Raw genomic sequence first — 514812 nt, 5'->3', positions numbered from 1 at the left:
TTTTTTTTTTTTTTTTTTCAACTTCATAAAACAGAGTGTGTATATATGTATATATGATCACTCAAACAATTAGCACTAACCATCATCAAAAGAAAAGTCAGCTCATACTTCTTCATTAGCTACTAGCCATTGAAAGTTGAAACCAGCATTACATAAATAGAAGTGAATCTGACTTGCATACACAGAAATTTCAATTAAGTCAAATTAAGAAATTAAGCTAGAGAGATTAGGAGTTCAGGTCCATCTCCACTGCGAAGAAAGCGGCACTAGAAACGACTTTTTAACCGACTTTTGAGGCTTTTTCTTGTCTATCTCATCCACTAACAAACATCATTTGTGGCATTGATACCTCCAGGTCATCACATCAAACGTATACTCAATCCACAGCACACAGCTTAAAAGGTTGAAACATAAGATGAGGATTCAAATAGAAAGTACAAGTGAATAATTATGGTGGAGATGGTAGGTTACTACTATTTCAGCACAGCACTTCATAGAATAATAGTCCATGATGTGAGATTAAAAGAGTTACAAGACCAAAAGGAACGGTTCAATAGTAAAGCAGCTTAATTTCTCCACCATCCCCACTTCTCGTTCTTTTTCACCTGCCTCCATTACAAAGGTGCAAGCATAATTTGACACAACTAAGCTCAAATATGAAGGCGACTCGACAGAGTTGCAAGGACACTAAAATATGAAATAATGAACTACATATTCCAATTCAAAAGTGCTAGAGAGAATTAGTAGTAACTAAATATTTTATTTATCAACATTATATTCATCAAAAGAACTGCAGTGCTGAGAGAATTATCGACTTGGAATTCCAAAATAAGACATTTTCAGCAGTTCATTTCAGCTGTAAATACTAAAAAACACCAAATCTCTCTTCAGCAGCGATATGATGCTAAGCTGATAGCACATCAACTGGGAAAGGGAATCACTAAAAAAATATGCAGATTCTAACAACATATGAGAAACCGGGACCATCTGGTTATTTTGATTTTCTATCAAGATAGAGTTCTTTTGTTGAAAGTTTCCACTGTCAAGTTGGCTGTGAAAGCTGGGATAGAATTCATCTTATGAATAAATATATCAACCTGTAAAAGTCAGGCTATGGATTAGTACAATTCACCAGCAACACAGGCAAGCAATTTTTCAAGTAACTTGAGAAACAAACACACAAAAAGCATAATTCAGGAGAAATTAAGTTAAGCAATCAGCCAAGTAAAAGAGTGACCGATAGCAAGTTAATTCTCTCACTGAAAGTTAATTAAAAAAATAATGCAGATGTTTGGCATTCTTGTAGCTCTTTATCTGGGTTTTTCTACCGTCTCTCTCTATGTCATTAGAAATTGTCCATTTATACCACATTACAAAACTTGGATTAAAGATCAAGGACAAACTTGTCCTTTTGTGGCCTTGATTTTCTATTGTACCTATATGACATTATTAGAGGTAACAATCAGATTTTGACCAAGAAGAGGCTTAAACCACAAAAATACTCCGAACTATAAGAATTGTTGCAAAATCACCCCAAAATGGCCTTTATACCCCGGGCACCCTCATTTGGAAACTTGGATATATTAGCACCCTAATTTTAAAATCAGACCATGAAAAGGACTAAAATGATATTTAATATGGGACCAACAGCTTGACCTTGTGTTAGTTTAACCCGAGAGAGCCAAAACTCATTGTTTTGCTTCACCCATAATTCTTTCAAAGCTAAAATCATAACCATAGTTAAGGGCACAAAAATACTCCGAACTATAAGAATTGTTGCAAAATCACCCCAAAATGGCCTTTATACCCCGGGCACCCTCATTTGGAAACTTGGATATATTAGCACCCTAATTTTAAAATCAGACCATGAAAAGGACTAAAATGATATTTAATATGGGACCAACAGCTTGACCTTGTGTTAGTTTAACCCGAGAGAGCCAAAACTCATTGTTTTGCTTCACCCATAATTCTTTCAAAGCTAAAATCATAACCATAGTTAAGGGCAGTGTTGTTTATAAAAGAAATTTCCCCAGATGCCCTTCGTCGAGAGAGCGATTCATAGTGGAGAGGCAGGTTTCAGTGCAGGTATAGACTTGAGATTGTCTCGCACTGGCTTTGCCCTTGTTAAGGATTAGTTTTAAATAGAACTCTATTAGGAGTTAGATTCCTAATAGGTTTATAGTATCTTGTATGTGTATATATATGTGTCCCTATTGATGAATCAAATATAGAAAAAATATTTTCCCACATTAAATCTACATGGTATCAGAGCCTTTGGCTCGTTAGCATTTTTTTTTTTTCTTCCGGTTTCTACGTTGACGTTTTTGGCGACGGGCGACAACTCAGATTCGCGCCTGTCAGTCTACGTCTCCTACCTAGGCGTTTGCTTTTGTCTCACCGCCACCCAAGGGAGGAAGAGTGACCTCCGATCGGCGTCTCCACCAAATCCGGTGACCTGAAGACCGGCGAGTGTGTTTCACGCGCCGCCGAAAGAATCGGACGTCATCTCACGCGCCGGCGAGTGGAGGCGCGTCCGACAGTTTCCGGTGACCGGATTTCGTCTCCCAGGATCGACTCGACGTCCTGATTCTTTTCCAGTGGTTAGTTTTCGGTTCCGGCAGCATCTGGTAGGCGCTTTCTTTGTTTTTTTTGCTACTGCTGTTTGGATGGTACAGGCTCAGGTTGAGTGGAGAGAACCGGATCTTCTGTTGAAACGGCAGGTGGAGGAAGTGAGTCAAGAGGTCCTGGTCTCCTGGAATAAACCTGTTCAAAACGAGGGCGTGTAGACGTTGGTGCAGGAGCAGGAATAGGAGCAGCAGACACTGGAGTAGGAGCAGGAGCAAGGTCAGGAATATGAGCAGTAGCAGGAGAGTTATGAACTTGCCGGATAGCATAGATTAAAAGGTCATCATCCTCCCCCTCACTCTTATATATAGAAGAAGGAAAAAATGGAGTATTCTCAAAAAATGTGACATCTGCAGAAATAAGATAACGGTCAAGATCAGGAGAGAAACAACGATACCCTTTTTGATGCCGAGAATACCCAAGGAAAACACAACGAAGGGACTTTGGATCTAATTTGGAAACCTGTGGACGAACATCACGAACAAAACAAGTACAACCAAAAATACGAGGTTTAATGGGGAATAGAAGTTTAGAAGGAAACAAGATATTATAAGGAATTGCACCATTAAGCACAGAAGAAGGCATGCGATTAATAAAAAAACATGCAGTAGAGACAGCATCAGCCCAAAAATGTTTAGGGACCTTCATTTGGAATAAAAGTGCCCTAGCAACCTCAAGAAGATGTCGATTCTTTCTTTCTGCAACCCCATTTTGAGGAGTATCAACACAAGATGTTTGATGGAGAATACCATTTTGTGACATATAAGATTGGAAGGAACTAGATAGGTATTCTTTAGCATTATCACTGTGCAATATGCGAACAAAAGTATTAAATTGAGTTTTAATTTCAGCACAAAAAGAACAGAAAATAGAGAATATCTCAGAACGAGTTTTCATTAAAAATAACCAAGTAACACGAGAATAATCATTTACAAAAGTTACAAAATACCGAAAGCCAGTTTTAGAAATAACAGGACATGGACCCCAAACATCAGAATGAACTAACTCAAAAGGGGATGAAACCCGTTTATTGACTCGAGGAACTAAAGGTAAACGATGATGTTTGGCAAATTGACAAGATTCACATTCTAAACTTGATAAAGACTGAAACTGCGGACACAACTTCTTTAAAGTAGACAATGACGGATGACCCAAACGACAATGAACCTCAAGAGGAGATAGAGCACCAGCACAAGCCAGAGATAATGAAACGTGTTCATCCAGAAGATAAAGGCCACCAGACTCACGTCCTCTACCAATAATCCGCTTCGTCAAAAGATCCTGAAACACACAATATGTAGGATAAAATTTGACACAACAATTCAGCATACGAGTAATTTTGCTAACAGATAATAGATTAAACGAAAAACGAGGCAAACAAAAAACAGAAGACAATGGAAGAGATGGAATGGGATTGGCGGTGCCAATACACTTGACAGGAGATGTGGACCCATCAGCTAAAGTAACATGACGATTAAATTGTTTAGGTTCTTTTAATGAGGATAAGAGACTAGGGTTACCTGTCATGTGATCGGTGCAACCAGAATCAATGATCCACTCTGATGATGTAGACATAAGACAGGAAGGAGGAGTACCTGAGTTGGCAGCAGCAGCAATTGAGGAGTCAGTAGACTTAGAGGAAAGGTATCTAGAGAGCTCAGCATACTCCGCAGCAGAAATTGTTACATTGTTGTCAGAAGAAGTAACTGCATAATCTTGATGTGCCATATTTACCCTTGGTGGCTTATTTATTAGTTTCTTGCAATACCGTTTAGTGTGACCAGGTTCATGACAATAATGGCAGATAAGAATGTTTGTCTCCCGAGTGATTGGTCCATTACTGCGGTTATTTCCTCCTCTTCCTCTATGTCCTGGCTGTCTAGCTACCTGATTACAACTCACAAGGGCACTATTATCAGAGGGGGAAGGTGTATGAGAACCTTCAGTACGTAGCAATCTAGCAAAAGTCTCCTGAAGAGAGGTAACATCACTGCCTAAAAGAACTTGTGATTTGGCATTTTCAAATACTGGAGCAAGACCTGCAAGAAAACTCATCACAGCCATTTGTTCTCGCTGCGTCTGTTGAACCTTAACATCAGGACTAAAAGGCATTAAAACATTAAGTTCCTCGTAAATCTTCTTAAATTCCATGAAGTAAGTTGTAAGGGGCTTATCTTGCTGGTCGGCCCGATAAAATCCCTTGCAGACTTCATACATACGAGACAGATTACCTTTTCCCGAGTACAAAAATTCAAGATAATCCATTAATTCTTTAACAAACTCACAATGATTAATTAACCCATCCACTCCCCAGTCAGACCTTGACCTTCCCATTGCTCTTCGAAAAGGTAAACGCAAGTGTACCTACCCTATTTCCTCTTTTGTTAATTATGATCATCTTTCTTCTTCATCTCGTTGTTTTGTAAGTAACTTAGACTCTGTCTCTATTCCTAAAACTGTTGTCCAAGCTTTGTCCCATCCTGGTTGGTGTGCAGCAATGAAAGAGGAGATGGCTGCCTTAGATACTAATGGTACTTGGGATCTTGTGCCTCTCCCGGCAGGTAAGAAAGCTATTGGTTGTAAGTGGGTTTTCACCGTTAAAGTGAATCATGATGGGACTGTTGCTCGTCTCAAGGCTCGATTGGTTGCAAAGGGCTATTCTCAGATCTATGGCCTGGATTATTCTGATACTTTTTCTCCTGTTGCCAAATTGTCTTTTGTTCGTTTATTTATTTCATTAGCAGCTACTTTTGACTGGCCTTTACATCAGCTGGACGTTAAGAATGCCTTTCTTCATGGGGATCTTCAGGAGGAAGTTTACATGGAGCAACCACCAGGCTTTGTTGCTCAGGGGGAGTCGGGTAAAGTGTGTAAACTTCGAAAATCTCTTTATGGCCTAAAACAGAGTCCTCGAGCTTGGTTTGGTAGATTTTGCAATGTGGTACATCAATTTGGCATGCAGAAGAGTACTTCTGATCATTCTGTATTTTTCAGAAGTACTAAGACTGGTTTGATTCTACTTGTGGTTTATGTTGATGACATTGTTATTACAGGGAGTGATTCAGCCGGCATTACATCACTCAAGTCATTTCTCCAGACCCAGTTCCAGACAAAAGACTTAGGATTGTTGAAGTATTTTTTGGGTATTGAAGTATCTAGGTGTAAGAGAGGCATCTTCTTATCTCAAAGGAAGTATGTCCTTGACTTACTGAAGGAAACTGGAAAATTGGGTGCCAAGCCATGCAGTGCTCCAATGACTCCAAATTTGCAACTTTCAATTGGTGGTGAGTTATTTGATGATCCTGAGATGTATAGAAGGTTAGTGGGCAAATTGAATTATCTTACCGTAACACGTCCAGATATTGCTTACTCTGTGAGCGTCTTGAGCCAGTTTATGTCTTCTCCTACTGTTATCCATTGGGAAGCTTTGGGACAAATTTTGTGCTACTTGAAAGGTAATCCAGGTCGTGGCCTGCTTTACAGTAATCATAGGCATTTGAACATTGAATGTTTTTCAGATGCGGATTGGGCAGGTTCGAAGGTTGATAGAAGATCAACTTCAGGATATTGTGTCTTTGTAGGTGGAAACTTGATATCATGGAGGAGCAAGAAACAAAATGTAGTCTCACGATCGAGTGCTGAATCAGAATATCGAGCTATGGCACAATCTGCTTGTGAATTAATTTGGATTCGTCAGTTGTTAGAGGAAATTGGCTTCAAGTCATCCTTGCCTGCAAAGTTATGGTGTGATAATCAAGCTGCTCTTCACATTGCGTCAAATCCAGTATTCCATGAACGAACAAAACATATCGAGATTGATTGTCATTTCATTCGTGAAAAGATACAACAGGGTGTTATCTCTACAGCACATGTTAAAACAAGTGAACAGTTAGGAGATATCTTTACCAAAGCTCTAAATAGACCTCGGGTGGACTATCTTTGTAACAAGTTGGGCATGATTAACATCTATGCTCCAACTTGAGGGGGAGTGTTAAGGATTAGTTGTAAATAGAACTCTATTAGGAGTTAGATTCCTAATAGGTTTATAGTATCTTGTATGTGTATATATATGTGTCCCTATTGATGAATCAAATATAGAAAAAATATTTTCCCACATTAAATCTACAGCCCTCAACAAAGGCTAGTCCTTTCATCCTCTAACGGTAATCAGTTTGCTATTTTTTTATTTTATATTGTTTTTATTTGATTCAAATTAATTTTTGATTTGCTTTAGTTATTTTAGATTTTGGAGTCGCATGGACAAAAGCTTGAGCTTGAGCTTCTTGAAATTGCAAAAGATGAGATGTAGATTTCTCGCTAATAACACATAATGATTTTAATATAATTATTCTTAATTTTTTTGTATGATAACTGAGACTCCATAAGAGGCAGATGAGTTTATAATTGGGCTTCCTAAGTCTTCAAATAGAAAAGAAATCCCTCAATCCAACAAAGTTTGTAGTGTTGCTGGAAGACTTGCTGTTCGAGAGCGATAGAGAGAAAGGGAGTGATTTCATGATCTGGGCAAAGCCAAAAGGAAAGAACGATCATTGAAGATATTGATCTATTTGGGTTAAATCAAATTTGAAGCAAAACTGTGAGTTTTGGTTTCCTTGAGTTAAACTAACCCAAGGTCAAGTTATGGGTCCCACATTAAATATCATTTAGGTCTTTTTCATGGTTTGATTTTATAACAAGGGTGCTAATATATCTAAGTTTGAAAATGGGGATGCCCGAGGTACAAAGATATTTTAGGGTGATTTTGCAACAAGTGATATAGTTCAGAGAATTTTTGCAGTTTAAATCCCAAGAAGAGGACAAACATTAAAGGACAAAACCAATAACTTCCCAAACATCAAATTGTATCTGTGACTTTGGTTTTGAACCAAAGTAATTTAAAGTTAAGTTAATTTTTTTCATGAGGAAGGGTTTTTTTTCCCCAAACAAGGAAGAATCATATTAATGAGATGAGTTGAACAAGCATCAGAGAACAAAAAAGGTTCCTGAAGGATTTTCTTGCCTTTGATTTTCAAATGAAATCTGTAAAAAGAAAGCAGGGAATTTTTCACTTTCATCCACAAGGCCCAAAACAAGATCTCTGCTATTGTTGATTTCACCTAACACATTGAACTGCCTTTCTTTTTGTTGACTGGTTCCTGGATCGAACTGCCAGCTCAGCTTATTAACTGGCAATCCTGTCCCAACTAATAATTTTTTATAATTCAGGAAGGATATATGTGCAGTGCAGTGTCTCTATGGTTCTAACTCCACACACACACACATAGTAGAAAAGTCTCCATACCTGACGAGATATCTCAAGCTGAGATGTGTAAGCATTTGCCTGTTACAATTGAAAAAATAGTTTAAACTTCTTAGCATGCCATGGTGATTTCATATGCTTTCTATTTTCTGTTACAGTCAAAATATTTCACTATCTTACCAAAATGTTTGTATTTCCTGATTCATATTCAAATTCAAGCTTCTCATCATCACTCTGAGCATAGATAGATTGAAGGGTAAAACGGGTTACTGGGATCCCATTAGAACGATGGTGTTCATCCATTACAATCTGTAAAATGTGATCAAGGCAAAAGAATAAACAATTTTATACTCCATTATAACAACCTTGTTATGAATGAAAAGCATTAGAACTCATGCTTCTAACAATTACTTATGCATGTTAACACGCACTGAACAATGAAGAGAATTTCCATTAGTTCAATGCAGAGTATAAAGGCCAAACCCATTTCAATATCAGTAGCCTAAAACAAGTGTAAAGAAACGACATTACAAGCACTACAAAACGTAGATATATACCTTGTAACCAAACAGTTCGCAACAAGCCCTCCTAAAAACTGAAATTCTATCAGCAAAAACAGTCTTGTATCTGTTCATTGGATAAACTGAATGATTTAGTAGTATAATATTTATTAAAAAAACAATCACAGTTGAAAAATGCAACTGTTGCAATATTTTGATCAACGCCTTTCTTTGCATAAACAATCACCTTTCTTCACGCTTTTCAAGCGTTGCAATTTGTTCTTTTAGTTGAGTGATCTTCCCAGATATATAGGAGTCCACCAGCTTTCCAGCATCACCTGGACAAATGATACAATTAGAAAAGTGTTGAAGTCGGTATACCACTGAAAGTTAAGCTACAGAAACTTTAAAGCAACAAAATAATAACATAGAATTTGATTAGAAATTTTATTTTCATTAAGAAGCCTATACAGAGCCTGGAAGCAAAATGGTAAACTATATGGCTGCATCCTGCATCCCAACAACATATATGGTATGCAATTTTCAAAACTTGCAGTGAACTGATAAAGCAGAACAATAAAAGAAGAAATATAGTGCTTGGTGCACGCAAAAGATGTCAAGAGCAGGATAAATAGAGAAGCTCCACTGTATCAACTATACCTACTTGATTCGTTTTGGCCGTGAGACCTCTAATCGGAAAAGCTAAACTCCCCTCTCAAACATTCATATGATTTTTAGAGGGTATGAAGCCCATCAAACAGATAGATGTTAGAATTTCACTAAATATGAACTATTAGCTTAAATATGACCTGTTTAATGTTTATATATGGATAATACGATTCTGCATATGCTGTAAAGAGCCCTTAAAAATCTTAAACAGTAAACAGCAACAGCAAAATATTGAACATTACACCTAAATCATGCAAGTGTTAGAAAATTATTAGCAGCAATTCATTAAGCTTAACAGAAGAAGCCATTGGTCAAAGTTATCAGCAGGTGTGGTCAGGCATGATACTGAAGGAGCCTCCATTGAGATCCTTTTTTAACACAGATTCATTCATAGAAGTCACTTAGCAAGGGTTAAAGACAGAAGCATCAGAATTGAAGCCTCGGTAACACAGGCTTTTGTAGTACTATAACTTTTACAAGCCAACAGCTTACGGGTAAATAATAGATTTCGCCACAAAAGCAATAGAGAATGAAAAATATTGAACAGAGAGCCAAACTTGAGGGCAAAATAAATAAATTAGAAAAAAAAGAATTACAGCATGCCGGATACCTGACTGGCTCTTTAATTCTTCAACAGCCTGTAACTTCTCCTTTGTCTTCTGCAATTCAGTACGTAAAGCCTCTATAGTTTGTTTAGCATCATTGTCAACAGCAAGGGTATTCACCATCCTTAATACTTTTGTATTTGCAGCAGAATAGTCACCATGGCCTAGCTGTGAAGGAAAACAACAGTGATGTGAAGGACACAGTAACCTTAACAAATATTTTCTTGCCCCATCGAATCTCAATAACATAAAAAGTAGAAAGAGAACAATAAAAACATTAAAACAAGATGTTCACGTTTTCAAATGATACAACAGAAAAACCAACAGAACTTTTTGTCACTTAACCTGATTTTCATCTTTCTGATGCCCATAAACAAACCACATGAAATTAGCAATAATTTGAAATTATAAAGAGGTGAAGGTGGGGAAAGAGAGAGATTACACGTGACTAAAAGTATCATCTTTGATGGCAACGACTCATTTTACAAGAGTGCTAAATCCCCCCATGGGCACTCAAAAAATTACTCAATTATGTAGATGGAGTAATTTTTTCAAACAAGAGGAAAAATACATCCAGACAGAGTAACTATCAGAATAATGACCCTGACGCCACCACTCGAACTACCATCAGTTGGAAGGTAGACCCATAAGCTGGGTAGCTTACAGAAATATGGAAGCAGAAATAAAACCTTAGTTGAAGTTCAGGACCCATTCAGTTAGGCATTTGATTCACCGAACACAAAAGTCAACCATCAGCCCTCATGCAGTACAGAATCCTAATACAGCCTTAAACAAATTTCAGGCAGTATTACTAGGGGTTGTCGCTCAACAATTACTCTGGCAAGGATTCCTTGAGCATCAAACAGAGGGCAAGGATCAACTTCACCAATTACATAAAGCATCCTTAATCTAGTAAGCCATCCGAGTCCAAAACCTATCCTGTGTGGCTCCAAGTACAAAGTCCAAACCACAAAAAGTAAACCAAAAGCATTATTTATTTTTAAAAAAAAAAATTATTAGAGAACTATCTAGAAAAGAGAAGAAATTATAAATCAAACTGCATCCTAAAAATTAGCCAATACCAATAATTGTCCAAAATTAAGAGGAAGAAGCAATTCAAACAATATTAGTTTTTATACCATTCTTTTCAAGCTTCTTTTGGCACACGTAAATGATGCTTAACGTTATTAACAAGTTTAAAAGAAAAAACACAGACATCCAAACAACTGCTCATTCAAAGCAGAAACAAAGGGGGTCCTCTCATGTTTGTTATATTAAAGATATGTAAAATTAAAATTGCTTAAGAGATTGAGAAAGAAACTAATGGAAGATTTTCCTAACTGAACACGTCATCACTCATCAGTAATGACCACCCTCAGCAAAAAGAAACCACACTTCTTTGGTACCCTTTCGTACTGAAAAAGGGGATGGATGTCAAAGATTTCAGAACAGCTAGGACACATTCAAATTGATATCAGTGTATGTACAAAACAATGTGACAAAGCAAGTTCATCTATAGGAAAACTTTGCCAGAAAAATTAGACAATCCCCATGCTTCTTAATCTCAAATGAAACCACCCCCCCCCCCCCCCCAAAAAAAAAAAAAAAAAAAACATCCTTTTTCTCCCCATCAGAATTTCTACAGAACTTTGTAAGTAATTTAGGAGATAAGTACTTAACGAGCACAGTAGTAATTTTACAGAAACCAAGCATTTAAGTGCCAATGCCAAATTGCCAATCACCAAAATGATAAAACATATAGGGATGGCCAGTGCGAATTACCTTTCTCACAAATTCACAATGGTTTATCAATCGATATAATATGTTTAAGTATGTCAACATAAAAAAGAAAATTCAGTGTCAAACTACTTGAAGAAAAGCTAACTTATTCTTCAGCCACTTAATTGTTTGTAAGAGTTTATAACTGCCAACAAACAGTGAACTGCATAGAGAGGGATTGAAAGAAAAGGCTCATGAAGGAGATGGTCATGTAGAACCACTATGCTGTGAATTCAATGCCGAAGGTCAGAAGCCAGTGATTCTCAGAGTATCAGTAAACATACCTTGGACTCTAATAGAGAAATCTCTGAACGAAGCCGATCACTCTCCCGTTCCATTGACTTAATTCTTTTGGCTTCATTGTTCAGCCTGTCATTGAGCAGCTTTATTTCATCAAATTGATGATTATTCACTTCTTTTTGTTGTTGTAAATTACTCTGCAATTCTTTAATTAAACAATCCTTCTTTGCAAGAGATGATTCAAGCTCCTGCAAATAAAAAACAAAGTACAAATGACTGCCAGGAAAGATCAGAACACTTTTCAAGAGAAGAGAAAAAGAGGGAAGGGGGGAAAAAGGACCTGAAGCAGAGTTCCAGTGGCTGCTCCATCCCCTGCTTGTTCATTCTTTGACCTCCTCACTTCATTAACAATACTTTTCAACCTGTCTCGCTCTTCAGTAACAGCAGAAAGCTGCAATTCATCATCCATATTTGTAAAGAAAATATATACAAATTCTTGGAAATCAATATTAAGTAAAAAATATCATCATCTTAAATAGTTAAACAACAATGGAACAATGTTCCTCTACATTTATCACCCTGTATGAATGTAAACACCAGAGGGCTAACACAGAAAGCCCTTCTACAACACATAAAAAGCAAGAGGTGGAAAAAGAAAACAAAAATCACTATGCCAAGCATCAGAATGGTAATCTCAAAATCATAAAGAGTTAATATTTTAAAAAATAAGACTATCCAACTCCATGTACAGCTATAAAATGAAGAATCAGATTATCAGAACGAAGAGAAAATGGGAAAGCAGCTGCTAACACTTTTCCCCACAACTTCATCTCTCACGCTTACATTGATAATAGGTTGGACGAAAGTAGAAAGAGGCACAAAACATTAAGTACTAAGAAATGCCTCAGGGGAGGGGAAAGAAAAAACAAAGGATGAAGCACAAAAGTAATACAGAAGAAACAATCAGAGTTTAGTTCTCCAACTAACTCGAGTAACAAACTTGATATTCCTCTTAACACCATAGGAAAGATTAAGCCTTCTTAATCTTTGAACCAGATGCAGCTTCTGGTTGATAACAACTCCCCTAAAGGAGCTACTATTGCTCAAAAGTACTACAGAGAATAAAAGGAAACCCACTAAATTGGTAATATCTCCAATTTACAGATGACGCAGTAAAGTCAAATCAAAATCTATCAAAAGTAAGAAAATTGAGATTCCCTAAATATTGAAACTGACTAAACCAACACTTACCATCATTTCTATCCTATTGAGCTCCAGTTTCAAGCTTTCTGCCTTCTCCTTGGACAATGCCACCTCAGTTTCAGCAATTTGTTTGCCAAGTTGGGCAGCGTCCAGAGCCACCTCCATTTGTTTCAAACGTCCATTTGCCTCACCTACCTTCATCATGTTATCAATTACTTCTCTGCATTGAACAGAAATCTCAATGTTGGAGAAGAACTAAAATGAGTAAAGAAAATTAATCATTCAAGCTTTTCCTGTAAACTTAAGCAATTTTTAACTTCCCAATAATAGAGAAATTGATGTGTAGCTTTGAGAGCTTATACCATATGTTATTCAAAGAAAAAAGCATATTCCACCAAAAAGCATCTAGCTTTACCAAGAATAACTGGCACTAGAAAATTTCAACCTTTGTCATTGAATTTATCAGTTAATTTCAGAGTGGTCACTAAGTTTCAATTTCTAGCAATTAAATCAGTTTGCTTCATTTTGTTTCAATTAGACTACTATTGCCAAATTTTTATAGAGTTTAATAAAGCTTGTTTTTTTTTGGTTGACTAACTAAGAAAAGTAGATGTCTATTTTTAATTGTAAAGCTAGATTAGAAAATCTTTACTTGATTACAAGGGAAAAAATCTAGCATTATACTAAAATATAAAAATGGTGACCTCATCAAAACAGCCTTTTAATGATGAAGCCATGCTAGTATCAACTTAAGGTTAGCCACATACTTCTGTAAAGCAGCAAACTTAACAGGTATATCATCACAACATGACACATCAGGGATGTCTTTAATCATCAACTTCCAAGAAGACAACTCATCCTCCAACTTCATCATATTTAGCTCAAATTCCTTCAATTTGGATAACTCTGACTCTGCCCTCTCTCTGCGGGCTTTCTCTTCCAATAATTTCTCCTTCAATAGCTCAATGTTTTCACAAGATGATTTCAATTTTCTTGCTTCTCTCACTTCAGCCTCCTGATCATATGTCAAAGTAAACATATCATATAACTATAAGAGATCCGATTTCATGTAATAACACAAAAGTTCGAAAAATAATGAACATAAAGGATGTGAAATAAATCAACAACCAAAATTAGAACTGGTTGGTTGCCCAACAGATATTGATATTCAAGATCCCACCAGAATGCAACATCCCATGCATCTTGCAATATGATTTATAATTTCATGTATAACTCCTATTATAATAATTTACTAGAAAAACATACCCTGAGGCCCCTAAATTTATCAAGTTTTGGCTATTAACCCCATCGAAAACTATTTGTCCATATTGAGCCCTCAAACTGTTATTTCCAATGATGTTGAGGGTTGATTTCACACCTGTCATAAGCGGCTCAATTAGCCGTTAAATTTTTGCTGTATCAGAATATAAAAACTATTAGTAATTAGTTGGGTTTTACCTTAGAATTTGGTGTTCTTTTTTTCTTTAAATATTTTCATCGACAGCAATTGAAGTCAAGGATTCCTATTTTCACCAACAACATTTGAAGGAGGGAGAAAGAGATGCAGATTACTGTTAACAACTAAAGCAAAGGCATATTACTGTTTAAGAGATTGGTCCAAAGAGAATGGTTCAGCCCATCTTCATCTCCAGCACCAAGTATCACCAACTAACATGATATATCACGAACAAAAGCTTGTCCACCAAATGGCTGTAGTCGAGCAGCTGACTCATATCTTCGCTGCCAACCAAATCTTCTGTCTTTGCCTCTCTTTAACACTCCACCTTTCCATTCTTTCACTATCCTTCTAGAAGTTTCCTCTAACCCTCTGCCTAAAATCATTTCCTATTTTCCTCTATTTTCATGTCTATTGATTGTATAATCCAACTTGATCATCGGATTAATGATCCAGAAAGCGTTGTGGTTGCTGGATCTGTTCTGCTAATTACTCAAATTTTTTAGGCAAGCCAAGGTTTTGTGTGGAGCATCTGTTTGTTAGAGTGTGTTATAGGAAGAAATGGATGGGGCAGTTGTTGCTGTCTATAGTAGCGGCATAGGCAGTGAAAATGGGAATGGGTTGTGCTTAATTGGAATGTTAATGTTATTTAAGTTTTATGAAGAAATAGGGGCTAAGGTTTTACCTGAGAAGAGGATTTGTAAATTGACGAGTGAGAATTTCTAGGCTTATCATGATACTATTTAAGGGTTTTGCCACTGTGGCCAGTGTTTAGTGTTAGGGTTTTTTGGGACTGAAAATGATTTAATTATTAAGTTAATATTGAAGAAGAAAAGGAAAAAGAATTAGATTGTGAGATTTTTTATTATTTGTAGCTTTTGACGTTAGGTTTCTGTTTTTCAAGTGTTTTAAGTAATAATTGCCCTTTTCAGATTTATGAAATTATATTTACTTTAGATGAGTTAAGTTAATTTAAAAAGAAAAGTAATTTAGCTTTTTTTTGTTTTTTAGGTTTCAATGTGAAAATTCTCTTTGCTCAATGTCATTTGTTCAAGTACATATCTTTTCATTTCTTCACACAACATAACCATGCATGTTATACATGTTGTTTAACAGCTGTTAAATCAGTCCTCAATGTTACTGAAATTAATAGTTCAAGGGTCAATGTAGACAAATAGTTCTCAGGGGCTTAATAGCCAAAACTTGATGGTCAAAGGCTTCAAGATATGTTATTTCTATTTTAACCCATATGCCAATTATGCATCCAACATTGGCCCTTTAGAGATTGATATATACCGAAATCCAATGTCAAAGAGCTTTTTTGTGGTGTGCTTAAAGACATTACTGTAGACAATTTGCAAAGCGCATTCTCTTATCATTGCAACCCAGGCCTTATTTCATACTTCACGCACTACAGACTTTTCCAAGTATATGCCAAAAAAGCTGATTGTAGTTTTATCAACTGCCAAAGGTACTATGAGGCAGAAATTTAAACATTCAGCAGTCAACCATAGCATACATATAAGAGGGCATAAGTTGTAGCAGATAAGTAAATGTGCAACTGGAAGCTAAACTTTACTATTGAAAAGTTAAAGAGAAAATTATTAGCATCAAATAGCATTGCTTCACTGTGAATAAATATCAGAAACAATTTTTCATATCATAGTGTTCATCAAGCTCCCAAATGAATAACCTTTTTAAAAACCAGATCAAACCATAATATTTCAATTAAGTTACATTTAGTTTCTCTAGTTAAATCCTTCTGTTTGGTCTAAACTACAAACAGCAATATCTAGTTTAGTTTGAAAACTTCTTGAAACTTCTCCAGAATCAGACTATGCATTACCTTAGTGCAAAGTCAACAAAGTGCCAAAAATTCACTAAATCATACAAGAACAGTAGAGGACAACAACAGCAAGACAGCTCTAGTCTGTACCTTTTGTAATCCGAGTGTGCACATGTAACATTATGTATATAAATTAAAGGACAAAAAGTATTAGACAAGAGAAGTAACAAATGGAAGTAAAAACTTACATAGTTCCTGAGTTCTTCCTGTAGATGTTTAACCAAAATATTGTTGTCAGTAGAAGAACTTTCTTGAATTGTGAAACTTGATAATTTCTTCTCTAGTTCACTCTTCTGGTGCAAGCACTGGATGAAAAATCAGAAGCATTTAATGAGAAACCGATTAAGTCTTCATTTCTGTCATAAGCAAAATATTACAGATTCATGATTTGCACCAAGCAAGTTCCAGTACCAACTAGAAATAGCCATTAATGTTAAAGCTTCACAAGCACATGTGAACTCATCCATGTTTGAAATATAAACTTATTTACCAATACTGCTTCAAGAGGACAATTGAAAAAACAGGGGGAAAGGAATCAAAGCTTTAAAACAAAAAATACATGTATAAAAAGCACCTCACTCATTTGCAACTTCAGATTTTCCAGCTGCTCCTTTAGCAGCTCTGATTCTTCTTCAGCACTTTTAGCTCTGGATTCCATTCTTTCAAGCTACATAGAATAGATACAAATCCACTAGCTAACAAACATGGAGGCTTACACATGAATTATTGTAAAGAATGCACGAGTTCAGCTTACATCTGCAGTTATCCTGGCAATAGAAAACTTTGAATCTCTTTGTAGCTGTGCCAGCTCATTATTGAAGCGCTTTTTCTCCCTTTCTATGCTTTCAGAAAGGTGGGCAAGTTTCCCCTCCAAAAGACTTGCTTTCTCTTCTGCAGAAGCTGCTGAGGATTCAGCTTTTTTTCGAAGGTTCTTCTCATTTTCCAGCTTCACCTAAGAATAAATGGAAGCACAAGAAAGTCAAATTGCTAAACATATTACAGCATAGCAAAAAGAAAACAAATACCCAGGTAAAAGAAAGAAAACATATTATCCATTTCTTTAGCAATAGCTCTACCTCAAGTTTATTACATGATTCTAATTGTTTCTTAAACCTCTCCTGAGAATCATCTATCTCCTTTAAAAGTTGTTGCTGCAGTGCCTGTTCGCGTCCTTTGGCAGCAGCAAGTTCTTGTTCAGCATATAAGAATTGATCTAGAAATTTTTTCCTCTCAGCTTCTGCAAGGATTAGGAATAATTTGAGCAATACAGATATCAGCTAATACTAATAGCACTTATTATAATAAATTCAAAAGCAATCACGTGTGCAAGCCAAAAATGCCATGACCGGATTCAACAGTAATAACCATGAACTTATATCACTCAAGTTACCACTAGTGGTCACAGGATTGCAAAAATGATAACACATAAGTATGAAATAATACATACCATTCCTAAAAGCTAAATAATAATTAGATTCGTCTTACCATGGTTACCGTAAAACGAACAATGGAAATCTCTGAGACATAATTAAAGTGACAAATTCAAATTTTTAAATGACGATTATGAAAATAGAATTTTAGCTCACATGTACTTTTGCTGTCTGTCTCTAAATTCATTTGGCGTTCAAGGTGAGGGGAAAAATATCAAAATATTTGCTCTCAATATTGGAATTTTAGGGGAACATAAAACAATTTAAAATCAACAAAATCAACAAAAAGAGATATTTACATCAAACCTAAGCCAAAAGCATAAAAAAAAATATATACTGAAATTTTGTAGACAAGCAGATGTTGAACCCAGGACAAATTTTAAGATATAACTCAGGACTATCATCTTCTTGTAACCCACCAGATTTGCAGAAGTTCTCATTTAAAGTCTCCAATTTGGACTGATAATCACGAACTTGTTTCTCTGCATTGCTCAAGGCATCCAGAAAATCTGCTTTAACCTACAATTATGTTTAATAAGATGAAAAGTTCTCTCTCATAAATAACATAGAAAAGTAAATGAATAGATTCATGCATTAAGGTTTACAAGAACAACAAGAGTGCCATGGTACCAATAAAATCATGTATTGGAACTGGAAACCAGAAAAATCAATCTACTCCAATGCAATTCTTATATGGACACCATTAACGCTATTACAAAAGCTACAAGATGTTAGCCATGGTGTCCATCCCTACAGAAAATCCTGATTTCCAGTTCACTGCAGTCCCAAAGCTGTGGATCAGAACTTCAAATATCCAGCAATCAGGAAGCAAGAGGATGCTCAAAATTAAGTTCCAAAGGTTTCCCTAAACTAAGGCTCGGAAGGATGCTCTACACTACGTTCACATAAGAGTAAAGAAACAATCAAGGTGTCTATCTATACACACACAAAAAAAAGAATCATAGCAAGTATAAAGCACAACCTTCTTCGTTTTATGGTCCTTAAAAATTAAATGGGTTTTATATAGCAATGGTCAAGGTTTAAATTGGAATTGAATTAGAGAAAAAAGAGGTTGATTGGGATGACATTGGATCATTCAAACTCTAAACATTAACAAGAGGCCAAACTAATGATTCCTATTTCAAACCTCAATCTCAAAGTATCTTCAGAGCCTTATACTGATTATAATTTACCACTTATCCTTTTTTACCTCTAATTGATAAATGACAAAACCTTTAACGAGAGAAAACCCCAAAAATCCTCGTGTAGCAGGTGAAACTTAATTTAATGGCCAGTCCTTGAAATCCTAGTTAGTTTTACCAACATCAGAATATTCCTTCTGAATTATCTGTCTCCAATTACCCTAATGTATCAACCTTTTTAGTCATTTCAAGTAATATGTAAAAAAGATACATGAAGAGCTAAATGTAGCAATGTAAATTCAAATTTGTCCAATTCAAAAACATAAAGCGCAAAGCGTACCATTTGGCGACATTGATAGGTGCAGAGCATGTGATCGGACGGTTGAGGTTCGTGAGAGGACTCTGGTTGCTGGACCACAACAGGAGGGTCTTCGTAAATGACAAGTCGCCGATCAGAACCAACCGGTGAGCTTTCGATGGCTTTGCCATCATCTCTAGGTCTCTTTGGTGGTGGAGTTCTTAGAATCATCCTTTCTCTCTAGAAATTGCTAGGGTTTCAGTTGCTCTTTGAAAACAGCTCTATCTCTCTCACTATTTGATGGTGGGGCAAGTCAATTGGATTTAATTTGAAAGCAGAGGCGCCATTTCTGGAAACGACTTGATCGATTTAGAAATGGAATAAAAGCTCTAAACTTGTTTAAAAATATGTAAAACGTTTTGACGTTTTGGGACGATAGAGTCTTTAAACCTCTATTCGATATAAATGAATTGAAATGATAGAATTCATTTATAGATTAATTTTTCATGTTTGAAATAAATTTAAAATTTATTTATGTTTGTTTTATAAAATATCTTTAAATATAATAATTTAAAAAAAATTAAAAGATGGATAATTTTATTATAAAATTTTGGATCGTTTAAATTTATAGAATTCATTTATAAATTTCACTTTTTTTCATAAAAAGAATAAATTTAGATAATTGAATTCATATGGTTTAATTTTTCATTTTCTTTCATATCAAATACAAAAATTTAAATAAATGATTAATGGAGCTGCTTAGAGGCATTTGGAGTTTGTGTTGTGGATGATTAAAATTTGCTGAATGATCAACCTCGCAAATACATTTTACTAATGAGCTACCCTCATTCGGATTATTGTATTTTTTTCATTATTTTATATTTAATTAGTGTTTTAATAAATTCCAAATTGAAAGAACAGCGAAGAATTAGGCAGTAAAGTTGGCTTAAAAGGGCAATGACTGTAAAAAATGGGATTCGTAGACAAGGATCAAGTTGTCTACTGTAAAAAATTGGGAGCAAAATAACTTTTTTCAAAATGGTAATTTTTTTGGTATTGTAAAAATTAATGATAATTACGTAGAACCTAGCGCGTCTGCCTTGTATTATACACACATCGGTAGAGTTCAAAGGTGGGAAAGGGAATCAAGATTCAATTTATAATTTACCCTGTAGGTGTTTTTTTTGTACACTTATTTCTCTTCTTCCTCTAAAACTTTACTTATTTTTTGTATAAACTTATTCTTAAGAAAATGAATATATGTTTTTTTAATTTTATGACAATTAAGGATTTAATGACTTGAAAAATGGTTAAGCACGCGGTAGCAACGGATCTGGAAAAAATATACGGAACAGATTTGTTGATTCAGGCATGTGTGCATAGGATAAATATTAAACATACTTTATCCCTAGTATAGATATTGCAAAATTAGAGATTTAAACTGTGACATTTTTTTTTTCTATAAGCTTATTTGATGTAAATGGTTTTCACAAAATTGTTATAGAGACATGTATTAGCTAATTTCATCATTTTAAATTATAGATAACTATTATTTAGTATAAGGATACATTAAAAAAAGAATCAAGTAAAATCTCTTACTTCTTCTTTATTATTATCATTTTTAATTTTTCTCCATCAAAACACAGAATTAAGCGATGTAAATATAGAGGAGAGATGCTTATTGTCTCTTATGACAATCCATTTTTTATTTTTCTCATTTTTTGCAGATTGGTGAAAGTGAATACCGCAATAATAGAGGAGAACAGAGAGAAAAGAGAAAACACATCAGAAATTTCTAGCTTTTAATTCAAATAGGGATATTTTATTTTTTTAGTACAAACTAATAGCAAAAATCCTAAAAAATGAACGTATTGAATAAAGGATTAGATGATGATAAAATTCAGATATGTAATTATATATTTTGAAAAAAAAGTAAGGATTAGATACTATATTTGACCGTTATATTCAGAACTAATAGAAAAATTTCCTTAAATTAAAGCCATTACAATCTTTGTATCCAAAAAAAATCTATCAACTTTGTCTGACTAATAAGTCTAAGTTTAAGTATATTTATTGAGTTTGCTTAATAAATTCATCGAGCTCAATTTCAAATATTTCAAAGGCTTTTTTTTTTAAATCATAAATTATATATAAGTTGAGCTCGAGTTTGAGATTAACTTTTTTAACCTCAAACTCAAGCTCTTCACTATATTTTTATTGAGCTGAGCTTAGCTCAACATGACTCGATTCATTTGGATTTAGATTAGTAGATTAAAAAATAGAATTATCTTTTTGATGAAAAAATTGGAGGGTAAATAAGTACTCTCAAAGCAAACAAAAACAACTTGCCTATAATTAATAAAATGCTAATAATAAATTAGTGCATGTGATGTGAGTATGTCATTACATTCCCCCTAGCCAAATTCCTTGAGTTGCCAAATATTATGGAACAACGAGATCTAAATACATGGGCATAATTGTCCTTTCATAGTACCAAAATTATGGACAAAGACAAACAGTAATGTGAAAGTAAAACAAGATGAGAGACTTAAATTAATCAAATAATTTAAGACAAAGAATATATAATTAGAAAGTTTAAATTAAATCTTGGAGACAAGGCAGAGGAGATGTAGGGAATCCGGGGCACTGTTTAGGTTCACAATTAAAAAATATTAAAAATTTTGAAAAATTAAAAATATGTAAAGACAATAATACCCCTCAACTTTCCTTTGGTGTTCACCAAGAGTCAAGTCTATCCTGCCTTGACATACAAAAACCAGAATATATATGTATTTATCAGACACATTAAATATTAATTAAAAAAAAAAGAAAAAGAAAAAGACCACAGAAAAGAGACTGTGTAAGAGAGGAACAGAAAAGAGAAGCCAAAGCCTAGTCGTGTCGGCTTCGACCGAACATTGACGACTTATGCACTTTCTATATATGTAAAGAGAGAGAGAGAGAGAGAGAAATATATTACTACTGTTTTTATGTGTGTTTCGATCCAGTTGATATTTATCTGTTGAAGCCCTAACCATTGTAGCTGTTGCTGTTTTTGGATCGCACTGATTCGGAGAGTTGAAGAACAGGTAGGTCTATTTCGTTGTTGTTGTTGCTGCTGCTGCTCTTGTTTATGATTGATGAGATTATGAAGAAAAATGAGTGTTCATATGATCGTTAATGAGGGAAAGGAGTAATTTTTTGTTTTTGGTTAAATCAGATCCCTAAGTTGTTTTTAGCATTTTTATATTTGGTTTTTGCATGCTTTTTAGCAATCAAGATAGTAAATTAGTGTGTTTTTGCTATATGGGTATTTTGAATCATGTTGGTTTTAGTGCGTGATCATCGATTTATTTGGTTTATTTGATTGAAATTAGTGATTTGATTTTTGTTTTAAGTTCGTCCTTATGTAGGAGCTGAAATGCTTGTAAAAAGTAAAGAAAAGACGGATTTTGCGCTCGAAAAAGTGTTAAGGGCAATTTGAACTCGTGAAAGGTCCTTGCTTTTCTTGTAAAATTGGGAGTTAAAGGTTTACAATATATATATATAAAAAAAAAGCTGACTGTTTTAGCAGCATTTAAGGCAAAAAGCTGAGAGCTCTTCACTACTGACAGTGGTGAGCAATTAAGGAGTTTTGATTATATAATAGCAGGAACAACCTGTATAAGCATTAAGTATAGTAAATGCATTATGCATTTATCATTAACGGGTTTGCTCTGGTTTGGTGGAAAAATTGATTGCAATTGTCATTAACGTGGTTAATTTAACATTTAACTACAGCGTCAACTTAGTGTTAGTTTTGTGGGATCAATGATTGCAAGTTTATTATGCTGTTAACTTAACTACAAATTTCTTGTTTCAATAGATCGATTTTGCTGCTCTTTGGGGAATTTGTGTGGTTTTGCTATGGCATACACAAGTGCCAATCATATGCCTGTTGGAAATCTTCACACAGGTTTGAGCTTATTGCATTTTTTTCCTCATGTTCTGAGTAATCGTGTCGTTTGTGACAAAATGGCAAAAAGATGTGAGAGGAAGGCCGTATATGTGCTAATTTATAATTGACAAAGTAATTTACTGTTAAAATTGGTGTGTTAATTTCAGTATGGAATTCAGAGTTTGCAGTGGTCGTTGATGCATTGATGTTGAAGTCAAGTAAATATATGCATTTTTTCTCCAGCTTCCTTGAATCAAGTAAATTCAGTTAGTCATTTGCAATAATTAGGAGGTTGACGTATGACACTAGGTTAAAGCTCCCTAATGCTGTTGTTTGATCTTTGTTTATGTTTGTATGTGTTTTTATGTATATGATTGAGGTTTATTACATTTGTTAGAAAAATTAGTGTTTTGGTTGGAGAACTTTTATGGCAGACCAACATTTGAAAGGACTTTTAATTGGCCTTTTGAGGCATTTTACGGTTTTTGGGAATGGGAATCTTTCTTGTAAAAGGAATGCTGCTTCTGATCAACACACAAAAAACTTTTATATTATCTTCTGTTTTGAGGATCTTTACTGCTTCATCAGTTCAGCATATACTTTTCATGAAACTTTGGAGAATTTCTGGTAGATGTATGGTTGCATAACTACCAACTAAGAATGTACTTTCAGATCATCTCTGGCAACAATGATGTTTTACAGTTGCACCAAAGCAACTTAAAATCATTGTGAATTTTGGGGAATTTTGCATGGTTTTGCTGTCGTTCTACTTTGATGTAAATTAGCATATGAGTGTGACTACGGATAGTAAATTTTTGCAGTGCATAATAGATAAGAATTCCAATGAAATCAGCAGACTTTTTTAACAACAGATTTCTAATGATTATTTACTTGCATCTATGAAAGTGCTCTCATGCTTACCTGTTTGATCTTATATGTTTTTGCTTCTATTTACGGAATTGTTAACTTTTCAACATTCTTGGATTCAGTTCTGATATCGTTTTTTGAATATGTAAGGCCATGTCCTTTTCTTTCCCTCCTATATGCACTTTTTTTCTCATTTTATGAAATAAAATTCTGTTTTTAATAGGGGGATGCAATGATGCTTTGTATAAAGAACTATGGCATGCTTGTGCTGGACCTCTTGTCAACCTTCCTCGTGAAGGGGAGCGAGTTTATTATTTTCCACAAGGTCACATGGAGCAGGTATTTTGAATTTAGCAGAGATTGGAGTATGATACCTTTATTGCTTTCCTCAATGTCTTAGATATGCCTTGAGGTTTTGTTGGAATTATTTTGTCTACATGTTATTTTGCATTGTCCTTTTCTGTTGCCTTACAGATTTTTTTTTTCATCTTCTTTATATATAGCTTGAAGCTTCAATGCATCAAGGATTGGAGCAGCATATGCCCTCATTCAATCTTCCATCTAAAATTCTTTGTAAAGTGGTCAATGTTCAGCGTAGGGTGGGTTGCATTATGATAATTGCAATCTTTGCTTCGGTCTTTTGATGCAGCTTAATCTTTCTTCTTTGTTACACCTGATATTTGGCAATCTTTTGCAGTTCCAATTATTTTCATTTTTCTTTGTTTATTGCAGGCTGAACCTGAAACAGATGAAGTTTATGCTCAAGTTACACTCCTTCCTGATCCAGATGTAAGCTCTATATATTCCAAATTTAAGAAATAAGTAATTTCTGTTGAAAATGATTTTACATCTGTTTTTTGTTCGAATTTTTGATAATTAGTAGTAAGAATAAAAAGTTTCAGTTGATGCAAGGTCTTCAAATGCATTTCATTTTTATTTTCTGCTGCATTGATCTTATTTTTATTCCTCCTTAAACCAGCAAAATGAGGTTACTAGCCCTGATCCTCCACTCCCAGAACCCGAAAGATGCACAGTTCATTCATTTTGTAAGACGCTTACTGCTTCTGACACAAGCACTCATGGTGGTTTCTCTGTTCTACGAAGGCATGCAGATGATTGTCTGCCTCCTCTGGTTTGGACCTTGGCATTAAATTAACTATGCCCTTCTAATTTTGCAGAGTAAAGTTATTTGTTTTCCTGTTGACATGCTTTTTTCTTTTTTGTGTAGGATATGTCCCAACAGCCACCTTGGCAGGAACTGGTTGCTTCTGATTTGCATGGCAATGAATGGCATTTCCGACACATTTTTCGGGGTTAGCAAATGTTTCTCTCTCTTGTTTTTCCCCCTTAAAAAAATGATTCTAGATGGCTATTGCTGAAGATAGCATGCGGTTGCTTTTATTACACTGCATGTATTTGTATATTACTCTTTTTCTCTAGTGTTATTCTTCTACAGTTCATGCCAACCTAAAAATTTGTCTCATGTCATTCCATGCTCATTGATGTTGGATATTTGAACTAAATAAACTTTCAGAAAACAAAGTGCATATGAAGTTATTTGGTAGCTTATGGTTGGTGCCTACTATATTACTTAGGAATCACAATCACTGCATGTATATGGGCGTGTATTTTATGATTTGCAATCCCACATTCTTGAGCCTCTCGATGGTGAGATATCATAACTACAGTAGTAACCACTCGTGATGGAATTAGGTCATGACCTGTTCATGGATCAGATAGAAGCTCCCCATCCCCTATACTTTTTTTCCCTCTCCAATATTGTATATGGCTTTAGACAATTGCCTCTCATATTCCAGTATCATTCGACGATAATAGCAGTTTTTTGCAATTAGTTTTGAAAGCAATGTGAAGAGGTTTATATGGCTGAAAGAAATAATGTTTCGTGTATCCTTTGATACGTGTGGTAAAACTTGCAAGATGATAACATTGTCTTAATTGTTGGGACATTGATCAAAACATCAATTGCAGGTCAACCTAGACGCCACTTGCTCACAACTGGGTGGAGTGTCTTTGTTAGTTCAAAAAAGTTAGTGGCAGGCGATGCATTCATCTTCTTGAGGCAAGTGATCATACATTATTATTTTTTGTTGGAGTTAATGTTGTTAAAAGCATACCTAGGCCTGAGGCTCACCCAGGCGTAGTGTCTGTGTCTCAACTACATTGAAGTGGATCCAATCTGACCAGGGGCGCCTAGGCTGGCCTGGCCCTGATGCGCAAGCTTGGTCTTAGGCATGCCTCTATTATTTTTTTCTCCCTTACTGTCCTAACTAATTTGTGGAATGATTTTCCTAAATCTACAGTTCTTAGTTGATCTTGATTGTTGATTAGATTTAAGAAGTATAAATCATTTAAGATTTGATGCACTAATTTAATTTCAAATTACTCGACTTAAACAATTACTTTTGTTGCATTTTTTTTTTTTTTAAATTGATGACATTAAGTAGTATTTTTGTTTTTCTTGTCGTTATATTTATGTCAAAAATTCTTGTTTTCAGAATTTCTAACAAAGTTCTGACTTTTGTTTGTGATGCTTAAACAGTGATTGCTAAAATATAAAGGGGTTTGATTTGCCAATTATTTGATATTTGTTTATTTTGTATATTATTGAATTCCATATTTTTAGATGATGTGTAATTAGTATCTATTTGATATCTTATTATTTAACTACAATATATATATATATATATATATGCCTTGTGTCCGCTAGGCGACGACATGGCTTTGTACCTGCCATAGTGTGCATTGGGTATTTGCAACACTAGTTGCAGTGACTTTCTTGCTAAACATTGTAAAACTTTGTTGATTGATTGATGTACCTCGTAAAGGGGAGAAAATGGGGAGCTTCGTGTTGGAGTAAGGAGGCTTATGAGACAACAGACAAATATGCCATCTTCTGTCATCTCTAGCCAAAGCATGCATCTTGGTGTTCTTGCCACTGCTTCTCATGCTATTGCAACTGGAACCCTTTTTTCTGTCTTCTACAAGCCAAGGTTTTGTGCTCTTTATTATATTTCTTGTATGATGCTATTCCTTTATTTGTTTGTTGTACGTTTAGTATTAGTTAGTTAAATTTGCTAAATAAGCATTTCATTTCAGAACCAGCCGGTCTGAGTTCATTGTAAGCGTCAACAAGTATCTTGAAGCTCGAAACCACAAACTCTCTGTTGGGATGAGGTTTAAGATGAGATTTGAGGGTGAGGAAGTTCCTGAAAGAAGGTATCATCTGGTTCCGGATTGTCTTTGGCAATAGATGTCAATGACATTATTTTGAATTGTCAGTTTCTATTGATTTGCAGGTTTAGTGGCACTATTGTTGGTGTTGGAGATAATATATCATCTGGATGGGTTGATTCTGAGTGGAGATCCTTAAAGGTTGACAAATTTTCTTGCTTGTATTTCTGCATTTGTTGTATTGTTTATGTTATCTGAATGTTTAGACATCATCTTCATTTCCTATTCCCAAGAATAATTATTTTCATATTTTACTTTCAACTTCATCTTGGTCTTTGTTTTGATTAGACATGTTATCCTTCCTGTTTTCAAGTTATACTATTATATCTGTGCTTCTCTTCACTTGTGGCTTTTATTTTATTCTCTGCCAGGTTCAATGGGATGAACCTTCCTCAATCTTGCGTCCAGATAGAGTATCACCATGGGAGTTGGAGCCACTTATTGCAACTACTCCTTCAAACTCTCAACCTGTCCAAAGGAACAAGCGGGCACGACCATCTGTTCTACCTTCACCAACATCAGATCTACCTGCATTTGGTATGGCTGCTTTCCCTTTAGTATTTCCTCATTCCTTTGGTTTGTGTTGGTTTTTAATGATAAACCTGATGGTATCTCTGTGCCGTAGGTATGTGGAAACCCCCAGCTGAATCTTCTGGTTTTTCATATGGGGACTCTCAATGTGGACGAGATCTTCATACATCAAATAATTTCAGTACTGTTACAAGGGCCAACTCTATTGGCTTTAGTGGCAATTCTCCACACACTGGTTTTTCCCCCAACTCAATGTATTGGCCTAAAAGGGTGGAAAGTGTTACATATTCTTTTGCCCCAGCTGTTAACAAAGATTCTGGAGAAAGAAGACAAGGCACTGGAAACGGTTATAGGCTCTTCGGGATTCAACTTATTGACAACTCCAATGCCGAAGAAACTTCACCATTGGTTGCTGCATCTGGAATGGTAGGGGATGATCGCCCTGTTGTATCTTTGGATGCTGAATCTGATCAGCATTCTGAGCCATCAAATGTTTGTCGATCTGAAATCCCTTCAGTAAGTTGTGAGCCTGAGAAATCATGCCTGAGATCTCCTCAGGAGTTGCAAAGCAGGCAAATCAGAAGCTGCACGAAGGTAATGTGAATATTTTATAAGAATTTTCAATCTCTCCTATGGTCCGTTTAGTTCTTCCATTCTCTCTCTCTCTCTCTCTCTCTTTCTGTGCAAATGCAGTTAAATGCTTTGACAATTTTTCTTAAAATTATGCCAGATCTGAATGCTTGATGGTCTATGCATCTTTCTAGGTTCACATGCAAGGAATTGCTGTTGGTAGAGCTGTTGATTTGACGCGGTTTGAATGCTATGAGGACTTGCTGAGGAAACTGGAGGATATGTTTGATATTGAAGGTGAGCTCAGTGGATCCACAAAGAAATGGCAAGTTGTCTACACTGACGATGAAGATGACATGATGATGGTTGGGGATGATCCATGGCAGTAAGTTACTTTGACTGTTCTAATGCATTGTTCTGGAAAATTTAAGCTATTTTATGTGCTTTATTTTATTGATAACTTTTATCTTTTGACTGCAGTGAATTCTGCAGCATGGTTAGGAAAATTTTCATCTATACGACAGAGGAAGTCAAGAGATTATCACCCAAGATTAAATTTCCAGTCAATGAAGAGGGTAAAGCAGCCAAAGCTGATGTTGATACTGATGGAGCAGTTACCATGGAGGACCAATCTTCTATTGTTGGGCCTGGGTGCTAATAATCCCAAGCTATGTTAATGAATGGTTGTTAAGAGATAAGAAAAGGGAATGGAGAAGCAGTAAAAAGGAAAAAAAGAATAGAGCATTTGGTCAATGTCTTGTTTATAGTGATGTACATGGAATAACCAGTGACACTTCCAGACATGCAGCACTAAATTACTGGTGAGGTGGTCGGCAGCTGTTTGCGGAACACGTCCTTTATGGAAAGTGAGACTTTTCATCTTTTTGAAAATAGGTTTTGGGGTTTTACTTTGTATTATTTTGCCAAGGGAATCTTATATTGCTTGCTTGTTTGGATACAAGTAAGCTGAAAAGTTTGTCCTTTCCACCTCTTCTGCCCAGCAAATGAAGAATGAAGATGTGATCTCTCTCTCTCTCTCTCTTTCTTTTTTCCTGTTTTGAATGTTTTATTTTTTTATTTTCACATTGGCGCGATATTGCGTTTTGTATATAAATTATATATAGCTTTCTTATCACTTGCTTTCCAGTGCATGCTTATCTTTATCATTCTCGAGAAGATGCTATATTGGATTGGCCTTTCAAATATTTTCTACCACAAGAATTTTCTGCAGTATAATGATTGCTGAATGGTGCCAGGTTTTTTTGTTCACACAGGAACATCAAGTTCTTACAATTTGAGGAACTTACTCCATCAAGAACATCCAGTTTCTCTGTTATGTCAAATCATGCTAGATACCGTTTTCTTGCCTCAACTAAAGGACAAAAAACTGTTATACTATATTTTGTAAATGTGATTGTGTTCAAACTGCCTGTTTGATAATATATATATATATATATATATATATATTTATATATATATATTATCATTTGTCAGTGTTTAGATGTCTAAAGTTCGTAAACTATAGTAGTTCAATGCCCAATCTTTCTGTTTCTTTTAACCGGTAGAAAAGTAGGACTAGTTGTGGTGCTTCATTCAACTTATTTTTTATTTTTTAAGGGTGAATTATTATTTAATTTGTTTCTATTTTCAAAAATTAATTTAATGATACTTCAATTACAGACCTGAGCTTGTTTATAGGTACGTTAGCTCATTGCAAAGCTGTAAACATGATAAAAATGCAGCCTAAAATAGGAAAGAGAAATGTAACGGCTCTAATCCAGCTCTGCACTTCCTCTCTTTTAAAAAGGTAGGCTGCGCAACTAGGTGGGCAACGGTCACAAGGTTTGAAAATTCTGAAACTAGAAAGTTGAATGCTTACAAAAGGATTGTGGAACGCTCCAATGGTAGTTTGAATACTTACGTTTAGTTATTTTAATGCAGTTTATATGTTAGCTACCATTCCCAACATTAACAATCCTCTACTCATACCAAGAAATGATAAAAGCAGTGAAGAAGCTCAAGAAATTCTGGCCAAGAAAGAAGAGAAGAAAGAGGACCTATCATCAAGAACCCTATTATCAACCTCCTCCACCACCATATCACTGTTGCTGCTCTCATTCCACCGCCCCAGTTCAACCCTCAGCTCCACCACTACCACCATGGCTAGACTTTGACCAGACCACCCAGGAGAACATTTCTGCACCTGGGGCGCATCACCTTCCACCAGATCTGGTCTACCAAAGTCAATCCCAGTTTCCATCTCAAGAAATCGTTGTGGAAACGAATCCCATTTGTCCTACATTGCCTGTTGAGACACCATTAACTTATCAACAGTATATAGTTCCGAATCCTGTTTATGGTGTACCAGTTGTGGGGACACCAAGAAAAGAGAGGTCAGCTGGGTTCTTTGGATGTATTATTAGCTTTGGGGTCAATCTAGTTCGTTGCTTATTTCCTTGTTTTCTAATTCGAGAAGTAAACTGATATATAGTAGAATAACAGTGACAGCAAAACAGTAAAGACTTGCTATATAGTATATTTTATTTTTCATTCTTATTTCTTGTTAGTTTGTTATTGTTGACTAGTAGAGTTTAGAAAAAGCTAATACAGTAATGTTGAGTCCCAGGAGTTTTCTGGAGTTCCGATAAGCTTGGAGTGTTTATTGATGTGATTACCCAGCAGAATTGGAAATGGATGCAGAATTGGAAATGGATACTTGTATTGTTCTTTCCCTTGGATGGAATAAAGGGTTAAAAATAATGTTCAGTGATCAGTTGAATTTGGTTTCAAGCAGCCAAAAGCTAATTTTTACCTGGCATATATATATCCCAAGAATTTTCATTTTAAGAATATTATCAATTTAACAGAGACTAAATAATTTTATAAATACATTTAAAGCTAGCTATTCTTGAACATTGCCACGACCGAACAATGGTAAATTTATCGTCACTAACAAAACTCAAATTCAGAAGAGACAAAAAAACCTGAGTTTTGAATTAGTATGGTATATATCCTCTAGATAAATAACACTAGCTGATAACTACCTATGAACTTCACGTACAAAATTGCTTAAGCACCTGTCAAAATTCTTATAATAACCCACAACAAAAAGGAAAAAGAAAGAATAGTAAAAGAACAGGCAAAATAATTACTTGAACATATAGCACACGTATTGAGCTCTGTCCAATAGATAACACGAATATAGGGGGTTAATGACAAAGGTATGCCAAGAACAGTTCCAGATTCGTAGTCCTCTCTTTCTGCTAGAGAACTGCGATACATACCTCTAATATCATGTTCCCCCTTCCTAGATGACAGACATAAATTGGAGCAAGATGCCTTGAAGGAGCTCATGGAGTGTTTGTAAATGTTGTAGAGCCAATAATTGTATTCTTCAGCCCATATGTATCTCCCCTTTGAAAAAAGTGGTTTTCCATATGCATTCACTTGCAGTTGCAGATATATCAACTAGGAGGTCTTCTTTCATGTTGCTGAATTTTCTCTCAGCATCATAAACAAATACAATTCTGCAGATAACCTGATTATTTCTCCCAGCATCAAAGAGGAACTTGAGCTTAACTACAAGTATAAGGATGCTGCAAATACTATGTCTCTCTTGATTTTGGAAACAGCCTCTTCGAATTTGGCCTCTAGTGCTGTTTCACCGACTGATTTTGCTGCTTGTATAAGCTGCTGAAGAACTTCCTCCAATCTCCTAATTGCTCTGATCAAGCTCCCTTCAAAAACCTGTGTAATTTCCATGATTTCATAGAACTTGGATCCTCTTGCCCAAGCATATACAGCCTCCATAATATCAGGCCGAAATGAACTCACAAAATTCTCCACATCAATTTGGACCTGCCAAAATAATACAAGTGTTATAACAAGAAGCAAAGGATGTCAATCAATAATTTGGACAGACTGCAAATCCATTAATTTATGATAAAGAAGGATATTTATCATATTTAAATTTAATGCCAAAGCCATAAATACGTTTGAGACATTCACACCTGTGCATGGTCATATAATCACCCAATTTTTGAGAGGGAAGTGGGAAGTGGAATGGGACGTATGACAGTCTATACAAAAAACAAAAGACCCTTAAATGCTATTTTTACACTTTATTCACTCCAAGTAAAGTGCACTTCAGGTGAAACTTTGAATGAATACAAATAATACACTGTTTGACGCAGTGAACAAATGGAACAATCCACCTTCCAAATAGAGGTTGCCAAAATGGAATCATCTGTCATTTTTTCTTTCTTTCTTTCCTTTGTATTCATCAATTTTTTGGTTTTGGTAACAGAGTAGGACTGCTGCTCTCACAAACAAAGGCATACAGATAAGCTTTACCATCAGGATATACAGCTTCTTCAGCTCACCAGTGAGTTCTGCTGAAGATGATAGGCAAGATGGTTTCTGATTCAATTGACCAGGATGATTCAACAAACCATGGCCATTGAGCTGCTCTGACTAGACATAAGATAGCAGCAGTTCTAAAAGTTGGGTTTTAATTAGGTTTATCTCAGCAAAATCAAGGTTTTACTGGACATTAATTATTTCTAGGCATGCCATTCTCAGCAGTTCCATATTGTTTGCCTCTTCCCAATTCCTTCAGTAATCCAAGAGAATCTGGATCTTATGCCAAAGTGAGCTGGATTGCCAATAATTAATATGCTCTTCTACCGTTTTAAGTTCAACTACATGCGCCATTGAAATTTCTAAAACCTTGAAGAATCATAACCAACATTTGTTGGTTATCACACTGGAAGAATTTTAACCAACATTTTGTCCCCATTATGTTATCTGTCCAGTTTCAAGTTCCAAATCCATGTTTGAAAACGTACTTTATCTTGTTCATGATTACCCATAGTTTAAACTGCAACATGAAAAAACAAAAAAGAGAAAATGGAATACTAGGGGTGTATTTATTTGTAGAAAACTGGAGTAGTTTTCTAGAAAAGTTTTCCAAGAAAATTGGAAAATAGAGTTTTCCAATAATTTAACTAAGATTTGAAAAACAGTTTTAAGTTGTTTTTCATAAAAAAAGACATGTTTTCTAACTATTTTCCATTTTTAAAAAATGACATTTTCATAATTAAGATTATAATATCTATAAATAATTTTTTCTATAAAATATTTTTATTGAAAAAATAAAAATTATTCAAATAACATAAAAAAATTACATTATTTTTTAATATGTAATTAATCTTATTATTACAAATATAGTATATCCTTTATTTTAAAAAATTTTACAAAATCATAAAAATTGATATTATTATTATAAATAATCAATAATAAAAACTCAAAACTTTAAAATAAAAAATTTCTAAATTTATTTTTTATTTATTTTAATTATGAAAATAAATAATGTTTGTGAAGTTTTTAAATTAAAATATGAATTTTTATTGTTACCAAGTGAACACATATTTTATTTTCTAAGAAAACTGTTTTCTTAAAAAACAGAAAACTGTTTTCTGCGAGTAAACATGCCTAAGTTGCATATGTACCTTGCAATCCAGCTGAAGTTTGGCAACTCTTCGGGCTGTATCTTGCAGTTGTGTAAAGAGCAAGTCAAGTTCTTCCCTAGGTTTTGCAGCATCCTGGAGCTTCTCTTGCCACACAAAACATGATAGAAGAGATACCATCTCCTCCACTTTTATGTCCTTTAGAACACCATTGAACATAAGCTCTGTCAGAGTCAACTCATCTGCACTACTAATTTCACAAGCAACTTTCCCTTTCAACTCCACTACATCATCACTTGTAACATACCTGCAATTGAATTGGAATAAGAATTATAGTTACTGAACAGTCAAATGCATGTTCATGAAGGAAGAAGAGTTTTCCAGAATCTAAACCAGGAGTGTAAACTATCCAAATTTTCATGTTAACAAACACAGCCAAAGAAAGACAAAGATAAAAAGGTTAACAAAATTTAGACTGCTGAACCCTTCTTTTGTTACAAGAAATTGTTGTATCTAGTATAAATTTAATGACTCCTAGATTGCAGTAAGCATGCTATGATGAATTTTGATATGACAACATGAGGTGTAAGCCTTCATCTCTTCCAGACAAGGCACAAGACTCAAGCCGTGAGATCAATTTCTACAGGAAACAGATACAGGCCCAACTCCTAATTCACAGTATATATCTTCATAGCATGAGAGGGAAACTAAATTTACAGTTTGTTGGAATCCTCCATTTAATTGTAAATTTGAAGCCTCTTTCATAACGAAATTGACAATCTCACCAAACCATGAAACTTAGTTATTTCTTATGTGCTTATCATGACCATTTACTGAGTCCCATCTTCTTTCAATGTATAATGAAGATGAGGCAATTTTCTACAAGTTCACTTGCATATATGTTTTAGCATGTAAATAAGAAATCCTTCAAAATAATCCAAAAAGAAGAGGACAGAATTAACAAAGATATAGAAGATCTCCCTCCCTGCCCACCCGCCAACCCCTGCAGCCACCACCCACAAACATGCAAAGAGAGAGAGAGAGAGAGAGAGAGAGAGAGAGAGAGAGAGAGAGAGAGAGCACGAATAAAGTTTGAGTACCCTAGTCTCCGGAGAACTCGTTTCCTAGCTCTAAGTTCATCTTTGAAAGCCAAAGCAGTGGTAGAACGCATTGTTTTCTTGATTGACTTAATCTTGGCTGTTAATTCTTGCTTCTTATGTAAAACCTTGAGTTTTTGCTCAATAAGGGGAGATTTTGCAATTTCATGCTTTTCAAACAGGTGCTCTAAAGCCTCTATCCGACGGACTGCCTTCTTGTATGACTTACTTTGAATCTGAAGAATGACAAAATTACAGGACTACTGTTTAGTGGGGAAGTGCAAATGAAAGAAAGCAAATAACATGTAGAAACAAAGGAGCATTACCTTCATGTCTCCTTCAGGATCTAGCAGCAGACCGGTAGGATTTCTAGACAGAAATTCCAAAACCTGCTTTAAAGTGTTCTCTCTAACTTCCAATGGCAAAAGATCCTTTGACATGTACAAGCGAGCACTGCTCAAACTAGTAATCTGTCCCAAATACATGGTAATTACTTATCTTTGCTATGATGTCATAAATAAATTCAAAACATCACAAAACTTTTTCTCAGAAAATACTATTTGCCAAGCAGACTATTAGTAAAATCACTGGAGCAAAGGGAAATGTGAATACAGTAAGTCCAGATCCAATAGAATTGAGACTAGCATTTTAGTTTATTTTACAATGCAGGATGCTCTAATGACTTACCTTTCATGAGATTACCAAGTAAAATATTTGAGTACGGCAGTCTTTGAGCTCAAATAACAAATCAGCCTTAAATACCTTTTTAAATTACTAAGAAAAATAAACAGACTAAAGCTGGTAAAAGAAAAGTGACAGCAACTTTCAATTGAGAAAGCATACAAGACAGTTACCACACATATAACAAACAGCACAAACTAGAAATTTTGACCGGCATGTCTACTTAAAAAATATTATCTGTCTTATCGTCAAACTAATAATATGTACAAGGCAATGAGTTAATACTAACCCAAACTTTGTGACTTTTTCCAATTATACCCTGTTTTAAAAATTCAAATGACTATAGATAACACTCTATTGGTACAAAATCCAAAAAAGACCATTTTCCATAGGAACCTAAAATCTCAACGCTACTAGTTTTCAGTCAGACGACATGAAATATCAATTTGTTTAACTTAGTTTCTATGTTTCATCATGCAACTGAAGCATGCCAAAAGGAACTTCAACACAACATATATAGATATTGTAAACAAAAAGGATCTTACCTCAGATATAGGAATAGAAACAACCAGAGGCTCTCCAGGCTCTTTCAGCGGGACAATCTTCATGCCTTTTTTGGCAACTCCATCTTTGCTCACAACACATCTGGTAAGGATATCTACTGTGTAGTTTGAATCTTCAGGTTTTCTATTTGCATCATCTGGATCAAGCATTGATTATAAGTAACAAATAAACTTAAATTTTGAAGGCGCCAAAGAATAAAAAAACTATTAAGAGAACCTTACCATCAGAAAAGCTTTTGACCCTGTCAAAACTGATTATAACACCCCATGTTCCATGGTCTTTGATGGAGAAAGACGGAGAATCTTCATCAATAGTACATTGGAGAGACACAATTCTGCCGGGCTGCAGAAAGGGTAAGCAGTATTTTGGAGAAAACACAATATCGCGGACATCCTTCTTCAAACTTCTGTATTGCTGAATGAGGTCATAATAATTCCTTAGACTGTCCTCTTCTTCAATTATCATTGAGTCCCTCTCTTCTTCAAGGACTTTGACTTGCTTCTGCAAAAATAACAATTACCATTAACTTATAAGTTCAACTTTTGGTCCTAAAAGTAGCATTGAAAACAACCCAGAGATAAAGCAATAGAAGAGTCTAAAATATCAAGCAGAGATGCAGTTGCTCATAACAGTAATTGCAAGAGTAGATTAACATTCACCATCTTGTTGTCACTTAAAAAAAAGAAAAGGATATCTATACGAAACATGATTTTATGTTTTATTTGTAGTGTACTGACACTACATACAGTTTATAAAGTGAGCTTATAGGTCCTCTCCATGTATTTCTGGTTTAAGTAAATTTCTCCAATACTTGATTTTGGTACTTTAATCTCTATACTATTCATAAAAGCTCTCATAGTAAGTCCCTAGTATGTCCTAGACTTCCTCATCAAATTAACAAATGTGGCAGCCATGCTGCGAGGCACTTTTTAGATTTATTTCATCAGATTATCTCAACACATGCACGCGCAGGGACTCTTTTCAATTAATTATGTTGGCCTTAAAAATGGCCAACTGCATGTAACAGCACAGGGATACTAACATCAAGGGATGTTACTCTGCTGCACAGGACAGGTTTCTGACATTATTGGCCATCATGCATCAATCACTATCACTCAAAAATTACAAGATAAAAAACATTGTGTACTAACAAGCTAAGTTTCCTAACTTCCGGCATCTACAAAATCAACTGACCTCAAGATCAGGAATAGCACGATCAGCTTGGAATTGATAGAATGAATTACGAAGCAAATTTTCAGGATCCCCGTCTTCACTACGCATTTGATTTAAAAGCATGTTGTAGCTTAAATGGAAGGCACTGCAGATGTGGTAAATATCAGTAAAAGCTTCTGAGACAATAAAAAACTATTACCCACAACATATTACCAAAGATGAATCAATGAAACCAAGTCTATTGCATCTGTCTATTATTCCATTTGTTTAGGACTTTTAATATGCTTTTCATTTCTATCCATGTTAAGATCTGAGTTCAGGCCATGGCACTATTCAACTACAGCCACATGTATGACCTGGGATCCTGTTAACATCATTCAGGCAATTCCTGACGAGCTTAATCAACAATATTTGGGTTAATTTTTAGAGAATTATGAATCCCCTAACCTTGATAACATAAAACCAGTACAGAGGTTAGACTTAGAAAGGCTGAACTATCAATGCCAACCTTCAGACCGAGATAAATAATTAACAGTGGATAAATGATGAATGAAAAAGAAACAGAATTTCGTAATAGAGAACTAACAAATTGTATCCAACGTAATTTACACCGGAGATGACATGAAAATTCAAACTACCTGTTCAAACTGTCGGCACTTCCTTTAAGCATCATTTTAGCAGTAGAAGGCTCAAGCTTCTCATCCACCATAAGGATGCATACTCCACGCTCATCAATTCCTCGACGACCAGCACGGCCACTCATCTGTATGTACTCTCCACTAGAAATCCATCTGAACTTGTCCCCATCAAATTTACGGACATTGGTAAAAACTACAGTTTTTGCGGGCATGTTTAAACCTATGCTGAATGTCTCTGTAGCAAACAGACACTAAAGGAGAATGTTTCAATCATCATAGTACTACGATACATTAAAAGGCAACGAAAAAGTAGTTGAACATAGATAAAAATAAATTAAATAAACCAGAAAAAAAATGGATAGCAGAAACATGTTACCCAACAAAAGGGCAAGTTCCTTCATCAGCATCATTATTCAAAAATGAATCTTAATATAGCTTAACCAAAAAAAATGAAGTGAGAGAGAAGCAATGAGAAGATTGTTATATGACCTTACACATCTTGAGACAAAATAAAGAAGATAATGACCTTATCATCTCAAGACAAAATAAAAACAGCATTGGATGTCAAGTAGCCCATGCGTCAGCTAAGCAACCAAAGCAAAGACATGAAGTGATCGACAGTCTTACTTTATAGTGAAAAAATTGAACAAATTTCAAGCAGATCATCAAATAAAAGAATTTGCTGATTTCATTCCATTAAACAATGCAAATTAGTCCAAGCAAATGGAATCTTAGAAAATATGCACAACTACAATAAAAAAATATTAAACCTTGATCAGCCCTTCTTGAAACAAAATCTCGATCACTTCTTTCAAAATGGGAAGCAAGCCAGAATGGTGCACACCTATTCCCCGCTTTAAGAGGGGTAACATATTTGAAACCTGCAAATGGCAATATAAGACAAGGACTAGTCACTATAAACAAGAACACCAGCAAATCAATATATTTGACACTGGAGAAAAAAACATATGGAGAAGAAGAGAAGGCCTATAATTTTTTCGTGAAGCTAAAATCACACTATAAACATTAGACCAAGCACCCAACGCTGTAGCAGGCCAGAGGCTACCATATATCAAATCCACAAGAGAGAGAAAGAGAGATTGATTCTAATTGTTTATCAAACTGCAAAATAAAAAAACACTTTTGTCCTTGTGATAGAAATGGACTATACATAGTTCCTGAAAGATCAAATATCAGAAATAAATCCAGGACTTCCTACTGAGAATCAAAGATTTGCAACTAGCTCCTTAACATGATTGCGATGGCTCCTTTAGGTTAAACATTTGCCATTATACTTTTTTTATTTTGCTATAACACAAATGCAATAATGAAAAAGTGCACTTAATAGATGTATAAGTCCTGTTGTATGTGAGAAAAGAAAAGGACAATCACATGAATTTTTTTATTTAGGGCTTAATAGCAAAAAAGTTGAAGGCAAGCTAACCAAACGAAGTCTAACACTCCGTTTCGTATAAATGAGTTCAAAATGTGGAATTCATTTGTAAATGAACTTGTCTTGTTTGGAATAAATTCAAAATTCATTTGTTTTCATTTCCCAAAATATCTTTAGCATAATAATTTTAAAAGACTAGGAGAATGGATAGTTTTGTAATAAAGCTTTGGATTGTTTAAGTTTGTGGAATTCATTTGGAAACTCCACCTTTCTGGATAGAATTTGGTTTAGTTATATTCAAATCCATAGAATTGATTCGAATTTATATCTTCAATTTTTTTTCATACCAAACACAAATTAGTTTTGTAAATGGATTCCACAATTTTATAGAATTCATTTATTCCAAACAAGGGGTAAATTTTTGCTCCAATATGGAACCAGAATTATCTAATAACAGCAACAAAAACAAAGTAAGAAACCAGAATGCATATGAAGGAGCTGATCATGTTATTCTAATTTGTTGGATTCAGACAGCTCAGTTTCTTAATTTTATGCATGTCAAGTAAAACCCAAGCTACCTGCATATAAAAAATATAAACTAATGAATGTGCTAAAATAAGAGAACATCAATGACAAAGAGGAAACTCATACAACAGCTCATCAGAACAAATATTTAGCAAGAGTATTTATTCACAAGTTAAAAGAACACTAAGTCTCAACACTAAAAGCTTAATGACACTCTGAAGGGAAGATGACTTGCCTGAGGTAGTTTCTTGTCATCATCGGAAAGCATGTCCATGGCACTCCAAAAAATTGTTTCTATATTCACTTTCTCATCATCCTCATTTAGATCCATTTTTGCCATCTATAAAATCAAACAGAAAAGCCAAAACCAACGATTTATTATGGAAAGAAAATAAATGAAAGTCTCCACTTTCTCTTTTTTGTGTATAAGGATGGTGATCAATGTAAATAAGAGCCATTTGAGTCCTACTGATATTCTCAATACCATATAGAATTATGCTGTGGAGGCAACAAGGAAACAAGAACTGCTAATACATAATAAACTAACATACATGAACCAAAAACTCAAGGGATCACTAATACCCCTTTCGTTACTTAAATTATGCCCCGAGGTAACAACAATCACACTCAAAAGTCAAAAAATATTATAGACCAGAAGCATTCAACCAAACTCCAGAAGAAGAAGAAGAAAATGTAAAATATAGGGGAACATACCTGCAAGGCAAGAAACTCGCACTCTCTTTTGCTAAAGCTGAAAAGGATGACAGGATCATACTGTCTCTGAATGATCATCTTCACCATCTTAAAGATGTCACTTTCTTCACCAAGTTTACCCACCACTAAACCCTTTTGCCACTTCCCATTTTCCCTTTTCTTCTCACCTTCACTCTTGGGAACCAGTGCATTCAGTGCTTTCTGAAAGCTATCCTCTCGAAATTTTCCCTTCTCATCAACCGCTAGGTATAAGCCATCACCTCCAGCAGGAAATATATAATGCTGAAGGGGCGTTGGCCGATAATCAGTATATACAATGTGACATGGTTGTTGGTGAACCTGGATGACACATGTGGTCAAGCAACCATATCTTTCTCCATTAACAAATTAATTAGTTTGAGTGACTCCAATGGTTCATTGGGCCAAAAGTTGCACAAAGATGATCTAAACTCATATAGTTATCATTGATGACACCAACATCTTAAAGAATCAAGCAGGTGATGCGTAATGAATATCTTAGAAATATAACCGTAAAAAAGAAGGTCTTCAATTGAGATTCTATCTGTGCTGGTCTCAACTGTGTTGTGCATGCATACCTATAAGTCCAAACTCTGAGGGGAAAAAGAGAGAAGGAAAAGGGACAGAGGAAAATAGTAATCTCCCTTAATATGGGTCAAAGTCGGCCCTCAAATTAAGTTATCAAAATTGTTGATTTAATTGATTTCTTGCTACAGGTCAAGGATGTCTGAATGATGCACTAATATACATCTTTAGATATAAAAATTCCATTATTTTCTTTTCTGTTTATGTTATCTTTTGCTATGTGATAACTTCCTCTCCCTCCCCACCCCCCCCCCCCACCCCCCAAGATTTTGTGCACTTTCAATAGCATCAAGAACGAGTCTCTTACTTAAGCTGTATAAGAAGTTGGCTTCTTTACATGGGGAACAAGGAAAAATAATCATTGATGTCAGTCCTGTCAAATACAGTTTGAACTGACTAGCAAGAACTGAGCAGCCACAAAGGGATTGTTTAGCTAGAAACATATCACATATGAACTTTAGGTTAGGCACAAACAAGCGAGTAATGTATATGATATGTGATCCTCAATCATGTCATGATTCTTTTGGTCTATTCTAGATATTCTTTTTGCTCTGATTCCCTAAGGATGTCCATTGTTGCATGCCCAGACATGATGAAATTTTCATCAAAAGCAACAAGACTAAATGAACACAGAATAATGCAAGAGTGCAAAACAAGCATGCTTAGTTGCCTTTTCAATTTGAAAGCTCGAAAGAAACTTGAAATAAAACCAAATCACCTTTGCCACCCAATCAGCAAATTCTTTTGCATTAGGCACGGTTGCAGAAAGAAAAACAAAACGTGAATTCTTTGGGGCCATAACGATGCTTTCTTCCCATACCACTCCTCTTTCTCGATCGCGCATATAATGTACTTCGTCAAAAATGACCCAAGCAACTTCACGAGTAATTTCAGATCCTCTATACTGCATACTACGCCAGATTTCTGTGGTCATCACCTAAAATAAAACTCTCTCTTAGATGCTCATGCACAAGTATGTATGTGGGTGTGTATATATATATAAGAAAAAGGAAACTGACATCAAGCAGCACCCACCAAACAAGAAGCATTAGGCTCAATTGTGACATCTCCTGTCATCAAACCTACATCTGAAAACTCTTCTTTGAACTCCCTATACTTTTGATTGCTGAGTGCCTTAATGGGTGAAGTGTATATAACACGTTGCTGATTTCTCAGAGACATAGCAATGGCATACGAAGCCACAACTGTTTTTCCAGCTGATGTGTGTGCTGAGACCTAAGGAAAAAAACAAGCCAGACTGATAAGCGACAAAACAACATAAACCTTTATCATGACAAAAGTGGTTGTCGTCCAATAGAGCATTTAAAAATTAAATACAAATTTTACTATTCAAGAATCAAGGAATACCCCAAACAATCTTTTGTTAACATTACTCATGGGTTTTTGTCCAAAACCAAAGGAAAAACAAAACTTTCAAAAAGCCAAATATATGCACACATCATAAATTAGCTTTACATGGCACAAGAAAAAGCCCAATGCATAGTTCACAGTTACTGGCTACAATTTAAGAAGAGTGCCTATACTAAAATGCACATCACGAAAAGAAGAAAGTAAAAATATTGCCTAAATTTAATCAAGAAAATTACCATAACAGACTCCCCATTATCAAGACACTTAATAGCTTCAGACTGAAAAGGGTCAAGAGTAAATGGGAATTCTTTTGCAGGCTTCGAGTCCTTTCGCAGTGAAGAATCTGGACGAGGATGCAGTCCATAACCCTCCGGATATGACACATCATGAATACAGGTCACTGACTCTTTGGTAATTACAGAGCCATTCTCTCTCTGCTGTTTAAGTGGAGGCAGAGGCTCCTCAGATGGGTCTTCAACTGATTTTCTCTTCACCGAGGCCATTAATCCTTAAATTCCCAAACAAGTAAATATTAAACTTCAGAAAGAGATTATCTTAGATAAAGTACTGAAATTTGGACACTGAAATAGAAGCAGAAAGCAGAAAAACAAAAAATAACAAATTTCCGTTTTAGTTTCTTGTTTCTTAGCTACTAAAACGAAGTATAACTTCAAATACTTAGGGTTTTGCAGAAAGATATAAAGCCACTGAATTGAACTAAAAATTGGAAAAACCATAATAAGTTTATCTAGGGTTACTCCTTTTCTATACAAAATTAAGAAAAGAAACATTGAGACCTCAAAAACAAAGCTTCATAGAGAAAAAAAAAATGAACGAGTACCTTTGTCAGTCCGGCGTTGGTATATGCTCTGGCGGCAAAGGTGAAGAGAGTTGGAGAAAGAAGAAGAGGAACGTAAAAAATTTTGGAACTGCAGTAAATTTATACCTCTTCTAAACGCAGTGTCGTTACACTTACTTTTTTGGAAGTGATGCGGTATTGGTTAAACGGCAAGTTTCTCTTCTCCGTTCGGTTAACGACCGGGCGTGTCTTTAACTGTTTTATAAAGGAACCGATTTCAAAACTGTAATTTTGAAAAATTAGTGGTTTGATTCGATTTATAAAATCTAAAAAACTGAATTAATAGTTCGATTTACAATTTTAATTAGGTTAAAACCGATCAAAATGTTAAATAAACATGTATATAGTAAATTAAATTTTAATTTTATAGAATGTCCAAGTGATAAAAGATGTCCCTAGAAATTATATTAATGCACATTATGTACAAATTTTACATGAGTTAAATTACGGTCTTTGATAATTAATTTAGTAATAAATACAGAAAATAATTAACATTAATAAATTGCTTAATCAATGACCTATTGAATAATTAACACATAAAAATAATTAAATAATTGCCGAGACAAAAAAAAAAGCATGCAAATTAATTTTTTTTATATACTCTCTCTGTTTCAAAATATAAATTATTTTAAAATGATTATTTTATCCCATAATACAAATATAAGTCGTTTTGAGTATTTTAAGGAAATATAAATGATATTTTTTCAATGTTACTCCTATTTATATAAGGTATAATAAATTAATAATTATTTCCACCATTGGTTTTGTTATCTTTAAAGTCTCAAATAACCTTTGGTTTTGTTATAATTTAGGATAATTAATTGATTCCTTAATTCCCGTATAAAAATCTTAAACGATTTATATTTTAGAACAAAGAGAATATATAGAATATACAAATTGTTCAATTATTAAATTGAACCAAACATCACTCATACATTTGGTTCATTTGAATATCTTTTATGGTTTAATTCGATTTAGTTTGGATATCAACCAACCCAAACCACACACAATAATTTTTTCTTCTCCTTTATATATAATTGTGATATCCCGACTGCGAGACACATAAACGAATCGAATCATATATCAAAAAGGGAAAACTAATCAATAGAGGCGCTTTTTGATGAAATGGCTTGAAGAGTTGGAAGAACTCCAAAATTAAGCACGCTCGCTTAACGAAAATTCTAAAATGGGTGACCACTTGAGAAGATGGTTGGAGTCCGGCATGACAGTTCAACCTTGTCCACCAGGAAAATACCAAATAGTAGGAGTTTTAGTATTTGATACTTCATTTAAATAAATAAAGCAACTAAGTATTGAGTTTCAAAAACTATGTTTATTTATTAAGGTAATAAATTTTAGAATTTCATAGCATTTTTATGTATTTTGGCCTATTAACGATTAATGATTCATCTTAGTTTCCCATTTTCCTTAAAATTCCTTAATCCTTCGATTAATTGCCTATTTAATCAAAGGTCCAAATATTAAAGAATTTCTTCACATTAATAGAAAATTTAAACTTTTCATAGAAAAATCTTAATAAGTAAAATGCCTAGAGATATTAATTCCTTCACGTAATTAAATCTTTTAGTTAAACCTTTTTAAATATTATAATTCCTTATTATATTTGTGACTAAATATTCACAAATTTATCTCTGAATTATGAATATTTAATATATCCTTAATTTCACTAAGAATATATTTATTGTTTCCCATTATAAATAAATAAATTATTAATTATTAATATATAAAATAAGCTATAAAATATATAGACAAATTTACATACTCAACTTTTAATTTGCATATATATGACTTATCCTAAATTTCAATGTTACATTACATTAGAATTATCATTGGATGTATTTATTTATATATTTTCTGAGATTATTGTAATAAAACTTATCACTATATAAGGAATAAAAATTATTGTTATAAAACTTATCCAAATCCTTGTTATAAATTTGTATTATTATCAAATAAAAGAAATAAAGAAAAAAAAAAAGATTGTTATAAGCAAAAAAACAAGTCAAATAAGCATGAAACACTACCATCTTTGGGTGTGAAAAGCCCGTATACCTGTATGTAGCGTTAGGCATAGGAAAGGATCGAGCGCTTCGTTAATGGCAGAATACTTATCTTTGTTTAATTTGTCACTTTCAGCTTGTATATATAAATAAGGTTGGAGGTTTATTTATTTATAAGTTTAAACTGTCCCTCAAAACTATACTAACCAAGTGCCTAGCTATGTCGATCAAAGCAAACCCTAGTTCGTTGTTGTTCTTGCCAATATTGTCACTACTTTTCCTTTCTTCTGCACTTCCTTCTCTCGGTTATGGGCGTCGCCAGCAACAATGCCGGAGGGACAGAGAAACCAGAAGCAGAGAACTGGAAGAACAACGAGACATCCCTTACTATTTCAGCGCAGAAAGATTCGAGTATCTACAGAAGACACAAGAAGGTAATATTAGAGCTCTTGAGAAGTTCTCTTCTGAGCATCTACGTGGTATAGAAAACTATCGTTTGTTAACGTTGGAGGCAAATCCTAGCACTTTCGTTGTCCCACAACATAATAATGCAAAATCCATTGTTGTTGTCCTAAGGGGTGAGTTTAAGTTCTTCTCTAATGCAAGAATTATGAATTGTTTACGCCATAACATATAATTACTCTCTTAATTAATACAAATTAAGAGTTCATCTCCTTACAGGTAAAGCGACTATAACCTATGTGCTAGGAGAGAAAAGACAGTCATACAACTTGGAGAAAGGTGATGTTATCGAGATTCCTGCTGGGGCAGTTATATACTTGATTAACCCTGATAAAAATGAAAAACTGAATATGATAATACTTACCCAACCTGTCACTTCTCCTGGAAATCTCGCAGTAAGTTATTGCTCCTTTGTTCCTTAAATTTGATAGTTTTTGACTTTTCATAAAAATCGAGCATTAATTTAGGGTAAATTGAGCATTTTCTTACTTGTTGTGAAAAACCAAAAAAACAGAGACAGTAACTTTTTTTTTTTCTCTCAAGATTCAGTTTTCTGGGTAATACAATCTTATAATAGTAACACTTTTTACATATCCTGCAGAATTATTTTGTTGCAGGAGGTGTGTCATTTTATGAAGTCTTCAGCAATGATGTTCTTGAAGCTGCTCTCAACGTAAGGCCTTTTCTCAAGATTTTTATAATGTTTTTCATTTTCCTTTTGAATATTAATTCGGTTTATCCATTATCTTGTTTATGATGTATATACAGATTACGAGAGAAAAGCTAGACCAGCTATTTGCAGAGCAGAGACAAGGCGTTATTCTAAAGGCTCCTCAAGAACAACTTATGGCATTGAACTCAAATATTTCAGCAACAAAGCAGAAAGGCCAAAAATCTGCAGGTCCTTTTAATATTTTGGATCAACTACCTTTATACTATAATCAATTTGGTCACTTCCTTCAAGCCTCACTGAAGGGCGAAGACATATCTGTTTCTTATGCCGAAATCAAGAGTGTAAGACAAATAACTATTACTTTGGAAATATTGATTTCAGTTTTTAATTCTTGTAAGGTTTTATCCATACAATTGAATTTTTAAAGAAAAATTGCAGGGAGCGTTAATGGTTCCATTCTATAATTCAAAGGCTACAGCGATTATTTTTGTTGTGGAAGGAGATGGGTACTTTGAAATGGTTTCTCCATGTGTATCAAGTCAAGCAATGGAAGGAAAAGGAGAAGAAACAGAAGGGAATGAACCATACCAACAGATAAACTCAAACGTGTCTGCTGGTGATGTCATTGTATTACCGGCAGGTTCTCCATTCGCAATTCTTGCTTCAGGAAACCAGAATCTGATTGCAGCAAGCTTCACAGTCAATGACAAGCATAACCAGAGAAACTTCCTCGCCGGCGGTTAGGGATCTTTTCTTCAATCTTTGCATGAAGCTTAAACAGGAACATTTAGTTCGCAATTAACCAAATAATCTAATATATATATTCTTGTTTTGCAGCTGGCAATGTAATGACCCAGCTTGACAGAGAAGCTATTAAGCTGTGTTTCACCGGTTCAGCAGAATCGATAGAGAGTTTATTTAGAAACCAACAGGAAGCGCACTTTGTGTCTATGCAGAGGCTTTGAAGAGAAGAGGAGAGAGACCACTTCATCGTCTCTTCAGATTTTCCCTGGTTTCTTTTAGTTATGTTACCTTATGGAGTGCTACATGCACCTGTGGAGATTAATATCTCCATTGTGGATAAATAATTTGTCCTTTTGTCTTTATAATAAAATTAATTTATAAATAATTAGATCAACCATTAATCAATGATAATCAATAATCAATCAATTAATTTCTCACCAACAAGTCGTTGGTCGAGATGATTGTTGACTTCAAACTCCGTAAGAGTGAAAATACAAATTCAATCTTCGGAAATAAGCAAATCTCGACATTTGTTTGACTTTACTATCATCATATGTTTTTCCTCTTCATACACAATCTTATCAGTTATAAAACTGCCAATGTTTTCTTTCCTTCCTTCAGCTTCAACGCTAAATGAGATCGCTCTTCATACACAATCTTATCAGTTATAAAACTGCCAATGTTTTCTTTCCTTCCTTCAGCTTCAACGCTAAATGAGATCGATCCAACAACAATCAAGACCAAAACTAGCAACTTCATGATCAAACTGCATGACAAATTGTATATATTATTCATAAATTTATATGGAAATATAATTCATAAAAAAGAAGAAGCAGATAAATTTCAGGCAAAGAAAATAAGAAATACTACGAAATTAATTTCATCGAGTATACGTGCAACTAATGATAGAATTGAAGAAATTATAGTACGAAATTGAAAAAAGAAATTATAATTTCCTTGTTAAAATTAAAAAAGAAGGCCAAAATTCAGGAAAGTCTTTTGCAATTAAGCACAAAATTTAATATATTTCAAATTAAATTCAACATATACATGATTTGTGAATGATATCTAATGACAAAAAAGAAAAAAAGGAAAAGCAGAATTACCTCTTCATGATAATTAATTTCTGTATGAGTGAATGGTTTTGCCTACTTGATGTCTGGTACTTAAACCACTTGGAGTAGCATCAAAAGACTTGTTAATTAGTCCAAGTCAATGGAGGCTTGACATGTTTTGATAGTGACAGTAAATTGAATCCATGACATTACTTTAGTTTGGACTGTGAACAAAGTTTTGAATCTGGATCTATTGTCAAGTCATATATTTATTTACCACTAGGCTATGTTTCGGTGTGCGTTTGGATTCAGATTATAGAGGATATGTAACCCAATTATTTGACTGAATACTAGCCAATCATTTAACTAATCATTAAGATAATCATGTGTATTAATAAATTAACTTAGTTTATAGATAATTTGTATTGATTTCTAGGGTTAGGCCTAAATTTTTTAAAATTTAATTAGGTCGAACTTCAACAATGCATACGTTAATTGCATAATCTCTGTTTTTCAGTTGGACAAAAGAAAACATTTTGGATTAATCTAGTGTTATTTTGTGAGGAAGATTTCTTCGAAATGAAAGGGCTATTTCTGAGAACTATTCATGCATCATATATACGTCAATAGACCTTATCAGAGCCAAGCCTGAGTTTGAAGAATGACGAGTTCACAACTGAGGACCTACTAAACTTTTGCAATTTTCTTCAAATTAAAATATGAAAGCTCTAGTTATGAATCGAAACATATATGATCATGAACATCCATTTTATGTTGTGGGGTCCCTCCTACATGTGGGACCCGCACAAGTTTGAAAAGAAAAAAAAAATATAATAACACGTTTTTTTTTGTTTTGGCGGTCAAAGAGAGACCGCCTAACAAACAAAGAAAAAGTCAAGGTTGTTGAACATGTTGGCTCAAGGGTCAAATCTCGGATTTTGATGATTAATACAAAACAAATAAATTTAAATTATGCTATTTGTGCTAATTTTATTTTATGCAGAATTTCTTTGGAAAGAATATCATACAAGGCAAATCCTACTTTGAGTGATAAGATTTCGAAGACCTAGTAGCTAAGTATTTAGGGAAACTTTGTAGGATAGAGAGAAAGTCCATATATGAGCACAAAAATCTTTTTCTCTCTCAAAAATATTTTTCGGAAAAATTAGTTTTCTTCAAAATAATTTATTTTCGAAAATATTCCTTCAAATCGAAAAGATTTATTTTTCCTAAAAACTAAAGAGATTTTCTTCTCTAATGTTTTTGGTAATAAAATTATTTACTTTTTCGGAAATATATTTTGAAAGATCTAAGGTGTTTCAAAGTTATTCGCTTACCTTAAAATGAAGGAAAATCTCTTTCGGTTTTGGTAAATGCATCTTTCCGCAAAATAATTTTTCTCCAAAATAAATGCTGTCACAGATCTTTTCTAAAGGGAAGTGAAAATCGGATTTTATTCTCTTACCAAAAAGGGGTAAAACAATTTTTGGTAACAAAGATTTTAACATCTTCAAAAATAAGTAAAGAAGATATTCTTATCTCTTTCCAAAAGGTGACAGCTCTTTTGTTTCCTATATAAAGGAACATTCACGCCTTAAACATTTGGTGAAGTAAGAGTATTTGTTTTAAGAGCTCTCTCTCATTGAACGAATCCTTATCTCTCAAAACTTACTCTACCCCCATTTTCTTTTCATCTCTATTCTTAACGTTTTCAATATTTAAAGTGAAAAGAATTTTTACAATTTCTTTTGAAAAATAATTCTGTGTTCTAATCGATCTTCTAATCTGATAAAATTGTTTTTCCTGTGCTTATATAGGCGTTTCTTTCTGTCTATTTAGAATCTGTATTCTATAGTAGACAGACTCTTTATTTGTGAAACTTTTGAGTGTAATAGCTTAGGTTAGAAGCTATTGAGATAGAGGTTATCAAGCGACCTTCTCCATGTGTGGGATAGTAATGTCTTGAATCGAGTTTTCTGTACTCTACAAAAAACAGAAAGGGTTGAGGTTAACTAGAACCTTTGGAAAATCTAGTGGGACAAAAGGGTAGATCTAGGTTTTTGATCTATTGCCTTGTACTGTTGGTTTGTCTCTTACCCTTTAAAAGAGATAACTTAGTGGAGGATCTCAAGATGCGTCTTGGGGAGTGGATGTAGGCGAGTTAGTGCCGAACCACTATAACTCTCGGTGTTAATCTCTTTATTTCTGGAGTTTGGTTGATACTGTCTCTTTTACACTCTTGTTTAATTTTAGAAACGCTGAAATTGTTAATAATTCAGATGTTCTAAAACAGCAATAAGTTTCATCTATCCTGAACATTAGAACTCTGGTATTCTAATATAGTGAATATACAATGTTCTAACTGTTATTCTATTTCCAATATAATTCACTGGTTGGGTTTCTATTTTGTTTTCTAAACTTTATGAGGATGTTCTAATCTTGATAGCTCTCCATCGTAAAGTTGTTCTAATTTTTCATTAAAGCTCTGTGAAGAAGTTCTAAACTTAATAACTATCTTTCACTTTGCTTTATATATGGTTTTGCAAACTTTATGAGGAAGTTCTAAGTTCAATAACTTTCCTTCATAAAGAAGCTCTGATATTGTACAAGTCAGTGTGAAGCTGTTCTAATCAATAGCTGCACTTTGCACAGACTTTCTACATCTGAAATTAGAACATTGTGAGGAGATTCTAAATTCATATTCTACTCTCACAAAGTTCTGTGTGTGTTTTTCCGCTGTGCTTAGAATTCTAATTTCTGTTTAGAATTTCTAAAATTTATTTCAGTTTTTAGAAAACTCAATTCACCCCCCTCTTGGGTTGTGCCATATATATTCGGGACCCACAGAACAACCATTATTGAATAATGTGCAAATTGCACCGAGATTATAGGCAAAGATGCGTTCAATTTTTCCTATAAATTGAGGTGTTTTGCTTCAGTTTTATATAAGAAGAAGTAAAGAGAGCTCACAGATTAATAAATCTGTTGGAGAGAATATATTTTAGGAAGAGGGTCCTAAAATTGGGAAAGAGAGAAAATAGTGAGGATTGTAATTTTTGGGGTGTTTTTGGGAAACACTTTGTGTGCCACTATTTTTTGTAATCTCTTTTGTACCTACTATTTTTAGTAGAAGAATTATTCGGAGCTTTTTGTCCCATGGACGTAGCCCATAACAGTTGAAGGGTGAACCACGTAAATCTCGGTGTTCTTATTTTTCATCTGGCATTTATGATAATTATTTAATTTTTTTATCGTGGTTATTATTTCTGGTGGATTCGATCGTCAATATCCAATATTTAATTATTGGAGGTATATGTGGTAATAGTAATTTTATTTTATTTTTACCACCGGTATTTTTTCGCGGGCCCCACTCGGGATCAGTTAGAATCCCAACAACTGGTATCAGAGCCTTTGGTTGGTAAATTCTGTCAAAGTTACTATTCACGTGAATAGTGAATTTCGTGAATAGTGAAATTTTGTCAGATTCAGAATTCAACATGGCTAACGACGGGGCAATGATCAAATTGACGGATTCAAATTATTCAATGTGGAAATCCAGAATGGAAGACTACCTCAATTGCAAAGATCTGTACGATCCAATTGAAGGTGACAGTGCAAAGCCGGAAGATATGAAAGAAAGGCAGTGGGAGAAATTAAAAAAGCAAACATTGGGTACAATACACCAATGGATAGATGCTAGCCTGTACAACCATGTGAGAAATGAAAAAGATCCCCAAGTTCTCTGGAAGAAATTGGAGAATATGTACGAGGCTACAAATGCTCAAGGAAAAGTTTTCATGATGCGTAAAGTCATGAACTTGAAGCTGTCAGAGGGACGATCAATTACACAACACCTGAACGATTTTGAAGGACTCGTAACTGAGTTAGCAGTTAGCGGTATGTCCTTAGAAGATGAGATGCAAGCGTGCCTACTGTTGGGATCTCTACCGGATAGCTGGGATACTCTTGTGGTATCATTGAGTAACTCAGCTCCAAATGGTGTGGTAACGATGTCTATGGTAAAGAATAGACTACTTAATGAAGAACTACGAAGAAGAGATGTTGCCAGTACCAGTTCACAAGCCCTTGTCACAGAGAATAGGGGCCGGAGCAAGAGTAGAAGTCCAAGGCATGTAAAGTCAGGTGGTAGATCCAAGTCCAAAGAGATGAGAAAATGTTACCATTGCGGTAAGGAGGGTCATCTCAAAAGAAATTGTCGTTTACTCAAATAGGATAATGCAGACCGAAGACAAGAGAATGACAGGAATACATCTGCTACAGTCTCAGGAGAAGATGGTGAGGTGACTTTAGTCACTCATGATGCAGATTGTTGTCATGTTGGAGATGCAGATACCGAGTGGATAGTAGACTCCGGTGCTTCATACCACTGTGTTCCAAAAAGAGAATATTTTTTCACTTATAAAGCAGGAGACTTTGGCACTATTAAAATGGGAAATAATAGTGTCTCGCAAGTAGTGGGAATCGGTGATATCTGCATAAAGACAAGGGTCGGGTGCACATTAACACTTAAAAATGTGCGACATATTCCTGATCTTCGGTTGAACCTGTTGTCTGTGAGTGTACTGGACAAGGAAGGCTATCACCATCATACAGGTGGCGGTAATTGGAAACTCACCAAAGGATCTTTGGTGGTGGCGAGAGGAAAATTATGTTGCTCGCTGTATAAGACGCACACAATAATTTGTGCGGGTCAACTAAATACAGTTGAAGATGATGCTTCACCAAATTTGTGGCATAGGCGGCTGGCGCACGTTAGTGAGAAAGGGTTGCATATGTTGGCTAAGAAGTCCCTCATACCATTAGCCAAAGGTAAAATAAACCCTTGTGATTATTGTTTGTTTGGGAAGCAACATCGGGTCTCTTTTTTAAAAAGCTCTAGAAGGAGAGACAACAAGTTGGAGTTGGTACACTCTGATGTATGTGGTCCCATGGAGGTAGAATCACTTGGAGGGAGTAGGTATTTTCTTACCTTCATTGATGATTTCTCACGGAAAACATGGATATATTTGTTGTGCACAAAAGATCAAGTATTCAAGCACTTTCAGCAATTCCATGTTATGGTGGAAAGGGAGACTGGAGTGGCCTTAAAGTGTTTGCACACGGATAATGGTGGTGAATATATCTCTAAGGAGTTTAGAGATTATTGTAGTCAGCACGGTATCAGGCATGAAAAGACAGTTCCTGGTACGCCTCAACACAACGGCGTTGCTGAACGGATGAATCACACCATTATTGAGAGAGTCAGATCCATGCTCAAAATGGCCAATTTACCTAAGCCATTTTGGGGAGAAGCTGTCAATACTGCTGTCTACCTAATCAACCGACTACCTTCAGCACCATTGGATTTTGATATCCCGGAGAAGGTCTGGACAGGTAGAAATATTTCATACTCTCACCTGAGGGTATTTGGCTGTAAGGCATTCATGCATGTTCCGAAGGAGCAGAGATCAAAACTTAATGACAAGTCAGTTCCTTGCACTTTTGTTGGTTATGAAGATGAAGAGTTTGGCTATAGGTTGTGGGACCTAGTGAAAAAGAAAGTTGTCCGGAGCTGAGACGTAGTATTCCACGAGAATGAGATCGTGGCAGATACAACTTGTGAAGAATCCACAAGTGATGGTGTTGTTGATATTACACCAGGAAGCATTCCTACAGAAGATGCCACAGGAGGAGGAACGCCAGAATCAGAACAAGAAGAAGAAGAAGAGCCAGTCGTAGGGGATCAAGAGACAATTGTAGATGATAATAGTGATGCAGAGGGTGTTGAGCAGGGGGAGCCAGAGAACCCCATTACACCAGAAGGAGTTGAACCTCAGTTAAGAAGGTCAACCAGAGAACGCCAACCATCTACAAGGTAGCCTAGTTCTGATTACATTTTAATCTCTGATGAGGGGGAGCCAGAGAGCTTCCGAGATGTGCAATCTTGTAAAGATAGAGATTGCTGGAGAAAGGCCAAGCAAGAAGAGATGAATTCTTTAAAAAAGAATGACACGTATGAGCTGGTGAAACTTCCAAAAGGGAAGAGAACACTCAAGAACAAATGGGTGTACAAACTGAAGAAAGATGATGGCAACCTAGTGAGATACAAAGCTCGATTGGTCGTCAAAGGCTTTACTCAAAAGAAAGGTATTGACTTTGATGAGATTTTTTCACCAGTTGTGAAAATGAGTTCTATTCGAGTTGTACTAGGTCTAGTAGCCAATTTGAATCTTGAGTTGGAGCAGCTTGATGTAAAGACCGCATTCTTGCATGGGGATCTAGAGGAAGAAATCTATATGGAACAACCAGAAGGTTTCAAGGTCAAGGGAAAAGAGGACATGGTTTGTCGCTTGAAGAAGAGCTTGTACGGGTTGAAACAAGCACAGCGACAATGGTATAAAATGTTTGATTCTTTCATGGTGAATCAAGGCTACAAAAGGACAGATGCAGATCCTTGTGTATATGTTCAAAAATTCTCTGATGGTAAATTTATCATCCTTTTCTTATATGTTGATGATATGCTAATTCTTGGACCAGATGCACATATGATTAGCAAGTTAAAGAGTGATTTGTCAAAAGCATTTGACATGAAGGATTTGGGATCGGCAAGGCGAATTCTCGGAATGGAGATTATTCGAGACAGAAAGTCCTGCAGGTTATGGTTATCGCAGGAAAAATATATTGAACGAGTTCTAGAGAGGTTCAATATGAAGAATGCTAAACCAGTTAGCACTCCGCTTGCTGCTCACTTCAAGTTGAGTAAGAAATCCTACTCATCAACAAAGAAAGAAAAAGGAGATATGTCAAATGTTCCATATTCTTCAGCGGTCGGAAGTTTAATGTACGCAATGGTGTGTACGAGACCAGATGTCGCTCATGCAGTTGGCGTTGTGAGCCGATTTCTGTCAAATCCCCAGAAGACACATTGGGAAGCAGTAAAGTGGATCTTCAGATACCTGAGAGGAACTTCAAAGTTATGTTTAATTTTTGGAGGTGAAAAGGCTGCACTTGTTGGTTACACAGATGCAGATATGGCCGATGATCTTGATGAAAGAAAATCTACATCAGGATACCTATTTACATTCTCAGGGGAAGCTATTTCATGGCAGTCAAGATTACAGAAATGTGTTTCATTATCAACAACTGAAGCAGAGTATGTTGCAGCAACGGAAGCAGGAAAGGAAATGTTTTGGTTAAAACGATTCTTTCAAGAATTGGGTGTGCAGCAGGAAGAATATATAGTTTATTGTGATAGTCAAAGTGCATTAGACTTGAGCAAAAATACTATGTATCATGCACGGACGAAGCACATTGATGTAAGATATCATTGGCTCAGACTTGCCATTGAAGAGAAGCAGTTTCAGTTGCGAAAGATCCACATAGACAGAAATGCTGCAGATATATTAACAAAGGTCATTCCGAAGGAGAAATTCGAGCTATGTGTCAAAGCAGCAGGGATGGAGAGTCCCACCATGTAGTCGGGAGGGGGAGAATTGCTGTGGAGTCCCTCCTACATATGGAACCCGCACAAGTTTGAAAAGAAAAAAAATATATAATAACACATTTTTTTTGTTTTGGCAGTCAAAGAGAGACTGCCTAACAAACAAAGAAAAAGTCAAGGTTGTTGAACAACCATTATTGAATAATGTGCAAATTGCACCGAGATTATAGGCAAAGATGCGTTCAATTTTTCCTATAAATTGAGGTGTTTTGCTTCAGTTTTATATAAGAAGAAGTAGAGAGAGCTCACAGATTAATAAATCTGTTGGAGAGAATATATTTTAGGAAGAGGGTCTTAAAATTGGGAAAGAGAGAAAATAGTGAGGATTGTAATTTTTGGGGTGTTTTTGGGAAACACTTTGTGTGCCACTATTTTTTGTAATCTCTTTTGTACCTACTATTTTTAGTAGAAGAATTATTCGGAGTTTTTTGTCCCGTGGACGTAGCCCATAACAGTTGAAGGGTGAACCACGTAAATTTCGGTGTTCTTATTTTTCATCTGGCATTTACGATAATTATTTAATTTTTTTATCATGGTTATTATTTCTGGTGGATTCGATCGTCAATATCCAATATTTAATTATTGGAGGTCTATGTGGTAATAGTAATTTTATTTTATTTTTACCACCAGTATTTTTCCGCGGGCCCCACTCGGGACCAGTTAGAATCCCAACATTTTAAGCATATAATTTAATTTAAGACAAAAGAATAAATTTATCCTTAATACTTTATGCTATTAGAAGCCTTTTGAAGCAGAATTGAGTTTGTTGTGTTGAACATGTGTATCGAGAGGTAAATTTTAGTGCCGATTTTCTCTCTAAGCTAGTTAGAAAATACCCCCTGGGCACTCATGTTTTATTATATCTCCTCCAGAGATGGCTTGTTGGCTCACCTATAATGTTAGTGGTGTAGCCTATCCTGAATTATGCTTGTAAGCTCTTAAGCTTTTACTCTCCATCAATCATATAATTTCAAACTCATAAATATGAGTTTGGAATTATATGATTAAGTTAAAAATGCACTGGTGTGCATATTTACCTAAATTCATTTACATAAATAAATAATTATATATATATATATATATATTATCGCTAGTTAATAAGAGAATTTTGGTTAAAATAATTTGAAAGATTTAAAATGACAATGATTTTTTTCAACAAATTACATGAAAAATAACAAAAAAACATGACAAATCTCTTATTATGTATATAGTAACTAAAAGTAGAAGACAAGCTCTCCGCATAGGAAATTACTTACCTAGACTGGGTTCATAACCACGCTTATAGACCAAATCAATCACAATGAAAATTTTTTAAGAAGTGTTCCGATTTTATCATTTTTTCCGGTGTATGATCAAAAATACTCTCATTTCAATAAGAAACTTTATTCTGAGGTCATGGATTTAGTCTCAGTAAAATTTTTCCTTCTACATAATCAACCATGTCTATCAGGAGGACTAAACCTTTTAGGAACAGCAACACCATTTTTGAACTGGGGAGGATATATGCTATAGTTTCCCTTATAAGCAATTGAGTCGGTCTTTAGATTGCCAATTTTCTCTTTCCTTCCTTCTTTTGAAGCAAACTCTTTAGCTTCAGATTCAACAGTAAATGAGACTGAACCAACAACAATCAGGACTAAGACCACAAACTTCATGATCATCAAGCTGCACAACAATATTTAAAATTCACATAACTCTGAATTATTAATAAAAAGGGACTAAAAAACATTTTAATCTCTTTGTAGTTTAGAATATTCTATGATTTCAGAAATCAATTAAATAATTCTTTATTTTGTTGTTAAATTAAATTTTCATAATCTTTCACACTTTACTCCATGTACAATAATTATCTTTAAGAGTATTTCTAATATTTCACAACCACTTAACATAAAAATTAACCGTTAGACTTATAATATAACAGAATTAAAGTGCAATAACTAAAATTGTGTAATTTTGAAAACCGGAGTCTTTACTTGTGTATTCGATAAAAACATAGGGAGTATTCAGTAAATACTCCATAGTAATGCACTCTAAATTAGAATCCACATAAATTTATAAAGAATAGAAAAAGAACATAAAATTACCTGTTCATGATGAATTGTATTGCTTTGTTTCCAAGCAAATTGATGCTAATGAAGTATGATAATTCTATTTAAAGAAGTCCAGGTCAATCCCAATACAGGAGCTCTTCTTTCACTCTCAGTCTTTGATCCCATAAAACACTTCACTTTTGCACGACTATTGAATCAAAGAGAACTCACTGATTGACTAGCTTGTGCTGAAAGCGCTACGTCAGAGGGTGGGTCAGGTCACTTTTCACTATCAACTGCTATAAAAATACAACTTCTACATATGTCAATATTTAGGGAAATACAACCATTTTTCTTTCTTTTCTGCAATAAAGGCACTGGCATTGTGCGTCTTCCAATCCTTTTATTTTCCATTCGGTTAGATATATATAAACATCCACGCACAAGATTTACTTATTCATTTTCCTGTTATTTTTTAAAAATTTTAATTTATAAATTATATAAAATTTTAGTAAATACATGAATAAAATCTTTATAGTTTTATATTTAAAATTCAGCTTTTACTACCATAGAGAATAGATAAATTCACTATTGATACAAAAATGCTTTAAAATGACACATGTTGATGTGCATCTACTTCAACAAGTTACAGTGACCTGCTTTTCTTTTTTTTTCTTTTTTTTTTTTACAATTTTTAAGATCATATTAATATTCGTGATGTTAAATTATGTAAAACAAAATCAATTATACAATGTATAAAACATTTAAAATATAAAAGGTTTTATGTGAAAATTTTAATGATAAGTGAATTAGAATCTCACCGATAAATAAAAAATATAAAAGACAAATTTATGTGAAAATATTAAAATATTAAAATAAATAAAATATTAAAATATTATGATAAGTGAAAATATTAAAATAAATGATGATATTTTTATAATAAGATAAATAAAAAAATATAATTAGTTAACAGAATTTTAAATAATTTATTTTGGATATATGAACTTGATATTAGAAAATTATTTATTTTAAAATATTTATTTTTTGTAATTTTTTTGGAAAGTATATTTTTAGATTCATACAACTAAATAATTGTGTTATTTTAATAATAAAATAATTGAATATTAGATACAGAATAAATAGCTTACTTCATAACCTATTCTATAAGTTACAAGTTACTTAATTTTAAATCTGATGATTTATATTTAATGTTTTAAATCTAATGGAAAGAAGAGTTTTGTATCTCTAGCGAAACATTAAATTCTTATTGTAATTTTATATTAAAATTCATTTAAATTTATAATATCTATTTCAAATTTAGATTCATAGTGTATTTAAATTATTATAAAAAGGTATCAATTATTTCTATTATGTTAAATTTAGATATAAAAGATTAAATCAATATTTATTAAATTTCAAAAGAAAATTTTCATCTATTTATATTTAAATATAAGGGTTAATTATTTTTATTAATAAAAAAGTTTTAATATAAAATTATAAATTAAAAACTTATAAAAGTAATTTAATAATAATAATCATCAAATAATATATAAAACCCGTGCGTGAACGCGGAATTACTACTAGTTATATATAAAATTGACGGATGTAATATGACAAATTAGTTTTATATTGAAGGACTTGCTAATAAAAAGGTGAATAATAATTCAAAGGACAAAGAAATATATTTAGCCTATAATTATTACTACATTTTGCTTATGCATAATCAACTGACTCCGCCGGGAGGGGATTTACTTCCGACGGCACCACCGTAATTTTTTATTGCAAGAGCGACAGGTCTCTTCTGCAGCAAGTTTCCGTCTTTTCTGAAATTTATCATCATATGTTTTTCCACAATTTTGCTTCTTCTCCAATTGCTAATTTTTACATTCCTTCCTTCAGCTTCAACACTAAATGAGACTATTGATCCAACAACAATCATCACTAAGACTACCAACTTCATTCCCAAACTGCATATATATACCAATAAATAAATAAAGTGTGTATATATATATATATATATTGGAGACATTAATTAATTATATTTTCGTATAGTGGGAAATAAAATGCAATTATGTAAAAAAAAAAAAAATAGAATTCATTTTTTTTTTCAATATAATTACCTCCAATCTCATTTTTAGTGAAATTGATTGTCTTAAAAACAAATATTGATTTAATGAACCAAATTCCACCATCATAAATTAAATATTCAAAATTTTACATTTAATTAACTTGCTATATTACCTATTCCAAAGCTTTTTTTTTGTTTGAGGGGAAAGCAAATGCATTAAAAACAACCAGAAGAAAAGTAAAATTACCTGTTCATGATAATTTCTGTATGAGTGAATGGTTTTGCCTAATTGGTTCCAACTTGATGTGGGAAGGCAGGTGATGGAGCCTGGCATTTAAACCACTTGGAGTAACATCAAAAGACTTGTTAGTCCAAGTCAACAGAGTAGGACCTTTGTGAATAAATCAAACTAAAATTTCATTAAGAGGAAATTCTATATAAATAGGATATCAGATCGATATGTTTCTATTTTTTTATAAGAAATCTAATAATAAATCATTTATATAAAGAATAAAAAACACAATATTGATTTAAAATATCTAATCGAGTTGACAGAATATAATATTTATGCCATAGACGATCGCTCGCTCCACTTGGTGCTATTCATGGCCATTGTTCAACTCCATGATCCTTCTATAAGTCTGATCTTATTACCTTCAAATTTCTTCCTTCTGTTAAAGAGGAAATCTGCACTTCTTTCTGTATAATTATCAAAATAATGAAACACGCTAGACAAAATCAATATAATAGTGATGATAATAACTCAAAACTAGATTTAAAAACAAAATCTCAAGATATAAGCAACAATAAATCTCAACATTTGAGCGACAATAAATCAAATCTGTAAACAAAGAAAAAAAAGAAAAAAAAGAGTAACCACGACTGACAGCTTGCCCGTGAGTTTTTAGGTGTTGAAAGAAAGAGAGGAAGTAAGAGTTTGCCTAGAAGACCAAAATTATTGAGTAGGACCTATTTTAGCTTGCAATTTTTCTTGGCAAATTAAAATCTGAAAGCTCTAGTTATGAATTGGAACACATATGATTTTCAATTTTAAGCATAAAAGTCACCGCACGTGCTCACATTTAATAGTGAAACTGTTATTTTAACGACCAAGAGTTAAGAAAAGTATTTATAAAGAAACAAAATTATTGGGAAGTCTGAAGTCATATCAAAAGAGACGTGATATAAAATCACAGAGCCTCAATTCCAAGCACGAATTAAAAGATAGGGCACAGAGATAGAGGCGGTATGTATATCTGTAAATGTTTAAATTAACTGTATTTTATCTATCTGTATACATTTTTAATCTATTTGAGTACTCACGTACTAAAATAGAGTTTAATAATAAATGTATATACGATATGATAATAGATTTAGATTCGAATTTCCTCTTTCCGGATACTCAAAAAAAAAAAATTATAAAATTTATTTTTAAACTATATGATTTAGCTTAATTAGACGAACTTTATAAATTTTAATTTTTTAAAAATATTTCAGAATTTGTTTGAATTAAATGTGACATTATTATTTAGTCAGTTACTATTTTTATCTTGAATCAAAAACAATATCAGTATCATGAACAAGTTATTAATCTAAGTAATAAGCGTTCTGAGAAATAAACTTCCGGAAAAGATTAGAGTTTAAAGTCAATTAATACGTTGCAGTTTTAAAAAACAAAAAAGAAAAGAATTAGTTGTAGCATTTCACTATAAGAAAAACAAAATAGTAGCAAAAATATATTGCTGCTAAACAGGTCCGGTTACTTATAATTAGATCAGATTGGGTTGAGTCAATAATAAGAACAGTCATATTAACGATATTACTATCAATTTTATTTAATTTCAACTCTATCAATATCCAAACAATTAATAATTAATACTCTAGCTATATTATTACAGTAATCTTTCCATATTCCTATCTATTACTTAACAATCAACCATGGCCGCCGGGACAACTTTCTCTACCGGGAACATGGGTACAAGGACTTGGTCCACCACCCGGACGCTCTCCTTTTTGCTTCACTACTATATGCATCTTCTTGAATCTAAAATTTATATTGATAATTTTCTCTAATTCAGTTATCGGAAATTTTCTCATTTTTTCTATTTTCGGGATCAATTTGGAGAGAGTATGAGATTGATCCAGCTATAATCAAGATTACAAATCGCAGCTTCATCATCAACCTGTTTAATACATGCGAGCATGGGTGAGTGAGTTTCAAATATTATGAAGGAGAAAAAAAAAATAATTTGGTGTTAATTAAGATAAATAATAATAATAATAATAATACCTCTCCTCCAGCATTTTTTGTGGATATTGATGAATGTTTTGCCTTTGCCTTTACAGGTAGCTTGCGAGCATACCAAGATTAGTATATATAGAGTTCGGCTATAACGAATAAAGAAAAGTCATTGTGGCCAAATATATAAAAATATTTCAGAAGTTTATGCGTTCAAGCGAATGACATATTAAATTTTACAGGTATCTATTGTATTCTTTAAATCATAAATTTATAAAATTATTCTATGGAAAGTTTATTTTGTAAAATTAAATCGATTAAATATTTATAAAAAAGTTAAAAAAGTATTGTAATTATTATTTTAAAAATTGTACTAACCACACATAATATTACATAATATTTGTGTTCGGCAACAATTTTTCAAATAACTTTTAACTTTTGATCTGTCAAAACACTAAACGCTACTTAAAAAAAATGTTCGGTAATATAGCGTTTGAACTAGTTTTTAGAGATTAAAGTACCGTTTTGTGAAAAATTAATTCATATAACATTTAAATTTTAGCATTTTATGAAAAACTACTAAAAATAGTTAATAACTAAACGTTGCTAAAATAATTAATAATTATCAAAATAATTAATTTTGCAGAACAAATCAAACATCAATATTTTAGATATAAAAAACAGTAACTCTAAAAACTATTGTTAGGTGAACAATCCACGTCTCGTTGGTCCAAGTCAAACCTCCAAATATCCACACTTTACATATACATGTATCTATGTATGTATGTATGTATGTTTTTTTTTTTTTTTTTATTCCAAATTTTACCAAATAAAGCGCCGAAAAGGCTGATTCTAGTTACACAAGGAGTGCTTGATTTGATTACTTATTTTTAATTTTTAAAACTCAAATCAAAGACAATTTATTTTAAAATATTAAGAAGTTCAATGAAAAATTATTTTATATTTGGCAATTATTTGCAAAATAATTGTATTTATTTCAAATAATTGTGACGTGATGAAGTTTTCCCAAATCAAAAGATTTCTCTTCCCCCATACTCAAACATATTATATATTTTAAATAAAAATAATTATTAAATAAAGCATAAAACATTCTTATTTCATTAATATTTAGGAAATTTATAAATTTTTTCGCGAAATAAATCTCAAAAAATTTGAATACAAGCTTCCCTATCTTCTTCTTCATCTCTCGACTACATAATCAACCATGTCGGTCGGGACTAGAGATACTACCGGAGGAACCAGAACTAGGAGGCACAGGTCCCCTTGGCTTCAAACCAAGTAGCAAGGTTTCATCTTTTTTCAATTTTACCATGATGCGTTTTTTTCCCTCTTCATATACCATTCTGCTAGTGCCCCAATAGCTAATTTTTTCTTTTCTTCCTTGAGCTTCAAGGCAGAATGAGATTGATCCAACAACAATCAAGACGAGGATTACCAGCTTCATGCTCAAACTGCACAACAAATTGTATAACTTCAATTAAATAGGGAAATAGAACAAAATTATGTCAAACATAACAGCAAAATAAAGCAGATAAATTTGTAGCAAAGAAAAAAAGAATTACCTCTTCATGATAATTTCTGTATCTATGTTGATGCTTTTGCCTTGGTGGTTTTAAAATAACTTGATGAAGGTAGAGGTAATGAAGTCTAGTACTTAAATACTTGGAGTGACATATTTTTAGTTAATAAAACTTTCAAAACACACCTCCAATCTCATTTTTAGTGAAATTGATTGTCTTAAAAATGTAAATCAGACAATCAAATATTGATTTAATGAACCAAATTCAACCATCATAAATTAAATATTCAAAATTTTACATTTAATTCACTTGCTATATTACCTATTCCAAAGCTTTTTTTTGAGGGGAAAGTAAATGCATTAAAAACAACCAGAAGAAAAGTAAAATTACCTGTTCATGATAATTTCTGTATGAGTGAATGGTTTTGCCTAATTGGTTCCAACTTGATGTGGGAAGGCAGGTGATGAAGCCTGGTATTTAAAACACTTGGAGTAACATCAAAAGACTTGTTAGTCCAAGTCAATAGAGTAGGACCTTTGAGAATAAATCAAATTTAAATTTCATTAATAGGGAATTACATACAAATATGACGTAAAGATTAATATGTTTCTATATTTTTTATAATAAGTTTAAGAATAAATCACTTATACAAAGAATAAAAAAATACAATATTGATTTAAAGTATCTAATCGAATTGACAAAGTATAATATTTATATCTAAGCGATCGCTCGAACAGTGATAGTGTATTACGAAGCTGTTTGGATCGTTTTTCTCGATTAGTGATGGTGTATTACGAAGCTGATCGAGTCAATCCTCTTATTGATTAGTGATGGTGTATTGCGAAGCTGATCAGAACAATTTCAATGACCAAATGGTGATGGTTTCTTGAAGCCGATAAAGTCTCACCAAACAGTGATGTGTATTACGAAGCTGTATGCTATTAGAAGCCTTTTGCAGCAGAATTGAGTTTGTTGCGTTGAATATGTGTATCGAGAGGTAAATTTTAGTGCCGATTTTCTCTCTAAGCTAGTTAGAAAATACCCCTTGGACACTCATGGTTTATAATATCCCCTCCGCGGATGGCTTGTTGGCTCACCTATAATGTTAGTGGTGTAGCCTATCCTAAATTATGCTTGTAAGCTCTTAAGCTTTTACTCTCCATCAATCATATAATTTCAAACTCATATATATGAGTTTGGAATTATATGATTAAGTTAAAAATGCACTGGTCTGCATATTTACCTAAATTCATTTACATAAATAAATAATTATATATATATATATATATTATCGCTAGTTATAATAAGAGAATTTTGGTTAAAACAATTTGAAGGATTTAAAATGACAATGATTTTTTTCAACAAATTACATGAAAATAACAGAAAAACATGACAAATCTCTCATTATGTATACAGTAACTAAAAGTGGAAGACAAGCTCTCCGCGTAAGAAATTACTTTGCCTAGACCAAGTTTATAGCCATACTTATAGACCGAACCAATCACAATAAGAATTTTTTAAAAAATATTCCCAATTTATGGTTAGAAATACCCTCATTTTAATAAGAAACTTTATTTTGGATTCATAGACCCGATCTAGGTAAAATTTTCCCTTCTATATAATCAACCATTTCCATCACGACGACTACCCCTTTTTGGAACCGCAGTTTGGTCATGGACCTGAGTAAGTGAGTGGCTGTTTAGATTGCCAATTTTCTCTTTCCTTCCTTCTTTTGAAGCAAACTCTTTAGCTTCAAATGCAACAGTAAATGAGACTGAACCAACAACAATCAGGACTAAGACCACAAACTTCATGATCATCAAGCTGCACAACAATATTTAAAATTCATATAACACTGAATTATTAATAAAAAGGGACTAAAAAACATTTTTTTAATCCCTTTGTAGTTTAGAATATTCTATGTTCTCATAAATCAATTAAATAATTCTTTATTTTGTTGTTAAATTAAATTTTCATAATCTTTCACAATTTAGTCCATGTACAATAATTATCTTTAAGAGTATTTTTAATATTTCACAACTACTTAACAGAAAAATTAACCGTTAGACCTATAATATAACAAATTTATAATGCAATAACTAAATTGTGTAATTTTGAAAACCGGAGTCTTTACTTATGTATTCGATAAAAACATAGGGAGAATTCAGTAAATACTCCATAGTAATGCACTCTAAATTAGAACCCACATAAATTTATAAAGAACAGAAAAAGAACATAAAATTACCTGTTCATGATGAATTGTATTGCTTTGGTTCCAAGCAAATTGATGCTAATGAAGTATGATAATTCTATTTAAAGAAGTCCAGGTCAATCCCAATACAGGAGCTCTTCTTTCACTCTCAGTCTTTGATCCCAAAAAACACTTCACTTTTGCACGACTATTGAATCAAAAGACTTGTTTAAGTGCAAGTCAATCCCATTAGAGATTTTATGTGTACGCATAATACTTTGACATAGACAACCTCCGTAGACTTGGACATAGAGTCCTGCAGGGGGAGTTGTACATTTATGATAAAATTTATGCGACCTGTCACTTCTCCTGGAAATCTCACAGTGGGTTGTTACACACCTGTTCGATTAAATTTGACAATTTTTGGCTTTTTAGAAGAATTGAGTATTAATTAAAAGGTAAATTAATTAATTACTCTTATTTTTTTTGCCTAAAATTATTTAATTATATGAAATCGATCCAACAACAATCAAGACCAAAACTAGCAACTTCATGAACAAAATGCATAACAAATTGTATCTATTATTCATAAATTTATCTAGAAATATAATAAATAAAAAAAGAAACAGCAGATAAATTTCAGGTGAAGAAAATAAGAAATACATCTTCATGATAATTTCTGTACATGTGTTAAGTTGATGGTTTCAAAACAAATTGGTACTTCAACCACTTGGAGTAGCATCAAAAGACTTGTTAGTCAAAGTCAACCCTCCAAATATAACGTCAATAAACCTAATCAGAGCCAAGCCTGAGTTTGAAAATGACAAATTCACACAGTAGGGCCTATTTTAGCTTGCAATTTTCTTGGCAAGCTAAAACAAATGAAGTCAAACAAACAAAACAAAAATTTGACAATTAGGCTATTCTCAAAAAAAAAAAAAAAAAATGATAATTAGGCTTCGGAGACCATGTTTTTTTTTTCATCATTTGCCTCTCAATGCTGAATTATTTTTTAATTAATTAATAGATATAGAAATAATAATAATTATTTTTTTGAATTATTTTTCTTATCTGTATTTACATATGTTCTTTCAGTATGAAAAATAATAGGCTCTGATTTAACTGTCTTAAGAAGCGGAGTTAAGGTATCAACTCCTGGGGCTTTCCAAGGCTTCATATCAAATAAAGCCTCTTTCACTTCAGCTAACTCAACTGGCTTACACAAATCTTCCAAAGCAACCTCTGTAACTCGAGGAAAAGCACCTCTGATAGGAAAGGCAGGGGCTGTAGAAACCTCCTCCTTATATAACTTCTCATAGAACTATAAAGCCATACTCCGAAGAGAACTCACTGATTGACTAGCTTGTGCTGAAAGCGCTACGTCAGAGGGTGGGTCAGGTCACTTTTCACTATCAACCGCTGTAAAAATACAATTTCTATATATGTCACTATTTAGGGAAATACAACCATTCTTCTTTCTTTTCTGCAGTAAAGGCGCTCGCATTGTACGTCTTCCAATCCTTTTATTTTCCATTCGGTTAGAAATATATAAACATCCACGCACAAGATTTACTTATGCATTTTCCGGTTATTTGTTAAAAATTTTAATTTATCAATTTACAAATAAATTATATAAAATTTTAGTAAATACATGAATAAAATCTTTATAGTTTTATATTTAAAATTCAGCTTTTACTACCATGGAAAATAGATAAATTCACTATTGATATAAAAATCCTTTAAAATGACACATGTTGATGTGCATCTACTTCAACAAGTTACAGTGACCTGCTTTTCTTTTCTTTTTTTTTTTTTTTACAATTTTTAATATCATATCAATAATTGTGATGTTAAATTATGTAAAACAAAATCAATTATACAATGTATAAAACATTTAAACTATAAAACGTTTTATGTGAAAATTTTAATGATAAGTGAATTAGAATCTCAAAATTTATAAATTAAATAATATATAATAATAATGACTATGGACATAAATAATATAAAATTTCATTTAAGAGATGTTAAAAATATATTAAGTACAAAATTTGTTAATTGTCATAAGTTATATTTTTCATGACTTGACTAACTAATTTGAGATTTCAAATAGCTGGGATATTTATTGGCATGTGAAAATAAATTATCTAAAAATTTGATTATACGCACTAGAAAAATCAATTTAGTATGAGAAAAAAAAAGGAGATTTTAATTCAAATATTTAAATTATATAATTTAACTTTCTTAATTTTTTTAAGAAAAGGATTTTATTAAAAGATAATGAAACGTCATATGTATTTAATATAGTTTTAGTTGTATAAATAAATGATAATATTTTAATAATAAGATAAATAAAAAAATATAATTACTTAACAGAATTTTAAATAATTTATTTTGGATATATGAACTTGATATTAGAAAATTATTTAGTTAAAAATATTTATTTTTTATAATTTTTTTGGAAAGTATATTTAGCCTCTAATTATTACTACATTTTGCTTCTGCATAATCAACCGATTCCGCCGGGATTTGATATACTAACGACGGCAGCACCGTTATGTTTTTATTGCAAGAGCGGCAGGTCTCTTCTGCAGCAAGTTTCCGTCTTTTCTGAAATTTATCATCATATGTTTTTCCACAATTTTGCTTCTTCTCCAATTGCTAATTTTTACATTCCTTCGTTCAGCTTCAACACTAAATGAGACTATTGATCCAACAACAATCATCACTAAGACTACCAACTGTTGAGAGATTAGTTCCGTGGTCCAAGTAAATAATGTAGTTGAAGACATATTCAAATTGTAATTAACGTGATTTGTGTAGATATTTGATTCTTCTGTTTATAGTTTCCCTTAGTTATAGGACAGCAGGTTATTTGTATTTTGATTATAAATAGTTAGCAGTTTGTATCTTAAAACACACAGAAAAATATTCTCATCTTCTTTATTCAACTGTTTCTACATGGTATCAGAGCTAAAACCATGACTGATATTTCAAATCAAATTTCTTCCCAACCCACGAATGCCCAGCATTCTTTTTCAGTTAAATTAAAATCCACAAATTACCTTGCATGGAAAACACAATTCCAACCCCTCTTAAACTATCACAATATGAATCACCTCATTGATGGCTCTTCCCCACCTCCTAAAACAATTAAATCTACAACAGAACCAATAACTGATATTCCCAACCCTTTATATGTTACATGGTTCAAACAGGACCAGCTTCTTCATTCTTGGCTTCATTCTTCCCTATCTGAAGATGTTTTCTCTCAAGTTATTGGGCTAACTTCCTCCCATGCTGTTTGGCAAGCGCTAGCATAGGCTTTCGGTTCCATCTCTCAGAATCGTCAACTCCAAATTCATATTGAACTCCAGGAGTTCAAGAAAAATGATCTGTCCATTTCTGCTTATCTTCAACGAGCAAAAGCACTCAAAGATGAGTTGCAAGCAGCCGGCCGACCTCTCTCTGCTGCCGAATTCAATGCCATCATCTATAGAAATATTGGTATTGAATATCATAATATCATCACTGCTTTGAATGTTAGACCCGATCCAGTTTCATTCCATGAGCTCCATGGTGAACTTACTGCTCATGAAATTCTTCTCAAAAGTTGCCATGATCCACCACAAGCCAATATGGTTTCTCGGCAATCCACCAATAATCCTATTCCACCACTTCTTCCCACACCCAATTCTCATGGACAACGAAATTCAACTTCAAAATCCAAAGGCCCATGCCAAATTTGTGGATACCGAAACCATACTGCAGATAAATGTCGCCGTCGCTACCAACGCTCATTCCAAACTCAAAATCATCCTCGTTACTCTGTCCCTGTGGCAAATTATTCTTATAATTGTCCACCACCATCACCCTCTTATCCATCACCATATCCCACACCTGCATATTTTCCTCCCCCTCCACCATTGGCAAATTATTCATCTGCTTCACTTCCACAAAATTATTGGCACCCTGATACTGCAGCCAATTATCATGTTACTCCTGACATTCAATCCTTGAGTACTGCCACCGAATATAGGGGTAATGACAATCTCCATGTTGGAAATGGCGTAGGTCTACCAATTTCTCATACTGGTACAGTCACTATTCCCTCGCCTACTGGGCCTCTTTTGTTAAAAAATACCCTTTGTGTTCCTAAAATCATCAAAAATCTTTTGTCTGTTCAGAAATTTACCACTGACAACAATTGTTTTTTTGAATTCTGGCCTCATTGTTTTTTTGTTAAGGATCAGGTCACCCGGAGGATTCTTCTGCAGGGTCCAAGTGAAGATGGTATCTATACCATCAAATCACCACCAAAATCCGCCTTCACAGCAACTGTCCCATCCTTTTCAGATTGGCATTCAGCCTTGGGTCATCCTCATCGTCGGACTGTGTCCAAAATAATAAAAGATTTCAATTTACCTTGTTCAAGCTTTCATTTTAATCCATGTTCTGCTTGCAATTTAGGAAAATTATCTAGACTCTCCTTAGCTTCTGTAGAACACAAGAGCACGGGTCCCTTTCAAATTATTCACTCCGATGTCTGGGGCCCTGCTCCTATTGTCTCTAGTTTAGGCCATAAGTATGTTTTATTGTTCATTGACGACTTTACCAGATTCACTTGGCTTTATTTGTTAAAAAATAAAAGTGACGTTTATGCAATGTTTCGTCAATTTGAATCTTTTATTGAACGTCAATTTCAATCAAAAATTTTGGCTTTTCATTCTGATTGGGGCGGAGAGTACCAAAAATTAAATAAATATTTCCAACAAACTGGCATAATTCACAGGATAGCATGTCCATACACCCATGAGCAAAATGGCACCGCAGAAAGAAAAATTCGTCATGTCATAGACACCACTCTTACATTTCTTTCTCATGCTAAACTCCCTTTAAGATATTGGAATTATGCAGCTGAACATAGTGTTAATTCTATTAATATTATGCCATCACCAGTTCTTCAAAACAAAAGTCCTTTTCTTTGTTTATATAAATCCCCACCCAATTATCTTGCTCAACACCCTTTTGGATGCACAATATATCCATTTCTTAGACCATACTCTCACCACAAATTTTCTTTTCGGTCAATTCCTTGTATCTATTTAGGAACCAGTCCGTCCCATTATGCTCATCGTTGTCTTGACCCTTCCTCCAAACGTGTCTATTTAGCTCGTCATGTAAAGTTTGATGTCTCTAGGTTTCTTGGGTCTACTCTATCATCAAATGAGAGTCCTTCTAGTCCTCCTACACCGTGGTTGTCAATTTCAAACCAGATACCTCATCACTTGGATCCTCCGGATGACTCCTTAGGTATGCTCTCATCTAATACACTACCTTCTACAGCATCCCAACCTTCAACAAACAGTGAATCCACCCATGACTCATTATCTATACCAGCACACAACAATATTTTGCCATCACCTGCTTCTTTAAACAACCAAATTGTTCCTTATAACCCTCAATCAGCAATTGATCTTGTTGTTGATCTCTCCTCTCACTTCCCACCACAACCACCTCTTCGCACTCATCCAATGCAATTGCGTGATTCAACAAGGCAGAAACGTCAAGCTTTAATTTCTACTGTTAAACTGGATTATTTGACACATGAGCCTAAAACTTATCTTTAAGCTCAACCGCATCTCCAATGGCGGCAGGCCATGGAAAGTGAAATTAATGCTCTCCTACAAAACAAAACATGGCAGCTAGTTCCTTGTCCCCCTAATACAAACATTATTGGTAACAAATGGTTGTTTCGAATAAAACGGAAAGCCAATGGAGATATTGAGCGCTACAAGGCACGACTGGTTGCCAAGGGGTTCTCTCAACAACCTGGTGTAGATTACAATGAGACCTTCAGTCCAGTGGTTAAGGCCACAACAATTCAAACTGTGTTGTCTCTTGCTACTGTTTCCAAATGGCAGGTTCGGCAACTGGATATATCCAATGCATTCTTGCATGGATATCTTGAAGAAGACATATATATGGCTCAACCATCTGGATTTCTTGATTCCGCTCATCCTGATTATGTGTGCAAGCTCCAGAAATCTTTGTATGGCCTCCGGCAGGCCCCGCGAGCGTGGTTTCAAAGATTGAGCAATTTTCTGCTTCAGCTTGGTTTTCACGCTTCCAAAGCTGATACTTCCTTATTCATTTATAAAGAGGGTAATATATATTGCTTTATCTTAATTTATGTGGATGATATTTTGCTCACATGCTCAGACTCTAGCAAGCTCAACACTTTTCTTCAGTCCTTACAACAAGCTTTTCCTGTTAAGGACCTTGGCAGTCTACATTATTTTTTGGGTATTGAAGTTCTTCCAACACCAGATGGTATTGTTTTATCCCAACAGAAATATATTCGGGATCTATTACATCAATTTAATATGTCTGATAGCAAGCCTACTCTTACTCCCATGGCTACCAATGTTCAGTTATCGAAACATAGTGGAGAATTCATGCTTGACGGTGAATCTTATAGACATTTGGTTGGTTCCTTGCAATATATTACACTCACCAGGCCTGATGTATCATTTACAGTGAACAAACTTGCCCAGTTCATGCACCAACCAACCCAGGAGCATTGGGTTGCTGCCAAACGCTTACTGCGTTATTTACAGGGGACCGCCACTATGGGTCTTTATTTTTCCAGAACCTCTCCAATTAATTTATAGTGTTTTTCAGACAGTGATTGGGCCGGCTGCTCTGATGATCGTAAATCGACATCTGGTTATGCCATTTATTTGGGAACCAATTTAATTTCATGGTCATCTAAGAAACAATCTACTGTTTCACGGTCCTCCACCGAAAGTGAGTATCGTTCTATTGCGCATGCTACTTCTGAAGTTATGTGGTTGTTATCTTTACTATCTGAACTTGGATATAATGTTTCACCAGCTACATTATGGTGTGATAACATTGGTGCAATTTACTTGACATCTAATCCTGTCTTCCATGCTCGAACCAAACATATCGAGCTTGACTTTCATTTTGTTAGGGAGCAGGTGCAGCAAAAACGTGTTCAAGTCAAGTTTATTTCAGGAAGGGACCAGCTTGCTGATATAATGACCAAACCTTTGGGGTCTCGGTTATTTTTGAAACATCGGGACAAGCTTCGACTTGTGCCCTTATCGTCTTCAGCTTGAGGGGGGCTGTTGAGAGATTAGTTCCGTGGTCCAAGTAAATGATGTAGTTGAAGACATATTCAAATTGTAATTAACGTGATTTGTGTAGATATTTGATTCTTCTGTTTATAGTTTCCCTTAGTTATAGGACAGCAGGTTATTTGTATTTTGATTATAAATAGTTAGCAGTTTGTATCTTAAAACACAGAAAAATATTCTCATCTTCTTTATTCAACTGTTTCTACACCAACTTCATTCCCAAACTGCATATATGCCAATACCAATAAATAAATAAATAAAGTGTATACATATATATATATATATATATATATATATATATATATATATATATATATATATATATATATATTAGAGACGTTAATTAATTATATTATTCATATATTTAAGTGGGAAATAAAATGCAATTATGTAAAAAAAAAAATAGAATTCTTTTTTTTTTTTCAATTTATTTACCTCCAATCTCATTTTTAGTGAAATTGATTGTCTTAAAAATGTAGATCAGACAATAAAATATTAATTTAATGAACCAAATTCCACAATCATAAATTAAATATTCAAAATTTTACATTTAATTCACTTGCAATATTACCAATTCCAAAGCTTTTCTTTGAGGGGAAAGCAAATGCATTAAAAACAACCAGAAGAAAAGTAAAATTACCTGTTCATGATAATTTCTGTATGAGTGAATGGTTTTGCCTAATTGGTTCCAACCTGATGTGGGAAGGCAGGTGATGAAGCCTCGTACTTAAACCACTCGGAGTAACATCAAAAGACTTGTTAGTCCAAGTCAACAGAGTAGGAACTTTGAGAATAAATCAAACTAAAATTTCGAGGAAAACTGTATATAAATATGAAATTGATCAATATGTTTCTATATTTTTATATAGAAAGTCTAATAATAAACTACTTATACAAAGAAAAAAAACACAATATTGATTTAAAATATCTAATCGAGTTGACAGAGTATAATATTTATATCATAGGCGATCGCTCGCTCCACTTGGTGCTATTCATGGCCACTGTTCGACTTCATGATCCTTCTATAAATCCGATCTGATTACCTTCAAATTTCTTTTCTCCATTAAAGAGGATATCTGCACTTCTTTCTGTATAATTATCCAAATAACGAAATATGCTAGATAAAATCACTATAATAGTGATAAAATAACTCAAAACTATATCTGAAAACAAAATCTCAAAATATGAGCAACAGTAAATCTCAATATTTTGGGGACAATAAATCAAATCTGTAAAGAGATTTGAAAATTATTTGCAAAAAACAAAGAAAAAAAAAAGAAAAAGAGTAACCACCAGTGAGAGCTCACCGGTGACTGTCCGTGAAAGAAAAGAAGAGAGTTTTAAGGTTTTAAAAGAAAGAGAGGGAGAAAGAGTTTGCCTAGAAGACCAAAATTACTGAGTAGGACCTATTTTAGCTTGCAATTTTTCTTGGCAAATTGAAATCTGAAAGCTCTAGTTATGAATTGGAACATATATGATTTTCCATTTTGAGCATAAAAGTCACTGCACGTGCTCACATTTAATAGTGAAATTGTTATTTTAAGGACTAAGAGTTAAGAAAAGTATTTATCAAGAAACAAAATTATTGGAAAGTCATATCAAAAGAGACGTGATATAAAATCACAGAGGCTCAATTCCAAGCACAAATTAAAAGATAGGGCACAAAGATAGGGGCGATATGGATATCTGTAAATATTTAAATTTTATTTAAATTTTATCGATCTGTATTTATTTTTAATCTATTTGAGTCTCACACACCAAGATATAATCTTATAGTAAATATATATACGACATGATAATAAATCTAAATTCGAATTTCTGCTCCTCAAATAATAATAATAATAAAAACCGTTTGAGTACTCGGTTTGTAATTTCTCAGCTTCTAGGTATCTTTTGTTTTCTCCAAATTGCAGGTTCTATTGATACCAGCCCTTGTTTAGTGTTAATGGAAATAAATTATAAAATTTATTTATAAACTATATGATTTAGCTTAATTAGACGAACTTTGTAAAATTTAATTTTTAAAAAATATTTCAGAATTTGTTCGAATTAAATGTGGCCTTATTATTGCCTAGCAACTCTATGTAAACATCCTAAATAAAATCACGGTTTCATTTAGTTTAGCTGATTCATGTAGCTAATAACTGATTTACGTAAATTAAATATTCAAAATTTTACATTTAATTCACTTGCTATATTACCTATTCCACAGCTTTTTTTTTTTTTAATTTTTTTTTTAGGGGAAAGCAAATGCATTAAAAGTAAAATTACCTGTTCATAATAATTTCTGAATGAGTGAATGGTTTTGCCTAATTGGTTCCAACTTGATGCGGGAAGGCAGGTGACGAAGCCTGGTACCTAAACCACTTGGAGTAACATCAAAAGACTTGTTAGTCTAAGTCATCAGAGTAGGACCTTTGAGAATAAATTAAACTACAATTTTGTTAAAAGGGAACCTTATATAAATATGAGATACAAATCATGTTTCTGTATTTTTAAATAGGAAGTCTAATAATAAACCGTTTATATAAAAAATAAAAAAACACAATATTGATTTAAAGTTTTGAATCGAGTTGACAGAGTATCATATTTATCTTATAAGCGATCGCTCGCTCCACTCGTTGCTATTCATAGCCACCGTTCGATTCTATGGTCTTTTTATATGTCCTATCTGATTATCTTCAAAATTTTATTTTCTGTTAGAAAGGAGATCTGCACTTATTTCTGCATAATTATCAAAATAATGAAAGACGCTAGACAAAATCACCATAATGGTGATAACAATAACTCAGAACTAGATCTGAAAATAAAATCTCAAGATATGAGCAACAATAAATCTCAATATTTGGACGATAATAAATCAAACAGAAAAAGAAAAAAAGAGAAACCATCGGTGAGAGCTCACCGCTATCGGCCCGTGGAAGGGAAGAAAATAGCTTTTAGCTTTAGGTAGAAAGAGAGGAGAAAGAGTTTGCCTAGAAGAACAAAATTACTGAGTAGGACCTATTTTAGCTTGCAATTTTTCTTGGCAAATTAAAATCTGAAAGCTCTAGCTGTGAATTGGAACATATATGATTTTCCATTTTAAGCATAAAAGTCACTGCATGTGTTCGCATTTAATAATGAAATTGTTATTTTAATTGGAAAGTCATTTCAAAAGAGACGTGATATGAAATCACAGAGCCTCAATTCCAAGAACGAATTAAACGATAGATTGAAGCCGCACAAATATCTGTAAATGTTTAAATTAATTATAGCTGAATTTTATTCAAATTTTATGGATCTCTATCCATTTTTAATTTATTTGAGCAATTATTCAACGAGACATAATTTTTTAATAATAAATACATATACGATATCACGATAGATTTATATTTAAATTTGCATTCCCTAAATACTTAAAAAAAAAAAATGTTTGACTACTCGGTTAGTAATTTCTTAGCTTCTAGATATCTTTTGTTTTCTCCAAATTGCAGGTTGTATTGATACCAGCCCTTGTTTGGTGTTAATGGAAATAAATTATAAAATTTATTTATAAACTATATGATTTAGCTTAATTAGACGAACTTTGTAAAATTTTATTTTTTAAAAATATTTCAGAATTTGTTCGAATTAAATGTGGCTTTATTATTTAGTCAGTTACTATTTTTATCTTGAGTCGAAAACAATATTAGTATCATCAACAATTTGTTGATTTAAGTAGTAAGCGAGAAATATAGTTTCTAAAAAGGTTAGAGTCTAAAGCCAATTAATACGTCTCAGTTTTAAAAAAACAAAAAAGAAAAGAATTAATTGTAGCATTCACTATATGAAAAACTAGCAACAACAATCAAGACCAAAACTAGCAACTTCATGATCAAACTGCATAACGAATTGTATATATTATTCATAAATTTATATGGAAATATAATACATAAAAAAGAAGAAGCAGATAAATTTCAGGCAAAGAAAATAAGAAATACTACGAAATTAATTTCATCGAGTATACGTGCAACTAATGATAGAATTGAAGAAATTATAGTACGAAATTGAAAAAAGAAATTATAATTTCCTTGTTAAAATTAAAAAAGAAGGCCATAATTCAGGAAAGTCTTTTGCAATTAAGCACAAAATTTAATATATTTCAAATTAAATTCAACATATACATGATTTGTGAATGATAGCTAATGACAAAAAAGAAAAAAGGAAAAGCAGAATTACCTCTTCATGATAATTAATTTCTGTATGAGTGAATGGTTTTGCCTACTTGATGTCTGGTACTTAAACCACTTGGAGTAGCATCAAAAGACTTGTTAATTAGTCCAAGTCAAGCCTCCAAATACGGAGGCTTTACCTATTTTGACAATGACTGTAAATTGAATCCATGACATTCTTCAGTTTGGATTGGAAATGGAGATTTAAATTTGGATATATTGTCAAATCGTATATGTACTTATCACTAGGCTATGTTTCGATATGCGTTTGGATCTAAGTTATAGGGGATATGTAACCTAATTATTTGATTCAATATTAGCCAATCGTTTAATTAATCATTAAGATAATCATGTGTGTTAATAAATTAACTTGGTTTATAGATAATTTGTATTGATTTCTAGGGTTAGGCCTAAATTTTTTTAAATTTAATTAGGTCAAATTTCAACAATGCATATGTTAATTGCATAATCTCTGTTTTTCAATTGGACAAAAGAAAACATTTTGAATTAATCTAGTGTTTTTTTGTGAGGAAGATTTCTTCGAAATGAAAGGATTATTTCTGAGAACTATTCATGCATCATATATGCGTCAATAGACCTTATCAGAGTCAAGCCTGAGTTCGAAGAATGCACTGGTGTGCATATTTACCTAAATTCATTTATATAAATAAATAAATAAATAAATATATATATATATATATATATATATATATATATATATATATATATATATATATATATATATATATATATATATATAGTATCGCTAGTTAATAAGAGAATTTTGGTTAAAACAATTTGAAGGATTTAAAATGACAATATTTTTTTAAACAAATTACATGAAAAATAACAGAAAAACATGAAAAATCTCTTATTATGTATACAGTAACTAAAAGTGGAAGACAAGCTCTCCGCATAGAAATTACTTTGCTTAGACCAAGTTTATAGCTACGCTTATAGACCGAACTAATCACAATAAGAATTCTTTAAAAAGTATTCCCGGTGTATGATCAGAAATACCCTCGTTTCAATAAGAAACTTTATTCTGGGTCCATGGATTCGATCCAGGTAAAATTTTTCCCTCTCTACATAATCAACCATGTCCACCACGACGACTAAACCTTTTTGGAACAGCAATTTGGGCACGGAGCCAATATATGCTGTAGTTTCCCTTATAAGTAAGTGAGTTGGTCTTTAGATTGCCAATTTTCTCTTTCCTTCCTTCTTTTGAAGCAAACTCTTTAGCTTCAAATGCAACAGTAAATGAGACTGAACCAACAACAATCAGGACTAAGACCACAAACTTCATGATCATCAAGCTGCACAACAATATTTAAAATTCATATAACACTGAATTATTAATAAAAAGGGACTAAAAAACATTTTTAGAATATTCGATGTTCTCATAAATCAATTAAATAATTCTTTATTTTGTTGTTAAATTAAATTTTCATAATCTTTCACAATTCAGTCCATGTACAATAATTATCTTTAAGAGCATTTTTAATATTTCACAACCAGTTAACAGAAAATTAAGCTTTGGACCTATAATATAACAGAATTATAATGCAATAACTAAATTGTGTAATTTTGAAAACCAGAGTCTTTACTTATGTATTCGATAAAAACATAGGGAGAATTCAGTAAATACTCCATAGTAATGCACTCTAAATTAGAACCCACATAAATTTATAAAGAACAGAAAAAGAACATAAAATTACCTGTTCATGATGAATTGTATTGCTTTGGTTCCAAGCAAATTGATGCTAATGAAGTATGATAATTCTATTTAAAGAAGTCCAGGTCAATCCCAATACAGGAGCTCTTCTTTCACTCTCAGTCTTTGATCCCAAAAAAACACTTCAGTTTTGGACTAATATTGAATCAAAAGACTTGTTTATGTCCAAGGCAATCCCACTAGATATCTTATCTGTACGCATAATACTTGGACATAGACAACCTCCGTATACTTGGCCATAGATTCCTGCAGGGGCAGTTGTACACTTGATTAACCCTGATAAAAACGAAAAGCTGCATATGATAAAATTTATGCAACCTGTCACTTCTCCTGGAAATCTCGCGGTAGGTTATTGATCATCCGTTCGGTTAAATTTGACAATTTTTGACTTTTTAGAAGAATTGAAAATTAATTAAAAGGTAAATTAGTCAATTACTCTTATTTTTTTCGCCTAAAATTATTTAATTATGTGAGATCGATCCAACAACAATCAAGATCAAAACTAGTAACTTTCTGATCAAACTGCATAACAAATTGTATGTATTATTCATAAATTTATCTAGAAATATAATAAATAAAAAAGAAACAGCAGATAAATTTCAGGTAAAGAAAATAAGAAATACATCTTCATGATAATTTCTGTACATGTGTTAAGTTGATGATTTCAAAACAAATTGGTACTTAAACCACTTGGAGTAGCATCAAAAGACTTGTTAGTCAAAGTCAACCCTCCAAATATAAGGTCAATAAACCTTATCAGAGCCAAGCCTGAGTTTGAAAAATGACAACTTCACACAGTAGGACCTATTTTAGCTTGCAATTTTCTTGGCAAATTAAAATCTGAAAGCTCTAGTTATGAATTGGAACATATATGATCTTCCATTTTAAGCATAAAAGTCACTGCATGTGCTCACATTTGATAGTGAAATTGTTATTTTAAGGACTAAGAGTTAAGAAAAGTATTTATCAAGAAACAAAATTATTGGAAAGTCATATCAAAAGAGACGTGATATAAAATCACAGAGCCTCAATTCCAAGCACGAATTAAAAGATAGGGCACAGAGATAGAGACGGTATGTATATATGTAAATATTTAAATTAACTGTATTTTATCCATCTTTATACATTTTTAATCTATTTGAGTACTTACACACTAAAATAGAGTTTAATAATAAATGTATATACAACATGATAATAGATTCAGATTCGAATTCTTCCTTTTCAGAATTTGTTTGATTTAAATGTGGCCTTCTTATTTAGTCAATTACTAATCTTATCTTGAGTCAAAACAATATCAGTATCATGAACAAGTTATTAATCTAAGTAGTAAGCGTTCTGAGAAATAAACTTCCGAAAAAGGTTAGAGTTTAAAGTCAATTAATACGTTGCAGTTTTAAGAAACAAAAAAAAAAAAAAAAAAAGAATTAGTTGTAGCATTTCACTATAAGAAAAACAAAATAGTAGCAAAAATATATTGGCCGTCAGTTAGTTATAATTAGATCGGATTGGGTTGAGTCAATAATAAGAACAGTCGTATTAATGATATTACTATCAATTTTATTTAATTTCAACTCTATCAATATCCAAACAATTAATAATTAATACTCTACATATATTATTACATTAATCTTTCCATATTCCTATCTATTACTTAACAATCAACCATGGCCGCCGGGACAACTTTCTCTACCGGGAACATGGGTACAAGGACTTGGTCCACCACCCGGACGCTCTCCTTTTGGCTTCACTACTATATGCATCTTCTTGAATCTAAAATTTGTATCCACAATTTCCTCTGATTCAGTTGTCAGAATAATTTTCTCAATTTTTCTGTTTTCGGGATCAATTTGGAGAGAGTATGAGATTGATCCAGCTATAATCAAGATTACAAATAGCAACTTCATCATCAACCTGTTTAATACATGCGAGTATGGGTGAGTGAGCTTCAAATATTATGAAGGAGGAAGAAAAAATAATTTGGTGTTAATTAAGATAAAAAAAAAAAAAAAAAAGATAATACCTCTCCACCAGCATTTTTTGTGGATATCGGTGAATGTTTTGCCTTTGCCAGTATAGGTAGCTTGCGAGCATACCAAGATTAGTATATATAGAGTTAGGCTATAACGACTGAAGAAAAGTCATTGTGGCCAAATATATAAAAATATTTCAGAAGTTTATGCGATCAAGCGAATGACATATTAAATTTTACAGGTATCTATTGTATTCTTTAAATCATAAATTTATAAAATTATTCTATCGAAAATTTATTTTGTAAAATTAAATCGATTAAATATTTATAAAAAAGTTAAAAATTATTGTAATTATTATTTTAAAAATTGTACTACCCACACATAATATCACATAATGTTTGTGTTCGGCAATAACTTTTTAAATAACTTTTAAATTTTGATCGGTCAAAACACTAAACGCTACTTAAAAAAAATGTTCGGTAATATAGCTTTTGAACTAGTTTTTAGAAATTAAGGTACCGTTTTGTGAAAAGTTAATTCATATAACATTTAACTTTTTATGAAAAACTACTAAAAACAGCTAATAACTAAACGTTGCTAAAACAATTAACAATTGTCAAAATAATTAATTTTGTGGAACAAATCAAACATCAATATTTTAGACATAAAAAACAGTAACTCTAAAAATTATTGTTCGGTGAACAATCCACATCTCGTTGGTCCAAGTCAACCCTCCAAATATCCACACTTGACAGATACATGTATCTATGTATGTATGTATGTATTTTTTTTTTCCAAATTTTACCAAAGAAAGCGCCGAAAAGGCTGATTCTAAGGAGTGTTTGATTTGATTACTTATTTTTAATTTTTAAAACTCAAATCAAAGACAATTTATTTTAAAATATTAAGAAGTTCAATAAAAAATTATTTTATATTTGGCAATTATTTGCAAAATAATTGTATATATTTCAAATAATTGTGACGTGATGAAGTTTTCCCAAACAAAAAGATTTCTCTTCCCCCATACTCAAACATATTATATATGTTAAATAAAAAATATTATTAAATAAAGCATAAAACGTTCTTATTTTATTAATATTTAGGAAATTTATAAATTTTTTGAGAAATAAATCTCAAAAAATTTGAATACAAGCTTCCCTATCTTCTTCTTCTTCTCTCGACGACATAATCAACCATGTCGGTCGGGACTAGAGATACTACCGTTGGCACTAGAGATAGTAAGGGAAACTTGAGAACCAGAAGGCAGAGTTCCTTTAGGCTTCAAACGAAGTAGCAAGGTTTCATCTTTTTTCAACTTTACCATGATGTGTTTTTTTCCCTCTTCATGTACCATTTTGCTAGTGCCCCAATAGCTAATTTTTTCTTTTCTTCCTTGAGCTTCAACGCAGAATGAGATTGATCCAATGACAATCAAGACTAGGATTAGCAGCTTCATGCTCAAACTGCACAACAAATTGTATAACTTCAATTAATTAGGGAAATAGAACAAAATTATGTCAAACATAACAGCAAAATAAAGCAGATAAATTTGTAGCAAAGAAAATAAGAATTGCCTCTTCATGATAATTTCTGTATCTATGTTGATGCTTTTGTCTTGGTGGTTTTAAAATAACTTGATGAAGGTAGAGGTAATGAAGTCTAGTACTTAAATACTTGGAGTTACATCTTTTTAGTTAATAAAACTTTCAAAACACACCTCCAATCTCATTTTTAGTGAAATTGATTGTCTTAAAAATGTAGATCAGACAATCAAATATTGATTTAATGAACCAAATTCCACCATCATAAATTAAATATTCAAAATTTAACATTTAATTCACTTGCTATATTACCTATTCCAAAGCTTTTTTTTTTGAGGGGAAAGCAAATGCATTAAAAACAACCAGAAGAAAAGTAAAATTACCTGTTCATGATAATTTCTGTATGAGTGAATGGTTTTGCCTAATTGGTTCCAACTTGATGTGGGAAGGCAGGTGATGCAGCCTGGTATTTAAAACAGTTGGAGTAACATCAAAAGACTTGTTAGTCCAAGTCAATAGAGTAGGACCTTTGAGAATAAATCAAACTAAAATTTCATTAATAGGGAATTGTATACAAATATGACATAAAGATTAATATGTTTTTATATTTTTGTATAATAAGTCTAATAATAAATCATTTATACAAAGAATAAAAAAATATAATATTGATTTAAAGTATCTAATCGAATTGACAAAGTATAATATTTATGTCTAAGCGATCGCTCGCTCCACTTGGTGTTATTCGTGGCCACTATTCGATTCCATGGTCCTTCTAAAAGTCCGATCTCACTTCTTTCTGTATAATTATCCAAATAACGAAAAACGCTAGACAAAATCACATAATGGTGATAATAATAACTGAGAACTAGATTTGAAAACAAAATCTCAAGATATGAGCAATAATAAATTTCAATATTTGGGTGACAATAAATCAAATTTGTATATAGAGAATTATTTGTAAAAAACAAATAAAAAGAGTAACCACTAGCGAGAGCTCACGGGTAAGCGCCTGTGGAAAAATAGAACAGAGTTATTAAGTTTTGAAAGAAAGAGACGGAGAAAAATTTGCCTAAAAGACTAAAATTACTGAGTAGGACCTATTTTAGCTTGCAATTTTTCTTGGCAAATTAAAATCTAAAATCTCTAGTTATGAATTGGAACATTTATGATTTTCCATTTTAAGCATAAAAGTCATTGCATGTGCTTACATTTAATAGTGAAATTGTTATTTTAAGGACTAAGAGTTAAGAAAAGTATTTATCAAGAAACAAAATTATTGGAAATCATATCAGAAGAGACGTGATATAAAATCACATAGCCTCAATTCCAAGCACAAATTACGAGATAGGGCACAGACATAGAAGCGGTATGGATATCTGTAAATATTTAAATTAATTGTATCTGAATTTTATTTAAATTTTATATATCTGTATCCATTTTTAATCTATTTGGATACTCACACACCAAGATATAATCTAATAATAAATGCATATATAACAAGATAACATATTCAGATTCGAATTCCCTCTCTCCTGATACTCAAAAAAACAAGTATGTTTGAGTACTTGGTTAATAATTTCTTAGCTTCCAGTGTCTTTTGTTTTCTCCAAATTGCAGGTTCTATTGATACCAGCCCTTGTTTGGTGTTAATGGAAATAAATTATAAAATTTATTTATGAACTATATGATTTAGCTTAATTAGACGAACTTTGTAAAATTAAAGTTTTTAAAAATATTTTAGAATTTATTTGAATTAAATGTGGACTTATTATTTAGTCAATTACTATTCTTATCTTGAGTCAAAAATAATATCAGTATCATCAACAACTTGTTGATCTAAGTAATAAGCGATCTGAGAAATAAATTTTTTAAGAAGGTTAGAGTCTATAGTCAATTAATACGTTGCAGTTTTAAAAAACAAAGAAAGAAAAGAATTAGTTGTAGCATTTCACTATAAGAAAAACAAAATGGCCGTCAGTTAGTTATAATTAGATCGGATTGGGTTGAGTCAGTAATAAGAATAGTCATATTAATGATATTACTATCAATTTTATTTAATTTCAACTCTATCAATATATAAAAAATTAATATTTGATACTCTAGCTATATTATCACATCAATCTTTCCTTATTCCTATATATTACTTAACAATCAACCATGGCCGCCGGGACCACTTTCGCTACCGGCAACATAGGTATAAGGACTTGTTTTTTCTTTGAAATTATGGATATAAGGACTTAGTCCACCATCGGGGCAACTTTCCCTACCGGGAACAGGGGTATAAGGACTTGGTCCACCACCGGAACGCTCTCCTTCTTGCTTCGCTACTATATGCATCTTTTTGAATGGTCCACCACCGGAACGCTCTCCTTCTTGCTTCGCTACTATATGCATCTTTTTGAATCTAAAATTTCTATTGACAATTTTCTCTGATTCAGTTATCGGAATGATTTTCTCATTTTTTCTATTTTCGGGATCAATTTGAAGAGAGTATGAGATTGATCCGGCTATAATCAAGATTACAAATAGCAACTTCATCATCAACCTGTTTAATACACGCGAGCATGGGTGAGTGAGTTTCAAATATTATGAAGGAGAAAAAAAAAATAATTTGGTGTTAATTAAGATAAAATCAAAAATAAAAAAAAGATAATACCTCTCCACCAGCATTTTTTGTGGATATTGTTGAATGTTTTGCCTTTGCCGGTATAGGTAGCTTGCGAGCATACCAAGATTAGTATATATAAATTTAGGCTATAATGTATAAAGAAAAGTCATTGTGGCCAAATATATAAAAATATTTCAGAAATTTATGCGTTAAAGCGAATGATATATTAAATTTTACAGATATCTATTTTATTCTTCAAATCATAAATTTATAAAAAATTATTCTATCGAAAACTTTATTTTTAAAATTAAATTGATTAAATATTCATGAAAAAATTAAAAAAATATTATAATTATTATTTTAAAAATTATACTAACCACACGTAATGTTTGTGTTCGGCAGTAACTTTTCAAGTAGTTTTTAGCATTTTAGCTGGTCACGCTACTTAAAAAAATGTTTGGTAACATAGCATTTGGACTAACTTTTAGAGGTTAAAATAACATTTTGTGAAAAGTTAACTCATGCAATATTTAACTTTTAAAGTTTCATGAAAAGCTACTAAAACAGCTAACAATTTTTAACGGTTCGGACCAATGCTGGTTCCGATTCCCACCGATTCGGGTTCCAATTCCAATTCTCACCGGTTCGAAACTAACGGTTTTGGTTCCGAAAATTAGATTTAGCCACCCCTAAACCCACGTCTTGTTGGTCCAAGTCAACCCTCCAAATATCCACACTTTATGTATTTTTTTTTTTTTTTACAAATTTGACCAAAGAAAGCGCGGAAAAGGCTGCGTAAAGAGTGTTCGATTTGATTACTTATTTTTAATTTTTAAAACTCAAATCAAAGACAATTTATTTTAAAATATTAAGAAGTTCAATGAATTTAAATTAAGGACAGTTTATAAATTACGACCGAGATTTCATATAGAGCATCTTGCCTCAATGATAAACTAATAATAAATATATAAATATATAAGTGGATCTTATAAATTTTGTATTTTTTTTTCTCTTTTCGACATTTACTTCTTTTAAATTTCAAAAATTATATTTATATATTTATCTTGTAGCTATTTTTAAAAGTGGGTTCTGCGATTATTTATATATTATTGGCTTGCAACTCTATCTAAACATCCTACTTGAAATTATGGTTTCATTTAGTTCAGCTGATTAATGTAGTTAATAACTGATTTGTATAAAATAGGTAGATTATAAGTGTTTGATAAGCTTTTCAATCAGCTATCAACTGCTATTCATTCCACCAATTATGTTTTAGAAATTTTTCTTATCATTTAATATCTTATTTTGCATTTATATTATATTTAAACTTCATTAAACTCACAAAAATAATTACTAGTAAAATTATTTTTTTCAAATTAATATCTTTTAATCATTTTACTTGTAGTTGTTTTAAAAAATAATAATTTTCTATTAAATATAATTTTAAAAAGTTTAATATGATTTATATAATACATTCAAATAAAAAATACATTCACCTTAAAAAATTAAAAAATATGTGTTATAGAAAAGCAATTACATTAAAAAAATAAAAATATATAAAAGCAATTACATGAAAAAATAAAAATTTTGACAAAGTAAATAATAAATAAAACAAATTTCATACCCTTTTCTTATCTATGCATAGTAAATAGGGTGTCTTGCTAATGCTATATATGTCTCCCTATAAATTGTATTCTCCTTTTTCTTTTTTATGGAACCATCTGATATTCAAAGTCTATTGAGCCGACTTCTCAGTATTTGTGCAAGGGATAATCATAAAGGACGTAAAATGGTCCCTATCAAATTTTAAAGGTGCTACATACCTTGTGTTCAACGATTAATAAAATTTTATCAAACACCTTTATCACTAATGAGCTATCAGCCACCAGTTACCATCTAGTATTAACAACTAATGCAAATGAACCCTTAATGCTTTTTGTGATAAACTCCTATGCTTTTATAATTCTAAACTAATTCTTCGAATATAATTTATTTATTTAGTAGTGTGGTTAAGAATTTGAATCATTTACATACTAATAAATTGTCAATTAAAATCCAAATTTGTGATTAATAGGAATTTACAAAACCAAAATTATCACCCGGTGAAAACAGTTGGTCATGTTAGGAATCAGCTCTGATACCAGTTGTTAGGCATCAGCTTTGATACCACTCGTTGGGCCCTTTCGACCAATTAAGAGAAAATTAACGCAGCGAAAAATAGAAATGGGACACACAGAAATTTACGTGGTTCACTCTCAACTGTTTTAAGGCTACATCCACGGGACAAACTCCTAATCATTCTTCCACTATTAAAAATAGTATGGTCACACAAAGAAAGTAATACAAAAAATAGTGGCAACAAAGTGTTTCCCAAAAACACTCCATAATATTTCCTCACTATTTTTCTCTCCCCTAGTTTTAGGAAACCCTTCCTAAAACTAGAAAAACCCGCTTGCTACATTTTCTCTCTTCTTTCTTCTGTGTGTATTTTAACTGAGGCAAATCCTCTCCTATAAATAGGAGAGGTAATGTGAGAAACGTGTGTAAGTTACACACAGCTCTCCACTTAGATAATAGTTGGTTGCCAACCTTCTGCCAACTATTTGACTTTACAAATAACACGTTTTTTCCCTTTCTTTTTTTTCTTTTCAAATTTATTGTGGGTCCCACTTGAGTGGGCACCGCACAACAGGTCAAGGATTAGCCATCTGTGAATTTTGGACAGGTCCTGCAGAGAGTTTTACATAAATCTTTATTTTTCAAAAAAAAAAAAAAAGAAACATTTTGATTTAATCTACAGTTTTTATGTGACGTGATGAAGTTTTCCCAAACAAAAAGATTTCTCTTCCCCTATACTCAAACATATTATATATTTTAAACAAAAATAATTATTAAATAAAGCATAAAACATTCTTATTTCATTAATATTTAGGAAATTTATAATTTTTTTTGAGAAATAAATCTCAAAAAATTTGAATACAAGCTTCCCTATCTTCTTCTTCTTCTTCTTCTTCTTGTTCTCTCGAATACATAATCAACCATGTCCGCCGGGTATAGAGATACTAACGGAGGCACCAGATTTAGCACGCACAAGTCTCTTTGGCCTCAAACCAAGTAGCAAGTTTTCATCTTTTTTCAACTTTACCATGATGTGTTTTTTTCCCTCTTCATATAGCATTCTGCTAGTGCCCCAATAGCTAATTTTTTCTTTTCTTCCTTGAGCTTCAACGCAGAATGAGATTGATCCAACAACAATCAAGACTAGGATTACCAGCTTCATGTTCAAACTGCACAACAAATTGTATAACTTCAATTAATTAGGGAAATAGAACAAAATTATGTCAAACATAACAGCAAAATAAAGCAGATAAATTTGCAGCAAAGAAAATAAGAATTACCTCTTCATGATAATTTCTGTATCTATGTTGATGCTTTTGCCTTGATGTTTTGAAAATAACCTGATGAAGGTAGAGATAACGAAGTCTAGTACTTAAATACTTGGAGTGACATCTTTTTTTCAAAATGCATTTTCAAGGAAAGTAATTACTTAGTACTTAAAAACATCTTTTCTTTGCTTAATTAGTCCAAGTCAATCCTGAAGGCTAAATTAAAATAATCATTTTTGCAATCTTCCACTAATTTCTGTATCAATGTAAATTTTCTCCAGTCGCCACAATAATGCTCAATCAACTAAATTAAAATATAGATCGTATTGACTCTGGGTAATTGACTTCCTATTAGATATAATAACAAATTTGATAGTTTTCCAACTGCTAATTTGTTCTTTCCTTCCTTCAGCTTCAACACTAAATATGATTAATCCAACAACAATCATCACCAACACTACCAACTTCATTCTCAAACTGCACAACAATGAACAGTTAAGACTGTATCTATATATTGTCAGAAAAATAATTTACCCTGATGTGAATTGCGAGGAAATGAAACCTAGCACTTAAAAAGACTTGGGAGTAGAGTAGAGCCATGGAGGTTAAAATAATTTAGTCTGAAAAATTAATACATTTTGCTTTATCAGTCGATGGTACGAAGGACAATCCAACTTTTGGCATGCTTCCACTAATTTCTGAGTGGATATCTGAGTTGGAATGTCACCAATGTAAAATTTTTTCCACAATGACGGGAAATTTTCTCCATAAGTGTAGATTTAACTTTAATATCATCATATGTTTTTTTTACTCAAATTACACGGCAATAACGGAAAATTATGATAAAATCAAAGTCCTTCGAATATTTGCTCCAACTACAATTAAACCATTGAACTCACTTAAAGAAGAAAGAGTATTGAACTATTCATCCCAATACTTATTTATTAACATATGACAAATCAAATATAGTAATTAAGAACGAAAGTTGGAAGTATATTAGTATTATCATTATTACTACCGATGGTTTAGCATGAATGAAAAGGTCTAAATCAACTTTGTTATATAAATGATAAACACTAAGTCTGATTTGAAAAACAAATTCTACCATCTCTGGAGTAATTTGTTAATTAAAAGAGTTATTAGATGCATGTTATACGGTATATTCTCTCCTTTTATGGGTTGCTTTGCTTGTTATAGCATGCATAATATTTTTCTCCTTTTTTCTGACCATTAATTCACAATTTCACATTATGAAAATTACTACATTATCAGATAATCTAAGTTTCTTACTATGTTTTTCCATGTCGTTTGTAGTCTTATAGCCAAAAAATTTTTTAAAAACTAAATTAGCAAAAAAATGTGACTTGGGTATGCGGGTATCGAACACCATGCCGCCTCTCGCTTTGTAAGCTGAGAACGCTCTACCATTTGAGCTACATCCCCTCTGATAATTATTCAATGGAGCATGAATTATTACTATAACTTTGTAATTTACCCTATTTCTGACCTAAAATGATAATAATAATAATAATAATAATTATAATTTGAAAGCGTGTCATTTTGAAACAAAAGTTTAACAGAGCATTTATCCTTTTTCTTTTTTGAATATTTTTATCCTTATTTTTTAAACAGTGAAAAAATTTGTGATTTTCATCCTGCAAGTTCATTCATCAATTGCCTGGTACTGTTATACTTGCTAATGCTATAATTTATAGCTACTGGACAACTTTTTATTTGTACATAGAATAGTAAGAAAAAAAAATTTTTGATTTAAGAAAAGATGACATAATTACCTTCCCATGCATGATCTATGGATGTGCTACTTAATTTCCTTCAGCTTTTAAGGAAAGTTTTTTTTTTTTTTTTATGTTAATTAGACCTCAAAAGAGATTCATGCTTGCAATTTTACAATTTTTTTTTTTAAATTTAATATTAAGTCAAAAACTAATTATTTTGTAAAAAAATTGTTTTAACTTTATTATCTTTTTCAACGAATGTTTAGAAATACTCCCGTTCCTAAAGGAAAAAAAAATTATTTTCATTAATCTAGTTCGAACAGAATGCGGCATAGACTAGGCATAGATAAATTAACAACTGATACAGTGATCAGATTATTATTAATTGTACACAAGCCAAACACGTCCTTCAAACACTACTTAGTCAACCATGGATACAGTGACCAGAACCTCCAGGAATGTGTGTACATGGGCTTGCACCTGACGGAGGTACTCTACCTCTTGGCATTCTCTCTTCAACCATATTTTCTGAACTGAAAACCATTTTTTTGTTTTTATACTCTGCAAGTGTTGCATGAAGATTCCCAAATTTCCCTTTCCTTCCATCTTCAAGATCCTTCCCTGCAACTGCAACCTCCAGAGAAAGTGTAATTGATCCAACAACTACGATAAACATCACCAACAGTAGCAACTTCTTCATCAAACTGCACAAACAATATTAAATGACAAGATGGCCTGTATAAGAAAATAAAACCAAAAATTGAAAATGTTAAAAATAGAAGAATTACCTCTCCATGATCATGAAAAATATTGATATTGCTGCTTGCTTTCTTGCTTCCCACAAAGCTTATGAAGATTATACTGAAATATTCACATTATATAGGCATCAATATATAATTTTTTTTATTATTTTTTAGAAAGATCAATAGATTTTTACTGTTGAATAAACAATTTCGAGGAAGCTGCCATTGCCATAAGCACTGTTTTCACTTTTTCATTAGTCAATCCAGCAATGACCTCCACAATTATTGTCATTATTACTATATGACAAATATAGTGGCGGTGCTAAAAATAAAACTTAGAAGGCAAAAATTATTTTTCAAAAATTTAGGGGACCAAATAAAACAAACATTGTTTTTACGTAAATTTAAAAAAAAAAAAAAATGGATTTTTTTAATCATTAGGCACAAATATGAAAATACATTTTCTGAAAAATATGAAATACTCGAAATATATTTTAATCATTTTAAAAATATATTTAGTTTCAATGTGTGAAAGTTGATAAAAAAAATATCCTTTTTTGTTCGTATAAAAAAATTGTATACTCTACAATTTTTAAATACATGAATTTTTCATATATTGTACTTGAATACAGATTAATGATTAATCTAAATTAATAGTATCATATTAAAATTATTATTAGAAAAAAAACTTTATTGCTGAATCAAAGTCTTTCTATTAAATCTGAAAACTAAATTTAAATCTATTCAAATATAATTAAAACCTGCATAGAGTTTGTGTGGATTTGATTTGATTTGATTTAAACCAAATTCACCAAAGAATTACCCATGCCCATCAATTCTACTGCGACTGGATAAAGATGAAGACTTTGAGTACATTTAATCATCGGCACATCCTTCTTTGAACCAGCAAGCAGGTTTCTGTATATTCTCCAATTTGTTATCATATGGTTTCCCTCCATATCTTCATTGGCAAAGTTTCTAGTTCTTCCAGAATGTTCATCTTTTATAGGTGCCTGATTCCCAAATTTCTCTTTCTTTCCCTTTTGCCAAACAAATTGTTCAGCTTCAACTTGAAGAGAAAATGATGAGATCAATCCAATACCAATAAACATCACTATGACTAGCAACTTCATTATCAATTAAGAGAACTTCATCTTTTCTTTCCTTTTCTTTTGTGCTCTTCTTTTCTAAAGAAGAAGAAGACGAAGAAACATCAAGAACAAGTATTCAACTCTTGCTTCAAGAACTGTACAAGCCACTTAACATTAAAACAAAAAGGAAGGGGAGGATATGAAGTCTAATGCTTTTGTTACCTTGCCATTGCTGGTTGCTATTAGTTCAACTTCAAATTATATCTGAGTTTTCTTCTCAGCCCTCCATAAATTCCTTGTTTGGTGACCTCAATTTCTCATAACAAGCTAACCCAACACATGGTAAACTATATTTGGTACATTGTAATAGAATCTAATGCAAACAACACTTTTGATTACGGCTCCATATGTTTCCATAAAATAACTTGCAGGAAAATAACTTGCTGAAAATAATTTTTCAAATAACTTATTTACCGTTGTTTGGTTGTAATATTGAAAATTAGTTAAAAATATTTCCCTAAGCAATATTTTGGTTGTAATATTTTCCGTTGTTTGGCTGTAATATTTTCCTAAGTACCCCAAATAACAGAAAATTATAGAAAATATTTTCCTGCAAATTATTTTACGGAAACAAACGGAGCCTACATTACATTATATTTTATATGTCCATTATCTAGTACCAAACAAGCTATTGCTCATTTTCACATGAAGCAGAATGTAGGAGTTTGATCAACTGGCAGCAAAAATCATACCACGGATATCATTCTTATGTCTGCACGTAGTTTAGATATGATTCGTAGATATCTAAAAATACTTCATCGAAAGCACAGGGTTGGTGCCCACAAAAACATGGGATATAACATTACAATATGACCTAGAAATAGGGAACTAATGCATTCGACAAAGACAATTGCATGCCATATTGACGATCAGAAGAATCTTACCAGTGGTAATTTTGTTTAAAAAATTTTAAAGAAAAATCCATATTGCTTGAACACATCAAACTTCAACGGAAGTTTCGAGGGCATATCACAAATATTAGACTCACCACAATAGCTTTTGGAGCTCTATTCTTCTTATCTCCATATAAGATTTCTGCCACGAAGCAGAACATTTCCTACTGGGAACTTGATTTCCAAAATACACTTATTATCAGCAGCTGCAAATACGTCAAAGCAACAATTTACTATTAGAGCGCTACAACTTGCAGATTCTTTTTAAAAAGAAGACTTGAGTAAGCTTTCAGTATACAAATATGATGACTTATTCCAATAATGCACCAATCAGTACTATGCTTAATTTCATGAAAGAAACTAAAACATCTTTGATTGTGAAACAAGGTGCCTCAGCTCCATGTGATGAAAATACTTTATAATATCAGCAATATCTAATTATGTCAAGAAAGGCTTCAAAATATTTTACCTCCATAAATTCCCAGCAAGAGTTCTTCCATGTATTGCTAATATTGCTGCACAGCTTCAAGCTGCAATCTTGATCCCCCAAACCAACCTGTGATAGAGATGAGAAACTAAAGAATTGCAGATTTTGCTGAAACTCCTGACTTTAGATATTTTTACCCATCTCTTACATGATTATCAATTAGCAATCGTTACAGAATTTTTGGATTATCCATAAAATGAAGAGGAGAATGCCCAATTGTTCTTCGATGGCGTCTTCAGAGTAAGATAATATCATTTGATTTCAATCATCTGAAATGAGAATGAATAGCAAAGCCAGATTGCTAATTTGCAGCCCATCAACTACTTGAATCATCAATAGCAATATCTCAACTCTTTATCCATTGATAAATCTGATTTAAGGTGAAAAATTACAATATCACCTCAATATCAAATTTCCCACAGTAGTCAATACGAAGAACACAGGGTGTTGCAAAATTAACTTTTCACAGCAAAGATAATAGGGGAAAAAAAAAAAAGAAAATATGGGAAAAATATGCATACACATTTGTTTGATAATCAGATCAATAAAGATCATAAATTTAAATTCAACAAATTTTCAAGAATAGTGACCGCAATCCACCATTACAATTCAAAACCAAAAATTGAAAAATAAGAAACAATCAAAATACCACCTCTGTACAACCCCATCAAAATTTTATCCTAAAAAAGGAAACTGACAATTGAAAATACAATATATATATATATATATATATATATATATATATATATATATATATATATATATAAGATAAAACCTTTGACCAAGTGGCTAAGCATGCACAGGACCTGGAGTCACCAATTTATTGCATGAGCGGCAGCTCTCTTCTGCAGAAAGTTTCCGTCTTTTCTGAAATTTATCATCATATGTTTTTCCACAATTTTGCTTCTTCTCCAATTGCTAATTTTTACTTTCCTTCCTTCAGCTTCAACTCTAAATGAGACTATTGATCCAACAACAATCATCACTAAGACTACCAACTTCATTCCCAAACTGCATATATATATATATATATATATATATATATATATATATATATATATATATATATATATATATATATATATATATTAGAGACGTTAATTAATTATATTATTCATATATTTAAGTGCGAAATAAAATGCAATTATGTAAAAAAAAAAAAAACAATAGAATTCATTTTTTTTTTTCAATTTAATTACCTCCAATCTCATTTTTAGTGAAATTGATTGTCTTAAAAATGTAGATCAGACAATCAAATATTGATTTAATGAACCAAATTCCACCATCATAAATTAAATATTCAAAATTTTACATTTAATTCACTTGCTATATTACCTATTCCAAAGCTTTTTTTTGTTTGAGGGGAAAGCAAATGCATTAAAAACAACCAGAAGAAAAGTAAAATTACCTGTTCATGATAATTTCTGTATGAGAGAATGGTTTTGCCTAATTGGTTCTAAATTGATGTGGGAAGGCAGGTGATGAAGCCTGGTACTTAAACCACTTGGAGTAACATCAAAAGACTTGTTAGTCCAAGTCAATAGAGTAGGACCTTTGAGAATAAATCAAATTAAAATTTCATTAATAGGGAATTGTATACAAATATGAGTGTAATGATCAATATGTTTTTATATTTTTGTATAAAAAATCTAATAATAAACTATTTATACAAAAAATAAAAAAAAATACAATATTGATTTAAAGTATCTAATCGAATTGACAGAGTATCATATTTATGTCTAGGCGATCGCTCGCTCCACTTAGTGCTATTCATGGCCACTACTCGATTCGATGGTCCTTTACAAGTCCAATCTCATTTCTTTCTGTATAATTATCTAAATAATAAAAAACGCTAGACAAAATCACATAATGGTGATAACAATAACTTAGAACTAGATCTAAAAATAAAATCTCAAGATATGAGCAATAATAAATTTCAATATTTGAATGACAATAAATCAAGTTTGTATATTATTTGTAAAAAACAAACAAAAAAAGGAAAAAAAGTAACCACTAGCAAGAGCTCACCGGTAAGCGCCCGCGGAAAAATAGAACAGAGTTTTTAAGTTTTGAAAGAAAGAGACGGAGAAAAAATTTGCCTAAAAGACTAAAATTACTGAGTAGGACCTATTTTAGCTTGTAATTTTTCTTGGCAAATTAAAATCTAAAATCTCTAGTTATGAATTGGAACATATATGATTTTCCATTTTAAGCATAAAAGTCACTGCATTTGCTTACAATAGTGAAATTGTTATTTTAAGGACTAAGAGTTAAGAAAAGTATTTATCAAGAAACAAAATTATTGGAAAGTCATATCAAAAGAGACGTGATATGATATAAAATCACAGAGCCTCAATTCCAAGCACGAATTACGAGATAGGGCACAGAGATGGAAGCGATATGGATATTGTAAATGTTTAAATTAATTGTACCTGAATTTTATTTAAATTTTATCTATCTGTATCCATTTTTAATTTATTTGGATACTCACACACCAAGATATAATCTAATAATAAATGCATATATAACAAGATAATAGATTCAGATTCGAATTCTCTCTCTCCAGATACTCAAAAAAAATAAGTATGTTTGAGTACTTGGTTAATAATTTCTTAGCTTCCAGTATCTTTTGTTTTCTCCAAATTGCAGGTTCTATTGATACCAGCCCTTGTTTGGTGTTAATGGAAATAATTATAAAATTTATTTATGAACTATATGATTTAGCTTAATTAGATGAACTTTGTAAAATTTAAGTTTTAAAAAATATTTCAGAATTTATTTGAATTAAATGTGGACTTATTATTTAGTCAATTACTATTCTTATCTTGAGTCAATATCATGAGTCGAAAATAATATAAGTATCATCAACAACTTGTTGATCTAAGTAATAAGCCATATGAGAAATAAATTTTTTAAGAAGGTTAGAGTCTATAGTCAATTAATAGGTTGCAGTTTTAAAAAACAAAAAAAAGAAAAGAATTAGTTGTCACTATAAGAAAAACAAAATAGTAGCAAAAATATATTGCTACTAAACAGGTCCGGTTAGTTATAATTAGATCGGATTGGGTTGAGTCAGTAATAAGAATAGTCATATTAATGATATTACTATCAATTTTATTTAATTTCAACTCTATCAATATATAAAAAATTAATAATTAATACTCTAGCTATATTATTACATTAATCTTTCCATATTCCTATCTATTACTTAAAAATCAACCATGGCCGCCGGGACAACTTTCCCTACGGGCAACCTGGGTAGCAGGACTTGTTTTTTCTTCGAAATTATGGGTATAAGGACTTAGTCCACCATCGGGGCAACTTTCCCTACGGGGAATATGGGTATAAGGACTTGGTCCACCACCGGAATGCTCTCCTTCTTGCTTCACTACTATATGCATCTTCTTGAATCTAAAATTTCTATTGACAATTTTCTCTGATTCAGTTATCGGAATAATTTTCTCATTTTTTCTATTTTCGGGATCAATTTGAAGAGAGTATGAGATTGATCCAGCTATAATCAAGATTACAAATAGCAACTTCATCATCAACCTGTTTAATACACGCGAGCACGGGTGAGTGAGTTTCAAATATTAGGAAGGAGAAAAAAAAATAATTTGGTGTTAATTAAGATAAAAAAAAATAATAAAAAGATAATACCTCTCCACCAGCATTTTTTGTGGATATTGTTGAATGTTTTGCCTTTGCCGGTATAGGTAGCTTGCGAGCATACCAAGATTAGTATATATAGAGTTAGGCTATAACGACTAAAGAAAAGTCATTCTGGCCAAATATATAAAAATATTTCAGAAGTTTATGCGTTGAAGCGAATCACATATTAAATTTTACAGGTATCTATTGTATTCTTCAAATCATAAATTTATAAAAAATTATTCTATCGAAAACTTTATTTGTAAAATTAAATTGATTAAATATTTATGAAAAAATTAAAAAAAAATATTATAATTATTATTCAAAAATTATACTAACCACGCCTAATGTTTGTGTTTGGTAACAACTTTTCAAGTAATTTTTAGTATTTTTGGCTGGTCAAAACACTAAACACTACTTAAAAAAATGTTCGGTAACATAGCTTTTTAACTAATTTTTAGAGGTTAAAATAATATTTTATGAAAAGTTAACTCATATAACATTTAACTTCTAACGTTTCATGAAAAACTACTAAAACAGCTAACAACTCTACTAGCTAACAACTTTTAACGGTTCGGACCGATTCTAGTTCCGATTTTCACTGGTTCGGATTTCAATTCCGATTCTCACCGGTTCGAAATCGGCGATTCTGGTTCCGAAAATCAGATTTTGGCTATCCCTGAACCCACGCCTTGTTGGTCCAAGTCAACCCTCCAAATATCCATACTTTATTAATTTTTTTTTTTTTTTACAAATTTGACCAAAGAAAGCGCGTAAAAGGCTACGTAAAGAGTGTTTGATTTGATTACATATTTTTAATTTTTAAAACTCAAATCAAAGACAATTTATTTTAAAATATTAAGAAGTTCAATGAATTTAAATTAAGGACAGTTTATATATTACGACCGAGATTTCATATAGAGCATCTTGCCTCAATGATAAACTAATAATAAATATCTAAATATATAAGTGGATCTTATAAATTTTGTATTTTTTTTTTCTCTTTTCGACATTTACTTCTTTTAAATTTCAAAAATTATATTTATATATTTATCTTGTAGCTATTTTAAAAGTGGGTTCTGCGATTATTTATATATTATTGGCTTGCAACTCTATCTAAACATCCTACTTTAAATTATGGTTTCATTTAATTCAGCTGATTAATGAAGCTAATAACTAATTTGTATAAAATAGGTAGATTATAAGTGTTTGATAAGCTTTTCAATCAGCTATCTAATTGCTATTCATTCCATCAGTATGTTTTAGAAATTTTTCTTATCATTTAATATCTTATTTTGCATTTATATTATATTTGAACTTCATTAAACTCACAAAAATAATTACTAATAAAATTATTTTTTTCAAATTAATATCTTTTAATCATTTTACTTGTAGTTGTTTTAAAAAATAATAATTTTCTATTAAATATAATTTTAAAATGTTTAATATGATTTATATAATACATTCAAATAAAAAATACATTCACCTTAAAAAATTAAAAAAAAATATGTGTTATAGAAAAGCAATTACATGAAAAAATAAAAATTTTGACAAAGTAAATAATAAATAAAACAAATTTCGTACCTTTTTCTTATCTATGCATAGTAAATAGGGTGTCTTACTAATGCTATATATGTCTCCCTATAAATTGTATTCTCCTTTTTCTTTTTTATGGGAACCATCTGATATTCAAAGTCTACTGAGCCGACTTCTCTGTATTTGTGCTAGGGATACTCATGAAGGACATAAAATGGTCCCTATCAAATTTTAAAGGTGCTACATACCTTGTGTTCAACGATTACTAAAATTTTATCAAACACCTTTATCACTAATGAGCCATCAGCCACCAGTTACCATCTAGTATTAACAACTAATGCAAATGAACCCTTAATGCTTATTGTGATAAACTCCTATGCTTTTATAATTCTAAACTAATTCTTCGAATATAATTTATTTATTTAGTAGTGTAGTTAAGAATTTGAATCATTTACATACTGATAAATTGTCAATTAAAATCCAAATTTGTGATTAACAGGAAATTACAAAACCAAAATTATCACCCGGTGAAAACAGTTGGTCAAGGATTAGACAACTGTGAATTTTGGACAGGTCCTGCAGAGAGTTTAACATAAATATTTATTTTTCAAAAAAAAAAAAAAAAAAGAAGAAACATTTTGATTTAATCCACTGTTACTATGTGATGTGATGAAGTTTTCCCAAACAAAAAGATTTCTCTTCCCCTATACTCAAACGTATTATATATTTTAAATAAAAATAATTATTAAATAAAGCATAAAACATTCTTATTTCGTTAATATTTAGGAAATTTATAATTTTTTTTTTAGAAATAAATCTCAAAAAATTTGAATACAAGCTTCCCTATCTTCTTCTTCTTCTCTCGACTACATAATCAACCACTTCCGGCGGGTCTAGAGATACTAGGGGAGGATTGAGAACTAGAATACACGAGTCCCATTAGCTTCAAACCAAGTCGCAAGTTTTCATCTTTTTTCAACTTTACCATGATGTGTTTTTTTCCCTCTTCATATACCATTTTGCGAGTGCCCCAATATCTAATTTTTTCTTTTCTTCCTTGAGCTTCAACGCTGAATGAGATTGATCCAACAACGATCAAGACTAGGATTAGCAGTTTCATGCTCAAACTGCACAACAAATTGTATAACTTCAATTAATTAGGGAAATAGAACAAAATTATGTCAAACATAACAGCAAAATAAAGCCGATAAATTTGTAGCAAAAAAAAAAAAGAATTACCTCTTCATGATAATTTCTGTATCTATGTTGATGATTTTGCCCTGGTGGTTCGAAAATAACTTGATGAAGGTAGAGGTAATGAAGTCTAGTACTTAAATACTTGGAGTCACATCTTTTCTTCAAAATGCATTTTCAAGGAAAGCAATTACTTAGTACTTAAAAACATCTTTTCTTTGCTTAATTAGTCCAAGTCAATCCTGCAAAGGCCAATCATTTTTGCAATCTTCCACTAATTTCTGTATCAATGTAAATTTTCTCCAATCTCCACAATAATGCTCAATCAACTAAATTAAAATATAGATCGTATTGACTCTGGGTAATTGACTTCCTATTAGATATAATAACAAATTTGATAGTCCTCCAACTGCTAATTTGTTCTTTCCTTCCTTCAGCTTCAACACTAAATATGATTAATCCAACAACAATCATTACCAACACTACCAACTTCATTCTCAAACTGCACAACAATGAACAGTTAAGACTGTATCTATATATTGTCAGAAAAATAATTTACCCTGATGTGAATTGCGAGGAAATGAAACCTAGCACTTAAAAAGACTTGGAGAAGAGTAAAGCCATAGATGTTAAAATAATTTAGTCTGAAAAATTAATATATTTTGCTTTATCAGTCGATGGTACGAAGGACAATCCAACTTTTGGCATGCTTCCACTAATTTCTGAGTGTATATCTGAGTTGGAATGTCACCAATGTAAAATTTTTTTCCACAGTGACGGAAAATTTTCTCCATAAGTGTAGATTTAACTTTAATATCATCATATGTTTTTTTTACTCAAATTACACGGCAATAACGGAAAATTATGACAAAATCAAAGTCCTTCGAATATTTGCTCCATCTACAATTAAACCATTGAACTCACTTAAAGAAGAAAGAGTGTTGAACAATTCATTCTAATACTTATTTATTAACATATGACAAATCAAATATAGTAATTAAGACTGAAAATTGGAAGTATATTAGTATTATCATTATTACTACTGATGGTTTAGCACGAATGAAAAGGTCTAAATCAACTTTGTTATATATATGATAAACACTAAGTCTGATTTGAAAAACAAATTCTACCATCTCTGGAGTAATTTGTTAATTAAAAGAATTATTAGATGCATGTTATACGGTATTTTCTCTACTTTTGTGGGTTGCTTTGCTTGTTATAGCATGCATAATATTTTTCTACTTTTTTCTGACCATTAATTCACAATTTCACATTATGAAAATGAGTACATTATCAGATAATCTAAGTTTCTTACTATGTTTTTCCATGTGGTTTGTAGTCTTATAGCCAAAAAATTTTTTAAAAACTAAATTAGGAAAAAAATGTGACTTGGAGATGCGGGGTATCGAACCCCGTGCTTTTCGCATGCAAAGCGAGCGCTCTACCGTTTGAGCTACATCACCTCTGATTGATTGTTCAATGGAGTATAAATTACTAATAGACTTTGTATTTAACCCAGTTTCTGACCTAAAATGATAATAATAAAAAATTATAATTTGAAAAACGTGTCATTTTGAAACAGTTTCTGACCTAAAATGATAATAATAAAAAATTATAATTTGAAAAACGTGTCATTTTGAAACAAAAGTTTAACAGAGCATTTATCCTTTTTCTTTTTTGAATATTTTTATCCTTATTTTTTAAACAGTGAACAAATTTGTGATTTTCATCCTGCAAGTTCATTCATCAATTGCCTAGTACTCTTATACTTGTTAATGCTATAATTTATAGCTACTGGACAACTTTTTATTTGTACATAGAATAGTAACAAAAAAAAATTTTTGATTTAAGAAAAGATGACTTAATTACCTTCCCATGCATGATCTATGGATGTGCTACTTAATTTGCCTTCAGCTTTTAAGGAAAGTTTTTTTTTTTTAATGTTAATTAGACTTCAAAAGAGATTCATGCTTGCAATTTTACAATTTTTTTAAAAAAAATTTAATATTAAGTTGAAAACTAATTATTGTGTGAAAAAATTGTTTTAACTTTATTATCTTTTTCAATGAACGTTTAGAAATACTCTCGTTTCGAAAAGAAAAAAAATTTATTTTCATTAATCTAATTCGAACATAATGCGCCCTCGACCGGGTATAGATAATTCAACACCTGATACAGTGACCAGATTATTATTAATTGTAAACAAGCCAAACACGTCCTTCAAACACTACCTAATCAACCATGGATACAGTGACCAGAACCTCTAGCAATGTGTGTACATGGGCTTCCACCTGATGGAGGTACTATACCTCTTGGCATTCTCTCTTCAACCATCTTTTCTGAGCTAAAAACCATTTTTTTGTTTTTATACTCTGCAAGTGTTGCATGAAGATTCCCAAATTTCCCTTTCCTTCCATCTTCAAGATCCTTCCCTGCAACTGCAACCTCCAGAGAAAGTGTAATTGATCCAACAACTACGATAAACATCACCAACAGTAGCAACTTCTTCATCAAACTGCACAAACAATATTAAATGACAGGATGGTCTACATAAGAAAATAAAATCAAAAATTGAAAATGTTAAAAATAGAAGAATTACCTCTCCATGATCATGAAAAATATTGATATTGCTGCTTGCTTTCTTGCTTCCCACAAAGCTTATGAAGATTATACTGAAATATTCACATTATATAGGCATCAATATATAATTTTTTTTATTATTTTTTAGAAAGATCAATAGATTTTTACTGTTGAATAAACAATTTCGAGGAAGCTGCCATTGCCATAAGCAATGTTTCGCTTTTTCATTAGTCAATCCAGCAATGACCTCCACAATTATTGTCATTATTACTATATGACAAATATAGTGGCGGTGCTAAAAATAAAACTTAGAAGGCAAAAATTATTTTTCAAAAATTTAAGGGACCAAATAAAACAAATATTGTTTTTACGTAAATTTAAAAAAAAAAAAAATTGGATTTTTTTAATCATTAAGCACAAATATGAAAATACATTTTCTGAAAAATATGAAATACTCGAAATATATTTTAATCATTTTAAAAATATATTTAGTTTCAATATGTGAAAATTGATCAAAAAATATCCTTGTCTGTTTATATAAAAAAATTGGTTACTCTAAAATTTTTAAAACATGAATTTTTCATATATTATACTTGAATACAGATTAATGATTAATCTAGATTAATAGTATAATATTAAAATTATTATTAGAAATTTTATTGCTGAATCAAACTCTTTCTATTAAATCCAAAAACCAAATTTATCTATTCAAGTATAATTAAAACCTGCATGGAGTTTGTATCGATTTGATTCAATTCGATTTAAACCAAATTCACCGAATAATTAGCCATGCCCATCAAATCTACTGCGACTGGAAAAAGATGAAGACTTTGAGTACATTTAATCATCGGGACATCCTTCTTTGAACCAGCAAGCAGGTTTCTGTATATTCTCCAATTTGTTATCACATGGTTTCCCTCCATATCTTCATTGGCAAAGTTTCTAGTTCTTCCAGAATGTTCATCTTTTATAGGTGCCCGATTCCCAAATTTCTCTTTCTTTCCCTTTTGCCAAACAAATTGTTCAGCTTCAACTTGAAGAGAAAGTGATGAGATCAATCCAATACCAATAAACATCACCATGACTAGCAACTTCATCATCAAATTAAGAGAACTTCATCTTTTCTTTCCTTTTCTTTTTGGCTCTTCTTTTCTAAAGAAGAAGAAGAAGAAGGATCATCAAGAACAAGTATTCAACTCTTGCTTCAACAACTGTACAAGCCACTTAACATTAAAACAAAAAGGAAGGAGAGGATATGAAGTCTGATACTTTTGTTACCTTGCCATTGCTGGTTGCTATTAGTTCAACTTCAAATTATATCTGAGTTTTCTTCTCAGTCCTCCATAAATTCCTTGTTTGGTGACCTCAATTTCTCAGAACAAGCTAACCCAACACGTGCTAAACTATATTTGGTACATTGTAATAGAATCTAATGCAAACAACACTTTTGATTACGGATCCATGTGTTTCTATAAAATAACCTGCAGGAAAATCACTTTCAAATAACTTATTTACCGTTCTTTGGTTGTAATATTGAAAATTAGTTAAAAACATTTCTCTAAGCAATATTTTAGTCGTAATATTTTTAGTTGTTTGGTTGTAATATTTTTCTAAGCATCCCAAACAACGGAAAATTATGATAATTTTCCTGCAAGTTATTTTACGGAAACAAATAGAGCCTACATTACATTATATTTTATATGTCCATTATCGAGTACCAAACAAGCTATTGCTCATTTTCACATGAAGCAGAATATAGGAGTTTGATCAACTGGCAGCAAAAATCATACCATTGATATCATTCTTATGTCTGCACGTAGTTTAGATATGATTCGTAGATATCTCAAAATACTTCATCGAAAGCACGGGGTTGGTGTCCACAAAACATGGGATATAACATTACAAATATGACCAAGAAATAGGGAACTAATGCATTCGACACAGACAATTGCATGCCATATTGACGATCAGAAGAATCTTACCAGTAGTAATTTTGTTTAAAAAATTTTAAAGAAAAATCCATATTGCTTGAACACATCAAACTTCAACGGAAGTTTCGAGGGCATATCACAAATATTAGACTCACCACAATGGCTTTTGGAGCTCTATTCTTCTTATCTCTGTATAAGATTTCTGCCACGAAGCAGAACATTTCCTACTGGGAACTTGATTTCCAAAATACACTTATTATCAGCAGCTGCAAATACGTCAAAGCAACAATTTAGTATTAGAGCGCTAAAACTTGCAGATTCTGTTTAAAAAGAAGACTTGAGTAAGCTAAATCATATAAAATTTATTTATGAACTATATGATTTAGCTTAATTAGACGAACTTTGTAAAATTTAAGTTTTTAAAAATATTTCAGAATTTATTTGAATTAAATGTGGACTTATTATTTAGTCAATTACTATTCTTATCTTGAGTCAAAAATAATATCAGTATCATCAACAACTTGTTGATCTAAGTAATAAGCAATATGAGAAATAAATTTTTTAAGAAGGTTAGAGTCTATAGTCAATTAATACGTTGCAGTTTTAAAAAACAAAGAAAGAAAAGAATTAGTTGTAGCATTTCACTATGAGAAAAACAAAATAGTAGAAAAAATATATTGGCCGTCAAGTTAGTTATAATTAGATCGGATTGGGTTGAGTCAGTAATAAGAATAGTTATATTAATGATATTACTATCAATTTTATTTAATTTCAACTCTATCAATACATAAAAAATTAATAATTAATAGTCTAGCGATATTATTACATTAATCTTTCCATATTCCTATCTATTACTTAACAATCAACCATGGCCGCCGGGACAACTTTCCCTACGGGCAACCTGGGTAGCAGGACTTGTTTTTTCTTCGAAATTATGGGTATAAGGACTTAGTCCACCATCGGGGCAACTTTCCCTACCGGGAACATGGGTATAAGGACTTGGTCCACCACCGGAACGCTCTCCTTTTTGCTTCACTACTATATGCATCTTTTTGAATCTAAAATTTCTATTGAGCTCTAATTCAGTTATCGGAATAATTTTCTCATTTTTTCTATTTTCGGGATCAATTTGAAGAGAGTATGAGATTGATCCAGCTATAATCAAGATTATAAATAGTAGCTTCATCATCAACCTGTTTAATACATGCGAGCAGGGGTGAGTGAATTTCAAATATTACGAAGGAGAAAAAAAAATAATTTGTTGTTAATTAAGATAAAAAAAAAAATAATAAAAAGATAATACCTCTCCACCAGCAATTTTTGTGGATATTGGTGAATGTTTTGCCTTTGCCAGTATGGGTAGCTTGCGAGCATACCCAGATTAGTATATATAGAGTTAGGCTATAACGAATAAAGAAAAGTCATTGCGGCCAAATATATAAAAATATTTCAGAAGTTTACGCGTTGAAGCGAATCACATATTAAATTTTACAGGTATCTATTGTATTCTTCAAATCATAAATTTATATAAAATTATTCTATCGAAAACTTTATTGTTAAAATTAAATCGATTAAATATTTATGAAAAAACTAAAAAATATTATAATTATTATTTCAAAAATTATATTAACCACGCGTAATGTTTGTGTTCGGTAACAACTTTTCAAGTAATTTTTAATATTTTTGGCTGGTCAAAACAATAAACACTACTTAAAAAAATGTTCGGTAACATAGCTTTTTAACTAATTTTTAGAAGTTAAAATAATATTTTGTGAAAAGTTAACTCATATAACATTTAACTTCTAACGTTTCATGAAAAGCTACTAAAACAGCTAACAACTCTACTAGCTAACAACTTTTAACGGTTCGGACCGATTCTAGTTCCGATTTTCACCAGTTCGGATTTCGATTCCGATTCTCACCGGTTCAAAATCGACGATTCTGATTCCGAAAACCAGATTTTGGCTACCTCTAAACCCACGTCTTGTTGGTCCAAGTCAACCCTCCAAATATCCATACTTTATGTTTTTTTTTTTTTTTTTTTACAAATTTGACCAAAGAAAGCGCGGAAAAGGCTACGTAAAGAGTGTTTGATTTGATTACTTATTTTTAATTTTTAAAACTCAAATCAAAGACAATTTATTTTAAAATATTAAGAAGTTCAATGAATTTAAATTAAGGACAGTTTATATATTAGGACCGAGATTTCATATAGAGCATCTTGCCTCAATGATAAACTAATAATAAATATATAAATATATAAGTGGATCTTATAAATTTTGTATTTTTTTTTTCTCTTTTGGACATTTACTTCTTTTAAATTTCAAAAATTATATTTATATATTTATCTTGTAGCTATTTTTTAAAAGTGGGTTCTGCGATTATTTATATATTATTGGCTTGCAACTCTATCTAAACATCCTACTTGAAATTATGGTTTCATTTAGCTCAGCCGATTAATGTAGCTAATAGCTGATTTGTATAAAATAGGTAGATTATAAGTGTTTGATAAACTTTTCAATCAGCTATCAACTGCTATTCATTCCATCAGTTATGTTTTAGTTAGGTTTTAGAAATTTTTCTTATCATTTAATATCTTATTTTGCATTTATATTATATTTGAACTTCATTAAACTCACAAAAATAATTACTAATAAAATTATTTTTTTTAAATTAATATCTTTTAATCATTTTACTTGTAGTTGTTTTAAAAAATAATAATTTTCTATTAAATATAATTTTAAAAAATTTAATATGATTTATATAATACATTCAAATAAAAAATACATTCACCTTAAAAATTTTAAAAAAATATGTGTTATAGAAAAGCAATTACATGAAAAAAATAAAAATATATAAAAGCAATTACATGAAAAAATAAAAATTTTGACAAAGTAAATAATAAATAAAACAAATTTCATACCCTTTTCCTATCTATGCATAGTAAATAGGGTGTCTTGCTAATGCTATATATGTCTCCCTATAAATTGTAATCTCCTTTTTCTTTTTTATGGGAACCATCGGATATTCGAAGTCTATTGAGTCGACTTCTTTGTATTTGTGCCAGGGATACCTATGAAGGACGTAAAATGGTCCCTATCAAATTTTAAAGGTGCTATATACCTTGTGTTCAACAATTACTAAAATTTTATCAAACACCTTTATTTGTAATGAGCCATCAGCCACCCGTTATTATCTAGTATTAACAACTAAAGCAAATGAATCCTTAATGCTTATTGAGATAAACTCCTATGCTTTTATAATTCTAAACTAATTGTTCGAATATAATTTATTTATTTAGTAGTGTAGTTAAGAATTTGAATCATTTACATACTGATAAAATGTCAATTAAAATCCAAATTTGTGATTAACAGGAAATTACAAAACCATAATTATCACCCGGTGAAAACAGTTGGTCAAGGATTACCAACTGTGAATTTTGGACAGGTCCTGCAGAGAGTTTTACATAAATCTTTATTTTTCAAAAAAAAAAAAAAAAAAAAGAAGAAACATTTTGATTTAATCTACTGTTATTATGTGACGTGATGAAGTTTTCCCAAACAAAAAGATTTCTCTTCCCCTATACTCAAACATATTATATATTTTAAATAAAAATAATTATTAAATAAAGCATAAAACATTCTTATTTCATTAATATTTAGGAAATTTATAAATTTATTTGAGAAATAAATCTCAAAAAATTTGAATACAAGCTTCCCTATCATCATCATTTTCTTCTTCTTCTCTCGACTACATAATCAACCATGTCCGCCGGGTCTAGAGACACTAGGGGAGGGTCGAGAACGAGAAGGCAGAAGTCCCATTAGCTTCAAACCAAGTAGCAAGGTTTCATCTTTTTTCAACTTTACCATGATGTGTTTTTTTCCCTCTTCATGTACCATTTTGCTAGTGCCCCAATAGCTAATTTTTTCTTTTCTTCCTTGAGCTTCAACGCAGAATGAGATTGATCCAACAACAATCAAGACTAGGATTACCAGCTTCATGCTCAAACTGCACAACAAATTGTATAACTTCAATTCATTAGGGAAATAGAACAAAATTATGTCAAACATAACAGCAAAATAAAGCAGATAAATTTGCAGCAAAGAAAATAAGAAATACCTCTTCATGATAATTTCTGTATCTATGTTGATGCTTTTGCCTTGGTGGTTTTAAAATAACTTGATGAAGGTAGAGGTGATGAAGTCTAGTGCTTAAATACTTGGAGTGACATCTTTTCTTCAAAATGCATTTTCAAGGAAAGTAACTACTTAGTACTAAAAAACATTTTTTCTTTGCTTGATTAGTCTAAGTCAATCCTGAAGGCCAATCATTTTTGCAATCTTCCACTAATTCCTGTATCAATGTAAATTTCCTCCAGTCTCCACAATAATGCTCAATCAACTAAATTAAAATATAGATCGTATTGACTCTGGGTGATTGACTTCCTATTACATATAATAACAAATTTGATAGTCCTCCAACTGCTAATTTGTTCTTTCCTTCCTTCAGCTTCAACACTAAATATGATTAATCCAACAACAATCATCACCAACACTAGCAACTTCATTCTCAAACTGCACAACAATGAACAGTTAAGACTGTATCTATATATTGTCAGAAAAATAATTTACCCTGATGTGAATTGCGAGGAAATGAAACCTAGCACTTAAAAAGACTTGGAGAAGAGTAAAGCCATAGATGTTAAAATAATTTAGTCTGAAAAATTAATATATTTTGCTTTATCAGTCGATGGTACGAAGGACAATCCAAATTTTGGCATGCTTCCACTAATTTCTGAGTGTATATCTGAGTTGGAATATTGTCACCAATGTAAAATTTTTTCCACAATGACGGAAAATTTTCTCCATAAGTGTAGATTTAACTTTAATATCATCATATGTATGTTTTTTTACTCAAATTACACGGCAATAACGAAAAATTATGTCAAAATCAAAGTCCTTCGAATATTTGATCCTAATACTTAAAAATAAAAAGTGTTGTACTATTCATCCTAATACTTGTTTATTAACATATGACAAATCAAATATAGTAATTAAGACCGAAAGTTGGAAGTATGTTAGTATTATCATTATTACTACCGATGGTTTAGCATGAATGAAAAGGTCTAAATCAACTTTGTTATATAAATGATAAACACTAAGTCTGATTTGAAAAACAAATTCTACCATCTCTGGAGTAATTTGTTAATTAAAAGAGTTATTAGATGCATGTTATACGGTATATTCTCTCCTTTTATGGGTTGCTTTGCTTGTTATAGCATGCATAATATTTTTCTCCTTTTTTCTGACCATTAATTCACAATTTCACATTATGAAAATTAGTACATTATCAGATAATCTAAGTTTCTTACTATGTTTTTCCATGTCGTTTGTAGTCTTATAGCCAAAAAATTTTTTAAAAACTAAATTAGCAAAAAAATGTGACTTAGAGATGCAGGTAATCCAAAAAATTTTTTAAAAACTAAACTAAATTGTTCAGCTTCAACTTGAAGAGAAAATGATCAGATCAATCCAATACCAATAACATCACTATGACTAGCAACTTCATCATCAAATTAAGAGAACTTCATCTTTTCTTTCCTTTTCTTTTTTGCTCTTCTTTTCTAAAGAAGAAGAAGAAGAAGAAGAAACATCAAGAACAAGTATTCAACTCTTGCTTCAAGAACTGTACAAGCCACTTAACATTAAAACAAAAAGGAAGGAGAGGATATGAAGTCTAATACTTTTGTTTACCTTGCCATTGCTGGTTGCTATTAGTTCAACTTCAAATTATATCTGAGTTTTCTTCTCAGTCCTCCATAAATTCCTTGTTTGGTGTCCTCTCAATTTCTCGGAACAAGCTAACCCAACACATGCTAAACTATATTTGGTACATTGTAATAGAATCTAATGCAAACAACACTTTTGATTATGGCTCCATATGTTTCCATAAAATAACTTGCTGAAAATAATTTTTCAAATAACTTATTTACCGTTGTTTAGTTGTACTATTGAAAATTAGTTAAAAATATTTTCCCAAGCAATATTTTGGTTGCAATATTTTCTGTTGTTTGGTTGTAATATTTTCCTAAGCACCCCAAATAACAGAAAATTGTGGAAAATATTTTCCTGCAAGTTATTTTACAGAAACAAACGGAGCCTACATTACATTATATCCTATATGTCCATTATCGAGTACCAAACAAGCTATTGCTCATTTTCACATGAAGCACAATGCAGAAGTTTGATCAACTGGCAGCAAAAATCATACCATGGATATCACTCTTATGTCTGCACGTAGTTTAGATATGATTCAGTAGATATCTCAAAATACTTCATCGAAAGCATGGGGTTGGTGCCCACAAAAACATGGGATATAACATTACAAATATGACCAAGAAATAGGGAACTAATGCATTCGACACAGACAATTGCATGCCATATTGACGATCAGAAGAATCTTACCAGTAGTAATTTTGTTTAAAAAATTGTAAAGAAAAACCCATATTGCTTAAACACATCAAACTTCAACGGAAGTTTCGAGGGCATATCACAAATATTAGACTCACCACAATAGCTTTTGGAGCTCTATTCTTCTTATCTCTGTATAAGATTTCTGCCACGAAGCAGAACATTTCCTACTGGGAACTGGATTTCCAAAATACACTTATTATCAGCAGCTGCAAATACGTCAAAGCAACAATTTACTATTAGAGCGCTAAAACTTGCAGATTCTTTTTAAAAAGAAGACTTGAGTAAGCTTTCAGTATACAAATATGATGACTTATTCCAATAATGCACCAATCAGTACTATGCTTAATTTCATGAAAGAAACTAAAACATCTTTGATTGTGAAACAAGGTGCCTCAGCTCCATGTGATGAAAATACTTTATAATATCAGCAATATCTAATTATGTCAAGAAAGGCTTCAAAATATTTTACCTCCATAAATTCCCAGCAAGAGTTCTTCCATGTATTGCTAATATTGCTGCACAGCTTCAAGCTGCAATCTTGATCCCCCAAACCAACCTGTGATAGAGATGAGAAACTAAAGAATTGCAGATTTTGCTGAAACTCCTGACTTTAGATATTTTTCACCCATCTCTTACATGATTATCAATTAGCAATCGTTACAGAATTTTTGGATTATCCATAAAATGAAGAGGAGAATCCCCAATTGTTCTTCGATGGCGTCTTCAGAGTAAGATAATATCATTTGATTTCAATCATCTGAAATGAGAATGAATAGCAAAGCCAGATTGCTAATTTGCAACCCATCAACTACTTGAATCATCAATAGCAATATCTCAACTCTTTATCCATTGATAAATCTGATTTAAGGTGAAAATTTACAATATCACCTCAATATCAAATTTCCCACAGTAGTCAATACGAAGAACACAGAGTGTTACAAAATTAACTTTTCACAGCAAAGATAATAGGGGAAAAAAAAAAAAAAAGAAAATATGGGAAAAATATGCATACACATTTGTTTGATAATCAGATCAATAAAGATCATAAAGAATTTAAATTCAACAAATTTTCAAGAATAGTGACCACAATCCACCATTACAATTCAAAACCAAAAATTGAAAATAAGAAACAATCAAAATACCACCTCTGTACAACCCCATCAAAATTTTATCCTAAAAAAGGAAACTGACAATTGAAAATACAAAATATATATATAAAAAAAAGATAAAACCTTTGACCAAGTGGCTAAGCATGCACAGGACCTGGAGTCACCAACTCCGTGCTACTCGGCGGATTATACGATGGCGGCGGAGCTCCAGTTATAGCCGGCGCGACTGGCGGAGGCGGAGACAACAATAATATCGGTTCTGGCGCTGGGGGCGGCGGAGGAATAATGAGATTAGAATCAGGCGGAGGAGGAGAACTAAATTGCGGTGGGCTTGGATTGCTTGGTTGGTTAGGTCCAGAATCCGGCGGACTTGGTTGGTTAGTTCCAGAATCCGGCGGACTAGGCGGATTTCCAGCTGGCACAGCGTTAGGACTAGACGGCGATGGGTTAAGAGAAGGATTTGGATTAGGGAAAGTAAAGGGCGGCGAAGAATGGCAAGAATCGCCAGAACAGTGATGAGCTTTTTTGAGACCATGGCGTAAAAGCCCAAATCCCAAAGTAAGACCAAGAACAACAAGAACTGTCACAATGAAAATAAATATCTTTGTTGCTTTCCCTACATAACACATTTTCTTTTCTACAGTTTTCTGTCTGAGCTATTTTGTACTAAAAGGTCTCAACTTCAGTTTCAACTGACCAAAATCTGAAATGGGTCTGGTACAAATGGGTGGCTTTGGAATATTTTCAAGGAAGAAGACGATAGTTGGTAAGAGAAGTAATAGTAGTAGAGTAGTAGAGGTAGTACATTTGGTGGGGATGGGAGCTTTTTGTTGTCTGTATATGAAATAGTTAGTATGATCACGTGAAGGCCAACTGAGAAAAGGAAATATACAAAAAAAGTTGTACTAAATGCTGTCTTCTGTTTGCTCTGTTCTGCTAAATTAATATTATTAGAAGGTTATTCTATGTTTTGATGGAGTGTTTGATGCCAGTATAATGGGTATTTGATTTGCCACTTTTATGTTCGAAACAAATAAGAATTGAAAGTTCCAGAAATGGAGGTGCCTTCCCATGGCCATGAGACACTAAAATTGAGTAGCCAATGTGAAAGCTTTTGAATTGTCATGAATTATACAATTGAGATATTGTCATTTGTTTTATTTTGTTTGTTTGTTTTTCTTAAAAACAATTTGATATTGACAGTATCATATTTCATTTTCAGTAACCATAGTTTTCATTCATGATTTATTTTGCTTTTGTATAATTATGAAATTTTTACATTATGTTTTCCACTTAAAAATCTAGGAATTTGAAAGTGACCATGGAAAAATAATACTCTTCCATTGAAAAAAAATATTCTAGTTTCTATTTTTACACAGATCAAGAAATATAATTAAAGGACAATTTTATTTATATAACTTTTATATTATGTCTATCTTAAATAACACATGAGTAATTGTTATATTAGAATAATAATTAAAAATTAAATAAGGGTTATTGAAAATAAATTAAAATTTAGTAAGCGTATAGTAAATAATTTAAGAATTAATTATAATATAAAAAAAATGGATTATATTTTGAAACAAATAAAAAGGAAAAATGATCTATCTACGATAATAATTATAATTATTATTATTGTTATTATTGTTTTGTCAAATTCAAAATAAAGAATCAAACAAAAAAAAATTTTTTTGCTCAAATTAATGATTGAATTTGATTTTATTTATTATACTAAATCATAACCGGTCCTTTCTAACTTTTGTGCAATTGAGCATAAATTGTCAAATAGAAAGCTGAGGTGGAAAAGTGAAAAAAAAAAAAAAAAAAAATTCCCATGTGCTCTAGACCTTTGTCCCTCTTCCCAATCAATATATTATCCCTTCCTCCCATTGATGATAATTAGGCCAATCAATCTGAGTAGAACAAGAACAACTCCAGCAGAGACTTGTCATAGGAAAGTGAAATTCTCTTGGGCCAAGCCTGGCTCAAAGGATTGGTCATGAACAATATTTAAGATATTTGGGCCTGGCCCAGATTTTATTATTTTCTTATTTTATTTAAAAAATTGTTTAGATTTAAGTTTAATATAAAAATAAAACTAAAATAGATTCTCATTTCCTTTTTTCCTCCTTACAACTTCCTGAAATCCAAGCTGCCACCAGGTAAGGAAATTTGAAAAGTAATTCATAGATGAATTAGCATATTGTCAAAGGTTAATCACAAGTATTGACTATTTAGCTAAGAGAGGTAATTTTCCAAATTAATAGCAAGTTGGAAGGTAAAATGGCAGGAAACACATTTTGATTTGATTTTTCTAAAAAAAATAAAAATAAACAGAAATTAATATATCTTGCATGAAATATACATTACAGTAGTCATTAATTAATAGAAACACAGCCAATTTGAACCTAACTTGCAAGAAAATACAAAATAAGAGCATACTTTTGTACCCTATTTTTCACAAGAACAGAAAAAACACAAACCTAATTTTTTCTGTTCATTCCTTACGAAGGAACAAAAACCAATCAAGAATCATACGTAGCAAAAACCAACAATCTCAGTTGCAATTCAAGAACTGAAGTAAAAGAAAAATTTTTTTAAAGAAAAGGAAGTTAAATTAGCAACAAATAGGGCAGTGTATCAATCCATTCTCATTACACTCACCACATTTAACCATCTTCTTTTGCTCCACGTCCAAGACTTTGCAACTTCCGTTACACTCCATGCACATTACAAACCTAACTCCTCCACACCCTTCACATTCTCCGGCAAGTCGTTTAGGAATCCCATGAAATAAAGTCTCTAATTTCCCTTCCTCATCTAACTTCACCACTTGATCAGCACCACCAATCAATCTTCCTTTAACAAACACAAGTGGAACTTTCACTTCTTTTTTACCCATTAGCCCTCTTAGCTCCTCCTTAAAACCCGAATCCATTGAAATATCTCTCTCAACAAGATGAATATGATGTGATTCAATAATTGACCTTACAATGTTACAATCCTCAAAAGTTTTTCTAATTCCTCGCAGTGTAGTTGTGTAAATCACAACTGCATTGTCCCCTCCAGGCGGGCATTTTTTCTCAAAAGTATTAAGAATGGACTCCAATTCTTTGACATTCTTTAAAGTTAGAGATTTTGGTGTTTGACAAATGATTCTTTTAATTTGCCCTTCTTCTTCAGTTAACTCTTTTTCATATAATGCAACAAGTTCTGGATCAAATAAAGGGCTAAAACTTCTCCTCCTAGAAGTAACCTCAGAATTATCAATACTTGGACTCTCTTTTACTGGATAACTCAATTTTAGGACTGCCTTACTTGATTTAAGTGTAGAATTGTTAGATTTAAAAACTGGTCTTGGACTAAAATCTGAAATTTTCCTTACCTTATTTTCTTTCCCACCAAATGTCTTGGCTTTTCTTGGCGACCCAATCTGATTCAAGAACTTCAATGGACTTCTGGCCTCCATATCAGCAAACCCACGAAGCAAAACCCTAGTTTTAGGGCTTTTCTTGGAATGGTTGGAAATGGGTATTCCTCCTCCTTCTTCAAGATCTTCCATGAGTTCCCAAGTATTTATGACCTCTGGTTCTTCTTTAACCGGTGACCTCTGCTGCATTTTCTTGCTCTCTGTCACTATTTCTTTAATGGGTTCTTCTTCTTCTTCTTGATGTTGTTGTTGCCGTTTTTCGTTGCTCTCAAGTTTTAGCGCACCGTAGGTAGTGGAAGTAAGAGAGACCACGTGGTTAACACATTTTCCGCCTCCGCCGCCATTGTTGACGATGATGTTATCTTCTTTAAGTTCTTTCCTAAAATGTTTGGAAGAAACACAGCCCATTAGATTGACTGATTTGTGGGGTTTGCTTACTCTGTTTCTTTCCCCTGTTTCTCTCTCTCCTGCAGTTTTTTGGATGGGCTTATAGTTTTCAAGAGAGAAAGGTGGAAGTGTGGGAGTGGGGAGTTTGTGGATTTTTTTTTTTTTTTTTTGAACGTTTAACCGTTACCCTGTCTACAACGGGCCCCAACGGTCGAATTTTTCGAACATGTTTTGCTGTTTTGTAGTAAAGCCCTTGGGAATTTAAGTTATTTGTTAAAGTTCACCCCACTTTCTTTCCTATATTTTATATTTGGCCCCGCCTTTTCTATATAGCTTGTACTTTGCACCCTACTGGTTTGATATTTTTACATGGTTGCTTCATTCTTTCTTTATTAGGTAAAAGGTACGTATAATCCTCATAAATAAAAAAAAGTGATGTGTCTATATATATACACTGCAAAATTATTAATTTATGTATTTTGACATGTAATAAATTAGTGATTTATGATAATTCAGTATGAATAACATAATATTTTTCAAATAAAATAAAATGTTTATTATACTATTGTTGTATAATGGCTCATTTAAAAAATAAAATGTAAATATTATAATAATAAATAAGAAAAATAAAGGCTTAATTATTTGTGAAAATTTCTAACCTATCGTGATTTTCCAATTTTAGGATAATCTTTTATTTTTAATAAAAAAAATACAAAATTTAATAAAATAAGTCAATTTAAATTGAAATTTTTAATATAAATTATTTTTTTAAAAATGAAAATTGAAACTTAATATAGCATCAACTTTAACTATAAATTCTCCCCTTATTATCTCTTTTTGCATAAACACTTATAAAATGAAAATAGGATATGTAGAATATGATTTTTCAAGATTACTCCCTTAGTCCTTAACTCTTGACTGGTAGCAAATCAAGAAGAAGAAAGAAGGGATCCTAATAACGGCTCATGAAATTCTTATTTTTTACTACTATCCTAAACATTTAACGACTTGTCGGTTAAAATTATATTCTCATAAATATAACGACACAACAACGGTACGTAAGCTACGTGTTGTTCAATCGATGAGAAAAATGAACAATGTAATGTCGTTTCAAAATAAAAAGGAGAATGGTTATGTTCTTTTTCATCTTCTCTGGTCTTCATGAACATCTTTTATGGCAGTTGGCACCAGTTATATAATTCATTAGAGAGCAGAAATCATTCATACCTGGATCATCATGTCGAAAATACATTACGATCCAAATTTCTAAAATTCAATGAGAACCAACAAGGATATCTATAATTCCAACGAAATGGAGATTGAAGAAGACATGCGCATGTCCAAGGAACATGCAAAAGATGCTCCTAGTTACAGCTGGTAGCAGCCATTCCTCTGAATAGTTTTACACTAAGATTTAACTTTCTGGAAGATGAGCAATCTTGGGCCAATCCTCGGCTGTGTTATTATTGCATCTTCTTGGTAGCTGGGGACATCAGATGATAAACAGACATTGTAATGCAGTGAGGTTGCTCATCACTCTGGTAAAGAAATTAAACTACGACGCCTCTCGATATTGAGACTTTACAGAGTGGCAACTTGCAAGATGTATTCATACATAAAAACTTACATAATTCCTTCTTCCGAGTATTTTTAATGTAGAAGCAAAATGCAGTACAAGAAAAAATAGTCAACAATTACGAATAATCAGAAAAGGAAAATACTGAGTGATATAAAATAAATTCATTTTGCAACTATTGAGAGTTAATTAACTCAATTAGTACATTTACAGTGCTCGAATTTGCTGAACAACATATTTAAACAACACAAATCAAGATGATTCCAATGAGAAATAAAGATCATAACAGATAAAACATATTACACTCAACAGAGAGCATAAAAAGATTAATCAGAAAGGAGGTCGAATGTATTCGCTTTTCTTTTAAATCAAGCTTTGTTTTATTTATCATCAAAACGCAACTGACTATGGAGAAAAGAAAATCCAAAAACATGATATGTAATTACAGATAACCCTTCATTTTTACATATATTACAATATGCTTACATCACAAGAAGAAAATAACCTCAAACTATTCATGGCTCGTGCAAAAACCTCTGCAGGCATCTAAAACCAAGATATTCAGCACAAAACCTCTCCATCTCTTCACCACCTCTCTCCTTACATATCTCTTCCTCCATCTTTGCCACCATCTCATCCCAATCCCCCATAAACCTGCCACCACCACACCAATCATTGCCATCATTTCCGCATATCCCATCCACAATCTCCTGCAGCCCCACAATCCTATGGCTTACTTTCCTCCTTGCCTCTCTCAATGTTGGATCAATCCCAGGCACAGAGTCCAGCCTTAGAAGCAAACCCATCAAGGCCTCATTAATTCTAAGCTTCTCTCTTTCATCACTCCTGATGGCATCCACTGTCTCCTGCCGTTGGATTTTATGCTCAAGTTGATCAGCTTCAGAATTTACAGATGATATCTTTTTGTAGAGGGTGCGGATTATATGGGCCCTGTAGGCAGCCTGGATCTTGGCAGCAGCATCTGGTTGAGGGGGATGGTCAATTATGGTTACAAGAGGATCTTTGGAAGGGGAATTAATGGGGATTTCCTTGGTTTCCGTGGGGATAGTATGGTCATTATGAAAAGAGTAGCTTACTGTGGTGGTGGTGGAAAAGAATCTGAACTTGCAAGAAGGCTTCATGCCTGTTGAGATAGCAAGGGACAGGATGTGAAAATGTGAAATAAGAAATTGTTGGGTTTTGCAGTGATTGGTATCTGAAGAGATAAGTAAAATGTTAAACAAGATATTAATGGAGACTTCTAACAAAACAACTTAATACTTAAAATCAAAGTTTCATCCTTGGTTTTAATATTCGCATTTCCTCATCAAAATCTCCTCCTTCAATGCATTTTCCACAGTGTTAATTCTTTTCAAATCCAAGCAGTAAAAGGTAGAATTTTTTTCATACCTCAATTTTAAAATAGTAGCCAGTCTTTTAATAAGGTGATGTTGACATTGGACACTTGAGAATTCTCGAGATTGAGGTGATAATGCAAACTATGAACCAAAATAGTCACATATCTCTCAAACTCAGAATTAATTTATGGTTTGATCATTGCATGCTTCTGATCAATGGAAAGGTAAAACTGCTTGAAATTTACAGATTCTCAAGGAAGCTAAGTTGTAGCAATGAATAACTAACAGTATCTAGAAAGAAAATGGCTTCACATTCTAGAAAGAAATACTACACCTGGTTGATTGCTACTCTTTGTGCATTTTGAGAACAATCAAGATCTGCTGAAGCATCAATCCTGCCACCTCTCTGCAAAATGAATTGGATCCAAACTTTTAACCTTGAAACATAAAGGCAAAGACAGAATAAAATAGGATGTAGATTAACTTACAAAGCTGAAAGATAAAAATTATATAGAACAAAGTAACAAACCAATAATCCTTTCTCTTTCAGTTTATGTGAGCTCTACCATTATGATTAGACACGTTTAGAATCCTAAGGAAATGAGCAACTTTTCTTTTTCTTTTTCTTTTTCTTTTATAAGGCATATGAGTTTTAAGTGAAGGGGAAAGAAACAAAGAATAGTTGTTGAAGAAAAATGATTATTAGCAAACCACTTTTAACACTTGTTTGTGTCCTAAATGTTGGACATAAAGGAAAGAGAAAAGCAATGACACAGAGCTTAGCATAAAGAATGAATAAGTCGAAATTGTCCACTAAATCAGAAACTTTTGTGTGTTTCACTTTGTCTGGACATAACTTCCTGCTTCCTTTTCACCTTCGCTGATCTGATACTGACTACCATCAGAGCAATTTACCACATAAAATTTACTAAGATTGGTAGATATTTGATGCAGTCATTACTCTTAGACTGACTCACTGCAGTTCATATTTTACAATATTATTTTCCAATAAAAACCTAAGCATGCAAATCATTAGAAGCTTGAATAATAATTCTACTGCTAAAAAAGATCACTTCAATTAATAACTTAAAGGGAAACTCATACAAGTAAATTCTTCTGTATCAAGTTCTGGTCATGGATAATATACACCAGAATTAGGCGACGTGAAGTACTTTGAAGCTCATCCTAGTTTCAGGGGATGCCTAAAATCTTTACCTCCTTAAAAAGATCCAAAGAAGGAACCTTCCAAGAGAAAATTTTGATAATATCCAGTTCTGGGGAACTTTTTAGAACTCCATAATTGTCCTAAAGCTTAAATCAGCACAAATTGAGTACCAAGAAAAGCAAATTATGGACCAATTCCGTGAAATTACCAAATCAAACATCAGAAGAAAAACAGAGATCTAAAATCTGATCATTGGTTAACAAGAAAGAAACAGTACTCATTGGGTAAGTGCTGTAGAAATTGTCAACAAAGACTCAATGTTTTTTTTTAAGTTTTCAATATGCAAATTGTTACATATCTATGACAATTTGATAAAATTGAACGTAGTTTAAACTCAAAAATCAGATGGATAACAAAGAAAGGCATGAGATTTCTCACTTGCTAGTAGACAAAAACCATTAAGCAAACGAAACAACAGCTAAGTTGTCTTCTTCGTTGTTTGCTCTTTCAGTTTGAGCTCTCACCCTCTTCTTCTAACACCACACCACTGTTTCTATATCAATCAACGTCTGTCTCTCTCTCTCTCTCGAATCTACACCTGTAATAGTATAATGTATTTATCTTTTTAAAGCAGCTTTTTTATTTTTTTATTTTTCCTCTTCATAACTGTTTATTTTAAAAAAATGATAATGGGCTGGCCCACAAGCCCGGAAGGTTACCCTGAGAATTTGGTTCCAAGTCGCGGCACAAACCACATTTTTAATTTATATCAATTTATATTTAATTACTAAAGTTCAATTTAATCTCATTTTGAAGTAATGATTTCCTCCTGTTTCTTAAGCTTTCTTTCTAATTTCTTTGTTGCAAATGTTACTACATATGATAGTAAATCCTAGTAAATGTTCCATAATACTTCATTACAAAAAGCGTCAGTAAAATGTTTCTTCTTCTTAAAGGTCCAGATTTGGTAAATTGCTGTGACACCTACGTCAGGATTCAGGAGACCTTCCGGAAAATCAAGCTTCCTTTCTTGCTGATGTAGTGTGGCTATAAACTCCAAGTATCGCAAAACAAACGCATTATGACCCAAAACAATTTCTTTAAGATGCACCACGATGCTTATGAGGAGAGATCTTTTGCTCTTCCCTGATTTTTTTAGTGCTTGTCCCTTAGAAGGCTACAGAAAAAGAGCCCCATTGATGTGTTTCCAGCATGAAACTTGCAACATTTTCTTGTTCCAGCAGTCTTTTCATTAACATCAGTAAATTATGGCGTTTCAAGAGAATGTTTTCAGATCCTGAACTTTCTTTCTCAAATCTTAACTTTTAAACATTCCATAATAAATTTGAGTTGCAATCTTGCTATGGACTTACCCGTAACTCCCAGTACCAATAGTATCAGGACTATCGGGCTTCCAACGATCCTGTTCAGTAATTTCTTTAGCATAACTGATCTCATGACTCAATTTCAAGCTCTCATCAAGAGACTTTGTATCACTATATCCTCTGCTTGAATGGCTTCTTCTGCTAAACGAATGATCCATTGGCTTTCTTTTTAGATGAGATTTTCCTATTTCAGTTTCCTCCTCACTATGAGATTTCTCTTTCAAACTCTTAGCAGTTGTCCCTGCATCATCTGGAATTTCTAATTCAACTTGCCTTGAGCGTCTCCTTTTATGACTACCATGTCTTTTCTTGTCTAACCACTCATCATCAGAATCAGTATCACAAGTCCTGTGCTTATCATCCCAATAATCATCAGTGAACTTTGAGAAATTGCTCTGGTGTCTTGATGAGCTTTCCCTTGTGTTATGATGATGTCTGCGTTTCTCTCTATTTCTGTGGGACAAATCTTCTGTAGAATCAGTACCAAGAAGTAGTTCTCCAAGATCATCTGGCGACTGTACTTTGCTCTGGTGCCTTGAGCTTTTCCTGCTGAGACTTTGGTGTTTTTCTCTCTCTCTTTCTCTATCTGATTTATATTCATCTACTCGTTGAGATTCATCCTTCCTGTCGCTATTGACATCCTGCAATGCCTCTTTTTCTGTGTATTCTGAGCTTTTGGTGTGAGCATGGTGTGATCGTCTTTTTCTGCTCCCATCAGACAGTTCACTGGAATCGGCCTCATGGATCCTATAATTTCTCTTATCACCAGACCAATCAGTGGGGTGTTCTGATGTTTTACCATGGTCTTTAGACATTTTTCTCATACCACTGTGATGCTTATCTCGTTTTCTGCCTCTATTAAAGTCCCTGTCTGACCAACCTCCATCAGAATTAGAATCATAGCTTCGGCGCTCATGATAATAATGATCCTCTTTGCATGATTTTTCATTAAAGATTCTATTTGGTTTCTGACCATCATCTGTGTGCCAGTGCCGGTGGGTGCCTTCTTGAATATCATCTTCATCATCACTAGTCTTACCAGAACAAGGAAGCAAGTGATCTATGTCTCTGGATCTAGACCTTGCACGAAGCCTGAACAAAAAATTAGAAACTCTGAGCCAAGAAAAAAGAATGATAATAGAAGAAAAGATATGCTTAACCATTTGCATGTTTGTGCATGGATACATGTGCCTTTAAAGGCTAAACAGGAAAAGTGAGGAAGAAAGCAAAATGAAACTACTTTTCTGCATATAATCAACAATGCAGAGTATGGAAAACCTTGAGTTTTCATCAACACATTATATGACTCTAAAAGCACAAATGGGTCTCGAACCACAAAAATAAAACCCTTGCAATATATTTTTAACATAAAAGGAATGTATAAAATGCAAACTTAACAAATATATATCAAAAAAAAAAAAAAAAAAAAAAAGAGAAGCTTGAACTGAAATCTTAGGAACGCAATTGTACAATCTTGGAATCAATATCTTGTAAAAATACATAGGGAACAACCACCATAGTTTTCAACTAAAAAGGTGCGTAGATATAGAAGCCTAGAACACAATAGAATGAAATGATAGAAAGATAAGGATTACTAAACTAGATTTCAGGAATATGAGCCATATTTTGATCCATTGCGAGAAGTAAGAGTATACCTGTCTGTATTAGGTGGCATTTTACTGCTAGACATCCTCATCTGCTCAAATTTTTCTTGCTCCATCTTTTTCTCATATGTAGATTCATATGAGTAACCAAATAAAGCAACCATCTTTTTCACCCAATATCTAGGTGGTGGTTTATCCCAGTCAGCCCATTCATAGTCCCCACCTGGATTACGGAAACAGTGGATAAAATTGCAAGCTGTTCCACGAGAGCATGTCTGATAAGATGAAAACAAACCTGTTAATACAAGTGAACCAAAAAAAAGCATAAGAATTGTACTTATACTTTGGTTTTTACCTAAAATGAAAGACCTTATATAATCAAACTAAGAGAATTACAGAGGAAACCCCAAATGCAGTAAAGAAGTATGGCTTGGTAAAAGCAGAAAAAACATAAGTTAGCACACTGAACTGTACCTTGAGTCTTGACTTCATATATTCCCCACATATGGCAACCTTCCATCTCGTCACATTGACAAATTCGCATTTTACCTATCAAGAATCATGGAACCAATGCAATAATCTCAAAATATACAAATCTCTTCATAAACTATTGTGAAGTTCAACATGAACAATCCTTAGTTTCCAACATATCTGCTTAGTAGTATATTTTTGCCAATTAAAACCCCAAAAGCACTAGTTAGATTTTGAATGATATTTAGTACCTGTTTGCCAGCAAAGTAGCGACCATTGAGAGAATGATAAGCAAGTACAGCTGAATCCAGCGATTTATATTGCACATAAACATTCCCACGCAAGTGGAACGAACTATTTTTACAAACCTGCCATGGATATCAAATTTATTATTCCAAGAGAGAAGAAGTAGATGAGAGAGAAAGGAAGTGGAAAAAACCTTCAGACCTAAACCCAGTAACCATCAGTTCCTGTTAAAGATTCCTTTTCTTTTAAAAACAAAGGTTCTTGGGGGAAGGGGGAAGATGATGTGGAAAAAGAGGAGGGGGGGGATTAACTGTTAATGGTTTGAGATGAGAGAAGGGTAGAGAGCGAGAGATATCAGCTATATATCTCCTCTTGAAAGGTGAAATGTTATCTTCCTTCTCATTTGGCCCATATTTGTCCATTTTGTCAATCCACAAACTTGAAAAAACTTGTTGTTTAAATAAGTAAACCAAAAAGACAAGTTTTCGAATGGTAAAGGAAAGAAGATTCATGTATGTGTGACAAACATGTTATATAAATAATAGCCTAGTAAATAGAACAAAATGCAATATGCAAACCTTGAAATTCACGATTTCTCCAAACTTCAAGAACTCTGTATGCACATCCTCATAAAATTCTTCATAACAGCGGTCAACCTCTTCGTCCGTGTACTGGAAAGAAAAAGAAGAAAACGAAATCAAAAGCAATTTTTCTGTTGCATACAAATGCAAATGTACTACAACAGAACCAAATGATGAATCTCGCAACCATAGAACTTCAAGAAGCATAACAGAGAAGCAAATCCTGTACAAAATAAAAACAACTGCTAAATAAAAAAATATATTTCAAGATTGATCAGAAAGAAGCCAAGATAAGTAAATGCAAGGCACAAGATGACTTCTTCCCAAGCCATTAGACTAACAAAATTATGAAAGCCCAAATTATTGTTAAATGACGACCATCAGTTTGATATATCATCCCAAGTTTAAAAATTTAGGAAGAATTTCCACTTTTGCTGTCTTTATTATATACCATGGAGTAACATGTATTCTGTTCAAATTATTTAAGTAACAAATGTAAAACATATGTAAGCTCTTTCAGCTTTCCATTTCTCTTGACACATTCTAAAATCTGTAAAAATTTCAACTGCATAAACATACAAATACATTTTGCTGCCTCCAATCGGAATCCTTGAAGAGTAATGACTGTCATCAGGAACACGGCTCCATTGTCTCATCTATGCCCAACAAACTACTAATGGTTAAGGAGTCAAAACTCATGGAGAAATCAACATCCTAATTCAATTAACAAATGATTCCTAATCCAGAAATATCTCGAATGTGAATCTAAACCAGAAAATTTGCCACCAAAAAACTACAAACATGCTAATGAAAAGAAAGTCAAGATAGATAAAATTATATCAATTGCGACACATCATTAAAGCACATGTGGCACATTTCAAATCCATTGGAAGATACAAAAGAGGAGAATAGGAAAGGAAATATAACCACAAAGAAGTAATATATAAGACAAGGTTTAAAGAATTAAAAAAACAATTAATAGAAATCTTCAGTGATAACCACTCCCGTTTCTGGCAAGCAGGATACAGAGTAGCAAAAATCTTTTCTTCAACCAACTAATGCAAAAACCATGGACCTCCATCGAAGTAAATCTTGTGAGGAACCTCCAACTTAACTTAAGTCAAGCACAACAACAAAAAGCTTAAAGTAGGAAAAGAAAAAGGTAAAAATTAAGAAGAAAAAGTATGTGATCCAGGATTAAAATGAATGCATGCCATCGCATAAACTGCCAAGACAACAAAGATGCAGAAGTTCCAAACAATGCTGAAACTAATATTAAGCATAAGATTTTACCAACTGTAAATCTTAAAAAAAGGAGGAAATGCAACTGAAGGAAATATGAAAGTCATTTATTGTTTTGAGGAAGGATTTGGCTACAGAACAGATTTAAGTACATTTTTAAGTTGGTTAAAAACTTTTTGAGGGTATGCATTAGAATATTGAAGACATCATGTAATATCAGCAGAAAGCTCTTTCTCATTAAAAAGCGACATCAAGAACATAAAAAGTCATCTATGAAGCCTGTTATGAATCAATAATGCATGCCAACCTTTCAACTCACCTTAGTTTATGAAATCCTCAAGTTTATTGATAGAATAGTTTTTTGACAAGAAATGACTGCTGGTGAAGTAATGTAATTGAATTCCAGATGTACTAAGCTTTTGTTAAAATTTAAATTTCTTTCTTACATGTGTAAGATTGTTTAAGATAACCCAATTTTTCTCAGCAGGCAGAAAATATAATTAGTGACTGATCTCAACAAGTAATAAACAAAAAAGAAAAAGACTAGTTTCTCATGATACTCCAACATTTCAGAAGTTTGCAAGATTTGAGATCAGGATACAAGACACATGAAGGCAGCATTTAACAGACCTCGAGCCCTTCATCTTGTTCCAAAGGAAGGCCAGGACCATTATACATGTTCTTCATTAGTAATGTACATGCCTTATCAGGATAAAAATGAACTCTGCTGCAGCGCTGGCCAAACCGACATGCACCAGTCTTTAAATGGAAGGGGCAATGAGCTTTATCCTGCCAAATACAGCTCAGAGAGTAGAATTAATACTCCTTAAGAATACTGAAGGGGGCTGCATGTTAATTCATAGAGACTAAGAAACAGTAACATGGATCAAGGCTACAGTGATAAATTAACCACCTGCTCAGTTCCAAAATTAGGTACTTGTTGAGCAACATTATCAAGCATCTGTTCAGCTGAAGCTATTGATGCATTTTGGTACTCAGCAAAAGCTTCAGATTGCGGAGGAAGTGGATTTGATGTAGGTCTATCAGAATTCTGCAAAGCAAATCAATACTTTCTGCAAATAAAATTTCTTCTAACCAAAAAAAAAAGAGAGGAAAACAAAGCTGAAAGTAGAAACTATTAAATTCTAATCTACAGAGAGAAGTTGTTTCACCTCATTTGTACACTGTTGATCTGCTTTCTTCTTTGGAACCTTCACCTTTTTCTTCCGAACAATTATCTCATTTCCTTGCCAGATAATTTCTGCAGGCCCCTCTTCTACATATTCCCAATCATCATCCTCATCAAACTGGTTCTCCTTCTCAATCTGCCACATAAATGCATTTAAGTGGAAAGTATACATCATTATAACAACATATTTCAATTCCGTTTCTTTTCTCACTTTTGATGGGTCTCCAACACAAAAGGTTATATTGCATAGCACAGAGAGTGAGCATATCACATCAGAACCAAGGAGAGAACTATTTTTTCCATCTTTGCAAAACTTTCCAAGCAATTAAGCATACGCTCAACCAAAATATATCAAATCCAGTGTTTAATTCATAAGGGTAAAATACTGTGTAGAAAGATCATGCAATATAGATTCTAATGTCCCTAGGATAACAACTCTAATCTATTCAGTTCCCCCACAATCATCCCTAGTTTTATCAGTAATGCGTGTGCATAGCAAGTGAACAATTTGGCACACCCAAATGAATTCTATTGACATTTTCTCTCTGAAACACATTCTCTCAGCAGTCAACAAATATTATCAACTGATACATCACAAGCTTAAAGGTCATGCACATATTTATTCCCCAGGATGGAACAGTATTTTCTTTGCTGATATGATATACTTCTGCTGCTCGCTATTTTTAAGGTAAACTCGCAAGTACAAACAGACAAAGCCATTATATTTTATCACAACTGCAACCAATTCCACATTTTAAATGTATAAGTTCAAACCAACAGTCTAAATATAATATACTTCAGCAGAAAGTTGAAATGAGTTCTCAATACCAACCTTTGTCCCATGAATTCTCTCATCAACCAAACAGAAACAGAAATACAATGCAAAAACATGTTTCTCCTTCCCTTGCCTTTCCCAACAAAAAAAAATAATGCAACCCTAACAACAGCAATTAATTCAACCATTCAAAACTAATCAATTTAACTCTTGAGGCATTGAAATCAAAATTTTCAATGACATTCTTTCACCTTACTTCGTATCTACTTAAAAAGACAGAAAACAAAGAGATTAAAAAAAATTAGAAAAGAAACAAATAAATATTCCATCCCGGCAGCCAAACAAATGCCAAAATCACAACAGACAATACAATTATTAAAAATTCTCGTAAAAAAAAAAAATTATAAAATTCACATGAAAATTTAAAAAAAAAAAAAATCACCCATTATACCTGCAATCTCTTAGCTCTTTCCTCTACTTCCAAAGCTTTCCTTCTTTCCTCTTCTTCTTCTTCTTCTTGTTCTTCTTTCCTCTTTCTTTCCATATCTTCTAACCACTTTCTCTCTCGCTCCTCAAATTCCTTTCTCTCTTTCTCCATCCTTTGCCTCTCCTCTTCTTCCATCTCCATAGCTCTCCTCTGCTCCTCCGGATCGTTTAATTTCCTCTCCTCCTCTTCTCTCCTCTTCTCGGCCAGCTCTCTCCTTAATTGCTTCCTCTTTATCTTCTTTCTCTCCCTCCTCTTATCCTTCCTGTCCATCACCGCCGACTTCTGTTCTACTTTAACAATCGGATCCTCCATTAATCTACTTGGATTTTTCTCTGTTCTAGCCAGGGTTCATTGCGTCTGTGATTAATCTAGTTCATGTGTTTGCAGAGTGTACGAAAGATTTCTTCTCGAATTTTCAGGTGGTATTTTTTTTTTTTTTTGTTGATTTATTTCAACAACAGAACGACGTCGTTCTATTTGGGCAACTCCTAGTCCTTAAAATGACACGTCGTTCATGTTAGACGGGGTTTTTGTAGCTCGTGCCGTCCGTGAACGACAAGTAGGGGTGTGTATGGTATGGTTTGGGGCAGTTCGAAGGCATTTTCACACCAAAACCTTTTTGTTTTTCAAAATTTATAATCCAAATTGTTTTTTCATAATAACTAAATTAAAGTAATTTATTTAACTTGATTTTTGATCCGATTTAATTTAACGGTTTGCGTTGAACAACGGACATCTCTAATTATAAGATTTAAATGTTATCCATCTAAATGCCACTTTAACATCACTTCGATATAAACAGAAAAGCGAGTGTAAAAGAGGAAACTTTCCTCTCCAAACGAAAGGAAACTATTGTTTTTTTTTAAATAAGAAAAAAGAAAAAAGAAAAAATTGAAAGAGGATAAGGAAAAGCTTTCCAAGTTAGCAAAAAGGCATTGAATAAGTTTTAATTTGTATGATACGATAAATTTCTGGGAATTATTACATAATATGTTTTAAAAATCATATGTAATTCATTTTCATTTGAAAGACAAAATCTTTATATTTGAATTGACTACCATTTTAGATTTAGGTTTTACAAAATTAGTAAATAATTGATTTTATAAATAAATAAAATTTTAATTTATATATAAATTCAATAAAATTTTGTAAATTTATTTACACTAAATGATCTCTTATAAATTGTACTGTACTATATCATATTGATCTGAATTATTAAAATTTATAATTTATGGTTCTTCTTTGTCAATATATCATATTGATCTGAATTATTAAAATTTATAATTTATGGTTCTTCTTTGTCAATTTATCAAGTGGAACTCCTCAGAATGAATTTTAGAATTTGTTCTGCAAAATTAACTGTTTTTGATAATTGTTGGCTTTAGTATATAAGTATTTAACTGTTTGAATAATTTTTTATAAAATGTTAAAAATTAAATATTTTATGAATTAGCTTTTTATAAAATATTATTATAATTTTTATAAATTAATTAAAATAATATTATATTATCAAACATTATAAAAAATAATATTTAATATTTAAACCGATTAAAATCCTAAAAAGCTATTAAAAAATTATTGTGAAATACGACGGAAGTTCAAATACAGCCGCCCAAATAGACTGAGCCACTCGAACGAAGACCGGAGGCTTGGACTAGAAGTCTAAAGCTGTTGTACGTCACTTCTTGCGTAAATTTGAGGCGTTACAAAGGTTGCAGAATTAGGACAAAAATAAATTATACACTAAAACACTGTAAATATTTCTTTAGGCTAAATACATAATTTAACCCTGAAATTTTAAAAAGCACATAGTATGACAAGTTGACCTTTAAAATCGACTTTGTAACACCATCGACTTCTTTTTTTATAATAATTTCACATCTCGTCACGTTAAAAACGATTTAAGGTTTTTAGTTTTTATATGTAAAATGTTGATTTTGAAATGATAAAATTCATATTTTTTAATTATTTAATAAATGTTTAATTAATCTAATTTTATAAATTGAAATATTTAATATGTTAATTGAAGTATTTAATAAATTTAATTTTATAAATTAAAGTGTTCAATATGTTAAAAAAAAAAAAATGAGGGTGCTATAAATTTTTTTTGTAAAAAGTATATATATATTCAACCTATTTGTTTAGTTGTCAAAATTTTGATGACTGATTGATGTAATATGACATAATACAAGAAGAATGACAAAAATAGAACTAAGGAATTCTTTGTATGCAAATAAATGGTGCATGGGAAATCGGAAGTGAGGAATTTCTTTATAAAAGGGAGTGAGCAAGAATAACAAATAATTAGGAGAGAACAACAAGAAAAGGCCAAAGAAAGATGGGAGAAGACTTGAAAGTTTTTAGGACATGGTCAAGTTCATTTGCTTTAAGAGCAGTTTGGGCATTAAAACTCAAAGGGATTGAATATGAAACAGTATATGAAGATCTATCTAACAAGAGCCCTTTACTTCTGCAATATAATCCTGTTTACAAGAAAGTTCCTGTGCTTCTGCACAATGGAAAACCATTGTGTGAATCACTTGTCATTCTTGAATACATAGATGAGACTTGGAAACAGAATCCATTGTTGCCTGAAGATCCTCTTGAGCGAGCCAGAGCTCGCTTTTGGGCTAAGTTTGGTGATGATAAGGTATTATTAATGGCCTCTTGTCTTTGTCTCTGTTTTTCCTTAGACACTAAGGTACAAAATATTGTTATGTACTTATTATATATAAAAATATATATACACACACTTAGGTTTTTCTTGACTGCTGCAGGTCTTTCAGTCAATAGTTTATGGGATATTCTTGAAGCAAGGGAAGGAGCAAGAAGAAGCAATACCTCTAGCTATAGAGAACTTGAAGCATTTGGAAAAGGAGCTGAGAGGAAAGAAATTCTTTGGAGGAGAGAAAATTGGACTATTGGATCTTGCATTGGGGTGGCTTGCTCACCATAATGGTGTATTTGAGGAGATACTTGGTTTTAAACTCATAGACCAACAAAAATTTCCACTACTAGTACAGTGGATACAAGAATTTGCAAATGCCCCAGTCATTCAAGAAAACTGGCCACCTAGAGATAAACTGGTAGCCAAATTTGAGGCAATTAGAAAGTCTTCCCTTGCAAAATAATTTGGTAGTCAAATTTGAGGCTATCAGGAAAATTTTTTTAATATAAAATAATCGTTTGGTTCGTTTTATAAACAGTTTATTGTAACTTCAACTTACTAATACAACAATAATGAAATAAGCTTATTTATCGGATTTGAACTTGATGGAATATAAATATTCATTATGGACTTGACAAACATTTATATAAAGGATCGGATATATTATAAAGTAATTTAACCCCCTAAATTTATGATTAAATAGTTTAATGGGACTAAATATTTAGAATTAATTAATATAAATACCAAATGAAAGGGATGCAATTGTAATTATAAAAAATTAAATAATTATTTACTCTAGAAATAAAGAAATGGCATATATGTACAAAACAAAAAATGACATTCGAACTAATACCGGAGGTTTGGAATTTAGTTTGCTACGTCACTTCTTGCGTACATTCTCAAATTTATAATAGCTAATAAAACAGTATAGTGATTAAAATATATATGAATTATTAAAATAGTTAATATATTTATTTATTTTTATATAAGTGTCTTATTTATTTATTTTAATAACATATAAGATAAATTATACTAGAAAGAAGCGCAAATAACTGTTTATTTAGAAGAAATGCAAATAATTGTTGATCTCTCAAAAATGCTTATAATTATAATTTCACATTTTTTATTTAATAAATACATTAATTAATTTATAAAGTATTTGAATTAACCTTTGAAAAGAAAGTATTTGAATTTAATTTATTAATCTATTAAATCGTCGGTTCAAAAAAAATATATTTTTTTTGCTATTAATTGACACGATATAGTAATTCAATTGTAAATATGAGAGACTAATTAATATGTAATGTTATATTAAATATAAATAATCAAATAATTAAATGTTATAAGACGTTTAATTTCTAAAATAATATTTTTTTATAAAACAATTAAATAATTTAACGAAATTAAAATTAATTAGTGTATTTACCTGAAACAACTCGAATTTTTATTTTCAAAGATTTTCCAATTAAATTTAATAAACCGACAGCTTGGAAATTTATTTTAATATTTTAATGTGAACTCTGTGGGAAACCGAACCAAAAATCGATTGAAAAACCCGTAAACCAATTGGAAACCGAAGATTTGGGCCGAACCGAACCGAATCGAACCGGTTGGACCCAAACCATCTAGAATTTTCTTTTTTTTCCTCTATTTCTAGCACACACCTCACTCCCCTCCCCCGTTTTTTTTTCTGCGCTTCTTGACCACCAGCGACACCACCTCCGATCACCACTCCTCCTCCACCTCCTCTTTTCTTCTTCTTCTTCTTTTTCTTCTTCTTCCTTTCTTTCTTTTCTTTCCTTTCCTTTTCTTTTCCTTTCTTTCTTTCTTCTTCCCTACTGTTGTGCTGCGCCTGCAAGTTGGAGCAGATCGACCACCGCACGCTACTGCTGTAGCTCACTGCTGCAAGTCGCACCTTCACAGAGCAGCTCCACGTCGCGCCAGCAAGCCCAGATCGCGACTGCTGCTCCTCTGTCGCGCCTACAGCAGCGCCACAGCCCTGTCAAGGCGCTACTGCCACTGCCGCCGCTCCAGCGCGCCGATCGGTCACCTCCGCCGACGCCACAGCAGCCCTACTGCTGCTCCAGCGCACCTCCGGCCACTAGCCTCCACCTGCTCTTCATTCCGGCAGTAAGATATTGGGTATAATTTAATGTTAGAAATATTAGTTTAATTTTTTCATGATAGTTAGTCTAAATTTAGTCATTTTAGTTAGCTTAATTTTCATACTTTTAGTTGATTAATTTAATTTTAGTAATATTAGCTAATGAATTAAATTCATTATTTGTAGTTAATTAATTTAGTTAAATTGACTTAGCAATTATGAATGGTTAATTGAGTTATAAAGTAAGTGTTGATTAATTAAAATTACTTGGTTAATTAAAGAATTTAGTTTTAGTAATAAATAAATTGTAGGAAATTATGGTTTATGGAATTAAAGAAGAATTTATGAATTAATGTTGATATGGATAATGTGGAGGACGGGATTAAGTTACTTGATTGATTGCCCGATGGATGGGCTGTGTGGTTTGGAAATATTTGATATTGTTGATATTTTTAACAGGTGGATAGTCTAATTTTTAGGGGAGATGCTGCCGAAATTTCGGTAGAAAATAAAGTAAATTTCAGTGGAAATTAAAATAAATTTTGGTAGGAAATAAAATAGATTTCAGAAGAAAATAAATAAAATAGAGTTAGATAGAGAAATAAAAATTTATTACAGAAAAGAAATTAAAATCGAGATTAAATTACGTAGAAAAATTTAGAATATAAAATAAAATTCTAAGAGTGGTAAAGAAATATTTTATCTGATATAGTTACTTTTGTTGTGTCATTCTTAAATTTCTTAGATCGCTCGGGTCCATCTAGTGCTCCTCCAGGACAGAATCAAAGCTAGAACTTCGCTCTCCATCACAGTGAGTAATAATAAATAATGCATATCAACACTGCATTTGCATAACATTACATTTTTATATATTTACATATTGTATTTTCTCATATATATTATGTTATGATCACTATAATTATACTTATGCATCATTGTGCATTTGGATGAAATTGGTGTATTATGATAAATGAATTGTTTGATTATTTGTGCTGTGTATATATTGTGCTCTGTTTGTGTGGAGTTGGGATGAAGTGGGTCACCATGGGTTTGTGAGGACGGTCGATAAATATGGATCCTGATGAACTGATGAAAGTGGACCGTCGGCCGGGTAAATGGGAGATCGGCGTCCCCGTGTGCACCTGATGAACTGATGAAATGATGTTGATGATATGGAAAAGAAAAGAGAGAATGTAAAAATAAAATATTGAGAGGACTGGTCAAGTGAGGATTAGACCGGTCGGCCAGATATGGGGGATTGGCTCCCCGGGTGCACATGTTTGAGAGGATGGGCTGTTTGAGAGGACGGCTCGTCGGGGATTTAGGTGACGCCACTGACTAATTTCCACGTGATGTGATTATTTGAAGGTGATATTGTTGTGGGTGCTGATATGATGACATATGAGTGACTGTTGTGTGTTCATTCAGTATACTAGGGTGCATTTTGCTTGCCTGTATGTGGTGTGTATTATTTATTATTATTCACTGAGTTGCAAAACTCACTCCCTTCTCTCCAAACCTCCCAGGTACTAGGAAGCAGCTGATTCGATTGAAGCTCTGCAATCTTCTCCGCAGAGTTATAAATGTAAACTTTATATTTTTGTTATTTAATTTTGGTTGTATAAGTTACTCTATTATCAGATTATTATTGAACTCCGCAGTTATAGGGTTATGTATTTAAATTGGGCCTTATTGTTAGCACTACGCTATAAATTAATTATTGTGTAATTAACTGTAGGTAAAATAGTAAGCCCTTATTGTGATTATGAGTTATTGTGAATAGGCCCTGGTTAAATTTTATGTATTATTTGATATTGGGCCAGATGTTTAAAAATTTTATAAAACTTATATCTTAAGTCATATGGGCTTACTGTTTTGTTGAAATTAGGAGAATCATGTAGACAGATTGAATAATTTAGGCTTACTACGGGCCTCGGGGGCCTTAAGCTTACCTAGGCCCTAGTGCCGGTCCGGCCCACGGAAACGGGTCGTGACAAAGGTGGTATCAGAGCAAAAGTTCATAAGTCTAGATGTAACTGCGGAGTAATTCCTGTCATGTCTTGACATTGTCTTCCTTGCTTTCCCCTTCAGCGTTATTCGCAGTTAGGTTAAAGTCAAGTTGTTTAGTATAATTAAATTTGTATCCTTGTTCTTTAGAGATGTGATTTGGTTACTGATGCTAAGGGGATGATATATATATATATATATAAAAAAAAAATCCCTCTATGGAATAAATATTATTCATATATAAATTAAGTATGTAAGAAGATAAGTTATATATGATTAATAAGTTGAAGTCAAATACTGTAAGTGTGCTATTTTTATTTAATATGTGTTGAATGTGGAATACATATTTAAGAATGCATGAATGTGTGTATAGGTGTGCTTGCGGAACTGAGAATGAGTTGCTAATTATTTAACAAGAGAACTAAATGATTCGGATTCGAGGACATCAGAATCTATTTAATTAGAGTATTGAATGAGTATATGAATTTGATGAAATTTACATGATGTTGGTTAGTGGAATTTCTTATATTTATTGAGATAAATATTTTCTGGATGGAATGGATATACATGATTTTTATAAGGTCTGAATGTTGAAGGATTTGGTGCGATTTGGTATAATAATTGGTGATGAGTATTTTTCATAAAGAATAATATTGGTGGAATTATTAGATGAAGTGAGTTTTATTTATGAGTAATTACTGCTTGGTGGGACAAAGTGTATTGTAGCATTCATCAGCTATTTCGTTTCAAGTGTATGAATGTAGGGAATAATATAAATTATTGTGGTTATAAGAAAAGTAAATTGTGATTCTTAGTAAAAGATAAACTACTTTAATCATGATGTACTTAGTGGTGGATATTGTGTGGATTGTGGCATCTTATGGTTTAATATGGTACAAGTAAGAATTAAATCTAATGGTATTTAGCCTTTTGATATTTAAAATAATTGTTGCACACTCGATGGTATGTGAATTACAAACAATGATTTTTGTTTAATGGGAGATTCTATGATCTGAGAAGGAGTTAATGACTCCATAAGGGAATTAAGGTACTTATGTTATGTAAATAGTGGGCTATGATGATTAAGTGTATTGATGAATGACATCGGACATGGAGAGATAATTGTCCAATTATTGAATTGATATAATACTAATGAAATATATAAGTAAGGATGGATCTAGTCCTGTTATTGTTGGGATATTAAGAAAAGAATCAATTACAAAAACGTGAAGGGCATAAATTAATATGATTTAAATGAGGATAGTCAGTAATTAGAGGTTTAATAAATTAAGGATTATGGGTAACAAGATTTGATAAAACTAGAAATAGTGATACCTCAGCAGCTTTAAGATAAAGACTTCTATACTTTGGGAATTCATGAGTGTATTAGACGGGACATAAGTAAGACCCTAGTATATGTAGGATGTTTAATAAGTCAGACTAAGTTTATGGATCTAGTATAATAAAATGAAAGTAAAATATAATAGAGGAAACTAGTGGACTTGGGATTGGAACGCCATTATGTTGGGTGATAATTATATTAGAAAATGATAATTAGAATATAATTTGAAGGAGAATAATATTTGTGTAATTGTAAAGTTTCTTGTTGTATTGATGAAAAAAAAAAAAAATAATAATAAAATAAAATAAATAGAGATAAGGTGGATATTAAGAATTTAAATGATCATAAATAGTAATTTTATGCTGTAAATAAATTTAAAATTTATAAAAATTTAGAAAGTTAACAGATGTTTTAGAATAAGTAGTTAAGACTATGTAGTTAAACAAAAAAGGAGCGAAATATAATTAAAGATAGAATAATGGAACATGTATACTATTGAAGGTAGGAAAAATGGCTTTGAGGTTTAAAATAATTATCACTGTTGATGATAATTCTAATAGGATATTAAATAAATAATTGATAATGTTATAACCAAACTTTTGAGTTGAGTTAATCGGGTCTTTGCGAGGTGAGTTTCGAGAATTTAGTGGTTCATAAATAGTAAATTTAAATCTAGAAAGAGATCAAAGGTAGGAAGTTATTGAATGTCTTATGTTAAACAAATAGATAAATGATTCGAGGATTGTAATCCCGATGACAAAAGAATTTAGTACTTATATTCAGAAAGAAAGATAGACTTTCTATTGGAGAGAAAGAGAGAAGAGAATTTTGACTACTGTAATTTGATAGCATCTAGTTGGAATAATAGTTGATAAAGGATCACGGGACTTAGCTTGAGATGACAACGAATGTAAATAAATTTAATTTCTTGACGTAAAGCAATTAAAATAAGGAATTTCTATTAATTAGTGCAACTTTTGCAAGTTGCTTGTTTTATTAGATAAAGAAGGGAAGTTATATTTATGTCCTTGGTAGAACATGAAGGTAATTAGAGTATTTTCATTCATTAGTAAGCAAGCTGAGTTTTAATTTACCATTTGCATGGAACAGTGAAACTTGGTATAAGAAGGAAAAGGTGAATTTGGGATAGTTTTAACAAATTAATGAAGAGAATACATGTTAGTGTTTGAAGACTAAGGATATAAACTAGAGGATTATTGGATGTGATGACAGGATGGTCTAAGACTACATCTTGATTATATTGGAGTGCCAACTCATGTGTGTCGATCAGATCACTAATCAATTCAAATTGCTCATGGGACTATTGAGGTACCAATTAGAGCGAAAATTATTGATACATAATGTAGAGTCAATGTAAACCTACTCTGAATTCCTTAGCAATTGGTAGCAATTATGATTGAATGAATAGAATTGTGTTATAAATGGTAGTTTGCGACATATCTAATGGTTTAAGGAAATATTTAATTAGTTAGGTGCATTTGAGGACTGGTACATTGAAACTCAGATGTTGAGAAATTCAATGAGCTATTAACCCTGTTTGGAGTAAAGAATATAGAGAGAACATAATTAAGGTTGAAAATCTTCCTAGATCGTATTAGGTATAAATTTTACAATTTTTGGAGGTGATAGACATTATGATAGACTTGGAGAAAAGGAATAACCCTATGATATTATTATCTGAATATTCTTTAAGAATTCATGGGATTAAGAATAAATATAAAACAATGGACATAGTGTAATCAGGAATTAGATTATAGGTTTAATATCCTTAATCTCATACTTAGCTAGAGCAAAGGCACTACTTGTTTAGGATTTCTGGATACGTAGACCTAGGTAAATTGGATATAAATTACGGTTTGGAGAATTTTACATCTTGATTAAGCTTGTAAAAAAAAAAAAAAATGTAGACTGGATTTCATGATGGAATGGAGTATAATAGAACTGTGTTTGCGAATTTTAGAAAATAAATTAAGAATTATCCGGCATGGCAACAACTAATTTGGCTAGTTGCATAAGTTGTTGTCATAATTAGTTAAGAAATGGTATGATATGATAATTCGGGAAGAAGGATAGAGAGGTTAATAACTAAAATAGAGACTTGATTGTGAATTGAAATTTTCTCTATATAGTCGATGTATTATTTGTTTTTATGAGAATTCTCATTAGTAGGAATTGAGAATAAATTATATATCTTTTGTTGGAAAATAGTTTAGTTGATAAATATGTGATTAGATTGGGATAGAAGTCAGTATATCCTATCAGTTGATAGCACTTAGCTAGAGAAATGTCATGATTTTGTTTGAAATAAGCTTGTAGTAATGCCATGAATTTGTTCTCTTTAATTGGAAAGGATTGAATGGTATTTAATGGTAGAATTGATAATAATAATAAGGATTCTAAATTGGAATAGTAATAAATTTGATTGAATATGTGGATTCTTATATCAGTAAGATTACATAATGGGTTGGTGTATGAGTTTCTTATGGAGTGATGATCATTGCCTATGATAGCTAGTGAGAGAATAAATGACGATACATCAATGTAAGGACACATGATATAGAGCTAATGAGATCAATAACCCTTACTTGAGCAGATGTTATTAGTGAATAAAATTCTTACGTGTAAAGGTAAATATTAGTGTCGAATCTGTGCTTTAAGTTATGAATATTTGACTTGAGGTGACAACTTGTAGACATAGTATGATTCACGTTTAAATTAACTTTAGGGATGGATTTATCTTATAATCATCTTACCCTCTCTATAAATTAGATTTTCTTCCCAGTTCTGTTCATTGGTTTGTCTTAATTATTAAATTTAAGAAAAATTAGATTCACCACTCTGACTAACGAACTTGCAACTTTATGTGAGAAGCATAACCACCATTGTCGTAAACAATTATTGTATCCTAGTTTCTTGTTATTTTCAAAATTCGAGGACGAATTTTTTTAAGGGGGGAAGACTGAAACAACTCGAATTTTTATTTTCAAAGATTTTCCAATTAAATTTAATAAACCGACAGCTTGGAAATTTATTTTAATATTTTAATGTGAACTCTGTGGGAAACCGAACCAAAAATCGATTGAAAAACCCGTAAACCAATTGGAAACCGAAGATTTGGGCCGAACCGAACCGAATCGAACCGGTTGGACCCAAACCATCTAGAATTTTCTTTTTTTTCCTCTATTTCTAGCACACACCTCACTCCCCTCCCCCGTTTTTTTTTCTGCGCTTCTTGACCACCAGCGACACCACCTCCGATCACCACTCCTCCTCCACCTCCTCTTTTCTTCTTCTTCTTCTTTTTCTTCTTCTTCCTTTCTTTCTTTTCTTTCCTTTCCTTTTCTTTTCCTTTCTTTCTTTCTTCTTCCCTACTGTTGTGCTGCGCCTGCAAGTTGGAGCAGATCGACCACCGCACGCTACTGCTGTAGCTCACTGCTGCAAGTCGCACCTTCACAGAGCAGCTCCACGTCGCGCCAGCAAGCCCAGATCGCGACTGCTGCTCCTCTGTCGCGCCTACAGCAGCGCCACAGCCCTGTCAAGGCGCTACTGCCACTGCCGCCGCTCCAGCGCGCCGATCGGTCACCTCCGCCGACGCCACAGCAGCCCTACTGCTGCTCCAGCGCACCTCCGGCCACTAGCCTCCACCTGCTCTTCATTCCGGCAGTAAGATATTGGGTATAATTTAATGTTAGAAATATTAGTTTAATTTTTTCATGATAGTTAGTCTAAATTTAGTCATTTTAGTTAGCTTAATTTTCATACTTTTAGTTGATTAATTTAATTTTAGTAATATTAGCTAATGAATTAAATTCATTATTTGTAGTTAATTAATTTAGTTAAATTGACTTAGCAATTATGAATGGTTAATTGAGTTATAAAGTAAGTGTTGATTAATTAAAATTACTTGGTTAATTAAAGAATTTAGTTTTAGTAATAAATAAATTGTAGGAAATTATGGTTTATGGAATTAAAGAAGAATTTATGAATTAATGTTGATATGGATAATGTGGAGGACGGGATTAAGTTACTTGATTGATTGCCCGATGGATGGGCTGTGTGGTTTGGAAATATTTGATATTGTTGATATTTTTAACAGGTGGATAGTCTAATTTTTAGGGGAGATGCTGCCGAAATTTCGGTAGAAAATAAAGTAAATTTCAGTGGAAATTAAAATAAATTTTGGTAGGAAATAAAATAGATTTCAGAAGAAAATAAATAAAATAGAGTTAGATAGAGAAATAAAAATTTATTACAGAAAAGAAATTAAAATCGAGATTAAATTACGTAGAAAAATTTAGAATATAAAATAAAATTCTAAGAGTGGTAAAGAAATATTTTATCTGATATAGTTACTTTTGTTGTGTCATTCTTAAATTTCTTAGATCGCTCGGGTCCATCTAGTGCTCCTCCAGGACAGAATCAAAGCTAGAACTTCGCTCTCCATCACAGTGAGTAATAATAAATAATGCATATCAACACTGCATTTGCATAACATTACATTTTTATATATTTACATATTGTATTTTCTCATATATATTATGTTATGATCACTATAATTATACTTATGCATCATTGTGCATTTGGATGAAATTGGTGTATTATGATAAATGAATTGTTTGATTATTTGTGCTGTGTATATATTGTGCTCTGTTTGTGTGGAGTTGGGATGAAGTGGGTCACCATGGGTTTGTGAGGACGGTCGATAAATATGGATCCTGATGAACTGATGAAAGTGGACCGTCGGCCGGGTAAATGGGAGATCGGCGTCCCCGTGTGCACCTGATGAACTGATGAAATGATGTTGATGATATGGAAAAGAAAAGAGAGAATGTAAAAATAAAATATTGAGAGGACTGGTCAAGTGAGGATTAGACCGGTCGGCCAGATATGGGGGATTGGCTCCCCGGGTGCACATGTTTGAGAGGATGGGCTGTTTGAGAGGACGGCTCGTCGGGGATTTAGGTGACGCCACTGACTAATTTCCACGTGATGTGATTATTTGAAGGTGATATTGTTGTGGGTGCTGATATGATGACATATGAGTGACTGTTGTGTGTTCATTCAGTATACTAGGGTGCATTTTGCTTGCCTGTATGTGGTGTGTATTATTTATTATTATTCACTGAGTTGCAAAACTCACTCCCTTCTCTCCAAACCTCCCAGGTACTAGGAAGCAGCTGATTCGATTGAAGCTCTGCAATCTTCTCCGCAGAGTTATAAATGTAAACTTTATATTTTTGTTATTTAATTTTGGTTGTATAAGTTACTCTATTATCAGATTATTATTGAACTCCGCAGTTATAGGGTTATGTATTTAAATTGGGCCTTATTGTTAGCACTACGCTATAAATTAATTATTGTGTAATTAACTGTAGGTAAAATAGTAAGCCCTTATTGTGATTATGAGTTATTGTGAATAGGCCCTGGTTAAATTTTATGTATTATTTGATATTGGGCCAGATGTTTAAAAATTTTATAAAACTTATATCTTAAGTCATATGGGCTTACTGTTTTGTTGAAATTAGGAGAATCATGTAGACAGATTGAATAATTTAGGCTTACTACGGGCCTCGGGGGCCTTAAGCTTACCTAGGCCCTAGTGCCGGTCCGGCCCACGGAAACGGGTCGTGACATTACCAAACAAAAAAGGAAGTTGTAAATATAATATAAATTTAAGGGAATAAGTAATTATTTTTTCCATAAACAATTTAGAGCATAAATATCAATTTGAATATAATAAATTAATAATCTTCATTGCCGGAAACAAATGGATAATAAAAAACCTCCACCTAAAATGAAAGAAAAAAAAAAAAAAGGTGGGCCCGTTGATCAATCTCGACGACTGATAGATATAATATTGATCCGTTAATATGAAAAAGAAAAAGGACGAGTGATAGAAATTGAAACTGAGAAATTTCTTTATAAAAGGGAGTGAATAACAACAGTTGGGGAGATCAAAACGAGGAAAAGAATGGGAGAAGAATTGAAAGTTTTTAGGACATGGTCAAGTCCATTTGCTTTAAGAGTAGTTTGGGCATTAAAACTCAAAGGGATCGAGTATGAAACGGTATATGAAGATCTATCTAACAAAAGCCCTTTACTTCTGCAATATAATCCTGTTTACAAGAAAGTTCCTGTGCTTCTGCACAATGGAAAACCTTTGTGTGAATCACTTGTCATTCTTGAATATATAGATGAGACTTGGAAGCAGAATCCATTGTTGCCGGAAGATCCTCTTGAGCGAGCCAGAGCTCGCTTTTGGGCTAAGTTCTGTGATGATAAGGTATTATTTATTGCTTTGTTTCTTGTTTTCTTCTTTCTGAGATTATTGTGGATATGTTTCGAAACGATGCATCTGAATTACTGAGCATCAAATGGAGGTCAATATAATCATACATTTCTTGGTAATATAATCATCATTAGATGTTCATGTTTCAATAATAGTGTAATAGATTCCACACTTCACACTGGTGTAGGTTTGTGTTAAGTCTCAATTTGAGAAGGACAGAGGAAGAGCTGGGAAAAGAGGAAGAAAGGGAGGCTATTAGATCTTTTGATCGTGATTTAGGTTAGAGTTTTGGGGAAAAGGTGTTTGGAGCGATAATAAATTAGGGTAAATGAGTTTTTTCATTGACTTTTCCACTATGCCAGTGTACGTGGAAAATATCGGTGCACGTGAGTGAACACATATGCATTTGTGGATTTTACTTAGTTCTATTAGATATTTTTATTGTTCATATCATTAGGAGATACATGTAAGCGGACACATATGCATTTGTGGGTTCCACTTAATTCTATTAGACATTTCAGTTGTTAATATCATCAGGAGACACTAAATTGAAAAAAAGAAAATGTAAGTTTGGACAGTTAATAGTCATAATTTTCCGTTTAAACACCAAACTAGAAAAAAAATGATAAACTCAAGCACCAAAATTAATATATCTCTAAATTTAAATTATTGTTGATGGCAGGTTGCACAAACAATATTTAATGGGGTCTTCTTGAAGGAAGGCAAGGAACAAGAAGAAGCAATACCACTAGCTATAGAGAACTTGAAGCATTTGGAGAAGGAGCTAAGAGGCAAAAAATTCTTTGGAGGAGATAAAATAGGGCTAGTGGATCTTGCATTAGGGTGGCTTGCTCACTATAATGGTGTATTTGAGGAGATACTTGGTTTTAAACTCATAGACCAAGAAAATTTCCCACTATTGGTGAAGTGGATACAAGAATTTGCAAATGCCCCAGTCATTCAAGATAACTGGCCATCTAGAGACAAATTGGTAGCCAAATTTCTGGCCACTAGGGAGAATTCCCTTGCAAAGCAGAAATCTTGATGAGACAATCCCTAAAAGAACCAGGAAAAAAAAAATCAATAATTCAACAAGACAAACTTGTTCCATTTGATGGTGATGTCTTCCTTTTTTTTTTTTTTTTTTTGTTATTAAAATACAACTTTTCTTTTTCTCCCTTGAAATTGATAGCCATTGAAAGTGTCAATGCTAATTTCAACAACTCACTTGTCTTTACTATAATATTCTTAAATAAATTTCTTAGAAAATGTTTCTGAATCTATTGTTCTTAGTCCAAAGATTTGTCTGCAATAATGGAATATTAAAAAATTAAATAATATAAAAAAGCATTAAATAAAAGAACTATTTCTATTTATAGTTAAATAGTAAAAATTTAATCTAAGAAAATTGTAATTATATATAGCCTATCAAGTCTCAACCCATTTCAACTAATAAACTTAAAATAAAAAGACAATGATCTATTCCATATTATCTGCATATTAATTAAAGAAATATCTAATAGATTACTAATAATATATTGATTACAGTAATAAGCAGTCTCAATTTCCGTAATTTCCTAAAGACTGTAAAACTGAGAATACATTTTCGTAAATTTCGTAAAACTGTAAGACTGAGAATACATATTCGATTTTTTCAGGAAACACACTATATTTATTATACGGTTAAAAATGGATTATTAAAAAAATCCAATAAATTGATCAAACAAATATCTTTTCACCTATATTAAATTTATTTGCATCTTTAATTGTGTTCTCCACGACATGAAGTTCTTTGAAACAGACAGAGAAAATTGGAATACTTTCTAGGTTATCATTATTGTATTAGAAAATTGGAATACTACATTTATTTATTAGAAAATTTTACTTTTAAAAACGATATATTTAGACATTACAGAGAGAGACTTCAATTATATCTTTTTGAACCTAGGAGATAAGTGCGCCTTGAGTGGATTCTTCATCACGACGATGACCTCCGTCTTCTCCGATAGATCAATATCATTTCCATCCACAGCTTTCCACTCAAACTTCCATACCAAATTAGCCACAAAATACTCCAAATGAAACAACCCTAAGCTATATCCAGGGCATATTCTCCTCCCTGCTCCGAATGGCATCATCTTAATTTCCCTGCTTCCTTTTATATCAAACGCTTCATCACCATTAAACCTCTCTGGCTTAAATTCCATAGGGTCCTCCCACACCTTTGGGTCCAATCCTATATCTGCTACCATGAAATTTATAATCCCATTTTTAGGCACTAAATAGTTGCCTAAAACTACATCGTCACTCACTGCATGTGGCAGCAACATATGTGATGGTGGGTGCCTCCTCAGTCCTTCTAAAATTACAGCTTTCAAATACTTCATTTTATGTAAATCTTCTTCCTTTATATGTTCTTCCTCTTCATTTCCAACCACCATTTTCATTTCCATAAAAAGTTTCTCTTGAATATGTGGGTATTTTACCAAATTTGCCATGATCCATTGCAAGGCTGTCGAAGTAGATTCAGTCCCTCCATTAAAGAACTCATCGCACAAAGTAACTATTTCCTCTTCATTTAGCTTTCTTTTCATATCAGGAAGTTCTATATCCAACAACGTATCAACATAGGATAACATAAATTCATTATTTTCTTTGCTCAATCCCAATTCTTTCACTTTCTTTCTTGCTCTTACTAATGGAGTAAATGCGTCTTGTAAGTTCTTTCTAAGCTGCAATAACTCTGACCAGCGTTTGCGAAACACAATTTTGGATAATCTTGGCGATAAAATGTTAAGTATATTGAATCTTGCACTGCGGCTATTCAAAAAAATGGAGTGATGAAATCTTTCAATTTCTTCTATTTTTGTCTGGTCGAGCTTTTCACCAAAACACATAACGAACAACAAGCAAAAAATGATATGTCGAAAATTAATACTATTATTACCCTTTGATTGTGATTCCAATCTTTCTATGAGGATTTGCAGCGCCCATTTTCGAGCTTCAGAGTAGGATTTCACTACAGAAGGATGGAGCATTTCTGAAACGAGGTTACGCCGGAGAAGACGCCATGTCGGGCCGTAAAAGGCCATGCCGATGTTATGTTGATTGCAACTAATGATTCTGTAAGTATTGGTAGGGGGTGGGCGGCTCGCAAAACTAACACCATTTTGAATTAACGCTTGGTGGGCAAGGCGTCCGTCAGCAACATAGAAGTGGAGTTTAGTACCAATTGGGAGTGCCACCATAGAGCCAAACTTGGCATGGAAGGAGCGGATAGTGGACTCGAACTCCCAGAATGAAGTTTTCTTGAGCCATAAAATACTACCGACGAAACTAAGAGGCCGTGGAGGGAGGCTGATGGTGGAGTTCTTGGAAATAAAGAAAAGGTTAAGGAAAGGTTTGAGCAAGGCAGCTATGGAGAGGGAGATAACTATGACAAACCAAATCTCCATCTTGATCATGGAAGAATGTGGAGTGTGGAATTGTAAGTGACATTAAGCTATTAATAGCTATATCACCAACATCTAGAATCCCCAATGATGCACAGAGACTGTACAAAATCTACAGTACAGGTAAAGATATATCAGAAGTGACAGGGTTATATAAGCTTTCTTCCTCGGTTACCTTTTGGGTGTAGATCAGGTCTCTTTGATTATAATTCAATATAATATAGGTAGGACCTACCATACAGAGAGTGTTCAAGTGATAAGACACTTTACTGTCGTTTCTCAATTAATTTTCCAGGAAAATTATGAAGAAGTTGGGATGTGTCCTCGTCAAGTTCACAAACAGCCAACTCAATCCAGAGTATTCAAAGGAAGACGGGACGCTTGAACTAAAAGTGATGTGCGTCACTTCCCCCAGAAGAAAACAGTAAGGGTTGCCATAATAAATGCTATATATATAGTAAAGTCTTTACCATTAAACGAAGAACTAGATAACAATTCAATAATAAATGCAATAACGAACAAAACAATAAAGTTATATTAAATATAAAAAATTAAATAATCAAATATTATAAGATATTTAATTTCTCAAATGATGTTTTTAAATAGAATGACTAAATAATTTAATACAATCAAATTTTTGGAATTAATACCAAGTAAAAGGGACACAATTGTAATTATAATAAAACTTGATCGAGAGATTAAATGCCCCAATTTTATAATACCAAGAAAGCTATTATAATTAAAGGAGGAACAAGAAATGTTTTAACTTTCAAATTCATATATAAGAAGGTTTTTGACAAAGTCTACCATGGACATGGTAAACAAGAATTGGACAAGTCAAAGCAGGCATTATTGATAGAGTTGCCAATGATGCGTTCTGGCCATGCTTTATAATGCTCATAATGTCACCTAAAAGATACAAGAAAGAAAAGACATTGCTTTTGTTATATTTCAGAAATCAGAAATTAGTGAGGCAAAATAATGATAGCAAAAATGGAGTTTGCTTTATCAAACTTGGGCATTGTGATCTGTTCTATTTACTTCGGATGGGTGTTGGGTCGTTGGGGGAGCAGTTCACTGTGGGAGAGTTCTGGAATGATGTGTTTTGGATTAATAATAGTATGGATTATACAATCATTTGGAAAGCTAAACACAGTTCAACCCAACTCCAACCATTACATTGTTTCTGCCCATCAAAGTAGTTGCATTCAAGATACTACTGCCATTGTTCAAGAAGGGAAGCAAATCCAGCTCCAAAGAACACTTACTCATCAACATTCGATTCAAACTCATACATTAGCCCTCAATCAACAGGTGAGTAGAATTAGTTCTCTGCATGTCTCAGAAGTAAAATTAATTACTGACAATCTTATGTTTATTGACAGAAAACAACCAAGTCAAGGAGACCTACCATTAGACATTGGCAAAAGGGAGACCATTTGGGGCGCGGATCATTTGGATTGGTGTATGAAGGATTTTCAGCTGAAGGGTTCTTCTTTGCAGTGAAAGAAATAAAGTTTTCTAGCGAATATTCACGTACCAAAGTAGAAGAAGAAATTGCTTTACTGAGTCAATTCAATCATCAAAACATAGTCCAATATTACGGTACTCAAAAAGTTGACTCCGTCCTCTATATTTTTCTTGAACTTTTAAGTAAAGGCTCGCTGGACAAGCTCTATAAGAAATTCCCACTTCAAGATTCTCAAGTTTCAGCTTACACGAGACAGATTTTACATGGGCTGAACTATCTCCATGAGCAAAATGTGATACATAGAGATATAAAATGCGCGAATATATTAATTAACGGTAATGGATCTGTTAAGCTTGCAGATTTTGGATTGGCAAGAGTGATTGAATCTGGTGATCTTGTTAAGTCATTTAAAGGAACTCCATGTTGGATGGCTCCTGAAGTTGTTAATCCAAAAAGGGTAGGTGGGTATGGAGTTAAAGCTGATATATGGAGTCTGGGTTGTACTGTGTTAGAGATGTTAACCAGAGAGATGCCATATTCTGATATGGTTGCTCAGCCTTATTTTGATCCTATGAATTTGATTCTGATGATCGGAGAAGGAGCTTTGCTGCCTACTATTCCTAATTATCTCTCTGCAGATTCAAGAGACTTTATTCAACAATGTTTAAAAGTAAATCCTGAAGATCGTCCTACAGCTTGTCAGCTATTGGATCATCCATTTGTAAAGGAGGTTTAAAAACATTTTAGGTTTTATTTTGGTTAATTATTGTTTATAGATTTCCATATTGATTAAACTGCAAATAATAATTGTATTTAGTTTTTTTCTTTGAAAGAAATTGTATTTTAGTCTTATTGATATTCCATAATGGGTGAAAAAAAAAACAAACAATCATTGCTTCAACAAGCGAAAAATGTGAAATTTTCAGTATTAACGTTGTATCGGGCAATAATTTTTTAAGTAACTTTTAGCGTTTTGACTAATCGTTATTAAAATAGTTAACAACTATCAAAACAACTAATTTTATCAAACAAATCTTAAGAATGAGAAGTAAAATATCAATGAGACTAAAAAACTCGAAATGCATAAATGAATTAATAATATAAACATGAATAGAGAATAATTAATAATTTTTGTAAACACCTGAATTATAATATCGATTTGAGAAATTTATTTATTTATTTATTTATTTTGTAAAACTCAGAAAATTAAACTCTAGAACCTATCAATTCGACCATCTAATGGCATGTTGTCTGCACTTGTAACCTTATCATAATAAAGACAACACTAGCAAATAATGCTTTGTCCTACCAGCCAAAACTGATGTCTGTGCTGATATAATTTGTAATATATTTTAAAAAATGTAATTATATATCTAAAAGAAAATTCTACTTAATTGTTCAAAAAATAAATACATCAATGAAAAGGTAACCAAATTTTAACATATCTGATGACATTTGTGTGGCTAAAATGCACTTAAGACACTTTTATTTAATTTCAGTACAGTATGAATTCATGTCAACACGGTGTCTTTTCTGGCTCAATTTTCAAAATTAGACGGCAAATTTAAAAAATATACATAATTTTCTGTTAATTTACCTGGTCAATTTGGTATTTCTTTATATTTTTTGCTTTACAATATAAAAGATTGGGTCACTAGCCCTATTGCATTTTCAACTCTTGGCTTGGTCAATATTAGGTAGACATTTTAACTAAAAAAAATAAAGCTGTTAGAGAGTTCAATGTCTAGAAATTTCATCCACTGGACAACATGTAGGTGAATTATTATGTAATTGTTATAATTTAGAGATATTTCATAAGTTAAGACTTTTCATTTTCAAAAATAAATTATAATCTCTCTATTTTATAGTTGTCTAACTAAAATGACCATTTTGTTAATTTTTCTGTATTTTACTCTTAATAAATTTCAAAATCTATTTTGCATACTATTAGTTAAAATTTTCAAATCCATAAATAAGAATTCATTAAAAATAACAAGGTTTACTACATTTCTTTCAGAAAGAAAAAAAAAATAATAACAAGACTACATATTACTATTAGGTCTAATTTATAAATTTCAGTAAATTATAAGGACTGAATAGTAATCCACCCATTAAATTATAGTCAATTATGATCTAACGGCGATTTCATTCAGCATTTTAAGAAGGATTTGTTACTGGTTTAGTTTATTTGTGAAGAAACAAAAAGCTGTATCAATCTTTCAATTTGCATTTACTGGGTATTACTTGTGATCCTCTGTTAATATTACTGGATGGCAGAAGATTATGAATCCAAATCTGTAAGAGTTTTCATCAAAGTATCTAGCGGTAGTACCCATGTAATGCGAGCAAGTTCTAAAGACAAGCTCGAGGTCCTCCAATGGCGAATCCTAGAAATTACCAACATTCCAGTTGATCAACAAAGATTTATTTATCGAGGGAAGACATTAAATCCAAAGCAAACACTTGCAGATGCTTCAGTTCAGCAAGATTCTATCCTCCACTTAGTTAGTAGCCATACTGCCCAAGCAATCAGAGCCATAAGCAAAAATCTTGATGGAGTAATCGAAAAAATACACAGCATGTCTAGAGGAGAACCAGTCTATTTTGCTCATGACATGCAGTACTATTTAGAAATTCTCTTTTCCGACTTAATCTTTGGGTTATATCCACGTTTTGTTTTCCATATGAATATTCTTTATTCTCTTGTGGAGGCTTTGGTCAAGCTTTACGAATCACCATTTACAGGTAATAAAGATTTTGCTGAGAGTTCAATCTTGGTTTTGTTGCTATTTATGAGCAAAGAATGGCGGAAAAGTGTCACACATAAATATTCATGTGTAGTATCATTTCTGTGTTTTTCGTTTAGCAAGGATTTTCCTGAGAACCGGATATATTTTGATTGTCAAAATACTCTCAAGGGGTTGTTAGAGGATAATCATTGTCTAAACTTGTTCAAAACTAGGACTGAAACAGTCAGAGAAATTTTTCCTGTTGTTAAGGAGTTAGCAGATAAATTATGCAAGGATATGGTTTCGAGCATTGAAGCAATCACAAACATAAGGCCCTTAGTTGCTGAGGTTCTTCAAGATTTCAAAATATTTTCGCGTATTTTGCATGATTCAATTCAAGAACAAGTAGAACATTGTCCTATTTCTTTGCCTATGGTTGCAGTTCCTTGTGTTTATGTGGAAGAAATTGAATCATTCCATGATATATGTGTTCAGTTGCTGACAAATATAGACAAATGTCTTTTTAACATGGAAAACTTTTTACCTCTGGGGGGAAAAGATTCATATGAAAATTTTTGCTGCTATCTTGACATTCTGAAGGAATTAAATCGGATTTCCAAACTTTATGAGGGTCTTGAAGAACAATTTTGGAATCTATTAGATCGCAGAAAGATTTCATTGCGTGCATTAATAGTTTTACGTGCTACTCAAACGGAAGATTTTCTGTGGCTTCTTGATCACAAGGATGGGATTGACTATTATTACAGGATGTGTTTGACCACCACCATTACGCCCAAGGTAATACTACTACTATTCCACCTACTTTCACAATATAAATAACAATAAAGAGCTGCGTTTTAATTATTTGAACTGTTTATGTATTGCAGATAACCATTATAGAGAGACCTGAAATCAAACATTGGCAGTGATCAGTATATTAAGGATTTGCAAATGAAGGATTCTTTTTTGCTGCCAAGGAAATTAAGTTTGCAAGTGAAGGCTCTCTCATAATAATTCAAAAGGAGATAGATTTACTCAGTAAATTCAATCATGAGAACATTGTTCAATATTACGGTACACAAAAAGGGGACTCAGGTCTATATATTTTTCTTGAGCTTTTAAGTAAAGGCTCTCTTGAGAATCTATACAAAGAGTATACACTTCAAGACTCTCAAGTCTCAGCATTCACCAAACAAATTTTACAGGGTTTGAAGTATCTCCATGACCATAATGTGATCCACAGGGATATTAAATGCGCAAATATTTTAGTTGATGCAAATGGAAGAGTGAAACTTGCAGATTTTGGAGTAGCTAAAGTGATTGAATCTACAATAAGGTCCAGTTGGGGAACTCCATGGTGGATGGCCCCTGAGGTCATAAATTCAAGAATAGGGTATGGGATTAAAGCTGATATATGGAGTCTTGGCTGTACAGTTCTTGAAATGTTAACTCGTCGTCGGCCATATCCTAATTTGGAGTATCAACAAGCAATGTTTAGTATTGCAAAGGGTGAATTGCCTCATATTCCTGATTCTCTCACTCCTAATTCAAGATATTTTATCCTACAATGTCTACAAGTTGATCCAAAACTACGTCCCACGGCAGCTCAACTGTTAGATCATCCATTTTTAGAGTAGTAAAGTAATTTAGGTCATCTATTTATTATCGCAATAAATTATTGTAATTCAACTAATATAGTTATTTATTTTTTCTTTTAAAATTCTTATATATTTAATTGAAATAGTAGGGTAGCGCCAATCTTAAATTATCAAAACTCAAACTTATCTAAAATATATTTTTTTACTAATAATGGATATTACTAAATTCGAATAACCATAACAGGTATCTAATAATCTATACAGGTACTTTATCTATATATGTTACGGATAATAATTTCACTGTTTATATCTATTCTATAACTATTTTTGTCCTCTCTAAATATATCGGAGTGGAGCGGTACCATAAAATACGATCACCGCTTCCATCGTATTGAAGAGTATGTTTGGTCTCTGTAAAGGAAAGTTTCCACCCAAAAAACGAACGAAAGAAATAATAGTTGGCCCAACAGGGAAATATTTTTTCCCTCAAGAAGGAAATGATTTTGTCCGATAGGGAAAACTTTTACTCTGTCACTAAAAAGTTCTCCGTCCACTCTTAGGCCCACAGCCCAAAAGCGGCCGAAGCCCTGAATAACCGTTGAAAACTTTGTTAATGTTATTAAAACAAAACAAAAAAACGAAAGGCCTGCAAACAACTTCGTTTTGTTCGTAATATTCATCTCCGGCGGCGAATGACGATGACGGCGGCGTCGTTCGGTGCGAGCTCTGCCGGGAAGACAGTAATGGTAACCGGAGTAAGCAAAGGCCTAGGTAGAGCCCTAGCTCTAGAACTAGCAAAAAGAGGCCACACGGTTATTGGCTGTTCTCGTGCTCAAGATAAGCTTAATTCCCTCCAATCTGAACTCACCTCTGATCGTAACGACCACCATCTCCTTCTCAACGTCGACGTGGTAATTTCCCTTTCACTCTTTTTCCAGTTTTTATTATTTTTTTTAATGTTTTGGTCTTTCTTTGATTAATATGAGTTTTTTTAATTGCTTAAATTCTTCAATTGTAGAGGTCCAATAGTAGCGTTGAAGAGCTTGCAAAAGCTGTAATGGAAAAGAAGGGAGTTCCTGATATCATAGGTATTGATATATATATATATATATATTCTGTCTAATGACAGCAGAAAAAAGAAAGGCCAAACCTTTAAAAATAAAAGATCATGCCCTAAATTAGTTTTAAATTGATTTGGGTATTATTGAAAATTCAGACAAAGGTTTGGGCCTTTTGGGTTACTTCAAAACGCCAAATCTAATCAATTTACCCCTAAATTATTCTCAAGTTGGTTTTGTGTAGAATTGAAAATTGACATACAGGTCTGAGCTTTTTAGCTTTCAATATGGAAGTTTCTTCAAATTTTTTTTTTTTTTAAATTTTAATGTGGTGTTTTGTGGGCAGTGAATAACGCGGGTACTATTAACAGAAACAACAAGCTATGGGAAGTTCCAGTAGAAGAGTTTGACACTGTAATTGATACTAATGTGAAAGGGGTAGCAAATGTATTGCGTCATTTCATCCCCCTAATGTTACCCAATAAACGAGGAATTATTGTTAACATGTCTTCTGGATGGGGAAGATCCGGTGCAGCACTGGTAAAGTAAATTTTTCGAGAATTGATTTTGTTTCATTATGTTTTCCAATAGTTCCTTTTAATTGTCTATTGTTTGTTTTTATATCCTCATCAGGAATAACCATAGTACTAGTGGGACAGGATTAGTATGAAAATATGCTTGTAAATTTCAATAGATTTTATGTGACATAATGCCGAACAGATTGTATGGTATATTTTCAAATGCTAGAATTTAGTAAAAGAGATAACAATAAGAACAACGGAAAGGTGCAAATGAAATAGAAAGCGAAAGTTGGAATTTGTTTCTTTAAATGAATGGTAGATAATGCCTTTGTAATAGGAATTTTTGGTAAATATTTATTCTCTCTTGACATCGGATTGCTACATTTGTTCAGTGTACTTTCTGGGATTTTCTTTTTTTTTTTTTTTTTTAAAAGGTTGCCCCTTATTGTGCATCAAAATGGGCTATTGAGGGTTTGACTCGGTCGGTCGCAAAGGAGTTGCCGGATGGAATGGCAGTTATTGCACTTAATCCGGGAGTGATACACACTGAAATGCTCCAGTCGTGCTTTGGCACTTCAGCTTCTCTGTACCAGGCACCAGATGCATGGTATTTAGTTTTACTTATAATTAGATTGTTTTTTTGCTTCATGTATATACTTCCAGTAAGTTACACATATTTAACTTAAGAGATTTTATATTTTACGGAAATACGAAAAATTCTTTACTAAAAGCATCGTTGTGCACCTTTTGGGTGTAGTATACTTCTGTTATGTGTATATGAAATGATTTCAGTGTGCATAAAGTTTTTGAGACCTGTGCTTATCGTGTTTAGTTATAGATGCATGCTAATAGGTTCATGCATATACGTGTGTTTCATGGACTATGAGTTGAACTTGCTTGTTACTAGTGGCAAACATCCTACAGACCTTTTTGATTCTCACTTGCTCTGTTCATGACTCATCAGGGCCTCAAAGGCAGCTACAATGATACTCAATCTAACAGGAGCTGATAATGGTGCATCTCTCACAGTGTGATCAAAGTTTCTGAAGCCATCTCCAGCAATACTCAAACAGAGGCAGATGATAGCACACACTTCAACCAGAGTTTCTAATCAGCACTCACTCAGTTGTTTACTGCATTGGTACTACACCTTTCAAACGAGAATTCATCTCATATCAATATTGAAATTTGATTATGATGAAATTCCTTAGTTTTTACAGAAACTAGTCTTATTGTAGCTGTTAGTCTGTAAGTTCTCATCACTGACTGTATTCACCAAGAGAAATCTCTTGGTTGTGAAATCAACTAGACTGATGAGAAGTTTAGATATATCCATGAGTTCAAATGTCGCTTGAACAAAGAAATACAGTTCCTTGCACTGTGCAAATCCTGATGCTACAAGCATATTCTCTAATGTATTTCAAGGTAGTTGAATATCTTTAACAACCTTTTGAATTATAATTGAGACAATGGATCATGTGAATCCCATGTCTTGCATTGATTGTTCTCTAGAAATTACAAATATTTCAGTATTCAACCTGTGTGCCATGAAAAAGTATGTTGCTAACGTAAAAAGGAAACTTTGGAGCTTTTTATTGCACTATAAACCACAAATTCTTACAATTGAATTTGTATTTCGTATGGTGTAAACTGTGTTTGCGTATAAATGACAGTAGAGTGACTATGTTGACCTTTTCATTTCAATTGCTTCCTTGAGCTTTCTCCCAAGTGCATATGCTAGGGGAGGAGGGACAGCATTGCCTATCTGCCTGTGCTTGTGTTGAATGTTTCCTGCAAACTTATAGCTGTCTGTGAACCCCTACATGCACCGAAAAAGAAGAAAGAGGAGTAAGTAAATTACTCAGAGAAGTTTGTAAAACTTGTTAATAAAGAAAAATATAGCACAAACTTACTTGGGATCGAGCACATTCACGGACTGTGAGTATTCTGTCCTGCTCTGGATGAAAGCACATCCCAACCTTTCCCATTGGTTGAGGGTCAGTTACAGAAGTAGGGAAGTTTCCTTCCCAGCCCAACCTTCCAAACAATCCTTTCCATTGATTGTTCCTCTTAGCTGTGTTTGGCAAACACCATGGAACTAAATCAATCACTTGACCTGTGGACAGTTTAACCTGCAGGACAAGAAATTTCAAAACCGTTATGTTGGCAAATACTTGTTAAATAGCTTTTAATCAAAATGTGAAACGCTGTTTTTGAAACGCTGTTTTTTATAGTTTTTGGTAACATAACATTTGGTAACATAGTAAAAAGAGATTAATTAATGTAGTGTTTTATAAAAAACTAACTCATGTAATGTAACGACTAAAAGCTGCTAAAACAGTTAGCAGGTCTTGAAATAGCTAATTTTACCAAATAGACCAAGTAGACACAAAAGTAGTGTAGTTAGGAGCAAGAAAGATGAAGAAATTCTAAACTACATGATCCTAACCAATTTTTTTATGGCAGAAAACTTTATTAAGGAATTAAACACCTTCGAGTTCAATCAGAACAAATGAAAAGAAAAATAAATACCTTCACATCTGGCAGGTCATGCCAATCAGAACCTGGGCGCTTTGGAATTGTTTTACATCGAATAAGATTGAGCTCATTCATTTCTTTTGAAATATGATCAGTTAAGACCTGCAGATTTCCTCTAATCATCTTTTGAAACCAAGAGACAGCTTCATTCTTGTACTGAAACAAAGGTGAAAGAAATAAGCTATCGAGTCAGAGAATCTAGGTAATGTAATGGATTTTATGAAAGAAAATCCCACCTCCATGGTTGTCACAGAGGCCCCATTCTCTACGGATGGGAGGTCCCCAATTGTATCCCTAACAGTAATTGCTCGGAAAGGGGCACCGCTTGCAGTGCTTTTCACAGCAGCATATTGAGACTTCCCAGATAATGTAACCTTAAGCTCAGGGCCAGCAAACACATGCATTGGCTCAGGCCATTCAGGGAGTATTTCCTCTGGAGAAGCAGCCCAGATGAATGCACGTTTTCGAGATTGAGAAACACCATAGGCTCCAGCTTCCAGAACTCCAAACCTCACCTACGGTAATTAACATAGATATATGATAAAAGAAAGTGCTTGAAAAACTGAAGGACTTATTTTTTAGAATAAATGGGAAAACTTGTGTCTACCTGATAACCCATCTCAAGGAGTGAAGCTAGAGTCAATCGAAATGTTTCCCCTTTGTTAAATGATACAAAGTTCCTTACATTTTCCAGAAGGAAGAACTTTGGACGGAAGTAATCAGCAAAAGACAAGAAGGCTAAGATCATCTCACATTGGACCTTACTCCAAGTGCTTTGATTGTACCGATTCATTCCAGAAAATCCCTGTAGGTTAAAAGAAAAAGAGAGAAAATACAGTTCTTAGGTGATAGCTGGATATTCAAATTTGTCTTAGGTTTAGATGTCATGATCGTAGCTGCAAGAAGTTTTCTTCACCTGGCAAGGCGGCCCTCCATTAATAAAATCAACTTCTCCAGGTCGAGGCAGGCTATTAATCTCCGTCTTATCAAATTTTTCTGCCAACTCAGAAGCTTCAGGAGTACATATACAGTCGTCTAAATCTCCACAGGCAGACATGATAGCCCTGCATGTTAATCCAAGAATTGGCATTGTTATGAAAATTGAGAGAACATAAAATCCACATTATATAAAAAGCAAGCATCCACCTTAGGATCACATTGCAGTTATTAACGAACACTGATGCATCTGGATGATTAGACTTGAAAGCTGCTCCTGCAGGTTCTTCATATTCAATTGCCCATTTTGTCATTGATACTCCTACAAGCATTTAATAGGAGAAGTCAGTTATGGATGACATAACAAACTCAAGTTAGATTTAGTGTCTCATAAGTGCAGGAATTCTGAAAAGGGATACCTGCTCTCTCTAAGCCATCAGATAAGCCACCACAACCAGCAAAGATATCTAGGGTCGCTAAGCGATTTTCAGACAATGCTACAGATTTTTTTTCTATGTCATCAAGATCAGTTTCTCCTTCTTTACACTTCCCTTTTTTCTTTCCGCACAGGGAATCATCAATCTTCCTTCCTTTCGAGGAGTTAAGTTTTATGTGAAACGGCAACTGATCATAAAAGGAATGAGGATCGTAAAAAATACTATCGAATTACAAACAAGGTGATTTTATATATATCAAACAATAAGGAAAAGAAATCACCTGCGTGATAGACCCTTTATCCGGATCATAAATATGTTCGCAGAAGAATATATGCTCATAGATAGCAGGGTAGTCCAGAGATGGAAGATCATGCTTCTTTCTAACTTCGCACTTGCCTTGTATTGCCACAATGGGAAATGTCAATATGCATTCACTGTAATACACCTGAAAAATTAATTACAGAATACTCTCAGACAAAAGAAAAAATTGTTAAGACAAATTCTAAAATATATATGCATTCCTTACTTCTCGAATATCAGAGAGATATGCTTTCTCCAATGAGATGTCTTCTGGCCTAAAATATCTCCTGATTTTAATCTGAATAGACTCTGGGGAGGCTTGTTTTAATGCTTTATTCACTTGAATGTTCAGCAATTGGCATACAACATAAGGTCTCAACCCCACATTTCTCCCACTCTTAAAAGTTTCATGCTCCATACCATCCACTGCAAAACTATGAGGAGCTAGATAGACAAAATCATGGATGTAATACTCAGTTCCTTTGTATACAAAACTATTGCTTTGCAAGTTCAACTTAAAGCTTTCCTTTTCTATTTGCATTTCTTTCATTATACAAGGATCACAAGATCCATTCCCTAGACCCATCTTATCTTTTGGTAGACAAAAGAAAGCCCCTCTCTCAGGCACATATAGGCTTTTACAGTAGAATTCCATTGGCAGTCCTTTACTTTTTCGATCCTCTGCTCTTTCTCTTTCAATTTTATTCTTAAGTATACTATTCTTCCGATGCTGATAACCCCAAGGAACCAACTGAATGTCAACAACCACTTTCTGTTTAACATTAACCAGTTCAAATTCAGTGCAATCATTTGTAAAGAATAGCTCCCTTTCATTTGCAGTGTTACCAAGGACGGTTTGAAATCCGTACAGTAACAGTCTTGCATGAGCCATCTTTCTCGTATCTGAGTTTTCAAACATGTACTCTACATAGTATATGGGAAGAAGCTGATCAGTTTTTGCTGTTTTCAACTGTACAAAATCACCAACACCAACCTTTTCTCCATGAACTAAGGCCTGCCAGTAAAGAGCCTTGTCAGCACATGTTTTGCCCACTAACTGTCCTTGCCATCTTATATCCTGGTTAAAATACTCCAATGATTTTGGTTTTGCATTTGATTGAGAGTTTTCAAATTCCTTTCCAACTTGCATTTTCTCCTCTTCTGGCGCTTCAGAATCTTCCTCTTCACTTTCTTCTTCTCCATCCATAACTTCTTCATCCTCTTTTTTTCCAAGATAGTCTGTCTCTTTTAAATCTTCAGCAGAGTAACTTGAGTAATAGTTTCTCCAAATATAATTTATCAGTTTTGTTCTTGTAGCTGCCATTGCTTTCCGTTTTGACATGATAATCCCCACAGCTTCTCTTGGATTCAAATTCTGTCCTTTCTGTAGTACCCTTTCCTTGTTTACCTTCAACTTTGTATGACGCCTTTCCATCATTTTACCACGCAGAACAGTGACAAAAGGACACTTCTGGATGGTTTTTTTAGGGTACTCTGCAAATAATTGCAGTATTATCTGTCCATGGACCAGCATATATCGTTCTACTTCTTCTGTCTTAGAAGAAATGAAAGAATGATGCTCCTTGTTAAATTTAGAGACTTTTTGTATAGCATCCGCAAACGAAAGTCGCGATACTCGACTCTCTTCCTGCAACAGAGCGATTATGCTAATTGCAAGTCTTGCAGTTTTAACAACCCGTTCAAGCCATGGAGCATACTGCTTTGACGGCTTTCCAAGCCTGTACCTGAAGAAACAAGAAGAATTGTCAAATCGAGATTCGAATCAAGAACCGAAATATTTATTTTCAGAATCGAGAATCAAATGGAGTTGTAACCTTCAATACAACATTTCAAAATCAATCAACAATAAGGCACATACATTTATGGATATATTTCCTATTAATTTTATCAAAAAATACTAAGAATGTAGTTGCAAATCATGTATTTATATAAATTTCAATTCCAAATCCTGTACTAAACATAAAATGAAAGTGACCCTAATGACTTATGCAGTTTCCAAGTTCAAAATATCAAGCTATCAAGTTAAAATTTTAAAAAGCCCTTCATATTCATCATCATCTTCATCTTCTAACACGACCACATCCTCTTACTCTTCTTCCTCTACGTTCATTTTCCCCTTGTTCTGTTGGGCATGAGAATCCACTCATGAATTATATGGATTCGAACTACGAATCATAAGATTCATGTTCAATTCCGATTCACCAATAAGATTCGTATCATTGGGTATGAACATCAACTTGAACCGTAAGATTCGAATTGCAAATCTTAAGATTCTAATACCACTAGAAAATAATATGCATTGATTTCATATTTCTGCTTTTCAATTTTCATAATTAGAAATATTTTAAATGTAACTTCTTTCGAATTGACTAAAAAATTATATTAACTTGTCATCAACTAACTTGAGATTACCAATTTAAAACCAGGTAAGATTCTCCAAAATTTCAGAAACCAGCAAAAAAAAAAAAAAAAAAAAAAAAATCGTTGAAAATCAATGAAATATAAAAGAAAGAAACAAACTAATGAGATCAAAGAAAACGGAAAAAAAAAAAAAAAATGACACTGTACATACCAGGACACATCTGTTCGAATTGATATGAAAATCATAGAAGATCCATACTCAATCTTCCATTCTTTAATTTCACTTAAATATATTGGAAGTCCGATTGCATTCTGCCCTTCATTAGAAGCTGACGAGGACTGGTTCGAGTTAACATCAAAACGATATTCATTTCCATCTTCAACCTGAGTAATATTACCCGACCCAAATATCGTCACATCAATATCAGCACAAGGCCTCAAAGGTAGGAGCTCCAAAGAAATCAACCGAGCTTCTGCATTGTAAAGCGTCCAATTGTGAAGCACATATTCAGGAAGTTCATTAATTCCATCATTGTAAATGGCAAGAAACTCATCAGTTTCTTCAACAGAGGTCTTGTAATATGTAGGAAAAGGATAATCATTTGCAATCTCAGCCTCATTGATCTTGATATAGAAATTTGATGAAGGAACTGAAGATCGATGTTTATTCGGCTTCATTGACATCCAGAGCTCTTCTTCTTGTAGCAAGCGGGCCAGTTTCATATCCTCATCTTCCTCAACCCCACCTGATGTAATGGTTTCTAGAGACAAGAAACTCTCAGATTTCTTCTTCTCTTCCTTAAGGGTCACAAGCACAGGTAAGCCAGTGAACATATGATCATTCTTCTGTGATTTTGCATCCAGATTTACAAGTTGATTATGAATAAAGTTACCCTGTGAGATTATGAAATCCTGGATGGACATGCCTTGAGGAAAGTTCTTACTACTTCGCATTACACGAACAACTCCTGAAATCAGTTCATCAACACTTAAGTTAGGGTTTCCACCATGTCTCCTTGATAATTTCCTGTATACCTCCACACACGCCCGAGCCTTTTCAAAAAAAAGATTATACAGCTTTTTGTATTTTTTTGAAGGCTTGATACAATTATAATGTGCTAAATCAGTTGAGACCCAAATGATAGGTGACCCTTCTTCGTAGCCAGAAATGGCCCATGATTTAATCCTTCCAAAGCTATTGCATATACACCCTTTTTCTTTTTCCCTGCCAGAACTTTCTTCCATGGGCAAAATGACACCTGAAATGAACAAGTCTTTTCTTTCCAACATCTCAATTGTCCTTGGAATTCCATCAGCATCATGGAAAGTAAAATCTTTCAGTCTTCTGTTTGCTTGACGATCATCCATCTCAGATGTCAAACGAAAGGCCTGAGTCTCATCTTCCACCTTCTCCTCTACTTTAGTTTCCAAGACTGAAGATTCATCTGAGGAGTCTACTGAATTTTCCTTAAAGTCTGAGCAAGCAGCTGCCCTCCTTGTCATTTTCCTCAAACCAGACTCATTTTCCCTATTCTCAGAACTACTTCTCTTCTTTTCAGATTTTCGACCACCTCTGGGTTTTTTTTCCACCCCTAAAATAATTGATCCAATCAGTTAGCAAGACAAAAAAGAACACAGAAATTACAAAGATAAATGTGATAGTACGTTCCCATAAATGACTCCAAAAGAAGATAAAATAACAAGATAGAAAGAAAGATATTCACCAAGAATCCAAGTTACAGGGAACATGGTAGAGGAAAGCCAATGGATATTAAAGATCACAGTGGGCAGGAAGCTAGGACGATAAATGATCTCAAATTTATGACGTACTAAAGAAGGATAAAAAAAACCAGAACCTTTAAAATCTATAGAATGTAAGGTGAATATCTTTCACCAGAAAACTATAGAATATATAGAATCTATAGCCATGGTACGTTCCCCTAAATGTAAGGTGAAAAAAAAAAGGTAATGACTTCAAATAAAGCCTCTGCAGGCAACAAGAAATCTGTAAAAAAAATGAAGTTTAATGCCTTGGAGAAACATTTAACAGAAAACAAATTAACGAAATTAATGGTAAACCATGTTGTTAAAACAATAAATGAGAATCTTACAACGAATGCTAGATGCATTATTAATTAAACAGAGTTTCAACCCGCTTGCATAAATTAATGGTCTTGAAGCACATATTATGCACCCAAAGCAATAAGTTGAGCTGTCTGTGAATGACTGGTCGAGTTTACTTCTAGATTGAAGATACTGATAGGCAAGTCATTAGGCAAATACATACGACTTGTCGCACTACTGTGACAGTTCGATGTAAGTAAACAAATAAATAAATCACCGAGAAATGTAGCTTGAACTTGAGCATTGTCACAGTCTTTTATTTAACTTAACCCTAGAAAAGAGGGTGAATTAATTTCTGACTTGAACGAAAAGATTTTAAGCACAAACCAAGTACCAACCCTATAAAAATGATATTGCTAAGAAAAAATATAGTTTAATTGCCTTATAGAAACATTTAACAGAAAATAAATTAACGGAATTAACGGTCAATAAATAAATGAGAATCTTGCAACAAATACTAGACTTACCAACTAAACGGATTTTCAACGGTTTGCATTAATTAATGGTCTTGAAGCACATATTATGCGCTGAAGAATACCTATAGTTAAAAAGATAAACCCTATACTTATAATACGATAACCGCAGTCATCTAATTGTTGAATCAATTGAAACCTGTAATAATTCCTATTAGTAGAAGAAAGAAAAGAGGCTAGGGGTTATAGTCGACGTTGATTCATCATCTTTAATTTAACGTATCTAATGAAACTTTGGTTTATTCGGCTCTATTGATTTATGTAATTGGAAGTAACCAATTAGGTTTACAACGAAATCTAAAAATCGGTCACTGATCCAATTTGAGTACCTCTACAGGATAGACCTCAACAGAAAACTGAAGAGTAACGGGTCAATGGATTGTGAATAAACAGCCGAGTTTACTTCTAGATTGAAGATAGTTAATGGGCAAGTCAGTAGGCAAATATATACGAATTGCCTCACTACTCTGACAGTTTGAAGTAAGTAAACAAATAAATAAATCACCAACAAAAGTAGCATGAGCTTGAGCATTGTGGCGGTCTTTTATTTAACCTAGCTCTAGAAAATGTTGTGAATTAATTTCTGACTGTAACGAAAATATTTTATGCGCAAACCAAGTACCAAACCTATAAGAATGATATTACTATGAAGAACAAGAAAATTAACCTGTAAAAATGACAGTGCTAAGAAGAACAAGAAAATCAAGTACGAGCTCTTCTAAAATTTTCATCGCTTCATCTTTAAGAAAACACAATTCTTAACTCAAAAAGAGCAAGGAAAAATCCTGAATTTTCATTTCCAATTAAATTCAGAACTTGAACCGCTTATATTCTGCATGTATGTGACGAGATTTATTCAATGCAAAGACTTGACTTCTTATTAAGTAAAAGAATCATTTCAAAGAAAGAAAGAAAAAAAAGCACAAATCGCTACTGTTATTATATAAGGTCTCTTCCATATGGAGGAGATGTAGCAGTGAAAAGATTCGAGAGGGTTGATAGTAATGCTATATACATTGATTGAACACTTCTTGATCTTGAAAAAGAGAGCAAATTTCTCAATCCATATGTATAGATTTTACACTTTCTTTACCGTTTAGCGAGAAAAAAAGATCATAAAAACAGATATAATCACCTGATTTCTTGTTGTTTTCTTCATTTAGGTCCTCATTCTCATTCAAATTTTTCATTGAACCCGTTTCTGCTTTATGCTTACACAGAGTGTAACAAAATGAAACTAATTTCCGCAACAATGGCAAGAAAGAGAACAAGAAAATCCCTAAAAGAATCTGTTATAGAGAAATAAAAACGGTTACCCAAATGGTTCTTGTTTTTTCTGGGCCTATGTAGAGCACTTTACTGCTACTGCATATTTATAAAGGAACAAATGGCGGGAAGAGTCTTTTTCCTTTTTGCTGATTTGGTAAGTAATTTGAATAAAAACTCTAATTTAGGTAATCTAGGTAGAAAGTTGGATTTTGGCAAGCTTTTTCTGTAGCCATATTTAATTTCTGATATGTATTCTAACAAATTGTGTTAGAAAATGGCAATAAGAATTTTTCTCAAAAAGGTAACTTAAATTATATTAGAATTACGCTTGTACCCTTTCATTTATCCATACAGCTATATCCACCTACAACCGGTTAGTTAAGCATGACCACGGTTCTCGATTGGGTCTAAAAGAAGTTGGGATTGAAACTGAACCATTTTTGAACGGTTTTAAAATCACCGGTTTCAATTCGATTCGGTTTAAAATCAGAATTAGATAACTTGTTTTCGAGTTTTTTAAACTTTTTTAGTTTTCTAATTAAATAAAAAAATTAATAACAAGAAATATAGTATTAAAAAAAAGACTAAAAGAGTAAATAAATAATTTATTTGAGAGTTTTAAAAAATAAATCTTATACGAATATTGTATAACTTGTATGTAAAAAATATATATCATAAAGTGTAAAGGAATTAAATTAAAAATATTTAAATGATGAGCAATTCTTTGATTTTTTTTTTTCCACTTACAATTTACAAGATATATTTATATTGACCAATTAATTAGTTAATAGTGAATCCTCGTATTTTGAACTATTGAGCAAAATTTAGATTTTAGAGTCATTATTATTTAAAAGATTTTATTTGAATATCATCAAATACGAGTACGAATACGAAAGCATGAGTATAAAAAAATAATAATAGAGTTCAATTTCCATTAATTAATTAATTTGTCCTAAAATAAGGTACCAAATTTTATTTTTCTATAGGATTATGTCCTGATTTGGCATCTGTATTGCTGAGTTGTCAGACATGCATGTAAATGGTTAGTAGAGTTGTATTCAATTATTGAAGAAATAATATTTCTCTCTCTCCTTTTCTACTTTCTCTCTCCAGATTCTTTATCTCTTCTTCTCTTTATGTTCTCACAAACCCTAGAAGAGAGAAATTTAACTTTTTACTGTCTACATTATTTTTTCAAGTCAGAATTTTTTAGCATCAATTAGTGATTCAAAAAGAAAAAATTAAAGGGCTTTTATTTACTGATAGAGTTCAATTTTTATTAATCAATTGATTTATGTTTCATTTACTGTAAAACCCGAAATTTTAGTTTACTGTTTTAAAATGTAATATTCATATTAATATGGTGCCATGCCTTTCACCAAATTAAAGGATTCTTCTAAAGTTCAGAATCTACTCCTGTTCGAAGCTAAGAGGAGGGAACACAATAAACATCATCATCCAGATTGTGATAAAAATAAAGAAAAAACCAAACAATGCTAATGAAGCTTGGATGGCTTTCTTTTTTTTTTCCCCAATTGTAAGAAAAAAACCCATTATAAGAATTTGTTTTTCATTTTTTAAAAGCAAAATTTGTTTTTCTACAAAAGAAAAACAAGACATCTTTTCATCAATCTAGAGGGATATGCAGCTTTCTGCTATAGAAGTCCAGGCTAATTATACAAACACAGTAAATACTCAAAGAAGGTATCTAATTTCACTGACCAAGTTTATTCATACATAAACTTCCTCATCACAAAAGACATTTCAATCACATCGAAGCCAAACAAACAAACAATTATGTTATCTACCAAAGCAAAATCCTCCATAACACGAGTACATGAGTTAAAAGTAGAGTGGACACAGGCATAGGAATTGGAAATCGAAAATCCTAGCTCATGTAAATGACAATAAACCTCTAAAAAATCATTCTACTAACACAGAGCAGATCCCAACATAATAAATTAACAAACCGATCACTACTCCACTGATAAGATTCCAACAGAAAACTTGCAAAACATACCAAACTCATAACCCATCAAGAATATATAAGCCAAACCATTAATACTCTAATAAACACCATAAAGCTATTAACTTTGATAACAGAAAAATATAACTGAGTTTAATCAACTAGCTATAATATAACCATTAAATTATCCAAACAACAAAACTAAGCAATGGGTCTATTGAGAGAAAAATCTCTAAATAAACACCGCTCAACAAAAATCCATTAACATTTTTAGTCCTCAAATAGCAAAATCCATAATTCAAAACACTTTCGAAAATAACAGACGCATAAAAAAAAGGATAACCTCGACTTCAACGGTAACTCTTCTGGAACCTGGCGCGAGCACCACGACCACCGAACTTCTTTGGCTCGCATCGTCTGGGATCAGCTACAAGCAAAGTCCTATCATACCTGACCAAAATATCTTTTATTTCCTTCTTGCTCTGCTCGTCGACGTACTTCTGATAGAAGGCGACAAGAGCTTTAGCGATACTTTGACGGATAGCATAGATCTGCGAGGTGTGACCACCACCTTTGACGCGAATGCGCATGTCGACGCCAGCAAAACGGTGTCGTCCAAGAAGAAGGATAGGCTCATATGCCTTGAAACGGAGGATCTCAGGCTCCACTAGCTCGATTGGGCATCCATTGATCTTGATTAGGCCTCTTCCACGCTTGCAGTAGGTGACAGCCACAGCGGTCTTCTTGCGTCCAAAGCACTGGACTGACTCGATTGGAGCCGCTGCCATTGTTAGGGTTTGAGAGTGGAACAAAGGACAGCTAGTTATAATGTAAGACGGAAAAAAGAGGGATAGCGTATTTTATACAGCGGCTATTAGGGTTTTGGCTTGTAGAAACGATGCGTTTTGCTGGTAAAATATAGATAATTAGAAAAAGGCCTCTGAAATAGAATAAAACAAGTTGGGCCCGTTTCAAATGGTAAGGTGTTGGGCTTAACATAAGGCCAGAGAGGAACAGATCTCCTTCTATTTAGCAAATTTCCAGGGAAGTGAAATCGTATTATAGCAGCTCTGCTTTCATTCATGTTTTTATTCTATGTTGTTATATCTAGCAAACTCAAATGCAAAGATTTATTCTTCTCATAAAGCATCCTCTCTCTCTCTCTCTCTCTCTCTCTCTCTCTCTCTCTATCTTTCTAATTCTATTTAAACATTTGTTTCTCACTGAAGCGACTTATGTAAGAAACACACATCTCACAGTTTAATGTTGAAGGAATTTGTGCATTTATTTCAGCGTTCTTTTTTTTTTTCCCCGTATAACAAGGAGGTTTATAATCCTTTGAGCTATAGAATATAAAGGTTTTTAGCTTTCCCAGCAAAGTGTTCTTCCCGATGTTCGAACTTGTGTTCTCACCCTTTATGGAGATTGAGATCGCTAACCACATCTAGTTCCTTTAATTGTTACATTTTCTTTCAAAAAAAAACTTGTCAGTGAGTCTGTTATTTTGAAATTATATACTTCGCATTTTTGAAGCATTTATGTTTCATTTACTGTAAAACCCAAAATTAGTTTACTGTTTTAAAATGTAATATTCTTATTAATATGGTGCCATGACTTTTGCAGTCCCAGGTTTCATCACTGCACATTACCTTTCCCTCAGAGAAGGGGCGGCACAAACTGAAGGAAAAAGGATTCTTGCAGAGGATTGAAATGCATTACCATTGGAAAAATCATAATTATTTTTTTGTAAAGCAGTAGCTGTTTTCTTAATGATGTTTACATTATAACATATCATACTCTGACGATTCCTAGTTCAGCTCTCATGCCGAGTATTTTCACATACTTCTTTAGAGAAAATGAGTATTTTAAGATAAAAGTTTTCTTGTACACATTATATAATTTTCAGTATGCTTTTGTACAATTGGATTCCATCCATATCCTGTCATCAAATTTCTCCACCCTCAAGATTAACTCGAGGCCATAGCTCGATCGCCATATGTATTTTACCACTCATGCTTGTTAGTTTTGTTGCGATCTTTTCCCTTCTTTGGGAATTAAGGTACAGGGTTAAACTATCAATATAATATACTGTCAAAAGTTTATTATGACTGAAAAAACTCATACTTTGGAAATCATTCAAGCAATCAATCTGTGGGTCTTCTAATCTTCTTGCCATAGTTGTTACAGACATCAATAAGTTTTTAATTTTATGGTGTCTGTATGATTAATGACTTGCAGGTACATCTTGTAATGGAACTAATCCGTGATTCTGGTCCCTTCAAGGAGTTCTATATTTATAGTTGTAAAATCCAAATCCATGATTATAGTTATATAATCCCTAGTTTCAAGAATCTGTACATAGATACAACAACATTTGTTGCCAGAACTTATTGAGAATACAAAATGATAATATGAAGAAAAGTTTCATCATCTCTTTCCCATAGTTTTGTTGGTACCTGTTTTCCCAATTTCTTTGTTTTCCAATTTAAACAAGGAAAACAAGTACTACAAAGTTTTAATTTTCAATCAAGGGATTTCTATCTAACCCTAGGTTGAAGCAGCAGGGAGAATTTACTCGTGTTGCCTATTAACAAAATTGAACAAAAATAATTTCACCAAATTAAAGGATTCTTCTTACATTCAGAATTTACTCCAGTTCCAAGCTACGAGGAGGGAACACAATAAGCATCATAATCCAGATTATGATAAAAAAAAAAAAAAAAAAAAAAAGAGCCAAAAATGCTAATGAAGCTCGAATGGCTTTCTTTTTTTTTTTTTTCAATTGTAAGAAAAAACCCATTAAAAAAAATTTATTCTTGCCATTTCATGTTTTAGAATCAAAACCCAGCAAACCGTATATAAACCAAACCATTAATACTCTAAACACCATAAAGCTATTAACTTTGATCAGACAAAAGCATAACTGAGTTTAATCAACTAGCTATAATATAACCATTAAATTATCCAAACAACAAAACTAGGCAATGGGTGTACTAAGAGAAAAACAACAAAAATCCATCACATTTTTAGTCCTCAAATAGCAAAATCCATAATTCAAAACACTTTGGAAAATAACAGAAACATAAAAAAGCATAATACCGAATTCAACGGTAACTCTTCTGGAACCTGGCGCGAGCACCACGACCACCGAACTTCTTTGGCTCGCATCGCCTGGGATCAGCTACAAGCAAAGTCCTATCATACCTGACCAAAATATCTTTGATTTCCTTCTTGCTCTGCTCGTCAACGTACTTCTGATAGAAGGCGACAAGAGCTTTAGCGATACTTTGACGGATAGCATAGATCTGCGAGGTGTGACCACCACCTTTGACGCGAATGCGCATGTCGACACCGGCAAAACGATGTCGTCCAAGAAGAAGGATTGGCTCGTAAGCCTTGAAACGGAGGATCTCAGGCTCCACTAGTTCGATTGGGCATCCATTGATCTTGATTAGGCCTCTTCCACGCTTGCAGTAGGTGACAGCCACAGCAGTCTTCTTGCGCCCAAAGCACTGGACTGACTCAATTGGAGCCGCTGCCATTTTTAGGGTTTGAGAGTGGAACACAGACGGAGAAAGGAGGGATATTGTGTTTTATATAGCGGGGCAGTAGGGCTTTTGGCTGGTGGAAACGATGCGTTTTGCTAGTAAAAATACAGAAACTACAAAAAGACTTCTGAAATAGAACAAAATGTACACTTGCCTCCTTATTTTGTCTATATAAGTGAATTGCATTGATTTTTTTTTTTTTTTCCTTCTTGATAATTTCAATTTGTTTAAAATAATTAATCATTTATTAATTATTTTATTAAAATTTTCAATATTTCGATGATAAATTTAAACCGTTGATTATTACATTTAACCTGTTAATCCAATCATCAAATTTATTAAATATAATTATTAATTAGTTATTAAAAAACCAATATTCTTCAAAAAAAGAAAAAACCAAATAATCCCTGAAATTAGATTAAAATTTTGATTTAAACAAAGAAAACTGAAGTTAAAAAACAATAATTATAGGCACAAAAATTAGAAAGGAAAAAAATCTGGCACCATTACTTGCTAGTTGGGACGTGGCATGATAAAGCGACATTCTTTTTGTATATTGTAATTTCTTTTTGTTCTTTGTTTGTTGAGAAGCATTGAGAGAGCAATCAAATCAAATTGGGAGCTGACTGTGTGTGGCCATGGCAGCAGTAGTGAGCTACTGCAAGCCTTCGCCCTTTCTCGGCCAATTCTCATCTTACTCTGTTAGTCCCTTTTGTCTTTTTCATCATTTCTTGTATGCTTATATGCACTGATCTTTCGTGTCTTCGAACTGCTATGAATTAGTGTTTTGGTTTTTTTTTTTCTGAAAATTTTATGCCAAAAAGATTAACCTTTGCTATGGGTATTTGTTTATTTTTGTGAATGCTCCATTCTTTTGCATAGAGTTCAAGCTAAATGAAACTAAATGAAGTGAGTGAATTGTTCATGATTGTACTGTGCAAGAAAACTCATCTCAAATTGCTGTTATTTGAGGTCTGTTTTCTTCATGATTATATATTTCCCTGATGATATTATCATGGAGTAAGTATTATTTTGCTTCATTTGGAAATTCAACCGAAGTAGTTTTCTCTACCGCAAGTCTTTTTCGGAATATTCGGCAAAAATCCCTGAAATGTGAGTGTGATTCCCCGTTCTTGCTCTATTAAGGCCCTTACACCTTTATAAGAATAAGATTATCCAGTTCTTTCCATTCAAGCAACACCCACCAAGATTGAATTTTAGCAGGGAATTTTTTCAGTACTGATACCATGAATTTGTGAGAGATGTTCTATTACATGGCATACCTTTTTTGGATATTTGTTTATGCATTCTAAGTGTGATGACGGTAACGAGCTATTGCTAATAATGAGATGAGGAAAGTTCTTGAATTGTTGGAACCGACTAAATTTGTTGTCTTGGAGCACCTATAACAATGAGGATTGGTTAAGAGCTATCTCATGTATGATAGACATGAAGGCGTGGTTTAATTTTATTCCTTTTAACTTGCATAGTTAAGCTGCTTCTTCATTTACTCATTTTTGTGATATCAGTCCAATGGTTTACTTCATTTATTTTCTGGTACAAAATACTCTAATTGATTGATTGCACATAATTCCGGTCTCACATGAGTTGTAACCCTTAAGCAAATGTAATTGCCTTAAGCGGTACTGCATACTGTACTTCAGAGTCCTTTAGATGGTGTGATGAACTTATTTTATATATATATATATATATATATATATATAGAGAGAGAGAGAGAGAGAGAGAGAGAGATATCAACTTGTCTTGTAAATGTTGACTTTGTTCTACATATTTGAAATAATAAAGTCTATGTCAATTAATCAGAACTGTATCACTTTTGTTTCATACTATCTTACTCATTTAACTTTTATGTATGCTCACAAATGCATGGTCCTGTTTGATTGACCTTATTCTTTGGTTATCATAACTGTAGGGAAAATCATCATCCAGACCAAGAGTCAGTAATTTTGTGCAGGAACACAAAATTACTGCACTATTTTGGGGATCAAAGAAGTCACAAGAGCCAAAAGTATCAGACTTTTCACTTGAGGATTTCACTCTAACAGGGTCAGGCTCAGAGGTGTTTGCATTTGATGGTTCCACAGTAACTATGAATGTTTTGTCTCTTTTTCTCTGTGTTCAATAGCTGATTCCAGAATAGTGATTTTAAATTCAGGAAGGTTCAGGGAACCAAGTGATACCCAAAAAGATATCAGTTTCAGTGATTTCTTCTATTTCTGAGGTCTCACCAGATGAATGGGATGCCTGTAATCTGGACGCTACAGGCCCTGAAAAACTCAATCCATTTCTTACCCATGGTTTTCTTTCAAGCTTGGAAGAGTCACGTTGTGCTGTGAAGGTTAACATTTTGCTACATGTGAACTTCTTGAAGATTGTGACAATTAATTATTGGTTTACATATCATTTGAACATGCACATTAAAAATTATAGATTGGTGCTGATATTAAGAAAAAAGAATTGACAATCTTACTTGAGATAACTGGTTCTCTCATTTTTGAGTAAATCTAAAGGGCTATATGTGAATTTATTTTACAAATTTTCTCTCTGAGAGTGAACCACTTCAACTCCTCAAAGGATTGTTCATTGCTAGAGGATATTTGGCAATATATGATTTGTTAGATTGGTGGTATTGATCTCTGTGAATGCTAAAAACCAGCTTGAAATTACACTTATGTCCTAAATTTTCACTTTCACTGACTCCAGGAAACTGGATGGATGCCTAGCCACATTGTTGCAAAGGATGATTGTGAAAATGTTGTAGGCGTTGTTCCACTCTATCTTAAGAGGTTCAGTATCCACTATGTTCATAAAGCAAAGTCTCATATAGAATCTTCTAGAATTCCTTCAGAGCTTCCACTGAATCTTTTTATTGCTTAGGTGTTATCTCATGTGTATTGTTTTGGATGTACAGCCATTCATATGGTGAATTTGTTTTTGATCATTCATGGGCTGATGCCTACTATGGTTTTGGATCAAGATATTATCCAAAGTTCCAATGCTGTGTACCTTTCACTCCGGTAACTGGTCCAAGAATATTAGTCCGCAATACGTCATTTAGAGATCAAGTTTTTGACATTATAGTTTCTTCCCTAAAGGATCTGACGGTGAAGGTATTGAGAAAACCATATTATAGCATCTCTGTTTTCATTCATGTTTTTATTCTATGTTGTTATAACTAGCAAATCCAAATGCAAATATTTCTATGTCTCATGAATCACTCTCTCTCTCTCTCTCTCTCTCATTCTATTTTAACATTTGTTTCTCACTTAAGTGATTTATGTGAGAAATACACATTTAATAGTTTAATGTTGAAGGAATTTGTGCATTGATTTCAGAGTTTTTGTAATTGTTACATTTTCTTTCAAAGGAACTTGTCAGTTAGTCTGTTATGTTCAGATTACACTTTTGAAGAATTTATATTTCATGTTTTTTAAGAACCCAAAAATTAGTTCTCTTTTAAAATGTAATATTCTTATTAATATAGTGCCATGCATCGCAGTCCCAGGTTTCATCGCTGCACATTACCTTTCCCTCAGAAAAGGAGTGGCACAAACTGAAGGAAAAAGGATTCTTGCAGAGGATCGCAATGCAGTACCATTGGAAAAATCGTAATTATAAAAAGTTAGTGAAACAGTAGCTGTTTTCTTAGTGATGTTTACATTAAAATATATCACACTCTGTTCTTTCCTAGTTCAACTCTTATGCTGACTATTTTCACATACTTCTTTAGGGTGAATGATTATTTTCAGATTTGCTTAAAAGTTTTCTTGTACATATTACATAATTTTCAGTGTGCTTTTGTACAGTTGGTTCCCATCCATATCCCGTCATCAAATTTCTCCACCCTCAAAACTAATTTGACTTTTCCTGAAATTTTGTATCACCTTGGTACTAAATTAGATCAAGCCTGGGATCTTTCTGAAAGTGTGAAGATCTAGGATTACAATTATGAAGAGTTTATTAATTTTGAGATTATCATTAGCGAGTTCCTTAAAGATGTTACTTTGTGTTCCTCTCCACAGCATATTTTTAGGCCCTTACATTTTATCATGTGTAATTCATTCATTTTCTTCTGTCAAACGTGTTAGCATAAAATTTTGACAAACATTTCCATTTGGCAATGCAGTTTTGATGAGTTCTTGATGGATATGAAGCAAAGTAAAAGGAAAAATATTCGTCAAGAACGCAAAAAGGTGCATTTCGTCTTCTTCTTTATGCTACCCACTCCCTGCATGAGTTTTGAATTGGGACGTGCAACAACCCCTTGGAATACCTTTCACTTGGTCTCAAGAGCAATGGATCTTAATCTTTTGTAAATTGGGTTATTGGTAGTAGTAAACACACAGAAGGATATGCATATGTCGATTATTGCTAAAAACTCTTTGTTTTTTATTTCTCCTTAAAGAAAAATGGCATTATGGTGACATATTTATTGTTCAGTGAATCAACATAGTTTAGTGTCGGTTACGATTGCCTGATAAGGAAAAATATCTTGGTCACAATCATTCGTTGTCATATCAAGAGGAGGGATGCAACTCATTTTTTAATCAAAGAAAAGGTGTGTTAATCATAGAAAGGTTTAGGAAATCACATAATATAATTTTAAAATATTGCATAAATTAACATGTAAGAGCCACTGTAAGGAACCTCATTGCGAAGAGAATTTGTCTATAAAATAAATGGGCTGGCTTGAATTAGGAGTATACAAGCCTATGGCGTTTCACATTTTTTGCTGGTTTCAAAACCGAATCTTGATTCTGAAAGCTGCTAATATTGATTGGCATTATCCTCACAATATCTTGATATATCCTCAAGTAACATTTAGGATCTTCCCAATAACCATGCAAAATGAGACTGACCAGATGCTTGTGATGAATATGAATTGGCACATAATGACTTGCTAAGGAAAGGGGGAAGGGTTGGGGGGAGAAGGTAATATGATCTAAGCTACTTTGGATATAATTAAAATACTATTAATTAGAATACAATAATAATATATTATTATATTAAAATATTGAATTGTATAATAAAATTAATATCAATATATGAATATAATAAAATATATTATTATCTTAAATTACAATTATATATATATATATATATATATATATATATATATATATATATTAGTATCGTTGAATACAATCTTTTTCCATTTATAAATAAATTTGGGCCCCCTCTCGCTCAAGTTATGTATGTTCCTCAAGTTATTTAAATTTCTAAGTGCTTCCATAATGAGTTAGCGTCTATTTTCATGCAAGTCAACATTTTCTGGGTCAACTTTCTAAAATGCAGATTGCAACACAAAATTTGACCATGAAACGGCTTCGGGGTTATGAAATAAAGGTAACTTTTTTTTTTTTCAAATAAAGGTACTTGATTGTCTATATTTGTAAATTTCACATTCATCATTAATTTTGTTGTATAATTCTTTAATCGGATCGCAATTTATGCTAATAATTGAGTTTCACTTGTCATTGTTCAACTCCATTTGACCTTGTGAACTTGCATTACAAGTTTACTGGTGGTAGGGTGCTTTTGTCTTGTTATTACTGAAATTTCATCTTGTGAGATCGTCAATATTTTACCAAAGGTTTCTTTAAAATATACCGAATTAGTATAGCTTTTGCGGATCTTGGTTTCAGAGTTTATTGATGTGTAGCAATGGTATCAGATGAATGCAAATATGGGAATAAGTTTGCGATTAAATCTGGAAGCATACATCTGTAGTGTTTGCTCGTGTAGTCAACATGTTTTACATTTGAAAAAAGAAGGGACTGCCAACCAAAAGTAGGGTTAATAAGAAGGGGCATGTAGGGGTATTGATGCTCAGAGAAAAGAAAGCTATTGCTTTTGTATGCCTAAGTCTGGTTACAAAAGGAATCTAGATCACGAAAAAAGAAGCTTTATATGCCTTAATGTATATGAATGAAAAACAAACTGTGATTTCAAGAACCTAAAGTTTTTTTCAATCTTCGAAGTTCTCTGGTATCGTGACCAGAGGTTTGTCAATCTTGTTATTAGCCTTTGGGAATTAATTTTGGAGAGTTTTTGTCAGCATATACTCCAAATGCTAGAAAAAGGACACCAAATGTGCACTTATTTTACACACATTGTTTTTTCTAAAAAAAAAAAAATACCATTTTAAAACACCATGTGACCAGTGGTGAGAGAAACATGTGCATTTAATGATAATGATTTGACCACTAATCAGCCATCTTTAGGTGTGTTTTCGAATTGCTATCAAAACAATCAATATTTTAATTTGTGTTGTCATCACATAAGGCCATAGCTTGATTGCATCATATGTATTTTACCACTCATGCTTCTTAGTTTTATTGCAGTCTTTTCCCTTGTTTGGGAATTGAAGTACAGGGTTAAACTATCAATATAATATTCTGTCAAAAGTTTATTACGAGTCTTCTCAAAAAAAGAAAAAGGTTTATGATGACTGAAAAAACTCATACGTTGGGAGTAATTCAAGCAATCAATTTGTGGGTCTTCTACTCTTCTTGCCATAGTTGTTATAGACATCAATTGGTGCTTGATTTCTGCATTGACATTTGCAGGCTAAAAGTCACTTGTGTTCTGATGTTAATTCATTTTCTTTTGACTACCATGTTTGGCAGGCTAGACATTGGGATACCTTCTATGACTTCTACAGGAACACCACTGATAACAAGTTTGGTCCATAGCGTTACGCTCCTTTTACCCGCTTTCAAACAAAATTTATGTACTTATATATTTGCTAGAATTCAGCTTGTCAGATTTAGTTGAATTAAATGAGATGCTTCAAAATCCACATTTTTTATGTTTAGTTTGATTTTTCCGTAGGTGGGGCACTCCTTATCTAACAAAAGATTTCTTCCACACCATGGGATCAAAGATGGGAGATCAGGTATTACTTGTTGTTGCTGAAGAAGGGGATGAACTCGTTGCAGGAGCTCTCAATCTTATTGGTGGGGATACTCTATATGGGCGTCTATGGGGATGTCAGCCGAGAGCCTATTATCCTAGTTTGCATTTTGAAGCATGCTATTACCAGGTTCATATCTTATTACTTGAAGTTTTCTGTTTTTACGTTTCTCTTACTATAGGTAAAGAAATAGCGGAAAAAGATTCCCAGTCATTGAGTCCCAAGTATGATGTTTCATTGTGAATCCATACCATGGCATTGACATGAATATAAAATTTTGAAGTCATCAATGTATGAAAATGAACAAATGATCATTTATCCAATACCTATTCTTCATATATAGGCCATAGAAGCAGCCATTGAACTTAATCTGAGCACAGTTGAAGCAGGAGCTCAGGGTGAACATAAAATTCAGCGCGGTTATCTGCCTGTGACAACCTATAGTTGCCATTACCTAGTTGACGAAGCTTTCAGGAAAGCTATAGGGGAATTTCTCGTGCGAGAAGCATCTCAGGTAATTGCATCTTCAAAAATCTTCCCTTTCTTGTTTTTGTATATTATATATTCTCATTATTCATTGAACCATAATGAAAGCTTAAATAGCACCAAATTGACAATGCTCCTTTTATTACCAATGCGTTGGTAATTTTGTCTTGATTTTAGTTTTATTGTGTTTGTCTAATTAATGACTTCTTCCTTGCAGGTACATCTTGTAATGAAACTAATACGTGAATCTGCTCCCTTCAAGGAGAGTATAATGAATGATTAGTCAGTCTTTATGATAATTCTGTATTTATCCTTTCATTCAAATCCATAATTATAGTTAAAAAATCTTAGTTTCAAGAATCTGTACATAGATACAACAACATCTATTGCCAATCCTTATTTAGCATTCAAAATGACGGTATAAAGAAAAGTTTCATCATCTCTCTCCCATTTAGTTTTTTGTTGGTATTTTTCCCAATTTTTTTGTTTTCCAACATGAAAAATAAGTACAAAGTTTTAATTTTGAATTAAGGGGTTTCAAACTAGAAATTTGAAAGACACATCTGGTAGGTTGAAGCTGCAGAGAATTCTCTCCTGTTCCCTAATTAAAAAAATGGAACAAAAATGGGAGAGTCCAAATTAAACAATCTTCTAAAATTAAATTTATTATATCTGAAAATTACTATGCATATCTAGTCACTGCAACACCATAATTACAGAAGGTGAATAAACTTGGTTAACATTTCTGTAACTTGTGGAAAAAGATATGGGTTCTGTATGTGCAATTACATTCACTGAATGAAAAAAACATGTATATAAATATATGACTTCAACAAAATGCTAAAAGCAAACTTAGGTCTCATCATTCTGATTGTAAACGCATAAAATGAGAATCATCAAGCTCTGCTCCAACCAATTTTGAGAGATAAACCGAAGGAGAAAAAAAATACTTTTTCTAATAAGATTCAGTACAACAAATACAACTGTCATTTGTATTTTGGAGCATCTGATATTGGAAGGGAAAAAAAGAGAGATGGCCTCGACCAGCCTGACAACAAAATGGAATTATGGACTAAAAAATTTAATGAACATGATACACCTGAAAATCAAGCACTTGTAACTGCATTATATATCTACAAAACCTATTAACCTTCCTACAAAAGCTACCATAACATGATGTGAGCTTGAGAAATGCTCCCATCTGGAGTGGAAGCAAACCACCCAGCCAACAAGATTTGCACGAATGATCAATTGGTATCGTCAAACCTCTTATCTAATATCTATAGGATGAGCCGGATGGAGGTGGTGCTGGTGGCATCCGAGTTGGTGTACGGCGACTGTTGTTTGTGGTTGAATTTGCATCACCGTTTTGAGGAGGATCACTGTAACGTCGACTGTGCGATCTGTACGGGTCAGCACGTCCATTAGCTGCAGCATCAAATGCTGTCCTCCAATCATCTCCCGATGAAGACCCATTTGTTCTTGGGCTACTCTCTGTACAAAATTTAGTATTTAATACTGGATAATCTCAGTCAGTAACACAAAATGTATAAAAGGTATTCTCATTAGGATTAGAAGCAGATTATGCTCAACCATGCTTGTTTTGAATTTTAGCAATTGGGAATTACTCGTAAATGTTTTAGGAGTGTCAGCAGTTTATAATCAATCGAGTTTGTCTGAGCTATCATACATCAAACTGCTAATTATTAAAAAGTCAGAAGTCCTTTTTTGAAAAGGAACTAAAGAACTGAGGTCCAAGTGAAATCAGTTGTGCATTTAAGACATGCACTATGATATAAGTATAAACATTAGGAAGACCAGCTTCATGAAGTTGCTTCCAAAGAAGAAACTATGTCTGTTCCAATTTCCAAAACAAAAGGAAACCTGCACAGGCAAGACAAATTGTGCATGCACAACATACCAAAGAAAAAGGTAAATCGGCATGTCAGTATCTGCCATTACCTGCTCCAACACCATCACTGGACCAGCCAGAAGCAGCTGCTGCTCGATTGTCATGGATGCTAAGTTGCCTTACAAGTTTTGAAAGAACAGAGGACTGCTTTTGATAACGCTCTCTCTTACGCTTTACATTCTGGTCCTCCTGAAGCAGCTCTTCAATCCTTGCAGTGCTTTGGGCACTACCACCGCCAAAGGATAAGAATGAAGTAAAGACCTTTAGTAACAATAATTCAGCCACGATGAAAAAGGGAAAAAATATATATACAAAACAAGAATTTTGTCAGTGTACGTTATTCTTTACATTTTTCGAGAACATGCATATGGAATTTCATCAGGCATTGCAATGTCTTAAGCCAATAAAAGGATGGGTTCATTGTTTGCATTTATCAATCAGTACAAGAAGATATCGCAGATCCACAAGTTACAAGAGAAAACTACCAACCTAATGGAACTGTAAAGCTGATTAAGCATGTCTTCCCGGGCCTTCTCTACTTGGCAAAGAACAACCGCCTGTTGAACCAGAAAGTTGATAAAATGTTAGAGAAACTATTGAAAAACCAAGCTAAATACCAACGAGGCTATTAATATTGGGAAGAGAAATACTTTTGGGACATTGGCAGCCAGGCTGTTAAGAACAGCTTCGACATAACCGCGTACTTCTTGAGACATCCACCGGAGCTCTTCTTCAGGGTCCGCTGGTCTTCTAGTCGTTGTCATTGTATCCTACAAATTTGCACCAGTCTTCTAGTCACTAAGAGAAAGCAGGAAGTATGAAATCCCAATACAGACACATAACATGCATTTATCTCTGTCGTGTTCTTTTACAAAAAAAAAAAAAATGAACAGAAAACAATGTGCACCAAGAAACTCACAAGTGAACCATCAGAATGACTTTGACGCATGGGAAGACCAGAGTCGCCAGGAACTTGACCTCCTTTAGCCTGGATGACACTTCTTAGCTTGTTTACCCACTCAACCTTGTCAGCAATAGTCTCAGCTTTTAACACAACAGTGCTGTGAGCTGTAAGACGGGAAAAAAATATTTTAAATAAAAGATAATCAATTGGCTCAAGCATAGTGAGAATGGAAAAGCAGTACAATATATATAACATAGCGAAAGAAAGCCAAAGATAAACACTAATACCTTTCAAGACAGTCTTATATGGAACTCTACAGGTTATCTTAAAAACAAGACCAGCTCCTTTTTCAGAACTTGGTCCATTTGCCTTCTTCTCCTTAGAACTTTTTGATGAGGTTTCTTCATCCTCAGAAAGTTCCTCAATATTGCATTCCTGATTGTGTAAGTCCATAGATTGGCATGAGCATTAATTCAAACAGTCACTGTAGAAATAATGGGTTAACAGCAACAACCTAGCAAATTTATCATCTTCTCCCATTATACAACTTCCAGCTAAGAGTGTAAACCATTTGCTTGTTTTCGAACGGACTTTCTATTTCATTTTTATAAAAGAAAGTATCTATAGTTAAAAGTTTAAGTTAGTTCATTCAATTTAAATATCAAAGAGTTCATTTTTTCAGGTTTAGTACTCGTCATTTCCGACAAAGTTCATCTCCTCCAACTCAAAACGACCCAAACTGAATGGATCCTAGTGGCTAAAAACAGAATGCATAGGCCATTCCTTGAAACATTTACGTTTCACTATTTCTCCTATTTGAAATCCTCTCAAACTAGCATCCAGTCTACTCAAATATTCCAACTATTTGTAGCATATGCATTGCATCATAAAATAACCTGGCCATTCCTTAAAACATTTACATATCATTATTTCTCCTATTTGAAATCCTCTCAAACTAGCATCCAGTCTACTCAAATATTCCAACTATTTGTCGCATGTGCATTGCATCATCATAAAATAACTTGCCCCAAAACACGTGCAAGTAAATCCTTAACCATCAGAAATTAAATACCTACACTTCAAAATTTGAAGAGCAGCACTTCTAATATACAAAATAAATCTGAAATTATAGAAAATTTATGATTAACATATTTACAAGTTTACAAATATTTCTGCAGATACCATGTTTACCATACAAGTTTCAAACAATCTATTACACTACCGTGGAGAAAATTCCCAACCATAGCCAACTTTAATCATAAATGGCATAACGAGCCTTGTTGGGCAAACAAATCCATATAAGCAGTTACCAAATATGAACCAGTCCAAATTTCATTTATTATAGTCGATATGGACTTATTTATTTATTCATTTTCTTATCAATTAAAACTTCTCTCTGTCCTATTGAAGTTCTTACCTCCAAATTAATGACACCTCGGAAATGTCTTTCTTCCTGCTTTCTGGTGTAACCAAGCTGCAATACAAGTTAAATAGTATAAAGATATGCAAATCAGGATACAGGTTCTACTATCATCAACAAAAGAACATTAATGCAAACAAGCATATTAAGAGGCCAATAAAGAAGGCAGTAAATTTAGCTTTCTCATAAACATTTTCAGAGTCACGGCAACAATAGCAATCAGCAAAATTTGAAAACTACTTTATTTATGATAAGGTACTGATATTATATAATATAATGAATTTGGGATGTCCATATTTTGCTTTTCCATCTTCAATTTCAAGTGCCAAATTTATTTTAAGCAAAGTAGCAAGCCATTGACATCTTCGATAATCCTACATAAAAAGAATGTAAAGGCAGTGTATGTGCCAACATGAATAGAGCACTACAAGAGCCAGAAAAAGTAAAGGCAACATCCTGATTGTTAAAGAATAATTTCAAGAGTACCAGATTGAAAAAGAAAACTTTCATGCACTTCTCATTTTATGTAGGTCAAATTCCTGTATATATACTAACCTTGCCACTTTTTTCATTCAATACAAACCAACGTTTACTCCAACCATTTGTTTTTCCACTTTTCTTCAATAAATATCCTGAAAAAACATAAGGTAATCTATGAGAAGCAGTCATATTTAATAGCTTAATCATTGTTCAAAGTACACTCATAAAGCAATTTTAGATTTTGAGAGGGAAATGAAAAATAGTTGAATAAAGGTGCTTCCACAAGGGCTCTAGTCATACAGTGCCAATCTACAGAATTGAATGCATCAAATGTTGCAGATGCAGCATATCAATTAACAATACGTACCAAAAGAAAAAGGACACCAGATAGGAAAAGAAGAAAAACAGCTCTCCTAACTTCTACTGAAAAGCGGTAATTAAAAGGAAGAAAGAAAAAGAAAGGACCAACTTGTTAATATACTCTACCCAGCTTTTTGTTCCATATTTTTGTCCACATTTAAACATGGGATGTAGCACTAGATTTGAGCACGGTAACAAACTGTCCTCAAGAAGTGTGGTAGAAGAAAGAAAACATTGGCACATTGCATTAGGAACACCATTTGCTGTGTGTGTCACATTTTGCAAGCCCAAGGTGAGAGTGGAGGGAAAATGCACATGCATTTCATAAGATATGTATACGTTTCAAAGGTTTATATTTTAGCAATAATGCCAAAATGGACAACCAAATGCACCAATACCAAGATACTTCATATCAATAGAAATCCAGAAGCCACAGATGGTATCGACAACTTTGCAAATGCATATGCCTATAGCACAAGAAAAAAAAAATTGAAATATACTCATTACAACAACAACTAAGCCTTAATACCAAACTAGTTGAAATATACTCATTAATCAGAAAAAAAAAAAAAGGAAAAAAAGGAAAGAAAGAAAAGAAAATTCAAGCAAGCAAATTACATTTACATGTGTTTGTGCACCAGTGTCTGATCATATGAACTATGTCATACAATATATGTATTCAAATAGAACGTAGTTTCAATATTATTTGGAAGCTGATATTCAGAAAGCTTGAGCACAAACCTGCTGTTATCTCACCGCCAGGCCCTGCTGTTTTCAAGGCTGATCCCTCTTGTGAATCTTTCTCAGATTTATTATCCTTCATTGATTTCAAGCTTCCTCCAGACTGCTGGGATCCTGTTTGAGGACTAGTTGCCTAGGAGAAAATGGCAATTAGTTAATAAATAACACAGATAAAGTACTATATACTTTGAACTCAAGTAACAGATAAAGTTTAGAGAAATTAATAAATCCACACCCTATTTAGTATGGATTGCTCTGCTTCATTTGCCTTCTTAGAGGATTTGTTCTTTATCTCTTCCTCACGACGCTGCCTATCCATTCTGGGGATCAAAGATGAAACTATCAAACAGGCAACATAGAAATCTATACAAAGCTGATAAATCACAAGCTGCACCACAATTAAAAACCAATAGAGAATTTCAGCATACAAACTGAATAAGCAGTTACATAAAACCTACATTAACCTACTCATACTTAAGGTGGAAATACAGGCATCGGAAGCCCTTCAATTTCCATTGTAATATTCTTCTCAAACAATTATATAAACCAGCATAGTCTACAGACAAAAAAGAAAGACGCTTAGCATTTGATGGAGCAAAATGTATACTTGAGGCAGCATATCATGTTAAATAAAATTTATTCCAATAAATGTTTTAGGAATCATTAACTGATGATGAAATTAACTCTTATCTTTTCATTTCAAGAATACATTCTTTAGTTGCGACATAACCACAAAAAAAAAAAAAAAAAAAGAAGAAGAAGAAATTTAGATAGCTTTTCATCAATCCCTTGGTGGATCACCTGCTTTAGAAAGAGATACATAATCCATAACATAAACTACAATAAGTTCATAATAAAGGACCTGCCTATGGTAAATAGAACAAAATAGAGTAATGTAATGGAAATAACAGCAAAACACTACAAAAGGGACTAAACAACAAAAAGCTTGATCTCTAAGGTGAATGGTCAAGAGTAAAAGCACATACATCGTATTAAAAAAAAAAGGAAAGAGTTCCAGTGTTTATCAACATGTAAATATGGAACATACCGCCTTTGCACCAATCGGATGAAATGTTGAGGTGGCACAAATGCACGCTCCATATCCACCAGGGCGACTACCATTTTCTTAGAATCATTCTTAAAGCCATCAAGAGCAGTACTTGCAATTGCCACAATCTGATTGAAAAATTGACAACTGAAATTAATAATCATAGAACAAGAAATTCCCTAAAGGAAGCATATAAAATTACACTGAGTGCAGTAATACCTCTCTCTTAAAGGGAGCATATCTTCCAAGACCAGGAGTGGCATTTGCTGCAGCAGATACTATATCCACCAGTACACGATGTACCTATTTTAATGGACATCCAACTTCGGCTTAAACAATAGTTATAATAGTAGGAAAAACAACATATAGATCCATGGATTTCATGTTCATATTTAGATTTGCTGCAAAACGCTGTGTGCACAATAGAACAAATCCACTCATCAATGTTTCAATTGTCTTTCCTATTGCAGAAAGGGAACACTGGGGAAATAGCAAAAAAAAAAGGGAGGAAGTCTATGATAAAAATAATGAAAGTGAAGTGAACAGTCTTGCATACCTATAAAATGAATTTATTTTATGAAGCAACGAAAAATAGATATCAAATATTTGACTGTTTTGAGTAGGGATATGACTTCAACTAGATTTCACATGGCAAGACATGGTCATCCTGCAGACCATAGCATGTAAAAGTAAATCACATCTATAATGAATCCACTAGATATGCATTTATGCAAAATGATTTACAGCTGTTGCACATTGACATGGGCATTAGAAGACTGCTAACAAATGCCATTTAGACAAGTTCACAACACAAGATTGTACATGCCTGAGTAAGCACAACGATATCATATTGGCTTAACAATTCCCCATTTTTTACAGAATTTTATAAAACATCTTGCTTCTTTAATCTAAAAGAGTTGAAGAAGCTATAAAAAAATTAAACTATATAACCTCACAGCACACATAGAATCATACCTCTTCTACACATAGACGTGCAGGCTCCTTTGCCAGCTCCAGAACACCTTTTATTAAGGACCTTAACCCTTTCTCCGGGGATATAAGATAAGGTTGATAACCATCTGCTTCTAGGACAATCTGATGTTACAAAATGAACCACTATAAAAACACCTATAAATATTATAATTAAACGAATCCAGAATCTAACTAAAAGAGAAAGCATACCCTTTTCACATTATTCATGTCAAAATGCCTATCTAAAGGAAGCTGCTTGATCCTGTTTGGAAAATTTCCCTCAAAACTCGCTACAACTTTCCATCCATTACCCTGCAATGCATTCAAAAACCATAATAATGTCATAACAAAATATCCTGTCAAGCCTAATAGAGAGTCAAAAGCAGTCAATTGTCAAATTGGACCAAACGAGAACTAAACGAGAGCCTACGAATACATGCACAAGGGATAATTGTTGGTTCATAATAGAATAAATTGTCACCGCAACTTTAAAGGTTCAATTGCAAATTCGTTGTAAGTACACAGGCCTGTAGGATCATTTGGCCAACTTCAACCTTTCAGAGAACTTTTTTCTCATTAAACATAGTATACTTTTCTTATACATACAGAAGTCCCTCTTGCAGACATAAGAAAATAACGACACATATGCAGTTTTTAATAGAAATTACTTACTTCACCACCTGCAAGGTGCTGAAGGAATTTGTCCTCAAATTCACGGCAGAGCTCCAAAGCCAAAGCTCTTGTGCCTTCAGAACTACTAACCATTTGTGCACCGAGCCTCACTAGTTCATCCTGAATGATTTGAGACTTCCCCTGAAGCCTGCAATTTGTTAATGAATGATAACATTAGAAGTGGACAGGCACAAAGATTGATGATATAGTTCAATCCCTAACTGAATCTAGCAATTATCTTTTGATACATGATATTCTAATCTTTTCTGTATAGAAAAGAAAGTGTAATAATAAGAAATTATTGGCCACACAAAAATAACTGCAGCAGGGAAATTAGTGATAGAACTTCAACCATTTGTTCAATAAATAAATAATTTATTTAAGAAAAGTTATAGTAGCAGAAGAAAAAGTACCCAGAGAGAAGATTTGGAAGCCTGAGTTTCATACGACTACGAATCTGACCAGCAAGAGCTTCCACCAATGCTACTCTCCCAAGCTTGCCTTGGGGGGCCCCAGTCAATATAGATTTTAGACTTTCACTCTCTGCACGCCAAGCTGTTTCTAAAGAATTTTCAGCTGAAGCACTTCCTGATTGTGCTGAAGCAATGGAAACAGATTGACCAATCAATGCAACCCATGGAATATCAGAAGTTTTTGGAGGACCCTGATTCATGAGGAGTGCCTGAACGGCAGCAAGAGCTTTTGACTCTGTAGCTGCTTGATCAATTTTACTAATAACACCAATTGTTCTTGTACCTAAAACAAAACAGAAATCAAAATTAATATATTACTGTATATATATATATATATAGAAATAAATCTAAAAAGAAAAAAAATTCAAACCCTGAAAATATAAAGAAAATAATATTCTAGTTTTTTTCAGTAAACACATAAGCACTAAGCTGAATAATTAACCCACTCTCTGCGTCATATTCCTTAGCAATTCTAAGAGCTCTGGATGATGAAATTTCTGGTGCCTGAACAGCAGGTACTACAACTACTAAAATAGCATCATTGTGTTCAGCATATTCACTGATCTGAGACAATAAACAAATTAAACTATTAGAAGAGATTCCATAAAGACTTGCATCAGAAAGAAACAAGGAAATGAAATAGAGGGTGAGGGAAAAAAGAAAAAGGGGGAGAGAGAGAGAGAGGTTCAAATAAAGCATGTTAAAAACTGAAATATACACTTTAATGATTACTAAATTGAACATGGCATCTTTAGAGAGAGAGAGAGAGAGAGAGAGAGAGAGAGAGAGAGAGAGAGAGTGTGTGTGTGTGTGTGTGTGTGTATATTGCAAAAAAATGTGGCGGTGAAAATTATACATTCAGCTATACTCACCAGTGAATCATCCATGATTCTTTGATCCAATCCTGGCAAGTCTGTCAATTTCAATGGCGGAGCTGAAATTCAAGAAATATATTAATTATACTAAAAAATAATCAGAATGCACATATATATTTTTGCATGTAGTGTACACATATTTCTGCCTAGAAATGTAATTCATCCTACATTGTGGTTAGTTTTTGGCATGTTTTGGGACAAGAAACTCTATCTACACACCATTTTGGAAAAAAAAAAAAAGAAACAAAAAATCAAAAAATAATTCCACAACAGGTGTCAGTATCCTCATTCAAACTTCACAAGGCATTGAGGCCTAAAGTCTATCATTATTGCTAATTTCATGGATGGTGAGATATTAGTTCTGTGCCTTTTCTCCGTATTATGAAACAAGAAACAGCATTCAAGTCACCACTTCTATCACTGACACAAGCTAGGTGTAAATAGAATAGAAATGCATAATGAAAAGAATGGTACTACTACCGACAACCATGAGACCAGTGGACCAGTAGTATATGGTACTAACTAGATGCAAATCCACTATAATTGGTAATTATATAATTTATCACAAGAATTGTTGTATCCAATTTGCACCATACCATTTATTTTTGCTTCTTTTTCTTTTTTTTTTTTCCTTTTTTTCTTACATTAAAGAATAGGCCTTGATAATAAACAGTAAATAAGACAAGAGCCAACCTGTGCTAGTGCGAAGTTTCAGATATATTTCATCACGACTCCTGCCTGAGGAACCCTTGCTTAGCCTATCCTGTAGAGAATGCCGAAGAGCACCTGTGATGTGCCAATTTAAAAGGCCAACCACCATCAGAGGCATTACAAGACCAATTTTACAGAGACATTTATAAAGTTGCATGCATGCAAAAATGCTTTTAGCATACATTAATCATGCAACATAAGGCTCCTCTAAGGCAACAACATCAAATTATACATTTGAAGGTAATCTGGTAAGAAGCCTTACTTGCAGAAACCTGCTGGGATTTATTATCAATTTGTAAAACGATAGACTTGTTGTTTAATGAACTATCTCTACTCAAATCAATGGTTATTGGAGCCCGAGTTGCACCATTTTCACCAGTTGGCTGCCATATAAAAAATAAATAGTCAGGATAAGTCCAGAAAGAAAATCAAAATTTCAACAAGCAAAATCATAATTAACTTACTAAAACAGGGTGTCCAATAAGACTATTGAAGACAGCAGATTTACCAGCACCCTGCTCAAGATGTCCACAAAAAGATATGTGTTAAATGCCTTGCAGCATAAAAATCACAATAACCACAAAACATGCCCTTTAAGAAAGGAAGCAAAAAAAGAGAAAGCTTTACATTTCACAAGTTCCATATGGTAGAAATCTCTTTCTTTTTTTTTTTTTGTTTGGCTTCTTTCCATCATGTCACTTTCCTCATTTACAGTATGAACACAATCCACAAGAAAAAGCCTATCTCAATTACATATTTTTTTAATTAGTGGAATTTACTTACAAAACAAACATATCCCATTGTTCATCTCTAAGATTCTTATAACTCAGAGAAAGCATATATTTCTCGCATTATGAGGGTATTTCATCAAATTATGTGCAACTAAATACATCAACATAAAGAGGACAGTATCCACATACAACCATCAACTGCAGCAATGCACTTCTAATCGAATCTTCTCCAATATCAGACAACAAATATACCATTGCAGAAATACATATCCTCATTTCAGCTCATGTTTTCTTCAAAACTTAGCCACTAGAGAACTAAAATGACTAAAAATTCAATGCAGGTAGTAGCTGACATCTTGAAAAATCAAAACTGATTGTATCCAAAAACACATTCTGTATAACTAGTGTGCGTTTTTCATTTCTGTTAGCAACTGAAAAGCATCAAGCCTTTTGATCCTCATTTGAAACCCAAGCGTCCTCCCGCTCTCACAAATACATATACATTCAGCTCACTTACTCTTCCGGCATTTCTCCATATTCCTAATATTATCCAAGCCCTCACATTTCGGAATTATAGGTAGATGCATTATTCACCAATTCCATCCACAATTCAAAAACATATTAGATCCAAAGATCTAGCACCCTATCCATAAAACACATATTCATATTACAATAGATGAAGAACTTACGACATTGCCGAGGGCAACGACATTGAGGAATGTGGAGGATCGTTTGGAAGAAGAAGACGTCGTCGTTTCATCAACATCTTCGTCGGCAAGCACCGCAGATGCTTGTCTCATAGATTCCGACAGCTGCTGCAATTCTTCGATTGCTTCCATATTTCCGATATGTATTTATATACCAATAGTCTATCAATCTGTGTATTGATTTCACAGATTTGAAACAAGCACTCACAAATTTCCTATATGGAAATGGAGATCGAATTCAAGAGACATAGAAGAACAGAAACCCTAAGATTGGATCTGAAAGATGGTGATTCTAATCAACAAAAAATGGCAGAAATATAAGTAATTATGACGCACCCAAATGTATTTGAAAAGGATGCTTTCTGTTGGCTTTTTTGGTTTGGTTTGTGAAGGAATGATAAGAGGGGAGTTAAGAAGTTGGGACCTCTTTTTTAAACCAACTCGAAATTCAGGTTTTAAATTTTTTTTTTTTTTTTTTCACTCATTCAAAAAATAAAATTTGAACTTTTGCAATAGTCTCATATCTTTCCTTTTCATTTCTTGTGTCTATTAAAGAAATTGAAAAAAAATTTATTTATAGGTTTTGAAGAAAATTAATGTTACATATACTTCAAAAATACTAAAAAATTATGTTGTTGATTCATTGTGATTAAAGAATAATTATATGATTAAATGAGATAAATTGCATTCCCGGCAAACTTTACATAATCATTAAAACGCTTTATCTGAATATAACCATTGGTCCAAACATGAAAATAGTTATATGGATAAAAAAATATTTTAAACAACACAGTATGGTGTTGAAATTAACTTTTTCTAAAATATAATAACTTCGATTTATTACCAATGAATATATTTCAAAGAATAAAAAGTTACCAAAAGACAATGGTTATGCGAACTACTGTTAGAAAAAAAGGTCAAATGGACAAGAAAATCTGAATATTTTCAAAAAAATTATAATTACATTCAAATCAGTCATCATCAAATCTAATTATATAATAATTTTTCATGGATCTCTTATCAATTTCAAAAGATGACTCTGTAATTTGGATCCAATGAGTATAATTACTGTAAATATTTTTAAATCTTAGGATAAAGTAGCTTATTTTGAAATATTTAAATACAATTATAATTTTTTATTTTATTTTTTGTGTAATTGACCGTTGCATATAAAAGACAACATGAAGATTTCATTCAAATAATTTTTTATATATTATAAATGTACACTGAACAGTGTTATAAAGAATTTACATTTTCAAAAACATCATTATAATCACAAATGATAATAGAAGCCCATTAAAGGACAGTCTGTAATGGAGGAGCTTGGATTTAAATTCAAGATTTCATCCCTGCACTTGAAAGGCGGTCGCCACTAGACTATGTCCAGATGATACGAAAGGAAAGAACCTGCGGGGCTTTGATGCTCCGTTTAAAAGATTCACCACTAAGCTAGAGCTAATTTCATAAATAAAGTATATAAACATCCTGGTTGTCTGAAAGATTCTAGAATAAAATCCTCCATAGAAGATCTTGCAAAGAGACTCCAGAGAGTTTTGCTGATTAGAACACTATGAGATGGTATGGTTGATCAAGAAAGGTCACTCCTTTTTGCATATGTTGAAGCCCAATCTTGACAAAGGCTGTAGATCTCATCGATGGGTTTGTTCCTTCAGCAAGAGAAAAACTTTGGTAAATCAATGTTGTATTAACTTGAGTTTAATCAATGTTTCAGCATAGTAAAAAGTTGAAAAAACATAAAATAAAATAAAAAATCGTTGAATATATAACTTCACCCTTAAATTTTATTATTATAATTTTATGACACCCTAAACTTTTACTTTGATCTATCAAATATGTTAACTTATAAAACTACACCTATTAAACACTTTAATTTTCAAAATTATTTTATTGAACATTTCAACTTGCAAAATTAGATCAATTAAACTCATTAAAAATTAAAATTTATGAAAATTTTATTCTAAAAGTCATGCTAGCTACATATCAAGTTGATATTTTGCAAGATAAAAATTAAAAACCCTAAAAATTATTGATATTATTATCAAAATTTACAAGTTGAAGTACAGTACATGTCATCAGTTAAGTTTCGAGTGCTATAAAAATTCAAAAGGTGAATTTACTTATTCAACCTAAAGAGAAGAGATAGATAGGAACAAGGATCATCACCATAGAGGGACAAAAAACTTTATCACATCTAGGGCCTAGAGGGCTTGAGGTGGGGATGAGAATGACTTCTGTCCTGCTCTTTTGTTCTTGGTATCTGAATCTTAACCCCACCATTAATTATGTAGAGCTTTATCATTTATAGTGCTACATTATATCCTTATTTGGTTTAACATATATTATTTTTGAGCATTGAAGAGAATTCGAACTTTAATCTATTGTCAGGTCGGATATGCATTAAGTAATTATTTTTTTAATTAAAAATACATTTAATTAAGAAAAATATTTATCTAAACTAGATCCATGGCCTACTGAATGAACCAAACAAATGAAATTAAGGATTTTTTTGAAAAGGAATACGAAGAAGACTATTGTAATATGCAAATGAAACTGTAAAAAATTACTATATAGTCCATGTAGTTTGGTGAAGCTTATTACTTCATCCTTGTGTTTTCAGAAATAAATGAATAAGTTATTCTAAGTATGGTCCTTCCATCCGTTAACGGCAAAATGTAGTTTCACATCCATCTATTTTTTTTAAAACAAAGAGACAAAATAGTTAGTTTCGTTAAATCACAGGAACTAAACGGTAATTTCCCCGTGCAAAATTATACAAAATGGAAGTTTTTCTCTTTATTTGTTTTTATTTAATGTTAGAATCTTAAAACATCAAGTAAAAAATAAATATGCTATAAATTTACATTAAGTTTTATATCTAATTTTCAAAATAAAATAGTAAATTTAAAAAAAATTAAAAAATTAATAACCAATATAACGTCAGATATCATCTCATGAGAATTGTTACGTAAACAGAATATAAAAATATCAAACGCTCATGTGTAAGGGTGGCCCACTTTTAGCCAACTTTACATAAAACATATAAAATGTTAACATGACGTGTTCATTTTATAAAGTCATCAAACATATAGTCAACGTGTCTCATCATACCAATGTAGCATCATTTCATATGCAATGCAAGTGAGGGCAACTCAGCTAAAAAGTGAGACGGTAGACACTTTGACCAAAACGTAAAAGTAATTTGGTGCAGGAAGTCTAATGTTTATATACACAAATGAAAATGTCTTTTCAAAAACCACATTATAAGTATCCTATATAGAATTTTGCATAGAAGGTTGAGATCCTCTTTTAATACAGCCACTTCAATGCCGTACATCTAAAAGAACACTGGTAATGGCACAAGAAAAATAATTTTGCTTCCTTACTTGTGGGGATTGATATGGGGGTAGAGTCCCAAAATGTGCTCTGGCATGAAATCATGCCGCGTCAGGATTCCGGCAACCGGAGGCCTCTGCAAGAGGGAAAATGAAATTGAAGTTGCATTAGTGTCTAAGAAAACTACTAGCAACAGAAGAATATAAATAAACTGAGTGAATCTTACCCCGGGTGTCTTTGGCACCACACACAAGTGTCTGAGGCCGAGCTCCCGGAAGAGAACAGCAGCTTTAGCTAGAGACATTGTTTCAACAACAGTATATGGAGATGTATTAGTAATGGGATGGAGATCAACATACATCTCCATCTCCTCTTCTGTGATATCTAAATCCTCCAATTTCACACCCTTGCCCGAACCTGCTTTCGCAAAATCGTGGGCTCTAAACGATTTCCTAATGCCTGATCCAGTCATTTCCCTCTGCTTGGTAAATTTCTTCCCTTTAAGCAACACAAGTAGATGAGACCTAAGAACTAGCCCACACAGCTCCGGAGCTTGGGTGTACGGTGGCTCATCAATCACAGGGAATCCATTGTGGCCTGTTTTTTTCAAAGCATATAAAATGTTCTCAACCTTTTCTACCCCAGAAAATGTAACTAACATGCCAGATACAACATCACTTGCGACCAAGTGCCTCATGTATGGTTCTGCATGAGCTTCCATATAAGGTAATCCTTTCATTTTCAAAATTTGATCATAAACACCTTTGTTTATGGCATCAGCTACAGTTTTGGAAATAAGGAGAACTAGCATCATCAGTGGAAGCATCAACAGATTATTAGTAAGTTCAAGAAGTATGACACAGAGAGAAACTGTCATCCTCATTGTGCCTCCAAGGAAGGAGGCAGCTCCAAGGAGTGAAAAGAGACCCACATCAAGATCAGAGACAGGACTGAGCAACTTTCCGACAATGCGACCGTAAGAGGCCCCAGCAAGAATGACAGGGATGAAAAGTCCAGAGGGAACAGCAATGCCATAAGTAATGATGCCAAGGCAGTAAATAGCAGCAAAGAAAACCAGGAGGGTGGAGAACTGAAATCTCTTTTCACTACCAGGGGTTAATAGATTTCGTATAGCATCGTCATTTGTGTTGAAAAAGAGGGAAGCAAGGTCATTGTAGTGGTTTTCTGGACACTGGAAGTTCTTGTAATTTCCAGTGCGACCTCCAGTTGGGCATCGTTCCGCCAGGTTAGGAGGACAAGGAATACACGGTGCAAGCCATGGCAAGCCGTAAGAGCAACATGAGGTCAGAAGGGAAACAATGACAACAAGCATGATCTTGAATAAAGGACCCTTCCTGTAAGGCATTCAAACAATCAGCAATCAAAATTTGAGCAAATTTGCAAATTCGGACATTTATTGGCACTTTAAAGTTATTTAGGAGGCTAAATGAGTGAATAAGGATAAGTTTTTATCTAAGGAAATTTTAGCATTAAAAGAGAAAATATGAGCACTTGAGCATTTTCCTAATAAGATTGGACTACAAATGTTGGGAAGCCAAGAAATTAGAGGGAGTCTGCCACTAGCTTTATTTTCAATGTAAGAAGAAGTAACCAGTATATATATAAGAGATAGACAATAAATCTTGTTATAAGTGACATGACAATCTATGTCTTCCTCATTCTGAACCAATTACGTTTGTTGTTGGTTGAATTTATTTAATGCATGAGTAGACTCGATCGGCAAATTATTGACCAATGCGCTATAAAGTAGTCCCATAAGTGTTCTGTTAAGTATTGAACCTATGGTCCTGAATTTCATATGACTCTTCAGTAGAAACATAGTGACAAATGTAAATTGCAAAACACTCTTCCAAAAGAATAAAATTTTCCAGACATACTCATTGATGATGCTGTAAGTTCGAAGGACCTTGTCAACAAAATAATTGTAGAGACTTCCAAGAACACCCCCTATTACTCCAAGGAATATAACCGCCAGAAGATCTGGTGTGGTGTAGATTGCTTTTCCTGAATTTACATCAAACATGATGAGACCACCTTTCCCAAATAGCCCACATTTGCCAGTCCTGCAAAATTCTATGAAGCCTCTCAACACCACTGCTACTACAGCTGTGGTAAAGAAAGTTCTCCAGAGAAGAGCACTCCTCCACCTGAATATGAGAAAACAACATGACCTCAGGTTAGAACAGGAGAGAAATCTCAAAGCATCGAAACAACCTTAAAGTTTTTAACCGTGAGTGAAGAAATGAATTCACAATGTCATCAATGTCACTTGCCAAAACAAAACAGATTAATAAATTCACAATGTACACTTTGCATTCTGAACAAGTTAGTATCTGCTTTTGAAACAAACAAAATCGACCACTGACGCAACTTAGCAACATAGCTAGAAATTGTTGCATTAAACAAGTCCAGACTTCTTTAGCATACCAATCAAAATAAAAACTGAAGATGCTTAACTTTTAACATGAAATCCCAAACTGCAGCGAAAAACCAGATACAATTTTGCAAGGAAGCCCATTTCACTTGCTAGAATTTTGGTTTCTTATTATTCTAGTTTACTAATAAATGTAGCCTTTATGCAATTCTCAAACTCATAGTAAAACAACAAAAGCAATTTTAATAGTTTGAACAAGTAGACATAAGAAATTACAGAAGTTGTTGCACTAATTCAAGGACAGATATAGAAGGGAGAATGCGAGGAGACGACAAACACAAGAGATACCATGAGGCAGCCTCTTCAAGGGCAAAGAGAACCCCACCAACAGGAGCACGGAAGGCAGCTGCCACACCAGCAGCAGCACCACAAGTAACCAAATCCCGCCGATCCCGGTCATTTTTGAAATATCTCAGCCATCTCCAAGTCAAATGGTATTTTCGAGAACCACCCTGGCCAAGTAAGGAGGCAATGCAAGCACCAGTGTGTACCATAGGTCCCTCCTTACCAACAACAAATCCCGCAGCAACTCCAAAAATGGATCCAAAAATCTGAGAAATAAGAGATGTAAAATTAACACAGATTTTATTTTTGAAACAAGCGACATTTGTTAATAGGAAAACAAGAAGCCATTAACTTCTAAGAAGTTTGAGCAACTCATCAAAACATCAAACTTTTATGTAAACCTATATCTTGACCTCTCCAACTCAGATCAATAATCATTAAATTATCAGAATCTTTTAAACATAGGAGGGAAGAAAAGTATCAATGAAAAGCAAGCTATCCAAGCAAATAAATAAAAGTAGATACAACTATGACAAAAGAAAGTACATCATTTCACTGGTTGACAAGAAAATGCTCAGCAAGAATAACGCTAATTCTCAACTTAAGAGAGCAGGGAAATTGTTCTCACTTTATAGTGCTTACTTATGTTTCTGATGGACAAGGACAATCAGAGAAACAATGAATAATAGGATTATTATCTCTTGTTTCACCTTTCCACAAGCCAGGATATTACATCCAACTTTTAAGCTATGTTTAAAAAACCAACAAACAGTGCATTTCAACTGGCATCAGGTTCTAGGAGATACCAGTGTGAACTTGGCAATAGCAATATTTATTTCATGACTGAGCCAACACCAACATCCTTTGTTAACTATCATGACCAAACTAATATTTTTACATGTCTCAAAAATAATATTCAAGCTAGCATAATATTAAAGAACACAAAATATTACATTATAATGACATCTAGCAGTGCAAAAGATTGTAATGTTTCCCATTTAAAGTAATTTACTCAAAATCTGCAAATTTCATATGTAACTAGTGGTTGGCTTTATTAGCAGGCAAACCAGTGAATTATCTTGCAATCATCAATGCAGATTCATCATTTATATCATCCAGAAGAGAGAGAGAGACAAAAGTTTGAGAGCAAAAGAGAGATAGAGGTAATTCCCACAATCTCATTGGCCTCTAAAACTAAATTAAGAGCTTTAAGTTCCACAACCTCCAAGAAAAGGAGTAGCTATCATGAACTGCTCAAGGTTCCAAGGAGTTTCAGGTTCTTGATCGATAGTAAATGTTCTCAGCAAAGGATGTGTGTGGATTCTGAGGAAAAAGGGAGGAGGGAGGGAGAGAGAGAGGTACCTTTATGAAAAGTGTACTTGGGGCCAATATAGAAGGAGCATCTACACCATTCAGGTATGCTTTAACCTCCGGAATGCCAGATCCAGCTGCTGCAGGAGCAACATAAGCACAGAGAGCTGCAGCAGCAATTGCCAGAATCAGGTTGCTACCAGCATATGCCGCAAATCCTTGATAATACCTGCACTGAAATACAAATCCTTTTGTAGTCACTCCAAAGAATTATGATAATTGACAAAGCACGAAATTTGTTTCGTGGAGGAATAGAACCAAGAAAGCTTATTGGAATGTGAATTGAAGTACAACAATAATTCAATGCGCAAAAAGGGCCAAATTCAAGCACGAAACTTTAACTTTCTTCGGGTAATATAAATAAAGATTATGTTGACTAGAAAAATCAAATATTAAGAAGAGACTGCGCGCTATTTCTAAAACTACCAGAATAAGATTCTCCCAGCACTCATATTCCTTGAAAGAAAGGGGAAAAAACAATGGCAACAAAGATGCTCATGGAACAGAAGACCAATACTTTAAGGCATATAAAATGTGAGGCAAACACAATCACATAAGAATAAAACATTAAGCAAGCCAGATCCATGAGACATTGGATAACTAGTATGGTGTTTTTAAGACTTCCAACTACACAAGGATAAATTATCACAGAAGCACAAGCACAATTATATCTGCTCGGGTTCAAATAAATTTGCAGTTGATATTATGCCGAGCACATACATTGTTTAAGTGCACTTTTTCAAGAGCTTTACAATTCCTTAAGAAAATACATGAAAACATGACTAAATCAAGAAACTAAGATTGGAGAAATGAGGTAACAGTTTACATACTTGTCCTGAAGCATGAGACTGTTAGTCCACAGAAGTTTGAAACCAGCAATGTTCTCAACAGCAAGGTTATTGAAAAGGCCAACAAGTGCTGTACCTAACCCAATGAGAAGGGCAAGTGTCCACTTGAGGAAAATGTACTGAAATATCTCAATCTTCTTTCTAGACCTCCAGTCTTGTTTAATAAGTTCATTCTCAAAAATCCTGAAAAAACGCATGGAAAAAAGTGAGGCAGAATGAATTAACCATCAACGCTCATTTCCTACAACAAAAGCAACATAAGAGGAAAACTTGGTAAAAATCTGATATTAGCATAAAATCTATGTAAATTAAATTACTCAAATATTGAAATTATTTTTTCAATAACTCATTACATTAAGATTATTATTTCTGAAGCTCTTAACGCATCTGTGTTTGCAGCAAAAACTATATGTTTGAGTGATGATTTATAATGACCTCATCGCATCTGGATAACTACCAAACAACTAATTTACTTTTCAATATTTAAAAACTCAGCATCTCAAGACATGTATCAAAAAAAAAAAATGAAAAAAAATCTAACTTGCTCCAATGCGGTCTTATTTCCTAAATCCAGATCAATTAGATTTTAAAATCTTGAATCTTGCATTATATATCCAGCAAAATTAACTTATGAAAATGAGCTATATGCCTATATAATAATACAAAGAACGATGTAACTCAAAGATTTCACTTATTCATGTCATTTACTTTTAGAAACCCGTGTCTGTGTATGTGAGTGATAATTCAAGATTGCTCAACAAACAAAGAATTCATTTTCAAACCCAGAAAAGCCAATGGGCTTAAATTCAAGAAATCAATGGAAAACAACAGTAAAGCAAATTATTCCAAACAAAAGAACAAAAACCAAAGGTGGAAAAATTAAGAAAAACAGTAATAATAAAGATAGAAAAGTACTCATAATCAAGACTCTCAATAGGACAAACATTGGCACCAACAATGGCAATTTGTGAAGTAGTATTCTTTCTGTTCCTGAGAAGTGGCTCTCTCATTGAATTGAATTCTTTATCTTCTTCCATTCCTGCAAATGATCCTTCTACTTCTATGTCATATCCCTCTCTTGTATGATCCATCTCCACCTCCCTCTCTCTTTCTCTCTCTCTCTCTCTCTCTCTTTGCTTCCAAAATCTTCTCTTTCTTTGTCTATAATCTATCCATTTATACCAAGGAAGACCCTTTACCTATTTTCTTGCATGGTAATCTAAAACTTAATCTTAATTTACTCCAGAAATTGTGTGAAATGTTTGTGCCGGTAAAGTTAAAAAAGAAAAATATTAGTTTTCTTTCTTTTTCTTGCATTTTATAAGCATTCTTTGTTTAGAAAAGTAATACTACTAATTTTATTTTTTTAGAATTATTTATTTTTAAGCAATGGTGTTCTGGAGTTTTGGTGTTTTGTTATACTTCTACACCATTGATTAACAAAACGACAATTCTTTTCTTGTTAATTAAGGGTCACTGCCTAAATTGTTAGAGGTTGGAAGAAACGTGCCCGTGAGCTGCCAAAAATGATATCTATCTATTAAAATTATTTTTATATAATTATAATATTGTAATTAAATTAATTTTTTTGAATTTTAAAATTTCAATTGTGGCTAAAAATAAAATTTATTTTGTATTTTTGTTTGGAAAAAGAATATAATTTAATTTTATAAAATATTTTTAATTTGGTAATTTTTTAAGAATGTAAATAAAACTATATCTACATTTGTTCTAGATATGTTTTTGGATGGCTCTATCTGTGCCCTGTTTTATATTTACTTTTTTCATTGATTTTTTAGAAGCTCCTGACGTGTTTATTTGTGACCACATAATACACTAGGCCATTAAAAAATGATTAATGATGAATAATTATGACAAAAAATTCATCGTTCATAAGAAATAGGCCACTATATTTTCACACAGATTAAAAAATATAATTAAAAAATAATTTTATTTATATAATTTTTTTATTATATCTATCTTAAATAACACATAAGTATTAAAATAATAATTAAATTAATGAAAATTATTGAAAATAAAATAAAATTTAATAAGTAATAGTATACAATTTAAAAATTAACTATAATGAAAAAAATGGACTATATTTGAAATAAACTAAAAGAAAAAAAAATTATCTTTCTTGACGGAGAGCAGTGTCCGAACCAAAAAAAATAATTAAGGGAGGCAATAAAAAAAATTTTAAAATTTAAAGAGAGCAATATAAAAAATCACAATTTTATAAATAAAAAGTAAAATTTTCTATTTTTTATAAAGTAAATTTAAAAAAAAAAGATAAAATTAGGTGGGCTACCCCTAGTTCCGTCACTCACGTTGTCTTTGCTTTTCAAAATTAAATACCACTATACAATAAAAAAAAAATTAAAAACATATAAAACGTGCATTCATATGGTGATTTCATATGCCTAATACAGACAAACTTCGTCAATAATAGACTTGTAATAAAAAATAATAATTAGAAAACTTTAATTAGCTGGCAGTAAGCACGTAAATGACTAAAATCTCCTTTACTTTCAAAAGTCATACGAACGTGCCTAGTGTTCCCAATCCAAAGACACAACCCTCCCTGGTTAGGTGCAGCTGAAGGTTGACTTGTCCAGCCAGTCAGTCTTCAAGTTGTTAAGCAACATATGATATGGCTCAGTGATTAAATTTACTGTGGTTATTAGTTGAAATAAATCTATATATTGGTTTTTATTTATAGCAGTATTTTTTATTAAGGAACGAAAATAATTATGAAAAATATATAGGATATGTATCTTTTTTTCTTTGTTTGTGAAAAAGAAAAAATATTGATTCAAGTTCGAGTTCTCTCGACCATAGCTGTTTTCACTAATTTAGTGAGCCAAATGAAGGATTACTCTTGCATAGTTCATATCCTTTAAAAACCTCCAATGAATTAAAAAGAAAAAAAATATTTTACTTATTTTCCATTTGATTCCATATATTTTTAATCTCTTTGATTTAGAGATAAAATAATAGAGAAAAGATAGATTTTCACTATTTTTTATTAAATTACATAAATACCCTAAATTAATTAATAAACTTTAACTTTTTCTTAAATACATCATAATTTAAACGAGGACATAATTATTAATTTTCAATAATGATATTTTTTCATCTAAAATTTTGACCTTTCCATATAAAAGAAAATAAATTTACTTTATTTCCTTCATTGTGTCCAAACACAATAGTAGAAAATAACTAAGAAAATAAAGTTGACAATTCTTCGTTATTTTCCTTCTTCCCATATTTTTCTTCCTCTTATTTCCAAACAAAGGATTAGTTATAGTATTAAATTTTGTAAAATTTAATTTTCTATAATGAAATTAATATTTTCACTTACATCAAATACGAAAACATTAATTGAAATCAAATTTGTGAATTTGATTAATAGTTATGTAAAATATTTTCTAAATAAATAAATTTAGTTTAGTAAAATCATCTTAATTATTTTTAATTAATGTTAAAAAAATTATTTATTTTTTTAAAGAAAAAATAAATGCTTTTTAGAACTAAAAGGTATTATAGTAAAATATAGTCTGAAATCTTTTTAAATTTTATAAAATTTAATATAAATTAAATATTATCATTTGCTAATGAATTCTATGTATAGTTTAAATTCTTTCATATAAAAAAAAACTGAAAATGAGTTTAGGGATTACACTAATTAATTTTGAGGATAATGCAATGGGAAGTGTAATACAAAGGTAAAAAAATATTTTTTCATAAATTATATATTTTAAGAAATTAATGCGATAAAATAATTATTTAAAAATAAATTATTTATAATGCTAAGGTTGTGTTCAACATCAACTTTTTAAGTAGATTTTGACACGCTATTTTTTACAGTGTTCGATGAAATAATTTTGAACTAGTTTTTAGAGATCAACGTAATATTTTACGAAAAGTTAACTAATGTAACGTTTATCTTTTAGCGTTTTATGAAAAGTTGTTGTTAACTAAACGCTATTAAAACTTATAACAGCTATCAAAACAATTAATTTTACCGAATAAACCATAAAATTACTTATGGTTAAGATGTAAAATTTTGCAGCCAACAATATATTATATACACACTACAGCTAGCACAAATCTAAAGCTCATTAGCCCATCCTTTGTCTTTATGCAATCTGGAAAATTTCTTCAGTCACATTATTAATTGCCTGCAACCAACACAAGAGGTGGTAGATTCACTGAACAAACAGATAGACAAGTGAGATTCCAAATCGAGATCGAAATCAACTTTTCAAATATCAGCGAGTCATTTTCTTTTTTTTTTTTTTTCCTTTTCTTTTCCCTTGATTTTTAACCATTCGACGTTAAAATTCATTAACCTAATTAATTCAAATTTGCACTGAATCAACCGGTGAAAAGTCAAAATTCTCTTTTCTAAATATTTAAAAGGATTCCATATTAATGAATTCTATACTCATTTGTATCATTTTATTTTTTTCCTCTCTTTTATAACTGGTTCTAATTTCGGTCTAATTCCAACCGAATTAGTTTTGTTTAGAAACCAAACATCAGAAGTAAAATTAAAAAAGAAAAAAGAAAACCTAAAAATACATGTAGAGTTGGTTCAATACTTTGTTTCATAAATATATATGTATAAAAGGATTCATCAATCTCTTTCGCGCGTGATACACATGATTTCTTCTTCTTCTTGACTTTTTTATTTTTTATAAGAAAATATTCATTAATCGCCAAGAGCAAGGTGACTGTGAAAATTGAAAATGACATTTTTTTAATTCGTTGTGAAATTGAGTAAAAATATAAATTCAATCAGAAAATAAACTTTACTTAAAACAGTAAAAAATATTTACGCTTTACGTCGCTTCGGGAAATTTACACCTCTCAAGTCTCAGTTGGAAAAAAATAAAAAAAAAAAAAACAAAAAAAAAAAAGGAAAAACATACCGTTACGTGAGCAGACCGGCCAAAAGCCTGTGATTACAGTAACAGTGAGCTCGGGGCCACAAGCGCATAGGACACGCGGAGGTATATAACTGGTTATAAAATAAGTAGTCCAATAAATGGTTTCCAACCAACTTAAGACAAGTTCTATAATAAATAGCAATTAATAGCTAAAATTCAACTAACAAAATTTTAATTTAATAAACAATAATTCAACTGATAATGATAGCTGCTTCACAATAATTTCCCTTTCAATATTATTATTATTTACATACTTTTAAATAAAAATTGATTTTTATAATAGAAGTAGTTTTTTAATAGTACTATCATCATACATTTAAGACCAACATGATAAAAAGGCTTTAAACTTATGCACTTCAGAATTCCAAAGGAAAAAAAAAAAAATCCAAACAAATACTATATGAGAAGGGGCCCATTCTCGTTCGACTAGGCTTGTATTTGGATTTTGGTTCGAGGCCTAAATAGGGAAATCCAAACGGCCCAAATAAGCCCACATCATGAGCACGAGCACGTCACGTGACCAAAAGGCGCGTAACCCGTGGACTGGAGAGTGGAGACCGTTTGTCATTCAAACTTCAAAGTGCAAACAAACCAAGAACACAGCAAAACGACAAAACCACCGAGACACAGTCACGCCGCAAGTGTTTCCCGTTTCCTCGTTCTGTTTCTGCCTTTTCGAATTTAAAATTATTATTATTTAATTACGAAAATATCCTTTATCATGTCTTTGGTCTGCATTTCTTTATTTCCTTCTTTCCATCTGTTCTCATGAAAATAGATGCTTTACTATACATTTTGAACTTAGCATTTTAATTTAAAATTATTTGAATCTCATTACATAATTTATTTTTATTTTTATTTTTAAATTTATTTGGACGTTAAATTTTTTTTGTAAACACTAGGAATCATTACTTTAGTTCTAGAACTTGAAAATAATATAATATTAATTCACAATTATAAATTAAAGATTATTAATAGTTATATTTTAATAATCTAAAATATTAAACTAAATAAATTTTTTACATTTTATTTACTAAAATTACAAATATTATAATAAAGTATTAAAAAAACATATTGAAGCAAATCTCAAGTGTTTTCTTTTGATTATTTATTATAATATTATTTTTAAGTTTAAAATAATTCCAGGCTAAAAATGTTTCCCCGGAACTTTGATTCTCCGCGTCCAAATCTTTAATTCCTTTTTTGTTCCTGCCCTGTTTCTCTGAGTCTCCCTGTAAAACGCCGTGTCGTTTTCAATCACAATCTCCACCAACACCACTTCCAATAATTCCAGTTCAAATTTGTCTCTCTCTGTCTCTCACACTCTCTCTCGTGGTTGGGGACGTGATTCCATATATTTGATCCTGCATTAATGTCTCTTGTGGTCGGTGACGTGATTCCATATTTGATCCTGTACTAATGTCGATCCTATCTATTTCTCTATTCTCTATCTCCGCCACTGATACAATCAAATCCTTACTCTTGGGTTTCACAAAATATAACTGAGTGATCTTATTCCATTTGATCCCAAAGATCTAATTTCTTGATTTCAATTCAATTCTTTATTTGATTTCTTTTCACCTCACTCTTTGTACTCAGGCTCTTCAAATATTAGGTTTTGTGTACTTTTCACGACTTTTGAATTCGAGTTTTGGTGGTGGGTATCTCTCAGTTTTTGTCACTGGTATCAATTTCACAAAAAACAATTAAATCTTTTTGGTGATTACTATACATGGGCCTTTTGAGTTTGTATCTGAAGGCTCCAAATTTTTTTGCATGAGTGAAAGGGCATTCTTTAGTCATTCAAATTAGAGCCTCTGGAGATTTTCTCCACCAAAAGAAATGGCAAGGCATAGAGGAGACAAGGAAGATGGACCAGATAGGCATATGGGTTTACTAAAATTGGTGCAAATATTATCATTTTTGGTTGTTTTTGTTGCTGGTATTATTATGGGCTTGGCTACAAGTTCTCATATCAACCAAATGTTTACTTCGCAAGCTAGGCTATTTTTCACCAGCAACATAGCTGCAACAAAAATCTCTGGCAATAACTGCACAATTGTGAGACCTTGCAAGAGGGTTGATTGTTTCAGTATGGAGACATTTCTTCATCCTAAGAACTTGACTCATAGGATGAAAGATGAGGAGCTTTTTTGGAGAGCTTCTTTGGTTCCAATCAAGGAAGAGTATCCCTTTGATAGAGTGCCTAAAGTGGCTTTCATGTTTCTGACTAGAGGGCCTTTGCCTATGTTGCCATTGTGGGAGAGGTTCTTTAGAGGCCATGAGAATTATTTCTCTATCTATTTACATACCCCTCGGAATTATGTGCTCAACGTTTCAATGGATTCTCCATTCTACAGAAGGCAGATTCCAAGCAAGGTATGAACTGTAACTTGTGGTTTTATTGTTTGGTTTATGTTTATTTTTGTTGATGCTAATAATACCGAGTTATATGCTGTTTCCTTGCTATTGGTAACAGGTACAAATGAAATGTTATGGTTTGTGTTGTATATTTCGTTCTTTCTTGATTGAGTTGGGTTAGTTTCATGCTTATGTTGCTAGCAATTGTATGAGTTATGGTTAAAGTAAACATCAATAAGCGAAGAATTATGTATGCAGTGAACTAGAACTTGAGTGGATTAGTAAAAAATTGTTTCGGAGAGAACTTGACGGGAGAAGTTGCTCGATTGATTGGGAGATCATCAATTGATATCATTTTAAAGCTAAGATTCTAAACTAACTGGACTGATATATTCTTTGATGGGACGGAGCATTTATAAGTTCTTATGCTAAACTTTAAGAATCTTCTTTATCTGTTTTCTCCTTCGAAAACTTTTTATAATTGCTGTTTGATGGGAGAAAGAATTGGTATTGAATCTCGTAGCCATCAATCAAAATTGTGTACAACCAGACTTACAGATATGTAAATGGATTATTTATCATCTCTCTCTGTGTCGGTACATATATGATATAAATGTGCATGTGCATGTGACCATGTATATGTATTTTTTCATCTATGGTACTGTTTATGTAAACAATTTGTTGAAGTTTTACAAATTATCTTTATCTGGAAGCAAACTTCTCCATGGGGTGTACTACTTAACATGAACACATATATTGTCCAACATGAGGAAAAGGAACAGATGTCTTAATTCAGACAAGTATATAGTACCAAGATTTACTCTCATGGCTCCATCGATGTACCGATGGTCATGAAACAAACTTTTTTGGAAAATATCTTTGTTTGCAACCAATTGGCACATTTCAAATTTGGCCATTTAAAGGGTAGAGCATGACATCATCCAAACTAATTGAAGATAAATTATGCAACTCCCAGCAACACTGAGCAATGGATTCATTGGAGTTAGATGAAGTCTTCCAATGACCACTCTCAAATGAATCAAATTTACTCCTTTAAATGTGCAAACCCGTGAATTTTAGAATCCAATTTTATGGTGGTATCAAATGTGAGTCTGGCTGCATTTGTAATTATTAATTGATCTTTAAATTTATATTGATAATAAGAGAGTTATAAGAAATATTGTCTATTATGTCTGGAATGTCATGGTTACTGGTAATATTTTTAGTTGGAACCCCTGTAGTGAATGAAACTACTTGTTTGTCATAGTCTCATAGAATATTCCACTACGAGTGGGAAGGGCTCCAATTGTTGCCGTTTTAGCTTTCTGTTGTGTGTTAAAAAGCATTTTTTTCCCTTCGATTGGGCAAAAGCTTTCCCCTGCAACTTTTTCTTGAAACTAGATGACTGTTGTAAGTGAAATGGTATCTTAGTTAATTGTATTTGGTATTTAATAATATTTTTTGATTCTCCCTTGTCTAGAATGTTGAATGGGGAACAGTAAAACTGGTTGATGCTGAGAAGCGCCTTCTAGCCAATGCCCTGCTGGACTTCTCAAATGAGCGGTTTGTTCTTCTCTCCGAGAGTTGCATTCCGATCTACAATTTCCCAACTGTCTACAAGTATCTTATTGGTTCTGAACATAGCTTTGTTGAGTCATATGATGAACCGACCCGCTATGGACGTGGCCGCTACAACCGTAACATGTTTCCTGATATTCAACTCTATCAGTGGAGGAAGGGTTCTCAATGGTTTGAGATCCAACGAGCTCTGGCTGTTTATGTTCTTGCAGACACCAAGTACTATTCTATCTTCAAGAAATATTGCAAGCCTGCCTGTTATCCTGATGAGCATTATATTCCAACTTATCTGAACATGTTTCATGGGCCACTTAATTCGAATCGCACTGTGACATGGGTTGATTGGTCGGTGGGGGGTCCGCATCCAGCAACATACTGGGGAATTAATGTTACAGAAAGTTTTATACAGTCTATTCGGAATAACGAGACACAGTGTTCATATAATTCAGAAATGACATCTGTTTGTTACCTCTTCGCCCGAAAGTTTCATCCAAGTGCACTGGAGCCCTTGCTCAACCTTACCTCAACGGTAATGGAATTTTGATTTTGATTTTCTTTTCTTGGTAGAGGTACAATATCAATCATATAGTGCTACTAGACATTCAAAGGGTTGCTGTCGTAGCCCTTCAAAAAGAGATTTTTTTTTTCTGGCACAATTGTACAGTTAGTGTTTTATAGGCCATTGAGTCATTGATGATTGAGGGTATTGCTATTTGTTGAACAAATTTTGAGAGAGGCAACAAGTTGGAAACTTTGCCCTGAGATCATTTTGATTTATGTTCTGGTAGTTTTGGTATGAGGAAAGTTTTGCAGATGTATTAGTTAATAGTTCCCCATTGCTTTCTAGAACATACCGTGTTAATAACAAGTCTTACAACCTTGTAAAGCTGTGATAATGTTTTTCAGGGTAATTTTGAGTCCTGTTCTCAAAAGCAATTTTAAAAAAAATGAGCATAGAAATTAGTTACGTGTGTATATATATATATATATACACTTAGTAGAATAAAATAATTTAGCCTATTCAGCTTGATAAGATAAAACTGATTTTGCCATTTAATGTTTTGGAGTTTTAAGGATTTTACAATCTGAGTAGGGTTATTGATTGTTGAAGCTCAAACATAAAATCATTAATTAAATATAAAATGGAGATGAAATGTAATTACATTTTTTAATGGTGGTTCAATTTGAGTTACGATTTTGCACTCATTCTTCAGTGTGGAATATTTCACCACATGGGCTAAAATGCGAATGAAGAGCAAAATATGACTTGAAGGATACATCACTGTCTCAACAGTCAAATGACAAATAGTACAGTTTGTTTCATTTCTTCAATTAAAGCCAAATCAAAGCTAACAACTTCAAATCGCAATATAACCATATAAATCGTGTTCCCACAATCCTGCATTTCCTCCAAAAACTAGGAATTATTTCACAAAGAAAGAAAAATCACCTGTTGAAATACACACTAAAATATCTAACTGAAGGTGGCAGTACAAACATCTACAAGTTTACAAAGAATTGCACATAGGAGCTCCAACATTCAGCAACTGTCCCAAAGATATATATTTTTTCCATTAAAATTCATATTTCCAATGAAAAATATCATGTGGCAAATTACAAAAATTAATTTATCTATTGCATAGGATGGATGCATAAATGTGTCAGAAATAAAAAATCAGCACATGAAAAGGCCAAACATTCTATTTGATCATTTTGTTCGAAAGTATCAAACAGCTGCCCGCAGGTGACTTTCTTGCCGTTCAAGGGGTCCTGATGAATGTTGCTCCGACATTTCTGGGGGACTATTTGGTTGATATCCCATATCAAACTAAAACATAGATGAAAGATACAAGTCAGGAAATAGTGCTAATTAACCATTATCTAATATAGAAAAAATAAAAAGAACAAAAGGGACTTTACCCTTGAAATACATATCAATATTCATCAATACCCTGCCATATAAGCCCAAAATCCCCCCATTCAAAGAAAACAAAGGGAAAATAAATTGAAAATCAAAGTTTTTTAAAAAAAGGGGGAAAGAAAAGAGGATCATCTAAAATTTGTAGGAAACCTATTAAGCATCTATATTCCTTCTGAATGCAACTCAGGTCGTCCTAACTTACTAAATTCTTAATAAGGTTCCCAAGCAAATTATACACAGTAAAACAACTTCAGAGTTCAGATACATGCATACTACCCCAAAGACTTAAATATATGCATAATTACCAAAAAAAAAAAAAAAAACTAAGACAAGACAGATCTGAAAAAATGGTTAGTAGACTAAAAAAGAAAATTGCTTCTAAGGTTTTAATGGTCTACCTTGCATGCATTTTTCTCCCATGTCAGAACATATTAATTTCATAGTTTGTCTAATGTTTCCCATCTATCTTAAAAACTCAATGCCATAACCTATCATCTACTAACAATTTCTATATGATGCAAAACCCTACGAGATTCAAAGCCAAGCTACAAAATGAACGTTCTCATTTTTTATATATCATTACAGAATAATCTATTTTTGGAGATATCTTCTAAAGGTTAGTGTATTGCTATGTCTCAAATATTTCTTAATATGAAATTGCCTTGAATTTTGCTAGGTTCCAAATGCTACCTGTCTTGAAATTTGCCTGGATTCGGATGGTTGATGTCCGGCCATATATGTAGTTCCTGATGACTGCTCTCCTCTCATTTGAGAGGACCATGATTGCTGGTGTCCTCCCATCTGATATGACCTAGATGGCTGGTGTCCTCCTGTCTGAGAAGACCATGATGGCTGGTGCTCTCCTGTCCGAGAGGACCATGATGGCTGGTGCTCTCCCGTCCGAGGGGACCATGATGGCTGGTGTTCTCCCGTCCGAGAGGACCATGAGGGCTGGTGCCCTGCCATTTGATAAGGTCTCAATGGCTGCTGTCCTGCAATATCATTAGAGGCTAATGGCTGCTGTCCTGCAATTTGATAAGGTCTTGATGACTCTGGTCCTGCAATATTATGGGAGGCAAATTGATGCTGCTCTCTCATCTGGGAAGGTAATTGTGGCTGATGTCCTCCTCTTTCGGAAGACCATGATGCTGGCTGTCCCATTTGAGGAGACTGTGATAACTGCTGCCCTGGAATTTGATGAGACCCTGATGGCTGCTGTCCTGCAGTTTGATAAGGTCTTGATGGCTCTGGTCCTGCAATATTATTGGAGGCAAATGGCTGCTGCTCTCTCATCTGAGAAGGTAATTGTGGCTGATGTCCTCCTCTTTCAGAAGACCATGATGATGGCTGTCTTGTTTGTAGAGACTGTGATAACTGCTGCCCTGGAATTTCACGAGGCCATGATGGCTGCTGTCCTGCCATTTGATGAGGCCATGATGGTTGCTGTCCTGTCACTTGAGGTGGTCCTGATGGCACTTGGCCTGTCATTTGCTGGTAACTATATGGCTGTTGTCTTGCCCCTTGAGGTTGACCTGACACAGCTTGTCCAGGAGATGAAAATGGCCCTGCTGGCTGCTCTCTAGCAATTTGGGGAGATCCCCAAGGCATTCGAGGTTGCCTTTGTGCACGAGGGGGTCCTGAAGTGTTCTTCCATCTATTTTCATCAAAAACTCCCTCAATTACTTCACTCTGTCCAGCATTTGTAAATACCTCAATTACAAATTCCTTTAAAGCAGGAGGAACACCAACACCATATCTCATCATTTGCTCCAGTATATCCTTGCACTTGTCATATGCAGATGCGCTGCAGAGCCCTCTGACCACAACATCATAAACAGAGGGGTCTGGTTTTGGATCTCTGTCACTCATTGTTCTCAAAATTTCAGCACTCTCCACTGCCTTACCATTCTTAATCAACTCTCCAAACACCCTTATCCCATAACTTGCCACCACCCACAAATTTTCCTGCACCATTTTTTGTAACAACCTTAGAGCATCGTCAATCCTCTCAGCCTTGAGATATGCATCAATCAACGTTCTATAACTTGTGACATCTGGGGACAAGGACCTGGACGACAATTCTTTGAAGTACTCCTCTGCCTTTGACAACATCTCCTTCTCACAGAACCGCATTATAATGTTATTATACCCTGCAACATCCATTTGAAAAGGTTTTGATCCAGGTTTTGTCCCTGCCTTCTTAAACATAACAATTGCCTCATCAAACTTCCCTTCCTTAAAACACTCATTCACCATGATATTAAAAGTTTCAGAATTTACACCTTGGCCAGTTGGCGGGGTATGGTTATCCAACATTTGTTCAAACAAAGCCATAGCTGTCTCTTTTTTTCCATACCTAACCAGAACCTCCAAAAGGGCATTTCCAGTTGGAACTGGAATCTTCAATTTCTTATCCAGAAACGTCTTATAATTCTCCATAGCCTCCTTATCCTTCCCTTGCTTAAACCACCAGTCCATAAATGTTGCATTAATAGTTGCATCATACCACTGGCACCTCTCAGTTAACTCACTAAAAAACTCATTTGCCTTCTCCAAATTCCCCAAATCTAAAAACCCTTTAATCACATTATTATAAACCAAAGAATCTGCCCCGTGCCCTTTATTCAACATTTCTCTCAACAAATCCACTGCTTCCTCAATTCTACCAGCATCAATCAACCCTTTAGTCAAATGCTTATACGTAACTGAAGAAGGACCAAACGGAGCAGTAGCAATTATATGCCTATAAATTTCAAGCGCAGTATCCACTCTCCCTTCATCGCAGTGCGCGTTAATCAAATTATTATACGAAACGACATTAGGAACAATATCATGCTGTTCAAAAAAATACTTAAACAACGCAATTGCATCATTATACCGTTTTGCCCGATACATAGCAGCGATGATCGCATTACAGGTGAAGACAGTAGGGCGAGTTCTGGTGTAAACGGCGTTACGAGCGAGAAGAGATGCATTATCGAGATCGAAGGCACGGATTAGGGATTGCACTCGATTGTGGAGATTAAGGCGTGGGCCCACTAAAGCGCTGGTGGAATCTGGGAGACGAGGCGCGTTAGGGTCCCGAGGCGGAGGGTAAGGATTGCGTTGAAGCGCATGCAGTGGAGGTTCGATGCGGAGGCGGCGCTTACGTCTTCTGCGTTCCGCTGCTGCTTCCTCGGCTGAAGAGAAGGCGAAGGTGCGAGATGAGGGGAGGAGAGGGGATGAGAAAATAGAGTTTGAGTTAGAGGTTTGGGAGGTGGTATTAGTTGGAGAGACTGTGAGGTGGTAGAGGGCTCTAATTAGAGGTTGATAGGTGGTGGTAGCGGCAGAGGAGCGGCGAAGAAGGCGGTAGACAGACATCTTTGGATCGTGTGAGAAGGTAGAGAAAGGAGAAGCAGAGCGACAGAAAGCTTAAACCCTAGAGAGGATTTAAGGGAAGTGGAACTGGGAATAAGTTCAGTTTAATATGCGAAATTCTGTAAACGACTTGTCGTGGGTTTTCAAAGTGGATATATTTGGTTTTATGCTTGGTCATGGAAGCGCCAGTGATGTGCTTCAACCTTCACTTTGGACTTCCAATAAACTGAACCATATATAAACGACAAATTTTAGATTAATAAAACAGTCACTTTGAATGCCAATAATATTAATCAAACGATCAAAAGACGTCCGGCGATTTCTTGCATTTGACCTCGTGGTAGTTTGTTTTATGGTCCTATACATTTGAAACGACGAGTAATCTATTTTAGAGAAAGAAGTAAACTTCACCATAAGAAAAAAAAAAAAAGATCAATTACATTTTCAACATCAAAATATATTTACAGCATTCAAAAGTAATATCAACAATTAAAAAAAAATTACAAAAGAAAACTATTCATACATTAGGAATGTCTACCATTTTCAGTTTAATATGCGAAACGATATCTCGCTGGTTGTAGTTTAACATATCATTACGGCCGTGTCAAATCGGTCCTTCATGAAACGAATATTTACTGTTCTGTGAACGACTTGTCGTGGGTTTTCGAAGTGGATATATTTGATTTTGTGCTTGGTCATGGAAGTGCTAATGATGTGCTTCAACCTTCACTTTGGACTTCCAAGAAACTGAACTATATATAAATGACAAATTGTAGGTTAATCAAATAGTCACTTTGGTTGCTAATGTTATTAATCAAACGATCAAAAGGCATCCGGTGATTTCTTGCATTTGGCATCGTGGTAGTTTATTTTATGGTCCTATACATTTGAAACGACAAGTAGTCTATTTTCGAGAAAGAAGTAAACTTCACCACAAGAAAAAAAAAGAAGATCAATTTACATTTTCAACATCAAAATATATTTACACCATTCAAAAGTAATATCAACAATTAAAAAAAAATTACAAAAGAAAACTATTCATACATTAGAAATGTTTGCCATTTTCAGTTTAATATGCGAAACGACATCTCGCTGACTACAATTTAGCATATCATTACAGCCGTGTCAAATCGGTCCTTCATGAAACGAATATTTACTGTTTTATGAACGATTTGTCGTGGGTTTTCAAAGTGGATATATTTGGTTTGTGCTTGGTCATGGAAGTGCTAATGATGTGCTTCAACCTTCACTTTGGACTTCCAAGAAACTGAACGATATATAAATGACAAATTGTAGGTTAATCAAACAGTCACTTTGGATGCTAATGTTATTAATCAAACGATCAAAAGGCATCCGATGATTTCTTGCATTTGGTCTCGTGGTAGTTTATTTTATGGTCCTATACATTTGAAACGACAAGTAGTTTATTTTCGAGAAAGAAGTAAACTTCACCACAAGAAAAAAAAAAGATCAATTTACATTTTCAACATCAAAATATATTTACACCATTCAAAAGTAATATCAACAATTAAAAAAAGATTACAAAAGAAAACTATTCGTACATTAGGAATGTCTGCCATTTTCATTTTAATATGCAAAACGACATCTCGCTGGCTGCAATTTAGCATATCATTACGGCCGTGTCAAATCGGTCCTTTATGAAACGAATATTTACTGTTCTATGAACGACTTGTCATGGGTTTTCGAAGTGGATATATTTGGTTTTGTGCTTGGTCATGGAAGTGCTAATGATGTGCTTCAACCTTCACTTTGGACTTCCAAGAAACTGAACGATATATAAACAACAAATTATAGGTTAATCAAACAGTCACTTTGGATGCTAATGTTATTAATCAAACGATCAAAAGACATTCGGTGATTTCTTGCATTTGGCCTCGTGGTATTTTATTTTATAGTCCTATACATTTGAAACGACAAGTAATCTATTTTAGAGAAAGAAGTAAATTTCACCACAAGGAAAAAAAAAAAAAAAAAGATCAATTTACATTTTCAACATCAAAATGTATTTACACCATTCAAAAGAAATATCAACAATTAAAAAAAAAATTACAAAAGAAAACTATTCATACATTAGGAATGTCTGCCATTTCCCTACTGATGAACATGTCTCAACCTGTTTTGAGATATTTTCGCCACCTAAAAACTGTATTGATGGTGTGTATAAATATGTGTTGCTGTCAATGAATTTGACCACCAACTTCCATCTGATGCCCAGTTGAAGGCCTTGATGAAAAAATAATAACAATAAATTCAATTACTAGTTTGGTTTGCTGGTGGTTGAAATGGATCAATCCAACATTTGTCTTCCTTTACAGCATTCTTCCATCTCTTCCGGAATATCTGCATTTCTTCAGAGGACTGTCTTCGTACCTGTATAACCATCACTCAGTTAATAACAATAATTCAATAAACAAGTTACAAGTAAGTCCAAATGAGCTGATATGGTCCAATGCAGAGACTGTAAATAGTGGGTTCTATTCTACAGTTTGTACCAAACAAGAACATAGCTTATTTGTAGAAGAAAATAAGAATAATCAAACCAACATACCTCAACTCTTTTATCAGCTATGTGGCTCTGCAGAGGTCCCTGCAATACCGATGAGATGAACATTTATTATTTATTGATAAAGAATAGTCTAACACAATGCTCGTGTGTGTGTGTGTGTATACATGTATGTATGTATGCGTGTATTGTTGAGTAACTTAAGTTCGAGTTCTTCTCACTGGAAATATGAATTTGCATATCGGAATGAGAATTTGACTGCACAAATGAGCCAATAACATACTGAGATGAACAGACCAAAAATTTTCTAATGTTTTGATATTCAATAAGAATGTGAAAGAATTTGACTTGGTTGACAAAAAAACTTTTAGCTAAGCCATAGCACAGTTATGCAATTGTTTCTGCTGCCAATTCAATACAAGGACTGACCTCAGTTCCATTGAAGACACCAAGAGTTGAAAGACCCATATGAACTATGTACTGGGAATCAACCACACCAACATTTTTCGTTCGATCACCCTACAAAAAGATAGAGTATTACATGTATGGTTAAGGGAATTATAAAAGGAAATTGACAGGATGTGGAAGTTCACCTGTGCACAATAACCAAGCTGCAAATCCAGGCCCCATGCATGGATCAAGTCATTCTGTACAGGTGAAAGATCTTTAGATAAAGATTATTGCGAATGCAGACATTATGTGTAGATGATAGTGCAAATAGGCTCTATTTACCAAGTAAGTGAGATATTTGATTCATTATAAATTATATAGTCGAGCACCAAACTACAAGAAATGTAAGTTTAACAGGAAAAGGAAGTTTTCCAAATCATTATTTAACAGAATGCTGCCATGTAGCAGTAATCACACATTAGTATCACATTGTGGTTGAGTTTCTAATATAATATAGGTGGCTAAGTACTGATTAATGATCTTGAAAATGCTCAAATGCGAGTACCACCCATCGGATTCCAATGTCAAAAACTTTGGTCAGACACAAACTATACCTGGATCATGTACCAAACACATCGCCAGGCTGCCCTTGAGAAGACAGGTGCCATCATTTCCACCCAACTGCATTGTAAGGCTTTACTTTCAGTAATACAAACCTTCTCTTTTCAAACTAATAAAATAGAAATGCTATACAATAATTTCATAATCAAAATTACAATACAGTGTTGGTCAGCATTACCCTATGCAAGGAGGAGAAGTGCTGTTGTCATAACACCTTCCACTGCCTTTAAATTTATACATCCTTCTGTTAAAAAGTAATAACTAGTCAAACTCAAATATAACTTAGTCCAAAAGTTTTTCTTTATTCAGAAAAGATAAATCTGTAAGGGTGCATAATTAATTTGCAGAATAAATAAATAAAAATCACAAGCACATGTGCAGAAAAAATATACCATCTTTATGTTAAAAAAAAAAAAAAAAAAAAAAAAAAAGAACTTTCTCACTAAAAGCACAATTGGGTCCATGCTTTTCTGTATCTAAGACAAATTTGAACCAGACCAATTATCGTGCCTCAGTTACTTTATGAAAAGTTTTTATTAAAATACTCACATATAAAGTTTTGATTGAAAATTCACATTTTTTAATGGGCAGTATTTTAAATTTAAAATGGTCTACGCAAGCACAAGTTTCATGAACTCTCCATTTTGCACAAAAAAGAAGAGTTATTGTCCTTAACTCTCTCAGAAGGAAACCTAAATTATATATTGAGGTGGAAAATAACAAATGTGAAGAAGAAAAGAAGAAGAAGTTCAAGTTTAGCAATAATTCACAGAATGTGAAACTCGGATAATACTGAAAACCAGCCACCATAAACATAATTAGGCGTAATTGAAATTTTGTTAAACTCTTGTACTTTTTAACTCATCAGTTGTGAAAGCATGAAGGTCCTAGAAGCAAACAAGTAACAAATAAAACATATCAAAAATCCAAGCAAATAAAGAGGCCAAAACAATTTAATTAAAATAGTCACATCCCCTTCAATTGCAAAATTCATTTACAATATCTTTCGTCTAGAGAAGAAAATATTGTTAGTGAAATTGATGACGTCTCCAAAGCTTGTAGAATTTCAAACAGTAAATCACACTGACCTGTGGACCCTTGATTTTGGTTGACGTGCAGTAATTGGATGATACACCGCCGACTTGGCAGGATCAAGGGCTGGTTGTGATATTTCTAGTCCCTCGTCCTTGACGATAGACAGATATCTGGCAAGGAGTTATTGGGCTACATGAAGTAGTACTACAAACATTGAAAAGCAGTACTATTTCAGAATCGCAAAACATGCATACCGTCTTGGATTAAAATTCTCAACTCCAATGTCTTCATCCCAAAGAAATATATAAGTATACTCGGCAACTATATCTGGGTGCAGGAACCGTTTTGCAAACCACCTAGCCAATCAAAGAAATGTTCCTTTGATATTAGGATAAAATTAACATAAGCTTGTACAAACCACAAGAACATTACAACTGTGCAAATCTTGATCTGTGCCCCTTGAACACAGAAAAACATAAATGTGCTGGTACTGTGAAAACCAAGAATCTAACAATAATCATTTTTGGTTGGTCAAACTTACCATTTTGTTTGATTCACTGCAGATACATGAATAGCATGGTCACTCCATGGCAGCTCCCGCCATCCATCCACATTTCCATCATAATGGAAAAGCATCACAACAAAATCACTCAAAGGAAACTGCAAGACAATAATAAATTTCAGACACAATTATAGTGACAAAATTCTGTTAAAAAAATATAATTGGAAAATTTTCAAAGCCTAAAAGTTGGCAAGGATTGACTACCACCTTCTTAACAATTTGGTCCACTACTTGTTTTTGCTTAATTCCAACTGCAAGAGCTAATAAGCTTTTTGAAGGCTTTGGCTTGTTCTAGCACCCAGAGAGAACTGTATAAGGGTTAAGAGAGAGAATTTCAAGCAAGAAACTATAAATGTCCTAGAAGCTATACATGGATCATCTAGCAGGAAAAAAGCAAATACATAGTCCTTCAGTAATAAGGACCCAATTCAAGTGCCATAAAATCATATGAAATCAAAAGATTATCTCATGCAATTCAAGTTCCTTATATCATGGGTTATGTACCATGATGACACCTATACTCACATCTTCCACAGAATTGTTCCATAGGGACCGCATTTCGAAGTCCGACGTTTTTCTGACAATTCCTTGGGGCAATGACTCGCTTCCAGAAGGCCTGCAATGATCCTAAGCAGAATAAATTGGAGATCAGAAACAAAAATATACATGAATTTACTGACCGTGCTCCAATGTATTTTTCACATTAAATTTTTAGTAAAAGAGCAAACCTTGCATTTATTAGATTTTATATTCTGCATTGGCTCAATAACTTGCCATCCTTTTAAGCCCTGCACGAATAATTTCCAGCACAAAATCATTATAGAATAGTTGTTGGTGGTCTACAACTAAGGCTACATCAGTTGCTGCCAAGTGCTAAGAGTTTGCATTTTGGTTGCTCTTTATACAAAATGGGAAAAAATTCAAGGTGTTTCAAATTTCTACAAGATCAAGTTCTTTAAACCTTAGGAATGGAATTACAATTTCAAAGCTCTATTTTTTATTTGAATACTCTACAATTTCATTTCATTTATAGTTCAACTTTACAATCAATAACATCAGTACACAGTTTCTGACAAAAACAAAGGTCTGAAATCTGAAATAAAAACTAAAAATTTCAGGAATAAAACTACTACCACAATTTTCTTTTATTTTAGTAACATAAGCAAATTAAGATTCTCTTACATGAACAAAAAATTGTCATGTCAAGCCAAAAGATCCAAGTCCACCAAAAAAACAACATCTATAACATCCAGTTCAGCAAAAGCGAATTTCAAAACTAAGGGATCGAAAAAACCAGATACATACTTCTTTATATTCCTTTCCAAAGAATGAACTGCTAATGAAGTAAACAGTGCAAATTAAGGAAGCCAAACAGAAGAGAGTCCAAAGGCATGATCTGCTCTTAGGATCCGATGGTGCAGAAACCTGAAAATTTATAATCACGTGTTATTTGCACAGCAAGGAGATCGAAATGTGAATGGCCACAAAGGAAACATAAGCAGGGGGGAAATGCAAAGATAAGCAAAAAAATGTCCAAAAATTACAAGGACTCTTCTACATGCAATTAATGCATTTGATATCATATCCTAGGGAAACAGGAAAATCTATCAATATAGACACTCAAAATAATATCTTATGGATTTTACTGTGTCGTCCGGATATCAAACCGCAACCCAGAACGCATTCAGCAAGCTATTAACTATTGAGGACCCATATGAATAAATCCACAAATGAACCAAAAAGTCGCAATCTTTGGAGATGACTACTTTATCAACTCGAGATTCAAGCATTTAGAAACTCCAAAAGTTACATTGCAAAAGCACTGCCCACTAACTTGAAACTGTCAAAAACTTATGAGTTATAGAAATTTATTTTCATTAAAATATATGAATTAGTATTTTTTTTATATAAATTTAAGCCATAAACCCCTCAACGCCACAAATTAATGAAAATTCAGCAAAATATTCATTTTAAAAAAAAAAAAAGAGAAAATCCAATAAATGACCTTAAAAGAATCCAAAAACTGACAAAATATAAGCACTTACAGAAGTGGCGAAAGAAATGCAGGAAGGATTTTAAAAATAATTAATTCCTTTGGTTTCTGCTCTCTCTCTCTCCCTCTTGCTGGTGGAGACAACAGACTCGCACTTTTCGAAACCAAAAACAAACAGAAACTCAAAGAGCCAATTTTTTCGAATTACTTCAGTTTTCCTCTGTTTTCTAATCAGCCAAACAGAAGAACAGAGAAATGATGTTTCAGTCTGAGAAAAGGTAAAATAAAATTCCTTCTTCCTTTGTTATCCCCATAATTATGATAAAGCAAAGTTAAAACAACCATCATTAATCACTCTACAACGATAAGAAACAAAAAAAAAAAAAAAAAAAGGACAGGAGCAGCTAATCAAGTTCATAAACAATAAAGCACAATCCTTTAAGAAAAATTCAAAAGCAAAAAGAAAAACTCAAACATACCCACAAACCAACCAACCCATATACAATAAAGAGAAAGAGAAAGAGAAAGAGCTTACACAACTGAAAGACTTCATCTTGCAGAGATAATGGAAATGGAGATGAAAAGTAAAAGAAATAAAGTATGCATTCATCAACTAACAACATAAAAGGCCAAAAGGAAGAGGAAAGGGCAAAAGGACATTTTTTATTTTTTTAAGAGTTAAATCAACTTAAGACAGAAGCCTTGTGTGTTTGGATAAAGCAAAGAATCGTAAGTGTATAAGAGAAAGTTGATGAGAGAAAGCAAAGCTATAAAGGTCAAAGAAAAGGAGAGAATGTCAAAAGAGAAAAAAGGAAGGGAACCTCATGGGTTGGTCCCTAAACGGTGACGTTATAGCAAAGGAATAGCCAAACAAATGAACCCAAAAGTTCAAAAAACAAAATTATGAGATAAACTATAAATTTGGTCTTTTTTTAAAAAAAAAGGAATAAAAATTTGGTTAGTTAACTAGTGGTTTAATGTTCTATAAAATGAATATTCTCTAAAAATTATATTTTTTATTAATTTAATTGAATTCTCAATTATAAAATTAAATATTTTCAAATTCCCATAATCAAAATTTTATTATTTAAATTTTGAATTTCACCATTAAAATCTCTCGAGTAAAAAAAAAAAAAAGTGGTGATTCTGATACATTATTGATGGAACTTTTTTAAAAAAGATATGAATAGATAAGATCAATATTCAATTATAAAAAAATGTGAAAATATACGTATAAATTAACAAAAACTTTACTAGTATTATATATTCTATAAGAAAATAATTCTTGAAAAATTAATTATAATATTAAATGAATAAAATTCGAAATCATTTTATACTTTTGAAGACAATTCTAATTTATTTTGGCTATTAAACTTCTCTACAAATAAAAAAAGCAATTTTTTTGGAAAGTAAAAATTATTGATACAAAGGAGTAAATATACAAATAAATAATCTATAAATGAATGAATAAATTTTATTAGAATTCTATATATTCTTTTATTCCATAAAAAAAGCAATAGTTTAACTTTCACATATATTAATAAAATATAGTTAAAAATTTATTAAGATTCTATAATAATCAGTTGTATTTATAATTTTTTTAAGTTAAAATAATATTTTCTTTTATATGTAAAGGAGAAAATCAATGGGACTATACTTATTTTTTTATTATTAAATACGTTTAATTATTTTAAAAATAATTTAAAATAAGTGGGAAACACGCGAGAGAATGATTGGCGGGAGTAGAAAGTACTGAGAACTCGCTTTCCTTTTGATACAGGTGGCTTTTAGTGGTCCCACTAGAAACATGACCTGAAAGCCCCATTTCTTTTGTTGATTCTCATTTAAAATAATTAAAAACGTTTGTTAATATTTGGGAAGAGTATAAATGAAGAATTTTGTTAGTTGTCAAGTCTCTATAGAAGAGAATATTATATTGGCATTTATAGTTGTATACAGCTTAATTAAATATTATGGAGTATTAAATAAGCTAACCTAAATAATCATATTAATAATTACTAATATAGGTAATTATTATTTTTTTTGGTATTATTATAGTTATTTGATAGTATAAGGTTAGCTGGTGCTTTTGTAAATAATAAAATTAATAATTCCAAAATTTTATACTTATTCATGAATGAATTTTATAATATTTATGAAATTAATTAATTTGATGAATAATGCACTTGCAAATTTGATGCACGCAGATGTTTATTCATGTGTAAAATCTATTAATCCTAAAAGAAATTTTCACTCATTCATTTTATCATGGAAATTGAGTTTATACATTCAATTTTTTAAATTATATTTATTATATGATCTGAAATAGTTATAATTCAGTTAGTTATACGAGGAATGGAAAATCATAGTATTTTTTTGAACTTCGTGCTGTGTAAACCATATTCGACAACAACTTTTTTAAGTAAAATGCTAAATGCTACTTTTTATGATGTTCATTAATATAGTATTTGAACTATTTTTTGGAGGTTAAGACAACGTTTTATAAAATGTTCAAATCACCTCAGTTTCATTAAATTGAATTAAAAAATTATTTAAAAATACGAGTCAATTACAAATTAAAAATTGAAATTAAATTATACAAATGGCTATTGACAGGCAACTGAATCAAATATCCTACACATACAAGCAAGCACGATCAGGGCACAACTTTTATCATGGCCATTGTTCATTTGTTTTATTTAATTTAGGGTTTGCAATAGGTCGGTTTTGATTGATAAAATAAAAAATTAATTATATTTTTTAAATTGAAATTGAAACCAAATTATATACAGTATTAAACTAAATCGACTGAATTTGGTATAATTTTTAGACAATTTTACTTTATTTTTCTAAGAATAATTCAAAAATTATTATTTTGTTCTTTACACGTTTATATAGATATGTACCGGTAAATACTGATTAAATCGAAATAGATAAGAGAGATCATATAATATATATGTGACTGACAAAAGTTAAAAGGATTTATAATTATAAATTATCAAACTGGTCAAAATTTTTTTTTTCTGGAGTAAAAAATTGTTTCTAATTTTTCTATGTTTTTGTAGTATTGCCATTAAAAAAAAAAATATCGGACCATAAAAATTGATAAAAAAAGTTAAGATTTATTAGCATTTGAGACATTTGAAAAAAAATGATTAACTTTTATTAATCTAAATTTATATATCTTGAAAATTAATAAGAAATTATGCATCAAACCGAATTGAGAATTGATTATCTCAAATAAAATAAATGAATATTGGAAAAAACGAGGCAAAAACTTCGGAAGCTACTCTTATCAGAGCCAGGTTTCGATCCTGGGACCTGTGGGTTATGGGCCCACCACGCTTCCGCTGCGCCACTCTGATTGTTGATTTATTTTACAAACAATTATATTGATATAGATTGATCAGTGAGACTTTCCATTTACCTCGTGCTGGTTGTTCGTTGTTATCCGATTATTATCTTTAACGCGCGAATTAAACGCATAATTCTGAAGAAACAGTAAACGGCGTCGTTCTAATTTTAAACAGTATTTGGAAACTAGTAAAGCGTACGATAACAAAAGGTGCGCAATGGTCTCCTTCACCACCCTGCGCAAATTAGGGCAGGTCTCGTCAAAATTTCCCAGTAGTTTACCATTACACCAATGGATCCTTGATTGATCGGTACTTTTCTCTTCCTCTTTCTTATATTTTCCCTCTTTATATATTATATTTTATGAATTGGGCGTCTATAAATTTTGATTGATATAACGAAGGGAGCGAAAGAAATTTTTTTTTTTTGATTTACATTTCATCAGAATTTTTCCGTTTGAATTATAAAAATGTGGGGGAAATTTAATGTATACTTCTTTGATTAAGCATTGAATCGGTTGATTTTTTCACGATGATTCTTGTTGAGTTTGATTTTTATGTCAGAGATTGAATCGTTAGCTTCTGAACTGATATGAGTTCTGCTATTTGAATGGCTGAGTTGCAATGTGCTTACTTTTCACGTCCTTGAAAATCATTTATTTGCGAGAAACTTAGGCCTTGTGTAGTTGTGGAAAACAAGGTTTGTTCCCCAGAAAATTATACCAAGAAAATTTAGAAACGGAGTATGTAGTGAAAATTTTCCAAATGCAAAATTAGAAATCAGATTTCGTATTTTTGCAAATTTATGCTGGCTTTTACATTTCCCTCCAACTAAAGAGTTCTTTTGCCAATTGGAAGACATGGTAAAATAGCTTAATGATAATTGCTATAGTATTTTCTATTTGAAATGTTATTATAGATTGAGACCATAGGATTATTTTATATTTACTTTTGAATAATTTTTTGTTTTTAATGAAATAATAATTATTTAATATAAAACTGTGAATTACAATCTTACAAAGCGAACATGGAATAGAAAATTGAATAAATAAACATGTTTTCCGGTTATCATTTTGGAGTATAGAGAATCAGGAAACTGAAAAATGGAGAACAAAACTGGAAAATGCAATCAGGTTTTCCACAACTAATCAAGCCCTTAAATATTCTGGTAGAAGAAGAAAAATTGTCAGAAGAGTTGAATAATTCTAGTTGCATAAATTAGGTTCCTTCAATTACATGCCACTGTCCTTTTATTTTTCACTTTCTTTTCCAAGGATGTGGCGAGAGAATTCAGATGCATCAAATGCAATTGAGAACTATGACATGGCAAAAGAATCCCAGCCCGTAGGAAGACCAACTGAATTTTACAATATTAATGAAAACTGAGAGGAAAAGTAACCCACATTATATAATCACTCAGTAAGTGCATTCAATTTGTTATTTAGTGAATGCTTTCTGTTCATGCATTCCTCCCAAAACGGTGAAAGGACAAAAACTCATTTTGCTTTCAGGACCATAAGTTCCAATTTGACCTCAAGCGTCTACAATCAGTGAACATGAAAATTCTGAAATCAGAAAATCCAAGATGTAATTGGTAGAATAGCATTGTTGTTTATTAGTTGTTATTTATGGGCTTCTTGGTTGAACAAGGTCACATTTGACTCGTCATGTTGGATATTGTGAAACATGTATTTATCTAAACTTCAGAAAGTAATGTAGTGGATTTTACTGTCTAGTTGTTTTATCATTCACAAAAGTATGATCATGCAATATTAGTTGAAATGGGTTATAATAGTAACATTGATATTGTTAGCTGCTGAAGATGAGATTATTCTAACAACCTTATTCGTTGCTATTACAAGCATCGTTATGAATTTACCTTTTTTTGCTAGCAGCATTAATATGCATACTTAGAGAAATATGTCATTCTACAGTGCATTTACTTCACTGAAGGAATTGAAATAGGTTGCTTATTTTGTTTGCTTATTTTGTTGGTGTATTGTACACAGGGTTTTGAGCCGACCTTTTACTTGTATTAATGAGGTACATGATGTCTGAAGAGGCTGGACATATGCTCATGGTTTATGATGAACCGTCAGACCAGCGATCTCTGTCTTTGGATGATACAAGTAGCACAGAGGAATCACCTGATGAAACCAGACTTTCACTGGAAACTACTAATGATGCAATTCCATACATTGGGCAGAGATTTGCTACTCATGATGCAGCTTATGAATTCTATACAGAATTTGCCAGGCGATGTGGGTTCTCAATCCGCCGTCACCGCACAGAAGGAAAAGATGGGGTTGGGAAAGGACTCACTAGACGTTATTTTGTCTGCCATCGTGCTGGTAACACCCCTGCAAAAACCTCAAATGAAAGTAAACCTCAAAGGAATAGAAAATCCTCCCGATGTGGTTGTCAAGCATATATGAGGATAAGCAAGACCACGGAGTTAGGGACACCAGAATGGCGTGTCACAGGTTTTGCAAACCACCACAATCATGAACTCCTAGAACCAAATCAAGTCCGTTTTCTTCCTGCATATCGAACCATATCAGATACAGATAAAAGCAGAATCCTCATGTTTGCCAAAACGGGAATTTCAGTTCAGCAAATGATGAGGCTTATGGAGCTTGAAAAATGTGTGGAGCCTGGATATTTACCATTTACAGAGAAGGATGTGAGGAATCTACTCCAGTCCTTCAGGAAATTAGATCCAGAAGATGAGAGCATAGACTTATTAAGAATGTGCAGAAACATAAAAGAGAAGGACCCCAACTTTAAATTTGAATACACACTTGACTCGAACAATAGGTTAGAGAACATAGCTTGGTCATACACGTCATCCATCCAGTCATATGAGATCTTTGGTGATGCAGTGGTATTTGATACAACACATCGCTTGACAGCATTTGACATGCCCCTTGGGATATGGGTTGGAGTGAATAATTATGGTATGCCATGTTTCTTTGGTTGCGTGCTCTTACGAGAGGAAAATTTGAGGTCATTATCATGGGCACTGAAGGTAATAGAATGAGAAGTAATCTCCCTTTACATTTTATATTGCACATACTGATCTTTATGTTTATTTGCTCCAATTTGTTGACCATATCCTTCCATCTAGGGGAAAAAAAAAAAAAAAAAAAAAAAAAAAAGAAAAGAAAGGGAGAGAGGAAGGGAACTGTAGATTCTGAAACTGATTAATAGAAATTAATAGGATAATATGCAGGAGATGGTTAACGTGGTGGATCAGAAATAATGGCTAGTGAGATGTTTATACTACAAAATATGCTGTCTATGTTGTATAGATGTGGAATAGTTTGGGGATTCTCTATAACTTATGTTCAAACTTAGGAATGTTGTGAGTGGGGATGAACAACCAGTTGCAATGTTTGTTCTATTTGTTATGTTTGCTTTGACCCTAAGCCTCTGGTTTGTGTTCTGCAACAAGTCTGGCGTTGCTGTCATTTGACTTTTTGGATTACACCATATCTTTAATTAAACTGTGAATGGTGGCTTCATAATTGATGATGATCATTGGATACATGCAATCACATGTGCACATATTCTGTCACACTCACCTATAACTCGCTTCTGAAATTTACTGCGATGTTTTCTTGTTATGTTGTTTATATGACAGGCATTCCTAGGCTTCATGAATGGGAAGGCTCCACAAACAATTTTAACTGACCAGAATATGTGCCTCAAAGAAGCAATAGCTATGGAGATGCCAACAACGAAACATGCACTTTGCATATGGATGATTGTGGCGAAGTTTCCATCCTGGTTTAATGCTGTTTTGGGAGAACGTTATAATGAGTGGAAGGCAGATTTTCATCGACTCTACAACCTGGAGTCAATTGAGGATTTTGAACTGGGTTGGAGGGACATGGTTAATTCTTTTGGGCTGCACAATAACAGACACATAGCCAACTTGTATGCCTTGCGCATGCTTTGGGCATTACCATACTTGAGAAGCCATTTCTTTGCAGGAATGACAGCAGCAGGTTATTCAAAGTCAATCAATGCTTTCATCCAACGGTTTCTGAGCGCACAAACACGGCTTGCACATTTTGTGGAACAAGTAAGCCTCTTGCTATTCATATGGAATCACTGGGAGTTGGATTGAATTTCCCATCTAGTTTAAAATGCCAAAATTTTACCTCAATCCTATAGTCATGACTTCAAAGCCGTTGGTTTATATAGTTTTTGCCACATAACACTATGGGGTTGTGATTTGTTTATAGACAACCTGATGAAATGTATCTGTGAACTATGAAAAGGTAAATTATTGTCAATGATGTGATAAGATCAAGCTTACAAAGGCAATGACCACAAGCTCAGGTTCCTTGGTTTTGACTTCAAATTTGTATAGAACTGTTGTTTTTCTTTCTATAAGCTAGATGTGATTATGTCATGGTTTATGTAAATTGTAAAAAGCAGTGTGTTACCAATCTGGCGTGGGGTTGGGTTGTGGTGCCACCCCAATTTGTGGCCAATTAAGAAATGTCACAATTTCTTGTAACCAAGCCTAACTATCAAGATTTTTGGGTTTGCTTGAACCCACTCAAGATTCCATTCTCTCCTGAATAATCTAGGAAAGCATGAAATTTTTGCTTGATTGATGGGTTTCAACCTGTAAGCAAGTACAGATTTGCATGTCCTCTTTGAGCACATTCCAAATCAAAATAACTGTCTTTGTTTTTTTAACTGTTCACGTTGTAGTTTCAATTGTGAATCCATGCTTATCTGTATCTTTTTTCCTTATTTCCTGATGGGGATAATGATTTAGAGGTACCAGGTGGTTGAGAAAGTAGTCTACGTTTTTTCCACCTTTCATTATTTTGGTGCTGATAGAATTTATTTTTGGAAAAACTTTTTTATATTTTTGATTTCGCATTGCATAAGCAGGTTGCTGTCGCTGTGGATTTTAGAGATCAAGCTGCTGAACAGCAAATAATGCAGCAGAATCTCCAAAATATATGCCTAAAGACTGGGGCACCGATGGAATCACATGCTCTCTCAGTCCTTACACCGTATGCCTTCTCTAAGCTCCAAGAACAACTTGTTTTGGCAGCCCATTATGCATCATTCCAAATGGAAGATGGCTTTCTAGTGAGACACCACACGAAGCTTGATGGAGGCCGAAAAGTATATTGGGTTCCTAGGGAGGGCATCATTAGTTGCAGCTGCCATCAGTTTGAGTTCTCTGGAATTCTATGTCGGCATGCTCTTCGAGTTCTCTCCACAGGAAATTGTTTTCAGATTCCAGAAAGATATCTCCCTATCCGTTGGCGGCGGATTAGCACATCTCCTGCCAAGCTTCCTCACACTTCTCCAAATGATCATGGAGAGAGAATGCAGTTATTGCAGAATATGGTATCAACTCTAGTAAATGAAGCTGCAAAGTCAAAAGAAAGGCTGGAGATTGCCACCGAGCAAGTTTCCATCCTTTTGTCGCGCATCAAAGAGCAACCAGTTCCATCGCATGGGATGAGAGATATCACATCCATTCATAGAAATTTCTAGCCCAAAGAAAATATCTTGATCAGTTAGAATTCTCTGTATTTGTAAAGCGATCAGTAGATGAATTATACTATTTTGTGGGTTGAAATTCTGCATGAAAGTTTTTGTAGCTCTTGTTCATGCAATCATATGATCATACATGGTGTTGTATTTTCCCTGACAGCATTTTCACGCCTGTTCTTATCGGAGTTCATGAGAAATTGCTGTAGTGTACAAATACGTTTATATAGAAAAAGAAAAGATTATGTTGCCTGCAAATCCTTATGCTCTTGCTTTCTTGTTTAAACCAAAATATGATCTTTTTACAGGGTTCGGAAAATGGCACACCAATTTAAATAACATATTTGAAGGCCCGTATATTAACATATATGAGATTTTCATTTTCTTCATGCTTTATTGTATTAGAATTATTAGAAAAAAAAAAAAAAAAGGATGAATCCTCTTTTCCATGTAATTTGAAAAAAAAAAAAGAAAAAGAAAAAGAAAAAGAAAAAGAAAACTCGTGAAACGGAAGAAATCTTAAAAAGCATAAACGACTGTCGTCTTATTGCATTGCTAGAAAATGAAATGCTGTCGTTTATGAACTGTTTATAGCAAAAACTAGCGGCTGAAGTTTCTCTATCTGCCTCCACGGTTCCACCTGCGGGAGCTACTACTTGTCTACTTCCAGAGGGAAGACCGGTACGAACTAAAATCGGTGCGTTTTAACAAATTTCTCAATTTCATCAATTTTCACCCAACTGAATTGGATTCTTTATGACTCTCAACTCGGCTTATTTGCCGTCCTTTTGATCTGGGTACTCTTTATTTATGTATTTCTTCATATACTCGTGAAAAATATGTGAGCATAGCGCTTTATACATGTTCATGGGTGTATTTATTTATATCCATATTGGTATTTTTGGGTTCGATGAGTAATCCGTTTTCTTCCATTGCTTGAGGAATTTCTCTATGCAGATCATCTTAATTTTATTTTATTTTTACCTTCTAGTTTGTTTTATCCAATTTCAGTAATATGCTAATCTTTTAAGTCTAATAATATGGTAATTTAGGATTTGCTAAGGTGAAACTGCTTATGGTCTGAGTATTTTATTCTTATCTTTTTTCTAGGAGAATTTGATTCTGATTGCTTAGTATCTATTAATATTAACCCTTTTTTCAGGGTTGGATTCTTGCAGCAAAATGCATCCACCTTTGACATTGCATAGGCACCCAATGTGTGCTGAGGTGAGTTTGCCTTGTGCCTTTTGTTTCTTATTATGATTCATTTTCCACAAACTACTTGGTGCCAATAGGAAAATCTATTTTATCAGATGGTTTTGGTATTGGATTTATCAGTTATAACTTTGTAGATTTGTTGGCATGGGTTCAGCGATGGTGGTGATAAGTGGAACAAATTGTTGTTAGATTACAGATGACAACTTTGTTCGATGAAGGACATTTTTGGGGAGGAAAAGTGAATTCTCTTTTGACAAATGAATTCTGAAGGAGAAAAATAAAAATTCCATAAACTTGGGTTTGATAGACACCAGTGCATTCACCCCTGCTATGTGCTTGTAAAGTTAGGTTGAGTTTTTATTTGGGATACTATCTCATCTATGCCAAAAGCATGGATATTATCTCTTCATTTTTTTTTTATCTGGTTGCCACTGTAAGACATGGATCGAATGCCACTTTTAAATCAAACCTTATGCATGAGATGTTCAAACGCTATCCTTAAAATCAATTTGTATTTTACAGTATTTGGTCCTAAAGGATTTGTCAGCCTGAGCTTGAACTGGCAGGCGTAAAGTTGTAGTATATTATGGAGATCTTAACCCTCCTAAGTTATTGATGCTTTATCAAGAGAAGAGAAGTCAAATATAACTTATGCTATTTATTTTTGCTATATTTAGATTTGGAAGTACTTTGATGTTCAAAGCTTTCATTTTGTAAATCAAGCAGCATGAATATTTTGCAGATTATTGAACAGTTCCAGAAGTGTCATTTGGACCATCCTATAGGAAAATTCTTTGGTGAATGCACAGACCTTAAAATAAAGCTTGATCGGTGTTTTCGCGAGGAAGTGAGTTATTGTTCTGCTTGTCTCCTTTTTTTACTTTAAAATATATATATATTCAGAAATTGAAATTAGATTTTGAACTTTTTCCTCAGAAAGCTGTGAAGCGGAAGGCAAATTTTGAACAGAGTAAGAAACTTAGAGAAAGGCTTCAAGCATTAAGGAGAGAAGCTGCTGAGGGAAGTCCAGAGGAGAAGAATTTTGTGTGAACTCTACGAATGAAGTGGTTAACAGGTCAAAATTCTTGCTGGATTATAAATTTAGACTCTATATCATTTTGTAAAATTGAGAGGGATTAGGTCATTGCATATTTGCATATCATGTAAGATGCTTTATCTGTCCATTTTTTTCTAGGTTGGAAAAATAATCAGATTAGTCCAGTAGAAAGCTTCTTAAAATGTCATAAATTTCAACTAATCTATTTGTACGATTGCAAGTAGTCATTATTAATTGAGTTATAAATTTCATTTGCATTGGTTCCTTCTGAATAAAGTAATCTGTTTGTACCGACTCGTAGAATAAGCTGCGCTTTAAAACTCTATAAGGATTTTGTACAAAGCTTTGCTATATCTCTATGGTTTTCTGTATGAGGCAGATTTGGACAACGCTAAACTTTTGTTCACTTAAACTGGAAAAAACTGATGAATAACATCAGCCAGAGAAACCGCTTCTTCAGGGCTCTGGCCAGTCTTCCAAACCTTGAATTTCAAAGATACTGGACAAATATCACTCCATTCTTTAAGCAAACTCATTGAGCAATGGTCCTTTTTGATACCATGTGGACTTACAATGTGCCATATACGAGAATCTAGATCTTCTGGTGTTTGCTTGCTTAATGCAACGCTCTTATCTTCCTCCTCATCATCACTTAACTGAATTACCTCTATGGCTGGTGCAATTTGTTTGTTCTTCATCTCTTCATTCTCAATGTCCGCTGGTTTAACTTTCTTTTCTCCAGAACTAGAATTACCAGGCTGATGTTGTGTTTCTGGAAGAACAACCTGGGATTTGCCTTGTTGAATAGAAGAAAAAACAAAATATTTCAGCACACTAGAATTTATTAAGGCCTAAAGATACAAGAACTTCTAAGTTTTGATATTAGAATCTAGAAACATTTCTTTTTCATGTTCATCTCCCTATCATATTACTAATCATGAAGCATATGGAAGGGAAAGAAAAAAAAAATTAAAACTCTGGTTCACTGTAACTGACCTGTAAAATCTGCTCCATCATTCGAGCTGGAAGAGATCCCATTGTCTCGTGAAATTTTTGTAGAGGGCCTCGACAACTCTCTGATTTCTGATTTTGGTGAGGTATTGTTTTCCTTCTCATCCTTCCTGTTCAAGTCCTTGTCAGCAGGTTCAATTTCTGCTTCATCTGCAATTATTTCTGGAACCTCGTCTGACAACCGTGCTTGTTCTGATGGTGTCTGAAGCAGCTTCAACCTTTCCATGTACTCAGAAAACGTACCCAAGAATGAAGTTAAGGGTAACATCACTTATCATTTTCTATGAGATTGGTCACAAAAATTTGATGTATAAGCATATGTGGCGTGACACCACAGAAAGAAACAAGAAATCTCTAAGATAAGTTTGATGTTACAAAGAATCCATGGCACACAAATATGAAATAAGACTCACCAGTTGATAAGAAAATAGCATCATCATTTCCATTAAAGATTTTTGGGCTTTCAGGTTTTTGCGAATTTATGATAATTTTGTCTCAATGAGTTCTAGATGGAGTAAATGGCAGAACAAGGTAATGATAAAAAAGTTTTTGAGTTGCTTGGAAAAGCTTCCCACATCTGATAATGTGTACAGACATGCATTGTTGACATTTTAATTTTATTGAACCATTCAAATGCTCTCAGAAAAGGTTACCAAGTTCAATTTGTGTGATATAATACAATATCAAAGGATATTCTCTTCTCCATCCCTTCTCATTTGCCTGATCAATACATTTTTGCAATCGAGCCAGCTCTTTCACAATCCACTTGGGTATAGCGGATTTTGGAAAGGAAAGCAAAGTCAGAAGGAGATAAACATGCAGTCAGCACACAACAAAACAAATAAGAGATTAAAGAAGGATTTAAAATTGTAAGGAAACAGAGAGTCTAAAATAACATGAGCTGGTCCATTAACCCTGATTCCAGGTGGAAAAGAAGGAAGAGGAAGAAAGATCAGAAACTAAAATTCTCGAAATCCCACAAGAAAAGATCTTAAAAAAAAAAAATAATTTAAGCAAAATTGTCCACGAAAGGAGATTTTTTTTTTTTTTTTTTGTGTGAAACATTGAAAAATCTTTGGAAGCATATTGTCAGTCTAAATTGACATTAAGCAGAAAAAGTATTACAGGTCAAGTATATAATTTCAAAGCTCACAATAAAGTATCTGAGTGAGACCACCTCTTTTGCTTGTTGAATGCAGTTTCAAGTCACTTTTCTTCACCATAATTTTCTTTTTTGGGTGTTTTATTGCATATATCCAGTCTCTCATGAGATGAGTGGTCCCTTTTACTATTCAACTCCTATTTCTCTAGATGATTAAGGGGGTACATACATGTTTTGTTATAACCTCATGGAGACTTGTGGCCTTTTCCTTGAAATCCACCTGTCAGTTAGAGGGAAAAAATCATGCAACAGTTATGTCTACATGTTAACAGTTAATCTAAAAAGTAATTGACAAATTGGCTTAAATTGGTTTATAGTTTTGGAAAATTTTCAAGCTGTTAAAAAGTGTATACTTGTGACACCAAGTTCATAATCAAGAAACACTCACAACAGTAGGTCTCCCTAGTCTACCATGTTCCACCCTTTGTCGCAAATCCTCACATTCTTCCTGAAAAATAAAACAACACAAATCAGTAAATGATCACATTGGAGAGTTCTTTGCATCAATCAGCTAAACTGCTTCTTTATCTTCATAATACTATATAGCTTAAAGGGTTAAGTAACCATTCAAATATGAAATGTTATTGTTACCTTAGAGAAGTTATCTTCTGATAGCTTACAAGTGGGTATGTCTTTTGGCATATTGGAAACCTGTAGGAGAATATCTGAATTCGCTTCGTCTCCTGAAGTTCTCTTTATGCCTGTAATTATTAATGATAATTATAGGTAAAAGTGGCTCCAGTTTACAACATCAAGATTGTTGGAAAAAATGTACCACTCAGATTGTACATATAACTTGATTCAGATGACACCCACATTGCATGTACACAACACAAACAGATCGTAGATATGCAACAAGAAACAAGTGAGGTGAAGAAAAATGTCAGAGCTTGAGTTGACATGGAGAAATCTTGATTATTTGGAACTTACTGATTTCTACCATTAATAGTTACTCCCTCTCTTCTTTTTATATAAGAAAAGTTTCCATGTTAAGTGTTTTTTTTTTATATAGGAAATTTTGCCTAATTTGATAACTTTGGAAACCATGCTAATGTGAAAATATATTTTACCATTGTTTTAATCTTTTGTGAGATTCTCAGGATAATGCTAGATAAAAGTATAAATGAGCATTTAATATGAATAAATTTTGGAGAATAGATTTTTTTCATCAATTTCCATTGTACAAAAAAAATGTGCTCGCATAGGTTATATAAGCATTGATTAAAATGAAGTTTGAATAGAAAAAGGTCACAAAATTTTCAAGTTGACCACATTAAAAGGAATTTTTACGGATTTCGCTGAATATTTAAAAAATTGCGCAATATTTAAAGTATATTTTCAATAATCAAAGGCAGTTGTAAGGTTAATTGAACATAGATTTTCATATTTTTCCCAAATAAAGGACAAAAAATGAATTTCTCTCCACAGGTCAGTGCATGAACTCCAGTTTTTGCAACTATTTTTATTCCCTTTGTTCCAACAAAGCATTTAAGACCTCGTTGAAGATCGAAACATAACTTAAGGTATATATTGATATTAGAGGAGGAATAAATGATATATTAGGGGTAAATTAGGAAAAAAATGACAAAAAAAAGTTGATTAAACTACTTTCTTAATCTTAATGAAAAATTAGTTGTTTTTATATAAAAAGAACGGAGGGAGTATAATCTATGCATTTTCATTTATACAGCTTAACTCTTGCATTGGGAAATTCTGATGCAAGTGCAATTTTTGACCCACAAGGAAGAAGACAATAAAAAAGGTTTGTGAATTGTCCCCAGGACTGCCTTATTATAGGAAACCTTTTGCAAATATGGATCAGTAGTATAGCTATCAGTGAGAGAATTACCTGTCACTCTCAGAAGCTGATGATAATTTTTCTGTGAATAGTCAAATGGATCAGATCTTATTCTCACGAAACTTCCTATTACCTTAGCATTAAATGTCTCAGGTTGCTTTGACAGCTCCTCCACCAAACTTCTATTCAAGTAGAGATGCCTGATGTTTTCAGTGATGATAGATGCAAAATAGCCTTGCTGCACATCTGGCACTGCTTCTTTGGCCTGAGACTTTCTACCTCTGCTTGAGTTTCGCTGCCTTTTACATGCTATTGAGATATTCTCATCCTTATCTTTTGAACCATATCCATACTCATCTTCTGATTGCTCAAAATTCTCAGCAAAATGGGGTGTCAAAAGGCTATGTATACTATTCCTATTAACTGATTGCCTTCCTAGAAGAGATTTCAACCATACATCACGTATAATTTTCTTCTTTTTCTCTGGGTGAAAAAGCTTGTGTTCAATGCAGTATCTTTCTATGATGCTAGTAACATCATATTGTGATAATTGTTGGGTTGTGTCTTTACCAATGGAAGCAAGGAAGTCAAAGAGGAGTTTTGATCCCCATCCATTGAACTCGTTTTTTGTTGACTTCACCTTTCTTTTTGTTGTATAAGTATTTCCCTCGTTTCTTTTCACCTTATTCACTGCTTTATGTCCTTTTCTATTGTTCAAATCATTAATATCAAATATATTTTCATCTTCAAATTCGCTAACATCTTCTTCCCCTTCAGAAATATCATCTGAATCATATAAGTTTCCAGCATTTCTACCACTATTAAACAAATTGTTTGCATAACGGACATGTGCTGAAGTTAAGTCTTCTTTTTGTTTAACTTTTTCCCAGTAATACCTGAACATGAATTCATATGTATCTTGATCATTGAAGTCCATCTTCACCTACAGATTAACAAGCATACAGCCAATGAGAAACCAATGAATTAGAAAGCTTAAAGTGTGGATGGCTCAAGGGACTAAGGATTAAGGAATTGCTTCTGTAACTGAACTTATTACTTACAAATACTGCCTAATGATACAAGAAAAAGATAATCTAACGATCACACCTTTATATCAATTTGACTATGCCAATTGATTCCAATATTTTCAATTACATTGTTTATTTACTTCTTTAATCACAAGAACATTCAGCAGCAATGGATTCCTAAACAAAATGCAAACATGCTTAGAACAGCTACCAGAATTTTTACACGACTAGCAACTCTAGCATAGCATCTAATTGGACAATTTTTTAAGCAGGAATGGTAGAAAACTTAATTAGGAGTAATCGTACCTCATCAGAATCAGAATTCTTTATTCCTTCTATAAATCTTGCAAGTGTTAAGCAGTGAATACAGAATCCTCGTTTCATTCTAACTGCAACAAACTCAGCTTCGCAGAGGCAGCGTCCACATACAGCTTTTGGACAGCAAAAGCAGTGAAATTTTGGAGTATTCTTGCAAATGAAGCAAAAATGCCACTCTGAAATGTAAAAGTAATTATCTTATGGGCTTGGAAAAATGATAAAATATAAATGGTGAAATCAACAAGAGAAAGTTTAGAAGTTTAGAATAGACAATGAATGACTAGAACACTCTTTAAGACAGTAAAATACTAGGATATTACTAGAAGACTTGGCATTCTGGTTTGTTGGGTAAAATATTTTTTTTATGGTCTTTGATCTGTTTCATCTTAGATAGGAAAATTTCATTGAAAATGATTGAATACAGTAAAGCAATTATAGATTAAAGTTAGCAACTTACTGCAGGTCCAGGGATCTTCACTCTCCAAGAAGGAATCATCATTTTCCACACATTGGGGATGAAATGCTTTAACACAATCCCTGAACGCAGAAGGTTATAAATACATAATAATATGTTTATGTTAAAGCTTATCCACATTTTTCCATGTTCTGCACCAAATGTGAACTATCATCTCATACATCAAATTTCACAGAATTTAAGAGGATTACTACAAAGGACATAATTTAAAATAGCAGGATTACATGGTCAGAGCTTTCGTGTAGCATCTTGAAGACTTGAACTAATAGAGAACTATAGAGATTCACCAATGGCAAATCTTAAGAAGCCAACACATAAAATAACTTTCACAATCATCAATTAGATTTCAAGCCAAAGCTACCAACAGTTTATGCAATTTCTAGTCTTCAACCTCAAAGATGTATCACAGCTTCATAGGCACAGTGAGCAGAAGAGCAGTGGATATTCACGTGCAATTCACGTGCGTCATAAAGTAATAATAGAAATGACAAAGGAAACAACTTGGCAACCCAAAACCAGAACAGCCCAAAATAGGAAACTGTGCAAAGATAGGAAAAGCCCTTCTTGGCCCTCAAGCAAAACAGAGATCCCAAGTTGTTAGACTTACACATTAAGTAGGGTCGTGGACCCTTGAAAGTTGAAAGGAAAAATAGACTTACTTGTAGTCGCAAACCCTCATAAAACCTCCATCTTTGCAAACAAAACACCATTCCTCAGCAATCTCTTCCTTATTTATCTTCTTCTTCCTACCCATGTTCACCTAAGCTCTCTCCAAACCCACAATGCTACTCTGTCAAATATCAGAAGACGAGTTAAGCCTAGTTTGCTTACTTAGCAAAACCCCATTTAAGAACAAAAATAGCAGCTTGATGGCCTCATCCTAAGATTATCCAAGAACCCATTTGAGAAAAATGCAACAAAAGATACTTTGAACTCTCAGAAAGTATTTTTTTTCGTGTGTGTTCTCTTCAAAAAAAAAAAAAAAAAAAAAAAAAAAAACTTAGAGATTGAACTTAGAACATCAACTACCACGCTGTAGAGAAAATTTTTGGGGGTGAAACGCTCAAAGTACTAAGCTATTGAGAGACTGAAAAATCCACTGACGATAAAAGAAGAACCTATGAGGAAACAAGAGCTAACAAGCAACATTGGCGTTTTTCGTTTTCCTATGATAAAGAAGATAATAGAAGCTGTTGATAGCATTTAGAATACCAGAGAAGTTAAAAAGACAAAAGAAAATGGTGATTTATATAGTAGCAAGAAATAAACACGCCAACTGGATGATTCTTATTAGGAAATTATTACAAAGAAAATGAAATGAAAATGCGAATAGAAAAATTAATTTGAGTCTTATTTACTGGAATTGGCAAAAACTAAAGACTGTCATTGGAAGCAATAATTCCTTTTTCCTTCTCTGAATTTTGCAAAGCTGGCCAGAAGGTTTACACTTTACACATTATTAATTATTATTATTATTATCATTAAGAACGTGTTTTGTATGTATAATATAATAAATTTAAATTTAAATATATGGTGAATTGTAAGAAAAAGAAGATTTTTTTCTCGATTTTATCAATTATTTGATGGAGCATTTATTAGTTCTAGCCTTAGTATTTTTTTTTATTTGTGTTGTAATTATGAGAAATCTTTTGTTTATTATTTACTTATAACGAAATGAAAGTAAATGGAATTTATTTAATTTTTTTATTTTGAACTACACACTATTGCTTGATTCTATTTTGCTATTCTTGTGATATTAATCAAGGCCTTCTATTGATTCATTACAAAATTTTGAAAATTTTTGTCTTTTAATTTAAAATTAAATATCCATTTGGCTCTAAATAATCTTTGTACCTCATTCTTAAGAAAAAACCATGATATTGAAGGACACATCGTAACTTATATAAGTTAGTAATTTGGATTTGTGATAATTGTAAAGTACTTATGCTTTTACAAATTTAACCCTCAACCTAATTTAGAAAAGAAAAATTGGAAGAAATGAAAGTATTGGCAGTACTATGAAAAAGAAGAGCCCATCTCAGTAGGTGATGGATAACTTTTTCATGAATTACTTCTATGGAAATCAATAATGTCTTGGATGGTAAAAATTTCCATTGACACAGTGAACTATTAAAATCTGACCTTACATTTAATCTTAGCATAACAGTAACAGATAAAAAATAATAATTTCCTGCTGCCTGGACAGCAACCATCAATGTGGCAGTTCCTAATTAATGTTGCCTATTGAAAGAAATAAATTGTATGGCTCTTAATAATAAGGAAACATAAAAATGGTTAAACCTGCCTATAAAGGAAAGGATGAATCAATAATGCACAAGCAGAAGCCAAAAAAAAAAAAAAAAGACGCCAAGCTACAAGGTAAAGCAGACAGGTAAGTTCTTATTTCTAATCTACCCTGTAAAGAACTATGTTAGAAATTTCCTGACAAAAAATAGAAATGGAGACTCCACTGAACAGAAATGCTTATGGTTTTATTCTACCAATAATCAAGACATGAACATTTCCCCTCCTTAAAATGATGAAATCTGCTTCCATCTCTCACTATAATCTCCCTCTCAAAAACTCTGGATATCATCTTGGTGACCTCATGACAATCTCTACAAACTCTTAAATTTTTTACAATTCGAATGCAATCTCCAGCTCCTGTTACTAAAAACCCAAAAGCAATTGCCAATCTCTCACTGTGCACCTTAATTGCATTTTCTTTTTCTTCCTCCCCAATGTCATGTAAAACTGATGATAAATTACGAACATAGCCGGCTTCAGCTACACGAGTTTCAATTATATTGAGCATTTTGTATATCTCTATTGAACGCTCATGTTCTTTGTCGCCTGCAATGAATCGATGGACTCTTCCCTGGGCTTCAATCAAGCTCCAACCTGGAACTTTACTAGTGTTCCTTTCAGCCATCAGCCTTCGAACTCTTACTACCTGATCCCATTTTCTAGACTTGGCATAAATACTGGATAATTGTACATAATGTCCATCATATGTTGGATCCAATTCTATCAATTTATTCCCAATATTTTCACCCAATTCTACTAATCCATGAATCCTACAGGCGCAGAGAAGTGTTGCCCACAATACTGGGTCTGGTGAAACAACATTCTTCTCAATCATTTCAATAGCCTCGGAGACTAAACCTGCTCGACCCAAGAGATCAACCATACAGCCATAATGCTCCATCTCTGGTTCAATGCCATAATTTTCTGTCATCATCTTGAAATAATGTTTGCCCTCCCTTACCAAACCTGCTCGACTACAAGCATTCAAAACACCAATGAAGGTTATATTCACTGGACGTAGTCCTTCATTTAAGAACCTCTCAAAGAGTGCAAGAGCTTCCTTTCCAAGGCCATGTGATGCCATCCCGCAAATCATAACATTCCATGTTGAAATATCTCGTTGGGGCATTTTGTCAAAGAAAAGCCTACACTTTTCAATGCACCCACACTTTGCATACATGTCAAGGAGAGCTGTCCCAAGAGCAACTGTCATTGGAATATCCAAATAATCTATAATAGAATGCACCAACCGACCGTGTTCAACCAAACCCAACTGCGCAGATGCTGAGAGCATCATCACCAATGTAGCCTCATTTGGAATAAACCCACTTTCTCTCATCCTTCGAAAACAGTCTAAACATTCTTCAAGCTCCCCATTATGCAGATAAGCCATAATCATTGTATTCCACGAGACAACATCTCTTTCAGGCATTTCATCAAACAACTTCTCCACAACACCAACTTGTCCATCTCTTGCAAATCCAGCCAAAATAACATTCCAAGTAACAACATCACACTTATTTGGACTCTCATCAAAAACCCTTTTTGAACTCTCAATATGACAACAAGCAGAATACAGGTGAATCAGAGCATTCCTAATATAAACATCCTCACAAAACCCAAACTTCACCACATGATCATGAACCTGAGCCCCTTCATTTAAACCAAAACCCTTTGCACAAGCTTGCAAAAGAAAAGTGAAACTATAATTATTGGGTATTACACAACTTCTCAACATAGATGAGTAAAAAACAACAGCGTTAAGTGGCGATTCAGTCTTTGTAAAGCACCGGATCATGTTATTGGAAGCGAAAACAGTTGGAGATGAGAGTGTTTGATAAATTGAAAGAGAATAGTCAAATGGGGTTGATGGAGTGAGAGCGAGAAAGGTGAGGAGATGACCCATGAGAGATGAATTGGAAGCGAGACCGGAGATGATGATGCGGGCATGGGCTTGCTTGGTGTGAGAGACTGATGGGCAATAATTGGACTGAAAAAAAGAGAAAATAGATCGAAATGTAGCAATTGAGAATTGAGGATTTGAAATTTTCGTCGAGAAGGAAAGAAGAGGTTCAGGTTTATTAGTGAACATAGAAGACGAGTTTGAAATGGGAATTTAGATTTTGAAAGTTCGTTAAGGAAACCTTCCAATAAGGCAGCCATAGTCCTTTCTAGAAGGCCACTCCAATGTGTCATTAATCAATGGTAAATAACTATTTAGTCCTTTAAGTTTGATCATAATTACAACCTTATCTCTGTTATTCTCTTAGTTAATTAAAACTATTTAGCCCTCTGAAGAGCCTTAACTGTGATAGAGCCTTGAATCGGATCAGACAGTTTTTGATAATGAGATTCAGATACTAATAGTTTACACAAAAAAAACTATTTAGCACTCCGTCTAAAATGCACTTATTAGACGAGAAAACTAATTAGTGGAACAAGACTAAATTTCGAGGATTAGTCATACCATTCCTGCAACTTTTAATCAAGTAAGTCCTGAATAGCTTTTAAAGGGAGCTTCACAACATTTCATTACTTTACTGCACATGCTTCACTATTTTGCAAATGTCTTGATTTGAGAAGGATTACGAAATCCGATTGAGGTGATTCTTGTTTAGCATTTTGTGCATAATTTCCTTTAAAGCTATTGTATTCAATTGATTTAAAATGTTCTGGAAAGTTAAGAAATATTACTGCGACTTTCTTGAAGACCTTAACGCCTAATCACCATCTTCGGATCATGAATTTGGCACAAGTAGTCTGCTACCACATTGTCATAAACAAATATAGGGCTACACTTTATCATAAAAGTAAATGATATTTTGATATCATGCTATCCATCTATGTATACGTATGAGTTTGTCATTAACAAGAGAAAATGACAGCTTAAAAGGGAAATGTTCCTTTGTGAAAACTGGCACTAAACTCATGTCCATATCCAAATCCAGAGAATGAAGATGATCTTGAAGGATGAACATTATATCGTTTGTAGTGAAAATCTCTACCAGGCAAGGCTAGAGACAGCCACTGCATTACATTTTGAGAATAATTATAAGAATCATGGCTTAGATATTAATTGAAGTATAATGTAAATAAAGAATAGTTATCGAGGGAATACCTAACAAAAGACTTGACATGTAGCGCCAATGATTCCGACATCTGCGCCAATTTTTCTTTGCAATTGGAATCTTCTCTTGACTTTCCTGTGGCATTAGTTAATTGTCAGTTTCTGCACAGAGATTTTGATTTGGATCCAAATTCTGATCAAGAAATTCTGGACTGTCATTATTTCCCAAAGAAAAACAACAGTACTCACGTCGAAAAAAGGATTTGAACCCTTTTTTTGTTTAATGGATATTTAGGGGCGCGAGATAACTCTCTCTAAGGAGCTTGGCAAAATAGCCCCGTAACTTCGGGAGAAGGGGTGCCTCCTCACAAAGGGGTTGCAGTGATCAGGCCCGGCCGACTGTTTACCAAAAACACAGGTCTCCGCAAAGTTGTAAGATCATGTATGGGGGCTAATGCCTGCCCAGTGCCATTTTTCCCTCCGCCTGGGGTTGTCTTGCGATACCTTCTACAGCTTGGCCAGCGGAAATGTGGGAAACTTTATGAGAATTTGGAGATTCAATAGAAGAAAAATACAATTTAGCGTAGGGTAATTATCAAGAATCTATCTAGATTCTAGACTGATTAGAAATGTCAAATTGTGACCTTGAAATGTCAAGTTAAACAAATATTAGAAAATACAATAATAAAGCTCTCTCGGCATCTTCCAAGAGAGAATCCAAAATATTGCCAAATTGCAGTGAAAATTTTTAGTTGAAAAAAGTTTTTAGAGATATCATGTGAGCCTGTTTCATGTAAATTGTCAAAAAGAACAGAGTTCATACTCTGCTCGTGTATATATGACTGCAATTTGATTGATACTCCGATAACTGATAAGAAATTCAAAAGATAGGAAAAAAGAAAAAGCAAGAAAAACCAAGAGGATGAGATCAAATACCACTTAGGTGTTGCATAATTGTAGGTTGGACCCAGCATCAACTTTAAACTGCACAATTCTGAAATACATTTGTCGAATTTTATTAGATAATCATTATAGAAGAAGAAGAGCTGATAATAAAAATAAAAAAGCAAAGCAAAAGCTGACCTTCAGATGCACCTGTTATCCTAGGAGTAACCCATATTCTGATTCTTCCTTGAAACTTTAAAGATGAACTCATTGAGAGGCCACAAGCAGTAATTGATGGATTCTTACATGTTATCGATAGATTTTCCTTTTTTTGATTTAATTCTGAGAACTCTAAGGAAGATCGAGCATGAACAAAAATGCTTGAAAAGTTGCTTCATGATAAATCTGAATCCAAAAATTCAGAAGTTAATAGTAAAAAGTTCCTAGAAGGAGACATATAGGGAAATGCCTAGATTGTAAAATTCCTGAAATATCAAATTAAATTGAAGGTAAACTCTATGAGTTTATAGAAAAATAGTTGGAAAAACATAATCTTGTCATATCTACTGCAGAACTTGATTTTCTCTTGACACAACCTTGTCAAATTAAACATAACCTTGTCATAATAATAAATTGCCAAACAATTAAAATAAGTTATTGAATTGACTTACAAGACTGAAGCTCGAAAAAGGAAGTTGATGGAGGACACTGGCTTCCATATATTGCAGTTCAATATATAAAGCTAACGAACTGAATGAATCCTGGCCCCATGAAAAGGCTGCCGAAGTTGTATAGCAACGCATTCAAATCCAAGATTAATAACTTGATGAATCTGGCTTCTTAAATACAGAAAAGTTAAAAGATGTAGATTGAAGGGATTAGACATACTTGAATAAAAATCTGATGAATTTTTTGAATCAAGTTTTTTTGATGCAGGACAGTTGAAGAGATGTTCTGGCCTTATTAGGTGTCTAAATTGGTATCAGAGATGCCCTTTGAGGATGCAAAGCTACTTCCCGTAACTAAGGTCAGGGATGTGAGTTCTATCCACATAATGAGGTTTGTTATGCCCAACCAATTGAATCCATCTCCCGTTGATGTTAATATATGGGATGTGAGCAATCTTGGGCCAGTCAGCTCCCGATACTTTGTTGCTGCATCTTTCTGACAAATTATAACATTTATCCAATACTAGATATTGCAATCCGGTCAGATTTGCCATCCACTCCGGTAAAGACACCAAATTAGGACAACTTTCAATGATGAGTTTGCTAAGGGTAGTAACACATTGAAGCCCCTTTGGAAGGGATGACAATTTCGCCATATTTTTAAATTGAACCTCTTGTAGGCTTCTAAGGCACTGCCATTGCATACCTCTCACATTTGTTGGGAAATTACGCAAAATTTCCTATAAAACCAGATTAGTGCGAATGCCAAATAAAAGCGGAATAATAACACACACAAATTTGATAACGGAGTTCGGCCAATTCTGCCTACGTCTCCGGAGCTGCTGCAGATCTTTTACTAACAAGGAGAAAAATTATACAAAGTGTTACAACACTGATAACCCACAACTCATAAATTCACTTAAGGAAATTACTCTCAATTTTCTCTCACCAAAGCTTTTCTCTCTGAACTCGCTAATGGATTTCTCTCTAAACGAGTTGATATCAAATACTTATGGAAGTGCTCTATTTATAGATGTAGAATTTGGTGGTTGGCCAACCATCGCCTTAATTTTCTTTGGTGGTTGGCCAATCATCGCCTTAATTTTCTTTGGTTGTTGGCCAACCATGCGTGCCATGCTTGCCAACTTTGACTAACAATCTCCCACTTGAAGACTGATTTCAATCTGTCTTCACAATTTGATCAATACAGCAGCTTTTCGTTTTGTTACTTTAGCAGGCCAACTGAAGCAGAACACAACTTCAGCTTATCGATAGTCACTGTCTTTGTTAACATATCTGCCGGATTCTTACTTCCTTGGATCTTCTCCAGTATTAACACATCATCTTCTAATAGAGATCTGATGAAGTGATAACGAAGTCCAATATGCTTGGTTCTGGAATGAAATGCTGAATTCTTTGCCAAGTGTATTGCACTTTGACTATCACTATACAAAACATTCTTTTTCTGTTTGAATCCCAACTCAGTTAACAAACCTTGAAGCCATATCATCTCTTTGCTGGCTTCTGTCACTGCGACATATTCAGCTTCTGTTGTGGATAGAGCTACAATCTTCTGTACCTGTGACATCCAACAAACAGCTGTAGTACCAACAGTGAAAATATAACCTGTGGTGCTTCTTCGGTGATCAATGTCGCCTCCATAGTCTGCATCTACATAACCTTGTACTTTTAGTTCTCCTTTACCAAAGTACAAACACTTTTCAGTAGTGCCTCGTAGATACCTAAAAATCCACTTTACAGCTTCCCAATGAGCTTTCCCTGGATTTGACATATACCTGCTAACAACTCCCACTGCATGGCCAATATCTGGTCTCGTACAGACCATTGCATACATCAAACTTCCTATGGCTGAAGCATAAGGAATTTTGGCCATGTCTTTTCTCTCTTCTTCTGTCTGAGGGGACTGGTCCTTGGATAGGCGAAAATGGCTAGCCAAGGGTGTGCTGACCGGCTTAGCTTCGTTCATGTTGAATCTTTGCAATACACGATTGATGTACTCCGCCTGAGATAACTGCAACACCTGTTTTTGCTTATCTCTCGTGATTTGCATTCCAAGAATCTTTTTCGCTGGACCCAAGTCCTTCATGTCAAATTCTTTTGACAATTGCTTCTTCAAGTTTTTGATTTCGTTTATATCTGGTCCTGCTACTAACATATCATCAACATAAAGTAACAGAATGATATAACTAGTCTTAAACCTTTTGAAATAGCAACAGTGGTCGGCATTGCACTTCTGGAAGCCTTCATTGTGCATGAAACTGTCGAACTTTTTGTACCACTGTCTTGGAGCTTGTTTCAGTCCATACAAGCTCTTCTTGAGTTTGCACACCATATTCTCTTTTCCTTTTTCTGAGAATCCTTCCGGCTGGCACATGTATATCTCCTTATCCAAGTCTCCGTGAAGAAACGCCGTCTTTACGTCCAACTGCTCAAGGTAGAGCCCTTCACTAGCAACAATACTCAACACAGACCTGATAGTATTGAGTTTTACAACTGGTGCAAATATGTCGGTGTAGTCAACTCCTTCCTTCTGCTGGAACCCTTTGACTACCAGTCGAGCTTTGTATCTCTTGGAACCATCATGTTCCTCTTTCACTCGATACACCCATTTGTTGTGAAGTGCCTTCTTTCCCACGGGTAACTCAGCTAGTTCCCATGTTTGATTGGAGATTAAAGACTTCATTTCGTCTTTCATGGCAAGCTCCCACTTGCTGGCATCTACCGTTTGACATGCTTCCTCAAAGCATTCAGGTTCTCCTCCATCTGTTAATAACAAATAATTCATATATTTTCTGTTAGGCTTTGGAGGACGTTCAGACCTTCTTAAAGCTTTTGGAGGAGAAGTTTGTGGTGTGTCAGTTGATTCCTCTGATTGAGTATCTTCAACTAACTCATTTGGCAGACTTTCTGGGATATCATCCACTTCTACAAACACTGGCCCACTCTGCTCTGAGTCGCTGGCAACTGTGTCATGTCTGTTCTTGTACATCATTCTTTCATTAAAGACTACATCTCTGCTGCGAATCACTTTCTTGTTTTCTTCATCCCAGAGGCGGTATCCAAACTCATCACCGCCATAGCCGATGAAAATGCATTTCTTAGATTTGGGATCAAGCTTATTCCTACCATGATCACCTATATGCACATATGCTACACAACCGAAAACTCTTAGGTGTGAGAGTTTTACTTCTTTTCCACTCCATACCTCTTCTGGTATTTTGTGCTCCAATGGTACCGATGGACCTCGGTTGATCAAGTAAGCTGCTGTGTTGACTGCTTCTGCCCAGAACTGCTTTGGTAAGCCTGATTGTACACGTAAGCTTCTGGCTCTTTCTGTCAACGTTCGATTCATACGCTCAGCTACACCATTGTGTTGAGGCGTGCCTGGCACGGTTCTCTCCATCTTAATTCCATGCTCATAGCAGAACTTCTTGAATCTGGTGTCTTCATATTCACCACCATTGTCGGTTCTGAGCTTTTTGATTTTCAGTCCTGTCTCATTTTCAACCATAGCTTTCCAAATTTTGAAAGCATCAAATACTTCTGATTTATATTTTAGAAAGTAAACCCAAACTTTCCGAGAGTGATCATCAATAAAAGTCACAAAGTAGTGTTTCCCACCAATGGATGAGACAGTAGTTGGTCCCCACACATCGGAGTGAACAAGCTCAAGTTTCTCCTTCTTTGGGGTTCTTCTATTTGTCTGAAAGCTGACTCTTTTCTGCTTTCCAAATATGCAGTCTTCACACATGTCAATTTCAATTGACTGAAGACCTGGTAGTTTTCCTTGTGAGTGTAGAACCTTCATTCCTTTCATACTCATATGGCCAAGCCTCTGATGCCATATATTGGGAGTTTCACTGTTTGCTGCAACAGCAATGGAATAGCTTGCTCCTCCTGTGCTGTAAAGTGTACCACTCTTCTTGCCACGAGCAACCATCATTGCACCCTTTGTAATCTTCCAATTATCGCCGTGGAAGGTTATTGTGTAGCCGTCGCTGGCCAACTGACCTACTGAGATTAAGTTCTTTCTCAGGTCAGGAATATGTCTGACATCCTTCAACTCCCATGTAGACCCGTTCAACTTAATCTTCACAACTCCTTTACCAACAATATTACATGGTTGGTCATTACCAAGGTATACTTTTCCAAAGTTTCCGGGGGTATACCTTTCAAGGAGTTCTTTTTGTGAAGTTGCATGGAATGACGCACCGGAGTCTAAAACCCAAGATTCCTGCTTGCTTTCCAAAGAGCATATAAGTGCATCATCTTCTCCTGAGGTGGATGCAACATTTGCCTCTAACTTCCCCTCCTGGTGCTTAGGTGCATTCTTGCACTGATTTTTGTAGTGACCAGTTTTTCCACAATTCCAACATGCAATGGTCTTTGTGCTATTGAAATTGCTAGGATTCCTGGATTTGGACCTCCTGTCCTTTGACTTGCCTCGGTAGTTCGATCTACCGCGTCCATTCCCTCTGGTTGAATTTCTTCCTCTTGATTCTGTATGCAAGACTGAAGAAGTTGAAGGTTCACCTGACTCTCTCCGTCGGATCTCTTCACTAAGAACTAGGTCACGAACATCATCAAATTTTAACTTCTTGCTTCCGGACGAGCTACTCACAGCTGTGACAGTAGCATTCCAACTTTCTGGTAGGGAAGACAAAAGTATCAATGCTCGTACCTCTTCATCAAATTCAATTTCAACTGAACTCAATTGGGTTGTCACTGTATTGAGTTCATTGAGATGTTGGGCCACCGATGCGTTTTCCGTCATTCGTAGATTGAATAACCGCCTCATCAAGTGAACTTTATTTGCGGCCGATGGCTTTTCGTACATATTGGAAAGAGCCGCCATAAGACCCGCGGTGGTCTTTTCTTTTGCTATGTTGAAGGCAACATTACGGGAGAGGGTTAAACGAATAACGCCGAGTGCTTGTCTGTCTAGAAGATTCCAATCTTCTTCCTTCATAGCCTCTGGCTTCGTTCCTGAGAGAGGTTGGAAAAGACCTTTTTGATACAGATAATCCTCTATCTGCATTTTCCAAAAGCCAAAATCTGCACCGTCGAATTTTTCAATTTTCGACTTTCCTTCATCTGCAGCCATTGCTCCCACTCGAGTCTAACTCCGCCTTGATTGTGAGTATACGAGAATAGTAACCGTACACTTGAATAGTACTATACGTGAATAGTAACCGTATACGTGAATAGTAACCGTATACGTGAATAGTACTATACGTGAATAGTGCTGGGCTGAATAGTCACGGGTTCAGCAACAGTAACGCCAACAGTACTGTTCACCACTAACTTTGCGTTACTGTTTTACTATTCACCACTAAGTCGATTCTGCAACGACTTTCCGAGCGGACAACACCAATAGACTCCTCGTAATTTTCTCGTCGTCGTGATATATTTATTTTTGAAATATATCCACGAATCCAGTACTGCTATCTAACCGGCTGGACCTGCCGAAACCTTCGGCTCTGATACCAGTTGTTGGGAAATTACGCAAAATTTCCTATAAAACCAGATTAGTGCGAATGCCAAATAAAAGCGGAATAATAACACACACAAATTTGATAACGGAGTTCGGCCAATTCTGCCTACGTCTCCGGAGCTGCTGCAGATCTTTTACTAACAAGGAGAAAAATTATACAAAGTGTTACAACACTGATAACCCACAACTCATAAATTCACTTAAGGAAATTACTCTCAATTTTCTCTCACCAAAGCTTTTCTCTCTGAACTCGCTAATGGATTTCTCTCTAAACGAGTTGATATCAAATACTTATGGAAGTGCTCTATTTATAGATGTAGAATTTGGTGGTTGGCCAACCATCGCCTTAATTTTCTTTGGTGGTTGGCCAATCATCGCCTTAATTTTCTTTGGTTGTTGGCCAACCATGCGTGCCATGCTTGCCAACTTTGACTAACAACATTCTCATCATCTGAAAAATCTAGCTCTTCACAATCCCGTATCATGAGATTCTTAAGGGAGGTCAGATATTTTATGGCACGGGGTACAGTTGTTATAGTTGGGCAATCAAAAATTTCTAGCTGTTGGAGGGAAGTGAAGTTTTGCATCAACTCCTCATCTAGAAATTTTAAATCCTCTACTTTCTCAAGGGTCAAAGTTTTCAATTGAGAGAGAGCAGGGGTAATTGAGGAAGGAGAAGAGGATCTTGATTGTATCTTCATCTTCAATATGTCGTCCAATGACTTTATGCTGGTACTTTTCAGTAACAATGACTCGACAGATGGAATTAATGGCATTGAAGTTAGGTTTGTGCAGGACACGATACCCAAATAACTAAGACAGTGGAATTTGAGCAACGGAAACCTCCACCATCCCTTGAGATTAGGGCAATTTTCGAGCCAGAGTTTCTCTAGGGAAGGAAAGAATAATGCAGATCCTGACATTTCAATGCCACTCTCTATGTACTCCAAATCTGTGAAATTCTTTATCGATAAGCGTTTAAGAAAGGGAAATTGATCTAACGGTGGGAAACGTTGGCAGTGTTTGCAGCCATTAATTTGAAGTTCCACCAAATTAGAAAGGTTAGAAATCCAGCTGGGAAACTTCACTTTTCCACACCCGGACACGATCAACCATTTCAGATTTTGGTGAGGCCACAACTCTTCCAATGATATTTCTTTATTATCATCGTTTAGATCACTATCACTATTAATATCATAGGGAGCTTCCGATTTCCATTCTAATTGCAAGGTTTGAAGGTGCTGCTTCTCTTTCAATTTCACCGCCTCAAATTCAGATGCTGCATTTTTTACATATTGCAGATTAATGATTGCCAGACTTTCTCTCAAGCTGTTCAAATTACGCAGTTCATCAAGTCCACCACTTTCCTTGGAGACACCATTATCCTTTGCCAGTACAAACAATGGCAAATTCTGAAGAGAAGTCAGCTGACCAAGACCACATGGCATATGAGTCAAACTAAAACATCCTTCAATGTAGAGTTGCCTGAGGTTTACCAACTTTTTCATATGCTTAGGCAACTGTTTAAACCTTTTACACCCTACTAGTGCTAGTGTTTGTAGATTCTGGAGCCTTGTTATGGAATTAGGAAGGATCTCAATGCGTTTATTGTTAGAAAGATTGAGATACTTTAGATGCTTTAATCTGTCAATGGAAGGTGGCACTCTCTCCATCGCCAGATTAGGCAAATTCAACACCCTTATTCGTCTTACATTAGAAAATATCATATCCAATTGTCTTTCTTTAATTTCATTTGTCATTGATTTATTGAATGCCAGAAATGATCGCGCCTTCTTTGCAACAGGTAAGACACGTGGCAATTGTCTCCATGACAGAGCTTCAGAATCAATGGATAAATGCATACTTCTTTCCTTCACTTTAACACACTCTGCATCTGATCGTAGAAGATTGATCTCCTCTCCAGCTACCACAGCAGCAAGATCAGACATCAAATCATGCATTTTAAATGTAAATATATTACCCAGTGGATCTTCTAGTACTTCCTGAAAGAACGACCTCCATAAAAGATCCTTAAAATATTGTAAACCTATATCTTCAAGATTTTGTTTTGAATCTGATACTCTAATATACCCTAAGCGATTCACCAAGAATCTCAAGTCAATTCTACAGGCTTTTGGAAATAAACTACAGTAAGCAAAGCAACATTTTAAATGTGAGGGCAGATGGTTATAACTCAACATGAGAGTTGGTAAGATACTAGCATCTTCTTTATCTATATTTGCAAGTTCTCTATCTTTGAAGGATTGCCACTCAGATATTGTATCTTTAAAATACAATAGCCGTCCTATTGCTCTTATAGCCAAAGGAACTCCAACACACTTGGCCACAATCTCCTTTCCGACTAGCTCATGTTCTTCGCTCTCCACTTTCCCTTGTTTGGAGGCCATTTGTACGAACAAAGACCATGATTCCACATTACTTAGACCTTGTAATTCATATATAGAATCTGATCTAATCCTCTCTGCAACAATTTTAAGACGTGTAGTTACTATTATTTTACTTCCCCTTGCACCTCCAATTAACAAATCCTTCAAGCGAAACCATTTTTCATAGTCCTCATTCCATACATCATCTAAGACAAGCAAGTATTTTTTACCATTAATATGTTCGTGGAGGAGATTTTTCAAGGTATTCATTTCACAATTTTCTGCAGGTTTTGCACCAGTGATAGATTCTAAAATCTTTTCAACTACTGTTTTCACGTCAAAATTATCATAAATGCAAATCCATAACTTTAGTCCAAAATGTGATTTCACTATCTCATCATTGAATACGAGTTGAGCAAGTGTTGTCTTCCCCAAACCTCCAATGCCAACTACAGAAACAATCGACGCATTTGCCTTACAATTGGAAGACAAAAGAAATTGTATAATTGTCTTCTTTTCATCTTCTCTCCCAATGACTACTTCAGGTAAAGAAGAGTGAGTTTGGTCTCTATCTTGATAATTAGACATTACATCCCTCTTCTCAGAACGTTCATGATTTAAGTAAAACTTCCTATTTTCAGCAATCCCATCTAATTCACATCTAATTTCCTTAATCTTATGAGCCATTTTAATACTATGAATAAATTGGTTTGAGCTCGAAAAGAACAAACGTACCTCCTTGACCAATTTATTGCCAGTCATCACCTTCTTTTCCAATTCCCTTATGGAGAACTCATCCAGTAAATCATCCGCATCATAAAATGCTTCTTTGAGTGAATCAATCCAAACTTTGACTTGATGACTCTGTGAGTACTGCTCCTCTGCATCAAGCAGAACAGCTTGGACAGTTGAAACTGTCTTCTTGAGTTTGTCAAGCTCATCTTTAACGCCCCACCACAGCTTAGCCTCTCTAAGGGCTGGGGAAACCAGATTTGAAATAACCCCTCCCACAACGTTGGAGAGGTATGCGTCTGCCATTTCTTCTGAGGAGAGTGAAAATTACAGGGAAGTAATTGAAAATCTAGAAGTCAAGGTTTTGAAAGTGTTTAAGGTACAAAGAGAAGAGAAGGAACATGTTTATATGAAGCAGTGTTGTGGGGGGGAGTGGAAAAATGCGTCAATTAGTCTTCGGCCAAATGCAAAATTTGACCCCTTAATTTACGTAAAAAGAACTTGTGGCCTCTTATAGTTTGCCGATAGACATACGTCAACAGAACTATCATTATGCGTGAGTTACATTTGCCTTGAGCTGGCAAAAAAGTTTACATGACAATTCTATCTTTTTTTTCTTTAATAAATATATATTTAACATAAAAAAAATGAATTATGTAATTCAAGAGAGCCTAAGCAAAAAATAAAATTAGATCCAGTCTTCTTCCTCATGGAATATCAACATCTGAAAAATAAAAATGGCACCTAAAAGAAAAATATAAACACAATCTGGCGACTACTCCACTGAAATCCTTCATCCTTCTCGAGTTAAGTTATACTCGCGACTACTCCACTGAAATCCTTCATCCTTCTCGAGTGAAGTTATACTCTCATGCTTGCAATCCGTTTATTTTGTAGAAAATTTCAATCCCCTGTTTTTTCTTTTGGTGCTTGTGTTTTGGAGACAAATTCGATAAGAAACAAATTGAAAAAATAGATCATGCCATGATTTTGAATAATTCCAACCTCAAGAGGATAAAGAGATTGAGATTGATAGAGCAAAAACAGAGATTGAGATTGATAGAGCAAATGATTTGTTTTCTTTCTTCTTCACTCTTTCTCCCTAAACTGTTTATGACTTACTTCTTACTACTGGATAAAGAGAAAAATACAGAAAATAAAAAAAATTAAAAAAAAAAAGAAAGCAAAACAAAACTCAAAAGAAAGAAAGAAATCTTCTCATAGAGAGAGAGTAAAATAATTTTATGGGTTTTCTTCTTCACTTGAGATTAAATTAAATTGTCCCATCGTATATAAATTTTTGAGTTTCGGAGGAATGAGATTTTAACTTTAATATATTGTCCGGTTGTATATCTCGGTGTGTTATGACACTTATTATTTTATTATTGTCGTGAAAATTGTCAGACTAGGAAATTGGGTTTGATTGATGTACAAAGCATACATTTATAATGGACTTACAAGCTATTTTATAGTGTTTCACGTACAAAAATAGCTTAAAAATCAAATTGAAATAAGCAAAGTAGTAGTTTAATTATTATGACTTTTTTCATGTAAAACACCGATATCCGGATCCTATTATTAGAAACTAACTAAATTCATCGCGGAATTTAGTCACAATTAAAGTTCTTTGCCTCTCCCTGAAGGTGCAATAAAATTCAAAAATCAAACTGAGTTATTAAAATGAAAAACTGAAATAAACAAAATTGAATTGGTCCAAAGGATTTTTGGTTAATAGGATTCTCACGTCATGTCACTAAGCTCTAATTTTATCATTGTATAGTATCAATGCAAACCCTTTTGTCTAAACAAATGAGAACTTTTTACAGGTTTTGTTAAGTATTAAAAAAAAATTGTGTTTGACCAAGAAAAATTAAATTAAATTTGCAAAAAATTACTATTTGTTAAATGTCATCCAATCAGTAAGTAAGTAAGTAGTCAAAATAAATTGGGTCTTGACCGAGAAAATTAAATGCAATTTCTATAAAATTACTATTTGCAAAATGGCCTTGGAATCAGTCCACTCATGTCCTGTGTTGGTCTAGCTAGCTATTTCCATGTCTGAATCAGGCCTTTGAATCCTTGGTTAGAGAATTCTGTTCTCAATCATTTCATGGTCTTAGAGACTAAACCAACTTGACCCAATAGATCAACCACATGGCATACTGCTTCATATCCAGCTCAAGGCTTTGAGTGAAAGCCACAATGAATTATCATCAACTCAAGGAAATGCATTCGCCAAACATTGCTTGACTACAGGCATCCAAAACCCCATTAAAGGACAGTCGCTGGATGGAATCCTTCACTTAAGAAGCTTTTAGAAAGTGAAAGAGCATGCATGTGAGGCCAAACCACAAATCTCAAACAATTCCATATTGAAACATCTCTTCCATTCATTTTGGCAAACTAGATTACTGTTAAATGTCCTAAACTTTGCATTCATCACAAACATTTATGTCATTGTAACAATTGTTGAATCTACAATAAGAAATGAATCAAGCAACCAAGTTCAAGCAAACTTGAATAGACATGTAGAAAATTGTCAAACGCGGCCTCATTTTGGGAAAAAGAAAAAAAAAAAATATCTCACTCCCTCATGCCACTTTGAAGCTTTCTAAGCCTTGTACAAGCTTCTATATACATGCTCGTATGACATACCTCACAATGTTTTTTAATCCAAATATATTTCTCACACACATTTCATCAAACATCTTCTCCACAACACCAACTTGTCCATTATTTGCAAAACCCACCAACATAAATTCCAAGTAACAACATCAGTGTTGTATGGACTCTCATCAAACATATGTTCTTTTGCTCTCAGCAATATATATCAAGAAAATATATATACATAAAAAAAAAATTAAGACACTACTCATAAAGATGCACGCCACACCACCAATTCGTTGTTGCCTCCACCACATGCATATGAACTTAACCCCTCCATTTGGGGCTAGGCCGGGCTCTGAAAAATCAAGGGCATAATACAGGTTCTCAACACAAATGAGTAGACAAGAATCTATTCAATTCAAGAGGCGACTCATTCTCCATAAAGCACCAAATCAAGTTCTTGAAGTATTCATTTCCTGAACCTGCCATGTGATTCAATTACACTACCTAATCAATGGCAACAAAAATGGCATTTGAAGTCTGTTATAACATAGTGGAGGTGGGTGAAATATTTATAATTACATGCTAAAAATGTAGGAGAACTACAAGTTTCAACCAAAACATAGTTATACATTACTTTAGAAAGGACAAAAGACATTACATGTTCTTATGGATGCATATGAATTAGCGTACATTGATAAAGAAAAAACATGCAAGGATTAACAAAATACTACATCTTAATTCTTGGCATGAAAGCATCACTCAATGGTTCGCCTAGAAGGTTGGCTATCGAATAATGGACACATGACAATCTTTTTGTTCAAAGAGCCCCAATCCAATGAATCATCAATCCAAATGGTTTTCAAACTTGGAAGACCGACAAGTGTTAATGTCTTCAAACTTGGAAGTGTACCAACATTTGTTCTATTGTTCGCTGCTTCCATAGTAATCTCTTCAATTTCATGACAAGCTTCAATCTCCAAATGTTGCAGTTCACAGAATTGCTCAATTAAGTTGCAAGATAAAATCCTCTTCAATTTTGAACATTTGAAGAAAACCAAAGTATTCAATCTCACTAGGCTTCTAGAAGGCACCGGACCCTCCCAAATATTCTCCAACTTGGGGGCATTGCTTAAGTACAGTTTCTCCAAGCACTCAAAAAGATTTGTTCTTCCACCATTGTAGTCTATAAGAGTTTTCATCTCAGTGCAACTTTCAATCAAACAACTTTTTATTTTGGCCAGGTTGTCAATGCCAAAATCTGATAACTTCACCTCCCCTTTATGTCCAATTAGCTCGAATGCATCTGCTTCAGCAAGTACCTCTGGCACTTCAAGGTTGCCTGCACCACTTGCATATTTCAAGACCTTGCAGATTTTGCGTCCAAAATAATCAAGAATTTTGTACCTGGTTGAATGGTACTGGCCAATAGAAAATGAAAGATGAGTCAAATTTGTCAAGACACTTGCATTCTTAACTATGTCTCTCACAACAGGTTTCCACCACGGATTTTCCGGATATATGTCGATAATCAACTCTTCCAATGAAGAAAGTTTTGAAATGGCAGCATGTTTTATTTCAATCTTCTTCCATTTTCCATCTCTTTTTATACTGGCAGAATTTTTTTTTTCTGGCTTCATCAATTCCACATCTATTTTGGACAATGACATACGCAAACAACGCAGCTTGCCCAAATATTCTATTTCATCTGGTAGAGTATTAATCATAGTGTTCCGAATATCAACAACTTCAAGAAGCTTAAGTACCTTTATTTTACTTGGAAGCTCCAATAACTTTCTGCAAGAATTTAAATAAAGAGCTCTAAGATGTACCAAATAAGAAAATGATGATGGCAATTTGGTAATATTGGTGCCCTGTAAGTCTAGAACTCGAAGACTTTGCATATATTCGAAGAATAGAGCAGGGATCACTGCCAAATCAACATTTCTTTGTAGGAAGAGAGTCGATAATTTGCTACAATCTGTACTTTCTGGTAGAGTGCACAATTTATTATCCATCAGAGAAATTCTTACTTTTTGTTTCCATTCTTCACTTTCAGGGGCCTTTTGGATGCCTTTGCCAGCTTCCACCAACCATTTTGAATCTTCATTTTCTGATGAGATTTTAAAGGCCATTTTGCGTAATACTTTGTTCATCCTGACATGCTTTACCTTCTCACTGTATTCTAACAATGATGCATCCATAAGATCATGCAATATCTCTTGCCCTTTTTGCAGCGCAGTGAATTGCTCTACGTCTTGAGTGAAACCTTCAGCTCTCCAACACTCTAGCATATAATTTATATATATTTCACAACCTTCACTAAATAATGCGCCATAGAGAAAACAAATCTTTTCATCTTCATCTAATTCTTCATAGCAGAATCTTAGTAAATCAAACAAATCATCCATGCCATCACATTTGACATTAGGCCATATTCGCAATTTGTTCAATCCAGCCTCCCACAAAAGGATCTCATCTTTCCTCCTAAAAGCTCTTGCCACTTTATCAATCAAAAGTGGCAAGTTATCACACTCCTTAATGACTTGGAGAGCTAACGGTTTAAAATCTGAATTCAACTTCCGACCCAACCTTTCCTCAAAAAGATTCCAAGCATCATCATCTGAGAGTCGAGGTACATTGATGATATGATCAACACACATCTCACGACAAATGCCACGATGTCTAGATGCAATGACAACTTTGCTATCCTCCTTATCATAAATGCCAACATCATCGAGATCGAATGCACCCCAAACATCATCTAAAAGAAGTAGATATCTAGTGGATTCCAACTTTTCTGATATTATTGAAGCAATTTTCTTAGTTTCAGTAAACCCTTCTAAATTCACTTCTAGTTCTTGTGCTATTTGACATTGAATCTTTTCTTGTAGCTTATTTTTATCCCCTTCATCGCTTAAGGTTACAAAGAAGACTATATCGAACAATTTAGATACTTTTTCATTTTCAGTTAGATTCTGCATGATTGCTGTTTTGCCAACACCTACCTTTCCCCAAAGTCCAATTCTTCTTACATCCTTCGTGCTTAAAAAGTTCAATATCTCTACAAAAACATCGTATAGTATTGATTTGTCTTCTATTTTTGGTGCCTTCGCTTTAATGATAGGTCTCGTCGATCTCTCAACCATAAAATCCGTAGCAAAAAAGCTCCCTTCTGACCAACAACTTTGCAGTTCAATGCATTTTTCTACGATGCGTTTGCTAAGATCTGAACGATGAAGAAAACGCGCCAAACTAAACTGAAGTTTCTTTTCTTCTTCATATTCAGTTAAGAGGGCTTGCACATCTTTTTCAAGTTTCTTGACCATCCCAATCCACAAATTGCATTCTTCAGTAGTTTGCTTTGTCCTGTCTCTATTTTTTTTGGCTAATAAATCAACCTTCCTTGCATAGAGCTTTTTTGCTTCATCCTTTAGTTTTTCAGAATTTTTATCTAGCCTTCTCTCATAGTCTCTTACTTGATCAATAGAAGCAACTGCATTTCTCACATCTTTGTACACTTCAACTGCTCCTGCAGAAGCTGCTGCAGAAACTACCTCGGCCATGTCTGTTCTGTATTATACGGCAAAAATAAATGTTAAAACTACAAATATATAAGTGAAAAAATAAATCTATATCTATATCTATATCTATACTATATATAAAAGCGGGAATGAGAGGAAATAATGAAATTTCCGATAATACCCTTAATGAAATTTTAAATATTCTAAAATAACCTTATTGATGACCAATTAAATTTTATTTTAAATATTATACTTAATAGATAATTAACGTTAACTATATATTAATAAATATATTTTATTTTTAATTATTTTAATGTTATATAATAAAGCTATACATGAAAATTAAAAATTATTTTATGTACTATATATGTTTTTAATTTTATTCAATTTAGAATTTAAATTAAATGTTAGAGCTAAATACATATTACATACTTCATATATTTATTATATACATTATTTTCCTCTCTTTAACTTAATAGATAATAAAATAAATTTATACTCTATAATCTACGTACGTATGGGAATAGAGGAGGGAATTATGAGATTTCCTTAAGTAGCTTTAGTTTATTTGAAATTCCTAATATATCATTTTAATTAATTTTTTATGCATTTTAATCAGAGAAAATAAGACTATTTATCCTTTTGAAGATCCTTTTTAGTTGCATTTTTTTAATGTCTTTTAATCGAAAAATAGATTCCATTTATACTTTTAAATATCTTTTAGTTAGATTTTTTATGCATTTTAATTCGAGAAAATATGTATATGTGTATATAATTTTTATTATTTGATCTTGTAATATTATTGTTCAATGATTTTTATAATTAATAGTTTTTTATGTTTTGAATCATATATTCTCATGTTATATTATTTTTTATGAGATAAATCGAAAACCTCAATTCAACTATTGAAAATGAAATTTAAATTCTATTAGTTTATTATATTCTGAATTTTTTAAAATATCATTAAACCCTTTAGTATTAGACTATATTAGTTAATTACAATAAAATTAAAATAAAAAATTTTTAATATATTATTTCTCTTTATTTTTTTTAGAAATGATGGTGTACACTTATTTGAATCATTTCTATATTATTGTATTTTAAAATTTTTTAAATTTAACAAAGGCAACGGAAGTATGAAATTATAATATTTGACTAATATAAAAAAAAAAAGAGTCTTTCTTTTTTAGTATAATGAAATCTTTTTGAAAAAATAGGCTATAAATATTTGAATTTGCTATCATTTTTACTTTCAACTTTTTTAAATTAAAAATGAAACAAAGAAAAAAATTCAATAGCTCTATTTTTATTCAATATTTTATTCTTTTATTTTTGAAATTTATAGAATTTTTTTTAATTTTTTTATGATTTTAACTGATATATTTTTTTTAATTTTTTTATATATAACTCTGTAATTTTTGAATTTAATTTCATTTATATCTTCTTTAAACTTGATAAAGTACATTTCATTACCAATATTGTTGTTTATAACTTTACATATTGATTCTCATGTGGGGTTAAGAACTTTAAGCAATTTATTTTTGGATTCTATGCAAAGAATTGGTCCAAAATATTACATGCTATTGATAAAATTTCAGTTTAACTTCATCTGACGAAAATAATTGATGTGAAGATCAAAGTCACATAATATATTATGGCTATGCAAAGTAAGTCTTGATTTATTAGATTAATGTTATAACATCACCAAATTATAGAATATTTTGCAGTATGGTAAATGCAAATTTATAGTGATTTTATATAGTTAATTAACAATAAAATTGTATATATTTTTTTACTGAAGGAAGAAACAGAAACATCATTTTTTTGTCAATTAGATACTGCAGTACAAGACATGTTATAAAATTTCATTATATATATAAAGTGCAACATTAATTAATCATTATATTTATTTTAACCTAAATAAGAATTTATACTCTAATATTATATAAATAACAAAATTAAACGAGTATATAACGAGTAAAATCACGTAAAAGAACTAGTATTACTAAATATCCCTTTCTAATAATTGTACCTCTGAGTTTGTGTTCACAGTCTGCTCTATCACTTCAATTGCTAGCCTATAACAATTATAGATCGTGCTTTTTGCCCTGTTGGTGCCATATTTGAGTTGATCTGGGAAAGAACCACAAGGAAACTGTCAAAAGAAATAAAGAACTGAAGAAAACGGGAAAACCATGATTGTCAGCAATAACAATAATCTAGTAAACAGAAGATTGAACACACTGTGAAATGTCAAATTCAAGCTGAATCCAGAGATTATGATAAAAAAATCAAATTTGAAAGAACCAGAATGAGATAATATTTGAACATTTTGGTCAATCTATAGAGTTTACATACACGAGTTCACAAGTTTTAGAATTTATTGTTTTAATACCTGTTAACACTTTACAGCTTCAGCTTCTGTCTTGTAACTTTTATCCAAACCTTCAGAAAACACTAATAAAAGCTATAAGAACAAAAGTATGTAGATATGTTAGCAGAAGATAGAGATTAAAATTATCTATTTCAAAACTGGTAATATTATCCTTGTTGTCTGATGGTATATGAGCAGGATGATCGTTGATATTATTTCCCTTAGCTTGCTGTCCTATTGCTACAGTGGTCATAACCATCAAAGATGTAAACTTTTCAAGTGCTCAAAGTGCATCTAAGGCAAAGACTTGCCAGAATTCGATAAATTTCTACAACAGATTCTAACTAAGTTATTATTTCAAAATACTTCAACTAAAATCATATATAACTTTATTGTTCATAATTTGTTAATTTTCAATGAATAAAAAAACCCGTACACAAAAACACGAAATTGCTGTTCTGTATGCAAAAAACCTGGAAAAAAATTAAAAATGTTGAAAAAGTAATGCAGATCCAGGTAAAAGGCTGGCCATATTGATTTCAAGAGTGACACTGTCACTTGTTGATAAATCAAATTTGAAAAAGTGCTATTTAAGAACTGATGAATCAAGTTAGTAAAGTTAATATTTTTTTTCATATCAATGGTCTTCTTTTTTATTTTCATTATTATTACCAAATATTAATAAAAGTGCAGAAATTGGCATAACAGAACAAAAGTTTACAAAAGAAAAAAAGAAACAAAAAAAAAAGGAAAAGAAAAGGAAGATATAGCCAAATAAAAATTACAGACTAAAAAAGAAACTATCAGTTACCTGGAAGATCTGCGCGCAAAGCCAAAAGATGAAATCGGTGGATTATAGAGAGATCAGATTGTGTGTGAAGCCCGTGGATTTGAGAGAATTTAGCGAGATGAGGTTGTGTTTTTGGCCATGTTTGTAGCCCAGTGAATTGTCAAACGTTCTTGGAGTTGGTGGGAAGAAGCCGGTGGAGAGGGTGAAGGAGTGAAACGTCCACGTCTTTAAAACACCTTAGAACAATTACCCTCTCACGGCTCAAGATTACCAGAATAGCTAATAGCTGCTACAGTCGTTAATCTTTTTTTTAACTAAATTTTAGAAATTAAAGTTCGTTTAACTTTTTAACTTTTTTATGAAAAGCTATTATTAATTATTATTAGTATTAATAATTACTATTTTATTGTTTGAATTTAGATTTAGATTTTTATTGTTTATATAAAATAAAAATAAGAAAAAATAATTTCTTATTTGCACCCATTGTCCCTGAATTGTAGCCTTAATCACATTGTAATGTAAAGATTCTTAAATTATTATTTGTGTAATAGTGAAATCCCTTTGGCCAAATTAACGAAACCGGAGTGTCATATAATGAAATTTCGATAACCAGAGTCTCACATGGATGACATATGTCTTTATTTATATTAAAATTTTTTATAAGTCAGCATCTTCTTCTCCCTTTCCTCCCAATAATGCAACCACCATCTTCTTCTCCCAAATTTTGATCTCAGAACATAAAAATTTGTCAAAAAGTGGCCGTTGATGCCAATACTTTGAGGACGGATATATTGTTACGAGAGCCAGGAAGCACTCTGATGTGATAAATTAATCCGTAGAGGATATCTGCTCTTCTGCTTGGTCTTATGTTCTACCATTTTTATTTTTTCTTTTTTTCTTTTTATTTGTATTTTTATTGTCTTTTCTTGGAAAAAAATGTGGGCAAGTGTGGAGGCTCCATCTTTAGAAATACTGACACGTTGTCTGCTTTTCGAATAAAAGAAAATGGTATTTTGGAATAAACTTTTAGCACAAATGGAGAATAAGTATTTCTTTATTTTTTACTTTTGGAATAAAAAATGACCACTGGAGTCTCCGCGGCCTTCTGGAAAATATCTGTTTGCTTTCGAATAAAAGAACCTAATCTGGACAGATGTTTCGAATCTGCTTTAAGACTTTAAAAATCAAATGGGCTTCCTGTTAATTAATTAAAAGTATATTATGTAATAGTAGCCGTGCTACGTCCAATTATTATATTAAATAACACAAACTTTTCTCTCGTCAATAATTTTAAATTTTAAATTTTTATATGTAAATATTAATTATTATAAATTTTAAATTAATAATATTTACCATTTTTAACTATTCTTTAAATATTTAATCAATTTAATTTTATAAATTAAAGTGTTTAATAGAATAATTTTACAAATTAAAGAATTTAGTAGCTACAATATTATAAGTAAAAATTTTAAATAAATTAAAGTAAAAAGTTAAAAGAAAATAAATGAAAATATAATCTGAATTGTTTATAATTAACACGAACTATAATGATAAAATTAATCATTTTGACTATAATGTCACTGTTACTTATCCATTACATTATATATACACACATATATATATTTATATTTTTTTTTGAGCTCCAAAAAGTATTCCAAAACAGAAATATATAATTCTAACTTTTTTTTTTTCGTTTCTCAATACTATTTTCCTTCAAGTCAATTAAATTATACAATATAAAATTTTTATTTATATTTATCATATCTTTATGCAATAAAATTATATTATATACATGATATCTTATTATCGTTTTAACGTAACATTTTTAATTAAGAAAATTAAAATCATACAACTCAAATGTTTGACTTAAAATTTCTCTCATTTTATAATATTTAATTACATAAATAAAAATTATATAAATCAAACCATATTAATAGATAATCATATTGATTAAATTAAATAATTAAAATAGATAATTATATTAAATCTGATTTTTTAGATAATCAATGTTAATTAAATTAATTAGAGTAGATAAACATATTAATATGATTCTTTTTAGATTAATTGGTAACCTAACATTCCACATTATATATATATATATATACACTATAGGTTAACTTCAATGTCTCTCTTTCTCTGCCTAATTAATATTTTATACTCTTTGGTAATTGCGTAAGTTCTTTGTTCTTTCTTCTGAGATACATTACTTGCGAATCGTTGATCTTGTTTTCAATTCCATTATATACCAAAATTAATTACATCTAATTCTCTCTCTCTCTCTCTTTCTTTCTTGTATCAAAATCTGTAAGAAGAGCTGAGCTAGCGTAGTGTAGTCTCCACTATAACCTTATTTAGGGCAGCAGACCGCTTTGACTTTCTGATCTAATAAAAATCTTTCGAACAGGCAAACAGAACAAATCAATAATAAAAAATAATAAAAAAATTCAACCGATACAAGATCGTCTCTTACTCAAAGTTGTGTGTTTGTCAGTTGTCAATTTGAAACGCTGGCTACTCCTTGGTGGACGGGTCAAGTTGGCCTTCCAGGCCTAGACCCAGCTTCGCTTTCCCCTTCTTTCATCAAAGCCAACCGTGAAACCGCCACTAATGAAACCAGTAATAGAAGCAGTGATAGTGGCGATAGAGACGCTGGCGATGAGCTCAAAGAAGGTGCGGGTAACCGAAGACTTAGAGGCCGTCCTCCTGGATCCAAAAAGAAACCAAACCTACCAATTTTTGTTCCCACGGACAGTCCTAATGCTCTTCGTAGCCATATATTGGAAGTTGCTGCCGGAGCTGATGTAGCTGAAAGTTTAGCCCAGTTTTCCCGGCGCCGTCAATGCGGCCTTTGTGTGCTTAGCGTTAGTGGATCAGTAGTCAACGTAACCCTAAGACAGCCAGCAACACGCGTTGGTGTAGCCACTCGTCGTGGTAGGTTTGAGATTTTGTCCTTAGCTGGAGCAATTTTGCCTCCCCCTGCTCCACGTAGCTCCAGTGGATTCACGGTGTACTTAGCTGGCCGAAAGGGAAAGGTTGTGGGAGGAAGTGTGATGGGTCCACTTATTGCAGCTGGACCTGTTATTGTAATTGCAGCAACATTTACTAATGCTGCTTATGAAAGATTGCCATTAGAGGATGACGAGGAACTTGGCAGTGGCAGTAGCTGTGCACAAGTACAGTTACAAGGCGGCGCTAAATATTCATCACTTCCTATTAGAAGTTATCTAGCCAAGGCGGTAACCGGAACTTTGCCGAAAGATGAACCACTTTCGGATTTTCTTTTCGCTAGCAGTGAAGGTTAGTCCTTCGCTTTCTTCAATCGGAAATATTATACTTGCTTACAAAATTTAAGTCAATCCCTATTACACTACAGAATTTTGAGGGCCGCGTAGATGACAGCTTCTGAATGGATAAAATTTATCAGGACCTAGTCTATGGGTCACCCACCAATAAAATTAATCACAATAATTAATTTTAAAAATCTTTTCTCATTTTGGATTATACTTGTATTAGGTATGGTTTGCACCGAACTAATAAAAATAAAAATTTTTAAAAGTTATTCTCATTTTATTTTTTATGGGAAATATCATTATTTTAATAAAATTTTTCTATTTTTATTAATTTGGTCTATCGACGAGCCAGGGCTAAATTTAACTAAGTAATTTTTTTAAATAAATGGTAAAAATATTCATATTTCCAAAAAAAAAAAAAACAAGTATTTTTCGTTAGTCTCTTCTATAAATGCGAATGCAATAATCTTAACTCATGTTCTAAATATAATAACAACAGAACGCGAACGTCACAACCTTAACTTTTCTTTTTTGGTTTGGTTTATTAAGTTTTTATTGTTTAAATAATGTAGTTAAGAAAAGAAAAGTCTCAGCATCATTATCAACGGAGGGAGATATGTTCGAAACAATGACTTCTTTGAAAGGTAATCATACTCTACGAATCTTACATATTATGCACTAAGTTCCTTATTTATTTATTTATTTTATCAACTTTAAAGTTGATAAAATAAATTAAAGTTGAATTTCATAAACTTTAATTTATAGAAATGTCATAAAACTATGAAATTTTAAATTAAATTCATAATAAATTTTGAAGAATTCATTTACTGCATATTAGAGAGAAGGCAAATGTACAGGTGGAGCGCAAACTAGAGGTGTAAATGAGCCGGCTCGCGAGCTATTCGAACTCGGTTCAAAAAAATTCAACTTAAATCGAACCCCAGTCTAATGATATTTGGGTCAAAAACTCATCGAGCTTTTATATATAATATTTATTTTAGACTTATTCAATTTTCGAGTCTCGAGCTAAGCCCGAGCTCAAAATTTTTCCCATTGAACTTGAGCTTCAAGTCGAGTTTGAATTTTCATTGAGCGAGTTCAAATTTAAAATTTTCAAGTTCATTGAACTTCGAGCCGAGTTAAATTCTATTGAATTAAGGTTCGAGCCTACTAGTTTCGAATTTGGCTCGTCTCGTTTACAGGCATAGTGCGGACAAAAATATACAAGAGGGCTTAAACAATTTATGCTTTTCATCTTTCTTTTCACATTTTGTGATGGAAGCTTAAACAATTAATATCGTTAGCACAAGGAAGGCATCAAAATATAGCTCATTGATAGAGGGAGATAAGATGGACACAATGACCTTTGAAGGTAGTTACGTTCCTCATCCTGCATATTGTAAATTTAAAATATATACGCTTTTCATTTCATATCTCTCTAATGATGTTTAGACTCCGCAAATAAACTTTGAACTTTGACCCTTGGTTTGGAAAATAGAGGAAAGAAAATATTGGTGGAAAAAAATGATACAGGAAAATATTGAGAAATTGCTAAATTTTTTTTCTATAGTTATTTTTCATTTTTGTGTTTGGATACAATGAAATAAAGGAATATATTTATTTTCTTTTGTTTGCAAAGAGCAACATTTTAGAGGAAAGAAAATGTTATTATTAAAAATTTACAATTATGTTCTCGTTTAAATGATAAAATATTTAGGAAAGAGTTAAAGTTTATTAATTAATTTGAAATATTTAAATAATTTAATAAAAATGAGTGAAATTTCCACTGCTATACATTATTTTCTCTCCAAATACAAGATGTTCAAAATGCAAATTAAGTGAAATATGTTATGAAATTAGTCAATGTCTGGATGTCTATATTCCTAAATAGCGATAGTGTAGGGATCTATATTCCTAATTAGTCTAGAAATATATACACATATATATGTAGCTTCTCATTAATAAGAATTACGTGCTTATATTTTTTATTTATATTCTCTATACTTCTATTCCTATTTTTTCGATTATTACTTCAATATTTTCCTCGTCTTTTCTAAAAATTCCCATCTAAACAAAGGGTGAAGGATAGCTTGGTTATTGGAAAGGAATAGTTAGATGTTCAAACCAATTAAAGAAATTATCAATGAATTCTTTCAGCTATCATGGCTTTTTTTTTTTTTTTTTAACACATCCAAATCAAATTAATCAAAAAAAAAAAAAAAATGCTGGATTTCTTTTTTTTTTTTTAATTAATTTTTATATTTTATTACCAATATTAAAAGTTTAACTGAATGCAAACCAAATAGCCGGTGATAAGTGCGTATATAACTAATAATAAATGCATATATGGTCTGATAATATTTAAATATATTCAGGTTTGAATGGCCTTCCTCGATATATCCCGTCCCTTCCTCGATATATCCCGTCCAGGGGGGAAGATAGATCAAAAATAACGACCTCCTCTCAATTTCAAGGTAATTTTGTTCCTTATCCTGCATATAATTTTATTTTATTCTTTTCATGCATTTTGGAGGAGAAATTTGCTATTGCTTAATGGTTAACCTTGAACTGACTTCAGTTTACACAGAGGAATTTATCAAACAAATCAACAATGGGGATCCGCAAATTTAGCCAAGGATTTGTTCAGTTTGATTCAGTTTTGAACCCACACCCGATCAATATGTGTCGGTTTGATTCAATTTTTTCAATTTGATCCGAAGTTATATGTTCAAAATTTTATAAGTCAGTTGTTTCAGTTTATTCATAAAAAATTGAATTCCAAATTTTTAGCTAATGAAATCAATTCAATAGAAATGAACCCTAATAGCATCAGTTCAGTTCAATTTTTCTATTAAAATCGTAGTTTGTTCAACCATTCAGAGTAATTTAAGAGTGTTTTCCCTTCTTCTTTATCGTTATCTTTTTCGTACAGCAATTGGAATTTTTACGCTCTCGTGTTATTTCATCTAACCTATCTCTAATTCAAAATCATCTTTTTTCAACAATATTTTACTTGGATTGAAATAAGAGTACATTGTAAGTTGTAACTAAACAATATGTTATTTATAATCATCTGTTTCTGGGTTCTACTTGCTACAGGATTTCTTGGACTTACACTGAGTGAAATGGGAGTTGGATTAAAGTTCCAAGACGAGAACGCTGAATCTTCAATTACAGCCCCAAAACTTGAAAAGCTGGAAGCAGAAAGTTGCATAACTTATCGGGATAGTATTCAAGAAGTGCCAACTACAGTGCCTGATTTTGAGATGGCGGTGGACGAAAAAATAAGGTCCAGAGATTCATCGTCTTGGGAATTGTTCTGTGAAAATGTTGGAGAAGTTGCTTATTCTTCAAGTCTTCAACCATTAGCAGTTGAATTAGTTAACAAGTGCTGTGACAATGCACATGCCATCAGGATAATGGCAGCCGCTTTGAAAGATGTGTCTGATGTTGATATATGGAGAACAGCGCTTGAAATGTTAGGATTGGGATTGCAGTCTACATCAAATAAAGAAAGTAAAGAAAATGTAATGGTTAATGTGGTGAAATTTAGCTACCAGCGTCTACAAGATGATAAAACAAGAAAGTGTTTGAGAAATTGTGCTTTTCTCTGCAATAATGAATTGATTGCAATAGAATTGCTGGTACAAAGTTGCCTAATGGATGGCCTAATTGTTTCATATGATGAAGGCAAGAAAATGTTAATAACTTTTATAAATTTAAATCTGTTGGAGAGCTTAGAGGATGAAGATTATGTGAAGATGCAGAAGAAAATTTGCTGTATATTGCTAGAGCATATAATTCCTCTGGAGATAGGTCAATCGTTTCTTGGTCAAGGTAGTATGGGATTGACTAAGCCACCAAAGGTCGAGGAATGGGTAAAGTCTAAAGAGATTTATTTGATGGATAATCAATTGTTTGAATTGCCATTGAATCCGGTTTGCCCTAAACTTGAAGCATTATTTCTTGGAAGAAACAACAAACTAAGAATGATATCTCCTTCATTTTTTGATCATATGCCAGCACTACAAGTTCTGAACTTATCTAGAACTTCTATAAAATCTTTGCCCGAGTCTCTTTTCACATTGGTCAACCTTAGGAGGCTGTTCTTAAGCCACTGTGATTTTATCATGAATTTATCGCCTAAAGTTGGAGAACTTAAGCAACTTGAGGTTCTTGATCTTTCAGGAACAGAGATTATGTGTTTGCCTATGGAGGTTGGACTATTAACAAAACTCACATGTCTAGAAGTGTCATTTTTTGAACCTTCTAGTCAAAAGAGATCAGATAAAATAATTCCTTATGAGGTTATACCATCTTTATCTCAATTACAGGAATTAAATTTTGATGTGAGTTCCGAAGACAGGCGATGGAATGCATGTGCAGAAGCAGTTGTTGCTGAAATTTCTAAACTACAAAATTTAAATATGCTCAAATTGTATTTTCCTGGAGTGAAACTCTTGAGCTATTTAAATTGTGTAGATGACGTGGAAATGGCATCTCCATTGCTATCACATTTCAGATTCATTGTTGGTCAATTTGTGGAGCGTGTAATATGTCGAGTTCCCCGCGATACTGAATTTGAGCTAGAACGATATGATAAGTACTTAAAGTATGTAAATGGTGAAGGAATTCCTGAAGATATTAAAAGGGTGCTTAGACATGCAAATGCATTCTTCTTGGACCGACACTCGACTATCAGTAAATTATCTGATTTTGGGTATGCAAATATGAGGAAATTAAAATGTTGTGTAGCAGGGCAATGCAACGAGCTTCAAGCAATTATAGATGGGAATCAAATTGAAAATGAGTCATCTAGTGATGCCATTGTTGGTTTTGAATCACTAGAATATCTGCATATATACTACATGAAGAATTTAAGGAGCATATGTGAAGGGCCAGTGAATAATCACAGCTTCTGTATGTTGAAGTACTTGACTTTGTGCACATGTCCCGAGCTTACCACCATCTTCACCCCAGAATTTCTTGTAAGTTTCTCCAACTTGGAAGAGCTGACAATTCATGATTGCCCCAAAATAACAAGCTTAGTGAGTTGCTGTAGTTTTGAGGACAAGATCAGTTGCATAATCCTTCCAGCCTTGAAAAGGATATCACTTCATTTCTTACCAAAATTGACTAGCATCTCAAATGGTTTGGCTATTTCTCCAGAACTGGAGTTAATGAGCTTTCAATATTGCCTAAATCTCAAGAGACTACCAATTAGCAAAGATTTCAATAAGAATCTCAGAAAGATTAAAGGAGAGTCCATCTGGTGGCGAGGATTGGAATGGAAAAGTACTCTACAAGAATCTTGGGATGATGTTTTTGTTCCAATTGATTAATGTTTTTAATTACTGCAAACTTGCAAGCTTGTCGTCTGTTAGGCATATATATATACATGGGTAGAGACAGATTTTGCATATTGATCCTCATTTTGTAAGTTTAAGCTTATGACAATTTCTCCATTATCGTGTAGTTTTCTCTAAATTTCTCCATTATCTAGTATCTGATCGAGTTGACAGAGCATAATATTTGTGCCAAAGTATCTAATCAAATTGACAGACTATAATATTTGTGCAATAGGCAATTGCTTGCTCCACTTGGTGGCTATTCATCAATAGCCACTGTTTAACTCTATAGTCTTTCTACAAGTCCGATCTAAATACCTTCAAATTTCTCCTTTTATTAGAGAGGGAGATCTATACTTTTTTCTATGTAACCTTTGTAGCTTTGCTATTAGCCAATGCAGTACATCAAATCAAGAAAATTTAGGAAGTCTAATGGTTAATGTGTTGAAATTTAGCTATGAGCACCTACAGGATGATCAAACGAAATTTTTTGAGAAATTGTGATTTTCTTTGCAGAATGGATCGATCACCATAGAATTGTTGACAGAAAGTCGCCTGATGGATGGCTTAATTGTTTCACCTGATGAAGGCAAGAAGATGTTAGAAAATATTATAAATATCAATCTGTTGGAGAGTTTAGAGGATGAAGAATTTGTCGAGATGAAGAAAAAAGTTTGTTTCATATTGCTAGAGCATATCATTCCATTGGAGGAAGGTCGACTGTTTCTTGGTAAAGGTAGTATGGGATTGACAAAGCCACCGAAGGTCGAGATTCCATTTGAGTCCAGTTTGCCCCAAACTTGAAGCATTGTTTCTTGGAAGAAACTACAAATTAAGAATGAGATCTTCTTCGTTTTTTGATCATATGCCAGCTCTACAAGTTCTAAACTTATTCAGAACTTCTATCAAATCTTTGCCCGAGTCTGTTTTCAAATTGGTCAACCTTAGGAGGCTGTTCTTAAACCATTGTGATTTTATCACTGACTTTACCACCTAAAGTTGGAGAATTTTAAGCAACTTGAGGTTCTTGATCTTGCAGGAACAGAGATTATGTGTTTGCCTGTGGAGGTTGGACCATTAACAAAACTCACATGTCTAGAAGTGTCATTTTCTGAACCTATGAGTTAAAAGAGATCAGGTAAAATAATTCCTGATGAGGTCGAACGATTAATACATTTTGGTCAAACATACATTTGAGTTCATGCATTGATAAGCCAAAAAAAAAAAAAAAAAAAAAAATTATGGATTTAATGTAGTGGGGCCACGGCATATCGTTGTTGAGCCATCATTAATGTTTATTATATCAAAAAATTAGGCAATCATAGCTAGTTTATTGTTACTAATTTAATATTATAATTTTGTTTATTACTCCATCTGTTCGGATAGAAAAAATTTTCTTTTTGGGCATTTTATTTATACAGAGAAAATTTTCTAATATAGTAATTTTGGAACTAATGCCAAAGTAAAAAGTCTAACATGCTCTTGTTTTGGTTTATAGATTAAACATTGACGTCGGAGTATTTCAAGAAAATAACAGACATTATTGTAGTTGACATTTAATATTCAAAAATTGACCGAACCGTACATTAAGAAAATGTGAGATTCAAGCACATTATGCGCACAGATTAAATTTTATCAAAAAGTTTATTCTAAACATTTAAACGTGTATATATAGTGAAATTTACTCACAACTCTAATAAATCTTGAATGGAGGAAAATTTCCCTCCAAACGGTAGTGCTTAAATGAAAATAGTTGTGCCCATTTATATTTGCTCTGATGAACTCCTTAAATGGCTTAAGAGAGAGATATAGAACCTCTAATTTCATCACTTAAATAAAAATAATTGTGCTCATTTTTTGCATTATACCAAATTCTATAAATTATCTTAGTAGATATGAATAAACTGTCTGTAACTTTGGGAATAGTGCGAGCATTTTACTCATCCTTTTCAGTTTCAGAACACAATAACAAACAAACTGTATTTTTCATATCTTCAGTGATTTTTTCCTTTTTCAAGCCTCTTTTGAAACTTTACTTAGTGGTGGTGTGGTTTTAGATTCTACAAAAAGAGGTTGTTCAGTGGATGGCAAGGAGATCAAGTCTAAGGTTGATCGTTGAGTATGGACACATCTTCTAAAGTTGCAAGCAAGTTTTGAGGGATTATATTCAAATTAAAAGGAAGGAACATGTTCATGGTGTTTGTAGATTAAATTTTAGAGTTATGAATTCATCCATATTTAAATGAATTTAACTTTGAAAATTTTGACTCCAAATTTCATTTTTTTACACGTAAATTTTAGAGAAGCAAAATAAAGAATTTGAGGCTGAAAATTTTAGCTCTAATTTTCAACTCTCAGGTCAAATTTTTCAATCCAAATTGGGTATTGAAATTTTAGTATGTAATTATAATTAAACAGTCCGTGTTTTTTTATTATTGAAAGTCTAAACAAATAAAACGTATTTTTTAATAATAGATCTTCTCTTTCATTATTTGTCATATTTTATTGAAAATTAAGAACAATTTTAATATCGTTTCCAGGAATAAATTAAGAAACAATTTATAAAAAGATCACGCGCGTGATTCTCCAGCAATTTTGACTTTCGCAAAACGGGAGGGAATAATATTGTTTATTGCCGACAACATCTGACTCTGAGGCCCTGTAAGGCGTAAGCTGTAGAGAAATTTCAAATATCATTGGCAGACGCATTTTTGTATTACACATCTACTAAATAAGAAATGTAGAGCGAGTATTTCTCCCAACAAAAACAAACCGAAAGGAAAAAGTTTTCCTGTTTTCGTTTTATCCATTTTCAGAACTCAATGGAGAACAAAGAAGGTATGCGTGTTCTTTCCTTAGATTTTTCATTGTCATTTTAACTTCTTTTTATTATTCTTTATCCATATGTTGTGGGATTTTATTGCAATTTCATTCGATTTAAAGTTATAGGCTAGTAGAATTTGAATCTTTAAATACCTAGTACATCATAAAATAGACATTTGTCACTAAGTTATTAGTTTAATTGGCAATTTAAGATCATAGTTTGCAGTTTATTTGAACTTTAACTGGCTTTCTATGTTCTAATAAGACTTCAGAGAATGCTTTTGCCGAACTATTTGATTAAAGATTGATAATTTAGTTTTTTGGATTGTGATGATGTTGTCAATATTGATGGAAAATGATCCTTTGATCATAAAAAAACAAGCAGATAAGATCTTGCGAAGTACAGTGTTTGACAATAGTATTTTGCTATTATTTATCTTGCACGATGATAATAACTAAACAATATGTCTATGCAAATAAGAGATTTTTTCCCATTGACTGCATAATTTTCTGTCGTCCAATTTGCTTAGACACTGTTATACTAGAATGCATCTTTTACTTTAAAATTTAACAACATATCTCTATACACCTGGGGAAATTTCTTGTCTATACCCGGTATATGAGTGGTCCTCTTACACAAAACCAATTCAAAAAAGGTTTTTTTTAAAAATGTTATGGTTTTGTTCCTTTTTTTTTCTTCAATGTTATGGTTTTGTTCCTTTTTTTTTCTTCTAATGTATGATAAAAAACTGATTTGGTGTATAGATGGATCCATCCATATACCGGATGTAAGTAAGTCTTTCACTATATATAGAAGATTAGAGGATTTTTTTTGTTATCATCATTATTGAAGAAGTCACATGAATTTATTAACTTATGGAATGATTATTTGATTTATTTAGCAATGTGTATGATATGCTTTATGTGTTCTTATTCATTATTGATTCACATATCTATTATTTTCTAAAGGCGAACAGAAAATCAGGTGGAAATTTGATTCACCACCTCCAAGAGGTACTATAAAGAAACAGTTGCCTAGTCGTAAGTACCTACCCTTCTAACCCTTGCATAAACTGTATTTATAAATTTATCTAGTGGTTATTTTTTTAGGTAGATCCTATAATTACTTATCCATTATTGGCTTGTTATTCCATCTAAATATCTCCATGGAAATATTTCCCACCATGATAAGAAATATTTCTCTCAAGGTCGCTACTTTTTATGTCTTTTATAAAAAATAAATGCGGTCTGATCTGATTGTTTAAACCCTTACAAATGTCGAATAACTTATCCCACTCAAGATTTTTCAAATAGTAACGTTTTCTTTATGATCATCTCTTCCAAATATTTGAGTATTATCTGCATATGAAATTTTTAAATCGTTGGAGTTATTTCATCTAACCTATCTCTAATTTAAATAATCTTTTTTTCCAATCTTGTAACCAAACAATATGTTATTTTTGTAATAATCTGTTCTGGGTTCTATTTGCTTACAGATCTCCATGAAAAAATAAAGGAAATAACGGCTGCTATGGATTTTATAATAAAGTTCCAAGACGACAATGCACAACCTTCCATTGCAGTCCCAAAAGTTGTTAAACAGCATCAGGGAGAAGATAATGACATTTCAGATTTTGAAAGTATTGAAGAACTGACAACTACAATGCCTGATTTTGAGATGATTGACATTTTAGATTTCGGAAGTTCAGAAGAACTGATAACTCCAATGAATAGCTTTCTTGGGCTTGAGATGGCAGAAAAAGCCTTGCAGACTCAAATTTCAAGCAAAGGAATACCACAAAGAGTAGAGCCAGAAATTCCGCAGTTTCAGGAGCAAGAAATTGGAATTAGTCCTGGTCTGAAGAAAGTCATAGAAAGCATTGGATTTTCAAATGTGGGAAAAATTGGGATATTTGGAGGAGCAAGGGTTGGAAAAACAACTTTCGTAAAAGCCTTAGAATATTTGATTGCATTCAAGAAAATGTTTGAATGCATTGTTTGGGTTACAGTTCCAAAGGATTGGAGTCTGAAAAATGTCCAACTGCAAATTTCAAGACAACTACCCTCCAACGATATTATTGATGATAAGCATATTAATTCACGGAGTCTGTTTAGAATGTTGGAGCATATTAAGTTTTTGTTGATTCTGGATGATGTTAACGAGTTTATTGATCTGTCAATAATTGGAATTCCCAAGCCAACCCCTGAAAATGGAAGCAAAATAGTTTTGACAACTAGATCAGAAATAATATGCAATATAATGGCAGTAGACTTGAAAATAAGGTTGCAAGATTTATCATCTTGGGAATTGTTCTGTGAGGATGTTGGAGAAGTTGTTTATTCTCCATGTCTTCAACCATTAGCAAATGAAGTAGTTGATTTGTGTTGTGACAATGCAGATGCCATCAGGATAATGGCAGCCGCTTTGAAAGATGTCTCTGATGTTGATATATGGAGAAAAGCGCTTGAAACATTGGGATTGACAATGCAGCCTACATCAAATCAAGAAAATTTAGGAATTCTAATGGTTAATGTGTTGAAATTTAGCTATGAGCGTCTACAGGATGATAAAACAAGAAAAGTTTTGAGAAATTGTGCTTTCCTTTGCAAGAATGGATTGATTGCTGTGGGACTGTTGATAGAAAGTTGCCTAATGGATGGCTTAATTGTTTCACCTGATGAAGGTAAGAAGATGTTAGAAGATTTTATAAATATCAATCTGTTGGAGAGTTTAGAGGATGAAGAATTTGTCAGGATGAAGAAAAAAGTTTGTGTCATATTGCTAGAGCATATAATTCCATTGGAGGAAGGACGATTGTTTCTTGGTAAAGGTAGTATGGGATTGACTAAGCCACCAATGGTCGAGGAATGGGAGAAGTCCAAAGAGATTCTTTTGATGGATAATCAATTATCCGAATTGCCTTTGAGTCCATTTTGCCCCAAACTTGAAGCATTATTTCTTGGAAGAAACTACAGATTAAGAATGATATCTCCTTCATTTTTTGATCATATGCCAGCTCTACAAGTTCTAAACTTATCTAGAACTTCTATAAAATCTTTGCCCGAGTCTCTTTTCACATTGATCAACCTTAGGAGGCTGTTCTTAAACCACTGTGATTTTATCATGAATTTATCGCCTAAAGTTGGAGAACTTAAGCAACTTGAGGTTCTTGATCTTTCAGGAACAGAGATTATGTGTTTGCCTATGGAGGTTGGACTATTAACAAAACTCACATGTCTAGAAGTGTCATTTTTTGAACCTTCTAGTCAAAAGAGATCAGATAAAATAATTCCTTATGAGGTTATACCATCTTTATCTCAATTACAGGAATTAAATTTTGATGTGAGTTCCGAAGACAGGCGATGGAATGCATGTGCAGAAGCTGTTGTTGCTGAAATTTCTAAACTACAAAATTTAAATATGCTCAAATTGTATTTTCCTAGAGTGAAACTCTTGAGCTATTTGAATTGTGTAGATGACGTGGAAATGACATCTCCATTACTATCACATTTCAGATTCATTGTTGGTCAATTTGTGGAGCGTGTAATATGTCGAGTTCCCCGCGATACTGAATTTGAGCTAGAACGATATGATAAGTACTTAAAGTATGTAAATGGTGAAGGCATTCCTGAAGATATTAAAAGGGTGCTTAGACATGCAAATGCATTCTTCTTGGACCGACACTCGACTATCAGTAAATTATCTGATTTTGGGTATGCAAATATGAGGAAATTAAAATGTTGTGTAGCAGGGCAATGCAATGAGCTTCAAGCAATTATAGATGGGAATCAAATTGAAAATGAGTCATCTAGTGATGCCATTGTTGGTTTTGAATCACTAGAATATCTGCATATATACTACATGAAGAATTTAAGGAGCATATGTGAAGGGCCAGTGAATAATCACAGCTTCTGTATGTTGAAGTACTTCACTTTGCGCACATGTCCCGAGCTCACCACCATCTTCACGCCAGAATTTCCTGTAAGTTTCTCCAACTTGGAAGAGCTGACAATTCATGATTGCCCCAAAATAACAAGCTTAGTGAGTTGCTGTAGTTTTGAGGACAAGATCAGTTGCGTAATCCTTCCAGCCTTGAAAAGGATATCACTTCATTTCTTACCAAAATTGACTAGCATCTCAAATGGTTTGGCTATTTCTCCAGAACTGGAGTTAATGAGCTTTCGCTATTGCCTAAATCTCAAGAGACTACCAATTAGCAAAGATTTCAATAAGAATCTGAGAAAGATTACAGGAGAGTCCGGCTGGTGGCGAGGATTGGAATGGGAAAGTACTCCTTGGGATGATGTTTTTGTTGCAATTGATTAATGTAATTTATTACTGCAAACTTGTAATCTTGGTGTCGGTTAGGCATATATATTCATGACTGTTACATTGTGTTGTGAACTAATCTTCAAGCATACAAAAATTAGAGACAGAGATTTTGCATATTGATGGTCAATTTGTAAGTTTAAGCTTATGACACAATTTCTCCTAATTATCCCGTAGTTATCTCTAAATATGCTAATAGTTATAGTTTAATCACTTCATTTAAATCTTAACATCCTGCTTGAATCTTCCAAACCCTAATTATCCGTAACTTGTAAGACCTATATCTTCTCGTTTGATCTTTCATAAGGAAACCTTATTCATATCTGTTGCAAGAGCAAGCAGTTTCTGTTATTCCTTGTCTAGTTTTTCGCAGTTGTTCTTCAAGTTCTTTTAACAGCAAGCGTCTACGTTTAATACTTACCTTCCCTAGCGGACGACTCCTTTTTTTTTATTTTTAACAATTGGGCTTAAGTATTAATCTTAGAATATGAAACAATAGTTAACAAAATTAAAATTTTTTATCGTGGGAAATTAAAAAAAATCTATCGTATCGAGAAGTGATGATGTATTGTATATAATTTTTTTATACATATCAAAATTTTTATGTAACTTTCTTCTCAATCATTTCAACAGCCGCAGAGACTAAACCTGCTCGACCCAAGAGATCAACCATACAGCCATAATGCTCCATCTCTGTCTCAATGCATTAATTTTCTGTCATCATCTTGAAATAATGTTTGCCTTTCTTTACCAAACATGCTCGACTACAAGCATTCAAAACACCAATGAAGGTTATATTCGCTGGCCGTAGTCCTTCAGTTAAGAACCTCTCAAAGAGTGCAAGAGCTTTCTTTCGAAGGCCATGTGATGCCATACCACAAATCATAACATTCCATGTTGAAACATCTCTTTGGGGCATTTTTGTCAAACAAAAGCCTACACTTTTCAATGCATCCACAATTTGCATACATGTCAAGATAAGAAATAAAAAACCATGAAGGCTATCTGAGATGATATTACATTTATATTTAACTATTAGTGCAGTCGCAGTTTCTTACAGGGATAGTGGCTCTCCAAACTCGGGCATCTGTCAATCTTCCTTTTTAATGACTGCGATGCACCATTGCAAATGCTTTTTAAACTTGGGAGATCAGCAAGAACTAGTGTTTGCAGAATTGGAACCGGTGCGCCAATGCAAATGCTTTCTAATCTTGGCAAATCAATAAGAATTAGTGTCTCCAGTTGGGGAAGAACACAAGATGCCAACCTACTGTTCTCACATTCCATAATTATCTCTTCAATTTCATGACAAGATTCAATTTCCAAGTGTTGAAGTTTAGAGAGTTGTTGCATCAGGTCGTAGGAGAATATCTTCTTCAACTTTGAGCATCTGAACAAAATAAGAGTAGTTAGTTGGGTGAGGCTTCCGGTGGGAATAGGACCCTCCCAAATCGTCTTCAAGTTCGGAAGATTGCTTACACACATTTTCTCCAAACATTCTAACACAGGTTCGCTTATTTCATTGCCGTTGATGACGGTTATCATTTCATTGCAGCTTTCAATCAAACAACTCCTCAGATTGTTGAAATTGTTAATGCCAAATTCTGATAGGGTCAGAGCTTCCTTGTGCCCAATTAACTCAAATATATTGACTTCAGCAACTAGTTCTGGTATCATGAAATCCATTCCTTCATCAACTGCATACTTCAAGCACCTGCAGTTTTCATATTCAAGATAATCCAAAACCTTATATTGGGTTGGATGATAGCTAGCAATGGAACATGACATATGAGTTAATTTGGTCAAGGCATCCACTTCTATAGCTATAGTTTTTACAATCTCATTCCACCAACGGTTTTCTGGATCCACCTCAATAAGTAATTTTTCCAACAATGAAAGTTTTGAAATGACATTGAGAGAACGCTTCACCTTTCCTAGTTCTCCTTCAATTTTTGACAATGATATGCATAAGCACCTTAGGCGACGCAAACATGCAAATTCAACAGGCAAGCAATTAATCCTAGTGCCTCGAATATCAAGGACCTCAAGATCTTCAAGCGCCTTTATTTTAGATGGGAGCTCCGTTAAATTTCTGCAAGAATTTAAATAAAGGGCTTTGAGACATGTGAGGTAAGAGATTGAAGATGGCAATGTATTGATTCCAGTGCCATGTAAGTCTAGAACTCGTAGATGTGGCATAGATCCAAAGAATAGATGAGGTATTATAGTCAGATGATAATTTCTCTGCAGTAGAAGTGTTGAGAGATTGCTGCAATTTGGCCTTTCTGGTAAAGAGAGCAATTTATTATCCCTCAATGAGATCCATTTTTTCTGTTCCCATTCTTCCCTACTTGGAGGCACGTGTAACTCTTTGCGAACTTTCACCAAACATTGTGTATCCTCACTCTCTAATGAGATTTTGAGGGCCATTTTCCGAATAATTTTGTTCATCCATACACATTTCGTCTTCTTGTTGCTCTCTAGCAAAGACACATTAATAAGGTGATGCAATATCTCTTCCCCTCTGTCATGTGCAGTAAACAATTCCATATCTTGAGTGAAACCTTCAGCTTTCCAACATTCTAGCAAATAATCTTTATAAATTTTGCAATCTTCAGGATGTAATGCACTATACAGAAAGCAAACCTTTTTGTCTTCATCATCCAACCCTTCATAACAAAATGCCAACACATTAAGCACTTCTTCCATGCTTTCATCTCTAACTTCAGGATATATAATCAATTTTTTCAACCCAACCTCCCACAAGAGAATGTCCTCTTTATCTCTAAAAGCTCTTGCCACTTTGTCAATTAAAATCGGTAAGTTAGCACACTCGCGAATAATCTGCCGAGCTAATGGTTGGAAAGCTGAATGAATTTTGTGACCGTAGCTTTCTTGAAAGAGTTTCAATGCATCATCATCTGATAGTCGCTCCACAGCGAATAAGTCATTCACAAGCATGTAACGACAAATGCCAGTGTCTCTGGATGCCAACACTATCTTGCTGTCTTTTCCATTATCACAAATGCCAATTCTATCAAGATCAAATCTGCCACAAACATCATCCAAAAGAAGCAAATACCTGTTGCCTTGCAGCTTTTCAGATACCCTTAAAGCAATTGTCCTAGTGTCAGAAATGCCTTCTATATCCAATCCTAGCTGTTGTGCAATTTCAGATTGCAGTTGTTCTTCATTCCCTTCCTCTGTTGCAGTTACAAAAATGACTTCATCAAACATCCCAGAAATCTGTTCATTTTCTTCCAGATTTTGCATAATTGCTGTTTTCCCAACTCCCATCATCCCCCAAAGACCAATTCTTCTTACATTAACATCTCCCAAGGACTGCAGCACCAGTTTGAAAATTCTGTAAAGAGATGGCTTGTTGTCTATTTTCGGAGTCTTATTTCTAACAACAAGCCTTAGTGATCTCTCAACCAAAACTTCAGCTGGAACAGCTGCTGAGAAACTTTGCAGTTTATCATACGTCTCCACCATTGATTTGCTAAGTTCTACACGCTGGAGAAAATGAAACCAATTAGAGTGACACCCCTTTTCAACATCATATTTACCTTTTATGGTTTGCACCTGTTTTTCAATTTTGTTAACATTACGAATCCATATTTTGCATTGTTTAGTTGGCTGCCTTGTCTTATCACTCTGTATTCTGTCCTGTAGAGCATCCCTCTTCAAACATAAACTTTCTGCTTCTGTTTTCAATTTCTCATAGTTATGATCCAGAATTTTCCCATGGTTTCTTAGTTGAAAAATAGAACAAATTGCGCCTATCACTTCTTTGGTTATTGCTATGGCAGAAGCCACAATGGCTAATGGATCAGCCATCCTGCATTTGCAAAAGAGGGAAAAAGGGAAAAAAAAAGAAGTAAAACAATGATAATGTAAATAGAAATTATTTTCATTGCATTTTTCAATGTTTAGATTGTCTAAGGATATTCATAAATGAAAAAGATTTAGTTTGCCAACAGGAAACTAAGGCTCCTTTAACTGTGGAAACAAGACTTGTTTTCCAGAATACAACTCCACAAAAACAGGAAACATAATTTGATGTTTGCTGGAGGTAAATTTCCGAATAGAAAACTGGAGGTTAATTTCCTTTCTTTTCTCGGTTAATTTCCTTTCTTTTCTCAAAAACCACTATGTAATTGAAAACTATCCAAATTAGCTTCCCATGCTTTCTACATATCTTGAATCTTGATAGACTTTCCCAAAGTGGAAAAAAAAGGTGCTCCATCAGTGAGAAAATTGGACATTAGCCATTTCTCGAAAAATTGACTTCTTACTCCTCGGCGCCTATTAGCATTGTGTTTGGCTGTGTTTGACAGCAATGTTATACAACTTTTCCAAACCTTGGTTTAACATTAGAAAACTATTACCCTAGCTTATTTCTTAGCACAAATATAACCCAACTTTTTGTTTTTGAGATCAAAGTATAAACCAAACCTTAGTATTCATTTAGATTATTCCAACATTTTCAATTGTAACTGAAACTGCATTGTAATCTTGTTCTTACAAACTATATTTAAGTATAATGTCTATCTTCTGTCTATTCTTGTACATGCTGATCTTCTTGAAAATGAAAAAGAAAATTGTAGAAAAGGAAAAAAATTCCTAAATCTTTTTGAGCTATAAAAAATTAACCAAATAGAAGGAGATGACTGCTGATCTTACCTAAGAGTCTCTGTTCAGTTCTGCTTTGGATTTCAATTTTCAATCATCACACTAGAAGAATTAACCAAATGAAAAGCGTCAACTAAAAGAAAGAATCAGTACTGAAAAAGGCAGTTTCTAAATAGAATACATAAACAAAACGAAGAAAAGCCTATAAGGGAACCAGAATACAGCTTCAAAACAAGGTGGAAGCAGGCGTGCTGATCGGGATTTCAAATTCCGATCAACCGTCACCACCGTCTAAGATGAACTGATTTTTGGTCAAACGTTGAACTTTTTCATTCAGTGAGTGATTCACAGGCCCTACCGAATTAGAAACAAGCAATTGGTCTCTGCTAGTGTTTCTTTAACGAATAAATTATAATATTACTTCGAGAATAGTTGTAAATTGTTCATTATGAATCTTAATCTGGTCAAATTATGTAAAAGGTCATTAATGAAAATAATATTTTTTTTTAAGAATAATTAATTAAAATATGATGCGTGCAGGTGCAGACGTTGATATCTATCGAAATTAACGTAAATATTATTTTCAATTCATCAATAATACATGCCCTTAATCACAAAGAAAGTGGTCTACTTTATTACCCTTCATTTCTGTGTCTCCCCTGCTTCTCCAACCACACCCACCATTTTTAACCTCCAAACCGTTTACCCGCTCACTAAATGTTGACCTGAATCCTCGGCAAATACAGGCAGTAACAATCAAGAAAGAATATGCTGTTATTTAACCTTCCTTCCTAATTGAACCATCATTACACGAGTTTCGTTGTTTTGCTTCAGATGGATGTTGCAAATTCACATGAATCCTCCTCTGCAACATCTGGATATGTTTATGACGTGTTCTTGAGTTATAGAGGCGAAGACACAAGAAATTTCGTCCATTATCTAGTCTCCAGTTTGGAGCAGTTAGGAATTCGAACATTTAGAGATGAAGTTGTTACGAGAGGGGAAGATATACTGATTGCAACACTAAAAGCGATAGAGGAGTCTAAAATAGCAATAGTAGTGTTGTCTAATGATTATGCCTCCTCAAGATTCTGCCTTGATGAACTTGCTTTTATTATGGAACGTACGAAGAGTGTTGGGCTTATTGTTCTTCCTGTTTTCTATGATGTGGATCCATCACAAGTCAGGAAACAGACTGATAGTTTTAAAGAGGCATTTTCTAGACATGAAAAGTTCTTCAAAGAGGATATGAAAAGGGTGCAGCGCTGGCGGTCGGCTCTTAGCCTGATCGCAAATTTGTCTGGATTCTGTTTGGATAACAGGTAAGTGTATGCAATTAAGTGTTACCATGTAGAGACTTAGATATGCTTTTCGGAATACAGTTCTTGTTTTAGTAATGCTCTTAAAGAAAAGCATAACTGCTTACATTATTAAGAAACTAACTTTATGCGTGTTCTCAATGAGGCCTTGGTTGGTTGCTACTGTCACATCCTTCTGAAGTTGCGGGGAGTGAGGATCTCGGATTTGAGTCTGTCACTGTTCACCAAAAATGGTGCGACTGATGGAAGCGGAAGGGCCAGTGAGCTAGCCCTGTCGTTTGGCCTTGGTTGCCCCTTTAGTAGATAGGAGTCATGGTGATGATTGTATATTCAACCCAGTGAGCATAAAGAGTTGGAAAACTAATTTGGAAACCAGAGTGTTTGACATACTATTTGGGGAAAAGTTCAGATTTTTCTTGAAGTCTTGGTTTTTTTTATATAATGGGTAATAGGTCTATTTCTTTTTGCATTTGTGCTATTTCCTGAAGTACTTCTCTTGAAGAGCCCTAAGTTCAGTTTTTTTGGTTCATAAAGACTCAAAATTTTAATTGCTAAAGCATACATTAAAGTTTAAGTACATTGTTTAGTTTTGAGAACTTACACTTGATTATGCCTGCATCTTCCACACACAAAAATTAGCGGCTTACCATTTGCTGCTTCTCTTTCTGTTCAATGTTCACTCTGTTTTTGTTTGCATTAGTAAATTCCAATCCATGAGATTTATTTGCTTTGATGATTTATTGAACTTAATGATTCAGTTGTTCTTAATTAATATGTAGGTCTGAAGCAAAATGTATTCAACAAATTGTTAATCATGTTGAGAACAGATTCAAGCGCACAAGATTATATCTACCCTCTTATTTAGTTGGAATTGATTCTCGTGTAAAGGAAATTAACTTGTGGTTACAAGAAGGATCAGATGATGTTGCTATTGCGGCAATTTGCGGGATTGGTGGAGTTGGGAAGACAACCATTGCCAAGGCTGTTTTTAACCTAAACTATTACAGATTTGACGGTTCTTGTTTTCTTTCAGATGTAAGAAAAACCTCAAAGCAACCTAATGGTCTGGTTAAATTGCAGAGACAACTTCTTTCAGAGATCTTGAAGGTGGATATAAGCACAATAAGAAAGATACACAATTTACACGAAGGAATTATAAAGATAAAAGAGGTTACACAGATGAGAAGAATTCTCATTGTCCTTGATGACATTGAATGGAAGGAGCATTTAGAGGCATTTATTGGAGATCGAAGTTGGCTTTTTCCAGCAAGTAGAGTCATTATAACAACTAGATATCAACATGCTCCAAGTTCTGTTGAGCCTTGTAAGAAATTTGAAGTTCCGGTACTTAGCGAGAATGAATCACTTCAGCTTTTCAGTTTGCATGCTTTTAGACAAACATATCCTATGGTTGACTATATAGAGCATGCTAAGAGGGTAGTAAATCATTGCGGGGGGCTTCCATTAGCTTTGGAAGTCTGGGGTTCTTCGTTATTCGGCCGATCTATATATATGTGGGAATGCTTTTTAAAAAAACGGGAAGCCATTAATGATCCTAAAGTTCATGAGATTCTCAGAATAAGCTATGACTCATTGAATGATCATGACAAAGATTTATTCCTTGACATATGTTGTTTCTTTGTTGGAATGGACAAAGACTATGTATCTGCCATACTGGAAGGATGTGGTTACTGTAGCATAATTGGATTTCAGAATCTTATTGATAGATTTCTACTAATAATTGATGAAGAAAACAAATTGATGATGAATCAATTGGTAAGAGATATGGGAAGAGAAATTGTCCGTCAAGAATCAACTTTTGACCTTGGGATTCGTAGCAGATTATGGCGTTATGAGGATTCATTGACTGTAATGAGAATCTATAATGTGAGTAACATGCTTCTCATGTATATATATATTTCTGCCAGTTTACCCTATGCCATCCTTTTATTTTTACATTTTCTTACGTCTATGGCTATATATATATTTCTGCAAGTTTATAGCATCCTTTTCTTTTTAGACACATGTTTATTGTTTCCAAGGCAGGGAACTGCAGCTATTAGAGGCCTCGTCCTCAACAAACAAGAAGCAAACCAAGCTTCAACAAATGAAGTGGAAATCAACACCAAGGCATTTGCAAAAATGAGTAATCTAAAACTGCTCCACCTAAATAATGCAAACCTTCAAGGAGGGTATAATGATTTTCCTAAAAGTTTAGCATGGTTGTGCTGGCATGGGTCACCTTTGAATTTCATACCAAATAATTTCTCCCTCGAGGATCTCGTTGTACTTGACATGCGCTGGAGTAGTCTAATACAATGTTGGAAAGGAATTCTGGTGCGATACTAGTATCTACCTCTCATGCATATATTACACACCATGATTTATACAGATAGACTAACTACAATTTTTTTTCCAAACAGGTTCTTGCGAAGTTGAAATTCATTGATCTCAGTCATTCGCACTGCCTTGTTAAAACCCCTGACTTTAGAGGACTCCCTTGTCTTGAAAGATTGAAGCTTAAAGATTGCGTAAACCTGATTGAGGTTGATGAATCCATTGGATACCTTGCGAAGCTTGTTTCATTAAATTTAAAAGACTGCAAAAACCTCAAGAAGCTTCCAGAAAAAATCGTCATGGTGAATTCCTTGAAGATGATTAATCTATCAGGTTGCTGGACACTTGATGAGCTGCCAAATGGGTTGGGGAAAATGGCGTCATTAATAGTAATTGATGCTCGTGGATATCTTATGCAGGGTGGTATGGGATTGACTAAGCCGCCAAAGGTGGAGGAGTGGGAGAGGTCAAAGGAAGTTCTCTTGATTGATAATGAATTATCTAACTTACCTACAGGTATGAGGTGCCCCATTCTTCAAGCACTGTTCCTTCAAAGAAACTATAAACTAAGAATGATACCTCCTTTATTTTTTGATTGTATGCCTGTTCTACAAGTCCTGAACTTATCTAGAACTGGTATCAAGTCTTTGCCCGAGTCTCTTTTTAGGTTGATCCACCTCAGAAGACTTTTTCTAAACCATTGTGAGTATCTCTTGGCATTGCCACCTCAAATTGGAGAACTCAAGCATCTTGAGGTACTTGATGTTGAAGGGACAGAGATGATGGAATTGCCCAAGGAGATAGAAAAATTAACAAATCTCACATGCTTGGAAGTGTCTTTTAGTGAACCTATCAGTCATAGCGTGCCAGAGCAGTCGAGTTTGATTCCCCTTGGGGTTATATCAGCTCCATCGAAGTTAGAAGAGTTGAATATTGATGTGAGCCCAGATGATGAGCGGTGGAATGCATGTGTGAGAGCTGTTGTTTCTGGAATATGTAGATTAACCACATTAAGTTCTCTTAAAATCTATTTACCACAGGTGCAACTTTTGAGCCACTTCATATCGGATGGCAAACAGATGATGTCATCGCTGTCACATTTCAGATTTTCAGTCGGTCATCATGGCAAGCGCTTCATATCTCGGATCCCATGTTGTGTTGAGTTTGAACTGAAACAACATGATAGATGCTTGAAATACATAAATGGTGAAGATAAAGTTTTACCTTTTGATATTATTGAGGTACTTAGACATGCAACTGCATTTTTTTTGGACCGCCATGCAAATGTCAAAACATTATCTGAATTTGGTTATGAAAATATGAAGCAACTTAAATGCTGTGTCGTGGGGGAATGCAATGAGATTCAAGCAATCATAGATGAAGATCAAAAGGAAACCTACCAATACAGCGATACGATTGTTGGCCTTGTATCTCTGGAATATTTGTACATATGTTATATGAAGAATTTAAGGAGCATTTGGAAGGGGCCAATGAAGAATGGTGGCTTATTTTCTTTGAAATCATTGACCTTGCGGGTATGTGCGCAATTGACAACAATTTTTACTCCGGCATTGCTCGAAACTCTTCCTAGGCTTGAAGAGCTTATAGTTGATGGTTGCCCTAAATTAACAAGCTTAGCAAGTAGTTGTGATTATAATAAGGATTCTTTTCTCCCTCGTTTGAAGAGGTTGTCACTTCATTTTTTACCTGAATTAGATAGCATCTTTGCAGGATTGCTTGCAGATCTCCCCAACCTTGAGGAGCTTACAGTTGATGGTTGCCCCAAAATCACAAAGTTAGCAAGTTGCAATGGTTCCAAGGATGGGACCACTTCCAACTTCCCATCCTTGAGGAAGATATCACTTCATTTCTTACCTCAGTTATCTAGCATTTCAGATGGTTTACCCATTTCACCAGTACTAGAATGGATGAGTTTATACTATTGCCCAAATCTTAAGAGTCTCCCAATTAACAAAGCCTTCAATCAAACTCTGAAGACAATTAAGGGGGAGCTAAGTTGGTGGCAGGCATTGAATTGGGAAAGTGATAAGCAGGATTCTTGGGGTGACATTTTTGTTCCGGTTGATTGATTAATGTGATCAAAATGTACAACCTATCCGGAGGTCATCTTCCTTTCTATGTTTGTACCATAAGCTGATACATGTCCACGGTTGTTGTTGTTTTTTTTTTTTTTTTTTTTTTTTTTTTTTATATTAACTTTTTTTTTAATGAATGATCCAAATTAATTTAATACATCTATAGTTTGATTTGGTTAAGAGTTTAAATATTTGATGAGGAGTATCAAAGTTAAATTTGGAACTTGGTTAATTTTCTTAAAGGGTGTCTTAATTGATGATCAATTTCGGAAGTTACCCAAATCGTAAAGTGATAATGATGATCAGAAAGAAATCATCCAAGTAGTTGCAGAGAAAATTCAAGGTATAAAAGCTAATTTGATTTTATTTAAGAATTTCTAAAATATTTTAATTGTTCAACAAAGAAGAAATAATCCTAAAATCTTTAATAAACTCTATGTATTATTAGTTATTTTTGAACTCAATTCAATTACGTATAGACCAACATTGATTAATAAAATAAAGCATTCCAAATGAGAAACTCTATTTGAAAGAGTTAAACACAATAATAAATTTTATTATGAACAACGAAAATCAAATGTAACTTTATAAATTGGAATCAAACTAAGCTATATCAAATTACTCGTAAATCAATTTAATTCAATATAGTAAATAAATTAAACACAACAAACCTTGTAAATATTCTCAATGATACATTGAAAATAAAACAAGTTGTTTAAGAATAAAATTAATTGACGTTTTGACTTGAATTGTTTCCTTGAACCTTGATCTCCAATTTAATCGCTTAAAGTCTTTCAGAGAGAAAATGGCATAGAGAATGTTGTAAGGAATAGAGTGACAATTGAATTGTGTAGAAGTTCTTACAAATATTATTTTATTTTAATCTTTCTTCGGTTTAAGTATATACAATGATATAATTGGTAAATAGAATCATATCTTAGTTTTTGGTGTAATGGTTGAAATTAAGCTGGGCTAGACCACAAACATTTCCAAACATTGAGGTTTAAAGTAAAAAATATTAATTCAATGTTCTTATAACGGATTTAAATGTTAACCAATATTGAAAAAGTTGACTGTATATATAAAATAATTATCAGTTGCATGGATCAGCTAAACCAAACATAAAAAAGTAATTATTGATGTACTAGAGATCTATAGTTTTAGAGTTTAGAGCATGTTCCATCTCAAAAAAAAAAAAAAAAAAAAAAAAGTTTCGATTAGACAAACTTACTAGTATACAATTCCACCTTAAAAAGAACAAAAAGAAAAAAAAGCAAATAGCATCAACAACAAAGTGTATTGAGTCAGGCTTAACGATTTCTGATTTGTTGGTTGTTTGGGTTATGATAATCATAAAGTAACTTAGCAAATTCATTCCCATCCTTTTCTAGTTCATTAGCTTTCTCCAACAACTTGGCCATTTTTCTACTAAGTTTAGCTCTTGACAAAACCCAAGATTGTTGTGTGTATTTATACTTGTGAAAAAGATTTCTTGCTTCTCCGTCAATCTTCCAAACCTTATTATTCCAGTTCTTGACAATCGACGGCGATATTATCCTCCGTCTATGGATAATATGTTCGATATCACTCCTTAAGCGGAGGAGGAAATCCACTTTCCAATATAATTCTGCATAGTTGTCGTCAAGACTCCTTGAGTTCTGAACTTTCTTGTGGAAATAAGCATATGCGTCTTTCGAAAAATTATAAAATAGAGATATAACACCAACTGCTGCTGATATAATTCCAGTGATCACAACCATGGTTTGAACCTAAAACACAAATTCAAAATTATGAAAAATGAAAATAAAAATCAAAGCAATAATAATATATTCCCTCCGTACCATTTTGTTTGCATAGTTTGCCCTTTTTTACTCTTAACTCGTTAAGATATTAATAAAAGTTCTTCATTAAATGAGCTCAGCTCAAGCTCGGCTCATTTATTAAAAAAACTCAATAGCTCTGCTCGAACTCAACTTGATAAGCTTATTGAACGAGTTCGAGCGAGCTTTTATCAAGCTAAGCCTCAAGTAGCTCAGAAACGACTTGTGTCGTTTACAGCCTTATTGAGAAGTAATACTGTATATACATATATATCAAATAACGTAAATTAGACTCATACCTAGAGCATAGTTTAGTATCATAATAATTCAAGTAAATAAGTAAAAAGAAGAGATAGATGTGCATTACCTTAATATAGAACCTCCAAATTAGTAGCCTCCACTCTACACCATGTGACCATTTATATAGGTGGAAATTAGAGGAGTAAACATAATAAATTCCACATCACATAAACAAAAAAGAAAAGGAAAAGAGAAAGAAATTCCAAAGGAAGAAGAAGAAGAAGAAGAAGAAGAAGAAGAAGAAGAAGAAGAAGAAGAAGAAGAAGTTGGACTTGGACTTTGCAATTAAAAGAATTAATATTGAGGTGTAAAATTTTAACAACCAAATGTATATAAAGACCCAAAAAACCACTTTATAGTCAACATAGAATCATAAAAAATTCTAGGGTTCTATAAATTTGATGAGCTAATTAACATATCATAATTACATAATTATATATATATATATATATATATATATATTGACAGCTAAACCTTAAAAAATTAAGAAGCTTCTTCTCAATTTGTGGGATTATGAATGCATATAGGATATTTTTTTAACAAGAAAACTATTGAATGAATCAAAGATTACATAAACACGGTGAATATATATATATGTTAGATGATACATAACTATCGACTCCTTGTAGTCATTTTATATGTTAAGATAATCTATATGTCGTCTATTAATTAATTTAGTAATATAGTCTATGTTATATAGTCTATGGTCTTCTTTTGTGAAATATTTCAAAAAAGAAAAATCCCATCTATTTCTCCAATTGAATGAGAAGAAAAAATGTATATGCTACCGTTCAATTATATATCATTATAAAAATGCAAGATTGTGACACATTTGTTTTTTTTAATGTCAAAGAGTAATCTAAAAATTTTGGAGGTAAGGGAAAGTGAAAAGTTTTGAAGGAGGATTCGTTATGATTTTGAAACTTGTACCATATGGAAATACCCACTTCGTTAAGAATAAAATTGCCCTTAAAATATATCCATGGATAGGTTTTCAAAGTGTGTTTTCAATAAAGCATTTTCCTCATATATAGTTTGAAAAATATAGTAGTTGCCGTTAGAAGAAAGGCTTAAACCTTTGACCTTATAGTTAATAGCTACACATTCTAACCAACTGACCTGTTCCCACTTATTTCCAAAAGATTTCAATATATCTGTATATAATCAGTTCAGTTTATAAGAAGGGTCAGTTACTCCTATCCTGCTAGCTTGTAAGAAGGGTCAAATTCAATTTATTTATTAATTATGCTTAACTCATTAAACATGTCATTTTATTTGATCAGCTCATCTAACATATGGATTGACTGGAGCTAATACATAGTAGTTTATTAGAAAATGACACAAAACAAATTATTACGCTTATTAGAAAATGACATAAAAAAATTTATTACGCTAGAAGGAGGGCTTGAACCTCCGACCTTGTGGTTAACAGCCACACGCTCTAACCAACTGAGCTATTCCAGCTGATTGGTAATATTTGTATTTTGACAAATATATATCACTTATTCTTTTGGATTTAAAAATTAAGCTTTATGGCTGGTTTAATTGCGAGATTAGATTTTAGGAGTTGGGAATTTAGTTTTGGAATTAAATTTGTATTGGCCATAGAAATGAATAGAATGAAACATAAGAAATTTCTTAGCTTTTGAATTTCTTGATTGTCTTTTTCATTTTTGTTATTCTTTCTTTTTCATCAGTTTTTCATTAATTTATTAATTTCTCAATCATTTCTTTAATTAATATTTTCAAAAACCTCATAAATTAATTAATAGATGATGCAGGTGCAGCTTATCACCGCAAATGCTTCCAAACACTACAGGTTATATTCTTCTATCTAATTACATCTCATCTTCTTGGAGTGAGACTCGACCAATCCAATCTCTAGCAGGCTGTGGAAATGTTGGAATTTTCCATTGAATGTAGATTTTGTTCTTCCTTTAATAGAAAAAAACTAAATTTATATTATACTTTTTTTACATAATATTTAAAATAAACAGTAAAATTTTATAAAATAAAAATATTTCCTTTTTATTGGTTTACATACGTGTTTTTAAACTCATACAGATTAATATTCAAGTAAAATCCTCTTAAAAAAACACGTTTGAAAATGATGCTTGCTCATATAGAATACAAAATGCTGTTACAAATATTATGTTTAATCTCAACTTTTATCTGCAAACCGAAATAGAATGCAATCAAAGGAAGAGAACACCAGATCACTAGTATAAAGAGGAGGCATAAAAAGCTTTACAAGTTTGTTCAATTAATTACAAATCTTTCTGCTCTAACTAAAACAGTTCTTCCTCGTAATCCATGCGATACATCGAGAGTGCTTGTAGCAGCCTGACACGAGTAATACCAACAATAAAAGTGAGACTACCGGTCTACATTGTCCGTGGGAGTACATCCATTCTCAACAACTATGTCAGATACATTCGAGTGAATCATGCAGTATCCATGAAATTCTAATCAGCTCCAATCCTCTTCTTCATTATTCCCCGATAGAATTAAGGCTCACAGGTCAGTCTGATACATAATGTAGTAGAGAACACTAGAGAAAAGCAAATTAAAGGAACATAAGCAGCTCACTGACCTATCTCAGCTACCCATCATCTGATAGCATCAATCTAGCAAGCAGGGTAAAAGAAAAAAGAGCATGATAACAGAGACATCAGGTTCCAAGAACATTGATCCAATGAAATCCTGGACACCAAAATGTTAGACTTAACAATAGAATACAAGTAGAAAGGAAATAAAATTATTTTTCTTGCGTTGATCCAGTGCAATCCAGGGTTTTATTACTCAAGTTTACAAGTCCAGCCAAGCTAGCAAATATGCTAATATCTTGATCCCCAATCAGAGGAAAATGAGAGATGTAGGAAAATTTAGAAATCTGACTAACGGTATTTTTTGTGGTGGCTCAAGCCATAAAATGACCTCTGCCAGATTTTTACAAGCAAAGCTCTGGCTCACAGATTCAAGCTGAGCCCAAATTAAGCTTATCATGAACAGATAAAAAGTGAGATGAGCTTGATCATTCTAGAACTCCACTAGGCTCAATTATGTTCAGCCCTACACAGCCGCACCATAAGGGTAGCCCGTGCAGCAGCAACCTATTTAAAAATAGGGTCAACAACTAGTTCACTGAAAGCAAATTGATCACATTATTTATCCCACATGTTCTCATGCTCCTCCTGTGGCAATACACTCTGCACTTATAAAGTCTTATGTAAGCCAAAATGTTCATAGATGAAAATGACAGATAGTGTATCAATCTATGTTCTACATAAATTCAGAGCATAAGTCGATGCGAACTAACCTTTGCAGAATGCATTCATTTTGGCAAGGATGAAGCCCGGTGTTCCACAAACTTCCAAGAAGGGCGCACAGAATTTGGCAAAGGTAACCCAAACTCGAAGATATCCTTGATCCATTTGACCCGGTTTACCAGTTCCTCCAAGTCCAAAAGTTTAGCGTCTATGGTGTCAGAGCACATGGAGTTCAAGGAAATGCTTCCATCAGTTTTCATCTTCTTTGGTGGACCACTGTCATAGTGGCTGTTTTTCCCTTCAATATCCCCTGCAACTTCAGTTGATGCATCTCCAATTTGTAAAGTTGAAACACTATCTGAGCAACTAGTTTTGCCACTACCACTATTTCTTAAGTCCTTGATTTCTAGCGTTTGTGTCTCCATGTATACAGCAGGGTCTTTTGCCTCTTGCTCTGATACATCAGGAGGTTGCAAATGACTAGCTGATGTATGAGAAGAAAGTGCAGTATTAAGGTCCTTTTCCCCTTCATCAACAGAATTAGCTGTCAAGTTTTTAAAGGCTGCTGCAAACAGAATGATTTCCACATCAAAGCAAGTCTTTTTGTTGAAACCAAGACAGAGAAAACAAAAAGAAACAGTAGTAACCAAGTCTAGTAACCTCCATTGCCAACCCACCCAAATCAAGAATAAGCAATGGATTTAAAACCTGTTAAGACTTAATCAAACCACAGCTGTATTTAATTACTGAAAAGGCAAGTCCAGAATACTATCTGAGCCTACCAACTCCCATTTGTTCAAAACACAGTATTTATTATGGTATGAGTAGGGCTATTAATAGTTCTACAATATTCCAGGTTGCCAACAGGTTGCTAGATTCATCAAAGTGATAATACATTATGCTCAAATCGTCATCATGTGACAATCAAACAACAGAGACTCATCATCAAGAGAAGAGGAAATACAACGGATATATTTTCTTAAACAATTTACTGACAGAAGTGTATGTCTGCGTCCTTCTTACCTTGATTCACAGGTTTGACTAACCGAGCACAGGGGTTGCAGTCTTCACTCCCCTGACCAGGATAACATCAAAAGCAAATTAGTTGACAACAGAAAAAAGGAATTGCCACAGGAAACTAAAGCATATAATGGCATGTGGAATGAAAATTCTACAAATAACAAATACAAACTCCGTTAGGACAAATATAGAAGAATGGTGGATAAAGTATAATGTCAATGGTGCATCAAAATTCTGATCAAGTGCTATGATTGTGAATGAGACACAAGTACCAGCAATACCAAAATTAAAGTTAAAAAACACCAGATAACTAAGCAGAAATTACAAGGCATAAAATGAAAGGGTTAATTAATATCCATTTAGAATATACGGAACAAACCCCCCCCCCCCCCCCCCCCCCAAAACCCAGAAAGAAAAAAAAAAAACTGAACTCACAGCAGACCAGGATGACAGCAACACTCATTATCTACTAAGCCTGTGCATAAATGACAAAAGAAGCCTAAGATAAATAAAGAAAACTTCAAACTTCAAATACCAACCTAAAACTCATTTAAGTTACAGTTCAAGAATTAACAACTAAGGACAATATTATGGTTATGTAAGAATAATGCAGCAAAAACTCAATTTCACGCTGGATGAAAAATGAATGAAATGGAAGACAATGAATTAAGACACACCCCCACCTCCCCCCCCCCCCCCCCCCCAAAAAAAAAAAAAAAAAAGAAAAGAAAAAAGAAAAAAAAAAAAGAGAAGAAGAAAAACAAAAGAAAGAAGAAACAAAATGACTCATCAAGGCCAGTTATAACATATATTAATTCACAAAAAAATTACCAAATATGATTGAAATGAACAACTAAGGATAGATATAAACATGAAAACTGCAGTGGTTCAAGTGAGGCACCATAGGTTTAGGCACTGTCCAACCATGCTCTGGAGTCCAATCCAAGGAAGGACGCAAGTCTTTGCAGGAGGCATCATAAGATAACCCTTCACCAGCAGGAGGTGGAAACAACTTAATCTGTAAACATCAACATTTAAAACAGGAGGGGGAAGTAAGCAAAATTCACAATGGATAATTTATTATCAGAATACACACAATGTTGAAAGCAATAGCAAAACATCAAAGGAATACAGTAGAAGTGTTATCTTGTTTGAGATACATTTAAGTAGATCCTTTGCGCTTGAATTGCTTCCCATATTGCAAGTTTCTTTAGGGCATTATGACAGTTGGCCCTTACCCTTGAAGCACCATCAACGATGCCATGTTGATGGCGAAATGATTAAATAAATTGAAAAAAAATGTTACCCATCACAATATGGTGAATACCCCAGTTGGCCAAAGATGGCTAGTAATCAGCAATTATGAGAGTCTCATAGCATCATGTGATTGCATTAACTGAATGTCCTATTTTTACATTAATTGAGACAGGCCAAGAAAAAGAAATAAGTCCTTGAAGAGCTTTTATGTAGGCCGTTATAATACAGAATGACCACTTGGATAAATTCTTATCACAAAAAAGAGAAACAATAAAATAAATAAATAACCTACTTGAAATATTCTAGGGAGAGAGAATGAGAGAAATAGAGAGGGAAAATCCTATAGAGACCTTTCATTTAACTTAAAAGCGTAGGAGTGACTTTCACTGAATCCCCAAAGGCTAATTCAATCACAGCTAAATTTGAAGAAGAAGAAGAAAAAGGCAAACATCCAATTTCTACAATGAGGCAAACAAAGAAATTGGAAAAACAAGGGGGAAAGAGTGAAATAAGGAATGAATATGACATTCAGCTCAAAAGGTGGCATAAAAACAAAGCAAACTACAAAGTAACTCTCTTAAGTACAGTTACTTGACTCACAAATGCAACTTGTACTGCTTCATTATTGTGCTTCCTAAACCATATTCTAACAATCCTTTCCGTAATCCAACATGTGAGATTCTCGGGCTCATACCCTTTAGGAGCGCAATAAGTTGAAGGGCTCTAACAACTAACCTAAGTATTAAAAAAAAAAAAAAAAAAAAAAAATTTCTTTTGCCTGACAATTAATGAAATGTATAATAAAAATAAATAACTTTCAATCTTTAGTGAAATCCAAATGGATCTATCACCAACAAGTGCCAAGCACAAAACTGAACTGGATTGAAAACACTTCAGAAAGGTTAAGCAATCAAGCTAAATGCACAATGAAAATTCAAAATTTATAAATATTAATTAATTAAAACGAGAGATCAACTGCATTGAGATAAATGGATAGGAAACCAAGTACATGAGCTCCCCTTGAATAAAAAAACATTTCTTATTGAGTGTAAGACAAAAGCAACCACATTACATAATAACAGCAAGGGAACTTGAAAATACATGCTTCTAAGATCAGTTGGCCGAAGCAAAAAAGTTCGTAATCAAACAAAGAGAAAAAATTAGCATATTACCCGAAACTTCTCATTCCCTATCTTTTCACTTATCCTGCCAGACCAATAACAATCATCAGACCACCAATCAACTAAATCTCCCACCTTCCAGGCATCATTCACAATGACTACCACGTCTGAGCTAGCAGTGATATCAGGTAACTGGCTTTCACGATAAACAGGAGGAAAGCTAGGGCGCAACACCAATTTTGCACCCTTAGATTTACCAGTCTTTCGGTAAAGGTGTGTCCATTCTACCTCTGGACACAAGAATGAATTAAAAAGAAGTATAAATATATGAAGGACAAAGTTACATAAATACTGAACTACAACAATTTATCCAATGAACATTTGTCTAATATTAAGATCCAAAATTTTGATATCTCTAGACCATACCATTAAATGTAGACATGTAAAAGTTTTGGCAATAATTACCTCTGCATGGCAGTTTCAACATGATTTAGATAAGCATAAGTACAACTATGTGCAAGCATGCATTAGCTTGACAGAAAGTATTATTAATTTCTAGGCTATTAAAATGAGCAAACTGGAGCAGGGCAAGACATGATATTAATACATTGAAATGGCAGGAGTTAACCGGTATAGGGATAACTTACTTTCATCAGGAAAGTCAAAGTATTCCAAGGCATACCTCACATCACGCTTTTTCCAGCTAACCTCCTTAATCTGACAGAAAATGTAAATTAGTTGGAGTCAAATCAAAACATATCATTAAATCATTGCTACACCAAGTGAAATATAGGAAAAAAAATTCCATGTAGCCAACCCTAACTACTACAGGGTCAAAGCTTAGTTGGATTGAGTTAACATCTAATTGCTTAACTTGTATGGAACTAAAGTTTAATTGAAGCATCTTCGATAATTCATAACCAGGAATGTTGGAGACTATGTTGGAAAACTGAAGTAACATCTAAATTTACATTCTCAAATGTAAAATCCCCTGATTTGCTCATTATTCGCCCACCAACTCAAACCCAGGATTCAACTGTTCGAACTGGCCAAAGTTCCTAAATGAACCAGGAGTTCCAATTATCCTAAATGGTGAAACAGAAGCAGAACCTCGAAATGGGGTTTGATTGTGGTAGGCTCTTCGATACTCATCGGTTTAAGTGTTAAGGCCGATTTTTGAAATTTTTGAATATCTTTTTCTTCACCAAAACCAGAAGCTGAAGGTTTCCAACTGGGTACCATACTGGTTCCAGATACCTTTGAACCAGAACCAGAACCATTCCCAACCTACATGGTTCTGGCCAATTGAACTGGAACCTTGGCCGGTCCACCTTCACTCAATATTCTTCAAGTATGACCTCATTTTCTTCCTAATAACCTCTCTCCACTACACTTGCTCACCCTATTTACAGACAGAAACACTCTGGAGCTCCAAAACTAAAACACCAACTTAAACATAAAAGTCATCAGAGCCAAAAACCTATCTCTGGCTGCAGTAACCTCTATGGTGTTCTTACGCAACTAGCAGATGGAACAAAACAAAAAATTAAAAAAAAAAAAATGAAAGGACCTTTAGCTTATCCCTTGCATAACAAGGAAATTCTGTGTCCTATAGAAGTCGCAAATGAAGCAATAATACCATTGCACTAAGTTCATTTTTTATTTTGGTTGTACATACTTGAACTCAAACGTAATGAGCGACAATTTATCTATCAAGTGTTTAATTATGATGAATACCTTACAACGAAACCATGCACCACGAAAACCTGGATCAAAAGTTCTTGCCTCTGCAATTTGGCCCACTTTGAAAGGAATTTTCTTACCATCCATGATGCTCAATCAATGCAAATAGCTGCTTACAAGTCTAAAAGAGAGTCAAAAGGCAGAATAAATGCATTTAGACCAAAATTAGGAATAGCTATTCCACGGGAATAACTGCTAGTTTCTATCCTGATTTCATTCTAATCCATGAACCATAGGATGCCTAATTTGTCAATCAAAAAAAAGGACAATTCACAATTTTTGCAAAAGCAAATTTTAATTTTAAGTACACAATTAAAATCTTAAGAACAAATAAAAAATTATCAAATTAAGCATTTGTTACTGAAATGCCAATTCCAGAATAAAATTTTGAGATTCAATAATAAAGGAGTAAACTTCAATTTTTCAATTCCAATTGATAAAACGAATAACCAACAGCAACGCAAGCTACTCACCGCAAGTAAGACATTTGTTACTGAAATGCCAATTCCAGAATAACAATTTGAGATTCAATAATAAAGGAGTAAACTTCAATTTTTCAATTCCAATTGATAAAACGAATAACCAACACCAACGCAAACTACTCACCACAAGTAAGACAAAGGATATGAACCCATTGTAGCAATTTGAATAACTCACACCAATCAAGAAAAAGGATTGGAATTACACATAATCTCTATTTTTGTTCAATTAAAATCGTATTTACATTCTCCGTTTGTTATCTTTGATTATTCTTCATTTAAAGCTTATAAATTAAATATTATCCATGAAACTGCTTAATTATATGAACCCTAGAAAGGAAACCAAAAAAATTAAAACCCATCAAAACAAAGAGCTCATACCTTGAGGAATTAGTAAGTTGCAGAGGGAAATGGCCGAAGTGAGGAAGGCCTCGCTATGGAGAGGGAATCCCCGTTGTGATGGATTCAATTTCAGAGTTTGTTTTAAAGTGATTTAGTTCAAAACGGCGTAGTTTTAAATTCGAACTACCCCTTTTGGAATAAATAATTTTGTAAAAATTCACAGAAATAATAGTAAAACAAATACACCAATTTTTCTTTTTTACGGCAACAAGACGGTATGTTCAGCCGAATTAGCCGAATTAGCTTTTGCGATAGTTATTGGCTATTAGCATTTTTTTCCATGAAAAGTTAAATATTTTATGAGTTAATTTTTTATAAATGCTATTTTTTAATCTCTAAAATTTAATACAAATCTTATGTTACTATAGAAAATCGCGTTTAGTAAAAATGCTAAAAATTACTTAAATAATTATTGCCGAACACGGCCTAAATTTCATTTGTCATTATTCCTCGCTCTAAAAATGGTATTATAATTTTTATGATTAATAGCCTATTTGGAATAAATTAATTTCATAAAATTTTATAGAATTTATTTGAAAATTTAAAATTTTGTATTTGGAATAAAAAAAATACAGTTTTGAATTCTACTAATTGGGTGTGCCTTACTCAAATTCGACTAAAATTGATGGAATTTTCAAATGAATTCTAAAAATAAACCATTGAAATTTTAATTGACAAAATTACCCTCCCTCTACTATAAACTCAATTGTTTATTAATTATTATATCAAGGGTATTATAAGAAGTAAAGACAATGAATTTTCATTTAAGAATTTATTTCAAATATAATTTTGTAGAATTCAATTGAATTCTTTATTTTAAATTATAATATACTAAATATGAGAAATTCATTTATAAATGCATTCTACTTATAATTCATTTACAAATGAATTTTATATTAATAATGCATTTGTTCCCAACATAGTGTAAGGGCTTTTGGGCAAATTTACTCATAATTATAATGAGTATAATTATAATTATTGTACATTATATAATAGGAGATAGTCTTTATTTTTTTTACTAACTAAATTTTTGAAATCTCGTATGACTCCAACTTGATTCCTCTAACTCTCTATATATAATAACATTGACACATTTAACTAAAATTGCATGCAATATCTCACCTAAATGTTATCTCTTAATTATAAAAATTAATAAAAGGACAATCTAGTCAATTAATTTTATGAAAAATTCAAAAAGTGTCAAAATTAATAAGAGCAGTAATGCTTTTCTAATAACAACGCATTAATTTATTATAAATTACTACCACCATTCACAAATATAAGTCATTTTAAGATAGTGCTTTATTCCATAAATATAAGTAGCTTTGAAAATATTAAAGGGTAGTTACTGATATTTTTTTTAATTTTACTCTTATTTATATTAAATGCAATAATTATCTCTATAATTTCCTAAAAGATGATTTAGTCAAATCAGTGAATATATATATAAAATCCTGAAGCAAAAAAAAAAAGTTTTAAAAAGCTGATTTGGCACATCCCTCTTTCAGCTTTTCATTTTTCCTTTTTTTTTACAAATTTTCTATATTTTTAATTAATTAATTTCATTTATTTTTCCCATAAACATTTTTTGTAAATTTCTAAAATTTCGTCCGATTAAAATTTTTGAATGTGTTTTTCTTATCAATATCAGTAGATTTTTTTTTTTTTTTTTTGAACCTATATCTACATAGTTATAAAACACAATTTTTGGCTTCCTCTTGAGAGATCGTGTTCAAGGAATGGAAAAAAAAAAAAAAAAAAAAATCAGCAGCATATGCTATTATTTTTAGTCTGGCGGATGGCTAAACCAGGAAGTATAGTAGAGCAAGGTGCAGATGAAGATCAATTAACTTCTGATGGTACCACAAATTAATAGAGGAGATGTTTACACCATTGGTCTCAGAAAAACCATAAAAAATATGATAAAAGATTATTTTTCAAGCCAGATTTTGCGAAATTGCTTATGAAAGAAAATTTATGTTTTGAAAATCATGTTCCATTTATTCTACCAGAACCCTTACTTACAGAATATTGATGATACCAAACATGATGGTGAAGGGCTATGATGCTAAAAATGAAACTGAGGTAGAACCATGTGGAAGGAACTCAGGTTGACCAGTTGAATGGAAGTTGTTTAGAGAAGTCTGAGAACATGGACTGAACGAATGGCTCTTTTGGCAGCAAAAACTAACAAAAAATGGATTGCAATAGAAAAGTTCTTAGAAATTTGTTATTTATATACTTTCGACAGATCTTTAAGACAAATGAATTTTTTTCGGAGAGCATTGAAAATTTTTTTCATGGAAACAACTCAAAGAAAAATTAGAAAAAGTGTCAATTCTTCCTGAATTTGAGGATCAAGCGGTTTGGAAATTCAGCAAAAGAGATACACTTTCTGTTAAAAATTTATATTGCTTATTAAAAGAAAAGGAACTTCAATTTAATTTTAAACATCTTTGGTTATTTTTAATACCTCCTAAAGTGACCTGCTTTGTTTAGAAAGCTTATTTAAAGAAAATTCCTACTACAATAAACCTGTTTAGGCCAAATATTATTCATGAAATGGATGAATGTATTTGTCCTTTTTGTGAGAGTGAAAGATGTTGAAAATATAGATCATGTATTTGTTAACTTGCTCTTTTGTTACAAAGATATGGGATGGTCTTTTGAATTGGTGGCATGTTGTATCTGTTCTTCCAAAAATGGTGGTAGACTTGGGTTGGCAATGGAGTTAAATTATCCAATTTAAAGGCTTTCATGAAGCTTGGAATGTGATTTGTTACATAGCTTTATGGACGATTTGGTTGACTCATAATAGATTGATTTTTTCAAACGAGAGACATCCACCACATCATATTGTTAACATGATAAAATTCAGAACTTTTGAGTTGATCAAAGCAAAGTATCCCTCTAGATCTCTTAATTTTCGTAATTAGTGCTTGTTCCCTTTATTAGCTTGTATCAACATATTGAATTCTAGTAGAAGGACTGCTTGTAGAATCGGACATATTGCTTGGGAAAATCCGCCAATAGACTCGATTAAATTCAATATGATGGTGCAGCAAGAGGCAAACCGGGCCCTGCAGGCATAGGGGGAGTTTTGCAAAACTCTCAGAGGATGGTACTTCGGATCTTTTTTAAGTCTGTTGACATTTTAGATTCCAATGACGCTGAATTGTTAGCCATTTTTAATGCAATTCAGATTTTTTGGAAATCAGATTACAAATTAAAAAGCTTGGTGATTGAGTAATATTCAAGAAATGTTTTGTGTTAGATTCTTCAAAAGCATAAACGCCCATGGAAGTGGTAGAAAAATTTTAATAAGTTTGATTCAACCATTGCTCAGTTGAGTCATATTGAGTTCAAACATATTAATAGAAATAGCAATCATTTTGAAGATTGCTTAGCAAAAAAAAGTGTTGAGGCCAAGGTACCATTTTTGGTTTGGATACAACAAGTAAGAGTTGTATTGTTTTGATATTTACAGATTTTTTTGTAGCTTATTTTTTCTTATCTCAAAAGGAGATATATACGTCTATTTTGTACTCTTATCTGAAGTTTTTGGTAATCAAGTTTTTTTCTCTTTATTTCGTCTTTAATATAGAAAAGTTGAAAATAAAAATAATAACAAATATGCCTAAATAGTCATTTTTTCATTAATTCAAACTTTTATAGCCTATTTTTTTCAAAAAGATTTATTAGATTTAAAAAGGAAAAATTTTCGTATTTGTTATATTAGTCAAATACTATAATTTCATACTTTTATTGCTTTTGTTAAATTAGAATTATAAAAAATTTTAAATACAATAATGTGTAAATAATTCAAATACGAGTAAATCAAAGAAAAAATTATATTGAAAAATTTTATTTTAATTTCATTGTATTTAACTAATAGACTCTAATAGTAATTAATTATTTAACCATATTTTAAAAATTTCAGAACATAATAAATTAGAAGAATTTAAGCTTTATTTTTAATACTTAAATTAAGATTTTCGGTTTACTTCCTGAAAAGCAATATCACATGAGAATTTATAATTAAGAACATCAAAAGCTATTAATTATAAAAATCACTGAACAATAATACTGCAACATAAAATAGAGAATATAAATATATATATTTCTCGAATTAAAAGATATTCAAAAGGATAAAAGAAATCTATTTTCTCAACTTAAAAGGCATAAAAAAATATAACTAAAAGAATTTTCAAAAGAATAAGTGAACCTATTTTCTCTAATTAGAATGCATTAAAAATATAGCTAAAAGGATATATTAAAAATATTAAAAAAAATTAAAGTTTCATCGAGCAATAAAAAATATTAAATTTTTTTAAAATAATAATAATATGATATATATATATATATATATATATATATATATATATATATATATATATATATATATATATAATTCTGAAAGAATAAATATTTTGTAAATGATTACGTGGCGCTCTCCTTTCTCAAAATTCTATTTTTCTTGTTTTTAGAAATTTTTCTCTTTTTCTCTCTTTGGACGAGCATAATCTATATTGACTTGTTTTTTTTTTTGAAAAGTTTAAAAATGGACAGAAGGGTTACATGGTATAACAGATTTAGAACATAAAAGATATGACAGTGTATTTTAAAAAATGCAAGAGTAAAGTAATTAATTTTGACAAAATATAGGGATATAATTATAGTTTTTCCATAATATAATTGAAGAAAAGAAAATTTTATGTGCATGCCATTGCTTGAGTTCTTATTTTAAATCAGAAAATTATAAAATTAGTTTATAAACTTTTTTTTTATTTTCTAGTAGAATAAAACCTTCGGGTTTTTCTTTTATTTCCAAAGATTTTATTTTGAAATTTCTAATTTTCCTAGGAGGAAGTTTTACTATGATTCCTCTTACTTGTAATGTTTGAAACAAGGATTTCTAACGTATAAATTTTATTCATAAAATCGCGTATTGGTAAGTCTTATCTTATAATAATTAAATTTCAAACTAAAAAATTCAGTCTCTAGTTTCCATGAAAAAAAATGTTAAATAGGAAAATTGAAATTAATATTTTTGGAAGTTCAAATGTTTGATCATTACAAAGGAAATTGCCATTGCCCCTAAATACAATACAACTCCAATTAGAGGAAGGTCAAAAAAATACCTTCCTTAACTTTCTTTTCCACAATAAAAAGGAAAAAAGAATACACTGCCTACTTTCTTCTTTGATTTTATTTTTTCATCTGTACATCAAAAATCAGTCTGTCTATACATTTTCTTCAAACTGATCTAACAGTAATCCAATCATCTGATGCGCCAAAATCATTCTCTATTCTCTTCCTTTCTTCACAATACCTCATCGAAAATGGATTTCTGCCTCGAAAATCATCTTCATTAGGAATTTCTGATTCATCATAATAAAAATCCTCAAAAATCCCAATGTCAAAAACGCTAACCGGTGACCTGACAAATTCCCTCTGAGATTTCCCAGAAATGAAAGGATGGTCAAGAAGTTGTTCTGCTGTCCACCTTTTATCAGGATTTCTTTCCAAGCATTTCTCCAAGAAATCCAATCCCTCATCAGAAAAATATGCAGGAAGCTGAGGCTTTTCATCACTGTAAGCAATTTTTAAAACTGCAGCCATTGGATTCAAAAGCTGAGCAGACCAAGGAGCCATACCACTAACCATTTCAATAACAGTACAACCTAATGACCAAATATCCGAAGCAAAATCTAACCTTTCTTTTCTAAGTACTTCAGGAGCCATCCACAATGGAGTTCCACCGATATCCTGTAATAAATTTCCATTCTTTTCCAAGTTATTTACTCTTTTTGCACATCCGAAATCGGCTAATTTAACATTTCCTGACGAGTCTATCAGCACATTCTTGCACTTAATATCACAATGCACTATATTTTGCTCATGAATGTACTTTAACCCATGAAGAATCTCTTTTGTGTACAAACGAACAATTCCTTCATCTAATTTCCTTCCGTAAGTCTCTGCAACATCTGATACACTTCCTTTAGACATATATTCCATGAATATACTTATTCTATTCTCATCTTTTGAAATGTTCTTCCCTAAATACTGAACAATATAAGGCGAATTCAAATTTTCAAGAAAGAAAGCCTCATTTTCTAGAGACTTAAGATTGTTACTAGAATGTGCAGATTTTACAACAAAGATTTCTTCAGTTGCTTTGTTCATTGCCAAATGAACATTACCTTGTGATCCAAAACCAATTGCTTTGCCTTTCACCCATCCCCTGGGTTGGGAAGAGGAGACCTGTTGAAATCTTGTAGCCATTTTCGTCTCTTCTTTCGATTATAAGGAAAAAGGAAACAACAATCTTCTTTTTCAATCTTGAATTGGGCACGTGGACCCAACTCAAAATATGATTCTGATAATCCTCTTCTGTGCATACAATTATCAAACTTCTCCAGTGTAAAAAAATAATAATGAGAGAAGAGGAATTACCAGATACAATACACAGAAAGAAAACAAGTATGCGTATGCATAAAAAATAAATATAACTGTAAAGAAAATCAAGAAAATGTATAATTGATTAAAAAGAGAAGAAGAAAATGGAAGAAGATGTAAAGAGCGGTTTCCCAGGGAAACCGCTCTTTACAAAGGAAGAATCTTTGTTGAAGAAACCTTAAACAATCTTGTGATGCATTCACCAAATCTCTTTTAAAGAAGAAAATAAAGAAATATGCATAACAGGAAATGGATTTTATAAGGTAGTTTCTATTTTCTTGTCCTTGGATAAAGAATGGTTCGGGGGAAAGGGAAATATAACGATTGGCTCTCCTAGTCTTGTGGAACTATGTTGTCTGAGATTTTGGATCAAAATATTCTTTATTACCTAGAAAGGAAAATTTTGTTTGCAAATAATATATTTGATCTTGTAGTTAATACATAAATTTTTTTTTCAGGTCTCACATGATTCTTCCCATCTTTCCCTAAATATAAAAACTGGAAACAGAATATATATATATATATATATAACTGCTATTTTTATTTTTTAAAATGAGCAACAGGCTTTTCATATCTAATAACTGCATGCATTATTATATGATTCTGATTTTGCAACCACCTTTCTTTTCTCGGAGGAAATTATCAAATAACAAGTTTCCTGTCAGGCAAAAACTTTCTTCTCTCAGGAAAAAGTTATCTTATTTCCAATGTTTCAAATTGTAGTCTTAAAATCAAAATAGTACATAACAAAAGCACCTATTCTTAATTTTCATATGTTTGAATGATACACCCCCCACCTATATACGAATACCATTGGAAGAATGATATGATACAACAATTAATTATAACCCAACTTCTTACAAGTATAATCAAATAAAGACTGAAGAAGACCTATAGATGATTCCCCTTCTGGCAACCTAAGGAAGCGAGCAACTTTGTCGTATCCAGCATGGTGTGGAAACAGATTATCTTCCTTCACTTCAAATTTCATTTCCTCTCTGTCGAGTTTTGGCCTTGATAGAGCCCACTGCATTGCCCAAATTGCCAATGGACGCATGTAACATATCGATCTATACTGGCCTTCGGTGTTCCAAGCTTCCGGAGTTTGAAAAGAATAACTATGAAGAGAACAACGTGATAGTTAGCTTGTGCATATGTGCACTAGTGCGTTGCACACGCACGCATATTTCATGTATGCAGGGGGCGGAACTAAAACTTTTGGATTGGAGGGGCCAAAAGTAAATGTGAGAATGAAGAACTTGCACATTTTAAAGGTTAAATGAAAATGAGAAACTAGGCTCTTGGGTGGCCATAAATAATGATAATAATGAAAACAATTAAAAATTCCAAGAATCAATAAGGAAATGTTAGATTTGAAGGAGTAAGGGATTACGTTACCAGAAGAAATTTTCAAATTTTCAAATTTGCAAAATTTTGATTTTCTTTTTCCTTTTGTTTTGTTTTGTTTTTTGTTTTTTTTTTTTTTTTTTTTTTGGGAGGGAGGGAGGGAGGGGTTTGGTACAAGCAACATGCCTGTGTCTTTCAAGAATGTTATACACCTATCAAATTACCAAAAAGTGTTTTACCCGAATCCTCGTTCAGACCAAGCAGCTTCATAGATTCCACTTGCAGTATGAAAGGCTGTATCAATCATATTTTCCTGAATCATTGTTGCAGCAACAGCATATGTGACTCCAGACCATATCTCTCTTGATTGTAACGATGAAAGGTCAACTTTCCCATCAGGTAGCATTCCATTTACTGCTCCTAATTTCCCATCTTTCACCTTTAAGACATTATGATCATAAACCTTTTGTAGTGCGCTTCTTGCTTTGTCTTTGTCAACTAATGGGAAAAGTCCACATGCTCGTGCATACCTAAAACATAATAAATTCATTAAATTTAATCCATCAGCCCGTGCTATCAAAAACATGAAATACTGTGTAATATTCATGCTTTTGAAAGAACATTCAGAATTCTTTCTGCTTCTAAAAGCAAGAAATATACTTCAATAATGCTAACCAATAAATTTTAGATTCTAATAACACCACATCCTAGGTGATAAGTTAAAACAAAAATTAAGGAAGTTGCATAAACTGAAACAGACCATTGTCCAGCCAATTGATCAGCCTGAATAGATGAACTGTTGCTGCTGCCACTATTGTCATAATTGAAGTAAGAACCATTCCATAATTTCTCATACACAACTTTTGCTTTCAGAAACCTAGCCCAAAAATAATCCTCTGAACCCTTGTCACCAACTTCTCGTGCCAAGGCTGATGCAGCTTGCAAAGCTGCTGCCCATAGCCCACCACTATATGCGCTCAAACCAGATACAGACCATGTATCATATGTCTGATCAGGAAAGCCGTCATTTTCAATCATCCCATCACCATCCCTGTCAAACTGATCCATAAAAGCCATTGCAAGATAAACTGAGGGCCAAACAGCTTCGGCAAATTTCTTGTCACCAGTGGCAACCACATCTCTATAAACTTGGAGAACAAATTTTGGATTCAAGTCTTTCCATCGATCAGTATTGTACAGGTTATATGCATTCACTTCAAACCAAGGATCATGAATTCCGATATCATGAGGAACTGCTCCAAGAACTTTTCTCCGGACCCATTGTCCATCATGTAAAAGTTGCATTTTACTGGGATCATGCATCATCACTGCTGCTGCAAAATCTCTTTGCACACTAAGTTCAAGTTTGGGAAATAACATAACCAAAGCAAAAGAGGAATAGAAATGAACGTCATAGGTGTTCCACATGTGATATTCAATCCCTTCAAGATAAAGGAATTGACCAATGTTTTCTTCTCCTTCTTGAAGCAAATTAGTCCCAAAAGCAGAGTTCGATGCAACAGGAGCATGAATTTGCTCAAGTTTTGAAGTCACTCTTCCAAGAATGTCGGTAGAAATATCATTCTGATGATTAATACCAATAACGCTCTTCAAACCTACCCCCGAGCTATCAAGGGAAAACTTCCTTCCCCCAGTACTTACTAAGTTATGGAATGGAGGTGATCCATCTGCAAAAAATAGCAAACAACTAACGAATTTGCAAAATTGTATGATTAAAATTGAAAATTAACACAAATTCATTCATTCTAAAAAATGAGCCAATATGCCAAGAATAAGAAGAGGCTAAAATTCCACATACCCGTCCAGATTGTACCCCCTGAGTTAAGATAATACAGCTCGTTAAATAGAGTGATAGGATACCTGCAAAGAACCTTCAAAGAATTTCAGAATCTGGATTTATGTGCAATAAAAAAAGTATAAATCCAAGATCACCATTCAGGAAGCCTTTTGTCTTCAAGAATTGGCCCTTGCCAGGCTTCTATTTGGGATTCCCAACTGCCATTATCTATGTTTCAAGGAAAATGAAAAGGTAAAAATTGAAACCATGTAGTTATCATATTAAGATATGAAAAATAGTTGCTAAAAGCATATACGACTGCAATTGTTATCCATAGTACCACCAACGTTCCAGGCCCATTTATACACTTTCATAAAGGGAAAGGGGGCTCCGTGGGATATTACCTAGAATAGCATCATGTGCAATTTTTGCAGCAGCATCCCCATGAGTACCATAGAATCTTGTGTAACGCCTGTTGATGGAAACTTTCAGCATATAGATATCTTTCAACCAGCCATAAGGTTCAGGCGAACATTTTGCAACCTACCTGTTATAAGTCCTTCCACCCACAAAGTATACTTCGGGGCAGTCCCATGCCAATGAAAATGTAACAGTGCGTACAGCATCTGGTGGAACTATCGCTGAAGCTGCAATGGCGGCCCCAATAGATGATCCCAGTTCTGAAGGAACTGATGTTCCAGAAGACTTAAGGTTGTCAAAGGATCCGTGCTATTAAGATACACGTGCACATATTAAGTTCAATAGAGAATGAAAAGAGGAACTGTGTACAATACAAAGGGCACTTGTAGCAGTATTTCCATGTGCAAGCATAACCACAGGTAAACCCAAGAAGAAAGTATATTTTTAGAAACATAAAATTTGGAAAAAAGGTAAAAAGACGAAGAAACTTTTTCCAGACACTTTAATATTCTACCTCCAACCTAAAAGTACGAATAAAAGATAACAGGAAAAATAAGACATAATAGCGGCCGGCCCTTCATAGCTTAAGGTAGACAATCCTTTTGTGGGTAATTCAATAATGAGAAATGTATTCCTCATAATTATCAATCTATGCTATCACAATTTTCTTCTCTTCCTTAATTAGTAAGAACAGAAAACTAAGGCCTGCCACACTTGAGCTAATGTCCAAGGTCCACAACTTGCAGTATATGATAAATAAATATAATCATAGCAGATCTTTCCTCATTCAAAATAGATTATGGGGCAAAAGAACTACGGTGGGCAAGTCAAATCATAACAAGTAGGTGGAAAAACTCAAGTATCTTAGACAGCTCATTAGTTTTAAACTGTGATTAAGCATGCTCAATATCTATTTTATACTTGGGTCTTAGTTTATGCAGTATTAATCATACTTCCTACCTTACTACAATTTCCTTTATCATATACTATCTAAGAGAAGCAAATGAACATCACTAATTATGTTAAATTTGCTGAAACCAGTACTCTGAGCGGTTACAAAATGAACTAGGATATGTTCAGTGAAAAATTCAAAAAATGCAGCCAAGGGATACAAAATTTAAAATATGAAAAGAATTAGAGCCACCTCTTTTATTTCATCCCACATGTCCTTTGCTGTAATTCCTTGGGAATGCCCAGAAATCACAAAGCGTGGGCATTTTGAGACATGAACTCCATTGATCTCCTGTGCAGCAATAGCAAAAGTCACAGGGGGCAACCCACTCGCTGTCCTGTAATAATAAATACAAGATTTGAATCTAGAATACTAGAACACATGAAGCAATCTAACAAAACCTAGAATTATCTTCAATGCCAGAAATTGGGCCTACTTGTGATGTAGAAGGACACTATGCACACCATCCTCCATCCTAGCATGATAAATAATCTTGTCGATTAGTATAAAAACCATAAGCATCACCAAGCAGATACATTTGTATAAGTAAAAGAAAAAGTGAAGTATGAGTTACAAAACTTCTCTCACATTGTTGTGGAATTGAAGTGCTGACCGGAAAATTCGGAATCCCCTCCAACAGAATTCTGAATACACATAGAAGGCAGTGAGTTTGGGTGAGGTTTGATAGCTTTTAAAATAGAAATCTATGTAAAAATACACTGTCACTTGGCATTTATGGCTGAGCTAAACATATAAAGAGGTATGGACCAGCAGAGAAACCACATTAAGAATTTGGAAGCGAATAATGCAATGTAAAAATGACTTACTGCCCACGTGAAAAGCAAGGAGACATCTGCAGCAGCCTTTCCAGAATTATAGAGCTGGAAAAAAAATTAATTGACACTAATCAGCAAGTAACCTGCATTAGATATCTAATGATCAAACTTCTTAGAGACTCATTCCTACCGTAAAAGTGAAAACTGAGACAGGGAAGCTACTTTCTTTATAATTGTGAGGAATAACAGGTGAAATTTGACGACAAACAATTCTAAGTTCTGGATCAGGTTCGCCTGCATACAAAGAATTGAGGAACCAGATACGAGAAAAAGAATTATCCACGATGATTTTATGCACTAGATAATGTAGATTACCGTCATATATGGTCCATGCCCTTGGATACAAAGCATGATATGTAGAATTATCCCCCATCAGGTTCCAGTCCCAAGATTCAATTCCAGAAACTGCAGGTTCTCTGAGTATGCAAATGACATTCAATAAGTTAATTCTTAACTGGCTTTCTTTCTCTACTTGTTTTCCTATCAAGTCTAAAAGTTCACCTCAACTAAGACTCACATTGAAAAAGGAGCAGTTTAAATGTATTAATCATTAATTTAACTGGAAAAGAATAAGGTCACTTACTTGACACTCTCTGGCTTCCTTGGGCACAGAACACTAGAGTACTTTTCACCAGTTGAGCGTGAAACAAAAACCTGCATGAAATATTTAAAGAATTTTTAATCCCTTTGCAGACACCGATGGAAATTCAAATCATTTTCATTCACAAATTCTTTGTAATCTCTCACAAAGGCTATGATAATTGCTTAAACCAACTCTAAAGCAACTGCTGATAACCAATTCCAGCATTACAAAACAAGAATTTTCAATCACTATAATGAAAATAATCCATAAATGTACATATTTCGTCTGATTATTGAATTTTACTCCGACAAGAATTGAGCACTCCATCAATTGCCTTATTCCTTTTCCAATAGAGTAACAAAATTTAACAAACAACATAGACAACTAATCATCAATAAAATTTAATTAATGGCATATACAGCTAATCATTAGAGTTTAGGCATCTAAACATTGAATATATTTCCAATAAATGTCTGAAAAATCAATAAGTGATCAACCTTACATTAACCCAGTACTGACTGACAAACAACAGAACTAGCAAGAATTAGAGGAGATGGAACTAATGGTAATTCTTGCGGAAAAGGAAAAAAAAAATTGAGGACTACTGAAATATCATAACTTCCAGGTAATGATGATGAGATAGTCTTGAAGCAAAAATCAAGTGACAAGATCAATGATTAGAAATCTATAGAGAAAGGAAAGGAAGTTGGGAAACTCAATCTTAATCAGAACTCTTTTCTAAGTTCAAGGACAAAGAATAAACATGCCATCCCACAATCTTCATCATAATTAGAGCTCGTAGTTATTAGATATATAAAGTAGATGGACAGCCATGTAGTCTAAACAGTTTGCAAATAAGTAAAAACAGAAAAAATAAAAGGTCTATGAGTACTCAGCATCCATTAACATACAGACATGACTGCTGTTTTTGGAGACAGCTACAAACAATCAAGCATGCAAAAAAAACATTTATTCACGGCCATTTACTTTTCATAGGTTCGAGAACACAGGACCATAACCATGTTTCTGCGAGCAAGTCTTGCCACTAAAAGATCCAACATCTGACATGCATCAATTTCACAAGATGCACAAATTATATAAATTTGAAGAAAGCGCTCTAAGGCTAGTCATGAAACTACATGGATCACCAATCTTTTGGCTGGGAACATGTGTGCAAAACTTACAGAAAATTGATTTGCTAAAACAGGTTTTTCTTCACATATTCTAGGGAACAGCTGCCAGCGCTGAAATTCACCTTTATAACTTCTTCCAATGCTTCCAGAGCTGTAAAGTATCAAAATTTCATATGACAAAGAAAAAGAGTGTTTTAGAGGGGAAGTCATAAAAAATCAATGTTAATTTGCAATGAAACAAATAACACATATATTTTGGGGTACATCTGAAATACCAAGTTGTCAAATGCCGACCTAATTTCAATGTAACTTGAATAGTTAATATTACCTTCACATCTTTTAGTATGAAAACTTGCAATCAATGCTACATGGGCTACAATGCAATATTTGCATCGTAAATACATACAAATGATTGGATGTATAACTTAATACAGTTTAGTTGATTATAAATTCATTGATTTAAATATAAGCTAATAATTAGGTGTACACCTTTCTAGATTACAGTTTTCTGAAGAAAGCAAACAGTGAGCCTAGAGTAATGACAAATATTGATTTTCTGAGAAATGCAATGCAACAAATATGAAATGCAAGTTTTTTAATGAACCAAAAAGATGAAGACCCACCCAATAGCACCAAGCGGAACTCCTTGAGTAGATGTTAGAAAGCGCTTAGCAAATGGATCGATAATACCTCCCTACAATAGCCAAAACAGAACATGAAAATCAGACTGACCTATACATTTATTAACATAACTAAAACATCAAGGTAAAATTCATCATTTAAGATAAAAGAACTCACCCTTCCTTTGGCAGCTTCTTCTCGGAGAAACTGCCACAACCGAATACCTACAGGAGCCTGCCAAAACCAAAAAAACAAAAATCATGTCATGGACTTACATAACTAAGAGAAGCAAAAATTTGTCACCTGAAAACCTTTCCAACACTAGAGTATTAACATGGATATCATAATTCTCAGAAGTATGAAAAAATCAACAAGGTATGCAGGTACACTTCGCAACAATATCAGGTCTTGATACGTGAAAGAAAAGAGAAAAAAACACAGCCATCTTACTGTAATCTGACACAAGTTGGCATATGTCATGATTCTCACTTCCCCATAAAAATATTAAAACTTGTGATGAACATTCACTTGTTCATCTTCATTTGCATCATTTCATACATTGTGCATAACCTTTCACTCCACATGACACAAGACAATCATTATACATAATAAGGAAATATAGTCATTGAAGGATTTAAAAAATAAAAAATAAAAGGATATGTACATACCAGTTGAAATTTCTCTTGAAAACGTAAATTAAATTGTGAAAGGGCAATTTCCTCAGCATTTAATTTCCGCTGCCAGGTCAATGATGCAGGTTTCCCAGGATCAACCTTAATCAAAAAATAAAAATGAAATTAGATACGAGACAAGTATTTGAAGCTTTGGTTATGAAGGAAATGCCAATTAAAGTTACTCAGCTATGAATCAAAAAGATGCAATTTCATGTTCACAATAACAAAAGTGATAATGAAATGAATCTCCTCCATCAAGGTTTCTTTCTCATTTCATGACACATGGAGAGATGCAATCACTGAATCCAAACTGTGGAAAGAACATGACATGCCACGATTTCTTTTTCATTTCTGACAGTTCTCCATACTACATACCCCAGAAACCATCACCTTTTCAACACACTAATAAAATAATATTTATCATCAACAACTGAGGCAACATGAACAATCAACATGATGCTGAGATTGTGGCCACAGAAATGGCAGCTTAGCTTGGTGTCAAGCTAGGAAAGGCCTATCATACATGACATACACATGTCAATTTTTGTCCTGCACTTTTGAATTTGTTTGCGCTCCATTACATAGAGTACCAAGGGATCAATTAAATCACCATAAAAAAACAGCAGGAAAAAAAAAAGCAAATAAACCTTTTTAAACCAAACATTTACTGTTTAAATTAAAAATACCCCAACCAAGCAGAAAAGGGTCTGAATTAATGCTAAAACAGAACAAAGTATCATACCTTATCCACCAAAGAATCAGAAGGTTCTCTGTCCTCCTGATTGAAACCATTCTCCAGTAACTCTCCCTCAAACATCTGTCCAGCAACAAACAAAAAAATAAGGAAGTCAAATTACACCAACTACGAAATCAACTTTCTCGACGCTTATATGGCAATGGCCTTTCTGTAGTAACTACCAAAAAAACTATTTTCAGCAAGTTACTAGCACTAACCACTGTCCTTTTTGATTCCGTTCATATGACAAACAAAAAAGACGTTATTAATTGAATTCCAATTCCATAGACCCTAATCCACCAAAACTAAACCAAACACTAAAAAGAACAACAATAACAAGATTTCTATGCTGACTTTCAAGTTCAAACAAAAATAGACTTAAATCAATCTAAAACTCCAAATATAGGCACATATATACCAAAACACATGATCATCAAAAGTTAAGGTAACTACCAGAATTATGAAAAAAGACATAACATTGCTAAATTTACAACATAAAACAGATACAGTAAAAATAAGCATAAGAAACTGAAATGCATGGAAACTAACCTGAAATAGAAAATCTATGAAAAGAAACTGGGAATGGGTTTTGCAGAGTAATCTGGAATCCTAAATCTTGATCACCCAAGAAGGTTAATTGTGAGTGGAAGATGTGAAAATGTGAATCTTTCAAATGGTCCAATCAGTTGGCAGTTTTGAACTTTGAACAGGTAGTAACTTCTCTTATTTGTCTGAACCAATTGCGACAATTCGTGCTTAATCATTGTTGGTCCTGCTCTTTATGTATTTTTTCGTTTTTGCAGGAAAATGAAAATCCCTGGTTTTTGGAGTTTTCTCGTTAGCGACCATCTCAATAGTCAACAGTCAATAGTCATTCCGGCATTTTTTTGTTTTTTCATTTTTAGCAAAAAGTAAAAATAAATAAATAAAAGATTGTAAAATTTGTGTTGATTTTTATTTTTTTACAATATTGAAAATTAAGAGATTAAATATAAATATTTTTTTATATAAATCACAGGTATCCGAATTTCGAAGTTCAATCACAGCTAAGACTATTCGTCCCTCCAATATATTTAATGAAAATTAAATCTGAAAGTTCTCTTCTCAAATGTTTAACTCACATTGCCAATTGAACCAGAACCTGTACGTTAAATATAAATACTTTATATATATAATTACCATGTATAATATTTTTCCTAATCACTTATTGTTAGACATCAAAACTATTTTATTATAAGAATCAAACAAAAGAGAAAACAAATCGCACCAATAACATTTACGTGATTTACCCATTCATATAAATTATGATTTGGGACATGTCATCAACTAAAATAAAAATAATAATAATCCAATTGCAAGTATATAATTAAGTTGCCAATTATATTAATATTGATTATGGTATGGACTAAGTCATTACGACTATAAGAGATTAAGTTTTCATTAACTTTTACACTTAATTGAATTATTTTAATTTAAATTCATATCTAATTAAAAATAATAATAAAATAGAAATGTTAAATATAATCCTTTGCCATATAAGAAATACTATTTAGGATTTTTTTTACTATACAAAATAATTTTAATATTTGAAAATAAAAAATTGTAATCTAATGTAGTTAGCTCATTAAAGTTTTTTTTTTTTTTTTCTGAATCGAAATAAAATATTATAGTAGAGAGAGAAATAGGTATAAAGGATAAAGAAAAACTAGTTAAACGAAGACGTTGGGCCTCCTAATGAACAAATTAAGTTTATTAATCATTTTTATTAAAAAAAAAAAAAAAAAAAAGCTCGTTAATCATTTGATTTCATATTTACCAATTACAATTTTTGCAAGGAATTAAGAAAACATATATATATATTAGAGACAATTTCATAAAACATAAATTGAGTTGATGTTGACCAAATCAACCAAGGTGGGACAAGATATACAACAACAATAAAAGCTAGCAGAAACGCATTTACACGTATGATGCGAGTTTATAGTGACACTCTTAGTGATTTGAATTTTAGTTACCATCCTCTACTTAACATTCAAATTGAAAACCCATACCCACACCTTCTTGCTAGATTTTTATAGTACATGATGGGAGCAAGAGCATAAACCAAAGAAAGACAAAACAAATAGTCAAAAACCAGATTGTCTTAGACAAAATGAATAAAATAAATAGTAACAAATGGTTGAATTTTGGTGAAAATATTTTTATTAGATAAAACAATAAATCCAAATTCGTTAGGTGCATGTCAATTCTTAGAATCGCTTGATGAGAAAACTCATTCTTGATACATGTAAATTGATCTGAAAATATCTCTAGTTATAAGTATTAAAAATATTAATGCACGTTCTTAGGGATTGTGTGAATGCAACGATGTTTGGGCTTCTCTCCAAGAGAGCAACAATTGGGCTTGTCTAAAGAGCTCTGGCTTTGAAGGACCAAGGAGTTTGAAAGAGGAGAGGATAGGCCAGACTCAAACTTAATAGTCTACATGAAGAGGGTGAGCAGCACCTCCCCTAAACCATAACTTTTTATCCATAACCATCTTCCCTTAAACCATAACTGTCTCATCCACAAGCATCTTGCTTGTATCCACCACAACAAAGTTCATCAATACCACTCCCAATCACAAACACATTTACATATTTTTCTACCTCTTTAATACTCCATCGTATAAGAACATGTTGTAGTGATTTACAAGTATCCAACTCAAATAATAAATCTTGATGTTTTCAAAAATCATTAAGGTTCATGACATGCCTCGCCACGGAGCATATATATTTGAGCCCTGATTGGTTTTATTACAACTCGAAAGCTATTCTCTTCCTTGTAGAAAAGAATTCCATTTGGGAACATTTGAGAGATAACCTACACTAACCAGAAGGGTTAAGGCAAAGAATCATGCAGTTGCTTCCTTCAGATATGCAATGAGATCTGCACGATCCTGTGGCTTCTTCAACCCCGGGAAGACCATCTTAGTACCAGGAATATACTGCAAAAAGAAGTTTTGAAAAGGATATGCAGCTGAGAATGAGATTATGCTTTAATAGTCATATTCAAAGACAAGGAAAAGGAACATTAAGTAAACAAGTTCAACATGCATCTGCCTGTACTTGCACACGATCCATAACAAATCTAATACTACGATACTATGTTAGGTTCTCCCAAGGGATTGAATGAATGAATGTCTTAAATAGAAAAGCTTATCAAAAGATACAAATCTGAAGTTTCACGACTATCACATTTGCTTCTTAAATGAAGTGCAAAATGCAAATCAAGAAAATATCCACTGCTACTCAACAAAGGAAAAAGAAAAAATTCATAGCAACCAACTGATGAATATACTGCCCAATACAACCACAACCACCAAAGCCTTAGTCCCAAACTAGTTGGGAATATACTACCCAATAAAGTGTTAATTAATAATTACAAAGCTATTCAAGCAATCCGCGATCAACTGTCACCCACAAAGTTCAACATGGGATCAATAGAACAACTACTTCAGCATAAGAAAATTCAGTAAAGCCTTTGTATTTTCACTAAGCAAATGTGGAGAAGATATTTTGCCAATATTTCTCATTCAAACCAAATCATCAACATTATTAAAATTTAATACATATGAAGCTTGAAAGTATAACACATTCATCATTAACATAAGACTGAATTGCTAAGCTTTTTCATTTAATGAAATGCATGTCCACAACATCAATCATTTCTTCATACTATGCTATTTAAAGAAAACAAACAAATAGATCTGTTCTGAGTTGATTATCTAAATATATTAAATATCAAACAAGACACAAATTAAATGATTGAAGTATAAAAGAACATGAAACAGCTCAACTTGTACCTTCTTTGGGTTAAGCAAATAGTCATACAATGTATTCTCGCTCCAAATCACAGCCATGTTTTTGTTAGCTGCAGAATAGGAATATCCAGCAGTTGTACCAGATTGTCTCCCAAAAAGCCCATTCAAATTAGGTCCTGCAGATCAAAAAACCAGAAAATCTCATTCATTGTCAGATAAAGATCTAGGCATATTAAAGCATCAAATGAGATCCAAATATATATATATACACTCACCTTGTTTATGGCCGGCGCCTTTTTCGACGGTATGGCACTGGGCGCACTTCGTCTTGAAGATCTTCTCTCCGGCTTTAGGATTGCCCGGCGGTGCTTCCTCGAATGTCGCCATTTTGAGCTCTCTACAAACAAAATAAAAATCAAAGGGAGGAAGGGATTTCTAGGGTTTCAATTAGACACTGCAAAAATATTGCGGAATGGGAAAGTGAAGTTTTAAGAAGGAGGGGATTTCTGGAGCTAGCTCGATAGTACACGAACAGCGTGGAATCAGGCTGTGGCCGCCACGCATCTTATTTAAATGACAGGACTACCCTTGCTTCTGCAGTTTAATTACTATGTCGTCCTAAGTGGTTATTCTAGACCTGTATTTTCATTTGTGGAAATTCTCAATTCCATAGGTCTATTCGACTCTATTGGATTCACAATAAAATAATATCGATTTATTTAAAAATAAGTGGAGTCTCAATTTTAAAAATACTTTATAATCATATTTATTTTTCAAAAATTGTAGGGAAAACATGATATTAAGTAATAATCTTGTTATATAAAAAGAAAAATAAATAAATATTTTCATTGTCAATTGTTGATCTACATTTCCCAATTTCAAATATATACAAAAAAAAAAAAAAAAAAGGCATTTTGATTTATGATTATATTAACACGAATACTTCCCTACCCAATAATAATTTTACATAATGGACTGCTTTTAAAAATTATTAAAAGTTAAAACAATTATATCTCAATATGAAAATTCAAATTTTTGCTATATATAAAAGTTCCCTTTCCCAATATCCAAAAACAAATAACCATATTCTTATCATCAAATTTTCAACTCATACAATTAATATCATGATAGCTAATTTTAGCATAATAGACCATATTGTTCTCTTTACAGGAAAAATAGCGATAGACAACATTACCAACGAGATGTCTATCACTAATGTGAAGCAGTAAAATCAGCTCGACTCGTCTACAATCGTATAATAAGTTTGGATTTGTCTGCAATCGTATTATCTTCTTATTATGTACTTAGTGAATAGTAATTTTATTTTATGGTTTAAAATAGTAATTTTTTTAAAATTTTGCTTTCCTTGTTCTTGAACAATTTCCTTGGTTCTTGAACTTTTTACAACTTATGTACTTAGTGAATAGTAATTTTATTTATGTACTTAAGTGAATAGTAATTTTATTTTTGCATTTTAAAATAATAATTTTTTTCAATTTTGCCCTTTTAGTTCTTGAACTTTTTATAGCCCTCTTAACTTTATTTGCCGGCTCCATCACTGATCATATGTCTTTGATTATTTGGAATTTTGGGGTAGGCGGAGAATACTTCATTTAAATTTTTTTTCATGTATCAAAATTGCGAAAATGAAGGAAATGTCCATACAAACAACCTTGAAGGTAAGAGTGCTTTTACAGGTCTAAGTAACTACAAATGAATATTCGAATATGCTCACAGACTACTTAAAAGAAGCCAAAACAGAAAGATAAAGTTAAATAGAATGCAAATCTGCTGGCGAGAAGGAGCTGAGGAATAGATAGAGACACAACCATAACTTCCAAAAGAAGGATACAGCAAAGCAGTGACATTTGATTAGTTGTTCAATAAAATTGTGCTAAAACTTCCTGTTCTTTTTCCTTCACCAAAAGATTTCAATTGACCTCCAACATAGTTTCATTCAGAACACATTTTACATCTGATGATCTACAGTTACTGAAACACTAGTCTGAGGGAATATAATTTACACTTTTCCTCAACTTCCTTTCGAGCTCCAAAAATTTAGACTATCTCGAAGGAAATTATGTCCACTAACATGTAAATTGACGCTTGTTCCTTCTGCACATACTACTTCCGCTGTTCAATAGGACTATAATTAGTAAAAACCCGCTGAACACAGTTATCATCCGTGAAAACGAATAAACTGAGGATGCATTTCAATTCCACAACCTGATATCTGACATGATAGTCTGTTTCAATCAAAAGATACATATTCTTACAGCCTGAAACTCAGCCATCAAGGTTCATGCAACATGAACACTCTTTTCAATAGTCAAACCAATGGCAATGGAGTACAATGCCTATTTGATTGTCGATAATGAATCAAAACTTTGTTCCAAGACTCCTTATAAGATCACTTCTAATAAGAAACTAATTCACTTCAAGAAATTAAAACATTTCGTTCCCTTTAATTGATTCACATAAACATGTCATAAAATACAAATCTAATAGCCTCACTATGCTGTAGCTTCAACATAAACAACTTGCAAAGACCACCTCACCAAATTTGATAAGCCTAACACCAGTAAATTATGTTGAAAATTACAGTAGCAAGATCAGAAAAATAATCATTATTCAATACTTTGGTCATGCCATGCAATATATGAATGCGTGACAAGATTCATCAACATTTGTAGGCAAATGCAGCAAACATCATAGTTTCCATAGGCCACAGCAAGACATCATAATAGAAAATCCAAAATTTATGATTTAAAAATCTCATCACAATAGATAAATCAGTAGACAGTATGACTATAAAAAAAAAAAAAAATCAAAAGTTCATGAAATGCCTCATGAAAAGGGTTTACAACAGAAAAATTTTCCTCTACTCATCTTTGAGCTTTAATTCAGCTTATTTGAAGAAGTGAATAGTCTTCTCTTCCTTTGGAAAAATAAATGGCTTAGGACAATCAATTAATGTCACAAATCAATGGCTAAATAACCATACTAAATCAAGCAGTTGCTTCCTTCAAATAGGCAATGAGGTCTGCACGATCCTGTGGCTTCTTCAATCCAGGGAAGACCATCTTAGTTCCAGGAATGTACTGCATCAAAAAAAGTTCAAAAATTTAAATCAGATAAAAAAATGCTAAAATAATTATAGTATTATACTTGGGAAAGAGACTAAACACTCAATTCATCTTTAACAGTGCATAATTATGGGCACAAACAATATACACACTTCAAATGGTATACTAGCAGAATAATGCCATATTTAATTACAATCATATGCTTGTTTCTTATATATCCATTCAGGTCTACATGAGTTGCAAAAAAGTTGAAACACTGAAATACTTGTAATGATTAAGTGCTAAAAAAGAAATTACCATAATCAACAAATTTAGCCAGAACCCATAAAACAAAGACATTCACTAATTAAACAATTATATAACACAATAAATCCTAGACAGCCAAATTTCATAAAAGAAGCAAGCAACCGAAAAGACCCCCCATAATTAGCAACTAATAGACATATTCTATATTTCTCTCCTCCTATCGCAGATGTCATCTAATCAAAATCAACAATTTGAATCAATACTAAATTAATTTCTTCTTATGATCTAATATTTACAAGGAAACAATATAAGGTGATGATTGTATACCTTCTTAGGATTAAGCAAGTAATCATATAAAGTATTCTCTCCCCAGATCACAGCCATGTTCTTATTAGCTGCAGAGTAGGAATACCCAGCTGTCGTACCAGATTGCCTACCGAAAAGGCCATTCAAATTGGGTCCTAAAGGTTAAAAAAGAAACATCAGATCCATTAGCAGAAAAATATAGAAAAATCCCTCTTTGCATGATCCAAAACAAATTAACATCGGATCTCAAATAGAAATATAATAAACCTTGCTTGTGACCGGCGCCCTTCTCGACGGTGTGGCACTGCGCGCACTTAGTCTTGAAGATTTTCTCTCCGGCTTTTACATCGCCTGGTGGTGCCTGCTCGAAAGTTGCCATTTCTTTCTTCTGCTGTCTAGAAATAAAAGATCACAGAGAAAATATAATTTTGTTGATTGATCCTAGGGTTTTTTACCAGAACAGACAGGATCGGAAGACGGAACCAGAATTTATGAGAGAAAGGAACGTTAGGGCTAGCGGCACATGATATGATGAAATGACAGCGTTACCCTTATTTTTTTATTCAATTACTCCCTCGTGCATTTTTGTTTATACTTTATAAACAAAATTTTTGTTTAATTGTGTTTAAACCCTTATATTAATATTAAATAATTCATACTTCATCGATCTAAAAATTATAGTGAGAGTTTTCTTTGAGTATTTTAAAATAATAAATTTATTTATATTTTTAAATATTTTTTTTACATTTTCACAATATCTTTATATAATTATTCGCACACAATTAATATTAGTTGAATTTATTAAATAGTAAAAAAATATTAAGATAATTCTGAAATTTGGACATACTAACTATTCTTCTTTATTTCGGAAAAAGTTTCTTATTTTGGAAAACTCAATCACCCATTAATATACAATATTTAGGATCTTCAATAATATATATGAAAAAATAAAAATAAGAATTTGTATGGAAGTATTGACAGTATAAATAATTTTTTAAAAAAAATAAGATAATCGAAATTGTTAGGTTAGCTACATATGGTAACAACAATGACTTTATTTATTTTAATATTTTGAATTACAAATAATAATATATTTATTTGATAAAAATGTGCATTAAATTAAAATTGAATAAAAATACAAAAAAATATCTTGTTGTACAAAAATATATAAATACAAATAAAAACAAATAAAAGGAAAATCAATTAGTTCATAAAAAAAAATTATAGAATAAAGAATGCGCGCACAGAAGCACTGCCCTGTTGTTGGTGGCATAATAGTCATTTTGCATATTTATATACAAAAACTAAAAAAAGCAATGCGTAATGGTGTGGTCGCATGGAGGCCATTGGTTGCTTGTTTCTTGAACTTTTCTTCATTTTCCTGCTGTTGGCGAGCGGCTGAGATTGATGACACGTGGCTAAATGTTAGCTGGCAAGAGAACAAAAGTCACGTTCCCCTAAATCATAATCACAAAAAAGTTTTGCCGTATGTTGACTGACAATGTTATTTTCCAAAACGAGGAAGATTCTTATTTCAGGGTAAAGTATTTGAAATTTCCTAAAATTAGACTAAAATTATATTCTACATTCAATATTTGGAAAAATTACTGTAAAATTGGTTTATGTATTAGTAAAGTTTTAGAAAGTTCTAATATAAATTATAAAGATTTATAACTAAGTCCATTATAGCAAATCAAGAAATATAATAATGATAAGTACATATATGACTCGGTCTCTCCTATACTCACAAAAAAAAAAAAAAAAAAAAAAAAAAAAAAAACTAGAATTTAATATAAGTAAATTAAATTTTTATATCATCAAACTTCAAATGACAACTTCTAATTAGGAGTGAGCAAACTTTGGAAAAAATAAAATCCAACTAAATTATTTTGAATTTTTGATTTGGATTTTTAATTTGATTATTTAATTTTTCTGACTTCTATTTTCAATTATTCCAGAACATTTATGTTACTCAGTCAAACCAAACCGATCAGTTTAGTTTGATTTTCAAAATATATCTCGATTTAATTCAGTTTCAAAAAAATGATCTCGTTTATAAATCTTGAAAATGAGAGTGAGAGTTGAACCTTGAAAGGGCATTCCGCATATATAACATTAATTAGCAGTACTCGCATATTAAAGACCATTGAATCAATGACAAAGCTTGGTCATATAATTAAATTGCTGCCAAGAAAAATTCAATATAAACAAGGACTAAATTCTATAACATCACCATACGCATTTCTCTACCTAATCATAATATATAGGCATTCATTATAACAAGGGTGCAAATGAACAATTAGTAATAAAATTGATTACAGGAAAGAAAAAGGAGGGGACAAAAAGGAAAGAAAACAGATAAATTCATTAACCAAAAGCACCATGACCATATCTAAAAATTAGAAAACAAACCAAGAATAAAATTCTTATTGAAACTAACCCTTTACAATCAGTTGTTCTTTACCACAAAATTGATATTCACCAAGAGTACTCAGTTTCTTGCCCACTTTCAGTATCCTTGTGCTTGCCTTGGCGGACGCATAGGCCAACCAAGAAGAGGGGGTGATCCTGGTGGGGTTGCATCTCGACTTGGAGAGAAGAGGCTCAGTTCCACAAATTGCCCTGTTGAAGCCCCATCCCTGTCATAAGTTCGGAAAGAAATCGATCCACGCTTTGTTGAGGCATCAGAGTTTCTCCCAGGGCTTACTCTGCTGCTTTCTTCAAGATGGCTTTGGTTAGCAATGAGAGAAATGGTGTCATTGTGCTCGTCAAATAATCTTCTCCTCGCCTCCAAGTCCTGAAGATTGGCCAAGGCCAAAGAATCCGCTACTGGGCAGTACACAAGCATGCAAATACACACACTAGCACAACATAAAAGGGCAAGAAAGGCTGAGAAAGCAAGAGCTTCAAACAGAAAATGCTCTGGTTTAGATAAAACAGATAGTCCAAGTAAAAGAACCCTTAGTGGGAGAAAACTTGAAACGGAGAATATTAATGTGTAGACTCTCTTCTGCAAACCCTTATTGATTACCAATTTCAAAATCCGCCTTCCAAGCCAAAACAAGTACACAGTTAGTATGGTGGCAAAAAGCCCTAGGAGGATGGTATTTAGTAAAGGGTAAGTGCAGAGGGCAATAACATCAGGAGCATTTTCTATCTTAGGAGTGGCTGTGCTTGTGAAATAATGGGGCAATTTTCGCAAGGATCCTTTATTCTTGCGCAATTGTGGTCCAATTAGAATGATGAAGAGCTGAAGAGCAAAAATGGGAAGGCAATAGAGAAGGACATATCCAGCAGTTTTTCTGTTCCATTTTCGACTTAGGATTCCTGATTCCATCTTCTGTAAGGGAGCACGAAGGAGAAACACTAGGGTGAGAAATAAACAAGGTTCTGCAAATCCCAGATTTGAAACAATGTAGCCTTTGCAAACCGTTTCCTGCCATTTCAAGTCTAGGGCATTCAATACTCTTCCTTCACGCCTCAACAAACTTAACCGTATAATCTCACCAAAACCCCACCAGATCACAAACAAAATAAATGTGATTCGGATAATCCAAGGACCGCTAAAATAAGTGAGTTGAACAAAGTCTTGATTACGAACGCGAGAACGGAAGTAAAGTGAGTAAGCAATGCAAAACAAACCAAGAAGAATCAAGATGGCTACTAGGCAAATTGTCACCGCACCGAATGCATCGGCAGCAAATCTCGTCAGGGGCATTACCCGAAGCACAAATGCCACGCATGCTCTCTGCCAGCATGGATACAAGGAATCCTCCTCTGGTTGTGTAAGCGCTTCCTTCCCAGGATTAATTTTTAATCACAATAATCTCCAAGATAATAATGGAATATAGCTTGTCCAGGCTGAACTAACCAAAAACAGTTACTCTTGAGTAAATTCAGCTTCCGGTTTAAAACAACAAGGATGGCAACGTCATGAAAGATGCCACGCGTCAACTGGTCCAAATCCAACTCTATTGTGCCCACTTCAAGAATTTTGTAATCTCGTTCAAGCAAGTTATCAGGTCACTTACCTGTAATGTCAAAATAAGGAAACTAGTCAACAAAGAGCAAATAATTAATAATGTTTTCAGAATGTTGAAGCAAGGGTTTTTTTTTTTTTTTTTTTTTTTTTGACATATACATATACACTAGGATGAATAATTGAATATACAAATGAAAAATCTTTAGTCAAGTAAACACAGGCAACAATTCTGAGAACTTGTTTCATGAGATGACACAGGAAACTTTTCATCTTCATGAGTACCAAATCTAATTTTTGCTTGCCTCCAAGATGATATTTGAGAAACACAAATTTTCACATGAAATACAAGCCACATTAACACATGAAGCTACAACTACTACTACAAAGCACCAAATTTCAATAATTAAATGACCCACTTGATAGCCACAACATCACATTGAAATATGTAAGAATATTGCTCCTCTATATAACTAGAATAATACACCTCCACTCGCCCGTCAAAAAAAAAAAAAAACATATAACTGAAAAAATAATGCACTTTTATACATGTAGTCTGACTTCTTGATGAGAATTCCCCAAGAGGCTACCTTTACTATGATTAAGAAAGGAATTGAAAGCCCAACAAATTCAAAAATTCAAGCTTCTTTTTCTTATATTACGAAAATAATATATAATATGCATGTGTATGTGTGTGCATATATATATATATATATATATATATATATGCACACACATACACATGCATATTATATATTATATATATATATATAATATATATATATATATATATGGAAGTAAAAAAAAAGAAATGGAAACCATTATGTATTTATCAAAAATGTCAAGGAAACTGTCAACCTGTGAGCATGAAAGGTTAGTGGGTTAGGTTGCCAAAAGATAAAGTTGGTTAGAGGCATAACGCATAAAGTTTCTCTACACACAGTACATTCCTTATATGCCATGTGTAACACAATGCAGCTGATGTCTTCAACCAAAGTAGCAAAATAGCATCAGAGAAGTACAACGTAATATTTAAAACAGCCAAAAAAAATGAAAAATTGAATAATAGCATCACACTTTCCATGACATGCAAAAGCTGCCAAAATTAATAAATACTTTCAAAATTGAGACACATAATAGGCTGCAATTACTACCATGTAAAAACAAGTTAGTAACCTGCCATCATATAGAACATAACTCATAGACGACCGAATATTTACTTATAAAAAAACACAAACAAACTATAGAACAATAAAACCGCCAATAAATTCTCTCGATCAATTACGTCACCGGTAGAACAAGTGTACACCTCAAACAGCAGCCACATACTAAAAAACAATTAACAAATATTTAATGGTCAATTATTACTACATCGTTAATGGTTAGATAATCATAAGCATACCAAGTTACAAGAACAAAAAGATTTTAAAAAAATTATAGCAAATCTCATTATTGAAAAGTAGTTACCATTTGGGAAACCAGACAACTAACTCATATCTTTCAGTTTTAAGAAACATGAACAATAAATCCGAAAAAAAAGCATTTGCAAGGCGCATGCTAAGCTTTTTATCTTTTTTTCCTTCTTCTCTATTCAATTTTCAATAAATATAAAAAAGAGAATCCTTTTTTTATTATAGCAAATCACATTATTGAGAAGTAGTTACCATTTGGGAAACCAGAGAGCTAATAATATATTTTAGTTTTTAAGTAACATGAACAATAAATCCTAAAAAATAAGCATCCACAAGGCGAATGCTAAGCTTTTTATTTTTTATTTTCCTTCTTCTCTAATCAAATTTCAATAAATAAAAGAAGGAATCCTTTTTCAATTTAATTAATTCTACTTATCCTCCCTCTCTTAGCAACCAAAGACACAAATTAAAAAGTAAACAAATGCACATATTACTCTCTCGTGTTCTTCAACATTCTAAATCTACGCATTCTGACTAACACATTGGACATATACAAATAAGTATAAACCCAAACATAATTATATTCACTAAAACTGCAAGGTTAAATAAAACATAGCATCAAACAACAAAAACGCAGAAAGATAAATTAAAGAAAAATCTCGAAAAATAAAATTTAAATCGCCAACACATGAACATGCTCTAAAACATCACAACAACAATAATATTCAGCAAAGAAGAAGAAATAAAAACCATATGTAAAGCCACATCACAAAATAGCATGCAAAAACCCTAACATCAAATAATTCATAGAGAAAAAGAGAACCAAATGAGCAAAAAGTAGATCAATATAAAGCTTACAGAGCAGAGAATCTTGATCCGGAGACGTTTGACCGAGAATCCAAGAATCGTAAACCGAGATCGAAAAACCCTAACTTCAACAAAGAGAAACGAGAGGGGGAGAGGGAGAGAGAGAAAGAAGAATGTGAGAGAGAAACAGAGGGAGAGAGATGGAGAGGGGGAGAGAACGTAGTTAGGGGAATAGGTGAGTGGGACTTTGTTGGTGACAGGCTGTCTCCAGCTGTGTCGTCCGAAGCAATAGGTTCTGATTAGAGACTTCGCTCGGGTTTACTCCGAATCTACGTGGCTGTACCTTGGCGGCGTTTTCTGCGAGTTTTTTCTTTTTTCTAAAATAGTAGTCATTTTAATTTTGACACGAATATTAAAAACAAAAATTTAAATGAATTAATTTGTTTATTAATTTATAATTTTACCTATTACTAGAAAAACAATTACAAATTTTTAGACTTTCTGACTTACAACTAAAATAAAAATAATTAATTAATTAATTTTGAATTTTTAAATTAATAATGTCAATATTTTGGAATAAAGAGAGTAGTATTATTCAATATCTACAAAAAATAAAATAAAGAGTGAGCTTGATTGGTTTGGCGGTTAAGGAAACCTGAGATTAAGATTAGCGACCCAAAACTGAAAATGAAATGGAGTTTTGAGTCTTTCTGATTAGGCTTTGTTTTCCTCATTTTTGATACCGTACAATAAATTAAGGAAAATATTTTTTATAATTTTTTTTTATTTTTTTGAGCATCCAAAGAAAATAGATTAACAAAAAATATTTTGTGTTCAAAGAAAAATTAAGTTATGTTTTAAAAAATGACTTATAATCTTCAAGAGAGAAAAAGTAAAAATATTTTCCAAACCGAGAAATTTATTATAATTTTATAAATCTATATTTTTTAATTTATTAATTGTCAGTAGTCACTCCAAGTATCACGCTCAACTCCAACCATTAGAGGAATTATTTTTCTTTGGATCAAATCAATTTCATCCCATATTGAATTGGCAAGATCCGCACGGTTTTATCCCGCAGGTGAAATGGAAAACTTCACAATAAGTCACCCAACGTAGGATTTTTGTTAAGCAGCACGCTTAACCCTAAAGTTCTTCCAATTCTCCAAGTCATTCCACCAAAAAGCGCCTCTGATGATTAGTTTCTCCTTTTTAATATATGATCTGATTCATTCATATATTCTGCATTCCACTACCAATAGTTAGTCTATCATCCTAAAAGCTAACTAAGAATTTTGCTCTACATATCCTCTTAGGATCACTTTGCCGGTTCAGGATGTCATAAGTTCACCAATTTTCATATGGTTCGAGTCCTCGAATCATACATTTATAGAGGGATATGGCTCTGATACCAAAATAAATATGTCGCATCTTATCCCATTTTAAGACGTGACATATCGCTCGTAATATATTTATTAAGCACTTAGTCTATATAAAAACTCAATAAACATACTACAACGGACTTAATTTTTTATATTGAAAATGCATGTATAGTAATAATTTCAAACACTATTGAGACATTTTAGATATCATAAGACTCAATTTTATAAAAATATCGAACTAAATAAATTTCTTTTTTTAGAAGATATAACATTTCACTGTTTAAAATGTTTTAACTAAAACTCTAATATAAATTATTCATTTTTCTCTTTAAAAAATGAAATTCTTCAAATTTAATTTATTAACATATTCCATGGCATATATTAAAAAATTGAACTATTTATACAATAAATTTGAGAACAACATTTGGATAAATACTCCATTGTTGTAATTTCATTCTACCCCTAATAAAATTGTTCAAATAATTCAAAGAAAAAATATAAAAATAATAAATATTTGAAGTTTGATTTATAATAATAATAATGAGAAGCTTAAATGAGTAAAAAAGAAAATGATAAAATTCTTTCTTTTGCATGATTACGTATAATTCACTGACAACTTCATTCTCTCTAAATATTATCAATATATAAAAAATAAATAATAATAATATATAACCCAAAGCTTTGTTTGTCAATTATTAAAAGGAGCCAATCACAAACGTACAACAAGCAATGTGTAGAATATGAGAAGTGAACTCTGTTGTGAGCTGTGACAGCCCAACAACCATCTCTGCATAAGCCCACTTAGATTTTGTTTTGGTTCTAGAGAGACCAATAAAATAAGATATTCCTTCGTAATAAGTTCACAAGGTACGTTTAAATTTCACCCTCTAATTTTATAAAATCGAATAATTATAAATTTTTGGAAATAAAATTACTATCACTAAAAAAGTTACTTCGATAAATTTGAAAATAATTATTTTTAATTGAATTAATAAAATAAATTTATTATATCAATAAAAAAAATTTATTCTTTATTTTCAATTATTTTTATTTTTTTAATTTAACCATTAATGTTTCATAACATAACATTATAACATTTATAATTAGTGTTTAAAATTTTGAAGAGAGAACCTTATTCTCTTTTTAACTTCCTTCAGCGTTTGATGAAAGCCTTTCTTTTCATATTTGGCGAGCTAATTAAAAATTATTAAAATAACTATTTTTATCGAATATAATTATTAAAATAACTATTTTTACTGCATATAAATTCGGCTTATAGTGCCGGTTTTAGGCACCAAATGATTACCTAAAACCATCATCAGAAAAATCTGCCGGTGTGGTTGCCTCCTCAGTTCTAAAATAGCTTCAAATGCTTCAATTTATGCAAATCCTCTTCTTTTTTCTCATCTTCCCTTTCATTTCCAACTCCCATTTCCATAAATTCCCTCTCAAATATAAGAAATGTCATTTTAAAATTCAAGGTCAAATTTAAATAAACAGAAGACAACAGATACCAAGAGAGAAATAAGATCAGACATTCTTTAACTTTTTCATCTTGGAAGGCGGCCATCTGCCCTTCTTTCTCAATATCCTCTTGCGAACAAGTCTCTTTCTACGAAGCCTAATCTTCTTGGCCATTTTCATCTTCAGCTTCTGCTCCTCCCTCTCCTTAAGCTTTGACTCTAATGGAAGTTCTTCAATCTCTTTGCTTTCTTTAGGAGCCGTTCCATCAATGTCTAGAGAGGAGGCAGCTTTCACAATGATTGCATCTCTTTTGCAGCTGCAGAGGTTTGGATTCTCAAATCCAACTCTTTTCAAAGATTTGGGGCCCAAATCTATGGGTTTGAACTGCAACCTTGGAACTGAAAACAAATGCTAAATTCGACCCATTAAGTGTTCGATGAAATGCCCAATCGAACATTAAAAATGAGAAATGCAAAGATTTAGAGAGACTCGCACCTTGAATAGCAGGAAAAGACGAAGACGAAGACAAAAAAGGGGAGAGAGAGGTAACAGGATTAGACAAGAGCAGCAGAGACATTTTCTTTGTCTTTCTATCTTTCGTTAACACTTTCTTTCCTCTCAAATTGGCTATCAATCAACCGAAGGAAACTACAAAAATAAGCGAAAACCAACAGGTCACTAACGCTTGTCGAACAGCCTAGAAATAAAGAATTGGTTTCCTAAATGTGAATTATCTGCGCTAACACTACAAGTATGCATGCAACATAGCATCAAAAAACAAAATACAGAAAGATAAATTAAAAAACAAAAAGCTCAACAAGAAAAAAACTACCATAAGCAAAGCCCTAAAATCGAAGAATTAGGAGGGAAAAATAACCCAAATGAGTAGTTGAGTAAAAAGCTTACAGAGCAGAGAATCTTGTTCCGGAGAATCCAAGAAATCGTAAAATGAGATCGAAAAACCCTAACTTCAACACACAGAGAAGAGAGGTGGAGAGAAGAATGCGATAAACGGAGCAGGATGGGTGAGAAGGACTTAATGTGATAAGCTTGTCTCCATGCTATATTAAACAATTAAAAAATATATATCCAATGAATTTTGACATAGAGACCAGCCTTTTTTTTTTACTGGATAAATATTCCATGGTTGCAATTTCCTTTTCTTTCTTTCTTTATTTATTTATTTTATTTATTGTGAGAATGCAATTTCTTTTTATCCCTCATGAAATTGCTCAAATAATTCAAAGAAAAATGTAAAATACCAAAAAGCTTTTAATTCACGGTAAATTACTATTCACTCCATTTTGTTTGGTTATAATTATAATTTTCTCCTTTCTTTGATAAACACACTAATTAGTCGTACAAATATAACTTTATTAAGTATAGTATTTTGTTAAAAAGTGTCATTTAAACCGTTAGGTGATAGAGTAAATAATAATTTAATAATAAATATAAATGATTAAATAACAACGTTATATTTCCTTTCAGAAAAAAATATGTTATATTTATTTATTTAATATTAAAGATTAACTAATTGAAAATTAAATATATTCTTTCATTTTCAAAATATAAGTTATTTAATATAGAGATCGATAAAGCAATTAATTCTCCTAAATTTTAATAAAATTAAAGATAATTTAATTAAATTATCTTTTATTTCAAAATATGTGGTAACTCGTAAGGTAATTATTATATCTAATATAACATGGGTGACATTGAAAAAAATATTATTTATTATTTTTTAAAATACTTAAAGCCATTAATATTTTGGAACTGATTATAATGTATTTAATATCTAAAATGATACTTTTAAAGTTTAACATAATTAAAAAAAAGTACTCTCTCTTCCTTCTCTCCATCTTTCTCTAAAAATCTAAAACCTCTCTTCTTTTTTTCCACGGGTGGCCATCGGTGAACTCTCGCCGATGGTCACCCCTTTCTTTTTTTTGTTTGATTTTTTACGAATAATCATCAGATTTGTTTACAGATCTGAGTTATTGTCGTCCATATATTGAGATTTATTGTTATCAATATATTGAGATTGTGTCCTTATATTTAGTTATGAGTTATTGTTATCATCATTATGGTAATTTTGTCTAGCATTTTTTATTATTTGGATAGTCATGCAGAAACAAGTGTAGATTTTTTCTCCAACAAAATGAATAAATTTGAAGGTAATCAGATCGAACTTGTTGAAAGACTATGTAGTCGAACAATGGTCATGAATAGCCATCAAGTAGAGCAAACGATCACCTATAGCACAATATATTATGCTCTGTCAACTCGATCATATATTTCAAGATTGTGTTTTTTTATTCTTTGTATAAGTGGTTTATTATTGGGCTTTCTATACAAAAATATATATAAAAATATTGATTTGTATCTCATATCTGTATACAGTTTTCAATTAATAAAATTCTAATTTGATTTTTCTCAAAAAAAAAAAAAAAAGAAAAAGTTTAACATAACTAAATCTCAAGAATTAATTCATTTATTTACTAAATAGTAAAAGGTTCATTAATTTACTAAATAGTAAAAGGGTTAAAATTAGGGTGGTGTTATTTGCAGAGCAGTAATTGTTAACACCAGAACAATAACAATTTATATAGATAATATAATATCATTTGACAAAATTACCCCTTAATGAATTTATCTCTTCTCTCCTTTTTTCTCTCCACAGGAACATTAATTCTTTTTTTTTAAAAGAAAAAAAATGAAAGAAATAACTAAACAATCTAAATAAATGAATGCTTTCGATTCAATTGCTATACTTAGTTCTCACACAAAATTCTTGCTTTAGCAAATTTATTTGATAAAAAAAAAAAACACAATTGACAAGTTAAAAATGAATTTATGAAAAATTTGCGGTAATGCAATATTTCAATTGCTTTATAGAAGAGAAATATTTCTCAAATATTGATCCAAATTTATTTATGAAAAGATAAAAAAAAAAAAGAAAAGACAAAGCCGAGCATTGAATTTATTTTAGATTGTTTAGTTCTTTCTTTCCATTTTTTTTTTTTTATCTTTTTAAAAACTAAATTAAATGTTCCTGTGGAGATTAAAAAGGAGGAAAAAATAGATAAATTCATTAAATCGCAATTTTGTAAGTGATATTGTACGAAATGTTATTGTTTAGGCATTGATAATTAGTGCTCTGGAAATAATACCACCCTAATTATAATCATGAACAAATTCGAAGGACTGAATAATTATTTACCTTGCAATTAATTACAATTGCTAATTCCTAAATACAGTCTAATTAAACATCTTCTTGAAAAAATGGCGTAATTAAGCGAAACTTCTTGAGAAATGAAATGAAACCAAACAAAACCCACATGACATGAGACCCGTTACGAATGGGATTTTCTCATTTGGATTGGATTTTTGTGGGATTTGAGTTCTAATTCAAAGAATGATCATGCGACCCAGTTACAAAAGCCCATGTTTTGTTACTGTCACAATCAGACAGTATCTTAAGTGGGCCCAATAGGTCCCATTTTATGCCACGTGGCAAACCAATACTCTCCACTCTCGCACTGTTTAGGAAATTCTCCCTCACTGTGTCATTTCCTTGCTTCACTGCTACTCTTCTGTGCTCTTCACTCTTCATCTTGCTTTTCTTTCTTTCTTTCTCTAATCACTACATAACTTAAAAGGAACATTCTTTTTGTTTCTCTTTCTCTGATCCTTGAAAAGTTTTTTTTCACTTTTTTTTTTAAAATTGTCTTTGTTAAAAGGGAAAAAAAACAGGATGGGAAAAGCCGGTTAAAAAAGGAAAATGCCAACACCTACCTGTTTTAATATAGACCCAAAAAGTTCTCTTGGTTAATCGCATTTCTAGGAATTTCCCAGATCCGGATTTCCCTCTTTTCGCTCTCTGTATCTGTCTTTCGTTTGTTTCAAGATTACATTGGTCGTTGCAATCACAAAAAGGTAATAAATTTCTGTTTTTGTTTAGTTTTTGAATTGGTTTGAGTCGCTGACCAACTTTTCTTTCTCTTTTTTTTTTTTTTTTTTTTGTTGGTTTCTGGCCTTTAGCAGAAATTTTCTTTTCCAACAGAAAAAATTTGCTTCCCGAGAAACACTGAATTGCTTATTCTATTCTGTCTGAATATATTCAGAGAGTTGTTAACTTGGTGATTTGGTTTTTCTTCTTTTTCAATTTATTTACCTTTTCTTCATTTGATTTATCTTACTAATTGGGGATCTGGCTTCTTGTTCGTTTAAGCAAATTAGCACATTTTGTTTTTTTGTACAATTGGATTGTGGGAGTGAGGGCTTTGGCCGTGTTGTTTTGATCTGGGGATCTGAGTTCTTATAAATGATCACACTGCCAGATTTTACCTTTCTTGCTGACTTGTGATTGATTTTCTTGGTTGGATCAGGGTGCTTTTTTAATATAAACTTTTATATCAAGAATTGGAAGTTTGAAGTTTTGCATTGATTGATTGGAGACAAAATGGGGGACAATAGAGATGGGTAACAATACTCTGATGATGTTTTTTGGGGTTTAATGCTGGTAAGAAGTGAAGACAATAACAGCAGTCAGTGAGCTAAAAATCAAAGAACTGTGGACCAGGGTGACCAAAAAAAGAAAAGAGCTGTGGAGTAAAATTATGGGTTGCATTTGCTCGAAAGCAACTCGAGCAAATGTAGCACAAAACAATGCCACAAGGAAAGAACCAAAATCTAGCAAACGTCCAGTCTCTTCTTTTAGAAGAGATGAAGCTTTGGTAGAGGCTGATGGGAATGGCAACGATGCCACAGCAAGTTTGATATCAAAGCAACCTAGAAATAACAATGGAGGATCTAACTCCATATCATCTGATGAGGAGGATAAGAAAAAATCTGCTAAGGCCAACACTCAAAAGGTAACGAGGATATTGACTTTGGGCCATGGGGAAAGAGGAGCTCAGGTTGTTGCTGGTTGGCCTACTTGGCTGGCTGCCGTTGCTGGTGAAGCCATCAATGGATGGGTGCCTCGAAGGGCAGAGTCATTTGAGAAGTTAGATAAGGTCAGTTCGCTATATATATCTTTGATAGCTCATGCATATGGTTTTGCTTTCCTTTTTTTTTTAATCCAATGTTAATGGTAGTTGATTGCATAAGGTTAATAATTTGGTTTTTGATGCTGAAAACGAAACATTGCTTCTCAGAATGAATGTTTAGTTAGTTATTATAATAGATTGTGTGCAAGACTTCTCAAATTTTGTTTAAGGCCTCATTCCGGTGATTTCTTTGTCGCAGGTTATTTGCTTCTTAGCTCTATGTTGAGGTTCTTTTTTTTTTTTTCAGCTTAGGTTGACAGCAGATTATTGGTTCATAGAGAATACCTGTCATAATGAATGTATATGTCATGAGGTTCCCAGTGAGTAATGCTTTTGGGTTGGCATTTATAATGGAATCAAACTGATTTGTTAAGTGATTGGATACTTCAGTTATGTGTTGGAGCTGGGACACTTATTTCTTCTGGAAACAAAATTTCTTTATCAATTTATCTGCCCTTAAGTACTTGAATATTCTTTTTAATTGAAATTCTTTATTTTTTTCTCATGTCCATTGGAAAATGTATTCTTCACAACTGAACCATGTAAACATTAGAAATAAGTGCTTTAATTAAATATAGAAAAGGTAAACAAGAAATGGAAAATTCAACTGATTTCAGTTGTACAACCATGCATGACTTCCATGGAGTCCAGTTTCTAATTTGGTTTTTTAAACTGAGAGATTCACTGCAATTTGATGTTAATTTACCTGAGATATTAAGGCGTGATTTTTGGAGAACCTTTTGGCTTGAACTTTCCTGAAAATGATGCAGGTTGGGCAAGGAACTTACAGCAGTGTGTACAAAGCCCGTGATCTTGAGACAAATAAAATAGTTGCATTGAAGAAGGTCCGGTTCGCTAACATGGATCCAGAAAGTGTACGGTTCATGGCAAGAGAAATCATTATTTTGCGTAGGCTTGATCACCCAAATGTCATGAAACTTGAAGGAATAATTACTTCGAAGATGTCAGGTAGTTTATACCTGATATTTGAATACATGGAGCATGATCTTGCAGGGCTTTTGGCAACCCCAGGTGTTAAGTTTACTGAAGCACAGGTGCTTGCTCTTTCTCTGTTGACTTTAAGTTTGAGATATTGTGTTTTTCAACAAACTTTGAAAGGCTTTTTTCCCTAAAGCTATTGCTAAGCTAGAATGAAATAATCTAGGGAGAAACAGCATTTATAATTGTGTAAATATTTCTTATTATTTTTGAAAAATATTAAGTTCTTAGGTGAGCTAGAACAGAATTAATTTACAAGTTGGATAAGCTAATGTAATAGATTGAACATAATCTTTGCTTTATATTTGAACCATAAACCAAAGGGATCTCTTATATGATCAAATAGTTTGTAAATCTCATAAGAATGAATAAATTCATAGTAATGCAAGGATAGAATGGACAGTGGATATATGCATTTTTAGGAAGATGGAAGCAGCACCCATCAAGGAAATGTTGAGAGAAGGAAGATTGAGATAGTTTGGAGTTTGGACATGTGTACTGTAGATTAGAAAATTCACCAGTACGAAGGGTAACAAATTTGATAAGAAAGTGAGGGTGGATCAGGTGTAATATAGAGGGACGTGGTGAATAGCTTATATCTTTTTAAAGAGGTAGCTGTAAACTGGTCACAATACTGGCAGCTGAAAACTGGTTAGAATACAGAAAAGGGTCAACTTTAACTAGTTTGCGATTAAACTTTATTTCAGTTAATTTTGTATGAAAGGAAAGAAAAAAAAAAAGTAAGGAGGAAACTTTTATTTTTGTTCAGCTCCTAAGATTCTAAACATCAAAGTTCGTACTTGAATTATAATGTAATCTGCACAAATGTGCATTATTGTGTATGGTCTCTGTTCCCACACCATAAACAGGGAAAATAATAATTCTTTCATAATAGCTGGGTTGGCAGGGTGCACTAGCTACATGGAAGCAATAAAGCTACACTTATTACAAAAATGAGGGTACTGACTTCAGATTACTCCATAACTATTTTATGCAATAGGTCTTTCTCAATGTTGCCCAAAAAGAAGTAAAACTTGGATATCTGATCTATCCCATTCTATTATTGCTATTCAAATATTTTTAAGTCGGATTTGATGCTTTTAATTCTACAGATAAAATGTTATATGCAACAACTTCTTCATGGACTTGAACATTGCCATAGTCGTGGAGTTTTGCACAGAGACATTAAAGGGTCAAATCTTTTGGTTGACCAAAATAACAATCTCAAAATTGGTGATTTTGGACTGGCAACCTTCTTCCAATCCCCTCAGAAGCAGCCTCTGACAAGTCGTGTAGTAACATTATGGTACAGGCCCCCTGAACTTTTGCTTGGTGCCACTAATTATGGAGTTACTGTGGATCTCTGGAGCACTGGTTGCATTCTCGCAGAATTGTTTGCTGGGAAGCCTATCATGCCTGGAAGAACTGAGGTAAGTTTTAGTTCTCCTGGTAAGAAGAAACTGGGAGTATTGAATTTAATGATAAATATATATGAGCGTCTTTCTATACAAAAATGACTTATGTGCTAAGAATTACTATAGCTATAAGATTCTTTTAGGGGTTTTATTTTAGTATTTTACTTTTTCTAACTTTTCAAAATATTTTAACAATATTTAATTGTTTTTTTTTAAATAAGCACAATTCTGAGATTGAGAGTGATTTATAAATTGTGATTTGCATTTTAAAGATTTTCACTATAGAATTTGAAAATTAACTTGAAAATGGTAATTGTTTTAACAGACAATTGTTATTTTGTCTCAAATTGAAGACACATTGCTAAAAATTATGTAATTCTTATTAATTATTATACACTTATGATAAGTTAATTCGTAAAGTTATTGCTCCCATGTTTTGGTTTGGACTTATACCAAAACATGGGATTATGCCTCTCACAATTTGAATTTTACCTACATAATCAATTTCCACGAACCATTGTTTTTCCTTTCAAAAAAAAATTATTGGCTGCTCATCAGTAAGATTAGTTTAATTTAATGTTTTAGAAAGTCTGACCATAATTTCCATTCTTGGATGCTGACATAAAAAGGTTACGGATAAGAAATAAATTATATCATTTTATTAGGTAACAGAAATAAATGAAAATACACTATATATATATATATATATATATATATATATATATATATATATATTTATTTATTTATTTATTTATTTATTTTTTGAGGCCTGAGGGAATACTACACATAAATTTATATTTATAAATATTAGATAACATATGGATTTGGATTTGTGTTTCTAAATAATTCTAAAATATAATTACAATGTCAAATTTAAATGATCTTTCAATTCAAATTTTTATTTGTCAAAAAACCAAGTGTAAAACAATTTAAAAAATTATTTCATTAAGTATTCTGAAATTTTTAACTATAATTATTTCAAAAACCTTAGTATGTTTATCGTATAAAAAATTTGTAAAAGTATAATATCTTGCTAATACTGCAACAATGTGTAGGTGCTTTTGCTTGTGAAACGCCATATGGCATGATCTGCACATGTTTAGATACAAGTTAACAAGTTCCTCAAAATTTTTTGTGCCTCAATTATCCACAAATTTTCTTGTATTCACAAGCAACAAGTTGGCATATATATTGGCAGAGTTGATTTGAGTGGGTGTTTTCAATTACATTATTTTGATATGGTGCCAAAGTCATCCTTACCAATAATTTGTAGGTGGAACAACTGCATAAAATCTTCAAACTTTGTGGGTCACCATCGGTAGAGTATTGGAAGAGATCAAAACTACCACATGCAACCATTTTTAAACCTCAACAACCATATAAACGTTGTGTTTCTGAGACATTCAAGGAATTTCCTTCATCGGCTTTGGCCCTTCTGGATGTCCTCCTTGCAGTAGAACCTGAGGACCGTGGAACAGCTAGTTCAGCACTCAGTAGTGAGGTAAATCTGAGTCTTCTTTTTGTGAATTTACATCAAGTTTTTGAAGTCAAATGTAACCTCAATTGCACCATCTTTTTTTCTTTTGGGTTCTGGATTCTGGAGGCAATGATTATTGAGTATGGACTATCTTGTTTTCGTTTTTGTCGCCACTGGGTTGGAAAATAGTATCAATCAATTTACCACACTTAAACCTGTTTTAGAACATATCGTCATTCATCATGAATTTCACTTTAATGTTTACTTTGGAGTTCAAAATATGCACTTCAATAATTTGCTAAATGCAAATATGAATTCTACCTTCTTAATTTCATAAGGTTTTATATTAGTCTAAATTATGCTTGTGATTGGATAAATGGGCTGAATTTTCAAAACATAGTTATTCTGAAACAACATGCATCATGGGTTCCATTTTTATATCCTTCAGTTTTCACTGCTTTGCTTTTTTAATTATTGTAATATATTCTTAGTGATTCTAATGCTGCTGCGGACCTTCTTTATGATTCTTAAAATGTTGATTCTGATCTCATTTTAATTAGGTTTTCTTTTCCTTCTCCAGTTCTTTACAACAAAACCTCTTCCTTGTGACCCATCAAGTTTGCCCAAGTACCCACCGACCAAGGAGTTTGATGTAAAGCTTCGGGATCAGGATAGTAAAAGGTAAGAAGTTACCTGATTTATCATTATTTCTTTCTCCATGCCTCTTCTTTCGATAAGATATGGAAATGGTTTGTAATGAACTATAAAACCAATTAAATCTACTTCTTTTCTTTGTACTGCGGAAAGAAAGAGCATTTCTTGATTGTATAGTTTGGGTAAACCACATTTGTGTTACAGATTAATCTAGGTTTATAACCAGATAATTTCTCATACCTATGCAAACTTAGTTCATCTTAGGTTAGAAAGAAAAAGGAAATTGAATTGGATAGAAGCCTCAAATTGGGGAAAAAAATGTAAAAGGTACTAGGAGAAGTTGTGATGGACCTACACGCTAAGGGAGAATCCTTTGTTTGGTCCTGATTACTTTTATGCCATGAGATGGAGTTTTATTTTTCCCACAATTTATTTATGATCTCTGTTTATCATCTGGTAATTAGGCGTAAAGGAGGTGGAGGGAAAGGACGTGGACATGAATCAACTAGTAAGAGTTCCAGAGGATCTAAAGCTGTGCCGGCACCAGATGCAAATGCAGAGTTGCCAGCATCCATCCAGGTAATTTGAGAGACCTTAAACATTCATGATTATTTCTCTCTCTCTCTCTCTCTCTTTTTTTTATTTTTTTTTATTTTTAAATTTTCAGAAAGAATTTGTTTTCTAGATCATTATTTATCCTTATTTTCATACCTAATGCAGAAGCGACAAGGACAGTCTAACGCCAAAAGTGTCAGCGAACAGTACAAACCCAACGATGGCATTGAGCCTTCTGAAGGAACAGCAAAAAATGCAAGCCCCTATTCAGGGCAGTCAGCACATCCTATGAACTTTGCAGCATCACGTGGTATAAATGTTAATGATAACGAGGTTCTTAGGGCTCCTGGCCCATTTGCTTCTCCTAAGAAGCCTGGAGAACTCAGAACTCAGAGATCTTTCGTAAATCGGGGAGCAGCACAGTTGTCCAGATTTTCAAATTCTGTTGCTGTTAGAGGCCGTTCACAATTGGATAATGGCAGTGCAACGACAGTGACACGACACTGGCCAGAGGATTCCTCCCATCATTTTCATCCTCGATATAACCATCTGGATGATTCCACCCACCATTTATTGAACAGACCAAAGTTCTCAAATAAGGAGGTTCAGCCAGCTGGTTTAGAGACTGCAGCGGTAAAGACTTACTGAAACAGAACCTGTTTACCTAAATCTTATTTTCTTGTTCTAGGGATTGTTTCCTGTTTCATTCAGTTGAAGTTGATAAAAAGAGGCGACCATGGCCTCTGACTATGAAGCACCAACCTTGAAGTTGCAAATCTATATCCATTTTGGGCAATTTTCGGATAAGTCATGACACATGCATGCATGCACGCTTGTCATGTGCCTTTTTTTTTTTTTTTTTTTTTTAAGGGCAGTCTTGTCAGCGAGTCCATGCCTGGACTTATGTATTTTGATATTTTAGAGCTATGTACTAACAACTTTCATTTTCTTAACACCTCAGGCTTTCTATCAGAAGAAAGGCCGTATGCACTACTCTGGACCATTGATGAATGCAGGAAGCAACATTGAGGAGATGCTCAAAGAGCATGAGAAACAAATACAGGAAGCTGTTCGCAAAGCACGCTCGGACAAGATCAAGACCAACAAAGCCAATAATGAAAATGGACAAACAGAATCACTACTATACCATGGGAAAAATGGCAGGTGACTCTGGAGCTGCAACTTATGCTTGTTTCATATTCATATTGAAGCCTGAGAAATATCACCACCATGGGAGGAGCTGTTGGGATCACACCATCAGATAGTTACCTGTTGACTGCTATCAGAATGAGGTTCAAATCATAAATGCACTGTAGATAATTCAGAAATGTGATTAGTTGAAAAGCCAATAGAATCCATCTTCACAAAGATAGGGTAAGATGGAGTTTCATATGATACAAGACCAATTAATTGACTGCCAAAGAGAAAATCTCTCTTTGCTTCTGGGAATTATTCAGTTATTCCAAGTTATACTCTGTACAGCAGAATTCTGTATTTTATTTTTCTTCCTCCAATCAATTTTCTCTAAGTCAATGTAAACAATGGTGCAACAATCCTATATCTCCACTTCACCCAAACCAATTATATAAGGCAGCGACTTACTCCAAATCCACCATTGCAGCTTATATACTGTTTCTCTTAGCTTGGTATGTGCAATGATTTTTTTTTTTTTTTTAATTTAGGTACATAACCAGCAGCTGAGAAGGATAGTGCGAGAGAGATTTTAAATATTACATGGTGGATTATAATTTTTTATTGATTAATAGGTAATTGAGTCAGACGTAGTTGGAGTGAGTGGACTTTAAATAGCGGACCTTCAAATAACGGTAAAAAAAAAAAAAAACTATTTAAATGACGAAGCAATCAACTATTTATTTATCTATTACTGGCATTGATTGTTGAATTTTGAAACAGAAAACAATCCTTTATTTAAAAAGTTGTTTCATTAACATAATGATGATTTTGGATTGCTTTAAATAATTACACATTCATTAATCATTATGATCCTTTATAAGCCAGAAGCCGCATTATCCAACATGTGATACTAAATACCAACTCAAAATAAAGAGTGGAAGAAAATAAAAATCCAACTGTCTTATCTCTTTTATGTTTTAAAAGCAAACTAAGCTATGTGCACATCATTTTCAGCAACTTAACCACAAACAAAACTTGAAAGTGTGGACAAAAAGGTGAGAGACATGTCAACTTCTCTAAACCCATGTAAGATTAGCCATGAAACAAAAAATTAAAAGCAATTCAAACTTCATGAGCAAACAAATTATATAGTCTACAACACTCCACCAAACTTGCAGATCTACCAACCTTAGTTTTTGCTTCCTCCAAAAACTTAGAAGCTATCTAGTCTTCATCAAGTACCCAATATTTTCCTTCCCTTCATGTCTAAGCATCAAAATGCTATCATACATTACCTTCAACTCTCTACATCTCAACTCACTCCTTCTTTTCTTCTTCCAACTTAAAAAAACCCACCAAAATATAACCTTCAAAACTCCAACCCCAATCTCCATCATTTCCATTCTTTCAAACCCAAGAAGAGCAAAATAGAAAAGAAAATTTTAAAAAAGGGATCTTTTCTTGAACCAGAAAAACATGAGTAGGCCTAAAACCCACCAAATCCCAAACCTTAAGCTTCTCCTTTTCGGCATTTTTCTTGCTTTCTTGTTACTTTTTCTGTTAAGATCGAACATATCATCCTCTTCCTCGAATTCTGATGGAAGCCCATCTCCCATTTTAAGCACCATTCAATCAAAAACCTCAAATCCTGAAGAACCAAATCCAAGAAACTGCTCTCCAACTTGCACCAAGATCCCAAGATCTTTAGCTCAAGCTCTAATTCATTACAGTGCCTCAACTATTACACCACAACAAACAGTAAAAGAAATTTCAGTAACAGCAAAAATTCTAGAAAAGAAATCACCCTGCAATTTCTTGATTTTTGGTCTTGGCCATGATAGTCTAATGTGGAGTACGCTTAACTATGGTGGAAGAACTATCTTTCTCGAAGAAGATGAATCTTGGATTTCACAAATTAAGAGAAGGTTCCCTATGTTAGAGTCATATCATGTGACTTATGACAGTAAAGTGAATCAAGCTGATAATTTAATAGAAGTAGGGAAAGGACCAGAATGCATAGCAGTAGGTGACCCTAAATATTCAATGTGTCAGCTTGCTTTAAAAGGGTTACCAAGTGAAGTTTATGAAATAAAATGGGATTTAATAATGGTTGATGCACCTACAGGGTATTATGAAGAGGCACCAGGAAGAATGACTGCTATATATACAGCAGGTATGATGGCCAGGAATAAAGAAGAAGGAGAGACTGAAGTTTTTGTGCATGATGTCAATAGAGAAGTTGAAGATAAATTTTCTAAGGCATTTCTTTGTGAAGGGTATATGAAGAAACAAGAAGGGAGGTTAAGGCATTTCACTATTCCTAGTCACAGGGATGGCTTGGAAAGGCTCTTTTGTCCAGAATAGGTTTTATTATATTTTTCTGTTGTTTCTTATTATGATTTTTTTCTTCCCATTATTATTGCATTTCTTTCTCTGCTTGCCAATTTTTGTCCATCTTTTAGAGAAAACTTTGATCTCATTTTGGCTCCGGTGGCCTGGGGGGGTGAGTTGATGCTATGGACTATGTTCTTGAGTATTACCGTTACTCTGATCAACAAATATTTGAAGTTTCAACCATAACTTGTATCAACCCAAAAGAAATTCAAAAAATTTCAATCGATTGATGGATTTTCGATAATTTTTCAGTAGCTATGGAATGTAACTGTGTTTGTTTTTTTTTTTTCATCAGAAATTATTTGAGAGACTATTAGCCAAACTTTGCCCTTATATTACGTTCGTATAATCAGTATTACATTTATTCGAATGGAATTTAACCAATATATTTGCACTATAGGAATTATACTAAGATGTATTTGATATTATATTTGCACTATAAGAATTATAGAAAGATGTATGTGATATTATGTTACATTTCATTACTGCTTACCGTTAACGCAAGTGAAGTTAATTTCAGTGAGCTGTAATAAACTTATAAACTTCAAATGAATAACAAAAAAAAAAAAATGCAAGCTTTGAAAAAATTAACCAGTATCAATAATGTAATCATTTTGTTTTATAATTAATCCCCTTTGGTGGGAAAAACTTTCATTTGATAGGTGAACTAACTGTAGAAGATTGAAGATTGACAAATACTACTAAGCTGCATATTAACATCACAGATAATAATTTAAAAATTCAAGATTATATTTCCTGTTTATGCATTTTTTAGAATTTTCAGGTAATAGAAAAGTCCATAGAACGTATCATGTGTACCCACATGATACAGAATAGAGAACTTCCATAGTATAAGAAGGGAGCTCCCTCTCACTACTCACAAAGAACCACATTAAATTTTCAATATACTGAAAATAATAATAATAATAATAATAATGGACAAAGTACCTAATTGTCACAGACACCACATAGCTGTGCTGTTACAATTTAAGGTGCTAATTTTATCCATCTGATATGATTAAAAGCTTATCCCTAATTATGTATATCACATAACTTCTATAAAACTACAAGAAACAAATAAATTTAGCAACTGAAAATAAAATCATTGCAAACAAACTGTAATAAATAACTCATGATCAATAACCATCTGCAAGTGCAGCTAGATACAAATTTACTGTAACACTATCCAAAGGAAATGGAAAATAAGAAAAGGTGAGATGGAAGGGTGCAATTCTGTAAAGAGGAAACTAATGACACATTGCGAAATTCCCAAAACATCTTATCCAGTTAATCAAAAAACCTAAATAATACAATGACAAAATTAAAGATCTTATAAAGTTCAATATTAAGGACACTGCAAATTCTTGGCTAGTGAAACATGCTTCCATTGCTAATAGAACATGCTACCTTTCAAACTCGTGACATCCCAGCAACAAATTCCTCGAAGAAAATCTTTTTGTCTCAACAATTACACCTTTTCCCCACGCAATCCATTTTTGATTGGTTTTATCAGCGACTACCTATTAATGAAAGAGGATGAGGTCCACTATTCAGAATACAAAGGAAGATGTAACAATAACAATAATAAATAAATAAATAAATAAAGGCACATAACAAGCTATCAAATTAACATCAAAGTCTTGTTCCTAGGAAGACAATTTCAAATATTTGCAAGTGCATAAGTTTCCTAACCTGGTCAAGAAGATGGCTGTTGGATTGCCAGGAGATGGAGGATTCTGGTTCAGCAGTGAGACAAGCGAACCAGCTTTAGCAAGAGCATCAGGGTCAGCAGCAGACAATATTTCCACCTCTTCAAGACCAATTTGTCTCTTTATCAAGTCCAAGTTCTCCTTAAGGACCTCAATCTCTCCAAACGGCAGCTTCAGGTCCAAAGCCTGAGAACCAATTGCGATAGCCTCATCTTTCTTGAACCTCAAGAAAGGCATACAAAGTTTTTGGGTTTGTTTAAAATTTGTGGCCTGACCAACGGAGCTATTCTTTAGTGCATCCATAATCTCCCCATCTGGGGCAACAGTTCGATTCTTGTGGTCAAATTTGCTTTGAAGTATCCTCAAGCATTCTGCTTTCCATCCATCAAATTGCTCATTCACATATATTAAACCTGTTAGCTTGTCTTCAGTTAGCGTTGCAACTGGAGCTCCCTTTTTATTGCCTTTCTTTGAACCTAAGAGTTGTTTTTGAAGCAGCTTCCTCATTAAAACAATGGAGTCCTGCAAGTACTTGTTGGCGGCCTTCAGAGTCAGATCAGGAGAACCAGCCATAGGCCAGCCTGCCTTCACCACAAATCCATCCTTCTTCAAAAGCTCCCTCCAAACATATTCTGCATAGTGTGGACAGATTGGAGTAATAAGCCGTGTCTGCACATCCATAAAACGCCATACCAAGTCACGGTTCATGCCCCCACTACCACAAGAGAACCTATACTCATCTCTAGCAGCTTGCAAATCATAGAACCCACTTTTCAAAGCTTCCCTAAACATGTAGCCCCTGTAATTTTGCTCAGTCATTCTTACAGCAATATTTATCTCATTTTCAAACACTCTATCAGCATAGGTAGATGGAGGACCAATTCTCAGAGATGATTCTGCAGCAAGAACCTCTTCCATCCATGCAATCTCCTTAGTGAGGCGAAGGATAGCAGCATTTGCAGTTTCAAATACAAAGTTTGCATCATCAACACCATCCCCAGCATCAGCTAGAGAGAATCGTGTTGCATCAGCAGAGAATTCCTCAATAGCCTGGCGAACTGTCCTGAAATTTCCAGTAGACTTGCTCATCTTCTCAGAATTGAGCATCATGTGCCCATTGCACCTGAATCCACGAGGCCAGTGGTGCTTGGCCATGATTGCTGTATGGTTATAAATGCAGAATGTCAAATGATTCTGAATGAGGTCCTTACCTGAGACTCGAAGATCAAATGGATACCAATACTCAAACTCTTGCTTCATCTTATCAAGTATAGATGAAGGTATATCAGATGATTTGGGGTGTGGACCACCACAGATGATAAAATCCCAAACCTCATCAGTCATTTGCTCAGGCTTCACAGAATGAGGCTTGTTGGTACCATACATGTCATCATTATGAAGGAGGTGGGCAACAGTGTAATAGGCCATGTAAATAGTAGAGTCAGACAAGGATTCAACGAGGAACTCTTTATCCCATGGAATGCGAGTCCCAAGCCCAAAAGATCGAGAACAAGCCCACTGGTTTAGCCAGCTCAATGTGTGCTCAAAGCCATGTCGTGTCTCATCAGAGTAGAGATTCATATTGGAAAAGCATTCTTCAGCCAATTTCTTCCATTCTTCTTCCCCATATGTGATGTACCATTGATCAGTAAGTGCCACAACACATTCGTCACCAGACCTCGATACAACTCGCTTCTCAGGCTCACTATACATAATTGCCTCACCAGTCTCAATAAGCTTGGCCCTAATTAATGGCTTTGCTTCCTGGACTTTTCTCCCTGCAAATTCACCAACAAGCATTGTCCCATCCGTGAATCCTCTCAGGTATGTCAACCTCTTTGCTTCAGCAAGTTTATCCTTCTCATTTTGGCTCTTAATTTTCAAATCCAGGCAAACTTTTTCAGCAGCCTTATCTCCGAAGTCTGGAATATTAATGATTGGTACAATCTCAAAGGGCAGTACCCATTCATCTTTCACACCATACTTAGCCCTGAATGCTGGTTTTGCTTTCAAATCATGCAATGCCATATAATCATCAGGGGCATCACTAGGCACACTGGTCACAATCCCAGTGCCTTTGTCTGTCAGAATTGTCAACATGGGAAGAGCATATATGACCTCGTTGAAAGAAAGAGGAGACTTCAACCGAAGACCAATTAGATCATAACCAGTTAGCTCAAGCAAGCAACTTGGTTTCTGAGGAAATCTTGAGACGTTTTGATAGGCAAGATTAAGAGCTGCTCTCTCTGTGAGGATGAGCACATCTGTTTCATTAATTTCAAAAGCTCCATATTTTCCATCAGGCAAGACCCATGCATTTGTTTGTCCATACATCGTCTCGGGTCTCAGTGTAGCCGCAGCTAGAAACACTTTTTTCCCTTCCAAAGGCCCCAGCTTGACAGTGAAAGGCGGCAGCACCTCCATCTTGATAAGAGTGTATTCTTGGGGCTGCACTCCTTCACCACTTGCCCTGTCGTGATCTGCACATGGCTGGCCATCCAAGGGAGAGTAAATTGTGAAACGCACATCTTTGACAATCTTACCCATAGATTTTAGTTTCCTCATTTGCCACTGCACAAAAGAATCAAAGTATGGGTTTATATCTGTTGTCACAAATGAACGTCTCCAGTCGCAACCCAAGCCAAAAGCCTTAAGATCTTCCATGGCTAATGGAGGGAAGAACCTCAACCACTCGTATGGATCCTGAAACTTTGATATCTCACTATCAGAGAGCCCAAAACTGCGCATAATTTCCCATTGGAACATTTGTCCCCCTGATTTTGAAGCAGCCTTGGACTTTTTGCCCTTGAACTTGTCTACCGGCAAGCTTCCAAGTGCATCATCAGGCTCTGTTTGGGTTTCTACTTGCTCCTCCTCTTCAATGGCAAAATTAGGGGGGTTACCAAACCGTTCAATTTCTCGACGCAGTTTATCTGCCGAGGCCTTAATTGGCATACCAGTACAATGGAAAGCAAATGGCAACAGCACATTAGCTCCCCTTAATCTATGATAGGCAGCAGCAAATTCAAGCTTAGACAGTGAGAATGCATGGCCAAGATGCAAAAACCCGTTCATATACGGAAATGGAAAGTTTCCAAAGAACTTTTCATCCGCTTCAGGAGGCCTTTCACCAGGTTCAGCCCTGAAAACATCTTTGTCTTCCCACCACCCTCGAACCTTCTGCTCAATCTCCAAGAGGCGGTCCCTCCTTGCAAAGCTTTTTGCACCTTCTGAAGCCATTTCACAAAATTGATGGGCACTGGCAGTGCAAAAAACAAAAGCTGTGTGTAAATTCCCAAGACTGAGATATCAACCCGAGAAAGAATTCTATGTATGTATATATATATATATATATATATATATATATATATATATATATATATATATATATATATATATATATATTCAAAGGAAACGAGATGGACAAAAAAAGAAAAATCAATAACATAACACCTCTGTTATATGGACGCTGAAATACAAGAATTAAGCATGAACTCACTCTCTGTCAAACCTTTTGATCAAAAAATGCTAAAAAGCAGATAAAGAACTTATTTTGATCAAACCCAATGTCAAGCAAATAAAATTGCTTATAAAAAAGAATAATTTGATAAGTAATGTTACCTCTGATTCAAGACAGATCGGCGAAGAGCATGTCGTGGGAAAACTTGCAAATTGTGCTTGAACAAATTAAAAGCCAGCGAGCAAGAAAGAGAGATTTAAGGGCGATTTTGGGTGAAGAAGAGAATGTACCTGTTGCGGCTTTGAAACGCGTTTAACTCTTGAAGTTGCTGTGTAAGAGAATAACTACGAACAGAATCTAGGGTAAACTAGAGCAACTGAGGATTTATCAAAGGTTTGTTTTAATCGGTCCACGTGTCGGGATAAGGAGGGTAGAGATTGAGAGAGTTGGGGACTTATATAGTGTTCGCAGTTGCAGTGGAAAAGTTAGCTCATGGAGGCCTGGACTGAGGCGGAGACCTGTCTGTGACTTCGTGGACATGCACGAAGCTCGCATAAAAAGCCCACCTTCAAAATTAAATAATCAAAAAATACTTTATATTTTTAATTCTACCAATTACTACTAATTATTAATTATTTTTTCAAAAAAAAAAAAAACCAATATTTGGTGGGCATAGCTTTTCTTGACAACTGAGAAACAATATTTCCCTCTGCCCTTTACAATTTTCTACTGTCTCTATCTCTCTCTCTCTCTCTCTCTCGTTTTCCCTTTCTTTCACGCAGAGAAACCTCAAGAAAATTTTCCACTTCGATCCAATCATGAGCAACGAATAGTAAATCTCCTTTTTTGTTTTATTTCTTTACACAGAAGCAACCCCTTGATGATTTTTCTCTTTTTATTCACATTATTGCTTACCATTTTTTTTTTTTTGGGTTTTCTTGTTTTGCTAGTGATTATCTCTTTAAGCTTTTGTTAATCGGTGACTCTTCAGTCGGAAAATCGTGTCTGCTTCTCAGATTTGCTGTGAGCTTGACTTTACTTTGAACTTTTTTCTGTTTTAATTTGATTTGTCAATTTTGTAAATTAAAATACTTGTGTATGATGTATTTGATGTTATTGTTAGTGGGTTAGAAGTTATTTAAGAAGATTAGTGCAAAAATGAGTTAAAGTTTTGGTTTTTCCTATGGTGATTAGTGTTTTAATTGAAGTTCATTTTCTGTTTCTGTTAATTTTCTCAGGATGATTCTTATGTGGACAGCTATATCAGTACCATCGGTGTTGATTTTGTGAGTATATGTGTATGCTTGTATGTTTGTTATCTATCTCTATACATATAATTTTCAAGAAGCTTATGAAATTGTAATGATTTTGTAGAAAATCAGAACTGTTGAGCTGGATGGCAAGACAATCAAGCTGCAGATTGTGAGTAACTGAGCTTTATCTTGAAATATGTTTTAACAGTTGTTCTTTGTAGTATAATTGTTTAAGTGGTACTAAGTGGATGCACAAAAAATCTAGGATTAAGATAGGTTTGGGTCTCTATAAAATCCTCGCTGGCCAACACAATTGAGCTGGTAGACATGCGTGCATTTAGAAAGATTCACAAATGGGTGTTTTTTCCTTTCATTTTTTTATTTTAAAATACTTCACTTCATATTTTGCTAGTTTTCTGCTTTTATTTCTTTCTGTGAATGTTGCCTGATCTTTGTTAACTTAAGTTAGCACATTTTCTTTTCTGGATAAAGATTGGAAGGAAGAAATATGCTGTATTTCATAAATGTTTCATCTCTATTCCACTTCAAATAATGTCTTCACTTTCTTTTGCTTTTCAGTGGGATACTGCTGGGCAGGAGCGTTTCCGGACTATTACAAGTAGTTACTACCGAGGCGCGCATGGGATAATAGTTAGAAATTCTGGCTCCCTCTTTTTCCAGGATTAGAAAATTTTATATTGTGACGTATCTTTGGGTCAATGCATTTATGCATATTGGCATATCAGATTGTGAAAGATGCTAGGTTCCTTGCATATCACAGTTTGCAAATATTGCTATGCTGATATAATATGTAATTGCTACTTCTCATAGAAATGTTGCTGTACTATTCCATACACAACAACGCTGACCAATATCCCCATGTTTCGCTTCCCTTCTTTCAGCCTAACATCAATGGCTTCTGCATATTTATCTGACAAAATGGCCCTGCTATTTTTTCACTTTATAAGTGGATGGCTTAGTGTTAGATTACTTGGTCATCAATTTCCTATTATCTTTCTACTTCTTTTATACTATGTGAACTTACTAATTAGTTGAGTTTGAGTTTCTTACTGTTCGTGCTTGTTTTTTAAGTATCAACATGTGAGTATGCTGTCGCATTTCATAGATTACAAATGTACATTTTGGATTCCAGCTTCCATGTTTCTTATTGCTTTTCCTGCAGATTTACTGAATTCTTAATGGAGTTTGTTGTTAATTATTTGGGACTATAATGCTTTGCTGAATCTTATTTGTGTTCTACTCTACATTTATACTGTTTCAGTTCTTTACATCCTGTATGAAATCGTTTTCAAGGCTCTTAGTTTAGCAGTTTTTATGGCAATTGTGACAGATAGTTTATGATGTTACTGAAATGGAGAGCTTCAATAATGTCAAGCAGTGGTTGAATGAGATTGATAGATATGCAAATGATAGTGTGTGCAAGCTTTTAGTTGGAAATAAATGTGATCTAGTTGAGAACAAGGTTGTGGACACACAGACTGCAAAGGTATAGTTGGTTATGTTTTCTGCCTTAAACGAAATCCTTCTTCCAGATTTTCTTCTCACCAATGGGTAAAGTTTGTGTTGAATCTACTAACTTGTCCAGTAATTCATGCTGCTATTTACTTGCAGATTCTAATAGGAATTAATATTCTATGCTTTTAATCTATCTAACGATTCTTAATGGATGCTTGCATAGTTGGTATATATTATGACTAATAACTAATGCCCGTTTATATGAGTACTTACATAAACAAAAAGCTTTTGCCTATGGTTAATTTTAGTAAGACAGCTAAAAGTTTGTTGAAACACATTTTATCAAAATTTGATGTTTTTTCTATTAAAAGTTGTATCCATATCAATTGTCTTCGTGCTTTCAAGTTTTGTAATGAAAAAAAAAAACTCGTATTTGAATTAGGTTGTTCTGTAGTTTCAACATTCTCAATGCAGTGACCTTTCAGGTCAATTAAGTGAATAGCTGGTCTTACTATGGTCGTGATAACAGATGACAAGAATGAATTAATAACAGTGAATTTGATTAATTTTAATTGTTTATTAGTTTAAGTTCATTTTGCTTTTCTGCACCCAAATGAAATGCAGGCATTCGCAGATGAGCTTGGCATTCCTTTCCTAGAGACAAGTGCTAAAGATTCAATTAATGTGGAGCAGGCTTTCTTAACCATGGCAGGCGAAATTAAGAAAAAGTAAAACTACTAATGAACTTTTCCTTCTACTCCACTTCTATATGCCCAGACTTCTTTATTATTTGTGAATCCCAATTGTTTTTTAGAGATTATTATTTATTATTCTAATACTTAGTTGCTATCACCATTACCTGCTTTATATTTATCGATTTTCTCTATTTGTTATCTATGCCATAAAAGAACTGGACCAAAATCATTATTTTCTGGACCAGTAACGTTATAGCAATTGTACATTGCAAATATGATTTGTGTTAACACTAAGAAAGTTGAATTCTCATATTGTTGAAATGGAGAGATCTCATGTTGATTGGTGTACTTTCACTTTTATGAATTTTGCACACTACAGAATAAATCTATTCCATTAGGAATGCTCATCTTTTCTATTTCAAAATTTTATGCAGAATGGGAAACCAGCCAACTGCAAACAAGTCAACAGGATCTGTTCAAGTGAAAGGGCAGCCTATCCAGCAGAAGAGCAACTGTTGTGGGTAGCCGTTCATGTGTACTTTTAATTTCTTGCTACTGAGATGTTAGACATAAATATACTGTTGACCTTGCTATCCTAGGTATCTTTCAAATGCTGTCATATATTCTGCGCTTGAATTTGTCTGAAAATCAGATTCTACACTTCTTCTATTTTATATTTCTCGAGAAAAAATGCTGAGTGCTTGGTTGTTACCCTTGTCAATAGGGTATCTACAAGCCCAAAATGTTTTAATGTTGCAGTCAGCAATATTTCATTTCCTGGCATCTGAAATTTTGATGATACATTATCAGTTCATGCCATTAGTTTTTGAAAAGTAGAAAGGCAGGCAGTATTATAGAACTGAAAAATATGGTTGATAGTGAAATTTTGGATGAACATCCTCTTATTTGCCCTTCATTGGTTAAATTCTACGAGGTGTTTCAGATTTTCCAAAGACAATTCTATAAGAAACAGGGAAATGGATCCATTTTTACACATTGTCTTTGAAATTTTTGTCTTAATTTTTCTTCTGTATGTGTTGGGGTATCAAGAAACTTGTTTCATTATGGGTCAAAGCATTCATTTTGGGTGCTTCAAACAATGACCTCTCTTGCATTATTTTTGTCTCCTATGGATGTGATGAGTATGTGATCCCATCGGGCATGGTCTCAGATTTCAAAGAGCATATAAAGGGGCCCTCATATCTAATAATTTGGCTTGATAACATCGCAACCCAAGCTAGCTTTTTGACTACTGGATGGCAAAGACACCACAATTTTTTCATTTTTAAAAAAAAAAAAAAAAAAAAAAAAAAAAAAGAAAAGAAAATCATATCTCGTGCTTGAGATTAGGTCGTAAATTAGGTTTTTTTTTTTTTTTTTTTTTTTTTTTTTGTTGTATATACATTTTGGATTAGATCATCAAATAAATGTGCAATCATGGTTTGCAAAATACTTTAAAAAATAATTAATTTTTCTAAAACATAATTTGCTAAGCTCTAAATATTGCACACAATTTGTCAAAAGTCAATCATAGCAGCAAATATGCACTTAACTTAATGTTCTCTCCTCATAGCTCATGTAATAAATAATCAACAGCAACGAAAAAGTTCTCATAGACACTAATAAGAAATACAACATTCTATAGAAAAATGACAATTTTAGGTTTGTGGCAATTTCCAATAATTCATAATTTAATAACCCAAAACCCCCTTATGCAGAAATAAGGTTTGGAAGGAAAGGAAGAAATCCTGGCAAAATTGTCTACAAACAACTCTCAAGAAAAAAGCTGTGGCATATCTCATGCAAAACAATAAACAATCCGACAACACAAATCGAACATGAAAATAATAACCCCACAAAGGGGGCAAGGGAAAGAGAATAGAGAAGGGTATCTTGATGTAAATACAATCCTTATGACGAAGAGCAGCAAGGCCTCTTAACGTTTGCCTCAGATCCTCCAACAACAATTGTTTTACCTTCTTTGATATTGGCAGGTGCTTGTTCTTCTGATGAAAGTGACTTCTTACTAATTATTCGGTAAATCTCTGAGAGGATTGTCTGGAATGCCTTCTCGACATTTGTTGCTTCTAGAGCAGAAGTTTCAATGAATGAAAGTCCTTCCCTCTCTGCATAACCTTGAGCATCCTCAGTGGCCACAGCTCGGAGATGTTTCAGATCAGTCTTGTTTCCAATTAGCATTATCACAATATTGGCATCTGCATGGTCCCTCAGTTCCTTCAGCCAGCGACTAACATTTTCAAATGTTGTTGGTTTTGTAACATCATACACTAGAAGAGCTCCAAGGGCACCTCTATAGTAGGCACTGGTTATTGCTCTGTATCGCTCCTGGCCAGCTGTGTCCCATATTTGGGCTTTGACAGTCCTTCCCTCAACCTATGCAGAATGCAAACTCTTTAGCAATACAACAAGAAGATGAATTTACAAGTAACAAATGTTGAAAACTTTATTTATGAATTATGCGGGATCAATCTTGAAAATTAGTCCCAAAAAAATCAGTAATATTGAGAGGAAACCAATTTACAAACATGAGATCAAGAACAAATTCATGCCAAAAATATGAGTGGCATTTTCTTTGGAAAAAAAATGATCCACCAAACAAGTAAAAGGGGGAGGATCCCACTGCTATAGACATCGATACATGAAGCAATACATGCCTTTTACCAAGTAAAAGCCATGGAGTCTTCATTGAAAAGAATTAAGAGTTCTGGGACAAGCAGCAACTCTTTCAAAATTTCAAACAGAATGGTAGAGATTTAGATCCTGCAACCTCAAGAAATGAGTCCTCATGGGCCATAACACAAATCAGGCAGACCAAAAAATGTACTTCCAAATATAGAATTTTCTGATGACCTGATAAAAATAAATACTGACCAAATTATTTCAATTGCAAACAAAATATGTTAAATAAACTAATCATGAAGATACCTAGTAAACTCATTTATGACTAAAAGGAGAATAAGTAAGGATTTAAAACAATTTATTGATGCAATTAAATTCTAATTGGGAATTTGTTTCTCTCGTGTCAGCCCTAACAGGTCCCACACCAACCACAGTTCATTCTTTAAATTCCATAAAGTTAAGTAATTACGAGACCATATAGATATTTTGTTGAAAATATCACTGCCATGCTCTCAGCCTACACATGCAGGAGTAAAGAAAAAGACTAAGAACTTAATTGTGATTTTCTTAGCCAATCCCTTGCGTTTCTCACAGTATTCAGTGCATATACATACATCACACTTTTATTCTTCTAATTTCATTGTCAAAATCTCATTAAAGAATCTCAAAAATCACAATCTAGACCATCCAGCTTTACTCACACATTTCCAACATCAATCAGAAGTTTTCATCATATGTACCCTTATTTTAATCTTGAAGGGATTTCTCTATTTAATAGTCCATCTTTATGCCATAACCTGCACTAAAATCGCCTACTGCGTTCTTAAGTTATCTACAGTTGATTTCCATGTATTTCACATCCATCAATCCAACAGTAGGCAAATTCCGTTTTAAAACTAATTTTAAATGATTGTTTTCAAATTCTTTCTACCATCAAGTATCTTTAGATGGCGGCTCGCAATATTACATTGACATGGTCTAGTTTCCATGCAAGCAGAAATCCAAAATCTTCTTTTTCAAAATTTTACATATGTATACATTTCTCTTTGCACAAAATGTCCAAATAAACTATTTTTAGTAAATTTCTTTTTCCCAAATAAAGTATCTTCATTTGCATCAACTAAATATTACTAAATTCCAATTTGCAAAAGCTAGTGCCATTCAAATTGGCATCAAAGATCAAAACTTTATTGAAAATTTATTAACAAAGCCTGCTAAAGACAATTAAACAAATAGATCTAATACATATTACATAAAACTATAAAAGAGATGGCTAAAATTCAAATTCAAGATCAAAATTCAAGTACTTGGAAATGATAAACCCAAATAAAGTAAACAAATTTGCACAAACCAAAACAGAGTCAGATCGAATAACGAAAAAAAAAAATCAAAATAGAATCTAGAGAGAGAAAGTACTTGAAGAGTACGGGTGGCGAATTCAACGCCAATGGTGGATTTGGATTCCAAACAGAACTCATTACGAGTAAATCGGGAAAGAAGATTTGATTTTCCTACACCAGAATCGCCAATTAGTACAACCTTGAACAGATAATCGTATTCCTCGTCTGGTCTCCTCGCCATTGCCTTTTTTTATTACTATTATTGGTTTCTTTAATCTGAATAGTAAAAGGCAGAATATCTCTTGCTTACACTGTCTCCTAGACAATCGGTCTCTTTAAGAAAGGAAAGGAAATTGAAAAGAAGAAGAAGAAAGACAGTGTTTGTTTTATCAGCATGTGCACTGCACGTGTATAGACTCCTTTTTTTTTTTTTTTTTTTTTTGAGAAAACTCCTTTATTGATTATTACCCATAAATCTATCTATCTATATTTTTATATCTATCTATACTTATATTTACTTACTTGTACTTATATATGTTTATACTTATACTTACTATATATATATATATATATATAAGTGGGAATGAAGAGGAGTAATGGGATTACTGTATCACCCTTAATGAAATTTGAAATGTTCTAAAATACCCTTAATTATGGCCAATTAAATTGCAATTGATTAATTAATTGGATATAATTTATTTTTAATTTTATTTTTTAATAAATATATACGATAATAGGACATTTTCAAATTTTTATATTTTATTTTTTAAATTTATTATTTATTTGATTTCATTTTGATTATAATTTAAAGTATTTTATTTAGGGGAGATAAAAATAAAAATATATATTTTTATTAATACTCTCTTTTTCTTTATATTTGTATGATTTGATTGGATATATCTTTTAAAAAATAAATTTTCAAATAGAATAAATTTTTAAATATAAAATTTTGAAATTATATTGCATATAAATATTCTGTTATTTAATATTTTGTAGTTCTTTCTATGGAAAAAATAATAAATAATAAAGTGGTGCATACGAGAATATTTAATTAATTTTTTTCTTCACTTTCTTTTTCTTATAGATGATCATTTAAGATAAAAAATAATTATCTAATATTTTTATTTTTTATTATATAAAAGAATATGTGATAGTTTTCTTTTATAATACTCTTAGAAATAATTAGAGTTTGGCAATAAAAGTAAAAAAAAAAAATCTTATGCAATAATAAGAATAATAAATATTTAATTGACCTAATAGTTTATGTGAAATTTGATAGTTCTTGTAATCTTCTCTTGAATATATTTGTATGAAATATATATATACACGTTTAAACTATTTATCTCATATTGGATAATTAAGAATAGAGAGAGAAATGGAATAATAAATAGTAAGTGGAAAGAAATTATATAATATACTTTATCAATTTTGCACTTAGTTGGAGTTATTCAATATGTTAAAAAATATTATTATTAGATTAATTAATTAAATATTATATTAATTAATGGTCTAAGATTTCTCTAAAAAAAGAGAACCTATATCCCTTTGCAATTTTGAGGATGTTTTCTAATTTTAAGGATATTAAAACAACGGATAAAACTGATTTAGGTTGGCTTTTAGTTTGCATGAATAAACTGAATTTTTTATTCGATTTTTTTTTTTAGTGAATGCTTAAATTGACCAACCTAAAAGTGCATGTAAAATTGATTGAACTAATTAAATTTTGAATTATATTTAATTTGATACTATTTTCATTTTGAAAATTCACTTTAATTTTTATTTAATTCGGTGTGGTTTTAAATTAAGATGATCGTGTATGCCCACTACCTAATTAGTTTTAAAAGTTATTCCTCATTTTTATTAAGTAAAACCACTTGATTTAAAGATTGTGAAGCAAAATTTCTTTACAATATCATATATAATGACTTTCTTATTTGGTCAAACATGTAAAAAATTGCAATTATTCATAAGTTCTTTGAAAAATTAACGATTTTATTTGAATGTCTAAATAAATCTTATATAATTTTTATATTTAGTATAAGTGAAAATTCACTGGAGTTCAGATTTTTTATTTATTTATTAAATTTAGTATATTTGAATTATTTTTTTTAAATTGATAAATTTTATAAATAATTTTTAAACTTAAAGGGTATACAAATTATTAAAATCAATAACTTTAAATATAAATTACCTTTCCTCAAAAAAAAATATAAATTATCTAACCTCAATTAGATTTTAACTTGATTATATTTTATTTCATTATATTATTATATAAATTATTAATAATAATTTAATAATTTATTTTATTATTATTATTTATTATTTATTATTTTTATTTATTATTATTGTAATTTATCTTCAACATTATTATTTTAAATGAATATGTGTAAATATGAGGCATTTGAAATTTTTTAATTTATTTTTAATAAATATATCTAAATAATTAATATTTTAATTTAAAAAGGATATGGTTAAATTTTTTTAATTTCAAATTGCACTCTAATTTAATTGGCCAAAAAATAAGATAAAAAATTATTATTTTAAACATATCGAATTTGATGAATTATATTGATATCTTATTCAATTCAAATCCTATTCTTCCTATTAAGATACGTAATTTTGTTAATAAATCTTTTAAATGATTTTATGATTTTGATTGGATGAAAAAATAAAAATAAAAACTATTATTATTTATAAATATGTAATTTGATTTATTATATTAGTTTCTTATTCTATTGTTAAAGTATATTTATTTACTAAAATAGATTATAGTGAAAGTTATTAACAAATTATGTAAGTTAATTATAAAATGTAAAATAAAAGTTATATGGTGATTTTTATAAATCAAATCGATAGTTAAAGAAAAAAATAAAAGTAACTAGCGCGTAATAAAACCTATTTAAATTAGTATGTTGAATAAAATATAAATGATATATTTTTTATTCAAATTGCTATTTTAAAGTGAGAAATAAACATATCAATTATTTAAATGAGATATTATAGTTCAAGACATATATTTAAAAAAATTACTATATATATACACACCACTATATTTATTGTAATCTAAATAAGAATTTATATTTTAATTATATAAATAAAAAAATTTAAATGAGTATTAAAAATCAGCATATAATTACGAATATAGCTAACGTACATCGTACGTCATAAAAAGAACTAGTAATAGTATAAAATAGCATATATCAATATATCACCATCATAATTTTGATATTTATTTCAAAGACTTAAGTTCAAATTTTTTTTTTTTAAAAAAAAATTTACTATTTAGTCCATGAATTTTGATTGGAATTAATATCATTTCTTTAATGCTTACGGTAGGATCATTTATTTATCCCTTAGGTTTAACTCAACCAAATTACTTAATTATTATTCTGTCAAAAAATATACTTTTTACTAAATAACTAAATAATAATCTAATAATAAATACGAGTAACATTATATTTAAAAAAATACAAACTAATTATGTATCCATGCTATGTATGGATTATGTAATTTTTTTTAATGTTTAGAAGAATTTTTAAAAAATTTTTGTGTTTTATATTTCTGTTGCTTTAATTTAAACTATTTTCTTGTATTTAGATTTAATGTTGAAAAATAAAATTCTGTTTTATATATTTCTATTTTTTCAAATATAAGTATGGTTTTAATTTTTAATCACTTTATTATGAAATTTAGACTTTTAAAATAATAAATTTGAAATATTTTTTAAAGGATGTATTATTCTAGAATGGGGTTTAATTTATATTTATTATTTTAGAGATTTCTCATGTAATAAATTGAAAATTTTATTGGCATAAGGCATTATTGTAATTAAATGGCTTATAAAAAGATAAATTGTAAAGTAGCTAATAATTTGTTTGTTTATGTATAAACAATATGTTATATAGAGTTGGGATTAGGAATGGAAGCGGAACGGGTATTTAAAGGTACTCCGTCTGATTATTACAGATTTGGGTCGTTGTAAATATTTAAAACAGGTATAGATAGTAAAATTACTGCCCATGACAGATTCATATAGATTACGGATTTCATTCAATAAATATTTGTTATGGGTTACCCGTTAGGTTAAACGGATAGTCTTACGAGTATCCGCAGATACCCTACCCATTTATCTATAATAATAATATATTTATCATATAAATATTGGTTCCGAGGTTTGAACCTTTGATCTTTTTTTTTTTAAAAAAAAAAAACAAGAATATTTAAATGGTGGTCGTGTATTTGGATGAATTTTTAGTTTATATGTTGCTACTAGTTTAATAAATTTTTATCCATATGTGGATGTTTCTTGTAATAACCTTAACTTTCTTTTTTTTTTTTTTTTTATTTAAGATTCTACGAGTTTTAATATTTTCACTTATGATTCTACAAGTTTTACTTAAAATTTTAATGTTAATGATTACTAGTTTAAGTTTTTTTTTTTTTTTTAAAAAAAACTACTGGTTTAAATCTTTAATTTAAATGATGTTTAAACGGATTCGTGTTTAGGTTATTAAAATTTTGTAAGTACCTTATCTGATTTAAACGAGTTTTATACGGATATGGATAATAAAATAATTAATGGGTTCATACACAAATAATTAAACAGATATATAAACGAATTTTTAACGATATGGTTAATATAATTGTAAACGTATATGAATATAGATAGTTTAAAATTCGCGGTATCGGCATGCTTCCATTCCTAGTTGGGATTTGGAGTAAAATTTTGTTTTAATTACTTGGTGTTTTGACATTTAACTTATGGTTTTATTAGGTCATTTCAACTTTTATTTTTTAAAAATACCTCCTATTTTGTTGATATTTAATATAATTGATATGCTCATTTTAAAATATTTAAAATATTTATCATTATAATAAATTATTATAATTAAATTATATTTTAGTTCCATTAATTAACCTAGTTTCTACTTTGTTTAATAAAATAATTTTAATTTTATTAATAATGAAATTTTAAAAAATATTTTTCTTGCGAAATTAGTACCTTAAGAATTATTCCCCTGGCCGAACATTACAAAAAAAATTTATGGATCAATATGTTCTCTCAGAAAAATAAATTTAATTTAACTATAACATAAATTAAAAAAAATATAAATATTGCTTATTTAGCCTTACAATATAATAATAATAATAATAATAATAACAGCATATAATAAAGATCATATTAAATTAGTATGAAATAGAAAGCGGAAAAGATTACTTCCTTTAAAAGAAAAAAGAAGCACACCAAAATTTAGTAGCAAGTGCATATATGAACAGATGATAAATTCGAATTCTCTGGCTCGATACTAAAAAAAAAAGGAGAAAAAAAAAAAAAAAGAGAGAAAAAAAAAAAAAAAAGCTGAGCAAACGTGCCCTTGCTATAAAGTAGAAATGCTTGATGGTGGCAAATAATGTGGGCCTGTAAATGAACCTATAGCCCACAGTTTCTACGGTTTCCAGTCTGTTTTATTTTCTTCCCTTCTTATAAATTGTAATATAAAATTTATAGATTTACTTATATAATTTCATAAAAATTTTATTGAATTATACTTCAAAATTTTAGAACATTTAAATTGCATATCATTTTCAATTTTTAACATACTATTTGAAATAAAATAACAAGAAATTCGTTAAAAATTTAATTTTTAATTATATTTTTATGTTTAGATTAATTGCATAATTCATTTTAAATAAATGCAGTTTGCTAGTAATTGATATTAATATTTCACTAATTTTTTTTAGTTTGTAATTTTCTTAAATTTAGGATTATTTTCAAATTTTATAAATTTTACTGAAATCTGTTTAAATCTATTTATTCTCATGATGCCTTTTTTTTTGCCTTCCTTATAAATAACAAGTATTAATGTGTGATTCAATTAAAACCATCTGTGTGGATTGTTAATGGTAATAAAATGAACCATTGCTATTTTTAATATTTTTAATTTTTTATTGTCTATTTTAAGAAAATTTTAAATTAGAATTGCTATGGAAACATATAATAATAATAATAATAATAATAATTGAATTTTATTGTATTGGACAGCATGAGAAAACTAATCATCATCAAGTACAATCATAGATCTATATAAGATCAAGTTGTGCTTGATGTGTCTGATTCTCTCGACTGCAGCAACTATTAAAGCAGGGGCAACTTTTGTTTCTTCATAGGTAGTGAATTCTTGTATAAATTCTATAAACCATTTTCTAAAATTGTATTTAAACTACTTTTTAAACAGTTTTTAGCATTTTAACTAAACGTTATTTCGGAACTATAACGTTTAAACTAGCTTTTAAAAGTAAATGTAACATTTTATAAAAAATAACCTATGTAACGTATAACTTTTAACGTTTTATGAAAGCTATTGAAACAGTTAACCGCTGAACTCACCATATTCAGTTTACATTAGTAATTGAATTGACAGAAAACTCACATATCGTCTCGTTTTATCTTGCTCAGGTCACCCCTCAAAATCAAGGTCTAACATTTGGACATCCTTTAATGATAAGAGTGCTAAGAGAAAGTCAAGCTGCTCCAATCAATCCTGAACTCAAAAAAAAAATGTGACTCAACATATTATGCTTCTCTTTGTCTTTCTTCAATCAACCCTTCCTTCAACGGCAAGATTGAAGCTATTTCTGCATTAGAAATGGCAATAAACGCGATAATCCAATTAACATATTTGGCGATTCTTGGTATCGGAAAATTAGCAGAGACATTTGAGCTTGGCGATTAAAAGGAAAATTACGATAATAGTTCATTATAAATTTACTTTAATTTTTTTTTTATATAAAGATCACTTCCTCCATTTATTTTTTTTTCCAGTAAAATGGATTCCATTTTAAACAAATACTTAAATTATATAATAATATTTAATTTTCACAACTGTGGTACATTCGTAGGAAATTTTTATTATCATCCAAATTTGAGAATTTTAAATTTTTTATAACTATTTTTATGAAATTCTAATTTTTTATAGAAAAATAATTTTTTATAGGGAAGCTAAATTTCAGTAACTAAATAGAAAATTAATTTTTTGTAAAAAAAAGTTCAATTTCAGTAACCAAACGGCTAACAAAAATATGTTAATAATTTTAATTTAAAAAATTTATATTGAATATAATAATCATTACTATTTTATAATAATTTTATAATTTAGAAACAATACATAAATTATTTAGTGCCTGAAATTTAAGTTAACTAGTTAACTTTTGATTTCATTTGCTTTCCATTTTATTTTTATCAAGGACCAATAGAGCAATTAAACCCAATTTAAAAAAAAAAAACCAAAATGTTAATATTTTTATTTAAAAAACAAAACTGCAATTTTTTTCAAAAGAAAACTCGGACCTTATTCCGGTCCACAAAATTAATTCTATGTATCGGGCTGATCCGAATTGAAACCCTAGGTACTATTTTGATCCAAGGAATATTTTTCAATACCCGTTTTGCCCTCGGTTACTCTACAAAACCCTAGTTCACTTTACTTCATCTTTCTCTTCCTCAAACGCTTCCTCGCCTCTCTCACAGTGTTGTCTCTTGCGCTTGCGGAAGAACGCTCCTACTCTAAAGTAAGTTGTCTCTTAATATGTGTTTTTTCTTTTTAGTTTTCATTTTTTGTATGCATATTCATGTGATCAAAGCAAGAGCAGTAACCAATTCATTTTTTTTTTTCAGTTGAAGTAAAAATTTTGAATTTAATTGCTGTTTTTTTTATTTCAGATCTGAAATTGGAGCTATTCGTTTTTCCGTTAAGCCATGGCCTTGGTGAGTTTGATTGTCATATTCTGTTCCATTCAATTGTTTATGGAACTCTATAAGCATCCGTTAACTGAAAACTCTTTTGGTTTTCTGATTTTTATGTTTGTGGGTTTTTGCTTTATAGAATCTATTGATATGTTGGGTCTACTTTTATCTTAATTTCAAATCTGCTATTTTGTAGGTATTGCATTCAGGAAAGACAAACAAAAATGCTTTCAAGACACTGATTGCTGCTGAGTATTCTGGTGTTAATGTTAAATTAGTGGAGAATTTTGAGATGGGTGTCTCTAACAAGACTCCTGAATTCCTCAAGATGAACCCCATTGGCAAGGTATAATTCTATAATAAAAAATCTGTGTTTTTGGTCTGCCGATTTTTAAATATGATTTGGTTTTATTTAATTCTTTTAGATTCCTGTTCTGGAGACACCTGATGGTCCTTTATTTGAGAGCAATGCTATTGCCCGTTATGGTATGCAAATAGTTTAGTTACTGATTTCATTTTCTTTACTTCCTTTCTTTGCGATTTTATTCACCTGTTGAGTCTTTTGTTTGTTGCTGTAGTTACCCGTTTGAAGGCTAATAATCCTCTACTTGGTTCATCCACATATGAATATGTAAGATTTGTTCCTCCTGTTACTAGCAATTGGTATAAATATATCTTTTATCAGTTATATTTTTTTCCCCAAAATAAGAGTAATAAATTATCTGTATTATGTACATGTATCATCTTTATTCACTTATTTTTATGCTTGGATGTTTAGGCACTAATTGAGCAATGGATTGATTTTGCATCGCTAGAGATTGATGCCAATATTCTGGGTTGGTTAGTACCTAGATTTGGAAGAAGCCCATATCTTCCTCCTGTAAGTGGCCTCTATTCATTTAGTCATAAGTACTTATCTTGTGTTCTGAGTATCCCTCTATTTTTTCAGTTTTATCTATGTATACATATCATCAATGCTATCTGCTTTTCAGTTTAACAAAATCTATTTCTGGATTATATAAATTATCAAATCTATATGGCATTTGTTTAGTTACTTCTTATGGTCAATTCTAATTATCATACATAATGTCTTGGGATTGCATTAAATCATCAGGACAAAAACCACATGTTTAGAATTTAGATGCATGGAAACATATATGCATTTTATAGTTTGAATGAAGAATATTTTCATTTCAGTGTGACATTTGAATTTTTTTGTTATATGGGAATATAGATGGGTGGGAAGTGTTTTTTTTTTTATAACCATTACTCATTTAGTTATTCTTGCATTACTCCAGTAGTTCTTAATTCTGTTCTAATCACTCTTATATTTAAGTTCTGTGTTTTGATCATCATGCAATGGGCATCTCATTTATGGGTCTTTCTGTATGAAGGCTGAGGAGCATGTAATTTCTACACTGAAGAGAGCTCTCAATGCTCTAAACACTCATCTTGCCTCTAACACCTACTTGGTTGGGCATTCTGTGACATTGGCTGACATTATCATGACAATGAATCTCTATAGTGGATTCACTCGCCTCCTGACTAAGAGCTTTACCTCAGAGTTCCCACATGTTGAGAGATACTTTTGGACCTTGGTTAATCAACCAAATTTCAAAAAGATATTGGGTGAAGTGAAGCAAACTGAATCACTTCCTCCTGTTGCATCTAAGAAGCCTGCCCAGCCAAAAGAATCTGCTAAATCAAAGGCCAAGGATGAACCGAAGAAAGAAGCCAAAAAGGAAAAGGAGCCACCGAAGCCTACACCTGCTGCTGAGGAAGAGGAAGAGGCACCAAAACCCAAACCAAAGAATCCTCTTGATTTACTGCCTCCAAGTAAGATGATACTGGATGAGTGGAAGAGGCTCTACTCGAACACCAAGACCAACTTCCGTGAGGTTGCAATTAAAGGTATTTCCTAACTTCTTTCAACCTTTTTTTTTGGTGAAATTGAAGGGAACCTTGATACAGATCGATAGAAATTCATTTTTGAAATCTATTTCCTCGGTGGTGCCAGACTCTTGTAGACTTTGTAGTCTTTAAACTACAATAACAGTTTGCATCATCTTTTGAATTAGGGTTAGGTTGTCTCTATAATTATACATACAATTATTCTTGGGTTGCCATCTTGTAGGCTTCTGGGACATGTATGATCCCGAAGGATACTCACTGTGGTTCTGTGAGTACAAGTACAATGATGAGAATACAGTGTCATTTGTCACTTTGAACAAGGTCGGTGGATTCCTTCAGAGGATGGATTTGGCTCGCAAGTATGCATTTGGGAAGATGCTAGTAATTGGCGCAAACCCTCCATACAAGGTTAAGGGGCTGTGGCTTTTCCGGGGATCAGAAATTCCTCAATTTGTTATTGATGAGTGCTATGACATGGAGCTATATGACTGGAAGAAGGTTGACATCTCAGATGAAGAGCAAAAGGAGCGCGTCAACCAGATGATTGAAGATTTTGAGCCTTTTGAGGGAGAGCCTCTTTTGGATGCCAAGTGCTTTAAGTGAAACAACTATTTAATCTTTTAATTTAAGTTTTTCTCTGCGTCTTAATTTTGTTTTCCTTGTTAGTGAGTTTGTATCTCTCGTTTCAGACAAATTAAAGTCTAGCTTTTTGTGATTTTAGTTACATTTGATTACATAGTGCAACTTTGTTTTGCATTCTTGCTTCTGAATTGCACATTTTGGATTACATATTATACCAGTGATTATGTTATTAGCAGTGTTTGGTGTCATCTGAATTGCAAAGTCTGATAAAGATTGACGTTTTTAATATTTTAAAATTCAAAAATAGTATTCTCTAAGGGTGTAGCTGCCGATTTGCAAGCTGTTTGAGCTCAGTTTGAGAAAAGTTTTAAAAAGCTCAGCTCAAATTAAGCTTGCCTGGCTTATTGATTTTTTTCAAGCAATATTTATTTTAAACTTAGAGCTTAAATTAAATTTGAGCCTATGTCAAGTTAAATTCTATTGAGCATATATGTGAAAGAAACTCTACGCAGATGAGCATCTGCGTTCTTGAAAAGACATACTGATACCCTCTTCTTGTATGCTCTTCTCTATCTAGAGTTTAGAATCGTTGAATGACTGGAGGATCTAAATCAAAACATGGTGATATTAATGTACATTTATATGGACATCTATTGTTTGGTATGTTAGATCCACGATATGGGCAACCTGGTGGATGCTCCAATTCAGATTCTTTCCTCCTGTTCTGCTTCCATTGATTAGATTCTTGTCTCCTATTAATTCTTCCTTTTGCTGGATTACGTGAGGGTTTGATTCTCGCTTCAGTTGGGTTGGTGCTGTTCGTATCGGGTAATTATCGTAGCAACAGCAGCAGCAGCAGGTCTCATGGTTTAATGCACCAGGAATAATAAATTCTAAAGGTTATATTATCAAATTTCAAATAGATTCTCCTTTAAAAGCTTAATACAAAATGCGTATACAGAGTAGTTAATACTATTTGATAGATTGTTAGGTGTCAATAATCAAGACGTATGGCTTCAGTTACAACATTTTTTACTTCATCCTCCGGTAATATTTAATACCTTGATAAAACATTAATAGTGAAAGAATTATTAAAATAAATAAAATTAAAATTCCGACCTGCCGGATTCGAACCAGCGACCTAAGGATATGCTGTTGGATAGACCCTACTACAGTCCTCCGCTCTACCAACTGAGCTAAGGTCGGTTTTGTTACCTCTACCAGCAAATTGTAAAATGTAATTGTTATTTTAGATTTTGGCGTTTGTGTACTTAAGCTTATAAACTACTTAAATAGAAAATACACAATACATGAATTATTTAAAAAATATAAATTCATAAGATATTTTCTTTTTGACGATTTTGATTATATTTAAGCTTATACTTATCAGATTATAAAATAACCTTAATTTTTGAAATTATATAATCAAAAAATTTGAATGAAAGTAATTATAAAACAATAAAGTAAAAACTACTTTGAAGGAAAAAAAAAAATGAAGTGAAATAAAAGTAAGCCTCCAAATTGAAAATAAGAACAACATTGGGGGCAACGCACAAAAACGCGTATATAATATCATTTTTGAAAATGGTAGCTTAAAGTTGCAAAAGACAGCGATCTCTCCATCGTGGGAGAAATTTTGAGGCAGAAAAGATCCTAAGAGAAAGAAATAGGGATGAGTGGAATATCAAGAAGCAGATCGTTGCGTTTGGGGTCGCTATTATTGTATTTCCTTTCAATTTCTCTGCTATTCATTTCAGGTTTGTCTTCTGGATCTCCTTTTTTCATATAATTTTCGCGTTTAATTGTATAATCATATTCATGATTCCTTACTTTTTTGCATAATTCTTTAATCTAAATCTGTAATTTGATTAATTTATCATACCCTTTGGAGAGTTTAAATTTCTTTTTTCTATATTAGAAAATTCTTTAATGCTGTTCTGATTAATGGTATGGTTTATCATTGTTCAATAGCATTCTGAGCAGTGGGTACTCTGTGATTCATTAGTTTAAATTCAGACGATGAAAAAGTTTACTTTTTTCTTCATGAATTGGAGGAACCATAACTACCCAATATCATGAATATAAAAATTGATCTTTGTGCGGTTATAGGACTGACATAATTGCATTTAGGATTCTGAAATAGCTTTCCCCATCTGGAGATTATACGAGATATTAGTGAAGAGAATCAGGTGGGCTTTTTTAGGAGAATCATAGAAATGCTTCATCAGATGTTTTTTTGATTCTAAGTACTGGTTGGAATTCTGTATTATTATGATAAATCTATGGTTTTGTTGTATAAGCTGTAGGAAGGTCTTACTGGCTCAGTATTAACAATTAAATGACTTTTTGTTGATTTCCTGCTGGGTCTTGGCTCTGCTGGTAACTGGTAACTGCATTTTTTTGTGGTATTATTTTTATGGCACACTGCTTAATTGGCTGGTAACGTTAAGTACTCTCTAGTGTTAAGTTCTTAGGTATCTCTAATTTGAGCTATTTCAGATCTCTGTCTCTCTCTCTCTCTCTCTCTCTTCAAGGTATATCTGATAACTCATATGGATCCATTTTATCTTTTCAGGCATTGCTGGTGATCCACCTAGTTTGAAAAATGACAAAAAGGCTGATGCCTACTCGTCTTCTAGTAGCAATACTGGGCGTGAGATTGTCATCATATGTCTTGCAGTTTTGGCAGTAGCGTTATTTTCATTTTTCCTCTTTAAATTTTGGCAAAAGAAGAAAAGAGAAGAGCAGTATGCCCGTCTTTTGAAGTTGTTTGAAGAGGATGATGAGCTTGAGGTTGAACTTGGCCTTCGGGACTGATGCTTAACCATTGAAGCTTGAGTTCATTGTAGCTAAGGTGAATTTGTCAATTTCATGCTTTTGGATTTTCAGTTGGTCAGTTTTTATTATTGTCTTAATTAATTTGGTTAAGGTGTGGAGTTTTGTTGTTTGATATGGAACTTTCCTCGTTACTTTGTAAAGTTTTCTGGACTTTTCCATGTTACTTTGTAAGTCTTCTTATTTGATATGAAATTTTCTATAATGACACATCGCACCCTCTCAAGAGAAAAAATGAAAAAGGACTTCTGCAAAATATTGTGTATGTTCAGCTAGTGATGGGTCCCGAAATCTTAGCTTGTCAGTTTTTGAATACTTTGTGTTAATGTCTATCATTTTAGTTCATTCCTAAGGCCCTTGCAGTAGAGAAAATAAGGAGGCAAATAAGAATTTGTCGTCAATGTTATCAAGGATGACATACAGTTGAAATGCTTTTGCTAATCACCTTGTTATCATACAGTTAAAATATGTTTGTTGTTCCATTTTATATTGGACTTCTATTATAGTATATAACTAGTAAATACTTATTGATGTTCTTTTCACCTTGTTGGCTACTGACACTGCTCCATTTCTGTCTAAGATTTGCAGGCTTAAATGGAATTTGTCATGTGGGAAAATTCTACCTTCAAGGGCGATGATTGGGATGCGGAGATTCCCTATATTGAGATTATATGTTCTTCGATTACATTGTAATATTTGTAATCAGTTGTCCAAATTAGAACTTTGAATATGAATTCTTTCGAGTATTTAGAGAAGAGAAGGTTACTATTTTGTGCAAGTTGTATGAAGGGTCTCATTTTTTCAGTTTGTAAAAATTAATTCATCATCATGATAGACATTGAAAAGGTTGTAAGAATCAAGAGTTATTGGCTGAGGCTTTTTGAATAGCATATTCTCTGTATTAAGTAGAAACGATAAACACAGGATAATGGATTTTGGGGTGTCAGGTTCATGATTTTGTCAACTTCTCTATTTCAAATCATATTTTCTCTGACAATTTGTGTTCTACAACTTTTGCTTATTTAGTGGGCTTTTTATTCATTGATATATGAAGTATATTCTCTGAATATTACTAGCTCGTAGCATGACAATAGAAGCATTGTGCCTTACATATTTCTAACATTTTGTTATCTAAATTTCTTTTTACCCCTTCCCCTTTTGGTAACAATCTTGGTGGGTCCGGCACTATGGGACTTGGCGGGCTCTAAATTTATCTAGATCCTAACGCTGGTCCGGTCCAAGAGAGCGGGTCTTGCCAATTAGGTTGTATATAAATTTTACTTTGTTGAAAATTAAGTATTATATTAAAAAAAGAAAAAGGAAATCGCAGCCAACGGATAGAATGAAGATGGTGAAGGGTAGTTAGGACTATGACTGTTTTAACTTTTAAGGGTAGTTTAGGGAATTGCAATTGCCTGGATTGATTGTTACACTTTGTCGTTTGGCAAAGTTCAGGCAGCTTTACAGATATGCTCAAAGCCGTTAGCAGCCAGACCGCAATCATTGTAATCTAATACATATTAATTAATTTGTTTGTACTGTTAGAATTATTAGTGAAAACCACCATTTGAATTATAATCAGCATTTTTAAATAGTTAGTTGGGTAATCTCCATTTTTCTTTTCTTTTTTTTTTAGAAATCAATTGATTTTTCTTCTTGTTTTTTTAACAATAATTAAGTATTTCTAATTAAAAAATGTTTACAAATAAATAATAGCAATAACACAACTATCCAAAGCTTAAAATGCATTTATCTCCTGATATTTTTATCAAAGCAAATATTCCAATGCAATTTATAGGTGTTACAAGACACAAGCAGGGAAAAGATTAATAAATTACATAACATGAGTTGAGTTATTTAACCAATGAAATAACTAACTAATTTCATGTTCAAAGGAATAGTGCACAAAAGAATAAATATTGCAGATAATTGTAAAACCATGCAGAGTAAATCTAGTGAAGCAAATAACCCAACCGAGACCACAAGCAACTAAGCCCCGACAATTTCAGAATTCCAATTAGCCTTTCCAGCTCCCAGGGGTCCTCCCAAGGTTTGTGAGATATAGAATGGCAGTAAGAAGTTCAGGGACTTCTATCAATCAGCTGCAATCCTCCAGCATTTAACCAATCATCCATCGGCATAATATAATCTTATCTACCTGTCTTTGCGCGCTTCATTCCTGTGGTATTGAATGGTGACATGCTAGGGCTCATGCTCGGACTCATACTCGGGCTTTCCTCCCTTAATGTACCATTTAGCATGGCCAATTCTCTTAATTGTTGCTTTTTATAGTGATCCAATGATTCATCCTTCAAAAAGAGAGCAGATTAGTTCATCTTCATACCATAAAAAATGCGGATGGAAGTAGCAGCAGAAGCTAAAAAGAGAAATGAATAGCATATGCTATTAGCTAGTTCATCTTCATACCACAGGCTTCAAGAGGCTTTCTAGTATTGTTACTGCATGATCCAAGCGAGCATTTATTATATCCTCTGGAAATTCGGCCTCCACCAACACATGCAGTGGCTCATTAAGGTGTTCATAACCAGGCTTATCTTTTAGTTTCTCTTCCTGTGGAAAAAAAAATCAAAAAGTTAATTATGAGACTGATAAAATATAGATACAAAAGAAGCCAGATGAACGCTGCAAGAATTGAAATTGCTGGTAGAACAATGCTATCATGGCAACATCTTAATATTTTAAAAATAAATGTTAACAAGGACTGGAAAAAAGGCCAAATAATTCTGTGAAGTTTATTCAATTGAGCCTTCAAATTTTACTGCGCAGAATTTAGTCTTCCAACTTCCAAGCAGACAAATAAACTTCAAATGTTAAGGCATCCCTTCATGCAATTATCATCATCAGTTGAGCCTACCATCTAATGTTAAGGCATCCCTTGATGACTACAAGCGATCCATCCTCCCTAAAATTTTCACTTCACAGGAAATTCCCACCACAAATATTGTAAAGTCTGTCAATAAAACTATCAGATAAGAGTGGCACTCCCAGTAATTGCCTAACCAAATTGCACTTTGAATTGTACCAGATTTAGCATCAAGCAATTCATGGGAAAGAAAATCAGCAACTAAGCAAATAGTCACATTGGGGGGGGGGGGGGGGGTGAGGGGGAAGAAACAAAAGAGAAGGCAGTGTGGATCAGAGTAATTTTGACAGGTTTTTTCACCCTCGTAAGAGAAGGCAGCAATCAGCACATCGCTGTTTTTCAGCTCAAACTGAAGTTCAAAAACCTTTTTCCATTTTCCCTTTCGTTACTCTAAAAATGCCTTTTCTTTTTCCTCATCCTGCTTCACCTGATTGGCTTGGTTTACAAGCTTGAGGGAAGACGAGAAAAGCAAATAAATCTCATTCCTGCACCAGTCAATCAAATCCCACAAGCAAATACCTAACCAATCACCACTGGTAAAGAAGTGACTGACAAGCAACTGAGATCTACACCAATAGACCATCATCATAACTACACCACCCCAGACAACCCAAACTACTGTGAATTCAGAGAACCGATGAAACAAAGAAGAATGAAGCCAAAACCAACAATTTGATCTGAATGAATGGAGCTATTTCATAGGAGAATGTTACTTGGTTCTTAAAGAATCATGTTGAGTAGTCAAGGAAACTCACAAGAGCAAACTAGTAGGCATCAAAAAAACAACAGTAGAGCAGAAGTAGAGTATCAAATTGAGAAGACAGTTCATATAAATTTTGTTAAGAGTCTCATGCAGGGTAAAGCCAAAATAAAGGATACATAGGGCCATACCGATCGTTCTACAGAATTGGAAAATAAAGGTGGTAGATTAACCCAAGTGAACTTGATGCATGGTATAACTCAGGGTGCATTCTCATGAGATGGATTATTTGTTTGTGTGATAATTATGGCAGGGTGGATATGGTGAATGAAACAGAGATAGTTTTGAAGAGGAAGAATATTTAGAGGGAAAAGATAATCCCTTGCAGATGCATTTTTTGGCGTTTTTATTCTTTCAGCATAATTGTCATGAGACATACACATGGCCATTTATTTTTTCCACATCCAGCATTTCTTGCAACTTAAATGACCATGTCTATCAAATATTTAAGTGAAGAAACTAAAATAAAGTTTGAAGGACAAATCAACTAAAGTCTACAAGGAGTCAATCCAATGATTACATAAAGCTAGGGTTAAGTTGGGGCGTAATTTGCTTAGTTGCAAGAACCCATAACAAGCTTATTTGAAAGGAAAAAGAAACAAGCTTCAACCAATGTTTGCTTTTCAATTAGTTTGTAGCTAGTTCTTTGATGGCATTTAAATGTACCTTTTCCGATACTCCCAGAATTCACCCATGCATGAGGACCATAGCACTCATCTTGACTACATGCTCACAACATATATTATATAGGTCAATTTGTTAACACTAAATCCTTTTGGAGGAGGAAAAGAAAAACACTCAAAACTATATCATCGGGATGATATGCAGTGAAAAGTGGCTTAAAGTATGAAACTATATATATAACTGAACAAAATTTAGTCTCTTCACTTACCCATATATTTAGCTAAATACTAACTGAATGCAAAAAGGACTAGTATTCTCAATTGCCTACAATATTAAGAACAATACAAATCACACATGGGCTAGATAGGCCAAATTAATGTCCCATAACTTGTTTCACGTGTCACATAATTTTGTTTAATCAACTATGAGCATTATTAATGTCTAACTACATGTAAGGAAATGCTGTAAAGACATAACTTCAATAAAACATAGCTCATGTTAATATACTGATCAGAACTTCCATAATTATACAAATGAGAGAATGGAAGTTTGAATATAAATGTGTAAAGGGAGATGCACATCACCATTAGATAAAGTTGGGGAAGATCTATTTGAGGCAACACCTACAATTTAACATGTCTTACTTTAGAAAACTGAATTAAAGGAAAATAAACAAAATAAGCTACAAGTAATTATTTACTTATTAGTTAAAAAAAAAAGGACATGAAGCTATGCATTTGATTTGGATACAACTTAACTAAATAGGAACTATGAACAAGCAAGTAGCAGTTTTAGATTGACAAAACTCATCATATCAAGAGTGCTCTAGCTGTTTCACTAACAACTTAAACAAGCAATTTAAAGTGGACAGCTTTAACAAATTCTTACTTTAAAATTGTAGATATATATCATAAAAAAATATACCTTTACAGCATCCTTAACAGATCCCTTGCCTCTTATATATACCCTGCATTCTGTCATGGCTTCAACTCTTTTCAAGGAGTTTCCACGTGGTCCCAATATTCGGCCAACAAAATTATACTGCCAATTTTGTGAGTTAGACATGGTTAAGGAATCTCAACTTCATAGACAAACAGAACAGCTTGACTTACATTGGGGTATTTGTCAACAGGCACATCAAGTCTAACTACTCTCTTTACAACAGGAGTAGTTGGGACTCCAGGGACCCCAGGCCAGCCCATTGAAGCAGCCTGAAGTGAGGCCATTCTTTGAAGATGCCCATTTTCCTGATGCAAGAAATGCAACACCACTTAACATTCCAAACATTTTGTTCTATATTACAGACAAACTTTCATTTTCAGGAGTGGAAAGGCGACAATTGTTTGTTAATTTATGATAAGAAACAATCAGGAAGATTTTCCAATAGAAAGAAAACACAGTTTTATAAATGTAAAACTGTGAATGATCATCATTATGGTCCACCAACATACTGAAAAAAGATCTTATGTTGAAAATATCTATATTCTTTTCTTCTGTCACTTACCCATGCAGAACAATAGAAGCTATGAGCAATAATAGAAGCTGATTAGGATAAAAGCTGATCCCACTTATCCTTCTGTGAGTATGAGAATTGAGAAACAAAAGAAACCAGTACAACACAGCCCAAGGATATCTTATTTAGCTTGAATTCGTTCATAATTAGATTACACATATATTTTAACCAAACCTTGTGAGGCCTAACAAATAGGTATTATTATAATTGACTACTCAAATACCAAACTTTTAAAAGATTATGCAAACAATTTTTGCTCAGACCTGTTTTTATTTGGATTGGACTACTGCTTTAGCTCAATATCAAATTTACTTCTTTTTTGTTTGGTTGCAAAAACATAGCTAGTAAGGAGGGGGGTCGGTGTGGGGATGATGGAGGGGATGTTCGATAACCAGATGTTCACCTGATTCTTAAATTTGTTAAAATCCGAACTAATCAGAGGAGTAAACTTGTGGAAGAATTTAATTCAGATGCCAAACTTCACAAGTTCAGATTTAGTAATCTAAATGTGATGCAGATTGCCAACTGAGCTAGCAGATACTGCTACAGCACTTGAACAATAGAATGAACATTCTAATAGCAAGATCATCACATGGCAGTTGTATACTAGACACTACCATATAGAGAGCCTTCAAGGAAGGTATCAAACTATATGCTGCATCGGATTACCTCTGTTTGCATGCCAGGCCATGCTTCCAAATCCATCGGTCTGCCATTTGGTTGTTGACCTAATGACCTATATGGACTCTCATGCTCATGTCTTTCATGATCTACAAAACCTTGACTAAAACCTGATACTCGTCTGATTTCTGCAGTGATATTAAATTAAAAAAAGCAACTAATTATGAAATGGTTAAGAAGAGACAAAAGTTAGTTCAAGCAAAATATTGCAAAATATATAATCCTAACAAAGTTTAACCATCATAAGGCATAAAATAATTTATGATATATTGCCCAGAGATAAGTTATTAAAGATTCTGGCCAGATCAGCTGTTTTGTTTTATTGGAATATGTAATTGTAATTCCAACAGAAACAGAAAAGAAATAAATAAATGGAAAAGTAAGACAACTAACATGAGAACTTGTATATGATATAACACACTGCATGAATGTAAACCAAACTTCTATAGAATTTGCAGAAAAAATGTGTAAATGATGCTCTCAAGTATCATACACACACCACAAAGATGACTTTATGAAAAGCATTCATTCAAAGCAGGTAACAAATCTGTCATGCCATCAATATTGGTCCTTGAATAAACCTCATTGCATGATTCAATAACCTTGATTAAGAAGCCTGCTACAATGCGGTAGAACTTGTAGAAAAGGTCCCAACTTTTGCCTCTCTGCCAACAGTTCAGCCAAGTATCTGCATGATTATACTAGTCAAATCGTACACACAAATTATGAAAACAAAGTGCTGAAAAAATAGGGCCATAGGTTTCAAAGGAAGAAATAAACTTGTGTGTATTTTGCTGTAGTATAATATTTGGGTCTTGGAAGAAGCAATGAGAAATGTTGTAACATTTATAATATAATCTACTCAGTGATAGCAACAAGGCTGTTTTAGTTATGCATCAGTTCTTTCATACAAATAAAATATTAAAAAATATACAAACAGGAGATGTGAAAGTTCTTGTAAGTCTCCAAAGAATACAACAAATCACTTATTAGGCAAAAACAATTCTTCCCTCGAAGTTCACTTTCTTAATAGAAATATAGTTAACAGTTTCCCACTTTGCTTTAATTTTCATTTGGACAAAAATTTCAAACTCAGATTTTTTATTCCTTTTATCAGTAAAATGCACCATTGTTAAAGTGAATAGTAAAGGAACAACCTCCTGAAAAATGAGAGTTACTAAGGAGAATAAATCCACAATATACGTTGTGCATCTGATCTACGAATTACAAATGAAAAGAAGTTGTTACGAGCTTTTTTTTTTTTTTTTTTGCCTATCCCAAAACCAAAAACCCTTAATTTGAGATTGGAGCAACCTCTTTTGCAATAGTCCTACGATCCCTGTCCCTCTGCAGAATATACCAGAATCCCAAAATCCAGTATCATTCATTTCTCTTGAGGTTAGACATGGAAACTTCTAAGCCCTCATTTTCACTTTCTTTCTTTCTAGAAACAAACAAACGTGAAATCTAAATTAAACAATAGAAAAGCATAAATCCAAATAACAAAGATCATATAAACAACCTCAAAATCTGAAGCTGCTAACAAATAATTAAGTCCAATCAAAACTCACTGATCACATCGTGATTTAAAGTAAATCAACATCCTAAAACCAATCAAACCAAAAAACCATCTAAGACTAAACCCATTATATGTAACCAAACAATTCAGAAAAATTAAACAAATAAAACTTCATGAATGAGCATGTATTTGGGGCTTCAAAACTGACCTTTCACGATCTGAAGGAATAGAACTTGACCTATGAGGAGAAGCTTGATGGGCTCCAGAGGGAGGATACTGGAAGTAACTCCCTGGTGGGATTCTCTCTCCCATCACGCCCACACAGACAAAAACTTCACTCTAATAACTGTAAAACCAAAAAATGAAGTAGCAAAAAGTCAAAACACATCAACCCAGAAACAAAACACACACACACAATAAACAATCACATAAAAGATCAAATAAACAGCGACTTACTGGATGTGGATGGAAAAGCACAGAGAAAAAGAGGAACTTGTGAAAAGGGGCAGAGGTTTAAGAGGCAAAGGCTGCCTCTCTGCCCTTTAATTGTATAGGAGTGTGCGTCAAAGACCAAGCCCTACTGAAATAGGACTCTTGGATCCTTGCTTCGCTGTATTTATACCCACATATTGGATCTTTCCTGTTTTGTTTTGTTTTTATTGTCAAAAAATGAAAATGAAATGAATTGAATAGAGTTGGAATGGTTTTTTGGGTGGTCATAGTCAGATTGATGGTGCCATGGTAAATATCGGTTTAAAAACTTGATTTTTCAAAGGCACAGATGCGTACATGAATATCCTTCTCCGCCTTCCGTTTTGCCAAAACCCAGCTCGAAGATGGTGGGTGGGTGGACGCTGGGAGTGGAGTTTTTCAGACTATTAGGCCCATAAAGCATTGCTGAGCTAAATCTGTATGCCTTGGACTTTGAATTTCTGGATTTAAATCCATATAAGTGGATCCTCTTTTTATAGGAAGATCATATAAGAAAACCAAAGGCCCAACTCGTAAAATAAATTTTCATTTTTTAGAATAACGCATTTGATTAACCTACGGGTTGCTCAATTGGCAACGCAGATTGAGTATATTGAAAAAGTTCGATTCCCACTAAACGCACCTACAGAGAGGGGGTAAAAAGTTTTAATTATGATTAAGTCCCAAGTCAAATAAGACGGTCCCGGCTAATAATGTTGAATACCGAATTTGATTATATTATATTATGTTCTGACTTATCTATATATCTATATCTTTTTATTTATTTATATATATATATATATATATATATATATATATATATATATATATATATACTGTGGTAGAAATAAATTTTCATTTTTTAGAATAAATCATTTGATTAACCTATGGGTTGCCCAGTTGGCAAATGCAACTGAGTATGTGAGAAGAACTCAATCCCAACTAAACGCACTTGCAGAGAGGGATAAAGAGCTTTAATTGTGATTAAACTTCGATTCAGATTAGGCGGTCCCTGCTAATAGTATCAGCTATCAGGTTTGATTATTTTATATTATGTTCTGACTCATCAATATTTGTATATTTATTTATTTTTATATATATAATCTGGTAGAAATAAATTTTTATTTTTTAGAATAACACATTTGATTAATCTATGGGTTGCTCGATTGACAATGCCAACTGAATATATGGAAATAGTTCGATCCCCACTAAACGTACCTACAGGAAAGAGCAGAGAATTTTAATTATGATTAAACTCCGAATCAGATTAGATAGTCCCTGCTAATAGAGTCGGATATCGGATTTGATTATATTATATTATGTTCTGACTTATCTATATACCTATATCCATTATTTTTATATATATACTCGGGTAGAAAAAAAAAATGGCTTTGCATTCTCCTATCTTAGCTTTTTTTTTTTTTTTTCTTTTTTTTATAAAAAATTTTCCTTTTTTTTTTTTTAATCTCCTTTCTTAGCACTTCTTTCTTCTTTATTTGAGATTTTTTTTTTTTTTTTTAACTTACATCTTCTCTGCAATTAATTTAGCAATAAGTTCTTACTCAATACCACGACGGTGATAATGATTGTAAACATGACCGACACAACCGAGACAGAGGTAGAAAATGCAATATGAACATGAAAAAGGGAGAAAAGATGGAATGGCAACTGCTGAATGAAAAATATGTGTTGGGGATAAAATTTTCCGACTTGAGAATGGTTTATATATTATGGAAATTACTTTTTTCATTATTCTTATCTATGTACATTCCAAAATGAAATATTGTATCTGGTTTATCCTTTTGTGGCCTAGATTATGAGATGATACTATTCTGATAACAGGTAAATGATGTTAAGCAAAATGAAATCGTTACACCTGCTATAGATGAATTAATTCGCATAAAAGACGATTTTAAAGAAAATTTAAAATTGACCGACTATTTAACGGTCTATTACATTCAAAATATGCTTATCCATTTGTTTAACTAATACAACTACACAGTGCGGATAAACAAATTTCTCTAATTACCGATTTACTAAGCTGAAAAGAAATTATTCGATAAAAATAGTTTAATAAAATTGAGACAATAAGTAAAATTTTTAAATAAAATTTAATAAAAAATAAATGATTCGGCAAAATATTTAGAAATTTCCATTCACTAATCTGTAAACCATTAATGGAATTGATTGAATGTGCACCCGTGATTGCATCTCGTATAAAAATCATATGATTAATTTCATTAGTGACGGTGAATTATATAATTTACTTCACATATTTTCACACTTGTTGCCCAAATTTTCACGTGCAGAAATACCTTAGTTACACCATTGCACACAAGAGCGCACCTCACATCACACGCAAAAAGGCCAAATCAGTTCTCAAAATCAATCAAATACACAAATATACGCATAATTACGTTTTTGTATACATAACTAACCGTATTATATACAAACAATACATTTACTGAGTCCTTTTCGTTTCACTGTCTCTCTCTTCCTCTGTGCTCTTCTTTTCCTCCCTTAACCTTTCGTGCATGGCGATTAGGGCACCAATCCGTTATTATGGCATGAAATCTCTCTCGATCGATGCTAATACTCCATGACGAAGATGTAATCTCATACAGATTTTCGAGCTTTTTAGACTAATTTGGAAGAAGAGGAAGAGAAAATAGGAAACTGTAGTTTGATTTGGGGATTTTGGATTTCTAGGGTTTGTTCTCTTTGTTTGTTTGGATTTTAGGCTTTTTAAGTTATGAAAGGTCAATCTGAGAAGACAAAGGTGGTGGTGCGCCACTTGCCGCCTACGATTTCTCAGGACATGTTTTTGGAGCAAATCAACGTTGCTTTCGCTGGGCGTTATAATTGGGTATCGTTCCGTCCTGGCAAGAACAGGTTAGATTTTTTTTTCTTTTTTTGGAAAGTTTGTCTTATATTTTACCCGATTTGCGACTTCTTTAGGGTTTTATTCAGCATTTGGTACGTCTTACCGTTTTGGATTGATTTTATAATTTTCTTTTGGCTTATTTTTGCTGTTATGAGCCTCTTGAAGGTGGATTTGTTTCATTTTATTATTATAGTCATGGTGTATGTCTGGTGGGGTTTATTGGCTTTCAATTTTGATAAACTATAAAGTTAAATCGGTTTTGTTGCAATACGAACGTGATGTAAGTGGAGGCTCTAGAGTTGTGAATGCATGTGAATTAGAACTGAGGCAACCTAATCACTTGCATTTAAGGATTTTGCGTGTTTTATTTAGTAGTTACTGGAGTATGTTTCTTGAAAATAATATTACTTGAGTTCTGTGTAAAAAGGGGATGATATAGATTCTGAAATGGAAATAATTGTTAAATTAGCTATCGTTAAAATAATGTGAGGATTCTTTTGTGTTTGATTTGTGCACTTATTCATTTCTTTCTCTACTGAAAAATGTAGTTCATGTGATTCTCTTCTGTGTCTGGCAATTTTTGATTTTTTTTTTGTTAAGTTGGTTTAAGGGAGTTGTTCATATCATAAACATATTATTATGGTTTCATGTATTATAAATTATAAGTAGTATGAAGTTGGATGCTATGCTAGTCTGGTGTTTTGATATTTTTAATCATTGCTATTACTGCCATATATAGAGTTTTTGAGTTAATGTAGTTCTTAGATAACTCGAACTGCAATTCTATGTTTTCTAGTGTGATACTGATTTTACTATTTTCCTTTTTCATTATGTTCACATTATCAAATCATCATATTAGATAATTACCTTTAGGAGAAATGGAGGGATTTTATATTTTAAATCCCAAGAGCATTGGTCTATTTGGCAGCTACTAGAGTTTTATTTTCTTTTTGTCCTTTATGCTTTGACTCTATTTTTATGTTCTGATTCTTTCAAATTCCTATTTTTGGAACCACTCCATGCTCCCTCTTCGTGCACGAAGTGGTTTGATAGACTTATTTACCATGATGTGGTTGTATATATGATGCTTCTATGAGAAGGAGTACTTGTTCTCCTTCTTATAGCAGATTCATCACCTTGTCTATGTGATTAATCCTTCAACTCATATTGTGAATGGTATTAGGATTTTTTTTTTTTTAAATTTATTAACATTGTTGATCTTAATTTTGTATTTAAACTCAATAACCTTTGTGGTTAAGATTGTTCTCTAATAATTGTTCTCAAAATGATTGCAGTCAGAGGCATCAATCCAATTCTAGAGCCTACATTGACTTCAGAAGCCCAGAAGATGTTATTGAGTTTGCAGAGTTCTTTAATGGTCATCTCTTTGTCAATGAGAAGGGTAATGCTTGAGCATATATTCAAAAGATTGATGAGGCACTCAAATCATTTCTATGATGTTGTTTGTGTTCAAATCACTGTTTTATTTTGGATAGGGTAAAGAAGTCAACAAATTTAGTGTCCTTCTCATGTTTAATTCATATTTTTTATGGTTCTTGAATTTTAAATTCTTGCGAGATTTGATACAAGACATGAAATTTTAATAAAATTATTTCTTTCTTTTACAGGCACACAGTTTAGAGCTGTGGTTGAGTATGCTCCCTCACAGCGTGTTCCAAAGCAGTGGTCTAAGAAAGATGGTCGTGAAGGCACCATCCTAAAAGGTTTTTATTTTTTGGAGAAAATTGTTCTTTGTGGAATTAAAGATGAATTTGATTGTGAAATTACATATGCTATCATTTTCCTTTTTGTAAATATAAATATTTCCTTGTTGAACATATAGATCCTGCATATCTGGAGTTCCTTGAATTGATATCAAAGCCTGCTGAGAATCTTCCCAGTGCTGAGATACAATTGGAAAGAAGAGAAGCTGAAAGAGCCGGTTAGTTAAAAAGATCTTGGGTGACATGCTGCTCTATGAACAGATATTCCAATTAAGAAGAAAAAAAATGCATGATAATGTAGTACTAAATTGGAAAACCATTATTATTGCTTCATTTATATTCTTTCCTGATATATCTACAGGTATTATAAAAGATGCTCCTATTATTACACCCTTAATGGACTTTGTCCGGCAGAAAAGAGCTGCGAAGACTGGATCTCGGGTATTCTTTGAACTAAAATATGTTGCTGAAAGGTTCAAAATTTATCAAGAAAATTATGGACCGTATTCTTTTGTGTTATTTGCTGTATGGCCAGTTCCAATGGTTTTCAGAATTCCATTAGTTAATTTAGGTTGCGAGTAGGAGCTACTATGTGTATTTGGCAATTTACTGTTGATGAAGTGTCTCACCTGATTACTTGATGGCCTGGACCTAAGAACCAGGAGTACAAGTATTAGCAAGTGTGTCAAATTTCCATAAGAAGTTGTAAGCTCGATAGACCTTCTGAACTCTACTCAACAAGGTCTTGGTTCCATCTTAATGGTTAGCAAGGAATATCGCTGCAATGTTTGTGATCCCTTTACTAATATCTGGGTTCATTTTATATCTTACAAAGATTTTACACCGTTAATTCAGTAGACTGCTAAAAGAGAGTTTTGTCTGTTAGATTATAATATTTAATGGTTATGTGCGCCGTGTGTTACTTGAATTATATAAGCATTACTGTGAAGAAAATATTAAACCTAGAAGTTACATCATCAAATGTCACTCTTGATCTGATTGTTATATGTTTATGGCTTTGTCACCCTGTAGACTTCTTTATTCTTTTCTTTATCTTGTTCAAAATCTATGATAAGTAAGAGCATAACATTTTTTGATTGCAGAGAATATTGGGTAATGGGAAACTCAGTAGAAGGGCTGGTACAAGTGGAAGTCCTGGTTCATCCTCATCCAAGCGAAGTTCTGAAAAGAAGAGAGTTTCAACCACTATGGTATTCTTTGTTATAAGTATATTAAGTTCATAATTCTTCATTAGCTAATTTGTGGTGCTATTAGCGATACAACTCACTATTATTTTTTAGCTTGAACCATTGACTTGTCTTTGCTTCAGAGTTGCTTTCTACGTGCTCTAGTGTTATTTTTAATGTGGAAGATAATAATGTCAAATATCACAACTTAATGATTGTTGTCTGTTGCAATATTTTCTCGTGGAAATATAACATGCCTTCGATATGTAAATTTTTAGATGTAGCTTTTTGAGCCATCCTTGGTTGATGCTAATTAATGAAGTCTTTGCCTGAAATGTGCTTTCTAAGATAAATGCTTGAGGTGGAAGGTATTACAAAATACACCTGTACAAGTGATATGCACAGTGGGAACGTTGTGCTTAAATCAGAATGTTTGAATCTGCTTTTTGGCCTGGTGATTTGGAGATGTTATTTTATGGTATGCATTGAGGTGGTAATGTGTTACTCTTTCTTGTGAATAATGTATAAATCATCTTTGAAAATATTCCATATAGTCACCTTTGGAGTAAAATGAAATTTATAGAGAAAATTGGAATGTGGAATAATTGAAAATCAGGCACAACCAATGTTCTATATATTTGCTGTGTAGATTCAAACTGTAAACTGTATTTGAAAGATTTGTATTTTATACTCAGAAGACAACTTGGTAGGCAAGAAGTAACAGTAAAAGCATGTGCTCAATTGAATTTTGATCTGTCAGTTCTTCTTCCCATGAGTCTTGTTACTCATTGAAGTGCTTATGGTGCAAAACCAACACTCAGTTTCTCATATGCTTAATGGAGTGATGTATCTTTGGTTTGTTTAATATCATTTAAGCAATCTGTTACAAATACAAGCTAATAAGTTAGGTATTTGGAGAGCATTAACGACCTGTTCCGTCTGATGGGCAGTATGTTTTAAGGGACACTGCAAAAAGCACAAGTGGAAAAGACAAATCAACTTACATTTTGGTTCCGAAGCGAGATGATCAGCAGCTTTCTGATAAAGCTGTTACTTTAGGTACTGCATCTGGAGCTGAAGTTTTGGAAGATGAAAGCGGTAAGTCTAGGAGACGGATTTGAAGTGTTCAATGATGGTACTTTGTTCTTTACTTGTTGAACATTTCAATTGTTAACATACACACATATGCTTGACTTATAAAATCTCGCACTTATAGAGACAAAGCAAATAGATGAAAGTACTATGATTGGAAACTGAATAGGAACTGTTAAATGATGGTGTGGCATTCTTTGTCGAAAGTTGGACTTGTATTTGTACATCCATATGTGTTTTTAGCAAGAAAGCTGCCTCATATAAACCATTGAAGCGACTATGAAGTACATATGCTTTGTTCATCTTGGTGGCAATTTGATTAATCCACAGAGAGATTTGGTATCATCCTTAAAGATTATTTAATCTATGCTACTGTGTCTGTCTAATATTGTTGTATGCACTTTACTTGATCATGGATGTCAAGTACAAAATCATGCAATTATTGCAGTAAGTTTGAAATAATACTGTATATTTAAACATGGATATAATTTCTTTTTCAGAATATGTGTTTCTATCATATGTACCTTATATTTTTTATGAATAAACTGAGCTAAGCTGACTGAACAAAGCATTAGTCTCAAACAGTCACCTCCATAATCTTGCTTCACCCTCATTATCTATTTGGCAGAACTTATTATCTACTGGCAAATTTTTTTGAGATGTTTACCATGTAACATATTTCTTTTCCCAATATGCCTTTTTATTTTCTGCACCAGGTTGACTCTATATTTTTTTGATAGGGACTGTAATGTGTTGTTAATGGTTTTATTTCAGGAGCTTCTGGAATTACAGATGCTGGGAAAAAGAAAATTCTTCTTCTGAAAGGGAAAGAGAAGGAGATTTCAGATGTAAGTCTTGCATTCCTCTTTACATTTTTCAGTGGCTCTTCAGTTAAACTATGCATTTTTCTATGGAACGGAGAATGAAGAAGGCTTGCTTTAATGTTCTGATGGAAGGTCCATGGAACAGGCCAAGAGAAGTGTGTGAACAAAGACATGCCACCTTTACCATCTCTGTCTCTGTTGAATAATGTTGTTATATTGTCTGCATGCTATGTTGTCGCGTATGTATGTTATTACTCTCCAATGAATATAATAGATGAATTTCACTGCCACTGCCAAGTATACATTGACCACTGTCATTGCTGCAGGTATGATACTAGCCCCATTGCCCCCTCTAAAAGGCAAAAAAGATTATGCTCCCATTTTTTGCATCCAAGCTATCGTACTGTTGCCATTTGACTGTGGCAGCCACTATTGCTATGTTATGTATATTTTTTCTGATGCTCTTACCACTTGGTTCACATTTGGCAATTGGCAACTGCTGCTCCATTCAGTGCCACTGTTGTCTCAGTACCCAATTGCGATTGTTACCATAGTTATGTTTACTTTATATTTGTTGGGAGGTCCAATTTAGGACTTTGAGGTTTCAACTAAAACATGAGACAAAAGCGTCTCCATTAAATATGTGAATGCAATTATTGTGGGATTTTTCAGTACAATGTCTTGAAGAAATGTTCTTGAATTAACATGTCTACCATTTGCTTTAATCAAATCAAATGGCACAAGAACAAATACTAATATCTACTCTGTGTTCATCTTTATTGAACTAACTACACCATCCTGCTTTCTTGATAACAATGATTAACTTCCCCTAGGATATATTTTGATTTTGTGTAAAGTGGCATTCATGAATGTTGACAGCTTGTTTGTTGATTTATACTTTTTACTTTACCCCCTTTCTGTGTATCATATCCAATCCCCACAGAGAGTTAAAATGCAAACATTTAGCCAGTTTGCTTTCTGAATTGTATCAGTTATGTTTATTAATTCTACAGTTGTCTGGTTTTATGTTGCAGCAGAATGCAGCATCATTTGATAAAAATGTGATCAGTTCTGCAGTCAAACAGAACCAACGACGTGAGGCCAGTGGCAGGATAATCAGAAGCATACTTTTAAACAAGGAATCACGTCAAAATCAATCTTCTGGGATTCAGTCTGAGCATCAAATGCAAACATCCAATTCGGAAAAGGAAAAACGTCCTCCCCGTCCTCCACATGTGCAATTGGTTTTGAACACGAATGGAGCTTTGGATGATAAGGTTGTTATTAATGATTTGCATGGTTTTTCTGGTGAGAAGCAGGAAAAGCGCACAAGAAATAAGGATAGGCCTGATCGAGTTGTATGGACTCCTCTTCGACGATCAGATGGATCATATGCAAGTGATGAATCGTTGTCATTGTCTGCATCACAATCTACACAATCAGGCGTAGATTCTTCTCAAGGTACACCTTTATTTGACTTGGATTTTTTTGGGATTGATGATGTTTGGACAATTGGACTGTATTTTAATATGAATATGGTCTAATGGGTGGTTGCATCATCATAGTGGTTGTGATTTTGTTGACCAGTTGAAATTGTAACTGCTTAGACAATCAAATATTTGAACCATTCATGCATACATAAAAATACTGACATCTAACTTGAAGTAAAAAAAAAATTTTTCCTATGCTGGGGCAATTTGTTTTGATATTTCTTCTGCTTATAATCTCCTAGGAAATCTTGGAGATCTAAAGGTTGACCCATCAAATTCAAGGAGTGGAGAAGTTAAAACCCTCACTGGACGTGGCAGTCATTCTTCTTTAGACAATGGTTTGTTTGTCTAACTTATTTTAGACACTGAATCTACATCATCAATGCTGATGCGGTTGTATGGATCATTCACATATGACTTCCGTTTCACAACTTGAGTGATTGTTCTTATGCAGGATCACATAAACATTTTGGTCGTCGAGGACCATCACACCCAGTGAGGGATGCTGATGGCTCATCTGGCGAGGGGAAGGCTTCAAAGAGAGGTGGTGCTTCTGGTTATGGTTCCCATGAGGTGCTTACACTTGAATTTCCTAAAGTTTCACGACCATTGTCATGTCTGTCTGCTTGTTTAGTGTTTACTAATGGGCTGAAAGTTTGTTCTCTGGATTGGCAGAAGCAAGTGTGGGTTCAAAAGTCAAGTTCTGGTTCTTAGAGTTTTTGGAAAGGTATGCTTCTATTTTCTTTTTATTGTTTCAATATCAATCTTTCTTTTGCTGAAGTTGCTGGATGTCTTGTCTATTCCTCTTTCAGAAATTCTCGATGATGCTGTGGTTATTATTTTGCAGTCGAATTCTAGTCCCATGAAAATTTTGGAGCATGCAGTTGCTGCATGCTGGTGGCTGTCTCTTTATGGAACAGTTGGTCAGGTGTGAGAAAATGTTTCTGCAACGGATAAGGTTTTCTTTGGGAAGCCTAGAAGAAAAACGGAAGCTGATGTCAATGATGCAGATAGTTCATGTAATTAAATACTTGGTGGGTTGGAGAAATCCGGATCTTAGTCAAAGGTTGCTCTGAATAGGAGGAAGGAAGAAAGGAACAAAAAAAAGATATCTTCGTTATAATCATATATAGGACCACAGATTTTGCCAGGGGTGTGCCTGCCCCCTTTGTGGGGTTCTTTTACTCACCGGAGGAGCCAATGATGTCCTCATTCTTGCCTTTGACCGACTGCATATGGGGATATTCTAGTTCTAGAGATGGATCCCTTTGGTTAAAACTGTATATAAAATATCGAAAGAAAGCAGTATCTTGATTTCGCATGGTTCGTTCTTATATATATATGACTTGTTAATCAGTCTAGCATACGTGATTGGTGAGAATTTGTTTATAGCCCTTTGGTATTTTGTAGGGCTATATCTATAATTCGATTCTCAATGAAAGAAAGAAAGAAAGAGCCGGAGAGCTTTTGCAAGATGATTTGAGAGCAGGTGGGAGTATGTGAATGTTTTGACTGATGGTAAATGGAGTGATTTAAAAAGTGTGGATTAATGTTATAAGATGTTTAGGGACTAATTGGGTCTTTGTTATGGCTGTGCTTGTGTTAATGGAAATTTACTTTGGTGCAATTTGGTCTTTCTCTTATCTTTTATGTTATTTAAATATCTGTTCCTGTCTGCTGGTATAACTTTCCTTTGGTTAGCTGTGGAAATTTGAAATTGAGAATAGAATGTAATTTTTTAGATGAAAGTTTATATTTATTGGTTCATAAAGAATTTTCTTATATATTTTTTATACTGAAATATCTAATATATATTAAATATTTTCTATTTTTTTAATTAATAAAAAAATAGCTTAGTAGCCATTTTCATTCAAACCTCCTTCAGAAAATTTGTGGTGTCTAAAAATTTCTCTTCCTATTAAATTTTAATTTGTGAAGTCTTCTGAATTGTCCATCCGTTTCAGTTGTAAATAGATTTTTTTTCTGAGGAATTTAGTTAGATATTCATTTACGTTTTCATTCTAATTTTTATAAATTAAATGAGCGTTTATTAGTTTTTGAGATTGAAAAAAAATAAAACGATGCATGTACAGAATATAATATTTGACATATGAGAATATTTAAATTAACTATAAAGTTTTTAAATTATGATTTTATTAATATTTTGATTCTTTTATTTAGAAGAGAATGATCAAAATGTTTATGAAGGATCTATTTCTTAATCAATTGTTACTTAAAAGAGATTATTTTGAATGAAATGATAAATCCATTAATGGAATTATAAATTAAGAATTTTATAGTTAATTTTGAAAATAGATATTTGCAATATCTTAAGAACCAATTTATTATTTTTTCGAAAAACAATTATAACAATCCGTAAAAGAGGCTCACGCAAAAATAAATATACGTATACATAAAACTATACATATGGATCAGCGTAAAGTTGCTAGTCCTGTCCAATCGGTCATGCTTCTTGAGGACAAAAAAACCAGAAACAGTTATCGACGTGGATGACTCTCAACTACAAAAACCGAAATATGAAGCTTCCTACCCTCCCCCAACTTCAAAAAGTCGCCATAACTTTTCTTCTTCGGGGGGTTTATTTTTGTATAGATGGCATTGTCTATTTCTCCCAATTTTACCGCTCAGTACCATTCTCTATTTTCTAGTTTCAGACCCTCAAGTAACAGAAAAACAATTGTGGCGCGAAATTCCAACGGTAATGAACTCTCCTCCAATGGTAATCTCCTGGTCAAGGACAAGACATCATTTCCAGGTCTCTCCCCTTCTCCACATACACAAGCACAAGAACACTTCTAACTGCTTTTTACTAAATGACTCTGATTTAGGGGAAGAAGAAAAAATTTTGGTCGAATTTTCAATTTTGAAGCATTGGTAGAATTGAAATTGTGCAGGGAAGCCAGAGGCAGATGTGGTTGTGATTGGAAGTGGTATTGGTGGGCTTTGTTGTGCTGGGCTACTGGCTAGATACAAGCAAGATGTTCTTCTATTAGAAAGTCATGATTTACCAGGAGGGGCTGCTCACTCTTTTCAGATAAAAGACTATAAGTTTGATTCAGGACCGTCATTGTTCTCTGGTCTTCAATCAAGAGGTCCTCAGGCTAATCCCCTTGCACAGGTATTTTTTTTTCTTTCTTATTATATATGTCTTTTATTTCTTGCACGGGGCTATAAGTCATAGCCAGTTACATTTTGAAAAAAAAAAAAAAAAAGATCATTAGCATTTTTATGTCAATGTAAAAATGACCATAGTTTATATGATTTTTCAGGTTTTAGATGCATTAGGTGAATCACCTCCATGTGTGAAGTACGATTCTTGGATGGTCTATGTACCTGAAGGTGAATTCTTGTCACGGATTGGCCCCACAGAATTTTACAAGGTGGGTTTTCTTTGTAATGTCCAGCTTTTAGCTATTTAGATGTTATGTTTATATTGGTGAGAAATATGAAAAATTATACATTTTATCAACTCAGAAGTTGAGACAAAGGGAAAAGTAGGGACAAAGACATTTCAAAGCTACTATTAGTCCCAAGTCCCAACTATCATACAACTCATGATCCATGTAGCTTTTCATAAACTTGAAGTATTAAGATTACACATACACACTTCAATAACAGAGAGTAATTAGGAAAATGGAGATACTAGCCACTTAGTATCTATGCATGTTTGCGTATTCAGTTTTACATATAGCGTTTCACCCTTTTAATTTCTCTGGTGTTTTAGTATTGACTGTGATATTAAGCGTTCTTGAATCACAGAAGTTTGTTCTTGATGGAGCCTTTCTTCTTCTTTTAGGACCTTGAGAAGTATGCAGGTCCCAATGCAGTCGAAGAGTGGAAAAAACTTCTTGTAAGTAACAATAATTTTCTTTCGTTCATCTATGACCTATCCACATGATATCGAAAGCCTGGCATCCTTTTTCTGTCTAGCACGTAACTATATATTTTGGTTATTTTGTTTCATCTTGTAAAAGAAAAGTAAGAGCAAGAAACTTTTAAAATGGTAATTCTTAAATTCACTAGTTTTGAAGAAATTTTGTTTGGTGCAATTGGAAAATGTTACACTTGCATCTGCATGAGTCTAAGTTTGTGTTTCTAAATACCAATGTGTACAAAAATGTGTAAGGTAGAACTGTTGCTTGAATATTTTGTACCCAGGTTCTGTCTTGGGTGTTAAAACTGTAATCTTTGAACACCTCATTTAAAAAGAACATACTTGAGTTGATATTCTTTTCAGATCATAAAACTTGCAATTTCTCATTTCATTAATATTTTCTCATTTTAATAATTCTTCATTATTGCTTCATATCTTTCAATTTGAAAACAAAATTCTGTCACAGGATGCTATACTTCCACTGTCTTCAGCTGCAATGGCTCTGCCTCCTTTATCTATTCGGGGTGATCTTGGTGTTCTGTCTACTGCTGCAGCTAGATATGCCCCTTCCCTGCTTCAATCTTTCATTCAAATGGGACCTCAGGGAGCTTTAGGTGCTACAAAGCTTCTTAGGCCATTTTCAGAAATTGTTGACTCATTAGAGCTGAAAGATCCTTTTATACGGAACTGGGTGGACCTTTTGGCCTTCCTTCTTGCAGGGGTGAAATCTAATGGTATACTCTCGGCAGAGATGGTAACTATGACTTTCTTTTTTCCAAAATATTTTGTGAATGATTGACATTATTTAGTTTTAGCTCATACTCTTTTATAATGTACTTTTAAATTGTGAGCAGTTTTGCACAAATACCCAAAAGAACTGGTGGTACACTAATGAGTTATGGAAAATTATTTATTTAAAGTAAGTATTATAGTATAGGGCCTATTGCATTATTTGAGATTACTCTAAACATTGCTACCTTTCGACTGCTGAGTTGTAATTTTGTTTTTTCTATTAAATTTTAGTTTTTATCTCAGATGGCTAAGTGTTAGATCTTTGGTTCATAGTTCTAACTCCTAGGGAATATAGACAGGAGTAGAGAGACGAGAAAGAAGAGAGAGTGAAGAGGAACGTGAGAGAGAGAGGGAGAGAGATAAAGAGAGAAGAGGAAAGAGAAAGATATGTTTTTTATTGATTAATTATTAGATAACGATTTCACATATAATCTCAACTTATTAATAAGAGCTCTAGGTTTAATTGTAAAAACAGAAAATTGTTACATGCTTAAACTATATCTTAATGGACTTCTAACTATTAGCTAACTCAGTGACACTAGACTCTTCTAATGTGACTTTCCTGTTGTCAAAAGTCACAACATTAAATCAGACATGGACATGATAGGAATATGATCACAGCAATTATAAGATAATGGTACTGTTCTGTGAATGTGGAATTTTAGAACACTCTCCAGTGTGATATGTTTGTAAGCAGAGTGATCTTTCTTCTATTTCCTTCAGATTTACATGTTTGCAGAATGGTATAAGCCTGGTTGCTCTCTTGAATACCCTCTTCATGGAAGTGGGGCTGTTGTTGATGCTCTTGTCCGAGGATTGCAGAAGTTTGGTGGACGGCTTTCTTTAAGAAGTCATGTCGAAAATATTGTTATTGATAACAATAGGGCAATTGGAGTCAAGTTGAGAAGTGGTCAAGTGAGTGGATTTGATTCCTTACTTGATGAGTGATAAGTGAGAAACTGCTGTTTGATTTTTTTCCATACTGAAGGAACAATCTTGTGCACTGCAGTTTATTCGTGCTAGAAAGGCTGTCATAAGTAATGCATCTATGTGGGATACTTTAAATCTGTTACCCAAGGAAGTTCTTCCAAAGTCATACACAGACAGGATTAACACAACACCACAGTGTGAATCATTCATGCATCTCCATTTGGGCTTTGATGCGGAGGTGAGTAAGATTAGTAATAGCATACATATGATATGATCAGGTTTTCCCTTTCCCAAATTTAGTTATAATTGCTTCTTAACACAAATTCTACACATTTATGCAATTTTAAAAGGTAACAAACTACAAAGTTAACAAGGCAAAAACATGTCCCAATTATTCGTTTTTCACTTGTAAATGTACCACTTTGTACATGTTCTATTACATATTTTCTGCTAAATCATTGTCCATTATAACTTTCTTTTGACAACATCAATAAATGTTCTTTTGGTCTTCACATCGTCATACATTATCTGAATATTTTCTTTTTAACTAATGTGGAATGCTACTGTCTTGGTTCAGTTATATGTAAATAATTTTTTCCAAACATAGGGATTGACATATATAATGCTAGTTTTCTTGTATTGCATCAGCATTGCTTGTCTTATAGGCACTGAGGCTGGTCCAGTCCAACATCTTTCTCATTTTCTTTTTTTCAGATGTCACTTATAAGCATTCATTCAAATTTTCTAAGGAAACATTTCATTCAAATTTTCTTCATTCTTATTAATGATTCAATACAGAAAATTGGTATAAATGCTTGTTGTTTTCTCCATTTGATCCAACATTTATGAAAACAATAAGCTGGAGTCTACATAATGTCAACAATCAACTGCAGCCGCATAACAAGTAAAGTAGTTATTTTAAGCTATAAACAGCATATATAAGGCGTGCAGTGGACCAGTCTGCTATATATATATATATATATATATATTATAATGTTGAACGTCAGACTTTCAAGTATGCTTTCTCAGTTTCAAATCCTATATAATTCTTTTAGAGGATAATACCCTGGAAACATGTAATGGACAATATATCAAGATCTAGCATAGCATCTTCGACATGTTCCTAATGATCCTTTAAATCTGGATATTAGAATATAAAAGGTCTTATATTGCCATTTCTGTAAATTTGAAGCATTAGCACTGTGCATTAGCATTGACATTTGTTTCCACATCTAATCATAGACTATTGTTACACTAACCAGGGTATACGCGAGGACTTAGGTATCCATCATATAGTTGTGAACGACTGGGATAGAGGAGTTGATGCAGATCAGAATGTAGTTTTAATATCGGTTCCTAGTGTACTAAGTCCGGATTTGGCACCCCCTGGGAAACATGTGTTACATGCTTATACACCAGGAACCGAACCATTTGAATTGTGGGAAGGACTCGATCGCAGAAGCACCGAGTACAAACAACTCAAAGCTGAACGATCGGAGGTATATATGAATTTGCCTTATCTAAGTGGATTGCTAGATTAATAAGGTGACTAGTTAAGACTTGGAAGAAAAAGGGTGAGCCATCATTCAGAGGCTAGTTGCTCTCTCTCTCTCTCTCTCTTTTTTCTTTTGCAGTTCTGGCGATATCATGGTATTCAAATTTTACTTAATATATATATATATATATATATACACGCCTGTAATTTCTTTTGTGAATTACTTCTTACAGACTTCCTATAAGACAGGTAATGTGGAAGGCAGTGGAGCGTGCACTTGGTCCAGGCTTTAGTCGTGAAAAGTGTGAGGTGAAGTTGGTTGGAACTCCATTGACACATCGAAGATTTCTTCGGAGGAACCGAGGAACTTATGGACCAGCTATACAAGCCGGAAAGGATACTTTTCCTGGGCATTCAACTCCCATATCACAGCTTTATTGCTGTGGGGACTCTACTTTTCCTGGCATCGGTGTCCCTGCAGTTGCAGCTAGTGGTGCTATTGTTGCTAACTCGTTAGTTTCAGTGTCTCAACATTCCCAGCTTCTTGATGCAATTGGAATTTAATTTCATTGGTAAAGATCAGTTTTGCATTTTTATAAATTTTCTTGATTAATTGCTTGTACACCCTTTTCAATATTCCTTGTAGTCCTAAAGATATTCTTGTTTTTCCAATATATTGATGTATATGTTGCACTGCACATTCATAAACTGAACATAGTCCTTTGAATTCTGAATTCCTATGTACCATAATGAGAAACAGAAATAAAAATCTCTCTTTCTTTTATCCGAGCAGCGAAATGACTGTACTAAGAAAAATGAGCACTTATAGTATAACTATTATACTTTTTCCCTAAAGCATGATGGTGCTGCTTTGGAATATTGCAGGAATGTGGAAAGATTATCTTCCACTTTTCCTTTTGGTGTTGGGGATTCTAAAGCATGCATTTTTTTAGTAAATTAGGCTCTGACTAGGGTTTGAACTCAAAAGAAGTTGCATGCATTGGTCTGAGTATAGCAATTGATTATTCAAAGGCGATACTTGATTGATATCAACTTAGTCAATGCAAGCATTTCACTTATTCATCAAGAGCATGCATTAGATAATAATTGGTCAAAATATTGTCCAATGCTTTTCCCTTTTCCCCTTTTCTTTTTCTCACTTTTGGTGCTGTAAATACACATATGGTGGCATGCTTTTGTGCATCATGATAGAACTTGCAAGTTACAAAAGGGATTAATAAATGAATCTCTATTTCATAACTCAGTAATAACATTATGGATTCTGATGTTTCTTGTCACATTGTTATTATAGCGACTTTCATTACTTCCAATTCAAGCCTTGTGTTGTGTTCTTTTGACAGGTTGAGGAGAGATATTGTGTCCCTGTACAAACCCATAAGGTCCAAATAGTTAGCTTCCAAATTCCCTTTATCTTTTCCTCTCTTTCACAAGTAATTCTCCTTTTCATAGTTTGTTCTGATATATCATTGTGTCAGCGTCAGCAATTATTAATCCAGGCAAGCCTGAAAGAGAGTTGTCACTTGGTAATATATGAAGCAATGAGAGAGAGAATCCTATAGTGTGATATTTCACAGTTGTCTCTTACAAGTAGAAATTGACTCATTGCATTGGCTGGGATTTCTTCCCTTACTGTGTGAGTATTGCCAATTAAATACCATATAACTAGATTAGAGCCTAATGGTCTAGCGCACATCTTATATACAGGTACTAAGAAGTTACTAATGGTAGAATGCACATCTTGTAGTATAGGTAGAGGTAGGGGGTGTAAAAGATTCATGCCAAGCTTGAAGCTCGATTCGATAGAATTTAGCTTGGCTCGAAACTTGACGAGCCTAAAAATTTTAGCCTCGAGCTTGGTTCAGCTCAATTTGACGCTCAAGTTCATTTGGAAAATTTTATACTTGAGTTCAGCTCAAGATTCGATGCTTAAATAAATTTTTAAAAAAACAATATATATATATATAGCTTGAGAGGAATCGATAAAGCTGGACGAACTTTCAAGCTGAATATTATTAGGCTCAAGCTGGGCTCGTTAACTAGATTCGAGCCAAATTTTTTTGAATTTTTTTCAAAGTGAGAGTTATCTCGGCTCATTTATACTCCTAGATAGAAGTTTAAATTTGATCCCTCTTTAGCATTCAAATGATTTAATGTAAAAAAAAAAAAAAAAAAGGAAAAAGGAAAGGGAGTGCCTGGTAATAATTGGAAGAGAGTAGGCTAAAAATGAGCTTGAGCAATTCAAGAGGGAGCCAGAATGGGATGGAAGCCATCATTATCCCAGAACTGAGTAGATAGAATCTGAACTAGAAAGAGACTAGATGTTGGCAAGAAGCATGTCAAGAACTTCTTTTCATTGCTTTTTGTGAAAGTTGTGGGGCATCTGTATCATGACAATTTTATTTACGTTGTCATTTTCCCTTGTACTTTTTCAAGTTGAAAAAGAATAATATTGTAAGTGACTACAGTAACTTTTACTATGAATATGGGAATTTAACTATCTTTTTAATGTGTCAAACACTTGACTTTGACTATTCACTACTAATCTAATACTAATTATTTAGTGAGAAACCACTATTTTTGTATTATGGTAGAAAATCAATATTTTTAAACAAACTCAATATCTTTATTTAGTCATTTAATTCTAAAATAATTTAATTAATTTAACTATTTTCTCGATAATAACTAAAATTATACTTTAAATTTTTTAGTATGAATAGAACCATTGAAATTTAAGGATAAAATTTATCTAGATTCAGTCTATAGACCTACCTTAGATCAAATTAATGAAAATAGAGATTTTTTTTTTAAAAATTAATGGTCGGAAATACTCCTGTTTAAAAATATATATTTTCCATTAATTTAATCTATAGGTGGAATCATAAATTGGTCTAAGCAAGTCATTTTCAATAATTAAGTCACATTGATATCATATATTATGAAATAGATACTCGACCAATAATGATAAGCAGAAAGTTTTTTAAAAAATACAATTTTCAACCTCATGTGAAGCAAAACAAAACTATTCAAACGAAACATTATAGATATTTTTTTAGTGTTGGATAATATAGTCTTTAGACTAACTTTTAGAGGTAAATATTGCGTTTTATAAAATGTTAACATTTAACTTTTAACGTCTTATGAAAAACTATTCAAACAATTAAACGTTATTAAAACAATTAACAGTTATCGAAAGAGTTAATTTTGCTGAACAGAGTTTAAAATTGAAGTTACAATTCAAGAGGATAGGAATACAGAAAATTAGAGATAACCCATTTGCAATTAAAGTGGCTATTGGATGCTCAAGATTGTATGCACTCACATCAATGTAGGCATGCATGTGAAGAGAGCTAAAAGCCACCATTTTGGTGTTTGAAAAGTTATAGTTGGAAGTGATCTAACAGCTTGACACAGTCTTAATTAATCTGTTATGATTAAGCTTTATCCATCTTTGCCCTTTTCTTTATTTTCTTTTCAATGGACCACCCTTTAATTTTCAGATCATCACTGTCCTACTATGGTTTGAAATTATCTGCAACTATCAACTATGAGCATTGAGGACAGGACCACCACCTATTTCTTAATATAATGCCTAGTGATTTTGTATTTTCTTCTCTGTATTTTCATTTTCACTTGCATATAGTATGTTTTGTCTTCTCTTTTTCTTGGATTTCTTTTTTAGTAAAATGGTGTATTATATACGTATTGTACATACATACGTAGATTTCTCTCCTTAAACATAACTTTGGTTCAGTTATTAAACGAACTTAATAAATATGCTTGAGTTTGACATTTTAACTCATCGGACAAGTTTAAATAGATTTTTTTTTCATATTAAATTTCGAACAGCTTAATTTATTTATACTCCAGCTCTTAATTCGAGATATTCCATATTTGATTTTTATATAAATTCAAAAAGGATCTTCTTAGAAAATTGTTACCCTAATTAGTAATATTAACATTATTATTAAAATTAAGATATTTCTATGAATGGACTGCTAAAGTATAGATATTGGCCAATTGGTTACTCTTTTGAGGCAATTGAAACAACTTAAAGTTCATAATTTTCCTTTGCATTTTCAAAAAAAAAAAAAAAAAAAAAAAAAAATCAAAAATTTTCCTCTTGCAATGTCTTGGTCTTGAATCATCCTTTTTTCCTATCACAACTTGAAAGCATCATATGGTCTTTTTTAAGCCTCTTGTTACTGAATCAAATTTGCCTTATCTTAACATTTTTTTTCCCTTTCAATTTTCCTTTTATGGAGTGGGCCACTATTAAAACTGTCAATATATATATATATATATATATATATATACCCTACTGGTTTTGAATTATGTAAAAATTCATCAAAGTAGAGGACCACCAAAAGTTTCTATTCATGAAATGAAAATCAAAAGCTCCCCAAAGCCAAAGTTCAATCTTTTTGTTTATGAAGTAAGCAAATGAAAAATGGCTTGTTATGGGTCCATTTTTTCTTTTAGAATTTTCTAATATATATATATATATATATATATATATAGTCTAAATTGCTTACTTCATATAGTATTAATTTGACAATTTTTTTTTCAAAAAATTATATATTGCTTCCGACAAAAAATATTTCTAAATCCATTACTGAAGCTGAATCAATAAATTTATTAGTGTAAATAGAAATATTATTGTCTCCTGATTAGAAAAAAATAAACAAAAATTATGATAATTTTTTCGAATGGCAATTCACCTATATATAGACAAATATTTTTCTATTTTAAATGAGGAATACTTGCTAGAGTGGCATTTCTACTGCTAGATGGTAGAGTAAGTTCCTAGAAAAAAAAATCAAGCATAGCAATCTATATAAAAAACTATCATTTCTTATGAATTGTTAGGTACTTTTTATGATTCTTTATAAAAATTTAGAAATTACAAATTTGAAAATTTTATTAAATAAAATCAAGCGAATTAAATTTAGAAATAACAGGAAATCAAAAAAATAAATCGAATCAAAATGAATTTAATTCAGCTTGATACAATAAATTAATCGGTATACCTTATACCTTGAAAATTTTAATTTTTATTTTATTTTATCAGATTAAGTTTGAATTTGACTTAAATTCCTTACAAATCCCTACTTTTTGCTTTCCTCATACAAAAACATTCAAATTATTTTAAATAAATTTCTTATAAATTTGCATTTCATTTAAATAAATAAAAAAAAAAAAAAAAACACAATTGTATAAAATAAGATTGCTTATTGACTTATAACAACTATATAATTGACATTCGTATGATACTTGAAATCTTTGTGATGTTGAACTCTGTGTAAGTAACTATAGAATTGTATATAGATTTGATACTTGAAATCTAAAATTTCAATTTAATTAGAGATAATAAATAATAATTATTATAAAATATTTCTTTTGATCTTAATGGCCAAAGCAAAGGGACAATCAAAATTATACTGTAAATATTGGAGATCACACGTACGTTCATTTTCAACGATATAAGTTTTATGGTCAAATGCATAATTTAAGCTCTAATAAAAAAAAAAAAAAAAAGTGTAAGACTCGGAATTTTAAAATTGACCTTATAGCATTTAGAATCTCATTTTCTTTTTTAATAATTTCACACATTGTCACGTTAGCAATAATAAATTTTAAGATTTTTGGTTTTTATATATAAATATTGATTTCACGTGGTTATTATATCTTTTATAACAATAATTTTCACATTTCCAACTATCTAATAATTTTCATATATAAATTTCTTTTTTTTTCCATTCAGGTAATTTTATAGTTTGAGTAGTTATTTTAATTTATAAAATTAATATTTATGCTTATTTTTTTTTAGTTTAACTAAGAAAATGAGTTTATTGTTTTTAATTTATCAGTGTAGAATCCTTTTATCATTTTTAAATTAATAGAGAAAATTAGATTAGTAGTTTTTGTTATTAGTCAAAGAATAAAAAAAAAGGTCAGTGACAAATATTAATTTTTCATCATATTAATTTATTTATATTTTTTAATCAAATTTAATTCGTATCAGTTATATATAAGTATTACCTTGCATATCGCGGGCAAACCACTAGTTAATTATAAAATATATTTATTATTTAATGGCCAAATCATTATAAGGTTAGTGGCAAAATTATGTCGTGGAGAAAGATCATTGATTAAATGCATAAATTTACTCTTATACTTTAAATAAAAAAAATTATGGTATCCTCAATTTTTATAATGGCCTATTAAACGATTGACAGTAAAATTTATAGTCCTTTCTATTTAATATATTATTACAATTTAATACTATAAAATTACTATTTAGTCTCTAACTTAACATTGCAATTCAGTTCTTTTTGAGGAAATTTATGGGACTCAAACCTTAAAAACTTAATTGTAATTTCTCTAAATAAGAAGGATGAAATAATCATTTCAGTTAAACCTCAAAGACTTTATAGTAATTTACCCATAATCTTTTTAGATGTTTATTTTGTGTGGAATCATATGATTCCAAGAAAAAGACAGTTTTATCCTCTTGGAATCCTTGTCTTTATCCCTAAATATAACTTCAATTTTCAAGCACAAACAGTGTCACATGGCCATACCTAAGGCTTAAGCAGCTTATTGACCTCTCATTCCCAAAGCAACTTCATTTGGCACGTGGCATAGAATCAAGCATAGGACCACATGAATTGGGACCCATTTTAGTTTCACACATCATCTAAAGGGTCCCACCTTTCTCCATCATTGGATGATATTGCAACATCTCTTTTGTTGACTTCTTTGTCCCTTAATGGATGAATAATACTTTTCTTTTTTGCTTTTGTTGCTATTATGAAATACCATCTTGTATCTATTTCCATTTTACTAAAGGAAAATATCAGATTAAGGAGTAATAACTACTATTTGAAATCACAATTACTATTGAAATTAATAATTGACAAGTAGAAAATGAAAACTCTATTTTCAAAATTAAAATTTGATTAACCTTTTAAACTATTAGTTTGCTTAATTTAGAAAATTAGTAGTTCATAAAGTACTTTTTACCAAACATTCTCAATTGCTATACAAAAGCATGTCTAATGTGAACTTTCAATTTCACTTCAACCTCATTGACAAGTTATATAGGTAAGGAAATTTACTTCCATTGAGTTTATTCTTGCCACGTAATACCAAAAAAAAAAATCTCATTGTTTTTTAATGTATATTTTAAATTAACTAAATCCCCAAGGAATATATGAATTTCACAAAATTTTGTGAAATTTATTTGAAAATTCAAAATATTGTGTTTGAAATTGAAAAAAATACAGATTTAAATTCTACGAATTGAATTTTATGAATTTGGATATACCTAACTCAAATTCTACTAAAATTGACGGAATTTGCAAATGAAATCACAAAATTGACCTTTAAAATGTTTGTTGACACAATTATCCTCCGCTATAAACTCGACTATTTTTATATTTTTTTTCCTTTTTGTTTAATTTCTTTGGAAAATTTCAAACTATAACAACGTTACTTTTTTTAATCCAATAGTGACGTTAGTTTATATTTATATATTTTTTCTTTTTTTTTTTGAAAAATTCCAAAATGATTTTTTTTTAAGTCTAGCGATGACGTTAGTTATTATTATTACTATGCTATAAAAACTGATCATCAACGATGGTTTATTTGTTTCAAATGGACCGTAAATAATACTTAATTCTTGTGTTATGACTAAATAATTGAATTATCGATTACTTTTGAATTTATGAAATTATGTCATCCGTCTATCCAATTGTAATTTTTGTCGTTAAATATCCATAATATTTGACTATTTGGTAATTCGTATACAATATAACGTTACTATTTAGCTCCGCACTTAATAGTAAAAGTGATATTTTTAGATAAAAAGATTAAATGATTTAATTGATCAAAAGGGTAATGACGATCGAATTATTTAGTTAAAATAGAGAGACGAAATAGTAATTTATTATCAAAGAGAGAGATGGAATTTTTAATTTCAACTTGATTTTTTTATTATAAACCATTTCTATTTGGAATGAGAGATGGATACTAATTTTTGAGATTACAATAATTATTTTTTGGTATTTATTACAAAACCAATAACTTTTCAACTCAATATATATATATATATATATATATATATATATATATATATATATATATATATATATAGCAAGCATTTTTTTCCCTAGAAAGTTGACATGTGGCGTATCTATTTGGCATTTTAATTTGACATGTGGTATATTTCTCCAATCAGGCTTTCACTTGGCATGGTTTGATTTGATTATTTAATGTATTAATGTATTAATTTGGTTTGAATTTATTTTGAATTAGTGTTTTTGGTTTGGTTTGGTTTGATTATTCAATGTGTTAATGTATTGGTTTGGTTTTGGATTTATTTTGAGTTAGTTTTTTTGACTTGGTTTGATTTGGATTTATTTTCAATTAATATTTTTGTTTGGTTTGATTTGATTATTTAATGTATTAATAGCTTTAAGTAATTATTATTAATTATTAATTATTAAAAATGATAAAGTTTAATAACAATGAATTATTCAATTACTATATTAATGTATTGCTTTGTAATGAATATTTACTCTCAAATTTTTCTAACAACCATTTCCTATCTTTAATTTATTTTGACATTTCCTATTTAAATGTTTCCGTTTATTTTTTTAAATGGTGTGGTAATGCATTTTTTTTTAATTTTAAATTGTTTACTCTCAAAAAACACTTTAACTTTCTTAGAAATACTATATATATATATATATATAAAAGTTGTGTGACTATATTTTTCTGTATTTTTTACAAAGGTGTATTGATCAATGCTTTTAAATAAATTATTCGTTTTTTCTTAAAAGTTCAAAATTTTCTACATTTCAACTATTTCCACTAATAGGATTAGCAGACAAAATTTTTCTTGGTGTTGCTACCTAGAATTTCAAAGTAATGATATGTATATGATTTAATTGCTTATTTTTATATTTATTTAAAAATAAATTAATTTATAATTGAATTAAACCATCTTAAATATAATTGATTAATATAATGTTAGAGAATTAATAGTTTGTTAAGTAATAATTTATAAAACTTTTAATAATATAAATAAATTTCGTAATTTATAAATTTTAATGATATAGACAGTTATTATTGTATATTAAAAAATTAAAATTTTTTATTAAATTAAATTATGTTAAATATAATTGATTAATTATAGTATTTATAACATGATAGGTTGAAAATCTATATCACTTTTAATTATTTAAAATAAATTATTTATTCATGAATTTTAATGAAATAGCGAGTTAATTATTTTTTACATTAATTTTAAAATAAATCAAATTAATGAATTTTATCACTTAGCATTTGACTTTTTTTATTTATCTTTATAAATTTTAATATTTTCAATCCATATTACTGAATACATGTCTATTTACCTTTATTTTAATAATAAAAAATCACGCTATATTTTTTTTTTACTATTTATATAACTTTATAATAATTTTTTAATAGCAAAATAAAAGAAATTTCATTTAGGAATCTATAAATTATATATATTTTTTTTTGAAGAGAAAATGACCACTATGTTATTAAATGTAATGGGAAAGGAGAACATTAGAGGCGCTCTCCCAAATACAAAGTGGTAAAAAGCGAATGAATGCTCTAGCAAGGGAATGAGCAGCACTATTTATAGTACTCCGAATCCATCTAATATGAATATCTGGCCTATCAACTAAGAGTTGCTTACAATCTTCCACAATAACCCCAAATTCCGAAAGATCTAAAGTTTGAGAATTCAAAGCACAAAATAAAACCTGGCAATCAACAAAAATATAACCACTAGACTGATAATGAGCACCAATAAAAAGTAGAGCAGAACGAAGAGCCAAAGCTGCAGCTGTAGCAGGCAGCTTGCATCCCGCAGAATGAGTAGACACTGCTTGCAAGAACCTGCCTTTACCATCCTCAAACACCACCGCACCACCTGTTACATCTTCTCTTGGAAATAGTGAAGCATCACAAAACGCATGTCAACCAACATCACCCAAGTTGACACACGACCCCACACTTGGCCCATTTCCATGCAAAATTCTGTGTCTTGTAGCTACGCTTAAATTAACAAAAGAACGACATTCCATACAATGAGTAGAAACCATGCATGCAATCTGGGCGGGTTGCAGCAAGGTTGCCGACCAGCAAAATTAATTCCGTGCCTTCCATAAATTCCATGCCAGAAAAGCCAATAGTTCAGCTTGTTGTTGTCCAAGGCCATCCCAACACTGCATAAATAAATCAATAAAAGTTGCAGTTATACTGGGAATATTAAAACCAAGCAAACTCCAACAAGCATTTGCCCTAACACAATGACACAACACATGCTCACCATCTTCTTTAGAAGGACAGAAAAAACAAAGATCATCAACCGTTAGACCACGTTTCACAAGGTTAGATTTTGTAGGTAGTACATCTCTACAAGCCCGCCACAAAAACTCCCTTATTTTAGGAGGGACATTAAGGGTCCAAATACGCTTCCATAACCGTGGATTCCCAACATTATGACGACCCCCCACTAGACCCATACTAACATGATATCCAGATTTAACCGTATACACTCCACGATTCTCATCATGCCATAAGACAACATCCTCCACCATATGAATAGACAAAGGTATAGACAAAATAGCCTTCACATCTCTAGCAGAAAATGACATCATCAGCTTGCCCACATCCCACCTTTTCTCACCATCCACAAAAAAATCACAAACTCTAGCCACAGGACTAATGAATCTAGCCCCATCGTCCGCAAGAAAAGAGTCATGCTTAGGGATCCAAGGCTCCGAAGCAGCATAAATACCTCTACCATCCCCAACACGCCAACGCACCCCTTTCTTAAGCAAATTAACAGACGCAAAGATACTCGACCACACAAAGTTCGGATTATTACCCTTTTGAGCTGTGAAAAAATCCCCCCTCGGGAAATATTTAACTTTGAAAATTCTGTAAAAAAGAGTGTCTTTCCCTTTTAGTAACCGCCACCCCTGCTTAGCAAGCATAGCCAGATTAAAATGCCGAAGATCACGGAAACCCATATCACCTTGCTGCTTAGAAATTATATATATATATATATATATATATATATATTCTTTTAATTTTTCTTTTTTTTTTCTTTTTTTTAACCGTGAGCACGGGATGTTGCTAGTTCTTTGAATATAACAAAGAGAAGGGGACAAACAAAATGTTTTTTCTATGCATTTGCTTAAAAATTAAGTGAGAAAGAAAATTAAAAAAGAGAAAAGAGGATATTCTAAAAAAAAAAAAAAAAAAAAAAGAAAAGTGCTTCTTTTTCGTTTTTGTCAAAGATAAAACAATGAAATAAATAAATGTCAAAGTCAATGTCAAGAAATGAACACCCAGTCATTATCTTTGTCAAATATTGCCGGTTCATTGTCAATTAGACAATGAACAAATTATTTGATGCACTCAATTGAAAAAAATAATAATAAATTGAAAATTGAGAATTATATATATATTTTTTTATCTTATCCTTCTTTTATATGTTCCCATTTGCTAAATCTTGAGGAAATAAAATCCAATGTAATTAATATTTTTATTTGATGAGTTGTCATGAAAAATAATGAAATAAAATCATATGTGTTTTTAATATATAAATATTATATTAAAAATGCATTTGATTATTATAAAATCCTCTAAATAATATCGATCTTAAAATCTAAATAATTGATCTTGCAAGTAAAATTTACTTAAAAATGCAATCTATTTTGCTGTTTCAACTAATTGTTAGCGTTTGATTATACTATACTGCATTTTATTATAGTTAACCATACGGTAAATTTTTATTCTTTTATTTTTTAAAAAATCTAAATATATTTCTAATATAATATTTATATTAAAAATATATATTTGAATTGATACTATATTTTATTATGACTCACTAATGAGTATATTTTAATATATTTTAGAGTTAAATATAGATATGTTAAATTGATCTTATCTTCAACACTTCTAGATTACATTTATTTTATATTATTTCAAGTATATGCAAGAACATGATTGGTCCTAAGAATCACTAATCTAAGTGTCATTTTAAATTATTTGCTGCTATGAGAAGCCAAATGAATAATATTAAATAAATCTGTGCAGAAGGGATGTTTTAAGATCTCAATGGACAAACTTTCGAAACTATAATAATAATAATAATAATAATAATAATAATAATAATAATAATAATACAAAAATTCTTTTATTCAAGATAGAGAAGACAACTACTATTCAAGAAGAGAAAAAGTTATAGCTAGAAGGCAAATACACTTTCGTTTTTTTTTTTTCCTGAAAAAGATAAATAATTAAGTATTTTATCCAATAAAAATAAGACCTAATAAGCAAAACTACCCTGAATCTATAATAGTAAGCATATATATATATATATATATATATATATATATATATATATTCCTTTATTGGAATAAATTGAAAATTAATATAAAAATTAATTTCGCCATTTAAAAAAAAATACCATAATTTGATGGCATTATAATTTTTATATTTTTATTAAATTAAAATCTTAAATTATATTTTCTTATAGTTTTTCCTTGTTTATTTGAAAGATTTATATTTGGTATATAATAATTAGTTATCATTAAAGTATGATTATATATATTATGAAAATTAAAAATGTATAAACCAATAAATACACGTGGATATCATTAAAATAAAGGTGATTATTGATTGATTTAATAATTAATTTATTGCAAAATCAAGAAATATTCAAACATAATCGAAATTTAATTCATACAGATTAAATCAAGAAATACCTTCAGCCTCTCTGAATTAGTTATAAATTAAAAATAGAATGCAAAGTAATTTATTTTCTAAAAATATATAATCTAATAGTTAAAACTAATTATGGTAACATATATAAGTAATTTCTAACAAAAAAATAGAAATTGATTAATCATTTTAAAATTTACTTGTGTATCTTATTTTAATTATAGGGTGCACTTAATTATTTTACGGTATGAAAAAAAAAATTTAAATTGCTCATAATGTTGCATTACCCTATTATTTTTCTTAATTTCAATAATGGATGTGATTAATCTCTAAATTTTATTTTAGATGGTAAAAAAATTAAAAATAGGATGCACCTGTAATAACTCATAGAATTCTTTGCATTTTTTTAATTAATCCTAAAAATAATTAAACAAATAGAGATATTAACAAGTCAAATTAATTTTATATTATTTGAATTTGATAAGTAAATTAACAAAATTCAATGCAAAATCAGTTAAAATTGAATTCATGAAAACTAGAAGAGAGCCTAGGAAAATATTATATGCAAATTTTCATGAAAAATCATAATATAATTTTTTGAGAATATACTTTCTTTTTTAATCTATAAAAAAATTTTGTGATTTTGGAAATTAAAAAAAAATAGCAATAAAGAAATGGATAATATAAAAGATAACGAAAAGACATAATAGAAAAGATAAAATATTTTAACGCTACAAAATTTTATTTTAAACAATTATTATATTTTTTATTTTGAGCTAAAAATTTAATTCAAATAAATCATAAGTATGATTGAGAAAAATAATAAATTATATACTATTTTATGATCACGTAATGATTATAGATACAAAGATAACTACACATTCATTTATTATAAACTTAGAATCACATAAATCAAATAAATATAATTTCAAAAATATATTATGATTAGCAAATTAATTTAATATTTTCTTCGTTCCATAATAGATTTTAACTAATTTGAATTTATCTACCACTTAAAATTTGGACGATTGTAATCAAAATTTTCAATACGAATTATTTATTTATTTTACAATAATTAATAAAGCTCATGCTAACTCAAAACTTAAAAGATATTTTATAATTAATTTTATTAAAATAAAATCTGATTGTCACGTATATAAAAACTTTTTCTAAAAAAATAAAAAAAAGGAATTAAGAGTAGCTATACAAATGCGAGAAGGTACAAATACTGTTATATACAGCGTATTCTAAACTCCCAATAAGAAGTTAACCAGCAGATAATATATTCATTCATGTCAGAAAGAAGAGGTGATCGAACATTGTCAGGTTACTGTCAGCACTTACTCAAAACAGAAAAACCAGAACACACCAAAATAAATTAAAAAAAATTCCAAAAATCTAAAAATCTCCAGAAAAACAATTAGACACAAAACGGTAAACACTTTCACTCTCTTCTTCTTCTTCTACTTAAATTTGATCAATAGCAACAGTGTCGCTTCAATTTGTTCTGGTTTTGGCTTTTCGAAATTGGAAGCAACAAATGCTAGAAATGTGCTTCTGCTTTTCCTTGAATCGTTTTCAGGTCAGTGTAACTTTATAATCGAGAAAATTGCTTCTCGATCTGTTTTTGAATCGCTGAATTTACAAAGATATTGTTCATTCAGAGATTCTGTTCGTAAAATGATAAGTGATGTGTATATTGATATTTTGGTGTCTTAAATTTGAATTTGAGCTTGATTATGATCACGAAATTTTGATTAATATAGACCTAGATCTGATCAGTCTTGTTCTTGTCAATTTCAGTGCAGGATTTTTCTTTCTTGCTTCCTTTTTCTTTTTTTCTTATATATATATATATATATATATATATATATATATATAAAATTTATTATAGATTTATGATTATTACTAGTTATTGCTAGATCATGGATATAACCACTGAGTTTTAGTGGAAATTACTCACTTTATTTTTTTTTTTTCTGGGTGAATATTTATTATAGAAACTCAATATTTTTCTGCTTTTAGAAAATTGTTTATTGATGCAATTATTGATAATCTAGTTTAAACAGAACATTGTGGATTTTTAGCATCTACTGAACTACCTGGTTATGTTGTTTAGCAATTATATGATCTGAAATCTACCTAATTAATGAAGTTCTATAATTATGATTTCAGTTCCTAATTTTGTTTTATTTTTTTCAACTGATAAATGATGCTATGCGAAATTTGAGCATCCATATCCATCTTATTTAGTGTTTATCTCTGTTTTCTGACTTGGAATTTTGTAATTCTATCAGGAAGCTAGGTGTTTGGATTGGATGGGCGGCAGAACTGCAAATTATCACGAGAACAGTGATTACTAGTAACTGTATTACTCTTACTTTGAACTATAATGTCATCTGCCAGCCTAGGAAATGGGGGAGTTGGAAGCTCTAGGTCTGTTAATGGCTTCAAGAGTTCATCTAGTTCAGTTGACTGGCTAGGGAGAGAGATGCTTGAGATGAGATTGAGGGATAAGGTGGACCACGATGAGGACAGAGTAAGTCGTCAGATTTCTAAATGTTCTTTTTATTTTATACTTAAATGTTTTAGAGCTTCCTTTTAGCTTTTGTAAATAGTCCAGTGACTGACATCTGTTCCCTGGAGTATCTTCTCTAATCTTTTGTAGATATCCTCTTGTGAAGTGGTTCCATGGCAATTTCTGATTTGTTTTTTAGAAGGGCACTTCACTTGATTGAGAAATATTTGGTCTTTTTTTTCTTAATGGACTGAACTTGTGCAAATCTGATCTTAGTTGCAGGAGTCTTACATTCTTTCTTTTGCAGGATAGTGAACCGGATGTAATTGATGGTGTGGGTGCTGAAGCAGGACATGTCATAAGAACCACAATTGGTGGTAGAAATGGTCAATCTAGACAGGTTGGAAACTTTCTTCTAGAACCTATAACTGGTAGACACTATAATTGATAGACATTTTACATCTTCCGCAATGTTCTTCTTGTTTTGACAGACAGTCAGTTATATAGCAGAGCATGTGGTTGGAACTGGTTCATTTGGTGTTGTCTTTCAAGTAAGTAGCGCTATTCATTAAATTAGTAATCACATCTTTTCTCTCTCCATTGAGTTCGGTTATTCAAATACTATTAATTTGTGCAGGCAAAATGTAGGGAAACTGGAGAAATTGTTGCTATCAAGAAAGTTCTCCAAGACAAGCGATATAAGAACAGAGAGTTACAGATTATGCAGATGTTGGATCATCCAAATATTGTTTCTCTTAAGCACTGTTTCTTTTCAACAACAGATAAGGAAGAGCTTTATCTAAATCTGGTACTCGAATATGTTCCTGAAACTGTCAATCGTATTGCAAGGAACTACAGCAGAATCAACCAAAGAATGCCTTTAATATATGTCAAACTCTATACCTATCAGGTATATCTTGTCTTTTATGCTTTTTTCTTTAGTTCATAATTGATTGAATGTTGCTTCCATGAGCGAGTATACAAACTGTGCTCATGGTATTGGCAAATTATAATTCTCTAGAATCAATTGTTTTCTAGTTTTAATTCTTGCACCTGGGTTTTTGGGGTGGATGCCATTGATTTTTGGTGCCATGTTAGACCTTTTTATCATGCGCTATCGTAGAAAAGAAATATAATGTCTATTGATAGCATATGTTTTCCTCATTCAATCTCGAGGCTAATCCATTTACTTTTTTTTTTTTTTTTGGCAAAACCATGGTTTAAATGAATTTCTATACATTCTCCTTTTCTGTTATTGCTTTTATTTCATATTAGTTAGACTTAGTGAAATTTGGTGCATGCTGTGTCTAGTAATAACAGAGACCATAGGTGGGTACGGCTGGTAGCTGGCCACTGATATGTCACTGATATCTTATGTCAATTAGGTCATCCTCTGAGGAAAGAAGGAAAATGGTTTAGTTGCCACTTTAAGAATATAGGATTTGATGTTCAGAATGTGGATTAAGGCATGATGTTTCTGTTTAGTTTGCAAGAGAGTGTTGTTTTGGTTTACTAATTGAAATTGACAGGGAACGTCTGAGATTTAGAAGAGCTTTTTGTGGGATTTGGAACTTGAACTTGATAGTAGGCAAGGGATGGGAAAATGGGGAGTTTTGAATTTCCACTTGTGTTAAGATGCCCATCTTCCTCTTTGCATGGCAAGGAAAGAAGTTTTAAATGAGATTATTCATAATTTTGTCTGCTTATTTCATGTAGGCTAAGACCTACCTATCATCAAATCCACCTGTAGTTTTTTGGATGATTAAGAAAATCCAAATTCTCTTGGTAGTGCTACTTGTAATTGCCACCCAAATGTTAAGACTATACAACGTGCAAGGACATTTGTTTTTGATCAATTTCTATATTGTCCTATTATTATTATTATTGTTATTATAAATTCCTTGATTTTGTCTTTCTGGATTCAGATCTGCAGGGCACTTGCCTATATACACAATTGCATTGGTATTTGTCACCGTGACATCAAGCCTCAGAACTTACTGGTAAAATTTTTCTCATGTCAAACATATTTTAAGGTCCTTGAACATGATCCTTGAGCATAGGGAATTTGATTTACACTGTATCTAAGCAAATTAATTAAGCCTATGAACAACATCATCTTGATTTTGCTTTAACATTTTTTATAGGAGCTTTCCATTTAAAAATACATATTTTTTTTAGAATTAGTATTTTCTGTTTAGATTAAGTATTTAATAATTAGGGATTCGAAGCAGTTAAGTGGCTAGGATTTCATCATATTATATTTAATAATACCATATGGCTTTTTGGGACTACGAGAATAAATATTAGAGAACACACTCTGTTAGAAATCATCCTTATTGAAACAGTTAATCTGGAGGCCTGTTTGTCTCAAAGCAGATTGTTTCTTAAATTCTTCTTTCCTAAATTTGAGCCATTTATTTGACAGTTTCTTTAGATGGATGTCACATCAAGTTTAATCCTAGAAATTCAAGCTCTCTAGCTCTTTTAGACATGAAAATAAGAGCTGGGTAGAGGGTTTTTGAAAGGTTGAGAGAAATGAGTTGAATCACAATAAGACTCAACTAAAAGTAAGTAGTGGTTACAAAGGAAAATTTGAATGACCCTTCCTATAAATTGACAACAAAAAAGAGCATCTTACATTTTAAGACTCATCCTTACAGAAGAAGAGACTGCAAATAATCAAGATAAGAGAATAGTAGTTGAGAATAATGGGGGAGTTGGAAGTCATTTTGTTTCAAGAATTAGTTATCGTACAACCTGCCTACCTGGCATAAATAGAATTATGAACACCTAATTCTTTTTTCATGCACATATAAGATTATTTTTATTTTGAAACCATCTGAAACTGGAGGCTGAATTTATGCGAGTTAGTGAAAAGGAATTCAATTTGCTAGAATTCTTCAAGTGGTTGCAATGAGTTCCACTTAACTGTGAGGACAAGGTTGAATTTAATTATTGTAGACTGACAGGAAGATTTCTTTTTGGAATTTGTTCCTTTTCCCTTGAATTTAGTTGGTGCTACTGCTATCTTTTTTTTTTTTTTTAAATCAAGTTATAATAATTGTAGTGCTCGGGTATTAATTGGAAGACAACTGCCTTGAAACATATAATTAAGGCTTGACCTCCTCAAAGTATCGAATCACTTATCAGTGGCTATCTGATTTCTTAAACTCAAAGGAACCTTCAAATTTATTCATTCTGTAAATGGTACAGAGAGAACACATACGTCTTACGGAAAGTAATAGCTACTGGTGATGCTTTCTGTTCTGCTGTTGCTGGGCTGATCTTATAAGTTACATCAGTTGTATGTCATTGGTTTTACCGGGCTTGTAACTCATCATTTTTGACGTTGAGATGCTTATACAGTCTTCATGTTATATTTTAGTGGATGGTGAGGGGTTGACTGGTGCAGTATAAACATATTTTTTATTTGTTGTCTGGAAGAACAGGTAATTAAGGAGTTACCTGACAACCCTTGTTAGTGTTAGAGCTATAAACTTAAAGAGCACACGATATTGGTGATATAGTGATGAAATAATATTAGCTCTATAAACTTAAAGAGCACGCATTATTGGTGATTTAATGATGAAATGATGTTCTGAAGTTATAAGATAAATACACTACGAGTTGCATTTTTTACTGATTTGGTATAGTTTGATTATATCAGTAGCTGTTTGTGCATAGGTGTGGCTTGGATGGACAAGGATTATCTGCATTTAAATCCATGTAGTAACTTGTATTTTCTTTTGGTTGACTAAAAATAGTGTCTGTTTGACGGTGCACTCTTGGGACTAATTGTTGTCATTCTGTCCTTTTTCTGGTTAGTTTTTAAAGTTAATTCTTCATTTCTCAGGTGAATCCTCATACACACCAGCTAAAACTTTGTGATTTTGGGAGTGCAAAAGTGCTGGTAAGTTTCATGCAACAGTGAATACTAATGATTGCATATTATATCTTTGCTTGAATATTTTCCCTTTGCCATTTCTAAGGTAAAAGGAGAACCCAATGTCTCTTACATCTGCTCAAGATACTACCGTGCTCCAGAACTGATATTTGGTGCTACTGAATACACAACTGCTATTGATATATGGTCTACAGGTTGTGTAATGGCTGAGTTGCTACTTGGACAGGTAGGTTGACATGCTGCATATTGTTGTTATTACCATTTCTTTGTTACTTCTTCTTTTCTCTGCCGTGATCATTGTTGTTAACTGTTTTCATTGGACCAACTTATTGCACAGCCTTTATTTCCCGGTGAAAGTGGAGTTGACCAATTAGTTGAGATCATTAAGGTGATGTTATCTTTTAATTCCCATGAGCCTCTGGAAATATCATATTTTAAATTTTCCTAGTAAGTTATCTCAGAGTTAATTTTTTAATCCTTGAAATTTTAGTAGATCTCAAAGTGTCGAACTTTGTTACATGAAAGGCATTTTACAGACTTTATTTCTAGGTTTAATTACTGAAATTGGACATTTTGTTTCAATTGCTATTAAGGGAGTGCTAAATAAGTAAATACTAAATAGCAATTCTGCATATTGCTTTTCAGGTTTTGGGAACTCCAACTAGGGAGGAGATTAAGTGCATGAATCCAAACTACACTGAATTTAAATTTCCACAAATAAAGCCTCATCCCTGGCACAAGGTATATGCTCTTCCTCCTTACTCTCGCATCCCTTGCTTTGATTTGCTATTTGTCCCTTTATGAGTTTGAACTTTGAATTGAACAATCTTGAACTAATGCATTCTTATGATTTAAATTGGAATGTGCATTCTGTAAACCCTAAAACTTTCAAACAATGGGCACTGCACTAATGGCTGGCACACCCCTTTTCTGAAACTGTGGTGGGAATCTAACCAAGCCTATCTACTGTAAGGCCTCCAAAAAAAGGCATCAAAATTTGGGATGTTGTGCCCCTTTGATGGAATCATCTAAGATTTTACATTTTCAAACTGTCTATCACTTGCACTCGGCTTGGGGCACTCACTGATAGTTGTTTCATATTTGAAGACTTTCATATCAAGTGACCTGCATAGGAAATAATCACAAAAAAACATTTGTTACTTGGCTAATGATAAGAAACCCATTATGCTATTTGTGGTTTTCCAAATTTTGATCTCCAAAATAAGCTGCTAGAGACATATTCTGGCTGCATGTGGAATTTCTGTGCTGATGGGTTTGGATCCAACTAGCCTATCAAGCCAGCTTTTGAAGTTGGAGTTGTTGTTTTCTCCTGCTTCTGACATTTGTTTAGTAACCACTACTTGCAGTCACAAGAATTCCATTTACGATTGAGATCCAAGTAATATTTATTGTTCTCATCTATCAGGTCTTCCAAAAGCGTTTACCCCCCGAAGCAGTGGATCTTGTCTGTAGGTTTTTCCAGTACTCTCCCAATTTGAGATGCACTGCTGTAAGTTTATGCTAAATTTATTTCTTATTTTCCAGAAAGTTAAAGTAAATTTTTACTCAATTTTATTCGATTCATCTGTACTGCAGTTGGAAGCATGCATCCACCCATTCTTTGATGAATTAAGGGATCCCGACACTCGTCTTCCCAACGGCCGCCCTCTTCCTCCACTATTTAATTTTAAAGCTCAAGGTGAGTTGACACTTAAACTCCTCCACCACATTTAATTTTCATATCCATTTCATCTGAAATATTTTAGTTGGTTTTTACCTTCCGTCTTCATGCCTATCATTCTATTTCTCAGAGCTCTCAGGCATACCACCGGACATTGTCAATCGACTCATTCCAGAGCATGCTCGTAAGCAGAATTTATTTATGGCTTTGCACACCTAGTAACTGTAACAAAATATTTGCTTGTGCTCGCCGTCCACATTACTGCCTTATATCTAAATTTGTAAAAATCCTTCACTTTTATGGTCTTTTGCTTCTTTAATGTGAGTGTGTTGCAAGAGTTTATATAGGGACAATCTGGGAAACCTGAGGCTTTGAGTTTGCTGTGCTGGTAAAGGTGATTTTTTGTTGTTACATGAGAACTATAGTTTATGATGTATATTTATAAAGGATTTATGTTATAGGGGTATTTTAGTAATATGAAATATTTGAGAATTTTTATATATTTAGCCTTTGCTAAAGTTTTATTTTGACGTTGATTAAATCCTTAATACCCACCAAAATCAGTAGGTACCTGTTAAAATCCGTGGTCAGTCAGGGCTTGGGCCGGACCTGAACAAATTTTTAAACTTTATTTTTTTTTTCGGACTGAGCTGGGTCAGGCTTGGACATAATGAAAATGTTTGAACCCGATTAAGTTCAACCTTAATCCAACCCGATTTGTTTTTTTTTTTTTTTTAATTTATGTAATAAAAACCAAATTCACAAAAATGTAATTTATTTTTCAAAATTAAATCATCGAAATCCCATTGAACCAATTGAAAAAATGCCTGAAATTAAAAAATATATAATTATTTTACAGTAGTTATAAATTTTTTTATAAAAGATTTGAATTACAAGTTGTCTAATGAGTATAAACAGAATGCAATCTACCACTACAATTTGTCATTATTGACAACTTTTTAAGGTAGAGTTTAAAAATCTTTGAGAAATATACTATTTAGTCAAAACATTATCTTTATTAATTATATTATTCGGCAACATAACTATTTATAATAATGTTTAGAAGTTGAAAGAGTGTTTCATGCAACATTAATCCGTAACATTTAACATTTGATGATAATAATAATAATAATAATAATAATAATTTATTTTATGCATTTTAAATATTATGGTTGAACATTTGTAAAATTGCTATGTTTGGCAAAATAATAGTCAATTATATTTGAATATTGTAGTCATTTCCTTAGAAACTGCCGATGATCTGGAAAACGCTATAATGCTATTGACAAGGCAAACCATCGTTTGTACTTTTTCAAGGCTACTGTTTCTTTTTGAGATATTGTTTCCATCCATCACAGAAGTCTGTTATCTGTTATCTTTGTCTTTCTTCATTATATTCAAAAATATTTATACAGTGACTTAGTCTAATCGAAAAGGGTGTACAAATACAATGGCAATGGCCAGTGGTTTCGAATCTTGAGCTATCTGAGAAAATAGTATTGTTTCTAAAATCATACACTTGTCAAATTATTCAAATGATTTTATAGAAGCCTTAGAGATTTTAATTGAACCGACGTTCAGGCAGCCACTGGAGAGGATATAGACAGGGTGCAGTTAATCCATGTCAAGATTTTCATAAAAACAGGCCAAGAGAAGACATTGGATTTAAATACATTTTCTGGTATCTATCAAGAAAATTTCTGGGAAATGATAGACATTTTAATAGAAGCAAGGTCAACGCCACCGTGGGAGACTATACCCATTCGGGGATGAGATATGTAACATCATCTAGAATAAGCATCTAAATATATTTTCTAATATCTATCAAGAGAAAATGCCTGGAAACAATATATATTTAATAGAAGCAAGGTCCACGCCCTGTTGAGAGATTATACTCATTCTGGATGAGATATTTAACACCATCTGGAATAAGCATATGAAGCATACATCACAGAGCAATCACATAAAAATTCGCCTTTAATTTAGGTTCTGAAGGAGTGAGCATTGTTGAAGTATATGATTATCAGATTTCAGAACCATGTCAATTCAAGATGAAATAGCAGAAAGTGAAAATTTAAGACAACTGACAGATCCACCACATCCTCCAGCAAAAGTTTCTGTTAGTAAGTGGGATAAATACCTAGATTACCAAAGTAGCCAGTTGGAGAAGACACGAGGCCATTTAATGATAGTGGCTACTGTTATTGCATCCATGGCTTTCCAAGCTGCAGTCAACCCACCAAGTGAACTCTGGAAAAATGATTCCCAAGAAAAAGTATGCACAGCTGGAATGATAAGGGATACAATCACAAATAAAGGGGTAATCGAAATAAGAAAATTAGCAATAACCTGCATCCAAAAGTTTAACAGCCAAGAATTTATTATCTGCAACACCATCGCATTCTCAGCATCTCTGAGCATAATCTTTCTGCTTACTGTTCTTCCTCTCAAAAATAGGTTTTCTATGTGGATTATGCTTATAACCATAAGCATCACAGTAATTTTCATGGCTGCCACTTACATGCTCTCAATCATATTAGTTGGAGGAGGGTCAAAGCAAGAAAGGTTTAACAGTGAGATTCTTTTGTACTATATAGTGTTTTGGTTTGGATTACTAGCAATTATTATTTTACTTTTTGCCCTTCGACTTCTGTTTTGGTTGCTCAAGATATTGGTTACTATAGTCTTCCACGTGATAAGGTTTCTATATCTGAAGGGGAAGCGACAGGGAACTGGAAGTGGTCAACCCACCAGCACCCGTGTTTAAGCAACATCTGTGTTGTTTATTTGATGGGTTTATAGTTCCATAGCCATATCTCTTTACTAGATTCTTAAAGTTATGCAGTTGTGTAGATTATAACTGTATTACCGTTACAGCTTCTTTGGAATGCATTTGTCTATATGTATCGAAGGTTAGGAGTTGCAAAATCTATTAGGCTTTGCTAATGCATTTGTACGAAGTTTGCATTATATGCACAAGTTTATATCAATGAAAAACAAGCTACTTATCTAAGTTATAGTTATCTTATTTATAACATTAAATTCATTTGGCACTTTTGGTAGATCACTACAATAGAAGAGGCTATATTCTAACAGGATATGCATGTCCTAGTGAGAAAGGTATATTCTAACATAAGAAAGGGCAATCTTCGTCCTAGTGAGATCCCTCCTTCACAATCCCATCATAAAACTACATAGAGCAGCACTGAAGGTATGCATAATTAGATTATTTCAAAGCAGATAATTGAGAGTAATGGACAAAGCTTTGACCTTTCTTCTATTTAAAACAATATTTAATTAACAAATTCAACCCCTGAATTATGAATATGTAACACTAAAGTTTCCATCTAACCAAACATATAATCACAATTCATTAAAGGTTTAATGAAGGATGTAAAATCTGTTCTGTATTTGATGATACTCAGTACAAGTTTATATACACAAAAACAGAGGCTAGATAAAGAAAGGAACTAAATTATATATTTACAATTAATTTGAATTTTCTGTGATTGTGCTGATATAGAGGAATTGGTGGCCTTGATTATGTTAGTTTCCAAAATACTAAGTAACAGCTGTAGTTTCAGTAATACGCCCCCCGCAAGTTAGGTGGTAGTTCAACAACACCTAACTTGGATCGATGATGACTGAACAGCTGACGTGTCTGTGCTTTTGTAAGAGAATCCGCTAACTGATGGGCGGAATGAATGTGGTGAACAATCAGTTTTTTGCTGTGAACTTGTTCCCTTACAAAGTGAAAATCAATAGCTATGTGTTTCATTCTGCTATGAACACAGGATTTTGACAAAGATACGTAACACCCGCCGCCCGATCCCAAAAGACCCGACGGTGGATGCCACATTCGGTGCCGGAGGCACCGTTCTAACCTACATAGAAATCATACAATCATATTATGAATTAGAAGTGACTTAGTATTCACAAATTTAGCAAGTAATATTTTTTTTTTTTTTTTTTGAAAATGCTTTGGGAGAGTCCTACAGAAAAACTGCAAGAGTTTCCCCTAAAAATAGAAGTTACCAAACATATGAATACAAAGCATTCCCAAATTCAATCTCCAAACCCCATCAAACTCCAATAACAACACAATAGCACTTCTATAATTTCATAACTACGTAAGTCCTCAATAACATTTTAATATTCATCAATTCAATACATTCATGTAAATATATTAACTTCTATTTATCTCCCAATATATATATACCAACAGAATTTACAATAACATGCTTAAGTCATAAATTAAATAATATAGTCTCCAAAAAAAATGTACTATTTATACATGCCATAATTCTTAGTTACATAAAATACTAATCAACTACCAAAATATCTCTTCAGCTCTGATGCTACTCTTCAGGTCTTTAAGCAGCAAGCACAATCTACAACCTGCGCGTGATAAAAATCAACGCGCTGAGTGGATGACTCAGTGGTGCTAAATAACCAACAATTAAAATAACAAGAAATAGCCAAGGCAAATCTCGCAAGTGCTTTAATTATATAAATACCGAAATTGCATTAATGTAGTGAAAATACTGTGAAAGCAATAAGAAGATTATAAGTATAAATATGTAGTCATTCTTTTATAGCAAAAATAAAATTTCACTCTTTTTAGTTAAGGTTCGTACTAATACAGAATGAATATAAGCAGATTTGATCGTGGCCTATATTAGCGCCACCCCCATCACACAATCGTGGCCTATGAAAGCGCCACCCCCCTCACATAATCGTGACTTATGAAACCGCCACCCCCATCACACAAATAAGTGCGTCCGCCTATTTATAAGGGCTAATAATCCTAGCATATGATCATAGCTTTGTATAACCAAATCAATCTCATCATACCACATTTTTTATAGAAGCTTTCCATTTAAAAATACATATTTTTTTTAGAATTAGTATTTTCTGTTTAGATTAAGTATTTAATAATTAGGGATTCGAAGCAGTTAAATGGATAGGATTTCATCATATTATATTTAATAATACCATATGGCTTTTTGGGACTACGAGAATAAATATTAGAGAACACACACTGTTAGAAATCATCCTTATTGAAACAGTTAATCTGGAGGCCTGTTTGTCTCAAAGCAGATTGTTTCTTAAATTCTTCTTTCCTAAATTTGAGCCATTTATTTGACAGTTTCTTTAGATGGATGTCACATCAAGTTTAATCCTAGAAATTCAAGCTCTCTAGCTCTATTAGACATGAAAATAAGAGCTGGGTAGAGGGTTTTTGAAAGGTTTAGAGAAATGAGTTGAATCACAATAAGACTCAACTAAAAGGAAGTAGTGGTTACAAAGGAAAATTTGAATGACCCTTCCTATAAATTGATAACAAAAAAGAGCATCCTACATTTTAAGACTCATCCTTACAGAAGAAGAGACTTCAAATAATCAAGATAAGAAAATAGTAGTTGAGAATAATGGTGGAGTTGGAAGTCATTTTGTTTCAAGAATTAGTTATCGTACAACCTGCCTACCTGGCATAAATAGAATTATGAACACCTAATTCTTTTTTCATGCACATATAAGATTATTTTTATTTTGAAACCATCTGAAACTGGAAGCTGGATTTATGCGAGTTAGTGAAAAGGAATTCAATTTGCTAGAATTCTTCAAGTGGTTGCAATGAGTTCCACTCAACTGTGAGGACAAGGTTGAATTTAATTATTGTAGACTGACAGGAAGATTTCTTTTTGGAATTCGTTCCTTTTCCCTTGAATTTAGTTGGTGCTACTGCTATCTTTTTTTTTTTTTTTTTTTTAATCAAGTTATAATAATTGTAGTGCTCGGGTATTACTCGGAAGACAACTGCCTTGAAACATATAATTAAGGCTTGACCTCCTCAAAGTATCGAATCACTTTTCAGTGGCTATCTGGTTTCTTAAACTCAAAGGAACCTTCAAATTATTCATTCTGTAAATGGTACAGAGAGAATACATACGTCTTACGGAAAGTAATAGCTACTGGTGATGCTTTCTGTTCTGCTGTTGCTGGGCTGATCTTATAAGTTACATCAGTTGTATGTCATTGGTTTTGCCGGGCTTTTAACTCATCATTTTTGACATTGAGATGCTTATACAGTCTTCATGTTATATTTTAGTGGATGGTGAGGCGTTGACTGGTGCAGTATAAACATATTTTTTATTTGTTGTCTGGAAGAACAGGTAATTAAGGAGTTACCTGACAACCCTTGTTAGTGTTAGAGCTATAAACTTAAAGAGCACACGTTATTGGTGATATAGTGATGAAATAATATTAGCTCTATAAACTTAAAGAGCACGCATTATTGGTGATTTAATGATGAAATGATGTTCTGGAGTTATAAGATACACACACTACGAGTTGCATTTTTTACTGATTTGGTATAGTTTGATTATATCAGTAGCTGTTTGTGCATAGGTGTGGCTTGGATGGACAAGGATTATCTGCATTTAAATCCATGTAGTAACTTGTATTTTCTTTTGGTTGACTAAAAATAGTGTCTGTTTGACGGTGCACTCTTGGGACTAATTGTTGTCATTCTGTCCTTTTTCTGGTTAGTTTTTAAAGTTAATTTCTCAGGTGAATCCTCATACACACCAGCTAAAACTTTGTGATTTTGGGAGTGCAAAAGTGCTGGTAAGTTTCATGCAACAGTGAATACTAATGATTGCATACTATATCTTTGCTTGAATAATTTCCTCTTGCCATTTCTAAGGTAAAAGGAGAACCCAATGTCTCTTACATCTGCTCAAGATACTACCGTGCTCCAGAACTGATATTTGGTGCTACTGAATACACAACTGCTATTGATATATGGTCTACAGGTTGTGTAATGGCTGAGTTGCTACTTGGACAGGTAGTTTGACATGCTGCATATTGTTGTTATTACCATTTCTTTGTTACTTCTTCTTTTCTCTGCCGTGATCATTGTTGTTAACTGTTTTCATTGGACCAAATTATTGCACAGCCTCTATTTCCCGGTGAAAGTGGAGTTGACCAATTAGTTGAGATCATTAAGGTGATGTTATCTTTTAATTCCCATGAGCCTTTGGAAATATCATATTTTAAATTTTCCTAGTAAGTTATCTCAGAGTTAATTTTTTAATCCTTGAAATTTTAATAGATCTCAAAGTTACGTGAAAGGCATTTTACAGACTTTATTTCTAGGTTTAATTAAGTGACTGAAATTGGACATTTTGTTTCAATTGCTATTAAGGGAGTGTTAAATAAGTAAATACTAAATAGCAATTCTGCATATTGTTTTTCAGGTTTTGGGAACTCCAACTAGGGAGGAGATTAAGTGCATGAATCCAAACTATACTGAATTTAAATTTCCACAGATAAAGCCTCATCCCTGGCACAAGGTATATGCTCATCCTCCTTACTCTCGCATCCCTTGCTTTGATTTGCTATTTGTCCCTGTTTGAGTTTGAACTTTGAATTGAACAATCTTGAACTAATGCATTCTTATGATTTAAATTGGAATGTGCATTCTGTAAACCCTAAAACTTTCAAACAATGGGCACAGCACTAATGGCTGGCACACCCCTTTTCTGAAACTGTGGTGGGAATCTAACCAAGCCTATCTACTGTAGGGCCTCCAAAAAAAGGTATCAAAATTTGGGATGTTGTGCCCCTTTGATGAAATCATCTAAGATTTGACATTTTCAAACTGTCTATCACTTGCACTCGGCTTGGGGCACTCACTGATAGTTGTTTCATATTTGAAGACTTTCATATCAAGCGACCTGCTTAGGAAATAATCACAAAAAAACATTTGTTACTTGGGTAATGATAAGAAACCCATTATGCTATTAGTGGTTTTCCAAATTTTGATCTCCAAAATAAGCTGCTAGAGACATATTCCGGCTGCATGTGGAATTTCCGTGCTGATGGGTTTGGATCCAACTAGCCTATCAAGCCAGCTTTTGAAGTTGGAGTTGTTGTTTTCTCCTGCTTCTGACATTTGTTTAGTAACCACTACTTGCAGTCACAAGAATTCCATTTACGATTGAGATCCAAGTAATATTTATTGTTCTCATCTATCAGGTCTTCCAAAAGCGTTTACCCCCCGAAGCAGTGGATCTTGTCTGTAGGTTTTTCCAGTACTCTCCCAATTTGAGATGCACTGCTGTAAGTTTATGCTAAATTTATTTCTTATTTTCCAGAAGGTTAAAGTAAATTTTTACTCAATTTTATTCGATTCGCCTGTACTGCAGTTGGAAGCATGCATCCACCCATTCTTTGATGAATTAAGGGATCCCGACACCCGTCTTCCCAACGGCCGCCCTCTTCCTCCACTATTTAATTTTAAAGCTCAAGGTGAGTTGACACTTAAACTCCTCCACCACATTTAATTTTCATATCCATTTCATCTGAAATATTTTAGTTGGTTTTTACCTTCCGTCTTCATGCCTATCATTCTATTTCTCAGAGCTCTCAGGCATACCACCGGACATTGTCAATTGACTCATTCCAGAGCATGCTCGTAAGCAGAATTTATTTATGGCTTTGCACACCTAGTAACTGTAACAAACTATTTGCTTGTGCTCGCCGTCCACATTATTGCCTTATATCTAAATTTGTAAAAATCCTTCACTTTTATGGTCTTTTGCTTCTTTAATGTGAGTGTGTTGCAAGAGTTTATATAGGGACAATCTGGGAAACCTGAGGCTTTGAGTTTGCTGTGCCGGTAAAGGTGTTCTTTTTGTTGTTACATGAGAACTATAGTTTATGATGTATATTTATAAAGGATTTATGTTGTAGGGGTATTTTAGTAATATGAAATATTTGAGAATTTTTATATATTTAGCCTTTGCTAAAGTTTCATTTTGACATTGATTAAATCCTTAATGCCCATCAAAATCAGTAGGTACCTGTTAAAATCCATGGGTATCCGTGGTCAGTCAGGGCTTGGGCCGGACCTGAACAGAGTTTTAAACTCTTTATTTTTTTCGGACTGAGCTGGGTCAGGCTTGGACATAATGAAAATGTTTGAACCCGATTAAGTTCAGCCTTAATCCAACCCGATTTGTTTTTTTTTTTTTTTTTAATTTATGTAATAAAAATCAAATTCACAAAAAATTTAATTTATTTTTCAAAATTAAATCATTGAAATCCCATTGAACCAATTGTAAAAATGCCTGAAATTAAAAAATATATAATTATTTTACAGTAATAAATTTTTTTTATAAAAGATTTGAATTACAAGTTGTATAATGAGTATAAACAGTATGCAATCTACTACTACAATTTGTCACTACTGACAACTTTAAATGATAGACATTTTAATAGAAGCAAGGTCAAGCAAGGTCAAGGCCACGGTGGGAGATTATACTTATTCTGGGATGAGATATTTAACACCACCTAGAATAAGCATCTAAATATATTTTCTAGTATCTATCAAGAGAAATTGCCTGGAAATATATATTTAATAGAAGCAAGGTCAACAAATTCCAAGTCATCGCCGGGACCAGAAAGAGAGGGATTCGAATCCTGACATATGAATGGGGATATTCCTGAAACTGCCCTGGTGAGATATTGTACTCATTCTGGGATGAGATATTTAACACCATCTAGAATAAGCATATATATGAAGCATACATCACATAGCAATCACATAAAAATTCGCCTTTAATTTAGGTTCTGAAGGAGCGAGCATTGATTATCAGAGTTCAGAACCATGTCAATTCAAGATGAAAGAGCAGAAAGTGTAAATTTAAGACAACTGACAGATCCACCAGAACCTCCAGCAAAAGTTTGTGTTAGCAAGTTGGATAAATACCTAGATTACCAAAGTAGCCGGTTGGAGAAGACACAAGGCCATTTAATGATAGTGGCTACTGTTATTGCATCCATGGCTTTCCAAGCTGCAGTCAACCCACCAAGTGAACTCTGGAAAAATGATTCCCAAGAAAAAGTATGCCCAGCTGGAATGATAAGGGATACAATCACAAATAAAGGGGTAATCGAAATAGCAATAACCTGCAGGAGCGAAGAATTTATTATCTGCAACACCATCGCATTCTCAGCATCTCTGAGCATAATCCTTCTGCTTACTGTTCTTCCTCTCAAAAATAGGTTTTCTATGTGGATTATGCTCATAACCGTAAGCATCACAGTAATTTTCACGGCTGCCACTTACATGCTCTCAATCATGTTAGTTGAAGGAAAAGAGCCAAAGCAAGAAAGGTTTAACAGGGGGATTCTTTTCTACTATCTAGTGTTTTGGTTTGGATTACTAGCAATTATTATTTTACTTTTTGCCCTTCGACTTCTGTTTTGGTTGCTCAAGAAATTGGTTACTATAGTCTTCCACGTGATAAGGCTTCTATGTCTGAAAGGGAAGCGACAGCGGAATCTGGAAGTGATCAACCCACCAGCAGCCCGTGTTTAAGCAACATCTGTGTTGTTTATTTGATGGATTTATAGTTCCATAGCCATATCTCTTTACTAGATTCTTAAAGTTATGCAGTTGTGTAGATTATAACTGTAATACCGCTACAGCTTCTTTGGAATGCATTTGTCTATATGTATCGAAGGTTAGGAGTTGCAAAATCTATTAGGCTTTGCTAATGCATTTGTACGAAGTTTGCACTATATGCACAAGTTTATATCAATGAAAAACAAGCTACTTATCTAAGTTATAGTTATCTTATTTATAACATTAAATTCATTTGGCACTTTTGGTAGATCACTACAATAGAAGAGGCTATATTCTAACAGGATATGCATGTCCTAGTGAGAAAGGTATATTCTAACATAAGAAAGGGCAATCTTCGTCCTAGTGAGATCCCTCCTTCACAATCCCATCATAAAACTACATAAGAGCAGCACTAAAGGTATGCATAATTAGATTATTTCAAAGCATATAATTGAGAGTAATGGACAAAGCTTTGACCTTTCTTCTATTTAAAACAATATTTAATTAACAAATTCACCCCCTGAATTATGAATATGTAACACTGAAGTTTCCATCTAACCAAACATATAATCACAATTCATAACCATGAATTATACATTAATTAGATAAAATCAAAACAACAAAATTGTAAATTCAAAAACTTGTTACATATTTTTCACACTAATACGAACTAAACAGCAAAATTAAATTAATCACTGCTTGAATCTCTATTACGAAGTCTGTAAATAATACGGCCTCGAGAAGAATCATAACGACTGACCTCAACCTTGACTCTATCTCCAGGCAATATCCGCACAAAATTCTTTCGAATCTTACCAGAAATATATCCAATGATCAAATCTTCATTGTCTAAGCGCACTCGAAACATACCGTTGGGTAGCGATTCAGTAACTGAGCCTTCATGAGTCCATTTCTGCTCACCAGGTGGATTGACCTTTGATGCTTGGATCAAAACGGAGAATCTTGGAGCCGGAACAGTTCCGATTTTGAGGAAGTTGAGCGGTGTCGTTTTGATTAAGCCCTGGCTGAGGAAGACTGTTCTTGGATAGAGAGTAGTCGGTGGTTTTGTTGAGGAAAAAGAAGAGAAACCGGTTGCAGTAAGTACATGGAGACGGGATGTCGTCGTGGTCATTGTTTTTGGAGGAGACAGAAGAAGAAGAAGACGAAGAAGGTATGTGTGTGGTGAAAAGAGAGAAAGAGAGAGTTGCTGTTCGAGGAGATGATAAGAGAAGAGGCCAACGCACGGGAAGGTTAAGGCTCGAATATGGTTCGATCAGATTGGTTTGTGGATTTATTTCCCAATTTGTTGACACTCTCCAACCGATTCGGTTCAAATCAAACTAATTAAATTTAAGCGGAATAAATTTAATTTTTTATAAAAAAAAAATTGAACCAAAACGATCTTATGTAAGTATCTGAATAAAATCGGTTCAGAATAATTTAATTTGATTTAATTTTCTGATTTTAATTTAATTTTTAAGTTAAATTTGTTTTTATAGAATTTTTCATAATCTATAAGAAGTCAAAAATTTTTATTTTTTCTATATAAATCAAAGATTGAATCTAGTGTTGAATTGAATTGAACCAATCAATTTTATTTAATCCAATCGATTTGGGCGATTTTGTCCATCTCTATCAATATTACTTAAAAATAATTTAAAAAAAAGGTCATAATGTATCTGAATATTCAAATTTTATAAGTTCTTACAATTTTACCTTATTTTGGTCTATCAAATTTACTCCAATTTAGATATTTTGGTAACAATGTTATTCTCAATTACAATTAAAGATGAAATTGTAAATAAAAAGTGTTTCTATCATTTTTTAAAAAATTTATAATAAAAATAAGATTTTAAATAGCTTTTTAACATAAAATTATATTCTCATCTTATCCATAACACATTTATAAATTTAAAAATATGATATTTGAGACATAAGATAATTAAGTATATATTTATTTATTTTACACTAAATGAATAATCATTTGACCATTATCAATCCAAAAATTTATAAGTTGATCCTTAAAATATAGGTAAAATGAAAATAAAATATTTAATTTATAAAAAAATATATTTCATTAAATTAATTTTTATACCATTTTTCGGTACGTCGTAACAGAAGTTTATATTATTATTAAATTACTAATTAGTACATTTATTTGAAAATTTTAAAATTTCATCAATGTAACATTAATTGGTTAGACCAATGATTAAATATTTTATAACTCTCTTCTATCTTACTTTACTCTCCAAACCTATCAAATAACCTCCATCCAAACAATCTATTAGTATTTTGGACAAGTATCTAATGTTACTTGAACATGAAATTGATTGTGAGTTATAATTATATCCATAGAGAATCTTTGCTTGTAATTATATAAAATTATATATTTTGATGTGTATCCTGACACGATGAATTAATGCATATAAAAGCACCACTGAATTTTATACTCATTGCGACGAGTTTCTCTTGCGCAGTTAGAAGATTTGTGTGGACTGAAAAGATCCAGAATTCCAACACCAGAGGAGGATAATTCTTCAGTTGACTTGAGTCTGATTTTACTATGATTTTGGCATGTAATAGGATAATATTTTTATTGATAGAGTAAACAGTGGGTTGGGATTGTTCATTTAATAATTTAATTGTTTAATTGGTATGATAATTTTAAAATTTCAAAGTTGATATTTAATTTTTTATTATTGGAAGTTTCAAAGAGGAATCTGTGTTCTTTTGAATTCAGATATTTTATACAAATATGTAGTTTTAGACATTTTGAGAATTTTATTTTTATAAGTTAAGTTTATCATTATTTATTGGGAAAATGTTTTTCTTTTGTTAAAAGAATGTTATCAATGATCCATGGAATTTATAACTAATAAAATTTTTACTAAGGGTTTTCTATTATACCAAAAAAAAAAACTCCTTCTCATATTTCTAATGTTGATATTATAAATACATTTTTGAACTTGAGCACCTTTTTAATTCTGTACTACAGAAATAATGAGATAAGTATCCCCAGCACAGAATGTGACATTTACTGTCTAGTCCGGTAGGATCAGATAGTGAGTGTTACACACATGATATTTTTAAAATGATATAAATAATTTTTATTTATAAAAATGATATAAACTAAAATTAAATAAAAAACTTAAAATTAAAATTAAGGATGAAAAATATACAAATCATGTTTCTTCTCTTCAATTTAGTAGTTTAAATATTTAAAAAATAATAACATTGCAAGAGCACGGATAAAACTCAAGTCACTAAAGAAACGAAACGTCATTAAAAATATAAATAGAACCTTGCAAAATCTATAGACTAAAAATGTTGATGGGAGACAACAGCCGGTTGTTCCTTCCAGTCTCCCTCCGTCCGTTGCCGCACATAATACTTATTTTAATTTTTTCCAATATTTTAAATATACAATTATGATAATTCTATAATCATTTTTTTAATAAATTATAAAACTATAAATTCTGGGGAAAATGAATCTAATATATACAATTATAATGTAGTCTTAACATATCATGCAAATATAACTATTACTTTTCATGAAGATGAACATGAAAGCGAAAGGAGAATCACATGAAGGTGGAAGGTGGAGTTGAAATGAAAACATATATGCGCTTATGCAATTTTCTTAATTATTTTGGTGGAATATTTGCAGTTATTATATTTGAAGGGTACAAACAATAAATAGTTGGCTGAATTTAATCAGATATATTATTGTCAATTCTAACATTATTAACAAATTATATATTTTTAGTTACGTTTTAAAAAAAAAGTATTTATATTCTTGCATAATTACTATACAAATAAAAAGAATGCCCAGTAAAGAAAATTATCTCCAGCCAAGATATCCAGATTGTTGCAAATGCCCACTAAAGAAAAATGAATCCCAAATAAGTTCGAAAATCAGATATTCTCATCCCCACATATTGCTTCTGAAAACAAAATCCTTCCATCAATATAGTAATTTTGTCAATCTACTCATTATTATTTTATCTTCTATCTATATTTAGATTCCAACTCATCAATCAATATATTATTTCTCTGTTTAGTTCTAACATCTAATCAATCAAGCACCTACACACCGATTCTGTTTTTTTTTTTTTTTTTTTTTTTTTTAGTTTTCTCCAATATTTTAAATATATGAATACTAAAAAAATTATACCACTGCAAATTTATAAAAAGAATGAAAATGGTAACTTTAGGCAGCATCTCATGCAAATACAATTACACAACTGACTTCTCAATAAGAGTCATATGAAAGTTGGAAGGTGGAGTTGTCATGTGTAACCTGATGCAAATTTGTTAATCTTTAATGTTGGGAAAACATGGAAGTGTAAAGTTTTACAGGGTGTAAACCCTTAATATATCGCCTCCATGAAGAAAAATTGAAGAATTGTCCCAAGGGCTATTTTTCTTTCCCTCTTATGGCCTGCCTCATTTGGATCATTTCACCATTTTTATCTATTCATGCATAAAAGACACTACAATATAGAACATCTATATTTTGAAATGGGCAACATCCATTACCTCAGCATTTAATTCATTTTGTTGTAGCAAATTGATTCTGGGGAAGTGCTCTCCACCCGATGTCCTGCCGGTAGAACCCTCCCGGCCAATTTATTTCCTCAACTGCCTGATAGGCTCTATCTCTTGCCTCTTGAAGATCTCTTCCCTTGGCAGTAATCCCAAGAACACGGCCTCCAGTAGCAATGAAGTTGCCATTTGCATCCAAAGCTGTTCCAGCATGAAATATTTTTACAGTCGGAGCAATGTTTTCGGCTTCTTCAAGGTTTCCAATCACAGTCCCTTTCTCATAGGATCCAGGATAACCTTTACTTGCCATTACAACTACCATGGCATACCCTGGAGACCAACTTAGTGATACTCCACTTAGCTCTCCTCTACAAGCTGCAAGTAGAACTTGTGCCAGATCAGATTCCAAACGAACCATTAGCACCTGCAAAATGAGACAAACAAAAAGAATCCACAATTTTGGTCATAATATGTTTCCTGCAGCATTTAACAAAAAATAGGAAAAGTAGAATGTGGTCATCAGCCTGATTATTGCTACAGAAGCATAACTCATGCCTATATGCACTAGAAAAGATGATTAGAAAGCTCTCCACCTCACCACATTCAATCAATAACTAGTAAGAATCTTACAAATTGTTAAGTATCATTGAAAGCAACAAAAGATTATATATGAAATGCCTAGTAGGGTTTTTGCAACTAACATGGCACTCCGGATCTCCAAAGCGCACATTGTACTCAATAAGCTTAGGTAAGCCAGACTTCTTCTCAATCATCAACCCTGCATATAAAACTCCAACAAACTTGCAACCCTCTGCAGCCATTCCTTTCACTGTTGGAAGAATTATAGTTTCCATAACTACTGACTCAAGTTCTTTCGTTAATATGGGAGCTGGGGAGTATGCCCCCATCCCACCAGTGTTTGGCCCTGTATCACCATCCCCAACACGCTTATGGTCTTGAGCAGATTCTAAAGGAATAGCAGTCTCTCCATCCACCAGAGCAAAGAAAGATGCTTCTTCTCCTGCCAAAAATTCCTCAACAATAACACGGCGACCTGCAGAACCAAAAACACATTTCACAAGCATCGAGTCAACAGCTTCGTATGCCTCTTCCAGTGTCATAGCAACAATAACTCCTTTTCCAGCAGCCAAGCCATCAGCTTTTATAACTATAGGAGCTCCTTGGTCTTGGATATATTTCTTTGCAGCAGATGGATCTGAAAATGTTTGGTACTGCAAACAAAAGAGGAAAACATCAAAAAGAGGGTTGCTAAAATAAAGAACTGTAAGCTAAAGGAAAATTAAAGTTGAAAATTTTAGTGTGACCAAAGAAAAGGGTATGAATTGTATTCCAACTTATTCTATTAAGCACAAACAAAATAATTTTGTCTGCTTCATTCTGCAATCAAGAGAAACAGACCTTCGCAGTTGGAATTTGATATTTTTCACAGAAGCTTTTCATAAAATTCTTTGAACCTTCTAAAGCTGCAGCCTCTGCAGATGGACCAAACGTGGGAATTCCAGCCTTGACCAGATCATTTGCAAGGCCAGCAACCAGAGGTGCCTCTGGTCCAACAACAACCAATCCTACACTCCATTTGTGGCAAAAGGAGATCACAGCAGAGCTATCCGAGATGTCGAGGTCCGGAATACATGTAGCATTCCCAGAGTTAGAAATCCCCGCATTACCAGGTGCACAGAAGACAGCATCACACGATGAAGATCGTTGCAAGGCATAGCAAAGTGCATGTTCTCTTCCCCCTCCACCAATAACCAACACAACTACCCTCTCTTCTGCAACATTAGTAAATAGATTAAACAACCATTTTAATACAATGCTTCAACTGATACAAAAAATACAGCAACTGTTCCTAGTCGAGCAGTCCAATTAGCATAGCCAAAAAATAAAAAAATTAACCCTTCCATTCTCTGTTATTCATTCATTGCAAAAACATAAGCACAGGATACTAACGATTGCTACTGACTAGATGATATTGGATTAATGTTAGGACTATGAAACAAGTTTCCAATCTAACGTTAGAATTGTAGACACTTAATGCTTGTTTTCTGTGGTACAAGACGAGTATTTTCAATATTGAGCAAATTTGCTGCTGGCTATACCATTTTTTGTAATTTTTCTAGAAACGTTTGGGAAAAAGCAAAACATGCACTTCATATAAAGTTAAGAAAGTATCCTCTTGATTGTCAATTTCTGCACAGAATATGCACTCTTTCTTGCAAACAAGAAGCTAAAATGCCCAAACATAAAACACCCAAAACATCAAAGTATTGTCACACTTAACACAAATTACAAGGAAAAAAGAATCAAGCTTTTGCTACAAATAGTGAGTAATAAGAAAAAACAATAAAATCCCAATAGTTACCAGAAGCACCATTGCCATGGGGATCAATTAAAACTGACTGCTCTGAATTCTGCGCGGCATCACACTTGAACACAGCGGAAAACGACCTTGACCTCTTGATTACGTGGCTATAATCACTAGGATTTCTGCCGTGACAAAAACTCAACGATTGCAAGAAGAACAACGATGAAGAAGCAAAAGAAGAGTTGCCATATAAACATGGTAAACTGTTGGATAATCGAAAAGAACTGGTGCTCTGTGTATTTAGTTTAAGAGAAGGCGCCAAGTTGAAGGTAACACAAGACATGATTTGTTCTTTAAAGCTATCAATTAGAATATGAAACAGAAAAGGAGAGGACAAAGAGCAAAAGGGTTTCTGTTGGGGTAGGGTTTAAGGATTTTTACGGACAAAGAAAGGGAATTGAAGCTGGCTAACGTAGTATGCAGAATCTCAAGCTGGCGAGTTTCTTAAACAAAGATTGGCAGGTTGTTCTTCTCCATTGTTTTCGAGAAGCTAATCAAGCTGCTTATGGGCTAGCCAATTTGGCGGTTTCTCATGATTTGGGCAGGCGGGTTCTGCTCCCTCCTCAAATTATGCAGTTCCTGGACTGGGATGAGTGTGGCTTTGTTTGGCCTCGTCTGGGACGTCTGCTTACCTAAGGTTTTGTTTTGGGGTTTTGTCCCTTCCCTTGTATCCAAAAAAAAAACAAAAAACGGAATTGAAAGGGATAGAGTTATGGCTGCGTAAAAAAAGAAAGGATTTTGGGCACTGATACATGGCACGATTCGTTCCTGGATCGGATGAATAAAAATTTGTTACGAGACCACTAATTGCACAAACATCTAGACAAAAAAATAACTAGGCTTTTCAGACTTTTTTAGCTTTGGTACCCCTATCCCTATCATCATCTTCTATCCATCTATCAAGAACTATCCTGCACCGTTGTTGGTTCTGTAAATTCTGCAAATTGAAAAAAAAAAAAACATTAAAAAATATAGATGAGAAACTACAGTATTATGGAACAAACACTTCTATTCTTTTTCTAAAAAAAAAACAAAAGAAACAGATGAGAAATGATAATTCTAAGCAAACCAAATGCAACTTTAGTAAATTATAATTAAATTTAAATTTATAAAAAAATACACTTAAACACAATTCGAATAAAGTAGTTTAAACGCAATAAAACTCGATTTTTGTTATTAAGTCGTACATATTCTTACTAATAAACTATGTATTGATATGCTATAAATATGTTGTTAGTTATTTTTTTTTTAAATAGAAAGGAGGGAATTTAACCCAGAAATTAAGGAAATAAACTCAAACCCACTACTACAAACTGAAAATAAATATAAAAAAAAAATCATTCATAAAATAAAAGAAAATTTGCAGTTGGACAAAATTGCGGACTATGTCTAATGGATCCAGCTATAAAGCAACGAAACAAAATTAATGGACCTTTGAAATTGATAGTCCAATCACTAATGGGCCGAAAGTATATTGAATCTCCTTCAAGTGAGATATCTTCTATGTCTGAGTTGGCCATTAGTCCGATGTAAGACCAGATCAAAATCAGTCCAAGAGTTTCGATTTCAAATCAAACCAAAAATTTCCAATTATCAAACCATCAATCACTATTAATTGTTTCCGTTCTCCTTAAGTCATTTTTTAGTTAAGACTAGAAAATCAAACGATCACTTTGCTTCTTGTAGATTTCAAAGGTTGGCTTTTTGACCAAGTTGTTGATTTCTCTGTAGTCTTTACATGGATCTCAGGATTAAGGGAGTCCTCATGCAAGACGCAACAACATATGAATTTTTTAACTTTAGGTGATTTGATTCCTTTGTGTATTTTATTTATTTATTTTTTTTAATTGGTATAGGAAAAGCACATGGTTTGCAATTTTCTTTTTTTTTTATTTTTTTAATTTTCAAACTGTTGAAACACACTACAGCTAAGGTTTTTTACTATTTTTATTTTAGTTCTTTAGATCTTCAGTTCTAATGTGGACTGACATGACCAGCAATGTGTATATCAACCTGTGCTTGACTATCTATCCCATTTTATGATCTCCTTTCACATTATTGAGTACCACAATTTTCTTCCACCATATTATAATTAGGGTATATTTAAAAAATTATAATTTATAAAGTCTGTTTAATTTGTAGCATTGTCTAATATAAGTTTATAATATATTCCTTATATATAAACATATCACTTACAAAAAAAAAAAAAAGCATAATATTTTTTAATTTAATGAGAGATCTAACGGGTTAAAATAACAGTACAGGCTATATAACAGCGGTATTTTGAATAACATTGTATAAAAACTCTATATCTTGTCCGGAAAAAATTGATCTTGAATACATAATTTCTTTAGACTAAGTTATGATTCTTAGATGCAAGCAGAAGTCAAAGGAAATGAGTTGAACAAAGAATTGGTAGGCATGAATACAACACTAGCAAGACAATGACTAAAACCAAAGAACTAGTGGGTAAGAAAATTTTTTTGTTGATAAGAATTGAGTAAAGGGTCTATACTTCTTTTTTTTTTTTTTTTTTTTTGGTACCTCAAAATATTTTGAAGAATGAATTATTGAAGTTTGAACTAATTTCTATATTTGGAGATAAGTAGTTGATGATTGTGCTATATATGTGTAGCCAAATCAACACTTATAATTTTATAATATGCAAAAATTTATTATATTTAGATATACTTAATGAATTGCAACAAATTGTGCTATTAATAGACAGTTGATAACTAACACTTTATTACTGTTGCAAATTTGAATTTAAATTTGACTTGGTCTTTGATTTAGCTTTTAGGTTGAATTATAGGTTTTAGAGTTTAAGATCTTCTAGAAGAGATATTATCTTCCTCATTCAGTTTTTTTGTTATTATTCATTTGAAATATTCATTTCAGCCCTCTCATTGAATCATTAAAAAGTATTCGATAAAATTAGCTGTTTTAGTAGCATTTAGCTGTTTTATTGGGTTTTAGTAGCATGAGATAACTTTTTTAAAACAATATTATAACTTCTGAAAGTTAATTATCTTATCGAACATTATAAAAGATAGCGTTTAGTGTTTTGACTACAATCAATTGGTTGTTGCCGAACATAGTCTAAATTAATAAAAAAATTTATAATTTCTCATTCTTTATATAAGTAAGAAAATCAATCAGACTACAATCAATTGGTTGTTCTTCAAACAGTTTTAGCATTATGATTAGTTGCATTTCCCTTGATAAAAAAAAAAACTAATAAAAAAACAATTAATAATTACACTAAGTCACAACCAAAAACACTAAAAAAAGAAATTACCAACATTTGCCATGTCAATAATAATTTTAACAATTTTACACTTTTTCTTTGTTGTATCGCTGGATCTACCATCCTCTCATTGCACAAAAACCAACTGTCTAACCCACACCATGCATTTGTTTAAGGGCATTGTAACCTTTTATGTCCCATCCATAGAGTCCTTAAAATCAGATTAATAGGCCCCACAACCATAACCTTCCCATTGTCTTTACCTATATATCACCCTCCAATCTCTATCTTTAACGTACAATAAGACTAGGAAAATCTCTAAAGGTCATAGCCCCACACCCTTTGCCCTTTTCTGCTGTCCAAGCAAAGAAAAAAATATATAAAATCAAAATGAAAGGTTACTCCAAAATCAAAATAATTTCCTCTGTCCAACCAAGATCCATGGACATCTCAGATCCTTTATTTCTTGAACCCACAAAAGCCAATAACTATACAGATAATACCCATTTCAAGAAAACCCAAGAAACCAACTTCAGTAATTTGGTGAACATTAGCCCTAAACCTCTCACCAACAAAATCAAGAATCAAGAATCACCACTTTCTTGGATTCAAGAAGATCAAGCAAGCAATAACAATGGAGAAATCTTTAATAGCTACAAGCTTAAAAGAAACACTTCAGTTTCTTCTGGAGAAATCTTTAATATCCAGAAGCTTAAAAGAAACTCTTCAGTTTCTTCTGCTTCTACTGCAATCCATTCTGCTGTCAAAAAAGCATTTTCCATGAAAAGATCTTCTTCAGTATCTGAAAGGTATTGTAGGATCCATGACCAGTCTTTAGCTATACCATCAACTACTTGCGGTGGTGGTGATGATGATGATGATTCTTTGGACACAACAAGATCTATGAAGAGAAAGAATAGCAAAAGGATCCTTAGAGCCTGTAAGAAACTTCTTGGACTGTAGCTTACTTTTTTTTTCTGCTTTTTCATTTTGTTTTTAAAAAATTATGTTACCTTCTCTTATTGTCTGTTTTGTTATGGGTTTGTAAAATAGTGAAGTAGATTTATCTATTCAAATAAATATACTTTTGTTCTTGTGGTGCAAAGCAAAGGCAAAGGCAAGAAGGCTGTAGCTATTGTGACTTTGTGTAATTTTATTTTGTCCAATCTTGATCACTATTATTATATTCGAATGATGATGCCATTTATTCTCTTGAAAATTGTTCTCTTTTCTTAACTTTTCCTCCAAAAGCATTATTTTACCCATCATGTTAATTGCCATGCACTTGCTAGCTAGCAGGCTCATTGGAGATGATGAAGTTATTTCAGAAAAAAGAAATTAAATAATAATAAAAAAGAAGAAGATGAAGAAGAAGATTATTTCAATGTTGTTAGGACCAAATCTCAAACAGTTTGCATTGCATATGGTAGTTAGTTGTGTTTTTCCTTTATTTTTGGAAAATTATTGCTCATACTGACTTCTTTTAAGAAGTGAAGGAAAGAAAGTGCACATACTTTTACTAAATTTTCCAATAAAATTTCAATTAATTAGTCAATTTTTATTTAGGAGTCAACATTTGTTCAATTAATCAAGAACCAAAACAGTTTAATTTTTTAAATAATTTTGTATATAATAAACAGAATTATATATGTTTATATATCATTCTAATATATACAGTATTTTTCTTGAAATTTTATTTTTATTGGCTTTTAAAGTTTAAAAAAAAAAAAAAGGAATTCCATAAATGTATTAGAGATTAAAAAAAAAAAAAAATACCCCTAAAATATTTTTTGGAAGTATTATCTACCCTTGCATAGGATTCTTTTATATTGGCACTCTAATTTTTGATAAAACAAATTGAAAGTTGAGCTGGATATTTGTCAATCTGGCTCAAAAAATTGCTGCCTTTGGTTCTTGCCAACTTACCTATAACATGTGTTTCATTTTCACAATTAGGGTTAGCTATTATTGCTCATCTTTAATTTCTTTTGGTTCCCTTTAGGACAATCAAATTCAAATCCTCACTTTCATTTTCTAACAATCTTGTATGTTTCGTTTCTGATTTGTCATTTTCTGTGTTTTTGGTCTTATACCTCATAAATTCTTTCCCTGTCTTCTTGGTTGGTTTAGTATTCTTTTTCTACCCCACAAAAGAGACATAATTATAAAATGGATTCATGATTTCTGGAATTTGTTTATGTTACTAACAATTACTTCTATAATATTTTATCTTTGTAATTTAAAATAAAAAATCAAACCAAACTTATTTAATTTAATTTTTTGGTTCAGGTTTTCAGGTTCATCAATTTGATTCAGTAACCTCAATTTTTTATTTATGGTTTAATTGTAAAAAAAATGAGTTAATTTTGCTCATAATTGAACCGAATCATTTCGATTTGATTTTAAAAATGAATATAGTTGGATATTCGGCTTTTTGATTTGGTTCAAAACCAAGCCAACCACCATTCAAATGTATTTTTAGTGCAACGGCTTAAAGTAATATTTCCTGGTTTAATCAATAACTTAAAATTAGAATAAATTACGGTAGTAATTATGCATAATTTACCGTTGGATTAATAGTTAGAGATCAAAGAATTCAAATCTAGCCTCCATTTTCTCTCAAACGGATGTGTCTTATCTAATTAAAAAAAGAAAATTGCACATTAAAAGATTGTCTAATGGTAAAATTTAAAGTTGGGTTATTAATGGAAGTGAAGTTCTTTTCTCTCTTTTCTCTCTAGTCTTTCAACCCTAGTTTTGTTTTAGGACTGCCGTTATTTATCAGCAATAGCCACTACCTCCTACTTTTTATTCTCCTTTTTGTTTCAATTCTTTTGCTTTTAATCTTTTATTCACTTTAATAAATTCAGATCTATTATTTTCTACAATAGATTTGTCCTTTTTTTTTAGTTTTGTTATTGTTATTTTGTCTTCATATTTGGAGTTTATTACTAATTAAAATAACATGATATTTGATTTTATTTAGTTGAAAACTTTAGATATTGATTTATAGGTATAGAACTTCGATTAATGGAGTCTGGTAGTGCGGCATGTTTCTCATTTTCACTTCACTTCTTTTTGCTTTTAATCTTTTATTTACTCTAATAAATTCAGATCTATTTTTTTTACAATAGATGTGTCCTTTTTTTTAGTTTTTTTTTTTGTTATTGTTATTCATATTTGGAGTTTATTACTAATTAAAATAATATGTGTTTGATTTTATTGGTTGGAGATTTTAGATCTTGATTACAAGTGTGGATCTTGATCAATGATAGTGCGACCTGTTCCTTTATTGATGGTATTGATGCATAGTGATGTAAACTCATCTGTATTTGATATATATTGCAAATTCTTGAAAAAACAATCTAGGTATAGAAGATCTAAAAGAGTTATTATTTTGTCGTCCAAATGACTTGATGGATTAAGTGCTGCTATAAAGATTTATATCTTTTGTCAATAACAAATCCAAGCAGGAAGATTCAACATTATATTTTTTTTTTATTTTAGTTTTATTATTCAAATTCAAAAGAATATGAATTCTTTTGATCTGTTAAAAGATTAGCAAACTCTGCTGGCTACTAATAGTAGAGTAGTTCTATGTCATATATATATATGTATATATATATATATAAATAAGTATTTGTAATTCTTAATATTATTATTAATAAATTATATTTTCAAAAAAAAAAAAGTCTAATGGTAAATATATCTTCAATCTTATCAATAGATCCAGTTCGTATCTCTTATATGATACTCAAAAAATTAAAAAAGAAAATTGTATAATGCACAATTTATGGAAATCGTAAAGAAGATGATTTTACTAGATCTTGGAGCTCTTGGGTTGGGGTTAGAGAGTTCTTAACGAAGTTGAGCAAATACCTGTAAATATATATTAGGCCCAAATAAACAGAAAACAAAAAACAAACCGATAACATCGGCAGTTGACCGGTGGGCCAGCTCAGCGATTGCGGCAGCGGGTCCCGCTCACATGAGCAAAAGAAGGCCCAGGAGCAGGCACGCAAGGTTGTGGGGCCTCGTTAAACTTTAGTCGCCACGTATGTTTGATACGTGTGTCTTCGACGGGTTTCGGGACATTAACATAACAATTGGGGAAAGAACGAAGTTACCTAGTTGACCTTTCATTGAGAATTCTGAAAATTTTTTGTTTTCGGTTTTGGAAAACATTTTTCATCTTCTTGCTTATAAACTTGTGATTGTGGCTCTTGTCAATCAAATTAAAAACAAAAAATAAAAAATAAAAATAAAAAATAGTGATTTTTACTTTGTTAATAACAAACACATAGGGATGATTATGTGAAACCATTGTTCGCTGTTTCATAATTATTTCAATAAAAACTTAATTGAGTTCGCTTTAAAACACATATAAGTTAATTGAGTCAAATTGCTCGTGAGTTGTTTAACGTTCACTGTAAAAAAAAAAATTTGCTGGAGCTCATTCTTTAAGTTTATCTAACTTATTTAATAATGAGCCGAACTTGAACCCAGCTTATTAACTCGTGAGTCGTCTCACGAACCAATAATTATTGAGTCAAGTCCACAAACCAATTTATGAACTAATTTTGTTGAATCAAGACAAGCTCAATAACTAGTTCAATAAATCAAAATTAATTAAATTTATATTAAAATGATATAGTTTTGATTTTAATATATTGTGAACATAAGCTCAAAGTCCATGCATTTATATTTATCAAGCTAAACTCAAACTGAGCTATTTTTAAAGAAGTCGAGTTGGAGTTTTAGTTTTCAAAATTCGAAGCGAGCTCGATTATATCCTTGTCAAGTGGAGCTCAAGCTCACAAAATCTCATCTCAACTCGTTTACAACACTACATGCACACACCTCCTCTGGATTATAAGTTTTCTTTGTGAAATATTTATCTTTCCATCTCATAAAAATGAAAAAAAAAAAAAAAAACTCATCTTTCTTTTTTATTTACATTTGAACTATAATTTATTTTCCTTTAATGAAATTATCCTATATCAGAAAAATATACTTTTACTTTTTTGTATTACTCCAAAATATAGCTATTTTCTAAATTTGAGCCATTTTTTCTTATTATGTGTAAAAATTTAAAGATAAATATTTTTAGTTACAACTACAATTTTAGTTAGTTTTTTTTTTCTTAATATATCCATGTATTAAATATTAATGATTCGTATTTCAAAATTAAGGAATAAACTAATAATAATTTTTATTATTATTTTATTTATTTCAAGATTTGATAAAATGTTCATAGTAATTTTTCATTGATAAATATGTATATTAAATAAAGATAGAATAAAAAAATTAAAACTTATAAAAAAGAACATAGAATTACGATTTGGGACAAATAAACAAAGAAAATGAGTCTAATACTTGTATTTTTTTTAATATACCTTATATTTTAAATATTACTTTTAATAAAAAATTAATAAAACAAAATATTTCATACTGAGACATAGTCTAACGGTAACAGATATTCTGCGGTTTCATTCTCCTTGCAAATTCTCATCCATTTATTTCTTAAAATTTGTTAGAATGCATTTTGTTTGCTGTTGCAGTCTGCAACCATCCTCATATCCTTCGCCTCCAATTTTATTACCACCTTAGCAATTTCATACATGAAACAAAAAAAAAAAAAATTTCATAACTGATATATAGGGTTATATTAGTAATTTAAAAATTAACACTTCTAAAAACAAACAAATTAAAAAAAAAAAATTCAAGCTCGAATAAAAATGGAAAGAAAGAATAAAAACCTGTGGCTAGCGAGAGAAATAGGAATTTCACCTTAAAATTTAAATACTAATATTATTTTTCCCCATTAAATCTGCGAGCCGAACAATTAAAACAAGAAAAAGAAAATAAAAAATTCCGCTGTCAATCGTTTCTTCTCCAATTTTTAATTTTTTTTTTTCATTTTCTTTCTCTTTCTGACCCTATTTCAGTTTCCATGTTATATGTTACGAGTACTTATCCATATCGTGGTTATTGATAGAGAAACAAAATAATTGAAGACATTCAGGACAATGGCTGTTCAAGCCATCGCTACCGATGGCGGCGGAGGCAGCGTTGATATTGGACCGGCGTCCGGAGCGTCATCTCCGAAGAATAGAATAAAGTTTTTGTGTAGCTATGGCGGGAAAATATTGCCGAGACCCACCGATGGCCACCTCAAGTACGTCGGCGGCGATACACGTGTTATTGCCGTTCCAAGAGATATTACCTACACAGGTTTGGAAAAAAAAACTTATTTGTTATATAATTCATCGCAAATTAATTCTGAAATGTCATTGAAAATTTAAATTTCTTGATGGAAATATCTATGATTAGGAGATTGAAAAGAAATTTTGAAAAATAATTAAAAAAAAAAGAGGGTTATGTAGCCTTTGATTGAAAAGGAAAAAAAAGCTTTGATCTTTTAAATAAATTTAGGCCAAAACAGAAAGCGCCAAGGCTAGGAGAATAAAAATTTTGCATGCTTTGAACTTTGAACATTGGTGGAAGAAGGATTAATCTGGCCTGTTGAAATGGAAAGAAGGAAGAAGAAAATAAAGAAGCTGAATATTTGGGTTGAAGCTTGATTTGGTGGGGAAATAAACTTCAAAAATTGGGTGGCCAAAAAAAAGATGAGAAAAAATATTTTGAAATTATAGGATAATATGAATAAATTTCAACTTTGGTGTTATTGTAATTAGCAATTTTAAAAATATATATGAAATACACTAGTAATAAAAATAATTCTAGAGAAATTAATGGTCAAAAAGATAAATTGGATGAACAAAATTGGTGAGACAACATGTGACTGAAGTCTCACATATTAAGATTTAAGACCTTAAGATTTCCTTTGCCCCATGTTTGAGGATCATATAGTGCATGGAAAAGCCAAGTTCTAGTGTTAAATTTGGATTCTTCAAATGGACAAAACAAGTATGACCAGTCTACCCCTTTTCCTGAAAAATTCTTTTTGGCTTAGTGCTTTCTGTCAAATGGTATCTGTTAATTATTCAACTTTTTTTTTCTCATTTTGGCTTTTGAATATATATATATATATATATATATATATATATAAATGGGCTATCCAATGACAAAGTTCATCCTTTTGGGGATAATATATGTAATATGCAGAGTTAATGAAGAAGCTTAGATCAGAATTTGACGGGGACGTGGTCCTGAAGTATCAGGTAATGCCTGAAGATCTTGATGTCTTGGTATCTGTAAGAACTAATGAGGATTTGAAGCACATGCTTGATGAATATGACCGCCATGAAAGTGAAGGAATTGCAAAGCTTCGAGCATTCCTCTTCCCTTCCACTCCTATTGTACTTGAGAATCTAAGTACCCCCACAGATCCTCATGCTATGGAACATTGTTACATTAATGCCATCAATAACACAGTTCGAACACTAGCCAATTTAAAACCTCCCCTTGTCAATTCAAATCGCACCTCATTTAGCATATCTGCCTGCACATCTCCAAAAACCGGTTCCCCTGAAGGCAGCATGGTTGATGGCATCCCTCATGAAACCCTTGTCATAAATACCTATCATAATAATAGGTTTCCTATTCATAAAGTACATAGCTCTCCTAGTCTTTACAGCCTCAACAACAATGCCTCTCACCAGCAAAGCAATCACCATTTCTATCAGCATCATCACCAATATTATCAACATCAACAACAGCAACACCATCCGCATGGCTATCAATCTTCTAGACCACCTCATGAGCCTCGAAGACTGACACCAAGTTCTTCATTTGCACGGCCAGACGTTGGGAGATCCTCAGCCCCTATTATTCCTATGAATCAATACTACACAAACATGCAAAATATGGGGAACTTAAATATGCACGGTAATTGGAGCTCAAATGGGCATAATATGGGGATTGGAAACTCTGGTAATAAACACGGGCACTATGATAGTCGTCCGCCAAGTCCTGGGAATAAAGTTATGGAGTAGACCATGAGATAGAATCGGATATGAGATACAGTTCATTAGTAGCTGACTTGAAGTGCTCAAAAGGGGGGATAGAAGATTATTTGTTTGGGCTTCTTCTTCACTCTATACATGCTCTTTATATTATGTCCCTAGACATAAAGAAAAAGAAGACATATAGTTACCTTTTGATATGGTGTCTTATATGGCTGTGTTCTGGTTTTGTGAAGTTTTAATGTCAGTTGTGAAGGAACCATAAAAGCTTTACAGGGTTAAAGAAGCTATAGTTTATTACCTTTGAAGTAAAAGTGTTTGCACTTGTGTAAAAATAGTTTAGGGGATCTTTTTCTTTTGATATTTTAATACTCTACTGGACATTATCTATATGGTTTTTAAGGGTTCTTTATGCTGTGTGGAGTAATTTGCAGAAAGCAAAAATTAAATATTACTCAATAAGCCAATGTTTCCGTTCCACATAGATACATTTCAATTGCATAGCTATTCACATTGATCCTTATATATTTTCTTTTAACAAATTTATGTTTGTTAAGTAGCTAACTATGGATTCGAGACTTGAAATATTAAAAGTTATAAATAAAAAGATTCTAAATGCTAACTATGGATTGTTAAGTAGCTAGAGATTTGCAAATTAGAATAGTTGAAAATATTAAAAATTTATGTACAGTTTGTTTACAAAAATTATGTCCTATATTATATTTTAATGACTATAGTTACAACTATGGACAATGAAATTTATTTCATACATTTAATATAAATTTTAATTTAATTTATTTATCTAATTACAAAATTATTCAAGTTATTAAAGTGATTAAAATTGCTTTTCAAAGTTTTAATAGCTAAAAGTAAGTCGTCTTTTAGAAAAAAAACTAAAAATAAATTTTATTAATATAAGTGTTTAAATCAACAAAAAAATTGTTAATAGAAAAAATATTAATAATATATGTATTTATATAAACTATAGCTTAATAAAGATATTCAAAATATTTTTTTCAATTTGACATTTAGTAATTATTGTTTATGAATTTTTTTAAAAATCATTTTTTTTTTCAAATTAAATATAAATGTTTGCATAAGGTCTCTCATCCATTATTTCATCTAATGGTCAATTTTTAAACGATACAAATCTAATGGCTACGAATTGTTCTCTATCACTGCAGAATTAATAGTAATCTGCACCGTAGTTTCACCCTTGATTTTAATTCACCGCGGCATAGCTCGGTGTCATCCGCTTGTCACACCTGCATTCTCCTACAAGTCAGCAACCTTTACAACGACGCTACCTACCATTCATTCCGGCGCCCCGCCAGTGAAATTTATACAAATCCTCTTTAGGATTTGAAAACTCACTGTATAAGCAATTCATCAAACATGTTGTTTTACAAACTTTTCTTCATCCGTAGTTCAATTTTCTCTCAATCGACAGTCCCACGAACTTCTCTTTATCGATAGTATAACTTTCGCAATCGCAAATTCACAATGGCAAGAAGAAAAACGAAGCGAGTTTTGAAGTAGCCAGTAAGGGTGGAGAAGCTTGAGACAACCTTCACTTGCCCGTTCTGCAACCACCGCCACTCTGTTGCGTGCGTCGTTGATAGAAAGTTTGGATTTGGAGAAGTAGAATGCAGTATCTGCGAAGTTAACTACGTGTGACCAAGCTCAACCGTTTGACGGAGCCGATTGACATCTACAGCGAGTGGATCGATGAGTGTGTTGGGGTTAACACAGCTTGAAGATGGTTCTTTGCACTACAAAAAAAACGCCATTTTGCGACCGACAAATCGGTCGCAAAATGGCAAAAATCGATCGCTATTTATACTTTGCGACCGATTTGCGACCGACAAACGTCGGTCGCAAAATCACTGGTCGCAAATGTTAATTGCGACCGATGAGAAAATCGGTCGCAAATTAGAGACCGATAAGTCGGTCGCAAAATTGAAAAAGCGGTCGCAAATTTTGGTCGTGGTTTAATTGGAAATTCAGTCGCAACTTTGGTCGCAGAATATCGGTCGCAATTTTTTAAAATCGGTCGCAAATCGGTCGCAAATTATAAATTCAAAAAATTTTTTTTTGGTATCAAATCGGTCGCAAATCGGTCGCAAAAATGAAAAAGGGAATAAAAAAAATTAAATATTATTTTGAAATCAAAATTTTTCTACACCTGTGAAAGTTGACATAAATGCATATATACACACACGCAATTCAAGAACAGTATAAAAATGTAATTTTTATTGTTCTGAACAAATTAAAAAATGAAAATACAAATGAAAAAATAAAAGGTCGGAAATCAAATCTATATATGCTGCTGCTCATCTGCAGGATCCGATGTCGGACCGCCGGGAGGAGTACCTGCTGGATGTGATGTAGCGCCAGGAGGGGTGAGCAAGGTATCGCCTGCAGCATCGGGATCAGGAGCCGATAGTGGCTGCTGCTGAGACGTCGAAACATGTCGGTCTGTAGCAGGCGCAGGATCAGAGGAAGAAGTACCAGCACGGTCCTCACCGGACAGCCGCAGCACATGCGCTCTAAGCTCTGCAATCTGTCTCTGCTGATCAGCAAGCTGAGCCCGTATATCATCATCATAGTGCGAGCCAGTGTGCTCCGGCTGCGGTGCTGCGCTGGCTGTAGAAGCGTGAGCTGCTGAGCCAGTGTAAAACTGTGATGCCTGAGACCCGATGCCGTATACCTTCCTCTTCTTCTCGCCCCCTACAGCCTCGAGATAAAGCGCTACCTCGTCAATTCTTGACTCAGCTTCGGATTCATCGGTCTGAGAAGTAACAATACGCTCCCGAGCTGTAGTATAGTTCTCCTGAAAATAAAAAATTAATTAATCAATGCAATTGCAAGCTTTATTATATTGAACTTTGTACATCTTCGCAATGATTAGAGGGTAAATGTAAATATTATTCATTGTTACTTACATTGACGCTCAGCGCACGTCTGTCGACAAAGGTATTACGATCGTGGTCCTTCGTGTGAGTGTATGTAAACACCTCCATCGGTGTGGGCTCACGACCTAATTCTTTAGCCTGTAATAAATTTTTATTCATGATATATTAATATATATAATGTACTTTCATTAAACATCAGTGTATTGTAAATGGACTAGGTCACTTACTAATAATCGAGCTGTCTCTATAGCAGATATAGATCCGCCTGTGTGTCGCGAAGGTCCTGCTCCATCACCGCCCGTCTCACTGCGCCTGTTTTGTGCAAATATCTCCCGCTTTCTCTTGAATGCAGGATCCTCCTAAGCCTTTTGCCAGCTCTCCCATATCTCCTGAGACACGCACTGCTGCTTCTTACCGCTTTTTCTCATCCTATACGTGAAGTCAGCGTATCGATCGGCGCATATCTTCTCCCAGGCTACTTTCAACATAGCTGTAATGGCCTCGTCCCATATGAAATGTTTCTGCAAAAAAATGAAATATAGCGTTTAAACACTAAGGATTTATCTTGAATTGTAAACATTGAATGATGATATAACTTAAACCAAAGAGTACCTGGAACTCCTCCCAATAAAAGTCTCTCGCCTCTTGTGGTACGGCATCCCATGTGTATCCTTCTTTATGCAGCTGTAGCTTGATTATCTTCAAAATTTGCCTCGCTGCTCGAGAAGATGGATATATGCTGAAAAAAAAAAACAGAAGTGAAATATAATTACACGAAAGCATCACAGAGATGAACAAGTACAAAATATAATTACAAAATATGCCTACAGAAAATCTGAATAAGTACTTACTGTCCCGCTACCAAACTGAGGGTGATACGTGGATCTGATGAAGCTGCAAAATAAATGACAAATGTTATACATTTCTAGATAAATAATATATAATTAAAATGACAGTTATGACATTTATGATTACCTTGCACAGTGGGTGACTATGCAGCTGCTGGAGTCTGTAATGGTCCAGAAACGGGGGTAGAAGAGGAAGGAGCAGAAGGCTGTGATGGCGGCAGTACTGGACGCTGAGCAGAGGATAAAGCCCCAGACGTACCTGAAGAAGGATGTGATGGCGGCAGTACCGGTCGCTGAGCAGATGACGAAGCCCCAGACGTACCTGACGAAGGACGAGGGATCGACCCTACTCGTCCACGGGCACTGCGTCCAGGTACACGACCTCCACGCGAACCACTGCCGGACGCGTCAGAATCAAACGCTCTGCCTCTAGCCATCTGTACTGCAGATATCAGAACCTAGATAAAATGAATTTATACAATTATATGAATTGTAGAACATGTGGTAAATACGAGTAAACAAAGTGAATACCATTGAAATTCTTCATTAATAATATTAATTGCATATACATTTATCAATTTCTAACAGTAAAATTGCTCTAAGTTTTAAGTGTCTTCAATATCATCTGCTTCCTCCTCCTCTTCATCAGCTTCCTCTTCTTCATATTCGTCTTCTGAGGTACCCATGATGATTTGATCTTCTTCCTCTTCATCATCTGATGCTCCTATTTCAACATAAGATCGGCTTTCATCATCCAACCTATCTGTTAAATCTTCAACAACTTGCATCGGTTGCGTTTCAACCCTAACTTCTTGAAATGCCTCCGATACTGCGAGTGAAGAAGACTGTTTCGTTTCAAGTGCATGAACAACTGATCTAGCCTTGATTTTACACACTGCCATCCAATCGCATCTATCTCGTTTAAACGATGGATATGGGACATAGTACACTTGTGCAGCTTGCATTGCCAAAACAAACGGTTCATACTTTGTATATCTTCTTCTTTGATTAATATCAACCAGATTATACTTAGGATGAACCTTCGTGCCAATGTTTGGCGTAGGATCAAACCATTCACATTTGAATAAGATTGTGCACTTCATTGGTAGGCCTGGATATTCTAACTCCAAAACCTCAACCAATTTCCCATAAAAATCGTTTGACACGTCACTGTAGTTTGATCCCTTTATGCACACACCGCTGTTCATTGTCTTTCTGCTTCTCCCATAACCCTCAGTGTGAAACTTGTAACCGTTTACAAAGTAGCCAGAGTAGGCATTAGCAACCGGTAATGGCCCCTTTGCCAGATCCGTAATAAATCTGTTACGAATATCGCTTCCCGAGCTTCGAGCCTATAGGAAATAGTAATGACATGAGTCAAATTTAATAAATGTACATTCCGTGTTGTGTACATTGAAAGTAACTTACATAATATTTGAACCATTCTGCAAATTCCGTGTCCAGCTTTGCATCAACTGCAGTATCAGTCAAATTGAGATTTTGAAGCCGCAGAAGATTGATATATTCCCTATTTATGAACGAACCATATTAGCATAAGTATACTTTAACAACGGCCAACATCAAGTCTAGAATGTTTACATTATTTATACTTACTGTACATATGGTGTGATCTCTTCGCAATTCAATAAAATATAGGTTTGAGCCGCTTGTATCTCTGCATCAGTCAATCGTCTATTTTTTGATTTACCAATCGTACGCCCAGGGTAGGTGAAAATTTTTAGATTTCCTTCAAACTCAGATTGAACGCGATCTCCTCCGTCATCGTTACGTGGCACTCTCCGATGCTTGGTGAAAACATGTTGGTCAAAGTAGTGCGAACAGAATGTGGAAGCTTCTTCAACCAAATATGCATTGCAAATGGATCCCTCGACCTTTGCCTTATTGCGCACATTCTTTTTAATTTTCTGCAGGTGTCTGTGATTGTACAATGCCAATATGTAAGTATAAGTTCAAATAAATGATGTAATCATTAGAATGAGATGTTAGTGAATCACCTCTCAAATGGATACATCCATCGATATTGTACCGGTCCTGCTAAACGACATTCATAGGGCAAATGAACCGGCAGATGTTCCATAGAATCAAAGAAGCCGGGTGGAAAAATTCGCTCCAACTTGCACATCACAATTGGGATTTCTCGCGCTAATTGGTCCATATCATCGCATCGGATAACAGTCATCGTCAATTCCTTGAAAAACAGACTCAATTCTGTCATTGCTTCCCAAATTTTTCCTGGTAATAATTCTCGGAATGCCACAGGAATCAATCTTTGCATGAAAACATGGCAGTCATGGCTTTTCATGCCAAACAATCTGTACTTCCTCATGTCCACACATCTACCCATATTTGAACAGTAGCCATCTGGAAACCTTAATGATCGTAACCATTCGCACAATAATTGCCTTTGGGGTTTATCTAAACAATAACATGCCTTCGGAAACTTACCAGTAAGTACAGTTTGCTCGAGTTCTGGTCGACGACAAATTTCCTTCATGTCCGCTCTTGCTTTTGCATTATCCTTGGTTTTCCCTTCAATGTTCATGACAGTGTTGAACAGATTTTCAAACACATTTTTTTCTATGTGCATGACATCAAGGTTATGACGAATAAGAAGTGAACTCCAGTATGGCAAATCCCAGAAGATGCTTCGCTTTTTCCACCCGCTATTCCTGCCAATTATTTTATTTACCTCATCTGCACCCAACTCAGTAACTTTCATAAGCCCCAAATCTTCAATTTCTTGTAATATTTCTGCTCCAGACTTCACAGGTGGAGGGGGTTCAACAATAGAAGAATTTGCGATGACAATCAAACCAACATTGTTTACCTCCATTCTTTAGTGTAAATGCATTAGTGTTTTCCATGCAATGAGGACAAGCCAATTTGCCAGCGGTACTCCACCCAGATAACATTCCAAATGCTGGAAAATCACTGATGGTCCAAAGCAAAGCAGCTCGCATTATGAAATTCTGATTGGTTGAAATATCGAATGTTTGAACCCCATATTCCCATAAATAATTAAGTTCGGCCATCAAAGGCTGCAGAAACACATCAATTTTATGTTTTGGATTAGTAGGCCCAGGAACAATAACACACCAAAACATATATTCATCTTTCATACACATTGTCGGTGGTAGATTATATGGTGTGACAATGATAGGCCATGATGAATATTGTTGTCCTGATTGGCGAAACGGCTGAAACCCATCAGTACAAAGCCCCAATCTCACGTTTCTTATTTCAGCAGCAAACAGAGGATGAATGTTATCAAAATGTTTCCACGCTTCAGAGTCTGACGAATGAGTCATTATACCATCCTCATATTCATGCAAAGCATGCCATGTCATGTGTTCAGCTATCGCCTTTGATGCATATAACCTTTGAAGGCGAGGAACAAGAGGGAAATAATACATCTTCTTGAAAGCCTTCTCCCTTTGTACTCTACCAGTCCCTTGACCGCGCCGTTGATATCTTGGAAGATTACAAAACTTGCATTCTCTGAATTCCGAGTCAACACCCCAGAATATCATACAATTATTACGGCAGCAATCAATCTTTTCTACCGGTAGTCCCAATCCCCGAACTAATTTTTTTGTCTGATAAAAATTATCAACCATTGAATGGCCTTCAGGCAACATTTCTTTTGCTAACTGAACAAAATCATCGTAACACCTTTCTGAAAAATGGTGCTCTGCTTTCATGTGTAGTAATCGTGCAACAACAGACAGAACTGAATGATTCTTGCATCCAGGCCACAGTTCAATGTTAGCTGCACTTAGCATGTCAAACAATTGTTGTGCTGCTACATTTGGCGATTCCTCCATATTATCCCAATCAAATTGTACTCTACTCGCATCGATTACCATATCATTGCATTGATTACCATACAGAAATTGATAAGGCTGAACTTCTAAACTTACCGGAATGGAGTGGCCTGACCCACTGGCAACTCGAGCTTCACCATGATGTATCCATTCGTAATAATTTTCCACGAACCCATTTTTGCACAAATGAAGTTTCACTGTATCGATGTCTAAGAAGGCTCGATTTCGACACTTCTTGTGATTACATGGACACCTCAACTTATTCCCATCCATAAAACTGGGATTACCAACTGCAAACTGTATAAACGCCTCCAATCCGTGCAGGAACTCTTGTCTTAATATCCCATTGACCTCGAACCTCCAGTACATCCAATCTCGATTATTTTGCATTTTTGTTACCTAATTAACAATGTGTTTATCAAGGGTAAATTATATGTAATTGCATTAGTCTGATCTAGCCTTAAAACATGCCACTAATGTAATGTTCAAGTTACACTTATAACTAACTAAGGTTATTTCTATAATAAGGGGGAACTATAGATAAATGTAAAATAACTAAGTTCATTTATTCAATACAAAGGTTATATATATATATATATATATATATATATATATATATATAAATAAAGGTAAGTGTACTATTCTACATATTGAATTTATTGAAAAAAATTCGGCAGCATTTCGGCACAACACTATCAAATCTCAAATAGAAAGACACTTCAATAAACACTTCTATAACATATCAACATTCTCCAAAGGCAAAATGGCCACTACTAGGCCTCCAATCCAAACTCATCATTAACAGGACTTGCTCAAACAACAATTATCACAACAAAGTTGCACGTTAGGATAAAAAACTGCAGCACTCATTACAATTATCACAACCCTGATTCAAATTCAATTTCAATTAACCTAAAACGCAAAATTCAATTCTAGTGAGGGTTTCTTTTTAATTTTAACTTAGGCAGTAGTGGAGCAAGTACATGTTGATAATTACTATAACTAAACAACGCGTATTTATAAAAGCCCATAATTCTTTGGGCCCTTTAAACCATCGCCTTATTAAATTGGGCCCCAATGAGCCCACCTCTATCTTTTCTTGTTAACTAGCCGTTTAACTTTTTCTTTTTTTATTTAACTTATAATGTTAAAATTATTTTATAAAATATTTTAATTGAAATATAATGAAAGCATTTTCAAACAAGTTGTCGTTATCCATTAGAAACGGTGGAAATTATTAAAAAATAAATTAACAAAACACCACTTTTGTCAATGCAACTGTAACAACAATGACAAGTAAGTTTATTATTGAGAATGACAAATAAATTATATATATATTTGTTGTGTTCAACGTATTTTTATCTTATATTTGACGTAAGATGGTTAGACTTGCGAAATAATTTCTGAAAGTGACATAATTATTAAATAAGAGTTGGTGCCACATTATTTCATAATTTAACAATTATTAAAAATTAATAATAAAAAATATTTATCATATTGATGTAAATATGCTAATAGAATCCCCCAAAAATCAATACTTTCCTCATCCAGGTAACCAATTACGTTTGGGAATCTTTTGTTGTTTGTTTATTACTATAATTTTATATTTCTATAATTAATTAATTTTATTTAAATATTTTAAAGAATTCTTTTTTAATGTTATTTGGAATCTTTGTACGTATGATTTTTTACCAACTCCATCCCTCTATTATTGATGGTTTATTCTAATTTCATAGATAAATTATTCATGTATAATTATTGATATAATTATATATATATTTTTAATAAATTTAAATGAATGCCGATTTAAATTTGTATTTTTTAATTTAAATAATTTACTTATATGTTTTCATTAAATAACAAAAGATGATATTATATGATCATTACTTAAATATGATCATTTTTCTGCCAAATAAATTGAAATATTTATTATTGTAATTAAATTATTTTAATTCAACTGACATAATTATTTATTTTTTTTCATTTTGAAATTCTCATATATTCAATTCAAATCCTTATTAATTTTTTTTATAATTACAGGACATATATAAAGATTTAATGATAATGCAATTAATCTTAATGAAATGAAATTATATTTTATTTTATTAGTTAATCTTATTATTATAAATCCATTATTTGATTAATGTTATTAATTATAATAAACAGTCACAGTAACAATAATAATAAATCGAAATAATAATATTAACAATAATAATAAATTGAAAAATAATAACAGTAACAACATTAACAATATTAACAATATTAATAATATTAACAATAATAACAGTAACAATAATAATAAATTGAAAAAAAACACAAAAATCGAAAAAAAAAATTTCGAAAAAAATAATAACAGTAACAACATTAACAATATTAACAATATTAATAATATTAACAGTAATAACAGTAACAATAATAATAAATTGAAAAAAACACAAAAATCGCAAAAAAAAAAAAAAAAATTGGAAAAAAATAAAATGGTCACCGGCTTACCTCAAATGCTGTCCAAACGGTGGCGAACGCCGTAGAGGAGTGACTGGAGCGTCGGTGGCGGCGTCACAGTGGCTGGAGCGTTCTCAGGAGGGCTGGAGGCGCGCTGCGGATGGAGGAGAAGAGAGGAGAGGAGAAGGAGAAGAGAGAAAGAAGAAAAAAGGAAAAGAAGAGGGCGCGTTTAAAGCCCTAATATTTGCGACCGACTAATCGGTCGCAAATGTCATTTAAATCGGTCGCAAATTTTAATTGTCCGACGTCGTTTTAATATGCACCAAAATTGCGACCGATCTGCGACTGAAATATGCGGTCGCAAAAAAATCGGTCGCAATTTTATCTCATTTCGGTCTCAGATTGTGTCCCTTTTTTTGACGCGCCCATTTTTGCGACAGAAACAAAGTTGGTCGCAAAGCGGTCGCAAAATCGGTCGCAAATCCGCAGTAATTCAGTCGCAAACTGAAAGGCAATCCCGCGCGAGTTTTCCGCGCTAAAATCTGCGACTGTTTACCAATCAGTCACAAATTGGTATCCATATTGCGACCGACTTTTGTCGGTCGCAAAAATCGGTCGCAATTTGAAGTTTTTTTTGTAGTGTTGGTTTTAATTACAGTTCTTTTCGGTTAATATTAGTATCTTGAGTAGTAAATGACAAATTTGTTTAAGAGATGTTCTTGGTTTTAGTTACTGTTAGTTCTTGGTTTTAGTTACTGTTGTTTCAGTTAATATTGGTGTCTTGATTAGTAAGAAATGTGAAGTGACGAAAGTTGTAATTTTTGATGATTCTTCAAAGAAATCTTTGATCTTTTGGACCTTTCTTCCTCATTTTTGCAATCACTCTAGAAGGTTTTGTTGATTCTTTTTTCAGAATTGCATGTTTGGCTCCTTTGCCTTTCAAAGTGACAAAAACAGGGGAAAAAAAAAAAAAATACAATGATACTGCAGTCACAGCAGTGCGGTGCGGCGCCGCCGGAGAAGAGAACAGTAACCAGACGTTGACTGCCACAACCACAGAGTAGCTAACGAATGTATTTTTGTTCATTTTAATAAAGAACGTTACTTTTGTTTAGTAATTAATGTAATTAATAATTAATTATTAATCAAACGCCTGACTGAAGACGTTAAAAATTGTTTAACTGTTGGTAGTGGGTGGGGTCCATGAGTTTACCGGACGATAAAGTTAACTGGCTTTTCCACTTGTCCGGAATCAAAAAGATATCCTTCTCGATTCCGTTGCGTGTAAAGAGTCAAACCTTTGAAATTGCGACGATAATCAGAGAAAGAGAAGAGCTACAGTGACAGAAATGGGTCATGCAAGCTCTAAAGGTCTTCCAGATGCAAGCGAGGAAGACTCCTCCCGCCTTTCTCGGTTGAAGCAGAAGCTTCACATCAATCGTAACCACCACCATCGCCAACGTCTCCGTCGCATTTTCCGTCGTTCTCATGGAAACAGTTCAGGCTCTAGTGGTTCTTGTCTCAAACTCGTTTCTGCTGAGGATTTCGCTGGAATCGCGCTTCTTACTCTCGTTAGCGTATGTCGTATTTGTTTGTTTTCCAATTTTGAATTGTATTGAAGAAATGCTCTTATTCATGTGTGCTTTAAAAATTGTGAATTAAACTTGCTCTGATTATAGGCGGAGATGAAATTTAAAGACAAGTGGCTTGCTTGTGTTTCTCTTGGAGAGCAGACTTACCGTACAGAGATTTCTGATCAGTTAAGCGTCTCTATCTCCGTTTTCAAATTTGAGATCTGAAAGCATTCTTGTGTTTGGACGATATGCTGTGAAACTAATCAATATAGATCATTTTTGTTTGTGACAATTAAGTGACATTTACTCGAGACCAATGCATTAGTGGGTCCACAAGCATGCGACAGTGATTGAGCTTCAGTTTTATGCATTCTCAGTCTCAGGTTTTAGTAAGTTGGCCCTGTAATTCGGACTTAAAAAATATTAGATAGTACTGGACCGTACTCCGTTACTATTTGATGTTGGCTGGATCTGTAGAAAAGTCCCACACAGGGGTTACATTGCTTTCCAGGAAGACTGGAGCATGCTCTGGCCCTGAACAAGAATTTGGAATCCTTGGTCGACTTGCTTACATGCTAAACATAATTCCTTTATGATCATGGTATAAGCATATAACTATCAGATCAATGCTTAACTGTGTCTATGTTAAGTTACTTGCAAATAGACCTTCAATTATTTATACTTTAATGAAATTTTAGTAGTAATGAATTTAACTTTAGTGAAGGTTATTACTTTTGTGATCATTAGACTTTATTTATTTTTTTATTTATTTGGTGGCACTATTAAGAGGAGAACATATTTCAAACTAACATGTTGTCTGTGACCTGATATCGGGTTAATTTGTCAGCTTAATCTTCAAAATTTCTTGAAAGAATATATTGTCTTTTGAAATTTATGGCTTTGCAATTTTTTAATTACACAGTGTGTTGTTTGTTTTTTTATTCTTTTGCACTGCAGGACAGAGAAACCTGTTTGGAACTCGGTGAGTACTTTGACCAGTAGCTTTTCTTGTGGTCTCTAAAGCCATCCTCTTTTCTTATTTCATTTTCTTTGCTTATCCATTCGATTGAATAAATGCCTCCTGTGAGAGCTATACTATCATGTAATATGTTTAAACAAGACGCCTAATATACTGCATTAAAGTTTATTGCTTTCTAGCTGTAATATGTTTAAACAAGATGCCTAAAATACTGCATTAACATTTATTGTTTTCTAGCTGTAAATTTAGACATGTGTTTTTGTTGTTATAATCTTAATAAACTACACTGAATCGAAATATTATGAATATGTGTTCCTGGAATTGAAAAAAATGATGAACATTTAAGTGAAGCTCCAAAATTTTTTGCAACAAGCATATTAGGAAGAAATTTAAAGAGTTATTCAATGAAATTTTATGAGAGAAACATTTGACAACCATGTATGCAGTTTAAGGAAAAATGGAAAGGAACCTATTGAATATTTTTGATTTGTTTAATGAGTGTTCTGTTTACAAATTATGTTTAAGAACAGATTAGTTGGTTTCAAGTTTGGTTCTTTCCTGGTAAATCCTAATGATATTTTGAACATTCGTTATTTTGGGTGTTTCAACCTCACTCTGCTTCTTCCTATCTCTCAATGACATGTTAGTTAATTTTAATACATGTATGGAACAAGGTGCTGTTCCTTTTTTGTTATGGAGATGTGGAAATCATTTGAATATCTGCATTCAAATTTTTAGCCCTTCATAGTGTATAGCTTTTGCTGTGGCTACACTGGATCATGCTGTTTGCATTTGTTTATTTTGTCAAATTGAGGATTACTTAGGATTCTCTATTGTCTTGATGACAAAAAATCCTTCAAATGTTCTTTTCTTAATGATTTCTCATGAGAAAAATCTTCAGATTCATTAACAATTTCGTTTTTTCCCTTTTCCTTTTCCTTTTCTTTTTATCTTTTAACTTTTCTTGAGCATGTATCTTTAGTTTCTGGAATTGCATGTATACTGTTTGTTATTGGCAATTTTCCTGGAGATAAACACATGGTATAATGTCAATCGGTTACTAGGTATATTGATCTTTTTTGCATTGCATCTATGAAAAAGAATTGAGTTCATATTTCTTGCACAGGAGAAGAAACTTCTTTTGGAAAGAAATGGGCCTCATGTTGCTAGGATATCCGTATTTGAGGTAATCAAGTAATTAAACTTGATTTTACAGGATTCACTAGTTTGCTTCATACTAATTATCTTGTTGAGAAATATCTACATCTATGATTGTGAGGCCAGCATTAAATTCAGACAGGTAAAAGTGTTTTTTGATGAAGAGATGTCCAATTTGTACTGCTTTATTCCCAATGCTTTGGCAATTTCTGTCTTTTCCACAACCAACAAAAAGTTGATAATGGATCCCCTTCACTCAACAATCAACTTCTCCTTCCATCCAAACTCCTTCATGGGGTGCATTCCACTCAAAGTTGTAATTGGGTCATAAATCCTTCATTAGAGAACAGATTCAGTAGGATATGATTCATCAATTTTAATTTAATTTATAATCATTAGTCTTATACTTACAAGACTAGTTAGTTGCACATTCCACCTTATCACCAAATTTACACCACTTTGATTTGGGAAAGAATTGCTGGTTGTAAAAAGAAAAAATAATTTACAGGATGCCTAGCTGCAGTATTTCTTGCCTTGAAAGTTTGTAGTGGACACATGGTATGGGGAAACTATTTTTCCCTCATTATTTTGTAGCGCATTGTGCCCGTACTTCAGCTGCTAGGCTGACTTAATGGGTCTATTATTTATAAGCACAAGCTTATTCCAAGTCTTGATTGCTTTATCCAGAGTGTTGATTGCTTTGCATAGTTGATTTTTATTTTAAACTATATTTATTGGTTTATGTACTATTTCTGTCATAGAAGTGTGATTATAATAAAATTTCTATACTGCTTACTTTGTCAATTCACATATGGTGCAGACCAATAGAATATCAAAGAACAATATTGTTGGCTATTGTGAAATTGACTTGCTAGAGTTTTTAACACAGGTGAGCTACTTGACCATTAAATGAGTTCTCAATATTGGCATAAGTAATGGTTCCTTTTTCTTTTCCTTTTTTTTTTTTTTTTTTTTTCCCTGGCTGATAGAATTGACATAATATATAGTGAGATAACTGCTTGAGAAAGTAGTTTAATTTTGCTGTAAAGAAAGTCTAAAAAATGAACTAAAGCTATGTTAATATTGCAGTATGGGATTTCGAACTACCATTTTCTAATGTTGGAAACTGTTAAAACTAGGAAGAATTACAGATTTTGCATGAAGAAGCAGGGCACTGTTTTGTTTTTCTTTGGCACATTTTCATTGTAATCTTTTGCAGAATCACCATCTACATAGGTTTGGCGACTAAAACAAAACTGAAAATACATCTATTTATTGGATGATGGCTTGCTTATAAAACCATTGAGGGAAGAGTTAGAAATGACCAAAATATGGTTTGGCTTGTGGTCACACAGTTATGGTTATCTACTGTGGAAGTGCAGACGTAATTGATGTTACATAACACAGTCATTACTAATCATTTTCTTTTTCTAAAGAATATTAAAATTATATTGCTTGCTTTATGCCTAGATCGACCATAATGTGATTAGCAAGACAATCTTTTAATAACATGTAAGCTTAAGAAAAATCTATAGCATTTTTTATCATATATTTGACAAAATCTTTAACATAACTTTTGAAGTTTGCGGTGACTGGCTAAATTTTAGATTAACTTATTGGTAACTGGATCTATTCTAGATTTGGTGTGGCTCTCTGCAAACTATTTGTTTCTTGTTTTATTTATTTTTCATTTGACTTTTCCCCCTGGAATTTCATTTTGTTGCAGGATTCAGATTCTGACTTTGAGGTCTTTGAACTCTTTGACCCTTCCTCATCTGATATAGTTGTTGGCAAAATTTCCCTTTCATGCTCTGTTGAGGTTTGATATCCGCAACTTATACTTCAATTGAGTGGTACATATCATTAATTATTTCTAACATTATTTGAAAAATTTACAGGATCCAATTGAAACAGAGAAAAGCTTTGCAAGACGCCTCTTGTCAATTGTGGTATGACTTGCATTCTAGTCTATATACCTCATTGATTATTCTTCGTTGCATGGCAAGTTGCTAAGCTGTCGTGCTTCTTATTATGAATGTGATTAGACACACAGATGGCTGCAACCCTGTACTGTGGGTAACTGGGTATTGATGAGATTTGTTGGAAAATTTTTGTACTTCTAGGGAGTAAAAGTAAAGATATAGGGAATAGGGAGACAAATCTGAAGCTGGGGAATTAGGGAAGACAGGTTTGAGACCAGGATCAAACCATATTTTTCAGCCTCCCCTACCCCCTGTTGAGTTATAATCCCATCTGCCACTGCTTCCATGTGGCTGACATGTAGCAGTTATATTATGCAGAACCAGCTGTTCTACTGGTGGATTAACACTTGTACCCAAAACTAAAATGTAGATCATTATGTATATCTTGCAGATAGATAGACAATGTCTCAACCCCTCCCCTTCCATTAGGCCCTCATTTGATGATACACTACTGTCTGAACATTTTATTTTATGATAATATTTGTTCATGTTTAATTTTCTATTCCCAATCCCTTGTATCATGCATAGGATTACAATCAAGATGGGCGGCTTTCATTCTCCGAATTCTCTGACTTAATTAAGGCTTTTGGCAATCAAGTGGCAGCTAACAAGGTTTTGACCATAAGTACCTTCATTTTTCACTTTAATTCATTGCATATCTACTGACAATATTTTCTTTGGAATATATGCATGCTAGATGTCTAAGTTAGTGTGGAGTCTTAGATTTGGGTTTGGGACATGAATTTCAAAATTTTAGCTTTTGTGCTTTCAGATAACACCAAGCTCTGTGTTTGAATTTTTGTGTTCTTGAACTTGTTAATGGAATTTCTCTAGGTTCTGCTTTACGCATGTTTCTTTCAAATGAATTTGGGCTTTGAGAGTCAAATCTCTAAAACTTTCCTGCTAGTAGTTTTAGAATATTCTATATTTTGAATCTTGCTTTTTTAGGATTACATTCTCTTAGCATTATTTTTACCTTTTCTACTAGAAAGAGGAGCTTTTTAAAGCTGCTGACAAGAACGGGGACGGTTTTGTGAGCATGGATGAGTTGGCAGACCTTCTTGCTATTCAACAAGAAAAGTAAACCCCTTCTAAATTTAGAGGCAGTAAGCTTTAGCTATAGATTTTGTATATCAATTCCTGTACTTACATGAACTAATGGTTTACCTTTATCGGATGACTATATGTAGTCAGTGTTTCTTTCTCTTCTTTCCCTGAGGTTGGTGGGGGGAGGCAGTTTTGAAATGTTCTGGTCCTCCCATACTTACCCCCCAAATCCTCTTTTTTGTTTGTCCTATTCTTTCATTTTTTTCGTATGTGCAACATATTTTCTGCAATATGACCTTTTAGATAACTTACAATGTGGTCCAAATTCACACTTAATTCAGATCTATTGTTTAGTCTTTGCATCACTTGACAGTATCCTGAAGTTGTATTGATTGATTCTCACATTTTCCATTGTTTGAATAACAACCTGATAGTCCTAGTATCTTTTGGAATGAAATGGTGGTTGATTTCTTTCCACTATGGAGTTTCTGTTGATAATGATGGTTGGCAATCTGGGTCAGCCATGACAGATGCTTTCCTTGGGTTTTTAATCTGGATGCTGATTGATACAATTGTCTTGTCCATTGAACATGCTTAGTGGAGTTCAAGAAGACACCTGCATTCTTCTTGAACTCTAGCTTTCAATTAGTGAGTAATTATACTTTCCTGGATTATGTCTCAGTATTCTTTATGCTTGTAATCCTGTTGTGCAGAGAGCCTCTTATTAATTGTTGCCCTGTTTGTGGTGAGATTCTTGGAGTTTCTGATAGGCTGAACACTGTGGTACATTTGAGCCTCTGTTTTGATGAAGGGACTGGAAACGAAGCTATGACAGGAGGATTTCTGACTGATAAGGAAGCTTCATATGGGTGAGAACTTTGTTAATGTTAATCTCTAGAATTATATCTCCTCCTATTTCGATTCTATGTTTTTATATCAGTAAAGCAAAATTGAAATGTCCATTTGAACTATATTCTCATAGGTGGATGTTTAAACTGAGTGAGTGGGCACACTTTTCTTCATATGATGTTGGTTTGAACTTTGGGTCCAGTGCTTCACATATTCTGGTATGCTTTTTCGCTCTGCCTCCTCTCTGGGATCTCTCTCTGGAATGTTTCATCTCTCACATACAACACTTTGGTCTTATTCATGTGAGGTTTGGAATTGCAGCATTAGATGGTTGTTGTTTTGACTCATATTAACAGGGGGCTAATCACTTATGCCAGTTTACTGTCATACCCTGAACTGTAGGAGCAATCAATTTCAGCTTGATATTTGATTATGAGTTGTAACTTTGGCGAAATCTGGCCATGCTTAAGCATGCTTTTTGGCCACAATTGCAGCTCATTATTGAGAATTGGGCTACTATTGATTATTTTGTAATTCAGGCCATAATTGCAAAGTTGCATAAGAATTTCAGGATGTTTTGGTGATTAACCATAGAGACACATGCAAGTACAAGAAGTCTAAAGACTTAATCCTAGTTTTAATATAAATTACCAAAACACTCCTATTTTATTGCCTTGTAGAAAATTCATGCTTTGTTTACAAAAACATATATAATGCAACATAAACAACTAAAACCGTTTCCCATGTAACAGCCCAGACTGACCAAGATATTGTCCGCTTTGGGCCACAGGCCCACACGGTTTTGTTCCTGGGTGTTGACACATGGTAGGCCCGTACCCTCCTTACACCATGGCCAGACCAACCAAAAGGCCTCTCGGAACAAAAGTAGCTAACCTCCCTACCTGAGGAGCTGAACTAGCCAAAGTCATAGGGCAGTCTCGAAGCATATGCTCTATAGACCCACATCGAAAGCATGCCCCAGAAAATCTCCTACAAACCCCAGGATGCTTCTTTCCACACTGAGTACATGTCGGAATATCAATCCACGCAACACCTCCACCACTAGCAATAGATGTGGTCTGTGGAGCTGCTCTACTATAAGTACCCTGTCCATGTCTCTGAACCGGTTAGACCAGGTCTATGGTGCACCTCTATGCCTATTACTGCTGGACTGAGTCCCAGAAGTCTGTCCAGATGCCATACCCTGAAACCTCTTTTGTTGACCCTGCTGACTCCGTTGCCTCCTAGCCTGCTGCTCATTCCTAACTTCCTCAAGCTCTAAAGCTGCCTTCACTAGGGAAGACAATGATGTACAAGGATGAGCAACCAGATGCATTCTATATTCATCATGCAAACCTTTCCTGAAGCGCTTGCATCTATCTGACTCAGTAGAAATCATCTCAGCAGCATACCTGCTCAACCGGATGAACTCTCTCTCATATTCGGACATAGTCATTCTGCCCTGTTTTAACTCTAAAAACTTGGCTTTACGTTGGTCAATGTAAAGCTCCCCAATGTATTTCTGTCTGAACTCAGAAAGAAAGAATTCCAAGTCCTCTGCTCAACACTGACTGTCCGTGATACCGTCTCCCACCATTAGTAAGCTTCCTCCCTCAATAAGAAATTGGCACAAACCAAACTGTCTAGAGGTGAGCACTGCATCTGGTCTAATATCCTCTCCAAAGACTGGAGCCAATACTCTGCCGCAGAAGTCATATCATCCTTTCTACCCCTGAACTCAACAGCTCTATATTTCCTCAGTTTCTCAATAGGGGGACGAGCTGGAACAGGGGCTGGAGCAACTGGAGCCTAGAGAATAGCTCTCACTGCCTGCCTTAATGCAGCAACTAACTGCTGAACAAACATATCCTGGTTAGGCCCCGCAGGACCTGCAGCAGCTTGCCCCACCCTCGAGATGTGCTCTGCATTAGAACCCACAGCACCACTAGCGGCATCACCAACAGGAATACCACCTCTAGGAGGGACATAACTATCCATCTCCTCATCAGACAGATGTTGAGATATCCTACAAAGATCAAAAGGTTGCATCAGAGAGAATTTCCAAACCAAACCAATATGGCATGTATTTAACTTAAATTACTCATACTCTCACTTCAAAATAGATAAATTCCTATATATGCATATAGTCCTAGAACCGCCTAAACCTATGCTCTGATACCAAGCTGTAATAGCCCAGACTGACCAAGATATTGTCCGCTTTGGGCTACAGGCCTGCACGGTTTTGTTCCTGGGTGCCGACACATGGTAGGCTCGTACTGTAACACCCTAGGCGAATCCCACATCGGTTAAGTGCAAGGTGCAAGTGATTTACATAAGTATGGACAGACCTTAGACTGTCAAGAGGCCTTTTGGGTGGTCTGGCCATGGTGTAAGGAGGGTACGTGTAACAGCCCCTGTTCCAATTTGTCCCCCTATTGAGAAACTGAGGAAATATGTAGCTGTTGAGTTCAGGGGTAGAAAGGATGATATGGCTTCTGCGGCAGTTTATTGGCTCCAGTCTTTGGAGAGGATATTGGAGTAAATGCAATGCTCACCTCTAGACAATTTGGTTTGTGCCGCTTCCTTATTGAGGGAGGAAGCTTAACAATGGTGGGAGATGGTATCACAGACAGTCAGTGTTGAGCAGAAGACTTAAAACTTCCTTCTTTCTGAGTTCAGACAGAAATACATTGGGGAGCTTTACATTGACCAATGTAAAGCTGAGTTTTTAGAGTTAAAACAAGGCAGAATGACTGTGTCCGAATATGAGAGAGAGTTCATCCGGTTGAGCAGGTATGCTGCTGAGATGATTCCTACTGAATCGGATAGATGCAAGCGCTTCAGGAAAGGCTTGCATGATGAATATAGAATGCATCTGGTTGCTCATCCTCATACATCGTTGTCTTCCCTAGTGAAGGCAGCTTTAGAGCTTGAGGAAGTTAGGAATGAGCAGCAGGCTAGGAGGCAACAGAGTCAGCAAGGCCAACAGAAGAGGTTTCAGGGTATGGCATCTGGACAGACTTCTGGGGCTCAGTCCAACAGTAAGAGGCATAGAGGTGCACCATAGACCTGGTCTAACTGGTTCAGAGACATGGACATGGTACTTATGGTAGAGCAGCTCCACAGACCACATCTGTTGCTAGTGGTTAAGGTGCTGCGTGGATTGATATTCCGACATGTACTCAGTGTGGAAAGAAGCATCCTGGGGTTTGTAGGAGATTTTTTGGGGCATGCTTTTGATGTGGGTCTATAGAGCATATGCTTCGAGACTGCTCTATGACTTTGGCTAGTTCAGCTCCTCAGGTAGGGAGGTCAACTCCCTTTGTTTCGAGAGGCCTTTTGGGTGTTTTGGCCATGGTGTAAGGAGGGTACGGGCCTACCATGTGTTGGCACCCAGAAACAAAACCGTGCGGGCTTGTGGCCCAAAACGGACAATATTTTGGTCAGTCTGGGCTATTACATCTTGGTATCAGAGCCCAAGCCTTGCTCCTCTATCCGGTGGTGGGGCAAACCTCAGCGAGGACGCTGAGTCCTTAAAGTGGGGGTGAATGTAACACCTTAGGCGAATCCTACATCGGTTAAGTGCAAGGTGCAAGTGATGTATATAAGTATGGACAGACCTTAGAATGTTAAGAGGCCTTTTGGGTGATCTGGCCATGGTGTAAGGAGGGTACGGGCCTACCATGTGTTGGCACCCAGAAACAAAACCGTGCGGGCTTGTGGCCCAAAACGGACAATATCTTGGTCAGTCTGGGCTATTACATCTTGGTATCAGAGCCCAAGCCTTGCTCCTCTACCCGGTGGTGGGGCAAACCTCAGCGAGGACACTGAGTCCCCAAGGGGGGGGAGGGTAAATGTAACACCCTAGGCGAATTCCACATCGGTTAAGTGTAAGGTGCAAGTGATGCACACAAGTATGGACAGACCTTAAACTGTCAAGAGGCCTTTTGGGTGGTCTGGTCATGGTGTAAGGAGGGTACGGGCCTACTATGTGTCGGCACCCAGGAACAAAACCGTGCGGGCCCGTGGCCCAAGGGGGGGGGAGGGTAAATGTAACACCCTAGGCGAATTCCACATCGGTTAAGTGTAAGGTGCAAGTGATGTACACAAGTATGGACAGACCTTAAACTGTTAAGAGGCCTTTTGGGTGGTCTGGTCATGGTGTAAGGAGGGTACGGGCCTACTATGTGTCGGCACCCAGGAACAAAACCGTGCGGGCCCGTGGCCCAAAGTGGACAATATCTTGGTCAGTCTGGGCTGTTACATCCCAATTATGATAATTAAAATAGGGTGTTAAGAAAGAATTGGGAGTCTTCAGCATTTTCTTACATGAAGCAGTTACTCTTGGATTTTCCAGCCACAACCCAATCTGGCTGGCTGAAAATTCTTATGTTTGGCGTTTAACACTATGCCATAGCCTTTTATAACTCCAAATAAAATTACAAACCAGAACTTAATTAACCATTTGACTTTATATCTAAAGCTATAAAACCTAACTGAAGTTCTATGGGTATACCATGTTACAAAATCTCTTTTATGTTTCAAAAATCATTATATATTTGAAAGTGCATCTTAAATCCTATTCTCATGGCTGCATCAATTTTAATGGATTTGCTGGGAATATTTCCATTATTGATTCCATTATGTTAAAATTCTTTGTTTCTGCTTTAGGTATTTGATCGAAAGACAAAGAGGCTAGTGGAGGAGTTAATTGATGGGAAGATTGTGATGTCAATGAGAGCACTTTACCAATCAAAGATAGGACTTTGCCTTATGGATTCAGGTACAGGTTTTTACTGCAAATTCCCTATGCAAAGTTTGAATTCCACATTCCTTTGGAACCACTGTTTCCTGTGCTTCCTTGTCACTAGTGCATAGTTGATACTCTTTTAAGAAATCTACTTTCCCCTTGAACCAATCCTCCTCGTTATAATACTAAAATCATTCCCCAAGCCTCACTGTTGTAATTCAAAAGGAGGTTCTAAACACTTGGACATCAATACAAGAGCTATTGGATCTGTATCTACTTAGCTAGTTCTTTTATTACTTGAAGACTGACACTACATGGTGAGTTTACATGGATGCAGGGGCTAAAGAAATCCTGTATAAAATTTCTGAGAAGCAGGGAAGGAAAATGAACTCTGCTGAATCTGCAGAAGACATTCCAAAATTTGTTGAATTTTTTAAGGTGCATTGTTCTTTACTAGCAAATAGAAAAACCTTCAATTATGATTTCATTTAAATGCCATGGCTATTCAGTACCAATTGAAATGTTGTTTTTGAAGATCACCTTGGCTGTAGTTATGTCATGCAGTAATCTGGAGTCATGGGCTTTTGTCATTTTTAGCCTCCACTGCACCACTTTACTTTCATTTCATATTTATGCTTGGTGATAATATAACGAGAAATTTTATATTTTTTAAGATGTGAAATGAGCCAGTTTTACATATGGAGCTGTACTTCAGTGTATATGCAGTGGGATCTTTGTTAGAGGGATAGCTGCCCATTTTAAAAATTCAGATAACTTTCCTGAATTTAATTTTGAGTTTTCTTATTTTATTTTCTGTTATCTTCTTATTTTCTGCAGGTTTGCTGGTAATTTTTGTTTCCTTTTTTGTTTTGTTGCTAATGGAAGTTTTTCTAGATTTAGCTTTGTTTTATTATTACAATATACCTTGGCGAGTGGCCCAACTATAGACATATGACGCAATCACCGGCAGTTCGCTTTAGGGGAGGGCATATAAAACTAGTACAAATATGAACAAAAATTTTCTCCTTAACCTAATGAGGATGCGATCACCTCTTTCTTTCAGAAAGCCTTGTTCATTCCCTTCAGACTATCCAAAAAACAGCTCGTTGTACTTCATTCCTCTTTGCTCCCTTCCCCTAGAACTGCTGCTTCTTTTGTTTTGAAGCTTCTATTGGATAGATAATGGTGTAATAAGATGTGTGACCAAGTGGAATTTCATTTTAATGACATGTTGCTTAATCTTGAGAGCTTATCAAAGTGAAAATGACTGGGTAATCAACGGGTTAACTTTAGAATCTCAACCTCCAACTATACCATGAGGATTCTCTTAGCAAAAAGGATAATTTCTTTGGAGTTAAACACAGTTTGCTTATCAGTATGCTTTAATGTCATTTCCATCCCCAATATTCTCCTTTTTGGGTAGTTAGTACGTGTTCAATTATTTATTCTTGGTTGATTTGTTGTCGTTTGAATGTGGAAACATGCTCTAATGTCATGTGAATTAATGCACACTGTTCTTTTATATATTCGGTGTTGTAGGATCAGATCAAGTTGGATGAAGTCAAGTACCCTTTGGAACATTTTAAGGTAAACAGATCCTGATGCAATTCACTATGCACACTCCTAAATTATCTTTCTTTTGCATTGTATATGAGCTTCATTTATAAGAACATCTTTTCTGTTTCTGGATTACAATGTAAATCCATGTAACCTTCCCTGTTGTGCAGTGTGAGTCCATGTTTTAAATGCATCAAAGATCTCAAATTGCATCTTATGAACTTCAGTTGGCCTTGAGCGATCAATGAATCCTTGATTATAGTATTCACTATGTTGGGCATAAATGACTCTTAATGAATAGATGACTCTTAATCTCATGCATCATGCTCCTGTTGGCATTGTTATGAATATCAATAAATTGAGCAACATGGCTTTCTGGAGCTGGTCATCATATTTCGCTATCTCATCTGAGATCGAGTAATCCTAAGCAACTTATTTTTTCTTTTTTTGGGGAGAATATGAGTTAAACTTTATGTAATTCAGCTCATTAAGACTGTAACTGAATGTAAGAGAACCATAGATATCATTAACTTGGTGAAGTGACCAACCTAAAATATATCATCTGTTGTTTATTCTAGCCTTTGGGAGGGTTGATGGTTAGAATTTTTGTTAACATTGCCGAATCTGAAGACAGATTGTTCGTTTATATGGCTCTTAACTTCTATTTGTAGACATTCAATGACTTTTTCATAAGGGAGCTAAAGCCTGGTGCAAGACCAATTGCTTTCATTGAACGTGATGATGTTGCCATTTGTGCAGCTGATAGCCGTCTGATGGCATTTAAAAATCTAGAAGACAGTTTAAGATTTTGGATCAAGGTAATTCTACAACTTGTGTCTTAGAATTATGCTTCACTTTTATTCTCATTCCTCTGGCTTTTTAGATACAAGCAATTCATTGATGTCAAGAATCTTTTTTTCTTGCTTAATAATTGGTATGTTGTCAGAATAAGAATTTTTATGTGGAAGAGAGAACTTCTACATTTTGATAATTATGGTTCACCACCTGCATTCTGTATTGCCATTTATGTGGTGCTTTTGTGAAATAATAATTTAGACAATCTCTTCATCAGAACATGATCTAATTTTGTTAATTCATGTAGTTTTTGAAAAGAGACAGTTTTATTTCTCTATATTGTGTTGTTATTGTCCAATCTCTACTCTACTATATATATATATACAAAAGATTGTTCCAATATAGGAAGTAATCTAAATAGGAATAAACCTAAACTAGGAAAGACAATATTTACTCTAATTACAAAGATTTCAACAATTCAAAGAAGAACTTGAGGTGAGTATAAGGTCCTAGACTAAACATTAATGAGGAAAAATCTGGTTATAGTTTCTCTCTCTCTCTCTCTCTCTCTCCCCGTCTCTCTCTCTCATAACTGAAACAGCCATATCAAAAGTATTGTGTTGTTACTTGGAATGTGGGAAATTATTGTAAGAATCAAGATTTAGATAAGTTTCTGAGTGTAGCTGTGTCTTTTTTCCTTTGTACATATTCTTTATACATTCTCATATATGAATTATTTAGTTATAACAGTTAATTTCTGGTATCATTTCTTATAATTTACAGGGCCGGAAATTTTCAATTCAAGGACTTTTGGGAAAAGAAATATGTCCTAGCACTTTTGTCGATGGAGCTTTGATCATTTTTCGATTGGCACCTCAGGTATTTGGTAAAAGCTGCCTGTGCTACTTCATTTTATGAATATTTGGTTTGGTAAGTTTTGAAAGACAAGAAGAGAACCTAGAGTTTGTTAGTTTCAAATAGTGTCTTTCGCTGGTGCCAAGGGAGGTCATGGGGTTTGAACCTCATGTCCTAGGGTGGGATAAGAGTAAGAATATCATTAATCTACACAAAAGGTGTTAAGAAAAGTAAAGAAAATAAAAGAGAGGGGAGGATAAAGTAAGGTATTGTTTTCTCATCCATGGTTTTTGGGTCGAGGAAATGAGAAGGTGATGGGCAGAGAAGTGTGAACTTTATGATGGTAGGACTACTTGCTACTGATCTTTGTGTGTGTCTGTGGTTCTCTTTCAGGTACTCAAGGAGAAACTATTTAGATTTCTTTCCACTTCATTCTCCTTCTAACTTATTTTGTTCTAAAGATGAACCATATATTCTCATCTTCACATCTATTGGCTTAATTTCTTTGCATTCTTGCAGGATTATCACCGTTTTCATTTTCCAGTTTCTGGAATCATTGATCAATTTGTAAATGTGCCTGGAAATTTATATACAGTATGTGCATCAATGCAACTTAACAAGCTTGTTTGGTCGGTTAGTGGTCAGTTCTTCTGTATATTAACAGATTGCATCACTTATGCCTGCATATTTTGTTTTCTCAGGTTAATCCTATTGCTGTCAATAGTGAGTATTGTAATGTTTTCACGGAGAACAAGAGAGTTATATCAATCATTTCGACTGCAGAATTTGGAAAGGTTTATTTGTTATAGTCTCATGACTTACAAATTTTAGTGCAGATGACAACTAGTGAATTATAAAAATATTTCATTTTAAAGTTCAAGGAATGTTTCATGATGTGCAAAAAGTCTTACTTTGCCTGTGTTTGAATCTAAGACTAGAGAATAATGTACATTGTCTTGTGTCATATTAATGCAAGAGAAACAAAGCAGCAAGCTTTGCATTCCTTGTAACAGTAATTTTAATATCTAAATCTGGTTAGCTTCACTTACCATTCAGATCTTCCTTATCTCAAAAGAGACACCTCCTGTTCCTTTTGAATTGACTGTCATTGGCACAATTTCTCTCTTTCGTTTTTGGTTAAGGTGGCATTTGTAGCAATTGGAGCAACTATGGTTGGCAGCATCACATTTCTGAAAAAGGAGGGTGACTATGTCAATAAAGGAGATGAGGTTAGCTATTATGTGTTATGTAATGTTTTGGGTCTAGGAGTTCTATTTATACAAATTTGGTTTTTCATGGAACTTCATGTTTGATATTACAGTTCGGATATTTCTCATTCGGTGGAAGCACAGTGATTTGTGTCTTTGAAAAGGTTGGTGCTCCATAGCTCCTTTCTAGATCTTCATCCAATGCAATTAAAATTTTGACATCCTTTTGTTATCTAGATGCAACGTTCTCTGCATAAGTTGCTGATTATATATTGCTCTTATTTTCATAACAGCATATGGAATATTGCATTTTTCTTAAAAGCTTGTTTGGTATAAATGAAATTATTCATTTACAGATTCATATTATAGTTGGCATAAATGAAAATATTATTTAGAGTATTACATTTTTTATATTATGAAAATGGCTATGCTTGAATAATGCTAAAAAATTGACAGAAATTGCAAATGAATTCTGAACTTAGCACGAGTATAAGCTACTAAAGCTAATTAATTCTAAGCACGGGCTAGTAGATTTGCATGTATAAAATGAATTACAGAGTTGATCCAAATTCGAAATTTCATTTGCAAATAATTTTTCCTTATGACATTCATTGCAAGTGAATGGACTTTTTTTTCAAATGATACGTAAACTTCATAGATATTCCCTATGATATATTGCGTTTGCATGTTTGCGCATATCACAATATTTCTGAATTTCATTAAAGAAAATATTTTGAGTGTACTTCTGCTTTCTAAAGCTTCAGGCTTACATATGCAGAAGCTTTTTTAACATTTATGTACATACATATACACAATTATAACATCTAATCAGGGGGTATTATGCAGGATTCAATTCTGATAGACGAAGATCTCCTTGCCAATAGTGCTCGATCACTTGAGACCTTAGTTTCTGTCGGAATGAAGTTGGGTGTTGCTACAAGGAAACAATCTGAAATTGATTTGCCCAACTTGGAAAATTGTGTGCTAGAAGCTTGAGAGAGCTCAAACATTTCACATGATTTGGTTCCATGTGTTGTGGAGTTCCACGCAAATGTCAAATATGCAAAGGTATTAGTGCTCATTAGTTTCTTCTGTTACTTTAAAGGATTAGTTCCATGGCTATCTTAATACAAAACTTTGGTGATTGTATTAGCTGGAGAAACTTATTCAACTATGGATTTTGATTTGTTTTTCAAATAAAAAGCATAGAAGTTTAAGTTTTGAAATTTAAATATTCAATATTGAAATGATTATATATCTACGTGACAGTAAAATGTATCAAAATGAGACCAAAATAGCATAGGTTGCTTTGGACTAAGATATCATTATCCTATCATTTGGAAAAAATATTACACAACAAATTCAATTCAAATGATTTATTACTGATATGTTTGTAGTGAACGTTTAAGTAGTGAAAATTCATATTTTAGGTAACATTGGTAGTGGGTTTTCATTGTCAAAATAAAAATTCAATCACCAATCTATCCCACACCTAGAAATTAACAAAGTATAATTAAATATGATTAAACTATGATTATCCATTAATTTTTTTGTGGAAACAGACCATCTAGTTAGTAATAATATTTACTTTTTTGTCTTTTATATTCTATAAAAGAAATTAGAGATTTCAAATTCAAAGTAATTCAAAGTTCTCTGTAAGATATTCAATGAATTAAAAAAAAAAAAAACACATAATTTATTTTTTTCAAGATCTGACTTATTTCTAAAAGTAAGTTTAAACTATAAAAATACCATAAACTTTATGACTTGTTGCAAAATTACTATTTTGACCTATGTACCTTACTCATGTCAATCTTAAAACTTAAATATATCGACACTCGCGAGTCAAAAGTGACAAATTTTAAATAAAATATTATATTATTAGTAGGACCCACTAAGATAATAAAGAGAAAAGAAAGTGAACATATTATCATGAGATTGAGTAAATATAAAAGAGGGAGGAGAGAAAAACGATGGCAACTGATATTGTCCTAGACCAAATGGTTGTTCGTGTAATATATGAAAAGTTTTAATTTCTCTCAAAAGATAAGTGGATAAAAAAACATTTCATAAAAACTGAGAATTACTAAATTGAGATTAAGAATAAAGTAATAGCTATTCACATAGCATCATCAATCATCAAGTGATACAAGTCATGGATCCTTAATTGTTGGAACGTGTGTCCCACCAATGTATTAGAAATGATACTTGGGATGGATGGAAACCTAAGCAAATTGCTTCTATGGTAGCATGGAATTTTCTTCTTCTAGCTCGACTTTTCCCTCTTTTTGTAGTCACATCTTACATAATGAATTTAATCCCAGCCTCACCTTGGATTTCTATATAAAAGGCACACTGAGCATAAATACCCTCTTTAATTTTTAGTCTAATAGACTAAATATCGTCCATAAGGAATCGGAGTAAGATGTGACAATTTTTTCCAAGAAATCCCCAGCAAAAAATACACACTATTCCTTCTTTTCAATCGATGACACTAAAAACAGTAACTTAAACCAAGAAAACAAAAACGATCACCACAATCCCATTTTCACCCCGTAATCAGAATATCTTATGCAAATATATTTCTGGGGTAGTCAGAACCCAATCACTCTGCAGAGTTCCCAAATGCACATAATCGATAATTTGTTTCAGAAAGCAATCATGAAACTAGTACAAGGCATAAGCATAAAAACAGGGAATGCAAAAGTGTCGCAAAACAAAGCAGTAGCACCAACAAAGAAGATATGAAATAGAACACAAGTTTACAATGAATTTCAAGTCTTAAGATTGGATCAGCCCCCTACTGCTTCGAATCACAAATAGAGTGCAGTCGACACGAATAGCAAGCATGATCAGTTAAACAGCAGGAAAGAGGATTATTATCATGCACTAAAACTTCTTACTGGAAACTTTATTGAATTATTACATGTGTAGACACAAGCAGCAAATTCTAAACAACACTAACTGTCAAAACGAATTATACACTGTCTAAGAAAATAGTGTAAATAACCTGCAATAGTAATCCATGATCTCAGGAATTGAAAATACTGGGGGAAAAATCATGATTGTAAATTAAGAGCCTTTAGTTGTAACACTGATTAACCTCCCTCGCAAGCTTATCCATGAACTGACATTTCCTGTCAAATCCCCAGCCAGGGTTGCTCTGCATTGAAAATTTAGAGATTGAAAAGTTCCAGATTATCTCAGAATCACAGACAAAACATAATTCATTATTGCACCCTTAAAAAAATGCATAACCATATTGTAAAGCAAATTTGTTTAAATCAAATAGGAGAGTACCATGTATCCACATCCACTACACAACATCGAAATATGCAGATGCCAAAGTTATCAGATATGGATCCAATATAGAGCATATAGCGTATTCGATACAATTATACATTATCATTAGAGGTGTCCTCGGATTTTCAGGAAGTATAGACCTACAAAAGATGAGAACAGCTTTTTTCTATTTTGACTAAATTCCTAAAGGAGTATGTACTAAGGTGAGAGGCCTACCATCAAAATAGTCTTTTTCGGGCTTAGTATATTCTCCAACTCCCACAGCCCCCACTCCCCAACACCACACACCGAAAAAATATATATGAGTGCATTTCTAATTTCAATAAACACCCATAACAAATTTCTAATCTGATGCAGAATAGACTGGGTATTAAAAACCCATCGAGCAAAAACAAAATCTCAATGCAGGTTCTATTGAAATTCAGCAACAAATATATATTAAAAAAAAAAATAAAATACAAAAGTGAGTAAATTGGTCTAGGGAGTTCTGTTCCAAGGAATCTGGTTGGAACTTACATGTAGCAATCAACAATAGTAAACAAATAAATAACCTAGCATTAGACCAGGGTCCCTACAAATCTGTTCTTGGGACTCTCAGGCATCATATGTAAGAAAAGGATGCACCGTTTAACATTACTAACCAAATACTCTAGGAAATTACTCTTTATTAGATTAAGGAGTTATTTGAACTGTACTGTGGGCCAACTAAATCTTAACTAAAATTCTACTGGTTTGTGTTTTCCTTAATTAAATATTGCAATCTCATTAATCACATGCATGTCAAAGTGGTACAATATGGTAGACTGCGGGATCTATCTTAAATTAGGAAATGTACTAGTGGCATATTGCAATGTTTACCATGCCTAAGACAGATTACTTGAAGGTTTTGGAAAAAATTCTCAACCAGGCTATTCTTTGTGACTTAAGCACAAATAACAAAATGGAAAAGAAAAAAAAAAAAAAAAGACATGGAGAGTGAATGCTAACCTGAAGGGAAAGAACCGCACGATCAGCAAAGCGCTTCACAGAAGCAGGTGCACTTGCAGGAATAGTTTTAGCAACTCTTTCTAACTCCTCTTGTTGTTTCTTTGCCGTAACCCTGTCAGGTCCACTGTAGTAATCCACAATCTCTTTCAATAATGGGACATTCTTCATTGTTTCTTCAACAACTTCCTGGAGAAGTCAGAACATCAAAGACATATCAAACTAGCCAAATGCAGATGCTGCAGCCACTATAAATGAATTCCCTTATTGACTCACAAATATCCCAAGGTTTATAACCAAAACAAATTCCCTTATTTACTGTCATTCTGACTGGTTACCTAAAGCACGTGTAAAAGGGAACCTGTGTGAACATTGGAAAACTTGAATGGTGTGAACCATGGATCTATAGATTGGGAAGCTAACAACACCAGAAAAATACTAATGACATGGGCACTAACATATCAACAAATGAAGCATGGTATAAGCTAGTATAAGAATCGAGGTTTCATAATAACCAAAAAAGGTAGTTGTTTTCTGTAACAACCAAAACTAGTTCCCAACTTCTAATATATCGAAAATATAATGCAATAATGTTAAGGTGCAAATAAGCATATGGCTTAACTTGATCCATATAAACCAAGCATCACTAGAGAACAAAATATACCAAGAGAATACTAGTGACATTGGTCTAATACATCATGAATGAAGCACAAAAGAAGCTGAAAATAAGCTGGTAAGAGATGTTGAATTGTCAGAATGAAACAAAATAGGTGCAATAATGACTCCAAAATACATTCTTTTTGTGAGAGCTTCACTTATTAGTTAATGAACTAAACCAGGCTTAAGATGTTAACAAACAAGCATCGGCAAAATGATAGTCATATGTAAGAGAAGGGGAATTCCATTACCAAAACAACACATTACAGACTGCAAAAGTCAAAATTAAAGAATTGCAGAAAATGTTGCACAAATACATTGACAGCATAGGAATTGAACTTCAAGTAAGTCATAAATGAAAATGTAACTGCAACTACCTCCCACTCTTCTTGACTTTGGATTCCATCATATGCCATTATGAAGGGCTTCACCTTCTCCAGCACATCTCGGAGAGGTAAAGGCGGCTTCTCATCAATATCTGGATTTTGATCAAACTCTCCCATCAAATACTCGGGCTCAAATTCAATCTAACAACAGAAAGAACAAATATCACGCAATAATTACAAATCCATTCACCAAAATAAGCGATCAAAATCCATAAACAGATATAGATTATGATGTTTTGCAATCTCACCATATAATTAGTATGCAAGGCTTCCAAATAGGCATCCTGCATAGGCGAAGGCAGCACTCTTTCACTCATTTCTTCAAATCCTTCAATCAATTTGTTCATATTCTCAACACCAACCCTTTCCGCCAGCTTCTCACCATCAGCATTGTCTCCCAAGAACAGACCTGTAGCAAATTCTGGCTCCGAATCCTCCATTCTCCCTCTCTGATCCCATCTTCCTCTCCCTCTCCCCCTCCCTCTACCTCTTACCCTACTACCCCTTCCACGCCCTATTCCGCCACCTCCATCATCCTCACCCTGCTCTAGGATAGATACCGCCCTTCTCGTTGCCTCCTCAAGGCTAACTTTGGGCTTATCGGACTCGAGTCCTTTTCTGGAAGGGACAGTCCTAGGCCTGGGCGTGGAACGAGCTCCGATATGACGGTTCTCTTCCTTTATTTGCTGTGTAGAAGCAGCAACCGGCTTATCCGTTTTTCCACGACCAACGCCGGGTTCTACCGTGGGACGAAAACGGATATGACGATTCTCTTCATCTTCTTGATTTGTTGAAGCAGCAACCGGCTTATCCGGTTTTCCACGACCAACGCCGGGTTCTACCGTTGGACGAAAACGGATATGACGGTTCTCTTCATCTTCTTGATTTGTTGGAGCAGCAACTGGCTTATCCAGCTTTCCACGGCCAACGCCAGATTCTACGGCGGAAGGCAGATTCCCACGGCCGCGCCCGGTGGCGGATATAGAGGTTTTTAAGGAGGAAATCAAGGAGGAAAAGGCAGGGAGAATTGGAGGCCTACCACGGCCATGACCGATTCCTGCTGGTTGCTGCGGTCGATCTGAAGACTCAGTTTTTGAATCATTAGTGTCGGGCTTAGACGGTGCAGTAAAGTCGAATTGACCAGGACCGGAGATTGGGCCACCACGGCCACGGCCACGGCCCTGGCCGCCGCCGCCGCCGGAGTAAGTGGAGAAAGGAGATGATGATAGAAAAAAAGCCTGTCTGGTTGAGGGATTTGAAACTCGTTTAGCTATTGGATTTCCGATCATTTGGACGATTACAATATCCAAAGAAGGGAAAGAATAGTAGGGAAAAAAAATGATGTTCTGCAGAAAGTAATAGGGTTTAGGGTTTCCACACACTAACTGTAAACAAAGCAACGTCGTTTTCGTTGGTACACCGTCTCTTTTGATAATATTTATTAAAATATGAAACCCATAAGTTTTCAATTCTCTCATATACTAAGTACTAGTATTTCTGTTTGTGTCAAAGACTGGCCCTGCGTAGCGAAGGATTTATCTCTTATTTCTGGAATTCCTTTTATGTAGTAGTCATTCATCGAAGATATATTTAAATTGAATTCGAGTTTTTTTTTTTTTCCTTTTTCACATTGTACCTCCCTTTCACAAAATCAAATGTCTATATTCAAATGTTTTTAACCTCAGAAAGGATCTACAGCCAATAAAAGCTGGGTTCATGCCAAGAACCAAGAAGATCAGTAAACGTGCAGCAAGATAAACCCATCATAAGCAAATTATCAAAGTCATATTTATGGTTGCAATAATCAGGTGAAAATTATTAATTAATGAACATTTAGGGAATCTCAGTAATCAAATGCGTAATTCAATAAAGAACAATCCGCCATACTAAATCTAAACACCACTATAAATAAGTGCACTGGCTTTAACACCCAAAGTTCTTTTCTTTAACTATTGTGGGTTGCTTGCTGTTTGCTGCTTGGTTCTCTATATTCCTAAAAACGATTTCCTTATCACTCCACAAAGAGCAAAAGTTGTCTAGAAATGCAGTAACCCTCAGACCAGGCAAAATCAAATTTCTTATACACATCAGCAGCAAGGGGCACAAAAACTAGCCAACTATCTTGCCATCTCACTTGCTGTCAGTGAAATCTGCGTCAATAACATCGCCATCAGGTCCTTTGCTTGATGAATCTGAAGGTCCAGGCCCAGCTTCACTGCCAGGAGCAGGGCCAGCACCACCTGCACCTGGTTGGTTGTAAAGAGACTGGCCAAGCTGCATTACTTCTTGATTTAGGGCAGCCATGGCATCTTTCATTGCTTGTGTTGATCCATCGGCAATTGCATCCTTGAGCTCCTTCAGTTTTGCCTCAACCTTCTCTTTAACAGGGGCTGGGACTTTGTCTCCTAACTCTTTCAGTTGCTTCTCAGTCTGATAGACAACAGAATCTGCCTGGTTCTTTGTGTCAATGGCATCCCTCTTCTCCTTGTCCTCCTTTGCAAACTTCTCAGCTTCACTAACCATCCTCTCAACCTGAACAATTCATCCACATATCCTTTAAACTCTAATGTTGTTCTGATAAATCAAATGTGATATGCAGATTAAGGAGTCTAATTGGGGCAAGTTAGCTGGTTACCTGATTACCAACAACAATATTTAATGCTTAAAAATTTCTAGGACACTATTGTATTTATCAATTAACATACCATTTGCAACCAAAAATAATCAATATTTATCTCAAGAGTGATAATAAATGCCAGATTGTGCTTGGTGACAACATACCTCATCGCTAGGCAGAGTGCTAGCACCAGTAATGGTGATGTCTTGCTTCTTCCCGGTGCCTTTATCAACAGCAGTGACAGAGAGAATACCATTGGCATCAATGTCAAATTTCACTTCAATTTGAGGCACTCCTCGTGGTGCTGGTGGGATACCATCAAGGCGGAAGCTGCCAAGGGATTTATTGTCCCTAACAAACTCCCTCTCACCTTGAAGAACATTGATTTCAACACTTGTCTGTCCATCTGCAGCAGTTGAGAAAACCTCAGATTTGGATGTCGGCAGTGTAGTGTTTCTGGGAATGATTTTTGTCATAACCCCTCCAAGTGTCTCAAGTCCAAGTGACAATGGTGTCACATCCAACAACACGATGTCACTGACATCTCCAGACAAGACACCAGCCTAGACAGAGAACTGGAATATGTCAACTTCAAGAACAAATGACACCACAACTCAATAGTACCTAAAAGGTACATAACTAGTATAGCACGCAAGATTCTGTCAAGAGAGAGTAGGATTACCTGAACTGCAGCCCCTAGGGCAACTACTTCATCCGGATTGACAGTGACATTGGGATCCTTCCCAGTCATTTTCTTTACAAGTTCCTGTACAGCTGGGATTCGTGTAGATCCACCAACAAGTATCACCTCATCAATATCTTTAATGGAGAGTTTTGCATCCCTTAAGGAATTCTCAACTGGTGTTTTAAGCCTTCAAAAAATAAAAGAATAAGAATAAGATCATGACAAAATCATCCAAATTATTAACTGAGACACTCAGAATATGAATAGAATACCATACTAATGAACAAGTGAAATGCAGTCATACACCAGTGAGCAGCCAATAATTAATAACCAAGTAGCAATTATTGAGTACCTGTCCAGAAGATCAGAGCACAATTCCTCAAATTTGGCTCTTGTAAGGGTAGTCTCAATGTGCTTGGGGCCATCAGCTGTAGCAGTAATGAAAGGCAAACTAGAAAACAACATATTATCCCATCAGTCAGTCAAAACTTCGACTTGTCAAACTAAGGAAAACCGACAGGAACAGTATATATACCTTATGTTTGTCTGAGTCAAAGATGACAACTCCATTTTAGCTTTCTCAGCAGTCTCAGTCAACCGCTGAAGTGCTTGTTTGTCCTTCAAAAGATCAATGCCTTCGTCTCTCTTGAAGTTCGCTGCAAGCCAGTCAACAATTCTCTGCACAAAATAAATATGGAATTATTCAACCTCTAAAAATAGATTTATTTCAATCTATTATGTCCATCACCAATACAAGCAGAAAAAGTAAGAGGAATGGCAAGAGTATGACATTAATTCTATACTTAAAGCAAAAACACCCACCTTGTCAAAGTCATCACCACCCAAATGTGTGTCTCCAGATGTAGAGAGCACTTCAAAAACTCCATCACCAACCTCAAGCACTGCATTAGAAAATTAGTGAATAAATACAAAATTTCAAAATAGTACAATAATTTTGATTGTCAAGCAAAATTTTCCCTCTTATTCAAATACTAGGCACCTACTCAACACATAAAACACTACATTCCCATGATGTTGTACCTCATCAATGTGATACAAATAACATAATATATACGTGCATCAGCAGGAAGCATTATCAGACAAAATGATTCACTTCATGACTATATTTCTAAAATAGAAACGCGAATGAGAGAACATATTAATTCAAGTCACATCAAGAGTACCTGAAACATCAAAAGTACCACCACCAAGGTCAAATACTAGGATGGTTTCATTGTTCTTCTTTTCAAACCCATATGCCAATGAAGCAGCAGTGGGTTCATTGATTATTCGAAGAACTTCCAACCCAGCAATTCGACCGGCATCCTTTGTAGCTGTCCTCTGAGAATCATTGAAGTATGCAGGCACTGTTACTACAGCTTTAGTCACTTTGTCATTCAAAAATTTTGACGCATCATCCACTAGCTTTCTCAGGACCTAAACAAACAATTAGCAATAATATCATAACATAAAACGTACGGTAACTGTATCTCAACAACAAAGAAAAATGTAAATGTAGAATCATGCATTTATAAATCCATTGCAAAACTTCAATGAAGAAATAAAACAAGAGGAATCCACACAACATAGAAAAGCAACCTCTTAGATCGAAAATCTATTCATTTGACAACCTAAGTTAAATTCTTGTACAAAACCAAATAAGTTAATCACAGTAACAGACTTCACATTATGTACGAGCTCTTTAATGCAAATTTTCCAATTTTTTGGAGCAAAATGAAGCAAAACAAGGTTTTATCTCAAAGCAAAAACATCAAATTCCAAAGAAACATATTCCCACGAATCAACATACACATAATAACAAAATTAACAAGAATCAACCATAAATAACAGAATTAAAGACATGTTCATATACCTGAGCTGAAATCTCCTCAGCAGCAAACTGCTTACCAATCGCTGGGCAATCCAATTTAACATTACCATTCTCATCTCTCACCACTTTATAAGAAACCTGCTTCGACTCCTCGTCCACTTCTGACATCTTCCTCCCAATAAACCTCTTGACTGAGAAGAAAGTATTCTCTGGATTCACAACCGCCTGCCTCTTTGCAATTTGCCCCACAAGTCTATCTCCGTTCTTCGTATAAGCCACCACCGACGGTGTAGTCCTCTGACCCTCCGCGTTGGTCACTATCGTAGGCTTACCTCCTTCCATAGCAGCAACAGCAGAATTAGTAGTCCCAAGATCAATTCCCACAACCTTCTCATTCACTACCCTCAAGGGCCCAGTATACCTTCTCCTTGTAGTGTTACTCTGTCTAAGAAATGCCGCCGTTTTTGACCGTAGGTTTTGACCAAAGAAAACAGATTTCGGTTGAAAGGAGAAACTGGGTTTTCTCGACGAAGATGAAGAAAACCCAAACCCGCCTAGAACGTGAATCTGAGCCGTTGAGGAAGCCATAATTAGGGTTTTTGAAGGAATTAGATTGAAAAAATTGACGATGAGAAACAGGAATTAAAACCCTAACAAACGGAGAGAGAGAAAATTGGGATTAAACCCTGTGACTTGCTCTGTGGTGGGATACAACGGCTGCGAAGTGCAGAGAAGATAAGAGAAGCAAAGAGAAAGGGTTTTAGGCTTACACAGGAAGTGTGAGGGAAGGTCTAACGAAAGAGATACTTAGAGAGGGAAGGTTAAGGGTTAGGTAATGACACGTGGAGAATTCTAGAACCATCTGGGGCTGCTAATGGGCAGCGATATTGACCGCTGGATTGAGTTTGCGGGCTGCCCGGATGGAAAGATCGAGGTGGTGGTTCTGTTGTTTGTTTGTGTTAGCCCTTAATGTGGGCTTTTGGGCTGAAATTGAAAATCCAAAACTATTTGGATAAGCCCATAAAAACGTTTTCTTAAAAAAAAATAATAAATGCAAAAACATATTCTAAACGATTTGGTCGTATCGACCGGGTTTCAAATCTATGTTAAAATCTTAATATTTGCGTGTAGAAAAAGAAAAAGAAAGAGACATAATTTTGAACTTTCTTTTTTCTTCACAAAATTCCTCTTTGTTGGCTTTGTTACTATACTTTTCTTCTTCATCTATGCCTCGAAGGGGCATGTCATGCTCTTTATGGCTTTCATAGTTCAGGATTTTAGGGATTTAGTTGATCTAAAATGATTTGGGGTTCTGTTTTATAGCATTTTGGATATGTGCAAATTGTTAATTTTTTTTCTTGGATATGAAATTTGGCCAGAATTGGCATTTTTTGCTTTTGCAATTTGAATTCGAATATTTTTATTCTTTTCTTTGATAATTCTGTTTGGCAACACAAAAATTGAAAATTTTGATTTTTGATACATGTTATATTGAATTTGTTAGTAAGATGATTATTAACTGTTTGGAGATGAAAAATAATGAAAAATAAGTGAATATTATATCTTTTATTTTTATTTTTTTTACTATTTTTGTTTATTTTTTTCTCAGATTAAAGAAATTAAGATAATAATTGTTATTTTTATTATTAAAAGAAAGAATAAATTATTACGTTAAAATAGAGTGGTTATGACTTTTTTTTTACTTTAACCAAAGCTCTCAAATTGGAGCATCTACTAATAAATGGGCCATATTCAAAAAAGAGATAGTTAAAAAAAAAAATCTAAAATTTGACTTTTTCTTTAATAAATTTTGCAAAAAGGGGCCATATTAATTACAAGCGTAAATAAAAAAGAGTCTAAATTTTGAAATTTTTTAAAAATAAATTTAGCAAATATTTTTAATTCTGTTAATTACTACTTTAGATTTATTTTTCCTTATTAGCTGCAACTTTTGTTCAAAGTCTATTAGTTTAACTCATATCCTCGTAGCTATTCTTTAATATCATATCATGATTGAAACAATCTCTTTCATGCAAGTTTAAAAGAAATTGGTACTATAATTTTATAATTAATGGATCCTGATAGACTCTCGGCAAACAATTCGCATATCAACGATTTCAAGATTTGCCAAGCAGGTTTCTTTACTCTCATAGATGCATCACTGGATTACGTATAAATGGTTTATAAACGGAGGTTAGAATCGATAATAAAAAATAAATACATAGTATCGATCAATAAAATTAAAAATATTGATCAAATAAAAAAAAATAAAACTCAAAAATTCATATTTTTGTTGATGATTAAGTTTAAATACAAAGAATGTGTACAATCAGTTTTTCTTTAAAACATTTAGGTGCTAGGAGGTTAAATTTGTGAACGTTCCGCCAATCCGTCATTTGTGTGATTGGTGGGTTATTATTGTTTTGTAACAGACAGTGAAGTTATATTTACCTCCTTTGAAAAACCAGTACTTTTAAATGTTCACTGCTTTCAATCAATCCCTCTTTCAAGGGAAAGAGAGTTAAGTCTCAGTCATTCACATGCCAATGGACTCTTCTCTCACTCTTCGTTGGTCAAACCTAAAATAATAATTATAATATTATTACTTCTTCTTCTCTTTACTAAAATCCTCTCTTTCTCTCACTCTCCCCTTTCTCGTGAGCTTAGGGTTTCATGTCTGTCTCTGTCTCTGTCTCTCTCTCTCTCTTTCTGTAAACATTCCTTTCTCATTTCGTTTTTTCTTTCACTTTCTTCTTTGTTGCAAAAATTCTCTAGAGAATCAGTTATTATTTTTAGCATTCAAAGCGAGTCTTCTGGTTTTGTATGTGAATTCTTTGAATAAGGAAGCCATTAGTAAGCTTTGTTTTGCTTGAAAATTTGTGTAGTTCGGATTCGATCTTTTTCAGTATATTAAGATTTGAAGAAACCAATCGGTGGCCGTTTCGATTCTATTCCTGAGGCAATGTATGGAATTTACTTGAATTTGAGAGTAAAAACAAATGTATAGTGTTCTCATATGAGAGACTAGATCTGCTATTGATGCGAACAACGTGTGGAATTTACTTAATTTTAGTTAAACAAATCTGCTATGATGCAGAGTACAACTTGGATCATCTTGATGATGAATTTGGTTTAGTTTGAATTAAATATTTGTTTTGGCGATCATATGTGCTTATGTTGTTCTTAATTTTTTTCTTTTTATTTATTTATGGTAAACGAATGTGCGAAGTTTGCTTTGACTAGCTAGAGGTGTGAGAATAGAATTTTATGGTATTTCTCTTTTGCATAGAAAATGCATGTCCTTGTGTTGGTTGCACTAGAATGCAGAACCTGTATTATGTGCAAGTTTTAGGTTTGGTCATTGACCAAACAAATGTGAATTATAGCTAATTCAGTAAAGCGTTGTGTACTTTATGCGGGGCTTTAGATGGATTTCTTGAAGACATGAATTTTGCTTGAACATGGATTTATTTTGGCTAGTTAAAGGCTGAGGGCTAATATGTGTATTTTTTTCAACTACATGTAGGGTTTTTTTCTGCATTTGGTAATTGCAGTGATGTGCTGAGGAATGGCGCTTAGACTTCCAGCTCCAAGGGCAGCTGAATATGCGATTGGCTCCATTGGCCGTGGGTATGATATAACAGCTGATTTAAGGTTGAAGTACTGTAAAGGAGACGCAAAGGATTCACCGTTAATTGACATTGATGAAGCTGGGGGTAGAGAAATTGTTTTGCCCGGTGGAATTTCAATCCCAAATGTTTCAAAATCAATAAAATGTGACAAAGGGGAGCGAACAAGGTTTAGGTCTGATGTACTCTCTTTCCAGCAGGTGATTGTTAATTGTTCAGATGATTACTTTTTGATTTGGTTGTCTGTTCATATGGAGTGAAATTTATTTCTCTTATGCATGGTTTGGCTATTGGTGGGGAATTGTTCGTACTTTTCATTGCAATGTGTTTTGATTCTGTGTTATTGACATAAACAGGACAATTTTCAGTATCGTAAGTGGTATAACTTGACTGAGGATTCTCTCCCTTGCATGGGCCTGTATCTTATTTGGCATTGTTACATCATGACTAACTTTAAATATAAGAAACCTAAATTTCTAATACTTCAAACGTTAGGGAACTGGCATTGGTTTTGTTTGGTTCTTGATACTTAGCTTTGGCTGAATACATGAATACTGAGAATTCTTGGATTGCATACTGTTCATTAAGATGCTGTGGTGGTATGCTTATTTTGCTGCATGCATTATGCCTAATAATAGATATTATAAAGTGACTATTTTGTTTTGGGTGTTTGTTACTTCCCTTCCTCTGATCTTTACTCGTGTTTCTTCTTCCCTTGCAGATGTCTGAGCAATTCAATCAGGAAATGTCACTAACCGGAAAAATTCCTTCTGGACTCTTCAATTCCATGTTCGAGTTCTCAGGTTGTTGGCAGAAAGATGCCGCTAACACCAAAACCCTTGCTTTTGATGGGGTGTTCATTACTCTTTATACAGTTGCATTAGAGAAATCCCAAATGGTACTTCGAGATCATGTTAAGAAGGCTGTTCCTTCATCATGGGAACCTGCTGCACTAGCAAAGTTAGTATGCATAGCTATATTTTCAGTTAAATTTTGAGATTGCTGTTGGTTGTAAAATCTCAGCTGAGTTTTAAAAGCTTATCTTTGAATTCTGATGGATATTTGAATTCATAACTGAGATTTTAACATTAAGTTTGCTTTTTCAGATTTATTGAAACATTTGGCACTCATATCATTGTTGGTGTAAAGATGGGAGGGAGGGACGTGATATATATGAAACAGCAGCATTCATCAATTCTTCAACCAGCTGATCTACAGAAGAGACTAAAGGAGATGGCTGATAAGAGGTTTTTAGATACCGGTGGACAGTATGGTGTGGGTGCTGAACAAGTTTACCCGAACAACAGGGTTTGTGTAAATTTCTACTATTTTTTGCATTTGAGTTTGAACACTGAACTTACTATATGACATCAGTCATTATTTTCTGACAATAGATTCTTATTCAATGATTAAAAAGTATTTGTAAAACTAATCTTCTGAGCATCCTACAATTAAAATATACATTATTTTACTTTGAGCTCTCTGTTGTTGTTGGATAATAAAGTCATTTAATAATATCTGATAATTGGTTTCTGAAGTTTAGCTATGAGGTGTTAGAATTTCTTTGAGAATAGTTTGAGCTGTGATGAATTATTTGTCATGCTTTGGGCTGGCAGGTTGTAGCTTTGCCCCACAATGCAAAGTGGATTATAGGAGTTTTTGAGTTTCTTTGTTGCTTAGAATATTTATATTTGATTTGGTAGATGAAATGCAGAATAGAAGTGTTTTTTCATGTTAAATGTGAGATTCCGATTGAACTCGATACAAAAAGGGCAAACAGTTGCTGAAGAGGTGTGCACTGGCTTGCCCAGTTGAAGAAAGCATTATTCTTATCTGGTCAAAATTTGTGTTCTATCCCATACTGATTTTTTGCATGAGACTGCTTATAACAATGGAATTTGAATATTAAACAAAAAATTTTACTGCTCTCAAAGTAATTCTCATTTTTATAAGTCAGCATAGTTTGATGGAGTTAGCACTAGTTTTTTTTAGTTGGTAGTTATCTGCAAATTGCTTATACGAAAGTTCTGTTGCAATAGCATGTAATGCTATTGTGGGTCAGAAAAGAAAATTTACAGATGGTTGTTACCTTATGTAGGAAATTTTTCTGTCTGCAACAGACACACAGTTGAGTAGTCCTTTGGTTTATATTTTTTTTATAGGCATCTTATTTAATTGTTGTTGTTTCAGTTGGAAATCAGGGAGCAGCGGCTGAGGTTTGCTGATGCTAGTTCCTCAAGTTCTTATTCTCACAAGGAGGTATATTTCGTCATGCATGTTATTCTTGGTGTCATGATGTCATTTGGATGATTGTGATGAAACCATACCCTCTTCAAAGTTTTCTCTGAAGGGTTTTGAAGATCTAATGGGTTTTCCTTTCATAAAATTATAGTTTTGCTTGGTCTCATTTAATTATTGTAATTTCAGGATATTGTAAAAATTTATAAAAGGAGAGGTGGAAGTGATAATAAAGTCCTATCCCATAGTGATTGGTTGCACACTGTTCAATTTGAACCTGATGTAATCTCAATGTCCTTTATTCCAATTACCTCGTTGTTGAATGGAGTCCCAGGGAGTGGATTCTTGAGCCATGCCATAAATCTATATCTACGATGTGAGTAAAACTGCTCTGTGTAACTTTCTTGGATTTGTTTCAACTATTGTTGTTGCTGATTAATAATTGTGATCAATTTGATTTTTTTATTTTTTATTTTTTATATTAGCATCTTCATGCTTAAAACCTCTTTGATTACTCTGAAAAGATCGTTTCAATGCTGACATACGATTCATGATCAGATCTCTTCTTACAGATTATGATTTATCCATTGCTTTCTTTTACTTATAATGCTGCAAGATGCAAATGTTGTTGGAAATTGAAAATAACTTTTATCATTTTTCTTATGCCTACTAGATAAGCCTCCAATTGAAGAGTTACACCAATTTTTGGAATTTCAGCTGCCGAGGCAGTGGGCACCAGTGTTCAGTGAACTTCCCCTCGGTCCACAATGGAAGCAGCAAAGTACCGCATCTTTGCAGTTTAGCCTCATGGGGCCTAAGCTTTTCGTGAACACCACTCCGGTAAAGCCTCGTGTCAGATTGTCTGACATGGTTTTTCTGTTAATTTGACTAAAAATTTTTGCATCCTCTTGTATGTTGTATACTACTTTTATGAATGACTAGAATATCTGTGTTGTGCTATATCTGCTAGATTTATTTGCTTAGAAGTTGATTCACATGGTTAACTAACAGCCATCATCATTTTTTGTGCATTCTAGACACTATAATTTGTTGCTGTGTATAACTGTTGAGCAATATTTATGCAATCTAGAGAAAATACAAAGCTATCTACAATAAGTACTTCCACAACAAAATTTTAATGGGATGGATTTGCCTATTGAGTTCAAATCTTACTATTACAGTGTCGTGATCAATGTGGATTTTTAAGTGTGATATTTAAATTCTAGCATATCAACATCTAAAAGGGGACAGCCTTCAACCTCAATGCTAATAGACTTTACATGTCTATTAAAATTTTAAGAATCTTATCTCCTGTAGGCTATTTTCTAACTAGCAGGATGGATAGCTGTCTTTTTATCTGTCTTTACTTTCATTGATAATATGAGAATACTAGACTGGCCGTAGCTTTGTTTCTGTTTTTGTTTCTTTTTGGCTGAAAGCTTTATTTAAAAACTCCTTGGCAGGTTGATGTTGGTAAGAGACCAGTGACTGGCCTTCGGCTATATCTAGAAGGTAAAAGAAGCAATCGATTAGCCATACATTTGCAGCACCTTTCATCTCTTCCAAAAATCTTCCAACTCGCAGATGATCCACATGGTAATTTTCGTCAGGAGTCCTATGATCGTAAATACTATGAGAAAGTTCAGTGGAAGAATTTCTCTCATGTCTGTACAGCACCTGTTGAGTTGGATGAGGAACTTTCTATAGTAACTGGAGCCCAGTTACAAGTCGAGAATTCTGGATTTAAAAATATTCTCTTTCTACGACTGCGATTCTCGACTGTGTTGGGAGCTACTATTGTAAAGCATCCAGAGTGGGATGGATCACCTGGAATGGCTCCTAAATCTGGACTCATATCAACGTTAATCAGTCATCACTTCACATCAGTTCAAAAGCCACCTCCACGACCAGCTGATGTGAATATAAATTCAGCTGTGTACCCTGGCGGCCCTCCAGTGCCAGTCCAAGTCCCTAAGCTTCTGAAATTTGTTGACACCACAGAGATGACAAGAGGGCCCCAGGAGACTCCTGGCTATTGGGTTGTATCTGGAGCAAGACTAGTTGTTGAGAAGGGTAGGATTTCTCTCAGGGTCAGGTATTCTTTATTGACTGTAATATTACCTGATGAAGATTTGGAACCGGATCAGTAGCAGATTTTTTTAACCTCCCACATGCCCTTGTCCAAAAGTGCAATTACAAAAGAAAAAATGGTAAAGAGAAACAAAGAAAGAAACAAAACAAAAGATAGGGAGGGGCTTAAGGCGTCGGTGATTGTTTTTGGTTGTGAATGCAGGATGATTGAAGGAAGGTGATAGGAAGTGTTTGGTAAATTGTTGTAATATTATTCTCATCACTGATGTTTTCCCATGTAATGTAATCTTGCCTCTGTTGTAGATGACCAAGTTGGTGCCTTCAATCTGATAACAAGGTATTTTACACCCTCTTGCCCGACCATTGTGTGTTCTTGCAGGTATACAGTCAAAAGAAGAATCATGGCCCTCTTAGAACGTAATTTTCGCCTTGCGGAATCTAAGAAAGTTGAACGCTGAAAAAAATTGTTGATGTATAGTATTCTAATGCTTTGGATTTTGGACATTAATTAGTGCGTTCGAAGGTGGAGGCGTTGAGCAACCAATGCTGCTTTCCTCGAAAAAGAGAGAAGTACCACCTAAATCTCATCAAAATTCAATAATTTCCTTGTACCCCATTGTGTCCCCATCTTTCTGCATCCCTCCCAGCTATCTCTAAATCTCATCAAAATTCAAAAATTTCCTTGTCCCCCATTGTGTCCCCATCTTTCTGTATCCCTCTCAGATATCTCTACCTACACAGAGCCTTACTGAACTCTGCAAGTAAAGTTGTACCACCGTTCTCTCCAGGCTTAAAAATGGCCTTCCAAGTCTCTAGTTATTATCTTATCTGGCCCTTTTGCACCGGTTTCAGATCTGCTGATGAAAAGCTAGACTATAGGACAGCTCCAGCGACCTTCAATTAAACTTGAAAGTGGGGGATTTTACTGATTTGATTTTGCAGAAGAGTTAGGATTTAGTGGACAAACTGCTTGTGGTTTTGTAGGAAGGTGTCACTAGATAGGAGGCAAATCCCACTGTTGACAAGTTCATGTTGCTTTCAATTTTGATTTCGTGGTATTTATTGAACGGGCGTTCATGGCTTATCAGAAATGGGCTGTAAAGTTCTTATTTTTCACGGTTATTAATGTTAATATTATAGAAAAAATATGCTAATATAGAAATTTACTAGTTGCTATCCTGTGGCTTTCTTTCACAAGTGCATTAACTGCACCGCAATACAAAAGAAACATGAATTTTTGAGCGAATCCCTCTCTGATGAATAAATAATACAATTCATATGCAAAATCCAGAATAGAAAGTGGTGTTGGTTGTTGGTGTTGGAAGGAAACAAAACCAGACCAAGTTAAACAATGATTGGGATCATATTTGCTTAGCCATATTTGTCTAACAAAATTCCAATCAACCCAACTGAAGTTTATGCTTGCCCTAGCATGAGCACTTGCCACGAGTCCACCTTGTCGCACATCCAATTAATAAGCCCAATGCCAGATGGGTGTAGGTAAAGGAAGTTGGTGATCTAATGACTCTGGTAATTAGCTCCAATGAAAAGTCATCTAGAAACAGTAAATGAAACTCTGGCTGGCTGGATGCCATCTTGTTAAAGAACGCAATGGTTTTTGCAGAGGAGACAGATCACAACAAGACGAAGAATCCTGCCATCACAAGTCCTTAATTCCATGTCACCTCAATGGTGCCAATCATCTTTTTTTCTGAAAAATAGCATCAACAGGGATTTGCTTCCAGAAGAACTCTTGGCAAAGGCAATAGGATCATCAAAAGGGCTTTCTTTTGCTATATTCCTTTCTTTTTCCTGGTCCAGAGAAATCGGAACAATAAAAAATAAGACGGTTTTTAGATATAGATTTATGTCACTTTCATTGAAAGGCTCAATATGCAACATGAATAAAGGAAAACGAGAAAAGATGAGCATAATCCTAAGGTACAAAATCATTGAGACCCACAGAAAGTACGCCACAGAGTTTAAGGTGGTAGCAATCAACTGTTGGTTAATGATGTTCTCAAGGACTTTCAAGAACTGATTTCAAAAAAAAGGGTTAAAAAATCGAAAGCAAAATTGAAGTTTATACAGAAATTCTTAGAACAGAAAATTTTTTCTTTTTAGAAAGCCCTTTTAAATATTATAAGCCTTCTAATCAGTTCAGCCTAAGAGAACAACTTGAAAAATAGAGCACTGAGCGGTAAATGGGAAAGGGATGGTGAATTGGTGATAGGGAAAAAGTAAACGTGAATATGAAAATACTAATATGGTCTTTCTTTTTCTGATATATCTTTGTATGTGCACACATTTCACGTGTGTGCTCGTCCGTTTTTTTTTTTTTTTTTTTTTTTTTTGGGCTAAGAACAGGAGGTGGGATATAGGATATCAGAAAGTGATTGCTTTGAGAAGTTGCATGGAGATGGAGAGATAAAGCGCATGAGTGCTTCTCCTTACGCATGGGTGCTTCTCCTTATAGACTATAAGAAAATGAAGAGATAAAAGACTTACTGTTCTTGGATTTTCATGCTAGCCCCAGTGTCCTGATTCTGCAGCTATCTTGGTCATAGCTTCAGTTGAAAAAAAAAAAAAAAAAAAAAGAAGAATGGTTTAGCATAAATGGCTGTTCAAAGATAACATTAATATCAAGATGACAGGATAAAAGCAGCAATAAAAGCAAAGATATGGCATTTCGATGGGATGGGATTCCCGCAACTTTTTTTGTTGCCTACAAATCTTGGAAAGCCAATATGTCGTGAATATTATGTTGACAGTTTCAAACCCTAAACCCTGTACAGTTTAACTAAAACTTTTTGATTCCATATATTTTCAATGGCTGGCATTTTGATGGAATTGTGTGACTGCAAATTCATTTTGTGGTTATATAGTGTGGTTTTATAGAGTCTGTCTGAGCTATCTTATAATTACAAAGAACTTGAATACAAAGTTAGAATCAAATGGTAAAGACTTTATAGCTGATGTAGAAAATTTATTGCATACCCAGCAAGTTAATACCATGATTGAATGAGAGCGACAGCAGGCACCACCCTGAAAAATCTGCATCCTTGTCCTTGGTCCTTACCAGAAATCTCCACAATTGCAAATTCCATTTGTGAAATGATGGAATCGACTTGCATCTCTTACTGTAATATTTCTCTTGGTAATAAGAGAGATAAATTTTATAGCGGTATGGCAATCACCACAAACTCGTAAATTCTTAGTCACTACAATGGGCTTGTTGGGACTAAGACTAAGAATTCCAAATGCAATAGCCAGTTTTTCACTATGATAAAGGAGGATTTTTTCCTTCTCCTCTTCTTCAACATCTTGAAAAACATAGCTGGATTCCCCATGGTAACCCAACCTTTTCATCTCCACGAATAGTTCATTAATTTTGCTATGTATCTGAGGAGATTGTGGATGTGATCTATCTCCACCAATGAATGCGTGAAAAACACCATCAATCTCAATCCAACTGCACCCAGGACTCTTCTTAAAACCTTGGTCCCTCTGCATTGTTCTAACATGTGCTGCATCGTCCCATCTCCCAACAGTGCTATACATATTGGATAAAAGAACAAAGTTTCCTGAACTTTCATGTCCTAGATTCTGGATTTTCTTTGATACTTCTTCCCCAAGTTCAACATTTTTATGGACCTTACAAGCAGCAAGCAGGGCACTCCAAATACGAACATCAGGCTCTAATGGCATCTTTTCAATGAAATTGCGTACCTCTTCAAAATGCCCAGCCCTGCTCAAAAGATCAGCCATGCATATATAGTGCTCCATCCTGGGAATGATTGCAAAATCTTGACCCATGGCATTGAACCAGTGTTTACCTTCTGTGACAAGTCCTGAATGGCTGCAAGCAGACAAGAGACAAACGAAAGTCACATCATCTGGCTCTAAACCTTCTGCCAACTGGCTATTGAACAACGATAATGCTTCCATTCCAAGCCCATGAATTCCATAAGCAATTATCATTGTGTTCCATGATACTATATCCCGCTTAGGCATCATATCAAAAACCCTCCGAGCAGTCTCAATTCTCCCACACTTTGCATACATGTCAATGAGAGCATTACAAATTGTGGTTTCAGTTGTAAAACCATGAACAATTGCATAACAATGGCTGCAAGAGCCATGTTTTAGTGCAGCTAAATGAGCACAAGCTGGCAGGACAGCTACCATGGTTGCCAATTCTGGAACCATTCCAGATAACTTCATCTTATGGAACATATTTAAGGCCTCCTCTGCATTACCATTCTGTACACATCCTGAAATAATAGCACTGTAAGAAACTGCATCTTTCAAATCCATTTCATGAAAGAACTTTATTGCGTCACTGATAATCCCACACTTTGCATATGTTGAAAGTAGAGTATTTCCCAACATTAAATCTGAAATAAAGCCTGATTTGATGGTGTAACAATGTATGCATCTCCCTCTGCTTGAGTCGGTCAACTTTACACAAGCTCGAAGTACAGTAGCGAGAGTTACAGCTGTTGGAATAACCGCAAGATCTTTTTGCCTCATCATTTCCTGAAATAATTCCAATGCGTCTTCCATAAAATCACAAATAACATAAGCACCAAGCATAGCACTCCATGTCACCTCATTCTTACTCATCATGTCAAAAATTCTCTTGGCATACTTTATGTACCGACATTTCCCGTACATATCCAAAAGCCCAGTAGCAACCACCACGTCATCAATATAACCCCTTCTTACACAAAAACCATGCATTGTCTTGCCATGGTTCAAAGAGTTGGCCTGAGCAACTGCTGGAAGAACCGAAACAATAGTGGAAGAGTTGGGGATAATGCAATCCTTCTGCATTTGAATAAGCAATTGTATTGTCTCATAATAATACACTCCATGCAAAGAAAACCCAGCAATCATAGAATTCCACGCAACAACATCTCTAATTGGCATGTCATCAAACACCTTCCCCGCATCATCCAAACACCCACATTTCGCATACATGTCAACCAAAGCAGTTGAAATATAAACATCAGAATCAAGACTGAGCCTTTTGGCATGAACATGAATCTCCTTGCCTTCTTCAATTGCTTGAAGAGCCGAACATGCTTTAAGAACAATAGGGAAAGTAAATTTGGAGGGCTGGATACCTAATTCAAGCATTTTGTAGTACAAATTAATGGCTTCACTGAAGGGTCCATTCCAAGCATGTGCCCTAATTAATAAATTCCAAATTATAACTTTTTTAGGCTTTTCGTTACTTCTATCAAACACATGGCGCGCATACTCAACCTCATTACAAGCTACGTAAAAATGGATGAGTTTTTCAATACTTCTATTAAAGTCGTAATCTTTAGCATTTGGGGTGTTTTTAATGAGATTTTGATGGATTAGTTTGCCTTGAGACACAGATTTTGACTGGATACAAGCTTCAAGTAATTGTGTACAATCTGCTAGACTAAAACCTTTACGGGATTTTAGACGCTTTGCCCATAACATCGCTCTTTCTTTTGGTTCATTGACTTAGAAATTTGGATTAGAAATAAAAACCTTCCCCAGTCGCTACTAACGACAACTGTTAATATCTGTCGTTTCGAAGTGATGGTTTGCGGGAAGGAAACGAGAGAAAAGACGGAAAAAAATTAAATTTGAAAATAAAACTTGTCCGCCTATAAATCTATTTTTATAATAGCAAATTTTTAATTTTTTTTAGCAGTGATTATAGATTGTTTATAAGTAAAACATTTTCAAAATTAATTTCTAAAATACTCTAATGATGATACATAGACAGTGATGAAAATAAATAAAAATACAAACTTTTTTATGGTTGTACTTTAAAGTTTAAATTTTCTCAAGTTTGCTCAAATTTGTAAGAATTTCAATTTTACCATAATTAAAATTAAAAAAAAATTAAAAAAGTCAAGAGTTTAAAATTTAAAGTCCTTATTATTTCATAAAAGTTTTATTTAAATATCACTCCCCGTGTACATGTATAAAAACCAAAGAATAAAAGAAACTAACATTATTATTTTCTTGTCAATTAGAAAAATTGACTCTAATCTTTAATGTTGAATTTGATTGATTTAGTTATTAGGTTGATCAATGTTATTTTACCAAATTTGCAAAATTAAAAAGATTTATTGACTCTAATTAAAAAGTTAGAGACTAAATTGATAACTTAAAATTAATAATAGAATAATTTACCTTTCAAATATAATCTACCATAAAATTTAAAGTTAAGTTTTCTAAAACAAAAAATTTAGGATAAAATTGAAATTTGTTAAAAGACTTTGTTTTTTTTTTTTTTTTTTCTTTTGATTATCATTAATCCATTCATTTGAAAAGAGAGACGATTTTGATAATTTTTTCTAGGGGTGTCAAAATGGAACTACAATGTGAATACGATTCGCCTAACACGCAAAATAAACACGTTAGAATTGAGGTTAAATGGGTTTATGTCATAAACGGTTCACCCGTTTATGACACGAGTATAAACGTGTCGTGTTACAGATTGATATATGGGTTAAGCGAATGACCGTTTATTTAAGAGTAAAGAGACAATTTTAGTATCAAATATAAATATTTCAACTAAATCCTATTTAAACTTTATTGTCGTATTACTTTTTTTTTTATTTTAGTCATGAATCTCGAAAAATGTATGTATTTTATGTATGAAAAATTATAATTAAATATGATTTGAGCTAAACATGTTAAAATTTAAAAATATTATAAGCAGGTTAAATGAGTCATATACAGGTCAATACGATTCATTTAACATGTTTATGATATTATGCGGGTTACGCGTGTCGTGTTTGTGTCACCTGTATAATTTTCATGTCGTATTCGTGTTGATAAATTTGATACGATTATTAAATGAATCACGTTCTTGTTGACTCTAATCGTATCGCGTGTTAGGTGAATCCGTGTCAAACCCTACGCGTGAATCCATTTTGACACCCCTATAATTTCTTCCTCGACATAGAGTTCTTCTTAAAACAATGCCAGTTTGCAATATGGAAACACCAAGATAAAAGAATTTGAGGACATGAATTCTGCTGTCGGACTTCTATCAATTATGAGAAACTTACCGTTTTCTTGGAAATACAGAGTTCTTTTTATTTTTTTATTTTTAGATAACATTACTCAATTGAACAAGTATACCATTCTGTATATTAATATTATACTATGAACAACAATAATCATCCTGGTACACCAAATGTAACTAAATTAATAATATATAATAAATAGCAAATTTTAAGGAAATACAATGTTGTTATGTTGATGGGCAGGCCAATAAATCCCTTCCCTTTGACATGGTAGAGGAGCTGGTTGTGCAATGTAAGTAGGATATTGCTGTCCTGGCATCACTACTGAAAAATCAGATGCATATGATGTTGCCACCTGTCACCAAGTCCCCTCTTTGATTAACCCAAATAAACCTTACTTTATACAATTAAAATGCTAAAGAAATGAACCATTGAGCCTTGGTTTAGGTTTAGTAGTTGTCAAATTTTAAGGTATCGGATTCAATTGTATGGATTCAAATTTCTTATCGAATTACTTTTAGTTTATTGGACCTATTTGTTGAATTGAAATATAAATTCCAAAAAGAAAAAAAAAAGGTCAAGAAATGAGAAAATGCAAGACTTACCGTTTGTGGATTTCCAAGTTTGTCTACTAGTCCTGATTCGAGAGACCTGTTAGTGACTTCTTGAGGAGAAGAAAAAGAAGGATTTGGTCTAAAGAGATGTTCAAAAATGGCCATTATGAGGAACATTGATATTAATATAGCTGTTGCAACAAATCCAAATGCAATTGCATTCATTGATGTTCCAAAACTTTTCCATGGAGCTTCCTTATCTATCACTGCAGTCTCCGACGGCGTAGGATCTGAACTTGTATATATATTCCATGCCTTTGATCTTTCTGAACCAAAATCATTCATACTCCTTTCTTCTTCTTTTCAATCCAATGAACTTTTCTGACACTTGCTTGCTGTAATATATTCACCTTCTCATTTGTGAATTGCCAATTGCCCTGAAAAGAGAGCGACTATCCAATTTAAAGTTTTGAATTATGAACATTAGATGCATTATAAGAACAAAATATGCCCGCAAAAATTGCATCAGCAGACAAGATTGCAGAAGAACAGATGTTTTATCTTATTCAAATAATATTTGTCTGAAGGAAACTAAATTTCCCGACAAAGATCCAACTTTGGCCATTTTCGACGAAAATTATGCTACTTGGAATATTAATGTGAGCTCTATAGCTTCAAATAATTCCCAGCTCTAGTCTTAATTCAAAAAATCAAGCAAGAACCTTCTCTTTTAAACCAAAAAATGGACTTCAAAAGCAGAATGTGAGGAAGTATCACTAGATTTCGAAAAATCGAGTTTAAGGGAAAACGAAATAAACAGAAATCTAAAATCAACTTACAGAAAAAGAAAGAAAAAGAATTGCAGAACTTCTAACTCATAATGCAGCCCTACTTGTTCTTGTTTAGTGGATGGTGAGTGAAATGCTGCGTTATGATATATCACAGCTATATATAAAACAAAATAAATAAATAAATAACCCACCTTAGTTATCAGTAGTAGTTGGAAGGCATATTGTCTTGGTCCTGAGAATTAGGAGCACACACTAATCTAAATGTTTAGAACCTATAAGCTTAGCTGCCATGGAAAAACAAGACACTCACACACACTTCTCAAAGAATAATTTAAAAAAAAGAAAACCATGTAGGTGAGACCCAAATAGCTATCTTTATACCCAAATAGAAAATGTAAAGACAAAGTTATATGATAATCCTAAGAGTAGTATATTGTATTTATCATGTTCTTGATGCCTAACTTAATGGATACTATACCTTGTCTGAACAAAGCATACTTAAAGGAAATCAAAAGCATGGCCCTTCATGTCTCTAGAGCTAAAAACAAAGTGGGTGCTTTAAAAAGGAGTCGCCTTTTTTATATCCTTAGTTAAATTAAGACATCAAGAAAAAAAAAAAAAAAAAAAAAAAAAGAAAAGAAAAGAGTTGTTAACCCTAATTAAAACCCACCTTCCATTAACCTTCATTAACCCATTTGGTTATCTGATTAGACTCTGCAGAGTTTAATTATGAACAAACAAATAATTATATGCACTATACTGATAAAATTTCACATGATAAATGATTATAACTATCATCAAGTAAGTAAGTCATAATATAAAATTATAGAAGGGGAGAAAAAAAACACATGGGTTAGGCACAAAAAATTAAAATTAATAAGTTATTACAGGAATAATAAGATAATTACCTTGTGGATTTAAAAGGTTAAAGGTCAACTGTGATGGCATGTCATTAATTAAAGCATAACCCTAATTCAATTCCAACATAACTATTGAGAGGTCATCATGGGAAAAGGTTGCCAATATCTCATATAATCTCCAAACATAATCTCCCACTGAATGAAAAGAAAGAAAAAAGTAAATAAATACATAAAAGCTGCTACAGAAAACTATAGCTTGAATAAAAATTACTTATAGGCATGTGAATAAAGAATTTAAAGAACCATAAAAGAATTACAATTTGATGGGGAAAATAAAAATAGAATAGATAGAAAGAAAGAAGAAGAGAGATAGAGAGAATCAATGTTTGGTACCTTACAGCTATGCAGTACCAAACTGCCATGATTCAAGAGAAGAAAGAAAATGGGTGATGAGTTGCCAAATAGAATATAGGGAGAGCTAAGGAAAAAGAAGATGATGTGTAGACCACATTTAATTTATTCCCACAATTTTTTTTTTTCATGAAAATAAAAATTAAATAACCTGTTGAGAGCAACCCATTACTTTTGTCAGAAAAACCTGCTAAAGCCATATATTGGCTAATGGCTCTATCATTTTAAAAATCCCATCTTTTAACAAAAAACATGAAAACATTCCAGCAAAAATGGATTTTTTAGAAAAATATTTTAATAAATTTCACATATTTATCATTTGTAAATATATTATTTTGGATTTCAATTTCAAATTTATTTATTATCTATCTGCCCACCCACTAGCCTACACAGATTATTACAGAACTAAGAATCCTCTGCTAGAAAGATGAAATTATTCCACAGGAGAATGAAAGAAAAATAGTACTAATAAATTATTAAAAGAGACAAGAAAGAGAAAAGAGGGAAGAGCCTCTTTTACCTACAAAAAAACAATTGAATGGGTCTCCTTTGTCAACAAGACAATCACCTTGTCTGAGAATGACATGAAAGCCTATCTATACCTATAACCCATCAAAATCCTCAAATTTGAAAGAATGCATCATTTACATTCCTTTGATTTTGCAAACAAAAAACAACATTTCTATATATTTATTGAATAAAACATTTCTTTACCATATCTAATCCAAGATTTTTAAGATTTAAGAAAAAGATAATCATTGATTGATCACCCACTTCTATATTAACCAAGAAAATTACATTTTTTTCTTTTTCTTTTTTTTTTTTGAAGGACAAAAAGAAAAAAAAAGATTCTAAAATGAAAATTGAAGGACTATCAAAAACAGCAAGAATGATATTTGATCTTGTTTTATTAAGCAAAAATTAGATTTCTGATGCAGAAAGGTCATTTCAAATGTAGATTAATTTGCTTGACATTTCCATATAAGACATTTTGCAAAAGAGAAAAGGGTCCCATGAAATGAAAGCACTCTAAAGCAGAAGTTGAAAATAGATTGAAGCATATATTTCCCTCCTTTTCTTTTGTCTGCCTTTGATCTCTCTCTCTTTTTTTTTTTCAAACCAAAATCTCCATCTTAAGCAAACCCATTATTGCTTTTCCAACAATTCACCAACAAATGTTCTTAGATATTCTACTAAGTGAGAGGTTACATCAATAAAATACATATTTCAATTGGAAAAAAATTAGATTAGGTTTATGGTCCCTCAAACCAATGAAATTAAAATTTTTTATTGAAACGAGATATTGCGTACTATATACTTGAAAAAAAGATACGGTCAAACACTTTTTAAAAAATCTTTAATTTCATTTATTTGATCTATAAATAGAGTCATGGATCCGATTTTCGCAAATAACTGTAACTTAAAAAGAGTAATGACTCAAATGATAGGACACGTTTAAATTTAATAGTAGATGACTTTGGTGAAATTATATGTTGAATTTGTGAAAAAAAAATACTTATGAGAATTGGGAAGAAACAACTACGAACCTTAGAACAATGTTAGTTTTATATTAAAAAAATTTGTGAGAATACCCATTGTAAAATTAAAGAAAAAAATCTTATAAATGAAGATACCTTTGATGATAAATGTAGCTACATCATATGTTATTTTATTTATTTCATGGACATGGTTTACTTTTCCTTCTTTGGCTCATTCACAAGTGACATCCCACTTTCTTCATGTGACTCTCACACTCACACGTGTATGAATGATGCATTGGCTGTTTAGTGCAAAGAAATAATAATAATAAGCATAAGATGAGTTATACATGTGCTTATCATTCACTTTCTAACCTCTAAAAATAAGTTTTTGTTGGTTATAATTGTTTATCAAATACCTAAAAAATTGAGAGTTATATTCTTCTGTACTACTTTTTAATTGTTTTCATAAAGCATAAAATGATTTTTTTTTTTTTTTTTTTTTGAATTGGAGATGGAATTAGAAAGGAGCATGTAACCAAAAAAAAAAAAAAAAAAAAAAAAAAAAAAGATGTCAAAGGAAAATTCTAAAACCCTAATTATTCTATAAATTAAAAATCATTCCTTTTTAATATTGTTTTTGCTACATTTCTGGTGGAACTATTTCTCATGGGTTGATAATTTAATAATGACCCATAATGCCTTTTTCATATTATTTAGAGTTTTCAAATTCATCCATAATTAATAAAGATAGCTTATCCATCCTTATCAAATATTTCTTTTTTCTTTTTTTTTTTTTTTTTTTTTTAAATTAGGGTTTATGTGGATGGGTCAGGTAAAGTTTAGTAGATTTAGGTAAGGTAATAAGAGAGGAGCAAAAATTTGAGGATATATAAGTAGAAATGAGAATAGGAAACTCCACTTATATCATATAACCATCAAGAAGATGCTCAAAAGAATACAAAGAATAAGAATATCTGGCTAATAGTATTCTTAATAGACATGATCGACTGATAGGTTCTGAGAAAGAAAAGGCCAATAAGCAAAGCTATTTACTCCTCAAACTCTGAAAAACTCCCATTGAAGAAACAAAGCTTTGAAATAAAGTGAACAGAAAATTAAGTAACATATGAAATTTTATGATTTTACATTTAAAGATTATCTTGAAGTCAATTCATAGTTATTTTTAAGACTCCATCAAAATCATTGAGAAACACAGAGGATTGTTCGTCTGAAGAAAGAAACGTTTCGTTTTGTTCATAAATCTTTTCAACGTTTCCTCACGCTACAACAAATGATATGAACTTTGTCAGAAGACCTGCAAAAGAAATGAGATCAATCCAGTGGCTTTTCTCTCTTTTGAATTAAACCAGTCCAGCGACATGAACCAAAATGATTATAGCTTTATAACTTAGTTACAAGTTGGTTTTCCTTCTCTATGCAAAAGGAGAACAAATCTGTTCTACACACGTCAGTTTATCAGAGGAACTTATTTATTATTCAATAATTTTAAAATAATAAGACAAAAAGTGAATCTTCAATCACACGTACAAGTTTTTTTGCAATTTACCATTGAATGACAAAAATTTGTTCGTTTCACAAATTGATTATAATCCATTTGCCTAAATATCTGCAAATGTATGGTTACTGTCAATTTCACAATAACATGCACATTGATTACAGTAAAATAATTTCATGATAAATACCAAAAATTTCACATGTTCAACAATAACTGAAGCAAAAAAATTCCAGAAACCAACAAAAATAAGAACACTTGCATGAGATGATAGTATTAAAAATTGAAACTCAACAAGTAATGAAGTTCATTTCTTTTATGATTCAAAATCATGCCTTCAAGCGACCGAAGAACTTGGCCTTCTCTTGTGTCGTCTGGAATCTGCCATGCCCAAACTTGGAGGATGTATCAATAAACTTGATCTTGATCTCCTCCAAAGCAACCCTAGATGTCTGAGTCAACAACGATTGTCTCAAGGTCACAACTCGCTTCTTTGGACCCAGGCAGCATCCCTTTATCATCAAATAATCTTCCTTCACAACACCATAGTGGGGGAATGCTCCAATTGGTGTGATATCCTTCTCAGTCCTGTTATTTACAAAAGATATAAGCAAATTGAGGGGAAAAAAAATACAAAAAGCCAAAATGTTTAAAAGGATTCACCTGTCATATTCAGTCATTGCAGAATGAGACTCCCGACCAGACTTCCCAAGCTTGTAGATTTTTTTGTTCATCTCAGTACGGTGATGATAACCATTTTGTCCAGCCCTAGCAACGGTAAATGACACCCTAGCAGGATGCCATGCGCCAATACAGGCCACCTTCCTAAGACCACGATGGGTCTTACGAGGGAGCCGGGTGACACCCCAACGTGTAACCACACCTTCATAACCCTTTCCCTTGGTCACACCAATCACGTCAATCATCTCATCCTTTTGGAAAACAGCATCAATTGGAATCTGCTTCTCAAAGAAACTGTAGGCAAAGTCCACCTTCTTAGATACATCCCCACCATTCACCTGAATCTCCATCAGATGTGCTTTCTTCTGCTTCAGTCCTTTCATCTTCCTAATCTGCAGATATCATACAATGAAATTCAGTACCAGCTTCAGAGTAGGAATCTGATCACCTGAGCCTCGACAAAACCATACTTGGTCATCAGCATTAATGACAATTATGGACTAAATTTGAGAATAGAAACAAGTCCCACAAACCGTGTAACCTCAATTGCACACCACAAATCAAAAGATAACTCAAAGGACCAAAGTTGAATTAGAGCCTAAAAAATTATTCCCAAAGAGAATACCTGTGTGTGTGCCAAGACACGAATGACAGAACAGTACTTCTTCATTTTCTCCAATTGTGCTTGAATATCTTTCTTTCCATCTTCAGATTCATACCTCTTAGAGTACTTGGTGAATGCCTTCTTTTTGGACTTGCACCAGTTCTTATAAAACCTCCTCTTCACATCCTCACTCAAATGCTGGGCCCAGACAGTGTTCAATGATCGGAGACCACGGGGTGTTTTCACATAACCCACAACCCCAACAACCATCATAGGTGGTGTCTCAACAATGGTAACAGCTTCACATGTTTCTTTCTTGTGGAGCTCTGTCATTCAGAGAAGAAATTACAAAATTTAATAAAGTGCACAGGAAAAAAAGATACAACATAATACTGTATTATAAAACAACTGAAGAGTAAACTGAACTAGATTCAGAAAGAAACTAAAGTTAGACGTATATAATTCTTACAAAAATATGAAATGCCTCCAATTCAGTTTACTTTTGACTTGTTAAACATAGCTTGCTACTGAGAATGGGAAAAGGCACAAAAAAAAAAAAAAGAGAAGGCATGACTCACTTGACCCTGGCTTCTCAACTTCTCTCACAATATGGGTCATCCCAGCTTTGTAACCCATAAAAGCAGTCAATCTGCATGGTTTTGTTGGATCATCTTTGGGAAAAGCCTTCACTGAAAACATCACAAAGAGAGTACATGTAAAAACCTCAGGCAATAGTCACCAAAATATGACTTGCACGGCATAAGAACCAATCAATTCAAATACAAGTCAAGCACGTACAGATATTACTGGTGCCAACAAGCTACAGCTAGCAATTAGTGTTAGTTAAGTACAAGCTAACACACAGGCCAATCAACGCTGAAGTGACCAGAGCATGTGCATCACATTTTATGGTATTACAAGTACGTTGACAAAAAAGAAGACAACCACACAAATCATACTATAAAACAGCTAATGTATTAGAAAATTTGAGAAAGTAAATGCAACACTCAGACCAGAATGCAGGATTTCGCCAACTCAATATTACGCATAAAATTTGTCTGAACTCAGGTAAACTCTTTCTGAAAGGAGTATGCTTGTAAGAAATACATGGAATGCATTTTAGGACTCTGTGTCCAGAGTTCAGAAGTTCCAATTTATTGTTTAACAGTAATGTAAAAGACAATACAATTAAAGGCTAAAAACTGAAAGCAACAAATTACAACAACATTAAAAAGATTATATAACAATCTCACACAATTACAGTAAAAGTGTCACCATCAACGATTTATGAACTTCTATAGTAAAAAGATAAAAAGATGCAATAGAAACCTTTTCCTCTGTGACGCGAGGCTCTCTTTCTTGGGAGAAATCCCAAAGAGCCATGTCGGGGGTGCTCAAACTTGCGATGAGACATCCTTCAAACTCAGTGATAGCACTGCAAGACTAAGTAGCTTAATTTATTTTTCCTTGAAAAAATTAAAATTCACAAAAATAGTAACGACATCGTTCAATTAATAATTAGTTTATGAGCATACATGGAACCAAAGAAAACAGTGAAAAAATTAAAATAAAATCATATCAATAAAAATAAAGATGTGAATAAAAAAACATTAAATTCGATTAGGAATAAATTTTTTTTAAAAAAAAAAGGAAAGAAAAAATTTATCAGCATTAAAATTATAGAAATAAAAAGTTATATCTTTAAACACCCGCCGGAGGGGGGGGGGGAGGATAGATAAAATAAGTATTTACCCTGTACTTGTGAACATGTAATGTCGACAGCCAAACCTCAGTAATGAAGTGAAATGCTTCCCAACCAAAGGCCTATGGCATAAAAATTATTATGCCAAATCTCAAAGCTCAGAAGTATTGCTTCCCAAATACCCATTTCAGAGTATTGGCAAAGAGAGCGTTTTCCGAGACTCCAACCTTGATTACTCAACGATTCTCGTATTAAGGGAAGTAATCTCAAATCACTACTAGGCAAAGCTTGATATTAACATGTTTACAATCACAAAGGTAATCAAAAAATAATCTCTCCTAAAAAACAAAACAAAAATACCTTGCAAAACCCTTACAGATCTAATACAATAAAATCAAATCGATTACAAGATAAATATTTGCAAATTATATCAGATTAAAGAGATACAGTGAGCTTAGATATTAACTGAATGATACGTATATAAGGACATATTACAGAAACTGGAACGTATTACAGAAATTGGACGATAGTACCTCAACGAGACACAGAAATTATGGAAACGCAGTGGCCGTGCTGTAAGATGATAGCAGAAGTGAAAATGTTTAGCTAGGGGTTTTTATATCATTTTTCGAATGAAATTCAATGGCTGGGATTAGCATGTTATGAGAATTATCGTCCGTTGGATGGACAATTGGTTACTAGGGTTAGGGTTTTCTGTATAACGCCGCTCCGGAAGCAATTGAAAACATTATGTGGGCTTATAGTACTCCAGTATTGGGCTTGGAATTTTTCTAATCTTATTGGGCTGCCGTTGACATTTTCATGTAGGACTGAGCATAGTTCTGAGAAATTAAATTGATTCTACTAAACTTCATTTATTTCTTTATTGCATTCAGAAAGCAAATTAAATTCTAATAAAAAATAATTAAAAACAGAATTAATATAGTGAAATATCATATACTAATCGGTTGGATTTGAATTTCATTTTAAAATTTTTCTCTTTTTTTTTTTTTTGATTGGTTGGGCCTCTAATTTTATATGAACATAAGGTGGGCCAAAACCCACTTAATTCAATCAAATGTTAGTTCAACAAGACCGTAGCAATTGGGCTTCTTAGGTTGGCCCAACAACTGAAGATTTAGGTCCATCTGGGAAAAGGCGTTCGGCTTAACCCACTTATACAGGTAGTAACTGATCTATACCTAACAACTAACTTTAATCTATTTTATATGAATTTTGGTCAGCAGCTGGAGTTGACAGAAATCTCCATTAGTACTTCATTCCATCAGCTGGAGTTTTGGAACTTCCTTTTTCTTTTTCTGTTAGATTTAGATTCAATTATCCTTATAAAAACAATCACTAACAAGTTTTTTAATATTCTTTTATTTATATAACACATTAAAATATAAAATAAAATATTTACCTCAAAGAATAAAAAATAATAATGTATAATAACGTTTAAACATAATAGTACCATAATTATCATTTTATATCTTAACAACAATTATCAAACAATAAATATTTACGAGCTAATAGCTATCAACCATCCGCAATTGTTATCAACTATAAATTATTGTTAGGAATAACTTAAAATAATATTATTAAAAATATTTTGAGATTTTAATTTTATTTAGTGCAGATTTTCTGCATAGAATTTGATATTTTTAGGAGTATTTTTAGGTCTTATTTGATTCACTTGTAAGCCTATAAATAGATATATCGTTTTGTTAATTTAATGAAGTGCTAAAAACATTGTTAATCATCTTGTGCATTTTCATTCTTCCTTCCCTAAAAACTTAATATGGTATCAGAGCCTTGGATCCGAACCTGCATGAGAGAAGTTCCCTTCTGGGTCGTACCATGGTATCAGAGCCTGTCTGTTAAATGGCCACAAACACTATTCCATTTTCTTCCCTTCCAATTTTTGTTGGTGAAAATTATCAGCTATGAGCTGTTAAAATGAAAGCTTATTTACAAGCTTATGACTTATGGGAGCATGTTGAAACAGAAAAAGAAATCCCTCCACTGCCATCCAACCCAACTATGATTCAAATTAAGAATCATACGAAGAAAAAGCCAAAAAATTCAGAGCAAAAACCTGCCTTCATTCTTCTGTTTCGGATATAATTTTCACAAGTATTATGATTTGTGAAACAGTAAAGGAGATATGAGACTTATTAAAAAATGAGTATCAAGGCAACGAGCCGACGAAATTGATACAAGTTTTGAATCTTAAAAGAGAATTTGAGATGCAAAAAATGAAAACATCTGGAGGTGTCAAAGAATATGTTCACAATCTCATGTCCATTATTAACAAAATTAGGTTACTTGGTGAGGAATTTCCTGAAAGTGGTTGAAAAAATTCTAATAAGTCTACCCGAAAAATTTGAGTCCAAAATTTCTTCTCTTGAAGACACAAAAAATCTTTCTGAAATTTCAGTTGGTGAACTAACTAATGCACTACAAGTTGTGGAGCAATGGAGAGCATTTAGAGAAAATAATACTATAGAGGCTGCTTTTGTTGCCAAGACAACGAACAAATTTTTATCAAAAAGAGGAAAATTTCCACCATGTGGCATATGCAAGAAAGATAATCATGATGAAAATGATTGTTGGCATAAAGGTAAACCTCAATGTTTTAATTGTAAGAAATTTGGTCATACTCAAAACGATAATAGGTATAAAAATCAATCAAATTTTGTGCAAGAGGAAGGAACTCTTCTTTGAGTATTGGAGAGATGTGCTCCAAGAGAGCATTGGAGAGATGTGCTCCAAAATAAAAAAAGTGATAAGAGGTGCATCAATATTTGAAGAGAAGTGCTTCAAAAAAAAAAAAAAAAAAAGAACAATTAAAATTCATTTGCTAGTTTGATGAGAAGTGCATCAATATTTGGTGAGAAGTGCATCAAAATGATGAGTTGGAGAGATGTGCTTCAACAAAGTTAATTGAAGAGAGGTGCTTCAAATGCTAGATTAAAAATTTTAATTATTAATTATTATAATAAAAAATATTATGTTTGAATTAAGAGAGAATGTTAGGATTAATTCAAAATAATATTATTAAAAATATTTTGAGATTTCAATTTTATTTAGTGCATATTATTAAAAATATTCTGCATAAAATTTGATATTTTGTTATTAAAATTAATGATTTTTAGGAGTATTTTTAGGTATTATTTAATTCACTTGTAAACCTATAAATAAATATATCCTTTTATTAATTTACGAAGTGCAAAAACATTGTTCCTTCCCAAAAAAATTTAACAATTATTAGCAATTGTTAATAGCTATCCATCAATATTTATGTTTCTCGTTTTTCACGAGTAACGTCATCGACATACATGTTCATTGATGAAACATTATGCGAATAATTACATCAACACATCAAATTAATTCCCTACGTCATACCGAATGTTTAAAAGCTTCTTTACAATTGATTTTACTATGATTAGGTAAGGATAAGATATGGAGATTCTTGTTATTATTAGGGTTGAGAAAAATAAGCATATTCCATTGACCATAGAGAGGATTTCCAACACATGGACTTCAAACCAGAAATTTAGTATAAGATGCTCCCACTACCTAAACTTTTTAAGATTTCAATGAAAATTTCAACTACCCTTTAAAGATTTTAATCCATATTTTATAAACTAATAAAAGGGAATATAGTGAATATATGCTTTGAAAGCATCCAAAATTACATATTTTAAAGTAAAAAAAAAATATTTATATATGTGTGTGAGGTAATAGCTATAAGTGACAATGATATCCAAAAGAGAGAGTGGACAAAGCCACTTGAATATGACATGGATTTCCACCAATTTAAAAAAACAAAATTCAATCCTATAATGTCAAATATGACATGATATAATTATCAATTCTAGGGTTTCTTTCATAGCTACTATATGTTATCTTGTTCATCCTTTTCTTGCAAAAATATTCATCACCCCCCTTTAGTGTCCCTAAGGAGAAAAGGAATATGATCATGTCTAAGAAAATGTAAATTTGAAAAATTATGTTGTCAATTTAAAGTCTAGATTGATAAGAGTTCAATTCCATGTGTTCACTCAAACTTAGAGAAAAAAAAAATTATATAGATGTGTATAATTAAACACTTGCCTATGTAATGCATTGGAAAGTAATAGGGAAAGTAAAAAATGTTAAGTAGTTAGGTGCGGTTTGATTGGTCTTGTTATATTTTAATTATAGACAATATAAAAAGTGAAAAGCTTTGAATTTATATCGTTTACACCGTAATTGGATTTCACCTCTTATTGCAAACTTTCTTGAAAAGCCAAAAAAAAAAAAAAAAAAAAAAAACGATAATATAGTTTTTCTTCTACCATTATAATATTTCAATGTGTATGCGTGTATAATTTTAGCATTGATAAATTGTGTACCTGCAAATTCCAAATGTCATTGATTTAAAGGGAACGTCTTTATTTAATTATAAGGCAGAAGGCAACAAAATTCAGTAGATTAAGTGGATCCATGTGTTTCTTCTTACACTGCCAACTTTGACAGATGCAGTATATAAGATCTTTAGCAAGAAAACATTGCATCAAAATACAGTATCCAAGACATGATTCTCAAAAGTGATATTGGTCTGCTTGAAATTTATATTATTGAAACAAAAGTTAGGTAATAAAAATTATAAATCAAACAAAGGACAAAAATTTTGCAGATTATGAGGCATTTTGCATGCACTTTGACATTGTTAATTACAAATTTCCAAAGATTTTGCGCACTTAAATGAGTTTTTGTCTTGTTTCTTTACATATCTATGTGGAGTTGTACTTTTGAGGAGTGGGTTTCTTTTCATTTTTATTAAAAGGTTTTGAAAAACCAAGTTCCTAATTTTCATTAGTAACCAATAAACTTTAGACCCAAACTAGTTAAAAATACATTAGAATTTAAACATTATGATGTGATTGACTTCAAAAAATACCGATTCGTATTTTTTTTTTTTATGGATTTTAAAGGGCTCAATATATAAATTCACTCATCATTTTTGCAACTTTAACCTTGTGCCACTTTGAACCTTGCGAATGACTTATCGTGCACTGAACTTGTAAATTTTTCTAATATTATACACATTTTGACACTAATATCAATAGTTTTTACGATTTTTGGCTTTTATCCGTAAAATATCGACTTGATATCGTTAGCATGAATTTTAGGCCAATAATTTTTATAAATTTTAATTTTTTAATGAGTGTTTAATTGATCCAATTTTGCAAATTAAAGTGTTTAATAAAATAATTTTGAAAATTGAAGTGTTTCATAGGTGTAATTTTATAAATTAAAATGTTTAATGAGTTAAAGTAAAAGTTTAAAGATGGATTTATGTATTTGACGGATTTTAAAATAAGTAAAATCCATATTAAAGAAAGGAAGACATGAACTCAACCATTGAATCACTTTACAAAAAAGCAAGAAAACAAGATATGCTCAAGACATCATTGTCAAGTATCAAATGAGGCAAATGTAAGAAAAATCATAGAATGCACTAATAAGAAGAGAGAGGCATTGATTATTTTGATGGGTTTGTTCATGATTGAACTACACACAAATGCATGTATTTTGTAGCAAAATTTGTCACCATGGGATTGGCATAACATATATAAGGGCCAGCCAAAGAAAAGGTAAATGCAGGATTACCTTTTGTCCTTCAAACAGAAGTATCCTTTGGACAGTAAATAAACTTCCAAACATGTCCTGTGGCCATGCAGTGCCATAAAATTTTTCAAAAGAAGAAAAAATAATACTAGAAGAGGATAAAAAATTTGCAGTTGGTTGCTTTAGTTATTAATATGAGAACTACTAGTCACTGCTATCTTACTAGGGAGATGTGCTCTTCTCTTTTCTTACTGACTATGAGCAGTCTACGGTTTTTGCTTTGCTTTGCTGAGTAGTCTGTGCACAACTTAAACAAGAAGCTACACTAATTTCATTGTATAGAAAGTGAAGCCCACTTCTAGTTTCCTTCTAAATTTTTTATTTTATTTACCTCTCTCCCTTTTTCAAAAGGTGGATTTAGAGAATTTTAAATTAATTATACAATCAATACATATATATAAAGCAAACATTTTTTTTTTCTGGAAAGTTGACATGTGCCATATCCACTTGGTATTTTAATTTGACATGTGGCGTATTCCTCCGGTTAGGCTTCCACTTGGCATGATTTGATTTGATTATTTAATATATTAATATATTGGCCTGGTTTATTTTGATTTTTATTTATTTTGAATTGGTGTTTTTGGTTTGGTTTGATTTGATTATTCAATGTATTAATGTATTGGTTTGGTTTGGATTTATTTTGAATTGGTATTTTTGGTTTGATTTGATTTGGTTCTTTAATGTATTAATGATGTTAAATAATTATTATTAATTATTAGTTTTTAAAAAAATGATAAAGTTTAATAACAATGAATTATTCTATTAATGTATCAATATATTGCTTTGTAATAAATATTTACTCTTAAATTTGTGAAGTAACAAGCGTTTCCTCCAACAACTGTTAATATATTTTTAACGTTTCATATCTAAATATTTTTTCATTCATTTTTTTTAAATGGTGTAGTAATACACTTTTTTTAAATTTTAAATTTTAAATTATTTACCCTCGAGAAACATTTTAGCTTTTTTAGAAATACTATATATAAGTTGTATCACTATATTTTTCAGTATTCTTGGCAAAGGTGTATTGGTCTCTGCTTTTAAATATATTATTCGTTTATTTTTTTTAAAGTTCAGAATTTTCTACATTTCAACTAATAGAGTTAGTAATTCTTACTCAAATTTTTTTTTTGTCTCCATTTTTAAAGATTATTTAACATATTTTTGTAGCCGTAAATTATCAAATCAAAGTGTATATATATATATATATATATATAACATGCAAAAGTTTTCTTGGTATTGCCACGTAGGATTCTAAATTAATGACACGTGCATGATTTAATTTTTTATTTTTATATTTTTTAAAAAATAAATTAATTTATGATTGAATTAAACCATCTTAAATGTAATTAATTAATATAACATTAGAGAATTAATAGTGTGTTAAATAACAATTTATATAATTTTTAATGATATGAATAAATTACATAATTTATAAATTTTAATGATATGGGCATTTATTATTTTATATTAAAAAATTAAAAATTTTAACATGATGAATTGATGATTTTTACGACTTTTAGTTATAAAATAAATTATTTATTCATGAATTTTATAGCAAGTTAATTATTTTTTACATTAATTCTAAAATATATCAAATTAATGAATTTTACCCCTTTATTTTACTTCTTTCTTTTTTTATTTATCTCTATAAATTTCAACATTTTTAATTCATACTCCTGAACATATGTTTGTCTACTAATTTTTATTCTAATAATTAAAAATCACAGCTATATTTTTTTTACTATTAATATATTTAATAATATGTTTTAACAGCATAACAAAAGAAATTTCATTCAAGAATCTATAAATGATATATATATAAATTCTTTAAATTTTTTTACTTTATTTTTTTTAACCGAGCATGCACGGGTATATTGCTAGTTACTGTATATTAATGGGATCAAATTACTACTAATAACGATTGTTAAGAGCACAATTACTAATTCCAAAAAAATTATTTTGAAAATTTCATCAACTAATTAAGTATATTTGTTACCAATAAAGTATCGGTTAAAATAGTAAGCAACCTCAATACCCATAAAAGTGAGAATACAAGTTCAATTCTCGAGTAGTGCACTTTGCTAGACGGGTTACGGTCTTTACTATAAAGAATATATAATAATATATAATAAATAAATTCAGTCTTTTCCTTAAAAAAAAAAAAAATCAGTCTTTGCTAATGAAGAAGGGAAGATATTATTTGGCTAACAGTAAAAGTAAAAAGAAAAAACACCAAGGACAGTTTCCAAATAGGAAAGCATTGCTTTATTTTCAAGAATTACTAGAAGCATTCTTTTTTTCTTTTTCTTTCTTTACTTTTTTTTTTTTTTTTTTTTTTTTTCAAATTGATCAAAACTTTTTCTTTTCTTTTTTTTTTTCCCCAACGGTTACATTAGAGGACCATTGGCATTTTTGTCATTAGCCAATTTGCCACCTTCCATTTGTACTTTCCTCTGTCCAGCCATGGCAGTCATCTTTTGAAGGAAAGCTCTTTAGGGCATTCGCAAAGGTGTTCAAAGGGTTTTCAAGCCTCAAAGCATGCAATTTTAAAAAAGCAATATATGCTTTTGTTTTTCATAAATAAATTAAGAGTATTCCTAGTCAAAAAAACAATAGTGTTCTTTACATTCCATCATGATATATATATATTTATTCATTTAATTTCTTATTTGATACTCTAATTATGTTGTCTATTATCATTTAATACCCAAAGAAAGAGCACCCATTTATACTTTTATGCCTTTCCTTTTATTTTGTTCTTCTCATATTTAAACTTTGACCCCTTATTTCTTTTTTATTTTCCCAACCCTTTTGCCTTTTCTTTATTCTTTAAACAATTTTACATGTTTGAACTGGCTAGCACAAAATTTTTGACCCGTTAACTATATATAATATATAAATATTCTTTTTATGAAAAAAAAATTTATAAATATTCCTTGAAGTTTCAAATATTAATTGGAGCTTCATTCTAGATTAAAAATTGATTAGAGTTTAAATCACTTCATGATAGATTTTCTACACTAATCCAATTGAGTAACAAAAGGTTGCATATTAGCTAGAACTCAGCACGGATCAATACGCACAAGGCCTAGTATCTATCGTTTACGACTAGGACTATAGGGAGCTCGACATAACTCTCTCTAAAGAATTCAGTAAAATAGCTCCGTAATTTTGCGAGAAGGGATGCCTTCTCACAAAAGGGTCGTAGTGACCGTTTACCAAAAACACAGTTCTCAGAGAAGTCATTAAATTTTCATTTTATACACATGATATTAGTAAATTATAGTACTTTTGGATGTGCTAACAAAGATTTTTACAGTTATAAAACCAATTTAATAATTGTCTGGCTAATGATGAAAGCAATGAACTTTGAGAATTGAAAATCTGTACTTGAGTGTTAGTTGATTCCCCCCTTTCTTTTCCCTTTACTATGTTCCCTCTAGGTTAATTCATTTTTCAATTAAGGATTAACAAGGACTTGCATCAACAAAATAGTTCACCAAAGCTTATAACTTATTAAGTACTTTTATTTATATATATATATATTTTTTTTTTTACTTTGGGTTTCAAATTATTAAATTAAAGAAAATGAGTTGTTAGGCAAAATTAAGCTTTTGATTTTATATATTACTCTTTGTAACTATATTATCGTATTGGAAATATTCTCTGACATCAATGCATGATAATTAGTTTCGTACATTTATACATTTTTAAACCACGTTTAGAATAAATGAATTTTACAAAATATTGTGAAACGTACTTAAATCTTATATTTCAATTTGGAATAAAATAAATTTTTTATTTCAATTATTGCGAAATCAAGTTCTTTATGAAATGAAATATAATTAAATCAAACTCTATTTGTATTTCAAAATTTATTTTCATCAAAGTTGGAATTTTTTTTTTTAAGAATTCAAATTAAGGAGTTAATTAATAATAACTTTCTCAATCACCAAAGGGTTAAGAAAAAGCAGTCTCATGCTGAATTTTATGAGAAAAGCACTTTCGATTTCTGAAGCAAATCAATTAAAATACAAGAATGGCTTCTATGACCAAACTAAGAAGCTTCAAACAAGAGAAACACTGTCAGGGGAAAGAAAAAAAAAAGATACAAGAACGTGGGTGAATCAAAGTGTACAAAAAACATAGAAAAAGCTTGTCCAACTCTGTGGTGGAGACTGGAGTACTCCCACCATGATAGTGGAGATAGGGTTATGACACCGTCGGGTTCGGGCGGCTGATGTGGAGGCACTTTCCTCCTAGATAATTGGAACGTGTTCTTTACGCGCCTTGGATTTATCATGTGGTGTTATGTGTTTGAAGCTTGCATGCTATGTACTTTACTTCTCCTCGTGTATGATTTCTGGATATAGAATAGATAATGGTTGTACAAAAGATGAAGCAAAAAATATATAGCAGAAGCAATCTCTACTGTTATCTTTTTTGGGGAAATGGTAGTCTGTGCTCCTACAGAACTTTAGCTTCATGTCATTGCGGTGAAACACTGGCAGCTATCTATTCAGTCGCGCTCTCCATTATAGAAATGATATATCCTTGTAATTGATCTAAGGAGTATATGTCACACTAGAATCATACACCATCAAATTAATTCAAAGCTATAAATTTTTTCTTTTTTCGAAAAAAATCGATTAATCGAACTGGATTTCATTTCATCCCGCATGAACTTTACTTACAAGGTTAAAGATTCGAAATTTAAAGTCTATTTTTACAAGTTGAGTTTTGTCTAAGGGTCCTTCTAAATCTAAATAGAATTTAAAGGTATAAATTTATTATTTCTTTAAAAAAATCAATTAACGAAAGTGAGTTTCATACTCATACTAACCTTATTTACAAGCTTAAGGATTCAAAATCTGAATTCAACTTTGAAGAGGGTTTTAAGTTAACGTCAGCTTAAGCGTGAAAACATATGCTCAAACTAAAGTAGATATATAGCTTGATTTTTGAAATTATTATCCTGATTGGTGAAAGTTTATTATATAATGCAGAAAGATTTAAATGTCTTTCTTGCAATTAGGGGTGAGCATTTGGTTTGATCAAATCAAAGTGGTTTAATTTTGTCTGACTGAATAGATTTCATAATGACTGAATTCAAACTAAGAGCGTGAAAATCGCTTCAGTACTAAACCAAATCAGATCGGTTGGAGTTTGGTTCGGTTATTCTGAAGCGAATCATTTATTTTAGGGGTAAATATCAATTCGAGCTGCACAAGTGATTGAATCAAAAACCGTTAAGTTAACACTAT

The 514812-nt window shown here is 33.0% G+C and overlaps 63 protein-coding genes, 11 long non-coding RNA genes, 3 other non-coding genes and 3 pseudogenes across 146 annotated transcripts; 31 read left to right on the top strand and 49 right to left on the bottom strand.

Moving 5' to 3' along the window:
• Positions 1-634: 634 nt before the first annotated feature.
• MAD1 (mitotic checkpoint family protein) lies at positions 635-19458 on the bottom strand. Of its 3 annotated transcripts, XM_037635245.2 has the most exons (17): positions 19096-19458; positions 18033-18132; positions 17260-17420; positions 16938-17135; positions 16758-16850; positions 16372-16488; positions 13649-13896; positions 12930-13101; positions 12019-12129; positions 11723-11926; positions 9665-9827; positions 8633-8723; positions 8443-8512; positions 8066-8194; positions 7928-7966; positions 7646-7791; positions 635-1097 (listed from the first exon to the last, which is right to left on the bottom strand). In XM_037635245.2, exons 1-17 carry the CDS (start codon positions 19282-19284, stop codon positions 1073-1075), a joined length of 2256 nt encoding a protein of 751 aa, XP_037491173.1. In that variant the 5' UTR covers positions 19285-19458; the 3' UTR covers positions 635-1072. The 3 variants fall into 3 exon arrangements, with proteins under 3 accessions (XP_037491173.1, XP_012066758.1, XP_012066759.1); XM_012211368.4 differs by lacking the exon at positions 7646-7791 and having other exon boundaries at positions 19096-19453; XM_012211369.4 differs by lacking the exon at positions 635-1097 and having other exon boundaries at positions 7785-7829; positions 19096-19456.
• Positions 14555-15245, top strand: LOC110009044 (GCN5-related N-acetyltransferase 8 pseudogene; annotated as a pseudogene).
• Positions 19459-21868: 2410 nt separating the features above from the next.
• On the top strand, positions 21869-29345 carry ARF1 (auxin response factor 1). Its single transcript, XM_012211367.4, has 15 exons — positions 21869-22142; positions 22919-23008; positions 24081-24196; positions 24361-24456; positions 24590-24646; positions 24837-24989; positions 25086-25170; positions 25847-25937; positions 26704-26868; positions 26975-27094; positions 27175-27250; positions 27481-27646; positions 27735-28234; positions 28405-28595; positions 28691-29345. The coding sequence occupies exons 2-15, from the start codon at positions 22960-22962 to the stop codon at positions 28866-28868; spliced, it is 2043 nt and encodes a 680-aa protein (XP_012066757.1). The 5' UTR covers positions 21869-22142; positions 22919-22959; the 3' UTR covers positions 28869-29345.
• Positions 29346-29917: 572 nt separating this feature from the next.
• Positions 29918-30983, top strand: LOC149495281 (homeobox protein). The gene has a single exon (XM_089723356.1). The coding sequence runs from the start codon at positions 30206-30208 to the stop codon at positions 30692-30694; it is 489 nt and encodes a 162-aa protein (XP_089579482.1). The 5' UTR covers positions 29918-30205; the 3' UTR covers positions 30695-30983.
• Positions 30984-31174: 191 nt separating this feature from the next.
• MTR4 (RNA helicase, ATP-dependent, SK12/DOB1 protein) lies at positions 31175-43411 on the bottom strand. Its single transcript, XM_089723355.1, has 15 exons — positions 43279-43411; positions 42674-42945; positions 42102-42302; positions 41785-42003; positions 40464-40802; positions 39985-40089; positions 38602-38712; positions 37832-38082; positions 37215-37338; positions 36242-36521; positions 36002-36156; positions 35102-35245; positions 34779-35011; positions 33721-33985; positions 31175-32068 (listed from the first exon to the last, which is right to left on the bottom strand). The coding sequence occupies exons 2-15, from the start codon at positions 42938-42940 to the stop codon at positions 31790-31792; spliced, it is 2973 nt and encodes a 990-aa protein (XP_089579481.1). The 5' UTR covers positions 42941-42945; positions 43279-43411; the 3' UTR covers positions 31175-31789.
• A 2104-nt stretch (positions 43412-45515) lies between these two features.
• Positions 45516-47485, top strand: LOC149495279 (vicilin Jug r 2.0101-like). Its single transcript, XM_089722684.1, has 6 exons — positions 45516-45895; positions 45999-46174; positions 46381-46452; positions 46548-46793; positions 46891-47191; positions 47290-47485. Exons 1-6 carry the CDS (start codon positions 45538-45540, stop codon positions 47415-47417), a joined length of 1281 nt encoding a protein of 426 aa, XP_089578810.1. The 5' UTR covers positions 45516-45537; the 3' UTR covers positions 47418-47485.
• A 9432-nt stretch (positions 47486-56917) lies between these two features.
• Positions 56918-58478, bottom strand: LOC149495278 (uncharacterized). Its single transcript, XR_016321446.1, has 2 exons — positions 57837-58478; positions 56918-57417 (listed from the first exon to the last, which is right to left on the bottom strand). It is a non-coding gene; the product is annotated as an uncharacterized LOC149495278 (long non-coding RNA).
• Positions 58479-59345: 867 nt separating this feature from the next.
• Positions 59346-60301, bottom strand: LOC149495277 (uncharacterized). Its single transcript, XR_016321467.1, has 2 exons — positions 60098-60301; positions 59346-59749 (listed from the first exon to the last, which is right to left on the bottom strand). It is a non-coding gene; the product is annotated as an uncharacterized LOC149495277 (long non-coding RNA).
• Positions 60302-61658: 1357 nt separating this feature from the next.
• On the bottom strand, positions 61659-62272 carry LOC149495276 (uncharacterized). Its single transcript, XR_016321472.1, has 2 exons — positions 62141-62272; positions 61659-62033 (listed from the first exon to the last, which is right to left on the bottom strand). It is a non-coding gene; the product is annotated as an uncharacterized LOC149495276 (long non-coding RNA).
• A 913-nt stretch (positions 62273-63185) lies between these two features.
• Positions 63186-65252, bottom strand: LOC149495275 (uncharacterized). The gene is made up of 2 exons (XR_016321195.1): positions 64021-65252; positions 63186-63561 (listed from the first exon to the last, which is right to left on the bottom strand). It is a non-coding gene; the product is annotated as an uncharacterized LOC149495275 (long non-coding RNA).
• Positions 65253-80446: 15194 nt separating this feature from the next.
• Positions 80447-81076, bottom strand: LOC110009037 (uncharacterized). Its single transcript, XR_002283855.3, has 2 exons — positions 80933-81076; positions 80447-80823 (listed from the first exon to the last, which is right to left on the bottom strand). It is a non-coding gene; the product is annotated as an uncharacterized LOC110009037 (long non-coding RNA).
• An 873-nt stretch (positions 81077-81949) lies between these two features.
• LOC110009041 (uncharacterized) lies at positions 81950-82932 on the bottom strand. The gene is made up of 2 exons (XR_016321392.1): positions 82807-82932; positions 81950-82345 (listed from the first exon to the last, which is right to left on the bottom strand). It is a non-coding gene; the product is annotated as an uncharacterized LOC110009041 (long non-coding RNA).
• A 4987-nt stretch (positions 82933-87919) lies between these two features.
• Positions 87920-88968, bottom strand: LOC110009042 (uncharacterized). Its single transcript, XR_016321336.1, has 2 exons — positions 88430-88968; positions 87920-88318 (listed from the first exon to the last, which is right to left on the bottom strand). It is a non-coding gene; the product is annotated as an uncharacterized LOC110009042 (long non-coding RNA).
• A 1466-nt stretch (positions 88969-90434) lies between these two features.
• On the bottom strand, positions 90435-91568 carry LOC149495274 (uncharacterized). The gene is made up of 2 exons (XR_016321145.1): positions 90942-91568; positions 90435-90857 (listed from the first exon to the last, which is right to left on the bottom strand). It is a non-coding gene; the product is annotated as an uncharacterized LOC149495274 (long non-coding RNA).
• A 705-nt stretch (positions 91569-92273) lies between these two features.
• Positions 92274-94895, bottom strand: LOC149495273 (uncharacterized). Of its 2 annotated transcripts, none has more exons than XR_016321146.1 (3): positions 94836-94895; positions 93410-94438; positions 92274-93146 (listed from the first exon to the last, which is right to left on the bottom strand). It is a non-coding gene; the product is annotated as an uncharacterized LOC149495273 (long non-coding RNA). The 2 variants fall into 2 exon arrangements; XR_016321147.1 differs by having other exon boundaries at positions 93410-94388; positions 94836-94882.
• A 4469-nt stretch (positions 94896-99364) lies between these two features.
• Positions 99365-100493, bottom strand: LOC149495272 (uncharacterized). The gene is made up of 2 exons (XR_016321469.1): positions 99854-100493; positions 99365-99741 (listed from the first exon to the last, which is right to left on the bottom strand). It is a non-coding gene; the product is annotated as an uncharacterized LOC149495272 (long non-coding RNA).
• Positions 100494-107937: 7444 nt separating this feature from the next.
• On the bottom strand, positions 107938-112848 carry LOC110009043 (proline-rich family protein). Its single transcript, XM_089723026.1, has 4 exons — positions 112028-112848; positions 111265-111351; positions 108442-111001; positions 107938-108330 (listed from the first exon to the last, which is right to left on the bottom strand). Exon 1 carries the CDS (start codon positions 112531-112533, stop codon positions 112042-112044), a length of 492 nt encoding a protein of 163 aa, XP_089579152.1. The 5' UTR covers positions 112534-112848; the 3' UTR covers positions 107938-108330; positions 108442-111001; positions 111265-111351; positions 112028-112041.
• Positions 112849-114228: 1380 nt separating this feature from the next.
• Positions 114229-115874, bottom strand: LOC105629721 (uncharacterized). Its single transcript, XM_089722252.1, has one exon. It carries the CDS (start codon positions 115740-115742, stop codon positions 114522-114524), a length of 1221 nt encoding a protein of 406 aa, XP_089578378.1. The 5' UTR covers positions 115743-115874; the 3' UTR covers positions 114229-114521.
• A 1779-nt stretch (positions 115875-117653) lies between these two features.
• Positions 117654-120427, bottom strand: BAG5 (BCL-2-associated athanogene 5). 10 transcript variants are annotated; one of them, XM_012211357.4, is made up of 3 exons: positions 120259-120427; positions 118990-119061; positions 117654-118513 (listed from the first exon to the last, which is right to left on the bottom strand). In XM_012211357.4, the coding sequence occupies exon 3, from the start codon at positions 118437-118439 to the stop codon at positions 117813-117815; it is 627 nt and encodes a 208-aa protein (XP_012066747.1). In that variant the 5' UTR covers positions 118440-118513; positions 118990-119061; positions 120259-120427; the 3' UTR covers positions 117654-117812. The 10 variants fall into 10 exon arrangements, with proteins under 10 accessions (XP_012066747.1, XP_037494735.1, XP_012066746.1 ...); XM_037638807.2 differs by having other exon boundaries at positions 117654-118441; positions 118990-119092; positions 120259-120426; XM_012211356.3 differs by having other exon boundaries at positions 117654-118441; positions 120259-120426.
• A 225-nt stretch (positions 120428-120652) lies between these two features.
• On the bottom strand, positions 120653-128229 carry LOC105629719 (Zinc finger C-x8-C-x5-C-x3-H type family protein). Its single transcript, XM_012211353.4, has 9 exons — positions 127765-128229; positions 126522-126674; positions 126263-126400; positions 125980-126138; positions 124105-124197; positions 123532-123648; positions 123284-123358; positions 122861-123084; positions 120653-122297 (listed from the first exon to the last, which is right to left on the bottom strand). The coding sequence occupies exons 1-9, from the start codon at positions 128110-128112 to the stop codon at positions 121190-121192; spliced, it is 2415 nt and encodes an 804-aa protein (XP_012066743.1). The 5' UTR covers positions 128113-128229; the 3' UTR covers positions 120653-121189.
• A 1889-nt stretch (positions 128230-130118) lies between these two features.
• Positions 130119-131069, top strand: LOC149495271 (putative glutathione S-transferase). Its single transcript, XM_089722720.1, has 2 exons — positions 130119-130450; positions 130578-131069. The coding sequence occupies exons 1-2, from the start codon at positions 130139-130141 to the stop codon at positions 130929-130931; spliced, it is 666 nt and encodes a 221-aa protein (XP_089578846.1). The 5' UTR covers positions 130119-130138; the 3' UTR covers positions 130932-131069.
• Positions 131070-131900: 831 nt separating this feature from the next.
• Positions 131901-143454, top strand: LOC149495270 (putative glutathione S-transferase). 7 transcript variants are annotated; one of them, XM_089722718.1, is made up of 6 exons: positions 131901-132598; positions 133318-133383; positions 134099-134157; positions 140325-140390; positions 141106-142225; positions 142914-143454. In XM_089722718.1, the coding sequence occupies exons 5-6, from the start codon at positions 141914-141916 to the stop codon at positions 143274-143276; spliced, it is 675 nt and encodes a 224-aa protein (XP_089578844.1). In that variant the 5' UTR covers positions 131901-132598; positions 133318-133383; positions 134099-134157; positions 140325-140390; positions 141106-141913; the 3' UTR covers positions 143277-143454. The 7 variants fall into 7 exon arrangements, with proteins under 7 accessions (XP_089578844.1, XP_089578841.1, XP_089578842.1 ...); XM_089722715.1 differs by having other exon boundaries at positions 134099-139617; XM_089722716.1 differs by having other exon boundaries at positions 131901-132610.
• Positions 143455-144042: 588 nt separating this feature from the next.
• Positions 144043-145843, bottom strand: LOC149495269 (cytochrome P450 89A2 pseudogene; annotated as a pseudogene).
• A 507-nt stretch (positions 145844-146350) lies between these two features.
• On the top strand, positions 146351-151528 carry LOC149495267 (uncharacterized; annotated as a pseudogene). The gene is made up of 3 exons (XR_016321267.1): positions 146351-146997; positions 147069-147888; positions 150817-151528. The product of XR_016321267.1 is annotated as an uncharacterized LOC149495267 (transcript).
• LOC149495268 (E3 ubiquitin-protein ligase UPL5-like) lies at positions 149353-150908 on the top strand. Its single transcript, XM_089722491.1, has 2 exons — positions 149353-150681; positions 150771-150908. The coding sequence occupies exons 1-2, from the start codon at positions 149425-149427 to the stop codon at positions 150810-150812; spliced, it is 1299 nt and encodes a 432-aa protein (XP_089578617.1). The 5' UTR covers positions 149353-149424; the 3' UTR covers positions 150813-150908.
• Positions 151529-151985: 457 nt separating the features above from the next.
• On the top strand, positions 151986-154557 carry LOC149495266 (NAD(P)-binding Rossmann-fold superfamily protein). Its single transcript, XM_089722492.1, has 5 exons — positions 151986-152392; positions 152500-152569; positions 152886-153079; positions 153495-153667; positions 154025-154557. The coding sequence occupies exons 1-5, from the start codon at positions 152174-152176 to the stop codon at positions 154092-154094; spliced, it is 726 nt and encodes a 241-aa protein (XP_089578618.1). The 5' UTR covers positions 151986-152173; the 3' UTR covers positions 154095-154557.
• Positions 154558-154620: 63 nt separating this feature from the next.
• On the bottom strand, positions 154621-163602 carry LOC149495265 (DNA (cytosine-5)-methyltransferase 1A-like). Of its 2 annotated transcripts, none has more exons than XM_089722489.1 (12): positions 163386-163602; positions 159865-161245; positions 157498-159016; positions 157252-157416; positions 156954-157158; positions 156745-156856; positions 156515-156662; positions 156206-156403; positions 155835-156113; positions 155593-155754; positions 154974-155192; positions 154621-154879 (listed from the first exon to the last, which is right to left on the bottom strand). In XM_089722489.1, exons 1-12 carry the CDS (start codon positions 163438-163440, stop codon positions 154742-154744), a joined length of 4581 nt encoding a protein of 1526 aa, XP_089578615.1. In that variant the 5' UTR covers positions 163441-163602; the 3' UTR covers positions 154621-154741. The 2 variants fall into 2 exon arrangements, with proteins under 2 accessions (XP_089578615.1, XP_089578616.1); XM_089722490.1 differs by lacking the exon at positions 163386-163602 and adding an exon at positions 161378-161532.
• A 2031-nt stretch (positions 163603-165633) lies between these two features.
• Positions 165634-166327, bottom strand: LOC149495264 (small ribosomal subunit protein uS9). Its single transcript, XM_089723005.1, has one exon. It carries the CDS (start codon positions 166271-166273, stop codon positions 165836-165838), a length of 438 nt encoding a protein of 145 aa, XP_089579131.1. The 5' UTR covers positions 166274-166327; the 3' UTR covers positions 165634-165835.
• Positions 166328-168409: 2082 nt separating this feature from the next.
• Positions 168410-169094, bottom strand: LOC105629710 (small ribosomal subunit protein uS9). The gene has a single exon (XM_012211346.4). The coding sequence runs from the start codon at positions 169025-169027 to the stop codon at positions 168590-168592; it is 438 nt and encodes a 145-aa protein (XP_012066736.1). The 5' UTR covers positions 169028-169094; the 3' UTR covers positions 168410-168589.
• A 458-nt stretch (positions 169095-169552) lies between these two features.
• Positions 169553-176895, top strand: LOC105629709 (acyl-CoA). 2 transcript variants are annotated; one of them, XM_012211343.4, is made up of 12 exons: positions 169556-169734; positions 170967-171113; positions 171210-171392; positions 171758-171840; positions 171966-172164; positions 172554-172675; positions 173181-173247; positions 174350-174400; positions 175684-175736; positions 175889-176099; positions 176314-176484; positions 176674-176895. In XM_012211343.4, the coding sequence occupies exons 1-12, from the start codon at positions 169672-169674 to the stop codon at positions 176737-176739; spliced, it is 1416 nt and encodes a 471-aa protein (XP_012066733.1). In that variant the 5' UTR covers positions 169556-169671; the 3' UTR covers positions 176740-176895. The 2 variants fall into 2 exon arrangements, with proteins under 2 accessions (XP_012066734.1, XP_012066733.1); XM_012211344.4 differs by lacking the exons at positions 171758-171840; positions 171966-172164 and having other exon boundaries at positions 169553-169734.
• A 497-nt stretch (positions 176896-177392) lies between these two features.
• ADL6 (dynamin-like protein 6) lies at positions 177393-188870 on the bottom strand. The gene is made up of 22 exons (XM_089723490.1): positions 188445-188870; positions 187489-187539; positions 187287-187407; positions 187007-187099; positions 186311-186372; positions 185885-186002; positions 185379-185721; positions 184966-185113; positions 184504-184605; positions 184297-184416; positions 183541-183624; positions 183322-183449; positions 182509-182593; positions 182274-182406; positions 181248-181324; positions 180690-180746; positions 179560-179707; positions 179288-179436; positions 179019-179138; positions 178858-178925; positions 178419-178594; positions 177393-177950 (listed from the first exon to the last, which is right to left on the bottom strand). The coding sequence occupies exons 1-22, from the start codon at positions 188592-188594 to the stop codon at positions 177730-177732; spliced, it is 2754 nt and encodes a 917-aa protein (XP_089579616.1). The 5' UTR covers positions 188595-188870; the 3' UTR covers positions 177393-177729.
• Positions 188871-189650: 780 nt separating this feature from the next.
• Positions 189651-198048, bottom strand: LOC105629706 (chloride channel protein CLC-c). 2 transcript variants are annotated; one of them, XM_012211341.4, is made up of 8 exons: positions 197691-198048; positions 196758-196958; positions 195919-196096; positions 194560-194822; positions 193715-193984; positions 192043-193171; positions 191867-191952; positions 189651-190129 (listed from the first exon to the last, which is right to left on the bottom strand). In XM_012211341.4, the coding sequence occupies exons 1-8, from the start codon at positions 197864-197866 to the stop codon at positions 190051-190053; spliced, it is 2382 nt and encodes a 793-aa protein (XP_012066731.2). In that variant the 5' UTR covers positions 197867-198048; the 3' UTR covers positions 189651-190050. The 2 variants fall into 2 exon arrangements, with proteins under 2 accessions (XP_012066731.2, XP_089579615.1); XM_089723489.1 differs by lacking the exon at positions 189651-190129 and having other exon boundaries at positions 191660-191952; positions 197691-198046.
• A 4863-nt stretch (positions 198049-202911) lies between these two features.
• LOC105629705 (Core-2/I-branching beta-1,6-N-acetylglucosaminyltransferase family protein) lies at positions 202912-206495 on the top strand. The gene is made up of 2 exons (XM_012211339.4): positions 202912-204109; positions 205572-206495. The coding sequence occupies exons 1-2, from the start codon at positions 203573-203575 to the stop codon at positions 206211-206213; spliced, it is 1179 nt and encodes a 392-aa protein (XP_012066729.1). The 5' UTR covers positions 202912-203572; the 3' UTR covers positions 206214-206495.
• Positions 206496-207217: 722 nt separating this feature from the next.
• GRP23 (glutamine-rich protein 23) lies at positions 207218-211041 on the bottom strand. The gene is made up of 2 exons (XM_012211338.4): positions 208281-211041; positions 207218-207497 (listed from the first exon to the last, which is right to left on the bottom strand). The coding sequence occupies exons 1-2, from the start codon at positions 210948-210950 to the stop codon at positions 207396-207398; spliced, it is 2772 nt and encodes a 923-aa protein (XP_012066728.3). The 5' UTR covers positions 210951-211041; the 3' UTR covers positions 207218-207395.
• Positions 211042-212925: 1884 nt separating this feature from the next.
• Positions 212926-218827, bottom strand: LOC105629703 (uncharacterized). 4 transcript variants are annotated; one of them, XM_020677640.3, is made up of 15 exons: positions 218608-218823; positions 218125-218299; positions 217385-217504; positions 216808-216867; positions 216605-216706; positions 216287-216370; positions 216059-216177; positions 215772-215873; positions 215571-215687; positions 214661-214726; positions 214476-214542; positions 214065-214118; positions 213901-213990; positions 213517-213555; positions 212926-213338 (listed from the first exon to the last, which is right to left on the bottom strand). In XM_020677640.3, exons 4-15 carry the CDS (start codon positions 216835-216837, stop codon positions 213219-213221), a joined length of 990 nt encoding a protein of 329 aa, XP_020533299.1. In that variant the 5' UTR covers positions 216838-216867; positions 217385-217504; positions 218125-218299; positions 218608-218823; the 3' UTR covers positions 212926-213218. The 4 variants fall into 4 exon arrangements, with proteins under 4 accessions (XP_020533299.1, XP_012066726.1, XP_012066727.1 ...); XM_012211336.4 differs by lacking the exon at positions 218125-218299 and having other exon boundaries at positions 218608-218827; XM_012211337.4 differs by lacking the exon at positions 218125-218299 and having other exon boundaries at positions 216605-216695; positions 218608-218824.
• Positions 218828-221365: 2538 nt separating this feature from the next.
• TRNAM-CAU (transfer RNA methionine (anticodon CAU)) lies at positions 221366-221437 on the bottom strand. The gene has a single exon. It is a non-coding gene; the product is annotated as a tRNA-Met (tRNA).
• A 168-nt stretch (positions 221438-221605) lies between these two features.
• Positions 221606-227212, top strand: FRS11 (FAR1-related sequence 11). The gene is made up of 4 exons (XM_089723487.1): positions 221606-221737; positions 223435-224453; positions 225069-225512; positions 226340-227212. Exons 2-4 carry the CDS (start codon positions 223464-223466, stop codon positions 226955-226957), a joined length of 2052 nt encoding a protein of 683 aa, XP_089579613.1. The 5' UTR covers positions 221606-221737; positions 223435-223463; the 3' UTR covers positions 226958-227212.
• A 284-nt stretch (positions 227213-227496) lies between these two features.
• On the top strand, positions 227497-229486 carry LOC105629699 (Cytochrome c oxidase biogenesis protein Cmc1-like protein). Of its 3 annotated transcripts, none has more exons than XM_012211330.4 (4): positions 227497-227651; positions 228117-228181; positions 228915-229019; positions 229109-229486. In XM_012211330.4, the coding sequence occupies exons 2-4, from the start codon at positions 228137-228139 to the stop codon at positions 229220-229222; spliced, it is 264 nt and encodes an 87-aa protein (XP_012066720.1). In that variant the 5' UTR covers positions 227497-227651; positions 228117-228136; the 3' UTR covers positions 229223-229486. The 3 variants fall into 3 exon arrangements, with proteins under 3 accessions (XP_012066720.1, XP_012066722.1, XP_012066721.1); XM_012211332.4 differs by having other exon boundaries at positions 227523-227635; XM_012211331.4 differs by having other exon boundaries at positions 227594-227751.
• LOC105629700 (uncharacterized protein At5g08430) lies at positions 229457-236440 on the bottom strand. 2 transcript variants are annotated; one of them, XM_020677564.3, is made up of 11 exons: positions 236051-236440; positions 235681-235811; positions 235004-235083; positions 234535-234722; positions 233252-234143; positions 231994-232103; positions 231791-231850; positions 231572-231622; positions 230935-231005; positions 230226-230479; positions 229457-230025 (listed from the first exon to the last, which is right to left on the bottom strand). In XM_020677564.3, the coding sequence occupies exons 2-11, from the start codon at positions 235773-235775 to the stop codon at positions 229637-229639; spliced, it is 2190 nt and encodes a 729-aa protein (XP_020533223.1). In that variant the 5' UTR covers positions 235776-235811; positions 236051-236440; the 3' UTR covers positions 229457-229636. The 2 variants fall into 2 exon arrangements, with proteins under 2 accessions (XP_020533223.1, XP_089579612.1); XM_089723486.1 differs by lacking the exon at positions 236051-236440 and having other exon boundaries at positions 235681-236028.
• An 857-nt stretch (positions 236441-237297) lies between these two features.
• Positions 237298-239491, bottom strand: LOC105629698 (pentatricopeptide repeat-containing protein At3g62890). Its single transcript, XM_012211329.4, has one exon. The coding sequence runs from the start codon at positions 239418-239420 to the stop codon at positions 237519-237521; it is 1902 nt and encodes a 633-aa protein (XP_012066719.1). The 5' UTR covers positions 239421-239491; the 3' UTR covers positions 237298-237518.
• A 582-nt stretch (positions 239492-240073) lies between these two features.
• Positions 240074-251861, bottom strand: LOC110009050 (putative disease resistance protein RGA1). The gene is made up of 8 exons (XM_089723053.1): positions 247897-251861; positions 242169-242654; positions 241952-242058; positions 241479-241685; positions 241332-241389; positions 240645-240932; positions 240447-240531; positions 240074-240355 (listed from the first exon to the last, which is right to left on the bottom strand). Exons 1-2 carry the CDS (start codon positions 250886-250888, stop codon positions 242290-242292), a joined length of 3357 nt encoding a protein of 1118 aa, XP_089579179.1. The 5' UTR covers positions 250889-251861; the 3' UTR covers positions 240074-240355; positions 240447-240531; positions 240645-240932; positions 241332-241389; positions 241479-241685; positions 241952-242058; positions 242169-242289.
• Positions 251862-253798: 1937 nt separating this feature from the next.
• Positions 253799-260146, bottom strand: LOC105629697 (putative disease resistance protein At1g61300). 6 transcript variants are annotated; one of them, XM_037640921.2, is made up of 4 exons: positions 259899-260146; positions 259109-259180; positions 258746-258868; positions 253799-256762 (listed from the first exon to the last, which is right to left on the bottom strand). In XM_037640921.2, the coding sequence occupies exon 4, from the start codon at positions 256753-256755 to the stop codon at positions 253948-253950; it is 2808 nt and encodes a 935-aa protein (XP_037496849.1). In that variant the 5' UTR covers positions 256756-256762; positions 258746-258868; positions 259109-259180; positions 259899-260146; the 3' UTR covers positions 253799-253947. The 6 variants fall into 6 exon arrangements, with proteins under 6 accessions (XP_037496849.1, XP_037496847.1, XP_037496851.1 ...); XM_037640919.2 differs by having other exon boundaries at positions 258746-258846; XM_037640923.2 differs by having other exon boundaries at positions 259109-259170.
• Positions 260147-262318: 2172 nt separating this feature from the next.
• On the top strand, positions 262319-268642 carry LOC105629696 (disease resistance protein At4g27190; the record flags this gene model as incomplete). Its single annotated transcript, XM_012211323.4, has 4 exons — positions 262319-263174; positions 263740-263811; positions 265543-265641; positions 266267-268642. Coding segments are annotated over 4 exons (3270 nt in total), but the record flags the coding sequence as incomplete, so codon positions are not given.
• A 2490-nt stretch (positions 268643-271132) lies between these two features.
• On the top strand, positions 271133-275785 carry LOC149495263 (disease resistance protein At4g27190-like). The gene is made up of 3 exons (XM_089722245.1): positions 271133-271353; positions 272308-272379; positions 272835-275785. Exons 1-3 carry the CDS (start codon positions 271338-271340, stop codon positions 275663-275665), a joined length of 2919 nt encoding a protein of 972 aa, XP_089578371.1. The 5' UTR covers positions 271133-271337; the 3' UTR covers positions 275666-275785.
• Positions 275786-276586: 801 nt separating this feature from the next.
• Positions 276587-280704, bottom strand: LOC105629756 (putative disease resistance protein At1g61300). The gene is made up of 2 exons (XM_089722387.1): positions 280355-280704; positions 276587-279509 (listed from the first exon to the last, which is right to left on the bottom strand). The coding sequence occupies exon 2, from the start codon at positions 279506-279508 to the stop codon at positions 276704-276706; it is 2805 nt and encodes a 934-aa protein (XP_089578513.1). The 5' UTR covers position 279509; positions 280355-280704; the 3' UTR covers positions 276587-276703.
• Positions 280705-280903: 199 nt separating this feature from the next.
• Positions 280904-286075, top strand: LOC105629755 (disease resistance protein RPV1). 3 transcript variants are annotated; one of them, XM_089723369.1, is made up of 5 exons: positions 280904-281625; positions 282402-283509; positions 283669-283959; positions 284046-284475; positions 285691-286075. In XM_089723369.1, exons 1-5 carry the CDS (start codon positions 281138-281140, stop codon positions 286047-286049), a joined length of 2676 nt encoding a protein of 891 aa, XP_089579495.1. In that variant the 5' UTR covers positions 280904-281137; the 3' UTR covers positions 286050-286075. The 3 variants fall into 3 exon arrangements, with proteins under 3 accessions (XP_089579495.1, XP_020533296.1, XP_012066786.1); XM_020677637.3 differs by having other exon boundaries at positions 284046-285494; positions 285691-285906; XM_012211396.4 differs by having other exon boundaries at positions 284046-286075.
• A 3490-nt stretch (positions 286076-289565) lies between these two features.
• TRNAN-GUU (transfer RNA asparagine (anticodon GUU)) lies at positions 289566-289639 on the bottom strand. Its single transcript has one exon. It is a non-coding gene; the product is annotated as a tRNA-Asn (tRNA).
• A 737-nt stretch (positions 289640-290376) lies between these two features.
• On the bottom strand, positions 290377-297581 carry LOC105629694 (uncharacterized). 13 transcript variants are annotated; one of them, XM_020677596.2, is made up of 9 exons: positions 297446-297581; positions 296580-296706; positions 295490-295559; positions 294894-295132; positions 293336-293482; positions 292468-292519; positions 291495-292009; positions 290769-291384; positions 290377-290661 (listed from the first exon to the last, which is right to left on the bottom strand). In XM_020677596.2, the coding sequence occupies exons 2-7, from the start codon at positions 296670-296672 to the stop codon at positions 291510-291512; spliced, it is 1101 nt and encodes a 366-aa protein (XP_020533255.1). In that variant the 5' UTR covers positions 296673-296706; positions 297446-297581; the 3' UTR covers positions 290377-290661; positions 290769-291384; positions 291495-291509. The 13 variants fall into 13 exon arrangements, with proteins under 13 accessions (XP_020533255.1, XP_037496836.1, XP_020533254.1 ...); XM_037640908.2 differs by having other exon boundaries at positions 290377-290658; XM_020677595.3 differs by having other exon boundaries at positions 290769-290878.
• Positions 297582-302488: 4907 nt separating this feature from the next.
• LOC105629754 (mitogen-activated protein kinase kinase kinase 17) lies at positions 302489-304158 on the bottom strand. Its single transcript, XM_012211395.4, has one exon. It carries the CDS (start codon positions 303752-303754, stop codon positions 302723-302725), a length of 1032 nt encoding a protein of 343 aa, XP_012066785.1. The 5' UTR covers positions 303755-304158; the 3' UTR covers positions 302489-302722.
• Positions 304159-304601: 443 nt separating this feature from the next.
• Positions 304602-313844, bottom strand: LOC105629693 (Beta-glucosidase, GBA2 type family protein). Its single transcript, XM_012211321.4, has 20 exons — positions 313578-313844; positions 313035-313109; positions 312287-312391; positions 311796-311852; positions 311621-311691; positions 311049-311148; positions 309865-309935; positions 309597-309697; positions 309412-309515; positions 309273-309326; positions 309034-309089; positions 308882-308920; positions 308638-308782; positions 307621-307802; positions 307478-307545; positions 307229-307301; positions 307095-307156; positions 306036-306963; positions 305515-305805; positions 304602-305046 (listed from the first exon to the last, which is right to left on the bottom strand). The coding sequence occupies exons 2-20, from the start codon at positions 313107-313109 to the stop codon at positions 304767-304769; spliced, it is 2862 nt and encodes a 953-aa protein (XP_012066711.1). The 5' UTR covers positions 313578-313844; the 3' UTR covers positions 304602-304766.
• A 1887-nt stretch (positions 313845-315731) lies between these two features.
• LOC105629692 (cytochrome c) lies at positions 315732-317350 on the bottom strand. Its single transcript, XM_012211320.4, has 3 exons — positions 317106-317350; positions 316873-317006; positions 315732-316014 (listed from the first exon to the last, which is right to left on the bottom strand). The coding sequence occupies exons 1-3, from the start codon at positions 317215-317217 to the stop codon at positions 315922-315924; spliced, it is 339 nt and encodes a 112-aa protein (XP_012066710.1). The 5' UTR covers positions 317218-317350; the 3' UTR covers positions 315732-315921.
• Positions 317351-319571: 2221 nt separating this feature from the next.
• On the bottom strand, positions 319572-320943 carry LOC105629691 (cytochrome c). Its single transcript, XM_012211319.4, has 3 exons — positions 320736-320943; positions 320490-320623; positions 319572-319931 (listed from the first exon to the last, which is right to left on the bottom strand). The coding sequence occupies exons 1-3, from the start codon at positions 320845-320847 to the stop codon at positions 319839-319841; spliced, it is 339 nt and encodes a 112-aa protein (XP_012066709.1). The 5' UTR covers positions 320848-320943; the 3' UTR covers positions 319572-319838.
• A 1871-nt stretch (positions 320944-322814) lies between these two features.
• LOC105629690 (plasminogen activator inhibitor) lies at positions 322815-326868 on the bottom strand. The gene is made up of 2 exons (XM_012211318.4): positions 326718-326868; positions 322815-324499 (listed from the first exon to the last, which is right to left on the bottom strand). Exon 2 carries the CDS (start codon positions 324184-324186, stop codon positions 322978-322980), a length of 1209 nt encoding a protein of 402 aa, XP_012066708.1. The 5' UTR covers positions 324187-324499; positions 326718-326868; the 3' UTR covers positions 322815-322977.
• A 2558-nt stretch (positions 326869-329426) lies between these two features.
• Positions 329427-330578, bottom strand: PSRP5 (plastid-specific 50S ribosomal protein 5). Its single transcript, XM_012211317.4, has 3 exons — positions 330419-330578; positions 330008-330160; positions 329427-329910 (listed from the first exon to the last, which is right to left on the bottom strand). Exons 2-3 carry the CDS (start codon positions 330087-330089, stop codon positions 329579-329581), a joined length of 414 nt encoding a protein of 137 aa, XP_012066707.1. The 5' UTR covers positions 330090-330160; positions 330419-330578; the 3' UTR covers positions 329427-329578.
• Positions 330579-333082: 2504 nt separating this feature from the next.
• On the top strand, positions 333083-341271 carry LOC105629688 (Protein kinase superfamily protein). Its single transcript, XM_012211316.4, has 9 exons — positions 333083-333448; positions 333901-334530; positions 335334-335618; positions 336675-336992; positions 338251-338478; positions 339035-339135; positions 339573-339687; positions 339829-340296; positions 340625-341271. The coding sequence occupies exons 2-9, from the start codon at positions 334132-334134 to the stop codon at positions 340829-340831; spliced, it is 2121 nt and encodes a 706-aa protein (XP_012066706.1). The 5' UTR covers positions 333083-333448; positions 333901-334131; the 3' UTR covers positions 340832-341271.
• Positions 341272-342113: 842 nt separating this feature from the next.
• On the top strand, positions 342114-343435 carry GXM3 (glucuronoxylan 4-O-methyltransferase-like protein (DUF579)). Its single transcript, XM_012211314.4, has one exon. It carries the CDS (start codon positions 342274-342276, stop codon positions 343159-343161), a length of 888 nt encoding a protein of 295 aa, XP_012066704.1. The 5' UTR covers positions 342114-342273; the 3' UTR covers positions 343162-343435.
• Positions 343436-344308: 873 nt separating this feature from the next.
• LOC105629686 (ATP binding/leucine-tRNA ligases/aminoacyl-tRNA ligase) lies at positions 344309-348718 on the bottom strand. The gene is made up of 3 exons (XM_012211312.4): positions 348522-348718; positions 344884-348159; positions 344309-344711 (listed from the first exon to the last, which is right to left on the bottom strand). Exons 2-3 carry the CDS (start codon positions 348138-348140, stop codon positions 344708-344710), a joined length of 3261 nt encoding a protein of 1086 aa, XP_012066702.1. The 5' UTR covers positions 348141-348159; positions 348522-348718; the 3' UTR covers positions 344309-344707.
• A 326-nt stretch (positions 348719-349044) lies between these two features.
• LOC105629684 (ras-related protein RABD1) lies at positions 349045-352453 on the top strand. The gene is made up of 8 exons (XM_012211311.4): positions 349045-349192; positions 349311-349383; positions 349599-349646; positions 349735-349782; positions 350193-350264; positions 350965-351120; positions 351714-351817; positions 352219-352453. The coding sequence occupies exons 1-8, from the start codon at positions 349179-349181 to the stop codon at positions 352307-352309; spliced, it is 606 nt and encodes a 201-aa protein (XP_012066701.1). The 5' UTR covers positions 349045-349178; the 3' UTR covers positions 352310-352453.
• A 1105-nt stretch (positions 352454-353558) lies between these two features.
• RAB11C (RAB GTPase 11C) lies at positions 353559-356122 on the bottom strand. The gene is made up of 2 exons (XM_012211310.4): positions 355841-356122; positions 353559-354178 (listed from the first exon to the last, which is right to left on the bottom strand). The coding sequence occupies exons 1-2, from the start codon at positions 356003-356005 to the stop codon at positions 353696-353698; spliced, it is 648 nt and encodes a 215-aa protein (XP_012066700.1). The 5' UTR covers positions 356006-356122; the 3' UTR covers positions 353559-353695.
• Positions 356123-363206: 7084 nt separating this feature from the next.
• On the top strand, positions 363207-366236 carry LOC105629682 (Translation elongation factor EF1B, gamma chain). Its single transcript, XM_012211309.4, has 8 exons — positions 363207-363333; positions 363485-363529; positions 363705-363854; positions 363934-363994; positions 364087-364139; positions 364287-364388; positions 364903-365419; positions 365643-366236. The coding sequence occupies exons 2-8, from the start codon at positions 363521-363523 to the stop codon at positions 366020-366022; spliced, it is 1272 nt and encodes a 423-aa protein (XP_012066699.1). The 5' UTR covers positions 363207-363333; positions 363485-363520; the 3' UTR covers positions 366023-366236.
• Positions 366237-367114: 878 nt separating this feature from the next.
• Positions 367115-367207, bottom strand: TRNAY-GUA (transfer RNA tyrosine (anticodon GUA)). The gene is made up of 2 exons: positions 367171-367207; positions 367115-367150 (listed from the first exon to the last, which is right to left on the bottom strand). It is a non-coding gene; the product is annotated as a tRNA-Tyr (tRNA).
• A 334-nt stretch (positions 367208-367541) lies between these two features.
• On the top strand, positions 367542-369800 carry LOC105629681 (uncharacterized). Of its 2 annotated transcripts, none has more exons than XR_001046635.4 (3): positions 367542-367758; positions 368577-368855; positions 369417-369800. It is a non-coding gene; the product is annotated as an uncharacterized LOC105629681 (long non-coding RNA). The 2 variants fall into 2 exon arrangements; XR_005178768.2 differs by having other exon boundaries at positions 369425-369614.
• A 949-nt stretch (positions 369801-370749) lies between these two features.
• On the bottom strand, positions 370750-377557 carry LOC105629680 (RNA-binding KH domain-containing protein). 2 transcript variants are annotated; one of them, XM_012211307.4, is made up of 9 exons: positions 377274-377557; positions 377026-377163; positions 375901-375986; positions 375287-375426; positions 374217-374351; positions 374029-374145; positions 373689-373727; positions 371264-371407; positions 370750-371145 (listed from the first exon to the last, which is right to left on the bottom strand). In XM_012211307.4, the coding sequence occupies exons 2-9, from the start codon at positions 377127-377129 to the stop codon at positions 370987-370989; spliced, it is 924 nt and encodes a 307-aa protein (XP_012066697.1). In that variant the 5' UTR covers positions 377130-377163; positions 377274-377557; the 3' UTR covers positions 370750-370986. The 2 variants fall into 2 exon arrangements, with proteins under 2 accessions (XP_012066697.1, XP_012066698.1); XM_012211308.4 differs by lacking the exon at positions 373689-373727.
• Positions 377558-379745: 2188 nt separating this feature from the next.
• On the top strand, positions 379746-388116 carry LOC105629679 (regulator of nonsense transcripts UPF3). Of its 4 annotated transcripts, none has more exons than XM_020677585.2 (13): positions 379746-380180; positions 381468-381574; positions 381801-381896; positions 382016-382114; positions 382258-382337; positions 383000-383107; positions 384034-384181; positions 384950-385023; positions 386013-386460; positions 386732-386827; positions 386944-387062; positions 387165-387216; positions 387337-388116. In XM_020677585.2, exons 1-12 carry the CDS (start codon positions 380041-380043, stop codon positions 387201-387203), a joined length of 1554 nt encoding a protein of 517 aa, XP_020533244.1. In that variant the 5' UTR covers positions 379746-380040; the 3' UTR covers positions 387204-387216; positions 387337-388116. The 4 variants fall into 4 exon arrangements, with proteins under 4 accessions (XP_020533244.1, XP_020533245.1, XP_012066696.1 ...); XM_020677586.2 differs by having other exon boundaries at positions 387302-388116; XM_012211306.3 differs by having other exon boundaries at positions 379747-380180; positions 386037-386460.
• An 865-nt stretch (positions 388117-388981) lies between these two features.
• LOC105629678 (FAD/NAD(P)-binding oxidoreductase family protein) lies at positions 388982-394385 on the top strand. 5 transcript variants are annotated; one of them, XR_002283868.3, is made up of 9 exons: positions 388982-389265; positions 389405-389628; positions 389780-389890; positions 390307-390360; positions 390851-391138; positions 391900-392091; positions 392186-392344; positions 393369-393698; positions 393851-393989. XR_002283868.3 is itself a non-coding variant. In XM_020677618.3 (9 exons), the coding sequence occupies exons 1-9, from the start codon at positions 389103-389105 to the stop codon at positions 393892-393894; spliced, it is 1488 nt and encodes a 495-aa protein (XP_020533277.1). In that variant the 5' UTR covers positions 388982-389102; the 3' UTR covers positions 393895-394031. The 5 variants fall into 5 exon arrangements, 4 of the variants coding, with proteins under 4 accessions (XP_020533277.1, XP_012066692.1, XP_020533276.1 ...); XM_020677618.3 differs by having other exon boundaries at positions 393369-393605; positions 393835-394031; XM_012211302.4 differs by having other exon boundaries at positions 393369-393680; positions 393851-393987.
• Positions 394386-407675: 13290 nt separating this feature from the next.
• On the top strand, positions 407676-414996 carry LOC105629676 (shaggy-related protein kinase kappa). 2 transcript variants are annotated; one of them, XM_037640910.2, is made up of 13 exons: positions 407676-407827; positions 408691-408932; positions 409219-409311; positions 409403-409462; positions 409549-409821; positions 410837-410911; positions 412765-412821; positions 412901-413041; positions 413153-413203; positions 413461-413556; positions 414242-414325; positions 414412-414514; positions 414627-414996. In XM_037640910.2, exons 2-13 carry the CDS (start codon positions 408786-408788, stop codon positions 414713-414715), a joined length of 1269 nt encoding a protein of 422 aa, XP_037496838.1. In that variant the 5' UTR covers positions 407676-407827; positions 408691-408785; the 3' UTR covers positions 414716-414996. The 2 variants fall into 2 exon arrangements, with proteins under 2 accessions (XP_037496838.1, XP_012066688.2); XM_012211298.4 differs by having other exon boundaries at positions 407679-407975.
• A 950-nt stretch (positions 414997-415946) lies between these two features.
• On the top strand, positions 415947-417513 carry LOC119371201 (uncharacterized). The gene is made up of 2 exons (XM_037640911.2): positions 415947-415962; positions 416524-417513. Exons 1-2 carry the CDS (start codon positions 415947-415949, stop codon positions 417261-417263), a joined length of 756 nt encoding a protein of 251 aa, XP_037496839.2. The 3' UTR covers positions 417264-417513.
• Positions 417514-420860: 3347 nt separating this feature from the next.
• LOC149495262 (shaggy-related protein kinase kappa-like) lies at positions 420861-423301 on the top strand. The gene is made up of 7 exons (XM_089722389.1): positions 420861-421126; positions 421206-421346; positions 421458-421508; positions 421759-421854; positions 422540-422623; positions 422710-422812; positions 422925-423301. Exons 2-7 carry the CDS (start codon positions 421323-421325, stop codon positions 422957-422959), a joined length of 393 nt encoding a protein of 130 aa, XP_089578515.1. The 5' UTR covers positions 420861-421126; positions 421206-421322; the 3' UTR covers positions 422960-423301.
• Positions 423302-424154: 853 nt separating this feature from the next.
• Positions 424155-425155, top strand: LOC149495261 (uncharacterized; the record flags this gene model as incomplete). Its single annotated transcript, XM_089722390.1, has 1 exon — positions 424155-425155. A coding segment is annotated over one exon (732 nt), but the record flags the coding sequence as incomplete, so codon positions are not given.
• Positions 425156-425480: 325 nt separating this feature from the next.
• LOC105629673 (Nucleic acid-binding, OB-fold-like protein) lies at positions 425481-426180 on the bottom strand. Its single transcript, XM_012211295.4, has one exon. The coding sequence runs from the start codon at positions 426043-426045 to the stop codon at positions 425602-425604; it is 444 nt and encodes a 147-aa protein (XP_012066685.1). The 5' UTR covers positions 426046-426180; the 3' UTR covers positions 425481-425601.
• A 2893-nt stretch (positions 426181-429073) lies between these two features.
• On the bottom strand, positions 429074-432861 carry LOC105629672 (phosphoribosylamine--glycine ligase). The gene is made up of 4 exons (XM_012211294.4): positions 431842-432861; positions 430878-431251; positions 430160-430690; positions 429074-429882 (listed from the first exon to the last, which is right to left on the bottom strand). Exons 1-4 carry the CDS (start codon positions 432125-432127, stop codon positions 429466-429468), a joined length of 1608 nt encoding a protein of 535 aa, XP_012066684.2. The 5' UTR covers positions 432128-432861; the 3' UTR covers positions 429074-429465.
• Positions 432862-435406: 2545 nt separating this feature from the next.
• Positions 435407-436310, top strand: LOC105629671 (uncharacterized). Its single transcript, XM_012211293.4, has one exon. It carries the CDS (start codon positions 435482-435484, stop codon positions 436052-436054), a length of 573 nt encoding a protein of 190 aa, XP_012066683.1. The 5' UTR covers positions 435407-435481; the 3' UTR covers positions 436055-436310.
• A 4566-nt stretch (positions 436311-440876) lies between these two features.
• On the top strand, positions 440877-443499 carry LOC105629670 (Octicosapeptide/Phox/Bem1p family protein). Its single transcript, XM_012211292.4, has 2 exons — positions 440877-441325; positions 442220-443499. The coding sequence occupies exons 1-2, from the start codon at positions 441121-441123 to the stop codon at positions 443047-443049; spliced, it is 1035 nt and encodes a 344-aa protein (XP_012066682.1). The 5' UTR covers positions 440877-441120; the 3' UTR covers positions 443050-443499.
• A 10817-nt stretch (positions 443500-454316) lies between these two features.
• LOC105629669 (phosphatidylserine decarboxylase proenzyme 2) lies at positions 454317-471049 on the top strand. The gene is made up of 21 exons (XM_012211291.4): positions 454317-454646; positions 454749-454828; positions 455601-455625; positions 456749-456808; positions 457601-457669; positions 458507-458599; positions 458679-458729; positions 459291-459374; positions 459751-459842; positions 460523-460678; positions 460792-460876; positions 465330-465441; positions 465746-465846; positions 466948-466995; positions 467637-467783; positions 468544-468639; positions 469135-469209; positions 469317-469409; positions 469758-469844; positions 469937-469987; positions 470670-471049. Exons 1-21 carry the CDS (start codon positions 454419-454421, stop codon positions 470817-470819), a joined length of 1983 nt encoding a protein of 660 aa, XP_012066681.1. The 5' UTR covers positions 454317-454418; the 3' UTR covers positions 470820-471049.
• A 1499-nt stretch (positions 471050-472548) lies between these two features.
• On the bottom strand, positions 472549-476679 carry LOC105629668 (hydroxyproline-rich glycoprotein family protein). The gene is made up of 4 exons (XM_012211290.4): positions 475402-476679; positions 475145-475294; positions 474114-474299; positions 472549-472986 (listed from the first exon to the last, which is right to left on the bottom strand). Exons 1-4 carry the CDS (start codon positions 476629-476631, stop codon positions 472906-472908), a joined length of 1647 nt encoding a protein of 548 aa, XP_012066680.1. The 5' UTR covers positions 476632-476679; the 3' UTR covers positions 472549-472905.
• Positions 476680-476919: 240 nt separating this feature from the next.
• Positions 476920-481061, bottom strand: CPHSC70-1 (chloroplast heat shock protein 70-1). Its single transcript, XM_089722496.1, has 8 exons — positions 480329-481061; positions 479640-479892; positions 479278-479357; positions 478991-479133; positions 478808-478906; positions 478453-478642; positions 477935-478333; positions 476920-477685 (listed from the first exon to the last, which is right to left on the bottom strand). The coding sequence occupies exons 1-8, from the start codon at positions 480872-480874 to the stop codon at positions 477284-477286; spliced, it is 2112 nt and encodes a 703-aa protein (XP_089578622.1). The 5' UTR covers positions 480875-481061; the 3' UTR covers positions 476920-477283.
• A 1738-nt stretch (positions 481062-482799) lies between these two features.
• Positions 482800-488591, top strand: LOC149495260 (MAC/Perforin domain-containing protein). 5 transcript variants are annotated; one of them, XM_089722577.1, is made up of 8 exons: positions 482800-482961; positions 483813-484115; positions 484637-484875; positions 485022-485229; positions 486106-486174; positions 486343-486529; positions 486827-486993; positions 487617-488591. In XM_089722577.1, the coding sequence occupies exons 2-8, from the start codon at positions 483855-483857 to the stop codon at positions 488301-488303; spliced, it is 1818 nt and encodes a 605-aa protein (XP_089578703.1). In that variant the 5' UTR covers positions 482800-482961; positions 483813-483854; the 3' UTR covers positions 488304-488591. The 5 variants fall into 5 exon arrangements, with proteins under 5 accessions (XP_089578703.1, XP_089578702.1, XP_089578704.1 ...); XM_089722576.1 differs by having other exon boundaries at positions 482800-482997; XM_089722578.1 differs by having other exon boundaries at positions 482800-483250; positions 485022-485223.
• A 787-nt stretch (positions 488592-489378) lies between these two features.
• LOC149495259 (pentatricopeptide (PPR) repeat-containing protein) lies at positions 489379-493766 on the bottom strand. Of its 2 annotated transcripts, none has more exons than XM_089722572.1 (3): positions 491242-493766; positions 490753-490811; positions 489379-490056 (listed from the first exon to the last, which is right to left on the bottom strand). In XM_089722572.1, the coding sequence occupies exon 1, from the start codon at positions 493720-493722 to the stop codon at positions 491320-491322; it is 2403 nt and encodes an 800-aa protein (XP_089578698.1). In that variant the 5' UTR covers positions 493723-493766; the 3' UTR covers positions 489379-490056; positions 490753-490811; positions 491242-491319. The 2 variants fall into 2 exon arrangements, with proteins under 2 accessions (XP_089578698.1, XP_089578699.1); XM_089722573.1 differs by having other exon boundaries at positions 491257-493766.
• Positions 493767-495370: 1604 nt separating this feature from the next.
• Positions 495371-498227, bottom strand: LOC105629665 (multidrug resistance protein). Of its 7 annotated transcripts, none has more exons than XM_020677645.3 (5): positions 497868-498227; positions 497523-497669; positions 497285-497328; positions 495875-496260; positions 495371-495624 (listed from the first exon to the last, which is right to left on the bottom strand). In XM_020677645.3, the coding sequence occupies exons 4-5, from the start codon at positions 496166-496168 to the stop codon at positions 495478-495480; spliced, it is 441 nt and encodes a 146-aa protein (XP_020533304.1). In that variant the 5' UTR covers positions 496169-496260; positions 497285-497328; positions 497523-497669; positions 497868-498227; the 3' UTR covers positions 495371-495477. The 7 variants fall into 7 exon arrangements, with proteins under 7 accessions (XP_020533304.1, XP_089579653.1, XP_012066674.1 ...); XM_089723527.1 differs by lacking the exon at positions 497285-497328 and adding an exon at positions 496806-496898 and having other exon boundaries at positions 497868-498224; XM_012211284.4 differs by lacking the exon at positions 497285-497328 and having other exon boundaries at positions 497868-498226.
• Positions 498228-501040: 2813 nt separating this feature from the next.
• On the bottom strand, positions 501041-504551 carry LOC105629664 (large ribosomal subunit protein uL3y). Of its 2 annotated transcripts, none has more exons than XM_012211281.4 (6): positions 504400-504551; positions 503494-503599; positions 502743-502853; positions 502186-502490; positions 501543-501952; positions 501041-501467 (listed from the first exon to the last, which is right to left on the bottom strand). In XM_012211281.4, exons 2-6 carry the CDS (start codon positions 503576-503578, stop codon positions 501209-501211), a joined length of 1170 nt encoding a protein of 389 aa, XP_012066671.1. In that variant the 5' UTR covers positions 503579-503599; positions 504400-504551; the 3' UTR covers positions 501041-501208. The 2 variants fall into 2 exon arrangements, with proteins under 2 accessions (XP_012066671.1, XP_012066672.1); XM_012211282.4 differs by having other exon boundaries at positions 503494-503607; positions 504400-504541.
• Between the last annotated feature and the right edge of the window lie 10261 nt (positions 504552-514812).

Source organism: Jatropha curcas, chromosome 6 (genome assembly GCF_041381405.1).
Source record: "Jatropha curcas cultivar XTBG-Jc1 chromosome 6, XTBG_Jcur_1.0, whole genome shotgun sequence".
Classification (NCBI taxonomy): Eukaryota; Viridiplantae; Streptophyta; class Magnoliopsida; order Malpighiales; family Euphorbiaceae; genus Jatropha; species Jatropha curcas.
This window is presented reverse-complemented; position numbering and strand designations above follow the sequence as displayed.

Coding starts and splice junctions, on each gene's coding strand:
- LOC105629691 (XM_012211319.4), bottom strand. CDS start 320,847: ATGGCAACTTTCGAGCAGGCACCACCAGGCGATGTAAAAGCCGGAGAG. Junction 320,624..320,735: donor GGGCGCCGGTCACAAGCAAG/GTTTATTATATT, acceptor TTTAACCTTTAG/GACCCAATTTGAATGGCCTT. Junction 319,932..320,489: donor ACTTGCTTAATCCTAAGAAG/GTATACAATCAT, acceptor TTTTTGATGCAG/TACATTCCTGGAACTAAGAT.
- LOC105629698 (XM_012211329.4), bottom strand. CDS start 239,420: ATGTTCACTAATAAACCTGAACCTCTTCTTTCCTTCTCGACGAAAATT.
- LOC149495265 (XM_089722489.1), bottom strand. CDS start 163,440: ATGAAAAATTTGAATGAGAATGAGGACCTAAATGAAGAAAACAACAAG. Junction 157,417..157,497: donor ATCTCTCTGATATTCGAGAA/GTAAGGAATGCA, acceptor TTAATTTTTCAG/GTGTATTACAGTGAATGCAT. Junction 157,159..157,251: donor ATAAAGGGTCTATCACGCAG/GTGATTTCTTTT, acceptor TTTTATGATCAG/TTGCCGTTTCACATAAAACT.
- LOC105629721 (XM_089722252.1), bottom strand. CDS start 115,742: ATGGGCTGTGTTTCTTCCAAACATTTTAGGAAAGAACTTAAAGAAGAT.
- LOC149495279 (XM_089722684.1), top strand. CDS start 45,538: ATGTCGATCAAAGCAAACCCTAGTTCGTTGTTGTTCTTGCCAATATTG. Junction 46,175..46,380: donor CTTCTCCTGGAAATCTCGCA/GTAAGTTATTGC, acceptor CATATCCTGCAG/AATTATTTTGTTGCAGGAGG. Junction 46,794..46,890: donor CTTATGCCGAAATCAAGAGT/GTAAGACAAATA, acceptor GAAAAATTGCAG/GGAGCGTTAATGGTTCCATT.
- LOC105629694 (XM_037640905.2), bottom strand. CDS start 296,672: ATGGATGGTAAGAAAATTCCTTTCAAAGTGGGCCAAATTGCAGAGGCA. Junction 293,483..294,893: donor TAGGGAATGAGAAGTTTCGG/GTAATATGCTAA, acceptor TGATGTTTACAG/ATTAAGTTGTTTCCACCTCC. Junction 292,520..293,335: donor TGAACCACTGCAGTTTTCAT/GTTTATATCTAT, acceptor TATCCTGGTCAG/GGGAGTGAAGACTGCAACCC.
- LOC149495270 (XM_089722719.1), top strand. CDS start 141,914: ATGGGAGAAGAATTGAAAGTTTTTAGGACATGGTCAAGTCCATTTGCT. Junction 142,226..142,913: donor CTAAGTTCTGTGATGATAAG/GTATTATTTATT, acceptor TGTTGATGGCAG/GTTGCACAAACAATATTTAA.
- CPHSC70-1 (XM_089722496.1), bottom strand. CDS start 480,874: ATGGCTTCCTCAACGGCTCAGATTCACGTTCTAGGCGGGTTTGGGTTT. Junction 478,643..478,807: donor TGCTCTGATCTTCTGGACAG/GTACTCAATAAT, acceptor TATTTTTTGAAG/GCTTAAAACACCAGTTGAGA. Junction 478,334..478,452: donor CCCTAGGGGCTGCAGTTCAG/GTAATCCTACTC, acceptor TTCTCTGTCTAG/GCTGGTGTCTTGTCTGGAGA.
- LOC105629697 (XM_037640921.2), bottom strand. CDS start 256,755: ATGGCCGAGGTAGTTTCTGCAGCAGCTTCTGCAGGAGCAGTTGAAGTG.
- LOC105629754 (XM_012211395.4), bottom strand. CDS start 303,754: ATGGCTACAAGATTTCAACAGGTCTCCTCTTCCCAACCCAGGGGATGG.
- LOC105629678 (XM_020677616.3), top strand. CDS start 389,103: ATGGCATTGTCTATTTCTCCCAATTTTACCGCTCAGTACCATTCTCTA. Junction 389,891..390,306: donor GCCCCACAGAATTTTACAAG/GTGGGTTTTCTT, acceptor TTCTTCTTTTAG/GACCTTGAGAAGTATGCAGG. Junction 393,606..393,850: donor TCAAAGCTGAACGATCGGAG/GTATATATGAAT, acceptor CCTATAAGACAG/GTAATGTGGAAGGCAGTGGA.
- RAB11C (XM_012211310.4), bottom strand. CDS start 356,005: ATGGCGAGGAGACCAGACGAGGAATACGATTATCTGTTCAAGGTTGTA. Junction 354,179..355,840: donor TCGCCACCCGTACTCTTCAA/GTACTTTCTCTC, acceptor CATTCTGCATAG/GTTGAGGGAAGGACTGTCAA.
- PSRP5 (XM_012211317.4), bottom strand. CDS start 330,089: ATGTCTCTGCTGCTCTTGTCTAATCCTGTTACCTCTCTCTCCCCTTTT. Junction 329,911..330,007: donor GTCTTTTCCTGCTATTCAAG/GTGCGAGTCTCT, acceptor ATTTGTTTTCAG/TTCCAAGGTTGCAGTTCAAA.
- GRP23 (XM_012211338.4), bottom strand. CDS start 210,950: ATGTCTGTCTACCGCCTTCTTCGCCGCTCCTCTGCCGCTACCACCACC. Junction 207,498..208,280: donor CCAGGCAAATTTCAAGACAG/GTAGCATTTGGA, acceptor TCTATGTTTTAG/TTTGATATGGGATATCAACC.
- LOC105629719 (XM_012211353.4), bottom strand. CDS start 128,112: ATGGAGGATCCGATTGTTAAAGTAGAACAGAAGTCGGCGGTGATGGAC. Junction 123,359..123,531: donor GCTACTTTGCTGGCAAACAG/GTACTAAATATC, acceptor GATTCTTGATAG/GTAAAATGCGAATTTGTCAA. Junction 122,298..122,860: donor ATGCCACCTAATACAGACAG/GTATACTCTTAC, acceptor TTTTTTGTTCAG/GCTTCGTGCAAGGTCTAGAT.
- LOC105629710 (XM_012211346.4), bottom strand. CDS start 169,027: ATGGCAGCGGCTCCAATTGAGTCAGTCCAGTGCTTTGGGCGCAAGAAG.
- BAG5 (XM_012211357.4), bottom strand. CDS start 118,439: ATGAAGCCTTCTTGCAAGTTCAGATTCTTTTCCACCACCACCACAGTA.
- LOC105629690 (XM_012211318.4), bottom strand. CDS start 324,186: ATGCCCCTGACGAGATTTGCTGCCGATGCATTCGGTGCGGTGACAATT.
- LOC105629670 (XM_012211292.4), top strand. CDS start 441,121: ATGGCTGTTCAAGCCATCGCTACCGATGGCGGCGGAGGCAGCGTTGAT. Junction 441,326..442,219: donor AAGAGATATTACCTACACAG/GTTTGGAAAAAA, acceptor TGTAATATGCAG/AGTTAATGAAGAAGCTTAGA.
- LOC105629706 (XM_012211341.4), bottom strand. CDS start 197,866: ATGGATCATACAAGAGAGGGATATGACATAGAAGTAGAAGGATCATTT. Junction 196,097..196,757: donor AGTCTCATGCTTCAGGACAA/GTATGTAAACTG, acceptor ATTTCAGTGCAG/GTATTATCAAGGATTTGCGG. Junction 190,130..191,866: donor CCCCATATCAATCCCCACAA/GTAAGGAAGCAA, acceptor CTCTTGCTGAAG/GAACAAACCCATCGATGAGA.
- GXM3 (XM_012211314.4), top strand. CDS start 342,274: ATGAGTAGGCCTAAAACCCACCAAATCCCAAACCTTAAGCTTCTCCTT.
- LOC110009050 (XM_089723053.1), bottom strand. CDS start 250,888: ATGGCAGACGCATACCTCTCCAACGTTGTGGGAGGGGTTATTTCAAAT. Junction 242,655..247,896: donor AGATGATGAGAATGTTGTTA/GTCAAAGTTGGC, acceptor CAAATGTGAGAG/GTATGCAATGGCAGTGCCTT.
- ARF1 (XM_012211367.4), top strand. CDS start 22,960: ATGGCATACACAAGTGCCAATCATATGCCTGTTGGAAATCTTCACACA. Junction 23,009..24,080: donor TGTTGGAAATCTTCACACAG/GTTTGAGCTTAT, acceptor TGTTTTTAATAG/GGGGATGCAATGATGCTTTG. Junction 25,938..26,703: donor GATGCATTCATCTTCTTGAG/GCAAGTGATCAT, acceptor TACCTCGTAAAG/GGGAGAAAATGGGGAGCTTC.
- LOC105629676 (XM_037640910.2), top strand. CDS start 408,786: ATGTCATCTGCCAGCCTAGGAAATGGGGGAGTTGGAAGCTCTAGGTCT. Junction 408,933..409,218: donor TGGACCACGATGAGGACAGA/GTAAGTCGTCAG, acceptor TTTCTTTTGCAG/GATAGTGAACCGGATGTAAT. Junction 413,042..413,152: donor CTGAGTTGCTACTTGGACAG/GTAGGTTGACAT, acceptor CTTATTGCACAG/CCTTTATTTCCCGGTGAAAG.
- LOC149495268 (XM_089722491.1), top strand. CDS start 149,425: ATGGCAGAAGATTATGAATCCAAATCTGTAAGAGTTTTCATCAAAGTA. Junction 150,682..150,770: donor CCACCACCATTACGCCCAAG/GTAATACTACTA, acceptor TATGTATTGCAG/ATAACCATTATAGAGAGACC.
- LOC105629664 (XM_012211281.4), bottom strand. CDS start 503,578: ATGTCTCATCGCAAGTTTGAGCACCCCCGACATGGCTCTTTGGGATTT. Junction 502,854..503,493: donor CTCGCGTCACAGAGGAAAAG/GTTTCTATTGCA, acceptor TGATGTTTTCAG/TGAAGGCTTTTCCCAAAGAT. Junction 501,468..501,542: donor GCAATGACTGAATATGACAG/GTGAATCCTTTT, acceptor TGTAAATAACAG/GACTGAGAAGGATATCACAC.
- LOC105629705 (XM_012211339.4), top strand. CDS start 203,573: ATGGCAAGGCATAGAGGAGACAAGGAAGATGGACCAGATAGGCATATG. Junction 204,110..205,571: donor GAAGGCAGATTCCAAGCAAG/GTATGAACTGTA, acceptor TCCCTTGTCTAG/AATGTTGAATGGGGAACAGT.
- LOC105629673 (XM_012211295.4), bottom strand. CDS start 426,045: ATGACCACGACGACATCCCGTCTCCATGTACTTACTGCAACCGGTTTC.
- LOC149495266 (XM_089722492.1), top strand. CDS start 152,174: ATGACGATGACGGCGGCGTCGTTCGGTGCGAGCTCTGCCGGGAAGACA. Junction 153,080..153,494: donor GAAGATCCGGTGCAGCACTG/GTAAAGTAAATT, acceptor TTTTTTTAAAAG/GTTGCCCCTTATTGTGCATC. Junction 153,668..154,024: donor TACCAGGCACCAGATGCATG/GTATTTAGTTTT, acceptor ATGACTCATCAG/GGCCTCAAAGGCAGCTACAA.
- MTR4 (XM_089723355.1), bottom strand. CDS start 42,940: ATGGCCTCGGTGAAGAGAAAATCAGTTGAAGACCCATCTGAGGAGCCT. Junction 38,713..39,984: donor ATGACAAGAAACTACCTCAG/GCAAGTCATCTT, acceptor TGCCATTTGCAG/GTTTCAAATATGTTACCCCT. Junction 35,246..36,001: donor TTTCTATTCCTATATCTGAG/GTAAGATCCTTT, acceptor TATTTGGGACAG/ATTACTAGTTTGAGCAGTGC.
- LOC105629709 (XM_012211343.4), top strand. CDS start 169,672: ATGGCAGCAGTAGTGAGCTACTGCAAGCCTTCGCCCTTTCTCGGCCAA. Junction 172,165..172,553: donor TAAAGGATCTGACGGTGAAG/GTATTGAGAAAA, acceptor CATGCATCGCAG/TCCCAGGTTTCATCGCTGCA. Junction 174,401..175,683: donor TTCGGGGTTATGAAATAAAG/GTAACTTTTTTT, acceptor CATGTTTGGCAG/GCTAGACATTGGGATACCTT.
- ADL6 (XM_089723490.1), bottom strand. CDS start 188,594: ATGGAAGCAATCGAAGAATTGCAGCAGCTGTCGGAATCTATGAGACAA. Junction 183,625..184,296: donor CACGTCTATGTGTAGAAGAG/GTATGATTCTAT, acceptor CCATTAAAATAG/GTACATCGTGTACTGGTGGA. Junction 179,437..179,559: donor ATATAAGACTGTCTTGAAAG/GTATTAGTGTTT, acceptor CCCGTCTTACAG/CTCACAGCACTGTTGTGTTA.
- LOC105629693 (XM_012211321.4), bottom strand. CDS start 313,109: ATGTTTGAGGGAGAGTTACTGGAGAATGGTTTCAATCAGGAGGACAGA. Junction 308,921..309,033: donor CACTTCAATTCCACAACAAT/GTGAGAGAAGTT, acceptor TTATCATGCTAG/GATGGAGGATGGTGTGCATA. Junction 305,047..305,514: donor TGGTCTGAACGAGGATTCGG/GTAAAACACTTT, acceptor TTCTCTTCATAG/TTATTCTTTTCAAACTCCGG.
- LOC105629679 (XM_020677585.2), top strand. CDS start 380,041: ATGAAAGGTCAATCTGAGAAGACAAAGGTGGTGGTGCGCCACTTGCCG. Junction 381,897..382,015: donor TGAAGGCACCATCCTAAAAG/GTTTTTATTTTT, acceptor TTGAACATATAG/ATCCTGCATATCTGGAGTTC. Junction 382,115..382,257: donor AAGAGAAGCTGAAAGAGCCG/GTTAGTTAAAAA, acceptor ATATATCTACAG/GTATTATAAAAGATGCTCCT.
- LOC105629703 (XM_012211336.4), bottom strand. CDS start 218,682: ATGAATGCATACTTTATTTCTTTTACTTTTCATCTCCATTTCCATTAT. Junction 217,505..218,607: donor AGATGAAGTCTTTCAGTTGT/GTAAGCTCTTTC, acceptor ATAAATTTTCAG/GTTTCTGCACCATCGGATCC. Junction 214,727..215,570: donor CCAAAATCAAGGGTCCACAG/GTCAGTGTGATT, acceptor ACTTTTTAACAG/AAGGATGTATAAATTTAAAG.
- LOC105629692 (XM_012211320.4), bottom strand. CDS start 317,217: ATGGCGACATTCGAGGAAGCACCGCCGGGCAATCCTAAAGCCGGAGAG. Junction 317,007..317,105: donor AGGCGCCGGCCATAAACAAG/GTGAGTGTATAT, acceptor TTTGATCTGCAG/GACCTAATTTGAATGGGCTT. Junction 316,015..316,872: donor ATTTGCTTAACCCAAAGAAG/GTACAAGTTGAG, acceptor TTCTTTTTGCAG/TATATTCCTGGTACTAAGAT.
- LOC105629686 (XM_012211312.4), bottom strand. CDS start 348,140: ATGGCTTCAGAAGGTGCAAAAAGCTTTGCAAGGAGGGACCGCCTCTTG.
- LOC105629700 (XM_020677564.3), bottom strand. CDS start 235,775: ATGGGTAGGAAGAAGAAGATAAATAAGGAAGAGATTGCTGAGGAATGG. Junction 235,084..235,680: donor ATGAGGGTTTGCGACTACAA/GTAAGTCTATTT, acceptor TTCTGCGTTCAG/GGATTGTGTTAAAGCATTTC. Junction 234,144..234,534: donor AGAATTCTGATTCTGATGAG/GTACGATTACTC, acceptor GTTAATCTGTAG/GTGAAGATGGACTTCAATGA.
- LOC105629699 (XM_012211330.4), top strand. CDS start 228,137: ATGCATCCACCTTTGACATTGCATAGGCACCCAATGTGTGCTGAG. Junction 228,182..228,914: donor GGCACCCAATGTGTGCTGAG/GTGAGTTTGCCT, acceptor AATATTTTGCAG/ATTATTGAACAGTTCCAGAA. Junction 229,020..229,108: donor ATCGGTGTTTTCGCGAGGAA/GTGAGTTATTGT, acceptor CTTTTTCCTCAG/AAAGCTGTGAAGCGGAAGGC.
- LOC105629688 (XM_012211316.4), top strand. CDS start 334,132: ATGGGTTGCATTTGCTCGAAAGCAACTCGAGCAAATGTAGCACAAAAC. Junction 336,993..338,250: donor TCATGCCTGGAAGAACTGAG/GTAAGTTTTAGT, acceptor AATAATTTGTAG/GTGGAACAACTGCATAAAAT. Junction 338,479..339,034: donor GTTCAGCACTCAGTAGTGAG/GTAAATCTGAGT, acceptor TTCCTTCTCCAG/TTCTTTACAACAAAACCTCT.
- LOC105629672 (XM_012211294.4), bottom strand. CDS start 432,127: ATGTCTTGTGTTACCTTCAACTTGGCGCCTTCTCTTAAACTAAATACA. Junction 431,252..431,841: donor CCATGGCAATGGTGCTTCTG/GTAACTATTGGG, acceptor CTAATGTTGCAG/AAGAGAGGGTAGTTGTGTTG. Junction 429,883..430,159: donor TTGGAGATCCGGAGTGCCAT/GTTAGTTGCAAA, acceptor CTCATTTTGCAG/GTGCTAATGGTTCGTTTGGA.
- LOC105629669 (XM_012211291.4), top strand. CDS start 454,419: ATGGGTCATGCAAGCTCTAAAGGTCTTCCAGATGCAAGCGAGGAAGAC. Junction 459,843..460,522: donor CTTGCTATTCAACAAGAAAA/GTAAACCCCTTC, acceptor CCTGTTGTGCAG/AGAGCCTCTTATTAATTGTT. Junction 469,410..469,757: donor CGACTGCAGAATTTGGAAAG/GTTTATTTGTTA, acceptor TTTTTGGTTAAG/GTGGCATTTGTAGCAATTGG.
- LOC149495259 (XM_089722572.1), bottom strand. CDS start 493,722: ATGTTATGGGCAAAGCGTCTAAAATCCCGTAAAGGTTTTAGTCTAGCA.
- LOC149495281 (XM_089723356.1), top strand. CDS start 30,206: ATGATAAAAGCAGTGAAGAAGCTCAAGAAATTCTGGCCAAGAAAGAAG.
- LOC149495264 (XM_089723005.1), bottom strand. CDS start 166,273: ATGGCAGCGGCTCCAATCGAGTCAGTCCAGTGCTTTGGACGCAAGAAG.
- LOC149495271 (XM_089722720.1), top strand. CDS start 130,139: ATGGGAGAAGACTTGAAAGTTTTTAGGACATGGTCAAGTTCATTTGCT. Junction 130,451..130,577: donor CTAAGTTTGGTGATGATAAG/GTATTATTAATG, acceptor TGACTGCTGCAG/GTCTTTCAGTCAATAGTTTA.
- LOC105629680 (XM_012211307.4), bottom strand. CDS start 377,129: ATGGGAGAGAGAATCCCACCAGGGAGTTACTTCCAGTATCCTCCCTCT. Junction 373,728..374,028: donor CTGTTAAGGATGCTGTAAAG/GTATATTTTTTT, acceptor GTTAAATTGTAG/GTGTTGCCTCAAATAGATCT. Junction 371,408..373,688: donor TTCCCCAACTTTATCTAATG/GTGATGTGCATC, acceptor TTTTTTCCACAG/GAAGAGAAACTAAAAGATAA.
- LOC149495262 (XM_089722389.1), top strand. CDS start 421,323: ATGGCTGAGTTGCTACTTGGACAG. Junction 421,509..421,758: donor AATTAGTTGAGATCATTAAG/GTGATGTTATCT, acceptor ATTGTTTTTCAG/GTTTTGGGAACTCCAACTAG. Junction 421,855..422,539: donor AGCCTCATCCCTGGCACAAG/GTATATGCTCAT, acceptor CTCATCTATCAG/GTCTTCCAAAAGCGTTTACC.
- LOC110009043 (XM_089723026.1), bottom strand. CDS start 112,533: ATGTGTTATGTAGGGAAAGCAACAAAGATATTTATTTTCATTGTGACA.
- LOC105629684 (XM_012211311.4), top strand. Junction 349,647..349,734: donor GTACCATCGGTGTTGATTTT/GTGAGTATATGT, acceptor ATGATTTTGTAG/AAAATCAGAACTGTTGAGCT. Junction 351,818..352,218: donor GCAGGCGAAATTAAGAAAAA/GTAAAACTACTA, acceptor AATTTTATGCAG/AATGGGAAACCAGCCAACTG.
- LOC105629756 (XM_089722387.1), bottom strand. CDS start 279,508: ATGGCTGATCCATTAGCCATTGTGGCTTCTGCCATAGCAATAACCAAA.
- FRS11 (XM_089723487.1), top strand. CDS start 223,464: ATGAGGTACATGATGTCTGAAGAGGCTGGACATATGCTCATGGTTTAT. Junction 224,454..225,068: donor CATTATCATGGGCACTGAAG/GTAATAGAATGA, acceptor TTTATATGACAG/GCATTCCTAGGCTTCATGAA. Junction 225,513..226,339: donor TTGCACATTTTGTGGAACAA/GTAAGCCTCTTG, acceptor TTGCATAAGCAG/GTTGCTGTCGCTGTGGATTT.
- LOC105629665 (XM_020677645.3), bottom strand. CDS start 496,168: ATGAATGATTTTGGTTCAGAAAGATCAAAGGCATGGAATATATATACA. Junction 495,625..495,874: donor AACTTGGAAATCCACAAACG/GTAAGTCTTGCA, acceptor ACTTGGTGACAG/GTGGCAACATCATATGCATC.
- LOC149495260 (XM_089722577.1), top strand. CDS start 483,855: ATGGCGCTTAGACTTCCAGCTCCAAGGGCAGCTGAATATGCGATTGGC. Junction 485,230..486,105: donor ACCCGAACAACAGGGTTTGT/GTAAATTTCTAC, acceptor TTGTTGTTTCAG/TTGGAAATCAGGGAGCAGCG. Junction 486,175..486,342: donor GTTCTTATTCTCACAAGGAG/GTATATTTCGTC, acceptor TTGTAATTTCAG/GATATTGTAAAAATTTATAA.
- LOC149495263 (XM_089722245.1), top strand. Junction 272,380..272,834: donor AAAGAAACAGTTGCCTAGTC/GTAAGTACCTAC, acceptor ATTTGCTTACAG/ATCTCCATGAAAAAATAAAG.
- LOC105629755 (XM_012211396.4), top strand. CDS start 281,138: ATGGATGTTGCAAATTCACATGAATCCTCCTCTGCAACATCTGGATAT. Junction 283,510..283,668: donor CTGTAATGAGAATCTATAAT/GTGAGTAACATG, acceptor TTTCCAAGGCAG/GGAACTGCAGCTATTAGAGG. Junction 283,960..284,045: donor AATGTTGGAAAGGAATTCTG/GTGCGATACTAG, acceptor TTTTCCAAACAG/GTTCTTGCGAAGTTGAAATT.
- LOC105629671 (XM_012211293.4), top strand. CDS start 435,482: ATGAAAGGTTACTCCAAAATCAAAATAATTTCCTCTGTCCAACCAAGA.
- LOC105629668 (XM_012211290.4), bottom strand. CDS start 476,631: ATGAGAGAATTGAAAACTTATGGGTTTCATATTTTAATAAATATTATC. Junction 475,295..475,401: donor CCTTGCATACTAATTATATG/GTGAGATTGCAA, acceptor TTCTGTTGTTAG/ATTGAATTTGAGCCCGAGTA. Junction 472,987..474,113: donor GTGCGGTTCTTTCCCTTCAG/GTTAGCATTCAC, acceptor TTTTCAATGCAG/AGCAACCCTGGCTGGGGATT.
- MAD1 (XM_037635245.2), bottom strand. CDS start 19,284: ATGATTCTAAGAACTCCACCACCAAAGAGACCTAGAGATGATGGCAAA. Junction 12,130..12,929: donor TCAATAGGATAGAAATGATG/GTAAGTGTTGGT, acceptor GATGAATTGCAG/CTTTCTGCTGTTACTGAAGA. Junction 8,724..9,664: donor AGAATTAAAGAGCCAGTCAG/GTATCCGGCATG, acceptor TCATTTGTCCAG/GTGATGCTGGAAAGCTGGTG.
- LOC105629682 (XM_012211309.4), top strand. Junction 363,855..363,933: donor AGATGAACCCCATTGGCAAG/GTATAATTCTAT, acceptor TAATTCTTTTAG/ATTCCTGTTCTGGAGACACC. Junction 363,995..364,086: donor CAATGCTATTGCCCGTTATG/GTATGCAAATAG, acceptor TTGTTGCTGTAG/TTACCCGTTTGAAGGCTAAT.